Genomic DNA, 576,716 nt, shown 5'->3' with positions numbered 1-576,716 from the left:
ACAAACTTTCACATTTATAATATTAATATATGTATAGTAAGTAAGTACCCATGTGTTAATACAGAGTGAAGAAGTTACAAACATACGCAAAACGTATCAGACCCATCAACGATTGCCCGTTTAAAATTCAAGGCAACACTTTATATTGACGAAGTTAAGAACTGAACTGTTATTAGCGTCTCTATATTGCCAGCCGCCGCGAGTTTCACTAAGCGGACGGGTTCACACCAAGCAGAAGAATATGAAGTTTCGAGACCTAACAATATGATTGCCAAATTTGAATCAAATCCGTTTTGCCGTTTTAGCGTGAATAAAAAAGATCCAAAAATACAAACTTTCGCATCAATAATATTAGTAGGATTAAAGATCAAATTATTAGTAGGAGTATGTAAAGGCTTGTTCTTGTGCAAGGTCCGGGTCGTGTATGGTGGACATCAAGGTTGCCATCTTGGACGACCTTGACTTTTGATCTAAACCTTTAATTTTGATCAAGACCTTGAGCTTTGAACTTGACATTGAACCTTAACCTGACCTTGCAGTTTACCTTGACCTTGAACATTGATCCTTGACATTGACCTTAACCTTTGAACTTGACCTTAAACTTTCACCTTGACCTTAAACTTTCACCTTGACCTTAAACTTTCACCTTGACCTTAAACTTTCACCTTGACCTTTAACTTTGATGTTGACCTTGAACTTTGACCTTTACCTAAACCTTTGACCTCAGTCGTGATCTTGGATTCCTCCATTTTGTCATCGAGCATCCTAAACCACAAACATTTAATTTTTCGTTTTGGCCGCCATCTTTGATTATATTTACATGTCCGCCATCTTGGATCTGATGTCAAAACCACATTTTTAAATTATGATGTCATGTCCGTCATATTGTTTTCGTCTGCTGGTGGCCTCAATTTTGGCTGAAGTTATGGCCACCATTATGTTTTTTTTTCTGTTCTGCTGGAGGCCACCTTTTTGGATTCCATCATCTTAAATTTTGAGTTTTGTTCCTAGGGAGCGCCAACATCGCTCTTCATCATGCACATTAGGACGATGTTCCAGTACCTGTCAATGTTATCGTGATCCTTATCGACATAAGAAAAAAAAAATTTATACAAAATAAACTGGAGCCACCGTGATTTAAATCATCACAGCTCGAACATCTGGGTTGAAAAACTATTTTTTTTATTGCACTACCATCATGACATTTACCAGACTGAGAAATAGTTAATATTTATAAAAATAACACAAATATTCGGACTTGTAATTTTTTAATCAAAGGAATAACGGCATTACCATGTAGAGGGCGTGGACGCCATTTTATTTTCAATACTCGATTCCAGATGCGCTAGTTAACACTTATCACCTGTTAGAAGGTGACGCCTCCATCTTGTTTTCAGAATTGTTACACGGAGCATTAGCGTAAACACGCAATCTGCATGAGGGCGCTACCAACATATTAGATTAAATTTTACTCACTAGAGTGCCAAACACCAGACTATCGTGACATCCGCCATCTTGAAATTCTGTAAATATTGACCTAGAAAATTGGAAAAATTCTAAAAATCATCAAAAATCACCTATCAATGTAATTATTAATTCGATACAATTCCTTATTTTGTTCGATCCTTATTCAATGCAAAAATGATAATTTAATTAAAATTAACAAAAATGCAGGTTCGAAAAAAATAACAATATTATAAATAAAAAATAATTACAGATTTTCTACAAGTTCTAACAAACAAGTTTACAAGCGTTTCTCGATGTCTACAGTCTTGTAAGAAGGTGAAGCGAGTCCTGTGCATGCATTGACATGTGTTTTCAGGGCATCTAAACATGACAGTTGATTTACCATTCACATATATTCAGTGGTCAGCAACGCACGTCCTGTAGGTGGCAAGGCATATCCAATTGGAAGTCAGATATGTCTATTCAGTGGCCAGGCGATAACAGGTGGCCAGCCACGTCTTGATGTAAGCTATGCATGTCAGTCGATTGGACCGCCACGCGTGTTTACACTAGTTCTCCGTGTATTGCTTACTGAAAACAAGATGGCGGCCACGACCTCTAGCTGGTAATGCTTTTATTCCTTTAGTTAAAAAAATTACAATTCCGAATATTTTTGTTATTTTTAAAAACTTGAATTTATTTTTGATTGACGTACGGTCAAAAGCATGTTTTACGACCCATAGCTATGTCCGAGCAGTGATGGTTCGAATCATAGTTTTTCCTATGTATTTTGTATAAAATTTAAATTTTAAATGTCGATAAGGACCACGATAACATTGACAGGTACTGGAACATCATTCTTATCTGCATGAGACAGAGCGATGCTAGCACTCCCTAGGAACCAGCACCAAAATCAAAGTTTGACTGAATCTAACATTGCTGCCTCCAGCAGAACAGATAAAAACAAAACGGTGGCCGTAACTTCAAAATTACGGCCTACAGCAGACGAAAACAAGATGGTAGACATGACATCAGAATATAAAAACCTGGTTGTGCCATCAGATCCAATATGGCGGACATGTTATTATAATTTAATATGGCGACTAACATTACAATCGCAAGTTTATAGAATCCCAGATGGCGACCGTAACAGAAAATGCAATGTTTGTGGTTTGGGATTCTCGAAGACAAAATGGCGGAATCTATGATCGCCGCTGATGTCAAGGGTTTAGGTAAAGGTCAAAGTTCAAGTTCCAGGTCAAAATTTAAGGTCATGGTGAAAGTTAAAGGTAAAGTTAAAAGGGTAATGTCAAGGTTTAATTTCAAGGTCAAGGTCAAAGTTAAATGACAGGATCAAAGTTAAAGGCCAATGTCAGAGTTGAAGTTCACGGTCAAGGTCAAAGGCCAAGGTCATCCAAGATTGCCACCGTGACGTCAGGGGTGGTCAGTCATTGACTCCATCCACCAACTACGGCACGACCAAGTGCTTGTACCATCCCAAACATACAACTATTAGTGTAGATAAAAATTTGATGTCCCTATAATTAAAATTTTTAGTTGATTTACTTTTATGCTCAATGATGATATTGGAAACAGTTTTATCGTATAATAAGTCACTATCCGTAGTCTCTGATTTTAAGTTACTATGTTGTAGTTACATTTTTGACTAAATTGGGCCCTATCTCTGGTTGTTATTAGATTTTTTAAAGTATATTTTGAATTTAAAAAATATACGGAGTGTCATTTTTTAATAATCACCTATGAACTTGCATAATAGACCACGTTTCTCTCCATGTGAATGGATTTTTGCTAATAAACTTTTAAAATTGCAGTAAACAGATTCGAAAATGGGCAGTAACAACAATTCCATATTTTAAATGTTAATATATATATATATTAAATATTATTAAGTAATTTTTTTCAAAGATAAATGATGAAGGGAATCTGCAGCAGGCATATGGCCCCTCGCGCGGACTCTCCGAGGTTCACATCTTCTCTCCCCTCGCCTATAGCCTTGCCTCTCTCGAAGGATGGATCAGAAACTGTGTAAGATGGAGTGGACAATATTGCTTTATGGAGTGGATTTCGCCCAACACTTTTCTTCAGACCACCTTTTATTGAATTGGCAATCCAAACAACAAAGGGTGGAAACGTTGAAAAGGGGTGGGAGAGAACATATGGAAGAGAAATCAAGCTGAAGCACTATTCTTTTTTATCTACTGAAGTTAAAATTATTTCTTTGTGGACAACGTTTGCTGGGGTTACGTGTGCTATATTACCCCAATTGAAGTCTGCGTTTTTTGAGTTGGTTCGTCTATCTGGCACGAAATAGCACTGTAATATGTTTATATATATAACTACTAACAGTATTTGTACTACGTTTTTGCATTAAAAAATATATTTTTTTTATACTTTTACCTTTTTATTGTAGTTTACTGGAATCTATTCAAATGTATTTCAAACAGCATTTTTTTATGTTACCATGACCCAGAACCTTTTAATTGAATACCTACGTAACCGCCTAATGTGTGTGCAATAATGTTTGTTACAGATTTTACAGCGACAAAAATTCTAGGCTGACCACTAAAAGACACATAGTTGCACGCAGCATGACTATAAGGTCGTATACTCGCTACAAACTTGCACGTAAGGGTGCCTGGGAACTTGCGTATATCTATTTTCTGAAACAAGCACATTCGCACACTTTCTGTCTAATACTTTCGTTGATCTATCTCTCTCAGTTATATTTATTTGGAGTGGGGAGACGAATCATCGCACAAAGAGGAGATCGGAAACAAGCCCAACAACAATATTGCATAGTGCTCTTTTTTCTGTACTTTTCACTTCAGGATCGTTTCACAACAATGTTTCACAATTAAATACATTACAATTTGTCTTTGAAATTCTACTCTCATCGTGCCCATAATTTTTTCACTTAAAAAAATGTCATACAGTTGTTTTGCGGTCCTGGGGAAATTTAGGATTGAAGTCTGAATATACTGTAGGGGCCAGGAATCTTGTGATCTTTTTAGCGCCTTGGTGATCGGGAAAGAGAGGTTGAAGGCCGACAGGGGAATTAGAGGTTGAAGAGGAAGGGAGTGTACTGCCGTGGGAGGATTCCGTCATCCTTCCTGCGTTACTAACCGTACAAAGTATATTGGAAGGTAGTGTGCGACGAGTAATGGAATCGAATGTAAAGGTTAGGAAAAGTAAGAAAGTTATTTACAGCAAAGATATATAAATAATTAGAAAATAATATCAATCTGTGATCATGAAGCTCGTATAAAGTGCCTTCACATTCCTATTCACAAAGCAACAGATAGTGCTGTAAATTATACAGTTGTAAACAAAGCAAACAGTGATGCGTATTTGGAAGAAACAAAAAGCGATGCCAAAAGAACCGCAAACAACATCAGGGAAAAATAGGTAAGCAATGCATTTGATTCATGTGTAATGTGCATCAGTGATGTTTAAAAACGTTTATTTATCACTGTTTATGTTAGGTGTACAAAATATAACATACGTGTGTATTGTTTATTTCTTTTTGATTATTAAGATTGCTGCAGGGTATTTTTTTATGTGCAGGCCACGAAAACATCGCAAGATTGAGATCGACAGCTTCGATAAACGTGTCATGAGAGACACAATGTAGGAATTCTATGCGGTTAAAAAGTTGTCCCCACAGTACGCAAACTGATTCCCGTGTTATAGAAAAAGATAGGTTGACAGTGCAGCCCTTCGTTGCTCAAGAGATTATTGCGAAGTATGGGATTCGTCTGGAAGACAGGCGGCTTTTATTAATCGAACGAGCTGTTATAGTGGCGTGGCGCTCCAAGTACCTCACACAACTTAGGCAGTGTAGGTCTGAAGGTAAGGAAGTGTTTTACCTTGATGAGTCGTGGGTGGATACTAATATTACACTCCAGAAATGTAACCAAGAGTTAATATTGGTTCATATCGGTACAAGATGTGGATTTCTCCCAAGGGGATTACTAATGTACAAGTTAGGTACGACAGTCTGCAATTATAACGGGGAAATAAATGCTTCTAATTTTGAAAAATGGCTGTCCGAACGTGTTCCAACAACCTTGTCTCCATCTTCTGGTGTAGTAATGAACAATGCACCCTATTACTCCAAACAAGTCGAAAAGCACACTTTGAAATACAGTACAAAAAACTAAATGATTACATGGCTAAAACGCTGAAGTGTATAGTGCATTCAAAAAAATGCTGAAAAGTATGTTTATGGAACAAGTAGAAAAACACAAACAAAATCAGATAATATGTAGAGTTTATTGGCTTTTAAAGAATGCAGGATATCATGTCATCCGACTCCCAGCATACATGTGTGAGTTCGACGGTATTGAATTACCGTGGGCAAAAATAAAGAGGTGCATTCGGAAATTTAGTATCGTATAAGAGTTTTCCGCGCAAGCACATCAGACGCACACACTGTACGCTGTTAACTCCGTAACAAAGGATAAATGGGTAGGCTACTGCAATCATTTGAAAAATTAGAAGACGAATACTGGAAGAAGACTGTATAATAGATATGGCAATGGATCAGTTCTTAATAAATTTACATGACAGTAAGGATGAAGAATTACATTAATCAAGAAGTAACAGTGTAACAAACAAAAGTGAGGAAAATAGCGATACTAACAGTGCTACATCGTGTTTGACTTAGTCTTTGTAAGAGCTAATATTTATTCTTTGATTTATCGAGTTATGGTAACATTTTAATTTTTCCATATCGCCTCGTTTCGTACGACTGAGAGGTACCATTTTCCACCCTTTGTTTACGTGAGAGGTGGATCAAACCATCACTGCCTTCACTGTGGTGAGTTTACAAACTTAGTTAAAATTTTATTTAAAATCAATTCATGTTAGAATTATTAGTGTCTATTTGAATATGTTCAATGTTACAACATGCCATTATTCCTAGTTTTACGTTTTCACAGATACATAATTAAATTTTGCTTTTTCATTACTACACTGCATATTTTTAGAACGCCTAGTATACAGCCGGGCCGTGCCGAGTACCACGCGATTCCCCCCCCCCCCCCTCCACAACCACGTTCTGCCGATCCGTACCGAGCAATGTTAGTTGTCGGAACTATGGGGTGCAGCTCGCTACTATCGTGGTCCCTACAGTGTATTGCTTGTATGTTTCTGCAACATTAAGGACACACATTAAAGGGTTTGTATTTAAAGTTTCGTTACTTTAATTAAGTTAATTCACAGTAGTTAATTTTTGAAGTAAAGTTTAATTATTATAGCGTAAAGTCACTTATCCATTGTTAATATACTCTGTAGGACTTGAATCAAAACAACTGTTGGTTTTGAGCACGGTGTCGACTTTAGCGGAGTAGTATAATGTAACCAATATTTTAAAATATTAAAAACATTTATTAACTGCATTTTTTTTTTTTTTTAAGGCTATGTCTTAATCGGATAAGTTATATGTGCCAGCGAAGCAGATTGTTCTCTCTGGACGCTCACTTGTACTACACTCTCCGTCACATTTTGACTTGTATTACATCGTGCAGATACTAACCAAACTACCTTTCCATAGCATGCGCGCGTGTTTTGTGCCAGGAGCCACGGAGAAGCACTTGCGACCAGTCGCAGCCGTAATCGACCTAGAGTGAGGTTGTCTTCCACGCGGCACGATGGCAAGAGGGGAGGCGGAAGGCAACAGGACAGACAAGCTGCTTGCAGAAGATTCGCAACCACTTGGATTAGTATTTGTTCTCAGGTGATGTTTCGAGCCAGATCATCAACCTCTCTGCAGTAAACTGTTAAAAAAAGTTCACCTTAAACTTACGAAGACTTCTGGTTACAAATTAACTAAGGAACTTCATAAACGTATCGTTATCTTCGTAAATTTACAGATGCTATGTACATGAACACACATGAATATTTTTATAATACAAGCAAAACATTCAACAACTGGTTAAGACTATTGAGAAAACTTAGTTATGTCATCCACAAAAGTTTTTATTCTGTTTATACTGACAAACATAAATCTGAAGTGGAAATACGGCGTAGTTACGGTGAAGTTCCAGTCTTCTAAAATAACGAATATTTCTTCGTTTATTTTAGGTAAATTCTTCTTGTAAATTTGCGGAAATTTACTGCAAATTATAATAGTGTACGAGTTTAACCTCCTGACAAGCGTGTGGAGGGTAACTGTAGCCTCACGCGACATTCCACAAATACTCGGAACAATGGGTCCTCCAAACGTTATAAAAGCTCCGAATAACTTGCATTTCGACTCGGTGTATGTATAAGAATCAATCCATCTTATTAATCAGTTTATTGATTACAAATTTATTTAATGAATTTTGAACATTTTCCTGAAATTCTATGTTTATTATTACGAATTTACAAGATGGTGGTCTTGATGGCTTATAGGATTATGGTAGTAGAGGATTTTAAGCCTCTTTAAGAATTTTAAAAGTGATTTATTGAAATTATTATTTTTTTACATAAAATAAATATATATTGCTTCGCTAAAATATCGAACCAAGGACAGGAAATGACCGGATCAATCAGTATATTGATTGTAAATTTATTTATTGAACCTTGGAATTTTTCCCGAATTTCTAGCTAAATAATTACACAATTCGAAGGAGTCGCCCAAATGACAAGATGGCGGGTGTCACAGTAATAATAAATTATTTCTGCACTCTAGCAGGTAAGAACTAAACTAACATTATGCCAGCACTCTCTAGCGGACGAAGACGAGATGGCGGACATGACGTCATACCAGCTGACGATATAGGTATACGTAGGGACAGGGCCGCTGAGAGAATTTGTGGGCCCCTGGACAGCTGGGGTAGTAGGCCCCCTTCCTTTTTTTCCATACCACTACTACGTACTACTTATACCATAAATATATATGGTATCATAAAATTGCATCCTTCATTTGAACATACATAACGATTTCCTAGATACGCAAAAAAAAGAGAGCATTTGCATGTATTATCTCAGTGCACTTTTACATTGTTAATCCCATCAATATACAAATAATATTTAATTTTGATGTATATTCTGCTAAAAAAATCTTAAATGGTAATCAGAAATTGCATTATCATATGATTGTTTAAAATACGTAAGTATAATAATTTATTCTAAATATAAATATTATTAAAATAATTTAAGTAATAATAAATTTTATTATTTCGAAAATATGAAACACATTGAACCACGTTCATTACATTGAAAAATTTGTAATACATATTGATAATTTATCCAATTTTATTTAATACCCATAGTTCGATGTAAAATCATACATGACGTGCATTTTAAATAACAATGATATATATTTTACATCCTACTAAAACACAATTAAAATGTCATATAAGTACTATATAAAAATGTCTAAATTTAATAACACTGCAAAATGTTTTACGACAGAACAGTCATAACTTCATATCGAAACACTACATTCAGAATAATCATACACTGTAGTATATTATTTAAAATTTTAAACATATAATGCATTTAAAAGGATTATGCTACTCAATAACATTGATTTACAAACAATAAAATAGTTCAGAAGTAATCACAACAAATCTGTTTTCCGTGCCTTTTTCAAAGCAAAATCGTTAATTACATCGTCGTAGTTCAATGACCGAGCGAGATCAGACTCTAAGGCAAGCAAGGTGAGCCCACTAATCCTTTCCTGTGACATGGATGAGCGATGTACATTTTTTATTTCCTTCATTTTGCTGAAGGACCTTTCGCTTCGGCAAATGTCACGGGAATTGTGCAGAACACTCGAACAGCGATACACACGTTTGGAAATAAACTATCCAATTTTAATCTCCATAGTGTGTTTAAAAGCTTGATTTGTTTCAACTGGTTTGGACCAATATTTGAAACATTAATTGATTTGAGATGTTTCATTTCATCATATATCTCCATGACACCCCCTCCAGCCAGGGCCCATCACCGCATTCTTTACTTCAGAAGGGCGAGTCTAAATGGCATTGACCCCAAGAGGAGGGGGTGTACTGGACCAAGCAAACCTATTGTGCTCGTTCCCATTTTGGTGTGAACTGAATGTTACACAGGAACACATAAAACACACACATATATATATATATATGTATATATACACATATAGTACAAGATGTTTTAATAGCAGGGGAAAAATGTTTTTCCAGCCATTTATTTTTCACTTCCCAGCCGGGCGCCCGGGCCCCTAAGGCTACCGGGCCCCTGGGAATTTGCCACTTTTGCCCCCCCCCCCCTCCCTCTCGGCGGCCCTGCGTAGAAATTGGTGGTGGGAGGTTAGTCTGCCTGCAGCTACCGTGGAGGAAGAATCTGTTGGCGATTTATTTTTATTTTTGGTCTTACAAAGTTCGAACCGAGGACTGCAAGGCGTAAGTGAATTTTTTAAATATTATTTTATTAAAATTCGATTAATTAATTTTTATTTTGATTTTTTATTTTTTTTTTTTCTAAATTTCTATCTTAAAAATTGCAGTTTTTCTAGATGGTGGGCGTGACGATAAGTGCAACATTCTAGAATCCAATATTGTGGATGCAATGTAAAGTGTAATGATGTCATAGTAATCCAAGATGGCGGGCATAACAAAACATAAATTTTGTTTAGGATTATGATGGTAGTCGTAACGTTATGTGCAACGGTATTTTTTAAAGTTTTTTATTAAAAATTAATTAATTTTTTTTATATTTGAAAAAATTTTAATTTAAAATCGGATAATAAATTAAGAAATTCCATGATGGTGGACTTAACGTCATACTCGCTCACGATATATATACCTTGACATAAGTGGTGGGAGGTCAGTCTGCTGATTGATAGCTTCCATGGAGGAAGGACCTGTCGCAATTTTTTTTATTTTTGAAATCGCCGGGTTTGAACCGAGGACTCCAAGCTCCATGGTGTCAGTGTACATTAAATTTTTTTAATATTTTTTATAAATTTGTTATTATTAATTTTAATTAATTTTATTATAAATAACAAAAATTTCAATTTTCTAACATAAATATTACGGATTTTCAAGATGGCAGCCGTAGCGAAACCTACAACATTTGTTTTTTTTAATATTTTTTAATATAATTTTATTAATTGATTATTTTTATAGATTTTAGAATTTTATTATTAAAATCCGATAATAAATATAGATTTTCAAGATGGTGGCCGAAACGGAAATTGCAACGGTGACGTCATAATCCATGATGACGTCAGAGGCTTATCGGAGGCTGTAGACATGGATGCTTAAGCCTATATTTGGACATTTCTAGCCTCTGGTATTTTTATGAATTAAAACGGGAAATTTACCCTCGAAACGGGAATTTTCCTCTCGAAAAGAGATTTTATTTTTATTTTTCAATTTGTTAAGATATTTTTGCGGAATTTTATTCTAAAAATCTGGAAATTTTGGCGAATTTTGAAAAATTTTGGGCAAATTTTGAAGGTCAAAGGTCAAGGTCAAGGTTATCCAATATGGCCGCCGTGACGTCAAAAATCCAAGATGGCGGTTGGCTCCCGGCTCCACATCCTGAACCCTGTGCCAGGAGGCACCAAACTATACTTCTCACTTGCGCACACAGATTTGTCTCTCTCCTATAATATTATCCACCCCCCTCCTTTCCAGGCACATCGACACGTAACAGTAACTGCCACGGTTCAAGATGCAAGAGACGCCTCGGAAAATGATCTCGTAAGGCCAGCCCCTCGGGTACTCCACTGGGTCCGATGCTCCAGTGCTTATAGAGTTCTTTAACAACAACTGGCCACGCTCGTTTGCACAACAGAAGCCGCACCCAGAGTAGCCTTTCCCATTATGCCACTGGTTTTCACGATGATCCTAGGCCTTTTGCGACCCAACGACCTGAGAACCCGGCAGTGCTGACCCCTCGGGAAAAGTTTCCAAACCTTCTGCCTTTGACCCGCAGTGAGGGCTTTTCCACTTCACCAGATACCTCTTTCCAACATATGAGGATGTCGAGGTACGAGGATTCCCCGGCAAAGCTCACTTTGGGAAACACCTTTGGTACCGCGAGGAGGTAGCGAGTTTCCTCGGTGTGGAGAGGTTGTGTATTCGCATCCAATGACCTTTACCGTGACTCTGTTGGATTCTGCCTCGGATACTACAGCCAGCAACGTCTCACACACCTCAATCAGCAGGCACCTTCTCCCGAAGGACTCAGGACTACCCCCAAGCACAGTCAAAATACATGGTAGCTGAACGCCTTCGTACGCAATACCATTCGCAAGTAACTCAGACTTGTAAAAGCAGATCAAAGTAACTATGGTCATTTTCTTCGTGTTAAATTTTAGTCAAGGCAAACTCGACCGCTCTGGAAAGTGTAAGATTAACATTTAAAATCTCGCTGTTTTAAACTCAAAAACATTCACTTTGTTTGTTTAATACCAACGTTATTTTTTTCCTATCTTTAATCCAGACAGTTTCTGGAGCAGTTTCTTGTTAGGCTATATATTGTGTTACATGTAGGAAATACTTTTTGATGGACCAAAAAATTAGTTTAAGTTTTTTTAGGAGAATATAATGACACTATTATTTAACTTACAAAAATTTAAATGTCTCTCCACAAATGAATCATATCTTCATAAGTCTACTATTTACTTTCCCCACTGGAGCTCGGCTCAACAGTGTCTCTATTTACTGGTTGTCTTCTGCAACGCACCCTGGTACCAACGCACTGTCTCGCACTGAGCACTGAACTGCCGCGCACCCAACACCGTTCCAGTCGCACTGGAACCAGATGCTCCTATCTTCGCACTTGCAACGAAAAGTCACGTTGTTGTCGGAATTTTGTTTTGTGATAGCTGTCTTACCACAACCACGAAATCTTAATTTCAGACAATTTTATCACTATGACTGGTAGCCAGTCATATAGTGAGAAGACCATTGATTTTCTCTACCATTTCCCCTAATATTTATTTTAGGAGGTCGTGTCCACTGGATTATGGTAGCTGTTGGGACACGAAACACATGCATGCGCAGCTGAAGAGTTCAGAACTACTATTTCCATTGTGTTGTGACCACCTGTGTGGCTCATCAGCAATACTCATATTCAGGTAACAATACGCCTTGTCCCAGGTAGAGCAAACTTTCGTGACAACCATTCAACTTCGTTAGCTATCAGTATTTATAGTTTTTTTTTTTTTTTTTTTTTTTTTTAAGAAAACCAGATCACATAATCTAAAGTTCAGAACTACTAAAGTCATTCATGGGCCTAATATAAATTTGATTTATTAGGGCTTTGAAATTTTTTTAAATAAAGGACATGACCACTGAGAAAATTTTAATTTTTATAAATGCGTAAACTAATGATTATTTTTTAAGCAAAAATTGATTTCATTAGAAAAAAAGTATTTTATACAATCATGAATAAATATATTGTTTGATTTTAGATATATGTATATAAGATTAGTGAGTTTCTTAATTAAAAGTAAATTTAATATTTGTTGTACAAAGTATTGCACCTCTTAACATTGGGAAAGCTTTGAGTACAACGCTGACACTATCTATTCAAGCCCCACTCGGGTTTTCCCCTCTACTGTTGTCGTCTCTTCTATCACAGTAGTTGGTAGGCACTGACATGCATTTAGGTTTCTTGGTTGCTGTAGAATGAACTTTAGCATATTTGCTACAATCACTCACGTGTTTACTCCTGTGTTACGGACAATGTTTTAAGAATGACTTCTCTTCTTAAACTTTAAATTTAATTTTAAGTAAATTATATTAGTTATTTCAGTTTTGTTTCAACTGTTTAAGAATAACTCTGATTTTGTTCCAAAAATACGTATTGCGTTACGATGTGTACTTTCTGTTTTCTCACTGCTGAGTCGGTACAGGGTCTCAGATGACAATCTCACCCACACCAACATTTCAGCACAAAGTGAGAGGTGAATGGTAATAACGCTGGTATAATTGTCCAGCACTGATGCAGATTCGTATGGACGTAAATCAATCAAAAATTTGCATATATGTTTTATATAGTTTATATCTAAGCAAATGACACATTTTGCATCTTCCCAGTAAATACTTCTTAGCCCCATCAACGCTTAAAAATAAATATGTAAAAATATCCTTAAATTTTATTTCATCCTTAAGAACATTAAATTAAAACGATTATAAACATTTAAGAAAAAATCTTAATATTATTAAGTTTTCTACTAAAGGAAAATATTTTTTTTTCCACTGTGCGTGTCTTTCATATAATAAACGTATAATTTTTTTATTCAGACCATTTTAATGATCAAATTATCTGTGTAGCTCGTTATAAATAAGTTATATAAAGAGAATAGTAAAACTTTGAAAAAAAGTATGTCTTTTTTTAAGCTCTTCAGCACGTTTGAAAAGAACGCACCATTTTCTTACATCCTTGTTTTTTTAATGCCGGGAAAACTCTATTAGGGTTAAAAATTAATTCCTATTTATCTTCGATGCTAAAATCTCTCTATAAAAAGTGAGCACAATAACACGTATGACTAATTGTAGTACATGTATGATTTCATTTCCAAATATTTAAAAATGTAAAAGAACGAAATTGTTTATCATATTTAAAAAAATTTAATAGTATGTTATCAAAGAGTATTCTTTAATAAAGTTTTTGGTAATGTTTTGGGCCCTAGGGCGTGCACAAAGCTGAATAAAACCCTTTATTTTTTTAAATTTTAATCGTACTGTCATAAAATTTGTATTCCAATTTAAATACAAGTAGGACTTACGTAGTATATGCGAGTAAGATATTTTCATGTGTACTTAAATGTATTCACTTGTTTCGATGGCTTTTGACAGCAACTTTAAAGGCTGTTTTAAAATAAGAAAATTGGGAGGTTGAACTCAATCTTATTATACTTGTTTACAGTTTAAGGCTTTGACGTTGGTTAGATGCAATATAATCTCATGGTCACTTCTGAAGACATACTGTTGTACGCAACACAACGGAGACTGTGGCTAGTTCAGATCCTTGTGTGTATAGGTGTTATGGGCACGTAATTTTCCTGTTGTTTTCACCCTTCTTTCAAGTTTTAAAAGCAACTTAGCTCCAGGTATAAGAGCAATATAACTTGTCAAAAACTGCTCTATCAATAAAACACGCTCACTTTGAACAACTCGATTTTACTAATATTTAGTCTCTTATCTACAAATATAGTTTTATTTAGCACAATATTTCTAAGACTTTAGTAAGCTGAGATTCTTAAGAACTGATTTAACGGAGTGATATTTTAACACTTACCAAGTTTATGAGCTTTCTTTTACTGTGGCCTCAAATAATGTTCTCGTAACAAACATTTTGAAGTTCTTACAGTAGAACATAAAATCTTTCAAAAATTTAAAATTCTTGAGGTTATTCCAGGACATGCATTTAGTTACAACGAAGTTATTAATAACATTTTGTTGTTGATTGATTTTCGTTTTGATTAATAGGTACGTTCTTACAATCAAAGACAAGTTGATTTATATTTCTTTTATTACTCATGATTATAGTTAGGTAAAAATATTGTAATATTAAAAACATAGTTTATTTCAGCTGAAATAGCTTAAGTGAAACAATAGTTATATGGCGTACAAGGCTTGTTGTTACGTAAATATATCCGGTGGTTATGTAGCAAGGTGTGGTGTGGTAAGGAGTTCGCAGCCAGAGCCCGCACGAAAAGCAACGGAGCCCAGAGTCGCTGTGAGGCGGGTTGCCGTGTCTCCCCTCGCTCAGGGGTCACAGTTCACAGCGCGCCTCCCCGAACCCTCCCCCCCCCCCCTTCCTCTACGCAGCCCGCCCCCCGCCCCCCCCCCTCCCCCGGCTGCGATAGTCACGTGATCCGGAGAGTGGAAGGCGCCCCGCCCCGTGGGGGAGATTACATCCTGATAAGCAATTCTAACTTTTCCTGTCAAATACATATAGGTTGAGGGGTTTCGAGTAACACAAATTAAACCCGAGGAAAAATTTTCTTTTCTTTTTTATAATATGTCATAAACTGAAAAAAATTGGAAGGTGAGGAGGAGGTTGTTAACCCATACCTCAAGGTAGCGCTATTTTTAAACTAGCTGTGACACACGGTGGAAGAATTATTTAAGGTGGGGTCTTAACGCGCCATATTATCTTAATTTACTCGTCATAACTATTAACTTAGATTTATTAATGTAAACTAAACACTATAACTCCCTTGATTTTACGTTCTGTCACTATAATTAAAAAAAAAGTATTTTTACTCTGTCTCGCATAGTGGTAAAAAAATGCAAAAGTGTTTGTAACTAACACTTGCGTTAATTTTTACACCCATTATATTACACTTAGTGAATATCTGTTGCAAATTTCAGTTACAGAACAACAAATGCAATATATGTGTAGTGTTAAATTTACATAAATATCGCGTAACTAATCCCCATCTTAAGCAAGAAAGGAAAAACAGTCTAATGAACTGTTTGAAATTTATTAAAAATAGAGAAACTTTTAAACAAATTTTTACTGTGTTATAAATATTCAGCTTTTTTAAATATTTTAAATAATACGGAGATATATTGTGTTATTTAGTTACCAGCCTGCAGTGTTAAGTGATTTATGTTAAAAACTATAATTCGTTATGAAACATGCCACGTTTAATTATTAATGTGTCATATTTGAAGCTGGTCAGTACTGTAATAATTTTTGAGAAGTATGAAAAATATTTTTAAAATCTTAAAAAAACATATTTAAGAAATCACAAAATAAAGAATACAAACAGGTAATGTAAATTATTTTTGTAATTAATTATTAAAAATGATTTATACTGTTAAAAATAAATTTTTGCTACTGAAAACTCACGTAAAAATATAATTCAACTTACATACCTGGATATAGTCAATGTGATGAATTACCCAAAATTGTAGAGAACTACCTATGTTAGTTTGTGGTGATAATAGTGCAAAATATTAAGTACCATTATTCATGAACTAAGAATTATTTTTTCACTTTTATATCATGAATATGCAAAATAAATAGTTTCGGTTTAAAAAATAATTAAATTATTACTTTAATGATAATACAGTGAGAGAAAATTCATTTCAATGCTTTAAGTGACGCTATTTAGTCTAATCATTTTTTTGTAATGTATGTAATTTATGTAATTAAATTTTAATTCATATTTACGTTGTTCATTTCTTACCAAATACATTAATTAAAATATTTTTGAAATTAAAATAAAATTTTTTTATCAATAAATACACATTCAATTAATGAAAGGAAACGGTTTTGTGGTGAATAATTTTTTTTTGTTTTGTTAAAGTTTTTTTTTTAATGATTTCATTTCCAAGTCAAATATTTGTATTTTTTCAGCTGACAAATGTTTATTTGCTACTACTACAAATTCCTTTAGAAAATTACAAGTTGAATTTAAATAAAAATATTAAGACTTAATGGAAATGATTAAATAAACTTCCAAAATTTTATCGAATACATATAAAGTAAATTCAGAATCTTCTTTATATTTGTTTAAAGCGATTGTTCAAAATTCAGTCTAAATAAATTACTTGTGATATTAAAAGTAAAAAAACGTGACGGGAGGTAACCAACTTAAAGGAATTTTTATTCATGTTTATGCTTTAAGTAAAACCCACCTATTTTATTAAGTTATTAAAAAAAAATATTTTCAATGGTTTAAAGCAAAGAATTTATCAAGAGCTCGCATTAATCTCGTAATAAAATAATGTAAATGTAACAGTCCAGACGTATTATTTTATCTATAAGGGCTCTCATTTACAGTAAAATATCAAATTATTAAACAAAATTGGCATTTTGAAGATTTCCTAAAATCACTCTTTAACAGACTTAGCCTAAAAATTAAAGGATTTAATGAAACACTGTATGTAAGACATTGCATTTAAAGTTTGTAATCGATTCGAAACATATTTGTGTAAATGAAGAACGTTTTAAGTATATCTCAAAAATTTAGGCCCAAAAATAAAATATTAATCACTGCACGAATTACGGACCTGTGTTCAAAGTTCGACTTTTAATTTACAACGAATTTTATGAACAATAATTATAATCAGTTACGTTTACAGTAAATCAGATCTGCAAAACGAAACATTGAAACCAAAGCCGCGCTCTTGAACCAAAGGGACGGCAGGACGGAAAAGCTGCAGTGGCCCGAAAGACTCTAGACCAAAAGGCACTATACCGAAAGGCACTATGTCAAAATATTGAAAATTTATCTCACTGGTATTGGCTTAGCTATGGAAACCTGCAGTTAACTACGATACACTAGACCGAAAGGCACTAGGCGGAAAGGCACTAGACCGAAAGGCACTAGACTAAAAGGCACTAGATTGAAAGGCACTGGGACAAACACTTGAAAATTTATATCTGTGCGAATGTGTTAAATCTGGCAAAAGGCAGTTAACCTTACTGCCCTAGACCGAAATGCACTAGCACGAAAGGCACTACAACAATAGTCGTTTCTCAGAATTTTCGTGCAAATGACTTTCGATCCGGTGGCTGCTGCCCGGAGGGAACAGTCGGCCCCGAGCGAGGCGGAGGTTCGCAGTGCGGGTTGAGGAGCAGCCAACTCGCGGGCCGGGCCGCGCCGTATCGAGCGAGTTGTTGCCTGAGCGGTCGGCGGTGCCAGCAACTACAGGCCGGGGCTGGCACTTACCTCTCATTGCCGTCCGCCGTCCGCGCGGACAGTGTCGGGTTGGCACCGGCTCGCCTCACTGCGTTTGTTCCTCGAGTTCACGACTGACGTGGCGCATCGTGCAAGGGAAGCAGTGGGCCTGAACGGCTGTGATGTATCTACTTGGTTTAATGTCATTTCCATGTCATGCAAAACTTGTTTAAATATATCTTTGGTTTCTTTTGATGGTCTTGCAATGGGAAAAATTGGTTAAATATGAGTAGTGTAGCTTGGCTGGTCCAAGCCAAGGAGTACGAGTGTGGAGCGTGTCGCCGGTCCTCCTTCTTGGATTGTAATGTCACGGCGGCCATCTTGGATGACCTTAACCTTAACCTTTAGCTATTACCTTCGAAGTTTGCCAAAAATTGCCAAAAATAACTTAAATATACTCAAAATTTTCCAAAAATTTTCAAAACTCTGCCAAAATATCCAGTTTTAGGAAAAACATTTCATCAAAAATTTCCGACATTCAATAAAATAAAAAATTTCCTATTTCCATGGAAAAATTTCCGTATTAAGGGAAAATTTCCCATTTTCGTCCTCAAAAATGTCAACGGCATGAAAAGTCCGCAAGGCGGCTTAAAATTCTCATCTTCAATCCAACATAAGCCACTAAGGTCATAACCTCGACAAGTAAGATGCCATGGCCGCCATTATGAATTGTAACATAACCATTGCCGTTTTTGTTTCTGCCGCCATATGAAAATCCTTAATAATTAGGATAAAAATTCAAGAAAAAAAAAATTATTGATTAAAATTATTCCACGAACTTGGATTATGATGTCTTGACCACCATTATGATATTTCGTAATAATTAACCTAGAAATTCAAGAATATTTTAAATTTATAAAAAAAAGTTATTTAATCTTATAATATATATAAATCTCGTGTCACAATGTTTGTCCTCAATGGACTCCTAAACCACTTAACCGATTATAATAAAATTCGCACACCATGTGCAGTTCGATCCAACTTGAGAGATAGGATAGTTTAAATCTCAAATTATAGTCGCAATTTTAATTTATTGCGATTTATAAAAGCGAAATACCACTCACTGACTCACTCATTACGAGATCTCTAAAACTATACACCCGATTGACTTGAAATTTATCATAGTTACTCATTTTGTGATGTAGACGCTCACTAAGAACGGATTCTGCGGAAATCCGATCCCAAGGGGAGTTTCGGAGGGGGGAGGGGGGGGGGGTAATATATCAAAATTTCCATTTTTTGGTAGGAAATCACCATGGCAACGGCTGTTGCTTTGTTGATGCTTCATTCGTCTCTATGACAACGACTATTTCATTGTTAGTGCAGTCCTCATCACCGTTGAAATTTAGCTGGTATCTAAATATCAAAAATTACCCTTTTTTTTCAAGTATTTATATTTTACAGACTTGAAACTTCACAGTAATGTTCCTTATGTTACGCAGGATGACATTTTCCGAAAATTAGATCCCATGGGTGGTTAAAACAAGGCAACAGGATTTTGCATTGTTCATGCCTTCTGCGTCTCCATGGCAACGGGCATCGCGCGGCAGTGGCGTACCCACAAGGAGGGGCAAGTATAATGAGCGGCGCAAGTGTGATCTGCCTGTAGACTGCCGTAGCGAAGTACGGGTACATCAGTTGTACGTTGCGTGCACGAGTCGGGAAACCATCGGTGCTATTCATTTTCTCTCCGGTACATTATACAGCATTGTAATAAATTTTCACTGATTTTTTTATTATTTACCATTACTGTAAATAGGTGATGTGGCTTAATTTTTTTCCATTAGTATAGCCGTGCAAAGCCGGGTCGGGCAGCTAGTCTTTATATATATATTTCTTGTGTGCGTGTGTATGTCACTGAACTCCTCCTAGACGGCTGGACCGATTTTGATGAAATTTTGTGTGTGAGTTCACGGGGATTCGAGGATGGTTTAGATTCACAATTGGATATTTTATCTCGATTCTGAGTTAAGAAAAACTAAAAAAACACGCTTTAAAAGCAAAAATTTAAACGCATTATTAGAAGCCATTATGTTTTGCTATTGTAAGGAACTAAGTAGAGAGTAAGAAAAAAATAAAGATCCTGACAGTTTATAGCGTCGCCATATTTGTTTCAATTTTCAATACCCTTTTTGTATATTACAATTTAAATTGCAGAAAAAAAATAATGTTTCATAGCCACACAAATAGTGAGGATGGTTTAGATTCACAATTGGATATTTTATCTCGATTCTGAGTTAATAAAAACTAAAAAAACACGCTTTAAAAGCAAAAATTGCAACGCATTATTTGAAGCCATTAAGTTTTGCTATTGTAAGGAACTAAGTAGAGAGTAAGAAAAAAATAAAGATCCTGACAGTTTATAGTGTCGCCATATTTGTTTCAATTTTCAATACCCTTTTTGTATATTACAATTTAAATTGCAGAAAAAAAATCATGTTTCATAGCCACACAAATAGTGAGTGTGTGTCATTTCTCTATGTCCACGAGGTCTCGCCGCGTCAATTTTCTCCTTGGAGCGAACCCGTCCGCTTAATTAAATAAACAGCTTTTATCGTTGAATGATTTCATGATTTATTTAATGAAAATATGCTCTCATAAAAAAATTAGTTAGATAGACATTCAATAGGTGTCTTTCTCTCACTCTCTCTCTCTCTCTCTCTCTGAAATGTATGTAGCTTGCTCGCGGGTCAGTAATGCAGACAATCTTTACATTCTAGCTCAAGACGGAAAAAACAGTAAATGTGGTTTACAAAGACATTTTATGAAGTGTCTTCCCGTCATTACATTTGAAAGTAGAAACATATTTACTCAAAATTCAGGTATTAACATATTTTTATTGCAAAGACTGAAATAGAGGTGAGAAAAATTATCATTTGTGAACATAAGAAAACTACTACAACTGTATCAACTGTTATGTTATAATGTTTAAATTTCTAAATGGTGCAAGATAATACAAAATTCCATGCGGAAAAAGTTGTGGGCAGCAGATACGTATAGTTATAGGTGTGGGGCTATGCATTCTGATTTTTCATATACTGCATGGATGCGAACATGTAAGAATAATCTATCTATTTTACTATAATAAAACAGTACTTTTTCTGTCTGTCTGTTTGTACGCGATTTTGATGAAATTTTGTGTGTGAGTTCACGGGGATTCGAGGATGGTTTAGATTCACAATTGGATATTTTATCTCGATTCTGAGTTAAGAAAAACTTAAAATACACGCTTTAAAAGCAAAAAAAACTAAGCATTAATGATAATTAGCCTCCATGGCAACGGGCTTTTGCATTGTTGTTGCCTTCTGCGTAACCATGGGAAAGGTTTTTGGTAACGGCAGTGGCGTGCCCAAGAGGAGGGGTATGTATAATGAGAAGATACAAAATGTCCAGCGTAGAAATACTTACCGCCATATCCATATCTCACAAAAAGTACATTTGGGCAGGACAATGTCTGTCGGGTCCGCTAGAAAGATATATAGAGAGATAGAGATATAAATAGAAAGATAGAGAGAGTTATAGAGATATACATAGAGAGATAGAGAATTAGAGAGATAAAGAGAGATGCTTAGTATACGTTTAAAAAATTACAAAAAAAATGGATTGAGGCATTGCAACGCATGCCGGGTATTATCTAGTCTTTATATATATTTCTTGTGTGCGTGTGTATGTCACTGAACTCCTCCTAGACGGCTGGACCGATTTTGATGAAATTTTTTGTGTGAGTTCACGGGGATTCGAGGATGGTTTGGATTCACAATTGGATATTTTATCTCGATTCTGAGTTAAGAAAAAACTAAATAAACACGCTTTAAAAGCAAGAAAACTAAGCATTGTTGATAATTAGCCTCCATGGCAACGGGCTTTTGCATTGTTGTTGCCTTCTGCGTAAACATGGGAAAGGTTTTTGGTAACGGCAGTGGCGTGCCCAAGAGGAGGGGTATGTATAATGAGAAGATACAAAATGTCCAGCGTAGAAATACTTACCGCCATATGTACATTTGGGCAGGACAATGTATGTCGGGTCCGCTAGAAAGATATATAGAGATAATATATGTATAATGATATATAGAGATATATGTAGAAAGATATAGAGAGATAGAGATATAAATAGAAATATAGAGAGAGTTATAGAGATATACATAGAGGGATAGAGAATTAGAGAGATAAAGAGAGATGCTTAGTATACGTTTAAAAAATTACAAAAAAAAATTGATTGAGGCATTGCATTGGTAACGGCAGTGGCGTGCCCAAGAGGAGGGGTATGTATAATGAGAAGATACAAAATGTCTAGCGTAGAAATACTTACCGCCATATGTACATTTGGGCAGGACAATGTCTGTCGGGTCCGCTAGAAAGATATATAGAGATAATATATGTAGAAAGATATATAGAAATATATTTGTAGAAAGATATAGAGAGATAGAGATATAAATAGAAAGATAGAGAGAGTTATAGAGATATACATAGAGAGATAGAGAATTAGAGAGATAAAGAGAGATTCTTAGTATACGTTTAAAAAATTACAAAAAAATATTGATTGAGGCATTGCAACGCATGCCGGGCATTATCTAGTCTTTATATATTATTCTTCTGTGCGTGTGTATGTCACTGAACTCCTCCTAAAGGGCAGGACTGATTTTAATGACATGTTTTGTGTGTCTTCAGGTGGACTCGAGAATGATTTAGATTTACAATTTAGTCCACTGGAAAATATTTATTTCATTTGTTTTTTATTTTTTAAATTGTTGTTGATCTTTGGATGGTTTAGGTTCACAGTGTGTGTGTGTGTATACATATATATATATATATATATATATATATATATATATATATATATATATATATATATACTAGCTGACCCGGCCACGCGTTGCTGTGGCTAAAGTTTTTGTTATAATACATTACAATTAAATAATACATTACAATTAAACAATCTAAGAGGAACAATAAGAGAATGTGTAATATGGTGATCTCCTTATTTGACTTTCTACTACTATAACCCTTTAGTACAATGAAATTATTTACGAACAAAGACGAAAATGTTGATGTTGGTATACAAAATACAAATTCACTGGATTGAGATTTGAAGGGGAAGTACGTTGAACACAATTAATTAAAATGTTCTTACACTTGATATTAAGCAGAAATCAATAGGTACAAAATAAAAATTTATCAGATTTAATATTTCCATTTAATTTTATAACAAATATAAGTATATTACAGTATAATACAGTAAATAACATGTGACGCTTAAACTCATGAATGAGGTAGGCAAGGCAGACAGTCTTAAATTTTTAAACATTAATATCTATTTTTTTGAATTATAAATACTTTCAATTTCAATTTAATTTAACACCAATCGGTGCACAATGTTTTTGGTTAACCTGTCTTTAGCTAACACAAATAGATTCGACGGTTTCCCAACACGTGAACACGCAACATATAGTTGCCCATGAGAAAAACATGGATTTTCCAAATCTAAACCACAAATGGACATTGTTTGACCTTGAGATTTATTTATAGACATGGCGAAAGCTAAACGAATTTGAAACTGTAGCCTTTTGAAGGGTATGGTAGAATCTGATGGTATCATCGGAATACGTGGCAGCAGGACCACTTTTCCTTTAAACTTCCCAGCCAAAATGGTTGCTTCAAGAATGTTTCCGGTGATCTTTTTGATGACCAAACGCGTACCGTTACATAATTGAGGTGGATTCAAATTACGGAGGAGAATAATAGGGGAACCAATCTTTAATCGAAGATTATGTGGTGGCATTCCAGGGATATCTAATGAATTTAAAAATTCAATCGGAAAATTTACACTTTCATTTTCATCAACAACAGTATCGATTGATTTAAAAGACATCAGATCGCCTGGTAACAACTGTTGTATCTGGAAGTTAATTTCGTCAACATCAACGTTTTTGGCTGCCAAAATCGCCCGTTGACTAAGCCATTCATGATTCAAATAATTATTCTGTATATCCGGGAAAATACTCTGAATCAATTCATTTTTATCCTGAACAACAGTGCAAAAATTGTCTGGTAGTTTAATGCATTGCGTATTTGGTTGCAGTTCTATTTTACCGTTCCCAATATCTAGTAGTTGTTCGGAAAATATTTGTGCTGATGGATCATTTTGCAATTGTACTCGTATATTTATGGTCAATCGAAGTGTTTCAACACTTCGCCATAAGAATGATTGTTTCAAACATGCATTAATCTCATCCGCGAAAGTAGAGCGAGGTATAACCGGTAAGGTCTGCCGGAAGTCACCAGACAAAAGTAAGATAGCACCACCGAAAAGTTTATTATTGCTGTTTAAATCTTGCATAGTTCTGTTTAATGCTTCAAGTGAATATTTGTGTGCCATTGTGCACTCATCCCAAATTATTATAGAACTCTTCCGCAACACTGCAGCTATTCCACTATTCTTTTTGATGTTACACATTGCATCTGGTTTATTATGAACGTCCAATGGCAGCTTGAATGTTGAATGTGCTGTTCGCCCACCATCCAGTAAAGTAGCCGCAATGCCTGACGATGCTACTGCTAATGCGATTTTTTGTTGAGACCGTATTTTGGCAAGAATCAACGATATTAAAAATGTCTTACCGGTTCCACCGGGTGCATCCAAGAAAAAAAACCGCCTTGTTCAGCAGCAACAGCCAGCATAATCCGATCATAAATATTTTTTTGTTCTGCTGTCAGTAATGGTTCACTGTTCATGATAATTGTTGCTAAACTTCCATGGTCATATTGATTTTCTCGTTGTAAATCGGTATTGACTAAGTCGGTGGCTGGACGATTAGGTGATGGCATACCATAATGATTAAGTGGTAAATTTGAAATAAGAACACATAAATCCTCGATCAAGACCAATGCTTCATTATACATCTCTGGTGTATAATCTATGTTTTGGCATTGATTTGTTTGTCTAATTCGGTGCAAGATGTCTTCTGTCATACAATTTTTATATTTTTCCCACAAAGTTTGTGCTTGCGAGGGATAACATGTCGTCAAAATAATTGCAAACAACTGACGAATGTTATTCGGTGTTGATGTCAACGCAGCATCAGCAAGCGTTAAGTCCCAATGGTTATCGTCTTCTAGCAATTGCAGTTCACGACATGCATCCTGGTATGTATTGAATACTCGACCATTAACTGTTCGTAAAAATTCAAAAGACGTTGGTCCGGGAACATTCACCAATAACAAACGTAAATAGAAGCACTCACGTTGCTTTGGATATACCGTGTAAAGTCTCCCCAATGTCTTAGCTTTGAATATGCCTGTAATGGAAGGATGTGGTTTTCCTTGTTTCCGTGGCTCCCATTTTTTACTGGATTTGTTCCATGTGAAATAACGTGGAACATCACCATACACCAATGTCTTCGCGAATTGGCCAAAAACATCAGGTTTTTGACACAATGTAAAAAATTCAGTTAGAGTCGTTTTCGGAGCTTCGAACGCTCTTTGGAGAACATTTTCTTCAGTGAAGTATACACGTTGACCGTTTTCAAGATGTATTGCCAGATGTTGGACAGCAGGATCTCTTTCGTGGATGGGAAAGCTGAGAATATGCCAAATAGCTTCATTGCTGCTAATGTATCTGCCCATTTGGTATCGTGCTATTTCGTCATTTTTATTTATGTTTTGTACTTCAAATATGGCCAAATCACTGCCTTTGTTTACATATTTACAAATATACTTAATTGATTTAACAGAACTGCAAAGCTCAACATTGATATGAGCTTTGTAAGTTTTTGAAAGTAGTGGTGAGTATGGTACCACCCACTGATTATCAAACTCAACATGATTTGGAAAGTTCGGCAGTCGCATTGTAAATGTGTGGCCACCATTCTCAGTACTTCTGCGGCGATACATTGGATAACCATCAATATCCGTGATCGTGTCATTCGTATGCGGCTTTGGGAAGTTTTTTTTACATTTTCCATTTTCCATGCACGGTGACGTCATGTTGAAAGCACCGCATGGCCCATGGATCATGTGTTTGGTGACAATATCAAATAATTCTTGATCAATTAATGGGTCTGGAATTTCGGCTGAAATTATTTGATCGATTTCTTCAGGACGGATTCTATCTTTAAGCCAAACCAAAATGTGGGCATGAGGCAAACCTCGCTTTTGCCACTCTATCGTATACAGCCAACAACGTGTGATACCAAAAGTTGAACATTTAACAATACAATCAATTAAGGATTTCAATTTTTGTTTAAACACACGTGCAGTTAAATCATGACGATGAATGGCTTGTTGTCCTGGCAATAGTAAAGTTTGTATCTCTTCCCAATTCGGATTACATGTGAATGTAATAAATAAATCCGGTCGGCCGTAATGACGTACGTAAGTCATCGCATCTTGTATGTATTCCTGCATGTTCCGTGGACTGCCGATGTAGCTTGAAGGTAAAATGAAAGCATTACCGATGTCATTGGGATTTAAATTTCCATCGATGTTTCCAGCAACAGCATCTCGTAAGTGAATATATTCTTCCGATCGTAGTTTTGCCTGGTTGAATCGAAGGAATCGCAAGCGTTCGCTTTCGACCTTAGCATACATATCAACAATGTATTGATGGAACAGCTGACGATATCGAAGGATATAATTGTCTTGATGTTGTCTAACCATTATTCGGTGTGCGTAGTAGTTCATTGAGCTAACTTTATTATTTCTGTAATCACCTAAAAAAATAAAAAATTAAATGCAATACGAAATTAAAATCTATACATACAGTAAGAAAGTAAATAGATAATTGTCAAACTTACCGGTATTTGGATCATACTGTTTGATATTAAGGTGATATTCATCTTGTCCTTGCCAAAATATCAATGGATATTGTAGTGCGTCATATGAACGGTGTAGATCCGAAATCGTACTGACAGTGTTGTCTCGCCGTGTAATTTTTATAGATCTTTTGTCAACTGGATCACCAACCATGATAACAGCAACCTCATCAACAGTTGGAGCGTTGAATCTACCAGCATGTTCACCTAATGGTACTTTGTCGGCTTTTATGACGATTTGATAATTGTCATTTTGCAGTCGTGGCGAAACTCTTTTGATCAATTGAATTAGTTGATTGTGATCTTCTAAAAAAATTTCCAATAATATCACAATTGCTCTTTCCTCTGCTTGTTCAATAAAATTATACAGGCACCGAGTCGTCACGCGCTCTTCACAATCGCCCATAAAATAAATTTGAAGAAATTTCGGATTGTTATCAGGCATTGGCATCAGTGATCCGATTTTATGGTACACCTGGCCTTGAATTTTGAATGTAGTTTCAAAATTTCGTCCATCGGATGCACGATCGCAAATTTTAGTTGCCCCAAATGACGTCATTTGGAAGCAAGAATTAAATTTGCGTATCTTACGCAAAAATAATTTGGAATCATCTGAATTGCCAGTAAGAAGGGATAATAAAGGCTCCGGCGGAGCGGGTAGAGGTGACAGCACAACTTTTCCTGATGCGCAGCACATGCCGGCTGCTTCATTCCGAAATTTCAATGCCTGACAATATTGACATACTTTATCCATTCCACCGATAGCAATTTTTGAATGCGCTGAGTAGTTAATATCTGGTGCATATTCAAAGGCAAGCCGAACGAATGATGCACGTGTTAATGAGCGGCTGATCCGTTGCCTTTGTCGATCTAGTACTCGTACTGTAGCTATGTTTCGTTTTCGTGCCGCTCTTGTTCTCGTAATATTCTGTTGCAGACGTTCGTCACGCTGTTCTTGAGATTCTTGTGCACGACTTTCTGCAGTCCTGATTCTTTGAGCTGCATTTCTTGTTTCGATTTGTTCTGGTAATTGCTGAGCTCTTTCAACACGTTTGCGTCGTGACCCTTTGCTGCTCGCGTTGTTGAGGTTAGATTTTTTCGGTGGCATTTGACTGAAAATAATAATTTAAACGTTTAAATATTAGAAAGAGGAACTGAAAAACATGTTATCATAGCACATTGAAATAATAAGTGCAAAATAATTTTCAATGGAGGTTAAATAAAAATAATATAAAATTTTTTGTACAATTATTGAAAAAGTGTGGGGAGCTTTGTGCCATTTTCTCATTGATATATTAATTAACTTTTATAAAACTATGTGATATTACTTACATGTATAAATTGAAATTATTGTTCCTGTGCTCCTACTGTGGCTATGTCTCGTTCTCCTGCTGCTCTTGTTCTTATGATATTCTCTTGAAGACGTTCGTTACACTGTTCTTGAGATTCTTGTGCATGACCTTCTGCTGTCCTGATTCTTTGAGCTGGATTTCTTGATTCAATTTGTTCTGCCAACTGATGGGCTCTTTTAATTAGAGGTGGGTTGGGACAGCAATTTTCGGTATCAGTCCCAACCTGATACTGATACAGTAATGTACCTAGGATCAAGTCTCTGATACTTCTGTATCAGACGGTCCCAGGAGGCAACAAAGCTCCGCGTACGCAGACCGTGCGACCGGAAGGAGAATCTGATACATTATTTATCACGCCCGGTAATTCTCTACCTCTGATACTCTCATGACCGCCTGATACAACCAGTATCAATCAGTTCAACATTCACTGCAGTTCGTCCTGGCCGTGTATCACCATGTTGCGGGCTGTCATTCTTTGTAGTTAGTATCATTATAGTGAAATAAGGAATTGATAAGTGCACGAAAAAGACTTCATTTGTGTGGAATTTTTTCACGGAAAATAATGAGTTTGCTAATTGTAATTTGTGTAAACAAAAACTGAGTTATAAATCATCGACTAATCTGAAGAAACATTTGAAACGTAAACATTGATATAGTATGCTCACTAATGTACCTATCTGTTTTTTATTTTTTTATTTTTGATAAAATCGTGCATTTTTAATGTATAAAAACACTAGTTACTAATTGTTTTCGAAAAAAGAAAGTCCATATGTTGATTACATCTGTTATTAGTGTCAACTGAGAATTTATTTGCATTTTCATAGCTGTTAGGTGCACAAATATAAATATTATATCTTGTATTAATGTACTTTTTAATATTAAATTTTCATTAATTTTATTATTGAACGAGACGGTGCACGCACTGCGCACTGAGCGTACTTTGAAGTAGGAGAATAAACAAAACGACTTGTAACCAGGGCTGCCACTCTGATATTCATGAAAACCTAGATAACCTACAAAAAAACCCAGACACATGGGTAAAAAACCCAGATGCGTCTAAAATGCTATCGTTGAAAATGTTTGCGTACTAATTCAAAAATATAAACATAACTGGTTTTAATATAAAACAATTAATTACCTTACAAGACTGAAAACGGTTAAATACAACCAATACAAGAAAATTACACTGCAGCAAAATGGCTGTATAAGTAATTCTTGGACCAGTACATATCATAAAAAAACCTACAAATATATACATGACAAAACAAACACCATCACTGCATCCTTTAAACCGGTAATTGTTTTTATAAAACTGCATCATGTACGTTAGTCTTTATTCAGAGTCTGATTCTACAAGATTGGTTTGAAGGTTAATTGTTACATTGGTTTTGTGTTCTGCAAGCATCTTTGAAGAATGTGTCTAATTTAATATTCGACTTAGCTTCTTGAAAACTAGTTTTGTGTTTATATGTATTTTTGTGTGTGAAACACATAGACTTGTTTGCATTTATCAAACGGATATTGCAACAGATACAGTAGCTACTACCTTTATTATTGTTTTAGGTATAAAAATAATTAAAATTATAAAAAACCTAGAATTGTTGGAATTCATTATTTAAAAACCCAGAAACCCAAACACCATTGGAAAAACCCAGATCTGGGTGGAAAAACCCATGAGTGGCAGCCCTGCTTGTAACAATATCGCTTTGCGCCTCTCCTTCAAGGCTTCAACGCCTTCCCCTGCGCTTCCTCCCCTACATTCTTTCCCTTCTTTATCCCTTATTCGTCGTTCCTGCTCCCTCCCCTTTCACAAGCTCCGCCCAAGTGACCGTCATCTGCGATCGGGTACTGTATTCATTGGCCGTGGTGGTGTTCCAGCTGAATTCTGAACTGATACTAAAGTCTCTGATACTTTTCAAGTGTACTCGTTTGCCGTTCCTGATACAGGCGCGTATCAGTGCCAAAGTAACAGGTTGATACTTTTCGACTCACCTCTACTTTTAATACCTACGTTTGCGTCGTGCCTCTCTGGTGCTCGCGTTGTTGAGGTTAGATTTTTTCCATGGCATTTGACTGAAAATAATAAATTAATCGTTTAAATATTTGAAAAAAAAAATTGAAAATCATTCTAATTAACTTTTATAATTATGTGATAATACTGACATGTACATATTTAAATTATAGAGTTTAAATAATAATTTCAATAAGAATTGAAATACTAATTTAATCGTTTAAATATAAGAAAAAAAATCTGAAAAACTTGTTATCATAGCACATTGAAATAATAAGTGCTAAATATTTTTTTTTAATAGAGGTTAAATAAAAACAATTAAAAAAAATATTTGTACAACTATTGAAAAAGTGTAGGAAATTGTGTATCATTTTTGCATTGACATTTTATTAAATTTTATAATTATGTGATAATACTTACATACATATATTCAAATTAAATTATAAAGTTTTGATCAATGAAGCACAAATAAGTAAAAAACAGGATTAATTTCACTGTATTATCTTCATTATAATATGAATTCAATTTACACTTCAGTCTAAGTAACATGCTAACACCAAAAATTTAAAAAGTAGCTTATATGACACGTTCGTAGATTTACCATAGCAGCGCCATCTATTGATTACTTACTCAACCCAGTCGAAAGGTATCGACATCTGTTAGAATCATTTGGAGTTAACAGATAATTGTGACTGTCAAATAATAACAGACAAATAAATAGCAATAAATTAAAATTGCGACTATAATTTGAGATTTAAACTATCCTATCTCTCAAGTTGGATCGAACTGCACATGGTGTGCGAATTTTATTATAATCGGTTAAGTGGTTTAGGAGTCCATTGAGGACAAACATTGTGACACGAGATTTATATATATATTAAGAAGATATATGTGTGTGTGTGTGTGTGTGTGTGTGAGTAGGTGTGTGTGTGTGTGTTGTGTATTTATTTATGTGTTGTTAATCTTTGGATGGATTCTGTGAAAAGTTATTACATTAAAATAAAAATAAAAATGCTTATTGAGAATATTATATTTTTATTTATTGAAATAACATTTTAAATTGTAATTCAAAATATACATTGTGCAAATTTGTAAGGTGCAGTATTGAAGTGAGTACTTAACATGATTTTTCGTGGTTTTAATTATGTATACACGTGCATTCAATACCAATAAACTTAACCTTCAAATTGAAATTGTCAGTTCTCATTTTATTCTACGTTTTTAAATGTAATAAAAACTATACATTGTGCAAAATATGTAAGGTGCAGTATCGAAGTAAGTATTTTACACGATTTTTCGTTACTTTAAATTATGTATAGACGTGCATTCAATAACAATCAACTTAACCTACAAATTTAAATTGTCAGTTCTCATTTTATTCTATGCAACTTATGATTATGACATATTGAACGCCTCTTTGAAAATAAAAATATAAGTTTATAAAATAAATTATAACATATTTAAAATAAAAATCACTTATAGTAATTTTAGTTTAAAGTATATTTAAAATTGAGGTTTTATATTATTAATTTATAGTTTATTTTCATAAAAATATTATTTTTGGATTAACAATGTTTGAACAGGACAACGTCTGTCGGGTCCACATTTAAGTGTGTGTTCAGGTGGATTAAAGAATGGTTTGGATTCACAATTCAATCTGATGAATCATATTTTTTTAATTAATTAATTAAATTTATATTGTGGTTGAACTTTGGATGTTTTACATTGTATCCGGTTGGAAGCGCTGTGATCGCGTACTCCTGACCTACAGACCTACAGACTGATCTCCCACCACTATTGCCAATATATTTAAATATTGCGTCAGCCAGTAATGACGTAACGTCCGCCATCTTGTTTTTGTCTGCTGGAGGCCACCAACTTGAATCAAAGATATTGTTATTTTCTGCTAGATTGTGTTACCGCCATGTTAGTTTATGTTTTACCCACTAGAGTGCAGTCCAGTCCTAAAATTTGGATTTACAGTTGTTAAGAAGTTAAATGTGTACTCACTGACTGCTATAAAATGAGAATTACTAGGTGGCCGATAAGAGCAGATTTATTTTTAGAGTATTGTTTGTTATACGGTCTGCCCTGATCCCAGCAAGGTGGGTTTGCCGCGCCTCTCAAACAAAGTGAGGGGTTACATCACTGATATAACTGATATATCCGCCATCTTGTCAAAAAAAATAAAAAATACACTCTAAAAAAATTAAAAATAATTGCAAAAAAGCTTTAGCTGGCTTATCTATTTTTTGTAATTTTTTATTTTTATTTATTATTCTTTTTTACTTATCTTGATTTAGGAGAACGTACGTTAGTTTTCTCCGTGTGCTGTTGATTATTGATTATGCCTGGAGAGACATCTGCTGATGTTCTTCGAGTGCTCCTGGTTATTTCAGATAAATCATTCACGGCATTTTTTTAAAAATTAAATAGACATGCTATTTTATGTGAGTAACATTTAATTAGTGAATTGTTGTTACTAAATCAGGACTACAATATCATTATCAGGCGGAATTAAAACACAAATTATTACTCAGTCCAATAATATGCCTTGAAACAGCTTTTAAACACTTATTTGCAGGACAAACTAACTTCTCCTTGATGCCTAGCGAAGCCCTCGAAGCCCTTCTTGGTTTGCGATCGTTAGTGAGTATCCCACATCCCACATAAATAATAATAATAATAATTACCTCAACACAACACGTGGTGATATCTGTTGGTAAGAATTGCGACTACTTGCTACAAGTTCTTTGCATGAAATAAATTAATTCTCGCAGCTGAATGGAGTCAAATACAGTTAGAGCCATGTAGTATTGTAGACCCGAAGAATTGTATAATAGTAGCCTTGTAGCTTCGGAGAATTTTAGCTTAGTAGCCTTGTAGCATGGTAGTATCGTAGCCTTGGAGACTTGTAGCCTCGTAGACTTGTATTTTCTTAGTGTTGTAGCGAAGTCGGCTTGTAGCCAAATGAAATTGGAGCAGTTAGGCCTCAGACAGATGGCACCAAAGACTGTTGAAGCCAAAGACAGTAGAAAATAACGACTTTTGGAATGAAAGAATGTTGGAGACATTGTATCCTAGCGTACATTGGCGATTGCATCCTACTGAATTGATTTTTCGTGAAAATGTACGTCCTTTTCGTTAAAGGTACGTAGTCAAGCCCATATTTTCGTATCCTATTGATGAGATCATATCCCTGTGACGCGATCGTATTCCTGTGGCGAGATCGTATTCTGATAAATATCGTATCCCTGCGAAGAGATCGTATTCCTGTAGCGAGATCGTATCCTGGGAAATGTCTTATCCCTACGAAAAGATCGTATGCCGGCGATGAGAATGTATACCTACGATGAGATCGTATCTCTGCGATGAGATCGTATTCCTGTAATGAAATCGTATTCTACGAGTTTGAAATTTCTTACAAATGAGTGTTCTTTTCCTTAAATTTCTTTCTTTTTTAATTTTGTTTTAACTTGCATTGTAATATAAATGGTGTGTGTGTTGACTCGCATATTAATCCAGCAGACATAAGTATATAATCGAGGACTGGACGACGCGACTCTCAGATTGTTACTGGCTACGGCAGTGTAAGGATCACTTAGTTTGTCTCACCTGGTGCATAAGTCACATAATTACCTGTTGTTTTGAACTTGATTACTTCTTTACCACCTCTAACGTCGAACTCGATGGAAGTTGTACCATCGTCTACGGTAACCCTGACGGCAGTGACGAAGACGGCAACGCAGATCCCGTTGGCACCGTCGACGACAACCACGAAGACCTTGATGGAAGCTGTACCATCGACTGCAGAGATTTCGTTAGTGATGACGCAAATCCCAATGGAGTGTGTAACATCGTCACCAACAACAATATAGAAGACTTCAACTGGCGTGGTTCCACGAGCAGAAGAGAGTTTAATTTTCTGCAGTGCTGGCTGCAGAAAAAATCATGATGAACGACGTTTCGCCCTCTATGGAGACGACAATGTCTGGTGATTCATCAACAACTATCAAGCATTGATGGTGTTACTGTGAAAAGTTATTTTCAAACAACAGTAATGCTCGATGACACGAGATCAGAGTGTGTGTTAAGAATCTTTCACGAAAAAATATTAAGCTGTAAAAAGTGTCGCAAGCAATTTACAAGAAATGATATGTTGAAAAGACACCTAAATACATGCAAAGGTGCTGCAGCGCGGCAGGAAGTAAAGGTTTTGCTACAACAGCGAATGATTTTTCGTTCATGACTACATCGAGAATTGCTACTATAGCAGTTACATCAGCATCTGGTTCATGCCTGAAAGGTTCGTCTTCATCAAATAGGCAGCTACTGCGATATGTCGTTTGTATTTTCCCATTATGTACGAAGTCATGAGAGAAAAAAAGCACGAATAATCTTTCTCGTATGATGTCTTGTTGCGATAAGTGCCAGGTTTGATTTACGCGTATTGACTGTTTGAGACGATTTGCGAAAAACGTAATAGGTTTTTTCCATTCACCTGCTGTGGAACTAGTATTCGATTCTAAGTTGGCTGATAGTTCTAGGATTTAAGATGGTGGCCATTACGAAAATTGCAACGTTCTAGAACAAGGATGGCGAAATTCAAAATGGCTGAATCCAAGATCGGAGTCATGATCAATGTCAAAGTCATCCAATATGGCCACCATAACATCATAATTCAAGATGGCCACCATGAAGTCATAATACAAGATGGTGGCCGACAACACCAATCCTCACTCCTACTCCTGCCGCAGGAAATACATTCATGCACTACTTGCATGGAATATGAGAAAAATTTTAATGGATCAGTTTGGAATATTGCAGGACATATAGGATGTTATGTACAAAAAGTTCGTAAAATGTTCCAGAAGTTTATAGAAGTTTCCAAAACATTTTCAGAAGAAATAGGTACTTCGAAATCTACCTACGCCTATATGCTGTCCCGATAAGAAATTTTTTTTTTTAATTTTGGGGTATTGTTACCCAGAAGACAGTCTTTGAAAAGGGAACCTGAATGGACTATATGAGTGTATGCTTTGTGGATTTATTAATAGAGTTTATGAATTTTTTATTAATTTATTGTATTATTTCTGTCATTGGAATAATTATGTTTTGTACTGTGCTGAATAATGCAGTGTCTGTTAGCTTCAATGTGTTTATAAATAGTCCCTTAAAACAGAGCATAATGTTGTACTTCTTTACTTTCCAGCTATGGACCAACGTTGTGTCACGTAGTTCCATGTTGTGAAATCACAATTCCTAGAAAGTCAAAACTACGTTTATGAAGAAGACACGCATATCTGATAATAAAATGTATATTTATATATATTTTTTTATTCTTTAATATTTCAATTACTAAAAAATGTCTCTTTATCCCCCAGGGAAATTATACTGTTTAAATAGTGCCTGTTTTTATCAAATGGAATGTAACTGAGTCACGAATTTATAGTAGGCCTGGGAACGAGACTGAAATAATTAGGTTTGTAAAAGTTACAAGTCATTAAACTTACCTATAATTATTGCAGACTTACTACTGTCATGAAAATATTTCTGGAACTATCATATACAAAGTTATTAGAATGAATGTGCTTTTTATAAGCATACACCATAAATATAAACTATTAAGATAGTTTTGAAAATAACATAATTTATTTTTTTCTTGTATAATTAGTTTCTGCAGTGGAAAATACTCTCTAACATTGTTAGTTGATGTGAGAAGAATTCGGTTATAAAAAACTCATTCTTCAAATTTATAATTATTTCGTTTTTGGAAACTATTCTTTAGACCTACTCTGTGTCAGTAATAATTGTTGTTTCAGTACTTAAATTGAACTAGCACGCAATATTTTTTAACACGGATGCTTTTTATAGGGGAGAAAAAATAATTTTTCCTAAATAATTTCCTTGAAATATATTTATTTATGTACAATCAGTTAGTTAGAAGAAGTGTTATAAGTATCTTATTTTAGGCGTGTATCTGCAGAACTCATCTTAATTATTGCTTAGAATTTATTGACAAAGAAATAGGAAAATTATGTCAGATACAGATTCATATAGCTTGTTAGAAGACTTTTAAGAATATAAGTTTTTTTATACTTTCATTGTTAAAAAAAATAACTCTCAATCAACATCTTTCAACAGTGTATCCAACAATTAGCTGTCATGCTCTCCACATTCATATTTTATTGTCAGATGAATTATGCTGAAGTGATATTTTTCGTTATATTGTTTGTAGAATCCAGTACTATGGCTATTAACACAACACTGTTTACCTTTGAGTTAATTTGTTGATCGCTATAATTACTGTTGGACAAAGTATTTTTGGCCAATGTTTCAGTTCTTAATTTCTCTAATACAAGTATGGAATTCACTATCAAGCAATACATATCAATTACGACGTTCGTTCTAGCATGAAGACAACAGACGCATATTAATTTAAATGTTCGTAATTATTTTAATTTTTAAATTGTTAATTAGAAATAATTTAAAAAAATAGAATTTATTATCAATATATTTCGGTGATTTTTTTGGTATTAATAAAGCATTATAATCATGTTAAATTAAAATTTAATGTGATATTATTAGTCATCGGTTAAAAATTTTAATAATTGCACCCCTTGCTTTGCCAAATTCGTTAAATCATACTTCTCTGGAGATGCAAAATTAAAATCCTTTTCTATAGCCGACATATAAAACAAGGTATATGAATGAAATAACACCCTAATTTATATTACATTTTGATCAGATCATTATATTAAATTAAAATTCGTAACGAATGGTTTTGTTTTGAGTGTACACACATATTGGTTGTATGAGACCGTGCTTGGAGGCTCGTGGGAGCGCAGCGGACGGTGGGTCGTTAAGAGTGCCCGGTCCTGCCTGTTGCCTCAGAGATGCCCGGGGTCTATCGGGGTGCGAGGGGGGAAGCCAGTACAATTGGCAACGCTGTCGCACAGCAGGTCTGCGCCCAGCAATGGGTGGGCTGACGAGCATGAGGGTGAGCTTTTAAACACGCGCTTGTCCCAACACATTGGCGCGATACACCCATCCCGTCTGAAAGCCAACTTGCATCTGACCGCTTCCCTACAGCCAACCAACCCAGTCTATATACAGACCAGCTGAGTGGCGGGGGTTGTAGCGTTGACACACACCACAAATATATATAATCAAAATTAACATTTTGTGAAAGTGGCGATTTTTGGGAGGTGAACCGTCCCTTTAAAACGTGATTTTCAATGTCAGGTTTAATTTTTTTTAAAGGTCTATTTTAGAAAATTTTAAATGGATATTTTCCTTGAATTTTTTTTATCGGCCACAAATATTTTAAAAATTTACTCTCTCAATGTAATATAATGGTGTAAAAAATTGCGAAATATCATAATTACGAAAACCTACTCTACCTTTTACAGCCTATATTACATAAAGGAAATATAGGTAGACAATATTTGTGACAGAACAATAAATGAATGAGAGGTAGCGAGTTAAAAAATAATATTAAAAACAGCCTTCAAATTAAAGATATGATGAAAAAATATAAAATACTACAATGGCATCTGAGAATAGCCTTAAACACGGAAGTTAGATCCTGCCATATGGGCTCCTAACTTCTACACAAGACCGGTTACTGCAGCCGAGAAACAACTTTTCGACAAATATTTTGTTAATATTTTGGTGCTAACTTTTATCTTCGCAGTTAGCTGTTTAGCAGCTCAATCACGATAATTTCAAACGTAGAGCACACATGTCTGTTTTTAGTTTCCTTTTTTAATAAATGTAAAGTAATTTGCGGATCTAACTTTGGTGTTAGCTACATTGTCCAGAATTATTATTTTTTAATTGCGACACTATCTAAGGTCGTGACATGAAAATATACATTCAAATGATAAAGTGACGTTACGCAATGTCCAAACAGACAGTTAACTATAAAAAATATTGTCTGTCTGGCGACAAAATCCCCAAATATTCAGCCTCTTTATAATTTCAGAAGTTGTTTCTTTAATGAAGCAGTAGTTTTAATTTTCCGTCTTTATCTAGGATAATTATGTACTATTTTGATCTTTTTCCGTCACTTGTCACCTATGTGATTTAACTTTGTCTTCAATATAAATCTTTAAAGATGTATAGTATGCCAAATAAAGGAGATACGCGGTCTCTATAAAAAAGTGAAAAAAAAGATATTACGAGATGTCTTGTATGATGGTTATGAAAAGAATATTAAATATCATGCCGTTTGACAAAAGAGACAACTTAAGATTTCAATAACAAAATTTTGTTTCTGCAGGTCATTTTTAGAAGGATTATTCAGTTGCACAGGATTTATGGTAGCTGCTTTGTTCATAAAGGAACAAAACGCGAAAAGTAATTTGTTTTATTTACGATAAAACAATAACATTAGAATAAACGAGAAAGCTTCTTGTAAGGATCAAAGAAAAATTAATCAGTTTTACATTGAAAAAAAAGTACAGATTAGGCCTACTGTGTATTTACGTTCACCAAAAACAATTACCGAGTCCTTTATTGATGTAGCCAGGAGAAATGTTCTTAACTGCTGTAATTTGTTTTGAGAACCAAATATATTTCTAAACATAGGTATGTTTTCAAGTAATAACCCATCTCAAAAGTAAATATTCCAAATTAAAATCAGCAGGACTATTTTAAATTTAATTTAATTTATAAACAGTGACAAGAAACGTACCTAAAAATTTGGCCTACCTAATTAGCTCCAACTAAGCAACTATGTAGCGTGTTTCAAAAATCTTTATTTTTAAAATCATTTGAGTTAAAATAATTGTAAAATAACGTCGAACGCAGCTTTGAGGGCTCGTTTACATTCCGTCAGTGCCAGCAACAGAAGTCGGAATTAGAGCGCCCAAAAAGACCTAGTTACATCGTGTGCTGCCAACTACACGCCCCTGTTTCCTTTATTGGCAGCCGGAGAGCGAACTATGATGATTCGGAAGGTTGCTAGCCTGTGTGGGAAAGTTAAACTTCACTACGCCCGTTAAGGTTACGACACTGCCATTACCACAGCGTGCGTCGGAGGTTCTAAATAAAGTATAATTCAAGTGCTGGTCTTTTTTTACCTTCACACGAAAGCCACACACATTTAAGATAGGTGTTTTAAATATGGTAAAATTCACACATTTTTTTTGACATGAGAAATGTCTATTCACTCGTTACAGTGATAGCCAGTCTATATTTCTTGTGTGACAAAATACCGTTAGATTTGAATCGCTCATAGCTACGATAAGATGGCTGATCCCACAACGGATAGATCTTGTCTGTACGTGCTTGTCGCGCACTATTTGTTTTGCCAGTGACGTCATCGTACCTACCAGTGTAGGCGCGTGCGCGTGATTTATGTAAAAAAAAATTAAAGATGTCCTCTCATATGACTCGTAAATATGCTCGGAATTATAGAAAGCGCAAGTTGGTTTAAAAATTTTGATAGTTAAATTAGATATCAATACGAAACACATATTATTTTATCTCAAAGATTTCACGAATTTTTTTTCAATAAAGCATTAAAACCAATGTAACGCTTATTTTACTAACTTAATGAAATCATAGTGGCGCTGAAATAAGATTGAGATGTTTTTGCACGTTCTGAGTGTTTTATACCTGTCATAATTGAATGAATTGCAGCCTATCGTCTTTTCGACATCTGGTCATTACGACGATGAGGGCTGGTTACATAAATCCGAAGCATTGACAGAATGAATGAGTGGAGGAATGCTGAATATTTTGAAAGGGGGGGGGGGGGGGAGAAGCCACCTGTTTACTGACACGTGTCCCACTTGTGGGATTTCGCAAGCGGGTGGACGTTACCCCGAGCAGGGTCGTTCGCTACCGTTTTCCCTGGGCCATTCATTCCGCACGTACTCCATTCCCTTCACGCCGTTCCTCTTCGTCTCGAACAACCTAGTGTCGACCAGCCTGTCCATTCATACACGCACTGACGCCAGCTCGTGTTGGAGCTGACCACTCCAACATCCTGGCTCCGCGTATGATGTTTGAGCTGCGAAAAAAAAACCTGATTTATTTTATATATTGACATTTAATATTTTTAATTGAAAAAATTATGACAAACATAATTTTAATTAATAAATAAAAACAGGGGAACATTTTATGTTATAAAATATTCCGTTCGTAATTTTGTTCTACTGTAGCAGTTTGTACGAGCAGTTATTTTTTAATATGTTAGTTTATTTTTAGTGACTTGATTTGGTTGTAAGAAAATTGGGAGTCATAATATTTTTTTTTAATAAATGTTACTTATTAAAAAAGAGTTATTAAATCAATGGTATTTTTAACATCTGTATTTGAAGAGTTTAATATATGTAGATTACTAATACTATAAGAGATATAGTGAAAACACAAGTTCTGTAATAAAAAATATAGAAATATAAAATCTTTAGACGAATCGAACAAATTAACTAGAAATTTTGAATGTCTAAGATGACAGCAAAGTAACGGGACGGGAATTTAAAGTTGTCGTGAGATAATCGTCATAGGTTTAAGCCAAATATTATTATAATTATTATTATGGCCGCACATTTTTTAAAAGTTTTGTGTTTGTAAAAACTTTACTCTTTAAGTGTCAGTGACTAAGGTTACGCGTTTTTATCTCGTTTTTATCAAGTGGAAACAATTATGAATGGAAGCTTTTCTATTTGCAAGACCGTAATTAAGTTTCAAATTTGTTATGATCCGCAATATTTTTCAATAAAAACTAAGGAAACCAGTTTTACAATAAAAAAACATGTTATTAATTTCAAACGGAAAAAATTAAAAATATTACCTTAACAGTGTTATTTTTAACATATTTTATATTAAAAGATTATATTTAATATTTTTACGTTAGGTATTTGGGTAAAAATGTCGATGGGACTAAGCATGTCAATACAGTTGCTAGTTTATTGACTGCTTTATATTAGATTAAGTTATTTTCTTATCTCTGTGTAGAAATATTAATTGAATTCTTGGTTGCGTTTCAAAATTATTTGTAACAAAGAGTAATCAATTCTGTATTTCTTAATAGTTTTAAAATTGTGTTAGAATAACCACAAACATTTTACTAGTTGTATGTAAAAATGTTGGTTTTTTTTTCTGTGTACCACAATATTCTGTGGACAGGAGTTAAAAAAACAAACAACATAATGTTCAATAGTTACAGAAATATATAAATGTATGCCCTAGGCTGTGGAGACTGTGGAACCGGTCCACCATCTCGGATTGGGACGTCACGGTGGCCATCTTGGATTCACCATCTTGATCTGCCATTTTTAATTCTGCCATTTTATGTCTAGAATATTCCGCCATTTTTAATTCTCGTATATGATTTCACCTAACACCCCAATTTCTAATATTGCATTTTTCGTTTTGTCCCTACTTTAAAAATCTATAATTCTCGTTAGAAAAAATAGGGAAACCATTTTAAAATTTATAAAAAGTTATTAAAAACATTTTTATATAAAACCTAAAGTTATATTTTTGATTGACCGCCATCTTAGAAAACCATAATTTTAATCTAATAATCGGAATTGTTTTTAAATTCATTAAAAATTTAAATAATGAAATATTAATAAAACATTTTCTAAGGTCCTCGGTTTAAAACAATTGAGGTAAATAAATAAAAATGGCGACGTATCCTCCCTCCACGGAAGCTAGTGACAGACTGACCTCTCACCACTTATTCCAAGGCAGATATTACTTCTGCCTGAATGGCGTCATGGCGGCTATCTTGTTTTCGTCTGCTAGATAAGGCTGCTGACATATTAATTTACTGTGACAGCCACCATCTTTAAATTTGTCCACCATCTTCAAAACCATTAATTATTAACTAGGAAATTTAAAAACGATTATAAAACTCATAAATAACTCAGAAATTAATTTACTGTATGATTCAATCACCTAAGTTCGCTCCTTTATCAATGAAAAAAGAGAATTTAAAAATAATTAATTAATGTCACAAATTCGAGAAATAAAACAAAAAGTACAAACAAAAAAATTATTACACAATTTCTACACTACTGAAAGTACAAGGTAACTAATAACATTACTTGATATATACAGTCTTCTTAGAGTACGAAGCGAGTCCTTTACATATCTTTACATGGCTTTTCAAAGCAGTTACACATTACAGTTGATGACCCCATTTTTTATACAGCACAGAGATCTCAATTTCTTTAAAAGGACAGTGATGTATTTCATGATGCCATAAATGATTTACACATAAAATGTCTTGCCGCAGAATATACAGTTTGATTCGGATGAATGCACAAACAGCCTGTCACAATTCCTGACGAGCCTTTTTAATCTTCCGTAGTATATAAAATAATTACAACCATTGTTGAATTGATATTTAATGCATTAACAGTTATTATAACAATCGTGTATTATGTAATCACGAGATTCTATATTTTGATGTTGTCGCAGTACGTACAGTTCGGTGATGGAACACATCCTTTATCGATGTCACTAACACTGTTATCATCCATTGTTTTGCTGCTGAAGACACTGATGACATTAAAATCTCTTGCTCTGATGGAACAGCAGGTGAAACTGTTGACATCGTTACCAACAGAATCAGCCATGTCGCCTCCGTCGTCGCCATCGGTATCTCTGGAACTGTCAGCAGAACTGCCATTGGGGTCTACGTTCTTGATGTTAAACCTTCCGTCCAGGACGACGCTAATGATGGTAATAATGCCCTCGAGTTCTCACAAAGTCCCACATACCGGACTAATATGTGAGATTAGTCAAACAAGGCTTTAGGTGTCATTGATCTTGCCAGCTTTAGGTGCTTCGTCTCAGTCTTCGATCTTGTCAGACTCAGAAGTGTCATCACAGTCTACGATCATGTCAGCTTCAGGTTTTTCATCGCAGTCTTCTATCTTGTCATTTACAGGTCATTCTCTATTGTTCAAAATTTCAAGGAGGCGACAAGAATTTGGTGTAAATATCTTTTTATTTCTCGTTAAACTGCCACTTTCGTTTTTAGTTTTCAATTTTAAATCATTATAAAATCTGGGAGAGAATTTTTCATTATAATTATTAAATTCTTTGTCATCATTAAAGTCATCTAATATTTTGCCTTCATTCCACTTCGTCAGTGTTGCAGACCCGTCCTCTTCAGTCAGATTAGTTGTACAGGTCTTTCCATGATTATTTGTTGTCATGAGTCTTTAAAATTGAAAATTAACTCTAGCTGACGAAAAAGTACAATTATTTTTAAATATCAGGTTAAAATCCAAAATCTCCGATTGTATTTGGTATAAGTCGCAGAAGCTAACATGGATCCTGGTTCGTTGTCAAAAGTACACCACTGTAGATACTGCAACAAGGAGTTTACCTTAAGAAAAAAAAATACTAAATTACATGATAGGAGCGATTGTATTTTGGGTATTGGCCAATTACCATTTAGTTTAAGTCAGTGTCAGATATCCTTCAGAATAAGATATTTCTTGACCTGTACAACTAAACTGATCAAAGAGGACAGGTCTGCAAAACCGAGGAAGTGGATTGAAGGAAAATTATTAGACAAATATAATGATGACAAAGAATTTAATCATTAAAATGCTAAAAATACTATCCCAGATATTGCTAATTATTTAAGTTTTGATAACTAAAGAAGAAAATGGCGTCTTAATGGAAATTCCACAGATATTAAAACCAAATTCTTGTCCCCTCCAAGAAACTTTGAACTCGTATGCAAACACTTTAATTTTTGACTAAGGATTATGGACAAAAAAAAGGCCCATTGTAGATTAAAAATAGTTAAAAATTTACTTTCTAAAAAATGAATTTACAGTGAAAACATTAAATAATTTCCAACTTCTTACGAACATTAAAATTAAATAAGTTTTAAATAATTAACTGAATGTATGTAAAAATCATTGTAATTTTAATCAATAAAATCATTTTTTATAGAACTTCAAGATTAACTCTTCTTAAAAATAAAATTATTTGTTGTTTTTTTTAATAATTCCTCGTATCCCCTTTAGTCTGCATTGAAAATATGTCACCTCTTATTATTTGTATAAAAACTTAACTCACTTAGAAATAGTATGACGTATAAACAATTTATATTTTAAGTTACTAAAATATTTTTATATTTAAATTGAAACAAACGTTTCAAGCATAAGTTTTCTCCAAACATCCCACTGGAATACCCGCAGAAATTGATGTGGAGACTTGGAAGAAATGTTTGGTCACGTAATATTTTCTTAGGCTGGAAGTTTAGCTCCAGTAATTTCAAGACTACTCATATATTAGGATTAATGTTCAAACATTTGTTCGGAAATAACATTAGAAGAAATGTCGAGATTAAGAGAAATGGGGGAAAAAACAGGGTTTATTGACTAGGCGTGGAATGTTCGTTGACAGAAAGAGAAGATTACACAAAATAGTTTAAGATAAAAATGAATAACTAATAGTATATGAGTTATAAAATTAAAGACATTTCTGAAAGAAAAATTGTTTGTATACAACTAAAAGATTTCAAAATAATAATTCAGTGAAATTAAATAGTTTACTTAAAATTTCTGATGCTGAAAAGTCCCCACAGTTTTTTAACAGTGTTATATGAGCAGAAATCCGTTTTTCATAATAAGATAAAATAGAAAAAAATATACACCTTTTTAATACGGTGACAACAAATCACAAGAGTCGTGTCAAAGTTTCGTACTGTAAGTTTATTTGCAACATAAGAACACACGAATGTGCTCGTTACTGAGGTAAGATGTTTACACATCACTGACAAGAACTGAAAAACTCAAAAACTTTTTTTGCTGTTAAGGGTACTACCCAGAATATTACATAGATTCGAGAATTTTTGACGTGACAACGTCTAATAAAACCGATGAACGCCAGCTGCACGCACGAAAAAGTGTCCCACTACGGATGTCCCACTACGGATGTGTCCTGTTTGCTCATTGTACGCATGCGTGGCATCTCTCTTCCACTCGATTGGAACAACCATCGATTTTACTTTTCAATCATATTTTAGTCGTTTGAATTATTAATATTATGTAATTTAACGATCGTCCACCGATTTTCAGCACAATCGGTACGGTTATTTAAAAGTAATGTTGAATATTCAAACAATGGTGTTTTACAGTTACACATAATAATTCAAATCACACCCGGGATCTTTTGCACAATATTTTAAATAAAAAATGGTAACACATTATAAAGATGTTTGGTGTATTTGGGATGCGTATTTGTTATAAAATGTGTTATAAAACCTAAATAATATTCTTCCCCTACCATGGAATTTTTTTTATAAATATGTATACAACATCTGAAACTAATATTTTTCAAGTATGGTCTCGTGGCCGTGCGATCAGCATCGCTACCTTCGAATCCCGGCAGCTTCGAAATTTTTTTTGTACTTGTAAAAATAAATACGGCGCACGCAACATTTCAAAAGTAATAAATATATTTGAATTAATGAATGTAAATAAAAGTAAATTTATTAATTAAATTGTACATTTCATTTCACTCCATTCTTTGTATTCATACAAAATAGTGATAATTCAATAAAAATGATTCAATTTTATTCATAAAAGTATGCAGAGGTAAATTTTATCATACAAAAGATAGAAAAATTTTAAATAAATTTCTTCCTCAAAGAATATAATATTTTTAATGCCTAAATTGTTTGGTTGCAAAAACCTATTACGGCTCAGTCTCAGGCCGAATATATTTCCTTTTCTTCTGGATCAATCTTTTCATAAATGTTTTGTTATGACGTCACGTTAAACTTTCGTCCGTAAACCGACTTTACAGACAACCAATTTTTTTTGTATTAACATCCCAAAATTAAAATTCTAGTCCCACCCGTCAACTAAGCAGAAGACCTTTCCACTGACATAATAACTTTAACGTTTAAAAATATTTACAACGAAATATAAAAACGAACTGCATGGTATTAGCATAAAGTATATAAAAATAAATTAATAGTATTTGTAGAATGAATTAATATTGCTTTTTAGTAATGCCTCCACAAATGAAATCAAATAGCCTACACGTTTATGTAGTGAAACATTTTTACAAAATACTATTTAGAAATATAAAAATTATAAATGAATAATTATTATTAAAATTTAAATAAAAGACACCTCAAGACTTCTCTTAAGATTCATAAGCAGAAACTTATATTTCGGTAAAACTACGAAAAGGTTTACCACATATTTAGTGGAATGCATAACTAGGGTCATAAAATGTCAGGAATATCACTAAGTTTATATATGTAATTCTATTTATCAAAATAATAGTTAATATAGGGTTACATTGAATAATTTTTCATAAATTTGTTAATATTTATAATCATGTAAGATTATATTGGAGCGCAAAGGAAATAATGCTCTCGAAGAATATCGACGCAAGTAATATTTTTTTTTACACAAGAATACTTTTACAATAAATTGTTATGTAAAATAACTGCATATTACGGAATATAAATGCGTGAAAATCTTCTCCAAACTGGTTTCATTTTGAGAGACCTCAATGGTTCCTTTTTTTCCAAAACATATGTATATTTAGCGGATATTTTTTTAACTCCTACTGTTAAAACAGAGTTCTGAACCCCGGTAATACTTTGTTTAAGGAGTCTAGTTAGTTGTAAATAGGTTTAGTTTTTAGATCAGTGAAAAAGAAATCCAACCTTTTTTCTGTGAACAAATATTCTATTTAACTACGCTGTATACACGATTGTTTTATTTCTTATTTGCACTTTCTTTCACGCGAAGCTAATCTCGAATATCCTTTTATATATTGTAGCGTGAGCTCGGACCTAATCCTACTTCCAGGAATTATTAAATTTATTCCCTTTGTCACCAACTTAAAGAAAATATAAAAAATGTATGTTAAATTAATTTCAAGACCATGAATGTACTATCAAAACTCAGCATTCGAGTCACTAGATGGGCTTTATAAATTAACATTTTACACTCAATTTAGTCAATACTAACAATTGATGTCATAAATAATAATATTGCAGTAATAAGCTTATAAGAAGTGTTTTCTTTTGGGAATAAGAAATATAAACGAAGTTGTTTTAATGACGCCGGAATTCATTGTTAATTAGAGATTTAACTGTTCTATTTCATGATAAAATAATTATACTTCTTCGTCATACTTATCAACAACGTAAATGAAATATTTAATACAACAACTGAAATTGTTTATTTATAGTACTCTGTAAACCCAAGACAGAATTTCCGTGGAGCCATTTATCTTCTTTTTGTTTTCTTAGTCATTTTCAGTGTTGTGCACAACCGTTTATCGCTGCAATTAGTCACAGCTAATTTTAAGATATTTAGTAATATCGAGTAAAAATGTTTGTTTAAAATGCTAATGAAAAAAATTAATCCATTAAGAGTAGTATCTATATAAATGCATTATTGCGCCTGGTGTGGAGCCAATGTATGCAATTTGGGATTGTGACGTCACAGCGGCCATCTTGTATGACATTCTTCTCGTGTTGTTTGACCTTTTTTTCAGGACGAATTTCTTGTTGCAGAAATTACACTTGTGTCCTTTTAATAACACTACATGCATCTAACAGGAAACCATATTAGCTTCTACAACTTATACAAGATGAAACTGAGAGTTTCAAATTGTAACAATTAACTCAAACAGAATTTTTAATACTTCGTCCGCGAGAGTTAATGTATCTCAAACACGAAACGTGTTGCAAGTAGTTCCAATTACGTTAACCAATGAACCCACATGATCTGTTGATAAATATTATTTATTTTTTATGTGGGATGAAGGATGCTCTCTCACGGTTGCATGAGAAGGAGAGCTTTGTTAGACATCAAGGAAAAGGAAATTCGTCTTGTATGATAGTGTTTCTCAGCCGTTTTAAGGCAGAGTTATCAACTCAGTAATAAATCTCTTTGGTTTGAATTGCACAAAATATAAATATATTTTAAGTACTGATCTAATAACAGGAATTCAGTTATCAAACGAAATTCTTAATACAATTGAATGGTTCATAACAAAATAAAATATATACAGCAATTGTTTTCAGAAATAACCAGGAGCACACAGCTAAAACCAACAAAATGATGTAAAAAAATGACCAGAAGCACATGGAGAAATCCAGAAAAACATTTGCAGGTACACACTGTGAAAAATATCATAAGTCTTGGAAATCCAGATCAACGAACGTTAATTTTAGACGGTTAATATATTTATGGTATGCCTTGCATTATAATTTACCTGTCATATATTTTTTACAATTTGCGTAAAATTTATATAGCTAGGCATATTATTAAACTAAATATAAAACATAAGTCTAAATGTATAACATAATGTCAAGGTAAAAGTTCAAGGTGAAGGTAATCCAAGATGGCAGCTGGGAAGTGACAATCCAAGATAGCAGACATTGGCGTAGGAAATACATAATACATTGATATACTTCTGTATACATTAAACATGTACGACTCTTAATTATCAGTTTTTAGACTATTACCAAATAAAATTCATCAAGTTTCTTGTTGTAGAATTATCAACAGTCTAAATAATATTTTGCAAAGTATCGATTGTTTTCCAGCAAAAATATTTTATGCCTTTTTAAGTCATCTTTTTTTAATATTAAATGTTTAAATGTGAAAAGCAATGAAAAATTTACAAACTCAAAAAGAAGTGGCCCAAAACCCGAACGGTGCCAAACTTGGTCTCACGCGGGCGGGAGATGTTTTATCGCACTCGCAATGCGCGGTTAGGGATTGCGGGCTGCTTTTTATGTATTGTGTGCGGCCACTCTCCTGCCGCGCCATTTCTTCCAGCCGCCGGCGATATTGAATACGCCGTGTTGCGAGATTTATGGTGTCGCCGAATTCATGTCGATCCGACTTTTCTCTTTTAGAATATCTCGGCTACTCCCCAAGTCACTAGGACACTAGGTTCTAGAGAGTCTCCTACGATCGTCGAAGAATTTTTAAAACATTAGTTTACTGTCTGGTTATAAATAGCTACTACAACTGCACTTTAGCGGACAAACAAGAAAATAATATGGAGGCAGCAAATTCTATCAGAAGAAATCAAAATGGTGAATCCAAGATGGCCGCAATTATGTCATACTGGTTATGTAATATATTCCTTGATATTAGTGTTCAGTATGAATGAGGATATAAATAAGGAGGGGACTTGTCGTCACTTTTAATTTAAAGCCTCGTATGGTTTTAACTCAGGGCTACATGATCCGTGATTTAAGTTTGTATATATTATTTATTTATTTGTTTTTATATTTTTTTAAAATTATTTCCAATTTTCCTTAAAAATATTTACAGACTTACAAGATAACGGATATGTTATCATAATTTAATTTGGTGGTTATGTTATCATAACCATATATGGCAGTCGTGGTATCATAATTAAAAATGGCGGAAGGTTCTAAAATAAAAAATAGTGGTCTTCCAAACTGGCAGAATGTTCTAGAAAACCAAATGATGAAAATGAAATTTTTAGTTTCAAAATTGTGGTCGTGAGGTCATCCAAGATGGCCGCCATGACGTCACAATCCAATATGGCTGTTCTGACCCTGGATCCTGTAGAAGGAGGAACCAAAGTATACTACTCGCGACTCGTTCCCTGAAGTTTCTCTTTCTCGCACAGCAACAACTAGTTTTTGGTGCCGACGTTTGCGTCGCTCCGTCCCCAGTGCTCGGCCGTGTCGTGTATGCCTCGCACAGCCCTGGCCAACGTCAGAAATCTCGTCCGCCCAGTGAGTGCGCCTGCACTCGCTGCCTCGACTCGCCTGGCAGCCACTACCTCGGCACTCACTTTGAACGTCAACCTCATCTTTACTCTCGTGCTGCCTTGAAGCGAGCGTACGAGTGTACTACCCACCCCCCCCCCCCCTCCTTTACGAGTAGTCTAGTCACGTAGTTTCCTCTCTCCTCGTCACGTCCGGTGGGTGAGTTCCTGCTGCTCGTTGACTATTCTCTGCCAAGATGCTAGTGGTACTGATAAGTTATTAGCGATAATAACACAATCAGCTGTCGGGTTGCTGAGTGAGCAAGGGGGACGAGATGGTGATGATGCTAGGATGGGTGGCCTCGGCCTCTCTTTATAACCGGGACTCTTACGGGTTTCGCAGTTGTGTAAACGTAGTATCCGTTTCTACGCCCATGAGGGCCTCAGGGCTGTAAGGCTTAGGCTAAGAGCTAAGTTAACATCGAAAAATGGAAATAAACCCTTGGATATCTACAAGTCAACTGCTCGTGGGGTCTCACACTTTCTGTATTTATATCTCCCTGTTTAAACAGATTCTGCTAGCTTGTGAACTTTACATTGATGAGCCAAGAGAGAGTTCTAGTACAAGCCAGAATTGTATGTATTATTGTAATTTTTTTTTCATTTTAAATTTTTTTACTATTTATTTTTATTTATTAAATATTTTTTTCTGTTATTTTAAGATATCACAGGAAAGTGTGATGGTTTTCTCCGTGTGCTACCGATTATTCTTGTCAATACGTTTGTTCCAGATTCTTCTTCTTAACATAATGGTGGTTTTCTCCGTATGCTCCTGATTATTCCTGTGGATTCTTCAAGTGCTTTTGTCTATTCTGAGAAACCACTCTCTGCATGAAGGATTTTTTTACCTAATGAGACATGACATTTTATTTGTAGTTACATTTAATTCGTGACTTTCTGCTACTAAATCAGCACTTGTAATTTTTTTACCAGGTGGAATTCAAAAAATAAACCTTTACTTAGTCAAATAATATGCTTTGAGACAAACTGCATTGAACTTGGTGGCTAAGACAGGTAATTTTATCCAGATACTCATTAAAATAGTATACCATGAGTCATCTGTGAAGCACTTACATGTAAGACGAACATCCTTCTCCTTGGTGTCTAGCGAAGCCATCCTTCTTTTGCGATCGTTAGTGAGCATCCCGCAACATACATAAAAGAATTAAATAATATTTACCTGTAAGCAACATGTGGTGTCATCTGTTGACAAAAATCATCACTACTTTAAACAGATTATTTTGCATGATATAAATTAACTCTCACCACTGAATTGTGTTATTGTAGTCAGTTAGAGTCCTGTAGCCTCGCAGTCTCGTAACCTTGTGTTCTGGAAGCTTCGTAGTCATGTAGCCTCGTAATCACGTAACCTTGTGTTCTGGAAGCTTCGTAGTCTTGTAGCCTCGCGATCACGTAACCATGTAGACTTGCAATTGCACAGTCTTGTAACCACATGGTTCGTAGTCACGTAGTCATGATACATTGGAGCCTCGTAGACTTGTAGCTACGTAACCAAGTAGCCTTGTAATCTTATAATATAATGCTTTTTGAGCAGTTGGAGCAAAAGAGAAAATTCCGTCGAAGACAGATACGGCAATTGGAGCCTTGTAGACTTGTAGCTATGTAACCAAGTAGCCTTGTAATGTTATAACATAATGCTGGTGGAGCATATGGAGCCAAAGAGAAAATTCAGCCAAAAACCTATGTCACAATTGGAGCCATGTAGACTTGTAGCTTCGTGGTCAAGTACTCATGTAGACTTGTAGTCCTGTATCCTCACAGTTTCGTAAACTTGAAGACTCGTAGCCTTGTGGCCAAATATCATTGGAGCTGTTGAAGCAAAAGGCAGTTGGAGCCAATGACTGTTGGAGCCAATGACTTTTGGAGCCAAAAGACTATTGGAGTCAATGACTGATGGAGCCAATGACTATTGGAGCCAATGACTTATGGAACTAAAATATGATGGATTCATAGACACGACACGAGAAGAGAGAATGTCCTAAGAACTTTTATCGAAAAATGTTTGGCTGTGAGAAATGTCGTAAGCAATTTACAAGAAATGCAAATTTGCAGCAACACTTGGAGTCATGTAAAGGATCTGTTGCGTGGCAGAGAGTAAAGGTTTCTATTCAACAGCGAATGATTGATGTGCATAAGAGTATGCCTGGAAATGGTACAACTGCAGCAACGTCAGCATCTGAATCGAGTCTGAAAGGCTCGTCTTCATCACCGCGGTATCCTTGTAGCTACTGCGATATGACGTTTGTATTTGCCCATGATGTACGGAGACATGAGAGGAGTAAATGTACAAAGAATCCTTCTCGCATTATGTTTCGCTGTGATGAGTGTCATTTATGGTTTACTCGAATTGATAATTTGCGTCGACATGCGAAAAACTGTAAAGGTGAATTCCGTGCGCCTACTGCTGAACTACCTGCAGAAATTTCGACTCGTAAGCGTACAAGCAAGAAAACAGATGCGCAGCAACCGATTGCTATGGCATCTGGACATGTAACTAAACCTAAGCCTGTGACCGGTGCTCTACAGGTGAATGATAATGGCTTCTACTTGGCGCAGTCTGCATTTCGTGGAACATTGAAAGACTACTATTATCTAAATACGCTTAGTGAGTCGAAAGACATTAGTAATTTTCTTGGCGATATCAGACAGAACATAATCAATCAGCTTACTGATGACGTAGCAACAAACGGTCCATTGAAATATAACTTGTGTTTGGACTGTACATATGGAAAGCCATATCCGTTCGATGACAAAGTGAAGAAGTGTGCATTCAAGACATCTGCTGCAGTAATTTACAGTTCTGGCGATGTGAAGCAAACTGTTAAACACGGTATCTAGAAACTCTGTCAAGAAGAGGAGGACTATGTCAGCAAAGGTTCTGGTTGGTCTCTGTCTAGTATAAACCGATTGGAGCTAAGAATTATTTATTTCACGCCTATGCAGGGCTAAATGTTTATAAGATTGCTGGCTTTCGCAAGTTAACCTGTAGTAGAATAGAAATTATGTAATAAATATTTTGTTTGTAAAAGAACTTGCGGTGTTTAATTCCTCGAACCTGACACTTTTCTGGTATTTAAATTAAATTTATTTTTAGCTTCGATCAGAGATCGCACCAAGTATCTATTCAATATGTAAAGTAATGTGTGATTTTTTCGGTGAATTTTTGGAATTTTCTCTAACTAAATTTCTCTAGCTAAATATTTTAACGATTTCAAGATGGTGGTCGTAATGACTTATAGGATGATGTAGTTGATTTGGAAACTATGCTTCTTTTAGGACTATGATCAATTTTTATTAAAATTATTATATTTTACATAAAATTAAGATGTTTAGCATCGTCAAGGGATCGAACCAAGGACGGGAATCGATCGAATAAAACAGTACATTTATTGCCAATTTAATTTATGAATGAATTTAGAATTTTTTCCCGATTTTCTAGCATAAAAATTACGGTTTTTCAAGATGGTGGACATGACGTCATAATACCTGATGATATATATGCTAAGAAAAATTGGTGGGAGGTCATTCTGCCGGTGGCTTCCTTGGAAGTAGGTATGGTCACCATTTTTATTTTTTTTGCCCTCGCCGGGTTCGAACCGAGGACTCCGAGCTCCATGTCGTAAATGTTTGTTTTTTTAAATTTTTTTATGAAAATTTTATTAATTGAACTTTTTTATAAATTTTAAAATTTTTTCATTAAAATCGGATAATAAATATAGATATTCAAGATGGCGGACGTAACGGAAATTGCAACGGTGACGTCAAATACAAGATGACATATTCCATGATGACGTCAGAGTCTTATCGGAGGCTGTAGACATGGATGCTTAAGCCTCTTTATGGACATTTCTAGCTGCTGGTATTTTTAAGGACTAAAAACGGTAAATTTTCCCTTGAAACGGGAATTTTTCCCTCGAAAAGATAAATTTTTAATTTATCAAAATTTATGAGGCGGTCGGCACCTCGGGCACCTCATCCTGAAACCTGTGCCAGAACCGGCCAAAACATACTACTGATATCAAAAGCGAAAATGAGATCCGTTTCTGTCCCAACAAATCTTTTAAATGGCGAAGAACACTTGGAAGATTAAAGAGGTTATAAACGAGGAAAAAATGTTTTTTTTTACATAAATTTTAAAACTAACTGAGCATATTTTTTATTATTTAACGAATATAATTGTGAGATAAATTGATTCAAGTTTAAAAAATTTATCAATGCACAAATAGTATAACAAATTTAAAAAATCCGTCCAGCACTGCGATACGTTATTTAATTGCAAAATGAGATCAAAATTAGAAATATTGTGATAGCTCAGACCAAAAATAAATATGGTAGTGTGACACGATTTAAAACCTATTTGAGGTTATCGGTCACAATATATTTAATGGAGAAAATTGGAAGCCATTTTCTGTCAAATACTAACACTCCATTTCAGTTTTGCACAGTATCTCGTGGAAAAAAGTTCATTAATGCAAAAAAATAAATAAATAATGAAAAAATTAAACCCACATAAAACAAGCCTAAATCAGCCTATGTCAAACATATAAATTCAACGATGAACCTAAACAGGTATTTTGTACACTACAGCGATGACAGCACAAATAAATTCAAACTTAAATATAACATAGCACAAGAATAACGTGGAATTAATTTTGTCACAAAAAATATAATAAAAGCACACATGAACACAGTGGACTTAAAACTACGAAACTGTTTCAACAATATCTGGAAATGCATACAGACTACAATACCTGGACAACGCAGCAAGTATACGAACACAACGATGAAGTTTTTGGTATAGGAGACCTGCTGTGTTCGTCGGTGTTATCGTCGGTGTTGTGTTGTCCATAATAATCCATTTTGGTTTATCTTTTTTAACTTTAGCTGAATTAAGCATGTTTTCTGCAGGGTTATGTTTTTAAATAATTTCTTTTTTTTTTTTTTTTTTTGCATTTATGAATTTTATACCGTAACAAACAGTGAAAAATTGCAATAGTGTACGTTCGAGAAATTGCATTAAATCCAAATTTCCCATCGCATGAATCATTTAAAGAACCGCCCTTCCAGCCGTGTTGTGAAGAATAGTCGACGGTGCGACAGGGCCTTGAGGAAGGACGCGAGACGAGGCAGCGCGCTGCCAACCCCGCGAGCAGGAACTGCCAACCCCTCGGCGCGGGCTGGCGTCTCGAGGGAGGCCTGGGGTCCTGCGCCTGGCCCGGCCTGGTAGGGGGGGAGGGAGGGCGACCTTCCCCCGGGCGGGTCGCAGCGAACATAAATCTGTCTCGCCCCGACGCGACGCGACGGGAGAGCCCGCGCTGCGCTCTGCTCGCTCCTTCCAGCGGGCGGCCGGTCGCAGGTCGCGGCTCCCCGTTATCTGCACGAGCGCAATAACTCCGCAGACAGCGAAGTAGTGTTCCGTTACCTATGTCCTAACATACTTTCGTTAATATATTTTTTTTTAAATACAACTATAAAAATCTAATCTTATGACAGCAAATAATATTCTCTCGCGATTGATTTTTTTTTTTGGCGCTGGTACTAAATGAGGAGATATTACTAGTGTTTTCTCATGTAAGATAAAATAAAATATGCATGGAGTCCAGGAGTAACATAAGTGAAACTTCTTACTTATTACATTGTTAGGTAAAAGAAACATAATTATCTTTGCCTGAGGTAGCAGATCAAAAAATGATATGCAAGTATGCAAACGCTAAATTATACTATTACTGCACAAGTATGCAAATGTGCATGTATGCAAGTATGCAAGTGTGGTATGCGAGTGTGCAAGTGTGCAAGTATGCTACGTCATTTATACCTCTACCCTGTCGTCTCCTCCTCCCCCGTTCCCCCACCACGTACCTAACTATTCCCCTCATGAGACGGAAGTTTCGTAACGCTCGAAAATTGTAGCTCCTTCTGGATGGAAGTTTCACTTAAAAAATATATTTTTTTTTATTCTTGCTATGATAACAATGGTTTCAAACAACAAATATGAATAGAGGGCTTGAGATTTATTACGTTACTCTAATGTAATTTATATTGAGGTGTATCAAAATCAAATATGGGATAGTCCTTGCACCTTTAAAAAAAAAATTGCTTTGTGACTTTGCGTTGAGTCTACGACGTTGTGTTGAAGTGTGCTGACATTTCGCTAAACCTTGTAGAAAGCATCTTCAGGATGATAACCAATTACTGAGAGCTCAATGTCGCAGGTTTCTCTTACTCAGCCAGATAGTGGCTTTTCGTCGTCTTCCGGCGAGAGAACTCTTGGTTTTATTGGCCTGTGTTTTATCCAATTACTTTCCAGCGGATCAGGAATTGACATTCACCATCAGCAAGTGAGTGAAATCCTGGCTTCTCATTGGATCTCACTTTGAATAATGTATCTTATACATTGTCTCGGCTTGCTAAAATGCTTAAAGAGGTGCCCAAGTTTTGCTTTGTTGGAGAATATCCAATAAATTTGAGTGGTTTATTGACTGAAGTATAGTATGAGGATAATAAAAAGTAGTGATCTGTCATTGACTCAAAAAGAGAGACCTCTGGATGGCTCTATTCTTAAAAACCACCTTTAACTTTAATTTCTCAGTATTTATTGATTGCCCTTATGATGATGACTGCAAGATGCAGTGAAACATCGGTAAACTTCAAAATCATACAATACCTAAATACACGACTAAACCATAAGGACAGCGTTTTATAACCTTCAGAGGATTAGCTTGGAGTTATTTTTTTCGAAAAAACATAATTAAATATTTCTATAGCCAACAATATTGCAAAATATATTAATTCTCGTGATAATTTTTAATTATGAAGGAACCACTTTTTTTTATATTTCTGTTTTAATTTCAATTTATATTATTTTACAATTATATTGTCATAACACAACATGATGAATCTATTAGAGGAATTTAAGAAGCCTTAAGAAACCATCTCGAAAAATAACTGTATTGTTTCATGCATGTAAATATAGAAAGGACACTATTTCAGAAGTGTGATCTAAATTAAATCTAGTTTAACCATGGTAATGTTTTTTTAATATATTTAAATATTTATTTCCATTATTACATTTTATATCCATTAAAATATATAAAATTATTAATTTAAAAAAAATTAAATCACATATTTTTTGCAAAACGTCCTTGACAGATTTGTAAGTTAGTAAATAATTATATTTATAACTACTACACACATAAATATTGATTTAAACCAGTGCAAATAGATAATAGATATGTCTTGTGAAAATAACCCGAAAAAATCTGTACTTTGGAGGCATAAGACATTATACAACAAAAACCAAATTTTTCATGAGAGCAGCTGGAATAATTTTTAATAATGCTCACCAATAGACTCAAATATTTTTTTTCCCAAAAGTTCCATTAGAAAAAAAATCAAACGGTGGTCAGGTTTATGGTTAAAAGTGCATTTTGCCCAAAAATGCACAAAGTGTCTTATGCCTCCAAGATACAGAAAAATTTAATAACCTACGTTTTATAAAATATCAAATGATTGTAATTTCCAATGCTAAAAAGGTTTATTAAAGACCTTGTGTGATTTTCATTCAAAAAATTAATGCAAGTAAAACAGAAACAGAAAGAGGATCACAAGATGTATCCACCAGATTTAAAAAGTACTTTTCTACCTCGAAAAATAATGTTCGTGCGGCAATTGATTGGATCTTGCTTTGCTTTTACGATTTGCGAATCTTCGCCACTCAATTAGGAACATATATTTCTGTTCGCGAGACATCAGATTCCAGCCGGTGGGAGACTGTAGTGGCACTGTAATCCCTCAGAAGCCGGGACGCCGTGCGCCTAACCCCCCTCCCCTGGCCAAAATGTGCATTGGCCCCTGCGTGTAAAGTAGCTAAAAAGCAAAGCAGGGACATGTCTTGCGTTTCGCCAATGCTGGTTGGCCTGAGTGTCCCGTATTGTCCTAAACTGGCTCTAAATGTATTTTTGGGTTTTACCTGCGCTATGTTCCGTAAGATATACTTTCCAGTTTAAGTTGTAAATCTAAGGCTTACTTGTTTACAAGAGTTAACTCATTCACTAATTTTGTTCAAGCGTGTAAGTAACTGTAACATTCACGACGAGCACATGGGAATAAAATCGTGGCATGTCTTTGACGACCTCTCAGAACAGTGATGGCCGACTTCACTCATCCGAGAGCCAGCCCCTCATTAGTTAATATTGTATTATTTTTACATATATTAACGTCTTGTTTGTACAGTATAGTGACTTAAAATTTAAATTGTGCAATGTAATAAAGAAATTTAAAATAATTATTTTAAACTAGTATTACTAAAACCTTAAAATATTTTGAAAAACTGCTGAGCAATGTATAGATTACAATAATATGTACAATATTTTTGAGAATATTTGTTAGAATAATCTGGCTTCTAATGAGTTGCTGTAATAAATTTGATAAACATAACTTATAAACACCCAAATAGTATTTTCTATGTTATGACAGTTCTTAGATGTAACTGTATAAGTTATGACGTTTCTTAGTGGCGTGTTTCAGCGTTGTGTGTTCTAGTTACGTGTTTCTAATAATGACAGTTTTAAGTTGTGTTTTTCTAAGTTTTTATAATGCTAAGTTATGACTTTCTAAATTATGATGTATATAAGTTATGACTTAGTAGACTTAGTAGTATGTTTAGGATTTTTGTTTCTAAGTTACGTGTTTCTACGTTATAATAATTATGAATTACGTGTTTCTAAATTTGGATGGTTCTAAGTTATAAATTTCTAATTTATGATATGACTTAGTTGCGTGTTTCGGCTTAATGTTGTTCTAAGTTTCATTTTTTAAAGTGATGTTCGTTTTAAATTCTGATAGTTCTAAGTGATGTGGATTATTCATGAATTATAAGTTATGACTGTTCTAAGTTGTGTGTTTCTAAATTATTCGTGGATCCCCCTTCTAAACATGGTCAGCTGAGTAGTAAATTCCAGAAAAACATGGCTGAAACCTTCCAGTGGGTAGTAGTATATAATAGTAGGTCTTGCTACGGGTTCCAGCTTGTGGATTGTGGATGGGGTCGGCCATCTGGATTGTGACATCACAGCGTCCATATTGAATGATAACGTCACCTACGCACTTTTCGTTACGGTGGCAATTTTGAATTCGGATGTCATGGTGGCCATTTTGGATGACCTTGACCGTTACCTCGGCCGCCATCTTGAATTTCACTATCTTCGAATCGAGCGCTCCAATCCACGAACATGAAAATTTTAGTTACGGCTGCCATCATGGATAAAATCACCACTGCTCTTTTCGTTATGGCCACCATATTGAAATTCCGTAAATATTAAGCCAGAAAATCTGAAAATTGTTTCAATTTATAAAAAATATAAATAATACAATTTTAACAAAAATTATTTCGCCCTTTAAAATTAGTCCAAGGAGAATATAAAAAAAATGATTTATTCAATTTTGATACTAAAATTTATAAAAAGCACTGAGTTATAAGCCGGAGAGGTCATTCGATTAAAAATGGCGACGGTTCCTTTCTCCACAGAAGCCACTGGTACACTGACCTCCCACCACTAATGCCAAGGCAGATATTACATCAGCCAGTACGACGCCATGGCGGCCTCTTGTTTTCGTTTCCTGGAGGCCACCATCTTAGATCCGATATATATATTTTTCCTCTACTAGAGTGCGCTGCTGCCATATCTGTATTTTTTACTCACTAGAGTTCAGTAATTATTTATTTCAGAGCGTCCGTCATATTATTTGCTACCATCTTAAAATTTTATAATTATTACTACACTAAAAATGCTAGTAAACTCTAAAAATCATCAAAAAAATGTCACGTTAAAATAATGGTTGATTCCATCTTTCATGTCCTCGGTTCGATCATTGATCAATACAAAAAAAGTTAATTTTAGGTAAAAATATACTTTGATTAAAATTACAAAAAAAAGTTATTTGTTCGAGAAATAAAAAAACCACAAAAAATTCTTATAACAATCTATTACATAATTTCTACTAGTACAATAAGAAATGAAATTACTAGCGTTTCTCAATTTCTACAGAATTCTTAAAGTATAAAAGCGAGTCCTTCACATACCTTGGAACGTAATTTCAGGGCATCTCTACAGATCAGTTTATTACCACATTTTTCACACACAATAGAGTTCTCAGATTCGTTCAAAGTACAGTGATATATTTCATGATGACTTGCACTAATAATGTGCGCATACGTTTTGCCGCAGAACAAACAGTTTGATTCCGATGAATGCGCAACCATTCTGTCACAATTTCCCGATGTGTCTTTTTAATCTTCCGTAGTGTATAAACTGACTACAGCACCTGTTGCAATGATATTTAATGCGTTCAGAGTTTTTGTTACAATTGTGTATTACATATTTATCAAGTTTTGATGCTGTCACAGTATGTACAGATGCGTGATGGAACAACGTTAGATGCAACATCATTTATCAATGTCACTGATACTGTTGACATCCATTATTCTGCTGCTGAAGACATTGCAGGGTTAAAATCTCCTGTTCTGCTGGAACAGTAGTTGATTTTGTTATTGGGATCTCCGCCGCCATTGACGTTGTTGCAGTCAGGGACCCTGATATAGATGAAAAATTTGTCATTGCTGTTGGATGTAGATGTAGATGCTGTTGGATGGTACAGATTTCATCGAGTTTCGGTGTTAAAGATGGTAATGATGCCATCGAGTTCTTGACCTTTCCAATTTAAGTAATGATTAACTTGGTCATCTTGCACGTTTGCTTGTTTGCGATCTTGCGGTTTTACTTTCATACGAACACACACTTTATGTTTGCAAGCTTTCCCGTCCGCTTGTTTGCAAGCTCGAACTTTTTGTTTACGAGTTTACAAATCTACTTTTTTTTCCAGCTGGCACGACTGCTATTTTGCTAGGTCTTATGTCAGCTTGTTTACGAACTTACATTTCCAATATTTATGTAAGTTATCACGTTTGCTTCTTTGCGAGTTAAAAATTCTTGTTTACGAGCTTATAACGTCTACTTGTTTACAAGCCTGCACGTCTGCTTGCTGGTGAGGTTTCATTTACCTTTTATTTTATGCTCGCACTTTTACATTTAACGATCTTCACTTCTTCTTGTTTGCAAGCTTTCACTTCTGTTTTTGTTTGCGAGCTCAAACTTCTTGTTTACGAGCTTACACGTCTACTTGTTTTGCCAGCTCGCCCTTCTGCTTGTTTGCGAGGTCTCGTGCCAGCTTGCTTTGCGAGCTCGCTTGTCGTCGCGACGCACGAGCCACAAGAGGCTGCTTGTTCCACCCGCTCCTTTAGTTCGGCGATAGCCGCGACGTGGGGCATCTGCTCGTCTGCTGAGTTGCCGGGAAAGAAATCAGGAAGTTTGAGGGTTGCGGGGTAGGAAGGAAGGAAGGAGGAGAAAAAAACCAAAATTTCGGGGAAGGCCGCTAAAGCGTGCGTCAGAGCCGACGCTGCATAATTCAGAAGGATGGTGCTCATACCCTCGGCCTGGTTGTTTACACATGCAGGCCCGCCCACCCACCCGCTCCGCTGGTCCGGACCCGCTACTTCCGCGCAGCCAGCGCGCAGCCTCGCCGTGCGGAGTGCGTGGTCCTGCAACTACAAGCCATCACTGGGCATTACCGACCGAACGTAATAAGGGAGATGTTGAAATGTTTTCCAGCTCATGCTTCCAGACGATGGAAATATATTTAGGATGCAGTCTTTAAAGAAATTAACCATTAAACGTTAACTGCGATTTAATGCGAATGTTATAACGTTGATAGAAACATGCAAAGCAATCAGGCGGCCGTGTGTTTCTGCTTCTTATCGAGGACACGGGCTTCGTGCCACTGGAACGTTACACAAGTCAAAAGTAACGTCATGCGATTATTTTTCAGGGAATTCTAAAGATAAATAGTTCCTGTAAAGCTTTCGCAAAACCATGTGGTATTTATTCCGATCCATCACTTGAAAAGTTTGTTGGGACACAAATTTTCTCACCAGATATTTACAATACCTTGTTTCCGAGCTGTGAAATGTCATCACACCAACGCTAGTATTATTTCATTCTAAATGGAATTTGTAAAAATCTTGAAGCCTTTGAAATTTAGTTTTTTGTGCTTTTTTTTTAACAACTATAGGATCTTCTAACTCTACGATGTAATTTCGATACAGTTACATTCTGTTTGCTTTAAGAGAAAAATGTTATGACGAATCCGAACGTTGGCAGAGACCAAGTCCTAACATTAGAAAGTGCTAATAGCTGTCACTACTGTTATACGCGCGAATGTATTCGTGTCATTCAGCTTGTTCTAATCTGGCGAATGCGAAAAAGTTAAGGTGTTTGGAATTTTTTATTTATTTTATTTATTATTATCGTATTAATTATGGCGAAGTGGTGAAAAACGGTAACACACATCGACACAGAACTGGAGTGAGTTTGGTTAACACTGTAATAAAGATATCAAGATTGTCGTAAGGACATTCGAATCCAATTTCTCTTTCAGTTCTACTCCAGTGCTTTAAGGGCGTATTTGCCAATCCAGGTCATTATTTTATTTTTACGTTCCTTACGGTTGAACTTGACTTTTTTTGTGAAAAAAATATCAAACTAAAATATATATATATCGCTAACTTTTTTAATGATTAGCTAGTAAGTGGCATTTTAAACATTTTTGTACAGTATGAATAAGGAGAAAGAAATGAAATAAAACTGGGACATTTAAGATTTAAAGTTAGTTTTGCTAGTATTTTTGTGATAGATTTAGTTTCTTTCAGAAAAAGAAATATTTTAATTTACCTGGCCTTTTAAAATCTTACAAAATTGTATGATTTTAAAAGGCAGAAAAATTTTTTTTTTAGAATACTTTTAAACCACATCACGCATTGGCATCTAGCATAGGCTTTAAACACAAAAATTGTCGGTTATTTATTTCATTTGGTTTGCCTCATCCATACTTCACAAAAATGTTAAAAATTAAACTTTGCCAGTTAATTATGCAAAAAGTGTAAGCTGTAAATAATTGTCATTTTATTGAATTTCAGCCACTCAAAACCTCTACAAGATTAGTCGTGTTAAAAATAAAAATAAAATAATAACCTGCAACGGGACTTACACTCCTAAAACTTGGCTTCATAATTCCATAAGGTAGTTTTGATAATGTCACACAAGTCCATGAGGAAGTACAAGGCTTTAAAAATATGAACTTTAAAGCATGCTTTTAAAGAAATGAGTTAGCGATATTCAATTATCATCACTTGCTGTGGGAAATTAAGTTATTTCAGCGTGAACCAGCTAATCCACTTAAGCATACTGCTTTACCCACCACTTCTATATATAAGGTTTACTTTACTTTACTTTACAAACGATTCATTATTTTCGAACTTGACCTAGAACTAGCCTCGTGATTACAACCAGTAGTGAGGAGAAACCCATGACCACTTTGACTAGAGACTGTTGGGGAGCAATTGAGAAAAATTGGAGGGTTGCACCACACGGAAAGTCTCAACCGGAAAACGGAATAAAAGAAAAAGAAACAAGCGAGCGAGGGAGACAAGCGAAATATCAATTGAAGCATCATCGGCCTAGTTCGTAGCAAAAATGTCCCACAAGAGAGCAAAAATGTGATTAACCGGTCATATTTTGTTTCAATATTAGTAATTTCTCAAGAAATTTAGGTAATAAATAATTACAGTAAAATGAGAAGTAGAACAACAGTCAGAGTTTAGATTATATAAGAGATGATAATTTCAAGGATCTAGTGCGAGTGGAACCATATCATGTTCAAAAACATAAGTTAGTTTTATATTAATGAAATGGGCACCTAAGGGAATAGAAGATATCCAGGAAGGTGCACCAGATAAAAGTAGAATGTAGGTGTTTAAGAGCAGTACAACTAACAGTTGGGTGAAAGGAATGGAAGGGATTTTTATAAGAGTGGAGAGAACTCGATCAAAGTAAATATTGAAATATGGTAGCATGACTGAAAAAGTCAAGAGAGGATACATTTCTTAACAGATTTTTGCCTTTGTCTGAAAGCTATACAAGATTTCAATATTGGTGATCACCATCTTATCCAAATATTATTTCGTGTTAGAATCATAGCCCAATCTGCTTTTCATAGAGCTGACAGACATTTTATTTATTTTTATTAGATATTCGTATATAGCTCACGCATGTCTGTGTTAAACACTACCATGTAAGCTTCTTTCTTGAAATTATTTTACAATTTACACTATATTTTCAAACAAACCTTTTTTTGACTAGAAGATTTATCTCGAAAAGCACAGAGTAGTGCATGATTCACGAGTATGATTTTTACTCATGGAATTTGATAATTAAAATTAATTTTACTTTCAAAGTGGTAACTAGTGATACTAAATTTAATTTGTAGTCAATAATAACTAAGCAGAGCAATTTGGAAATAAATTACTGAAAAAAGTCACATCCCGTCATCAATCGTCATAAAAAAATGAATAAATTGTCATGTTTACAGCTGAAGTGTTGGTAGTCGTGACGAGGTCCGTGGGTTTAGAATTGAAAGGGATGTTGCGGCTTTGAAGAGTGCCTGATTACCTCTCCCCGCCCCCTTCCTAACGGCACGTTTTTATTTATCCCCTCTGCGCTTGCGCAATGGCGTATGCTTAAGGTATATAGTGTTGAGCGGCTCTGGGCCAGGGGGTTCTGACAGTTCTGGCATGTGGCTTTTCAACCAGCGTGACTCTAGGCAGCGAGAGCGACGACGACTTGGCGTGGCTTAAATGTAAGTTTGTTCGTCAGTTGATTTCTTACCTGCATGGTGGCTGCACTTCCACAAACGTACCATTTAAATTTCTAATATTGTTTTTCTTTATTATTCTTAATACCTGTTCTTTATACCGCTGAAAAATTTGTGTTTGAAATTAACGAGTTGAGCTGGAGCACTTTTAACTTCCTTCTTAAAGTTTATGCGACTTGGTCTGGTGAGCATTGGTACAGCCATTTAGAGAATGACGTTTCCCCATTGCGCGATGTTTTCCATGGATTTTTATAATAGCTCTTTCTTGGTTTGCCGTGCCAGGGCTCCCTTTCGCTTTGTTCTCCCTTGCCCGTATTATTTTAATAATGTCAAACTTTTCGTGGGTTTATATTATCTTGCGTTTACGTTTTAAGTTTACAAAAGAACTTCCGTGTTACCCTGTTTGACGCGTTTGTTGAGTGGCGTCGCTTCGTCTTTGTGGGTTTTTGTCTTTTTAACTATTCCCTGGGCCGATTCGTCGTGTAATCTGTATATTATTTATTATGATATTCTTTTGAAATATATTTACGGGATTATTTATGTGTGATTGGAACATATTGTAAAAAGCCCTATGCTTAAACCCCATGATCATTTTAGGGACGTGAGGTATAATGCTTAACTTGTATTGCGCTTGTTCCATTTTAGGGAGATTTCAAAGGAATACTACCTATTTTAGACATTTCAGGGTTCAATTTCCAAAAAATGTGTATATAGTATTTCGTTTCATGGTCCGTAGACTCCAAAACCATCGTCAGCTCAAAAGTTTATATATAAATATAAATATAAATCACCTTTTTTATGAACACAATAAGTGCCGCAATTTATCAGAAATTACTTCCAAACTGATACATAAAATATAAACATGGAAAACCTAGGTCGAGTTTGTTAATGTACAATATCCAACGAATAGGGTCGAAATGGCGAAGTTTTTTTAAAAAAAACAGAAAAAACCGCTATAGCTCCTATTGTATGACGAATATTTCAACCGTTTGAATGGATTGTAACTCGTAGAAGTAATATTAAAAACTTGTGTCTAATTAAATTTTTGATACGCCCAACCATAACTGTAAGGGGTAGAAAAAACAAGGATTGGAGTACAAAAAATGCCATAACTCCCTTCGTTTGATTGTTTATAAATGTTATTAAAACTCTTGTCTTAAAACAATTTTTGATAAGACGAACAATTGCTGCAAGGGATTGATAAACATAGGGTTAGAACTAAAAAAAAAACATATTTTCCTTATCATGTACACTTTTAATTTGATGTAGGCTTTTGGACATACGCCATTGCTAAGCACAGGTATGTCTGTACAGACTGTGCTTAGCAATGGCGTATGTCCAAAAGCCTACATCCAGTCATGCACTCCCAAATCATTCAAAGATAATATGTACACTTTTAAATACATTCTAACTTATTGTTAAGCCATAAAATATTTTCTACAACTTTCATCTGAGGTAATGTTTTATACGACCAACCATTATTAGAAGGAGCGTAAAATCAAGGGTTGGAAGACATAAAATTAATATCTCACTTTGTAGGCACACCATCAAATCCTTTCAAATTGTTTGTAAATCTTATTTTTATCTAAAATCTTTTTTCTGAAACAGGTTTTGATACAACCAACCATTTAAATCAATCAAAATTGATTGATTTAAACCATTACAGAGCCTGCTTCGATCCTTGACTGATGAAAAAATGAGTTTCCCGCATCCCACATATAAAATCACTAATATTTTTTACCTCCACGCAACTTGTAGCGAAATCTGTTCGCAAGAATCGGAACTACGTGCGAATAGTTTCTTGTATGAGATAAATTAACTCTCACCGACGAAAAGTTAAAAATTTTCTTTAATTAATTGTTTCAATTTTAAACACTCAGTTTGCATCCGGTATTCGTATCAGAAATTAAGATGGATACTGGTTCGTTGCCTTCAGCTGTATCGAAAGGACACGGGTGTAGGTTCTGTAGCCAGGAAATAATCTTAAGAAATATCGATAGACAACAAGAGAAGTATGACTGTTATAAACCCGCTAAGCAAAATGACAAGTAGTGTTCAGTATAGCAAGTCGTTTAACCGAAGAGAGAGAGCATAAAAAGACACGGCAGAACTTTTAAAGTCAAGCCCACTTACAAGATAGAGGACAACGATTGGGCTACTATTCTAAAGAAGAGTATGCTGCAGCACGACTGTGATTTTCATTGTCTTGAACGTGATTATGTTCGTAGCTCTCCTGATCTCGACAAAGAACTACAAATTGAAGGTCGTTTGTGGTTAAAAGAAGACTGAAGACAATGGAAATATCAAGTGAAAACATATTCAAGATGAATTCAGGTAGATACTCTGTACTTTAGACAAATGATAGACTCTTAAAAATGAAGTTTGTAGACAATAAGTATGTTTCTATAACAAAGATATCGTATTCTTATAGTAATCCAGGTGAAGACTCTTGCTTCTTCGATGGTGGCGATAGTGACTCTGAAGGTGGTGACAAGACCAAAGATTGTGATGAAGCACCTCAAGCTCTTAAGATCGAAGACTGTAGTAATCTTAAAAATATTTATAACAATATTCGAGAAATATGACGATAGCAGAAGATATTAACTATACGTCATGGGAAGATCGTAACATATTGTCGATCGTTGAGACTTCTGATGGCAATGATTAGTGACGGAAACTACTCTCAGTTCAACGAAGTAGCCTTCATACTCAAGGAATGACTCAATAATGACTTGTTTTACTTGTATTGTATAAAATTGAAAAAAAAAAATAATTATAATTTTAGTTCCAAAAGTGGTGGTTTTATTTTTTGAAATCTCTTTTCTACCTAAGGCTGAGTTCTTGTAATAGAGATTCTTTTTTTGTTTTTGTTTCCAACTGTGCTTCCTTTTTTATTATTCTTCCAATTGTGCTTCCTTTTTAATGTGCTTCCCAAAGTGCTTCTATTTTTTATTGTACTTCCAAATGTGCTTCCTTTTTAACTGTGCTTCCGATTGTGCTTCCTTTTTTATTTTGCTGTCAATTATGCATCTTTTTTTGTTGTGCTTCCTATTATGCTATATTTTTGGATTGTGCTTCTTTTTCATTGATTGTGGATCGTTAAAGTCTGTACTCAGTACATTATTGGTGTCGTGGTTCGGAGATTCCTTGTCTAAATGCCTGACATTGGACATTGCCTGTTAAAAATGTTTACCGAGTATCGAAAAAAGAGTGTGTCGTGCATCTGATTCACTTTTGCCTGTATGGAGATCTGTTGTTTCTTTTTTTTTTTGTGACATATGGAGCTTCAACTTTGGTATATGAACTACAAAATTTTTTCGGAAGAAAATGTTACTTTGGTAGGCTATTATTCGACTCTCGTTCCGTTTTTCGTGCTTTGATGCCATTCCAACAAGTTCAATTTCATGTCCTGGATTATGATTTCAAACTTGTTTCTACGCATTGCCGTGATGGTCGATGGTTCGCAGGCCTCAAGCGAACAGCTGAAATGCCAACCGATGTTTCACCTAGCTTTTAACTTTTGTGTGCAGGATCAAAGTTCATTTTCATGTCCCTCGTCCGGGCAGCCTCTGTCTCTAGCATTTAGAAAATTTTAAAAACCTATTTTGGTTAACGAGCTTTAATTGAGGTACTTTGACTAGTCGTAAGTGATTACTTTTAACTTCACATGTATTGGAAGTTATTTTCAAAGCAAAGCAAAAATAAAATATAAAGTTGGCTGTGGGAATTGATTACGTGAACATTACCACAATAGTGACTGACACTTGGTGTTTGTATTTATGTGTGTGCTAACTCCTTTCTCCTCTGTCATGTTGTTTCGTGTTATATTGATGTTTTTTAGTTATTTTATCCAACACCTTAGACAGCTTAATAGATAATGTATCAATTTAATTAACTCTGTACTGCCTGGCATCAAAACGCAGACACACATATTTCAAATAATTCAGTAAATTAAATTGCTGATTTTTTTTTTTAATTTTGCGATTTTTTTTTGTAATTCTGGCCAAAAAATATAAATTTCTAATATGGCTATCATTATGTCATCATCGGCTTACTGGAGGCTAGTATATGAGTTACTTAAGCCGCTTTTATGAATTTGAATATTATTTGTTAAAAAAAAGTGGTTTTTACATCAAATACACACTTTTTCATCAGTCATGGATAAAATCAAGCACTATTATCGATTGAATTAATCATTTTATTGAATGGTGAATTTTTTGAAAAGTTTTAGAATTTTTTCCGAATTGTTACTTTACAAATTACAGAATTTCAAGATGGCAGTCAAGACAGTCGGCAAGATGGCAGGCATCCTAGCAATAAAACATAACTGCATTCTAGCGGGTAAAATGTGGCGACAGCGCCCTCTAACAGACGAAAACAATATGTCGGATTCAATATGGCGGCCCCCCAAAGACGAAAACAAGAGCCACCTTGACATCATACTGGCTGATGTAATATCTGCTTGGAATGAGTTTTGGGAGGTAAGTCTGCTGGAAGTTTCCGTGTAGGGGAAAAAAAATTTTTTCCCTATTTTCTGGCTTAAATAAAATAGGATTTATTATTTAAATTTTTTATAAATATTAAGATTTTTCCGGATTTTTTAGCTTAAAAAATACAGACATTTAATTGTGTGTACAAATTTCAAAATGAAGCAATAATTTTTGAAGTTATACTTACTTCTTTAGGCGCGTTATGAAAAAATGATGAAAGTGAAATTTTAAGATGCGCGCGCATCACTGTAACACAAAATTAACAGGTTAAAGCTGCCCGCTAAAACGCTCATTAAGTCTCGAAAAAAAGCTACCAACAAAATAGAAATATAACCTCTATTAGTTGCGCATGTTGGCACGCTCGTCGCCTGTGATCACTTTCTTCATATTTATAATATTTATCCACATGTTTCTAGTTTCTACATTCACAACACGTGTTTTAGTTCCATACAAGTGAGAATTATATATGCACTAATAAATTATATTCAGTAGTGATTTAAATTGAATATTTTGATTAATATTATTTACTATTAGTAAATATTAGTAAAAGCAATCAATTATTGTGCATTTATACTTTTTTTTAGATGAAACATTGATGCTTGGTATTTAAAAACACGCTGTTAGAACTAAAAAAAATTCATAATTTCCATACTATTTACACTATTAAATCAATTTTTTTTAACATTATAAATGCTGACTAAAGGTTTTGTTAAAACAAATTTTTATTTAACAATTACTTACTGCAAGGGGTGGGTAAATTAAAGGACTGAAATTAAAAATTCATTATGTTTTTAATAGATATACTATCAAATCCGTTATAATTTATTTTATACATCCTAAATATTATTTAAAACATTTACTGAAACAATTTTTGATAAATCCAATTATTACCATAAAAACATAGGTTAAAATTTAAAAAATTTAATACTTCCTAGTAATCTAATTCGTCTGAATTTAGCTAAAAATATTATTAAACCCTAGTACAAAGCAAATTTTTATACAACCCAATTATTAGTACAAGGGACACAAAATATATTTTTTAAAGTAAATAAAATTAAAATATCTACCTTAGTTGGCATAAAATAAAATGCATTCTAAACTATTCAATGCTGTATGCATTGAGTTAAAAAGTTAATAATTTTTTCACAGCATGGAGAATAGAAAAATGTTTAATTGATTTTTTTAATATTGGAGAACATAAAGATGTTATGTTCATTTAGTTCTTAAATTGTTCCAGAAGTTTATTCAGTTTCCGATAGTTTCAAAAGAAATCTACCTAGGCCTATAGGCTGTGCCCAAAAAGGATTTTTGTCATTGTTCCTTACTTTGCATGTAGAAATTAATTTTGAATTGCCGCAAGTGAACTAACGAACACATTTTGCGTAAACTTTCACTCATTATTTTTAGTGTTTTCTTTCCTTATGTCTAGACGTATTATTGACTGACACGTATTGACTTGTATAAATGGCGTACTTTGAACGCTTTCATATTGTAATCTCATGCCCTAATAACTTGTACGTCAGATTTTAGTCTCTTTGACACGAACCAAGTGATTTAATGTAATACGTTTATGACTTTTGATTAACTTAATATTTATTAGAATTGTTTTTGTCATATTTTGTTCTGGAGATTATTTCCCGAAAGTCTTACAATTTCCGTGGAATAATATGTAGTGTGTCCGTGTACAGACCTGTTAGGAAGCTTTATCATTTCTTTCTCAATGATTGTGTGGTACTTGTTAAATCTTGTATCAGTTTTTATATTTCATGACTATCGTACTTGAATTAAGTTTTGACTCTATTTGTTTAAGGGCCTTACTGTTTGTCATATTTACTTATTCGGCAAAGAGCGTTACTGTTTGCCTAATTATTGATGAGCCTGAATAAATTATGTATGCCATCGTTTTACTTTTTGATCCGGACCGGCTACTCTTATAATTACTTATTTAGTTTTCCAAATTTAACTACCCCTCTGTCACCCCGTATCAGAACGTAACTGTGCTTGTTGTTTGTGTTTTGAGCGTAAATTTGTAGTCTGCTAGGACTTGGGGTCTTAGGAGACTGCAATACCAACCCCGTTCATCAATCAGCTTCTGAGACCCAAATTGTACTCTTGGAATTCCCATCTCTTATAGAGATAAGTAAAATAATTTTTTTTTTCACGAAAAATAATTAAAAGTTTATATTTCTCCTTCAATACACTGAATAATTTTACCAGAACAAGGCTTTTAAGAAAGAAATTACATATTTTTTATTAAAATGACTGAATAATATTTAATGTAATAACCGTGAATAGCTAGGAATTTGAGTATTTTGAACATGTACGATTAAAAGAGCGTTATGAAAAAATTATGGGGGTGAATTTTTACGATGCGCGCGTACAATGCAAATAAATTTTCGCTGTATGAAAATAAAGGTAGATAAAATTAAAAATGCTACATAAAAAATATATATAAGTATTTAAATATTATAATTTAGTGATTGATATTAAATAAATGTTCATATATTTAAAAAAATGTAAATGTTAGGGATAGAAATTGGGTTTATAAACATTTTCAAGTGTATGCATGTACGCGAGGTTACGTTCCCGTATGTGATGATGTACGTATATCCCCTAAATTATTATATTTACATTAATGATTTGCATGTATAGTTAAAGTTAGTTTTTTTTTAAAATTCAAAGTATTTATAACTTCCAACGCGTGTACATAAGTACACGCACCCATTTTTTTTCTGGATACAGTGCCCCAATAGACGGCAGTGCATTAAAGGCGCGTGCTTTTTATTCCATGTAATTTGTATTCCAAACAAGGCTGGAGTCGAAGAGGGAAGTTGGACATGCGAGAGGAAGGTGGGATGCCTCGTGGCCGAACGTGTGAGAAATAAAGAATATAAAAATATATATCCACACAACTCGTCAACTTTACAGAGGGAAGTGTAGCGGAACAAACGCCAGTGTCACCCGGAGCTGTTCGAGACTTGGCAAAAACGAAAAGCTAATGCTTCTTTCTGCTCGTAGTTCGGGGCGGCGAACAATTTGCCGGCGACGCGATGGGAAAATCTGCGCCATCGCAAGGGAAAATTAAATTTTTCATAGCGACGTGAATTTATGTGGAGCTGCTCACAGGGTGATAAAATGATGGTTCTCTTTCCACCAGCAGTTTTTTTTCCTCTAAAATTAATAACGTTCCAAATTCCACGAACATCCTTTTCATCTATGGACTAAGTTATTTAGCATTTATTATTCCGTCTTACCTGCAAATTTGAATGTAAATAATTTTTCAATTTTTTTTTTATTTGGAGATCATATAGTAAAATAGAAAGTAAAGAAGATAACAAATATTTTGGAATATTCTTGGTTACAAAAGTGAAGAAATTATTCTAGTGGTAACTATAAGCATTTTGTGTTATAATATTTTACGAATTTTTAATTTTAAAGTCAGGGGTGTAGAAAAGGTTTATATTTTAAATTATTAAAAAGAAATTCATATCACTATATTCAACAATTGAGTAAGTAAATTAATGTTCCATAACTACCAATTACCTTTTACCATTTTGTGATATTCCACACCTATGATGAGTAACAAAGATAAGTAGTTTTAGGGAAGAAATATTATTTACTCCATAACTTAATGAGAAATAAATTAATTAATTGGTATTAATTGTATTTGTTTTACATTCTTACGCAATTAAACCCGTCAGTATTAAGATGGGAAGTTTTGTTATTTAAAAATATCATATTCTTAATAAATGTAAGCAATAGGTAAGTTACTGAGAATAAATAAGAAAAGTAATGACGAAAGTAGCGTGTTTTAATTTCTTTGTATAGATAACATCAAAAGGCAGTGAAAATATGGTACGTCAGGTTTTACAATAAAATTATTTTCTCCAAAAAAAATAATTGAAGGAAGGAATCTTAGCTTATAAAATATTCATATTGTGTAATGCAAGGCGTTTTTCCCACTTTTGCAAATTCTACCGCAAAAAGGGTGAATACAGTTCAGCTTATTTTAGTAATAAAAACCCCATCTCAGAAGGAAATAAAGTGGTACCTAAGAAATGGAGCACAAAAAAATATTATATTTAGTAACGTTACGTAATTTTTCTATTTTTGAAATTCTACATTTAAGGGAGTGTAAGGTTGTAATAAAGGTTTTTCAATAAAGTATCATACCACTAAAGTAAATCAAGTGGACGGTAAGAAGATAGTTTACGTAACGAGTCTCGCCACCCATCCAATATTTGAAATTCGATCGCAAGAAGTGTGAAAAAGTGGAATCAATTAGGTGTTATAATAAATAAAAAGGTTTTGAATTTTTTTAAATGGGAGTAGAATTTCGGTACGAATTATAAACATAAAAATTACACTAAATAATTTTTACCACTTTCATAAATTTTACGTTATTTGGGACTTCAAAAAATGGAAGAATGGTTTCATCATTAAAAACAATCGGCTATCTTACAATCGCATAAAAATATTATTGAGATTGCTGTTGGTTTATTTAAAACATATTTAAACGACTTTATTTTATCTCTTATTTTACTATATTTCGTGTCTTAAAGATGTAATAGATTTAAAAAAATTTTGATATAAAAATTTATGAAAAAATGAATAAACACTATGTGATAATATTAATGATTTTTAAGAATATTTTAATTTTAACGAAAAATTATCTCCAAAACTGAGAAAGTTCGACATAAATTAAATGTTAAAAATAAGAAACAAAAAAAATATTATTTTACTTCATCGCAACATTCATACCCTAAGGGGTGTAAAGGGGTAAGTTTTGTGTAAGAAAAAAGATGTATATTTCTGAACCCACTAGATACTGAAGTTAGAAATTAAGAACGAACATCAAGCACGTAGAGTTACAATTTTTGTTTTTACATTTTTTTTTTTGGATTTTGTCTCTTAAGGGTGAGAAAAGTTAGTTATGTTTTATGATAGCAAATTTTACATCTCGTTAAAATTAGTAAACCAAATATCTAAGAAAATTAAAACGAAGTTAAACACTGAGCAAGAATAAGGTACAAAATTATGAGATAATATAAGTTATAACATTTAATATTTTTCTATATTCGACCGTAAAATATATCAAAAGGTATTTGATTGTTTTCATAATAAAAGTCGTCAAACTCTTTTTTAAACAAGATGAAGTTCAACTTTTTAATGAGTGAATTTTTAAAATATTGTTAAACATTGAAAAATATCTCCTGATTAAATAAGAATTATTTTAAGATATAGAAAATGTGAAATAAATATATATTAAGCTACCATCTCTTATTCAACATTTTCCGAAATATCACCTGTTAAGATGTTAAATGGGTTAATAATGTTTAAAAAATTGGAATCTAAAAGTAAGCATTTTAAAATTTATTTAAATTTCATATAAATATAAGTAAATTATAATTATTTTGAAGTTCATATCTGCGGTTAAATGAAAGAAAAGTGTTGAGTTTGGTTTTTGTTTCGTTAATAGATATTGCCATATTTACTTAGTTCTTAATTTTTCCATTGGCTTCCCTGTGGGAAAAGAAGTGCGGGGTAAAAAGTGTGGGGAATTTCGTTTAAGTAATACTAAGGAAACGTACAGTAAACAAATATGTTGTCTAATAAATTTGATATTTCTATTTTACATTTCAAAAAATAAGTGAATGTATCAAAAATCCTTAAATAATGTGAGTTATTTGTATTGAGATTTCGGTTTTCAAAATCCATTGTCATTTGGACATACAAATAGCTTTCACTGTTTTAAATAATTTTTATATTATGTATTTGGCAGTTATCTAACACAGAGCGAATCACTCCTGCATTGAGCTGTCGTCCAATCGGAAGCACGGGGATGATGTATCTCGGTTTTTCTTTAGGGAAGCTGGCCTTAACTATCCAGTTAATAAGCTAACTTTGAGATAAGCCAGGATATATTTACAGGCTCCAGGATCGGAATTCTAAATCAATATTCTTGCCATTTTCTACATTATTCGTCATCTTGATACGTTCGACCGTGTGGAAGTAACCACATGATAGACTGTAGCGTTAGCGAGATATCCTGTGAGTTTTCTGCAGCAGTGAGAATTGCATTAAATGCACGTGTTGGATATAATCACACGAGCTCTTGTTTCGAATTAATGATTATATGGTTGCAGTCTTCAGTGAATCCGAGAAGTATGGACAGAATAATACCAACTTCGAATTTTCCTTTTAGCATAATCATCCTCATGGCCCCGGATTGCCATCTTTGCAGCAGACTGTTCATTCGACATCAGAAAAATGTAGTTTTTTATAGCAGATGTTATGCCTACATCTCTCGTCTGGTCCACCTCGATGTCATTATGTAATGCACTCGATAAGATGAAGAATACCATTAATTGATATTGTCATCGTTGTTGGATGCGTACCTACCATCTGTCCTTGTCATAGTACCTCTTATACGAATAAACGACTGCGAAGGTAAATTGCAGATATGCTCGTGCTGTACAGCGATGCATACATCGGAAGGTAGCGCGTACGGCCTGAGCAGGAAAGTCTGGTATTCTTGCAGTTCCATTTTCGTAATGCTGTTATCAAAACTTACTAGTCTTTACATTGAAGATTTCATCTTCTATATTTATTCAGCTCTTTTCCAATACTCATAATATATTTAATGCTATCAGAGGTTGATGCACCGACGTCTGGTAGAGAACTGATCTAACGCACACCAGTGCGATTTTTTTTTTTTTAACTGATCGGTGTCCCTAACTTTATGCCCATCGCTTCTAGTGCAGATGTATTTAATTTCGTAGTCTTGAAACTCCACCAGGAGTCCTCTCTGGTCAACGATTCCGACGACGACTTTGTGTGCGCACTTCAAGATGACTGGAAGGTTAATGATACTTTGCAGCACTTCAACCAGTTTATATCCTGGCGAGACTAGGTATTGCAAAAAAAACTCGTGCTGTTTTTGTTTAGTCTTCCGCTGAGATACATTCCACTTGCCAAATTATTGCAGTTTATTGTTATGACATTCACGGGCAATAAGTATACTGCGCGCGTAGATTCGTGTGTTTTTCCTCCATCGTAAATCTTTGGTTGGAATCCGAGTATCATGCCTTTGGTCCCAGGTTTCGTAAAGTCGTTATTTTAACTGCATGTCAGAATGATTTTTTTTTCTTTGGGTGTTTGGGTTTCCACACAGTTGAAAGTCTTTATCCGTTGGTAATCATTCCTTCATACAAATTCCACTGTCATCAATTTTGTAGGATCCAACAGGTATTTCATGAGCGGTCCCATCATTTTTCAGGATGTGGATCTTGCAGTTTTCTTCGTCAATATTCGCTACGGCATTAAACGTTTGAAAATATCCTATTCCGACACACCATTCACCATCTAAATACAGAGGTGGGAAATGGACAACATGCAACCCCAATTTATTACCTGTCTACGTGTTATCGACATTATTGATTTATTTTCATGACTAAAAGTTTTTATAAGCAAAAAATTAGCTATTTTTTCATGAATTAATCGAAGCCACAAGTGTCCGCAGTTGGTTCGATTAAGAAACTGTTCGTTTTCGTAACTATAGAACAGTGTAGTAGTCTGGCTCAGGTTCCATCAAAGTTCTTGCGGAGGTCTTACATAACTGAATTTGTGAATTATTCGGCCTTTTTTCTAGACTTTACGTATGCTACCCAGTGTGTGCCACGACCTGTAGACGCATCTAAATTACTAATGGTAAACTCACAAGTCAATGGTTTTCTAGGAACATTTTCTCGCTTTAAACCCCTTAGAAATTTTGTATTTACAGTTTACGAGCGTACTTGATTAAATCTATATTGGTGAGTGGATATTTCGGGAGAGAATGTATGATTTTTTCACTCGTTTCTTTTTCATGCTGCGAACTTATTTTTGGGGTCGTAAGTAGTTTCCTGCGCTGTATTTTTTACCCATGGCAATGGCTTCCATGCTGGCATTGTGTTTAATGTTTTCTCCAACTGCTTGCGCTCTTTCTTTCGTAGCATTGATGAGGCCGTCAAGGACACCCAATGCACGTAACAGTATCGAGGGAAAAATCACAATTAATATTCTTGTTGAGAGCCTATTTTTTTGCTTGGTTTGTTGCAAACCTGCACCAGTCTTGCGCTTAGTCTTGTGGGGCCTCGCTTGACCAGTACCCATTCCTAATTTGGGGTTTGCCTTTATGATTTTGGATATACCCCATGCCATGATTTTCTCTCCAAGTTCTGCATCTGGGGATTGACTTATATATTTGGCTTCCTATGCCAATATCTCACCAGCTGGGTGTCTTGATTCCAGATTCTTGCTGTTGTAATAGGCAATATCTTGTTGCTTGAACTTTTATCAAGATAATTAATGCCCAATTCGCTGAGATAGTCGTTTGGCTAGTTTCGTTCTTGGACCACAGAACCAGGAATGTGTAGCTCGAAAGGCAGATTGAATATGCGCGAGTTTCTAAACCTGCACCGATGGTTTGTTGTTTTTACTTCTTCGATGTATTACGCACAACTGAGTCGAAAGTATAAATGTGTTTGCTTTTATACATTTTCGTCAGTATCATGCAAATCGTCAAATCAAACAAGAAGTGTGTTTGCCCATGCGCCTTGTGCAAGATGGCGAAGCCAGTGCGCGTGAATCGTGATATGGCTCGTTGTTCAATTCTACCCTACGATGCATAATAGCATGCCCGTCCGACTGCGGCAAAATGTGCGTTCTAATAAGTCTATTGGAGAAACAAAATGGCCTTAGGTTCGTAAATGTGTACCTCTATTCAAAGATGTTGCAACAGCCAAAGTACCAGAGACTCGATAAATTTCTACGATCGTTGAATGGTCTGGAGTATTTTCCTTTTACCGATAATGTGGATGTGCTGCCTCCTAGCGATGCAAGAGCAAATACTGTTATGGTCTTTGACGATGTCGTGTATGAGAAGCAAATCATAATTCAAGAGTACTTTTCTATGGGCAGACACGTGAGAGTAGACTGCATTTTATTGCGTAAGATATACAGTGTAATTCCGACATATATGCTACATGACAACGCGAACATCATAGTTTTTTCCGCATGGATGAACTTAATTTACTTCACACTTATAATCATAAATAAAACACTGTCATGACTTTCAGGAATTCAAGGACTTGTGTTCCTTGTGTAAATAACGAGCATGGATTCTTTGTTATAGAAGGACTGGGCTTTATATAAAGAAACGGAAAAAACGTTTTCGATCAATTTGTCATCAAAAATGAGGCATGGCATTTCGAAATTTGGTCGTATCAATCTAGACTTACTCAATGTTCTCGATTCTTACGATGCTGATAGCTGGAAATACATTTCACTACGGGCTCAAAAACAAGGAAGTTTGAAAAACGAATTACTAGAGTACCTGCTAGCCATTGACCAGCGAGTGGAAGCCTCGGATTTTCATATTCGCGACATGATCGAAGTATCGAATGCACAGAGACATGATGATATGAGGAATTTTCAAAATAGCCTGAATGCAGCACTTACTCATTTTTCAACGAAAACATTTCCTAACCACAGGAAAGAAGTTTCTGCAGACGAACAAAAAGTATAAAAGGAAGTCTTGCATTATGTTTTCAGCCAGTACAATTTTGGACTTGGATCAATCTGTGAAAAACATCTACTTGTTAGAATAGCCAGACTTGGATGAACGTAAAATGTAAAATTAAGAGATTTAAACAAATCACTAGTTGACTCGACGAATTTAAAAATAAGGAAGAACCACCCATCAATGTGGAGATAGAAGATGATGATGTGCTGCCAACTGCAAAGAAGAGGAAATATGAATCAGCTCTAGAAGAATAGGTCTTTATGAGTACAGAGTCTATGCACGAGAAAAAGTTACGGAAAGACGGACTTCAACTTAATGCAATGGTCCAGCCATACTTGAGATATTTCACGAGTCGGAATAATGTCAACGTATGCATTTTACATAAAACATAATAGGTGGTTCCTCGATATTAAATTAATAGTCTTTTTTACCAGGAAATATCATATGTATAAAAGAGCAGAAAACACAGGTCTGAACGAATTGCTGTTTCGCAGGGAACTTAAAAGCTGTGAAATTTTCCAAGAGTACAAGAAACTTCTATAACTAACTCATGCACAATTTCGCGATAATAAACCAGAAACTGGCATATATAAAGATGAAGAACATTAAAAATCTAGCATTAAATGGTGAAGTTTTAAAAAACGTGAAAGTGGTCAGAAGTTTTACAATGTGTATTGGGATGACCCAAACATATTGAGGGACTAGTTAAGAATTTTAATTGCTTAGTTTATTGCAGGAAACTATTCGAACATCAATTAAATATTCTCCATACTCGAATAACTGAGGGACGCCAGCTACATACGAGTCAAGCCTGAATCGTTTGTAAACTTCATGTTCCTGCATGACAGAAATACTTTTGCGCAAAGTCATAATATCTGGACCTGATGATTTAATTCAGAAGTACCTTATTGAGATGATACCATATTCCCGAATTAATAAAGGTTTCATGAATATGTGGCTGGTTATCGATGTGTATAGCAAGTTCCTTTAACAAGACCTGTGAAATCATAGAATGAAATCGGGGTATCCAAGCATATGACAGACATTTGCGTGATGGGCGTTAACGTCCGCACTTGCAAATATATCTCGAGAAAGAATTCTACAAAGCAATCTTCAAGGCCTTAATGATAGTGTTTGGCATCATGGCATCAAACACTACTCTACATTTAGAAATGTCAAAACCTCTGGTGTTGAAATGTTAAACAGAACTTTGCACACCAATATGTGGTGACAGTTCATGGCTAACAGAAATTACAAGTGGCTGAATGTCTTGCCGAAACTAATACACGAATACAATACCATATTGCATTCAACTAGGAAACTAAAGCCAAAAGACTAAAGGACGATCACTCGCTTAGAACAGTGTTTTCCAACATGAAGAAAAAATCTCCGAAAGTGTCCAGCTGACCTCGGTGACATTGTGCGAATCTCCAAAAATAAAGGCGTCTTCGAGAAAGTTTCACTGTGAATTGGAGTCCCGAACAATTCCGTGTGACCCATGTTCGTGAATAGGAGTCTAGGACCTACCTCAGAAGATTTGGACCACAAGTCGGTTCGTGGTGGCTTCTATGCCAAAGAGATTCAGTCTATCATGTATCCCGATATGTACTTGCTGGAGATTTTCAAATGAAGAATTAGACGATCCTACTTGAAGTGATGGGGTTTTCCACCAAGCTTTAATTCTTGGATTTAAGTTGCAGTAAACCATAAATACTGGTAATATGCATATCTGTAGTAGAGAAGTAACTATGTAATAAAAATTTTATTTGTAATTTTTTTTTTGTAATTTTTATAAAATTTCTTTCTTCTTCTATCCAGGGTAATAGAAAGTATCATTATTTAAACAAGTAATTCTTTTTATTGAATTTTGGAAATTTTTCCGAATTTCTAGCTTAATCAATACAGATTTCCAAGATGGCACCCAAGATGGTGGGCACCACAGAAATAAATTAAAACTGCACTCTAGCAGGCAAAAATTAAACTAATGTGGCAGCAGCACCCTCTGGCAGACAAAAACAAGATGGCTGCCATGACATAAAACTGGCTGACATAATAACTGCTTTGTAAATAGTTGTGGGAGGTCAGTCTACCGGTAGCTTCCACAGAGTGAGGATTAATCGTCATTTTTAATTAGCCCTCGCCGGGTTTGAACCCAGTACCTTTTGATAAATTTTTATTTTTTTTTATTTTTTTATGATATTAAAATTTTTCCTTGGAATCAGATAAGGATAATCAAAATGGTGGTGATAATTCATTTTGTTGGTTAAATGTTTTATTAATTTTAGGTTTTTATTAAAATGGAATAATTACATATTTTAAAGATGGCTCCTATAACCAAAATTGCAATGCTAAAGAGTGGGGTGTTCGATGGTGGAAAATTTTAGATTTCAAAATGGTGAATCCAATATGGCCACCAGGTTCAAGGTCAAGCTCAAAGGTCAAAGTTCAAGGTCGAGGTCTAATATCAATGTCAAGTTCAAGGTCAAGTTTATCCAAGATGGCCGCGGTGACGTCACATTCCAAGATGGCGGTCGACCTCACGCACCTCAGCTAGAAGCCAGCCGCAGGACCGGCTATTATATACTACTATCATATATATTTTTCCAATTGTAAGATTTTTTAAATACTCATAAATTCCGTGAGCAAAGCCGCGGGTTATTAGCTAGTTATCCAATATAAACTTTCATTTGCCGTAGGAACAACTCCGTGCAGTGAACAAAGCCTGGAAGCTCAGCGAACCAAATGCAATTCACATGTATGCGGAGCTTGTGAACTGTTTACAGGTCCGACGCGCTGAACAAAAATCGTCGCTTCCTATTTTCGACCCACTTTGTCCTGCCACGAAACGCACCCCATTCAAATTCTATATCGCTTCGTAAATATTCATGAGCCGCGAGGCGTATGGCGCGGAGCGGTGACGGAGCGCGACGGCGGCGGGGAAATTAGAAACCACGAAGACGAGGCGGAATAATTAGGGAAATTTCATTCAGCGACGCTTTCTGCGCGCAGAACGCGAAATATTCACACTTTTTGAAGGTCAAAAAAAATCCTCTTTGCATATGAACTGGTTTGTTGGGATCGCCTTGTTTCTTAAAGAGTCAATTCCCTCTCTTTGATGATATTTTTTGAATAAATTAAATACGCTGGGATGTTTGTATTTCAAACTCACGCAACTAATTGTTTTCACTAGATATATTTGTACATTAATATTATATCCTAGATATTTAATCCTTCAATATTTGCCATAAATATTTGTAGCTTTAAGTAATTTATTTCTTGTCTAAATGCAAATTTTTTCAAACAATAAGTTCTAAAAAAATTATTTTCAACTTGAAAATTTTCTTTTAAATATATTTTTTTAAATTATGTTTTTAAGACTAAAAGTTTGGTTGATAATAAATATTTTATTGCTTTCTTGAGAATACACTTGCTTACTTTACAATTAAAATTTAATTTGAGGATTTGTGCTAATATAATTTATAAGTAAATAATTTCTCGTAATTTTTTAATAAAACTTTATTGGCTAAGTTTCTAAAAAATATTTTTTTCAAGTTAAGAAAATTTTAAAATTAAATCTTCATCCAAGTAAAATTCCAATTTCTTGTACACTGGTTGTCAAAGACTTTTATTTTTTGTATTCCTAAATTAATTGTACGTTTATAAAATATAATTTTAATCGAGTTTATATGACAAATGTTAATAAAGGGTTTTATTATATTGGTTTTCCGGGGGGAAAAATTGGCACACCTTTAACTTGATTACTAAAGAAGCAGTTTAAAAATTATGTGTACACCTACTTTTTAATTTAAAATTTTGTTATTTGATACAAAGGAATAATTCAATAAAATGTAATTATAATATAATAATAAATAAAATTATAATCTATACTTTAAAATATAAGCTTGGCAATATTCCAAAAGAAAATGAAGAAAGGTCAATTAAAAGAACAAAACGAATAAACCCTACCTGAATTTAGTAATTAATTGGGTTTTAGTTTAACTGCATGTAACACAGCAGCTTATTAAGATTTTCCTTCAATCACTAAAATGTTTTCATTGTTGTGATTTATTTCAAACAAAAATGTTAGACGAATAAATTGAAGCAATGTGACTCAGAAGTAACACATTGGACTCCAATTCCACATAACCCAGGTTTGAATTCCATCACGGCCGTCCTGATTTAAAAATGTAATCCCGAAACTACTCTAGGCAAATGCTGGGATGTTTCCTCCCTTTAGGCCCTCACCACTTCCTTTCCTGGTCTCCTTTTTAGTGTGTTACCGTCTCTAGCTCTCTCTTTGTCCAATAGACGTTCAGCACTAATAAAATATAAAGTTAAAGCAAGGTACATTTTCCTTATTTGGCTTCATAACATTTGAAATTTAATACAGATCATGTAACCTACATATGAACGGATAATTAAATACTTACCCAAACTGGTCTGTAAAGGTAAATGCAAATGCGACCTAATAAATTGGTGGCAAGTGACCTTTATTTATATCCGGTACGTACTAAAATCACGTGTACCTTATTATTACTTGGATCATTGTGAGATAGAACTGCAAATCCGAACTTTTAAATTTTTAATCATACATTTTTAGACTCATCATTCAGTTATGTTTTTCTGCGTATTAATTAGTAATCACCTGGCCAACGTTAATCCTCTGGATACTTTTGGAGAGTAATTTATCCACAATTCAATTTAATAAACTAATTAGAGTTTCATTAACGTGTTTAAACCATTTTAAAGCAAAATAACTATACCATCGCTAGGTCTTAGCTGCCTACGGCTTGCTGAAATACGAGGCTTGTCCGAAAATGAAAGACAATTCGTTTACGGTGGAATGCGTACATACTTCGACCACACTGACATACTGCCATGGTTAGCTGAGTCTCGTATAGAGTGTCACGTGTTTATAATTACTGCACGGATTCACTAGCCAGGTAAACGTGAAGTGCATTCCGTCATATGATTTATCACTGCAAATATTAAGTGTATAGTAAACTTACACTTGTTCATTTGCTTGAAGAAACGTATTAACAGACAATTCTTCCATGTAGTAGCGGCCAGCTTGGAAAAACAGAATGAACTTGTTTCGAATTTTTTTTAAATTAATTATATTTATTTCTTGTATTCGTTTATTCACCTTGCAACGCCACCGTAGTCCTAATTGTGTTTTATTTTAACCACAATTATTTCTAAGATGCAAAATTGCATCGCTGCACCGTGTCAAAATGAAATATGCAAAATGGGGCTATCAGCGCATGCCCACAACAGAGTGACGTTATCTCTAATGTAAATTTTTACGTGGTTGAGGAGCTTGCAGTTTTTCTGTAGCGCTGCTCTTATTAGCAGTAAAGGACTTATACCTACTACTGTAGTAATAATTCTTGTGTGAACTGTCCATTTGAAGAGTAGGCTTATGTGTGTTCTATTTAACTGCATAAAGTATTTTTTTAGGGTTATTTTTGCTCGCTGTTCTTTTAGTGAAGATATGTTGAAAATTTTAAAGATATATTTTACGTAACCGTCAATGGTTTTAATTTTTTACTTAAAAGGTGCGATGTCAATAGTAATTTATTTTCCACAGCAATTATTATTGAAAACTTAAAAAAAAACTATTACCTACTTATCTGTATATATTTATATATATATGTATTCAGATGCATGTATTTTCAAATAATATTAAAATAATTTTCCAAACAATATAAAACCTAGAAACAATAAGTTATGTTCTGTCAAGAACGCTTGAATTCTATTATTCAAACTACGTGAACTTGCTACCAAAAAAAAATTGTTAGGTATAAATTTATTAAGAATGTGGTACTTGATTACCTAGTTATTGTATCCAAGCTACTTCCAGGTCACTATTTCAAATACTTTTTTGCGTGTGTGAAATGTGGTTAATTTCAGGATAAACGTATGTACTGTTTCGCTGGTAACGGTTTTTGGGTGCGTCTTATAGTAATATTGTTTTTTTTATAACAGTTTTAAGGTCGTCATGCAAGCTAAGATAAAGTATTTAATATGTTGTTGCTATTACATTGTTTAATTATTGCTTAAAACTTTATTCAATTTTTAGAGATCTTTCGTATCCGCACATGTCATCTATCTGCGCCCAATATTTTTAAAGCCATTTTCCATATCGTCACACATAAAAAAATATTGGCCATCGCCAAAGGCTATTCTATAGCTATTTTACGTTAATCTATTTTATTGATTTAAATTCCATAACTTCGTTTGAGCGTAATGTCAGAGGTGCCATAAAATAGGGTTAATAGGATCAAAAGTGCGTAAAATTATATTGTGAAATTAAATATAATATAAGAATTATACGATGTTATGTATATTTAAAATAAAAATTATGTCTCTTAAAATTATGTATAGTTCTTTTCTGCAATACTATATTTCATGCATGTTACCCACTTTTAATTATATACATCCTTCTATATTATTTGTTTAAATTACATACTTTCTGAAAGTTAATTGACTTTGATTGACCCCATAACTTCAATTCGCCCGAACAAGTATAAGTAGTATATAATAGGGCATACTGGATCAGGCTTCAGGCTGTGGAGCCGGGAGCCGGTGTCCGCCATCTTGGATTTGTGACGTCACGGCGGCAAAAATTCCTCAAAATTCCTCAAAAATGACTCAAAATGACTCAAAAATTCCCGTTTTAAGAAAAAATTTCCCTTTTTCGAGGGAAAAATTCCCGTTTCGAGGGAAAATTTCCCGATTTAGTTCTTAAAAATCCCAACGGCTAGAAATGTCCTGATAGAGGCTTAAGCATCCTTAACTCAAGCCTCAGTTAAGCCTCTATCAGGATGTGACCTTGACCTTTGACCTTGACCCCGACGGCCATCTTGTATCCGCCATCTTGGATCCGCCATTTTGGATGACGTCATTTCGTTTTCTAGAAAATTCTGGCATTGTGTTATCCGACATTTTGAATTATGACATCAACGTTGCAATTTCCGTTACGGCCGCCATCTTTAAATTTATTATCCGATTTTAATGAAAAAAATTAAAAAATTATAAAAAAAATTAAAATAATATAAATTTAATAAAATATTTATAAAAAACAAACATTAACGACACGGAGCTCGGAGTCCTCGGTTCGAACCCGACAGAGGCAAAAAAATTAAAAAATGACGACCGATCCTTCCCCCGCGGTGGACGCAGGCATACTGACTCCCTCCACTTTTTTTTTCAAAGCATATATATATCGTCAGGTAGTATGACGTCATGTCCGCCATCTTGTCCTCGTCTGCTGGAAGCCATCATCAGTGTATCGTCGGCGAGAGTGCGCTGACGCCATGTTAGTTTAATTCTTATCCGCTAGAGTGCAGTAATCATTTATTATTGCTGTGACACCCGACATCTTGTCATTTGCCCGCCATCTTGAAAATCCATAATTATTTAGCTAGAAATTCGGGAAAAATTCCAAAATTCATTAAATAAATTTGTAATCTATATACTGATCGATTAGGTCGACTAAGGTCCTTGGTACGATCTAGGACGATGCAAAAAAATTAAATATAACATCAATTTAACATAATAGTAACAGGTTCGAGGAATTAAACACCACAAGTTCTTTTACAAACATAATATTTAATACATAATTTCTATTCTACTACATGATCATTTGCGAAAGCCAGCAATCTTATAATCATTTAGTTCCGCAGCGGTGTGAAATGACTAATTCTTAGCTCCAATCGGTTTATACTAGACAGAGTCCAGCCAGAACCTTTACAGACATAGTCCACCTCTTCTTGACAGAGTTTGTGGATACCGTTTTTAACAGTTTGCTTCACATCGTTAGAACTGTAAATTACTGCAGCCGATGTCTTGAATGCACACTTCTTCACTTTGTCATCGAACGGATATGGCTTTCCATATATACAGTCCAACCACAAGTTATATTTCAAAGGTCCGTTTGTTGCTACATCATCAGTAAGCTGATTGATTATGTCCTCTCTGATATCATCAAGAAAATTACAAATGTCCTTCGACTCACCTAACGTATTTAAATAATAGTAGTCTTTCAATGTTCCACGAAATGCAGACTGCACCAAGTAGAAGCCATTATCGTTCACTTGTAATGCTCCGAACACAGTCTTAGGTTTAGTTCCATGTTCAGACGTCATACCAATCGGTTGCTGCACATCGGTTTTTTTGGTTGTACGCTTTCATGTCTCCAATCTAAAGCGAGGAGTCGAAATTTCTGCAGGTAGTTCAGCAGTAGGAGCACAGACTCCACCTTTACATTTTTTCGCATGATGTCGCAAACTGTCAATTCGAGTAAACCATTTAAGGCACTCATCACATCGAAACTTCATGCGAGAAGGATTCTTCGTGCATTTGCTCCGCTCATGTCTTCGTGCATCATGGGAAAATGCGAACGACGTATCACAGTAGCTGCAAGGATACCGTGGTGATGAAGACGATCCTTTCAGACCCGATCCAGATACTGACGTTGCCGCAGTTGCACCATCTCCAGGCATACTCTATTGAACATCAATGCATCGTTGTTGCGCCGAAACCTTTACTTTCTGCCGAACAGCAGGACCTTTGCATGCCTTCATGTGCGTTTTCATATTATCTTTTCTGGCAAACTGCTTATGACATTTCTCACAAACAAACATTTTACGATATAGATTCTTGGCACATTCGCTCCTCTCGTGTCGCCGAGCATTGCTGTTGTTTGAGAAAATCTTGTCGCAGTAACAGCACCGATGTTCGCTAGTTGTCAAATCAGCATCCATTGAAGTCTCCATTGATGGCGAACCAGCGTTCGCCGAGTTTCCCTGTGCAGACAGCACTAGCAGCATTAAAGTCTCTTCTGCTGGCGGTACCACGTCTGTTGAAGTCTCCTCCAGTGTTGACATCGACGTTGCCAACGGGATCTGCTCCACCATCGTCGACGCTGACGTCATGGTTCCCGCAGTCGATGGTACAACCTCCATCGAGTTCGTCGTTAAAGTCGGTAAAGATGCCATCGAGTTCGCAAGAACAGGTAATTACGTGATTAATGCACCAGAAGAAACAAACTAGGTGATCCTTACACCGACGACATCAGTAACAAACTAAGCATCCTGTTGTCTAGAGCTCGCTTATATATACATGCACCGTATGGAACAATACGCTAGTCAAATCAAGAACCATTTACAATAATACTAGAGTCAAAACAACATTAAAAATAGAAGGACCATCAACGAAAAGGCAGCACATTTGGAAGCACCGACAACGAAAAGGCAGCACATTTGGAAGCACCGTCATCGAAAAGGCAGCACATTTGGAAGCACCGACAACGTAAAGGCAGCACATTTGGAAGCACCGACAACGTAAAGGCAGCACATTTGGAAGCACCGACTACGAAAAGGCAGCACATTTGGAAGCACCGTCATCGAAAAGGCAGCACATTTGGAAGCATTGCCAACGTAAAGGCAGCACATTTGGAAGCACCCACAACGTAAAGGCAGCACATTTGGAAGCACCGACAACGAAAAGGCAGCACATTTGGAAGCACCGACAACGAAAAGGCAGCACATTTGGAAGCACCGACAACGAAAAGGCAGCACATTTGGAAGCACCGACAACGAAAAGGCAGCACATTTGGAAGCATCGACAACGAAAAGGCAGCACATTTGGAAGCACCGACAACGTAAAGGCAGCACATTTGGAAGCACCGACAACGAAAAGGCAGCACATTTGGAAGCACCGACAACGAAAAGGCAGCACATTTGGAAGCACCAAGAGCGAAAAGGCAGCACATTTGGAAGCACCGACAACGAAAAGGCAACACATTTGGAAGCACCGCCAACGAAAAGGCAGCACATTTTGGATGCATCATCGAATAAGGAAGCACATTTGGAAGCTCCATCAACTAAAAAAGGCAAAAAGGGAGCACAAGTTACGAGATCTAAGTCTTAGTAAGAAATCAGAATACAAGAAATAAAAACATTACATTCTTATAATTTAAATTATTTATTTTATTGCTTTACATTATACAAATGCAAGTAAAACAAGTCAATATTGTATGTAGCCAGCATTCCTCAGTTCCTTGAGTATGAAGGATATTTCTTTGATGCACGAATAGTTTCCTGCACAAAGCGAACCATGTAGAAGTCTTAGCCGGTCAACCAATATGTTTGGATCTTTCCATGATGTGTAATCATTCTCTTCTACCACCATCTTCCTTGCACCTTTATAATAAATATTATGATCTCTGGTGTCTTCCGTTTTACCACCAACCTCAGGGTTACTTTCATGTTGGAGACGGTGATCATCACAAGCTTGATCAGATTTATTTAATATATCACGTCGTTTCCATCGTTTCGGTCTCAGGACACCGACACATTCTTCGAACTTGGCAGCTTTAGGTGCTTCATCATAGTCTATGTCTTTGTCAACAGCCTCAGAGTCACTGTAACAATCACCGTAGAAGGAATCGTTTTCACCCAATTTACCGTAATAATTCGATGTTGATGATGTTGAAGTGTCTTCATCGTCTTCATGCTTCCTTTTTAGGAGTCCATCATTTTTACAAAGTAGGAAAGATCTACTTGAATTCGGCTGGAATATATTCTCACTTTTCACGTTAAGGATTCTTCCACTGTCTTCATTCTTCCGTAAATCATCAACCTTCTTCAATTTAAGTTCTTTGTCGAGATCGGAAGAGCCAAGAAAATTATTGTCGTAATGCAGATCACTCTTCCTTAGGCTAGTAGATTCATCGTTGTCCTCTAGCTTGTACGCAGGCTTGGCGCTACAAGTTCTGCCATGTCTTTTTAGGCTCTCTCTCCGCGTAAACGACTTGCTACATCGAACACAACTTATCATATTGCGCAGTGGATTTTTAACACAGTCATTCTTCTCGTGTTGTCTTTTATTCTTTCTCAAGATAAACTCTTTACTGCAAAACTTACACCTATGTTCTTTCGATACAGCGTCAGATCCCAAATCGGAATTCACATTAGTTACTGAGACTAATGCCAGATACCAATTGAGTGTTTTAAATTAGATTCAATACTTAAATAGAAATTTTTTCATATTTCATCAGCGAGAATTAATATATCTCATGCAAAAGTACTTTATGCATGTAGTTCTGCTTTTCAACAACAGATGTCACCACATCTTGCTTGCAGGTAAATAATATTTAGTTATTTTATGCGGGATGCGGGATGCTCACTATCGATCGCAAAAGAAGGATGGCTTCGTTAGACTCCAAGGAAAAGGAAGTTCGTCTTGCATGTTGGTGCTCCACAGATGTCTCATGGCGTAATATTAATTTGACTGAGTAATGATATTTGTTAATTCCACCTGATAAAAATATTGCAAGTTTTGATTTAGTAGCAGAAATTATCGAATTAAATGTAACTCCAAATAAAATGTCATGTCTCATTAGAACAAAAAAAAATCCATGCAGAGAGCGGTTTCTCAGAATAGTCAGAAACACTTGAAGAAACCACAGGAATGATTGCAAGAACACGGGAAAAACCATCAAAATATTGTCAAGAATAATCAGGAGCACACTGAGGAAACCACCATAATATTAACAATAATAATCGGAAGCACACGGAGAAAACCATCATAATATTGACCAGATTAATCGGAAGCACACAGAGAAAACCACCACATGTTTTCTTTGATATCATAAAATTACAAAAAAATATATTTAAAAATAAAAATAAATTAATAAAAAATTTAAAAAAATTAAAAAATGCATAAATTTCTGGCTTGTACAAGAACTCTATCTTTGCTCAACAATGATAAGTTTACAAGCTAGCAGAAACTTTTTATGCATTTTTTAATTTTTTTTAATTTTTTATTAATTTATTTTTATTTTTAAATATTTTTTCTTGTAATTTTATGATATCAAAGAAAACATGTGGTGGTTTTCTCTGTGTGCTTCCGATTAATCTGGTCAATATTATGATGGTTTTCTCCGTGTGCTTCCGATTATTATTGTTAATATTATGGTGGTTTCCTCAGTGTGCTCCTGATTATTCTTGACAATATTTTGATGGTTTTTCCCGTGTTCTTGCAATCATTCCTGTGGTTTCTTCAAGTGTTTCTGACTATTCTGAGAAACCGCTCTCTGCATGGATTTTTTTTTGTTCTAATGAGACATGACATTTTATTTGGAGTTACATTTAATTCGATAATTTCTGCTACTAAATCAAAACTTGCAATATTTTTATCAGGTGGAATTAACAAATATCATTACTCAGTCAAATTAATATTACGCCATGAGACATCTGTGGAGCACCAACATGCAAGACGAACTTCCTTTTCCTTGGAGTCTAACGAAGCCATCCTTCTTTTGCGATCGATAGTGAGCATCCCGCATCCCGCATAAAATAACTAAATATTATTTACCTGCAAGCAAGATGTGGCGACATCTGTTGTTGAAAAGCAGAACTACATGCATAAAGTACTTTTGCATGAGATATATTAATTCTCGCTGATGAAATATGAAAAAATTTCTATTTAAGTATTGAATCTAATTTAAAACACTCAATTGGTATCTGGCATTAGTCTCAGTAACTAATGTGAATTCCGATTTGGGATCTGACGCTGTATCGAAAGAACAGAGGTGTAAGTTTTGCAGTAAAGAGTTTATCTTGAGAAAGAATAAAAGACAACACGAGAAGAATGACTGTGTTAAAAATCCACTGCGCAATATGATAAGTTGTGTTCGATGTAGCAAGTCGTTTACGCGGAGAGAGAGCCTAAAAAGACATGGCAGAACTTGTAGCGCCAAGCCTGCGTACAAGCTAGAGGACAACGATGAATCTACTAGCCTAAGGAAGAGTGATCTGCATTACGACAATAATTTTCTTGGCTCTTCCGATCTCGACAAAGAACTTAAATTGAAGAAGGTTGATGATTTACGGAAGAATGAAGACAGTGGAAGAATCCTTAACGTGAAAAGTGAGAATATATTCCAGCCGAATTCAAGTAGATCTTTCCTACTTTGTAAAAATGATGGACTCCTAAAAAGGAAGCATGAAGACGATGAAGACACTTCAACATCATCAACATCGAATTATTACGGTAAATTGGGTGAAAACGATTCCTTCTACGGTGATTGTTACAGTGAATCTGTGGCTGTTGACAAAGACATAGACTATGATGAAGCACCTAAAGCTGCCAAGATCGAAGAATGTGTCGGTGTCCTGAGACCGAAACGATGGAAACGACGTGATATATTAAATAAATCTGATCAAGCTTGTGATGATCACCGTCTCCAACATGAAAGTAACCCTGAGGTTGGTGGTAAAACGGAAGACACCAGAGATCATAATATTTATTATAAAGGTGCAAGGAAGATGGTGGTAGAAGAGAATGATTACACATCATGGAAAGATCCAAACATATTGGTTGACCGGCTAAGACTTCTACATGGTTCGCTTTGTGCAGGAAACTATTCGTGCATCAAAGAAATATCCTTCATACTCAAGGAACTGAGGAATGCTGGCTACATACAATATTGACTTGTTTTACTTGCATTTGTATAATGTAAAGCAATAAAATAAATAATTTAAATTATAAGAATGTAATGTTTTTATTTCTTGTATTCTGATTTCTTACTAAGACTTAGATCTCGTAACTTGTGCTCCCTTTTTGCCTTTTTTAGTTGATGGAGCTTCCAAATGTGCTTCCTTATTCGATGATGCATCCAAAATGTGCTGCCTTTTCGTTGGCGGTGCTTCCAAATGTGTTGCCTTTTCGTTGTCGGTGCTTCCAAATGTGCTGCCTTTTCGCTCTTGGTGCTTCCAAATGTGCTGCCTTTTCGTTGTCGGTGCTTCCAAATGTGCTGCCTTTTCGTTGTCGGTGCTTCCAAATGTGCTGCCTTTACGTTGTCGGTGCTTCCAAATGTGCTGCCTTTTCGTTGTCGATGCTTCCAAATGTGCTGCCTTTTCGTTGTCGGTGCTTCCAAATGTGCTGCCTTTTCGTTGTCGGTGCTTCCAAATGTGCTGCCTTTTCGTTGTCGGTGCTTCCAAATGTGCTGCCTTTTCGTTGTCGGTGCTTCCAAATGTGCTGCCTTTACGTTGTGGGTGCTTCCAAATGTGCTGCCTTTACGTTGACAATGCTTCCAAATGTGCTGCCTTTTCGATGACGGTGCTTCCAAATGTGCTGCCTTTTCGTAGTCGGTGCTTCCAAATGTGCTGCCTTTACGTTGTCGGTGCTTCCAAATGTGCTGCCTTTACGTTGTCGGTGCTTCCAAATGTGCTGCCTTTTCGATGACGGTGCTTCCAAATGTGCTGCCTTTTCGTTGTCGGTGCTTCCAAATGTGCTGCCTTTTCGTTGATGGTCCTTCTATTTTTAATGTTGTTTTGACTCTAGTATTATTGTAAATGGTTCTTGATTTGACTAGCGTATTGTTCCATACGGTGCATGTATATATAAGCGAGCTCTAGACAACAGGATGCTTAGTTTGTTACTGACGTCGTCGGTGTAAGGATCACCTAGTTTGTTTCTTCTGGTGCATTAATCACGTAATTACCTGTTCTTGCGAACTCGATGGCATCTTTACCGACTTTAACGACGAACTCGATGGAGGTTGTACCATCGACTGCGGGAACCATGACGTCAGCGTCGACGATGGTGGAGCAGATCCCGTTGGCAACGTCGATGTCAACACTGGAGGAGACTTCAACAGACGTGGTACCGCCAGCAGAAGAGACTTTAATGCTGCTAGTGCTGTCTGCACAGGGAAACTCGGCGAACGCTGGTTCGCCATCAATGGAGACTTCAATGGATGCTGATTTGACAACTAGCGAACATCGGTGCTGTTACTGCGACAAGATTTTCTCAAACAACAGCAATGCTCGGCGACACGAGAGGAGCGAATGTGCCAAGAACCTATATCGTAAAATGTTTGTTTGTGAGAAATGTCATAAGCCGTTTGCCAGAAAAGATAATATGAAAACGCACATGAAGGCATGCAAAGGTCCTGCTGTTCGGCAGAAAGTAAAGGTTTCGGCGCAACAACGATGCATTGATGTTCAATAGAGTATGCCTGGAGATGGTGCAACTGCGGCAACGTCAGTATCTGGATCGGGTCTGAAAGGATCGTCTTCATCACTACGGTATCCTTGCAGCTACTGTGATACGTCGTTCGCATTTTCCCATGATGCACGAAGACATGAGCGGAGCAAATGCACGAAGAATCCTTCTCGCATGAAGTTTCGATGTGATGAGTGCCTTAAATGGTTTACTCGAATTGACAGTTTGCGACATCATGCGAAAAAATGTAAAGGTAGAGTCTGTGCTCCTACTGCTGAACTACCTGCAGAAATTTCGACTCCTCGCTTTAGATTGGAGACATGAAAGCGTACAACCAAAAAAACCGATGTGCAGCAACCGATTGGTATGACGTCTGAACATGGAACTAAACCTAAGACTGTGTTCGGAGCATTACAAGTGAACGATAATGGCTTCTACTTGGTGCAGTCTGCATTTCGTGGAACATTGAAAGACTACTATTATTTAAATACGTTAGGTGAGTCGAAGGACATTTGTAATTTTCTTGATGATATCAGAGAGGACATAATCAATCAGCTTACTGATGATGTAGCAACAAACGGACCTTTGAAATATAACTTGTGGTTGGACTGTATATATGGAAAGCCATATCCGTTCGATGACAAAGTGAAGAAGTGTGCATTCAAGACATCGGCTGCAGTAATTTACAGTTCTAACGATGTGAAGCAAACTGTTAAAAACGGTATCCACAAACTCTGTCAAGAAGAGGTGGACTATGTCTGTAAAGGTTCTGGCTGGACTCTGTCTAGTATAAACCGATTGGAGCTAAGAATTAGTCATTTCACACCGCTGCGGAACTAAATGATTATAAGATTGCTGGCTTTCGCAAATGATCATGTAGTAGAATAGAAATTATGTAATAAATATTATGTTTGTAAAAGAACTTGTGGTGTTTAATTCCTCGAACCTGTTACTATTATGTTAAATTGATGTTATATTTAATTTTTTTGCATGTCCTAGATCGTACCAAGGACCTTAGTCGACCTAATCGATCAGTATATAGATTACAAATTTATTTAATGAATTTTGGAATTTTTCCCGAATTTCTAGCTAAATAATTATGGATTTTCAAGATGGCGGGCAAATGACAAGATGTCGGGTGTCACAGCAATAATAAATGATTACTGCACTCTAGCGGATAAGAATTAAACTAACATGGCGTCAGCGCACTCTCGCCGACGATACACTGATGATGGCTTCCAGCAGACGAGGACAAGATGGCGGACATGACGTCATACTACCTGACGATATATATATGCTTTGAAAAAAAAAGTGGAGGGAGTCAGTATGCCTGCGTCCACCGCGGGGGAAGGATCGGTCGTCATTTTTTAATTTTTTTGCCTCTGTCGGGTTCGAACCGAGGACTCCGAGCTCCGTGTCGTTAATGTTTGTTTTTTATAAATATTTTATTAAATTTATATTATTTTAATTTTTTTTATAATTTTTTAATTTTTTTCATTAAAATCGGATAATAAATTTAAAGATGGCGGCCGTAACGGAAATTGCAACGTTGATGTCATAATTCAAAATGTCGGATAACACAATGCCGGAATTTTCTAGAAAACGAAATGACGTCATCCAAAATGGCGGATCCAAGATGGCGGATACAAGATGGCCGTCGGGGTCAAGGTCAAAGGTCAAGGTCACATCCTGATAGAGGCTTAACTGAGGCTTGAGTTAAGGATGCTTAAGCCTCTATCAGGACATTTCTAGCCGTTGGGATTTTTAAGGACTAAATCGGGAAATTTTCCCTCGAAACGGGAATTTTTCCCTCGGAAAAGGGAAATTTTTTCTTAAAACGGGAATTTTTGAGTCATTTTGAGTCATTTTTGAGGAATTTTGAGGAATTTTTGCCGCCGTGACGTCACAAATCCAAGATGGCGGACACCGGCTCCCGGCTCCACAGCCTGAAGCCTGATCCAGTATGCCCTATTATATACTACTAGTATATAATTTAAAATAATTTTGCTTTCTTGTAGGCCTTTTACTTATAATTTTTTTAAATTTATTTAAAACAACTTTATTTACATGCGCCATTGCTGGTCAACATTGATTCATGACATAATTCCTTCCTTCCATGTTCTGTTCAGGCATATAAAATTTGACATCACCTTATTTTGGCTCTTCTCCGCGTGTTTCTAATGTTATTTGTTGTCAACTCTTGAGGTCGTTTGAAACATAGAAATGCAACTCTTACAGTGTAAACTGAAAACATGTTTTGCGTGACATGTGACGCTATCTGTTATAAATATTAGCAAAAAAAAAAACTTGGGCAGGAGTTCAAAACCAAAACTTTAGCTTCCTAATAATAACTTAAATACGTGACTATTATTTTCTTGGTAGAAGAATATAAATGTGCAAAGAAAACACATAACACTATTTTTTTTACTAAAAAATGCAGGTTCTAAATAAAAGAGTAGGAAATGCTTTAAATACATGGCAACCAAAATAAAGTGAACTAGTTTTCCCTGGTTGTCAAACCAGTAATGGAATATGTAAAATAATATTTAATTTTTTTCAGTGAATATGAATAAAAAGGTTTTTTTTAGTTAAATAATTTTATTTTGTTTTAAAAATCAGATGATACCTAAATAATGTTAAAAATAATTCAAAACATAACAGATGATTATATATATATTATTTACTAAAACAGTACCGGAAACCAAGAATTGCAGGTAAAAGTTTTTCTCAGAGAAATAACAGTCTAGTTTAAGTAAATGATTTTTTTTAGTAATATACATGTATCGTTGATTAAAACTATTCTTATTGTATTTACATTTTATTGTTAGTATACTTTTTATCAAGCACAGTAATTTTATTTAGGATGAAACTAGAATTTTTAATGTCACAAATGCTATACTTACTTTTACGATTTTAATGTGTGTAATGTGTTAAATCTTACTATAATTAGTTAATAAATTGATTGAATGAGGGAAAGATAAATTTTTAGATGTTTATTTCATGTGCTCATATTAGTTTAACTGCAAAATATTGCAGAGATTCTGCTTGCATTAATTTGTATGGGAATAATAACGACTGTAAAATGGCAAAGTAAAATTTGGGATTGACATAAGACAATTTCTTGTTCTTTGTGTGTTGCAGAACTCCAACCTGCAGAAAATTGTCTAAGTTGCAGAGATTCTCTGTCAACAACAGCAGGCATTTGAATTGGATACGTTCGTGTTTACAGGTGAGATATTACTACTAATTATTATTGCGGGATTAATATATTTCAATCACCGCGAATCACTCTTAAAAATTATCATAATTTAAAATATTCAATAAACAAAGAAAATATTTTACATTAAGTTTTATATTAAGTATTCAATATATATCTTTATAAATGTCACATATGTTTGTGAGAATATTGTATATTTTGAAACACAATGTTTAACTTATAATCATTTTTGATTTTCAAAATAATATAACTACATAAATAATTTTGTTTCATTCATTTAATAAATATTTTCATATTTCTGCATTCATTTTGTTATGTTCTGGGCTGTATAAAAATTTAATTAAAACACATTTTACCCTTTATTGATACATAATGTTTTCAGTTACTGTATGAAATGCGAATCGAAATAAAAATTGTATATCACAATACAGTATATTTAAAGTGACCCAACAATTTTTAATTAATTATGAATGGTTTTCTATTCATGATTGTAAAATAGCACAAAATAATCTCTGACTTTTTAAAATTTTCATACATATTAATTTATTTATTTTAGCTAGAAATAAAAGTATGTTTTTAAAACTAAATAAATATTTAATTCAAGGGACGTAATTCTCCCAACCTTTTTAATGTTTGTATTTGGTTAAATTTATATTCAACACTAAATAAGGAAATCACATTGCTCGCCATTCCTCGCGAATGTATAAAAAAAAATTTTAATTTCTTAATGCCGGTCAGCCTTACGGAAACAGCAACTTCATTTCACTATTATTTGTGTGCTCTGCCAGAAGTTGAACGCATGGAAAATGCAGCTTTTCAATTTAACGAACAAGCGGGAGTTCATAAATACTGAGTAAAATGTATAGCGGTAATAATTCTGAGAGTATTTTGTGTCCTCTGATTTGTAGATACATCACCATACATAGGGGCCTATATATTATCTGCGTTACAAACATTTTATATTGACTTACTTGACTTAATTTTTGATGTTTCTTGTGGGACTAGGGCAACCAACAACGCATATCCATACTTTCCTGTTTACACGCAACATTTTCACCTCTCCCCAGGTCTTGCCGTCTTCCATTGTTTCCATGTGTGCATATCGTCCCCACATTAGTTTGAGTCTCATGCTTTTACCTGGCTGTATTCAATTAAGTGTATCTCCCCTAATTGCTCCATATACCTTCCTCAGTGTATGAATAATCTATTTACATTTCCACCATTTTATCTCTATGTCTATATAGGTCCCTCCCATCCTTCTCCCTATCTCGTAACATGAGATTACTTCTGGAAAATATATGTTGAGAATCTTTCGTAGACAGCAGTTAACAAAAGTCTGCAACTTGGAGGTAATTAAATTAGTCACGTTCCAAATTTCAGACACATATAATAGAACATACTTGACATTTCTTCTGAAGATGCATTTTGGTTTTAATTAAGAAACTTTTGTTCTTCCACATTGTATATGTTAGTAAACCAAAACAACTTGTTTTTTAATGCGTTGGGATACTTCATGCACAGATTTTCCATCATTAACTACATTTCCTAAGTAAGTGAAGCCATTAACATCATATATGGTATAGATATTGATGATTATTGAGTCTAGTTTGTTAGTGTTAGTCCTTAGGGCCTTGATCTTATTGAAATTTATTGTTAGTCCCAACTTTTTTCCTTCTTTTTTACTTGTTTTAGCTTTGATTGTATTTAACCATGTGCTATAGACAGAAGACACACCGTCAGCAAATTTCAAATCTTCCAGAATATCGGCCATTTGACATCGTGTTTCACATTTTGCGTCATATACTTAATTACCGCATCGATTACAACCAGGAACATGGTTTGCGACAGAAAACAACTCCTGAATGTACAGGTAAATACTCAGATACATTCCTCTCATGAAGTAATAAAAATATCTAAACGTAAATTTTTGTTTTGAAATTTTTTTGCTCTCTATGCGATAAAAACATGCATAGTTACCAATAGAGTGCTTTTTCATTTCAGTGGAACGAAAACAGTACGGTTTCCTGGGTTATTCAATTATTTAATACAACACTCGTTTATTGATAACGGTTTCTTCAAAAATAATCGAACAACTAAAACATTAAACATGTTTCCAAAGATGCTATCGCTACCAACCTCGATGCGCGTTTTGCGATGTTATGACACTTTGCCTGTCGCACACTGTGTTAGGTGGCAGCGTGAATTCAAACCGTATCACAAACAGCTGTTCTACGCTGGTTGCTGGAACCTCTCGCCTATGCTTTAGGAGTCACTTAGATAGCTTTTCACGTCCTCGTGCATGTGTCGTTCGAGAGAGGTTATTTACACTTCTTCCTACCTTCCTTCCTGCCTTACTTCCTGTACTCACGCTCAGCACGAGAATTGTGGAGTAGTACTCCATCTTGCTGGAGCCACTCGTTCCATGTCATTTTCCTGTCCCCTTTAGCGTCTGAAGTTTAACTTTACTTTGGTGATTAACGTGACACACGAACTCAACCGAGTCTAGACTACATTCGGCCGAGTTACTCTACAGTAAATGTGCGTTCCGCTGCACAGCAGGGCAATAGAGATTCAAGACTGCATCAGTCAAATTTTATTTTATCTGATTTGTACGTACCATATTTTTTAGAATTATTATTTTTTATCTGAAGAAAAGTCATTCAAATGATTTTTAAGGTTTTTCTTTACCAGCATAAATATCGCAGAAAGTAAACAAAGGAAGATATAAAACCGCTTAAATAATATAGTAAAACTTATTTTATAATTTCATATTTACTCTCATAATAAAAATATATAATCTCAGTTATCAGCAATATAATCACAATCACCATCATCATCATGCACATCATAATTCACATAATCATCCACTTCAGCCATGCGTTTAGTGTCATATTTCTTTGAAGGTTTTTAAAATATAATGCTTATTGTGGAAATTTGTGTAGTTTTTTTTATCTATAATCTTAATTTAAGTCTACAAGAAATAACGGGATTATGACTCATTTAAAAGTGGTTAATAATATTTTTATTTTCTCTCGACTTTACATTAGGAAATATTTTGTTCTATCATTCTTGGAGGTCATTTTACGAGCTTATTGCGCTTCCTTGGCTAATTGTAATTTTTTAACAACGTAGATGATATCATTTCAGGCCCTTGAATAAATAATTATTGTAATCTAAGCGGCATATTGTAAAATTGACATTTACCAACAAAGTATCTTACTGTATCATGGGCGAATACCTGAAATTTTTTACATAAATTAGTGATTGCTAGGTAACACTATCATAAGTATATGAATTTGGGTAGTCGTTCCCTTAGCTAGGTTTCTTTTATCCACAGAAATTTCTTCGCTTATAAGGAAAAGTTTTGCTGTGTTTCCATCACTCGTATTGTCGAATACTGATTTATGTTTTTTGGCAAAAATCAAGCAACAAATTTCTCTAAATTCTTTCCGATTTCAAACTTTATTTTTGATACAATTTAGCTGTATTTTTCTGGGTCTTGCACTTTTGGATTGGCAAGTGCAAAAGGCATTCGTAAATGCGAATCAATTCTTTTTACTTGCTTAAAATAGCGATTTATTGTGCATGCCATTGACCAACGAGATCTATATTGTACCATAAAGCATGACTTTTATTTCTTCAAGTCAGTAAAATGCTCCTCATCACATTCTGCCGGTTTCTTCATTTCTTTCGGTAAGAAATAAATTTTTTGTTTAATTTTATTCGCTCCCATATTTACTCATGGTCTCTCTCATCTTGATACTAAAATACTGACATAAACCCAAAATATTTGAGTTTCATAATATTCTGACTTAGTGTTTCGTTACTGTCGAAAATGGTTTACCTATGAAAGTAGAAAAATGTAGCAGGAAACTTAATCAGTTTTAATATCTGTAACTTACAGTCACTTGGTAAACGAAAAATCTAAACTAGGAATCACTTGCAACATAACGAAAAAGCCCTATATTGTTACACCATAGCATTGATGTTTTACGGTGCTTGCTTATATGCCTTTCATGTATGACATTTATGATTAAATATCTTCACATTAACATCCTGTTCTTGTACTTGAAGAATCCACAGCAGAATGTTAAAACTATTGAAACAGTACAACTGAAACACACGAGAAGCTTTAGGTCCGCGTGTGGTTCTAGCTGACAAGTAGCTTTAACTGAGGACCCTACCCGGGAAAGGGGCAGTCCTGGTGTGTCGACAAGCCAGGACATGTTTGTGCAGGTCAGATCCTGCTAGCTACCGCCTCACCAAAATCTCGACTTCATTTTTTTTTTAAATTCTTACACGGTTAAATGTTTTTCTGCCACACCATTCGCCTCATTGAGATAAAATTTCGCTGGAAAAAAAAACTGTGCGTCGAATTTACCGTAAAGACATGCAGGTAAGTGGCGTTGGCTGGCCAGAAAGATATTGAATATGGCGGCTGACATAATTACCACGCAAAGGTCTGGGTGTGATGTGATTGCAATGTCATGCTTGCTGTACCTATTTCATCAGCCCACTTTGGCTGTTATGACTCTAGTATCTAAAGTTAAATAAATATGGACACTATAAAACATTTGTGAAATAGTACTAGTAACCTTGTTTGAGTAAAAGTAACATAATACATGTTGGAAAACCTTACAAATAATTGTTTATAACATTTCCTTGTATTTCGAAGAAAAATTATTAGAATTGTTCAGTTATATTTATTCTTAAAAGGTTGGGGACACAGAATTTTGGATCATTTAAACACATTTTTGTAAGATTATATATAATGTTGAACTAAACAGGCCATATATTGAAAGAACACAATTAAAAATTATTAAAATCCTGGTACATAATTATTTATCTCGAGGTAAAATAGTTGAAATTGCGGCTGTAATAAAACGCAGAAGTGGACAAATTACATATTTATTTAAAACTATCTCATACACGGTATACAATGCAATGCCTCTTAAATTATTTTTTAAATTTTTTTCAAGTTTGTACACACACACGAAGAATCTCTCTTTATCTTTCTTTATATCTCTGTAATGATATATATCTATATATCTATTAATATATATATCATTCTATTCGTCACTCCATCTCTCTCAATCTATCTCTATATCTCACTATATATCCATATCTCTATACCTCACTAAATATACGTTTCTCTCTATATCTCTATAACTCAGTGTATATCGATATTCCTCTATATCTTGGTATATGTCTCTATAATTATAGCTGTATAATTCTCTATATCACGAAACCTTTATTTTCATCTCTTTATATATATATCTCCTCTATGTATATAAATTTATATTTATTTTAATTTATAAATCTATACATATGCAATACTCTCTTTATATCTCTCTATCCCATACCTATTCTGTGCATATATCTATATATCTATACCTCTCTAAATTACTATATATCTTTATCACTCTCTGTCAATGTATATTTATATCTCTCTCATCTATATATATCTTTATGTTTCTGTATATATATCAATATCTCGACTCGCACGCCATCATTATTATTTGGGCCATAGAAAAGAGAAACTGATTTAAAATACTTAGTGGTAATTATCCGATACTACACGCGCGCCACATTAATTTTTGTTTTACGGGTTGTTTTAATCGAAATCTCACCTAAACAGTAACCTTCAATGTTGTAAACATGGAGGAAACGTGCTTGCAATCTTGTCAATGTTAACACTTGATAACAAAATGAGAACGACCTGTAACTCCCCCCTTCTCCTAAACTTTCCTTCTGCATAGCAAAACAATTTTTGGCTATGATGAAGTTTAACCCTTACTTCTTGCAGAGGTTTAGTATTATGTTTGTTCAGAAATATTAATTACATGATGGCATCTTTACGATTCTTCCTGGCGAGTTCCTTTCTAACTATTAAACAAATTTATATATTATTATCCTTTGTACAGCTACGATCTATTTTGCTATCCAATTGCTGCCAGTTGACTTCAACTTCAGAACAGACAACCACTCCATTCTCTAATTGACACCGCCATTGTTTAAAAGGTGTGCTAAATTTCATGGTGATAGGATGAACGATGAGTTATTAATGCAATGCGAAATTTTATCAAGGAAAAATTAATTCCTCTTTAAGTATTGGTTTTATCAGAACTTCACCTAGACAGTGACCTTCCCCGTGTTTCGAAGGTCAGGAGTGCAAAGTTTCAACTCAATCTGATGAACGATGCGCGAACGCATAGGAGACGAACTCACACACACACACAAATATAATTTTTTTATAAGAAAATATATTTTTAATTGTCTTTGAGTATTTTCGTTTTGCGGTGTCATTCTTCTTCCAAGTTCGTTCCCTATCACTGAATATGCATCAAATATCTTTGTTATGACTATGCGGTGACGTTGCAGCACAAGGGGCGAGTGCACATTTGCAGAGCTGTCTGAGAATGCGCACGAAAGTGTTCCATCTGCGATTGGGGAAGTGTGAACATAAGGAAGGGAAACAATTATTTACAGTGTGCTCAAGATCGTCACGGGCTTCTTACAGGGATTACATTTCAGGGTGGTATTTATGTTGGCAGTACTGGAGCCAGGGCCAGCGCGTCCATATAGGCGAACTAGGCAACCGCCTAGGGCGCCAAGTAGCTGGCGGCGGCGCAGCACGACACACAACAGCTGATATAATATGTTTAACGATAACGATTATTGAAATTAAATGAAAATGGATTTTTGTAACAGTTTGGAATGTTTATATTGATATAAGTAATTACTTAAAGTCCACGGTGACCTGTTTATAATTTGTAATAAGTAAAAAAGTAAAAAAACACAAGCCTGCTTACATTTGATTGTTGACAAAATCTTAGGCTTACGTGATGTATTTTGAGGCAAGGAAAAAAAATTTTGTGGTGTCCAGACCGGGGGGGGGGGGGGGAATTAAGGTTTTTCGCCTAGGTTGCCAATTTACCTTGCACCGGCCCTGACTGGAGCTATGAATGATACTCAATAAAAGGAACTCCTGTGGTAATTTTTTCATCGTATGAACATCATTTATTTGGGCTTGTTAAAAATATTGCATGTGTTGTGCAGTGATATAAACTAGGCTGTTGAAAATATTTATTTCATAAGTCCCTGAATCAGTATAATTTTACCATAAAAATAATTTATATTTAAACATAAGATACGAAAATACCTTAATTAGATAATTTATATCGTTATTATCTCTGTAATAACAATTTTTATAAAAAAATATAAAAATTCCTAGTGAAAACTACATTAGTCCTTCAGTGTTATTTATTAGTCCAGATAACAAGTAACTTACAAATGAATTAAAAATAACATTTCCGTAAACTATTTGTACCAAAAAGAAAATTACATTCCTGTTGCAAGAACTGATGGTTTCATTTAAATATCTAACGTTTTCTTTTCAATATTTTCTACACACATTCTTTGTAGAGAACACTAAATTCCGTACTTCAACACAGACAACTGTGTCTGGTTGTTTTCGGTAATAACCTAACGTATTTCAGGGTTTCTTTATCGAATAGCGGCTAATGGCTACTTTGTGTGTTACTATATCAATAGCTTTGTTCAGGTGGAGATTCACGGTTAACGGAAACGCTAAGGTGCTGCAATTTTTGTTTATACTGTTAAATTATTTTGCGTGTTTCGTAGGTACTCAAATACAATAGGTGTTGTCAAACTATTTGCCTCGCCATAAAAATTTTACTTAATCTTTTATCGTACGTAAGTGAATGTGAATACCCATTTTTTTAGTTTGTCAGCCACTATTGTATAAAAATTGTAGACGTTATTCCAACACAGTCCACAGAATCTTTTGAGACAAATGCATCTTAATTACAATGGCACGGGTGATTGTAGCTGGTATAATGCTTCACTATTCTTACTTCTTTAAATTTCGGTTGATGTCCTTATCTCATATGCCATAAAGTGGAAATATTCGTTGGGAAACTTTCAGTTTCTTGCAATCCAACCGTTGCTGAATTCCTGCAAAAACGTCGAGAGACTTACATTGTTTTGTAGAGTATATTTGCCACTTACATTTATTTGGGGCTTATAATATTTTATAAGCGACCATAGACATTAATAAATAATTTTATTTACAGTTTTTGGTAAATAAATAAACTATAACAATATTGTCTTCGTTCTCAGTCAACCCGGCCTCAAACCTGGAACCTCTGGAATAGGAGTATGGTGTTTTTATCACTGCACCAACTGAATCCAAAGTTGTTATCTCAAACATTTCTGCTGATACGCTAAGGAAAATAGCTTCCCCAAAACAAACATTGAGTCAGTAAGTTGTGATGGTGGGTTCTGGTCAACATTCACTGTCAAGCAGTGCAGTAGATAGAATACGGGTTGTTCAAATTTTCCTACCAGGTTTTAGTTGCTAGTGACTATAAAAAAAGAGAATTTCAGTTATTTATCTAGAAACTCGTTACATTCCTGAAACGACTTAGTTTTTATTGCGACCTATATTGGGCCAAAAGTTGTCTTTGAGCCACTGAAAAAAAGGCTGACGCATGCAACGCGGTCAACAATTTCCACGAAGTAAACAGTCAACGAGCAGACAATATTGGCTTGATTGTGTTAAATACTGTGCAGTCTAACACAAAGGATAATAAAATTTTGAAATTTCTCAGGTCTTCAAAACGCTGCAAGCTCACATCAATATTTAGGAACCATCGTATATCGGCAAATTCTACAAGCAACTTGCTCACTATGCTTGCCACACTTGTGTATCTTCAAAATCCTGACTTATTATTTTTTTGTAAATGCTAAACGAGTTGGATTCTACCAACAATTTTACACATATAAACATAAAGATTGAATGTGAGCCACTAATTTGTAACAAAAAGAATTTGCTATCTTATTTTTCAAAAGAATAATATCTTATAAATTATCTACAAAATATATGATCTTGTAACGTGGTGTTTTAATTAATAAATAATTGTAAAACTTAAAAAGAGATTGATGGTGTAAGATTGTAAGCTTTACAATCATAATTAGAGATTCATTATTACAGTAGCTACAACAACTCTGTAGATATTTTTCAAATAAAATTGGGGGAGATGTAGCTCTCAACAAAAGAAACACTTCGCTTTGCTGGGTTGAGAGAGAATACAAGATCGACAATTTTTCTACGCTCATTACAGTGCGATAACTGATAAAAGCTATTAAATAATTTAATGCCGTTAAACTAACATTTATTTTAAAGGGATTTAGCAATGGCTCACATGTATCTTAAGGCTTAACAATTACTTGAAATAAATTCAGTCTTCATCAACAAGTAGTCGTTACAAAATCAAATTAATCTTAAATAAAAATAATGGATAAACAGCTACGATTGTATCGTCAGTAGTTAATTACAATTATATTAAGAAGGTAATTTTATGTTAATAGAGAGAGAACGTGACCTAACTCTTCCGTAAGTCTGATATACAATTTAAATTAGTCTCCACTTAACACATAAATTATTCTTAAACTTAAAAATTAGATAGTTAAGTACACACATTTTCATCTCCATTGCACCGGTTTTCTAATCACCACGATAAGACTTCATTTTAATAGTCTCTTCTGCCCCTCCAAAACCGAACTCTGCTTTCATTCAAACAAACAAGAATTCTCGACTTAAATTTCCTGACCGACAGTATCACGACCTAATCGACTAAAACTCTTGCCTAAAAGAACTCAGTGCCTCGACCGAAGGAAAGAGCCTCCGCCAGAGTGAGCTTAAACACAAACTACAATAGAACTAAGAGACTCGTTACCTCTGACGAGAGGCATAGCCTCCGCCAGAGTGAGCCTAAACTGACAACCTTACAAACTACGTGACTCTTTACCACTGGAGAGAGGAAAAGCCTCCCCCAGAGTGAGCTTAAACTTGACTACATGAAAAACTAACGGACTCGTTACCACTGGAGAGGAGCATAGCCTCCGCCAAAGTGAGCCTCGATCGTACTTTCGCTGTCGCTTTAAAAAACCGTCCGCGCCCCGCGCCTACCAGAACAATCCTAGGTTGTTGAAACCAAATTTACAAACAAAAATAACCAGGACAGCTGAGCCAACCTCCCCTTATTTCCTCTCGTACGTGCTGCCTTTTCGCGTGGCCCGCAGCGCAAGCATAACCTAATAACCGCGGCCTCGTGGCTGCGCAAGCGCGCGGCCGGACAAACAAGCCACAAAGGAACATGTAACATCTGCATGCCCGCAGCGCACCGCCCAGCCCCGTGTCACAGTTGAGTGGTTTCGCCATCTGCGCCAGACGTGAACAGAGGAGCTAGCCCAGAGTCCCATCAGTATAGTCCCCAAATTTGGCTTAAAAAATCCTGAGAAAATTCTGCCTCGCGACAATATTATGCAATTATGTTGTTATTTAAAAAGTAATTATTACTGATTACCACATATTAATTTATTTTATTTATTTATGACCAATTTCAGATATTAGCAGTTTTAAAATATTGGTACTTAACAAAAAATAAGTATAAACACATAAATAAACATTACTTTAACTACATACTAAAACACTATTAAACCAAAACAAAAAAAACATTATTTAAAAGCAACACAGTACACAAATTCGACATTGCATTTAATTAAACTGGTTTTACAGTAGGAAGGACCCATATTGTTTCCCTAAATGAGACAAGTATAACATGTTTTATCTTTCACGGAAGATCATTCAAAATTTTATCTGCCGTGTAGGTGAAATTGTGCTTGTAAACTGATGTATGAATTTTGAGTACATGAAATGAGTACTTATTTCTCGTGTTGTGATGATGAACGTAACTGAAGCTGACAAGCTTATTTATTTGATAGTGTGGAGCATTTTTGTCTATTAACCCCTTTAACTGAGTTCAAAAATAAAAAATCTTTTAATTTCTAATGTTCAGTCATTTTCTTGTTTTTTATGGCATTAGTTAAGTAGCCCTGTTTCCTTAAATTGAAATTACCTCTTGAACACGCGTTATGGATTTATAGTATGCGATTTTGCTGAGTTGTGCTGATATAAATTTAAAAACACGCACAATAGTTAAATGCGGATAAAACTAAGGCACCGCAAAGGTTCAGCTTCATTTCAGTGGTTAAAATATTTTTCAATGTGCAAAGGTATTTCGAACGATAGCAGGTGGACTGTATAGCTGATGATATGTTATTGTAACTGTATAAGCGTGTATAAAATATTATTCGTAGGTTTTCACATAACATTTTTTACTGTTATTTGTTAACCATTAAAAATATTCCTTTTATATAAATTTTCTGCAATATTGTTTGAGAACCAATAATCATATGGGAATATTTGCCTGGGATGAATTTCGGCAATTCTTTTTCCACCAATCTATTACATTTTGTAGATCACTTTATTTTCGCAATACACTCGTCTATTTCTTCGTTGCAACAGGACTGTAATAACTGTGTGTCATTTACATTGTGAAAATATATTACATATTTGAAGCAGGATACTATCGGCGTGAAATAAAGTGAAAATAACGAAGGTGCTAAAATTGATCCTTGTGGTACTCATTACTTACAGGTTTTCCTTCAGTGTAGACCTTACCATTGCTGTGTTTACTTCTACTTTCGGTGGAAAGGTTATCGAAGTAGCCAAAGAAGGGGCTGTTACATTAAGCCACTATCAGCCAAATTTTTTTAGATAACATCGTGATTGATAGTGTCGAAAGCTTAAGTAAAATCTGAAAATAAAGTAAAAGAAAATTTTTCATCCATAGCTTTATAAACATGATCTACAATGTCTAAAAGTGCAGTATAAGTAACATGAAATGGTCAGAACTAATATTGCCAACTTTTATTTACAATGTACGTAGATAGTTGGGTATGAAACATTTTTATAATTATTTTTGACATTACAGGTAAAATGCTTTTCTGTATTCGTTCTGTGGGGAACGTAATTCAAATAAAAATTATAATGTTAATATTAAATTTATAAATTGTGTTTTTTTAAATCAATTTAAGGGTTAATTTTTTTTTAAAATGTTTGATGCGTGATACTATTTATCTGATTGGAATTTCAATTATGGCTGATGTATTTCTTTATTATTGGTGTTCTGAAATTCAGAACAGAGCACACTATCTTATACAAACAAATAAGCAGAAAAACATCACTAAGCTCTAATTTGCACAACACATTCTAGCACAGACCAGAAATATTACATCACGTCCTCTTTAACGGCACATCCCAGCATTGCCTGTGTGTTTGCTGAAAGTCAAGCCTTATTCAACTAAGTGGGGTAACGAAATATATTTCATCGCCATCCAGACTTATTTCTGCTGTTTTGTTTTTGCTTTAAGGTACATTAGAAAATTGCAAATGGAGTTTTACGTACAAAAATTGTACTGTCTCCGGTAATGGAAAATATGGAATTTTGGGCGAATAGTAACTAATTTGAAAACTAGATTACGTTAGGTCAGATATATTAATAAATCGTAAAATAAAAATCAACTTGGCTTTTAAGAGATCTTTCTTTAGGTTAACTTTCAAAAAATCTTGTACCTAGATTTTATTCAACTTAATTTCCGAAAGCCACAAATCTAAAAAACTTACAGGAAATGAACTTAGTTAATAAACCACTTTAGCTAACAATATTGTTTCTTCATGCCGATGTGACATATCTCGTTTGTTTACATGACTTAATTACAAAAATCTGAAACTTTATTCTTTGACATTTGCCTGGAGTGGTGTCGGGAAAGCAAGGGACTCAGAACAGGATGGTCGGACAGTCTGGAACGCGAGCGCACAGTGTGTTCCAGGGCATCTAGCTCCATGTCCAGAGGTGGTCTGTGACCAAAAACAGCAGAAACTAGGATACCGAACATAACGTCATCCAAGATGGTGATCTTCAGCACACTAAAACAATATGGAGGACATTACGTAATCCGATATGGCGACATCTAGCAGACGAAAAACCAGATAGCAGAATCCAAGACGGTGGAAGTTTGTGGAATCCAAACCGGCAGCTTTGTCATATTTTGAAATGGCGCAGGTTATAGGAAACAAAATGGCTGACGTAACTTAACAATCCAAAATGACTGAATGTTTATTTAAAGTTATTATAATATTTAGTTACAAAAATATCCATTGTGTGATTGTTAAAATTATAGCGTAAAAATATAACAATTGGTTATATAAAAAGTTAAAAGAATTGCCTTAAATGGAATCGAACCGGGTGACGTGATAAGCTTACAATGTTCACTTTCCTACTGATGCAGATTTATGAAGACTATAGTTTATATCGTAATTTTTTAGTTGGGATTATTTCTTTTTTATGACTGTATACATTTATAAAATGTATTTATTGATGTTTTTTGCTATCGTATATGTTTATTTGAGAAACCGCTACCGCCACGCTTGGTACGTGGATAGTGTCACGGCCGAGAAGGAACCCGCCACGGAGCGACGCCCCCAGAAGTCCCGCCGCCCCCCGTGGCTCGGCTGGCGCAGGGAGCGGGGAGCTAGACGGCGCCTCGTCACACCGCGCCGGGGCGACGCTGGTTGGCTGTGACAGGCGCGCACGGCGATATCTGGCGCACGAGCTCCCGAACCACTCACAGCGCTAAGGGCGACATTGGCTCGCACATCTCCACCTCTACGCACCGAACTGACTTGCAGTCTTCGCGTCGATTACGTGTCTGTCTCTAAGGGACTTTAAGTTATGACACTATAGCTTAGAATCCGAGACTTCGCTCACGCAATTTCAATGTTTTGATAAAAATTCTTAATAATTGAAAGAAAAGTATGTGATGGTTTCCAAACATTTTTACTGAATAAATAGACACATTAAATTTATTTCATAACAAAACCGTTTAAGAATGATATTTTTTGAAGAGGATAAGCGTAAGCCAATTTAATATTTTTAATAGATCGAGTATATGCTTTTAAAAGATCTGTTTAAGAGTGTTAGAGTATATATTTTACCTTGATTAAATCACATTTAGGTTAACACTTTTTTTTATGAGTTAGAAAATTTAAAAAAAAATGTTAAACACGCAGCTATTTCATTTTATCTAAGTTCATGCCGTCGTTTATACTTACTACTTTATTTACTCTAGTTAAAGCTTTGCTTCGAATTATTAATTATTTTTACCTTTTAACAAATACCTTGAATTATTTTAGGTTTTTTGATACACTCGCATCTTTATTTAAAATAAAGATAAAATTTACTATCCAAATATTTGTTGATTCTTAGTTTGCTTAGTATTACATATATTAAATCCCCTAATTTTATACCCCCCTTCCCCTCTTTTCCCACACGGCTGCCCGCGTAATAATTCAGATTTAAGTAAATATGGCATCCGTTAACTAAACAAAAACCAAACCCATCTCGTTTTTTTCTTCATTTTATAGCATATATGAATTCTAAATTGATTATAATAAACTTATATTTATATTAAGTTTAAATTTATATTTTCAATACTAATTTATAGATTTCAAAACTTTTTAATAATTCAAATAATACTCACTTTTGTTAAAAATAAGAAGTCATTTTTCGAATAAACTTGATTAAGTGAAGGTAGCTGAATGAATGTTATTTCTTATTTCCAATATATTAATTAAGTTTCATTTGTTCAGAAGATATTATTGTTTAATGTAAAACCATATTAACGTTATATTTCACATTTAAGATTGTATAATATCAGCAAATTAAATAAAAGAATTGGTCGATTTTGCATGCTTTATAAATCAAACCACAAGATATCATCCTGCTTGATTAGCGTCAGCCTTTCGCCCTTTATTCGGTCGTATATAGAAAAATGGACAAAATTAAAACATGATATTTAATCATAATTTTGTACTTTATTCTTGCTCAGTTTCTTATATTTATCTTAATTTGCTTCGATATATGATCTGTAAATATAAAAAGTAACGTGCCCCGTTTCAATGATTTGGGGTCAAATATCGTAAGATTGTATAGATTCTTGACGTAGTTAATTATTTGCTATTTTATGCTAAGCATAATACACGCAGTTAAGACCTAAATGATAATTTCTTGCAACGATCCATAAAAATGGTTTTCGTAAAGGCAATTTCCATACTATACTCTTAGTATGGAAAACAAAATAATCTTTAAACATTATTATACAAGATAATAGTGGAAAAATGCATTAAAGTTTTGACATCTTATAATTTATAGATAATGCAAATCAATTAAATTATAAAATAAGGTATTTTAAAAATTTACAGAAATCAAAATACTAATTACATAACCATAAATAGCTTGACGTGAAAATCATTTAAACAAATTTTGCTGCAGCTTTATTAAGCTTTAAAATGCTATATTGGTTGACAGTCTGTAGTAATCGATTGGTTCACTACAGAAGTCGGAGTGTCGCAGTGTGCACTGTACTGGGCGCCATGATACAGTCGTTTGTTTTGGGACGTTTAAAACTCAGGAAACAAATATCTGACTAAAGAGGTCAAAAATCACTAGTAAATTTATTTAATTATGTATTATTGTAAGAGGATGAGAAAGTTTGTTTGGATTTTATCACATAACACCATAATAAAAATATTTCCTTATAATTATAAATAACATTTTTATTATAACTATTTGTGTTTTATTTTCTAATGGACCGCGTAGTTTCGGTAACGCACAAATTGACTGCCTATGTTACGAAAGTGATAGTGTCATTGCCCTTCTGTTGTTGAAGGAAGCTTTATTTTGATTTGGCCATATAAGCCCTGGAAGCGACTTTGAGTGGGCGAATGACACTACAGTATACTCAGAGGTACACTAGGGAGAACCATTAAAAACAGGAAACTCACTTCTCACAAGAGAAAGCAGAAAATGAATCGTATTTGAAGAAATTAAAAATGAAGATGTTTACTTAAATCTTTCCTTTTCATTGTTAGTCAAAGATTTCATTATTTTATTTTAATAGTTTCAAAAATAACAAAATTACACAGAACAAAGTTATGAAGGCTCCGGCTGTCCAAACGTGTCGATTACAAACAGTTTATTAACTTTATCTGGAGTATAAATTTAACATTTTCCTTTGACATAATCAAGCTTTCACAAAAAAATAACGTAAATAATTTAACTAGGATAAACATTTTGTTAGCCCAACCAGTGCGGGAATATCTATAATTTAGGTTACCAATAATGTTTTAACAATATCTGATCGTTGACTGTTCACTGGCGGTGACTAGAAGCGAGGAGAAGAGGTGTCGGCTCAAAGATTAGTCGACTGGAGGGACGCGTGGAATTCATGTTCATTCAAGAGGGAAGTATGTAAATTTAGTTGAATTTAGTGATGGACTTGAGCCGAAGAAAAACCCGAACACTTGCACCATATATTGAACCCCACTGGAACCAAACGAAAAAAATATGTCCAGTGGTCAAGAATTGAAATAAAGGTGACAAGAAACAGGGATCGTGAAATCGAGGCAAAAGTTAAGTAGCAAGTAAACTATAGGCAAAAGTCGTAGAATTTCCCACTTACCATTCTGGGGGTGGAATGATGACAATCACTTCCTCTAAAGATGCACTCGCGCTCGCGGCAGCCACGCGCAAGACAGACTACCCGATTTCCTAGTAATCAGAACTATGCGAAAATCAAACTAGAAAAAAACTAAACTAGGGATCACTCCCGGACTCCCTGGGATCATATCTCTTACGCTAGTCGCTGCGAGACTTCTGTGCGTTAGGGGTCACGGGTGAGAAGCACCGGGAAGAAACGATCACGGTGACGGCAGAAGGACGAATCAATCATCCCTTTAGGTTGCATTTAGTTAAAACTCGCGCTAGGGGCCCGGAGTCCTAGGAAGTGGGGGAACTGGCCACTGATTGGCTGCAGGTGGCGGTCCAGAGATCACTTTGCCAGCCAAAAGAAAAAAAAATAACAAAGGAGGCTGATGACCTAACTTAAGGGGCATCGGAGGTAGATAGTTGCTCTGCGAAAGCAGCGCGCTCCGTCGAAGCACAGGCTAAACAGACTCGGGGTTAGTTCACAAATGTCCCGCAAGACGGACTAGCGTAGGCCTGGCCCTTATGGGACCAACTGGTTTGAGCTCTGTCGGGCTAAAAGGAAAACAGAGAGAGTTGTGGTGGCGACCACTAGAGGGCTCGCTGCACGCCGAACTAAAGTAAAGTAGTTGGCATTCACGCCACGAGATGGCGGGGGCAGACCATTCGCCGGCGGGTGAGATGTCCTTGATTTCAGCTCGCCGAGAGCCGAAATTAAATTCCCGGTCAGTGTTCTCGGGGAAGTTCCTGGAAATGATGGAGGGGGAATCAGCTAGCTCGTGAGAAAAGGGTTAGGACGGGTGCCGATACATGCCCGACAGCCCTGGAACATTAGAATGGGGCATGACTGTAGCTGCTAACCTAAGCTGAGCTCTGGGAAGAGGGTTGCCCTGGGAAGATGCTGAGAAAAGCATTCTCGGTCACGAAGCCGGACACTGTTACTTGTCGCGTTCGTGGCCTGAGGCGGGAAGAAAAATTATGTCTACTTCTTGGCTGGCGAAATCACACAAGGCTCTCAGTTGCGGCGCCTGCACTCAGGTAGGAAAGATTTGATCAGGATGAACGATGGGGCTAACAAAGTTTATATTAAGGATTAAATTGTACCAATAATTTCATATTTGTGGCACAATAGTAAGAGTCAGTAACTTTCAGATTAATTTTTTTATTAGTAGCCTAATTTAAGTAGTTATTTTCTTTAATCATGTTTTTAATCTATAGCCTAATATAAATATTTTTCTTGATAATTTACATACTGTAAACATATTCTCATATGATATCATGCTTTATCCGAATCGTGACATCGTATTCGATCCGTAGAGTATATGACTTTAAAACTTATTAGTGATTCTGTTCTCCCATTCCAAAAAAACAAACAGATACCTACCAAATTAAAAATTAACACTTGAATCGTGCATTATGAGAAAGAAATCTTACCAGAGTTTTTTTTTGTATAAATTAACATATATAATTATTTCAGTAGGATTTTAGGGTGTTTCTGTAAAAATTTTCTCAAAAATAAGTTCAAATCAATTTTATTGTGTCATATTAAAAATTCTTCACAAGAGAAAGTCGATCAAAATACGAACTTAATTGTCTTAATTTTACTTATATATACTAAATAAAATAGACTTTCATTCTTTCGACATTCCCTAACCAAAATAAATGCTCTAAGTTCTGAACCCTGCCATGAAGGTCGCGTGTGACGCAAGTCTCGCTGGATTGCGGCGACCGGAGCATTGCCACAGGACTACATGCTCCGGCGCCTGGACTGCTCCAGCGATCCAACTAATTGCGCTAGACTCTTTTACATTTACAAACGCGAATTCCACGTTGGGCCCTTCATTTGGATGTAAATAATTATGTTATTTCCAGGACTGATTACAGATAAACAATAAATATTAACGATTTTTTTCATATTGACTATTCAACTTTGTAATATGTTTTACATGGTTTTGTAGAAAACTTTTCTGTATTTTTTGATGGCCTGATTTAAAAAGTTTATGGCAAAAAATGAATTTATTGGGAAATATTTAATTGAGTGCTGTAACACGCTGTCATAAAAAGAATTTTCTTCATGTTTTCGGTGTGACGCATAAGGTGTACGGCGGTAAACTTTTGGTGTGTTGTTAATCATAGTTGACTCTAACACTATACAAAAATTCAAATTTGAAAAAAAAAAAAATTCTTCAGATGTTTGTGCTTCTTATTTCCGAGACTATTAGGAGCACAAGAGCGGCCCACACATATTTGGCTCCACTGAGACAAACACGCGCTCAGCTAGGCGGTCCCTTTGATCGGTTGGGGGTCACCGGAGTGTTGGTTGGGAGGGAGGTATGGAGGGAGGGGTAAGGCTCGGTCGTATATTTAATGCAGGGTCGCCGGAGGCCGGCTTCAGTTGCGGTCGCGCGACCGACGGACGGATTAGCTCCCCCCCCCCCTCCCAACCAGCAACACGCTGGCCGCATCGGGGCGGCTGTTCGAGTCCCTCCGGAGGTCGGCAGAGGGGGGAGGGGTCCAGCGGCGGAAACTGCGAGGCCACTGCGAGCCGGCTGTCAGCACCACCGCGCAGGGAACATTACAAAACCCTTCTTGCTTCTTCTGAGGGAACAAAACCATCACGGTAATTTTTCCTATAAAATGTTATTTAATATTTCCCGGTACCACAGTAATGTAAGGCATATTTCATTCCAAAAAAAAATTTCGATTAGTATGTAAAAAAATAGTCAAAATGATTTATGGGCAAGAAGTTTTTCAAATACTATAGGTACTATAAGTTATTAAAGGACAAAAATTTATTCCGAGTCACATTTTGGTGAATACTAACCAAAAAAAAATGAGTTCATGGCCTCTATGTGTGTTAGAGGTGAAACTTCACGTAGAGAGGTTAAATAATGTTTATGAATATGTGAAAATATGCGAATGAGCAATTGCGTGATTATGCAAATGCGTAATTATGAAATAGTTATATAATATAAATTATCAAGAAATAATTGAGAGTTCCACTTCCGTCACGTTATGTTGTTATGATGTCATCACCTTGACTTAAACCAAACCGTGTTTTAAAGAAATTTCCGTTAAATGAAAAGTAGTTAAATATTAGTTGGGCCTAAGATTTAATAATTTATAGTTGATCCTATCCTAATAATAAAGAAAATAATCTAAAAATGGTATTTTATGTTCTTTCAACCTAACATAAACTAACCTTACGTCGTATAACCAAACCCCTTGTTCACACTATTTTCCAGATTTTTTTTAAATATAACCACCCAACAGTTCATACGATTTACCTGGGCCCATAACCTCATTTAAAAATAAGTAAGTATTTACCATTTATAAAACACTAGCAGTGCCCGCGACTTTGTCCGCGTGGACATTGTTGGGGGGTATTGTGACTTTCTGAGATAATATGGTAGATGCACAGTTTTAGGTTATTCTCAAAACACTCATAACCAATGGTATATTAAAGTACTTCTGCGTAAACTATATTTTTAGTTTTGTCTTCCGGCAGAAGTAGAAATTGATTTTCTCCCGAACCAGATCTCGACAGAGCAACATATAGTTGCCCGTGCGAAAAACACTCTTGGCGTAAATCTATTCCTACTTACTTAAATGTTTGTCCCTGGGCCTTATTAATTGTTACCGCAAACGATACCTTCACCGGAAATTGAATTCGCTTCAAGTGAAAAGGCAAATCCGTTGGTATCATAGATATGCGAGGTATCAGCACTGTTTGCCCTACTGCTGGACCAGTCAATACTGTAGCACCAATCACGTTATCGCGAAGGAATTTTACTTGGAGTCTGGTTCCGTTGCATAAATTTGGTGGTTTAAGATTCCTTAGCAGCACAATTGGTCAGCCAGTTTTTAATTTGAGTGAATGTGAGGGAAGGCCACTCGGATTTAAAGAATTTAAAAATTATTGTGGATAATGTACCGCATCTTCTTGATCCATTACGTTATCAATGGACCTGTAGTTCACTCTATCTCCTGGAAGTTTACCCAGTATCATGTTATTGATGTCGTCAACGCTACTGTTTCTAGCTGCCAATATTGCCCTTTGACACATCCACTGGTAGTCTTTGTTTTCTATATGTACTACATCTGGATACACTTTAGAGATTAGGTCTTCAACGCTAGTCATACATGCGCGTGCAATACTTAATACTTATTTGGCTACAACACTAATACTTACATTTTAAATATCGCGATATCTTTTGAATGAAATGTCCGAATTGAATAATTCAAAAAGTTCTAGAAAGGTATTGAATTCGTCTTGAATATGCAGTAATTTATTTTGATTAGGATTAATACCAAGGTACATAATAAATAGTTTTTGAAGCGACGTCATTTTAATTATTTAAAAAAATAAAAGAAAACACTAATTGTGAGATAACTACAATAGTTAGACATATGGTTACGCGATATTTTTTGAAGACAGTTATATGTTCTGCAAAGTGGTAGTACATTGTTTTGTTCTATAATCAATAGGTTTCGCAGCACACGCCATGTAAGGATTTTTTCGGGTCAATTTTTTACACCTTGAGTTACCTTATTGGACTTTTAGTAAGGATCCCTAACATAATTGATAATATAATAAAGCCTATAGCCTTCCTCGATAAATGTTCTATCCAACACTGAAATAATTTTTTCAAATCGGACCAGTAGTTCCTGAGATTAGCGCGTTCAAACAAACAAACAAACAAACTCTTCAGCTTTATAATATAGGTATAGATTCACAAAGCTATCATTTATTATTATACTTGTCGTTTCACGTGTTTTTTGTTAAAACCTATTATTTTCCTATTATTTTTCATGTAAATTTTTTTTGGTATTACTCCTACTCGTTATTATGGGCGTTATAGTGATTTCTGTTTTCCAAAAAATCCTTGCCCATTATTACCCCTTTAGTCGGATATTGCTCATTAACAAAATCAAACGAAATTTTCCATGTTTATATTTTATGCATCAGTTTGGAAGTGATTCGTGAAAAATTACTGCAATTATTGTGTCCACAAACAGGTTATGTATGTAAACTTTTGAGTTGACAATGGTTTTGGGGTTTATGGACGTTGAAACGAAAATCATTATAAAGATTTTCCGGAAGTCACACCATCATAACGAATACAATAGGTAGTATTTCTTCAAAATCTACCTAAAAATAAAACAATATAAATTAGAATTAAACGTTAATATATCGTTTTAATTACTCAATTTTTATTTTGTTATTAATATCGTTATTCAATTTTAATTTTTATAATAATGGGTATAGAATTCTTATGTTATTTAAAAAAAAATTAAAAATAAATGAAGTGTCGCGCAGAATATAAACTTATATTTTTACAACATAGAATATTGGCTGAATCGTAAAGAACTTATGACAAATTGAATTTTCAATTTATCACTTATTAAGTCTTGTTGTTATTTATAAACTACAGGCAGTACAAAAACTTATGGTATAATATATTGTAAAAACCTTTGCAACTTATAAACGGAGCTGGTAGTTATTTTAGTAAAAGAAATATAATTTGTTAGTAAATGTCACAAAAAGTACGAAAACTTTGAAAAAAATATTTCCATCTTTAAAGGGGTAATGTTTCATGTATCACTGCTAGGAATACTAAAAGCGTGTTTATTATCTTACGGTTGTACAATATTAAAGGAAAACTTTTGAGTACTTTTTAAAAGACGTTTTGGTTACCAAGCCGATACTCGTATATATATGGGTCGCGAAAGTCTTTTCACTTCATGAGCGTAACATCTGGCTGCTTGCAGCTGTAAACTAACTTGACTTAAGGTTAAGTGGTTGTCAAACAAATAACTGAGTCCTTCTAACCATTGTAAAACAGTTTCATTCTCTGTAAAACTTCACGAAAAATAATTTTTATTTAAAATTTTCGCTGCTGAATTTCTCAAGATTCAGGTATAACTTTTTGCGATGACTGTTACAGCAATTAAACTCCTTGGTGAATTATACTATCACCGTTGTGTACTTCGGAAATATGTTTGACTTTTTCAAAACAACACTATCAGAGAGTCTTCTAAGAAACTTGTTTTTGTACGAGGTTTTAAAGACAGTTTTGTATATTTATCAGTTATTAATATACACATTTTCTTGGTAAAGTAAAGTGATATTGGGTGTAACCTAAGCTGAAAACGAACAGTGACCTAATAAAATATGAAGGCAATTATTGAAGTTCCATACGAAGGTCAGCGAAACACTTGAAGTATTTGGTCGACCAGTCACGCGCTGCAATCAGCAACCTATCGTCGGTAAGGACGTATCCGGAGGATATGGCGAACGATAATCGATACTCGAAACGGGCGTAAGAGGAACCGCGAATACTGGTAAAACGACGTGTATTGAAAAAGATCATTGCAGAAGTGCCCTGTAAAATGTTTTCCCTTTTTTCCACTTTTTCCATTTAAAGAATCACTGATAATATAATAGTGAATACATCAGTAAGATTAATAAATTATTTAGAAGGTATATTTGGGTTATCTTTCCTGAAAAGTCATTAATAATATTTTGTGATGTCACCATATAAATTAATTTTTATTTAGAAAGTTTAAATCTTATTAGAAGCAGGCAATAAAGAAATTCTATGGGGTACATACTGTTAAGTCTAGTTGCTGATAGCTCATCACTTTCTTTGCGTAAAAAAATAGTTGTAGAATACAACCTCAGTTCAGAATTTTTGGAGTAAATTATCCCTATTAAAATTTTTATCTTTCATCAAGATTTAATTTTTAGTTGTAGTTTGGTAATATATGGTATAATACTAAGTTACAGTATACGCATTCAAGAGAACACGAATTTGAATTCCTGTCCTGCTATCCTAAATTTTATGTTCCAGTGGTCCTCAATATCGCTCCCGGAAAATTCTGTCCGGTTTCCTTCGGTAAACGATGACACGTTCTTTCCATTTTCCCTGGTTTGTACATTTTTAAGGTACAGTCGCTAAATACTTCGCTATTGAAGAGACATACATTACAAATCGATATTGCAACAACGTGGTCTAGTGCATTAGGTTAGTAAACAAAAAATTCACTGTTTTATGCTCTCGTTTGGTTACCACAATTTTTTAAATAATTGTTAACTGCTTTTCCTAAACTACACTTAATTTCATTTTTTTTTTAAAAAAAAGGGCTCACAAAAATAAACGTATTATCTATTAAGCTTTAAATACAGCTTATCTCCATAGCTAGACGATATGTGGTTATCAATTCTAGTTAACTTCCTATTAAATCCAAAAGGCATTGATTTAAAATCATTTATGATTTAGTCTAAATAAATGAAGTATTTTTCAAGAAATAAATATGTACTCATTTGAAATAAATAAATTTATTAATTTTAATGTGATTTTTCTTTCCTTAAGTAACAGAATTGTGGAGAAATTGGGAAAAATATAAACTTTTAAAATTACTGTTACACCTTCCTTATACAGGATCTCTTATAACACTTCGCCCAACCGTGAACCGTTAGTTTATGGCCAGTAAATTGCGATTCTGAATCATAAAAACAAAAATTCAAAAATTCTTAAGAATAGCTAGCATCAAGATGTACCGCAACGTACATGGTATACAGAGCCAAAATGGATTCGTCTTAAAGGAGACTGCCGTCAACTATTAGAACGAAGGCAGGACTCGAACCTGCACATTATGGTCTCTGTACCCTTGGAAATTACTGGACGAAAAGAGTAAACATGCTATTGAATGACTGTAAATACTACGTTGCCTGGAGTGGGATGAAGGTAAAATTCCGCATCACCAAGTGAAAAAACACTCTGGATGATTTGCTAGTGCAGAATCTCCATGGCATCATTAATGTCGCTGAACCTGAGCAGAAGGAATGGCTGAACCAATTTTGTGATGGAGTCACCAAAATTGTAGACCTGCAGACCGACTATGACTGTCCTTCCCTGGGCAAGCTTAGTGCAATGTATGTTGGGCAGCCACGCGACAAGTTTGAACAAGTATGTGCTTGTACAAACTTGCAGCTTATGAGAAAATAGCACTCGCAATGTGAGTGGAGTCTGCAAATATAAAAGGCGTGCAATGTTTAGCGCGTTCAGTTTCCGTCTGACTTCTAGACGATGTTTTCGTTAAATCCTGCAAAATTGCACGTGAATTAAGACCTAACTTCAGCAGTGTTGAGTACAGCTACTGGGATGCCAAATATCTGCGTACATATAGGGAAACCTGTGATGGAGGTGCTTAGCACTGGCGTTTTCCGCACTTTCCTGTGGCCTACGAATCGACTCAGCAGCTACTAGATTGCTGCGAACCTGGAAACTGCGCTATCCATCACATGAGACCGCACGCGGTCCTTCCAGCCAGCATAGAAGAGGTAGTCCCCTCGTCTGCATGTGCAACACTAAACTTTTACATGTTGCGACCTGCGATGCATATACGCAGACGCCCAAACGACGTGCGTCTCGTTGTAGTTCATTCAGTGATCATGCCTCAACAAGCACTGAGTCAAAGCCAAGTCGCAGCCGTGGTCACAGTTGTCATCCATGTCTCACTGAAACAGTCTTCCGCGAAAAAGGTGACAGTCAGATGCAAGTGTTCCTGAGCCCAAGACCAGCGAACCAGTTGGAACCGGACAGAACTCAGAGTCGATTAGGCCATCCATGCAGCATTAAAGACTTTGCTTACGAAAGTTCTTGATGCCTTAACCTAATATGTTTTTATGTATTTGTATAAATAATTTTTAAAACTTAAAATTATGTGTTTTTTTTCTATAATTTCTGCATTTTTACATATTAAAAATTTTATTTTAAAATGCCATTCTTTTTTTACTTATGTAGTACACCAGTATCCGGTGATATATATGTGAGATCTAGCCGACGGTGACCTCACTCCACCTCTGACTGTAGTGCAGTGTGGATCGGCTAGTTTATCCTGTTGACGTATTAGTCCAGTATCCGACTATTTTTGAGAACTCGATGGCAGACAGATGAGAAGCACTATCATGCAAGAAGAACTTACTTCTCCTTGATTTCTAGCGAAGCCTTCCTTCTCTAACGACCGATAGTGAGCATCCCACATCCTACATAAAATAAGTCATTATTTGTTACCTAACACAACACGTGGCGACATCATATGGCAAGAATCGGGACTACTTGTAACAAGTTCTTTTGCATGAGATAAATTAAATCTTGAAGCTTAATGGAGTTAAAGACAGTTAGAGCCATTTAATCTTTTAGTCTCGTAGACTTGTAGCCTCGTTGACTTGTAGCCGTTTAGTTTCGTAGCCTCGTAGACTTGTAGCCTAGTAGCCTCGTATCCAGTTAAAGCCTTGAAGTCTTGCAATCCTGTAGCCTCGGAGCTAGTTGAAGCCTTGTAGTCTTACAGTCCTGTAGTCTCATAACTTTGTAGCCTCCTAGTCTCGTAGCCAAATAGCAGCTAGGTCTAAGACAGCTGGAGCCAATGACAGCTAGAACAAAAGACTGTTGAAGCCAAATACTTTTGGGGCCAATGTCTTTTGAAGCCAAAATACTTTTTTGGAGCCAAATACTTTAGAGCAAATGACTTTTAGAGCGAAAGACTGTTGTAGCCAATGATTCTTTGGAGCCAAAAACTGTTGGAACAATATATTTTTGGAGTCAATGACTGTTAGAGCCAAAATACTTTTTTGGAGACAAATACTTTTAGGAGCCAAATAATTTTGAAGCCAATGACTGTTGGAGCCAATGAATTTTGGAGCCAAATGACTGTTTGAGCCATAGACTGTTGAAGGCGTTCTATCCTATCGTGATTGGCGATCACATCCTATTGAGTTCAATGTTCGTGAAAATATACATCCCTTTTCTTGAAATGTACATAATCCAGCCTGTATTATCGTGTCCTACTGATGAGATCGTATCACACCAAGTTGAATTTTCGTCCCAATGTGCTTTCTGTTAGTCAAATACGTGTCCTGTGTGTGTGTTTGTGATAGTTGAGTGTTTATTGTGTGTACTGTGTGTCCATTGAGTATCCATTGCATGTAATGTATTTGTACTGTGTGTCCATTGCGTGTCCAGTGTGTGCAACTGTGTGTGTAAATTTCTTGTTCATTACGTATATTGTGTGTACATTCCATGACCAGTCTGTCTAATTGTGTGTACATTGCGTGTCCTCTGTGTGTATTGCGTATCCATGCGTTTTCAGTATGTATTTTGCGTGCCCATTTATTTTGTCGAATTTACTTAAAATTTGCTTCCCTTTTTGAGTGTGCTTCCTTTTTTAATGTTGTTTTGATTCGTGTATTATAGTAAATAGTTCTTGTTTTAACTAGTATATTATTCGACCAGTTGCAGGTATAGAAAGCGAGTCCCCAGACGTCGGGCCTTTCAATTTTATATTGGCTGGGATGGTGTCAGTATCACCTAGTTTTTATCATCTGGTGAATAAGTCGCGTAATTAGCGGTTCTTGTGGACTCAATTGCATCTTTGCCATTTTTAATGTCGGAATCGATGGATGTGTACCATCGTCTACCGGAACCCTGACGTCAGCGTAAACGATGGAGGCGCAGATCCCGTTGGCATCAACGACAACACTAGAGGAGACTTCAACAGGCGTGGTACCACCAGCAGAAGAGAGCTTGATGACTACAGTGCTGGCTGCAGAGGAAATCTCGGTGAATGACTTTTCGCCATCGATGGAGATTTAAGTGGTCAGTGATTCGTCAACAACTAGCGAGCATCGATGCCGTTACTGTGACAAGATTTTCTAAAACAACAGTAATGCTTGACGATACTAAAAGATAGAATGTGCTATGAATCTACCTCGCAAAATGTTTGGCTATAAACAATGGCGCAAGCAATTGACAAGAAATGATAAGTTGAAAAGACACTTCAAAACATGCATAGGTCCTACTGAGTGGCAGAAAGTATAGGTTTCACTACAGCAGCGATTGATTGATGTGCTTAGCAGTACACCGGTAATTAGTACTACATTAGTTACATCATCATCTGGTTCGAGCCTGAAAGGTTCGTCATCATCAACAAGGCATCCTTGCAACTGCTGTGATAATTCATTCACATTTTCCCATGATGCACGTAGACATGAGAGAAGTAAATCTGTAAAGAATCCTTCTCGTACTAAGTTTCGCTGTAATAAGTGCCATGTTTAGTTTACACGTATTGACAGGTTGCGACGGCATGCGAAAAAATGTAAACGTCCGTGTGACTACTGTTGAACAACCAGCAGACGTTTCGAATCTTCGCTTTAGATTAGAGACTCGTATGCTTACAAGCACAAAAAAAGAAGTTCAGAAACCTAATGCGATAAAGCCTGTACATGAATCTAAGCCTGAATCTGTGCTTTGTGCATTAGAGGTAAATTATAAGGGATTCCACTTGGCGAAATCGGCATTTAGTGGAATGTTTAAAGACTACTATTATCTAAATACATTTAGTGAGTCAAAAGACATTTGTACTTTTCTTGACGATACCAGCTTACTGATGAAGTACCAACGCACGGATTTTTAATATATTTTTTGTAGGCTAGGTTGTGTTTATGGCAAACCATTTCCGTTCGATGACAAAGGTAGAAATTGCGCATTCAAGACAGTAAATACTCCCATTTACAATTTTGACTATGTGAAGCAGTCTGTTTAACACAGTATCAAGAAAAACTGTCGGTTAGAAAATAAAATTAAGCAGGAAGAGTATATGGCTGGTCTCTGTGTTGAGAAAACCGCTTGGAGCTAAGAATTAGTCAGTTAAAGCCGATGCAGAACTAAATGTCTTTTAGATGGCTAATTTTTGCAAGTTTTCCTGTAGCAGAGTAGAAATTATGTAATAAAATGTATTTGTAAACAAAATTTCGTTTTATTTGAACCCGTCTTTTTTATGTTAAATTGATGTGATAGTTCATCAAATTAGTATCTAACAATGGACAGGAATCCAACTAATCATTCAGTATATTAATAACAATAAATAATTTTTGATGATTTTTAATATTTTTTTTTCCAAATTTCTGGGTCAAACATTATGGATTTAAAATAAAACAGCCATATCCGCTTACTGGAGGCTGGCAGACTAGGAACCTAAGCTGTTTTAGGATTTTGAGCATTATTTATTAAATAAGGGTATTTTAAACCTAATATAAAATATGGCATTGATCAATCATCGTTCCAAGAACAGGAATCGATCTAATCAATCGATTAATTAACTGCCGATTTTTTGATGAATTATGAAATTTTCCCTAATTTCTAGCTTATTAAATAGATATTTCCACCATTGGCATTCAAGATGGCCGATAAATGGCAGGCGACACAGTGATAATAAATTATTACTGCACTCTAGTGGGTAACAAACTAATATGGTGGTAGCGCTCTCTAGCAGACGAAAACAAGATGGCGGCCTCCAGAAGACGAAAACAAGATGGTGGACATAACATAATACTAGATGGCGATATATATACACTAGTGGTGGGAGGTCATTATACAGACGGATTCCTTGGAGGAAGAATCTATCGCCAGTTTTAAACGAATAACCTCGTCGGATACGAACGAGGACTCCATTTCGTAGGTGGGGTAAAAATAATATTTGATTACAATTCAATTAATAATTTTTTTTTTAAATTTTATTTATTTTTCCACTTTTTTCTTATATTAAATACGGATTTTCATGTTGGTGGCATCGACATTATGATCCAAGATGACGGAAGTTTTATTATTAATTGTAATTAATATTATTAATTTTTCCCGATTTTATAACATAATAATTGCGGAAATTCAAGATGGTGTCCGTAATGATAATTTCAACGGTTACGTCATAAATAAATATGGTAGCCGTGATATTCTAATCGTCAATGTCATGACCTAGGTGGCTTAGAGCGGCTTGTTGCAGGGGAATTTAAGCCACGCAGGGGAATTATCAATTCATTGACATTTTCGAGGAATAAAACGGGAAATTGTTTCTGAAAATGGGAACTTTTCTCTCGAAATGGACATGTTTTTATTTCTATTTTTTTTTATTAGATTTTAGGTGGAATTATTTCCCAAAAAGCTGAAATTTTTTGGCGGCTTTTGGCGAATTTTGAGCAAATTTTGAGTCATTTTTAGCAAATGATGGCAAATTTGGAGTAAATTTTTATATGTTGGCCAATTTTTAAGGTGTTGGTCAAAGGTCAAAGTCCAGGTCATCCCAGATCGCTGCCGTGACGTCGCAGTCAAAGTTGGCAGTCAGCACCAGGCACTACAGCCTGACGCCTGTGCCTGGAAATACAATTGTATACTTCTTATATACACACATAAATAAATATTCATTTGGCAAAGCGGAACTACGAAATATTTTTAAACCATTTGGAATCCTGAATGTGAATAATAAAATTTATACGCACATCTTAAGAGAAACGCTCTATTTCGATAGGAATCGATAAACACGTTAATAAATATTGCAATCCAGTTTTTAAAAAATATATATATTTCAAAATACATCCTATTAAACTGCCGCACAATGTATGTGAACGTTTAGCATTTTCGTCTTATTCCCAAGTATTTTTATTTGTTGAAAATATCGGGTTTTAACATTTTAAATTAAATGTTTTTAATTAGTGAATTCATCAAATGGTTAGCCCCTGGATAACAGGGGAAATAAAACCACACAGAATTTTATCAAGTAAATAAAACATAATTAAATGAAAATAGCATTACAAAGAACACATTTCCAATAACAACATTGTAAATAAATGAACAGCGGGTGAACAAACAGTGAGAATAAAATAAAAAGAATAATTTCAAACCAAACAAACAGAAAAATAAACTTTGTAATACAAACAGAAAGAAAGAACTAATATCTGTGTCTTTTTGTAACACTTTCAGGATTAATATTCATGAGCACATTTTCAACTAAAAATGGTCATATATCCCGCTACTGACTTATATATATATATATATTATTACTGTCACTCATTTTAAAGAATTTTTTTACGACTGTATTATTTTGTTTGACTTTTGTAAATAAAACATAAATCGAATATTTACTGTTCCATCAAAAATTATTATTTGCTAAAAAAAAAAAATGTTTACAATCCAACCTTAAAGGCGTATGCCTGCCTAAGGACACGCTTAGGACCACAAGTCATGTGTGTGTTTAAACTTTAATTTTAGTCATTAACCTGCATTCAAAGTTTGTCTGTCGACTTCTGAACTGTTATGTACGAGTAAATTATGTGCATATGCTGTATCATTTTTCGTCACTTAAACTCTGACATATATTGCAAAATATTCACCGGCTAAGAACGCGCGCTGTTTCCTCACTGGCTGTTCAGCTATTCATGCATTCGCTCATGCATATGGTAAAGCGAGTGGCTGCGTTACAGCGAGTTGCCGCGTGGCGAGTTGGTGTAAGCCTGGCGGGACGCAGATGCAGGCTGCCGCGCGCGGCTGTGTTCCGGGAAGCGTACCAGCCAGGGGAACTGTTGTGGAATCGCGTGCGGCGTACAGCAGGCGCTGGCGCGGGGAGCTGGAACTTTTCCGCCGCCGCATCGCCGGCGACCGGTGTTGTCGCATGAGCGGTTCGCCGGCGGGGTATCGGTCTGGATCGCGGAGCGATGGAGAGGGCGCAGCGGTGAAATCAGGACGTCAAAAGGCCGCAGGCTGCATCCCGCCAAACTCCCAATGCGCTCTGTGTGGCACGAAAGTTGTTCCGTTTCACAAGTTAGAGCGCACTGTGGCACAGTTCAAGAGAATGTCATCAATAATAAACGTACCAAATTACCATTTCGTTTTCCACATTTTCTGAAAAATAGCTCCTAAAAATTGGGTTGATAGAGAAAATTAGATTTTACAGCGAAACTCATAAATAGAAAAAAAATCAAGTGGTTGGTAAAATAAAGGCTCAAATGACACACATTACGTAACAAATTAAGTTGTTTCAATACATTTAATTTCTAGCGCTAAGGATGTGGAAAGGGGTTAAATGGTTTTTATTTATAATTGTTTAGTATTGTTTTGAAAAAAAAATGAAAGAATTTTTACAATTCGCGCGCACTATACAACAACATTTTCATAGGACCATAAAATGCTTCATACAAAAATATTATATTTTTCTTTTAAATATTATACTTCAGTGATTGATATGGAGTATTAGTCCATTATTTATTTTGATTATTAGTGATAGATATTGTGTCTATAAACTTTATCAAATGTATTTAGATAAGTTATATTAGGTTATACTTCTCTAGGCACGTTATCAAAAAATTTATGAGAATGAAATTTTTCTATGCCCGTGCAACATGCAACAAAAATGAACAGGATGAAAAAATAGCCCATGTAACTCAGTACACGTGATAGAATTGAAACTTCTTTGTCAATCCAAACCTTAACCCGTAAAATATCGTATGGGATAGGATGGCAGAGAGAGAGAGAGAGAGAGAGAGAGAGAGAGAGAGAGGAAGAAGACAATTTTATAAATAAAAATTACTCTTTTTTTAAATACACCAAAAGAAAAACTGTACGTGCAACTGTTTCTTCAAACAATTCTGCAATTTGGAACACGCCAAATTTCTAAACGAAATATGAAATTCATAACAGGTAGCGCTATCTTAGCAAGAAATGCAGGGACTGACTAAACGGTGCTATTTACGCTGCTGGTTGAACAAGGAGCTACGTAAGCGCGCTTGTAGCAAATATAAAAATTCAAGACACTCACAGCTGACTGTATAGGATACTTATATATATATTTACTGAAACAAGCGCATGCGCACCCTCTCTGTCTTATTCTTTCGTTCGTCTATCTCTCTCTCGTTTATATATATATATATAAATATATATTTTTTTGGGTGGGGCAGGAATAATTACACAAAGAGAAGAACAAAACGATCCCAGCATTGTATATAGCATAGTGCTTCCTTTTTTAAATCTCTTTGGCCAAATACGTTTTCCGTCCTTTTCGCGTCAGAAACAATTCACAAAACGGAAACTTTGCATTAAAATTCGGCCTTGAATTTTCACTGTCATCGTGCCTAAAGAAGTTTCACTACAAAAACTTTTTAGTATCTGTACTTCTGTCTGTTTGACTTTATTTTAATGAACGTGGGTTTCCATTGGTGTTAAGGTGCAAAATGATTTGAGCACGGTCTCTGCGCGTTAGTCATTCGGAGACGTGTCGGGATGTTGACACCGCCGGCAAATAAGCATGATTGGGAGGGTTGTAGGCCGGAGCGTTAATAATGCGTAGGCACGCTGGCAGCGGGATTCACGAATCAACTCTGCACTCACCCTGTGACTACAGCGTGGTCGGCGAAAGGCGGGGAGGCAGAGCTGTTTACGATTGGAGAATATTTCGTGGCAGGGTTTAATAGCGTTCGCGAGCACGTGCGACTGTAAAACCTCGCCGGCCGCAGCAGTAATTGGATATTTCAGGCGGCGCATATCTGCTGGTGCTGCCGCTCTCAGCAACTGGAAATAAAATGTTCCGCTTTCAACTATCACCCGATATCCAGTTCATTAAAAATACCAATACTGTATATTTTTTAATTGCTGTATGAAACTTTGGGTATCACCAGATAGCAATAAAACCAAAAACGATAATAATTACAACACAAACATACAAAATATATTTTATTGTTAGACAATGTGTGAATACTGAATAAGAGGTAGTAAATATCTAGTTAGTTAATTATTTTATGAAGAAGGTGAAACGTTTTGCCCTAATTGGTGCAAATTAGATTCTTAAATTTATAGAGCTACTTGAAACGCTTAATTATTGTCTACGATTGTAGAGTAAAGCAGATTTATTGTTGAAAGCATTGGTTTTCTAGTTTTTTAAAAGTAAAGCAATATAAAGTTACAAACGCATGCTTGTTTTTATTAAAAATAAATATTAAATTTATTTCGTTAAAGGCTGATGTTTTCGACCTAAAATTGTTGTAAGCAAAAATAATGTTAATCTTTTATTTTAAATTCAAAAAATCATCTTATATTTATGATTAAATTGGCCACTTGAAAAAAGAAAAATATCCATTTACAACACCTTTATATATTCATATAACGAGAAAAAAACTTACGAAGAAGCACCTTTCTGTGTTGAAACATGTCCGGCTGCTACATGGGTGGGAAACAAAAATGTATATTGTCTCCACACTCTAGAGAAAGAAATCACAACTCCTTAATACAGTTTTTTCCTACATCGTGAGGCAACAGTATGAGATTAATGAACTTTACGAGTTTCTGGATAATTTAGTAACTCCTATAGTAAATTCCAGGCAAAAAACACCTATTGAAGTTACTTTTTAAAATAGCAAGTAATATGAAAGTAAGATCGACATAAAACAAATAAACCTTGCCAAATAATGCTGCAATTCGAAAATATATGTTTATTCACATTTAAGCTTTCAGTACAGCTGAATTGTATAATAAAGGTTAATAAACCACTATTAAGTACTATGGTTTGAATTGAAGTGTATTGAAAACGATACTGGGATGCTTAAATTAGTTTCGGCATGTTGGCCATCATGTTAAATTCTCAGACTTAATCAGTAGTATATAATAGGGGCTACTAGATCTGGCTTCTGGCTGAGGATTGAGGAGTGTGTCGACCGCCATATTGGATTGTGACGTCACGGCGGCAAAAATTCCTCAAAATTCCTCAAAAATGACTCAAAATGACTCAAAAATTCCCGTTTTAAGAAAAAAATTCCCTTTTTCGAGGGAAAAATTCCCGTTTCGAGGGAAAATTTCCCGATTTATTCCGTAAAAATCCCAGAGGCTGAAAATTCCTAATACTGGCTTAAGCATCCTTAACTCAAGCCTCAGTTAAGCCATTTCTAGGAATAAGGATATCATGGCAGCCATCTTGGATTGTGACGTCACGGCGGCCATCTTGGACGAGCGTAACGTGACAATGTGCGTAACGTGACACTTTTTCGTGCGTGCAGCCGGCGTAACGGGACACAACGTAACGGGACACAGCGTAACGGGACACAGCGTAACGGTACATAACGTAGCGGGACAAGTAGATCACGGCGGCCATTTTGGATCCACCATTTTTATGACGTCATTGTGTTCTCGAACATTCCGGCATTGTGTTATCCGCCATTTTGAATTATGACGTCACCGTTTCAATTTCCGTTACGGCCGCCATCTTTAAATTTATTATCCGATTTTAATGAAAAAAAAATTTAAAAATTATAAAAAAATTCAATAATAAAAATTTTAATAAAGTATTTAAAAAACAAACATTTACGACACAGAGCTTGGAGTCCTCGGTTCAAACCCGACGAGTGCAAAAAAATAAAAATGACGACCGATCCTTCCCTCGTGGTGGCTGCAGGCATACTGACTCCCACCAATTTTTCTTTCAAAGCATATATATCGTCAGGTAGTATGACGTCATGTCCGCCATCTTGTCCTCGTCTGCTGGAAGCCATCATCAGTGTATCGTCGGCGAGAGTGCGCTGACGACATGTTAGTTTAATTCTTATCCGCTAGAGTGCAGTTATCATTTATTATTGCTATGGCACCCGACATCTTGTCATTTGACCGCCATCTTGAAAATCCGTAATTATTTAGCTAGAAATTCGGGAAAAAGTTCAGAAATCATTAAATAAATTTCCGATCAATATACTGATTAATTAGATCGACTAAGTTCCTTGGTACGATCTAGGATGACGCAAAAAAAATTAAATATAAAATCAATTTAACATAATAGTAACAGGTTCGAGGAATTAAACACCGCAAGTTCCTTTACAAACATAATATTTATTACATAATTTATATTCTACTACAGGATCACTTACGAAAGCCAGCAATCTTATAATCATTTAGTTCCGCAGCGGCGTGAAATGACTAATTCTTAGCTCCAATCGGTTTATACTAGACAGAGTCCAGCCAGAACCTTTACAGACATAGTCTACCTCTTCTTGACAGAGTTTCTGGATACCGTTTTTAACAGTTTGCTTGACATCGTTAGAACTGTAAATTACTGCAGCCGATGTCTTGAATGCACACTTCTTCACTTTATCATCGAACGGATATGGCTTTCCATATATACAGTCCAACCACAAGTTATATTTCAAAGGTCCGTTTGTTGCTACATCATCAGTAAGCTGATTGATTATCTTCTGTCTGATATCGTCAAGAAAATTACAAATGTCCTTCGACTCACCGAACGTATTTAGATAATAGTAGTCTTTCAACGTTCCACGAAATGCAGACTGCGCCAAGTAGAAGCCATTATCGTTCACTTGTAATGCTCCGAACACAGTCTTAGGTTTAGTTCCATGTTCAGACGTCATAACAATCGGTTGCTGGACATCTGTTTTTTTTGGTTGTACGCTTTCGTGTCTCCAATCTAAAGCGAGGAGTCGAAATGTCGGCAGGTAGTTCAGCAGTAGGAGCACGGACTCCACCTTTACATTTTTTCGCATGATGTCGCAAACTGTCAATTCGAGTAAACCATTTAAGGCACTCATCACATCGAAACTTCATGCGAGAAGGATTCTTCGTGCATTTGCTCCGCTCATGTCTTCGTGCATCATGGGAAAATGCGAACGACGTATCACAGTAGCTGCAAGGATACCGTGGTGATGAAGACGATCCTTTCAGACCCGATCCAGATACAGGCGTTGCAACAGTAGTACCATTTCCAGGCATTCTCTTATACACATCGATGCATCGTTGTTGCGACGAAACCTTTACTTTCTGCCGCACAGCAGGACCTTTGCATGCCTTCATGTGCGTTTTCATATTATCTTTTCTGGCAAACTGCTTACGACATTTCTCACAAACAAACATTTTACGATATAGGTTCTTGACACATTCGCTCCTCTCGTGTCGCCGAGCATTGCTGTTGTTTGAGAAAATCTTGTCGCAGTAACAGCACCGATGTTCGCTAGTTGTCAAATCAGCATCCATTGAAGTCTCCATCGAGGTCGTATCGTCGATCGTCGTGGTTTCCTGCACATCCAGCTCAGCATTCATTAAGCTATCTTCTGCTGGTGGTATCACATCTGTTGAAATCTCCTCCAATGTTGACGTCGTCGTCGTTGCCAACGGGATCTGCTCCACCATTGTCGTCGCTGACGTCAAGGTTCCCGTAGACGATGGTACAACGTCCATCGAGTTCAGCGTTAAAGCCGGTAAAGATGCCATCGAGTTCTCAAGAACAGGTAATTACGCGACTTATGCACCAGAAGAAACAAACTAGACGATCCTTACACCGCCGACGTCAGTAACAAACTGAGCGATCTACTGTCTAGGACTCGCTTATATACATGCACCGTATGGAATAATACGCTAGTCAAATCAAGAACCATGTACAATAATACTAGAGTCAAATCTACAAAATTAAAAAAGAGGATCATTTGATCGAAAAAAAAAATCGATCTCTCCAATATACGCCAGGCTCCAAGAGCTACAATTCACGTCATCAGATCCATATACATTTTGCTCCTATGCTTCAATTGACCATTAGCTGCAAGTGCTCCAACAGCTCCATCAGCTCCAACACGTAATGTACGCAATGTACGCGCAATACATACAATTTACACGCAATAAATGTAATGATTACACAGTACACACAGGAAACGGAACGTACACACAGTACACACACACACAGGAAACGGAACGTACACACAGTATACACAGGAAACGGAATGTACACACAGTACACACAGGAAACGGAACGTACACACAGTACACACAGGAAACTTAACGTACACACAGTACACACAGGAAACGGAAAGTACACACAGGAAACGGAACGTACACACAGTACACACAGGAAACGGAACGTACACACAGTACACACAGGAAACGGAACGTACACACAGTACACACAGGAAACTGAACGTACACACAGTACACACAGGAAACGGAAAGTACACACAGGAAACGGAACGTACACACAGTACACACAGGAAACGGAACGTACACACAGTACACACAGGAAACGGAAACGTACACACAGTACACACAGGAAACGGAACGTACACACAGTACACACAGGAAACGGAACGTACACACAGTACACACAGGAAACGTAATAATCACACATACAGTAGCGGAAACACACACACAGGCTTAGTTGGAAATCAGAATACAAGAAATAAAAACATTAAATTCTTATAATTTAAATTATTTATTTTATTGCTTTACATTATACAAATGCAAGTAAAACAAGCCATTATTGTATGTAGCCAGCATTCCTTAGTTCCTTGAGTATGAAGGATATTTCTTTGATGCACGAATAGTTCCCTGCACAAAGCGAACCATGTAGTAGTAGTCTTAGCCGGTCAACCAATATGTTTGGATCTTTCCATGATGTGTAATCAATCTCATTTACCACCATCTTACTTGCTTGTTTATTATAAATACTTTTAATATCACAATCGTCCCAGTGATCATAATACGCATTATCAGATTTATTTATTATAACACGACGTTTCCATCGTTTCGGTCTCAGGACATCGCCACATTCTTCGATCTTGTCAGCTCTAGGTGCTTCATCACAGTCTATGCCTTTGTCAACAGCCTCAGAGTCACTGTAACAATCACTGTAGAAGACATCCTCTTCACCCAGATTACCGTATGAATTCGCTATCGATGATGTCGAAGTGTCTTCATCCTCTTCATGCTTCCTTTTTAGAAGTCCATCATTTTTACAAAGAATGGAGGATCTACTGAATATAGGCTTGAATGTAGCATCACTTTTCACGGTGTTGATACTTCCATTAGTTTCAGTCTTCCCGAAGCCATTAGCATCCTTCAATTTATGTTCATCCTCACGATCGGGTGAGCTAATACCATCACGCTCAGGACAAGGAAAATTATTGTCATAATGCAGATCACTCTTCTTTAGTCTAGTGGATACATCGGTGTCCTCTATGCCGTAAGTAGTCTTGACTTTACATGTTCTACCGTGTCTTTTTAAGCTGTCAATTCGTGTTAACAACCTGCTACAACGATTACAGCTTAACATGTTGCGTAGTGGGTTTCTAGCACAATCATTCTTCTCATGACGTCTAGCATTCCTTCTCATGACAAAATCCTTGCCACAGTATCTACAGCGGCTTCCTTCCGATTCAGCTATAGATAAGAAACCACGATCCATGGTAGCGTCTGTGACTAATGTTAGATACAAACTGTCAGTTTTCTCCAATTGGAACCATTTCTTAAATAGAGTTTTTGAAATATTACATCAGCGAGAGTTAAGTTATCTAATGCAAAGCAAATTGATGCAAGTAGTTCCGGCTGTCATCAACAGATGGCGCCACGTGTTGCTTGCAGGTAAATAATATATATTGTCACGATCCACCTTCAGAGGGGGGGGGGCGAGAATCGTAGCTCTTTACATATAAACAACTCGCTTGGCATCAACTAGTCTTAACTTCATAAAATACTTTACTGTACCTAGGATCATAGGTTCGTCATCCCGTACAGGATGTCTGGTGAGAGCTGAACTAAGGAGATTTTGCAAAATAACATAATACTTAATTAAAATTATTTTATTCTTAAAGTCAAATACTCAACATCATTTTAAAGAACATTTAAATAGCGGGATTACAATTTAAAACAATAATCTCTTTACTTCCTTAACGATTGAACGACCTTACAAGAGAGAGAATGAGAGAACTTCACTAAACACTTCCCTAGTCCTTCCGAATACCTCAAATCATAATTAATACTTAAAATTAAAACAAAGATAAGTCCATACTCACATTTTCCGAAAAGCCTTTCTTGATCGATTACTTTAAAAAAATAACGTAGGGGCCTCTCCTGCCCTTGAAATCCCGAACGAACATTACATTTTAAAAACTATGACGCGTGACCCCTGACGAGGGCCATAGCCTCCGCCCGAAAGCTTGACGACTACATTATGACCTAACTTAAATTAAACGACTCGTGGCCTCTGGCGTCGACCATAGCTTCCGCCCGAAAGCTTGAATTCCTACATCACGAACGAACTAACAACTCGTGACCACAGGTGAGACGCATAGCCTCCGCCTGAGTGAGCCTGAATTCCTACATCACGAACGAACTAACAACTCGTGACCACAGGTGAGACGCATAGCCTCCGCCTGAGTGAGCCCCGAGTCACCAATCACTTGCGCTTAAATTCGCGCGCCCTGCCGCGCCTAGCATAACAAAAGCTCGTTATTGAAGTCAAATTTACTAAACAACTAACTAGAACATCTGGGAAGACTACCCCCCCTCTACCCCGATGTGCAGGCCACACCGCGCGGCTTGTTACGACAGCGCGCCCCAGTAACTGCGGCCCGTGGCTGCGCCAGCGCGCGGCCAAACAAACAAACAAAATTCTGCAAGCCCGCAGCGCGCCGCGCCGGCCCCGTGCCCCAATTACATGGTCACGCCACTTGCGCTGACGAGTGAACAGAGCAGCCAGCCCAGAGTCCCGTCAGTAAAGTCCCTAAATTTGATTTCAACAACCCTGCAAAATTTCAACCCGCGACATAACCCTCCCCTCACAGAGCTCGAGCCCCATCGAGCTACCTCAAAATTACAAATTGTCTTTTTCCATTAAACCATAACTATAAATTCCTCATTTCACAAAAATAATAATTTTCTTAGTTCCTTGCTGTCTGAACATACATCTAGATTCTGCATAAGATTTATTTTAAAACAACAAGTATTCATAAAATTAAATGTAAAACTTTTATCTGGTTTGTTCTCACAGGAACCTTCAGAGGCTCGAGTTCTCAATTCTAAAAAAATTGTTCTGTTAGTGAAGCTCTCTTTACAAATTAAATTACTGTTCTTAGTTTCTCAGTATTCGTTAAACAATGTGCAAATTCTTGATAATTATTATTATTTTTTTTTTTCGGTTTCCGTTTATTACCATACTTCTTTCGTTCTTCAAAAAAAATTAAGTGTCCTTACAGTGTTTCAATTAATTAAACTCTTATCTCGTGAAGGTTGGTGCAACTCCTCGAAGTCAGTGTTGTCGAGAAGAGTAGCTCCCTGGGCTGGCCATCAGCAAACACCACTCAACTCCAACAGCTACTGGACTGGCTTCCAGGGCAGCTCACAACTTCTCCCCACATCTGCTTCGGAGTTGTGCCATCCTCATCACGAACAGATTACAATTCTGAAACATCATCAACAGGCATTACCATCACGCCTGACAAATACAAAACTAACTACTAAACTGCAATCGATGGGCAAGGATGCAAACACACAAAAAAATAAAATTAATTAATTCAACTGCTAACATAAAGTATCCCACCCTTAGCATAATCTAATCAGGCAAATAATTTGATAGGAAAAACTTAAGGAAGGGAAACATGACCTCCAATGATTTTCCCTACCTCTTGAGTCTTGATCTTCTCTATACAGCAAATAGTCCCCACGAAGTAACTGGGTTGAAGGTCAGTTCACATGACCCACCCATAACCTCTTCTACTCTTCTTTTCTTCTGGGGGCAACCACAATGCCCACCAATCTCTCTCCATGGTGCCGAACCAGCTATCCCATGAGAGTAAACAACGTAGTCAATAGAAGCGCAGAGGGGAAACACCAATCTCTGGCTTGTCGAGTCATAAAACTGCTTTATCTTCTTCTTCTTCTGAGTAAAAATATCTGACTAACCTTGCTTCTATTCTTCCAAACAGTAAAAGTTCATCAGGTATCTTCATGAAAGAAACATTCTAACTAATAATTCTTCATTTTTCTTCTTCTTTATTTCTGTTAGTTGTAATAGAAGGCCATGTTAGGGAGGTTATAGGGAAAAAGAGTGGCCAATTCCCACCCCATCACCCACCTAGATCATGACTAATTAACTTTTAAACTTTCTATTTCAAACAAATAAAAAAAAACATTTTTTTTTATTCAAACTTTTAAACTATAATTACTTTTACTTCATAACCTCAAAAGCTAATCAATAATTCTAAATGAAATTGTGATTTACTGCATCCTTGTTCCATCCGATCTGTTTGTTTATAACCTTTCTTGTAAAGTATAAAATTTTCAAACATTACTAATTCAAAAAAAAAAATTAAATTCTGGTGTCCTTTGAGTTACCATTAACTTTACTATTTCTTAGCTTGAAATAATTTAAGTTTTCAGAACTATTTCATTGTCTAATTCACAACACTTAAAAATCAACTCAAAACAACAAATCATCAAAATCAATAAGATCATCTGACCTACCTATCAGTACTGTGAACTTGAACTGTTCGTACACATTTATAATAAGCTATTGTATTTAAATTCCAACCTAAATAAGGTTTAAAAAAAACTACTAATCCCTCTGTAAATTAAGAAAATTAACTTTAAAAATTAAACTTAAGGTATTAGTTCTTTTTGACAGCTACCACAACTCACTAGTTCCATTACATTACTATAACCTAAAAAGTTCTGTAAATAATGTTTATAACAAAAAAAACTCCAGTTACTGTCTTCCATAAAAAAAAATAAAACTTTACATGACCTTATTAATCTCCACTTGTAAGTCCATGGCTGCCAGCTTTCTCTTCTCTTGAATCTTCAGTCTTGGCTCTTGTTTCAGTGATCTTGTATCTTGTCTCTCGAACTCTTGTCATCTTGTAAACTGGACTGCTGCTCAGCTCATCTTAAGGAATCTGTAACAGTTTCAAAAATACATGTTAATTTAAATTACATAATTCCTGTTCTTTGGTCCTAAAAAAAAATTGTATTATTAGTACACATTACCCTGAAACAACATTATTATTCATTGTTTATTACTTAAAAAAAATGCTTTACCATAAAATCCTTTTTTGTTCTTTTCATTAGGCCTATTTATTTTCCTTCTTCTTAATTAAATTCTGCTTCAAATGTTAATCCTAACTTAAGACCTACCATCTATTTATTATTCATTACCTACATTATTTATGTTACCCTAAAATTCCCATAAGTTTCTAATACTTCCTATCAAAGACATTCTCTCTAAAAAAAAATTTACTTGTGACTCTTAACTTAACAAACTTAAAAAAAACTTTTACACTAGACTTAACTTATTATTCATTCTTAGTTACTAAATTTCTATATGTAAACTTTAGTACTTACAAACAAAAACTGCCTATTTCTCTCTACCTCTTAATCTCTTTCAATTATTACAATAATAATGTTACCTTGCATCTTTAAACTTTCTTCTTTTCAATTAAATTAGACATCTCATAACAATAAAAATTCTGCCTATACTCTTCTTATGGGTGTACAAACCAACAACAAAATTTCAAATTCTCAAGTTTCCTTATATTTAAATTATGCAATGCACATAACCTCTGTGGTGCCTGTACCCTTTTAGGCCTACCACCTTCTCCTCTCACAGCATGACAACTCTTATTCCTCGGGGTCTGTATTCACTGTTACAAATCAAATATCTCAAAAAAATTAAAAACAAATTTATTATTTTAAGAAAACAAAAATTTACATTGAATTTACTATGGAGCCTGGAAATCTTAATGTCTCACAGCAGCTAACATGACTAAATCCCATGGAACCCCAGGTTTACATAACCTGTGCCCAAAAATTTAAGCATACCAGGCTTTCTCTGCACTGGTTTTACAGCATCACACACTATTTAGGGCCCCTGATCTGCCATCAGTCCCAAGGAGTTTTCCCACAACCCCTCTCTACACAAGCGCCTACCGCATTCCTCTCAATTGGCTATCGGTTTTACGGCATTCTTTTGGGATCCGACCATCAAGTTAGGGCTAATCGAACACTAAACCTCCATACTTCCAAACTAATGTAAATCAATTAAATTTTCTCTGTAAATTCTAAAAATCAAAAAAAATTATTCCAACATGCCAAAGAAACTTCCAAAAAAAATTCATAATCTTATCTTCAAACCATTAAAATAAAAATAAATAGATTACTCTGTTTTCTCCTTAATAACTGTAAACTGTCAACAAATATCATGTCGTAAATTTTAACTATGCTTACTGACTCTTAATCATAAAATCTCATTTGTCCTAATTAATAAACAACCGATTTCCTTAAAATCTCACTGTATCTCTCACACTCAAACTTCACTGGCTGAATATCTCAATAAATTCAAAAACAATTATCTAAACTCTTAAAGAAACTCCTCCCCAATTATTCAAATTACTTCACCTTATTTTATTTCATTACTTAAAACACCTTACTCAAAAAAAATTAATTAATTATCTAGCTATCTTCCATTATTATTTATTTACCGAACAAAACTTTCTCCTAAATTAATTTAGTAAAATTCAATTTCACATTAGGCAAGTACACTAACTCTCTACAGCAATGTTTCTCATTTCCCTCCTTCCTAACTGAATCCAATCTTACTTAACCTCCAGGGAATTTACCTCACAAAATAACCAAATTCACTGTAGTGCCTATCTGCTATAGGCCCACTACACAGGGGGCTCTAACCCCACCAACAAACTTCATTGAAATGGTACCCTATCCCATACAGGATAGCCACTTCGGTACTACCATGGGGAACTCCTGCCCCAAACTACTCACAACTCTCAGGATTCTCCTGACCCTTAATTCCGTAGTCAGCCCATCTCCTATGGTCTGCGCTACAATTCCCTTTCTTCCCAGGGACACAACGCCTCACCTTAGGGTCCCTCGCCCTAATGAAAACATTAATTTTGTCTCTCTGTTCTTTTGGAGTAAATTCCCTCTACACACAAAATCTAGCCTTCCCAGTTTTCTCAATGCTTATCGATTTTATAGTGTACCTCCTTAATAATGTTTACAAATCCCAAAAAAATATTTTTAAAACCGAGGTAGAATTTAACTAACAAAAACATAAACAACTTACAACGAAACACTTCTAGCCTATACATCATACACTTCTTAAAATAAATTACTTACATACTGAAAGTTCCTCTTCTCCTAAAACACACTTAAATTTAAATTTATTTAACCAATAGTCTATTTTCTTATCGCTAAGTTACCGTACAGCTGATCAAAACAAGGTCACGGCCGTCCACGTCTCCGTACGTGCTCGTGACGTCACCGAATTCCATCAGGTGCGCCAACCCTCGCTTGCGGTTCCTCCGTTCTCCGCTAGGTCTCAGCACCTCCCCGTCACGTGTTCATTCTGCCACGTCCACTGACGTGTCGTTCTGAAACAACTCTCAACATTTTTCTAATTAAAACAAAACATCACTATAAATTCTATAACTCTCTTTTACATAAACTCTCGTTTTCTCTTTAATTCCTTTCTAACGTTTATCCTTCCCTCGACTGATTTAATTCGTACGTCTCGTCTCCTACGCGCACGAAAACAAAACCAACTTCTCTTGAAAATAATTCCTATTTACGACAAAAAACTTTATTTTAAATTATAATTCTCTTAACCTACAATCTTAAAATGAACTTCAATTAAATTAAACCACTTGCATTATCTCTAATAAGCATTTAACTTATAACGTATTCTCCTCACGTAATAATCCCCGATATAAATCTACAATAAATTCAACGACTTAAAACAACTTATCACTATAAACTTTATCCTTACAAGTATACTCAAATAAACATCTGTTACGTCAAAAAAAAATCTCAAAGACTTCCTCCACTTAGATTAAAATTCCGTAATCCTCTCCTCAAGTAAACTCTTAATAACCTGCTATCAGAAGCTGAAACTAACTTAATAATAAACATAAAAATCTACCTCTCTCTCTCCAGAAATAGAACCTATCCGGCGAACTCTACCATTTCTATCACGTGCACCTAGCCGGTGCCACCGCCATTTCTGTCACGATCCACCTTCAGAGGGGGGGGGGCGAGAATCGTAGCTCTTTACATAGAAACAACTCGCTTGGCATCAACTAGTCTTAACTTCATAAAATACTTTACTGTACCTAGGATCATAGGTTCGTCATCCCGTACAGGATGTCTGGTGAGAGCTGAACTAAGGAGATTTTGCAAAATAACATAATACTTAATTAAAATTATTTTATTCTTAAAGTCAAATACTCAACATCATTTTAAAGAACATTTAAATAGCGGGATTACAATTTAAAACAATAATCTCTTTACTTCCTTAACGATTGAACGACCTTACAAGAGAGAGAATGAGAGAACTTCACTAAACACTTCCCTAGTCCTTCCGAATACCTCAAATCATAATTAATACTTAAAATTAAAACAAAGATAAGTCCATACTCACATTTTCCGAAAAGCCTTTCTTGATCGATTACTTTAAAAAAATAACGTAGGGGCCTCTCCTGCCCTTGAAATCCCGAACGAACATTACATTTTAAAAACTATGACGCGTGACCCCTGACGAGGGCCATAGCCTCCGCCCGAAAGCTTGACGACTACATTATGACCTAACTTAAATTAAACGACTCGTGGCCTCTGGCGTCGACCATAGCTTCCGCCCGAAAGCTTGAATTCCTACATCACGAACGAACTAACAACTCGTGACCACAGGTGAGACGCATAGCCTCCGCCTGAGTGAGCCTGAATTCCTACATCACGAACGAACTAACAACTCGTGACCACAGGTGAGACGCATAGCCTCCGCCTGAGTGAGCCCCGAGTCACCAATCACTTGCGCTTAAATTCGCGCGCCCTGCCGCGCCTAGCATAACAAAAGCTCGTTATTGAAGTCAAATTTACTAAACAACTAACTAGAACATCTGGGAAGACTACCCCACCCTCTACCCCGATGTGCAGGCCACACCGCGCGGCTTGTTACGACAGCGCGCCCCAGTAACTGCGGCCCGTGGCTGCGCCAGCGCGCGGCCAAACAAACAAACAAAATTCTGCAAGCCCGCAGCGCGCCGCGCCGGCCCCGTGCCCCAATTACATGGTCACGCCACTTGCGCTGACGAGTGAACAGAGCAGCCAGCCCAGAGTCCCGTCAGTAAAGTCCCTAAATTTGATTTCAACAACCCTGCAAAATTTCAACCCGCGACAATATTTCATAATGTGGGATGCGGAAAGCTCACTATCGATCGCAAAGGGAGGTTGGCTTCGATAGTATCCAAGGAGAAAAAAGTTCGTCCTTCCTGCTAGTGCTTCTCAGATTTCTCTCGGTCCGCCATCTTGGATTAACACGTAACGGCGACCATCTTGGATGGGTGTGACCTTGACCTTTGACCGAAACCGCAGGAATGATCGCAAGCACACGGATTAACCATCAAAATTTTGATAAGAATAATCAGGAGCACACGGAGAAAACCATCATAATATTGGCAAGAATAATCAGGAGCACACGGAGAAAACCGCCACAAGTTTTCTTTGATATCATTAAAATACAAAAAAATTTAAAAAAAATTGAAAATAAAAAAGAAAAAAAAATTCAAACATTCTGCTAGCTTGTATACTTGTCATTGTTGAGCAAAGATAGAGTTCTAGTACAAGCCAGAATGTTTGAATTTTTTTTTCTTTTTTATTTTCAATTTTTTTTTAATTTTTTTTGTATTTTAATGATATCAAAGAAAACTTGTGGCGGTTTTCTCCGTGTGCTCCTGATTATTCTTGCCAATATTTTGATGGTTTTCTCCGTGTGCTCCTGATTATTCTTATCAAAATTTTGATGGTTAATCCGTGTGCTTGCGATCATTCCTGCGGTTTCGGTCAAAGGTCAAGGTCACACCCATCCAAGATGGTCGCCGTTACGTGTTAATCCAAGATGGCGGACCGAGAGAAATCTGAGAAGCACTAGCAGGAAGGACGAACTTTTTTCTCCTTGGATACTATCGAAGCCAACCTCCCTTTGCGATCGATAGTGAGCGTTCCGCATCCCACATTATGAAATATATATTATTTACCTGCAAGCAACACGTGGCGCCATCTGTTGATGACAGCCGGAACTACTTGCATCAATTTGCTTTGCATTAGATAACTTAACTCTCGCTGATGTAATATTTCAAAAACTCTATTTAAGAAATGGTTCCAATTGGAGAAAACTGACAGTTTGTATCTAACATTAGTCACAGACGCTACCATGGATCGTGGTTTCTTATCTATAGCTGAATCGGAAGGAAGCCGCTGTAGATACTGTGGCAAGGATTTTGTCATGAGAAGGAATGCTAGACGTCATGAGAAGAATGATTGTGCTAGAAACCCACTACGCAACATGTTAAGCTGTAATCGTTGTAGCAGGTTGTTAACACGAATTGACAGCTTAAAAAGACACGGTAGAACATGTAAAGTCAAGACTACTTACGGCATAGAGGACACCGATGTATCCACTAGACTAAAGAAGAGTGATCTGCATTATGACAATAATTTTCCTTGTCCTGAGCGTGATGGTATTAGCTCACCCGATCGTGAGGATGAACATAAATTGAAGGATGCTAATGGCTTCGGGAAGACTGAAACTAATGGAAGTATCAACACCGTGAAAAGTGATGCTACATTCAAGCCTATATTCAGTAGATCCTCCATTCTTTGTAAAAATGATGGACTTCTAAAAAGGAAGCATGAAGAGGATGAAGACACTTCGACATCATCGATAGCGAATTCATACGGTAATCTGGGTGAAGAGGATGTCTTCTACAGTGATTGTTACAGTGACTCTGAGGCTGTTGACAAAGGCATAGACTGTGATGAAGCACCTAGAGCTGACAAGATCGAAGAATGTGGCGATGTCCTGAGACCGAAACGATGGAAACGTCGTGTTATAATAAATAAATCTGATAATGCGTATTATGATCACTGGGACGATTGTGATATTAAAAGTATTTATAATAAACAAGCAAGTAAGATGGTGGTAAATGAGATTGATTACACATCATGGAAAGATCCAAACATATTGGTTGACCGGCTAAGACTACTACTACATGGTTCGCTTTGTGCAGGGAACTATTCGTGCATCAAAGAAATATCCTTCATACTCAAGGAACTAAGGAATGCTGGCTACATACAATAATGGCTTGTTTTACTTGCATTTGTATAATGTAAAGCAATAAAATAAATAATTTAAATTATAAGAATTTAATGTTTTTATTTCTTGTATTCTGATTTCCAACTAAGCCTGTGTGTGTGTTTCCGCTACTGTATGTGTGATCATTACGTTTCCTGTGTGTACTGTGTGTACGTTCCGTTTCCTGTGTGTACTGTGTGTACGTTCCGTTTCCTGTGTGTACTGTGTGTACGTTTCCGTTTCCTGTGTGTACTGTGTGTACGTTCCGTTTCCTGTGTGTACTGTGTGTACGTTCCGTTTCCTGTGTGTACTTTCCGTTTCCTGTGTGTACTGTGTGTACGTTCAGTTTCCTGTGTGTACTGTGTGTACGTTCCGTTTCCTGTGTGTACTGTGTGTACGTTCCGTTTCCTGTGTGTACTGTGTGTACGTTCCGTTTCCTGTGTGTACTTTCCGTTTCCTGTGTGTACTGTGTGTACGTTAAGTTTCCTGTGTGTACTGTGTGTACGTTCCGTTTCCTGTGTGTACTGTGTGTACATTCCGTTTCCTGTGTATACTGTGTGTACGTTCCGTTTCCTGTGTGTGTGTGTGTACTGTGTGTACGTTCCGTTTCCTGTGTGTACTGTGTAATCATTACATTTATTGCGTGTAAATTGTATGTATTGCGCGTACATTGCGTACATTACGTGTTGGAGCTGATGGAGCTGTTGGAGCACTTGCAGCTAATGGTCAATTGAAGCATAGGAGCAAAATGTATATGGATCTGATGACGTGAATTGTAGCTCTTGGAGCCTGGCGTATATTGGAGAGATCGATTTTTTTTTTCGATCAAATGATCCTCTTTTTTAATTTTGTAGATTTGACTCTAGTATTATTGTACATGGTTCTTGATTTGACTAGCGTATTATTCCATACGGTGCATGTATATAAGCGAGTCCTAGACAGTAGATCGCTCAGTTTGTTACTGACGTCGGCGGTGTAAGGATCGTCTAGTTTGTTTCTTCTGGTGCATAAGTCGCGTAATTACCTGTTCTTGAGAACTCGATGGCATCTTTACCGGCTTTAACGCTGAACTCGATGGACGTTGTACCATCGTCTACGGGAACCTTGACGTCAGCGACGACAATGGTGGAGCAGATCCCGTTGGCAACGACGACGACGTCAACATTGGAGGAGATTTCAACAGATGTGATACCACCAGCAGAAGATAGCTTAATGAATGCTGAGCTGGATGTGCAGGAAACCACGACGATCGACGATACGACCTCGATGGAGACTTCAATGGATGCTGATTTGACAACTAGCGAACATCGGTGCTGTTACTGCGACAAGATTTTCTCAAACAACAGCAATGCTCGGCGACACGAGAGGAGCGAATGTGTCAAGAACCTATATCGTAAAATGTTTGTTTGTGAGAAATGTCGTAAGCAGTTTGCCAGAAAAGATAATATGAAAACGCACATGAAGGCATGCAAAGGTCCTGCTGTGCGGCAGAAAGTAAAGGTTTCGTCGCAACAACGATGCATCGATGTGTATAAGAGAATGCCTGGAAATGGTACTACTGTTGCAACGCCTGTATCTGGATCGGGTCTGAAAGGATCGTCTTCATCACCACGGTATCCTTGCAGCTACTGTGATACGTCGTTCGCATTTTCCCATGATGCACGAAGACATGAGCGGAGCAAATGCACGAAGAATCCTTCTCGCATGAAGTTTCGATGTGATGAGTGCCTTAAATGGTTTACTCGAATTGACAGTTTGCGACATCATGCGAAAAAATGTAAAGGTGGAGTCCGTGCTCCTACTGCTGAACTACCTGCCGACATTTCGACTCCTCGCTTTAGATTGGAGACACGAAAGCGTACAACCAAAAAAAACAGATGTCCAGCAACCGATTGTTATGACGTCTGAACATGGAACTAAACCTAAGACTGTGTTCGGAGCATTACAAGTGAACGATAATGGCTTCTACTTGGCGCAGTCTGCATTTCGTGGAACGTTGAAAGACTACTATTATCTAAATACGTTCGGTGAGTCGAAGGACATTTGTAATTTTCTTGACGATATCAGACAGAAGATAATCAATCAGCTTACTGATGATGTAGCAACAAACGGACCTTTGAAATATAACTTGTGGTTGGACTGTATATATGGAAAGCCATATCCGTTCGATGATAAAGTGAAGAAGTGTGCATTCAAGACATCGGCTGCAGTAATTTACAGTTCTAACGATGTCAAGCAAACTGTTAAAAACGGTATCCAGAAACTCTGTCAAGAAGAGGTGGACTATGTCTGTAAAGGTTCTGGCTGGACTCTGTCTAGTATAAACCGATTGGAGCTAAGAATTAGTCATTTCACGCCGCTGCGGAACTAAATGATTATAAGATTGCTGGCTTTCGTAAGTGATCCTGTAGTAGAATATAAATTATGTAATAAATATTATGTTTGTAAAGGAACTTGCGGTGTTTAATTCCTCGAACCTGTTACTATTATGTTAAATTGATTTTATATTTAATTTTTTTTGCGTCATCCTAGATCGTACCAAGGAACTTAGTCGATCTAATTAATCAGTATATTGATCGGAAATTTATTTAATGATTTCTGAACTTTTTCCCGAATTTCTAGCTAAATAATTACGGATTTTCAAGATGGCGGTCAAATGACAAGATGTCGGGTGCCATAGCAATAATAAATGATAACTGCACTCTAGCGGATAAGAATTAAACTAACATGTCGTCAGCGCACTCTCGCCGACGATACACTGATGATGGCTTCCAGCAGACGAGGACAAGATGGCGGACATGACGTCATACTACCTGACGATATATATGCTTTGAAAGAAAAATTGGTGGGAGTCAGTATGCCTGCAGCCACCACGAGGGAAGGATCGGTCGTCATTTTTATTTTTTTGCACTCGTCGGGTTTGAACCGAGGACTCCAAGCTCTGTGTCGTAAATGTTTGTTTTTTAAATACTTTATTAAAATTTTTATTATTGAATTTTTTTATAATTTTTAAATTTTTTTTTCATTAAAATCGGATAATAAATTTAAAGATGGCGGCCGTAACGGAAATTGAAACGGTGACGTCATAATTCAAAATGGCGGATAACACAATGCCGGAATGTTCGAGAACACAATGACGTCATAAAAATGGTGGATCCAAAATGGCCGCCGTGATCTACTTGTCCCGCTACGTTATGTACCGTTACGCTGTGTCCCGTTACGCTGTGTCCCGTTACGCCGGCTGCACGCACGAAAAAGTGTCACGTTACGCACATTGTCAAGTTACGCTCGTCCAAGATGGCCGCCGTGACGTCACAATCCAAGATGGCTGCCATGATATCCTTATTCCTAGAAATGGCTTAACTGAGGCTTGAGTTAAGGATGCTTAAGCCAGTATTAGGAATTTTCAGCCTCTGGGATTTTTACGGAATAAATCGGGAAATTTTCCCTCGAAACGGGAATTTTTCCCTCGAAAAAGGGAATTTTTTTCTTAAAACGGGAATTTTTGAGTCATTTTGAGTCATTTTTGAGGAATTTTGAGGAATTTTTGCCGCCGTGACGTCACAATCCAATATGGCGGTCGACACACTCCTCAATCCTCAGCCAGAAGCCAGATCTAGTAGCCCCTATTATATACTACTTTAATCGCCATAGCATCTGGTCTTAGCATTAAACATTTATGTAACCTCTATATTTAGAATTGATATCAGTACAGAAAACTTAAAATATACTTAAAATAACAAAATATTTTTCGGTATCCTTACTTATATAATAGTATAAATGCGAAAGTATTGGCTTTTTGGTTTGACCTCCTTTTACGCAGCAACGGAGCAACGGATCAACATGATTTTTTGCGTAGAGATAGTTCACGGGCCGGAGAGTAATAAAATCCACTTTTTATTCCAGAAAAATCCACGGTCCCTGTGGGATGGATCTGGAGCGTAATTCTGTAAGAATTAATAAAATCTCAGGCGTGCTTTAGTGCGCCTGCAAACAAGATAATTCGGGGACCTTACAAACATTTCGATAATGTAGGTAGCCAATGCCAAGCTCTGTCAGGGGTAAGCCTTTTACCCTATTTAATATATAAATATATATATATATATATATATGTGTGTTTGTTTGTTTCTTATGCATTCTTAAACCATTCATCCTATTGCAATGAAACATTGACACGCATCCTTTGAAACACGAGGAAAATCACTGTCTAGATGATATTTCAATAAAGCCAACCCTAAAAGCAGAATTATAAAATTCTTGATAATAATTCCCCATTTCATTGTTAACGCATCATTCATCCGATCTAAATTAAAATTTTCTCACTTGACTTTTGAAACCTGAGGAAGATGACTGTCAAGGTGATATAACGTACAACAGGTGGTGTGCGAGACGTACAGGATAACTACCACAAAATATTTTATACAGTTCCTCTTTTCTGTGATCCGAATAATAATGGTGGCGCACGAGTCGCATCCATGGAGGCGTTAGTCTATGGAGTGAGTGTCTGTTCTGAAGTTGAGGTCCACTAACTAGCAATCTGATAGCAAAACCAATAGCAACTGTATAAAGGTATATATATAAAGGTTTGTTCGTTTCTTCCGTATGCGTCCCTTTATCAATCATCCGATTGCGATGAAACTTTGGAGATTTGTTATGCGCATGTCCGCGAAGGTTTCTGAATTAGTAAAACCATTTTACAATACATAGGTGGTGCGCAAATCGTTTCAACAAAGGTTGGTATTTCACATAGTTAAGCGACAGTTCGTGTTATTTCGTTGTGTTATTGCGCATGCGTGACAGAAATTAGTTGTAATAAATATAAAAGTTATAGAGATAGATATATAGATAAAGGCATATACAGGTAGAAACACGTTAATATAGATAGCGAGATAGTGAGAGATAGAGAGGTAAATGGATATATAAATATCTAGACAGATACAGAGAGTTATAAAGATATAGGTATATAGAGGAGATATAATGGGAGATATATAGAGAGACATAGAGAGAGATGAAGGTAAACTAGCAAAAAACATGGCTTTGTGAGGGCTTTTTTAATGCCCATCCAATACAGTAATGATTTCAGGATGCTGTTGGCGCTGCCGTACTTCTGTGGTGCTTCGGTGATGTTTGCAAATTCTCACGTGGACGGCTTCTCTGCTACAAAGCCCAGTGTGCCATACAACTCCAACACCATCCTAAATATGATGACTGGTCAATGACGCATTTAACTGCACGTAAATGTAGCCAGTTTTTTTAAATATAAATGTAATATATAATTGATGGACATTAAATAAATTCGTTATATAGTCATTTCATATAATAACAGGAATTTTGGTTAATGCATGGATATGGACTTCGTCTGAAACAAAGACATTTTATTTTATATTTATTTAATAAAAATAATAAAAAATGTTGGTACAAATTTAGATATCAATATTATTTATGCTAATTGTGTTTATTTAATTCCGTTATCCTGCAGGTTAACGAAAAAATTACAAGATGTTTAAAATTTTGGAAAAGTTTATTTTTAATTTTGCAAATAATATACGGAAAAAATATGATTCATCAATTCATCTATATAAATACGCACTACTTATTTAAATAATTTATTTGAAAATAACTTTAGGAAAATATTTAATAATTTTTATTATCATAAATGAATTCCCTCTTGTGTCATACTTTTTACCATTTATGAGTTATTAATATATTATATATATACAAACTACTATTAGTTATTTATAATCAGTGTTACACTACATAAATTTCAAAAAAAAACATTTCACGCACATCCACAATTTTGTAATTTAGCAGCTCTATCTTGTTAAGCGAGTTTGTTCCTAAACATTCTAGAAGTAAAACACATCGATATGCTGTATTAACTATGTAATTTATAACAGATGGCATTAATAACAGTCTAGTTAGTGTAATATATCACATTAAAGTGACCTTTTAATTCTAAAACTTTTAACAGCTATAATTAGGAATTTTTGAACATTCTAGTTAATAAAGTTTAACACTGTAATATTGTACACACAGGCACTTACAGAAATGTAGGTGTACATACTTAAAATAAGTAGGTATTGGAGTACTCTTACACCAAGTGTGTGGAGTTGTGGTGAATGATAATTAACAAATACACGAACATTAAACCCTTTAACACTGGTTGCATTAAAATTAATAGACTCTGAAGAAAAAGAGAACGTTTGCGTCAGGTAGTAGGGTGTATAAACAATAGAAATGTCAATAATAATAAAAAAAACATTTTATTGAAATTAGAATAAAATACAAGGCCGTTCCAGGCACACATTTCCTCAAAGTAAAAAAAACAATTATGGATAGCTAGCGGTGCCTCTAGGGTGGCCGGCAATACCAAAAGTTTCTGACGAAAATAAAATAAAAAGTTAGTTCGCTCAGCTATTTAGGGAGATGAGTTAAAAAAAAACTTCAGGACCACTGAGTGTCCGTTGCTAACTCCGTAGATGTTTATCGGGTATGCAAGCATCAGCAGTACAGGATGTATCCTACCGCACTGGAGATACGAATATCCTGCCTCTTGGAGTAATTCTCCGTCACCAAATCTTCAGAATCACGTGGCCGCGATGTCTTTATAACGTCTTAAGACGTAAATCACGTGCCCGCACTGAAATTATTTATCACTATCAACGTTTATCAGGAACCGCCAGATAAAAACGTCTACTAGCCGCAATGGCAACCACCCGAAGTTCCAATTTTTAAAAGAATACCGGCCGACCGGAAACTGGCCGTTAATGCACTTTTTAAATGTTAAAGTCAAAGTTAAAAAGTTGTAAATTTACCGTAAATATCCGCAGCAGGTCTGGAAAACAAAATAAACACACGACCACGGCAAAGTTACTGTTTTTTTTTCCAAATCTTGCAAAAAAAAAAAACCGACAGAAAAGTCTGGCAAGGGCCTCAGCGGGCTGCATACGGCCAGAACACTGCGCCAGCAGCTCTGTACCGCACTGTACCGGTACAGATGCCGCTCCCAGACTACTTAGCAGCATAATTCGTCCAGAATTCGGTACAATTTAGTCTGCCGAAACACTGACACAACACTGTTCGATGGTGGGTGGATATGACGGGGAGGTCGTGCCATGCAGCACAGGACATTGCACACTGGAACCGTAACAGGCACCAAGTTGCCCGCTGCTGCCGCTGCTGCTGCTGATGCTATCACTGCTATCGATGCTGCCACTGCTGCTGCGACTCCTGGGGCTGCTACTGCTGGGGGGCATGTACCTTGTACCGACCTCAGATTAGGAGAAGGCATGGCATTAGGTGGTGCTGCAGGCACCCTGCCATTGCCCAACGGAGACGGCTCCGCCCAGGATCATGCCCTGCCATAGCAGAACGAAGGTAGTTTCGGCATCCAGGCGTCTGTGAGTTGCCGCTCCAACCTAGCGGTTCGGGAGACGGCTGGTGGCTCCAATCTGGTGCGGGACGACACTTGCTGCTCTACTACTGCCCCTGCAGTAGGTACTGCTGATGTGGATGTCAACACGAGACGAGTAGTTAGTCTTCACCGGTAATCAGACAGCAAACATAGTTGCACTACCTGACCTCACTCCACATATCACTCGCGCAATAGGATTAAAGTGTACGGTTCTAGCATCAGGCTACACTGGGCACAGACCCTCTTCAACTCTTGCGCCTCTAATCTAACTTAAATTTAGAGCGGGAACGACCTTGTTTATTAAAGTTAACAAAGACTCTTACCCAACACACAAAAAAAAAACCAACATATCATAACAACACAAAAATACACAAATATCCCTTCAAACACATAACTATTGCATTGACAAGATAGATTAAGTAAACATTTACATATGACCCTCAAATACATGACAAAACAAAACAGCATACATAACATCACACTAGTTATACAGAAAACAAAACACTGACAAAAACAAATTTGCTAAGAGAGATTCTGGCACAAACAACAAAGAAAATTCATTGGACATCAAACATGTAAATTACTTGTTACACAAAAAATACAGAATTAGCACATTTGAAAATATCAGACCCATTAAGGTCATTGGCCTTTGTTTGGGGTTCATTGCCCTCTTTTACTTATGCCATCTTTTGGGTGTGGCAGTTTTTTTTTTTCAATTCACAATTGAAATACAATTATACTGCATAGAAAAAAAATATATGACAAAAACACTAATGCATAACTCAAAACACAAAGTTACACTATTACCATGATGCAAGCTAGTTGCTAAAAAAATCGAATCTAGTTAAAAAAAAAAAAACACCACAACCAGAGGAGGGACAGAGGGCTTGAGAAGCTTACACAAAGATGTGGATAATTTACAGTACTGTAGCACACTGATAGAATCTGACCAAGCTAGAAATAGCAAAAAGAGTGTTTGAATGAGAGCTGTATGTTACATGTCAGGACCAGGGTGCCAGTAGGCATGCTATACAATAGCCTTAAGGAGCACAATACCTGGCCGCACTAACCGTTCTGTGTGTACATGTCTCACATATGCATATAAAACCAACACAGGGGTGCACATTGTTTAGTGTGGGTAACACTGAATTACTGGGTGTAGTCAAAACGTACTTCATGTACGCAGTTCCCTCAGTACGTTCCTGTACGCACTAGGAACACAACATTAAGTTCCGTACTGGACCAAAATATGAGGAGAACATCCCTCATGTCGATGTCAGCTGAGTAAACACATAAACACTTCACATAATCTCAGCTGACTTACACACCAGCCCCTCAGTAGGAAATTTACCTTGACAAACAGAGTGTACACACATGCATATAGATTTAAAATTTCAAATGTTACACAGACACATTATCGAACAGTACTTGGCATACACAGCTACTATTGCTCTATCACTGGAGTCTTGTATGCCCTAAGTTGGCTTATGTTGTAATTTACAACTGTGACACCAGACGAAATGTCCTGTAGGGTGTAGCAATTCTCCCTCAATACTCCAACAATCTTGAAGGGGCCGTCGTACAGCGGAAACAGCTTCCTCGTGACGTGCTCCCACTTGCTACTGGTCGGTGCAGTGCGCTTCAGTACAAGTTCACCTATCTTGAAGCTGTGAACTCGTGATGCGGGCTTCCTCTTCTTACGGTTCTTCGCTTCTAATACAAGCCGGTCTCTCACCAGCTCCTCCACTTCCTCTTGGGTCGGTGGTTCTAAGTCGTCGTCTTTGGGGTAGGTCGGTAGGTATTTTGGTGGTATCACCTCCGAACGGACCTGACAAATCGCTTCATGTGGGGTTATGCCTGTCGATGAGTGCACCGTGTGGTTGAGGACACACTAGATATAGGGCAGTTGATCACGCCAGCTCTGCTGCTTGTCATGGCAGTACATTCTCAGAAGATTTCCCAACGTCCTCATCTGCCGCTCCACCGGATTACTCTGGGGATTGCGTACAGATGATGTAGTGGGAATAACTCCCAGCTTCCTTATACCCTCTTGCCAAAGGGTGCTGGCAAATTGAGTGCCTCGATCAAACAAAACGTAGGTGGCCTTTCCTACCACTTCGGTAAAAGACTTGAAATTGGCTAGGACAGCTTTAGCTTTAGCGCTGACCATGGAGTATAACTTCGTATACTTACTGAAAACATCCAGTATTACGAAGATGTACTTGACTACTGCCTTGGATGGGGGAAGTGGTCCATACAAGTCTACCGAGACCAACTCTAAAGGTTTTGTAGGCAGGATCGATTGAATCACGCCATGTAGGTGTTCTTGAACGTGCTTGGCTTTCTGGCACGCAATGCACAAGGCTGTTATTCTGGCCATCCCTCTAATCATACCTGGCCAAAACAGCTGATGGCTAACAGCACCGAACAACTTCTTGGAACCAGCATGGCCTAGATTCAAGTGCACGTCCCAGGCTATTTTATCCCTTACTGCTGCAGGAACAACGGGCTTCCAGGAATCTTCAAAAAGGGTTTGCCGCTTCTGGCGGTAAAACAGAATTCCTTCCTCCGACTTGCAGAATTGCAGGTGCACTTTACTCGTACTGTCGCAGGTCTCCAGCTTCTTTTTGACTTTCTGGCAGTACGGGTCAGCCTCTTGTAATGGTTTCAGATTCTCCAAAATCTTCTCCAGGTTTTTGTTTTTACAGAAATCAGTTGCTTTGGCTGGAGCGACTAAAAATTCTTTGGGCTTGTTCTCAGGAAAAAGCTCGCCAGGCTCAGTGGGCGATAGCCTGCTTAAATAGTCTGCAGCGGTATTCTCTGATCCTTTAATATGAGCGATTTCGATGTCATACTCCTGGATGAGTAGGTACCAGCGGGTGAGTCTGTGAGCGAAGACTTTTCCTGCCTTGAGGCAAGTAAGTGCCTGGTGATCGGTGAGGAGGTGGATCTTCTCTCCTAGCAGCAGATCACGGAACTTCTGCAGACTCCAGACGATCGCTAGCGCCTCCTTCTCTGTTACTGTGTAGTTACGTTCCGCTGCATTCAAGGTTCGGCTAGCCATAGCCACCATCTTCTTCAAACCTGGGTCGGCCAACTGCGCCAGTTTGCATCCTAGCGCATGGTTGGAAGCGTCCGTGTAGAGCAGGAATCCCCGGCCTTGCACGGGATGGTGTATTACGTGCTCCTCCAGAAATAACTGCTTCAGCTGCTGGAATGCTGACTGCTCTGCCTTTTCTCAACTCCACACGACTTCCTTCTTGAGAAGAGCGAACAGGGGTAGTGCCACACTGGCTACTTGGTCGCTTAGTTGCGGTAGAAACCGACTATACCCAAAAACGCTCGCAGCTGCCTGACGTTGCGAGGTACAGGAAACTCTTGAATGGCTCGTAGCTTGTCTGGAGCTGTCTTGATACCAGTAGGTGTCAGTACGTGGCCTAGGAACGGAAGTTCTTCACGACAGAAGAGATATTTACGTATCTTCACTGTCATCCCGGCGGCCCATAGCTTAGACAGTACGACGTGTATGTGTCTGACGTGCTCCTCGAATGTAGTGGACGTAATGAGGATATCGTCCACATACGCACGGACAAAGGACTGAAATTCAGGGCCTAGAGTGACTGCCAGGCAACGGGTGAACTCTGCCACCGCGTTCCACAGCCCAAACGGAAGGACCTGGAACGTATATTGAGGTTCCTGAACAGAAAAGCAGTATACTGACCGCACTCTTTCTTCAGAGGAATTTGCCAGTATCCCGCGGACAGGTCCAGCGTCGTCAGATACCTCACTCCTTCGTAGAGTCGCAGGATCTCACTGGTGAGGATGGGGCTCTCTCGATCCTTCACCGTTATCTTGTTAAGCTCCCTGGCGTCCAGACATAACCTCACGGAACCGTCCTTCTTCCGGACACAAACAACCGGATTGGCATGGGACTGGCCTCTCGCTTGATGATGCGCCACTCCAGCATGAGCTGTAGGTACTCCTCTGCTTCACTGAGATACTGGGCAGGGATTGGGTAGGTCTTCTTGGGAAAGGGTTCCTCTACTTTCACCGTGATGCTGGCTTGATACAGCATGTTGTAGCCAGGCTGGTCACAGAAGACTTCTCTGTGCCTACACAGCAAATCGCACAGTTGTTGTAACTGTCCCTGGGTAACTATGGGTAGGTTGTGCATGGCTTTCTGTAGGTCTTCATACGTAGCGGTCATGCTGTCAATGGAGGTGATGCTGTAGATGTGTGAGAACATAGGACTGCAGCGTAACATGCCCCCACAATTGCCCTGGAACTTCCACATGCCATTGGCGATGGTCGTGGGTAACCTGCACTCCGCAGAATTTATTGTCCAACTGTCAAAACTTAGCGTAATTCCATGCTGTGTCAGCAAATCGGTGCCAAGAATGAGGGTCTTCGCTAGGCCTCTGAATACCAGAGCTGTAGTAGTATTTGGTTGTCCAAGCCCCTTGATGTGAAGTAACACCTGCCTGTTGACAGCAGGACTCGCACGTGAAGTGACACCAATTATCTTGATGCTGGGAACCGGCATCATTTGTAGCTTCTGGCCGACTTTCTCCAGGTGTGCAACGAAGTCTTCTCTGACGCACGTGACTTCTGCGCCGCTGTCCAGGAGTGTGCTGACTGGCTGTCTGTTCACTTCCAGCAATAGCTCTGGGCACACAGTGTTGACTTGTGGGTTGATGTCCACTTGGTCCTCATCGTACAGGAAATCCCTCTCGTTTACCCGTAGCAAAATTGTCGCTAGTAAGGTCCGATATGTTACACTATTGTAACTAGGCAAGTTTAATTTAACCCCATTGTCAGGTCCTGGGATTGATGTCCGGGGTGTACCACCATCAATCCGGTCTAGTTTACCGACGGCTTGGCTGCTCCAGTACAAACAGCGTTAGCTGTCTGGTTGTCCGACGGTGGACAGCTGTTTGGAGGGATGGGCGCTTGACGCTCGAAGTATCCCTGTGGTGGGCACATGGCAGGTGGTGGGAAGTTGTAGCTGGGGAAACTCGCCGATCATGATGCTCCGTGGGTGGTTCCGGCTCCAATGGGGTACGATAGCGGCTGTTGTAGCTGTTTGTCAGACTGGTATGGCAGTCGGTAGTAATGTTCCTGTTTCGGTGACCCGGATCGCTTGTTCTTCCTTGGGGACCTGTCGCGGTACTCGGACCTAGGAGAACTGGGGCTCCCACCGGAACATTCATACCTGGGAGGCCGTTTATTGTCCCCCTGCTGGGACTGCTCGTCGTCGCTGTCTGGATGACGGTGCTTTCCCCACCATGTGTCCTTCTACTGCTTGGAGAACTGCTGTTGGCCTCCAAACTTGCCTGACTTGCCTTGCTTTTTGCCAATCATGTTGACGTGTTTGGCGTTCTCATTACCCCGCTGACAGGGCTGGTACAGAGAGACTGGCTACTGGGGCGGCGGCCGCTCCTGCTCAGCAGAGCCTGCTTTCATCTGCCACTCCAGCCGGTCAAAAGCCAGTACCTGCTCCCTGAACTCGGTGATGTTGGCAAATGTCCTGCCTGCCAGCTGGAGTTGGTACCTGTACGGCAGTTGCGTGATCAACACGGCGATGAACTCGTCATCACTCATCTCCAGGTCCAGGTACCTTGTCCTTTCGAACATCTGGGACAAGTGGGCCTCCAGAGACTTGTTCTTACGTGGGTCGTAACGGTCGCTATGTAGCCGGGCCCTCAGGTTACCCTGGATGCGCACATTCCAGAACTGGAGCTTGAACTGCTCCCTGAAGCTCTGAAATGTGTGGGTAGTGGGTTGCATCATCTCCCACCAGTAGTATGCATGGTTCTGCAAGGCGGTGTTCAAGCATTTGAGCTGCTCCTCATTGGTCAGCTTGAACATGCTGGAGTACTCGTCCAGCTGCTTCAAAAAACGCATGGGGTTCTCATGCTCACCTGCGCTGAAACGAGGCAGTGCCTCCGACCACTGTCGTGCAGGATGGTGGAGCGCAGTCATCTGGTCCAAGATGGGGTGGCTGTCTACGCACTCAGCTCTGGATGGGGAAGCTGGGGATGCGGTTGGTACTGCGGTCACTGCTAGCAGTGGCTGGCTTGCTGTGACAGCTGGTGTTTCCTCGTTGACAGTACCTGATCTGGTGCTGGTTAGGTTGTCCAACCTGAGCTTCAGTACCTGCTCGTCCAGCTGCATGATGCTCTGCTCCAGCTGCTTTCCTAAACCATCCTGACGGCGTGATAGGACGTCCAGCCTCTCGCTTACCTGGCTGTTTTGTTGCTCGACAGCCTCGTTCACCAGGGCCTGACATGTGGTCTGCACCTCCTGCAACCCGCAGTGATTCTGCACCACCTGCTCGGCAACCTGCTCCAGACAATCAGTCAGCTGTTGGTGCCGTGTCCCCTGCTCATCAGTCAGCTCCTGTAATCGCTGCAGCCTTTGCTCAGCACCAGAAACACGGCACGACAGAGCCGTGACCACCTCGGTGACCTCGTGAAGGTCCTGTTTGAGGCCCTTCTCCAGGTGGCTGAGTTGGGTGGTCAGTTGTACGGTGTTTCTGTTCAACTCAGCTTTCAGCTGAGCAGTGTCTTCCCTCATCTGAGCCGTAAGGGTGTTCAATTCAGCCCTCAACTGAGCAGTGTTTTCCCTCATCTGAGCCGTGTGGGTGTTAAATTAAGCCCTCAACTGAGCAGTGTTTGTGTTCATTTGTGTCATGAGGTTCTGAAGCATCATCATGACAGATGCATTGTCGCTGGGAGGGTAGACTACTACAGAAGAAGCCAACATTACTTGGTCTGGTTCCTCTGGCTTAGACTCAGCTGCACAGAGTTCTTCAGGTCGTGTCTGCTGTGGCTGTGACATGGTGCTTTAGGGCTTATACCCACAGCTAAACAGAAGTTAGCAACTTCCTTCGGGGCCCACAGTGCTAGCGCCACTGTAATATTGTACACACAGGCACTTATAGAAATGTAGGTGTACATACTTAAAATAAATAGGTATTTGAGTACTCTTACACCAAGTGTGTGGAGTTGTGGTGAATGATAATTAACAAATACACGAACATTAAACCCTTATACACTGGTTGCATTAAAATTAATAGACTCTGAAGAAAAAGAGAACATTTGAATCAAGTAGGTGGGTGTATAAACAAGAGAAATGTCAATAATAATAAAAAAACATTTTATTGAAATTAGTTAGAATAAAATACAAGTCCGTTCCAGGCACACATTTCCTCAAAGTAAAAAAACAATTATGGATAGTTAGCGGTGCCTCTAGGATGGCCGGCAATACCAAAAGTTTCTGACGAAAAAAAAAAAAAGTTCGCTCGGCTATTTAGGAAGATGAGTTAGAAAAAAACTTCAGGACCATTGAGTGTCCGTTGCTAACTCCGTAGATGTTTATCGGGTATGCAAGCATCAGCAGTACAGGATGTATCCTACCGCACTGGAGATACGAATATCCTGCCTCTTGGAGTAATTCTCCGTCACCAAATCTTCAGAATCACGTGGCCACGATGTCTTAATAACGTCTTAAGACGTAAATCACGTGCCCACACTGAAACTATTTATCACTATCAACGTTTATCGGGAACCGCCAGATAAAAACCGTCTACTAGCCGCAATGGCCACCACCCGAAGTTCCAATTTTTAAAAGAATACTGGCCGACTGGAAACTGGCCGTTAATGCACTTTTTAATTATTAACGTCAAAGTTAAAAAGTTGTTAATTTACCGTAAATATCCGCAGCAGTTCTGGAAAACAAAATAAACACACGACCACGGCAAAGTTACTGTTTGTTTTTCCAAATCTTGCAAAAAAAAAACCGACAAAAAAAATGTCTGGCAAGGGCCTCAGCGGGCTGCATATGGCCAGAACACTGCGCCAGCAGCTCTGTACCGCATTGTACCGGTACAACACAGATGGGTTAGCAGTATAAATACATTCTAGTTAATAAAATATTTCACATCGCTGTTTCGTATTTTCTAAATATTTTATTACGAAAATAATGATATATAACACATTTAGACATGACTATGAGTAGTATAGAAAAGGGGCTACTGGAACAAGGTTCAGGGTTGTGGAGCTGGAGCCGGGTCAATGACCGATTGCTCTGACGTCACGGCAGCAATCTTGGATAGCCTTGACCTTGATCTGGACCTTGACCTTTTACCTTCAAAATTTGCTAATATTTGCCCAAAATTCGCCAAAATTTTTCAAAATTTCCATTTATTTGGGGGAAAAATCTGCCAAAAAAATCTTAAAAATTTTGAAAATTTAGAAATTTCTCTTTTCGAGGGAAAAATTCCAGTTTCAAGGGAAAATTTACCGTTTTTAGTTCTTAAAAATCCCAGCGGCTAGAAATGTGCATATTGAAGCTTAAGCATCCATATCTACTGTCTCCGATAAGCTTCTGACATCATCATGGATTATGTCATCATAGAATATGACGTCACCGTTGCATTTTCCGTTACGGCCGCCATCTTGAAAATCTTTATTTATTATCCGATTTAAATGAAAATATTTTAAATTCATAAAAAATTCAATTAATAAAACTCTAATAAAAATATTTTAAAAACATACATTTATGACACGGAGCTCGGAGACCTCGAATAGAACCTAGTGAGGGCAAAAAAATGGTTACCGATCCTTCTCTCACGGTGGCTGCAGACAGACTGACCCCCACCACTTTGTTCATCGCATATATATCGTCAGTTAGCATGATGTCATGTCCGCTATTTTGGAAATCCGTACTTCTAATGCTTGTGATTCGGGAAAAATTCTAAAATTCATTAAATAAATTCATAATCAATATACTCATTGATTCGATCGATTCCTGTCCTCGGTTCGAACCCAGTAAGAGCAAAAATAAAAATTTTTCGATAGATCCTTCTTCCACGGAAGCCACCTGCAGATTGACATCCCACCATTTAAGTCAAAGTATATATTAACAGCTGGTATGGCGTCACGTCAACCATATTGTTTTCGCCTGCTGGAGGCCATCACCATCTTGTTTTCAGCTACTAAGAGTGTACCTTCATCATTTTAGTGTAATTTTTACCTGCTAGAGTACAGTAATCAATTATTATTACTGTGGCGCCCACCATCTTAAAATTTGGACACCATCTTGAAATTGGGTAATTATTTAGCTAGAGATTCGGGGAAAAATCCAAAAATCTTCAAATAAATTGGCAATAAATATACTGATTGATTCGATCGATTCCCGTCCTTGGTTCGATCCCTGGTCTATGCAAAACATCTTAATTTTATGTAAAAATATTAATTTCAATAAACAATATCCAAAGTCCTAAAAGAAGCATAGTTTCCAAATCAACCATCATCCTAAAAGCCATTACGGTTACCATCTTGGATATTTGTATTTATTGACCTAGAAATTCGGGAAAGATTCCAAAGTTCACCGCAAAAATCACACATTACTTTACATATTGAATCGATACTTGGTTCGATCTATGGACGAAGCTAAAAATAAATTTAATTTAAATACCAGAAATGTGTCAGGTTCGAGAAATAAAACACAGCAAGTTCTTTTACAAAAATAATATTTATTACAAAATTTCTATTCTACTACAGGATCACTTGCGAAGGCCAGCATAGGCGCGAAATGACTAATTCTTAGCTCCAATCGGTTTATAATAGACAGAGACCAACCAGAACCTTTACTGACACAATCCTCCTCTTCTTGACAGAGTTTCTGTATACCGTGTTTAACAGTTTGCTTCACATCGTCAGAACTGTAAATTACTGCAGCCGATGTCTAGAATGCACACTTCTTCTCTTTGTCATCGAACGGATATGGCTTTCCATATATACAGTTCAACCACAAGTTATATTTTAATGGGCCGTTTGTTGCTACGTCATCAGTAATCTAATTGATTATGTTCTGTCTGATATCGTTAAGAAAATTACAAATGTATTTCGACTCACTAAGCGTATTTAGATAATAGTAGTCTTTCAATGTTCCACGAAATGCAGACTGCGCCAAGTAGAAGCCATTATCATTCACCTGTAGATCATCGATCACAGTCTTAAGTTTAGTTCCATGTCCAGATGCCATAGCAATCGGTTGCTGCGCATCTGTTTTTTGCTTGTACGCTTTCGAGTCTCCAATCTAAAGCAAGGATTCGAAATTTCTCCAGGTAGTTCATCAGTAGGCGCATGGACTTAACCTTTACAGTTTTTGATTGTCGTTGCAAATTATCTATTAGAGTAAACCATTCATGGCACTCGTCACAGGGAAACTTCATGCGAGAAGGATTCTTCGTACATTTAATCCTCTCATGTCTCCGTACATCATGTGCAAATGCATACATCATATCGCAGTAGACGTCCATCAAGTTCGCCGTTATAGATGGTAAAGATGCCATGGAGTTCACAAGAACAGGTAATTACGCGAATTATGCACCAGAAGAAACAAACTAGGTGATCCTTACACAGTTGATGACAGTAACAAACTGAGCGGTCAGCTGTCAAGGACTTGTTTATATACATGTACCCGACATAATAATACGCTAATCAAATAAAGAACCATTGACTATAATACTAGAGCCAAAACAACATTTCAAAAAGAAGCACATATGATCAAAAAAATTATATGCAGAGTGATACGTTCTTGTCTCATTAATTCGATCTCACCAATATACGCTAGACTCCAAGAGCTCCAAAGCTCCAAAGCTCAAACAGCTCCAAAGCTCCAACAGCTCCAAATACTCCAAAGCTCCAAAGCTCTATAGCTCGAATGCTACAATGCTCCATAAGCTTCAATGCTCCAAGAGCTCCAAATCCTCCAAATGCTCCAACAGCTCCAAAGCTTCCAGAACACAAGGTAACGAGACTGCGAAGCTACAGGAATACGACGCTTCCAGGACACGAGACTATGTATGGCTACGAGACTACTTGACTATAACTGACTACAATAGCACCATTCAGCAGTGAGAGTTAATTAATCTCATACATAATAACCTGTTTAAAGAAGTGTTGATTCTTGTCAACAGATGACACCACATGCTGCTTACAGGTAAATATTATTTAGTTATTTTATGCGGGATGCAGGATGCTCACTTACGATCGCAACGGAAGGATTGCTTCGCTAAGCACCAAGGAGAAGGAAGTTCGTCTTGCTTATTAGTGATTTTCAGATATCTCAGAGCTTATTATTATATATGACTGAGTAATGGTTTTGTGGTTTGAAATACACCTGATAAAAATATTACAAGTGATGATTAAGTAGCATAAATTCCATTAATTAAATTTAACTCTGAATAAAATGACATAATTCATTTAGTAAATAATCCTTCATGCATAGAACGGTTTCTCATAAAAACCAGAATCACTTGGAGGGAGAACACAGAGAAAACCATCAAAATATATATTGACACGAATAATCGGGAGCACACGGATAAAAATGTCACACATATTTATTTGAAATCAAAAAATCACAGAAAAAATTAAAAAATAATAAAAAATAATAAAATTTTTTAAAAATTACAAAATTACAAAAACAGCTTCTGTGCTTGTGAACTTCTAATTTGTAAAACAAGGATGTAGTTCTAGGACAAACCAGCTCCGTGTCATAAATGTATGTTGTTTTTTAAATATTTTTTTAAAATTTTATTAAATGAATTTTTTATAAATTTTAAATTTTTTTTAATTCGGATAATAAATAAAGATATTCAAGATGGCGGCCGAAACATAAATTGCAACGGTGACGTCATATTCCATGATGACATAATCCATGATGACATCAGAGGCGTATCGGAGGCTGTAGACACGGATGCTTAAGCCTCAATATGGACATTTCTAGCAGCTGGGATTTTTATGGACTAAAAACGGTAAATTTTCCCTCGAAACGGGAATTTTTCCCTCGTAAAGATAATTTTTTAATTTTCCAAAATGTTTAAGAATTTTTTGGCTTTTTTTTAATGGAAATTTTGGCGAACTTTGGTGAATTTTGGGCAAATTTTGGCAAATTTTGAAGGTCAAAGGTCAAGGTAAAGATAAAAGGTCAAAGGTCAAGGTAAAGATAAAAGGTCAAGGTCAAGGTAAAGATAAAAGGTCAAGGTCAAGGCCATCCAAGATGGCCGCCGTGACGTCAGATCAATCGGTCATTGACCCAGCTCCAGCTCCACAACCCTGAACCCTGTATCTATACTATACTATACTACTTTTGATGTTAAATTTATAATATAGAGGTTTAATAGTTTTTTTCTTAAAATGTACCACAAAAATGTACGGGTAATGGGATATTTTTAAGGCTCGCTTCAATTTCCCTAATAAAGATAATTATATTTTTTAGGTTAGACTGACAGAAAGGTATAGATATGTAGAGAGATATGGTGATAAATTGTAAGATAGACAGAGAGATAGAGAATCAGAGAGTTGGATAAGGAGATGCTTTGAATATGAGTACTACTTAAAATAAACTAGAAAAAAAATTGAATGTGGTATTCCAACGCATTAGCAAGTATATTTTTGTTTAAATAGATAAGATCTGGAGAAAGAATGGACGTGATTGCAAAAAATGTAAAAACAATTTTGGTGATGCAGATAGCCGTTGCCTAGCTAAGTGTTCTACTCCATTTTAAAAGAATTTTTGCTATTCTTATATATAAAAATTTATGTGTATATGTCCTCTGTTTTTTTTTTCGTTTTCCTTACGTTCACGCATCGTTCATCCGATTAAGTTTAAACTTGCACCCTTGATCTTCGAAACACGAGAATGGTCACCGTCTAAATGAGATTTCGAAAAAACAAAGATCTTTAACACTACTTGATAAATTAGGAACACGTGAATAAAATTATGCACAAATTATGTGAAAAACAAGAAAAACATTCTGCTACTCTGATTTGAAAATAGCCATCACATTCTCCCAGTCCACATGAGCTTTCAGAAACCAACCCGTCCCCCTTTCCCATCACTTGAAACAGGATTATGTAATTTATTTAATGAAATTTTGCACACTTGGCTTTTAAATTAAGAGGAACTTAACTGTCTATGTACGATTTTAAAAACATATTTCCGTCCCCATTTTTAAACGATATTTCAAAAAACCACCTCTAATACACTTTACTACCGCTAAATCAGTAATATAGTATTTATTGACGAAATTTTACAAACTCGATGTACAAGTTAAGATAAGCAGTTTTGGGACATTTAATTATTGTATAGTCATATACACTTTAAGTAATTTAGAATTTAGATTTTGTTATTGCTGGTGGGAAGGTTTTCCTTTAAATGATGGGTATTTGAAATTTTTTATTTATTTTTTTTGGTGGAAAGATTTTCTTCAAAATAGGAAATTTTCGGTCGTTTTGAGACAATTATGGTGACTATTTAAGGTAGATTCAAAGGTCAAGTTGAATGTCATCCAAAACGGAGGCCGTGACGCCAGATTGCAGTCCAGTAATCCTAATTCGTATTATGATTTCATCAATGAATGCTTCCAAAACCGTTTACAAATCTCTTCCTGTAATAAAATTTATCTCTACTTTGAAGTTTTGACAATACTGTTTGTTCTAGAATAGTTAGTTTCGTAACTTCAGCAGTATGTAAATGTTGACACGTTGTTAACTTCCGCCACACTCGCTCGAACGTCTGCAGTGGAACTTCTAGCAGATCTCACGGTGCCTGTTTTATGTGCACTCTACTCGTGTGTTTACCCCACGGTATTGGTTGGCGCTGTTTACCCTCGACGGATACATCAGGCAGCTTGAAACTCTTGTACGCACCTTCACCGAGACGCTAGCACCTCCTTCGTGCTCATTTGCGCACCAGACGGGAAACTTCTGACGATACCTGTATGTCATCTAAATAATATTTAAAAAAAAAATGTCACTTCCTAGGAAACATGTATTTATGCTGAACTTTAAATAACATCGAAAAAAAGTTACATTATTTATTTGCGTAAGCTCAAACGATACCGTTCTTGTAACAAGTATTGAGAGCAAATAGTAAAATACTTCTACCTAGTATTTCATGATCATAAAAAAATATGAGTCTCCAGGTAATTGTACAAAAAATTGTTTCGCTGGTAAAAATTAAATTAAATGGTTTTTAAATTGTGATTGTTCAATGTCATACAACACTACAGAAAGGTATCTTTGTTTACAAGGATACTGGTTTGAAAATTCCAGCATCTTAACCAGTGTAAAATCATATAAATTAATACAATAAAAACTAAAATGTTTGTATTCATTTTTAGCAAAAACCACGCAGTAAATCCATATAAATGTGGTATCCTTATATAGATAACGTGGATATTATTGAGTAAAAATATTTTGATTGGAAATATTTAATTATTGAATTATTTTTTATTGAATGTCTATATTATTATTGAATATTTGTCTGTTTGACTGTTTGTTTGAGTATCGCGCAAAAACTACTCAACTGATTTTGAGGAAATTTTTGTTTCTAAAAGCTTATGATTATATTTCAAAACCGTATTTTATTTTATTTCAATACGATGAAAGGACACGGAGATACAATAATACAGCCACATTTTTTCACAACCAAGTGAAATTAATGTAAGGTGATCTCACATTTTTACTAACACCCACTTCTATCAATATTAATATATACCAAATAAAAATTCAAACTTTTTATTTCTTCGTTACAATTAATATGATATTTCCCGATCAATGATAAATTTGGTATTATATTATGCGATAATTATAGAAAAAATTTACTGTGTGTATGTTTGAACGGGAACAAACTCTTTTAAGAAAATAAAGATTTGCTTCGCGGTGTTATTGTTAAAAAGGCACGTGACACTACCCCTCTTGAAATCGTTACCAATAAGACTCCCTCAACGATTCCAAACTCTTACAAGATTATGGTAACTGTGACCACAAAAGTGGTAGGCCTACAACTTTAGCCACAATTACAGTGATTAGTTTTTAGAATCGCTGCAATAATCTTGATCCTAATGAAACGCGTAAATCAATAAAAAATTATTGATGTTAACCATTGAATAAAAATAGATATAGAGCTAGGTTTAGCTTCTGCGCACTGTCATAAAATAAACGCCACTGTTTAGGAAAAACTTTTTTGCGCCAAAACTAGTTATGGCTAATTAAAAAAAACTTTTTTTCAGGTGTGTGACTCCTAATTCATTAACTTTTGGTGTATGTAAATGTTGTTTCTGATAATAGAATGCAAATATAAGATAAAACTATTGACATTTAAAGTAGTTTATCGAAGAGGTTGATTTATGTTGATATGGTTACGTTAAAATTAAAGGATTTATGTTTATAAATTTAAAAATTTCTTCACCATAGCTGAAATATCTGTGTATCACTTTTAATTTAAGAAAAAACGATTATAGGTAGGAAAAAGGAGTTTAAAGAAAAAAAATAATAAAAGATCATTCAAATTTATTTCGCACAATATTTATTCTCAGCACAAATAAAGAATTATAATAATGGTAATTTTAAAGTTATATTGAAAAAGCACTTCAGTAAACCTTCTTTTATGTACTATGGTATTACTTTAAATATTATTTTTCAATTTCTCACAAGTTAACAAAACACGTTTCTCGTTAAAACGCTAAACCAACTGACTAGATTAACTTGACCAAATAAGCTGCCATAGATTATTTTTTAATCAAAGGCTTCTTAAACTCTACTTAATCACTTGTATTTTAATTAGTAATAATATGTTGAAAAATGCTCAAGAAGAAACAAGGTGCCTGTGGAAGACGAAGAGAAGTTTCATTACATTTCCCAGGTAACTATGCAGGTAATCCTTTGCTTTCAGGCTCAATTCCATGGACCTTCTGGGAACCCAGTTGCGTAGGCCCGTTGCAAGTAGAATATTAAATATCTGAGTGATGTTTAGAAGACCCGGAAATTTCACGGATACATCTGGCCCCAGGTTAGAGTTCAAATTCATAGATGTGCTCAACCCATTTTTGCTTTCCTATTGGTTGATTTCTTAGTGAGAACATATTTATCATTATTATTTGGCACTACCTGCTTCAATTACTTATCTCCTAGCTGGGCATCGTTGGCGCATGGTTTAGAGGGGCGTGTCCAAATAAATATTGTCCAACCATGAACATAGTGCGAGAGTGTGAATTATGCATTCCAACTTGCGACTAAATGAATGCGCAAAATTTTCTTGTCTCTAGTGATGTTGAATCATGAACGCAGCCAAGAAACGGGAAGGAATTATTTCACTATTATCTACATTATTACCACAACGTTACCTAATTAGTAATTGACACAGGCCTGAAATATCATTTGAAGGCTTATAATTTAATTGTGCTTACAGTAGTATTAATTACTAGACAGTTGTGACATCCGACATTGTGTCGGCCATATTGGCCTAGAAATCCGGAAATAAATTTACTTAAAATCATTATAGATAAAAAATTAACCATTTAATGTTTAATCTTAGTCAACAGCTCATTATTATAAGCAGGTGATTAATTCTTTCTGGAATGTCTTTTTTATATAAATACTTATTTCAATATTTCTACCAAACAATTGTCAGGACAGCGCATATGTAAGTAATATGTACCAACCTCAGTGTGGTACATTGTCGACTTTAATTTTTTTTAACATTATCGTCGTTTACATTTCGGAGGCTCCTTAACACTTAACTTCGAGTCTAGTCGACTAGAAGCTTTAGGAAAAGGGGGGGGGGATATATAAGAGAAGTGACTTCGCGCAGAGCAGCGGTGGCGGAGACGGAACCACCCCGAGGAAACCAACCGGCTCCCGACACTTCCCCGCTCGCGGTGAACCCGGGCTCGACCCGGCCGGGAGTGGAACCCTGACAGAGAGACGTGAACAACCAGCCACCGCAGCCCCGGCTTAGTGTTCTCATTATGTCAATAAATACTACATTTACAATTATACTACTGGAAGTAGCTTAAAAATATTTTTTTTAAATGATTATGGTAACTTAGTTCAATTTAATCATAACTTAACTCATAAGTATAATTTAATTTATAATACTGTTTAAAATAATACTAAAATTATTTTGTCACCTTTTAATAAAATTTATATCTATATATAGTTACGACTTATAAGTCATGTGGGGAGAAATGGGTTCGTAAGGGATAGTCTAATTAAGTTTTAATACCGGTTTATTTATAGCTAAAATTTACATCAATAATAAATAATCTTCTTGAAAACTGCCTAATCACCAATTACTCGAAATTTTTTAAAAAAATGTTAATTCTCAGGTCACTCAATGTCTGTCAAATTCCACAGTTTGCACTGCTCACTGGAGCTAAGCTCAACAGTGGTTCGCCTCTTACCTCGCACCTGTCCGTACACAGTCTCGCGCCACTCGGTCGAACTCTCGATCCCGCCGCTCCGCATCGTGCCGCCCTCGAAGGGGGTTCTCTCACCCTCTTCCAGATGTCGCACTTCCCTTCGCTTGGAATCGGCTCGGAACTGTCGCGGAACTCACCGCCGAACTCCGGCCGCACTCGCGGCACTCACCGGTCCTCCACCGGCCGTCGCGAGACTCTGTCACCCCAAAAACTCGTCGCGAGGGCCGGCGTCGCTGCTTAAGTAGTCTGTGGCCGCCCTTCTCGAATCGGCGAGAGCAACTGTGACGTATCGCGTCATCCCGGGCAGACCCGACGCCCGGCGAAGCGTCGAGAATAATAGCGTCGCTCGCTCACGCCACGGCCCAGGGAATTCCCAAGGCCGCTCAGCGATAGATAACGGCGCAGAGGCAGGAGGGGGAGGGAGGTAGTGACGACCCTTGTAATCCGGCCTGGCGCGCGTGGCATGCCTTACGTCAGTGGAGGCCACGTGGCCGTGCAGGGCAGCCAGCCAGCTCCAAATCTGGCATCGCGGTCTGGTCCTTCGCGTTCGTAACAATATATGTATATATTTAAGCCCCTGTGTTAAACATACTTTGTCATGTTTAAGCCGCAAACCCCAGAATTAAATTTTTTGCTCTGCATAACTTTATCTCACTAGCTACTCATCCAAGAAGTACGAAATAAAGCCTAATAAAAATCGCTTTTTTTTTATATTTAGAAACATCAAGATGAAAAAATTAAAGCTAAAATGAGCATTTACCATTAATAACTGGAACATATTAAAGACAAAGATAAAATTTAATCTCAAATATTTTTGACCTACATAAATGCTAATCGACATCATTCAAAAAAAGAATTTTTACTTTTAAACCTATTTTTTGGTTTCAAGTAGCACTAAGCATGTAAAGAGTTTAGATAAAGTGAAGTGAACTTCAAAAAATGTGAACTTTACAACATAAACCTTATATTATAAATTCGGGTTTCTTAAAACTTTAAATATTTTTAAACTGAAACTTCTTAGCTGAGGGGGCTGCAATATTAAATGTTTAAAAAAATTCCGATCGTATAAGTGAAATAGTTAGGTACGTAGTGGGGAGACCAGTGGAGTAGTAAAGTGCGTCAGTGACGATGCAACTCCAACGCATGCACTAGCAGTCGAATAGGAAAATAGCCAAGGGGGGATAGGTACGTAACGTAGCATGCAATATACCATTTGTAATGGTCGAAAGGGGTGACAGCAGGGGAGGGGTGGAAACGACACAGTAGTGATGATACGGAATTCTCGTAACTCTGCATGTGTTTTTCTACTGCTCAGTTTTCGTAACGGCTAACGATTTGCGCTACCATATTAATTTAAATTAAAGTATCTTTAATTTATTTATTATTATTGGAAATGAGTTACTAATTTCTGCAATTATCTTTATAATTATCATTTTTTTATGTTAAAAGTCTCATAGGAAATGTAAAAACGACGTAAAGATTTAAGAGGTCAGCTTTATTATTGTAATCAATTTTTGGTATGTGAAAACTGTGTCTTGAAATGCCAAACGGACTTACAAACTTGCTAGATAGACTTTATAAGTGTAAAATATACTCGATTGAGGTGTTTCATTGTTATTTCATTTTATTCAGCTTGAGATCATGATTTAAAAACATGAAAATAAGAGGTATAATCAAAGGATACCAACAAAAGTAGTGCCAATAAGTGCCAGTGAACGGATGCGAGCGTACATGGCGCGGAAAGAAGTTTTTGTTTTTCATTTGAGATCACTCCCGCATCCTTACTATTATTCACACTCACACTTTTTCAATAAACTTTTACAATGTAGATGTGTTTTCATTGAACCAGGCGCGTGGAGAGAGAGGGAGAGAAAGAGAGGAGTGCTTCCTGTCACTTATCTTCACTTCCCATCACTTACCGTCACTTCCGTCACTTCGCGACCCCTGAGTGACGGCAGGCCAGCGTCGTCAATTCGGAGATCCGTGTACGAGGAAATCCACAGAGTCGCGCTGGGAGAATATTGGGCCATTTTTCAGCACCTTGCGTCTCAGCACTTACGAGAAGAAAATTTTAACAGCCTGTGCGCAAAGATTTCGAGTAAAATACCCGCGTAAAATTTTCAGGCCTTTTGGGCAACCATCGTTGACCTAAATACACAAAATGTTTCGTTTCCATACCGAAAATGTAAGTGCAATGTTCCAAGTAAAAAAAAAAACGTTCTTTTTAAACGAATATAGTATGCCTTTTGTCTTTATTTCTTTTCAAATTTATTGATAATCCACACACAAGTTAGTTTTTGACAGGACAACTTCAAATTAATTTATGTTGAATAAAGAGTTTCACTGGACGAAATTTTGGCCACACTGACAAATTTGCTGTGGAAGCCAAAGAACTATAAATTAAAAAGTTTATTCTTTTCACGTTATCAATTAATGATTATTTAGCATTTCTTGCTTCAAGAAATGCTTTTCTTCACTTTTTTATTTATTTAAAATAGTTATTTTTTGTACGTATTTTAAATGCCGCTCTGTAAATTGTCTTTCAATATTATAACATATTTCAAGCAATGAAATAAGTTTCACTATTACTGAAATGTAATATTTGCCATGAAGTAATAACTAAACAAAATAAACCACTCTTAAACATAAGATGTTACGGCTGTTAGATATATACTGTAACAAATTTTCTCACGAGCTCATCAACAAAGGGAATTTCCGTGGAGTGGTCAATGTTTCTAATTATATTGTGTTACGAAGAAACTGACTTTGTACGCAGTTACAGCTTTAAATTACGGGATCCAATTGTATAACTTAGAAAAACACAACTGAGAACAAAAAATCTACATATCTTTTAACTGCCATAAGTTAAGATATGATCGACTTAGAAACACGGAACGTGGAAACACGTAACACCGGATCACACAGTTTAAAATTTTTATCTTAAAATGACTTTGCAGCACAGAAATTAGTACAGTCATGACGTAGAAACACACAAAGCCGAACCACAAACCTTAGAACTATCACAAGTAATAAGCAACATAATTTTGAGCTGGCATGACGTAGGGAATTCCATCTTTTGTATTACTAAGTTCGGTGAGAACCCCGTGGATTAGGATAGGTACTTAAGAGAAATATTGTGATCTTTAGTGTCTACGTTCAAAATACAATCCATTTGAATGAAACGTGACCTTTACACACTTAAAAATTCTTACCTTCAATTTACGAAGAACGTTGGTTACAAAATATTTAGGGATCTTCGCTAATTTACTGCTATGTTGGTAAGTTTACGGACTCTAGTTAACTTTCTCTGAAAATAAATGTTTTTGGTATATTAACAAAAATTTAGAATACTTGCTAAGAACACTCTTATTTTGTTCACGTGTGTGTTTATCTTTGGAACATAACATAAAACTCTGAAATCAAAATACGACATATTTTCTACGAAGAACAGGTTGTTTTGAATTACGAAGAACTCTTATTTTATTTAAAGTTGATTCTTTGTTGAAAAGTCCATAAATATATTTTAATTTCTAATAATTAGGTGACAGTAGCTGTGCTCAGATTATTTCCCTTCAGCAAGCTGTTAGAACCGTGCCATTTTCCCTTCAGCAAGCTGTTGGAACAGTGCCGTTTTCCCTTCAGCAAGCTGTTGGAACAGTGCCGTTTTCAGTTCAGCAAGCTGTTAGAACAGTGCCATTTTCCCTTCAGCAAGCTGTTGGAACAGTGCCGTTTTCCCTTCAGCAAGCTGTTGGAACAGTGCCGTTTTCAGTTCAGCAAGCTGTTAGAACAGTGCCATTTTCCCTTCAGCAAGCTGTTAGAACAGTGCCATTTTCCCTTCAGCAAGCTGTTAGAACAGTGCCGTTTTCCCTTCAGCAAGCTGTTAGAACAGTGTCATTTTCCCTTCAGCAAGCTGTTGGAACAGTGCCGTTTTCAGTTCAGCAAGCTGTTAGAACAGTGCCATTTTCCCTTCAGCAAGCTGTTAGAACAGTGCCATTTTCCCTTCAGCAAGCTGTTAGAACAGTGCCATTTTCCCTTCAGCAAGCTGTTAGAACAGTGTCATTTTCCCTTCAGCAAGCTGTTGGAACAGTGCCGTTTTCAGTTCAGCAAGCTGTTAGAACAGTGCCGTTTTCCCTTCAGCAAGCTGTTATAACAGTGCCGTTTTCCCTTCAGCAAGCTGTTAGAACAGTGCCACGCGCGCCAGGTCACCGGGCACGAACCTGACGTCGCACTCCGCCCCACCAGCTTGACCCGACACACAGGGCCCAGGCGGCCCGTCGCTCTCCCCCAGCTTGCAATCAACACCGCTGGCCCGGGCTCCTTGAGGGCGGCCGACGGCAATCCCGTCACGTGACAACTGTCCCTGCCCTCCGGCCTGTCGTGGACCGCCGTCAGTCCGCGCCCCGACTCGACGGCTCTTTCGTCGACCGGCCCTGCTGGGGCCGAGAGTGACACAAGTCCCGTGTAAGTGGATTGAGATTCACTAGACGTTCACGTGTTGGCATCACTTGGACACGTCACGACCATTTTGGGGTCACATCCAAACATGTTTATATAAGGATTTGACACGGTACAATTTTGATGCACGTGGGTTGTCTGAAAAGTTTCATACTTTAACACTCGTTGGCAGTACTCGTCAATAAAAATTGGGGAATGTTTTTGCGCGTGCTTTGGAACATACCCTCTGAAATCTCAGCCATTTTGGATGCTCAGATTTTTTTTTTTTTTTAACAATTGTTTGCGTGAGTTTCTCTAATATAGTGGTTTACATACAAAGGTGATGGCCTCCTCATTCGACAAAAATATCTGTCTTGCGAGCGCAATTTTTAGTCTGGGGAACAAAAAAACGTAAATTGATTTTGGATCTGGTTAGTTAGGAGGGCGGTCAAGCAGTTCAAACCGTAATTCTTTGATTTTCACCATGGCAACCTGCTGAAGTGTGCACTGGTGCATTGCCTTGATGAAACAAAAAAATTTGTTTCTGCAAATGTGACCTTTTTCTGCAATTTATGCTTTCATCTTGTCAAGTATTTATGCATAGTATGCTCCTTCCTGGTTTTTCCTTTTTCAAGAAGATTGATTAAGGGGATTCCACGACTATCCTAGAAAACAGTCCCCACCACTTTCCCGGCCAAAGAAACAGTCTTTGCCTTTTTTGTAGCTGATTCCCCTTTCGCAGTTTTTGGTGTCACAAAACTTCATCGTCACCCGAGCTGGTACGGCCATGTTTTAATTCAGCTACCCAAAATATTACTGTGGTGAATGATGGTGCAGAGTCCTAGCACATTAATTTAGCGTAGGTGCATTGCCTTTCAAAAACTAATATTCAACAACTGCTCGGTAATTAATTATTTTATTTTCATAAAAACACGCGCATTGACTGACGTAATTTATTGTTAAACAACAATTGCACGTTAAAAATTGCTGACATTTCCTAGAGTACATTCCAAAGCATAAGCAAATATTCCCTAATTTTTGTTGACGAGTGCTGTTATCTTACGTTGAGGTCGGAAACTTTTCAAACAACCCTCTTACCAGAAACATCTTACAATAACAAACAGAAAATACCATTTTTAATAATTTTAAAACTAAGGTTCGTATATCTTACAATATTGCACCTGTTTAAAGACAAATATCAAAGAACAACCTAACACAAGACTGGAGACAAAATTTAGATAAAATATAAGGACCATTTTTTTTAAAATTCTAAATACCTATTTGCTAATAGCAAATAAAGTGCACGTATATCGAAATATTTATTTTTATATCAACTTATATTCATGCCCTTGGTAATGATTAGAGAATATGTAAGTTACCCCACACTAAACGTCAGCGAACGCAGGGTTGAAAGAATCTATTTAATTTAAAAGGAAAACATCAAATTTTTAGAGAAAAAATTTCAACTCAATTAGTTAATAAATTTTAAAACCCTTAGAGAATTTTAATATAACTAGATACATTTTAATGTTGCTTCTTTAAATGTATAGAACTTTAACGGGATGGCATGGCATTTAAGAATTATTTGTTGTAAGGAAATATACCTACTGTAAATATCAGTTGTGTACTAGAATCAAAATCTTAAAATTTTCTACAATTCGATTATGATTTTCTGTCAGCATTTGAGAAATATACTGATTGTATCAGAAAACTAAAATTACGCGTGCTAGATAAAATACACTTAAATATCAAACAAGAATGCTCATTCTGTATCTAATACCAAAATATTAAGGTTTTCTCAAACCTTATATTTTCGGATATGATTGCTCATAAAAGCTATAATGACTATAACGTTTCGTCGTCATAACTGCAATAAGAAAAATGATTTAAATATATATATTAGTTTTGCCCACATACTGAAACCAGTATTTATTTGTCCAAAACTTATTTTTTTTAATTTGATTACATAAACTGTCCAGAAAGAATATTTGAAAAATGACAGTAACTACTTTATCATTTTTAAAGAAATGTTTAAATGTAAATTTTCACTGATTTTAAACCGCTCGTTCAGCCATGCGCTACTAAAAATCCTCAGCGGTAGTCAAACTAACTTCATTCACTGGCTAACACGTGATCATAGTTAACGATGCTATCAACTTCAGAGTTCAAATCTGCCTCGGTGTATTCAAATTACCCGGTGGACTATACGGTCGCGGCAGAGATGTTGCTACCTCGTGATATTGACGGGAGAAATAATCGCGAGAGAACTCTGTGCTGTCTTGTTCGTTACGGGCTATTCACCTACGGGCTGGTCCTAACTCCGGGTCGGAAAGACCTGCAGAGTTACGGAGGGTGAAGTCTCAGCCGTAGGCCTGCGATGATAAAGTTTTGTTAAAGCACAGTGCAGCCCCCTAGGTGCGTGTGTTAAATTAGCCTGCCCGTCGGAATTACCCTCAACAGACGAAAAAAAAAAAAAAACCTTAAAAAATCGTGAAGTATAAATAAGCCCCTGAAAGAAAAAAATTTAGTAACTGACTTGCCGTGACATAAATAAAAATTATATTCCTCTTAAAATGTATACACATAGGAGACATCGTGAAGCGAGTAAAATTAGCCAAAATTTACCTTTATGCTTCCCAAAAGTGTAATTAGGTCAGTTTTTTTTCCACAGGAGAGAATAAATTAAAAATGAACTGTAATAATTATAAAATTTCATCCAAAACTTTAGAATAAAGCTTCAAATTTTGTTATTTTATTTGTGAGCTTATTTATAAAAAGTATTCTAATTTGCTCTTACAAAAACCAATTTAGATTTTTGAGGTTGTAATATTATGATGTGCCAGAACCTCGTGATATTAAAAAATTAATTTTTTAATATTAACGTTATTATTTTTAATGATCTGAATGTCTATTTCCAGCCATTCAGGTAAAAGATTGAATTCATTTTGAAGTGACAAAAACGAACAAATATAACGGTATTTTGGCATTGTAGACGCTCTGCTGTTACCAGGTGGAAGGAAAGTTAGCGGAAGGATGTGATTGGTCAGTAGTCGAGGAGAGGGAGTGCGCTAGGAGGGCTAGTAGTGGAAGACTTCTATGCTAGTCGGTCAAGGTGCCGCAACAACAGGTCCGGGGCGACACCTGGCGTGTTGTTGTTAGGATATATATTATATATTGTATATATATTTATACGTTCTTAAAATTATTTATGTAATGTTATATTTTGATTTAATGCAGTTTTTTTGGATATACGCCATTGCAATGGCGTATGTAAAAAACTGCATTATATATATGTATACACTCACACACTCTAGCTAAACACATCATTAGTATATAAGGAACATCTACACAGAGTTTCAATTCTGTAGGACATACACTTAAAAAAGGGACATTTTGAATTTAAGTCCCACTGATTGCACAATCTTGGTACATTAAGACTACGCATCAGCAAAACCGGGACGCCAATCTTCATTTTCATTTTGTGAGAAGGCAGGTAACCCTAGGCAAGACGTGACGGACGCACCAATCGATAGCGCGTTACAAATTCAAAACAACCCTATCTATTGATGAAGTTCTAAACTAAACTGTGGCGCCTGTGGTTCGATAGCAGCCACGAGCTTCACTAAGAGGCTGGGTTTCGCCAAGGAGAAGGATAGGAAGTTGCCAGGCCTTGCTATATGACCATGTGGCGGACAAAGTGAATTGATACAAACTCACTGTGTCTGTGTTCAATACCTAACATCTGTGATTTTCTATTTTAAAAAAATAATTTACCCCATTTTAACTCCATTAGGGATGAAATTTCATAATTATAAGTAGTCTATGTCAATCTCCGACCCATAAACTATCTTTATGTTGGAAAATCATGTCGAACAGTTGCTCAGTTTCTGTGTGAAAGGATAAACGGAAATACACGTTCGCATTTTTAATATTAGTAGGGATATTATTCCTATTAGCAATGTTGGCCAGACACCCACGTCGAGGTCCGTGGCAAGCATATTAGGATTCCCGTAGCAATGTCAATATGAGTAAATTGGTGATACGAAACTTCTTAGAATTAACTCCACACTAAGTAATATATTATAAATTGAGACTGAATAAGTTCTAGAACCCTGTAGCAGCCGCGCGTACTACGCTTTCTCGACTCACAGCAATGTGGAAGCGTAGCCTTACAAGCTGCAATGTGAGAAGAATATAACTTTTTATGTTTTCCTTTGATATAACAGCTTTGTTTCTACAAAAACCACGGGACTAAACAGATTTAATGTCAAAATTCGACATGAAACCTTTTTAGCCAAAGTAAGACTTATTTACCTCCTAAAATGTCACACTAAGTGTCAATTTTGGTTAAGGGAGAGGCAGGATGGGATTAGGACCCCCCATTAGAGTTAGATCATTATTTAAAAATATTAATACATCTCAACAAAAAGGTTGCACAAACTAAAGTAATTCTCAGTAGTATAGGATAGCCGGTCCGAGGACTGGGTTCTGGGTGTGGAGCCGAGAGCCGGCTCCGCCATATTGTATTGTGACGTCACGGCGGCCATCTTGGATGGATGTGACCTTGACCTTTGACCTTGACCTTGAATTTGATCCTCAAAATGTGTCAAAATCCGCCAAAATTGGGCAAAATTTGCCCAAAATTCCTCAAAAATCGCCAAAATTTCAATTTCTGTGAAAAAAAATTCCGCCAAAAAATCTCAAAAAATTCCACAATTCAAAAATTCCCGTTTTCGAGAGAAAAATTCCCGTTTCGAGGGAAAATTTCCCGTTTTTAGTCCTTAAAAATCCCAGCGGCTAGAAATGTCCATATGTAGGCTTAAGCATCCATGTCTACAGCCTACGATAAGCCTCTGACGTCATCATGGATTATGACGTCACCGTTGTAATTTCCGTTACGGCCGCCATCTTTAACTATTTTATTTATTATCCGATTTTAATGAAATTTTTTTTAAAATTATAAAAATATTCATTTAATAAAATTTCAATAAAATATTTATAAAAAACAAACATGTACGACACGGACCTCGGAGTCCTCGGTTCAAACCCGGTGAGGGCAAAAAAAAAATGGCGACCGATCCTTCCCCCGTGGTGGCTGCTGACATACTGACTCCCAACACTTTTTTTCAAAAGCATATATATCGTCATCTAGTATGACGTCATGTCCGCCATCTTGTCTTAGATGCTGGAAGCCATCATCAATGTATCGTCGGCTAGAGTGCGCTGACGCCATGTTAGTTTAATTCTTACCCGCTAGAGTGCAGTAATCATTTATTACTGTGACACCCGACATCTTGTCATTTGGCCGCCATCTTGAAAATCCGTAATTATTTAGCTAGAAATTCGGGAAAAATTCCAAAATTCATTAAATAAATTTGTAATCTATATACTGATTGATTAGGTCGACTAAGGTCCTTGGTACGATCTAGGACGATGCAAAAAAAAAGGAAATATAACATCAATTTAACATAATAGTAACAGGTTCGAAAATAAAAACACCGCAAGTTCTTTTACAAACATAATATTTATTACATAATTTCTATTTTACTACAGGATCACCTGCGAAGGTTAGCAATCTTACAAACATTTAGGTCCGCATAGGCGTGAAATGACTAATTCTTAGCTCCAATCGGTTTATACAAGACAGAGTCCAGCCAGATCCTTTACAGACATAGTCCTCCTCTTCTTGACAGAGTTTCTGGATACCTTGTTTAACAGTTTGCTTGATATCGTTAGAACTGTAAATTACTGCAGCCGATGTCTTGAATGCACACTTCTTCACTTTATCATCGAACGGATAAGGCTTTCCATATATACAGTCCAACCACAAGTTATATTTCAAAGGTCCGTTTGTTGCTACGTCATCAGTAAGCTGATTGATTATGTCCTGTCTGATATCATCAAGAAAATTACAAATGTCCTTTGACTCACTTAACGTACTTGGATAATAGTAGTCTTTCAATGTTCCACGAAATGCAGACTGCACCAAGTAGAAGCCATTATCGTTCACTTGTAATGCTCCGATCACAGTCTTATGTTTATTTTCATGTTCAGATGCCACAGCAATAGGTTGCTGCACATCAGTTTTTTTACTTGTACGCTCACGAGTCACCAATCTAAACTCAGGAGTCGTAATTGCTGCAGGTAGTTCAGCAGTAGGCGCACTGACTTCACCTTTACAGTTTATCGAATGTTGGCGCAAATTATCAATTCGAGTAAACCATTTATGACACTCGTCACAGCGAAACTTCATGCGAGAAGGATTCTTCGTACATTTACTCCTCTCATGTCTCCGTACATCATGTGCAAATGCAAACGTCATGTCGCAGTAGCCACAAGGATGCCTAGTTGAAGACAAACCCGAACCAGATGTCGCTGTTACTGCAACTGAATCATTTCCAGGCATACTCTTATGCACATCAATGCATCGTTGTTGTATAGAAACCTTTACTTTCTGCCGCACTGCAGGTCCTTTACATGTCTCCAAGTGATGCTTCAAATTAGCATTTCTTGTAAATTGCTTGCGACACATAATACAACCAAACATTTTACGATAAGGGTTCTTGGCACATTCTCTCTTCTCGTGTCGACGAGCATTGCTGATGTTTGAGAAAATCTTGTCACAGTAACGACATCGATGTTCGTTAGTTGACGATTCGCCATCCATTGAAGTCTCCATCGAGGGCGAAACAGCATTCGTCGAGGTTTCCTGTACAGTCAGCACTACCGGCATTAAAGTCTCTTCTGCTGGTGGTATCACATCTGTTGAAATCCCCTCCAATGTTGACGTCATCGTTACCAACGGGATCTGCTCCTTCTCCGTCGTAGCTGTCGATAAGGTTCCCGTAGTCGATGGTACAACCTCCGAGTTCAACGTTAAAGACGGTAAAGATGCCATCGAGTTCGCAAGATCAGGTAATTACGCGATTTATGCACCAGATTAAACAATCTAGGTGATCCTTACACCGCCGTCGTCAGAAACAAACTGAGCGTCCTGCTGTCTAGGACTCGCTTATATACATGCACCGGATGGAATAATACGCTAGTCAAATCAAGAACAATTTATTATAATACTAGAGTCAAAACAACATTAAAAAAATAGAAGCACCATCAAAAAAAAGGAAGCACACTTGGAAGCACCGACAACGAAAAGGCAGCACATTTGGAAGCACCGACAACGAAAAAGGCAGCACCATCATCGAAAAGGCCGCACATTTGTCATTGGCTCCAATATTCATTGGCTCCAATATTCATTGGCTCCAATATTCATTGGTTCCATCAGTCTATTGATTCTATCAGTCTAGTGACTCCAACAGTCATTGACACCAACGGTCTTTTTCTTCATCAGCTCCAATGATATTTGGCTAGAATGCTACGAGTCTAAGAGACCATGAGACTACAATTCTACGAGTGTACAAGACTCCTCCAACTACCTTCAAGTGTATAAAGCTCCAAATGCTCCAACAGCTCCAACACGCAATGTACGCGCAATACATGCAATTTACACGCAATAAATGTAATGATTACACAGTACACACACACAGGAAACGGAACGTACACACAGTACACACAGGAAACGGAACGTACACACAGTACACACAGGAAATGGAACGTACACACAGTACACACAGGGAACGGAACGTACACACAGTACACACAGGGAACGGAACGTACACACAGTACACACAGGAAACGGAACGTACACACAGTACACACAGGAAACGGAACGTACACAAAGTACACACAGGAAACGGAACGAACACGTAATATTCACGCAATTGACACACAGTACACGCAGAGTACACGCAATTTACGCAAAGTACACCCAATGTACGCAATGTACGCAATATATATGTAATGTACACACAATGACTACGCTTCGTTCGCGCAGGACAAGCATTTAATGAAAACGAAGCACGTTTGGACGGAAATTCTATAAAACGAAAGCTCATTTAACGAAAAGGAGGCGCATTCTCTCGTTCATTCAACTTGGTAGGATACGATCTTCAATGATAAGTTAGGATATAATCTCTCCAACAGTCTATGAATCCAACAGTTTATATTTCCATTAGCCATCGACTCCAACAGTCATTGACTCCAACAGTCATTGGCTCCAACAGTCATTGCCTCCAACAGACATTGTCTCCAACGGCCTTTTGGTTCATCAGCTCCAATGATATTTGGTTAGAATGCTACGACTCTAAGAGACTATGAGACTACAATTCTACGAGTGTACAAGACTCCTCCAACTACCTTCAAGCGTACAAAGCTCCAACTACTTCAGCAGCATTATGTTATAATAGTACAAGGCTACTTGACTACGAAGCTACAAGTCTACATGGCTCCAATTGCGGCATCTGTCTTCGTCTGAATTTTCTCTTTGACTCCAACTCCGCCCGCCAGCATCTCTTCGATCTGCACCTCGATTATGTTATAATAGTACAAGGCTACTTGACTACGAAGCTACAAGTCTACATGGCTCCAATTACGGCATCTGTCTTCGGCTGAATTTTCTCTTTGGCTCCAACTGCTACAGCAGCATTATGTTATAATAGTACAAGGCTACTTGACTACGAAGCTACACATCTACAAGGCTCCAATTATCACATCTGTCTTCGTCAGCATTTTCTCTTTTGCTCCCACTGCTCCAACAGCATTATGTTATATGATTCCATGGATACTTTGTTACATAGCTACAGGTCTACGAGGTTCCAATGCATCATGTTTACGAAGCTTCCAGAACACAGGGTTACGAGACTGCGAGGCTACAGGACTACGAAGCTTCCAGGACACGAGGCTACATGGCTACGAGACTACATGACTCTAACTGATTACAATAGCACCACTCAGTGGTGAGAGTTAGGTTATCTCATGCAAAAGTACTTTATGCATGTAGTTCTGCTTTTCAACAACAGATGTCGCCACATGTTGCTTGCAGGTAAATAATATTTAGTTCTTTTATGCGGGATGCGGGATGCTCACTAACGATCGCAAAAGAAGGATGGCTTCGCTAGACTCCAAGGAAAAGGAAGTTCGTCTTACATGTTGGTGCTCCACAGATGTCTCATGGCGTAATATTAATTTGACTGAGTAATGATATTTGTCAATTCCACCTGATAAAAATATTGCAAGTTTTGATTTAGTAGCAGAAATTATCGAATTAAATGTAACTCCAATTAAAATGACATGTCTCAATAGACAAAAAAAAATCCATGCAGAGAGTGGTTCCTCAGAATAGTCAGAAACACTTGAAGAAACCACAGGAATGATTGCAAGAACACGGGAAAAACCATCAAATTATTGACATTAATAATCAGGAGCACACGGAGAAAACCATCATAATATTGGCAAGAATAATCAGGAGCACACGGAGAAAACCATCATAATATTGACCAGATTAATCAGAAGTACTCGGAGAAAACCACCACATGTTTTCCTTGATATCATAAAATTACAGGAAAAAAATATTTAAAAAAAATAAAAATAAATTAATAAAAAAATAAAATAAATAAAAAAATGCATAAACAGTTTCTGCTAGCTTGTAAACTTATCATTGTTGAGCAAAGATAGAGTTCTTGTACAAGCCAGAAATTTATGCATTTTTTTATTTATTTTATTTTTTTATTAATTTATTTTTATTTTTTTTAAATATTTTTTTCCTGTAATTTTATGATATCAAGGAAAACATGTGGTGGTTTTCTCCGAGTACTTCTGATTAATCTGGTCAATATTATGATGGTTTTCTCCGTGTGCTCCTGATTATTCTTGCCAATATTATGATGGTTTTCTCCGTGTGCTCCTGATTATTAATGTCAATAATTTGATGGTTTTTCCCGTGTTCTTGCAATCATTCCTGTGGTTTCTTCAAGTGTTTCTGACTATTCTGAGGAACCACTCTCTGCATGGATTTTTTTTTGTCTATTGAGACATGTCATTTTAATTGGAGTTACATTTAATTCGATAATTTCTGCTACTAAATCAAAACTTGCAATATTTTTATCAGGTGGAATTGACAAATATCATTACTCAGTCAAATTAATATTACGCCATGAGACATCTGTGGAGCACCAACATGTAAGACGAACTTCCTTTTCCTTGGAGTCTAGCGAAGCCATCCTTCTTTTGCGATCGTTAGTGAGCATCCCGCATCCCGCATAAAAGAACTAAATATTATTTACCTGCAAGCAACATGTGGCGACATCTGTTGTTGAAAAGCAGAACTACATGCATAAAGTACTTTTGCATGAGATAACCTAACTCTCACCACTGAGTGGTGCTATTGTAATCAGTTAGAGTCATGTAGTCTCGTAGCCATGTAGCCTCGTGTCCTGGAAGCTTCGTAGTCCTGTAGCCTCGCAGTCTCGTAACCCTGTGTTCTGGAAGCTTCGTAAACATGATGCATTGGAACCTCGTAGACCTGTAGCTATGTAACAAAGTATCCATGGAATCATATAACATAATGCTGTTGGAGCAGTGGGAGCAAAAGAGAAAATGCTGACGAAGACAGATGTGATAATTGGAGCCTTGTAGATGTGTAGCTTCGTAGTCAAGTAGCCTTGTACTATTATAACATAATGCTGCTGTAGCAGTTGGAGCCAAAGAGAAAATTCAGCCGAAGACAGATGCCGTAATTGGAGCCATGTAGACTTGTAGCTTCGTAGTCAAGTAGCCTTGTACTATTATAACATAATCGAGGTGCAGATCGAAGAGATGCTGGCGGGCGGAGTTGGAGTCAAAGAGAAAATTCAGACGAAGACAGATGCCGCAATTGGAGCCATGTAGACTTGTAGCTTCGTAGTCAAGTAGCCTTGTACTATTATAACATAATGCTGCTGAAGTAGTTGGAGCTTTGTACGCTTGAAGGTAGTTGGAGGAGTCTTGTACACTCGTAGAATTGTAGTCTCATAGTCTCTTAGAGTCGTAGCATTCTAACCAAATATCATTGGAGCTGATGAACCAAAAGGCCGTTGGAGACAATGTCTGTTGGAGGCAATGACTGTTGGAGCCAATGACTGTTGGAGTCAATGACTGTTGGAGTCGATGGCTAATGGAAATATAAACTGTTGGATTCATAGACTGTTGGAGAGATTATATCCTAACTTATCATTGAAGATCGTATCCTACCAAGTTGAATGAACGAGAGAATGCGCCTCCTTTTCGTTAAATGAGCTTTCGTTTTATAGAATTTCCGTCCAAACGTGCTTCGTTTTCATTAAATGCTTGTCCTGCGCGAACGAAGCGTAGTCATTGTGTGTACATTACATATATATTGCGTACATTGCGTACATTGGGTGTACTTTGCGTAAATTGCGTGTACTCTGCGTGTACTGTGTGTCAATTGCGTGAATATTACGTGTTCGTTCCGTTTCCTGTGTGTACTTTGTGTACGTTCCGTTTCCTGTGTGTACTGTGTGTACGTTCCGTTTCCTGTGTGTACTGTGTGTACGTTCCGTTCCCTGTGTGTACTGTGTGTACGTTCCGTTCCCTGTGTGTACTGTGTGTACGTTCCATTTCCTGTGTGTACTGTGTGTACGTTCCGTTTCCTGTGTGTACTGTGTGTACGTTCCGTTTCCTGTGTGTGTGTACTGTGTAATCATTACATTTATTGCGTGTAAATTGCATGTATTGCGCGTACATTGCGTGTTGGAGCTGTTGGAGCATTTGGAGCTTTATACACTTGAAGGTAGTTGGAGGAGTCTTGTACACTCGTAGAATTGTAGTCTCATGGTCTCTTAGACTCGTAGCATTCTAGCCAAATATCATTGGAGCTGATGAAGAAAAAGACCGTTGGTGTCAATGACTGTTGGAGTCACTAGACTGATAGAATCAATAGACTGATGGAACCAATGAATATTGGAGCCAATGAATATTGGAGCCAATGAATATTGGAGCCAATGACAAATGTGCGGCCTTTTCGATGATGGTGCTGCCTTTTTCGTTGTCGGTGCTTCCAAATGTGCTGCCTTTTCGTTGTCGGTGCTTCCAAGTGTGCTTCCTTTTTTTTTTGATGGTGCTTCTATTTTTTTAATGTTGTTTTGACTCTAGTATTATAATAAATTGTTCTTGATTTGACTAGCGTATTATTCCATCCGGTGCATGTATATAAGCGAGTCCTAGACAGCAGGACGCTCAGTTTGTTTCTGACGACGGCGGTGTAAGGATCACCTAGATTGTTTAATCTGGTGCATAAATCGCGTAATTACCTGATCTTGCGAACTCGATGGCATCTTTACCGTCTTTAACGTTGAACTCGGAGGTTGTACCATCGACTACGGGAACCTTATCGACAGCTACGACGGAGAAGGAGCAGATCCCGTTGGTAACGATGACGTCAACATTGGAGGGGATTTCAACAGATGTGATACCACCAGCAGAAGAGACTTTAATGCCGGTAGTGCTGACTGTACAGGAAACCTCGACGAACGCTGTTTCGCCCTCGATGGAGACTTCAATGGATGGCGAATCGTCAACTAACGAACATCGATGTCGTTACTGTGACAAGATTTTCTCAAACATCAGCAATGCTCGTCGACACGAGAAGAGAGAATGTGCCAAGAACCCTTATCGTAAAATGTTTGGTTGTATTAAGTGTCGCAAGCAATTTACAAGAAATGCTAATTTGAAGCATCACTTGGAGACATGTAAAGGACCTGCAGTGCGGCAGAAAGTAAAGGTTTCTATACAACAACGATGCATTGATGTGCATAAGAGTATGCCTGGAAATGATTCAGTTGCAGTAACAGCGACATCTGGTTCGGGTTTGTCTTCAACTAGGCATCCTTGTGGCTACTGCGACATGACGTTTGCATTTGCACATGATGTACGGAGACATGAGAGGAGTAAATGTACGAAGAATCCTTCTCGCATGAAGTTTCGCTGTGACGAGTGTCATAAATGGTTTACTCGAATTGATAATTTGCGCCAACATTCGATAAACTGTAAAGGTGAAGTCAGTGCGCCTACTGCTGAACTACCTGCAGCAATTACGACTCCTGAGTTTAGATTGGTGACTCGTGAGCGTACAAGTAAAATAACTGATGTGCAGCAACCGATTGCTGTGGCATCTGAACATGAAAATAAACATAAGACTGTGATCGGAGCATTACAAGTGAACGATAATGGCTTCTACTTGGTGCAGTCTGCATTTCGTGGAACATTGAAAGACTACTATTATCCAAGTACGTTAAGTGAGTCAAAGGACATTTGTAATTTTCTTGATGATATCAGACAGGACATAATCAATCAGCTTACTGATGACGTAGCAACAAACGGACCTTTGAAATATAACTTGTGGTTGGACTGTATATATGGAAAGCCTTATCGGTTCGATGACAAAGTGAAGAAGTGTGCATTCAAGACATCGGCTGCAGTAATTTACAGTTCTAACGATATCAAGCAAACTGTTAAACAAGGTATCCAGAAACTCTGTCAAGAAGAGGAGGACTATGTCTGTAAAGGATCTGGCTGGACTCTGTCTTGTATAAACCGATTGGAGCTAAGAATTAGTCATTTCACGCCTATGCGGACCTAAATGTTTGTAAGATTGCTAACCTTCGCAGGTGATCCTGTAGTAAAATAGAAATTATGTAATAAATATTATGTTTGTAAAAGAACTTGCGGTGTTTTTATTTTCGAACCTGTTACTATTATGTTAAATTGATGTTATATTTCCTTTTTTTTTGCATCGTCCTAGATCGTACCAAGGACCTTAGTCGACCTAATCAATCAGGATATAGATTACAAATTTATTTAATGAATTTTGGAATTTTTCCCGAATTTCTAGCTAAATAATTACGGATTTTCAAGATGGCGGCCAAATGACAAGATGTCGGGTGTCACAGTAATAAATGATTACTGCACTCTAGCGGGTAAGAATTAAACTAACATGGCGTCAGCGCACTCTAGCCGACGATACATTGATGATGGCTTCCAGCATCTAAGACAAGATGGCGGACATGACGTCATACTAGATGACGATATATATGCTTTTGAAAAAAAGTGTTGGGAGTCAGTATGTCAGCAGCCACCACGGGGGAAGGATCGGTCGCCATTTTTTTTTTGCCCTCACCGGGTTTGAACCGAGGACTCCGAGGTCCGTGTCGTACATGTTTGTTTTTTATAAATATTTTATTGAAATTTTATTAAATGAATATTTTTATAATTTTAAAAAAAATTTCATTAAAATCGGATAATAAATAAAAAAGTTAAAGATGGCGGCCGTAACGGAAATTACAACGGTGACGTCATAATCCATGATGACGTCAGAGGCTTATCGTAGGCTGTAGACATGGATGCTTAAGCCTACATATGGACATTTCTAGCCGCTGGGATTTTTAAGGACTAAAAACGGGAAATTTTCCCTCGAAACGGGACTTTTTCTCTCGAAAACGGGAATTTTTGAATTGTGGAATTTTTTGAGATGTTTTGGCGGAATTTTTTTTCACAGAAATTGAAATTTTGGCGATTTTTGAGGAATTTTGGGCAAATTTTGCCCAATTTTGGCGGATTTTGACACATTTTGAGGATCAAATTCAAGGTCAAGGTCAAAGGTCAAGGTCACATCCATCCAAGATGGCCGCCGTGACGTCACAATACAATATGGCGGAGCCGGCTCTCGGCTCCACACCCAGAACCCAGTCCTCGGACCGGCTATCCTATACTACTATTCTCATTTTATAGTCTTATATATGCAATATTTTAGAGTATAGGACATTATTACAAACACCATAATTAGCAGTAAAATTTTAGGTTTTAAAAAATTACTTCAGGGTACTCAGAGAGCCTAAAAATGTGTTTTCATGCCTTTTTTTTAGATTCCCGGGCAGGGGGGGGGGGGGTTGGGGGGTTGACCCGAGGCGTGCCTGAGGGTATTTCATGCCATCAGAACCTTAAAAACTCTTATCTGAAACAATTTTGCTTAAGTTTCCTTCTCCTCTCCTCTCACCCATGAATACTGGTTTCGCCTATGTGTACGGTTGTAAAGTCACGCCCTGTTTAAAAGCTTATACTTAATATGAAATTTTAATAATATGTAATGTTAATAATACGTAATTTAAAAAATATTTTTCTCCCTTCATTTTGAATACATTTTTCATTTCATGTACAAATCCATCTACGCTCTACTATAGATTTTAATGATACGTTACTTCTTTAGCCAAATATGTAAAACTTTTAATGATATCATTATTTTTAAAAAAATCCTTTCAAAATTACATATGAAGTTTTTTTAACTTTTAACCTGGTGTGAATTTCCTACCGCGTCCATAGGCAAAGCCAGTATTCATTGGTGAAGAAAGAGGCGAAGGGAACTATAGCAAAATGGTTTCAGATAAGCCTCTTGAGGGTTCTGAGGGCATTGATTGCTCCCCAGACAAGCCCATGGTCTCTACCTCCCCCCCCCCCCCCAAACCCGGAAAACTTAAAAAAAATTATTAAAGAAAACTCATATTAAGATTATCTGAGTACCCTTAAGTTCTTTTTCAAAACCTAAATTTTTTTTAAGTGCAATGTGCTAATTATGTTCTAATACGTGAATAAAGTAAAGGCTATTCTTAAGTACTCTATAGTCTAAGGCTATAAAATGAGCCCCACTCTAGTTGTTACAAGCTGGTTCTTGAGGTATATTAATATTGTAAACAAATTACATCGTTCAGACGGGAGGACCTATTACCACCTTGCCTCTCCATGAATAATTATTGACCGTAAGTGTGATATTTTAGGGCGTAAAGAAAACTTACTTTGTTTACAATATAACTAGTTAAACAACCTCCCCCCCCCCTTCAACTCTTCCTACTCAAGAACTCCAGCGTCTTCGCACTGATGCTAACTACTTATACGGGGCGTTATTTAGATTTTACATGTAAGTACTTATTAAGTAACAAGTTCTTCCAAGTGTCCTCTTTTTAAAAAAAATATACTAACACATACTGCCCTTTGCTAAAGAAAAAAAAAGCTCAAACTTATTCATTTCTAAAGTACGGTCATATGAGGCCAAAGCGTAATGAGTCTGGATCTAAATAATAAAAATCGTGGTTAGTTATTTTAATTTCTTGTCGCACTACTTCATTGGTTTTACTTTATTAACTAAATAAAGGCCATTGAAGTAGCAAAGAAAATTTTTTAGACATTATTCTGGATATTTCAGCCACGAGAAAGATTTAAATTATATTTGCAAATTTATAAAATATGTAAAGTCTATTATTTTCAAAACAAGAAAAAATGTTAATAGTACTTTCTTTACCACACATATTCAAATTATTCTGCAAGTAGAGAATATATTGACGACAGTCGTCGTACCCTCCCAGATACAGAGGCCGTACCTGGCCACCGACGCGGGCCTGAGGGGGTCTGTTTTCCCCCCCCAGTGAACCCCAGTGAACCCCAGTGTGTGCATCGGCTAGGGACGCACCCGCGTGCGCCCAAGCACGCCAGTGTTTTTATGTAAATATTTCCGTGTATATATGTTTCTTTCTAAATGACAGTGACTTTGTTTAAGGGTGTAAATAGTGTAACTGTTATGTATGTATTAACTATCGGCAACTATCGTGTAATTCTTGTAAACGTATCGCAGTGTCTGTATGTAAGCGCGGCCTGGGGCTCATCCGCGTCGCGAGGGGTGGCGCTCTCCCACGCCGGCCGATTTCCCCTCCACTCCCCCGCCGCCCGCGCGCGACGGTCCGCGGACGAGCGGGGGAGAGCAGTAGTTGAACTCAGGACTCGAGCAGCGGCGGACGTGCGCTCCGCTCCGCGCTAATCGCGAGACGGGTGTCGAGCTCACGGTCCGGCGACTCAGCCGTAGGACGAGCATCTTTAGCAGCAGCCGTGCTGCCTACGTCGTGCCGCCCAAGCGATTGGGTGCCCGAGCTGCGAGTACGTAAGTTACGTCACGGGCCGGTCATTACGGGACGCGTAAACTTCGTTACGCGTCGCAGAACTATCGCCGACGTTACGAGTCAGTACGTAGGAACAACCGCACACGCATCAGGTGTCTTTGTGAGGGACATAGTTACCCTCTGCCGAACCATCGCCGACGTTACGAGTCAGTACGTAGGAACTGCGCACGCGTCACGTGCCATCACGAACTAGTGGACTATCAGGAACTTTGTTACGTAGGAGATCTGCCAGTACGCGTCGGGACGAGAGAGCCGTACGAGACGGTTACCGGGAGTCCGGGTCATCGTGGGAGAGGCGCGCAACCCGCGACGGATCCGCCAGGCCACGGCAAGCTCTCTGAACGCAATAAAAGAGCTCGTGAACCGATTAACAGCGAGTGGTCCTTTCGATCTACCTGTCACTCTACCTCACCATCCCTCCAGGTCCCACATTTCCAGGTCCCGGCCACGTCGGCCTGGACCCACACCTCTCCGACGAGAGCAGTACGGGCATAACGGACATTTCTAGCAAACAGGGAAATAGGGACCAGAAGCCGAGGGACGTCATTTGGCGCCCAACTAGTGTGGCCGTAAGCATACGCAAGCGCACGCAAGCACACGCAAGCGCACGCAAGCGCGCAGGTGCAGGACAGGACGGAAGCAGGTGCGGCCGCGCGGCGTGGGAGCGGCCCGAATTCGATACGGCGCGCCGGCGCGCCGGCGGGAGATAACGCGGCGCGGGAACGGCGCGAATACGAGACGTTTCGGCGAGAGATAACGCGTCGTGAGGGCGACAGAAATACAAGACGGCGGCGCAGCGGTATCCCGGACTGAAGATAACGCGCCGGGTAGGATCGTATTGTATTACTGGGAGAGATTGTGTTCACGATCCGCGCGTCAGTAGCTCCGAGAGGACAGAATGGCGTGGAAACAGGCGGGACAAGGGAGAGACGATCTAATAAGTTTCGAAACAGACTTGCATGAGGAAGGAGGCTCCGCGAAAATGGACGTAAAAGACGAAGTGTGCGGGTCCGGCGGCGCGGCCGAAGGCGCGAAGAGCACGGACAGCACGGACAAGGACTGTAAAAGGGAACAGGGGGGCAGGCCCGCGGACATGGAGGGGCCAGTCGTGCGATACGTGAACACGCAGTTCGAGTTGCCAGTGTTTGCGGGGAGAGACAACGAGGACCCGCGGGAGTTTTTGCGGGAGTGTGAACACCTCTTAAAACTGTACGAAGCGCGACGGGCGGAGTGGGCGTCGCGAGTGGCGGGACAGCTCCGCGGCGAGGCAAGGAACTGGTGGTCAATGGCTGGGAGTTTCGATACCGAGTGGGGACATTTTGTACGCCAAGTCAGGACCAGGTTTGATAACGATCAGGCGCGGGCAATGTGTTTGCGGACATTTTACTGCCGAAACCAGGAGGAGGACGAGAGTGCGGAGCAGTTCATTTACGAGAAGTTACGCATGTTCCGCCGATTGGGAATGAGTGAGGACGTGAGTGTGGCGTTGCCAACTATTGTCGAACAATTGCTACCAGAGTTCCGTCCCTTCATGAGAACGGCGACTGGTCGTGACACGGAGGAGTTCTTGGCCCTCGCCCGCGTGATCGAACGTGACATGTCGCAGTGGAGGACGGCGCTCAGGGGCGCGAGAACCCCCCGTGCCCGCTCGGGGCCGCGGGGGGTGACCGTCACAGAGGTCACGGACAGTGACTTGGCCGTGGTGAGCTACGCCGGCGGCGCGGGACCGCGCAAGACAACAGACCGGGGTGGCACCAGGGATCGTCCGGAATCAGCTGCAGCAGGAGGGGGACGCCACGAGCGGACAGCTACGAGAGAGAGGGATGAACGTCCGCCGCGATGCCGATTTTGCCCGGAGGCGTACCATTGGCATCGCCTCTGCCCCACTAGAGCCGCGTGGGAGGAGGCGCGCGAAGGCAGCACGTCGCAAGCGGGAAACGCAGGACCGGGGGCGGAGGGACAACTGGGTGCCGCTCCCCGGTTCGCCAGTCACCGGCAGACCCAGTAACCGACAGGACTCGTCGACCACCACCGGAGCCTACCACACCAACGCCAAGTACGCCGCAAGAGAGCGAGGGGCAACAGACCCGCTCCTCGCCAGCTGTCCCCGTGCCGGGGCAACCCCATGGACAGCCGAAGGCCGGCACAACCACCGCGGCCCTGAGGCCGGTTTTACCAGGGCCGGACCAGCCGCCTCGTCGACACGCCGTCGACGAGGTGGGCAACCGGAGCGGCAGCGCGGGCATTCCACCAGCAGTCCCCGTGCGGGGGCAACTGGATGCCGCCAGGACTCCGGGGCCGGACCAGCCGCTTCGTCGACATGCCGTCGGCGAGGTGGGCCACCAGAGCATCAGCGCAGGCATCCCGCCAGCAGTCCCCGTGCGGGGGCAACTGGATGCCGCCAAGATCACAGCGGCCCCGACGGAGGTTTTTCCGGGGCCGGACCAGCCGCCTCGTCGACCTGTTGTCGACGAGGTGGACTACTGGAACGTCAACACGTCGACGCCAGAGCGAGCCGCGGACCTCGCCGCGAGTTCCCCACGCCCGGACGGCCAGGCGGCCGGGGGCGGTGGGGGACAGACGACTGCACAGCTGGGGCAGGTCGGCCCCGAGGAGCCGGAGCTGCTGCGAGTTCCTGTCCGAGCTAACGGGCGGGAGATGCTGGCCCTGGTGGACACCGCCGCCAGCCGTACCTACATTGCGGCCCACCTGGTGGGAGCGGAGGCAGTGACACCGCGGAGGGAGCTGGTGCAGCTGGCCACCAGGGACGCCGTCGTCGCAGCAGGGGGCATCACTCAGGTAACATTGAGCATCGTTGGTCACGTTAGCCACATCGAGGCCTGGGTGGTCCCCGAGCTCCGCGAGGGGCTGATCCTGGGGGTCCCGTGGCTGCACGAGGTCGACGCCACCGTGGAAGTACGAGCTGGCCGGATGCACTTCGGCACCCGGGGGCGCTGGACGGTGTACGGCGTGCACCAGGTCCCCCCCAGTCCCCCTCAGTCAGTCATCCGCCTAGAGGATCTTCAGCACGGTGTCCCCGAGGAGTACGTCGACGTCATCAACAATGTCCTCGCCTCCCAGGCACAGGTATTTGCGGCCGCGGACCGGCTACGATGGACGAACGTGACTGAGCACCGGATACCGATGGTACCGCACCGCCCCCCCTTTGAGAAGGTATACGGATTTGGCATCCGGGAACGGGGGGCCATACAGACTCAAATTGACGAGATGTTACGTGACGGGGTGATTGAACCCAGCACCTCTCCGTACAACTCACGGGTGGTGCTGGCCACTAAGAAAGACGGAAGTCTACGCTTTTGCGTAAACTTCAAGGCAATAAACAAACTGACCATTCCCGCCCCGCCCCCACAGATTAACATCACAGACGCTCTGGCAGGACTGGGGGACGCTACTATCTTCACGACACTTGACTTGAAATCGGGCTACTGGCAGGTGCCGGTATTCCCAGAGGACCGCCCCAAGACGGCATTTACAGCACCAGACGGCCGACGTTACCAGTTCTGCGCCATGCCGTTTGGTCTCATGGACGCCCCTGCCACATTCCAGGCACTGATGGTACGTGTTCTGGATGGGTACATTGGTGAGTTCACCAGTGCTTATCTGGACGACGTTATCATATGGTCCAGGACGTAGGAGGAGCACGCGCACCATCTGGCACTGGTGCTAGAACGAATGGCCAGACACGGACTGACGTGTGCCCCAAAGAAATGCCACATTGGGGCCACAGAAATCGAGTTCCTGGGACACATAGTGACGGCGGAGGGGTGCCGCCCCCGACCTGAGCAGTTGGAGCTGATTGAGGGAAAGGGGGCACCGAAGACCAGGAAGCAGCTCCAGAAGCTGCTGGGGCTGCTCAACTGGCTGCGGTCCTTCGTCCCCGACTTCGCCACGGTGACGGCCCCGATGACGGACCTACTGTCGCCGAAGACTAAGTTCCGGTGGACCCCCGCCGCGGACGAGGCCTTGCGACAGGTAAAGCACCGGTTCAGGAACTGTCACACGCTCTCACGCCTGGTGCCCAGCTGCCCCATCTTCATCCAGACAGATGCGAGTCAGGAGGGGATGGGGGCGGTGCTGTATCAGGTGGATGACCGGGGCGTGAGACGCGTGATCGAGTACGCCAGTGCTAAGTTTGGGCAGGCTGAGCGGAGGTATCACGTGAATGAGCAGGAGTGCCTGGCGGTGGTCTGGGCACTGCAGAGGTACCGTCACCACGTCGAGGGGCGCTCATTCACGCTGAGAACCGACAGCCAGTGCCTCCGCTGGTTAGACTCCGCTCAGGGCCGGAAGTCTAAGTTCACTCGGTGGGCCATGCTGATCCAGGAATTCTCGTTCACGGTCGAACACATTCCTGGACGTGAAAATCAGCTGGCCGACGAGTTGTCCCGGAATCCGGATCCTGAGAATGAGTTCCACGACGATCAGGGCTGGGAGGAAGTGCTCCTCCCTGAACGTGGGCGCGGGGTAGAGGACTCGGTGCCGCGACCGTGCGCGTTGTACGCGCTGACAAGCTCCACTGCTCCTGCACCCGACGCACGACCTGAGACAATGACTGACCTGCTCGCGTGGGTCCACGCAGCGCAGCTCCGGGACCCCGACACCCAGACCCCACTGACAGAGTGCGGGGAGGGGGTGGTACCGGGCTGCCGAAGTCTGAACGGGGTGCTCCAGACCAGGGGGGCTCACCGGGCGAGCGGGTGGCGGACCCACGTGCCGCCCGAGGCGAGGCACTGGGTCATGAGCTACCTGCATGACCACCCCCTGGCGGGACACCCGGGTGCGGAACAGATGCTGCGGGAGGTCAGACGGATGTTCCACTGGCCTGGCGACGCGGCAGAAGTGAGACGCTACGTGCGGGCCTGCCTGCGTTGCCAGGAGCGGAAGTCCAGGCGACCCGACAGCAGGGAGCAACAGGTCCCACAACGGTCCCGGGATCCCTTCCACACTGTGGCGGTGGATATTATGGGGCCGTATCCTCGCACGTCCCGTGGCCGGCGATTCATTGTTGTGGTCACGGACGTCTTCTCCCGCTGGGCGGAGGCGTTCGCAGTACCAAACGTGAAGGCCGGCACCGTGATTGCCCTGCTCGAGCGCGAGTTCTTCCCGCGATACGGGTACCCCGCGGTCCTGCTGACGGATAACGGGGTGCAGTTCACGGGGAGAAGCTGGCGAATGTCCTGCGCGGGGTGGGGGGTGGAGCATCACACGACGCCCACCTACCATCCGCGTGCGAATCCGACCGAAAGGCGGAATCAGGACATTAAAACTCAGCTGCGCATCTGGTTGGACGAGGATCACACCAAGTGGGACCTGCACCTGCCGACGCTGCTGTTTTGCCTGCGCCGTCGGACGAACGCGGTCACGGGCCATTCCCCCGCTGAATTGGTGCAGGGCAGAAACCTCGCCCTGCCCGGGGAGGCGCGTTCACCCTCCGAAGACGCGAAGACGCCCGACGTCGCCAAGCTGACTACCTGACTAGACGCACACCGCAGACGCACCGACCCCCTGAACGTTTGGAGCCTGGTCAGCAGGTGTTTGTTAAGTGTCATCACCTGTCGGCTGGCGAGAAGGGTTTTTGCGCCAGTCTGGCCCCTAAGTGGGCAGGACCTCAGGAGATCATAGACAGACTGGGGACCACCTCGTACCTCGTGCGTCGCGCCGACGGACGGACGACTAAGGTACACAGGGACGACATTCGACTGATAGGCGACCCGCATGACGAGTACGACCACGACGACGGCGGACCAGTGGACGGTGACGGGGCCGAGGATGGCGTCACCGAGGGTGTGCTGGCCGACCTTGGCGCCCCTGTGGTGGCACCGCCGGAGCCGGATCAGGGACGTCGACGGGGACACGCCCACCCCAGGTCACAGCGGGGGGTTGGCAGGAACGTTGACGGGAACGACGACACACGGGACGGGACCGATGACAACGTCGCAGTAGGTGTACTGGTCGACCTCGGTGACCCCGTGGTGACGCCACCGGAGCCGGATCAGGGACGTCGACGGGGACACGCCCACCCCAGGTCACAGCGGGGGGTTGGCAGGAACGTTGACGGGAACGACGACACACGGGACAGGACCGATGACAACGTCGCAGTAGGTGTACTGGTTGACCTCGGTGACCCCGTGGTGACGCCACCGGAGCTAGATCAGGGACGTCGACGGGGACACGCCCACCCCAGGTCACAGCGGGGGGTTGGCAGGAACGTTGACGGGGACGTCAACACCTGGGGCACGACACATGAACGGACCCACACGACGACTCCGACTCAGCCTCCTACGGGGGGACAGCAAGGGGGGGACGGCGGTTGGCGACTGTCAGGAGGGGGCGGGGAAAGGACGCCCGTCAGAAGGGGCGGAAGGGGTCCGCGTGGCGCAAGCATGGCAGAGCTGGAGCGCTTCGTGGACCGCGTGCTCCCGCCTGATGACGTCAGCGCCTACGCCAATGACACTGACGGACCACTCATCGAGGACGTGACGCATGACAACACTGCACAGGGCGACCTGGTCGACCTGAGTGAACCAGTGGTGACGTTGCCGGAGCCTATCCAGAGACGTGGACGGAGGTACGTCCACCCCTGGGAACGGCGGGTGATGGGGACGGACGTGAGCAAGGACGTGACAGACGGGGTAACGGTCCGGCTCCTCAGTGGGGAGGGCGATGTCGACAGGGCCCAGTAGGTGGTCCTGGACTTGCCTTCCGGGGAGCCGATGATGACCGCTCACGCGGGGAGGGGACCGGCGTTGCGCCGGTCCATGCGTGAGAAGACGGCCCCCCACTACCTCCGAGATTACGAGTGGGGGAGTCATCACAAGCCCCGAGACGTGAGACAGACGGCCGACGGTGGGGTTACGCTGCAGCGTGATGCGGCTCCTGCCCCACTTTGCCCGACCCAGACGAACTGACGTGACGGACTCCGACGACCAGACACGTGGCCGGACGCGGACGCGGCTGCCGGTCTAGGTCGGCGTCGGGGGCCAGGACGGCCTCGGGAGAGGGGGGGCATATGACGACAGTCGTCGTACCCTCCCAGATACAGAGGCCGTACCTGGCCACCGACGCGGGCCTGAGGGGGTCTGTTTCCCCCCCCCAGTGAACCCCAGTGAACTCCAGTGTGTGCATCGGCTAGGGACGCACCCGCGTGCGCCCTAGCACGCCAGTGTTTTTATGTAAATATTTCCGTGTATATATGTTTCTTTCTAAATGACAGTGACTTTGTTTAAGGGTGTTAATAGTGTAACTGTTATGTATGTATTAACTATCGGCAACTATCGTGTAATTCTTGTAAACGTATCGCAGTGTCTGTATGTAAGCGCGGCCTGGCGCTCATCCGCGTCGCGAGGGGTGGCGCTCTCCCACGCCGGCCGATTTCCCCTCCACTCCCCCGCCGCCCGCGCGCGACGGTCCGCGGACGAGCGGGGGAGAGCAGTAGTTGAACTCAGGACTCGAGCAGCGGCGGACGTGCGCTCCGCTCCGCGCTAATCGCGAGACGGGTGTCGAGCTCACGGTCCGGCGACTCAGCCGTAGGACGAGCATCTTTAGCAGCAGCCGTGCTGCCTACGTCGTGCCGCCCAAGCGATTGGGTGCCCGAGCTGCGAGTACGTAAGTTACGTCACGGGCCGGTCATTACGGGACGCGTAAACTTCGTTACGCGTCGCAGAACTATCGCCGACGTTACGAGTCAGTACGTAGGAACAACCGCACACGCATCACGTGTCTTTGTGAGGGACATAGTTACCCTCTGCCGAACCATCGCCGACGTTACGAGTCAGTACGTAGGAACTGCGCACGCGTCACGTGCCATCACGAACTAGTGGACTATCAGGAACTTTGTTATGTAGGAGATCTGCCAGTACGCGTCGGGACGAGAGAGCCGTACAAGACGGTTACCGGGAGTCCGGGTCATCGTGGGAGAGGCGCGCAAACCGCGACGGATCCGCCAGGCCGCGGCAAGCTCTCTGAACGCAATAAAAGAGCTCGTGAACCGATTAACAGCGAGTGGTCCTTTCGATCTACCTGTCACTCTACCTCACCATCCCTCCAGGTCCCACATTTCCAGGTCCCGGCCACGTCGGCCTGGACCCACACCTCTCCGACGAGAGCAGTACGGGCATAACGGACATTTCTAGCAAACAGGGAAATAGGGACCAGAAGCCGAGGGACGTCAATATGCTTAAATTTTTAAACAACTGGATCTCTGTCGTTGATCACTTCCTATTTAGAAGTTTTTCGTGTAGGGTAGAGTGGGGGAATTCCGATCATCGGGGTAATTCTGACCACTATCGATCTCAGAAATATCGATTTATTTGAGTCGGTTGTACAATGCTACGCTCTTGCGGAGGATAAATGAAGCACGTTCAGATAGTTGGCGCGATTCTGCCTGCGTAGAGACAGCCGCAAGATTATTTTGTTTATTTCGTCGATAATTCATGTAAGAAATTTGGATCATATTGTGTAAGGTAGGTAATAAATTAGCCATATGTAAAATCTTCAATTATTTGTACACAAGTAAACAGGGTTAATATGAATAATAATGAACTTACAAATTGTTTTAACTTACCGTTAGTTACAGAAGATGCGAGTTTGTTTACACATGGTAATTTGGGGTAATTCCGATCAGTGCTGATCGGAATTCCCCCGAATGATCGGAATTACCCCAAATAGCATTTTAATCAATAAATTTTATTAACAATTATGTAATAGCCTACACTGTTCACAGATGCCTTGACATAGAGTACGAACAACACAAAAAGCATCATGGAATGCTGAATCACTGACTGCAGCTGTTACAGCCATAAGGGAAAAAAGGAAATCAATTCGGCAAGCAGCTAAATGCTATAGAATTCCATATGCAAAACTTCATGACCGACTGAAATCAGGTAATGTTTCAAAAGTTAGTTTAGGACGACCACCAATATTTAACACTGCACAGGAAAATGATTTTGCAGATGATTTTTTAGGATCACAATGACAGATATCAGAAAGCTAGCTTTTTCTTTTGCGAAAAAAAATTCAGATTCCACACAATTTCTGCATGGAAAGAAAATTGTCTGGAAGGGATTGGCTGGAAGGGATTGGCTGGAAGGTTTAATGAGGCGACATCCCAGCATATTACTCCGACAACCACAAGCAACCAGCATCAATAGGATTACAGCGTTCAATAAAGTTGAAGTCAAATTGTTTTATCATAATTTGGAAGGCGTAATGTTGAAGCACAAATTTTCACATGACAGGATCTTCAACGTAGACGAGACTGGCATAAGTACTGTCCAAAATCCAGGCAAGATACTCGCCAAAAAGGGGGAGAAGAGAGTTAGAACAGCAGTCACCTGGGAAATGGGGACAGAATGTGACGGTTGTATGTAAAATGAGTGCCAGCGGTTCTTTCGCACCACCAATGTTTATCTACCCACGTCAAATTTTGAGCAAGATTATGAAGACAGGTGGTCCCCCAGGTTCTTTGTATCAGTGTTCCAAGTCAGGCTAGATAAATGACATAGAACCAACAATAAGCAATGCCAAAGACTTTTGCATTCTTTGTGGAGATAAAGGACATGACAATGAACTTTGGTATAGGTGCACTTTGTGTTCAGAGTGTGCTCATGCAGAGTGCACTGTTTTTGATACCCCAGACAATTATATTTGTGACTATTGTCAGTCATAAATACCAATCACTTAAGAGTTGATTTCATCAGCTATAATTTTCATAATTTATATTTTGTCTCAAAAAATTTTTTCACACAAAATATTTTAATTCATTTGCTTGTAGTGTGCTAAGCATTTATTTGTGCTTTTAGTATTAGTTAAGTGACAGCCATATGTCCAAAATAATTTAAATATATTAGTGAATATAAATGATCGGAATTACCCAAATGTCGGGGTAATTCCGACCAAACATACGACTTATTAAAAAAACTTTTTTCCCAAATCAATAACAATTTATTTATTTCTAATACCCACAAGTCAAGTCATAATATAGGAGAATATATATTCTGTTTTACACCTCCTTTCCGTAACAAATTGTCTTAATATGGACAATCTTGCTTAAGTGATCGGAATTCCCCCACTCTATATGAAAATGGAATGGTACATATTTAATATTTATGACCTTTCAAAGTTTAAGAGAATGCATTAAATAAATGCAGAATTAAGTCTGGAGATAGAACAAAACAATTGTTTAGCAGAAATAAAAAGTCTTACAAAGCGAAGCTATTTTTGGAGTTTAAAGAATTTTAAAATAACAATGCAACTTTTAATCCGTAGTGATTTCATGTTCTTTCTGGCACACGATACCTCTCATGTTGTGAAGTGAGGATAGGCGCGAGTGTATGGTGGGCCCGTGGTCGACCCGGCATCGTGGGAACAGGCACGAGCATGCACGTTGCAGTGAGTGCAGTCCAAGAACAAGGGTGCGTGTACTTAGGTGCGCGCGTTATAAGTCTGTACTTACTTGACGTAATAAAAACTAGCTTTAATTTTGCATGCCAATTATTAAAAGAAATAAAATAGTTAAAGGAGTGAAGTGATATTAACCAAATACTCTGTACTCAATATTAACATAAACAGGTTATAAAATCTATTATTTAATTTAGTGAAAAATCGAAATATATTTTCTTTAGTAATGAAAATCAATAAATTATGCTGGATTTTTATGTATACGAATTTATCAAATTTGTTATTACTTTATTAAATTATAATGTAATAATTTATATTGAAAATATATTACACGTAAAGTAACAAACCACAGCTTATATAAAAACACTTGAAAACTTTTATAAACATCATTTATGTCACTTATATTCACAATAAATCATTGTTTCTAATGAAATGACCTGTGTTCAATATCAATCACGACAGTACAATATTTGAAAGCACATATATTATTTTTACTTGTATATAGCTGTATTTATATTTAGTTTTTTCTTTTTCATCCAGTGGAAATTTCGTTGAATGGCGCACGCGCATCTTAAAAATTCACTCTGGTAATTTTTTAATAACGCGCCTAAAGAAGTATTGCTCTTAAAAGTCCGTTCAACTAGCCAGAGGCGGAAAATGTGAATAATTAACTGTGAACTTCGGCAGCGCTCGTGTATGCTCGGACGTGGCGGGGTAAGGAGGGCGGGCGGGCACAGATGTGTGCTCGGCGGGAGTTCGGACACGGCCGTAATTAACGCTGGAATGTTTGCGGAAGGAAAAAGAGAGAGAGAGAGAGAGAGAGAGAGAGAGAGAGAGAGAGAGAGAGAGGTTGCTCGGTGCCGCGAATATCGCACGCACCGTTCCAAGCTGTTCCCCGCCCTCGCTTTTAATCATCCCTCACTAACGGTTGCAAAATAACGAACCGGCGGGCGGCCCCCTGCTTTGGCGCTGCCTTCCGTACCATCCTGTTGCTTCGCCGTGTCGGGATGTGGGTGGGAGGGACATCACAAACACCCGGTCCTGAACCCACGGTGAAGGGTTTCAAGAATCCCCTCCCCAGCCGGGAATCGAACCCGGGCCCCTTCACCCACCAGCCGGACACGCCAGCCCAGTGAGCGGACATGTTTGCATTAATATCACTGTGCGTTATTCGGTAATAATATGAAACATAGATTCTAACACTCTGCATGCAATCCTAACAGTTGGTAACTAGTCCATCAATACAACCATTGGAACAAGTAGAATTTCCAGGTACGGCGATTTTCTCAGTATCAGCTGCTAATCGAATAATTGTTAAAACACGCACTCTTTGTAGAAAGAGATTCGCGCGACGCCGCAAGGTAGACGTCTTTGTTTCCGGAGAGGATACCTAGTCACGCGCACTGGAGCCAATGGCGTTGCGAATCAGAAATGAAACTCTTGACTGCTGTTTGGCTTCTACTAGCCTGGTGTCATCATGACTAATGATAGCAAAATCAACAATCAAATATCATTTAACGCATCTAAGAGTTAGGATTCTACCAGGCTGTATCTCTGTGGAGTCGTTCTTGATATGTGTTTTCCAGATATTGTCTCCCTGAACTATGATTCGATTGTAATCTTTAAAATTAGTTTTGAAACATAAATTGGCATGTTATCAAGTATTTGATATTTAAAAACATGTTTTTTTGTTTAAAAGTCTGTTGATATGAACTATATTACAGAATATTTTTGTTTAAACATTTCTGTGGGATTTAGTTTGTTAAATCTTTAAACTGACCTACTATATTTATTTAATATTTCTCTGTCTAATATTTATTAATAATTAATGTAGTGAAATTAGTAATCCCACTATGTATTTTAATAAAAAGAGAATAATAAATGTATTTTACTAATTTTAACAAACCAATATTTATTAATACACAAATATGTTAAAATTCATTATTCTTTTGTATACCTTTACAGAAATTTGAACTTTAGTAACCCCACATATGATGTGATGCCTATTTATGCTCACTATGAACTATAATGCAGGACTATTTAAAGATTATTCGGCTACAAACCGTAAGGGGAATTGAAAATAGTATTTAAGTGTGACCCACCTAAGCAACACTAATACCTAGACAACCAGATATACCATTACAACCAAAATAATTAATTTACTTTGTTGAAGTGACCGTCATTATTTTAAAAAGAACGAGAGCTCATACATATTACATCCAAAAACTAGATACAAAAAAAATTAAACTTTTCCTGATTTTTGCTGTTCCTGTTCACAATTTTGTTACAAGTGGGGAAAAATGTTTCGTAAGGATATCCCAACTAATTATTTTGAAGTTTTATTTACTACTAATATTTACATTACTAATTAAATTAGCATATTCAATGACTGTTCATTAATCACTCAATATTTTTCCAGTCTACAGACAGTTCACACTCCTAGCTAGGCTCAACAGTGGTTCTCCGCTTACCTCGCACCTGTCCACACACACAGTTTCGAGTCACTCGGTCACACACGCACGGTCCCGTCGTTCCACGTCGCACTTTTGGAACGCTCGGAACTCTCCGAACTTCCGCGGAGGCTGGCGTCTCTACTTTTATACCTTTTGCAGTCTTTCTGGAACCGACTGGAGTGGTTCTGACGTGTCGCGTCATGCCGGGCCGACCCGACGCTCGAAGCATCCGGAAAAACTACGATTATTCACGCCACTCCAAACGGAATTCCCAGACCAACAGGGGATAGATAACAGCACCGAGGAAGGAGAGCGCGTTGGCAAGGCTGGGGGGGGGGGGGAGGGTGGCGAGGCCAGGCTGCTATAATCCCAGAAGGTATGCGTGTGACGTCAGTGGACGTGCGGGGCCGCCTGGCAGCTCAGGTAACTGGTGCGCGTAGCGGCCGTGTCTCCCGCGCTCGTAACAATAGCATATTTTGCAAATGAAATTATGTAAAGGTGACAAATACAGCAGCTAAATGTTATTAATTGAATTAAGTTTGTCGCGGATCCATTTTTCCTCATGACAAGAATACTATTGTGATATCAGTCACAAATTTTGTCAACGCTTTATACTGTAGATAAATTTGTACAGAAAGAAAATAAATGATTTTTTATTCGTTTCTCTTTGATTGGTTCTGTGCTATATGCGAGAGCGTTTGGTAATGGCATTTTATATCTAAAGCATTTTTAATTAATGCAATTACTTTCATGTTGGCGGTTTTTTTTATGTTTAATTACTTTCGTGGATTTACTCTCCATTAAAAGCGCGAGAAAAGGATGGAATTTAAAATAATTAAATATTTTTGTTTCAGGATAGTAGTTTCTGAACAAATTGTTACAAATAAAGTGATGGTAGCTTTCATGAAAATATTTGCAGTCAAATCTTGTCCATTTTTCAGCTCATATCAGATCTATAAAGTCCTAAAAAAATTTGGAAAGATGTTCATTAGAATACTCATATAAGCCTTGAAAATCATGCTCCTTTCATATCGATCACATTAAAAGCACTGTTATTTCCTACCTTTTACTTTAATTTAAACTACTTTTTAGTTTGCCAAATCATATACATAATTATTTCATGCAAATAGATCATTTTATAAACTTACCTGATGCTACATCAAAACTTAAAAGTAAAGTTCATACACAAAAAAGGATTGTTTTTTAATATTTGTCTAATGAATTAATAAAAATATAACTAAACAGTGATTTATAATTTATTTGATTTATAAATTAGGACCCTTATTAAATATAACAGTATATACTATCCACGACACAGAGATGTAAATAAGGTGAGATGGAATCCAAACTTGTTAGTAGTGGTCTATAACTTGTCTTTCGTTAGGCGTGGTTTAGCCAGTGGGTCTCTGGTAAACACTTATTAGTTTCACTGTGTCTATTGCACCAACTAATTAAATCCTCGTTAGTTTCAATGTTTCAGAAAAGTATTTCCATAACACTTTCTTATTACTTTTATTTGTAGTTTACAAGTCTTTAAAACAACGCGCGAATTTTTATGAGATTTTTGTTTATTATTGCCGTTACCTGAATTTGAAGATTAAAGTTTATTGAATTGTTTTAAATTTTGCAGTTAAATTTAAATAATCGGCCAGTTATTTTTATGAAAACTTATTTAGCAGTGATATTATTTTGTGCACAACAGATAATACTGTTAATAACTTTTTATATACGTTAAGTCAGAATTCTTTTGACAAAGATCGGTTACAATTCCATCACTAAAAAAACGTTTGCTTTATATATACGTATAAGTTATTATATATGCGCTTCCCAAAACTTGTACCTAAACGGCTTTTAAAATTGAGAAATGATATATCTTTATTGAAAATATTTCTTTTTAAAAAGTTTGAGATGGAACATTAAGCGTCTGAATAATGTTTAATTTAACAAATTTCCGCAATTACTACTAAATTAGCTGTTGTTACAAAATTGTTTTCATAGAAATCATTTGGAGAAAAACGTTTATTTAGCATGCATTTTTCTTAAGTGCTGTTATACCAATTTATTTCAGAGAAAATATTTTACGACAGTGACCAGCGGTGGTAGTCAAAATTCTGTTCACTTTCATCTGAATATTTTTTCTGTATTATTCTAAATAAATAAAATGGTTTAGCACTACCAGCCTTGGGAAGAACTTACAACAATTGTTCTTATATGTGTTTTAAAGCTACGTCTTTATTCTTTTTTCTACGGTGTAGGCCTACAATCAGAAAAGTTTTGTCAGTCGTATTCTCATGCATCTGTTATAAGTGTTTAGTAAACAAGATATAAATTTTTTTAAATCTAAAAAATGTTTAAATAAAATAACAATTATATTTTCGTATTTACATCATTAATTGTGAGTATAAATGGTTCCAGGGGGTATGTGGAGCATACTCATAGAACAGTAAAACATAAATAAAACACAGTAAAAAAATTAAAATAAGTTTATGAAATGCAATAATGGTACCCATTATACGGTTTTTATGTTTAAAATGGAATAAAATATGGAAATAAGCGAACAATTTCAGTATAATACGAAACTTTGTACTTCATATACGTGGAAGGATATGCATAAAATGAAGTGGGCGCCATATTTCAAAACAAACGGTACATTTTCATGACAGGTGATTTAATTTCGTCTCGTTAAATAAGCATATTGTAAGCTTTGTAATACAAAACGCAATAAAAATTCTTAATATAAGAGATAATATTACCATTCAAACATGTACATAAATATTATCCACTTTTCGAATAAAAATTGACAAAAGATATTATATAATCGAGTGTAATTACAAATAATTTAAAAATTATTTCTGAAAAATGCTTTGTCAGGTTTAGGCGTAAATTTATCTTAACAAACTTTATTTATAATAAAAGAATTTCAAGTTTTTTATTTCATAATTTATCCATAGCCCAACTTAAGATTCTTCATAAAATGTCAATCAAAAATCCATTACTTATTTTAATCGAAATTTTATGGTAACATTCGTAGATAAAACCTTCCTGCAGTAAAATTTTACAATGAAAATTGCACCAATACGTGAATAAAGTTTTGCAGTAAACAGGGATTCGCAGATGACAGTGAATTTCAGATCACTTTATCGCTCTCTCCTTATAGCCATGGCAGTCTTACGGAAGTCATTAATTAGCTATTACGAGCTCAGACCTAAATTCGATAAGCGCCCTGGTAAATTAAGACACCGAATTGCGACCAAATACTTCCAGTGCTGAAAACCAAGCACCGAGCACCGAGCACTGAGGCAAGTGTGCAAATGAATGTTTTGCTGAAACTCCCGGTGAAGGTGATCAAAGTGTAGTGAAATTTAACATTGAATGAGTTTAGACTTCTACGCACTACGTCACTATGCTAGAAAAACATATTTCTCCCATTACTAGCGATGGTGAATTTTAAGTCCATGCATGAGAAATTAGAGTATTTTCATAGTTGTGAGACGCCTGCTTTAATTTTCTGTCTTGAGTTTCTAGTAGCTAAATAAGAATGAGATTTGTTATAAATTTTAAAAACAAAACTAATGAGTACAACAAATTTTAACACGATCGTTTTATTACTTAAAAATAATTTATTCCATGCTCTAAACATCCTGGGTACGGATTAGTACAGCGGTCGTGTTATGAATGCGTAGAAAAGTATATGTTTGCCTCAACTATTAACCAGTGCGCGGCACGGCAGTAGGACGAAAGTCATTTCACCACTTTTACTAGACCAAAAATCATCTAACTGACATGTACTACTATACCAAAAGTTATTTAACAGACCAGCACTAGATCGAGGGTAATTTAACTGAACATCACTAGACCGAAAGTTATTTAACTGACGGTCACTATTACCGAAAGCACTTAACTGACAGACACTAGACAGAAAGTCATTTAACCAACAAACACTAGACCAAAAGTCAGTTAACTGACAGGCACTAGACCGAAAGTCATTTAACAGAACATCATTAGAACGAAAGTCATTTAACTGATAGGCACTAGACCGAAAGACATTTAACCAACTGGCAAAAGACCGAAAGTAATTTAACTAACAGGCAATAGACCTAAGGTAATTTAACTGTCAGGCACTAGACCTAAAATCATTTAACTGACATGAACTAGACCAAACGTTTTTTAACAGATCAGCATTAGACCGAAAGTTATTTAACCGACAGGCACTAGACCGAAAACCATTTAACTGTCATGAACTAGACCGAACGTTATTTAACAGATCAGCATTAGACCGAAAGTTATTTAACCGACAGGCACTAGACTGAGTCATTTAACTGACAGGCACTAGACCGAAAGTCATTTAACCGACAGGCACTAGACCGAAAGTCATTTCGACAGGCATTAACCAAAAGTCATTTAACTGACAGGCACTTAACTGGAAGTCATTTAACCAACAGGCACTAGACCGAAAGTCATTTAACGGACCAGCCGTAGATCGGAAGATATTTAACGGACCAGCACTAGACCGAAAGTAATTTAACTGACAGACACTCGACCGAAAGTAATTTAACTGACAGGCACTAGACCGAAATTAATTTAACCAACAGGCACTAGACCTAAATTCATTTACAGACAGGCACTAGACCGAAGGTCATTTAACGGACCAGCCGTAGATCGGAAGATATTTAACTGACAGGCACATAACTGGAAGTCATTTAACCAACAGGCACTAGACCGAAAGTCATTTAACCGACATGCAATCGACCTAAAGTCATTTAACGGACCAGCACTAGACAGAAAGTAATTTAACTGACAGGCACTAGACCGAAATTAATTTAACCAACACGTACTAGACCTAAAGTCATTTACCGACAGGCACTACACCGAAAGTAATTTAACAGACCAGCAGTAGATCGAAAGTCATTTAACTGTCAGGCACTTTACCGAAACTGATGAGCAATGGACGGAAAGTCATTTAAAGAATAGCCACTACCCGAATGTTATTAATATCGACATCCACTAGGCAGAATGTAATTTAACTGGCAGGCACTAGACTGTCAGGAACAAGATCGAAAACCTGACAATATCTTTTCAATGTATTGATCTAACATCCGGCCGTAGGCACTTGACCGACAGACACTATACGACTATTTCTGTCAATGGAATATGTGTGCACAGTCTGCTACCCCGCGCAGCACTTCTGCTCTCTGCCTCTGTGTTTCCCCCTGCCAGAGCCCGCTGCTTGGCTTGGGGCGGCTAATTGGCTGGTTGGCGCTTCATGGTCGGGGTAGGGGTGGCGTGCTGAACGGCGCTCCCCAGGGTACGTGCAGCTGGGCTGAGGAGAGAGCGTTGCAGCCCTCTGCCGTGGACATGGTCGGTGGTTGTTGGGGAAGGGGTGGAGTTGGTGATATGTCCTCCAAATCCACTTACGAGGACCGCCTGGCTGCAAGCGGCCTGCGAGCTCCAGGGTGCTGGGAACGACACTGGGTCGTTTAGCGTCGATACGCGTCCTCGCCTTTACCCGGTGTTTCTTCCTTCCTCTGGCCTGCACGCGTTTCTGCGTGTCTCTCAGCAGAGGTCAAACCATTATGTGGTACAACAAAAATGATAAGGAAGCGTTACACAAAAACAAATCTGCTTATAGTTAACGAGATATTCCATAACCAAATAATCATGGAAATAAATATTTTTGTTGGCTGCCAAAATTGGCAATGTAGTGCTATTCCATCCGTGCTTTTCGCAATCAAAAATCATTTAGAAATTTTAATGAACGAATTTATAATTCTTGGGGTCCAGACAATAAATAAGTCAAATTGGATCTGTTTAAGTGTCAAAAGTATATATTTTCTTTCCTGATTCACAAATATTTGTGTTGGCAGCAATATGAGCTATCTATAAATGTGTATTTCTAAAATGTAAAGTATATCACGACAAAAGACTTGAAGTATTTGCTTTTTAACTTGTTCGTAGTTTATTAGTAAACGCAAGTTATCAACATCTAATGTGTTTTGAACTCTGTCACGTCATTTCATTTAACAAGATAAAATACATACAGCTTCATATAAACCTTTTACTTCGTCATTTCTTCATTCTACAAGGGTTCGTTCAGTGTCATCGTGCAGGGATGGGGGTGGGGGTGGAACATTTTGCTCTCTTTCATGGTTAGAGGAAGCTACAAAACTCGTTTTTGTGAACGAGATGTCATTAATTTTGTGGCGGGTGCCACTTACTGTTTAACGTTTTAGTCCTTTTTTAATCTAAATTTATGTTGTTTATTTCTTAAGTTGCCTTTTTCAAGTTTTTTCTTGTTACGTGCTGTAATTTTATTTAATTGTATATTTTAATTTATTATATTTAATATTTAGTTTAGAAATCTGATAAATTTTCTCGTAAGAACCTGTCAGGTTGATAACACGGGTGTGTGGTGTGGTTCCAGAAAAAACCATTAACTTTAACACTTTAATTTTTGAAGTTTAATTTAATTTTAAGTACTATTTATTGTATAAGCTTTATATAATGTTTTATCTTTTTTTAAGTGTAGCCTTAAATGAACATCCTGGGCGTACATATAGTTATTTTGTGTGTGGTTAAGAAACTAAATCAGTGAGTAACGTTGTTACCGGTGTCATCACACACGGTAGCCTTTGTTGTTTAGTTATTATCAAAATGTTGTTTTCTGTATCAAAAACTGGAAGTGACCTGTGTCCCGAGAACGAACACTCGTGACCCGTGACCCAGTCAGTCAGGGCGAGAGCCGAGTCGAATCGACTGGAAGAGACGTGGTTCACTGAAGGATGACCCGTGATCCATAAACCGGATCAACCTAACCACGTGACTCTCGTCTACGCCAAGGCACAAGCCGGGACCCGTTCCCGGGATCCGAATCAATTGATCCGTAACTCGGGTCACCTAGAATCGTTTGCCAAGACATTCGGTGAAACGCCCAGGAAGAGAACCGTATCACTGAACGGTGATCCGTAAGTACGAACCTAATCCCTGGGCGGTTCTTTTCGGGTATATAATGGGGCTTATTAGCGCCATAGTTCACAGTCTATATCTTCACTTCACTCCACGACTACTTGGATCGTCACTGAATTGACCTGCCGCCATCGTCACCCCCGCCTGAGATTTCATGCTGCTGGAGCCAGCAGCCATGCCAGGATGGACTCTGGAAGATGTAGCGCTAAAGTACTGCGCTCCCGCACTTGAACACTTTAGTCGCTGGTATTGGGTCGCCAGGTCGTGTGGTTGCGGGGAAGAGGTGTGACGGACATTACCAGAAGTATGACGGACGGATTGGACTTGATGAACTACGAAGTCGCTCCGAGCAGATAGTGGGAGAGGTCCTTCTGTTTGTTGTCGATGAGTGGTCATAGAGACTCAAGTTGCAGTTTGAGAAATCATCGCGGAAGAGTGGGCGAACCGTCCAAGCTGCCTGCCGGAGCGGACGTCAACGAAGAGCAGCGGTGCGAAGACGGAGCGGACGTTGCCATACCTGGTGTCAGGGGGTTGGAGCTGTCGCAGTTTCCGTTCGTCATCTGACGGACACCGGGCAGCGAAAGCAAGCCGCCTTGAGTCGAGTCACCAGATGGTTACCATCTGAACTACGAAAACTTACAAGTCTAGTCGCGATACATATTTCGCGTCCACAAACCGGACGGGATTCACTTCCGAGAAGGAACTTGTAAATATCGTAAAGGAAAATAGTTAGTGTCCAAGTCAGAAGACCTTGCTGTTAGTTCTTGTTGTTTATTTGTGGTTTTCACTTAAAGCACATTTCAGACTGATGTACCATCATGGAGAAAATATTCAGTAGTGATTGTTTGGGACTAAAGTAAATAAATTGTACTAACTATTGAATGATTGGTAAATGGAAAATCTTTAATCTTATAAGCAAATTTAAATGTAAACAACTTAGTCGTAGTTTATACCAGGGTGCTGGTTGTTTATATGTGGTTTGTCCTCCATTATTTTGAGCGCCGAGCATTTCGAAGGCTACTTTTTTTTATAGATTGGTGCCAGCAATTGTTTATTGTATAATTTCTTTAAAGTTTCATATTGTTTGTTCGCGGCTTAACTTGGGAGTCTGGCTCCCGGCAGAGGTGAGGCATCTTAGCGGAGCTAACAGAATATTGTCCGGTCACCAGAAGTGTAACTGTTTATGCTGCACGTCGAGCCCCATGTAGTTTTTGTTGAATAAATGCCGTTGTTACTGTCAAAGCACACCCTCACTAGTATTTTTTTTAAAGATTGTCGAAGGTATTCCCACAGAGTTCCCCAGCAACGTTATTGCGAGCTGAGGGCGTGGCCCGAGGCAGCGAGAAAGCAGTCGCTGGCCGCGCGCAGACCTGCCGTCACAAGATTACGTGAGTAGAATGGGCCTCAAATTTACCAGGAATTTACCGGGAAGTGTAATACAACCTGTCGAGATCTGGCGAGCTTTTAAGTGTTTACGGCAGAAAAAACAAAATTATAAATTTACGTGAGCATGAAGCATTATTTGTACGAGCGTGTCACCTGACAACTCGGCGATTTTTACCAATCGCAAGCTCGAGTGTAGCGGCTGCCTTTTTTCGTCGGTGGTGACCTCGTGTTAAGTCATGCTCCAAGATTCGCCATTGTTCGCCAGTAAAATTGCGTGGAGTCATCATGCGACCCGGTTCGATGCATCATCGCCCATCTGCACTTAGGACACTCAAGTAAGTCTCGGCCCAGCCCCTGTAAAGTATTTTGCAAAAATTTACAACGTTGCTGTTACTTCCTGATGTTGACGTGAGTTTAACTGCTACGTATTTATTCCGCGGAAAAATTGTCACGGGACGTTTGTAATTGTGTCGCCAGCCCCAGTAAAATTTGAAGCACAAAAAAGTACTACTTTAGCTTTTCTTTAATTTGTCTAGCTTGCAAACATTTTTGAACTGTTTTATTGAAGCCCACTCCGATAAAGTGAATTAAGGTCTTTTTTGAACAATAAAAAATGTTACGTCGTACATATTAAACATAATATATATTATAGAATATTTTTTTAAATTTCTACTTTTTGATGTTAATTAATTTATTCATTTGTTTAGGTGCATAGTTTTTATTATCTTGGAGCGCCGTGCATGACTTTTTAGTGATTTATTTCGATTGTAATTTACATATATTTTTAAGGTATTTAATTTTATTACATAGTTTAATATATTCAAGTTGAAACATATTTAAAGCTGACCCCAACTACGAGCCATTCATCGATGAGAGAGTTAATGTATTTGTCTTGATTTGGAGATTGCTTGCATTAAAAGCGCCGGCAAGTTAACGATATTTTTTTTAGCCAGCTTATACTCACTACCAGGTCCTCCTTAATTGTGTTGACACTTTTTTCTACTTTTTTTGGCTCACGACATTTAGTAATATGAGCAGCTATGATAAATGTGGCAAATTGAGAGTAATTTGATCAATTAATTTTATTTGGAATGTTAGTGAAGCGGCGTTTGAATCTAACTGCTCCTAGCAAGTCTTAGGGACTGTCACTGCCTTTTGTCACTACAAGGGTGAGTGACAGTTGGGATTAAGTCGAAATAATATCTATGTTAATGATTATATACAAATGTATGTCCTGCGCCAGGGTTCAGGGTGAGGTGCTGAGGTGCCGACCACCATATTGGATTGTGACGTTACGGCGGCCATGTCGGATGACCTTGACCTTAACCTGTGACCTTGACCTTGGCTCCGATGGCCATCTGGGATCAACCATCTTGGATCCGCCATACTGGATCCTAGTACACTTCGCCATTATTTTGCATCCATTTTTTGCTGCCATTTTGGAATCGAACTCCCCACTCCCAACGTAGAAATTTTTTTACGGCCAACATCTTAAAAATTCACAATTTTCATCAAAAATATCGGTAAAATTTAAAATTAATAAAAAAATTTAATAATCAAATTTTAATAAAAACTTTCCGCCATCTTGTATTATGATATCACAGTTGTACTTTTTGTTACAGCTAACCAACTTGAAAATCCCTAATTATCATCGGGGGAAAAATTGAGAAAAATTTTAAATTATTAAAAAATAATTAATAAATTTACAATATAATAAAATCTACTTACGTCATGGAGTCTTCGCTTCAAACACTGCGAGGGAAATCAATTAAAAATCGTGGTGGATCCTTCCTGCACGGAAGCCCCTGGCAGACTGACATCCCACCACTAATGCCAAGACAGATATTATGTCAGCCAGTATGACCTCTTTGCGGCCATCTTGTTTTCGTCTGCTGGAGGCCGCTATCTAGGATACGACATATTGTTTTCGTCTGCTAGAGGGCGCTGCCGCCATATTAGTTTATGTTTTACGTGGACGAGTAAATAAATCGTTTATTGCCAGGGCGCCTTCCATTATATTGGCTGTCAAGGCCGCCATGTTATAATTCTTTAATTTTTAAGATAAAAATTTGGCAATAATTCCAAAAAATCAACAAAAACATCGCTTGTTAAAACGATGATAAATTATAATACTTCGGTTAAACCATTTATAAATTTAATAAAAAATTAAAATTACCAAAATAAATTACCGTTACAAGAAATAAATCATATAAATACAAAATACTATTTATTAAATTATTTCTATAAGTACAAAAACCGGAATTTTCAAGCGCATCTCGATTTCTTCATAAGTTTCCAACCAATTATAGCGAGGTGGAAAGCCCCCGCCCCTTGACATGTGATCGTCCATTTCTTCGTTTGAGAATCTTCTCCGCCAAGTACGAGTCAGAATACACCGTAGGCTGAATCTCTTCAGCTTAGAATACACCATGAATAGGCTTGTGCCCTAAAACATTCGAGATAGTAGATCCTAGGTCCCGATTCGGAAATTGGATCACACGGAAAAGTTCGCAGTGAAACCTTTCGCACAATGCCACCGACATTCATAGATCTTTCCTCTTCGTGTTGGAAAACACTCTTCGAAGGAGGTGATCGTCCTTTAAGTCCTTAGGCTTCAATTTCTTAGTAAAAAATTAAAAGTGTCCTTGTCTTTCAAAACAAGAACGTATTTTTCGCAGAAAACCAAGCCAACCCAAACTCTGCCCACGATCCAAGTGCAGGGCCAATTAAAAATATTAGCAGATATCTTGAAAAGCAGAGCGAAACGTGAATAACGAAGTGTGTTCTCCAAACAAGACCTAAAGTAGGAGTGGGTAAATTCCGGAAATAATTTACAAATTAAATGAACCATAATTAATATCTCTTTAAATAGCTTTCAAAATTTTTAAAAATTGCCTGATCAGTTCCCTGGATAAAGAGTACATTTGTAGGGAAAATTATGCTACGTATTAATAAAACTATTTATATAACATTATGAACATTCCATCGAACTATATATACGTGGATACCACTAACATACTAGTATAAAAATTATTGACAATACTAAACTTTATCACTTAGCAGTACTTAGCCTAAACATAATCATACTGAAAAAGGTCTGTAAAGTTTCAATTGGGAAACAAGCTTATTATAATCAACATTATGATAATTCCTAAAAAAAAATCGTCACGCATATTACCAAGGTATCAGCAACGAAGATATTTGTCCGGACAAGTGTCTGCAGCACAAGTAGTGACGCGCACTATGGCACAGTTCAATGGGCGCAGTCACTCGTACATATCGGTGTAACGCTTTACTGCCATGTTTTTTTTTAAAGTATAAACTTGTTTAACAATACATTTACTCCAACCCAATCACGTATGATGCCTTCGATATGTTTCATATTTACATGATACGTGATTAGACGAAATGGCTAACATGACAAATGAAAAATAGTCCTGATGTTGTAGGAATTAAAGTTCTTTACTGACGGTATTTCACTGAACTACTCCAAAATCCGTAGCTAAATATCACAAGGCAGTCAACTACAAAATACATGAAATCTCTTAAGCAGACGAGAGTAGTATAGGAATGACGGGCCGAGATCTGGCTTCTGGCTGAGGTGCCGAGGTGCCGGTCCACCATCTTGGATTTGTGACGTCACGGCGGCAAAAATTCCTCAAAATTCCTCAAAAATGACTCAAAATGACTCAAAATTTCCCGTTTTAAGAAAAAATTTCCCGTTTTCGAGGGAAAAATTCCCGTTTCGAGGGAAAATTTCCCGTTTTATTCCTCAAAAATCCCAACGGCTAGAAATGTCCTGATAGAGGCTTAAGCATCCTTAACTCAAGCCTCAGTTAAGCCTCTATCAGGATGTGACCTTGACCTTTGACCTTGACCCCGACGGCCATCTTGGATCCGCCATTTTGGATGACGTCATTTCGTTTTCTAGAAAATTCCGGCATTGTGTTATCCGCCCATTTTGAATTATGACGTCATCGCTGCAATTTCCGTTACGGCCGCCATCTTTAAATTTATTATTTTTTATTATTATTTTTATTATTTATTTTAAAATTATAAAAAATTAAATAATAAAAAATTTAATAAAATATTTAAAAAACAAACATTTACGACACGGAGTTCGGAGTCCTCGGTTCGAACCCGGTGAGGGCAAAAAAAATAAAAATGGCGACCGATCCTTCCCCCCGCGGTGGCTGCAGGCATACTGACTCCCACCACTTTTTTCATAGCATATATATCATCCGGCAGTATGACGTCATGTCCGCCATCTTGAAATTTGGACGCCATCTTGAAAATCTTTATTTATTATCCGATTTGAATGAAAAAAATTCCAAAATTCATCAAAAAATTAACGTATTTGAATTCTGTTTGATTATATCGATGTACGTCCTTGGTTCGATTCCCGACGAGAGTAAACAGTCGATCCTTCCTCCATGAAAGCTACCTAGACTGATCTATCACCACCAGTACCAAGGTTTATATCGTCAACTGGTATGACATCATGTCCGCCATCTTGTCTTCATCCACTGGAGATCACCATCTTGTTTTCGTCTGCTAGAGTGTGCCGATACCATGTAGTATAATTATCTGGTCACTATACTTGTGTCCTCAACTGTTGACATTGAACATTGACCTTGAACTTTGATCTTGACCTTGAAATTTGACCTTGACCTTGAAATTTGACCTTGACCTTGAAATTTGGCCTCGACCTTGAAATTTGACTTTGCCCTTGAAATTTTACTTTGTCCTTGTCGTCCATCATGGATCCGACATTTTATGTTCAGTACATGCTACCAGGAGCCACCACCTGCTGGAGTACGCCATATTGTGTGTGTACTTGTATTATAGAGTACATTTCCATCTTGATAATTTTATTCTAACCCGCTACAGTGCAGTAATCATTTATTATGGAGGTGCCCCCCGCCATCTTGTCATTTGGCCGCCATCTTGGAATCGTGTAATTATTTAGCTAGAAATTCGGGAAAAGTTCCAAAATTCATTAAATAAATTTGTAATCTATATATACAGATTGATTAGATCGAATAAGGTCCTTGGTTCGATCCCTGGCCGATACAAAACAACTTTAATTTAAAAAATACTAAAAAAGTGTTAGGTTTGAGAAAATAAAAACACCACAAGTTCTATTAAAAAAAAATTATTACATAAAATCAATACACTACTACAAGTACAAAAAAAGCACTGACAAATTACCAAAGCCTTTTGGATTCCTCGATTCAAACAGTCTTCTTATTGTACGGACTAAGCCTTTTACATGACTCTAAATGTCTATCCGATCCGTTCATCACCACAGCCAGAGACGGACTGAAGTTCATAGCACTTATATATAGTCTCATTAGCCGGTACAACACATGAGTCAAATCAATAACCATGTTCATTATACGTCTCGGAACATTTTTTATAATGATGATGTAAGCTGTCGAGACGTGAAATTAGTTTTTTGCACTTATTGCACTGAAATTGTATTCTTTGAGCATTATTCTGACAGCTGCTTCTTTCATGTCTGCGCACATTTGAAGTTATAGTAAATGATGCGTCACAGTATTTGCACTGACGCAATGTACGCTCTTCATTAGTTGAAGAATCCATTGCTGACGATGAAACTTCGGATGATGGTGGTATCACATCTGTTGAAATCTCCTCCAATGTTGACGCCGTCGTTGCCAACGGGATCTGCACCTTCTCCATCGTAGCTGTCGTCAAGGTTCCCGTAGTCGATGGTACAACCTCCGAGTTCAACGTTAAAGACGGTAAAGATGCCATCGAGGTCTCAAGAACAGCTAATTGACACGACTTATGCACCAGAAGAAACAAACTAGGTGATCCTTACACCGCCGACGTCAGTAACAAACTGAGCGTCCTGCTTTCTAGGACTCGCTTATATACATGCACCGTATGGAATAATACGCTAGTCAAATCAAGAACCATGTACAATAATACTAGAGTCAAATCTACAAATTAAAAAAGAGGATCATTTGATCGAAAAAAAATTCGATCTCTCCAATATACGCCAGGCTCCAAAAGCTACAATTCACGTCACCAGATCCATCTACATTTTGCTCCTATGCTTCAATTGACCATTAGCTGCAAGTGCTCCAACAACTCCATCAGCTTTAACATGTAATGTACGCAATGTACGCGCAATACATGCAATTTACACGCAATAAATGTAATGATTACACAGTACACACAGGAAACGGAACGTACACACAGTACACACAGGAAACGGAACGTACACACAGTACACACAGGAAACTAAACGGACACACAGTACACACAGGAAACGGAACGTGCACACAGTACACACAGGAAACTGAACGTACACACAGTACACACAGGAAACGGAACGTACACACAGTACACACAGGAAACTAAACGTACACACAGTACACACAGGAAACTAAACGTACACACAGTACACACAGGAAACTAAACGTACACACAGTACACACAGGAAATGGAACGTACACACAGTACACACAGGAAACTGAACGTACACACAGTACACACAGGAAACGGAACGTACACACAGTACACACAGAAAACTGAACGTACACACAGTACACACAGGAAACGGAACGTACACACAGTACACACAGAAAACGGAACGTACACACAGTACACACAGGAAACGGAACGTACACACAGTACACACAGAAAACGGAACGTACACCTAGTACACACAGAAAACGGAACGTACACACAGTACACACAGGAAACAGAACGTACACACAGTACAGACAGGAAACGTAATGATCACACATACAGTAGCGGAAACACACAGGCTTAGTTGGAAATCGGAATACAAGAAATAAATCATACATTTTTACTTTCAATATTTTATTACTTTTCAACATTACACAAATACAAGTAAAAGAAGCCATTATTGTATGTAGCCAGCTTTCCTTAGTTCTTTGAGTATGAAGGATATTTCTTTGATGCACGGATAGTTTCCTGCACAAAGCGAGCCATGTAGAAGTCTTAGCCGGTCAACCAATATGTTTGGATCTTTCCATGATGTGTAATCAATCTCTTCTACCACCATCTTACTTGATTGTTTATTATAAATACTTTTAATATCACAATCGTCCCAGTGATCATAATAAGCATTATCAGATTTATTTATTATAACTTGACGTTTCGATCGTTTCGGTCTCAGGACATCGCCACATTCTTCGATCTTGTCAGCTCTAGGTGCTTCATCACAGTCTATGCCTTTGTCAACAGCCTCAGAGTCACTGTAACAATCACTGTAGAAGACATCCTCTTCACCCAGATTACCGTATGAATTCGCTATCGATGATGTCGAAGTGTCTTCATCGTCTTCATGCTTCCTTTTTAGGAGTCCATCATTTTTACAAAGAATGGGGGATGTACTGAATATAGGCTTGAATGTATTCTCACTTTTCACGGTGTTGATACTTCCATTAGTTTCAGTCTTCCCGAAGCCATTAGCATCCTTCAATTTATGTTCTTCCTCACGATCGGGTGAGCTAATACCATCACGCTCAGGACAAGGAAAATTATTGTCACAATGCAGATCACTCTTCTTTAGTCTAGTGGATCCATAGGTGTCCTCTATGCCGTAAGTAGTCTTGACTTTACATGTTCTACCATGTCTTTTTAAGCTGTCAATTCGTGTTAACAACCTGCTACATCGATTACAGCTTAACATGTTGCGTAGTGGGTTTCTAGCACAATCATTCTTCTCATGACGTCTAGCATTCCTTCTCATGACAAAATCCTTGCCACAGTATCTACAGCGGCTTCCTTCCGATTCAGCTATAGATAACAAACCACGATCCATGGTAGCTTCTGTGACTAATGTTAGATAAAAAACTGTCAGTTTTCTCCAATTGGAACCATTTCTTAAATAGAGTTTTTGAAATATTTCATCAGCGAGAGTTAAGTTATCTAATGCACAGCAAATTGATGCAAGTAGTTCCGACTGTTGTCAACGGATAGCGCCACGTGTTGCTTGCAGGTAAATAATATATATTTCATTAATGTAGGATGCGGAACGCTCACTATCTATCGCAAAGGGAGGTTGGCTTCGATAGTATCCAAGGAGAAAAAAGTTCGTCCTTCCTGATAGTGCTTCTCAGATTTCTCACGCCCCGCCATCTTGGATTACGACATCACGGCGGCCATCTTGGATGGGTGTGACCTTGACCTTTGACCGAAACCGCAGGAATGATCGCAAGCACACGGATTAACCATCAAAATATTGATAAGAAAAATCAGGAGCACACGGAGAAAACCATCATAATATTGGCAAGAATAATCAGGAGCACATGGAGAAAACCGCCACAAGTTTTCTTTGATATCATTAAAATACAAAAAAAAATAAAAAATTAAAAATAAAAACGAAAAAAAATTCAAACATTCTGCTAGCTTGTGAACTTCTCATTGTTGAGCAAAGATAGAGTTCTAGTACAAGCCAGAATGTTTGAATTTTTTTTCGTTTTTATTTTTAATTTTTAATTTTTTTTTGTATTTTAATGATATCAAAGAAAACTTGTGGCGGTTTTCTCCATGTGCTCCTGATTATTCTTGCCAATATTATGATGGTTTTCTCCGTGTGCTCCTGATTTTTCTTATCAATATTTTGATGGTTAATCCGTGTGCTTGCGATCATTCCTGCGGTTTCGGTCAAAGGTCAAGGTCACACCCATCCAAGATGGCCGCCGTGATGTCGTAATCCAAGATGGCGGGGCGTGAGAAATCTGAGAAGCACTATCAGGAAGGACGAACTTTTTTCTCCTTGGATACTATCGAAGCCAACCTCCCTTTGCGATAGATAGTGAGCGTTCCGCATCCTACATTAATGAAATATATATTATTTACCTGCAAGCAACACGTGGCGCTATCCGTTGACAACAGTCGGAACTACTTGCATCAATTTGCTGTGCATTAGATAACTTAACTCTCGCTGATGAAATATTTCAAAAACTCTATTTAAGAAATGGTTCCAATTGGAGAAAACTGACAGTTTTTTATCTAACATTAGTCACAGAAGCTACCATGGATCGTGGTTTGTTATCTATAGCTGAATCGGAAGGAAGCCGCTGTAGATACTGTGGCAAGGATTTTGTCATGAGAAGGAATGCTAGACGTCATGAGAAGAATGATTGTGCTAGAAACCCACTACGCAACATGTTAAGCTGTAATCGATGTAGCAGGTTGTTAACACGAATTGACAACTTAAAAAGACATGGTAGAACATGTAAAGTCAAGACTACTTACGGCATAGAGGACACCTATGGATCCACTAGACTAAAGAAGAGTGATCTGCATTGTGACAATAATTTTCCTTGTCCTGAGCGTGATGGTATTAGCTCACCCGATCGTGAGGAAGAACATAAATTGAAGGATGCTAATGGCTTCGGGAAGACTGAAACTAATGGAAGTATCAACACCGTGAAAAGTGAGAATACATTCAAGCCTATATTCAGTACATCCCCCATTCTTTGTAAAAATGATGGACTCCTAAAAAGGAAGCATGAAGACGATGAAGACACTTCGACATCATCGATAGCGAATTCATACGGTAATCTGGGTGAAGAGGATGTCTTCTACAGTGATTGTTACAGTGACTCTGAGGCTGTTGACAAAGGCATAGACTGTGATGAAGCACCTAGAGCTGACAAGATCGAAGAATGTGGCGATGTCCTGAGACCGAAACGATCGAAACGTCAAGATATAATAAATAAATCTGATAATGCTTATTATGATCACTGGGACGATTGTGATATTAAAAGTATTTATAATAAACAATCAAGTAAGATGGTGGTAGAAGAGATTGATTACACATCATGGAAAGATCCAAACATATTGGTTGACCGGCTAAGACTTCTACATGGCTCGCTTTGTGCAGGAAACTATCCGTGCATCAAAGAAATATCCTTCATACTCAAAGAACTAAGGAAAGCTGGCTACATACAATAATGGCTTCTTTTACTTGTATTTGTGTAATGTTGAAAAGTAATAAAATATTGAAAGTAAAAATGTATGATTTATTTCTTGTATTCCGATTTCCAACTAAGCCTGTGTGTTTCCGCTACTGTATGTGTGATCATTACGTTTCCTGTCTGTACTGTGTGTACGTTCCGTTTCCTGTGTGTACTGTGTGTACGTTCCGTTTTCTGTGTGTACTAGGTGTACGTTCCGTTTTCTGTGTGTACTGTGTGTACGTTCCGTTTCCTGTGTGTACTGTGTGTACGTTCCGTTTTCTGTGTGTACTGTGTGTACGTTCCGTTTCCTGTGTGTACTGTGTGTACGTTCAGTTTTCTGTGTGTACTGTGTGTACGTTCCGTTTCCTGTGTGTACTGTGTGTACGTTCAGTTTCCTGTGTGTACTGTGTGTACGTTCCATTTCCTGTGTGTACTGTGTGTACGTTTAGTTTCCTGTGTGTACTGTGTGTACGTTTAGTTTCCTGTGTGTACTGTGTGTACGTTTAGTTTCCTGTGTGTACTGTGTGTACGTTCCGTTTCCTGTGTGTACTGTATGTACGTTCCGCTTCCTGTGTGTACTGTGTGTACGTTCAGTTTCCTGTGTGTACTGTGTGCACGTTCCGTTTCCTGTGTGTACTGTGTGTCCGTTTAGTTTCCTGTGTGTACTGTGTGTACGTTCCGTTTCCTGTGTGTACTGTGTGTACGTTCCGTTTCCTGTGTGTACTGTGTAATCATTACATTTATTGCGTGTAAATTGCATGTATTGCGCGTACATTGCGTACATTACATGTTAAAGCTGATGGAGTTGTTGGAGCACTTGCAGCTAATGGTCAATTGAAGCATAGGAGCAAAATGTAGATGGATCTGGTGACGTGAATTGTAGCTTTTGGAGCCTGGCGTATATTGGAGAGATCGAATTTTTTTTCGATCAAATGATCCTCTTTTTTAATTTGTAGATTTGACTCTAGTATTATTGTACATGGTTCTTGATTTGACTAGCGTATTATTCCATACGGTGCATGTATATAAGCGAGTCCTAGACAGCAGGACGCTCAGTTTGTTACTGACGTCGGCGGTGTAAGGATCACCTAGTTTGTTTCTTCTGGTGCATAAGTCGTGTCAATTAGCTGTTCTTGAGACCTCGATGGCATCTTTACCGTCTTTAACGTTGAACTCGGAGGTTGTACCATCGACTACGGGAACCTTGACGACAGCTACGATGGAGAAGGTGCAGATCCCGTTGGCAACGACGGCGTCAACATTGGAGGAGATTTCAACAGATGTGATACCACCATCATCCGAAGTTTCATCGTCAGCAATGGATTCTTCAACTAATGAAGAGCGTACATTGCGTCAGTGCAAATACTGTGACGCATCATTTACTATAACTTCAAATGTGCGCAGACATGAAAGAAGCAGCTGTCAGAATAATGCTCAAAGAATACAATTTCAGTGCAATAAGTGCAAAAAACTAATTTCACGTCTCGACAGCTTACATCATCATTATAAAAAATGTTCCGAGACGTATAATGAACATGGTTATTGATTTGACTCATGTGTTGTACCGGCTAATGAGACTATATATAAGTGCTATGAACTTCAGTCCGTCTCTGGCTGTGGTGATGAACGGATCGGATAGACATTTAGAGTCATGTAAAAGGCTTAGTCCGTACAATAAGAAGACTGTTTGAATCGAGGAATCCAAAAGGCTTTGGTAATTTGTCAGTGCTTTTTTTGTACTTGTAGTAGTGTATTGATTTTATGTAATAAATTTTTTTTAATAGAACTTGTGGTGTTTTTATTTTCTCAAACCTAACACTTTTTTAGTATTTTTTAAATTAAAGTTGTTTTGTATCGGCCAGGGATCGAACCAAGGACCTTATTCGATCTAATCAATCTGTATATATAGACTACAAATTTATTTAATGAATTTTGGAACTTTTCCCGAATTTCTAGCTAAATAATTACACGATTCCAAGATGGCGGCCAAATGACAAGATGGCGGGGGGCACCTCCATAATAAATGATTACTGCACTGTAGCGGGTTAGAATAAAATTATCAAGATGGAAATGTACTCTATAATACAAGTACACACACAATATGGCGTACTCCAGCAGGTGGTGGCTCCTGGTAGCATGTACTGAACATAAAATGTCGGATCCATGATGGACGACAAGGACAAAGTAAAATTTCAAGGACAAAGTCAAATTTCAAGGTCGAGGCCAAATTTCAAGGTCAAGGTCAAATTTCAAGGTCAAGGTCAAATTTCAAGGTCAAGATCAAAGTTCAAGGTCAATGTTCAATGTCAACAGTTGAGGACACAAGTATAGTGACCAGATAATTATACTACATGGTATCGGCATACTCTAGCAGACGAAAACAAGATGGTGATCTCCAGTGGATGAAGACAAGATGGCGGACATGATGTCATTCCAGTTGACGATATAAACCTTGGTACTGGTGGTGATAGATCAGTCTAGGTAACTTTCATGGAGGAAGGATCGACTGTTTACTCTCGTCGGGAATCGAACCAAGGACGTACATCGATATAATCAAACAGAATTCAAATACGTTAATTTTTTGATGAATTTTGGAATTTTTTTCATTCAAATCGGATAATAAATAAAGATTTTCAAGATGGCGTCCAAATTTCAAGATGGCGGACATGACGTCATACTGCCGGATGATATATATGCTATGAAAAAAGTGGTGGGAGTCAGTATGCCTGCAGCCACCGCGGGGGGAAGGATCGGTCGCCATTTTTATTTTTTTTGCCCTCACCGGGTTCGAACCGAGGACTCCGAACTCCGTGTCGTAAATGTTTGTTTTTTAAATATTTTATTAAATTTTTTATTATTTAATTTTTTATAATTTTAAAATAAATAATAAAAATAATAATAAAAAATAATAAATTTAAAGATGGCGGCCGTAACGGAAATTGCAGCGATGACGTCATAATTCAAAATGGGCGGATAACACAATGCCGGAATTTTCTAGAAAACGAAATGACGTCATCCAAAATGGCGGATCCAAGATGGCCGTCGGGGTCAAGGTCAAAGGTCAAGGTCACATCCTGATAGAGGCTTAACTGAGGCTTGAGTTAAGGATGCTTAAGCCTCTATCAGGACATTTCTAGCCGTTGGGATTTTTGAGGAATAAAACGGGAAATTTTCCCTCGAAACGGGAATTTTTCCCTCGAAAACGGGAAATTTTTTCTTAAAACGGGAAATTTTGAGTCATTTTGAGTCATTTTTGAGGAATTTTGAGGAATTTTTGCCGCCGTGACGTCACAAATCCAAGATGGTGGACCGGCACCTCGGCACCTCAGCCAGAAGCCAGATCTCGGCCCGTCATTCCTATACTACTGGCGAGTACCAAAAATAATTACGTATCTTTCGATATCAGTCGTACCGATAGCTAAGTTTAATTCACTAGCACTGCAGAGGCTGGTAACTGTCGCAACGAGTATCGGGTCTTAGTGGCCAGAGTGGCCAAGTTTCACGTAGCTGGGGTTTCCGCGGTGCTGTACAGTGCACCGCTCGGGAAGTCGCCAGCTTTGTGGAGCCGCAGGCGCGCACGCCCGCTCTCTACCTCTCTCCCATTGTCTCAGACCGCTCTCTTCCTCTCTCCCACTCTGTCACAGTCCGCTTCCTTCCTCACTCCCCGTCTCAGTCCGCTCTCTTCCTCTCTCCCACTGTCTCAGCCCGCTCTCTTCCTCTCTCCCACTGTCTCAGTCCGCTCTCTTCCTCTCTCCCACTGTCTCAGTCCGCTCTCTTCCTCTCTCCCACTGTCTCAGTCCGCTCTCTTCCTCTCTCCCACTGTCTCAGTCCGCTCTCTTCCTCTCTCCCACTGTCTCGGTCCGCTCTCTTCCTCTCGCCCACTGTCTCAGTCCGCTCTCTTCCTCTCTCCCACTGTCTCAGCCCGCTCTCTTCCTCTCTCCCACTGTCTCAGTCCGCTCTCTTCCTCTCTCCCACTGTCTCAGTCCGCTCTCTTCCTCTCTTCCACTGTCTCAGTCCGCTCTCTTCCTCTCTCCCACTGTCTCAGTCCGCTCTCTTCCTCTCTCCCACTGTCTCAGCCCGCTCTCTTCCTCTCTCCCACTGTCTCAGTCCGCTATCTTCCTCTCTCCCACTGTCTCAGTCCGCTCTCTTCCTCTCTCCCACTGTCTCAGTCCGCTCTCTTCCTCTCTCCCACTGTCTCAGTCCGCTCTCTTCCTCTCTCCCACTGTCTCAGTCCGCTATCTTCCTCTCTCCCACTGTCTCAGTCCGCTCTCTTCCTCTCTCCCACTGTCTCAGTCCACTCTCTTCCTCTCTTCCACTGTCTCAGTCCGCTCTCTTCCTCTCTCCCACTGTCTCAGCCCGCTCTCTTCCTCTCTCCCACTGTCTCAGCCCGCTCTCTTCCTCTCTCCCACTGTCTCAGCCCGCTCTCTTCCTCTCTCCCACTGTCTCAGTCCGCTCTCTTCCTCTCTCCCACTGTCTCAGTCCGCTCTCTTCCTCTCTCCCACTGTCTCAGCCCGCTCTCTTCCTCTCTCCCACTGTCTCAGCCCGCTCTCTTCCTCTCTCCCACTGTCTCAGCCCGCTCTCTTCCTCTCTCCCACTGTCTCAGTCCGCTCTCTTCCTCTCTCCCACTGTCTCAGTCCACTCTCTTCCTCTCTTCCACTGTCTCAGTCCGCTCTCTTCCTCTCTCCCACTGTCTCAGTCCGCTCTCTTCCTCTCTCCCACTGTCTCAGTCCGCTCTCTTCCTCTCTCCCACTGTCAGTCCACTCTCTTCCTCTCTCCCACTGTCTCAGCCCGCTCTCTTCCTCTCTCCCACTGTCTCAGTCCGCTCTCTTCCTCTCTCCCACTGTCTCAGCCCGCTCTCTTCCTCTCTTCCACTGTCTCAGCCCGCTCTCTTCCTCTCTCCCACTGTCTCAGTCCACTCTCTTCCTCTCTCCCACTGTCTCAGTCCGCTCTCTTCCTCTCTCCCACTGTCTCAGTCCACTCTCTCCCTCTCTTCCACTGTCTCAGTCCGCTCTCTTCCTCTCTCCCACTGTCTCAGTCCACTCTCTTCCTCTCTCCCACTGTCTCAGTCCGCTCTCTTCCTCTCTTCCACTGTCTCAGTCCGCTCTCTTCCTCTCTCCCACTGTCTCAGTCCACTCTCTTCCTCTCTCCCACTGTCTCAGCCCGCTCTCTTCCTCTCTCCCACTGTCTCAGTCCGCTCTCTTCCTCTCTCCCACTGTCTCAGTCCACTCTCTTCCTCTCTCCCACTGTCTCAGTCCGCTCTCTTCCTCTCTTCCACTGTCTCAGTCCGCTCTCTTCCTCTCTCCCACTGTCTCAGTCCGCTCTCTTCCTCTCTCCCACTGTCTCAGTCCACTCTCTTCCTCTCTCCCACTGTCTCAGCCCGCTCTCTTCCTCTCTCCCACTGTCTCAGTCCGCTCTCTTCCTCTCTCCCACTGTCTCAGTCCGCTCTCTTCCTCTCTCCCACTGTCAGTCCACTCTCTTCCTCTCTCCCACTGTCTCAGCCCGCTCTCTTCCTCTCTTCCACTGTCTCAGTCCGCACCGTGGTGCGTCACGTCACCCGCCCCAGCGGTTGCATGAAACAACAAACTCGCAAACGTAAATTAATGTAACTTAAAAGTTAAACTAATAATTTTCGCAGGCTTTCACGGCCATTGTCTGAAGTTACTTGGCTTCTGGGTTGCAGCTGCGTCCTTGGTAAATAATTCACCGATGTTTAGGTCGACATTGCAGTCGCCATCATCAGGGAGCAGTTACCTACCAGTTAGGTGTTCCATTAGTTTGTTCACCTCTACACATACGATTACGATATTTTCTGGTAAAAAGTCTATTTCTTGAACATTGAAAAACCACTTATATTTTCTGTACACTCCGTAGGCCATGTGATTATTACAAGTCGTGAAATATCTCAAATATGGAAAGACCATTACATTAATTGGGTGTCCACGTTTTCTTAATTATTTCTAGTGCATACTCGTAAAGTCCTCGTCTTCCTTTCATGTTCATATTTCCTCTTCTTTGTGGTAGGCATCTCGTCATCAACTTCTGTCTTCACGGTAATGGTTGGTTCAAATTTATTTTTAATTTCGTCGAGACAGCTGGTATTCATTTTAAATATATCTTCACTTTCCTTCCTACGTGCAGGTTTTGCTCTTCAAGCAAGAAGGAATTTTTCACTAACAGACTGTTTAACACGATGAAGGTCACTGACCAAGTCCAACCCTGTACTGGCTGAAATCATTTTGCAAGACCTCCTTTTTATTCGTTCGCAGAAACTTATTTACTGCGGTTAGCAAGATATGTTATCTTTTCAAATGAGTTAGCGATGTATTCAGATTACTTTAAAAGCTCACTAAGAATCGTGGCTTTGCACATTCAATACTTCGATCATGTCGCGAATTCGAGAATCCGAGGCTTCTCGATGGCTATCAGGTACTCTAGTAATACGTTTTTTTCATACTTTCTACCTTTTGAGACCATAGTGAAATTTATTTCTTGTTATTGGCGTCGTGAGACTCAAGAACATTATGCAGTTTGGTAGTGCGACTGTTACGATCAAATTTCGAAATGCTATGACTCATGTTCGACGATAAACTGTTTGAAACCTTGTCTGTACTTCCCTTTATATTGTGGCCAATCCTTGACTATAACTGGGAATACGTGCTTGTGTTTGCAGCACAAGTAACACATGTATTTGAATTCCTGGAAAGTCATGTCAGTATTTACGTCATCGTCGTATGCGTGACGTAATTCAAGTTCGTCCATGCGAAACAGCACGATGACGTTCGCGTTGTCAAATAGTGTAGCCAGCTTCGCTATGGCCAAAAGACTTAAGAAGCGTTAACGTTAGCTCCCCTAGGAAATGTGTTTAAATTGGTTAATTTTATTGTGTTTTTGCTTGGTTCTAAATTTTAAGTAATTTTAAATTATTTTATTAAATTAATTTTAGTTCATTTGTAGTTCATTTGTTTGGCACATAAGCGCCGATAGAAACAACTGTCTAGTTATTTTAAGGTAAATTTGGCAGCGTGGTTTGTATGACGTTAAGTTTTTATTGCATTTTTAGTTTAAATAGTTTTAAGATATTTTGTTGATTTCAGTGTAACATGGAGTTCATGTGAGGCATTAAATGCGTGGATAAATATGAACTATAAAATACGTTTACGAACTAGCTCGCCAATAAAAACTGTTTGCACGTCTCCGCCGCCAGGCGCGGTAGGAGAGACGGGTGAAGAGTGAAGTAATGACGAGTACGACGAGGCATTCGCGAGCACCCAACTTACTGGTGCGGACATGTGTGTGTGTGTGTGTTTGTTCGCTGGCCGCAAGGGCGGTTGCCGCCATCGGGCCGGGCTGTACGGCTAAACTTTGATAACTTTACGTAAAAGTTACGTATTTGAAATGCACGAGTCGAGAGTACCGGACGGGGATTCGGTGAGCAGAATTCGTGGCGAACAAGTGCGTGTACGCCCGACCAGCGAGACGAAGAGCCGGGCAAACCTTCAGGCAGCTGCTTGGTAGATCGCCAAAATTCCCGTTTTTGGCACTAGTTCAGGAGACCTGGTTTTCGCAGCAACGTCTTCAGTGGACAAGTAAGTCATCAGCTCCGTCCACTGAGCCCTTGAATTCCCGTGGGCGGAGTCAGCTGCTGTGTTACCTGGCGTCCCAGTTTGACTGAGCGAGTGTCGCGACTTCATACCAATTGGTCGCGCGAGGGGACCGCCCGAAAACTTGAATTAAACGATATCGTAAGTGAAGGTTATGGTCAGTAGAACTACTTAAAGTTAAAGAAATAAACATGCTCCCGAAAGGAAAATATGTGGTGACGCCGCGCACAGACTATTGGTGGACCTGGGTCGAATAATTTAAAAATTATTGTATATGAAAATTTAATAAGTATTTGTGTTAATATATTTTGAGTATTTTCCATGTGTAGAGACTTAAATTGCCTAAGTCTGATGACCAGTCTGAATTGTATTAAGACATTTGCGGTGATTGTTCGTGCGGTACATTTCCTATTTTGCAGTTGTTATTCAATGCCGGCTGATCCATTGCATGCTACAGGAACCATTTTAAAACTCACAGTTAATTTTGAATGAAGTAGTGAACGTATTTCATAGTTGCGTAATTTCTTCTAGTAAGGTTATTGCATTTGGTTCTTATCTTAAATGTTGTGTAATTGATTTTTTTTTTTTTGCTCTGCTTTTCGGAGCACCTACTTTAAGGAACACCGAGAAAATTTACACAAAATAAATAGGTAAAATTAAAAAATTAAATTGTAATATTTTAATTATTTTGGATACCGTTCCCAGGTGGATTTCTGACTTGTGTTGGCTTATCCTGGATTGGGTAATCTACCACAATAGCAAATTTTTCGGTATTCGACTGTAAGTCTGGCAAAAGTAAATGCAGTATACTTTAACGTGTCTGCCCATGGAAAAGTACTCTTTAATCAAGCCTTAATTCTCTAGCCCGACGTTGTCAAAATCAAATACGGAATTGGTTCTTGCTTCGCTAGGAGGCACTACATATGCATTACCAGTACATGGAAAATACTCCAGATCATCCAACGACCGTAAAATCATCGCCAGGCATTTTGATTTGGCTGTTGCAATGTCTTGGAATAAAGATAGACATATGGTTCCTCCAACGAACTCAGTAGAGCACACGTTTTGCCGCAGTTGGACGGGCCCGCCATAGTGCATCGTAGCGTAGAACGCAATAACGAGCTGTGCCGCGCTTCGTCATCTTGCATTATGCGCACGGGCAAAAACACTTTTTGTTTGACGACGTGCAGTGTTCTGACTAAATTGTAAAAAAGCAATCACAACAATACTTTGGGCTCAGTTTCGCGTAATTACTCGAAGAGGTAAAAAAAAAAACACATCATTGCAGGATTAGTGAGTTCGCTGATAAATAGTCTGCCTTTTAAGTTACACATTCCAAACGACTAGCTTGAGGTGTCGTGGGAATTAATTCTCTTTTGACGAGAAGTGCAAGTAGCACGAATTTGCCTATTCCCCCGAGTCAAGTCACCGTGCTGACGAGATACTGGCACAGAAAGCCGAACACGTAAGACTTGGAGAGATCACGGCGGCGTGGGTCGTATCCAAAATCATGAAGGCCAAGACTCATTTAGGAATGGGTGCTCGTCAAACCAGGCCCCGAAAGACCAAGTGCAAGACTGGTGCAGGCGTGTAAAAAGCCAAGCATAAATGACAGACTTTCGACAAGAATATTACTGGTGGATTTCTACCACTACTTTTTCCTGCGATGGGCGTCCTTGGCGGTCTCTTCGATTCTACGAGTGTAATAATGCTGGCATTCAACACTTCCAAGATCGAGGGCAAGCAGTTAAAGGAAGCACAAAGACACAATACCAGCATGGAAATCTTTGCCATTATTAAAAAAAAATGACGCAGGAATTCACCTGCGACCCCACAAATTATGTCAAGGCAAGAGAAAGAAACAATTAAAAAAAATCTTAAGTTCTCTACCGAAACATTCGCTCACCAATATAGATTAAATTAAATACGATTGAAAACTGAAAATACGTAATTTCCGACGCGTTTTAATGTGAGACTCTTTACCTAGCAAGCCAAAGACTCGTGAGCGTGCCATTATTAATTTATATGCGTCTACTATCCATGGCACTCAGTGGGTAGCGTACTTAAAGTCTGGCATAAAGGCCGAGTACTTCGAAAGTTTCGGTCATTTAAGACCTCCACCAGACCTTAGACCGTACCTTCATGGGAAAACGCTGTACTACAATTACGAAACTGAATAGTCACTTAACCTAGAAAACTAAGAACACTTATACCTTCGCTTTCTTCTTAAATATTAAAAAAATACTGTTCAGTCATGTAAAAAAGTCAGTCATGTCGATAACATTTACGTTGACAGATCACACTTCGTAGCTGCGGGCGATCCATTTCCCTCCTCTGGAGTTGGAAGTTGAATGGTGTATCGGAATCGCGTAATTTCAAACATACCGAATATTGACGAACATAACTAAATTATCCACTTACTGAAAAGTGATGGGACTGCTAAAGAAATACAGTTACATTTTGGATTTTACGAAATTGACGAGATTACATATAACATCAAGGAAACGTTACTTTCAACTGCATATAAACACTAACATCCATAAATACATTTTAACATGCAGTGAAAATTTCGACATTACTAAACCGGGGACCATAAGCACGATGCTCGGATTCAAACCAATTATTTACGATGCAGGAAAAACTTACGAATCTACGCGCGCAATAAATATATTGCTCTTGAATGTCATACGAATGAACTGCAATTTGGCAAATGGAACATATCTCAATGGGAGACTAACCAAAATACTACAAGATTTCTCGCCAATTGTCTCGCCAGGACATAAACTGGTTGACGCGCCGCAAATTATCATTTACCTTCCAGTCGTTGTGAAGAGTGCAAACGAAGTCGTCATCAGAAACGTTGACCAGCGAGGATCTTGGTGAATTTAAAAGACGAAGAACATACATTACTTCTTCACTTGAAGCGATGGGCATAAAGTTCGTGACACCAACCAGTTTAAAAAGATATCGCATTGGTGTGTAAAAGTCCAGTTCTCTACCAGACGTCAGTGTATTAACACATGGTAGCTAAATAGTTTTTTATCAGTATTGGACAAGTGCTAAATAAATATGGAAGACGAAAACCCCAACGTGAAAGTCACGATAATTTTTTAATGACAGCATTACTAAAAAGGAACTGCAGGAGTACCAGCCGTTGCTGCTCAGACCGTATGCGTTACCTTCTGATTTACAGGGCATCGCGGTACAGCTCTAAGATATCTGTGCTTTAACTTCGCAGTCATTTCGAGATATAAGACGCACGCTTACAAAAGCAGATAACATGCATACAACATTGACGACAATATCCTGCAACGGTATTATTTACCTAATCGAGCGCATTCCATATGTACTCAATGGTTTCGAGGTTGACTAGACAAGAAATGTAGGCATAGCATCTGCTTTGAAAAATAACCTTTCGTTAACGCCGAATGAACTGTCTGCTGCAAAAATGGCTGCTGAGCCCTCAAGGATGAATACAAGCTACCTGTTTATGCCGAAGGAAAGTTCGAAGTTTATGTTTCTCTGTACAAGCTTCTTGTATTAGCTGAAGACTACAAGCATTTTATCATTAATTTTAAATAAGAGCTCGTACTTCTTCTAGCCAACACGCACATCAATGCGATTGTCGCCGTTGCAGAAAACCCTCAAGATGTCTCGCTAACACTACAGTCTATCGAGTGGATGCTGTCCCACATCCAAGTGAGCAAGGTTGAACGTGTCATGATGCTGAAGAACATAGAAAATGGCAAGAACTTCGATGTACCATTCCGATCTTGGAGCCTGAAAACTTTTCCTGGCTTGCCTCATAGTCAGAGTATCAATTGGATAGTTAAGTCCAGCTTCGCTACAGTAAAACCAAGATACATCATCGTCGGGCTTCAGACCGGAAGACAGCTAAATGCAGGAGTAATTCGCTCAGTATTCGATAACTGTCAAATACGTAATGTAAAAATATTTTTAAAAAGCGAATGCTATCTTTATGTCGACATGAACATGGACTTTTAAAACAAAGATTTATTCTCGCGTATAAAATGTATGCCAGGGCACCCATTCGACCTAAGAATCACAATGTAACTAAGCAGGAATGTCTACATAGGATAAATGTAATATAGAAAATGAAAATAAGTGTAAGAAAAAAATTGTAAACAGTTACTTTATCGTTTTCTGAATATTAGGAACGATGATAAATTTATAAAAATGCAGAGAAATTAATTATTTTCAAACAAGCAAAAAAAAATAATGCAAAGAACAATAGTAATGACATAAAGCCAAAAATTAAGCTCAATAAAAACAATTTTCACCAAAGAAGTCAGAAGAATGAAAATACAGAAATAGATTGAAATTTAGATCCTTAAAATGTGACCATTTCCTAATGTGGGCCACAGAATGTAGCAAATAAATATTTTGCCTGAAGAAGAACTACTTTAATTTGTTGCTCGCGGTGAAAATTATATATAAAATTTCGCCTTGTTTTCGTAATAATCAACATTATAAACAAGTTTGATCGTTTATATGACTTCAATTTATTCTGCATAATACAGTTCATTCAATAATGTTTGGTTCTTTTTAATATTATAATTTAATTTGTAAATAGGATTATTATTCGCATAACTTAGCATTGTGCAGTAAGTCTTAGCAATAAAATGTCTTGTGATGAAAAAATATAAAAAAAATTCCTTTCATAATTTGTTATTGTTCTGTTTAGCATGAGTTTATGTATAATTAAGACAATTTTTGAATTTATATCCTACTATTTAAAATTTTGATTGAAAACTATTTTTATTACAATGTTAATGATGCAGCATGTAGCCAAACTCTAGTTAAATTCCCAAATTATTTTAAGACATATGTGTGTGTAAAATTCTTTGAACTTAAGTTTTATATCTTTGAATTATCTCCTCACATTCAAAATCTGATGTGTTTCATAAAACATTTAACTGACCGTCACTTACATAAATGTATTTGCGGTAATTCTAAAATAAAGGGGGGAAAAATATTTTAAAACTGTTTATAGTCATGAATTGATGTGGCTCGTGAAATGTTTTATTTTTTTATTGACAGCACGATTTTACAGAAATGAAATATTGGGTTTCACTTAAAGAACAGAGCAATTTTCAATCCTAAAGGACACAATCTCTGAAATAACGTGTCATGTCCGCTATTGATCTTTCACCCGACTCCATTGCAGGCGATGGAAATGAAACGTTTCTCCAAGATTGCCTTCTTATGCCGCAGAACATCGAAAAAAGGAGATCATGATTGAAGAGTATAATATAAAAGTAGAAAAATATCTTCTTAAAATATATGACATAAAATGAAGCCCCTCTAGATATTTATTACTATTTTGTTTGTTCTCAAATAATGTGGCTGCAAATTGGTTTTATTTTTCATTTTTTAAGTATTAAAAAACATTTTTGCAATATTATTTCTTACGAAAATGATTTCCTGGACAAAATAAAAACAACGGAAAAACACACATACATATGTACCTGATTTTATATGTTAACACTTAATCAGAAAACAGGCTTTCAATCAGTAAAATGTTTGGTCACTAAAATTCCGCAGTTGACAAGATCTTTCACACTAAAAAGTACACAAACTCCACTGATAATCTGTGTCTAGGGTTGTAAAATTCACAATTATTTCACAGATAACTCATTGATTAATCATTGCTCTAATGTCAGAGAAAATTAATATAGCTCTCAATTAAATTTCATTTATCATTTTGTTCTTTAAGCTTGTGAAAAAATACAAAAAAAATATTTTGTAATATTTCCTTTATAATGGCAAAAAAAGTGACTTCGTTTAAAGTTACAAAAGACTAAATTTTTGTATATTTTTGTAAACGTTTTATAAGATATGTGAGAAATTTAAACTGTTTTAATTGTTCTTACATTTTTGAGACGATTGTTTGCTTTATGAAATTCATGTTGGCTAATTTCTAGTTATTTTTTGGGTGATATATAATTTGAAATAATAAATTTAATTTCAAGTGCATAGCAAAAAAAAAAAATTTTAACCGCAATAAAATTCATTAAATCATCACTACAGCCTACTACAGCTTCTAAAATTATTAATTGTGGCTCTACTATCTTAAGTACATACCGTTTGAAAATAAGTTGAAAAGTGGTATGAACAAAGATTTCTCATTCTTTTACTTACTGAGGCATTTCATATTTCAGTATATATGTAGCTCTATAAGCACGTAATAACAGCATGATAAATAATTTAATTTATAAAATATTTACTAAAATTAATTGTAACAAAAATATAAATTTAGTTGCTCTCCCTTATTCTTAATAAAAAACGCTCGATTTTTATTGTTTTATACTGAGCTTAAACATTACATAAATTTTATATGAATATGGATCCATTAAACTCATAGTTATGTTAATGTAAAGTCAATAAATACAATGAATATAGTGAATGGGATTAAAGATTTGTACATTATATATAATTATTGAAAACTAAATGAAATTGCCATTTACTTAATCTTGAAACTAAACACACATTTATTTTATGCTTCTCTGTTTGTTCCGTCATAGCTCAAAAATTAGTGAACAGATTTTATGGATCAATTTTGTTAGTACTTTATTTGGGGTAAAATATCGTAATTACTGCAATAACCTTTGAGGATACTATATTGTAGCAATTACGATATTTTACCCAAAATGTGTTGAAAAGGGAGTCAATGTTGTTTTGAATAAATGAATAGCATCTACAAATGTTAATATACAAACCTCACTATTTTAATATGAATATTAAGATTATAAAATGACAAATTATTTTTATCAATTTCTTACGTTTCTGCACCAAATAAAAAAAACAGTAAGTATAGTTTAAAAGAATTGTCTCCAAATTAATTTGTGCTGAAGGAAAGCTACTTAAAATCACCGTGCATACATTGTTAATTTCTTCTTTTTTCTTTATTTTCGAAAATCGACTGCAAGTGCGGTAAAAAATGTTTGCATATGTTTAAATTATTTAAATGGTTTTATTTCCAAAATTCATAAAACTGAAGTTAAAGTAGTTAGTACAAATAATAATCAGGCAGCACCCAGCTCTTATGTTTTACCAATTTTTAAAATTCTACTCCTGAAGTGGTAAAAAAGGATTAAGTATCTTTTAGAAACAAAAATAATATCTCTGAATGTACCAGAATAGAAGGGATTAAATAGGTATTCATAAATTGCATACATTAATTTTTTGTTTTTCATTTTTCATAATTCAACCGCAGGGAAGATAAAAGTAATACTTATATGCATTACATTTTAGCAAATTAAGCAGAAGGTAATATATAGAAAAAAAAACAATAAACAACCTAATTCTATCAACATATTTTTAGTTGTTTTCACAACTCTATCAATATATGTTTAACGTTTTCCAAAATGTTACATATAAGAGGGTAAATGAGTGTTTATATATTTTATTTTAAAAATGCGTTATGTTACCGAAAATAAATAAGCAGGAGACAAGTTATTGTGTATGAGTAATTAATCGCTAAAAACAACTACTATTTTTTATCATTTTCAGAATTATACCGCTTAGCGGTTGAAAAAAGCAGAGATAAATTTGTAAAATTTTCGTACCTCCAAAACTAACCTAGTGGAAGATAAAGGTTAGGTGTATATTATTTACACCTACACTACCCATTTAGATAATGTGTTATTTTATTTAATATTTACTTATGTGTAAGCTTGGAGTAATAATAATCAATTAGGTATCAAAAACTGAAAATGGAAATGTAAGAACATGTTTCATATACATAACTAGCAGAACCCACAAACGTTGTTCCGCCAGTGTTTATTTAATGATATCTATTTATCTTAAATGTATGTATTGTATTTAATCTAGGATATTTAAAACTTTTAAAATGGTATTCCATTTTATTCTCACTCAGAAATACTAATCACAGTCAAAATCACAATTTTTGTTACTGAGGATAAAGGACTTTAAAAATCAAAATATACCAATATTAATGGCGATTGGTACAATTGTATAGAAGTTGCTGCATTGCAGCGCTATCTAGAGGTGATTTATTGCTAAACTGATAGTGCGAAAATATTCTCCGTGTTCAAATACCTAAATCTTTATACCAATTTTCATGGCTATCGGTTAAACGTTGTAAACTTTGATGCACTGCAATACCATCTAGTGGCGAGTTAAAGCAAAATGGGTAGCATAAAAATCTTCTCCGTAATAATACACCCAGAGGTGCCAAATTTCATCGTGATCGGTCAAACGGCGTCCGAGTTTATCAAAGTCATATATACCAACATCCATATGTGTGTGTATTTATAAGATAAACAAATAAACATCCCAAAACCTCTTTCTGAATGACATGCCTACAGAGGTGAAAATAGGGTAATTTTGTTTAAGTTAAAAATTTATAATGATTTAATTTTGTTTAAGTAAGGAATTATTCATAATACCAAATATATTTAATTTGGAGGTAAGAAAAAATTCAAGAATTTTTCCTTCCATAAATTTGACCCAATTGTTAATTTTAAAAACAAAATGCATTTTATTCTCCATTTCACGATGTTTCGAATGTTCGAAATATTTAATTTTTATGTAACTAAAAACTATCACTATATAAAAAATTGTTTAATTTGTTGCAAGGAAAGAAAATATTGAAATTTCAAGGGTATGGTTTTTTTTTCAAGTATAAGCCTATTTTAGTGTAGTGGGGAAGTTTATTTAAATTTATTAAAATAATAGTAACACAAAAATAATAATTAATTTTTAAGAATAATCTTTAAGCTGATTGCAACAGCTCCGGATAATTTAAATGTTATTTTAAAAATTTAAAATAATTCTATCGCTGCGTACTGTGAGCGGGAATAGTTTTTTTTTTTTTTATCTAGCGCGATAGTCGCCACGCGTAGTAATAAATCCAGGAGTAAGCTCGATGCCGCTGTCAACATGCCCTTCCCAAGCGGCGCGAGGAGATCTCCCTCCCCTCTTCTTTGTCGAGGGCCTGGACGCGCGCTCATTGGCCTACAGCGTCGTTTCCTCTGCCCCCACCCCACCCCCTCCTCCCGGCAGCAGCCCTCTCCTGCCCACGCCGGGCAGTGCTGAATGCCAGGCCAGGGAATACCGCGGCTTCCAGCCCGTCCAAACCCCTGGCCGCGCGTGAGTTATGCCCAGTGGCCGGGCATACCCATCATGTCCCCCCTCCCCTTACCCACGGCGAGGAGGCAGGAATGCAGCAGTGGCGTGAAGTCGGCCGTCTCAAGTTGCGGCGAGCACGTTTATGAGCGTCTCATTTTACAGTTGTTTTTTTTAATCGTTTATCTTGCCACGCTCAGGGATGAAGTAATGTACACACCACCAAACAAGGGTAGATTTACCATGTTAATTTTCTTTATATACTCGGAAAGTGTTTCGTATTTATTGTAGTTTAAAAGGGATCGCTGAGTGTATAAAAATATTTAGATCTTTGTAATGCACACTTTACAACACTTTCACACTTTAAAAATAGGGGGTTTCCCACAAAATTCAATGACATTGCACACTAAATATTTATTCCAGTGTGTAATAATATCAATTTTTAAATGTTTTTAAATAAATAGGAAAAGTTTTGTCATAAAAAGTTTTTCTTCAAGCTGATAATAAAAATCACCAAATTTCATGAATCTCTTTAAATTGCACGAATCTTCTTTAATCCCTTCAGCATTTCCTGCACAACCTGAGCATTTAAGCAGTACAATCACGGATTCCAACTTAAATTTCCAGGTTGCTTGATATAAATTTCCCATTGGGGATGTTCATTTCACACTAACACATTTGTTAACTTAAGTTATTAACGAGTGGTGTCAGAGGTTACAATATCCGCTAGTTTCATTATCCGCCTCTATGCTTAAGCCCACGCAACACTAACTTAACCTTTCCTTATGAAGGCAGTCCAACAGACTATCATTAGAACGAATCTTTTAACTTCGTGGGTTCGAGTGATCAATATCCATTGACATTGACGTTTCCATCCTCTTAGGGATTCAGGGCTCAGTGCTTGCCAGTTTCAATTTAGCGCTTATCTGTCTTTTCCAATACTCGGTTTGCAAAAGTGGCACATAACGACTCCTTGAAGTCGCAAGAAGAGAGCACATTCACCTCTTTAGAAAGCTTTCTCTTATGCCTGAGCGGACGATAAAAATTCAACCAATTTATGCACGGAAAAAATCCGCCATTCATATTTACTACGCATTAATGAAAAAATCTTGGTGTGACGCGTTTACTGATTGAAAATATTTACAAATTGCTTTCATAACTTGATGAATACTTACAATTTATATATTTAACTTAATTGAATTTTTTTTCAATAATGCTAACTGATTTTCTCCTAAAATCCATTGATTTTCTTCCCAAATTGACTGATGAATTGCCTTCGTAATCCACTGAATAAAAATTAAAAATCCTTGCTAACACAATTTTTTAAAATATCATCTCACCTTTTACAATCACTGATTCGTTTTAAAAAAATTAAAGCTAAATATGTGAATTCGGTATTGGGACATAGCCAGACATTTAGCAACCCAATATCATATATTTAATAAAACTTTTTTTATATAATTAAAATATTTTACAATGTTTCGCTTACTTTCAGTAGTATGAAAATTCAATATCTATTTTTTTCAGATAAAGGAAAAAATATTTATTTTGGAACTCTGCAAGTTTCTTGCAATTATTTATGTATATATTTTTTTCTCTGATTCCAGGAAATTAGGTAATTCTCTATTTTACTCTAAAGTAATAAATCAGGCCTAATAAGTTATTTAATTTAATTATATATAAATATATTTGGGGTAAAGATATCCCCAATTAATACATGCTATTTCTTTTAAACTCGTTATTATCTAAACTCTAAATGTTTATTCAAAAAAATATTCAATGAAATAAATATAGTAGATAAACTTAAATTTTATGGACGTATAAACGTTGCCATTCACTTTTGCAGTGTATGCACGTTCATCGACTAATAATTTTTGTATTTTCCCAAACAACACGCACGCCAATTATTGTTGAAACAGAAAATTTAAATAGAGCCAAGGGTTTTTAGTAATATTTTTCTTAGCAAAGCGAAGAGACGCAAAGAAGCCACAGAAAGAAGAAGGTACAGGTGACAAGTTATCCCGTGTCACGTGACCCCCAGCTAGATAGGCTACCCACAGCGCATCCACGCCATGCGGGTAGTCGATCATCGTCAGCGCAGGCTCCGTCTCGCCAGGGTCTCTGCGAGAAGCGGGCAAGCCAGCTGAGAGCGGCGCGCCTCGTGGAGATAACTACTGATCGACAGGAGGGGCGGACACGGACAAGCCTTGGCTCTCAGGGACTAAATAGGCGGCAGTCAGCATGCAGGGTTACCGTGATTCCGGCGCTCGAGGCATGGCGAGGAAATATTCTTAACGAAATACAGAAAAAATACAATGTAAACTAAAACTAGAAAATGAAAAAACTTAATTTCATTACTTTAACATTAAAGTATCGTTTCATTTTTTATCACTCACACGAGAGTTTTCTGTTTCGTTATCTGTAAATTGTATTGATCCATCGTTCATAATATAATTATCGAATTTTAAATATTATATTAAGGCTCAGGTTGAAAATATTTTAATTACAAATTTATATTATTTAACTATTTTAAATTTTTAAAGTTTATGTAAATGATTTAATTAATTGCAAGGTTTTTAGAGACTTAAGAGGGTTTATTAATAATAATAACTAATAATGTTTCCTAGAAAAATATAAATGTTAATTATTTGGACATTTTAGATAGGGCTTAATTTATTACTTTTGAAAATTTTTTTCTATTAAATAATAAATGTAGTGTTATTTTATTATCTGAAAATAGCAAAAGCGTATGGTTTTTATTTTACAAAATAATAATGAATACATAAATTGAATTACAACAATTTCTGAAGAAAAAATTTTTTTTTTTTTTTTCAAAATTGCTGGTCTGGTTTAAACTATAAAAATTATTTTTTTTTAGTTATGTTAAAATTGAATTTTTTAATGATCAATTCATTTTCTTGTCACGCAAGAATTAAATTCAATTGGTTAACAAAAGATTTAAAAATCTTTTATGAAATCGATTTTAAAATAATATTTAATTCAAAAAAATATTTTGAAAAAATTATTATTCAAGCATTAGTTTGACAACTATATTACAGTTATTAATTTTTATTAAGAAACGTGTATATTATTAAATAACAAACAAATCTGAGAAATAAAATTATGTTAAATATTACAAAGTTTTATATTGGAAGCGATTTCTATTGCTAAATTAATACTAAAAAAAATTTTAGAGTGGTATAAATAAACAGGTAAGTTTTATTGAATTTTGATCAAATAAAACATTAAATTGTTTAAAAAATTTACTATGCCATGTTATCTATGCATTACTAAAATGTTGGTGTTTATCGGCCATTTTTCATAGAATATTTATATGAAAATACAAAATTAAGTATTGATGAAGTTTTTATTTTAATAAATTTTGCATAAAAGAAAAGTTTTGTCTTATTAATTTAAGTAGCTGTATAAATAATTTTCAATTAATGATGCGTCGATTTAAACATTACATTACAGATTCACTGTAAGGATAGGCGTGAGGTCCCTATGTTTGCCGAGACCGAATTATTCCGAGGGAATAAGTCAAAAGAGACATCACAAAAACAGTGTCCTGAAGCCAGACAAAGATTTTTTAAATTCACCTCCCGGCCGGGAATCAAACCCGGACCCTTTTGCCAACTAGACGCAGTGGATGTACATTAATTATATTTATTTTTTGTTAAAATCACCACTTAATAAACAAGTTTATAATCTAGAGAATACCATAAATTATAAGTTTATAAAATGTCAACTTGCTGTGTTATATTTCGTCTGCAGCGCGGTCTTGAGATGAACAAACCCTGTACGTGTCACATAAATAGAGAAGGGGTTAGGCTGTGATCAGGAACCATCCCAGCACTTGGCGGAATCAATTTGGGGAAACAATGGAAATTTTAGATCAGGATGAAGATCAAACCTTGGTCCTCCAGAAAGAGTCCAAACTTTTGTCGTTGTGCTAACTAGCTCGATACTACTTAGAAATTAAGGAATATGTTTTCAGAACCTATGTATTGTTTCTAAATCAGACCCACAAAACATAGTTTATTCAACTTAAACATCTAAGTAACTTTCCCAGAAACTCATTTAATGTAAATAAGTTTGTGATGGCACGGGAAAGATTAAGCGGTGAATGTGAACACTCAGACGCAAAGAAATTCCCAAAAAGATGGTAATCTAATTTAATATTTTCCTTTCAGAAATAAGGCAAACATAACAAAGATGAAATAGTCGTACAGAAAGAGGACATTAATTTGTAGAACCCATCTACTAGATGAAGTCGTTCAGAAAAAAAAGTATGACACAAACAATAACTAATTATATTTAACATAATTACCTTCACATTGTGTAAACGATTAACTATCTGAATAATGTAGGTTAGACAACCCACAGCGCACGGCATTCCTACACCAATCTCTAAGGTCAATAAACTAAACACTTGTGTTAAACTGTGGATCATGTTCATACCTCTATCTCTGGTCTCTGTAACCCACTATCTGTCAATTTATTGTCCTCCTTAATACATAATACTAGCTGTAGTACACATTATTTATGGGTTTGATTTCCATTTCATTGCAAATATTTCAATGCATTATGCCTAGTATTATCTTTTTCGCTATAAAAATAATTCATTCCTGCTATATTATCACCATGATAATTAGTATAAAAAATAAATTACCTTTTTTATTATAAAAACAGTTTCTGATTGCAGGTATTCTCACGGAAATATTACAACATGACTGGATAGTTGTGTGAAAATTTCCAAGCAACAGTCAAACAGTATGAGAAATAAAGTGTAAGCAATAAATAAGTATTGATTTATTACAAATACATAAAAAATTGGGATTAAAAGTTAGATAATGAAGATAGCATAAGCCAAATAGGCATACTTATATCAAGTTTAATTTCATTCAGAGATATATTTCAACATGTTAAAAAAATACTGTCTTTCCAATTAATTAGTGAGAGAATTTTGAAACATTGTTACATATGCTCGTCTTTCTTTTAAATACCAGATATCCTGACCCTTGAATTTTTCGTTGCATTAGATTTGCCTATTAGTAGGGGCCGTTAGGGTATTTCGTATGCTCCTTCGTGAAGAAAGCAAGAGACAAATTTTATTGTGTTCCTATATGTCCCAGGATACCGAAATGCCTTGGTGCCACTTTCACAGTGACGTCATTATAAATTGGCAGCCATTTCAAAATGGCCGCCAATCGCATTCATAAAACAAGCTGTATCTCTGCTTTCCTTCATCCGATTTTCATTTTGTTTTTTTTATTAGACAGATCTTTTAACGTTGATTACATTAGTTTCCTACTACATTTCTCATAGGTCTAACCATTTTCAAAACAATTAGGAAAAACTAAATATTTAAGAATTTTTATTTTAAATATTTTTTTACTGTGAAACAAAAAATCAGTAAACGATAATTAGTGTTTTATGAAAGTTAAAGATAATTTTTTAAGCTTTAATTTGATATATTACACAAGATTCTGTTCTTCAGTATAGCAACATAGTAAGCGAATTAATCTGGGAAAGTGTATTTTTGTAATTGACAAATACTCCTTATTAAACTTTATTTATTTTATATAATGATTTGTTTAATACTCATGTAGTTTGTTTTCAATGTATGCATAATATTTACACTACAAGTGAATATATCTGTTTTATTTTATTATTGTGTTAAGGAGAACATGTTGTTAACAAAAAAAGAAAACACAAATATAAATAGTCTTATCAAACCAATGAAATTTTTTTATTTCTTATATTTCTTGGTGCGAAATTAAACTTTTAAACAAACCATGTACTCATTTTTGGCGTTCTTATGCATAACATAAAAAAAAATATTAAAAAAACTTAAATTATTGCTCAAATAGCATCTCATGTCGCATTGTCTCATAAACAGAGGCTGCATCCGAATACTAGCCTAATGGATCCCTTAGCTAAAGGATCCACTAAAAGTGCATCGTAGTGGATGCGGCCATTTTTGTGTTGAATCCGAATTATCACAATGGATGCCGATGCATCCCTTCACGCATCCACTAATTCGAGATTTCTAGGGATGCGACACTCGCATCCACTAACGCGTCCCTACATCCATTAGCTTCGGAATCGGGTTTTATTTTGTTTGTGTATAATATTACTTCAGATTTTCAGCATAAGATTTGTTTAAAACATTATAAGCGAAAGTGATAACTTAAACAGAGACAAATTAAGAAGTTAATAAATATAATCAAAATACGAATTTAAACTTAAAGGATAAATCAAAACTCATAAGTATTTTTAAAGTTTACAATTTATAAAATGTATATTTATTTGGATCGCTAACATGTATAACATACACGTTACATTATTTTTTAATTGGTATAGGTATTTATTATTTACGTTTTGCTGAATATTCGTAGAAATCCCGCGAGGGGCTGGAATATTGTTGCAAGTAACAGGGACTAAGTGTCCATCTTCATATTTCCAGCCAAACTCTGTGGGATTTGCTGAACTTGGATGTCGTTTGTCGCACTGATGCCATTCCATTGCCTGCAAATGTGCCCTCAATATAGCTAATCTAAGTGAAGACCTCGTTGGAGGGAGATTTTCACCCACCACTTGCTTTTGTGTAAAAAGCCACCATCTCAATTCTCCAATTGTAGTAATAGTTGTATTGGAAACATACACTTTGCATAGGAACCTCTCAATTTCCAGCATTACATCATCAGACACTACTTCAGTTTTACCAAGGTTTGCCAGTGCATGCAGAACATTATTGTCTGCAGTCATGAAGGGCTTCCAGAAACTTAATTTCCCTTTTTTGTGAAACGAGCCAGTGATATCAGCTCCTGATATTGAGTGTAAACCCACAAGTGCTTCAGCTTTAAGATTTCCCAAATTACTGTGCAGTGGGTGAAGTGGTATAGTTCTGTTCCTGTCTCTACTTCCAGTGATGAAATTTGTGTTTTGTGGGAGTGATGGATACTTGCTCAAAGCAAGAACAAGAACATCAGTGTCAGGAGAGATGATGTCTAAATGTGTTGCTCCAGCCTTTTTTGATTCTATGGCATGCAAAATGATCTTTGCATCTGCCTCTTCATGAGAACTGCTCAGAAAAGATGCACATTCATTTGTGCCCTTAGCAATCTGACGCCAAGCAACTACCACATCCCGACCTGTGCGTGCTGCATATTTTAGAAACTGCTCAGCTAAAAGGTTGGACAATTCGTCCTTTGTCTTTTCATGGGAAAGGAGCTTATGTTTTGAAATTGTATAAATAGTAGTTTCAGATTGAATTCGGTAATGAGTTGGCTCAACATTAACACGGCGCCTTTCCCTAGTGAACTGCTTTAAGGAATCTTCTATGTATGAGTCAAATATCAAGTGGATGCATTTGTATGAATGATATTTATTAGTAATGCGGTTTATAAAGTGGTCTGCCAAGTCTGAACAAGTCTTAATGTGAGGTGGTTTGTCTAGCGCCTGTACCTCGGCCATGGCATCAATAATAGCAACACTGTCACTTAAGTTGGGTTGCATTGCTTCGACCATGTCTGAGTGGCTATCTTCATGCTGGAAGTTGTCTAGTAATGACTCGAGTAGTTCCATTAGCTTACTCTTCTGAGAGCAGTGCAACATTGTTCCATCAGGAGCAAACATTGAACGTGGTACAACAGAAAGTTCATAATTACTGATGGTATCGCACACATCCACCCGAGGACGGGATCTGGCCACTATGAGCAATCTCGCAAAGAGGTCCCTGTCTTGTTTCAGTTCCAAAACAGTGTCTTTCATTTTTATTTGTACTGTCTTCACTGAATGTTTGCAGGTGCTAAGATTTAATTTTTTTATGGGATCCCATAGGTTTACTTGACCAGTAATTATGCGCTCTGTTGTGAATTTAATAAACTGTTTTTGTCCTATGGTTGACATGTTACACATATCTTCCTTCGTCTTCTGAGGCATAACACACATTGTTCTAATGTTTATCAATTCATCTCTGCAGTATTTGAATGGGTTCCCGACTCTTTCAAGGGTTTTCAAAAGTGCTGAAACATTTTTGCTTTGCCTTCCTGAAGCAACTTTTGACAGTTCATGATGTTTGGTTTTATCGGATCCCTGAAATCCAGCCATATCCTTAGCTTATTTTACAAGCCACGTAAGCTCAGGAGAGGTGAGAAAGAAACGGGTTCTTGAATTTTCATTAAGAGTAATTCCTACAATTCCTCCCATAACTTTCATAGCCCCGTTTTCATGCTCTAAGGCTTCATCTGCACCCAAACTACAAAATGGTACTTGTGTTTTGTTAACTACCCAGTTTCCCTTTTCAAACTCTTCCCAAATTTCTGGATCTGTAGTTTTAAGTGTTTCCATTTCAGCCAGGTACCAAGCAATCATGCCAGAGTAGTTGAAGAGGTCCATTGCAAAGAAATATTTTGTGAAGTCATGTAAGGAAGAAAGATGCAAATGCCAATCCCCTATGTGTACTGAGCTTACAAATGCTAGCATGGACTGTACCATCTTCATGTACTGCCTCATTACTTTGAAGGTAGGGTTCATAACTTCATTTGAAGAGTCGAAACATTCTAACTTATTGATGATATCCTCACAGGTTAAAGTATACATAAGATCTTTGTGAGCCATTTTAACATCTCCATCAGTAAAGTCTTTAATAAGGACTTTCAACTTAAAACTTAAAATCTGCTTCACTTCTGGATACTGCTCAAAAAATGCTTCTTGGTAAAGTGAAAAAAGAGATATGAGAACGACTTTATGAGCATCTAGTGCTCTCCGTACATTCCTACCTTCCAAGATTTGTTTCACAGTTGCAGGGCCATATATGTTGGACTCGACCCACAATTCTGGGATACCTGTGCCATCGATATATTTGCCTATAGTTCTTAGTTGAGCCATAATAATATGCAACTCTCCAGGTCGAAGGATCCATTTGTTTTGGTTGTCGGTGTGGTTGAATTCAAGGCGCTTAACTGGTCTATAAAGTCCCATATCCAAAGTGACTACCACCTTCTTTTGGCTACATTGCACCATAGTATTGATTTTCTCTAAGGTCTTCATAAACTTAATTTGAGTTTGACTGTCCGTAGGTGACTCAGCAATGAGTGGCAGTACACACACCCGAGTTCTCTGACGGACTGAACCTATGAGGGAGTTGTATGCAGACCAAGTATATGTGTGGTTAGCTTCAGGTAAGCTGATGTTCACTGAGTTGTCTTCAAAAAAAATCATTTGATTCTTTATCAGGGTGCTCAGTCAAGGAAGATACAGATGTTGCCTGTAGTATCAACCAAGCAGTGTTATCTAATTCTGCTCCTTCAAATACATTACTGTACATGTTGGTGTTCAATTCTGCATTTAAAACTGGCATAGATGGTTTCAATTGTTTTGACCTCAGATGTACTGCTTCTTGTTTGCTATAGCTAATTTTTCTCCCAGATTCACTGTGTGATTTTCCAGTTAACACCAGGGGTACACTTGTGTCATCTTCTTGCATCTCTTGGTAGACTACCATTACAGTTCCATGCAGGGTTTGCTTCCCATCACGTGTATCTTCTTGAAAGTCAATATTATCCGCAGCACAAAATATGAACCTACCTATTGTCAGGTCAGGAGGAATGTAAACACCATCATTTTTTTCCATCCTATGTAAAACTTCACCCACTATCTGATCTTCTAGTTGTAAAATCCTATGGTAATCAACACAGCAGCCAAACCCATTTAGAATCTTAATAAGTTTCTTACTTCTGCTTTCTTTGTGAACAGCTATTCCAACAGCTAATGGAACTGGTACATCATGAATGTGGGAGATAACTGGGAATCCTTCTTTGCTACTTGGCGTGATGACATGCATTCATACATCAAACTTTGCGAAAGTCGTACAGCTCTGTTATTTACTTCTGACGATTTGCTAGCATTCACATGGGACATATCTACTTGGCCAACAGGGCACCACTTGAAGAAATAGTACATTTCCATTGGCACAATATCATCCACATTGTCTTGTAATAGAGACCCTTCAAAGTTCCAATTTTTTGCTCCCAATGCGAGTTTTCTGATACACTTTGCTGCAGAGTACAAATTCCTCAGGTTTTCTCCAACATTTTCGTCTTCTGCTTGTGCCATTGCGACATCTTTAACTGCTTTCAATGACACCCTTTCCGATTCATTTTTACGCTTTGGAGAACTGAATAGCACGTCAAACTCCAAAAGTTGTTCTTCAATCAACTTCTTTATCTGCCGTCTACTCTTAACTTCACTTTCAGGGACACCATTTGTTAGACAAATATTTTTGTACACATTTTCCAATTCTGCCATACTAACAACATGTCCTTGTTCCAAAAAATCTCTTAGCGAATTAATAAATTCAATGTCTGATGCCTCAACAAATTTATCTTGCTTTTGATATGGAACATTTACTTGCCGCAACTTGTTGTTCACATTTGTATTCCAACAATTTTTATGATACATTACATCAATGGCGTGAGCATCTGCAGGATTTAAACTTTCATTTACTCGCACACGTAACCTATCGTCATTACTGAGTTCTACAGCTTTCAACAGTTTTTCCCCGGCAATATCAGTTTGCACTAAATGTAGTTTATTGTGGTTGGTTGGACCATTGTCACAAAAAATGCAAACAGATTTCACATAAACACTAGTTTTTGCTCTGGTGTATGGTAAATGTAGAGAAGAGCTACATTCTTGTTGACACTCTATTGAACTTCGGGACTGTTCAATGAACATTCTGTGGGCACGTTCCATATGCTCTTTATGTGTGGCATTTTGATAGCAAGAACGATGCCACTTTGCTTTGTTTACTTCAAAGTCTGTTGCTGTCAACTCACCTAGGTACATTTTCAACTCCACAAAGTTAGAGTCATTCCATGTTGCTCGCTCTGTGATACAGTTGTATAACTTCTCATAACTTTCTTTACGTTTTGGTTCCGAAACACTTTCTGCAGTCTCTAACTGGCACAATAAACACAGTGTCCATGTTGTTTCCGAAGTTCGCCTTCTCTTAGCAGAAGGTGGCAGGTCGAACTTAGCAACTGATTTTATGTTCTCCATCATAGCTTACTCAACAGTTCACCTGCAACATAAAATTAAATTATATTACATTAAAATCACAGGTTAGAGAGAAGATAGAACAAGCAGAAATATTTGTGACATTTTTTATCAATTACAAAAGTACACTTTCCCAGATGAATTCACTAACTATGTTGCTGTACTGAAGATCAGTATCATTGTGTAATATATCAAATTAAAGCTTAATAAATTATCTTTTAGTTTCATGAAACACTTATTATCGTGTACAGCTTTGTTTTTTCACAGTAATAAGATATTTAAAATAAAAATTCTTAAATATTCAAATTTTCCAAAATTTTAGGAAAATGGTTAGACCTATGAAAAATCTAGTAGACAACAAATGTAATCACCGTTAAAATATCTGTCTAATAAAAAAAAACAAAATGAAAATCGGATGAAGGAAAGCAGAGATACAGTTGTTTTATGAATGCAATTGGCGGCCATTTTGAAATGGCCGCCAATTTATAATGACGTCACTGTGAAAGTGGCACCAAGGCATTTCGGTATCCTGGGACATATAAGAACACAATAAAATTTGTCTCTTGCTTTCTTCACGAAGGAGCATACGGACTTCATTTTTCTATCCTAAGGGACTGGACTATATACATCTTATCTTAAACGAATAAAATTTTCAATTTGTTTTATTATAATATGAATTTTAAAAGTTCTTGAACTCTCGAATTATCATTTAATGTATTAAATATGCATTAAACAAAATTATTGACGCTTTTGTGTTAAATAGGAAGATGTTTGTTTACCCTAATAAAACGTTACTTGCTAATCCTGCTTTTACGTTTCTAAAAAATTTAAAATAATTAATCATTATTTTCATTTATTTAGTTAAAATATGATAGATTTATTGTATTGTTAATAAGTTATTACATATATATTTAGTATGTATATAACAATACAAACACCAATTTCACTTAATCAGGGACAAAAGGAAGTTAAAACATAGAAAGGATTTTTGTTTGTTTGTGTAGGTCGTGCTTAATTTCTTACTTCTCACGTTCGTAAATTAAGTGATACAATTAATTCTCTTATAAAACCAGACCAAGCTTCTTTACACTTGAAATAGCTAAAAGTTCATAAAAGTTCGGAAAAGTTTGTAGTGATTTGTGTTTAAATATTTAAACCTAAATAATTAAATTTTGCTTTATTATACTTCAGAAGATGTGTTTTATTATTTATTTATTTTGGTAAAACTTCACTTTTCCCTATGTCATTCTCAGTTTCTCAGTTTATAAACTATTTTAAATCTTAATATTCAACATGAAGAAACGTTTACCATTTTAATCCTATAAAATTTAAAAATAAAATAAAGTAGAAATAGTACTACGCAAGTTCTCTGAAATAGTCTTATAATTGAGATGCTTGGTTTAAAACTATTTTATGTACATTTGCCATATCTGCGCCCCACTTTATATTATAGGAAAAAAAGAATGGACAACAAAAATTAATACTTAAACACGTGGAAAATAAGCTGAAATCAGATGGACGGCACAGATAATTTCTTGGGAAAAATATATTAAGGAAATATAAAAAAATAATAATAATTACAGTATCAACGAATACAGTAGGCTGTTGCAACAAGAACAATACGTAAATACAAACAGAAACACCAATTTGGACAACAGAGTGACTCATAGGTGAAATCAGCGAAGAAACTAAACCGATATTCCGGGGGGGGGGGGGGGGGGAACGATAGCGCAGACGAACACAGTTGCCTTTCTACGACAGAAAAGTTGCGACGTTTCGGGATCTGACATCTGATCCCGTCATCAGGCACAAACAGACTGATCAGTGGAATTTTATAAAGAATTTTAGAAGTTTTGGTTTTTTTACTAGTTAAATACAAATCTAAACTTTCGCAGTGCACTTTGGAGATGTATATATTTTTACTTAAATATTGTCAGCTAAAGACTCGATTTAAAAAATCGTTCAGTGACTTTAGCGTGATATCAGAACAGAAGACAAAATACGCATTAAGTTAAAAGAAAAATAAAATATTTTTTAAATTACTATTAAAAATATTTTTCCTACAATGGTTTCTAATGTTATGTGCAATGTTACTCCAAATATTTTTGTTTATATTGCTGATCGAAGAATCATTATATTTCCAAGTGAATATGGCCCGTGTCAGCTACTCTTTATCTTTTTACGGGTTTAAAGTACCCTTTGTTAATTAAAACACAGGCTTCACTTGCTTCAAAAGTACTCAAATCTTTTTCTTAAAAGACCTGAAATCCAAACTCTTTTTTATTGTTGAATATGTCCATCCAGCTTCAGAGAAATGATAAATTAAATTAATTTTAAAAAAATTATACACACACTTACCAACACGGTGATACAAATGATCAACCAAATTTTATTGTTCATTTGCAGTAGGTCTGTACGCAATTTCACTACATTTTTTTGAGAAACATGAATTGTTAGTATGTTTTATATACAGATGTGAATGTCACGATATTTATCATACAATAATAATATGGTAAAATTTATATAATTAGTTTAATTCAATTACAGTACCTTTGAAGCAACAACAACAATAGTTCGAGACTTCACATTTTTTTTCTTTTGGCAGACATAGAGAAATGTTTATGTAGTAATAATTATTTTACAATTTTTACTTTTTTTATAATGAAACCAAATGTACTCATGTTTACCATTTTACCTTCTAAGGGTAGGCATTTTATTATGATACATAGCTAGTGCGTTAATCCAGTTCAATGGCTATCTCTTTAACAAGATTTAACCAAACCAGTTCGGTATTAATGATCATTTCGAGTAACAAACATAAAATTTACAAATCGCAAACGTTCTCATTTGTTTGTTAGTTGGATTACTTCTTAATGTTTGACGTGTGACAGAATTTCTACCGTCTCTAACAAAGGTTTCCGTTTTCTAAAGTACAAATCATCGCGAGGTATTAGGTAATAGGGGTGATGGCAGTGACAATGGCTGCGAGAGGGGGTGTTCATGGCAGTGGAAGATGAGACTGTCCGCTTTCTACCAATGAGGCAATGTAGAGAGAGAGAGAGAAAGAGGAAAAGGATGCAAGAAATGCAATAGCATTCGAATCATCAAAGGGAATGGAAGAAGAGTAGAAGGAGGGAACATCAAAACGACGAAATGGTCCGTTGAGTCCACTCCTCCGGTATTCGCTGATACACACTAGCAATGCGAAATAACATGTCTTTGAAACGTGCACCATTCCATTGCATATTTTAGCGACCAAATAAAACTTTTTTTTGAACTCAAAAACTGGCCAAAAAATGAATTTTTTCTTTTCATATTTACTTTCATACGTTGAAATTTTTTTTCGTTTATATATCGTCTACAAAAACTAGCATACAGCAACCAAAGTTATAGAATACCTCAAACGTGAAATTTGCACGAAAGAGCATATTTGTCATGTGTTACGTACAATAGAACATTAATAATGAAGTAAAAGTTTTAATACTTGTCAAATGTTCTGAGAAATGTATAGTTTGGGTTCAAGAGCCTTAAATATATGATATATATGCTATTTCAGTTGAATATTACCAAACACGCATTAAAAAATAAATTTCTCATATTATAATTCAATTAAAATAAAAAGTTAAAGCGTTTCGAGTAACCACTACATATTAAACAAATTAAACAAATACAATTGTAAATAGTTAATAATTTTCACCAGTAGTTCCATACCATTTTATTGAATTGTTTATAGTGTTCAAATTTCATCAAAAATTGGTTTCGTGCATATGTTGCGTTAGCTGCATTACATTGGCGATTAAATTTTATTGGCCATCAGCATGAAAACCTAAGTGAAATAAATTTAAAATCAGGTAGAATTTTCATTTCGCGTTGAAAGGTATTAAAATTTTTTAAAATTTATTTTCAAAGTGGATTGTGATTTTAACTAAAGTATCTTTTTTTTCAATGAAAATAAATGTCTATCGTTTTTAATTTGCATGTTCAATACCGTAATCATTATTAAAATGTTAATGACTCACGTAATCATCACACACAGTAGCATAATATTTTTTTTTTAATTCCGTGACTGTGAATTAATGAAGGTACAAAATATTATTTGCTAGTAAAAAAAACATAAAAAATCTTGTACGAAATTAAAAAATTTTGGCACGGGGACTTTTAGCATTTTTCACAGATATTCAGTAATGCTTTATGAACTAAAATTTTTAATTTTGGTCTGTTCATATAGAAAATTTCAGTTAGTTAATTTTCATAGGTAGTTGAATGATGAATATAAGGACAGACGACAAGTATTTAAAAAGATTCCCCGTAAGTTATTTTCCCATTTTTGTTTTCATTTTAAAATGTTGCTTATCAGCCTTTGAAAAATAAGTGGAGTTTTGGAGGCCACAAGTATTTGCCATTAATTACAGCCCGATAAATATCAAGTCATGTTGAAATCATACAAAGAAAATCACACATTTGTTTTAACGTCTCACAAAATGTGTTTTACATTAACTACATGTCCTATTAAGTCCGTGGTTTATTCAGAATTTTAAATTATGTCCTACAGCCATTATATAAAACTTGCATTCGGAAATTTTTTTGAAAACAAGTCCTTAGAGGCATAGGTGTATTATTATTTATATATGTGGTAAAATGATACAAGACTTAAAAAAACACAAATACAGAATTCTTGAATTTTTTTTTACTTATATTAAACCAGGCTAAACCAAAAAATATATCTTTCGGATTGACATTTTTTATTTTTAGTTTTTGTGTAATTTGCTGGCACAGCATAGCTTTATAAAACCAGTCCGAACAGTTTTTAGTCCTAACTGCTTGAAGGAAATAACCGATTATTTTACTCTAACGGTCACAAAGTCCGTTACACCTACACAAGTTCTACGAGGGTTTACGTGAAGAATCCCAGAATTAGTTTGCCCGTACGGTTCAGCCATTAAACAAACGCGGAAGCAGTGGCTCTGAACCCTGACAGGTTCCTCGGCCGCCGTGACCGCTGTGGCACCAGGCTCACACAACCGAGGACCACGAGTTCTATTCAAACCTGCGGCGAGGCACGGCTTCCAGGCGGCTCGGAACCGACGCGCGAGCGTCCAATGTGATTGTAGTTGAGCAGCACAGCGGTTTGTCCGGGCCTCGACCTCGAGCAGAAGTGAGGTACCACTCCGATAATGAGGAATCCTCGCTAAAGGTCCTGTCACACTGTCAAGATCCCGCTTCCAACACCTTTTCATACATTGAGCCGAATAAAGTTGGATGGTGATGACGTCACCGAAAACGTCATTAGTGAAGCCATGTTTGTTTGACAAGTTGTATGATTTCAGATTCCATAAAATATTTAGCATGCAGAACGGGTTAAAAAAAAATGTACATTGGAAGCTGTCAGTCAATCAAAATAGTGCTTATTGAAAACGAAAATGATATCCGTTTCCGTCTCAACGTATCTTCAAATGGCAAAGAACAGATGTAATAAATGCAAAATAACTTAATTAATTATTTTTTGTGAAAAATAAATTAGTTTTATATGACTTTAAATTAAAGCGCGTGTAACTCAATATAAGTGAAAGAAGTAAAACTTATTTGGCAATTCCAACCTCGACTCTAAAGTTAAGGGATACAATGGCAGAGAGAGAGAGAGAGTAGGAGAGAAAGAAAACACTTTTCTAAAAATGATTAATTAACAATAAATATTTCTCACTTTTGAAATACTCTCACCATAAAGAAAAAAATGTGAAAGTTTTGGTTTCTTCAAACAATTCTACTATTTTTGGAACATGCGAAATCTCTAAAAGAAATGTGAACTATTAAAAAGTTAGCGCTATCTATTCGGGAAATGCAGGGACTGTCTCAACAGCGCTCTCTACACTGCTGGTCGAACAAGGAGGAATGCAAGCGCGCTGGTAGAAAATATATTTTCAAGGCATTCGCCACTGACTGTAAAGGATACATATATATTTACGAAATAAGACATGCACACACTATCTGTCTAATTATTTCGTTTATCTTTCTTTCTGTGTTCTATATTTTTTTTTTTGGTGGGGGACAAACCATTGCACAAAAAGGAGAACGAAAACGAGCCCTGAAACCTATATACCATAGTGCTCTCTTTATCACTCTTTGGCCGAGTACCTATTCTCTGTCATTTTAGTGTCAGAAACGTATCACAAGAATGTTTCTTTAAAACGTTGCGTTATAACTCAGCCTTGAAATTTTACTCTCTTAGTGCCTAAATAATTTTCACTTCAAAAGTTATTGAACATATATTTTAATTTCGTTTTAAATATAATTGTGAGTTAAATTTATACAAATTAAAAACATTAAATAGAAAAAGCTCAATCCAGTATTGTGATGCCTTATTTCAATTAAAAAATGGGATAAAAATTTTAAAGTTTGAGATACCTAAATGTTTGAGATATTTTGAGATACCACACCAAAAATAACTTTGATAGAGTGATTTTATTTAAAATATATTTGAGATTATCTGTCCAACTTTATTTGATGGAAATGATTGTAAGCAGTTTTCCGTCCAATAATACCCGTCCAATCCTATTTTCAAACATAGTTGGAGATAAATACAGAATTTTTACAAAAGAACGTGAACAAATTAATGTCCCAGGTTCAAAGGTGTGTTATAACAATTTAATTTAGACTATTTACAACAAATCATACATCAATACTGAAGGTTAACCAACCTAGTTATTATTACAAATGTTCAATAAGTGCACCCTAAGTTATACGGCACACATCCAACCTAAAGTGCGATTCTTCCCACATTTGGTTAACAAGTCCGGAGTTATTGAAGCAAATGACCTCTTCAATTCTGTGCCTCAACTCTAGGTAAAGCATTAGGTAGCGGCGGAACGTAGACACGACCTTTTATAAAACCCCGAAAGGAAAAAAAGAGCTCATTGCGTTATGTCAGGTGATCGTGGAGCTCAGTCGTCTCGACCGTTACGACCAATCAAACGGTCACGGACTTGGACGTTCAATCAACCTCGTCAAATTAAATTCCAATGGGGAGGAGGGGTCCCCATCCTGAAATTACAGATTCACTCTTAGCAAATTGCAGAACATAAAATGCTTGACGCTCAGGAGTCAACATTTTTGCGTAGGTGGTGCTGCAAGCGAGCAAAGAAAAACAAAGAAGAACTCGCGAACGCGCTTATCTAAAACTTTTTTTTTTTCAGTTTATCTTCCGTCGTGACATCGAACCAAAACCCTACAACGCTTACGATTGATACAATTGAAATTTGTGACTGGGACATTCTTTTACGGGCGTACTGTGTTTAACGGCGTGGCGGGTCCTCTGCAGGGAGGAAGCTAGTGGAGGGGGGGGGGATAAGGGGGAGTGAGTGCAGAGGGTGGTTCTCCCCGGAGCGCGGAGTGTCGCCGGTGGCCGGGCTGACCTCTGACCCGCCAGCTCCGGCGTGACGACGGCGAGGCTGACTGGCGTCCGGCCTCTCAGCTGATTGCGTCCGAGGGAGGGAGGGTAGTGTTGGAGCCGGGACCTCGTCTCCTGCGCACAACGACACCGCCGGCCGGCGAGCTGGCAGAACTGCCCGTCTCAGCTGACCTGAACAACGTTCCCTCGCATAGCCTGTTGCGTGTTTTATGTGCGTCGCAGAGTGATAATTCGTGTGGACATTCTGTCGTCTGGCTCTTGTAGTCCTTCACCCACACTGCACCTTATTGGAAGTTGCCCTCACTGTAATTTTTTTTTCTCTAGTTGAACCAGAAATATTCAATTCATACGAACTTACATACATATGTTAATTTGTATATTTACACGTAAAAACCCGTACCACTAAAAAATAGTGTCTGCAATAATACTGTGTTCGGATTCAGAAATGGGTATTTTATGCTCTGTGTTGTCCCAGTACCTCCAATAGTTAAAGTTATTTGTAAACTGTTCCCTGAATAGCTTTAAAGTATTAACTGTGCACATTAGTAAGCATAAAAAAAAGTCAAATTGTTGCATATTCAATTTTTTTCTGTAGTTTAAAAAATTATGCTTGAAAGAAAACTCAATTATAATATAAAATCTGTGCGCCAATATTTGTAAGTAGTACTCAGTATTATCTCGAAAATTAGTAATGTAATTTATGTAAAATTAACCAGAGCCGTGTGTTACACAGATTTACAATATATTTCCCTTTTTATTACAAACTATTTCTTGCCAACTGGTTTTCAAAGGACTATCTGTAAAAGTACAGAATTTATTTTCAGTGTACACATAGCACCAATGATTAATAAATGAGGACGGATCAATTTCGGAATGAATAAGTGGAAATTTCGGAAAATCCCGAGAAAACTTACCGGCTTATGACAACGTCCACCACGTTTACCACTTGTGATTATCTCGGGTGTTATCCTGCTGGGAATCGAACCCGTATCTCTTCGGTTGGGAGCCCGTGATCTGACAAATCAATCACCGTAAATCCTAGCTAGCAAACACATATAAAATATAACAAACTAAAACCCACGTTTATACACAGGAATATTCTATAGCTTGAACGTTCACAGCTCGTCATTTCAACCTGAAGGTCTTCAGGTAGATGTCATTGAGAGACAGAGCATTCATTGTGCATCGAAATAAAGTCACGATACTTCTTACCTGTGGTTTATCGTTCTATTCCCGTTCTCTTTGACAACGTATTTTTTTTACAAATTTAAATATTTTTTCCAACATAAATGTACGTGACGGCAGTTCAGCTTACTGTTAGGCACTAAAGTGTGTTTTATATTTATAGTATTGAAATATATATATGTGTGTGTGTGTGTGTGTGTGTGTGTGTGTGTGTGTGTGTGTGTGTGTGTGTGTGTGTGTGTGTGTGTGTGTGTGTGTACTAGAAGAGCTGTCTCATTATGAGGGTTGATTTTCAAACTGACACTAAATGTTTTTTTTGTAGCACTCACGCCTTCGTTCTTTTTCAATAACATTCCACAAAGTTCCATTCTTCAATTGTTATGGTTTATTCGCACAAAGTTGGGAGGATCCAATAACAGCAAGACCAAAGAAAAAGCAATATAACACCTTTTGAAACAATTGATATGTAACGGTATTCCGACGGATCCAGCTACAACGAGGAATTTTATTAAATTCGTCAAATTTGTATTTGTAGACACCGATTTATGTATGATATTGGTAGAATAAATGCTGGATAAAATTTTTTAATAATGAAATAACTCAATCATTTTTATTTGTTTTTGTGCGTGGCTAGGTGTAGGCATTGTGACAATGTTCACGCTAAAATTCCTTAATGTGTGCAATTTGCGTTGAAGAGCTTTTAAAATAGAATTGCTACACCTTAAAATGATCCTTGACTGTATAATTATAAGAAATATTCTTAATAACATCATAAAAATAACTCATTTTAGTGGCAGCAGTTGGAGGAATAAAGACCAGAGAAAATGTAACAACTACTTTATTTTTTGATAAGATGTATTACATTGTGTGAATAGCATTACCTGCTTAAATTTAAGGTACTGTCGTATAAATCTTCAGATAACTATACAGGATAGGTCTGAACTTGACCGAAAAACCTCTGGCTTTAGGTTCAGTAAAAAAAAAAGTGAAAAAATAGTCACGATTTATGATCTAAAGTGATTTCCAAGACTGGTATACGCCTTTATAGTTGCAGCTGAACCAGTCGTTTATTGAATATAATAATGAAAGTATTTATGTTTAATCTTCAAGCGTCTGAAAAAGTCTAATTTAACCATGTTCTACAAATGCTGCAAATCTGGTTGATAAATTAAAATAATTAAAGTTTACTGAACTATGCCCTAAAATTTTGTGACGGAAATAATCAATGCGGATTTTAAAGGATTGTTTACATCTTCATGTAAAGTAACGAAAAATGCCGCTCTTATGTCCTATCCTTCAACCCATCGTTTTTGAGAGAAATTTTTTTAAAATGTAGAGAAAAATACGTCAACGTCTGGAAGTTATGCAACATTCACTAAAAGCTAATTAAAAGCAGTGCGTAAAATCAGGGGCACTGATTGATGGTAAGTGATGTAAAAGCCAATTTGGGTATTTCTAAAAAGGTAAAAAAATGGAAATGATATTAAAACTTAAACAATTGCAGATGTTACCTAAAGCACATACCCATGGATGCTGAACAAACCACATGTGTCATCAAACACCAAAGGAGAAAAAATGAGGCCGCACCTTTATTTGCGAGGAAATATGTTTTGTAATAAACCATTACTTGATGATTAAAGGACTTTTACCTTCCGTACAAATTTTATTACCTAAAATGTGAGGAATGCATTCCAATTTTAAAAGTTACATTGCAACAATACATAGCTGCTGAAAAGAGGTTGCCCATTTACCGCCGGAACACGTTCTTGTGACATAGTACTGACGGGAACTGAGTAGTTTTGTTTATGTCGTAAGTGCAGACAATTAATTGTTTAACGTGCTCTCAGAATTCCAAAATTAAAATGTAATTTTTAGAGTTAAAATACTAAATTTTTTGAACTGAGGTACTTAAAATAAAAGACTTTTAATTATTAAGGTATGATTTATGAAAATATATTTCACCATGTACAAAAGTGTGACCACATTTTATCGTTTGGTGTTTGATGACATGTAAAGTTTGTTTAACATCCAAATTTTTGTGCTTTGGGTTACATCTAAAGTTGTTTTAGTTAAATTATTTGTTTAATTATTTCTTCAAAACACCTTAATTACCGCGTACATCACTTAAAATCAGTTTCCCTGATTTTAAACTGAGCGGATTTTAACTGAGTGGTTTTAAACTGAGCGTTGTGGGTGCACCCCTGCCAGGCATCGAAGTATTTTGTTCCAATTTTTATACTAGTTTTTCTGAATAAAATATGATAAAGGTTAGTATGACAAGACAACCTTTTTCGTTACTTTTGACATGTAAATTATTAATCAGCCTTTGAAAACCACATCATCCCTTCTCACCACAAAAAATATAATGGGATAAAAGTGTGTAAAACCGTAGTTATTTAATTTTTTTTTTTTTTTTACTTCAGCGACTAAATTTTCAGTGTTTATAGAACTTTATTCATTTAGACATTACCCAGATGCTTGGACTTTCTTCTTTAAAATGTTCATTTTTATTTTCAATAAACTGGTTCAGCTGCAACTTCGAAGGTGTATACAATTCTTGGAAAACAATTCAGATCATAAGTCCTAACATTTTTTCATCTTTTCTTCGTGATGAACCTGCAGCTGTAGTTTGTCGGTTGACGTCACACTTATTCCGTATGATTATAAATTTTTCGGTTTAACCTCACATGTGCATTTACTGTCTGTAACATAGCTAATCGCAATTACAATGGAAAACAATACTTCTTAAATTATGTTTGTACAAATTCACGGCCTGTTTTGTGCGTATAGTTGCACATGTTGAAAACTGCTGTAAATTTCGACAGGTGGAGTTTCATTGAATGAGGCCCAAGGTGATTAACGGCTTAGGGAATGCGACAAATTGAAAATAACTACTCATTACCTAGGGATAAAATGCGTGGAGGCAGAGAGAGAGAGAGAAAGAGAGAGAGAGAATGTGTTGGTCAACTTTGACCTTTTACGTTTCTCACGATCCCTACACGATATCATTATCTAGTTTTCAGGCTAACCAATAATTCTAGATATCAAAAATTACTCTCAAAAGAACGAATCCCAGTTCATCAATTGAACTACTAAGAAGTCGGAAAAACATTTTCATCAGTTATATACATGATTAAATCCATTTTGTAAATGTATTATTTTGATTTTGAAACAGCACTACAATCGAATCGTAAGTGTGTTCAGTATTTTTTGGACTAAACGACATTTTAACAAATTTTACGTTTTACGGATTTATTACCTTAAATGCTAGTCATAGCATTATGGTTTAAGAACAAATTTAATGTATATATATATGTATAGATTGTTGAGCGTTGGGAAAACATTAACCATTTCATGAAAATATTGCAGATACATGTAAATAATTCATATCGACTTGAAATACTACAGCACACTTGATCCACTACAATAGACTTAAATATCTTTAAGAATATCTATATGTACTTATCGCAAGATTTGAACAGAAAAAAATAACAATATTCAAGTGTTAAATAAAACAAACAAAACATTACATTAAATGAGATAAAGAGCTCTGCAAAACAACTTAACTACGTAACTGATAACATCAAACACTAGACAAAAATCACAGCCTTACGTCGATCTTACATGTGACATCTCGTAATACAAACTACAATATATAAATAACATTATAATACTGAAACGACATTCGCAATGTCCAGCTACTCCTCTATATTAAGGACAGTCAAATTCCTCTTGCGATGCAGTGTATTATCAAGGAACACACTCGCCTCAGAGTCTGGCATATGGCATCCAGTCCAGACCCTATCAGCGAATAGTCCACATTCCTGCTTGCGCCTGCCAAGTAGCACTCTCCCAACTGCTGCAGCACTCAACTCAGACTTCGATGGCGCTGACGGGAAGCGGGAACCACCGGAGTAAGTCCCAGCGATGACTCGGACACCTAAGCGAAAGACTGGCCTCGCACCAGCTCTCGGAACTCGTTGACGACGCTTCCGAAACTGCACCTGGCACACTCGTTCCGAACACAAGGAGCAATATTTCCCTTGCTTCCCTATTTAAACAACCAGCTGTTCTGTTCGGGTAATATTCACAAGTCATCGTTATTGGTTTGTAGTCGTGATCGGGCAATTCAGCTTCAGCCTGCCCGCCTCTGTCCGCTCCACCACAGTCCGCCATAATCGTCGTGTATGCCCCCTTATGTTTGCATACGCCCTTCATGCGCCAAACACTTTACCTTACTCGCTCCCTTCTTCACTCGCCCGGCGACTAAAAGTTCTGTTATGATGCCCGCGAGATTTTCTAAATTCAGGTGTTATTCTATGCATATAAAGTTACCCAATTCCATTGATCGAGTTATGCGTTCATCTCGCTTGGCTTGTTCCAACTCATTGGGCGGTATACCATCACCACTAGGCTGCCGGGTTACCTCGCTCCACCGCTGTACTAAGTACCTTACGGCTGACACTGCTTCGTCCTCCTCTATTGGGCTAAGTCCGAAATGAAGAATATAAGTTTTCAACGTCTTACCCGGTACCGAGGCTAATTCCACCTTCTTCGGGTAACGTGTGGTCAGGCAGCATGACATGTTAGTCTCAGGCGTCGAACAGGACGTGACATGGTGACGTCATCTTGAGAGCGTCCTTCACACTATCTGCTGTTCTGTTGCTCAGCCTGTATTACGCCCGAGCAGGCCTCTAAATATTCTCCAGTCCGGGCCACTCCGCCTTTCCAGAACAGTGCCGAAGGTGAGAGGAAGGATACACTGCCGAACTAATTTCAAGACTTGTGACATGTTACGTGGTCACTCCTGCTCCCTTTCCTTTCACGTGATTGCTTCTGATCACATGACAAGTGCCGCAAAGGCTTGCCGAGCAGTTAGGCAACCTTCCACGCTGATGTGTCTGACGGTTCGTTTGCCTTAAGGGGAACAAAATTGGGAAGGAAAGAATAATGTTGAGGTTAACCAAAATACAACCGCAACAAACGGATATAAATAGTGCTTCTTGATTCAAGGAATATCTTAATGGGTACAAAGTATGTATATTTGTACCTTGCTGAAAACAAAGAGGAATGGTAATCATTGTTAAATGACCTCATGTCTGCTGAAAAGCGATTACAAGCCTGGTATTAGAAGTGTAATATATCACTTTACAAAACTATATGACGAAAAGATTGTACTTGTAGAGCTGGGCCGCAGCCATAGCTAATATTGCGTCCTGCGTATCAGCGACATTGGCAAAACATTTTCTGTGAAAGCTGGTGTATTTTAAAAAGAAACAATGCTGCAGAAGTGCGGTTCAGAGTAGTGAAGACTACTGCGGAGTTGATCTAGGAAGACATTTGTTCTTAAACATGTTTTACTACAAAGTGTCAATGCCTCTTTGGTTTCTAAGTCTCTGAAACTGTTTCTAGAACTCCATCGTGCTAAAACACAATTGCCACAATTGCCTCTTAGTATTTGGAAAAGAAAATTTCTTGCTGTTGCTCACGCAATAATAACAGCAGTGAGGTCAAGATATTTTCTTTCTCACTTAAGACAACAGTTGCTACCTACTTACACTTTGTTAACCTCATTTCTTCTATCGAACTATCACGCAGTTAAAGTGAGACAATGAATGTTAATAGTTCAGCTACCTGGCGGGGAGAAGCCTCACCAACTATTGTGAAATAAGCATTCATTCGAGTCGTATTTTACATTACCGTTTTAAATTATAACATCTTAGAGGGAAAAAAAATACATTTTAGGAAATAGAGGGTATAATTATCATTACAACACACTTCGCTGTATTGCAGACAAAGGCATCCCACTGTTAAACAAATGTGTTTCTTCTAACACGATAATTTCGTATGTGGTTTTTAAAGTTAAACAATTCAGAGCGAGAAAAAATTTGGGCTTGTCAGCTATTTCAATTACTGATTTGCAGGAAGTCTTGCATATTGCTGGTTACATATTCCCCTCAACGCCAGATTTGCTTTGGTTGTATGGGAAATCGTCAAACACCATAGGTATATTGGGACACCACCTCTGTTCTTCTCTGGGAGTGAAAAACGAATTTCTCGAGCGATCTCCTGTAGAACCACCTCTTTATGCACCGAGCTATAGATTTTCTGCTACCAGATGGCAGTTACGAGGCGATTTCCAGAGTTGGAGAGGGTATGCCTACAATCACTCTCCAAATGGCCTATAATATCAACTCTTCGTGAAAACAACAGCAAATACAAGAGTTTACTTGGCTCATTTACCACCGTTAAATTAGGCTGCCAGATACCATGTCTACCACGTTTACCACCACATGAAAAAGTGGTTGGGGATGGAGAATGAAACGAGTGATTGGTGATGCATGAAGAGCCAGCAGGGTTCAACCCCAATCACAACAAAAATGCACGGGCTCCACAAACTCTCCTTAAATTTCTACCTGATAGTGCAAGACAGTTTGCACTTGGGGCTGCACATGGCTAAAAGCAGAGCTCAAGTGCTCAGCTTTGTGCCAATTCTGTGCCGGTTAAACATGCCATACATTTCCCGTCATCCAGGAAGACGACGACCCCGACAATCAGTTACCTTGGGAAATTTGGACGGAGCGACATACCGTGATGGAGCACGATTTCTTTCTGCCAGGGCCCTCCAAGCGATCTAAATTGTAATTTTAACATTTTAAATTATATTATTGTACTATTTTATTGAATATAAATCATTTAAATAAACCATTTATTAATTTAACGTAATCTGTTTTTGTTTTGTTCAATATTAATTTGCCAATTTCTTTTAAATCCTTAATTTTATAATTTTTCAACTTTTAGCAAATTATGAGAGAACTCTCACATTTAAATTCGTCTTTTGTGTTTAAATAAAAGCCAATAGTATATTAACTTCAAATTCTTTTTTATTATTACTTTCCTTGATAAGTAAGTAATTTTCGCAATATTTTGCCCAAAACTCAAACAAAATAAATCTATTTACTTTATGATAAAAACTACACATTTTAGTGTTGCTCTACCTTCGGAACTTTTAGACGTACAGAGCTGCGGTTGGGCTTAAATTGTTGAAAATGAAAACAGAAGTTTTAAAAAGGCGTCTAAAACCATTTTCTGTAGCACTTTAAGTTAAGGAATTAAGGCAAAAACTGAAGGGAAAAAAGCGAAAATTTGGCAGATTTCCTTGCATAACGCAGTTAGTACAGGAGGTCTTTTGAAGCTGCAAACTTGGACTCAAACTACTGGGTCTAGTCCTAACAACAATTTAAAAATTATTAATACATGAATTATTGCAATTTAGCATCTTTGTGTACAAATTGACTGACCTGTCCGACAAGTGACTTCATGGGTTATCAACAATCTAGGAGGAATGGGGCAGGATTCAAGGCAAGCTCCTCTGCTACCAATCCCACTTTGTAAAGCCATTCACACATATCGCCTCGCGCTTTTAAGTGAAGGACATATAGGTACGGGCTTATTCCAAACTCTCACTTTTTTGCGCGCGAGAGAGTGACAGCTCATGTGTTTGAAACATCCGTGGATTCCTTTATTTACCACCCAACTTTACAAATACAAGTGTTTTGAATATTGAAAGTCTGTATCATGATTTTAAATGTAAACTAATAATTTAATATGAAATGTAGCACGCAATTAAATACATAAATTTTATATTACCTTCTTCCTACATGATTACATCATACATATCATGAGTTTTGATATGCTCCAGGTTAACACGTAAATAAAGAACGCACTTGTTGTAAAGGAACTACGAATTCCAAACTATTCCTTGAATCATATACTTCTCACAAGAAATAAAATCTTAGTAGTTTTTTATAACACGGTGTAAGCTATTTCACTATAAGGAACTGAATCAGACATTCTGAAGTATGATCTGTCCCATACGTTAAATAAATCAAAATCAACTCTCATCTGCTTAATCCAAGATCATTAAGAGTCCTTAAAATATCAATTTGGAATCCAGACATCAAATCATACTTAGTGTTGAAAAATATCATAATTTCTTTTTTTGGGGTTAAACTCGGTTGCTATGAGTAGTAAAATTCATGTTCAATAATCAATAATAATGTGATTTTGACTGTTAAATATAAAAGCAACTTAAAAGAGCTGTTCTCCCACTGTACTGAAAATGGTCCCTTCATAAGTTTATCGAAAGAAACAAGCTAACTTTTAAGGCTGTTCATGGCTAAAAACAAAAATAATGTATCTTCGTTAGTTCCACAAGACAGTCATTTGGCTGAGCCGCTAAGCGGTGTACAGTTCTGCCAAATATAACTCGCGATTCAAAGTTCTCACTCAGAGTGCAATTACATCATACAGTTGACATAGAGACAGCGCATCAATTTAAACATTGTGCTTAAAAGCATTATTTTTCCCACGAGTGTCAAACTTTATTTAGAAACATTGTTACACATATATTGTTAGCCAGGCCTCCACTGTCGTGAAACGTTATTGCGTTTATATGATATTATTTTTCAAGGGAAAATTGTACGAACGTTACATTATAAAATTTTAATTTTATTTAATTATTTTTTCTTAGGTTTCACTTCGAGTTGAGTGCTCCGGGATGTATAACAAGTCGATTTGTGTGTGTATATATATAACATATTAACTTATTTAATATATATATTACACGTATTCTATGTTCTGTGCTCTTAGGACTAAATTGTAATGGCCACTCACTAAGGCATGCATTTCAGGGTTTACGTTGCTTGAAAATACGTACATAATTACTACTGTAGTCTCATATACTAACTGCTCCTTCACAAAACTCTGACATCAACGTGTTTGGGGCCGAGGCTTGCCACAGAAGGCATGGAGAGCCCACAGGGTGACAACCAGATGGACGACCAGAGGGAAGCGTTCCGACCCAAAGATCACGAGAAACTGGACCTTCTATTTCAATGCGCTACATCTGATAACCGTGTTTCGTGAGACTGAATTTTCCCTTAGCGCGGAAGGCGTAGATATTTGTTTGAGCAGGACACATAAGGGGCAAGGTTGGTATTTTTGGAAAAGTGGGGAGGGTTCAGCTGTTCTTTTCTTTCGTTTTCATTTTACGGCTTACTTTCATTTTGATGTCCTTTTCGTGATCACCTCTTTGACCTCCCTCGTGTTGCTTGGGCTTAGGACTAATCCGTCCGCCGAACGAAGCTCGTATATTTCACAGCGGATTTCAGGCGCGGCGCTTTTAAAGACAATAAAAACCATTTTCTGAAATGTAGACGTAGTGTTTCATTTGTTAATTCAGAAAATTATTAAAATTAGTTGTGAACACTAAGAACAAAATTCTACAATTATAAGGAAAATCAAAAGCAGGCAGTTAGTTAGTTATGTCTGGATGTGATAATATGATAGTTTTGTCCCGGTCAATATTAATTTCGATTTACAATAATTAAAAATAAAACCACTAAAAAACAGTTTTTATTTGACTAACCACACAGGACTAAAACTGACACTGGTTTTGAATAGTAATTTTCTATGTATAATTCGTAAAATCTCAAAGATAACAAGTATAACCTTACCATTACACAAATCGTTCTGGTTATGGATTGTTACTGTGCATGCGTATTCAAGCTGCTTGCAAGCAAAATGTAATAGAAAATGTTTTTTTTATCAGTCTGCAGGGTTATTTCAAAAACCCAAGAAAAACCGAATCATGATGGCCAGACGTGACATGTAGGCCTACTTGGTTCCTTCAAAATGCAAATACAATAAGTTTTCCATATATATGCTATAAGAGGTTTATAGTAGGGATAGGTTAAAAATACACTTCGATGTTCCTACAATATTTTATTATTGACACTTTTAAATATTGAGGTATAACAAATATTGTAGTTTTTCAGGCACCAAGTATGTAATTAGCTGGAAACGAAAAGCTATGCATGACATTTAAGCAACAAACTTTGTTTACAGCGAAATAATTTGGCATGGGCAACCCAAAATACAATATCTGATACAATACGATCTCTGATCGTGGTGACCATGACTTTCAGGTGCTCAAACATGTGTTCACTCTTAATCGTTCATTTGTTCGCCGCTTACCCTAACGCAGCTTAAAAAAATGGTCTAAAAAATGTTGAATTTAATTCCTTTTTAATTATCAAAACTTAAATTGAATGTTTGAATTAAATTGTTTTTAAATTCTGCTACACATTAAATGATTTATTTCATTCATTATCTACAGTTATACGAATTATTATTTTTTGTTTCAAATTTTTTTTTGCACAAACATATTTTATAAATTTAACATTAATTTTTTCTTAGCATTCAAGAATTCAAATTCCAAAACCATTAAAAATTCAAAGTTCTTTAAACAAACTAAGTGCAAGTAACTGTAATATTCACTTGGTATGGCATAAACAATTATACAATGATATGTAGACAATGAAAGAAAATTAATAAAGTATAAAATGGTCATTTCAATAATACATAGCTAATGTTTGATTTAAATTGATTATTTTAGTAGCACAAACATATTTCTTGCAGAAGATGCTAATTTAGCATTCTGCCAAAAACTAATTTTAGATAATTTATATAAAAGTAAAAGAAAGAATAAAAATAATACTTTTTTGATCATTACTTTTACTTTTGTGCTAACAATACAAGATAGAAAATTGATTTATTAAAAAGTAACTATTAATTGGATTCTTAGTTGAAGCCACGTCTGTATCACTGATAATGTGGCCGAAGATTAAGTATACTTTGTTGTAGCGATCATCAAGAGAGTCCTTGTAAATGACTTAAACAAGACATTCAGAAACGTCGGGCACTTCAATTATACAGATTTGGCTTCAACTGAGAAGCCAAGAGGTATTTTTTTTTCCCCTTTTTCTAGGAAAGCCTACGATAGAAAAAACAATATTTTAATATTTATAACACTTTAATTAAGCTCACAATTAAGTTACATTTAGGAATTTTGCCTTTCCGAGTTCAAACTTCCATTGCTCTTGAAAAAAACTCATGGTATATACCTAATGAGTCGACTTATTACTAAAGAATTGACGTGATTCCTTCCTTTTATTTTCTTGTTCCCCACTGTGCGATTCCGTTTATAATGACGTTGCTTTCGACGACAAAATATAACACATACATTTTGTAGGTTTAGGATTTGTAACAATATTCTTGCAACCTGGTAAAGTTAAATGTTATTTTCATTGTTTAACGTCATATCAATCAATATTACGTGGACTCTTTAAATGGAACGGTAATGGTTATTTCAAACAGTTTTGAATACTCCTTAAGCGGTGCAATAATGCAGCTAAAAACCAAGAGGCTGCTTTCTTAGCAAATAAACCCTACGCTTTAACCAAATTATTATAGTTTGATCTAGTATTACAAACAAGTCATCATAGCAGACCGCGTAACCCGCTTTAAGTAAAATACAATCTTAAGCACCCAGGTCCAGTAAACAAGTCATTGCAATAAATACACAGTTTGTACCTATTACACGTCAAAACTCTAAGTTCATACGCAATATATGTAAATGAGGCAGAAATTACAATACACAGATGTCCAGAAATTCTCCTTATTATAGATTGAGTAGTAAGTGTGTACAATAAGGAAATTGGATCCCTTCAATGTGTAATGCCTCGTCGGTGATCGTGGGCACTGTGTACACAACGCAATACAACATAAAAGAGGGTCTAGTGAATCTTCTTGTTTGCGGTAAAGGCCTCTAGTGATTATTCAAATCATTCCCGAACCTCCGTTTAGGTACCTAAAATGTTCCCATTATGTTATACACATATTGTTCATCAGGTGGATGAATATGTTCTATGATACTTCTGTAAATTGGCACTTTTAAGAGCTGCTGCCTGACAACACTTTTATGTAAAAGTGGGCAGTTTTTAGTGTGGCCTGGCTCGCGCATCAAATGTCTAATGCCAATTAGCCGGCGTATGGAATTTCGATTGTCAACTCGTCTCCACCGTACTTTCAAATAATACAATGTCATTTTATGGGTTACATTTTATCACAAAATTATAAATAATGTCTCTCTGCTCTTTTTAATATTCTGTGCTGGAAATTGCATACCAAAATGATTTTGTGAAGACTTATACGCTAGCCAACTGACCAATAAAATAAATTCGATTTCATTTTCATATGATTTACACAGTAAGAGCATTGTGATAGAAACTATTGTGAGAACATATTTAGAGTGTTGACATCGCTGTTTTAAAAATTCTTGACAAAAAAGCACAAATAAAGGTCTGCAATATTATATTTGCTAATCCTTTTCGGCCAAACGAATATTTTATATTTTAAGACCAGTCGAAATGTAAATTTTAATAATCAAAAACGTCCACTTTTGTTTTAACCTTCAGTTGCCTGAGTTTTCTCCGTATGCGAGATTATGATACTTACGAGTGTTGCTCATATACCGTAAATCTATATCAATGACCTTTCTACTCTTCTATTGTACAATCTTGCCATACTTTCAATATAATTCGATTTATAAAACCTTAGTTGAAAATTATTTATTTACTTTTATTTTTAATATTTTCGGTCAACGTAAGGATTCCACTTTTTTTCTGTTAAATGTCTTTTTTTTAAACATGTTTAAAATTTAAGTATGAAATGTTACATTTTAGAAAAAAATTGTATTATTAATATCCACGTAAAACATGTATGTAATAAAATGCATAATAGATTTAATGAAAATGACGAGTGGTCATTAAAGTGTTACGTAACAAAATAACGATGATAAGGAATCAGTTAGGAGGCACATGTGGAATCCCAACAATCATCGCGGGGATAAGGCCACTGCGAGACTATGGAGATATGGACGCAATGATTCTGCAGCGTTACGCGGTTGCCTTCCGTAGTATAGTAGTTAGAAACAACACAACACCCAGTCATGAACCCAGAATAAAAATTTCTCAAAAGTTAAAAATCACTGAACGTTTACATATCGAGGGCAACTGGTCTGGCATTAGCATACATGTATTAGTGTAAATAAAATGTATTTAAATAAAACAGTAGTAAAAAAAATTTTCTCATTAAATTCAGAAAAGGCTTCTTATATTTTCCACGTAAAATCTTTTCAAGAATAAGCGTATAACTGTCGTTTCCTCCAGTAAAACAGCCAAACTCTTCTCTTCTCGACATTGGTTGAGATTATTTGTCAACTACTTCAGAAAAGTTTATAAGTTAGTAAGTTTGAGGGGTTTAGCTTCCATGTGGATTCTACCTCGGGGAATATTCCTTTTTTAACTTCTGACTATTCCTTAACTTTTCACCCTTCCCAATCTCCTATACTGGAGAGCAGTTAGCAGTTCAAGAACCACCTAGTATTCAAATGGAAAGCGTCTTATGTCCATTTTGGAAGACCTTCTAATTAAAATTTTAAGATTGTGTTTATAACGATCATATTATTAAGTCATTAAAAATATTTATAGTCTTACGTTGAGAATTTTTTTTTTGTGTTCCTATCCTATATTCATAAATTAAGTTATCAGAAACCAACTCCTAGTTTATGTAACTAAATAATATATCCTTAAATGTATAAATGTGTATTTGGTGTCGGTTCTTATTGTGAGTTTTGTCAAAGGGAGTAAATATGTTTAAATTTATGTTAAAACTAGTTTTAAAAGTAATTATATGTAAAATACTTATTATTTGTTATGTACTCTTAAATTTAAAAAATTCAACCAATGTATTCAGATGAAGAATTTAATTATCAAATTAACTATGAAAATTATCTTCAAAAGCATAAAGTTTATTACTAGCTTAATTTTTTTTAAAACTGTTTTATAATCTTTATAAGAAGTTAGTACATAGCTCCGCGTATTGCATTGTAAACTCATTATTTATTCGCACATTATAAATTATGTGCACTAGAAAAAAACACTATAATGTGACGATTCTGTTCGTACAAAGAATATGATATATTATAAATATATGGTTTTATTTTCAATAATCAAAAATAGAATATATAGTTTATTTTTTTCGACATGTTTATTGGTATTTCGTTGTCATTTACTTGCCTGTTTGTTCCAGCATATCGCAGAACTTAAAATGTATTTTGTATAATTTTACTGGCTCTAATAAAATATTTGACTAGTAAAAAATATATACAAGCTACGCAATACGCTTACCATTAGACGATGGAACTTGACAATATTGGTGAGGGATGATGTTCAATGATAAATCTGTGAAGGCAAATGTTTGCGCTGAAATAAAATAATATTTCAAATAGTTTTCATTAATTAACATGAACTTAAATACTAGGAGTGTTAAACATTATCTGTGTTAGAAAACACACATAATTATAAGCATGATTCTTTGAATGATGATTATTTAAACCTATTTTTTTTAAGCTTAAGTGAAACAAAATTTATAATAGAAATTTCTTTTCGTTAACAAACTAAAACATGTTAACGTTGTTTGCAGACTTTGCTAATTTTATTATTTTCTACGTTTGCCAGATTTAAAACATTATGTGCACTTGTATTTATATTATGCACTATGTTTCAACGCAGTATAGGTAATAATCAATATAATTATATATATAAGTGTTTGTCCGTATAATTTACCTTGCAGCCACAACTACCGACCAGAAAGCACTGGTGTTGTTTGTACGTGGTCGAGTTTATACCTCGAGTCTCCCATCCTGCACTATGGAGGTCGCGTGTGGATAACTGAGGTGGTGTGGGAGATATGGTGGTTAAAAGTGGTCGATCTCAGGAATTTTCATACATTTCGACTAAAGTATTCTTCAAAATGTTCGCAATTTCCTATAATGTTTGGAATTTCTCTAGTTGTGTATGTGTGTGTGGCCGTGCTAGCTTAGCACCGGCTTTCGAAAAGCTATCACCGACCACCCATCATCGAATGTATTAGAATGAGTGAGCATGTTCTAGAATGTTCTTGAAAATACTCCAACTGGAAATGGAAGGAAGTGCACAGATGTACCGAATGAAACCCAGTGAAGCGGTCTGTAATCAGCTAGTCTAATAATTTGCCAATGTGCTAATGTCCATGGTAATTGTGATCGCTGAGGCATCAGTAACAAGTCACAAACGTAGGTTTTTACTCCTTTACATCCAGCAAAATCGAATTTATGATTTCAACCAGTCAGTTTGCAACTCATTGCGTTAATAGCCATGCTCCTTTGACACTGAGTAAGGCCTTGCACAGTGATGACCGAAATGTTATTATTTTGAGCACAAGGTTCTTGACTTCAATATGTGTCACTCTCTACCCGTGTCCACAAGAAGCTGCACATGTATATTTATCCCCCTCTGTGATTATAACATGACTATGCTTCATATTATGCTATTGTCATTATATAGCCATGTGTACAAGGCAATGTAATTTATTTTTTATCTATTTTCACATGCATACACAAGGTACCATAAAGTTTGTCATGAGTGTTATACCTATAGTAATACAAGAGGATGGTCACTGTGTGATATTTCGGAAAAGCACCATCACCCCCCATTTCGGTATAAGTTGATGATGACAATTTGCTATTGCATTGATGATGCTTTCTTCGTTTCCATGGCAACGGCTTTTGCATTGTTTGTTTTATTCATCTCCTGGCAAGTGCTATTAATTTCTTAATGCTCGCATTAAATTGATACCCCGTGATCCCAACACGCCCTTCGATTTCAAACGAGTGCAGTTTCCCATCCGACCTGCACACGATATGAGATTCAAAATGGCCCAGAGGGAACCACTTTGTGTGGCACATGTTATTTTGGAAACGCCATGTTTTTAATAAGGGTCAACTTTACGTCACTTGCTCAAGGTTTATCACGTCAGATTATTTGTTCGTTTACATTTCGAATGGACCAACAAAAAAAATTGTATGCCCTCATATTTTGCAATAAAATGTCAAATATGTTTATATTCTATTTATTTTTAAATCTACGATTTAGATAATATTTCAAAAAGACAACCATTCACATCCCACTAGAAGAAGTCTATTTAAGATGCGCAAAGCACAGGCAACCAAGAGTACTCCAGCTAGTGCTTATATAATATACTAGCTGCAATACCCGGCGTTGCCCGGGCTGAACACAGGGTGTAGTTAGTAATTGTCTTCTTAATTTGAATGTCAAGTGTGAAAAATAATTTATATGACTTTCAGATCCCGACAGACGTTGTTCTGCCAGTTTATATTTATTTAACTGGTCTGTATGTAATTTTGACTTTATAAAGCAATATAGATAAAAGCTGAAAAATAAGAGATTACTAATATTGAAAAGATTCGATTATCTAGCTAATGCTCGGCCTGCATTGCAATGCCTCATTAAGTTTTGTTTTGTAATATGTTTGAAGTAGTTCCACATATACTAATCATCTGTCCATCTCTATATATATATTTATCTCTATCTACATCTAAATACATCCATGTATCTCTCTATCTATATTTATCTCTTTATATCTACATATTATATACTTCCCACTATCTCTATATCTTCTATATATAAGTCTCTATATAGCTCTATATATCTATAGGTATATATCTTTATCTAACTCATTTCATTCTCTATGCCTCGCTCTATCTACTTATCTCTCCGTCTCTATCTCACTTTATATATAAATATATCACTCCATCTCTGTCTCTCTTTTATATTTAAATAAATTGTGTCATGCGTGCGCACTTATACAACAAAAACAGACGAAGTGCCGCTATATAAAATGAAATAAACACTTTTTTGGACATGATTCGTGCTCCAACTATTGAAAAATAGTTATACAGTCTCAGTAACCTTCATGGGCATGCGCATAACAAATCACCAAAATTTCATCGCAATCGGATGAATGGTATAGGAACGCATACGGCACAAACATACGAAAATTAAAGACATAACAAACGCATCAAACGATGGTGCGTTTAAAATTCAAGGAAACTCTATCTATTGACGAAGTTAAGAACAAAAATTTTATTAGCGCCTATATTTTGCTAGCCGCTGTGAGCTCCACTAAGCGGACTGGTCTCACCAAGGTGAAAAATATGAATTTGTCAGACCTTACTATGTTCATGATCGTGTGTCAGACATAGAGAAATGACACTCACTATTTGTATGTCTATGACCTATGATTTTTTCTGTTATAAAATGAAAGTATCACTTTTTCACTCCCTTAAGGATGTAATTTCATATTTATATGGGGTCTATGTGTTAATCCAGGTTATAAGCTAGATGTAGACCAAATTTCATTCAAATCCATTCAGTAGTTTTTACGTGAAAGAGTAACAAACATCCATCCATCCATACTTACAAAATTTCGCGTTTTTAATATTAGTAGGATCTAACTGAAGTACACAGCATTTCCCGGGCTAAACACATCATAATAAACATCACCACTGAGGTTCAAGTCTGTTGGACATAATTTGAAAATTATTTTATTTTAAAATCCTATTGATTGCAAATCTTTCGCTTCATTTTGTAGGAAGGCAGTTAATCCCTAGGTAAGACGAGACGGACGCACTAAACAATAGTATGTTACAAATTAAATGCAACACCATCTATTGACGAAGTTCTAAAATAAACTGTTATTAGCGCCTTTATTTCGCTAGCAGTCGCGAGCTTCACTAGGCGGATGGGTTTCACCAAGGAAAAGGATAGGAATTTTACAGACCTTACTATATGATCGTGTGGTGGACATAGAGAAATGTCACAAACTCACTGTTTGTGTGTCTGTGACTTGCTTTCTATTATTTTCTATTATAAAACTTAAATTACCCTTTTTTCATTCCCTTAGGGATAGGACTTCATAATTATATGTAGTCTAGGTCACTCTCTGGCTCATAAATGTCTATATGCAAAAAAAGTATGTCGAGCCGTTGCTCCGTTTCTGCGTAAAAGAAGGACAAATAAACACACTTTCGTATTTATAATATTGGTAGGGATTTCCTGTCCCTGGATCCTGCTCCTGGGCGTGGTCTTTGGTTTCGGGGTCCGCCATATGGGATTGTGACACCATGGCGGCCATCCTGGATGAACTTAATTTAACATTTGACATTACCATGTACCTGGCCACAATCTACCTTGAACCCAGCCGCCATCTTGTATTTCGTCATTTTCGATTATGTCACGTGGTCATTTTGAATTCTGACATAGTGATTCCATAAATGGAATTATGACTTCACAGACGCTAATTTTTATTATAGAACCTTTGGTTATTTTGTTTAATAATTGTCTTCTATCTTGGCTCCAAAAACTTAATGCTATCTTGGATTATGACTTCACAACCACTATTTTGCTTTCTAAAACTTTCTTCCATCTTGAATTTTAAAAATCCGATACTAGAAAGTTTGGCCATTTTGAACTGCACCTTCTTAGATTATATAATGTCTGCAATATTGAAAATTCGTAATTAATTTCCCAAAAATAGATCAACTATAATTTTAAAAGATTATTAAATTGCAATAATAATAATTATTTTATAAAATAAAGATCTCACATCATGGACGTTTGGGTCCTTGATTCGAAACACGTGAGGAAAAATTTAAGTCATGTTTCCTCCAAGATGTCCATAAGCCAACTGACACCCAACATCATGAGAGATTACAAGAAATGTAACACCGAATTTTTTAAAATAATATTTATTACGCAAATTATATTATACTAAATTTAAAAAAGTCCCTTTAGAGTTTCTCGATTTCTGCATCAACAACCCAGAAATTTAAGCGAGATCGGAAGCTTCACCATTTAACGAAGCTCTTCTAATTTTTCGTTTGAGATTCTTCCCCACCAAATAAGTGTAGAGATACATCGCCGGTTGAATCTTTTCGACATAGAAACCACCGCGAATAGGCGTGGTGCAAATCTGTAAACAAAACATTTATACGAATTCTTAATTTACTCAATCAACCCATATAATTTTACCTATATAATTATTGTTATCTATACTAATATTATAAAGCTGAAGAGTTTGTTTGTTTGTTTGTTTGTTTGAACGCGCTAATCTCAGGAATCGCTGGTCTGATTTGAAAAATTCTTTCAGTGTTGGATAGTACATTTATCAAAGAAGGCTATAGGCTATATTATATTATCAATAACATTAGGGATCCTTACTAAAAGTCCAATTTAGAATCAAATGCGTTGGAGGGCGTTAGACACAACATGCAGTACATGTACGAAGTGTGTGTTGACAATGCCGCAGGTGCTAGAAGTTTATTTCCTATTGCCTATTAACATTGTTGCCACGCACTAGATGCCTTATAATTCTTAATTTTCCCATGCAAGTAAAAAACACCCGTGTGATAGTAACAACGAAGCAATCAGTACCCTCATAAGAGTTCAATTAGTATTTAAATACTTTTTATCACTTTAAATCGCAAACCTAAACTATTGTTTTTTTTTCCTCTCTCTGTGTTTAATTTGTTTTTTTCTTTTACTAGAATTATTTTTATTATTTTTAATTAATTTTCATTTTTCGGACCATCAATAATTTTCCTCTCCCGTTACAATTCGGACAAGGACTTGTATCTATATACATATAAGCGAAATACCGCTCACTGACTCACTCATAACGAGATCTTTAAAACTATACACCCGATTGACTTAAAATTTAGCATAGTTACTCCTTTTGTGATGTAGACGCTCACTAAGAACGGATTCTGCGGAAATCCGATCCCAAGGGGAGTTTCGGGAGCGTAATACATCAAAATGTCCAGTTTTTGGTAGGAAATCACCATGGCAACGGCAGTTTTTGCTTTGTTGATGCTTCATTCGTCTCTATGGCAACGACTATTTCATTGTTAGTGCAGTCCTCATCACCGTTGAAATTTTGCGGGTACTTTAAATATCAAAAATTGCCCTTTTTTTCAAGTTTATATACTTTACAGACTTAAAAACTTCACAGTAATGTTCCTTATGTTACGCAGGATGACATTTTCCGAAAATTAGATCCCATGAGTGGTTAAAACCAGGCAACAGTGGGTTCTTTGTCTTCATGAGAACAGGATTTTGCATTGTTCATGCCTTCTGCGTCTCCATGGCAACGGGCATCGCGCGGCAGTGGCGTACCCACAAGGAGGGGCATGAATAATGAGCGGCGCAAGAGTGATCTGCCTGTAGACTGCCGTAGTGAAGTACGGGTACATCAGTTGTACGTTGCGTGCAGGAGTCGAGAAACCATCGGTGCTATTCATTTTCTCTCCGGTACATTATACAGCATTGTAATAAATTTTCACTGAATTTTTTTTTTTTAATTTACCATCACTGTAAATGGGAGATGAGGCTTTTTTTTCATGAGTATAGCCGTGCGAAGCCGGGTCGGGCAGCTAGTCATATATATATATATATATATATATATATATATATATATATATATATATATATGCATGCAAATTAATATGCTAAGCACAAAGTAATCTTAAAAATTATGCATATGTATATTTAAGGGATAAAATATAAATGCAAGCATACACATAAATGTTTTCACGAAGCATTATTTTACCAGACTTCAGTTACTTTTCTCCATGTCCTTCAGGTTTTTTCTGGAAAGTTTTGTTTGGTTTTCTCCGTGTGCTCCAGGTTATACCTGGCCAAAAAATATGTCGTTTTTTGCTTTTTCCATGTGTTCCTGGTTGTTTTTAACTATTAATTGCTCCAGTGATATTTTTTTCTATATGAGACATATTATTATATTCATTGTTTCTTTTTTACTTCTCAATTAATCTTTTACTTCAACATAACATGAGCCGAAACCTGTTGGTAACAAACGGAACTACTAAGACTTTTGAGTGTTTTTAAATATATAATTAACTTTCGCTGATAAATTATTAAAATTTTAGCTAAAATATTTCATTTTAATATAAACTTGCAGCATGCATCTTCTTTAAGTCACAAAATCTAATATGGATTCCGGACCGTTGTTTGCATCATTGTCGAACGTTTATCGGTGTATTCACTGCAGAAATGAGTTTACCTTATGAAAGAATGTTAAAAGTAGTGAAAGGACCTAGTTTATATTGGGCTCTTACCAAAAATGAATTAGATGCAGCCTATTTCAAGGAGGTTTAAGGCGAAGAATTATCTAGAATAAACATTGTAATACATGTACAGCCAAGCTAAATGAAAATAGTAAAGACGTGCAGACACCATCATAGAAGTGAAATGTAGGCCAAATATTAAAAGAATATTTTAATGTTTAAGAAGATGAAATATGGTGCTATCAACACTAGCCAAAATCTCAAAAATTATTTGGCATTAAACTATTGTGAAGGTAATAAAGTGACACTGGAATAAGTTAATTCCATCTACATAGAAAACGAAGAAATATTTAACCCAAAATCTTGTTGTCACTGCGTATTCAAACAATATATAAGCCCCTGAAGTTGACAAGATAGATTACAGTAACGAGGTTCTGATTCCAAAGATGGAAATTTCACGATAAAATACCTGGAAATTAAATTACATAAGCTTATGAAAATGACGATTATTATGAAGGTTGCACGGTGAATTAGAGTCCTGAAATTTTTCGTGTGTCCCTCGTTCGTGACTTGGAGCTCAGAACTTTCAACCTTTAAGTTTGGCTCAACGCCTATTCTCGGTGACTTTTTTCCGAAGAGATTCAACCTACGATGTATTCCTACACGTATTTGGTGAATAAAATTCTCAAACCGAGAATTAGATGATCCTACTTTAAATTGTAGGGGTTTCAACCTCACTTTTATTTGTGTGTAGAATATTCAGAAATGGAGAAACTCTAAAAGGCCGTTTGTACATGTGGTAAAATGTAATTCATGTAGTAAACATTATTTGTATTTATATGTTGTATTATTTTTTATAATCTTACGTAGTAATTATTCTAGGATTTTAGTTTTTTATGGTGAAACATTAAAGAGAGTATATATTTTACTAAATAACTATTTCCAAGCTAAAATTACCTTTTTTTGTCGTTCTAGAAAACTGGGGTTGTGATATGAAAATTCAAGAATTCACGATGGTAGCAAGTTTTCGATTCCAAGAGATGGAGTTAAGTTCTAGAAAACAATTTGGTTGTTTAGTTATAGAATCCAAAGTCTCATAGTGAAATCATAATATAAGATGGCGAAATCCAAGATAGTAGCTGTGATTTCATTATCCAAGTTGGGGAGGAATCCAAGAAAGCAGCCGGGTGAAAAATCATTCAAGATCGCAGCCTGGATCAATGTTAAGGTCATCCAAGATGGTCGCCGTGGCGTCGCAATCCAAGATGGCGGACCCCGGCATGGATGTGGGCGTACCAAAACTTCTGCTATTATCAAAAAGATGGCTTCGGATGCAAAATCCGGAGTAGTGCAGTACTTAAAAAATGGGCCCGTTTCAGTCGCAACTGATGGTAGCAACGATACTAGTTTTAAGTTGTATCCTATTTTAGTTAAGTTTTATGATGAAGCAGAGCATAAAATTGTAAATGTTGTTCTTTCCATTCCTGTTCTGGAAGGTGACTGCACCGGACGGAATATTGGTAATTTAGTGCTTTCCTAATTTGAATGTAATGGTATTCCCATTGAACACTGCATTGAATTTTGCCCAGACAATGCAGCTGTTATGATAGGGCATAAAAATGGTGTCGCAGCAGTGTTGAAGGAAAAACACCCTGGGCTTATTGAGATTGGCTGTGTTTGTCATCTAATAAACTTAGCTGCAGAAAAAGCTGCATCTTCTCTGCCAGTAAAAGTCGATGACATTATTGTAGACATGTTTATTATTTGGAGAAGAGTTCCAAGAGAAAATAAAGGTTACACAAGTTTCAAGATCTGCACGATACAGAAGCCAAGAAAATTCTGAAACATGTGTGTTCAAGATGTCTTTCTCTTAGAAGAAGTTTGTTGAGGGTTTTTGGGCACAGGGCCAGGACATACTATGAGATACTACTCTCAATCTGTTCTTGTCCACAGTGTGCTGCACGCGTCCATGCACGAGGCAGCGTGTTGTACGGCAGAGTGCTTGCTGTCTGCAGGCGCCATGCGGACACTGGCGGTGCTCGCGGTGCTGGCGGTGCTGGCGGTGCTGGCGGCGGCCGGGGGGTCGCCGCGCTGCGGGGGGGTGCTGAGGGGGCCCCGGGGGCTGGTGCACACGCCGCACTTCCCGGCCCCCTTCCCCGTGCCCATCCGCTGCCGCTGGGTGCTCGAGAACCCTGGGGCCGACAGCGGCTCGCTGCTCGTGGTGCGGCTCACGCAGGTAGCTCCCACTTCCACCCGCAGACAAGTGCTCCAGTCTTGGACATAGTCATTCAGTTCAATTCATTGTTTCCCCCCCCCCCCCCCGAAACTTTACATCTATTAAGTAAAATTCTAGGTACTACCTCAGTTATTGAATAAAATAATATTTAATATAACCTATTTTAAAAAATTGTATAAAAATTTAATAGAATTCGTAGCTGTAAATAAACGTAACTATCATTTGTAAAGCCACAGTGCAATATCAAAATATTTGTAACATAAAATGAATTTGTGATAAAAATTAAGTAATTTTTACGAATAAATTTGATATAGCTTTTCAAAAAACCTAAATGTAAATAAGTTATAATTAATTATTGGTATGAGATGAAATTTATCGTTATTTTTTTCTTAGTGTTATATTGCGATGAAATATAGAAATATCGAGGCATAAATTTAATGAGTGTCGAGGAATACCAAACAATTAATTTTAATCGTGGCTATATTTTGTGACAAGCAACCTTAACAGTGCTTCAGGCGGGATCACTAGCAATTATTTTAAATTTCACGCGCATGAGTGCACCACTCCATTGGCTGAGAAGTGACGTTCAACACTTCGCAGGAAGCAGGTAAGGAACCGTGCGCAGACGTTTATCAGCAACCAACAGGTTGGTTTATGGCAACCTTCAGGTTAGGAAACTGCCAGCTATGCCGTACAAAGGTATTTTATATTCGGTATATGTGTGTAGTGAAAGCACTATTCTTAAATGCTCAATGCTTTTATTATTATTCTTTTCGCCTCGCCGTACATTGCGTGCATATCGGTTATCTCCACGAATGTCAATAAGCGCGGGCCACAAACTACATATGGATTATATAACCTGTATGTGTCTGTTAAAATCAGTCACTTTAGAGCAACGAGATACAAATATAGCCTTACCACAAAACAAGCCGGTCGGAGCGATTGGCTACAAATGTAGCCAGTTGGCGTGAAATGCAATTTGGAGCCAAATGTAGCTGTTTGGAGCCAAATGCAATTGGAGTTAGTTGGAGCAGTTGACGCAGTCTGTCGTGCCATTGCTGTTTGTCAAATTTGTAATCGCTGCACCGTACTCACTAACAGTCAGAACCACACTAACCGCCCAAAAGCCATACTTGTAAACATACCACAACCAAACATCTACTCTGATGTACATAAGAATGCTGGTTGCTAGAGCATATTACTGACTTTTAAACCCCCATACACTAGCAGATATGCTTTCATGGCCGCTAGCCACACGCTGCACGAGCATGCTCGTATTTTTATCTATAATCTAGACGTCTTGTTGTTTTAGAGGTTTTAACTTTTTTTAGTTCATTTCGGAAGCTTGCACTTATGTTGTCAATTTTTTTCCTTCACAAAATTGACATCGGCGTCTGGAAAAAAATTTTCTTGATTTCGTCACTAGCTTTTCGCGGCAATCTTGTTTTGATATGTCTATTGACATATTCATTATTCCTTGTATTTCGCTGTGGTTGAAGAGTGCGATATAAGTTTATGAACTCCTCCCAAAATAAAGTTCATCGTCATTAAAAGACATTATGATGTGCAGGACAAAACACGACTGTTGTCACAACAAAACGGACGCTCACAATAATTGGCTTGGGGCGAGCATGCTAGGACCGGCCGCACACTGGCGGATATGTTCAGTCAGGGGCTCGACTCGAAGGGAATTGCCAACCGACGGCGAGCCAAGCTTTGTCAGTCGGACAGAGGCCGAACAAGAACAATTATATGCTCGGCGAGCATGTCTGCTAGTGCATGGGTTGTTTAGTCTTCACCACGCTCGTCACCTTCTTCCTGATGAGCGTTGATCGTTAACTGCGCTACGATTGCGCGTCTGCTTAGCCAATGGAGTGATATTAGAAATTACAGTAAATTTACGGACTTTTTGACGTATAAAGCACCTGAAATACACGAAGAGTTCTTTGTAATTTCAGGTAAATGAATCTTCGTTAAAACCACGGTGGTTTCGTTATTCCCAGTTGTGTATTGCGTTGTAAACAAGATAAACACGCGCTTGGAAGTAAGAAGAGTGATTTTGCTTTTGTGTCAACCAGTTTCAAAATGTTTTAATAATATACAAAAATTATTCCAAAAGGAGTTGTGTTCAAAAAAAGTTCACTGAGTACCGGATAACTTACGAAGATAACCTTTAATTTATGAATATCCCTGGATAATTTTTTACCAGTGTATTTCGTAAATATAAGGTTAACATTTTTAATGTGAAACTTGTTTGGGCACGATGATAGCAAAATTTCAAGGCAGAATGTCAATTAAACGTTTTCGTGAAGCATTGTTGTGAAACGTTTCTGACGCGAAAAGGACAGAGAATAGGTAATTGGCCAAAGATATATAAAGAGAGCACTAAGCTATATAGGTTACTGTGCTCTTTTCGTTCTCCTCTTTGTGCAATGATTCGTCTCCCTTCCCAAAAATATAAATATATAACTGGGAGAGAAAGATGAGCGAAAGAATAAGACACATAAAGTGCGCATGCGTTTGTTTCAGAAAATATATATAGGTATCCTATACAGTCAGCTGTGAGTGCCTTGAATTTTATACTTGCTAACAACGCGTTCGCATTCCTCTTTCAACCAGCAGCGTAGAAAGCGCTGATGAGACGGTCCCTGAATTTCCCGAATAGGTAGCGCCACCTATTGTGAATTTCATATTTTTTCGTTCAGAGATTTGGCACGTTCCAAATGGCAGAACTGTTAGAAGAAACAGTAAACGCACAGTTTGAATTACGAAAAGAAGTTTTCACTTCTGTCTCGTGTTCTGAGCACAATTTAACTTAACGTAGATAACCGTTTATTTAGGAAGATACCTTGCTAATTTTAACCAGTTTATTTCGTAAACATAAGTTGAACATTTTTTAACAGTGTATGTGCCGTTAACGCCTTCAATACTTCAGGGTTTCGTTTACGCAGATATGTCCCTTTAAAAAATAGCTTGCTTTCGCATTCCCTGCCAGAAATTAAGATTATGAACACAAAAGTAAATAAGTACTAGAGGGCCACACGTAAAACAGATGACATCATTGTGGCCAGTTTATACGTAGAAACGAAGGAAGGACGCAAGAGTGTGTTCACGTACGTGCAATTCCGTATATATTTCACCATTCTTAAGTGATGTCAAACGGTCCGGATTGATGTGACAGCTTGATTATAATTGTGAAATCTCGAAACATCGGAAAATAATATTGCTTATTTGTGGTGGTAGAAATCATTTAATTGAAGTTGTAAATGTTGGCTGAATTTCCCGAATAGGTAGTGCCACCTGTTGCGAATTTCATATTTCGTTCAGAGATTTGGCAGAATTGTTAGGAGAAACAGTAAACGCACAGTTTGAATTACGAAAAGAAGTTTAAACTTCTGTCTCGTGTTCTGAGCACGATTTAACTTAACGTGGATAACCTTTTATTTAGGAAGATATCTTTGCTAATTTTTAACCAGTTTATTTCGTAAATATAAGTTGAACATTTTTTAACAGTGTATGTACCGTTTACGCCTTCAATTCTTCAGGGTTTCGTTTACGGAGATTATGTCCCTTTAAAAAAAAAATTAATATTGTTTTTGCATTCCCTGGCAGAGTTGTAAATGTTGGCTGACGTGTTAGGGGTGGTACCGCGCAGGTGTTCGTGACGTCGGGCCTGTCGTTCACGGAGTTCGTGCACTACGAGCCGGGCTCGCCGCAGTTCCAGCTGGGGGCGCGCGCGCTGCCCTCGCCGCCCCCGGAGGAGGGCGGAGCTGGGCTCGTGGTCTCGGCGCGGCCCTTCCTCGTGCTGGACTTCGCGCTGCGCCGGCTGGAGGGCAGCCACGTGCGCGCGCTGCCCGGCCTGCTGGACGCGCACGGCTTCAACCTCACCTTCGAGGCCGCGCAGCCTGGGGCGGGCGCCCCTCGGCCCGGCTGCAGCGTGGCCGCCTGCTCCTTCGCCGGGCACTGCTACGCCAGCGCCGACTACAGGTCAGCAGGCCCGGGCGTTCCCGGTCACTCCTCTACCCTTACCAGGGGCGCAGGGTTTAGGGGTTCAACCCCTTCCCATCCCCTTAGCAACAAATCTTTAATTAATTCCTTATTCATCACTCAAACAAATTTCATATTAAAATTAATAAAAAAATTTACCATTACAATATTTTATTTTAAAAACCAAAAACTGCTAAAATAGCACTTTTTTACACCTTAAAATCCAAATTTTCCCGGGAGAGGACCCCCCCCCCCCCCCCCGACCACGGCTTTAATACGGTTGTTGGGGGGGGGGGGGGGGCATGCTTCCTAACACCCCCTCATACAGAAATCCTGGCTACGCCACTGACCCTTACCGTATTCCCAGTAAACGATGGGACGCGGCCAATCCCTTCTTTTTTTTTGCGATATGGATTCTGGTGATGTCCTATCCGTTGCCGATCTGTCGACAAAATTCCGCGCGTGTGCGGACCTCTCATTTTCGCTGATTTCGTTCACATGGCGGTCGCGCGTCTGGCGCCATACAAGTAATATATAAGTACCGGCGGCTGGCTTCTGGATGAGGTGTGCGATGCCGGAGTTCGCCATCTTGAAATCTGATGTCACGGTGGCTACTCAAAATTCCTAAAATATTTCCTTGTTTTGTGAGAAAGATTCCCATTTAGAAGGGAAAATTTCCCCTTCTATTCCTAAAAAATTAAATCGGCTTACAAATTTCTAAAAGCGGCTTAATACTCCTAAAAGCAAGCTGCCTTAAACCAATGATATCAAGACCTTGAACCCCAGTGTCAATGTGCACTTTTCGTCACGGTCGCCATATTGAAAATCCGTAAATATTATTTAATTTTAACGAGAAAACTTTATACATTTATAAAAAAGTTATTGAATAATTTTTTTATAAAAAGAACATCCACCATCCTTTATTATGACGTCACGGCAGCCATCTTAGATTGTATAATGATACACTTTTCGTTAAGGCTCGCCATAATGTATTCTATAACGCCACACTTTTCGTCAAGGTCACAGTCCCGATAGTGTATGTGTCTAACGTTATCGTTTCAATTCTCGTTACGCGACATCTTGAAAATTTGTAAATATTATCTGATTTTCTCAGGAAAAATTTAAAAATTCATAAAAAATAATATAATTAAATTATTGTAATAATAAAATTTATAAAAAATGTACTGGGTTAAACCCCACCAAGGTCATTCGATTAAAAATGAAAATAGATCCTTCCCTCACGGAAGCCACTAACAGACTGACCTCCCACCACAAATGCCAGGGCAAATATAAAAGCAGCTAGTATGACGCCACAACGGCCATGTTGTTTTCGTCTGTTGAAGACCGCTATGTTAGACACGACATATTGTTTTCACCTGGTAGATGACACTGGCACAATATTAGTTCAAATTTTACCTGCTAGAAAGCAGTATTCATTTATTGCCAGGTCACCCCACCATCTTTGAAATCTTACTGATGCAAAAAATATTAATAAAAATTTCCAAAAAATGACTGGTTCCCGAAATAAAGCAACAAATTTACAAATAAAATAATTATTACATAATATCTACTTTACTACAGGAATAAGTGTTAAAGTTATCAATGTAATAAACATGTAGATCTGCATTGGCTTGAACTGACTAGTTCTCAGCTCCAAATGGTTTACTGAAAATAGAGACCAGCCAGATCCTTTTCCTACATAGTCTTTTTCTTTCCGAAAGAGTTTCTCGGTACCTTGTTTAATAGACTACTTCATATCGTCAGAAGTGTAACTTGTAGCAGCCAATGTCTTTAAAGCACACTTCAATTAATACTCGAACAGATACGGTTGACCATATACGGAGTTATATTTTAAAGGCCCGTATGGTGCTACTTTATCAGTGAGCTTATTGATTATGTTCTGATTGATATAATCAAGGAAGTTAAAAATGTATTTTGACTCACTTAAAGTATATAGATAATACTTAGTTGTCTTTCAACATACTACGAAATGCAGATTGTGCCAATTGGAATCCATTATCCATTATCATTTTCCTGTAATGCATCGAACACAGTCTTGTGTTTAGTTTAATGTTCCAGCGTCATCGCAATCGGTTGCTTGTAAGCTTGTACATAAACGAGTCTCCAACCGAAATTAAGTAGTTGAAATGTCTGCAGGCAGTTCCACAGTAGGCATATGGACTTCATCTTTGAATTTTTTTCGCATGTTGCCTCATACTGTAAATAATTGTAAACCAAACATGACACTTATCGAAGCGAAACTTCAACGATATTAATTCTTCGTACATTTACTTATCTGATGTCTTCGTGCATCATGGAAAAATGCGAACGACTTATCGCAGTGCCGCAAGGATGTGGAGACGTACCTTTCAGACCCGAAACAGATACTGATGTCGCTGCAGTATTACCAATTCCCGGCGTACTCTTATGCACATCGATGTATTGTTGTTGTAGCGAAACCTTTTCTTTTGACGTGACAACGTCTAATAAATCGATGAACGCCGGCTGCACGCACGAAAAAGTGTCCCACTACAGATGTGTCCTGTTTGCTCATTGTACGCATACGTGGCATCTCTCTTCATGCTCATTGTACGCATGCATGGCATCTCTCTTCCACTCGATTGAAACAACCATCGATTTGACTTTTAAGTAATATTATCGTCGTTTGAATTATTAATATTATGAATTTTAACGATCGTCCACCGATTTTCAGCACAATCGGTACGGTTATTTAAAAGTAATGTTGAATACTCAATTACGTTTTGAACCAACAATGGTGTTTTACAGTTACACATAATAATTCAAATTACACCCGGAATCTTTGCACAATGTTTTAAAAAAATATTGTAACACATAAATAAGTTTGGTGTATTTGGGATGCGTATTTGTTATAAAATCGTGTTATAAAAACGAAATAATATTGTTGCCCTACCGTAAACAAAATTTTTATAAATATCTATATTACATCTGAAACTATCATATTCAAGTATGGCTTCGTGGCCGTGCGGTCAGCAAGGCTATCTTCCAATACAAAGGTTGTCGTTCCAAATCCCGGCGGTTGCGAATTTTTTTTTTTTTTGTACTTGTAAAAATGAATACGGCGCACGCAACATTTCAAAAGTAATAAATATATTTTAATTAATGAATGCAAATAAAATTAAATTTATTAATTAAATTGTACATTTCATTTCACTCCTTTGTATCCATACAAAATAGTGAAAATTCAATAAGAATGATTCAATTTTATTCATAAAAGTATACAAAAGATAGAACAATTATAAAAAAATTCTTCCTCAAAGAATATAATATTTTTAATGCCTAAATGGTTTGGTTGCAAAAACGTATTACGGCTCAGTCTCAGGCCGAATATGATATTTCCTTTTCTTCTGGATCAATCATTTCATCAATGTTTTGTTATGACGTTGTCACGTTAAACTACTGTCCGTAAACCGACTTTACAGACAACTAATTTTTTTTTCCGTGCAGAACGATTTCTGAATGCGTTCAAGTGCATTTTCATATTACTTCTTATGACATTTTTCACAGCCAAAAATTTTCCCAACAGAATTCTTAGCACATTCTCTCATCTCGTGTCGGCGAGAATTACTCTTGTTCGAGAATATCTTGTCACAGTTAGTTGTTGGCGAATCACCAACCTTTGAAGTCTCCTTTGCTGGCGAGACGTCATTCATTGATTTTTCCTCTGCAGCCGGTACTGCAGAAATTGAAGTCTGTTCTGCTGATTGAACCACACCTTTTGAAGGAAAAGACTATGTAGAAAAAGGATCTGGCTTCTCTCTGACTTCAGCAAAGCGTTTGGAGCTGAGAATTAGTCAGAAAAGAACGTATAAATTTTGTTCATACCACAGGACGTCCCAAGTAATGCATGTAATTGAGAATACTTCCTTTAAATTTTTTTTCACATAAAGTAAAGCAACTCATTGTTTATTTTACCTTTATTTTGTATATATATTGCTTGTGTCTTGCTTTAATATTTTACACCCAATTCTTTATAAAACTTGCATATAACTTTCAAAGTTTAACTAACTGTGGTTTTAGTTTATAAATTTAAAATTTGTACATTTGGTGAAAACTGGTTTGAAAACAATTCTACATTTTTAAGGAACAGTATGTTTTTTTATGTAAAATAAATTAAAAACTATTTTTTATATTTGCAAAAAAGTCTCTCTTCATTTTATGATATTTAAAACTTCGCAACTTTATTAATAACATGAAAATAATAACTTGTATTTCATAATTTTTTATTATGACAACAATGAATTATATTTAAAAAAAATTTTTACTGATTATTTAATATTTTTAAGCAAAACAAAATTTAAGATATTTTGGTTTTTAAGAACTGACACAATATAAAAAGGCTAAACTTCCGTAACTTGTAATGTATGAAAACATGATTTTCCCAATTAAAAATAATAATGTGTTTTTTTCGTTTGTTTTCTGCGAAAAAGTTTCAATATTTTTCAAGTAACAATTTAAAACATTAATTAAAAATTAATATATTTTAATTGAATAAATTTTCTATATTTTCTTAAACCATCTCATTGAATAATTTAGTATTTTAAAATGTATTCCGTAATTATAATTTTGATCTCAATAAAATAAAATTTTCTTTAAATATGGTGTACATTTCTTGTGTCACAGTTTTGACTTTGTATGTTGTTTATATATATATATAAACAATATACAATAAATATATATAATTTACATAATTGAAAAAAAAAATATTTCTTCATAACAATTTGAAAGTTAAGAATTCAGATACTGTCATGATTTAAGCTATTAGTTTAATTTTAAATATCAGTAAAAAAATTATGAATAACTTTCTAAAATAAACTAATTCCTGTAAATGTTGATTCACTGCCACCATAAATAAACTTTGTATTTATATGACATTACATTAAACAAAATAATTTTGCATCAAAAAACATGCACAAATCTGAAATTTTAAATTACTATCCCGTATAAATTTAGCCCCACACATTCATCGGAATGTTTAACAATTAAAATAAATTATTTTTATGAGTGTTTTAATCTTATTTAATTTTTTGCAAACCACCAAACATATAAATTTAAATATTTTATGTATAGTAACAAGTTTTCTTTTTAATAATGCTTTATTTTCAATATTGATAATACTCTGCTCAAAATGACATCAGTCGTAATTCGTACAAAAATATGCGTTCTTTCGAGAGTTTTGAGCCAATTATATTTATATTTTCTTTCAGTTTTTAAAGGGCTTGATAATTTTTTTTTATGTTTTGAAAGGAATGTTTATTTTAACCTTTTGAACTAACATTATTTTTTTTTAAATAATTTATATTTTCTTTCGAAACAATAAAATGCAGTTCACGCTGGTTGATGATGCAGTATAATTCAAGCTTTTCAATTCATTTTTTGCATAAATTTTTCAATCAAATTTAAATACATTATTATCAAAATGGTCAAGTAAAATTTTATTATATTCTACTACATATGATTTTAACAAATGTTTTAAATAAACCTAGTAGTTTTTAATAATGAAGTTTGAATTCACAGTTTTCGAAAATTTAAAATTTAAAATAAATTCCAATTACCCATGAGACACTAATGCTGATGTGTTGATTTTTTTAAAAACTTCTGTCAAAAATTATAAGTTAAATATATAAACCTGAATCATGTGATTTATATGGGCATGGACTAGATCTAAATAATAAATGTTTTTCCAAAATATAATTCTTACCATACCATTCGTTTGCGGAGAGATACAAACATTAAAGTAAAAATTCATAATATCTGGTTCATCTTTAGTTATTGTGGATAAAAAAAAATTTTCGAGCCTATATGAAACACCATACATAAAACAAACATTATTTCACGAGACAATAAGGTCACTAGTCATGTGTTAGGGGTAAAGCATGCGTTCTTAGGTAAGTAAAGGTACCTAGAATCTTAAATCATCAATATCAAATATTATGACAATTGCCGGGTCAATGACGCTTTTAAATCAGTGGTTGTAGATGCGAGCGGAATGTAAATCATGAAATCGAGTGTTGGTTAATAACAAGCGACCGCCACCGGCAGCCAGAAGGCATGTGAGACGACAATGGGAACGTTAAAACACCAATTAAACTAAGTTAATTGGTGACGAGAGTCTTTGTACTCTCTCTCTCTCTCTCTCTCTCTTTCTCTTGTAGCGAGAGAGAGCACTGTTCACCGACTGTGTGTGATGCAGTGTGTTTAACTGTAAAGAAAGAGAAAAAAGGTAAAAAAACGGAAGAGAGAAAAAACCAATGTCTGCCTACACTTTAAATAAGGATACCTTTTTCCACACGGAGTTTGGAATGGTCAGGACGCGGCATGCTGTGATGTAGGTGAAATCACTTTTTAACCTCAGCATCGACATATTGTTTGACCGAAAACATTGCGGAAATGGTGCTTGAAAACGTAAGACAATGGTTAGTAAGTATGTATTATAATTTTCTCGTTAAAAACAATAAATTTATTTAAAATAGTCATTTAAAACTATTTATACAACGCAATCAATACACTTCAGTCAATGTTTTGGTTGGCTAACCAATATGGCGCAACAATTAGCTGAAGAAGAAAAACGGCTTCACGCAGTTAGAATGACATCATGCATATATGGCCACCCCATGTTTTGTCATCACTGTGTGTGTCATTGCAGCGGTACCAACATCAAGAAGTTTTAAAACTTAGAAGGGGGATATTTTTTTCAGTTAAAAAGGCTCTTAACGGAAGGCCTATACAAGTATAAAACAACTAAAACTAAAATAAAAATGGAGATCTAAATCGTAGGAAATTGTGTATTTGAGACCGACACCTGCATCATAACATGAGCGGGCCCTACGATTCACTGTAGGGTAGTTGGCAAGTACCTTTAAATTGTGGCGTGGCTTTGCATGATAGTAAATCATAACAAGAATATTACACCTTTTTATATTTATTATTTTGCAGATATTGTAAAATTTAAACTTTGAAATAAAATTATGCCCTTAATTACAAACAGGCTCAATTAAAAGGCGTGCTTTAAAATAAAACCACAACTCGCATTAAATAAAATACCGTAGGAAAATCCTTAACTGAGATTATATTAAACTGACAAAAACAATATAAAACCAAATGCTTACTGAAACATCGATAGAAGAGATTCAGGTAACTTTTACAACTTCAATTAAATGATTTCTACCACTACAAATAAACAATATTATTTTCCGATGATTCGAGATTTCACAATTAAGCTGTCACATCAATCCGGGCCGTTTAACATCACTTAAGAATAGTGATATATACGGAATTGCACATACGTGAACACACTCCTGCGTCCTTCCTTTATTTCTACATATGAACTGGCACAATGACGTCATCTGTTTTACGTGTGGCCCTAATAGGTACATATTTACTTTTATGTTTATAATCTTAATTTCATAGCGAAATTTGGTCGTTAGAAGGAACCAAAAATGCGAATTTATTTCTTACTGTACTCATTTAGAAATAGACTATCAAAACATTCTGTACATATTTGACAGGATGACCACTACGCATATACTAAGCAACGTTGACTGAAACTGGTCAAGACCATTTATATGAAACGAGATTCGATTGCATAGTGTAATACAATATAGTATGCATGAACATCATAGAAGGTTTTTGACATATCTATATTTCTTGAAAAAAATTAAGTAGAAAACTAAGTAATACGTTTTATACCTTGCGTTTGAACACAACTGGACCAAACGCACATGCAAATTGGACTTCAACCTGTCCGGTTACCCATAAATTGTTAGGAGTAGATATTAATATTTACGTAAATTTCTTCTTTTACAAAAATATATATTTACGACGGTATTCAACACGTTCAGGTAAGGTAGCGAATAAGCACTGCCTTGTTGGGATACAGCCGTAACCCAACTCGCGGGCTGCATTGCAGGACGTGTCCAAACTGAATCCCAGTATGGAAACAAATCAGCAACCTTTTTAATAAACGGTGCCCTGCGCGAGGCTAGAAACTGGTCTCAACGCATTCTAGCGGACGTTTCACAACCATCGATACACTTGTTACAGCAAAAAAAAACCTAGAGATAGCAGCACCATTGGATCAAAATAGAAACACCTTTATAATTTCTCAAGTACTTTTTGAGTTGCGATTATTTATTTTTATGACCATTAAAGTGTATAAAATGTATTCCAGTAGTGTTTCGCTATTAAAAAATTTTCATTTGACACACCAACACGGTGGTACGTCTCCCGATGATCACTAAAGTGAATATATACGATTTAAGAGCACCATAGCAGGTCCCCTGTTTAGACTAATTCAACGCAAAAGTGAGCTCTGCGCATGCGCGGAATTCGGGCAACAGATCGGCAAAGGGCACCAAAATACTTTACTCACAAATAAAAGACTGACCGTGTCCTATAGTGCACTAGGAATACGGTAAGGGTAGCAAATTGAACACCATAACCCTAATTTTTTTTTGTCTTGGAATACCAGCATTAGTGCATTTACGCGCGATTTTTACCTAATCTCGAACCCGCGATCAATGGGGCGGGGTATCGCATAACGAAAGATATAGGTTGGAATCCTGGTAAACGTTTCTCGTGATCATTCCATTTTCGATAACTTTCCGTGTGTTTCCCGTGTTTATTGACCACGTCGTTAGCTGGACGTGAAGCCTGGCTAGCGGCCAATACGCACCATTGACTCCTCCCACCCACTGTTGACTGTTGACGCCTGCCACACAGCATCGCTCGCCCGGTGTTTCAATGTATCTTTCAACAGGAACTGCGCGTCTTGAATGAGGCAAGAGCCTCTCGTGAGCTTACCTGGTGCATGACACACATCCTTAATTTATTTGCTTGTTTATTATATTCGTAAATCATCAGTTTTACCATAAAATTGGTGAACAGATTTCATTATCATAGAAGCATTAATTTGATGTATGGAAAATGTACACTACTTTACTTTTTATGCATTTAAAGAATTCTTAATATCTAACTAGTATCTAAATAATATATTATAGTATTTAAGTTTTTTAAAATTTTAACATACATCATTTTAGACCCTCAGGGGTTATTTTAAAATAAAAGTTTGCATTTGAAGAATGATAAATATTCATATGAGGTATCGTAACTTCAGCTTGATTCGATTCAATAATGTTATTATTACTATCAACCCAATCTTAGCACACTTTTCATTCTCTTATTTGTGCTACTTTGGAAAGTAGTAAAAGTAATTTTTTTTGTTATTTGTGTTTATTATTGATGCGAAAAATCTTACCACTCGATTTATTAGCTTCTTATATTTGATTTATTACTATAAAACCACATTACCCCTTTTCTACCCTTACCTCTCGAATATGAGAAAATGGAAAATACACCGCCGTTAGTATTTATTTTCCATATCTTCCCCTTCATTAAATACGGTGATAATAATTTTTCGTACGAAATCAAACCTATGCCACTTTCAAAAGTGTCACAGTACGTAATAGATTATAAATTGATTTATTTAATAAACTACTATGTTCTCGTGGATTTACTCAAAATAATTAATGTTTTAATACATGGCTTTTTTACAGTAGTTATTTAAAATTGAAGTTTTTTAAAAAAAATTCAGGCTGAAAAGCTTATTGCATTAACTTCACAAATCTCCACAAGATATAGAATTTCAATAATATGTCATATAGACGCGCGCAAACGTCTTATCCAGGTAAAAAAAAGCTAAAATATTTAGAGCCAATTTCTGTAACTTTGCATCTTAATATTAAAATTGTTTAAGTAATTCCGTTGATTCATAAGCTATTTTCACAGCATTGAGCAACGATAGACACACTAATTTCAAGGATTACTATATATATATATATAGCTGTATTCAATAAAAATTATTATTAAATACCAAATGTTAAATTTATGGGGAAAAAATGAAAAAAGCAATTAACATGAATCAGAGAGCCACAGTCCGAAACTCAACGAGCGTTAAAGTGTAATTTTGGATCTTAAAAGTGTATAGTATCTTTTAATTAATAGTTATCAAATAAATGTTCATTAAAAACTTTATCAAGAAAACATTGTCAAATAACACGGGTAAACAGTCTGTGCCGTGACAAGAGTAGGCAACTTTAAGAAATCAAAATTTTTGTATATGAAATAAAATAAATGTTGTAAAGAGTCCTCCATTTAATTCCTGGTGAAGGAACTAATAAAAATATTACCTTATCACTGCAGTTAAACATGGAGGCCGGAGATAACTGTCACCAACAGCCTGTGTTCGAAACCCCACAATTAATCTACTTAAATGTAGTAAAACTTTGTCTTCTTTCTGTAACATGATTATTCATCATAAAAAATTATGTATTTTTGTGAGTTTTCATATTTTACATACGATTTTATATATCATTTTAAATTAAACTAAACCGTAAAAGAACTTTGTGAACATTGAACTGCCAACTTGATGTTCATAAATTCTAGTCACGACGTAAGTTAAAAATTATATGACAAATATTAACTTAACTATCATGGCCACTACAACCCTACATAAATAAGTTCAGGTATAAAAAATTCGAATTTAAAAGTCACGAACACATGTGTATTAAGGTGTTTGTAAATGGGAGAGCGTGGTACTTAGCTATCATTGTGAACTTCATTTTGTTACAGCCGGTACGAGTGCTCGTGCTTCGAGGGTTTCTTTGGCGCTGACTGTAGTCAGGGAGCTCTTTGCCAGCCGGGAAAACACTTCTGCAGAAGTGGAGAACAGTGCAGGTATGTTGAACTATTTGAGTTTATCATTTATATTAGCCTCATATTACAACAAAATATTTTAACTCTTATTTCCTTCTCTATCATCGAATACACTTGGCACCACTAAACTGATGAGCAATATTTCTTACATATAATTATTACCAAGGCCAGTTTAATATCAGGGAAAATATTTGTTTTCATTTTTAATAACAAAGAATGTACAAGTATGGCTCTTACACAAAATTAAAATACTTTGTTATTAACGATTACCACTGAAACGTTAACATGTAATCTTAAATCTCAAAGAATGATTTCTTATATTAAATTTATTTTTATTGTAAAAAATGGATAAAGTATTTTGGTATACGCGCAAAGCTATTCATTATTGTATCTAATGCTTAAAGCTAAATTCTCACGGCATTGAAAGTTAAAAAGATGAATAATAATCCTACAAAATATGAAACACAAATATTTAGCTATGGAACATATATATGTGAAAAAGATAACCGTCTATTATATTTCGTCTACGTGCTATGAACCTGTGGCTTGTGGATATACTGACAACAATTTTAGAGTAAAAAAAATTCTATGATTTTTAACTGAAATAATTCTCTATCAATTAATATAATTATTTTAAGAACAAAAAGTATTACATTTGGAATTTTGAAATAATTATTTAACTACCGTAGCTACTTATTCGTATAAAAATATTTTTTAATTTCTAAATATTATGATTTCAGGTATAACTTCTAGTTGTAAATTAAAGCACTCTAAGCTCTATCCTTGATAAATATTTTGTTTACAGATTATAATTGTTTATAAACATAAACCATTCACCTTTATTGAGTATTAGCTGTTACGATGACATTGAAAAATGACTGGTCTTAGCAGTCACATGAGTCATTTAAAATCTTATTCACGCGTAACAAAAAAAAAAGGGAACCTCAAACTTTATTTTAATGGTGACCAAATATTCATAAACCTATGGTAAATGCCTGAAAAATACAATTTTAAATTGTGTACAGTTATGAATATCTAGGATTTCATAACGAACTGAAGAGTTGGTTGAGTTTGGTTAAGTCATCCCTACTAATAATATGAATGTGAAAGTGTGTCTGTTGGTTTGTCCTTATTTCACGCATGCAACGGTTTAGATATGATTTGTATTGCATAGATGTAGTTTATGGGCCGGAGAGTGACAAACTACTTTTTATCCCGGAAAAATGCACGGTTCCTGTGGGATAGATCTGGAGCGTAATTCGGTAATTACCTCAAGGTTTATTTTATGTTTGCGGCTCGCTTGTTTGGTTTTGTTACTGTGTTGGTTGAGTGTTTTACTGCCTCGCTGACGCAAATCGAGTCTCTTGATTGTGTCGTCCTGAGAACAAACAAGAAAGACATGCTCGATAGCTAGAGTCTGTGTAAGATACTGAACTGAAAAGACAAGATCAAGCCCAAGGTGAAGCGCCCTTCAGAGCCATTGCAGTAAGGGCGTGATGAACAAGTAGATATTCAAAGTGTTTTAAAAGACGAAGAATAGTAGCTGTAGCTTCCTTATAAAAATACTTATCTACCCGTCGAAATATAAATCTCTATTTGCCCGTGCGAAGCCGGGTACAGTAGCTAATAATTAACAAGACAAAAAATTCGTTAAACCCCCTAGAATGCACTATTCTGAAGCTCCAGGAAAACAAAATTTTTGTGCGTGTACCATAGGACACGCTTTTCTTTGACTACCTTCATTTTAAACACACAAAAAAATTTTGTCCTTAATTTATTTAACATACTCCATTTTAAGTAAATTAAGGCATTCCAGTAGCAATTATTGCTTTAAAAAAAAAATTCAGAAAATTTCTAAATTTTTAAATTATAAAGTAAACATCAATCATACCAAAACGCAAGCAATATAGCAATACATTAGTAAAAAATCAGTCATTGAATAAAAAATAAAAATCGTTTCAAACCTAAAAATGAAATTTGTGCTAGCAATATTTAAAATTAATACACGATCATTTATTATGGTACACAGTTAACAGTGAAACATTATGGATTCCATATTGTCTGCTTTGATAAAGTGATCACTTCGTTAATTTGATAAAAGTTTTATTTAAATTTTATGGTAAAATTTATTATTAAATAAAATTTTATTGGTGTGCGTCCTGCAGAGACAATTCTTCTCTGATTAAACTAAAGAATATTCCTTCCAAAATCCCTTTAACTAACAGAAACTCTAAAAGATTTTCATGGCGGGTGTTTCCGTGTCGCCAGAGAAGAAAACTGTTTCGTGAGAAGTTGGCGATACTTAAAACTCCGATTGTCGGCACACAGCGACTTTCTTAACACGGCACACAAAAAGAGGTACGAAGGGTTTAATTAAATTAGCTGCTGTACGCAGCCAGGTAAGGAACAGCTAAGCAAAGTTTTGTAGGTTAAAATAGAGTAATACTTTCCTGTATTCCAAGTCACGACAGTGAAAATGTCTTATGTACTTATTAAATAATTATTTTTTTCGCGTGAACTGTTTGCCGTACTAAGTCACAATTATCATTGATGAATTTACTTTTTTTAATTTCTGACACATTAGTTATAGTGTCTAAAGTTAGTCAGTGCTATAATTTTTGTTCAAGTTTGAAGTTGAAAGCATGTGATTTTTACGGTACTTGTCAGTGTGTACTCTCTTATCTAAAAAGCAAGATTATGGAAATTCATCTCAGGCTGAAAGTAAATAAATTTGTTTTATACTTTATTTGTAAAATGATCTTATATGATTTTTTGTTTTGTTTTAGGTTTGCTAGTAGACATGATGGATGCAAATCAACTGTATTTCATAATTGTTACCTCTCGCCCTGTGCCTGTACGTTTAATTGTTATAAACTTTATATTTATTTACAAATCAGTCTGAATAAATAATAAAATATTAATTATCTAAAAAATATTAAGTCATATATCAGTAGATATATTTTATATTTTTAAAAATCTATTATTTAAATATCAATGCTGATGACATTTTTCAAAACAATTACATAACATTTCTAATTCCAACTTTGAACTTTGCTACAATTATAAAATTATTTTTACTCATTTAATATTTTCTTCTAAAACGTTCGTTTAATACCCCTAAACTACATATGATACTCGGTCGATATCTACATACAAAACTATTAGTCGTTAATCACCCTTCCAAATATGTTGTGATTATTTAGCCTGCTGAAATTTTTGACATTTTGTAATAAATCTGACAAACAAAAAGCAATTTCTGCTGTATAAGGTTTCTATATGAATTAAAAGGAAGTGTGTGCTTGGTAAAAACAGCTTTGTGCTTAAAGTACTATAAAAATTTTGTTTGCTTTTGAATTTTTTTAATATGGTTATAATATAATGGATTTAAAGTGTAAAAAACTTAATTAAAATAGAATATGTAAATTTTTATGCTCCGTATTCTTTGTCTAAAAAGGTTATAAGAGAAATAAACGAAATATTTTTACTGTTCTTGGTTAAGCCACGCATATTATGATTCTTACAATATGTAATAAAAATATAAATATGTGTATTGGTCATTTTGAACTTGGAGAATTAAATATTTATAACTAAACGTATTCGAAAATAAATTGTTTATAAGAATTCTTCTCTCGTCCTTCTTTGATTTGGTTTTATGTTTTCTATGTGAAAAGGACTGTCTTATGTTAAACCCAATGATATTCGCTACAAATAAAACCAATTTTTTTATGTTTAATAAAATGTTTTTTTTTAAGTATTGTAGTTTTGTCAGGTAACTAGAATTTTTGTGAATTATAACTATAGTAAAATTATTCAATGAAAACTTGTCAATTTTGATAAGATTAATAAAATCTTGTTCTAAACGGTAAAATTAATTCACGTGCACAAATTTTTGAAAACCTGGTAACTTTCAGCTTGATTTAACTTATTATGTATTGTTATTATATTTAAACTCCATTTAAATTTACTTATTACTGTTCTCTAACCATATAGTGTATAATGCTACAACTTCTTGCGTGGGCACAGAAGAATGTAAGAAAAGTTATATGTGTAATTTATTTGATGTCAGTATTATCGGTAGAGTTTCAGGCCATTTTTCTACTCGTAATATTACAGTTATTAAGAATAAACTATTAGGGGAAAAAATTGGTTTGCGTACAAAAATTTTAAAATGTTAAAAAACTGACAAAACGCACTGCAGCAATATTCTGTAACTATCAAAACTCGCTGTTTATTTCACCTTTTGAAATGTGGAGTATTACCGCAGTGAAGATGGGCGTAAATGTGATGTACTAAACCGAGTATGTAAACCTGGTGCTTCTTAGTTTTCATGGAGAACCCACCTCTGTGCCAATTCGCGTAATGTGAAACCCTAAATTTATTTTTTTTTTCAATAATATATTTCACGTAAAATTTCACATACGTTCCAAAATTCTAATTTCACCATGCTGGAAGATTTCAAAGTTCCTGCGACAGTACACAAACTTGCAAGTGGTCGTTGTTGATGTCGCCGGCGCATGACGGGGGGGGGGGGGGGGGGGGGGGTGGAAATCGCGGTCGGAAAGGGAGCGCCATGTCCGCTAGCTCCCCGCGCTATCTGAGCCAGCCATCTGCGGAGGTCGACGGCAACTGCAGGTTGACGGTCTCCCTGCGCCCAGGGCCCAGGAGGATGAACCGAGCGCACGCAGATGTCCCTCTCGAGAAGCGACCAATAGCCTGGCATCTCCAGAGCAGGTTTCCGACATCCTGATGGACTTGTAACTCTCGTGATGCAAGAAACTTAACAATTTTTTTAACTTACTAGTAAACAACTTCGGCTGTGTGCACAATAGAAAAAAATAATAATAACAGTTGTGATGACAGTATATCTTGCGCACAAGGTTTGACCGCCATGTTTTCAAACCTATTGGTTCACAATTAATAGCGCACATGACGGCCGTGTGCGTGTGAGACAAGTCGTGCGCAAAGGAGGGAGATGGCGAAACAGCCAATAAGAGTGGAATAGGGTGCCATTTTGGCGGGAATAGAGAACCATTTTATATTTATTAATCATATTGTGGTAATAAATTCCTACTTTAAAAATTAATTTCAGTTATTAGGCCTATTTATAAAAAGTAAATAGCAATCAATGTAAATAAAAATTTTGAAATAGGTGCGTGTACTTAAGTACGCACGTTAGAAGTTATACTTACTTGACATGAGAATAATTACTTTAGGTTTTCATGCAAATAATCATTAGAAACAAAATAATAAAAGTATTGGAGTTAAAAAAAATTTGGTTAGTAAAAATAAAATTCTATCTAAATAAAAATTTAAATAAATACTAAGATTCAAAATTAGTTATACATGCGTATAAAATTATTATTTCTTTCATTGAAAAATATGAGAAAATAATAATAAGTAAAGAAAATCAAAAAACATTCAGAGTGTTTATTATAATTTATTAATTTTAAATATTTATTCAATTATTTATACTACAAATCAAATTATACATACGAAAACATAATCTCACAAACACACTTATGAAAACGGCCAGGAGACAACTAAATCTTCCACAGACACTGTCTGCCAGTGACAATGGAAGCTTACAAACCATCTGACATTGTTATACATACTGGAACATAACATCATTTTTAAAAATACCCTTGAAAATACATTTGAATAAGATTATAAACACAATTTCTATCACTAGTATTCTCAATAAATAAATGTTTTTAAATACATAGAACAGTATTCATTACCAAACACTAAAGTATAAATTTTAAAAGCACATACATATTTATATTTTATTTGTACATAGCCTTTTTTTGAACGTAATTTTTTTTATCCTGTAAAAATATATTTGCATGATGCGCGCGCATATTAAAAATTCACACTCATATTTTTTCATAACGCGCATAAAGTATAATTTAAAAAATATTTTGTGGTTAGAATTGTTAGTTTAAATTTTGCATAGGTAACCCCAATTAATTGATATGTTACAAAACTGTGTTCACATAGTACTGGTCTGGTGTGACGTAGTCACGTAGTAAACATTTGGTAGTTAATATAGTTATTTACTAACACTACCAAGACATGTCGGATACATCGATAAATTTGATCGGCTAAAATTAAGAGTAAGATTTAAATTGTCAACCCATTTCGCACAGATCTTGCGCACAGTTATGTCCATGGCCTGCTCTGCAAGCGCTTATGTTTTTTAAATGTTCACCCAGCTTTAAAAAATGTAAATATCACTTTTCCCAGTCTGTAAACAAAAAATGTATGTGAAACTTAATTGAATTGAAGAAACTTCTTCAGTGAACTACAATATGTGTTACAACATTATTTAAAAATTCTTATTTTCTTTTACCTTGTAGAGTTTTCAAAGGAAAAAAAAATTACGAAAAATTTTCTAGTGCCAATAAACAATAAAGACTGTTAAAATAGTAATAGCTTTATGATAATTTGTTGGTATCATACAACTGCTTCTGCACTTTTGTAAACTATGTTTTTAAATGTTCTGTATTGAAATTATTCTGCGGTAGTTTTGCTGTTTCAAAACTGTTCATTTGTAAATCTTATAATGAACCGTTCATGAATTTAAATCTGTTTGATTTTCTTTGTTTGGTATAGCGCACGGATACTTTCAGCAATGACGTTTGTTATTTTCAAGTAGCCCCCGAGTATTCGGTCCTAACTAGGAATTAGTTGCGTCGTTGCGGGCAGCAGCACGATAACTTGGAGTTAAACTTCTTAAAAGAGCATTCCTAAATCAGTAGTAAGAAGTATCCTTGGCAAGGCGCCACACTTTGTCGGGCACGCATCACTAGAATGGCAGCATTCCAGAAAAAAAGGAATGTTTAAGACAGAAGCCACCGGGGCGAGTAGACGTTTACGTTTTGAAGAACATAAGAAAAAAACCACAAAATTAATTAATTATTTGAACACTTCCGGAAACTGGTAATACAATTAAAAATTTATTTAGGTGTCATAAAAACAGTGCGTTTCCATTCAAAAAATATTTTCCACACCATTAGCAGTCATTAAGTAAACATAAATAACAATAAAAAATACTTTTAAGCAATTTATTGTAAAACCACACTCTCCCTAGATATAGTATGTGAAATAGTCCATACAAATATATCTTCAGAGCTTTCACATCTTACATAAGTTTTTAATAACACATTTTTCTTCTTTATTATTTTGCTGAGAGTAATCATACATCAGACTATCTAAGCCGTGGGTGGCGTGATCGACATAACCGCCATAGGGGCCGTGGGGGCCGTGGGGGCCAAGGGCGCCGTAGGAGCCGTGGGGGCCGTGGGGGCCGTGGGGGCCGTGGGGGCCGTGGGGGCCGTGGGGGCCAAGGGCGCCGTAGGAGCCGTGGGGGCCAAGGGCGCCGTGGGAGCAATGGGGGGCGTGGGGGCCATGGGCGCCGTAGGAGCCGTGGGGGCCGTGGGGGCCGTGGGGGCCGTGGGGGCCATGGGGGCCGTGGGGGCCGTGGGGGCCGTGGGGGCCGTGGGGGCCGTGGGGGCCGTGGGGGCCAAGGGCGCCGTAGGAGCCGTGGGGGCCGTGGGGGCCGTGGGGGCCGTGGGGGCCGTGGGGGCCGTGGGGGCCGTGGGGGCCGTAGGGGCCGTGGGGGCCGTGGGGGCCGTGGGGGCCGTGGGGGCCAAGGGCACCGTAGGAGCCGTGGGGGCCATGGGCGCCGTGGGAGCAATGGGGGGCGTGGGGGCCATGGGCGCCGTGGGAGCCATGGGGGGCGTGGGGGCCATGGATGCCGTGGGCTCAGTGGCAGCTGTTGGAGCCGTGGGGGCCTCGAGCGCAATGACGGCCGAGGGCGCCGTGGCAATCGTGATGGCGGTGAAAGAAGTAGCCACTGTGGCGGCTGTGAGGGCCGTGGGCGCAGTGGCGGCTGTGACGGCCGTGACGGCCATGGAGGTCGTGGAGGTCGTGAGGGCCGTGGGCGCCGTGGGCGCCGTGGGCGTAGTGGCGGCCGTTGGAGCCATGGGGGCCTCGGGCGAAATGACGGCCGTCGGTGCCGTGGCGGTCGTGATGGCGGTGAAAGTCATGGCCGCAGTGGCGGCCGTGGGGGCTGTGGGCGCAGTGGCGGCTGTGTGTGCCGTCGGTGCCATGGGTGCAGTGGTGGCCGTTTTTACCGTGGTTGGAGTAGGCGCAGAGTTGGTAGTGGGCACTGTAGGGGCCGTGGGTGCTATGGGGGCCGTGGGCCCAGTGGGTGCCGTGGGTGCTGTGGGGGCCGTGGGCGCTGTAGTTGCCGTTGGTTCCGTCGGTGCAGTGGGTGCTGTGGGTGCCGTGGGTGCAGTGGGGGCCGTGGGGGCCGTGGGTGCCGTCGGTGCCGTGGGTGCTGTGGGTGCCGTGGGCGCAGTGGGTGCCGTGGGTGCGGTGGGCGCAGTGGGTGCGGTGGGCGCAGTGGGCGCCGTGGGTGCTGTGGGAGCCGTGGGCGCAGTGGGGGCCGTGGGGGCCGTGGGGGCCGTCGGTGCCGTGGGTGCTGTGGGTGCCGTGGGTGCAGTGGGGGCCGTGGGGGCCGTGGGTGCCGTCGGTGCCGTGGGTGCTGTGGGTGCCGTGGGCGCAGTGGGTGCCGTGGGCGCAGTGGGTGCCGTGGGTGCTGTGGGTGCCGTGGGCGCAGTGGGTGCTGTGGGTGCCGTCGGTGCTGTTGGTGCAGTGGGGGCCGTGGGCGCTGTGGGGGCCGTGGGCGCAGTGGCTGCCGTGGGTGCTGTGGGTGCCGTGGGCGCAGTGGGTGCCGTGGGCGCAGTGGGTGCCGTGGGTGCTGTGGGTGCCGTGGGCGCAGTGGGTGCTGTGGGTGCCGTGGGCGCAGTGGGGGCCGTGGGTGCTGTGGGTGCCGTCGGTGCCGTTGGTGCAGTGGGGGCCGTGGGCGCTGTGGGGGCCGTGGGCGCAGTGGCTGCCGTGGGTGCTGTGGGGGCCGTGGGCGCAGTGGGTGCCGTGGGTGCTGTGGGTGCCGTGGGCGCAGTGGGTGCCGTGGGCGCTGTGGGCGCCGTTGGTGCCGTCGGTGCTGTGGGTGCTGTGGGTGCCGTGGGCGCAGTGGGTGCCGTGGGCGTAGTGGGGGCAGTGGGCGCAGTGGGTGCCGTCGGAGCCGTCGGTGTCGTTAGTGCAGTGGGGGCCGTGGGTGCCGTGGGGGCTGTGGGCGCCGTGGGCGCTGTGTGGGCCGTAGGCACAGTGGGTGCTGTCGGTGCCGTTGGCGCAGTGGGGGCCGTGAGCGCCGTGGCGGCTGTGGGAGCCGTGTGTGCCGTGGGTGCACTGGGTGCGGTGGGCGCAGTGGGCGCCGTGGGTGCTGTGGGAGCCGTGGGCGCCATGGGGTCCGTGAGAGCCGTGGGTGTCGTAAGTGCTGTGGGAGCCGTAGGCGCAGTAAGGGCCGTGGGTGCCGTGGTGGCGGTGGGTGTTGTGGGCGCAGTTGGCGCCATGGTTGCAGTGGGTGCAGTTGGGGCCGTGGGCGCCGTATGGTCTGTAGGTTCCGTGGGCGCCGTGGTGACTGTGGGAGCCGTAAGTGCCGTGGAAACCGTAGACGCTGTGGGCGCTTTTGGTGCTGTGGCAGCGGTTAGAGCCGTGGCAGCTATTGGCGCTGTGGCAGCTGTAGGTGCCGTGGCAGCCATTGGCGCTGTGGCAGCTGTAAGTGCCGTGGCAGCTGTAGGTACCGTGGCGGCCGTTTGCGACGTGGCGGCATTTGGCGCTGTGGCAGCTGTAGGTGCCGTGGCGGCTGTTTGCGACGTGGCGCCCGTGGGCGCGTGGGGTGCTGTGGCTGCCGTTAGTGCAGTGGCGGCAATTGGCGCTGTGGCAGCTGTAGGTGCCGTTGCGGCCGTTTGCGACGTGGCGGCCTTTGGCGCTGTGGCAGCTGTAGGTGCCGTGGCGGCCGTTTGCGACGTGGCGGCATTTGGCGCTGTGGCAGCTGTAGGTGCCGTGGCGGCTGTTTGCGACGTGGCGCCCGTGGGCGCGTGGGGTGCTGTGGCTGCCGTTAGTGCAGTGGCGGCAATTGGCGCTGTGGCAGCTGTAGGTGCCGTTGCGGCCGTTTGCGACGTGGCGGCCTTTGGCGCTGTGGCAGCTGTAGGTGCCGTGGCAGCCGTGTGCGACGTGGCGCCCATGGGCGCGTGGGGTGCTGTGGCTGCCGTTAGTGCAGTGGCGGCAATTTGCGCTGTGGCAGCTGTAGGAGCCGTGGCGGCCGTTTGCGACGTAGCGGCCTTTGGCGCTGTGGCAGCTGTAGGTGCCGTGACGGCTGTTTGCGACGTGGCGCCCGTGGGCGCGTGTGGTGCCGTGGCTGCCGTTAGTGCAGTGGCGGCAATTGGCGCTGTGGCAGCTGTAGGTGCCGTTGCGGCCGTTTGCGACGTGGCGGCCTTTGGCGCTGTGGCAGCTGTAGGTGCCGTGGCAGCCGTGTGCGACGTGGCACCCGTGGGCGCGTGGGGTGCTGTGGCGGCCGTTAGTGCAGTGGCGGCAATTGGCGCTGTGGCAGCTGTAGGTGCCGTTGCGGCCGTTTGCGACGTGGCGGCCTTTGGTGCTGTGGCAGCTGTAGGTGCCGTGGCAGCTGTAGGTGCCGTGGCAGCCGTGTGCGACGTGGCGCCCATGCCCGCGTGGGGTGCCGTGGCTGCCGTTAGTGCAGTGGCGGCAATTGGCGCTGTGGCAGCTGTAGGTGCCGTGGCGGCCGTTTGCGATGTGGCGGCCTTTGGCGCTGTGGCAGCTGTAGGTGCCGTGGCGGCTGTTTGCGACGTGGCGCCCGTGAGCGCGTGGGGTGCTGTGGCTGCTGTTAGTGCAGTGGCGGCAATTGGCGCTGTGGCAGCTGTAGGTGCCGTTGCGGCCGTGTGCGATGTGGCGGCCTTTGGCGCTGTGGCAGCTGTAGGTGCCGTGGCGGCCGTTTGCGATGTGGTTCCCGTGGGCGCCTTGGGTGCTGTGGCGGCCGTCAGCGCCGTGGCTGCCATTGGCGCTGTGGCAGCCGTAGGTGCCGTGGAGGCCGTGTGCGATGTGGCGCCTGTGGGTGCATTGGGTGCCGTGGCAGCCGTTAGCGCCGTGTCAGCTGTAGGTGCCGTGGCGGCCGTTAGCGCTTTGGCGGCCATTGGCACTGTGGGAGCTGTAGGTACTGTGGCGGCTGTTAGCGCCGTCGCGGCTATTGGCACTGTTGCAGCTGTAGGTGCCGTGGCGCCCGTTAGCGCCGTGGCGGCCATTGGCGCCGTGGCAGCCGTAGGTGCCGTGGAGGCCGTGTGTGAAGTGGCGCCTGTGGGTGCATTGGGTGCAGTGGCGGCTGTTTGCGCCGTGGCGGCCTTTGGTGCTGTGGCAGCCGTAGGTGCCGTGGTGGCCGTTTGCGATGTGGCGCCCGTGGGTGCGTTGGGTTCAGTGGCAGCCGTTAGCGCCGTGGCAGCTGTAGGTACCGTGGCGGCCATTGGTGCTGTGGCAGCTGTTGGTACTGTAGCGGCCGTTCGCTCCGTCGCGGTCATTGGCGCTGTTGCAGCTGTAGGTGCAGTGGCTGCCGTTAGCGCCGTGGCGGCATTTGGCGCTGTGGCAGCCGTAGGTGCCGTGGCGGCCGTGGTTGAAGTGGCGCTTGTGGGCGCGTTGGGTGCTGTGGCGGCCGTTTGCGCCTTGGCGGCCTTTGGTGCTGTGGCAGCTGTAGGTGCTGTGGCTGCCGTGTGCGACGTGGCGCCCGTGGGCGCGTTTGGTGCTGTGGCAGCCGTTAGCGCCGTGGCAGCCATTGGTGCTGTGGCAGCTGTAGGTGCCGTGGCGGCCGTTTGCGATGTTTTTCCCGTGGGATCCTTAAGTGCCGTGGCGGCCGTTAGCGCTGTGGCTGCCATTGGTGCTGTGGCAGCTGTAGGTGCCGTGGCGGCCGTTAGCGACGTGTCTCCTGTGGGTGCCGTGGGTGCCGTGGCGGCAGTTAGCACTGTGGTGGCCATTGGCGTTGTGTAAACTGTAGGCTCTGTGGCGGCTGTAACTGTTGTGGCGGCCATGGGCACTGTGGCGTCCGTGGATGCTTTGGTGGCCGTGGAGGCCTTGGGCTTCATGGCGGCTGTGGGTGCCTTTGGGGCTAAGGGTGCCATGGTTGCTTTTTGAGCCATGACGGCCGTGGGCGCTGTTGTGGCCATTGACGCCGTGGTAGCCGTAGGTTCTGTGGCGGCTTTATGTGTCGTGGTGGCTGTGGATGCCTTGGGAGCTGTGGGGGCCGTGGGCGTCTTGGTGGCCATAGTCACACTGGTGGCCTTTGGAGCCATTAGTGCTGTGGGTGGATTAATGGCTGTGGGCTCCATGGCGGCGGTGTCTGCATTGTTGGCCGTTGACTCCGTGGTTGCTGTTTGGGCCGTTGCTGCTGTAGGTCCTGTGGTGGCTGTATGCGCCATGTGGGTGTTGGGTACCGTCGGGGCCGTTGGCTTCGTGAGGGCCGTTGGCGCCGTGGCAGCAGTGGGCGTCGTGCGAGACGTGGGCGCCGTGTTTCCAGTGGGCGCCGTGGGGGCCGTATGCGCTGTGGTTGCTGTGGGCGCCGTGGGGGCCGTGGGGGCCGTGGGAGCCGATGGTGCGGTGGCGGCTGTGGGCGCCGTTGGAGCCGTGCGTGCCGTGGGCGCCGTGGGAGCCGTAGGGGCCGTGGGTGCCGTGGGCGCTGTTGGAGCCGTGGGCGCCGTGGGGGCTGTGGGCGCCGTAGGTGCAGTTGGTGCAGTGGGCGCCGTGGGAGCCGTTGGAGCCGTGGGGGCCGTGGGCGCTGTAGGCGCTGTGGGGGCCGTGGGGGCCGTGGGGGCCGTTGGCGCCGTGGGTGCTGTGGGCGCTGTGGGGGCCGTGGGGGCCGTGGGGGCCGTTGGAGCCGTGGGCGCTGTGGGTGCCGTGGGCGCCGTGGGAGCCGTTGGCGCTGTGGGCGCCGTGGGGGCCGTGGGTGCCGTGGGCGCCGTGGGGGCCGTGGGGGCCGTGGGGGCCGTGGGCGCTGTGGGGGCCGTGGGGGCCGTGGGCGCTGTGGGGGCCGTGGGGGCCGTGGGGGCCGTGGCAGCCGTGGGCGCCGTAGGCGCCGTGGGAGCGGTGGGCGCTGTGGGGGCCGTGGGGGCCGTAGGCGCCGTGGGAGCGGTGGGCGCTGTGGGGGCCGTGGGGGCCGTGGGGGCCGTTGGGGCTGTGGGTGCCGTGGTGGCTGTGGGGGCCGTGGCAGCCGTGGGTGCTGTGGGCGAAGTTGGTGCTGTGGGTGCCGTTGGTGCAGTGGGTGCTGTGCGCGTCGTGGGTGCCGTCTGCGCCGTGGTTGCCGTCGGTGCAGTGGCAATCGTGGGTGACGTGGCAGTTTTGGGTTTAGGGAATGTCATTATTGCTGTGGGTGCTGTGGGTTGCGTCGCGGTTGTAGGCTCCATAGTGGCAGTGGGTGCTGTGGGTTCCATAGTTGTTGTGGTTGCCGTGGCGGCCGTGGGTGCCGTGAGCACCATGGGCATTTTTGGGGCCGTCGGCGCTGTGGGGGCCTTGGGGGCCGTGGGCGTTCCGGGCACGATGGGCTCTTTGGGCGCCTTAGGCGCCGTGGGAGCCGTGGGCGCCGAGGGGTCCGTGGGGGCCGTGGGGGCCGGAGGCGCCGAGGGAGCTGTGGGCGCCGTGGGTGCCGTTGGAGCCGTGGGTGCCGTGGGCGCCGTGGGGGCTGTGGGCGCCGTGGGAGCCGTGGGCGCCGTGGGAGCCGTGGGCGCCATGGGAGCCCTGGGAGCCATTGGAGCCGTGGGAGCCGTTGGAGCCGTGGGAGCCGTGGGAGCCATTGGCGCCTTTGGGGCCGTGGGTGCCGTGGGGGCCGTGGGAGCCGTGGGGGCTGTGGGAGCCGTGGGAGCCGTGGGAGCCGTTGGAGCCGTGGGAGCCGTGGGAGCCGTGGCATACGAGGTCGCCTTTAGGGCCATGGGCGCTGTGGCGGCCGTGGATGCCGTGACAGTCGTGGACGCTGTGGCGGTTGTTGTCGCGGTGCGGCTTTGTCGGCTGTGGCGGATGTGGCGGCTGTGGCGGATGTTGTGCTCAGGCGACCGTGCTCGGTTGCAGGCAGCTGGGGTCCGAGACGTCCTACTGCGTGCCGCTGTGCTCTCCCGGCGAGGACTGCGCTGGAGGCGACGAGACCGGTGAATACGTCGGTGAGTGACGTGCTACTTGCGGTTTGCATGCGCTTCTGTGTTTCGTCGATAAAGTCCCGCAGCACACAGAGAAGTTCGGAAGTTGGGCAGGAATGACGTAAGCACGAAACCACCCAAGCATGTGCCTGGACTGAATGAAAAATATCACAGGAAACGGAACCCTGAGTTTGTATCAGGGCTTGATCCCATGATGTTGTTTTCATCATTCCCACTTGGTCAGTAATTAAGTAATTTGAAGCTCACTGTTATCGCGGAGTATAGATATCAGTTTTCTGAAAAAGTATTCTTGGAAAAATTTTCAATAAATTTGCCGGTGATTTTTCTGCAGAAATTCCTCACAAGTTATAACTACACAGAAACACACACATTTATTTTTTATAAAAAAATTTTACGAACATAACAGATTGAAACATGTTCACCTTATACAATCTGATAAAAACATAAATAAATATTGGGAGCATGTATTAACGTTTGTGCGTCAGAAGTTATTCTTCTTTGCATGATAAAAAATAATAATATCCTTAATTTTGCATGAAAATATCTTTAAAAAATAATTTATTTACGGGGGTGATATTTAAATTACGGATGGTAAATATAAATTTCAATCATATTAATATTTAAATAAATACTAAATTTTTAATATTAATATAAACACGTGAATGAAATTAATTATATTATTTTGTAAAATAATCTAAAATAATTTAAAATATACATACTTAGTTTATATTCGTAAATAATTATTTATTTATAAAGATAATGGAATAATTAATATTATATTATGCACATAAATTATACATAGGAAAAATTTAATACACTATTATAAATAGACTTCAAAATACATTTGAAAAGTTTATAAACACAATTTCTATCTCTAATGTTTACAATAAATAAATGTTTTAAATATTTGAACCATTGCTCAATATGAATCACATAAGTTTAGGATCTAAAAGCACACATCATTTCTATTTATATTCAACATTTTTTGTTTGTAACCTTTAAATCATCCTATAAAATATTCGTTGCATGCTGCGCGCGCATCGTACTAATTCACACTCATCAATATTTCGTAACGCGCTCAACGAAGTATAAATTCAAAAACTTTTATTTTATTTTAAACTTTTTAAGCTCGTTATGAAAAAAAATTTTGAGATTGAATTTTTATGATGCGCGCGCACCATGCAACGTAAATTTCACAGGATGAAAAAAGGGCTATAGCCTATAAAAAATTAATCTTGTTCTTTTAAATCACAAGCATTAGTTATTGCTATTGAATACTGGTCCTTATAATTTAAAATAAATATTATTTGTGATTAATAGTAATAGTAATTGTGTTTACAAACTTTTTCAAATGTATTTTCAAGTGTTTATGTAACTGAGGTTATATTCCCATATTTATACCAATGTCAAGTTGCTTGTAAGCTTCCATTGTCGCTGGCAGGGAGTGTCCGTTGAAGGTTTAGTACTGTTCCGTTTTCATTGTTCTTTTTTTGTGAAAGTTATGTTCCAGTATGTATAATTTATTTGCATTATAAATTTTAGATTCATTATTATTATTATTTAATAAATAATTAAAATTAATGAAAAGTAATCAATAGTCATAATATTTTTATTTTTATTATTTATTAAAATTTATCTTAATTATCTTACTAAATTTAATAACTAATTTCATACATATGTTTACATTAATTTTAAATACTGGGTATTTATTAAAATAATTTAGTTTGATTGAATTTATACTTTACCATACTTTACCGTGTATATATTAACACTCCATGAATATTATTATTTTATTTTTATTATTTACTTGCATGAAAAATTACAGTTAGGTTTTTATCACGCTAAGTATAATTTCTAACGCGCGTACTTAAGTACACCCAACCCATTTTATTTTTAACAATAGCTACCGATCTGCATAAAATAAATCATTGTGAAAATTAGGTCAGCCTTTTTTAAATAATGTAAATCTGTGTTTGTAATTTAAAAACCGGAAAAAATTATCAGGAAAAAAATGTCTGGTCATATTTTTTTCCAGAAAATGTTCCCAATAACATTCCCATCATACAGATCATGCAAAATCATTCGGGCGCACATGTACTATCACTTTAAAAGCTGAAGCTTAACTTAATATTATTATCATCATCTCCACGTTAAAGGCCATCAAAACAAATGGCAAGGGCGGTACATTTCGAAGAGGATTTTAACGTAGCATAAGTTACAACAACTCCCGTGCTTCACGGCCACGGTGAAGCTGGAACAGGTGGTCCTGTGTTCCCTCGGGATACCAGGCGGAAGCACTTCGCCGCGGGCTGATTGCGCGCGCACCAATGGCGGGGGTGCAGCGAGCGGGAACCACACGTAACTTAGAAAGTCACAACTTAGAACTGTCATAACTTAGAAAACTTGGAAAAATCCACGTAACTTAGAAACACACAACTTAGAAAGATCATAACTTAGAAACACGTAACTTAGAAACACGCAACGCAGAACCACACAACTTAGAAACGTCGTAACGTAGAAAGTCACAACTTAGAACTATCATAAGTTAGAAACACACAACTTAGAACTGTCATAACTTAGAAACACGTAACTTAGAAACACGCAACGCAGAACCACACAACTTAGAAACGTCGTAACGTAGAAAGTCACAACTTAGAACTATGATAACTTAGAAACACACAACTTAGAACTGTCATAACTTAGAAACACGTAACTTAGAAACACGCAACGCAGAACCACGCAACTTAGAAACGTCATAACGTAGAAAGTCATAACTTAGAACCGTCGTAACTTAGAAAATTCTAAGTTATGTGTTTCTACGTTGTGTGTTTCTAAGTTGTGTGTTTCTAAGTTATGACAGCACCCCCAGCGAGCAACACCCCCCCCCCCCCTCAGACATGATGCATCGTAAAGCCGTGCACCCATGACGACCCACATCCCCTCGCGGCGATCCGGGTGCAGCACCGTTCGCACTGTGCGGAGAGAAGTAGAGTTCCGTTACTCAAGCTTGGACTTGGACATCAGTGCTTCGTCCGTGGGTGCAGCACGACCCGCGACCAGGGTCTCGAATGCCGAAATCACTCCTTATGATCGCACACAGTTAAACTCTTCAATAGGAATTGTATGTGTACATTTAAAAAGTAAATATACTGACCATTTTTTTTTGTTATATGTTACAGCCTTGGTTTATACGTTTTATAAATATATATTGGACATGTTTAAAAGAGCCTTGTATAGTTAATTTTCTATATAAAATAAAACTCTCCACTTAACGGATTTCCGGCGGTGGCATTGAGTCATTCTACTTTCAGCTAACCTCGTGCTTTTCCCATGTCGTCCAAAGAACAAGCGATTAATGCGTCTACGTTAAAAGACGCAAACTTTTGGCTTCAAGTTGATTTTCTTACGTAAGTGAGGTCGTAAATATTCAAATGTGAACTTACGAAATGCAAGTGTGTATCTAGTACGAAAGCTAAATAGCTTTTTTTTTTCATTAGACTCCCTTGATGATAGAAGAACATAATAAAAGGAATATTTGCCGACATGATATATTAGTGCACAATTTTCACAAATTTACATCCTTCATTTAGCCGACTGTAGCCTTTCTTTCGCTCCCGACATAAAACACATAAATTAACAGAACGATACCGGCTGATATGCATGTTCGTGCCTTCGTGTAAGTTACGGAACACAGCGGTCTCAATTGAATGGCCACGGAAACCATTACTTACTGGTTATGCATATCTAGGGGTGTTCGTGTTAGTGATATGATAACCTAAACGGTCTTTGGTATTTCTTTAGTGGTTTCGCCCTAAGCGGATGGTTCTGAAATGTAGCACAATAGTATTGTCGACCCTAGGGTATTTAAAATAATTTAATGATAACCCTTAATATATTATGTTGCCTAATGAAGCTAAAGGTGTAGTTTAAGTTCCTTTAGTACTTTTGAGCATCCAAACAGAACCCGTTTTTGGCCTATTTCACTTTTCTTTTGAGATTCCTAGTAGTAAGATAATTTTCGTTTGAAAATAATCATGAGTACAGTATCGGAACTCTTTATTCGAGTCCGTGTTCCGGTGGCGTCGGCGAGTATGTGCTCGTTCCGGGGCCTCCGCACTCAACCTGCACTCAACTATCAGGAGCGTGAGAGAGGGAGGGAGGGGGGTGTTTCAGCGGGGGCGGCTGAGCCTGGCTGAAGAGCTCGCTCTGAAACAACAGCGGCGTCATCCGAGAAGACAATTTCCCCTCACTCAGCAAACATTGCGGCGACACGCTAGCCCGCGGCCTTCCTATCGGAGCTGCTGGTGTCTCCTCGCAGCACAACACTTGCTTAGGGCCGTGCCACGACACACAGCGTGCTGACCCGATTACGAGTAAAATTGCTTATCAATATGTTTTGAGGATTATGTAACTAAAATATATTTACAGGGTGAGTCTGAAATCTACCGATAAAATTCAGCCACATGTTCATCCCGATAAAATATGTTGAAAACATCTATACGACTTAAGGATTATTGTGCTTCCCAGGAGTAGTACGTGTCTTTGAAGTTGGAGCAGATTTTTTTTTTAATATTAAATGAAATATTTAAGATTGTAAACTAAGCGTCGGAATAATTTTAACTGAACAACGTTCAACAACCACTGCGAATTTTGTCGAAGAAGAAAAAAAAATTCCATTGAAATAACCTTTATTTGCCACTTATTTTTTTGTGGCTTGTAAACCTGTGGCTGAAGTTATGTGGTCGAATTCAGGCTCACTCTGTATATGGGCGTGGTTTTAATTTTCCTCCGAGGAAGAATCAAAATGACTAAAATTGGGGGTTTTACTTAAAGACGTTGGTTGCCATATCGAAAGGATAATATTCTAGTTCCGCCCAAACCGATGAACATGTAAAAAAAAATACATTTTATTAATTTTTTCTCAAAGGAAGAAAATTCTAAATCGTAAAATACTATATTCTTCAGGAAAGAAACATGTACTGTTTTTCCTTCACGTCTACAACAAATATTAATATGTATAGTTGTTATCCACAATTTAAGGAAATCGCACTCAATTTTACTTTTGCCGTCATTTTACCTTCAATTAATTTTTTCCCCTTGGTCATTATTTTTTTAATTTGGTAATGCCTTTACTGTTTACTTTACTAATTCATTATTTATTATTTTGAAATGGACTTTGATCTTTAAATGTCCACCATGTATGTAACAATATGGTTCAGTTTTTTGTAAGTAGAATGTAAATTTTTACAAAAACATTTGACATTGTGTGTTATATATCTTAAATTCATATTCATTTAATTACTGGGTCCTTGCGTGACGTCAACCGAGAGGTTTTTGACACGGACAGACACCACGAACATAGTGCAGGGAAATAGGAATATATATATATATATACATATAAAGAGTATATAAATAGACATCCGGGGACAGAGTTTAAGGTAAGGTGCCGCTTTTGTAGACCGCCATGTTGGATTGTGACGCCACGGCGGCCATCTTGGATGTCCTTGATCTTGACCTTCAAAATTTGCCCAAAATTGCCCAAAAGTTTCCAGTTTTTTTTTATATCCCGCCAAAAAATCAATACAAATTTGAATAATCAAAAATTTCTCTTTTTCGCAGGAAAAAGTCCCGTTTTATGACTTGAAAATTCAAAAATTAGGTTTTCGAAAAACCTCATAAGACTTATGCCTTAGAAAGAACACAAATTCCAATATGAAGCTTAAGAATCAATGTCTACCGCCTCCGAAAAGCCTGTGACGCCATCATGAAAGATGACGTCAACGATGTAATTGCCATTACGTCCGCCAACTTGAAAATATTTATTTGTTATCCAATTTTAATACAATAAGTCTAAAATTAATAAAAAGATTAATTAATCAATTTAAAAAAATATATTTAAAAACAACGTTTAACATAGTGTTATGTTCACCATCTTGGATTCTAGAAATTTTGCTTGTTTCGTTATGCCCGACATCTTGGATGATTATGTCGTCAACATTACACTTTATGTTACGTCCGCCATTTTGTATTCTAGAACGTTGCACTTTTCGTTACGGCTGCCATATTCAAAAACAGTTAATTTTCATGCTAGAAAATCAAGAAAACTTTTAAAATTTATTAAAAAAATTTTAATCAAATTTTAATAAAAAAATTATTTAAAAACGCATTTACGTCATGGAGTCCTCGGTTCTAACCTGTTAAGGTCAAAAATAAATAAAACTTCAATAGATCCTTCCTTCATGGAAACCGCCGCAGACTGACCTCCCACCACTAATGCCAAGGTATATATCGCCAGCTAGTATAATGTCACGTCCGCCATCTTGTTGTTGCCTGCTGGGGACGACATGTTTTTTTTTTTCGTTTGCTAGAATATGCTACCTTCCTATTAGTTAAAGTTTAACCCGCTAGATTGCAGTAATAATTTATTATTGCTGAGGCGTCCACCATCTTGACATTTAAGGCACCATCTTGGAAAATTGTAATTATTTAGCTTGAAATACGGGAAAAATTCCCATGTGCATAAAATAAATGTACAATCAATTTACTGATTGATTCGATCGATTCCTGTTCTCTGTTTGATTCTATACCTGTTACAAGTATTACGAAAAACAACTCAAGACAATATACCTGTCTAATGAATTAAATACGTTGTCGCGTTACCTAGCATGGAGGTCTAGTTTTTCTATACTCAGAATAAACTCTAAACCGTTCATTTACTAAGCCAAGCATATAGACCGAACATCTTCGGACTGCGAGACCGGGTCATGAACATTGTCAGAAGTATAGACCAGACATTTCCGAACCTCATGACCTTCTTCGTCGTCAGCTAATCTATACTAATATTATAAAGCTGAAGAGTTTGTTTGTTTGTTGGTTTGAACGCGCTAATCTCAGGAACCACTTCATACTCAAAGAACTGAGGAAAGCTGTCTACATACAATAATGGTTTGTTTTACTTGCATTTGTATAATGTAAAGAAATAAAATAAATAATTTAAATTATAAAAATTTAATGTTTTTATTTCTAGTATTCTTATTTCTAACTAAGACTTAGTTCTCGTAACTTGTGCTTCCTTTTTGCCTTTTTGTTGATGGAGCTTCCAAATGTGCTTCCTTTTTTGATGGTGCTTCGAAAATGTGCTTCCTTTTTATTGATTGTGCTTCCTTTTTTTTGATGGCGTTCCAAAATGTGCTCCCTTTATGATTGTGCTTCCAAAATAAGCTTAACTTTTGTTGATGGTGCTTCAAAAATGTGCTTCCTTAATGTTGATTGTGTTTTCAAATTGGCTGCCTTTTTGATTGTGCTTCCAAATGTGGTTCCTTTTTGTTGATGGTCTTTCCAAAATGTGCTGCCTTTTTTTATTGTGATTCCAAATGTGCTTCCTTTTTGATGGTGCTTCCAAAATTATCTTCCTTTTTGTTGATTGTGCTTCCTTTTTGTTGATGGTGCTTCCAGAATGTGCTTCCTTTTTTATGAGATTCCTTGGTCCTCTTGTAAGCGAAAAAATGTTTGTTGGTTTAATTCAATATAATTAGTTGTCGATGAAGAAGGTCGTGAGGTTCGGATTGACTGGTCTATACTTATGAAATTGTTTATGACCCGGTCTCGTGGTCCGAAGATGTTTGGTCTATATGTATGTATGGCTTTGTACATGAACGTTTTATTCTAATTATCAAAAAACTAGTCTTTCATGTTAGGCTTTAGGCAATGTATTTAATTCGTTGGACGGGTATATTTTTTTGAGTATTTTTTCGTAGAGTGAATGATAAATGAACTCCGCGAAAGGTAATGGAAAACAGAATATAAAATTTATTTTATATTAAGTTACACTTGACACTAGTCAAGAATCAAACAGTGGACAAAAATCCATCGATTCAATATGTAATTAAATGAATGAATTGTACCGTGGATTTTGGAATTTTCCTCGAATTTCTAGGTAAAAAAAAAAAAAAATTTTCAAGATGCCGGTCATAAAGGCTTGCTGGACGATGGTAGTAGAGGATTTTAAGCCTCTATTAGGATTTTGAACGTGATTTATTGAAGTTATTATTTTTTACATAAAATTATTATTTTTTCGACCAAAAATTGAACAAAGTACTGAAATGAATCGAATCAATAAGTATATTAATGGGTGATTTTTAAGTGAATTTTGGAATTTATTCCGGATTTATAGATAAATAATTACAAATTTCCAAGATGGCACTAAATTGATAAGATGGCGGGTGTCAAAGAAATAACATTTGATTACTGCACTCTAGCGGGTATAACGTAAACAAGTATGATGGTAGTGCACTTTATTAGACAAGTACGCATACACACGCAAGATGGAGTCGTCCAGCAGATGAAAACAAGATGGTGGCAATGTCCTCTAGCAGGTAATATAATATGTTAACTATCGTTCCTGGTAGCGAGTACTGAACTCAAAATGACATATCTATGATGGATGTCAAGGTTACGGTCAAAGTTATAGGTTAAGGCCAATGTTCAAGTTCAAGGTCAAATTTCAAGGTTTAGATGAAAGTTCAAGGTCAAGATCAAAGTTCAAGGTCAAGATCAAAGTTCAAGGTCAAGGTCAAAGTTCAATGCCAACATTCGTGGTCTAATGTATGGTGAACAAAAAATTATACTAACATGGCATTAGCGCACTAGCAGATGAAAACAAGATGGTGGCCTCCAGTGGGTGAAGACAAGACGGCGGACATTACGTCATACCAGATGACGATATATACCTTGGTATTGGTGGTGGGAGGTTAGTCTGTAGGTGGCTTCCATGGAAGAAGGATCTCTCGAATTTTTTTTTATTTTTGCTGTTACCAGGTTCGATTCAAGGACTTCAAGGCGTATGTGCGTTTTAAATATTATTTTATTAAAATGTTATTATTAAAATTTTATTATGATTTTTGAAATTTTTCCAAATTTCTACCATCAAAATAATTACGGTTTTCCAAGAATGGCGGCCGTATCGATAAGTGTAAAGGAGTTTTTAAAGATTTTTGATATGAAATTAATAATAATTTTATTAATATTTTTTTAATTTTCCCGATTTTATAGCATTAAAATTATGGTTTTTCAAGATAGTGTACATGACGTCATACTAGTTGACGATATATTTACATTGACACAAGTGGTGAGAGGTCAGTCGGCCAGCGGATTCTATAATGTTTTTTAAATATTTTTTATTAAAATTTTGTTTATTGAATTTTTTTATAAATTTTGACATTTTTTCAATAAAATCGGATAATAAATAAAAAATATCAAGACGGTGGCCTTAACGGAAATTGCAACGGTTACGTCAAACTCCTAGATGACGTCAGCGGCTTAGAGCGGCTAGCTCTTAGCTGCGATGGTTCGAATCACAGCGCTTCCTATGTATTTTGCATAAAAAAATTAAATTTAATATGTCGATAAGGACCATAATAGCTCTGTAGGTAATGGAACATCGACCTTATGTGATGAGACAGAGCGATGCTGCCACTCTCTAGGAACAAACAGAAGAATGAAAGTCGACGGTATCATAGATGGCGGCCTCCAGCGGAACACAAAAAAATCAATATGGCAGCCGTGACGAAAATTTCATCATGAGTGAGTGGGGCGTTCGATTTAAAGATGGCGGATCCAAGATAGTGGATCCAATATGGCCACCGGGGTCAAGATCAAGGTCAAAGTTAAAGGTCACGGTCATCCAAGATGGCCGTCTTGACGTCATCGGAGATGGACGTGTCCTCAGAGCTCGGTCGGCACCACTCACCACAGCCTGAAGCCTGTTCCCGCAACCCCTTTTATATACTACTATATGTATTTTCTAATATAGTACACATTTTACACACGAACATTAATATTCATACATACCATAGTTGATATGGTGACGTTGATTGAATTTCCCGAGCCATCCTTCTGATGCTATGAAAGCAGATAATCCTAGTTCTTCGGCAAAATGTTTCCATCTTAGCTTTCATGATCGGCCCCGAGACAGGCATATTATTCTGGCGTTGTCTATAAAACTATGATAGCATCGCTTGATCCAGAGCTTCATATTGAGGTTTCTTTAATTTTTTAGCAAATTTTCCATCCTCCTCTGCTTGCAGAATTTTTTCTTTGATTTTCTATATTGTAGACACGGTAGAGCGGCTAAATCCAAAGCGTCTACCAACATCATTGATCTTTTCTCCCGCCTCTATTAAGCGTATTAATAAAACTTTTTCGTCAATACACAAAGATTATCGTTTACTCGCTATGTTTACAGTTAGAAATTCTGTAAGCATGTGCGATAATGATAACGTGTAACAACTTGACAAAAGTCTAGTGACCGAGGTAAACATGTGCAAGTTCATCATACAAAAACAAAAGACAAAATTTCTTAAAATCCCCGGTACGTCAGTCGAAGTAAACAAGTGATGGATAATACAACAACAAAACAGCAAAGAAAAGAACGTACACAGCTGCAATTCTTATCAACTTCGTCAACTTAGAAAGTACTTATTAATGATTTATAATTCCGTATTGTTATCGTTAAATAGAGTGAGCGTAACACTTTATAGAGTGTTTTATTGTATAGAAAAACAAGGTAAACTTAGAAAGGACTTATTAATGATTTATAATTCCGTATTTTTGTCGTTAAATAGAGTGAGCGTAACACTTTATAGAGTGTATTATTGTATAGAATACAAGGTAAACCAACCAAAGTCAAGCAATTTCGACGTTTTAAGGAAATTGTCGTTAAATCGAGTGACGTTATAAAAAGTTTACACTGTATAAATAAATAAATAGATAAATAAATAAATTTATTTATTTATTTATTTATTTATGCCTGCCGTAAGAAATTGTTCCAGCATTTTACCAGAGAGATCTCACAAAAACATGGATAACCAAAGTCAGTGTGCCTGAGAGTGTGATTCGAACCCAGGTTCTCCCGCTTGCTAGCCCAATGTCTGGCTGGGTGCAAGAGCTCTAGAAGTAAGAGGTCACTAAGGGCGACACTGGTTCGCGCATCACACGTCTCTTCGCCTTTACGAGCTAGGCACCAAACTAGCGTGCAATCGTGTTGGTAACGCGCCTGTATTAGACTTTAAGTGGTGACCCTTTACTTTTTATGTGTAATATCAAAGATAAAGTGCTCCCCGAACTTCCCCATACCACTTACAATACTGTGTTCAGACTTTTTCATGCCCTATAAAAGTCAGTGAAAACATCCCTTTTAGCCTTTTTCACTGTCAAAAAATACATGTTTATGTCGGCACCATGAAACGAAACTTGTGTGGCCAAATGAAATGGGTCTTACGTGCTATTTGTAATCGCACAATATCAAAAACCTTTTAGATTTTACAATTGGCGCTTTGATACCCATTTGGTGGCCCAGCCAGGCTACTACCTTAATACTGTGCCAACTCGATCTGTGGGTGAGACGACAATGATTGTGTTGAGGGCAGATGAGGGCCGAAGTACTCTGAGAAAATACACTGTATTCGGGACCCCGTTTACCACGTTTCCCACTTGCTCCTAATACGTTCTTCACTCCCCTGAGAATCAAATATTGAAATGATACGAGTTAACTTAAAATTAATTTAAGTACTATAAACGTGGTGATATAAAAAATTATATTTTATTGTATGAGTACTTTTAATGCTAACCTTTAAGTTATTTAGTATTTACGTTCTACAATTACATAAAAGGGAAATTTTCGTATTAAATTTTCATACCAAAGTAATAATAAATTAATTTTTAAATAAAACAATATTGTTGCTGTGATCAAGTAAACATACATGTAAAAACATTTAGCGCAGCATTTGTTTGGTAAGTTAATTTTGTCTTCTTAGAAACAGACTTTCTTAAGGCAAATGTTTAGTTTTATAACACCGAAACCAAATAAATTTACATTTATCCACAATTTAAAGGAATATTTGTTGTGGTATGTTTAATTATTCTGTACAAACATCGTTTTTACTGTTTCACGACCCAAGAATATTTTTTTTGTAAGCACTGAGATATTTTCATTATCTCAGAAACACGTGCTCCTAATGTTATTTTACCCCAAGAACGTGCTTTCTTGCTAAGAAATAATAAATAAAATAAGCATAGTCGCTACAGCTGACCACTCGCTCTGTGCGTCTGCTTCCACAGACTTGTATGTTCGCGAATGTGCGGCACATAACTCATTTCCTGCCGTGAGCTGCCCTTTCATCACATCTGTATTTCAAGTACGGCTCTTTTGCCACCCTTCCTCTCGCTCGTATTCTTTGTACAGCACTACCTCCCTTGTCTTCACCGGCACTTTCCATTTTCCTGCTTTCCGTCGCATCTTCCTCAGCTCTGCAGTAAATAGTTACTCCTAAAATTTTTGTTCACTTAGCTAAATGCGCATTTTCCTTACCTATCACATTTTTCTTACCGGGTTTTTTTTTTTGTATCTTAAAGCTGGTGCCAAGTTGAATCCACCAAGTTTATTTTATCCATTATGCTTCGTATCTGCTGTATTCTTAGTCAAAATGCGTTACGGATCGAAGTTTTAAATATGCTAAATTAGGGCATTTTTACAGTGGGAAATCGATGCCTTCTATGTATGAATAAGCTAAAATCCTGCATATAGGTATTGTAGTCGGTTTTAACCATCTAAAAACTGCGTAGCTGTTATCCTTTCCACGTGTGAGGAAGGCGACATAACTAAGTACTGGGTGATATTTCGTCAACTGTTAGGACAAAGAGTAGCATAATGAATACTTCTCAGTTTGTTTATCTATGAAATTTAACTCCACTTTCAAGTTGACTAGTTATCTTATTTGAATTTACTTGTTCAAATTTTTTCCATCCTGATTTCTAATTTACATGGTTTTCCATATTCTTCCTGGAAAAATGATGATGAGATGGTCCCGTCCTATTTAGGATATGAAAACTTCCTTCCCAGGAAACCATGACGTATGCAGTGTGTTTCAGTCTCTATTGAGGTTGAACTGATTAAGACGTTACGTTCAATTAATTTAAACTATTACACTTCCAATATGCCACTATAAACATTCTGCTAAGAACTTACTCTTCGTAAATTTTGACATAATTTTCTAATACCAGCTCGGTTCAATATGGTAGTGATATTTACGTTAAAATTAAATTTTGGTTTCTAATACTGAGTTAAAGTTTATAACGTTGTCCATGTTTGGGTGTGTATAAAATTTGTTATTAATACTGTGGGATTAATAAATACGTATTTTAAAACCATGTCGCTTTTAACGTCTTTCTGTTTGTTCGCTTACTTCTTCTAAACTACACTATGGATTTTGATGTGGTTTTCGCCATCATTTAAAGAATTTCTTCGGGAAGTTTAATGTGTATAATACATTTATATTAAATTTAAATAATAGATTAATTTCGAATTTTTGTAACAATCATTGTTATACTTAAGCTTACACTTAAACATAATTGATACATTAAATAAAACTTCTACATAATTATAGGTCTTAAAAAGCATACAGAAAATTCCGTGATATCACATGTCTATTGGCTAAGAAAGACTAATAGTAATCACTTTTATCTTTTAATATTGGTTAACCAATAATATTTATTTACAAAATTATTTTGACCAACATAGTATTAATCGTTGTATAATTCAATATGTTAAATACCTTAGGTATTTAATTTAGATCTTAATGCATCTCATACCATATAATTTAAATGAATATATTTGAAAATATCACAGATTTAAAAATTTCACGCAAAATAATAATTATGGTTTACTTGCGTAGCGAGAAGTGCAAGGCTGTTTTTATTGACAGAAGATAAATCCTTTTCCAATTAATTAAATTTGCTAAAAGTTTCGATAAAATGTAAATGAATATTCTTTTTAGGTACGTGATCTTTCCTCAGTCACCCTAAAGCTACGCTATGTTCGCGATGTTCGCTATGTTCGCTATTCTCGCCATTTCCGCTGCGCCAGGTGGCCAGACGGGACAGTAATGTTCGCGATGTCGGAGAGACGCATGCCGTGGGATTCGAGTGATGATCCCGACGATGATGACATTCTGCTGGCTCTCTCAGCATGTGAATGTGACAAGAATTGGGTTCACGAAGTTAATCAAAAAAGAAAAAAAATTAGAAAATTTGCATCATCCGATGAAGCAGTTGCTTGTAAGGACGAAAACAAAATTATGGATCATTTCAGATTACATACAACTCAGTTTGATAGCAATCCATTGAAATTAAAACTCAGGCAATGTACCGTACATCCTACCTCTATATTGTTACATCGATTTATTCAATTTCCATTAACTTGGATATTTTCGTAGTTCTTCAATGAAATTTTTCGTTGCCATGACTAATTTGAAGCACAATATTGAGAGAGAAAAAAAAATCATAAAATGTAAACGCAGAAATACAGCCCATTTCTACACGAAAACAATTTTTTTTTTTGGTTTTCTACACGTGCGCGAATTCAGCGACGTTTATAAAAATAGCCGAGAAGCGAAAACTCGGTGACGTCGCCAGGACCGCCAACATAGCGAACACAGCTGTGTGTGGCCAGTGACACCTGAGATGCAGCTGGCGCAACGAACATCGCGAACATAGCGAGCTGAGCGCCCTGTGTTTGGCGAAGCTTTAAGAGTGCATCGCTGATGTGTTGATGTGCTCAGGTTGCAGGTCGGGAGGATGCGTGACGCAGTGCCCCTACCAGGCCGGCCAGAGCAAGCCCTGCCAGTGCGCACAAGGCTCTGCGCAGGCAAGCGGTGAGCAGGCCTGCGGTTCCATGCCTCCTTCACTGGCACACGAGCCGTCAGCTCACTTGCATGTACCATCTCAACTAACTTCTTTTGAAAAATATTTGGTCAGTCGATAGGATCGTAAAGACAAAATCTAGTGTTGTTGATACAGACGAACCATTTTTAGGTTATGAGTATTAATTAAAATAAAAATATTTGTTTTCAACTACTATGATGCTTCCTAATGAATTAAAATAATTAAAACTTAAAACAGCATACTTTTTGACAGATGGTTAAGTATTTAATTTGTTATGAGAATTTTTTATGAGCTAACCGCAAATAATTATAATTTGAATGTTTTTAAAAACAATTACCTTATTGTTCATACTGAAAATATTATTATTATTATTATTCTACAGAGTTCAAACATTTTTTTATAAATCAAGTTCCAGATGAACTTTTAATGTGTCAGTTATAAATTTTAAATGGTTGTTAGATAACCACATTATTAAAAACATTAATTAGCAGAAATTTAATTTTCATCAATGACATTTGTTTTGTATTCTTATCCTGCGTAGTAAGAACAACAAAATTTATAGAAAGCAACAGTATTTATTACACAACAAGCAAGAAAGCACAAATTTTATTACAATGTTATTACTCACTTGTAGCAGTAGCAGTGACGTGGACCAAAGAACGTAATCAGACTAACACTTGTCCTTAACTTAAATAAAGAGCGTCTTTATGCTTAAAAATGTAAGTTATGATGTGTTGAATCTCCGTGTCAAATATGATGTCCCAATGCGTCAAGTAGCTGCGATGAAGCATCGACCGAGTGCAGCTTATCATAATGTGTTGGATATTTCCCCATAACCTAACTAGTAGTAGGCTATAGTTTGGTGGCTCCGGGGACTGGGCTCTGGGTGTGGAGCCGGGAACCGGTCCGCCATCTTGGATTCTAACGTCACGGCGGCCAACTTGGATGACCTTGACCTTGAACTTTGACCTTGACCCTCAAAATTTGCCCAAAAATTCCTCAAAATTTGCCAACATTTCCATTTTTTGGAAACACGTCCCACCAAAAAATCTCAAAAAATTCCACAATTCAAAAATTAGGATTTAGAAAAACCTCAAAATACTTTTGGCCTGAGAAAGTACACAATGTCCTAAAAACGGCTTAAGCATCCATGTCTAAAGCCTCCGATAAGCCATTTCTAGAAATAAGGATACCATGAACGCCATCTTGGATTATGACGTCACCGTTGCAATTTCCGTTACAGTCACCATCTTGAAAATCAGTAATTTTTATGTTAAAAAATAAAAAAAAAATTAAAATTTATAAAAAAATTAAATAATTGAATTTAAAAATAAAAATTTAATAAAACATTATTTAAAAAAATTAAATGTACACTTGCGCCATGGAGCTCGGAGTCCTCGGTTCAAACCCGGTGAGGTCAAAAATAATAAAAAAATATTACGACCGATCCTTTCTCCACGGAAGCCGCTGGCAGACTTAGTCCAGTAAAGATACGATTAAACTTAGACAAAATTGCAACACAAATGTGTTTGGTACCAAAATTTACAGAAAAATTAACTGAACAACATATCCAAAATCCACAAAAATCGGCCTAAGGAAAAATAAATATTCAAGGTTATAGTTTAGTTGTAATTCATTAGTGTACATAAAACCTGTTACATAGGAAACTGGGGTTTCTCTTCTACATCCAGTTTTTATATTTATGTAAAACATAGATAATATGCAAATTAACTGTTTGTTGTGTGAATAAACGGAATTTTAAAATGATTTAGCTTGAATATTACAAAAATAAAAAATAAAATGATCTGGCGATTTTGGCGAACTATTTATTTTATTTAACACATTTTTGAGAGTAGTTAATTATTCTTCAGTCTTGGTCTTCCAAAACTATTATAGACTCACAGTTAGAACAAGTATTCTCCATACAGATACCACAAGTTAACGTACATGGCAATCCATGCTTACGACATGTACATCGCGCGGTTTCACATCCAGTTTTACAGTTACACCGTATGACACTCAAAATTTTTTGAGGTGCTGGTTTCTGGTCTGTCATGATTGGCACATATGTATTCCCTGAAAGATACCATCCCCACTCTTCTGGTTTGATTCCAGAAACTCCGAGCCATTCCATTATTTGTAGATATACTCTGAAGAAATGGAATTTAGCTGCTGCCCGTGTTGGGAGAATTCTCTCCGGTTCAACAAATGTTGACGAAGAAGCAATTTTCTTCATAAACAGCCGTAATCTTAAAGATGGTAAAGAATCTCCTAACCTGCCCATATAAACACATACAAGAGCTTGTTCTTCAGCTGCTATTACTTCTTCTTTCGAAGCACCAGGCTTACCAAACTGTACACTCGCTTGCCGAAACAGCCTATCTGAAATAGCGAGTGACAAAGCTACCTGCTTCCCAACTCCGAAAGTAGTTGATGTAGTGTCACAACCAAGGAACGCGTGAATAAACAAAATGCTGTCACACACACTCCCAAGCTTCTGTTTTATGTAGTTTATATGCCACATTTAAGTCTCTGTTTTTAAGTGCAGGGGTTGACGTGGCAGTGATGTAAAAGCAAAATTAGCAAATCTGTATCATTTCCTACAAGGCATGTTTCATAAAATTGAGCCTTTGATACTGCAGTAGTGGCGATCAAGACATCTGCATCACCCGATGCACTTGATACTGAACATCCAGTTGAACTGAGTTTTTTGTCCAATAAAAGCGATAATGCGCTGTTTGTTTCTATAAATCAGGAGGAAGACATCTTTTTTCTGTGTGAGCTTCATAGTTCCAGAAAATTCAATGATTGGGCATTGACGACCCTTTTTTCTTTGTAGGTGTGTTATGTCTTTCGTGGAAGGTCCATTGCTGTAGCCATCAAATACAATGAAAACTTTCCCAAAATGTTTGTTGACATACTCAGCTTAGGTATCACAGATGCTGTCATATGTTATTCCAAGTTGCCGTGGTATCTGTTGGAGAAGCCAGCCACCATCAATCACATAGATGCTCTGACTTGGAATGGACTGAAGTGTGTCTTCTGCTTTGGTCATTTCCCAAATTTCATTTTCTACTGATGGCTTATTTGCTTTCCAAAAAACTTGGTAAGATTTGAACAAGTAAGGGGGATGTGAACACAACTCGTACGACATTATTTCTTTCATGTCTGGACATTCTCTGCTAGAAACAATTGCCAAGCGCTGGAAGAGTAAGGTCTGATCAATACAAACTTTCTCCCTATCAATTTCCACTGCTGCTTTATATGTCATGTTCATGGCTTTATCTTTCTTCCGAAAGATATAAGTGTCTGCTAATTTCACCATCATTTCATTGATTATGTGCAAACCTACTTTTTTGGCTGCATCTACATTTACCTCGGTAGGAGCTGTCATCCCAGTAACGATGTTACATAGTTAAAGTGTTTCATTGAATACTTCTAGGGGTGCTAGGAAAGGAGTGATTTTTTTGAGTGTCCAAATAATCTTTATCTATGCATGATTGACATGTTTCTATATGCTGTTCATTTGTGGAGTTGGTAAGACCAGTAAAGTTTTGCATAGACTTATTTATCTGAGCACAGATAGGCATTGATTACAACCAGATTGATCGTTGTGTATCGGTCATACCTCGTCCTCGTGTCAAGCCTCCAGTTGTTTTCAAGCTTATCATCAGTGCCTGTTCAATAACCAAGTCAGGTGTAAGGCCCGCCCACTGTCGATCACTTCTTCTTATCACGAAGAGTCAATTTTAAAGTTTTGTATAGAGATCGAGGTTCAGTACCTGAAGGTCCAGCATATTCTGTAGATGAACGCGAACTGATTTCGTGTAATGAGTATGCCCTGCTGCTGCAAAGTATGGTAACATGTCATTCAATGTTCTCAAGTAAAGATGCCAAATCCCAGTTCTTTCAGCTCTAATGAAGCATTTTAGAATGGTGACCATTTCCATATATTGGAATCATAATGCTGCAGTTCCATTGTGTTCAAGTTGCAACCTCTTTCGATTTTGTCTTTGAAGTATTCCTTGCAAAGCTGCAGAAGTATTTACATCCTCAATATTATGAGTATTTTCAAGTAAACCAGTGAAAAAATCACCCACTTGCTTGAAATCTGAAGGATATTTATTGACTTGCAGTAATTCGTCAGTTTCCATGTCATATGAAACAGCTGTAAACAGTATGTTCAGAGCTTGATCGACTATGTAATTCCCACGCATAGCACCTGACACAGCTTTCCCACTCATGATATGTTTCACTGTATTGCATGCATATTTTTGTTCAAATACTACTAATGTAACCAATGCAGCCGAGGAAAGTAATCCTAGTATGGAATCATCCAAGTAAGACCACAGTATTATTCAAATTACTTGATGGATGCTCAGCATGTATTATTGTCACTGCCTTCCAGTACAATGGCTGGTCAAATGTTATTACTGGGGTTGCATTCTGCTTCTTTGCTTCATTGCTTATGTACAACAATGTCGAGAAAACACAAGATATATCGTTAGGCGTATGGTCAATCACTGGAAGAAAATAGACAGTCGCCTTCCCAAAATGTTGCCCCTTGTGAATGCTTTCCATAAATGTTTGCCATCTCGGCTTTGTCTGATGGAAGAACCATGCTGTGTACTACATGTGGTCGAGGCTCTTACACAAATCTTCTGCTAGGAGTTTCGGTAATGCTTTGTATGAGAGTCCGATGCTTTCTCGTGTCTTCTTATATAAATTAAAAGCAATTTTTCCCACTTCTTTCAATTGATTCGATGAAACTTCCAATCTGGGAATTGTAATTTTTTTTCTTTTTAGTGCAGGTGTTACATCAGCAATGATACCCATTCCGTGGAAAGTACCATAGCCATCGAATGTGCAAATGTCATGATCCACATTATCTGTAATGTAGTGAATGACTCCATCTTTAGAAACTCTTTCCGTGGACTGCTCTTGAGTGAAAGCAGCATATTTTTCAAACTTGAGTACTTCGTTGTACGGCGAACAGAAACCAAGACAGCTTAAGGTGTCAATTAAGAAACGCGAACCAAAGTGATGATGCATTTCAATAGCCAACCCTATTTGCATTGGTGCCATCAGTGCACGTGGCCTGGCAGTCTGCATGATAGCCTGTCCAAAAGCTGCTATGTTAAGAGTAGAATGTTGCTTTGGTAAGATGCAGGTTAGAAGAAGTCTGAGAGATGGAGGAACAAATTCAAGGCTGGCATCAATTGTAGGGTCTTCAAGTCCACGATATTCATTTTTTGGGGTATTAATAACCTTAATCTCGTTAGCAATGATTTTTCCCACTGCTTGTATCAAGTTCATACGTTCTTCAGCATCAAAATTTCTTGGGAGCTTATAATAATTGTGTTGAATAGTATTTGCTGTCACTCGAAATGTAATGACATCTTTTCCTTGCATATCTGTTATAATAACATTGTCACCATAACTACTTCAATTATGCGTTTAATGTGTTTGGTAGAGTAAGGTTCCAAATCGGATAGGAGAAGTAGTTCCTCCATTTTATCACGGATCATTGTTACTGTAATTTGCTCGTCATCATTTGCTTCATAAAATTTTGTGGCCTGCTCTAATGCTTCTAAGCGAACATCGTCAGAAGGTCTTCCAGTCTTGCGTCGCTTTGTTGAGCTAGTAGTCACTAATATCTGTTTTTGAGTATTTTAAAGGAATGTTTCTTCCTGTGCGAAAGTTTACAGAGCAGCTTCTGTGGTATACAGTATCAGCGGCATGTAAGTCTGCAATTAAAGCATTTATGCGGCCAAGCACAATCATACTCCATTCATCACTTCTCTCGCGACACATCTCCGTAACAGAAGATTGGAATTCATATGTTCGAACTTTCACTCCATCTGTGATTACCCCAACATTGTGTCCAACTTTGAATGAAACAATTTCTCCACAAAATAAACACTTACGTTTAGCGTCTTCTTCTGATAATTCATTGGACGAATCTGTAGACCTTAGTAATCTTTGTACCTCAAGATCTGCTGCACTTTGACTATTTCTTTTAACAAATTTGGCAGTTCTTCTTTTATCACAGTAATCTCGCCTACATTCCATATGCACATTTTCTCCAGTATCGGTTTTTAAACTATCGCCCCGCATAAGGGCAGAGGCATTTATTCTGTCGGCGCCTTTCTGCGTCAAAGTGGGAGCATTGTAACTTTCGTTGATGATTTCTTTACATATAATGCAGTGGAATTCCATTTTGTTCTGTTACAAAAAATAAAAATAATAAACATTTGTTCTTGCCCGGTCTAAAACAAACATACACATACATAATAATTCTGCATAAAGATATAATTAAATTTAAATGTGCAGAGAGAGAACACATGAAGCAAGTAACAAATATAATGTTTTATATGTAGAACAAACAATAACATATCGACCATAATAACATTATTTTTCCTAAGGGGATTTAGGTGGATTTTGGATATGTTGTTCAGCTCATTTTTCTCTAAATGCTGGTACCAAGATCTTTTGTGTTGCAATTTTGTCTAAGTTACCCATTATTTTTCCCTAACTTTACTGGACTAACTGACCTCCCACCACTTATGTCAAAGTATATATAAAGTCAGCTTATATGATGTAATATCCGCCATCTTGGAAATCTTTATTTATTATCCGATTTTAATGAAAAAAGATTAAAATTTAAAAAATAAATATTTTTTTAATAAAAAAATTAAAAAAACCGTTGCATGTTTCGTTACGACTGCCATCTTGAAAATCCGTTTTTTTTAATGCTATAAATTCCGAAAAAATTCCAAAAATTATTTAAAAATCAAATGTTTAGTTATTTAAACGATTTCGGTCCTTGGTTCGATTTCCTGCGAGAGTAAACCAGTAATTTATTAATGTATTTAAAATATTCTCAATATAAAGTAATAAAAATGTCTTATGGCAATCCCGACATTTGAATTATGTCACCACTGTATCAATTATCGTTACGGACGTCATCTTGAAAATCTTTATTTATCATCCAATTTTAATGAAACAAAAAGTTCAAAATTCACCAAAAAATTAACTTATTAGAATAATGATTGATTAGATCGATTCCCGTCCTTGGTTCGAAACCGGTAAGAACAAAAAAATAAAAAAAACGACAGATCCTTCCTCCATAGAAGCCACCTACAGACTGACCTACCACCACCAATAACAAGGTATATATCGTCAGCTGGTATGACGTCATTTACGCCAAGATGTCTTCGTCCGTTGGAGGCCGCAAACTTGTTTTCGTCTGCTAGAGTGTACTGATGTCATATTAGTAGAATTATCTGTTCACCATACGTTTGACCTCGACTGTTGGCATTGAACTTTGACCTTGAACTTTGACCTTTTATCAGCAGGTATTTTAAAAAAATACTCTGTAAAATAAAAATAAGCTCTGAAAAATCTGAGAAACACTAACAGGAAGGACAAACTTCCTTCTCCTTGGAGTCTAGCGAAGCCAACCTTCCTTGCAATCGTTAGTGAGCATCCTGTATCCTGCATAAAATAAATAACTATTATTTACCTGCAAGCAACACGTGGCGTCATCTGTTGTTGAAAAGCAGAACTACTTATGACAAGTTATTTTGCTTGAGATAACTTAACTCTCGCTGATTAAATATTAAAAATATTCTATTTAAGTAAAGTATCTAATTTATAACTCTCAGTTTGCATCTGGCATTAGTCTCAGTAACTAATATGCATTTCTGATTCGTTTTCTATTGCTGTATCAAAAGTACACAGGTGTAATTATTGCAGCAAAGAATTCATCTTGAGAAAGAATGGAAGACAACACGAGAATAATTATTGTGTTAAAAATCCACTACGCAATATGATACGTTGTGCTCGATAAAGCAAGTCGTTTACGCGAAGAGAGAGCTTAAGAGGCCGTGTCAGTAAATGTTTATTTCCAATATTCTGCTCTAGAAGTTCTCTCTTTTAACAGTGAGATTTAGTGGCTTTTTCAACCGAAGGAACTGTAGCCGCAGCGCGTGATAAAGCTACTATATATACCCTTATCACAGGATCAGTGGGAAGGTTGACAGCTCGAGTTTACTCGACGAAAAATGTATCTGGTTCCTCGACAATCTGAGAGGATGACAATCTGACCGGCGGCTCACTAGGAAATTGCGGATGCAGGGATTCAGAATCAAGAAACCTCACTTATACAACTATGGTATGAGTCGAATCTAAAAATTTTAATACTTTAAACGTATCGGAATACAATTAATCTTCAAACATGTGGTAATTATTCTTTATCTGGATGTAATAGTCCGTGATAAATAATGTTAGTTGACATTAAAAAGTATACGAAATTCATCATGTAACGTTTTAAAAGGATAATAACATAAATGCATATGCTTAGATATTGCATATGCATCACACACAATCTAAATACAATCTCACTTAAGTCAGACTACCTAATTTTTTACAATGCACCATCATACAGTTTAACAGAGGTAGGTGAACCTCTTATCGACGTTGTTTCAAAGAATTTAAATTTACAAATATTATACTATTTATCTTAATACGATATGTAGCCTACCTTTATGAATACGAACTTACAAAAAAATTATTGAATTTATCACATTACACTTTAACATTACACAAGACTAAAACACTAACAAAACTTAATTTTATACATTGCTGTAGCATATTAGAAGACGAAATAACTCACAAGACTAACATTAAGAGGGCTGCATTACAAATTTACTTTACAGAGAAGAAAATATCCTTTCAAGATATTTCATTACCTCATTCATTACATAATACTGCCGTTGATGTGATCGTAGATATAAAGTATTTAAAAAATATATTCCATTATGTTTATGTAAATATTTTGAAAACGTTATTGCTTAAAGATGCTCATTATTTAAATAATAACGAATCTTTTACTTTTATGTACTGAACAAACAAAATACTTATAAGTTAATAAGAATAAGCTTAGTTGAGTAACATCTTCAATTTGTATTGAATTCAATGTACATATCGAAAATCATGTACAATGAATGCAACAGATTGAATTCAATAAATATTTGATCTTGTGAAACGGCCATAATATTGATGTAGATTAGGGACCGGAAAAATTCGCGGTTTCGACGGCCTTCAGGATAGACTGCACATTCCCCTGTACACTCGGGCAAATAATGGCAGTTCATTTGCTGCTGACTTGTTAGTCGTCTCAGCTTGTTTGTCTGTGATTCGATCCTTCTTTGGTTGGTGTTTTATAATTGGTTGAGATTCGTCCAGATGAACAGTAAGCCAATAGCAAAATCATCTAAAAGGTATATGTATTTGACTTCTAGCCTATCGCCGAATGAATCCGCGAATTTTTCCGGTCTCTATTAATTATAGATGCTCACATGCATCGTGAGAGTCCGTATAAAGCCTATTACAATTCTATAAGTATACATTAAAATGCTTTTAAAATATACATGTGTAATATAATTAAAACTTGTTTAAGTAAGATCATCACAAAAAAAATGAAAATCCTTTAACAGTAAGTGATGTTTTATAAGATTTTAACAAAACACACTTACAATAAGAGAATACTAATCATACCACATAATTCAACACAAAATATACATTCCAGTAGGTGCTACGTTAAAACAACTTCTATTTTTATGCTGATAACTCTGCATTGTTTTATATATATCATTATTTCTAACTTTTAATATTCTCTACACATTAACTGAAATTACTTATTTACAGAGTCTTAGCTAATGTTGGTCTGTACCACATACAGTTCGTACGATATCTCTACGCAAAACACATACAGTTCATTATTAGTAATATCAATTATATTTCATGAACATAATGAAATTAGTATAGGCCCTAGGTTGTTCACTGTTAATTGAGTACTTCTGAAGTATTTTCATTGTGAGTTAACATACATACCAAATGCCATTCTTCCATTAAAGTTACAAAGAAGACAACAAGATAATATAAATATGTATGTAGTACCATATTTTAAACCCCTATTAAATGAATAATAACTCAATCTCTATTCTGGACTATTAAGTAATAATTTTTATTAATGTTATTTATAACTTAAATAAAATGACAACTAACAAATTAGTAAAAAAATATAATTACGTGCGATATAGTGTGACATTTGTACTTGGACGGCAAACGAATATAATAAAATGTCTATGACAATGTTAACTTTACTCATTATTATGGAAAGAAACAAAATGGGCAGATAAGCATATTCTACGCTGACATTTAAAAATGCTCAATTTAAAATGAGCATTCCAAGAAAATTTATTTTATATCACCACAAAAAATCAAACTGCGGCGTCATTTTCCCGATGACAAACAAAAAAGTTGTATGGTCGCGAATAATACATTCGTATGGCGTCACATCAGCGGAATATTCCCTTGGCATAAATGTGTGAATTCTGTGGCACTAATGGAGAAGTAAACCTTCGCTCGAACATAAAAACAAATGAACGAACAGCTTTTTTTTTTTTGATAAGATGTGTAATCGGAGACCCCTGGGGTGGTTGAAGAGTGTCAGGTCGGTCGCCAGACCAGATAGTAAAAGCTCAGGGGCTGAGGATAGAAAAGGCATATCTCCAAATTATTAAGTATAAATGTTGTCATGTAATAGTTAAAGACTTGATTACACCCAGGTTTATAAACCCATCATGATCATGAAGACACTGATCGGAAGGTAATGTGCAATACATTTCAATGGCGTTTTCAGTTTTTGCTAAATAATTATAAATATAAGCAAAATTTCAATGTATCTGGACAAATCAAAATATTGATAATATTATTTTCATCACAGAAATAATATATGATATGATAAATAAATTTGAAAAAAGCGGTTATGTTAAATGTATTGTATACTTTCAGTAGGCAAAATTTCCGGCCCCTACCTCTTATAGACTTTGAGAAAAACTGCCTTTTAAAATAACATTAATATAGATAGGAGCGCAAATTTGTGACACGGCCTCTTAAAAAGACATGATAGAACTTATAACGCTAAGCCTGCGTACAAACTATAGGTCAACGATGGATCTACTAGTCTAAAGAAGAGTGATCTGCATTACGTCAAAAAGTTTCCTTGCCTTGAAAGAGATTATGTTCACAGCTCTTCCGATCTCAACAAATAATTTAAATTGAAGGACGTTGGAAGAATGAAGACAATGGAAGAATCCTTAACGTGAAAAGTGTGAATACATTCAAGCCGAATTCAATAAGATCTTTCCTACTTTGTAAAAATGGTGGACTCCTAAAAAGGAAGCATGAAGACTATGAAGAAGCTTCGATAACAACGATATCGAATTCTTACAGTAATCTGGGTGAAGACGATGCCTTCTACGGTGATGGCGACAGTGACTCTGAAGCTGATGACAAAGGCAAAGACTGTGATGAAGCCCCTAAATCTGACAAGATCGAGGACTGTGATGATGTCCTGAGACCGAAACGATGGAAAAGTAGTAATAAAATAAATTATACTGATCATGCTATTGATGAACACTGGCTCGATGACGAAAGTTACCTTGAGGTTGGTGTTAAAACAGAAGACACCAGAGATAATAAGATTTATTATAAACATGCAGGGAAGATGAACGTAGCAGAAGAGATTGATTATATGTCATGTGAAGATCTTAACATATAAGTTGATCGCCTGAGACTGTTGGTGGCATCTGTACGTAGAGGAAACTACTAGCATATCGACGAAGTATCGTCCATACTTAAGGAACTGCGGAAAGCTGGCTACATACAATAATCATTTGTATAAATGTAATGTGTGTACTGTTGAAAAATAAATGAATTATTTAGATTTTAAAAAGTATGTTTTATTTCTTGTAAACTGAATTCAAACTAAGACTGAGATCTCGTAATACTGCTACCTCTTCATTGTGCTTCCTCTTCATCAAATGTGCTTCCGATTGTGAGTCCTTTTCTATGATTGTGCTTTCAATTGTGCGCCCTTTTCTACGAATGTGCTTCCTTTTTCGAAGAATGTGCGTCCGATTGTGCTTCCTTTTTGTTGAATGTGCTTCCAAATGTGCTTCCTTTTGTTGAATGTGCTTCCGATTACGCATCCTTTTCTATAATTGTGCTTCCTTTTTCGTTGAATGTGCTTCCAAATGTGCTTCCTTTTTGTTGATTGTGCTTCCAAATGTGTGTTTGTTTTTTTTGTTGTTTTTGCTTCCGATTGTGCGTCCTTTTCTATGAATGTGCTTCCGATTGTGCTTCCTTTTTGTTGATTGTGCTTCCAAATGTGCTTCCTTTTTGTTGATTGTGCTTCCGATTGTGCGTCCTTTTCTATGATTGTGCTTCCGATTGTGCTTTCTTTTTGTTGATTTTGCTTCCAAATGTGCTTCCTTTTGGTTGATTGTGCTTCCGATTGAGCGTCCTTTTCTATGATTGTGCTTCCAAATGTGCTTCCTTTTATGTTGATTTTGCTTCCAAATATGCTTCCTTTTTGTTGATTGTGCTTCCGATTGTGCGTCCTTTTCTATGATTTTGCTTCCAAATGTGATTCCTTTTTGTTGATTGTGCGTCCTTTTATATGAATGTGCTTCCTTTTTCGTTAAATGGGCGTGTGCTTCCATTTTGTTGAATGTGCTTCTGATTGTGCTTCCTTTTTGTTGATTTCGCGTAGTAAAATCTGTAGTGACTGAATATTTACTAGTTCAAAACCTCTTGGTGTTTCTAAAATATTTTTCAAGGTCTCTTGGTCCTTTAGTATGTATAACAAATTTCATGATGGTCTAATTGACTGTAATTAGCTAACGACGAAGAAGTTCATGAAGTCCGGAAATGACTAGCCTATACGTCTAATATTGTCCTGACTCGGTCTATTGGTCCGGAGACGCTTGGCCTGTATGCATGGCTTTGTACATGAATGGTTTAGAGGTTATTCGGTTCATCGAAAAAATTCATTTACATGTTAGGTAATGCGACAACGTATTTAATTCGTCAGACAGGTATATTGTCTTATGTTTTATTTTTGTAGAGTAAATCATTAATAAACTCCGCGAAAGGTAATGGAAAACAGAATCTAAAATATATTTAATATTTAGTTACACTCGTCACTGGTAAAGTATTGAACCAAGGACAGGAACTGATCGAATCAATTTGTAAATTGATTGTAAATTTTTTTGGTGAATTTTAGAAATTTTTCGAATTTCTAGCTAAATAATTACACGATTCCAAGATGGCGCCCAAATTTCAAGATGGCGGGCACCTCATTAATAATAAATGATTACTGCACTCTAGCGGGTTAGAATAAAACTAGCATGATGGTAATGCACTCTATAAGACGAGTACACACACGAGATGATGTCCTCCAGCAGACAAAAGCAAGATGGTGGCAATGTCCTTTAGCAGGTGGTAGCTACTGGTAGCATGTACTGAATACAAAATGTCTGATCCATGATGGTCGTCAAGGTCCAAGTCAAATTTCAAGGTCAAGGTCAAAGTTCAATGAAAGTTCAAACTTCAAGGTCAAAGTTCAATGCCAACAGTCGAGGTCAAACGTATGGTGAACAGATAAATAAACTAACATGAGATTAGTACACTCTAGCAGACGAAAACAAAATGGCGGCCTCCATCGGACGAATACAAGGTGGCGGAAATGTCATACCAGCTGACGATATATACCTTGTTATTGGTGGTGGTAGGTCAGTCTGTAGGTTGGCTTCTGTGGAGGAAGGATCTGTCGTTTTTTATTTTTTGCTCTTGCCGGTTTCGAATAAAGGACGGGAATCGATCTAATCAATCAGTAATCTAATAAGTTAATTTTTTGGTGAATTTTGAACTTTTTTCATAAAAATCGGATGATAAATAAAGATTTTCAAGATGGCATCCATAACGATAATTGAAACAGTGGTGATATAATTCAAATGTCGGGATTGCCGTAAGACGTTTTTATTACTTTATATTGAGACTATTTTAAATACATTAAAAATTACTGGTTTACTCTCGCCAGAAATCGAACCGGGGACAGAAATCGTTTAAATAACTAAACATATTAATTAACAATTTTTTAAATAATTTTTGGAACTTTTTGGAATTTCTATCATTGAAATTACGGATTTTCAAGATGTCAGTCGTAACGAAACATGCAATGGTTTTTTAAAGATTTTTATTAAAAAAATATTTATTTATTTATTTTATAAATTTTAAAACTATTTTCATTAATATCGGATAATAAATTAAGATTTCAAGATGGCGGATATGACGTCATATTAGCTGACTTTATATATAGATTGACATAAGTGGTGGGAGGTCAGTCTGCCAGCGGCTTCCGTGGAGGAAGGATCGATCTTATTTTTTTTCATTTTTGACCTCACCGGGTTTGAACAGAGGACTCCGAGCTCCATGGTGTAAGTATAAATTTAATTTTTTTAATATATTTTTATAAAAATTTTATTATTTAATTCGATTTTTTAATTTTTTTATAAATTTTAAAATTTTTCCCGGTTTTTCTAACATAAAAATTACGGATTTTCAAGATGGCAACCATAATGGAAATTGCAACGGTGACGTCGTAATCCAATATGGCGGTCATGGTATCCTTATTCCTTGAAATGGCTTATTGGAGGCTTTAGACATGGATGCTTAAGCCATTTTTAGGACATTATGTTCTTTCTAAGACCAAAAGTATTTTGATGTTTTTCTAAATCCTAATATTGGAATTGTGTAATTTTTTGAGAATTTTTGGCGGGATTTGTTTCCCAAATATGGAAATTTTGGCGATTTTTGGCAAATTTTGAGTAATTTTGGGCAAATTTTGAGTGTCAAGGTCAAGGTAATCCAAGATGGCCGCCATGACGTCAGAATTCAAGATGGCGGACTATCTCCCGGCTCCACACCCAGAACCCAGTCCCTAGATCCCCCAAACTATACTACTCTATCTAAAGCTAAGTGTATTTGGCAGGGGTTTGGGTTAGGGATGGATCTAAATGTATCTCAGGCCGAAGCCTATAGCCTAGTCATGGTGACATTGGATATGCAGGGAAGGGTCGCATGCATCGTGTGCTATGAAGTGTTTAGCCAGCCTGTCATCATTTGATGATATGACTAACTCCCCTTACTCTTAATTTTAGACTAGAGATAGCTTAGTCCCAGGTAAAACCTGCATAGATCCAGGGAAAACCCAGGGCACAGTCATGCTAGGTAAAAAAATTGCATGCATTAAGTGTAGGAAAATACAGGAGACAGAGGATGGTGTGAATAAAGAGTTGAACAGAGTAGAAAAGAGTCTACCATGTGAGGGGCTTCGCCACTGGGACTCAAGGTCCACTTTATATTGTGACGTGACTCCGTCAGACGTCCCGCGTACTCCTATACACATAACAATAAATAACCTATAACATTTGGGGGGTGGTAGCTATTGGTAAGCATGGTACTCGAGATCAAGTCTTCTCCCTATACAGGAAGTGTAGGGTATAATTTATGTACTGAAAAGAAACATGATTAGTTCATTCAAGCACAGATTTTATTCACTAGGATAATAAAAAAAAATAATAATAATAAAACAAATATTTGATTAACAAATTAATAATAAAACATTTAACAATGGGATGGGATTAACGAATAATTAAATACATTAAATACGCATTAAAGTGAAGTCAGCCGGCAAACAATTATCTCTACAACATGGCCGACGTCGCCTCTCCGCTGAGGAACAGAACACTTCCCAGTTACCACTACATACATACTTATAACCCGACGTCAATTTTTCCCAAAACCAAATAATAAATAATAGAGGTGGAACTGTACTACATTATTACTTAAAAGATTAAGACGAAGATCGTCCAAGAAATGATCGTTGCGAACGAGCCATGGCCAACCACTTACCCTACGGACTTGAGGCGAAGCAAAGTTGTTTCAAACCGACGTGGACTCGGCTTCCAGAGAGGTCCCCAGGCAAAAAGCCTCGGCCCCTCCCTGGAAGGAGGTTTTAACTACAAAACTGGGCCAAGCCGGAAAAAAAAAACACGAACACCGGGAAAACTTATCCACAAGGCAACTCGCGGTCCCCTCCCTTCCCACAAGGAAAAAAAAATGAAAAACAAATGAAGTCAGCTATTCCTTCTGCGCAGGCGCGAACGAGTTTCCCCCTCTCCCTCTTGCGCTGCTCGATTGTTAATTTTCCGTCTACGTTTCCAAACTCGGACGCAAGATGGCATCACTAATCAGGACAGAGTCCTCGAAATGCGTACTCAAAAGCCTCGCGCGACAAACAAGAGACTAGCGTAGCGCAGCAGGTTTTTCTGGAACGGCGTGTTGCAACCTCTCAGCGGGCCCTGGCCAGCAACCCGCGAGAATTAGCTAACCACGCAGCCTCGCAAAAGCCCGCGGTGCCTGTAAACTAATGTCGCAGCAACCTATATTCCAATACCCGCGTGTCGAAATCAACCGGCCGAGCCTGGAAACGTACACGTACACCAACACGTAAACCTGACGAGAAACAAAAGTAAAATAAAATTTAAGAAAAAAAAAGTAATGAAATTTTCAGACCGTGACATTACCCTGGTCTACAAGGGCTTGTGCCCCACAAGCCATAAAAAAAAAATTCCTAACAATGAAAAAAAAACAAGGGGCAAAGAATTACAAGTTAAATGCCTACTAGAACAAGACAGCGCACGAAGGTTAGGTTTTACCACAACAATTAATTCCAAAGTCTAAACTGAAAAAGTTAAACCAATACAAAATACAAAATAGCCCAGGAAACAATTCTTTCCTGTAAGAATCGATGGTGGCTGGCACATCGTAAAACTACTCGTAGACATACAACTAGGAGAGGCATGAACCGTGGACAGATCAGCCCTAGTTGAAGCTGGAGAGAAGAGTCCTTGAAGTGTGATCTGCAGCTCACACCCAGGATCCAGCCTTCAGAGCAGTTCTGCCCTCAGCCTGCCTTCCTCGCAGCATGTCATCGGGGATGTCTCCCCAGTGAAACTGAACAAACATTTCAACACCAGTATCAAAATCTCACCAAAGAACATACACGACACTGTCAAGCCTATTTAAACAAGTTAATTAGGGGGGGGGGGATTATTTTTAACGTCATATCAAAACATTATGTTAATACAAGGTTGATAACAAACAAAAGTTAAGTATTCCGTTAAGTAAAACTGTGAAGTGACCCTATTGAATAATTAGCAAACAATGTTTACATTTTATAAAGTGACTGATTAACACAAAAAGATCCACCCTACATTTAATCTTTATCAGTTCCATAAACAGCATAACTAACCAAGGATGAGTCCAGGGGCATGTTATTCTCCAACAACAACAACAAAGATGATCATAAATATGTCAATAAAATGAAACAAACACAGCTAAAGTAAAATGGGAGCTTGGCCTCCAAGAAAAACCAAGGAATGGACTATACAAGTTAGGAAAACAAAGGATAAACATCAGGAAAGGAACCTGAAATGTCCATAGGGTTAGGTGAAGTCCAAGGTCTTCATAACACGCCTCTGCAGCTACTAGCTACAGAACAGAAAAAAAAAAAAGCATTGTCACTGATTGGCCGAGAGTAACTGATTTCTTCGTTCGGCACAAGTCGACGAAAACGAGCCCCATGCTGATCCGTTTCTTCATTCTTTTAAGACAGAAAGTTCACATACACACAGCAACCGATTTGGGAAGGGGCTTCCACAGTATAACTCCTCATGAGTTATAAGCAGCCCACCACACAACAGGGGAGGAAACAGTAGTCCATCTCCCACACAAGTTCAATGGCTGCACAACACATGGTCCTCAGTCAGGAGGACATACATGGCGAAGGAAAGTTCTTCACATAACTTACGTAACGTAATCGTTGAAGTCTCTGGATGTGGTACATCGATGCACTGTCTCTTCTTTATGAAAGAAAAAGAAAACGTAAACACTTGTTGCTAACAACTCTGCCTCACTTGAGTCTGTGGAAAATGAATTACACTGTCTTCAGAGGCACGAGTACACACCGGTTTGGACAGGGGATGGAATAGACCAGGAACAAGGTATCCCTACCCAGGTTAAATCAAAGTCGATCGTAAACAAATAATTAAAAAAAAATTAACCCTAGCTTAATAATTGCTTTGACCCCTAGATTCATCCTCGATTGTTGTCTCTTTTTTTTTTATTCTTTAAACAAAAAGTAAAACCTCTGAACTGAACAGTTAATTACAAAAACATTATAAATCCTAACTACAAAAGTGTTTAACAACTATGTGCCCTCCATGGGGTGAACAAATCAAACATAACCAACAATTCTGTTACTTAATCACACAGGGTGAGGTAAACATGAAATTCCTCACCTGACTCACTAACCAACTTAGACTTTAATCGACAATTCTCAGAAAATTTCTCACGTAAGTTAAAGGTTTCACTTGTAGTTTCAACATCAGTCTGTACAGTAGGTGAGATTTCCTCAGTTTTCCGTAATTTCCACTTGAGTGACAACCATTTCCATAGCAGAAAAAGAATCATACACATTATGACACCAAGTATAAATACAGTTATGCTTATCTCCATTGTTAACATGACATTTTCACTAAAAGCTGATACGCGGGGGAAGGTACCAATCCCCACTAGATAAGGGTTTCTTACAACAATTAGTAATAAAGTACCACCAATCACAAATAAAGAAATACTTTGTAAATGTTTTAACAAAAAGCTTACAACTTCCACCGGGTCTCGCAGCTGTAATTCGTCGGGCCTCGTAAAGGAACGTGAAACGACCAAATTCAAGTGAGGAATAACAGAAGGCCAATCCTCGTCTAAACAATCTTCTAATGAAGGAAAAACTGTGTGTGAAGATGCTGTTAAAGGTAAAATCTTTAATTTTTTTAATTTTGACCAAGCAGCTGGAATCACGTGAATCATTTGAAATTTGGCTTTAGAAAGAAAATCACACGGATAAAGTTCATTAATTTTAAGTTCATCATTCATGTACAAGCGACAATCGCAAGGGACCTCAATGTCCACAGCGCCAGGTCGATCCGCAGCAGCTAAAAACAAGGTTTGGTTCTTATTTACTAGACACTGTACTTCTAGTTTACCAACAGGGTTAGTTAGAAAATACCGTTCAGGGCCAGCCTGCGTAATCATGAGGTGGGTTCCCGCATGGCATCTGTAAGCACACAGTTCACCAAGTTTCTCTGCAGTCACTCCCTGAAATAAAGCTTTAGGACATAGAGAACTTCCCATGGCATCACCTGAAAATCTGGGAACAAAACATAAACTGTCTTCGAAGGGACGACAATCCAACAAATTTCTACCCTGAATGGTCACCAGTTGCTTATTATTTACGGCTAAAAAGTTTGGCTCGTGCTCCAAGTGGCAAGTGTTATTTTTCCAGCGGAAAGGTACCGCAACAAACTGAAATAATTTCCAATTGGAATTAACATGAACAATAGGTATCTTAAGTTTGACATACAAGTTCTCCTGATAAATGTGACAGCGACAAATAGGTAAATGAAAATACTTTTGTACTTGGTCAACACTAATAGTTAATCTATAACCGTCTTTGTTTAAAATAGTTTCCAAAATTTGCAATTGCTGTTTTAAGTGATCAGGAGTAACCAAAACAGAGGGTATCTTATGGGAACGACATTGGTCCAAAATTTCAATTCGAGTCAGAGAATGGGATTGCTTGAGCAGTTGTGCTGCCAACAAGAGCTGAAATTGAAAAGAATGCCCTATCTCTTGTACCATTCCAGAAAATTTCACTGTCATAGATTCTCTCAAATCTTTAAGGTAATTAGTAAGGTTAACAAACATAAACTGAATTCGTTTTAGCACACCGGACATAGCTTCATTAACCACACAAATGGTATTACTTAGATTAGCCAGAGCAACATGATCATCTAAAATTTGTGATTCCATTAATCTAACATGTTGAGCCATTTGTTTTTGATTCAAAAATAAACTTTCAACTTGGCTGGTGACTGCGATGTCGCAACACCACCTAACAAATTCACCAATAAAGGATAGACCAGGTTTTTCTCTCTCGTCATCCTGATTGTAAACCAAATCCTCTCCAGCAGCATCATTTAATTTTGAAATTAACATATCAGAATGAAACATAACCTGTTTCAGTTCTTTGAAAATTTTACACCAATCATTGGAACCATCCCTGGGACAGGAAGTTAAAAGAACAATACTTTCCTGAATATCAATTAGTTTGGTTGGCCACGAGACCTTGAAATTGAGGGGGACCGAAGAAGTGTATAACATCACCTGATTCAACGGCTCGAAGTGGGCCCCGGCCACTACTCCGACTGCATCCCCCTGGCGATGAGGGGAAGAGGCAGCCGAACCGTCGATGGCCCCCACCAGCACGGCCCCCACCAGCACCCAGAAGTTCATCTTCTGACCGTGGGCCCGAGAGGCTTACTTGTAGCAACCTATAACACTCTTAAATACTGATTTTAGGTACAAAATAGAAACTAGAGCACAGTCAACAGCCTTTTATCAAACAAAACAAAACATAATCGAACTTCTGTTATCAATTTAGCCATACTATTAACGATAAACGGAAACATAACCTGCAAGAAATAAATTAAACATAACATAACATCTGGACACATTCTTACTTCCCTAACATCAGAATAGATTTTGAGACGACCCCAGTAAATACACAAAAGGAAACTCAGGATGAATAAAAGGGTTTCATACGTTCCACATTTGTCACCTCAAAAACATCTTTCCCACGTCGACTCTTCTTCAGTCGATACAGGTTATCCGACAGCTTGTCCTCCACTACATAGGGTCCAAACCAGCGGTGAAACAGTTTCTCGGACAGACCTTTTTTTCGAATAGGGGTGAACACCAACACTTCCTGCCCAATTCTGTAATTTACAGCTCGTCTACGTTTATCATACCTGCGTTTGTCTACCTGTTGCTGTTTCTTCAAATTTTCAGCTGCTTGGCGAAGTGCATCCTTCCACCGACTGCGCAACCCCAGACTCTCGTCCTCATCTATGTGCTGATTTAAGTTGATCTCTGATGGTAGGACGGGTTCTCGTCCATAGAGCAAAACAAAAGGGCTGAAATTAAGGGTTTCTTGTTTCGAGGAATTGTAGGCGAAAGTTACCAAAGGTAAATACTCATCCCAATTTTTCTGTGAACTGGATACATACTGAGACATCATCATGGCTAGGGTACCATTTAAACGTTCACAAAGACCATTAGTGTTAGGGCGGTAACCAGAGGTCATTAAAGACTGTATGTCCATTAATTTTAACAGCTCCCTGACAATTTTTGAACTGAAAACCTTTCCTCTATCGGTAAGGATAGAAGAGGGTACAGAATGGCGACAAATAATTTGTTCCAATAAGAAATTAGCTACATCTGTTGCATTGCTAGTAGGAGTGGCTTTTGTTTCAGCCCACCTAGTACCATAGTCTATTGCAACTAACACATACTTATTTCCTGACGTCGTCTTGGGAAAAGGGCCTAGAATGTCAACTCCAATGCGTTCAAAGGGCTCGCAAACAGGTAAGGGTTGAAGTAGCCCAGCTTTCTTTTGAGGGACCCCTTTCTTCCCTTGACAGTCCCTACAACTACGTACGTATGCCTGAATTTCCTTAATCATGTTAGTCCAATAATACCGACGGGTGATTTTATCTATCGTGCGCGCTGCGCCTAGGTGTCCTCCGAAAATAGGGTTATCATGACATTCACTCAAAACTTCAGCTTTCAAATTATCAGGTACCACTAACAATTTTTCTTTACCGACTGAGTTGGGGTTATTTTTGTACAACACATCGCCAATCAAAGAGAAATTTTTGATTTGTCTGCTAAGGTTATTATTGAGTCCAGAAGGGTTTTTCATTTCATTTATTAAAGGTGCCAGACTAGGGTCAGATTGTTGTAATTTAGCTAAATCAACATCCTGTAACACAAATATTGGTAATTCCAGAGATTTATCTTCATCACTTAAAGTTCCCTCTGTTACAGCATTACGACTCAGACTGTCCACATGACCATGTGCCTTACCACTACTATAACACACAGTGTAATCATACTCCATCAGTTTCAAGGCCCACCTAGTCAATCTACCTGCACTATGTGCATTGAACTTTAACCTATCAAGGTAACATAAACTATGGTGGTCAGTAACAATCTTAAACGGTTTGAGGTAGATGTAAGATCGAAACTGGTCAAGAGCATAAATCAAAGCTAAACATTCCAGGTGGGTTATTGGATATCTGGTTTCTGCATCTGTCAAAGTACGACTAGCATAGGCTATGGGTTGTAACTTTCCATCTACTCGTTGTAACAGGGTAGCCCCAATACCCAATGTACTGGCATCAGTGTGCACTTCAATGGGTAATTTCTCCTGAAAATGGGCCAACACAGGGGCTGTCGTTAATTTTTCTTTCAAAGTTAGAAATGCTTTTTCCTGTTCTGCTCCCCAGATGAATTTCTCATTTTTCTTTAATAAAGAGGACAAAGGTTTCGCAACTTGAGAGAAATTTGGAATGAATTTACGATAAAACGAGGCAAGTCCTAAGAAACTCCTAATTCCTCGTTGATCCTTAGGTTGGGGAAAATCCCTGACTGCACAAATCTTTCCGGGGTGGGGCTTAATGCCTTCACTGTTTACTACATGTCCCAGGACCTCAGTTTCGAAGTACCCAAATGTACATTTAGAGGGTTTCAAAGTTAGGTTGGCATCTTGCATTCTTTTTAACACTAATTCAAGTCTGCCTAAATGTTGGTCAAATGAATTTCCCACCACAAGGATGTCATCAAGATAAACTAAACATGAACCCCACTTTAATCCGGCTAAAGTTTTATCCATGTATCTCTGAAAAATAGAAGGGGCTGTTTTCAGGCCGAAGGGCAAAGTTTCAAAACAGTAAGTCCCATCGGAAGTTACAAAAGCAGTTTTTTCTTTATCCTTTTCGGCTACTTTCAACTGATGATACCCAGCATTCATGTCCAGGTGAGTGAAATATCGGGCCCCCGTAAGGTGGCTCAAGAAATCATCTATCCTAGGGAGAGGATATTTATCGTCTTTAAGCACTACATTTAACCGACGATAATCAACGCACATACGAAAGTCGTTATCTTTCTTTCGTACTAACACAACTGGAGAACACCAGCTGGTGTCACATGGCCGAACTATCTTGTTATCTATGTGTTCTTGCACAATTTTGTTAATAATTTCGCGTTCTCCTGGAGACACGCGATAAGGCACAGAAGAAATAGGAGGGCTATCTCCTGTATCAAGGAAGACAACCTCCTCGTGGGTGCGTCCTATTTGTGTGGGGTTCCAACTAAAACAGCCCTTGTACTTGTAAAGCAGTTGTGTTAACTTCTCGCGTTGGTCAGGAGGCAACTCAGGATTGATATTCAATTGTGTCAGATCAAATTGGTTTTCCTCTTTAGCTTGTAAGATGGTACTTACTTCCTCAGAAGGGGAGGGGGCAGTACCTTCAAATTCATGTAGGTACCCCAATTTCATCCCTGGATGTAAGACCACTGGGTGGGGGGCGGTGTTGGTGATCCATATGTAGTTATGTTGTTTTTGATTTACGATGCTACGAGGGACTAACACTGAAAATCTACTATAAACATCCTCTTTAGGCTCAAGCAAAACCTCATCGGGTAGATCACCTCCCTGGAAGTAAACAGGTATCAGCTGGTGTGTTCGAGCATCTAGACGCAAGTGTTCGGCTACTGCCACATAACCTATCTTCACCATCCCTTCTGGTTGAATTTGGGTTAAGTTAGGTTGCTCTGTCGGAACAGCTGACTGGTTGTCCTTACCAGTTGTAGGGAAAGGATTTATTTGTTTTTGTTCGGTCTGTTCACATTTCGCACGATGACTGTTTTTGGCTTCCCTCACCTCTGAGCATCTAGTGGGGATACTTAAATCAGGATGGTTTAAAGTCAGAGACAAACTCCTATCTCCTATACATGTAATGACAGCCCCGTATTTGCTCAAAAAGTCACACCCTAAAATAAGCCCTTTTATTGGTGTCTCCACAAGCCCCACAGGGTGAGAATATCGAAAACTACCGAGTCTAAAGTGTAGGTGACTCATGTGTTTCAACTGGTGAATTTGGCCAGACACTCCCGAGAACACTCTAGGTTCAGCGGGTTTCCAGTAGTCCTTTGGCATCAACCGATTCTCTAGTAGTAAAACAGCTGCCCCACTATCAATAAACACGGGGATTTCTGTCCCAAAAATTTTAGTTGTTAAACTCAACACCCCATCGCGCTTACAAAGGGACATTTTGTTTTCCCAGGACGAGTGCACACCCCGAATGTACCCCGCCCAGACTAGTTTCCCTGTTTCTGGTTGTTGTGCAGAGATGGGCACCCCCTTCTCATATGTCCGGGCTTATTACAGTTGAAACAGATGGGTCGTCCATCGGACGTCCGCTGAGGCCTATTAAGAGGTCTAGGACCCGAGCCTGGTGTTGTGTTCCTAAACGGGTTACCTCTAAACTGATTGTTTGGTGGATACAAATTGTTGGGCACACCCTGTCTATACTCCTCCCTTGGCTTAAAACTCCTTTGTGGTATTGATTGAACACGCAGTGTTTTCATGTCCTCACGTAATTGCTTTAACTGTTTCCCAAATTCAAATAAGGTGCTTTCAAGTGTAGCATTGGTGTTATTCGTATCCCTAATATTCCTAACGGGAACGTGTTCTGGTTTCCCATTGCTTCCCTGTATCCTGTCATGGCTCTTTGCGTAGTATAGTCCTGCCTCAATGTTCCTAAGGTTCCCTAATAGTTGCTCAACAGTATTGTTTGAAAATAGCATAACCTTTTCAACAATATCCGACCTTAGTCCTCTTAGTAAGTATCTAACCTTGTTGGCTTCAGACATTTTTGAATCGAGTCTATTGCACAAATGTAAAACATCATAAACAAAAGCTTCGAAGGGCTCATCCCTATCCTGTATCCTTGACTGAAGTCTTAATTCCAAATCTTCTACTTGCCCTACTCGGGTGAATGCTGCTTTCAATGCAGTGGCTAGTTCCTCAAATGTGGTTAGGTTTTCTAAAGTTTTTTCGAAACTATCGTACCAACGCCCAGCAGGTCCCCTAAGGAAAGTTGGTAGATAAGAAATACATTTTTGTTCGTTCCACCCATTAACCTTGGCTGCTCTCCTGAACTGCTTCAAAAATTCTTCCACATCCTCACACTGTTTTCCCCAAAAATGACCTGGGTCTACATAGAATTTTCCTGCCTCCATGTTTTCGGAGTCTCCACAAGAATTCGCTAGCTGCAGTAATCTAATTCTATCTTGTAAGTTCACTAAAGGTTCTTCATCAGAGCTACTATTCCCTATTACGTCCTGTATTCCTGATTTATAATCCTCACATAAGCTTATGGTGAACCTCTGTGACATACCTCAACCCTCAAAATAATTAAAGCTTAAGTTAACTCAGAGCCGATGATGTTTACTATATGTGAGAGAGGAGAAAAAAAAATTTATTTTAAGAAAATACATATAACTGTCTGCGACACCCGAAAGATAAGTAGTGAATCAATGATCATTCATCCTAACAAAACAATAATAAACAGACTGGCGATAAAAAAAATAAAAAAAATTCTCGTTATTAATTAAAGTGAACAAGTCAAATATAACTTAAATAGCATGGTAGTTTATCTCAGTGCTTGATTAAAACAAATGCTTCGTGATTTAACCTAAATAATTGCAACTTATATAACATAACTTAAATTTAAAAAAATAATTTAAATGTACTTAATTAATAACATAGTAATTAAAAAGGTAGTTTGCTTATCCTAACAACAACAACAAAAAAATATGCTCTTATTTTAATCTCGGACCCCCTAACACAGGCTGCTGTAAGAGAAAAAAAAAAAAATTAACTTAAGTATTTTAAAGTCTGAAAAACAAAACATGTATTATTAACAGAAATCAAACGTAACTAATAAAACAATAGGTGCACTGGCCTTTCTTCTCTTTCCATCCTGAAATAAAGAAATGTTATTAATTTTAAAACAACACAAAATACCCTACAACAGACTTTTACCCGGCGCCTCCACCACTTGTGACGTGACTCCGTCAGACGTCCCGCGTACTCCTATACACATAACAATAAATAACCTATAACATTTGGGGGGTGGTAGCTATTGGTAAGCATGGTACTCGAGATCAAGTCTTCTCCCTATACAGGAAGTGTAGGGTTTAATTTATGTACTGAAAAGAAACATGATTAGTTCATTCAAGCACAGATTTTATTCACTAGGATAATAAAAAAAAATAATAATAATCAAACAAATATTTGATTAACAAATTAATAATAAAACATTTAACAATGGGATGGGATTAACGAATAATTAAATACATTAAATACGCATTAAAGTGAAGTCAGCCGGCAAACAATTATCTCTACAACATGGCCGACGTCGCCTCTCCGCTGAGGAACAGAACACTTCCCAGTTACCACTACATACATACTTATAACCCGACGTCAATTTTTCCCAAAACCAAATAATAAATAATAGAGGTGGAACTGTACTACATTATTACTTAAAAGATTAAGACGAAGATCGTCCAAGAAATGATCGTTGCGAACGAGCCATGGCCAACCACTTACCCTACTGACTTGAGGCGAAGCAAAGTTGTTTCAAACCGACGTGGACTCGGCTTCCAGAGAGGTCCCCAGGCAAAAAGCCTCGGCCCCTCCCTGGAAGGAGGTTTTAACTACAAAACTGGGCCAAGCCGGAAAAAAAAAACACGAACACCGGGAAAACTTATCCACAAGGCAACTCGCGGTCCCCTCCCTTCCCAGAAGGAAAAAAAAATGAAAAACAAATGAAGTCAGCTATTCCTTCTGCGCAGGCGCGAACGAGTTTCCCCCTCTCCCTCTTGCGCTGCTCGATTGTTAATTTTCCGTCTACGTTTCCAAACTCGGACGCAAGATGGCATCACTAATCAGGACAGAGTCCTCGAAACGCGTACTCAAAAGCCTCGCGCGACAAACAAGAGACTAGCGTAGCGCAGCAGGTTTTTCTGGAACGGCGTGTTGCAACCTCTCAGCGGGCCCTGGCCAGCAACCCGCGAGAATTAGCTAACCACGCAGCCTCGCAAAAGCCCGCGGTGCCTGTAAACTAATGTCGCAGCAACCTATATTCCAATACCCGCGTGTCGAAATCAACCGGCCGAGCCTGGAAACGTACACGTACACCAACACGTAAACCTGACGAGAAACAAAAGTAAAATAAAATTTAAGAAAAAAAAAGTAATGAAATTTTCAGACCGTGACAATATTTTTATCCAAGGCTGGTTTTTGTAACCAGGGATGCACGCTCCCCTGGTGGTGAGTAGCTGCACTAGTCACCCACTCTGCTGCTAGTCAGCACCTAAAGTTAAAGAAGCAGAAAGATAAAACAACTTACACATTATCTATAACATACCATTTTCACTCTGCGTACGCCCTGTAAGGACCGGGAGTGCATGCCTTAAAGTATTCTAGAGATGATGTGTTGGAGCGTGCAGCCTCCTTATATTTGAGCGAGATGAACCAGTCATACGGTGCAGCTCTGCATAAAGGGTCACGCAAGTCATGCTGTCAAGCACATGATTCTGAACATTCACCAGTTGGATGTAGTCAGAATCACTGGAAATGAGCTCAGAGTGACTCAGCTGGAAAACTGGTTTGTGACTCGGGTGGTAAAGGGCATGGCCCGAAACTCAGATGAAATGGGCTTGACAAGCAATCTGGCTTGCAAGTAGGTAATAGTGGACTAAGCCATGGGCCGGTCGTAGGGCAATACATCACTTTCCCCTTTGCAAAAGATGTTCTACACATCATACACATATTTAGAACAATTTGAAGTTTGCATGTGCAACTAATGAAAAAGCTAAAGAGGTCGAGACATGAAGTGTGAGAGTGGATTGTTATTCTGAGAAATCTACAGAAAACAAACACAGATAATTTTCCTATCTCCTGTGGCTCGCTGCCAGGAAATTGCTATCTTTTGGCACAGCTGCAGGAAGTCGCTATCTGGCACTAATGGATTCGCCTGTAGCCTGGAACCTGTCCTCATGAACGGTGCTGTGATGGCGTGTAGCGATGGCTCCTCTCTTGAAGCAAGGAAAATTTTCTCTCTGCATTTTGAGTTGCAATATGAAAAAATTTACAAGGTAGTGGTTTTAAATAAAATCTCTGTAAAAAATTTGCGTAGTGATTTATACTGAACGAAAGGGCATATTTAAGTCAGCCTCATCTTAAAAATTAAAATAATTACTTACATAGCTTAATTTCACCTTAAAATGAAATACAAATCATACAATACACTTTAATACAGTGTTTCACCTTGGATTTGTAGTGGTAATTAAAATATGACATTTTCAGTCCACTACACACTTTTTTAATATTATTCTTATGTAGATATGTATCTCTATTTCATTTTCTTTCATTAATCAATAAAATATTTTGTGTACATCTGTCAGTTTATATTAATTTTTAAGTGACAACGTCTAATAAATCGATGAACGCCGGCTGCACGCACGAAAAAGTGTCCCGTTACCACATTGTCCCGTTTCGCTGTGTCCTGTTACGCTCATTTTATATTGCTCTATGCTAACCTAAACCTCCTAGCATTGCGACCGAGTCCGTGGCGTAATTCTGTTTTCATGCATTTCAATGTAACATTTTCATTGCTCTTTGGTAACCCGTTCCTCCTAGCATTGCTGCAGAGTCCGTGGCGCAAATATATTATTTTTGACTGCATCTTGGTGTTGGGTAAGCCATTTTCCTTCCCATCATCCTTGAAACACTCCCATTCGTTTCCTACTTTTCCTATCATCGTCCTATCCTTAACAGAATAACACAGATTGGAAGAAGTTAAATAGCAAACATGTATAAAAGTTAGCTATAGTTGAAATAATCTATTCGTTAAACTAATAAACATATTTGAATTAATGAGTGCAAATAAAAGTAAATTTATCAATTAAATTGTAGATTTCATTTCACTCATTCTTTGTATCCATACAAAATAGTGATAATTCAATAAAAATTATTCAATTTTATTCATAAAAGTATGCAATCATTTCATCAATGTTTTGTTATGACGTCACGTTAAACTATCGTCCGTAAACCGACTTTACAGACAACCAATTTTTTTTAATCCAACATCAAATATTTGTTACATATATAAAATTTGTATAATCGAACAAAAGCTTTCATTTTTAACATATTATGATCTATAAATAAAATATATTGTTAATTGAACTTTTACACTTTTTTTCATCACATATCCACATTTGATGGCGCACTGCATTATTAACTAAACGCATGTAAGATAAAAAGATTCACTTCGGCGAAGATAGGAGCAATTTGAAGATCAGTATTTGGGCTATAGTACAGTTTGATGCCATTTTCTTCAACTGGATCTTTCGTTGGTGTCAAACATCGTTCAGCCAGGTTACGAAGATATCTGTGGAAGAGTATACACACAACGAATATGCTACTTAAACAAATAATTACATTTATAAGAAATCTTAAAATTTAAAACAATCCTCAATAATTTTTTGATTATGAGTGTGTTTTATTTTTTATGAATTATTTTATTAGGTAGTTTCACTGTTTTCAAATGCCATTCAAAGAACTTTGAGATAATTATTTGTGGAAGACAAAAGCTTAGTCTTAATTTGACTTAAATAATTGTTTCATTAATATTGAAGTAGAACTCTCTGATTTTATATTTAAAATTTCATGGTTACTGTAAGTTAAAAAACTAAATCTTATCTCTAATTATGCTACAAAAACTCACCTGGAACATCACGCATTGTGCCTCGATCATACTCTCCTCTACTTTCTACCTTTTTTCATCATTCAAACTCTCATAATTTTCATCTTTGTAGAAAATGAATAAAATCAACTATCTCTTAGATCAAGAATGTTGGTGATTTACGTTTTACACTACCATGTTAGCTAAACAATTTATAAAGTAGTTATATTCGTGGGGCAGATGATATCATTATCTCTCTTACATTTTACAACTTTGTCTGTCATTAATGCATATTATTGTCTATACTCAGACAAAGGCAAACGAATTTCACCTTTGCAATTTTTCGCATCTCTTCTCAAAATGTTAAAATATGTAAACCTTATATAACATTTATCGTAGAGAAACTTCATACAATAAGGATTATTCATACGTTTACTGTCCTCGTGTTTTCGTGCATCTTGGGAAAATGCGACGATACATCAAAGTAGTTGTAAGGATGTCTATTCGATTACAAATAACTTTCAGACCTGAGCCAGATGCTAATTTTACTGCTGTTGTACCAATTCCCGATGTTCTCTTAAGCACATCGTTTTAAGGATGTTAAACCTTTACTATCTGCCACGTAGTAGGGCTTTTTCATGCCTTCAAGTGTCTTTTCAACTTGCCATTTCTTGCAATCTACTTGCGATATTTCCTACAGGATGTTTCTTAGTGTATTCTATCTTCTCATGTGGACGAAAATTACTGTTGTTGGAGAACTTCTTTCCGCAGTAGCAACATTGATGCTCGGAAGATGTCGCTACACCTCCAGTGGTCATCATTGATGCTAATGGTACTAAATGAACTAAGTCTCCTTCGCTAACGAAATGACATTCATCTAGTTGACTTCTGCTCAGCTCGTTGAAATAACCTGTAATGTTAAAACATTATGCGGTGTTGAAGCTGCTAGCTTTGAGATCTCTTAATTTGTTTGCGTCGCTGACATCAATATCTCCCATGGAGATAAAACTCCTTCAACTGAAGTATAAATTGGTAATGCTGATTCACTTTACTGAAAATACATTCTCGGATATGGAGCAGAAAGAGTCAACCTTCACTCTGCCAAAGCATCAGCAAACTGAGAACCTCACAGTCTAGTACTTGTTAAATACTCCCAGTGAATAGTATCAGAAAGATGAAAGCGGCAGAAGACATATAAGTCGATCGTCTGAGACTGCTGCTGGCTTTGCTTAGTGGAGGAACCTATTCGCACATCAACTAAGTAGTTTCCATACTCGAAGAACTGTGGGAAGCTGGCTACACACAATAATGACTTGTTTTGCCTGCATGTGTATAAAACTAATATAGGCCTATATATATTTTTTTAGAATTTCAAAAATTATCAATTTATTTCTCGAAATCATATTTGTAACTAATTTCACCAATAATTAACCAAATGAAGAGTAACAATAAAACAATTCACCAATCGGAGACAGTTAGAGCAAATTGTAATTCAAATAATTTGGAGCCAAATGGAAATGGAACCATTGTAACTAGATGGAGCTGGATCCTATAATATACTACGACCGTTCCCTATCGATTGTTCCCTACTTATGAGATCTTTTCCTACTGATGGGGCCGTCGCCGTATACTACTGATGGTATCTTATTCATTTAATTGATCCTATCCCTTCGATGGGATCGGATCATAATTAGTTATTTGGCCTATCTTCCTGTAATAGATTATATCCGTACAATAAGCCTTACAGTTCGGAGAATCTTTTCTTGTCTGCTTGAAATATGTCATAATTGTTTAAAAGATATGTCAAATATCGAAAAAAAGAGGCCCCATGATTCGTATTCGCTTGGCCTATACACTGAGATTCAGCATGACCTGGCCTCGTGGTTCGGATACACTTGGCCTTAACGTCTGACATTGTACACTACTTCCTTTAATGGCATCCAAATTACCAAAAACCAAAGTTTCGTGGTTCGGAGAAACTCGATCAATATGATTGTATTTCGTTTTTACTTGGGTGCTATTGCATACATATGTTATTGCTGACAAAAATATGGTCTAGTGTTTCAGAGACGCTTGGTTTATGTGCTTGTAGTTGGCACTCTAGTTTTAAAAAAAATTTCCCCGAATATGGACCTCATGGTAGGCATAGTGATATCGAGAAACAAATTTATTCAGCCGGAGGTATCTTGTATAGAGTCCATGTTTGCAGTGAAGATAATTAAATAAATATTTTAGAGCCTCAATTACTTTTTGCATCGTTCAAGAATATAACCAATCACTGACATCAATAAAGTGAATCATAATATATTAATAAACACATTTTTTAATGATTTTTGGAATATTTTCCAAATGTATAGGTTAAAAAATACATATTATCATGACTACAGCCATGTTGGCTGACAAAATTGTGAACGTGATAACAGTTTACTGTCTCGTTATACCTACTACTGTACTCTATCACGTAAACAATAAACTAATATGGAGGCAGCAGTGATTTATAGCAGATTAAAACAAGAAGATAGAACCAAGATGGCCGCCATGACATCATACTGGCTCACGTTTTACATCATTGATGATGGGAGAGAGTGGGTCAGTCTTCTGGTAGACTTCATGGGGGAAGGACCCCATAGCCAAATTTTTGTCAACACATTCGAGCAAAGAACTCCAAGTTCCATGATATGAATGTGTTTTTTTTATTTTAAAAAATTGTTATTTAGGTTGTATTTAAACAATTCAACTTTTTTAATTTGTTCCAATTTTTTGGATAATAATTACTGATTTTCAAAATTTTGCTATTAAAAATGGTGGAAAGTTATAGAATCCAAGGGGACGGAAATTTCTAGAAAATAAAATTGGATATGTGACGTCATAATCTAATATGGCTGAATCTAATATGGCGGAATCTAATATGGCGGAATCTAAGATGTCGTAATGTAATTTGGCTGCCGGGGTCAAGATCAAGGCTAAAGGTCGTCATCTAAGATAGCCACCATGACGTCACAATCCAAGATGGCAGTTGGTTCCTCTCGTCTCCTCCTGGCGAACCCTGTCCTCGGATTGGCTTTTCTATACTGCAGGTACACCCTCACATAAATGCACCGTACAATAATCATGAAAAGAAAGGGTAAAGAGAGGACAGTGGTCGTTATTTCGTTGTTGCTCAATACCCAAATAATTTATAATAAGCCTACACACTTCTTCAGTAAGCTATTGCAGTTGACACCTTATCATAGTCATCTCACCAGGCATTGAAACAATCTAAGAGTCCCAGCCTATAGAAGTTCAGTTTACCAAAATCCTTTACTAATTCAGCCAGATACTAACTGATGCATGACCTACCTTACAAAAATCCTCGTCCAAACAAAAATTTCCTTCAGAAAGTTACTTTAGAAGTGAAGTGCATTTCAATTTAATTTATGTTAAGGATGTGTTTGAAATTTCAGTTAGCTGAAACATTTATAATTTTGTATTTATAATATCATGCTATAAATATTAATAATGTTAAATGTAGATGTACGAAACAAACAGAAGTGTTGAAAACCTGGCTTTTGACGAACTAACCGGAGGTAAACAAAACAATAAAATAATAAAATAAAAGCCGAACAAAAGTTTTTATAAAGACATGTTTTAAATTGTTCACAAAATAACAATACATGCAAATTTATAAATCATGTAATCATAAACAGTCATAAAATAGCTCATTTTTTTAAACTATTATTTTCATAATAGTCAAACAACCTATTTATAATATTTTCTACGGTCTTATTATTTTCATTCTTATTGTAAATTAAAATTATTAAATCTTTTACTCACTCATAAATTTATAATATTTATTTATATTAAATGTAAATTATTACAATTTCCAGGATTCTGTGCCCTATAAATAAAAACTAAATTATTCGCGACTGATGGCAACTGAGAGATCACAAAACCACAAAAAACAAAAGGCGTTTGAATTTCAATTCGGTGACATAATTTTTAAAGAAACAAAAGGACTTGAAATGATTTTGTTTGTTAAAACCTTGAAGGTACGTTTTCGTGTACTGTAAAATATATTATTTGGATGACTTAATTATAAAATAACACAAAAAAGTTTAATTTAATTTAATGGAAAAAAACATATGATTTGCGGTATAAATTAATTAAGAATTAAAATAATTTAAAAACATACTTTTCGTATTTGTATTTTCCACATGACAACACAGCAATATTTGAGAATAAAAATAATAATTTTGATTGCAAAAAATAATGTGTATCTTATTTCCTAGAACCAAACCTAGCACAATACACGTAATAAATAATCACACAATTTCAAATGGACATAACTTAAAAAATTTTACAAAAATATTTGAATTGTTTTTTTTTTCAAATAAACTTTAATGACTACATGACAAAAATGAACAGATTTAGACATTAATGAAGCTCCCTTTAAAGATAGGTAGGACTAATCGCAAAACATTATTTTACTAGTCTGTTGTAAAATATTAAATGAACATAAAGTACTAAGCACTACATCTGCTTATTAACGGCATAAAGCTACTATTCCGAAACATAAAAACATCATATCACGTTTAAGATTTAATGTGAGCATTACTCTTGTTTTACTGCCAATATAACCACTGAATATTTACGCTTCTACGCGCATGTTATGAGTTTTTTACTCTCGGATGAAATTACGAATTTCTATCGTTACATTTTTATGATCACAACTGCTAAATTAAAGTTACTAGATTTTTATACTCGCAACACATGTAGCATATACGCAAACTGGTCGAAAATTTTTCTTAAGGATAAATAAAATGGTATAAAATTATATATATTTTTTCTAATTTAACCAGATATTTTATGTACTCTTGTTTTTACAAATAAGTGGACACCAATTTTTTTTAAATACTCAATAGCAAATCATAAATACTGACTAAAAGTTCTGAATTTTGAGAATTTTAAGTTTATGTTTTTTAAAGCGTACCGAAATTGTTTTACGAATTAAAATCTTTTGATATTAATTAAATGTTTACTGTATCTACTACGTACGCGCGTAGATCGAGGTTTCGTGTTCAAAAGATTTTAAGAACACGATGAAATGTGCTGCAATATGTGCCTGTTAATTTGTTTGTGTAAGACATAGACTTGAAAGTGAGAACTGTGCTGTTAATTATATTCCTAGTTCGTTGGTAACTCAGCACAAAAAAAAACGCATTTCGATTTAAATGCTGTATATTAGCATCAATTCGATTATTTCACTAATGCAAAGCTCCGACTATGGGTAGATGAGAGCTAAAATCCGAAAACATAGAAAAAATAAACGTGTGCTTTACAAGGGAATTATTTGGAATTTATTTACTGAAACATTTGTGTAATACTTAAGCAAAATATTGTACCTTTCCCTTAGTCCATTGAAAAGTTACATTTGGGTTTGCGTTTGTCAGAGGACGCAATTTTATTTTTTAGATATGAAGGGGGGGGGGGGGGGATTAGTGTAAAGTTAAATACAAGTTTGTTGGATTGCAAGCCTTGTCCCACGGCCGCCATCTTGGAAAAAGAGGTTCAAATGGTTTTTACGGTTTATCTGCCAAACTATAGGTCTCACAAAAAAATTATTTAACATTTTTTGTTGAAAATAAAATTATCTAAAACTTTTTTTCAGTAATGTTTAGTCGTAGAACCATAAATAATAAAGTTATAAGCGAAAATCCATAAACATTTGAGAAAAAAATATATTTGTCGATATCACTTTTTTTCTAATCATTTTACAAACAAATGATTTCAGACCATTTTTATAGATGGTATTTTAAGGAACAATTTTTATTTTAAACATTTTTAAATTTAATTATTAGTTAAGGTTTTACAGCGCTGCAAAACTAATACTATTCTTCAGTATTCATAACTATACATACATATAAATATTAATGATTTGCCATAATTTTTAATCATCTTGTTATTTTTTATGATAATCTTTTTAATTATTAATGATGCCATATTGTTATTAATTAATTATTGACTCTTCCCCACCACCTACGAGGTAGAATCTGGAGGCTTTTTTTTTTTACGTGGTATCCCCAGTAGGTATCCACGGTGATTTTCTAAATCACAACTACTCTGTCCTCGGTATCTTTGATGGACCAGGCTGAGGCTCAGCGTCTGGTTGGCTTTCTATATTAAATGCTTGAGGGAGAACCGGAGAAGGAAGCTGGTATTCTTTTGGAGACACGTGGCAAACTGGTATCACTTTCGATACTCTCGTAAGGTGTGACGTATTGAATACCACCCATCGCATGGAAAGTATTTTTACCATCAATTGTATTGCTATTAAAATCGGCATTGTCAAAAACAAACTGAGAAAAGGCATGAGGGAAGATATTACGCGCAGGACGAAAAGCACAAGAATCTTCGAATAATGAAACGGAATTATGGGATGCAGAGAAGCCTAACGATGAAAGAGCATCAATAAGATTACTGAAGCTTTACTTTTTATATAAGAAAGATCCAACTCCAAGTAGTAGAGGAGAAATAAATGAAGCAGGTCGAGTTGTTGCAATGATGGAGTGAGCAAAAGATGCGCACTTTCTTTGCGCTGCATTTAGTGACTTGCGATTTGATTGGCAAACAATTCCTTTCAATAAAACTAATAAAGTTTCGGGAATTTGAGTGTTAAGGTTCTTCAGAAAATCATCAGAAGGTGGATACTGCTTTGTCTCGTAAGGCTGTGAACGAATATCTTCCAAAATAATAGCAGCTGCATCTCTAATTATTTGCAAACTCTCTTCACGAAGATCATTTTTATGAGAAGGCGGTTTGTTTGATATAATTTTATAAATGAACCCTTTAAAACAGGCTATACAATCTTGACCAGATTCGTTAAAAAATAAAATTTCGTCTTTGTACTTCGATTTCAATCGTTCAATGATTAAACGCTTCTGGGGAATGTACTCTCCTTTAATCGATTTTATTAAATCCGTCATGAGGAATTGGCACTCTTCACTATTTTCATGAAAGTAAGGAAAAACATAATTCACTGCTGCATCAATATTATTTTGTCGCTCATCATTTTTATTTTTGTCCCACCATTTTTTTAAATACAATTGCTTGCTGCAGTTGTTATGATACTTTGCTCCAACTCCTACTAAGCTAGGAACATCAGCTATGTGATTAGCAATGTCCATTGCAATGTCGTCGGAACGTCTTTTTATAAGGTCCATAATACTTGTTTTTGTACTGTCATTACGTACAATACAAACCCGCTGTTGTCGGCTTGTACGCGAATTACTCTCACCCTGTAACGCTTTCGCGCAAATGAAGCAATTGTTCACAAAATCAAATCCGGTCTCTGGAGCTTCTGAAACTGAAGATAAACTGCTGCTGCTGCGACAACGAACGACATTATCCGTTCAACTGTCGACGTAATAACAATAACATGCAATATGTACAGTAACTGCCGAAACAGTTCGTAAAAATTGTTTATTAACCTCATCATTTTTTGCTACAGCTCGGTAAAGTAAAGTTTTTATTCCTTTTGCCTTCACAGTTCTTATTTTATTTTCGGCTGAATATTTTTTTTTACAAATAAAACAATCCTTTATGATGGAATAATACAAAAAGCATGCTTAAAAAGTCTAAACGCTAATTAAAAAATTCTGAATAGTTCTCCCTGAACTCAAAACTGTGTTCACTTAAAATCGTGTCCAAAAACATTCAAAATAGTTTTCACAATTAAAAACATCTTTCTCAATTTAAAACACAATAAAATATGTCCGCACGTAGCGAAATACGTAGACAACTGAAAGATGAAAGTCAGGCAGATGTTATTTTATTCCCAAACGGTCACTTGGGCCCCTAGACCGCCTTCACAGCCCCTGATGTCACTAAAAAATAAAAGGATTTCTGCACTGTATTAGTCAAACTTTAAACCAATATGTCGGTAGCGCACTCTAACAGATGAAAACTATATGTCGGATCCAAAATCGCGATTTACAGCAGGCGAAAACAAGATAACTGTCATGACGTCATACTGTTTGACATGATATCTACATTGGCATTAGTGGTGGGAGTTTAGACTGTCGGGTTGCTTCATGGGAGGAAGGATAGTTCGTAATTTTTATTTGGTCCAGACCGGGTTCGAACAGAGGATTCCATATCGTAAGTGGTTTTTTTAAAATAAAATGATATTAAGTATTTCTTATGAATTCTTCCATTTACCCTGTTAAAATCGGTAAATAATTGTGGATTTTGAGGAAGGCGGACGTAATTAAAATTGAAAAACTATATAATCCAAGAGTAGTATGTAAATGGGCATCCGGGGACAGGGTCCAGGGTGTGGTGTCTGTGGTGTTTTCCACCATATTGGATTGTGACGTCACGGCGGCCATCTTGGATGGTTGTGACCTTGACCTTTGACCTTGACCTTGAATTTGATCCTCAAAATCCGCCAAAATTGGGCAAAATTTGCCCAAAATTCCTCAAAAATCGCCAAAATTTCCATTTCTGTGGAAAAAAGTTCCGCCAAAAAATTTCAAAAAATTCCACAAATTAAAAATTTCTCTTTTCGAGGGAAAAATTTCCCGTTTCAAGGGAAAAATTCCCGTTTTTAGTCCTTAAAAATCCCAGCGGCTGAAAATTCCTAAAACTGGCTTAAGCATCCTTAACTCAAGCCTCAGTTAAGCCATTTCTAGGAATAAGGATACCATGACCGCCATTTTGGATTATGTCGCCACCGTTGCAATTTCCGTTACGCCCGCCATCTTTAAAATCTTCATTTACTATCCGATTTTAATGAATTTTTTTTAAAATTTATAAAAAAATTCAATTAATAAAATTTTAATAAAAAATATTTAAAAAACATACGTTAACGACACGGAGCTCGGAGTCCTCGGTTCGAACCCGGTGAGGGCGAAAAAAATAAAAATGGCGACCGATCCTCCTCCCGTGGTGACTTTTGGCAGACTGACTCCCACCACTTTTCTTAAAGCATATATATATCGTCACCTAGTATGACGTCATGTCCGCCATCTTGTCTTCGATGCTGGAAGCCATCATCATCATTGTATCGTCGACGAGAGTGCGCTGACACCATGTTAGTTTAGTTCGTATCCGCTAGAGTGCAGTAATCATTTATTATTACTGTGACACCCGCCATCTTGAAATATGGCCGCCATCTTGAAAATCCGTAATTATTTAGCTAGAAATTCGGGAAAAATTCCAAAATTCATTAAATAAATCACTCATTAACTTACATATTGATTCGATCCGCTCCAGTCCTTGGTTCGATCCCTGAATGATGCAAAACATTTAATTTTATATAAAAAATAATAATTTCAATAAACCATGTTCAACATTCTTAAAGAGACATTAAAACCTTTACTGTCATCATCATCCTATAAGCCACCAACACCAACATATTGGTAATTCATAATTTTAATGCTAGAGATTCGGGAAAAAGTTCAGATATCATTAAATAAATTTCCAATCAATGTACTGATTAATTAGATCAACTTAGGTCCTTGGTACGATTATGGACGATGAAAAAAATATCATTTTAACATAATAGTAACAGGTTCGAGGAATTAAACACCACAAGTTCTTTCACAAACATAATATTTATTACATAATTTCTATTCTACTACAGGATCACTTACGAAAGCCAGCAAATTTACAATCATTTAGTTCCGCAGCGGTGTGAAATGACTAATTCTTAGCTCCAATCGGTTTATACTAGACAGAGTCCAGCCAGAACCTTTACAGACATAGTCCACCTCTTCTTGACAGAGTTTCTGGATACCGTTTTTAACAGTTTGCTTCACATCGTTAGAACTGTAAATTACTGCAGCCGATGTCTTGAATGCACACTTCTTCACTTTGTCATCGAACGGATATGGCTTTCCATATATACAGTCCAACCACAAGTTATATTTCAAAGGTCCGTTTGTTGCTACATCATCAGTAAGCTGATTGATTATCTTCTGTCTGATATCGTCAAGAAAATTACAAATGTCCTTCGACTCACCGAACGTATTTAGATAATAGTAGTCTTTCAACGTTCCACGAAATGCAGACTGCGCCAAGTAGAAGCCATTATCGTTCACTTGTAATGCTCCGAACACAGTCTTAGGTTTAGTTCCATGTTCAGACGTCATAACAATCGGTTGCTGGGCATCTGTTCTTTTGGTTGTACGCTTTCGTGTCTCCAATCTAAAGCGAGGAGTCGAAATGTCGGCAGGTAGTTCAACAGTAGGAGCACAGACTCCACCTTTACATTTTTTCGCATGATGTCGCAAACTGTCAATTCGAGTAAACCATTTAAGGCACTCATCACATCGAAACTTCATGCGAGAAGGATTCTTCGTACATTTGCTCCGCTCATGTCTTCGTGCATCATGGGAAAATGCGAACGACGTATCACAGTAGCTGCAAGGATACCGTGGTGATGAAGACGATCCTTTCAGACCCGATCCAGATACAGACGTTGCAACAGTAGTACCATTTCCAGGCATTCTCTTATGCACATCGATGCATCGTTGTTGCGACGAAACCTTTACTTTCTGCCGCACAGCAGGACCTTTGCATGCCTTCATGTGCGTTTTCATATTATCTTTTCTGGCAAACTGCTTATGACATTTCTCACAAACAAACATTTTACGATATAGGTTCTTGGCACATTCGCTCCTCTCGGGTCGTCGAGCATTGCTGCTGTTTGAGAAAATCTTGTCACAGTAACAACACCGATGTTCGTTAGTTGTTGTCGATTCGGCATCCATTGAAGCCTCCATCGAGGGCGAAACGAAGTTCGTCGAGTTTTCCTGCACAGCCAGCACTACCGGCATTAAAGTCTCTTCTGCTGGTGGTATCGCGTCTGATGAAGTCTCCTCCAGTGTTGTCGCCGTGGTTGTCAACGGAATCTGCTCCTTCTCCGTCGTAGCTGTCGTCAAGGTTCCCGTAGTCGACGGTACAACCTCCATCGAGTTCGACGTTAAAGACGGTAAAGATGCCATCGAGGTCTCAAGAACAGATAATTGACACGACTTATGCACCAGAAGAAACAAACTAGACGATCCTTACACCGCCGACGTCAGTAACAAACTGAGCGATCTACTGTCTAGGACTCGCTTATATACATGCACCGTATGGAATAATACGCTAGTCAAATCAAGAACCATGTACATTAATACTAGAGTCAAATCTACAAAATTAAAAAAGAGGATCATTTGATCGAAAAAAAAAATTCGATCTCTCCAATATACGCCAGGCTCCAAGAGCTACAATTCACGTCATCAGATCCATCTACATTTTGCTCCTATGCTTCAATTGACCATTAGCTGCAAGTGCTCCAACAGCTCCATCAGCTCCAACACGTAATGTACGCAATGTACGTGCAATACATACAATTTACACGCAATAAATGTAATGATTACACAGTACACACAGGAAACGGAACGTACACACAGTACACACACACAGGAAACGGAAACGTACACACAGTACACACACAGGAAACTGAACGTACACACAGTACACACAGGAAACAGAACGTACACACAGTACACACAGGAAACGGAATGTACACACAGTACACACACAGGAAACGGAACGTACACGCAATTTACGCAAAGTACACGCAATGTACGCAATGTACGCAATGTACACAATATATATGCAATGTACACACAATGACTACGCTTCGTTCGCGCAGGACAAGCATTTAATGAAAACGAAGCACGTTTGGACGGAAATTCTATAAAACGAAAGCTCATTTAACGAAAAGGAGGCACATTCTCTCGTTCATTCAACTTGGTAGGATACGATCGTCAATGATAAGTTAGGATATAATTTCTCCAACAGTCTATGAATCCAACAGTTTATATTTCCATTAGCCATCGACTCCAACAGTCATTGGCTCCAACAGTCATTGGCTCCAACAGTCATTGCCTCCAACAGTCATTGGCTCCAACGGCCTTTTGGTTCATCAGCTCCAATGATATTTGGTTAGAATGCCACGACTCTAAGAGACTATGAGACTACAATTCTACGAGTGTACAAGACTCCTCCAACTACCTTCAAGTGTACAAAGCTCCAACTACTTCAGCAGCATTATGTTATAAGATTACATGACTGCTTGATTACATAGCTACAAGTCAACGAGGCTACTTGGCTACGTAGCTACAAGTATACGAGGCTCCAAGCCATCATGACTACGCGACTACGAGCCATGAGGTAACGAGACTACGTGACTACGGGTATTCAAGCTTACGAGACTGCGAGGCTACAGAGCTACGAAGCTTCTAGAACATACGTTTACGAGACTGCGAGAATACAGGACTACAAGTGTACACGAGTACTTGACTACTTCTTAGCTTCATCAGCTCCAAATGGCTCCAACAGGTCCAACAGCCTCCAAATGCTTAACACAGCTCCAAATGGCTCCAAATGCTCCAAACGGTCTCCAAATGCTTGACAGCTCCAAATATCTCTAGCAGCTCCAACAGCTCCAAAAGGCTCCAAATGCTCCAAACAGCCTCCAAATGGCTCCAACAGGTCCAACAGCCTCCAAATGCTTAACACAGCTCCAAATGGCTCCAAATGCTCCAAACGGTCTCCAAATGCTTGACAGCTCCAAATATCTCCAGCAGCTCCAACAGCTCCAAAAGGCTCCAAATGCTCCAAACAGCCTCCAAATGGCTCCAACAGCTCCAACAGCCTCCAAATGCTTAACACAGCTCCAAATGGCTCCAAATGCTCCAAACGACCTCCAAATTCTTGACAGCTCCAAATGTCTCCAAATGCTTAACACATCTCCAAATGGCTCCAAATGCTCCAAACGGCCTCCAAATGGCTCCAACAGCTCCAACAGCCTCCAAATGCTTAACACAGATCCAAATGGCTCCAAATTCTCCAAACGGCCTCCAAATGCTTGACAGCTCCAACGGCCTCCAAATGCTTAACACAGCTCCAAATGGCTCCAAATGCTCCAAACGGCCTCCAAATGCTTGACAGCTCCAAAAGGCTCCAAATGCTTAACACAGCTCCAAATGCTTCAAAAGGCTCCAATTATCGCATCTGTCTTCGTCGGCATTTTCTCTTTTGCTCCCACTGCTCCAACAGCATTATGTTATATGATTCCATGGATACTTTGTTACGTAGCTAAAGGTCTACGAGGTTCCAATGCATCATGTTTACGAAGCTTCCAGAACACAAGGTTACGAGACTGCGAGGCTACAGGACTACGAAGCTTCCAGGACACGAGGCTACATGGCTACGAGACTACATGACTCTAACTGATTACAATAGCACCACTCAGTGGTGAGAGTTAGGTTATCTAATGCAAAGCAAATTGATGCAAGTAGTTCTGGCTGTCATCAACAGATGTAGCCACGTGTTGCTTGCAGGTGAATATTAATTAGTTATTTTATGTGGGATGCGGGATGCTCACTAACGATCGCAAAAGAAGGAGGGCTACGCTAGACACCAAGGAGAAGGAAGTTCGTCCATCCTGTTAGTGCTTCTTAGATTTCTCAGAGATTATTTGACTGAATAATGATATATTTTTTTTTTTTTTAAATTTCCACCTGATAAAAATTTACAAGTGCTGATTTATTGGCAGAATTTCAGTAATTAAATGCAACCTTGAATAAAAAATGACATGACTCATTAAGTAAAAAATTCTTCATGCAGAGATCAATTCCTCATCAGTAACCAGAAGCACTCGGAGAAAACCATCAGATGTCTAGTCAGGAATAATCAGAAGCACCCAGAGAAAACCATCTAAATATTGTCAAGAATAATCAGGAGCACACGGAGAAAACTACCATAATATTGTCAAGAATAAACGGGAGCACACGGAGAAATCCACCATAATATTGACAAGAATAATCAGGAGCACACGGAGAAAACCACCGCATGTTTTCTTTGATATCATAAAATTTCAGGAAAAAAATAATAATAAATAAAAATAAATTAATAAAAAATTAAAAAAAATAAAATAAAAAAATACATAAATATATTCTGCTAGCTTGTGAACTTCTCATTGTTGAACAAAGATAGAGTTCTAGTACAAGCCAGAATTTTATGTATTTTTTTATTTTATTTTTTTAATTTTTTATTAATTTATTTTTATTTTTTATATTTTTTTTCCTGAAATTTTATGATATCAAAGAAAACTTGCGGTGGTTTTCTCCGTGTGCTCCTGATTATTCTTGTCAATATTATGGTGGATTTCTCCGTGTGCTCCCGTTTATTCTTGACAATATTATGGTAGTTTTCTCCGTGTGCTACTGATTATTCTTGACAATATTTTGATGGTTTTCTCTGGGTGCTTCTGATTATTCCTGACTAAACATCTGATGGTTTTCTCCGAGTGCTTCTGGTTACTGATGAGGAATTGATCTCTGCATGAAGAATTTTTTACTTAATGAGTCATGTCATTTTATATTCAAGGTTGCATTTAATTACTGAAATTCTGCCAAGAAATCAGCACTTGTAAATTTTTATCAGGTGGAAATTTAAAAAAAAAATATATATCATTATTCAGTCAAATAATCTCTGAGAAATCTAAGAAGCACTAACAGGATGGACGAACTTCCTTCTCCTTGGTGTCTAGCGAAGCCCTCCTTCTTTTGCGATCGTTAGTGAGCATCCCGCATCCCACATAAAATAACTAATTAATATTCACCTGCAAGCAACACGTGGCTACATCTGTTGATGACAGCCAGAACTACTTGCATCAATTTGCTTTGCATTAGATAACCTAACTCTCACCACTGAGTGGTGCTATTGTAATCAGTTAGAGTCATGTAGTCTCGTAGCCATGTAGCCTCGTGTCCTGGAAGCTTCGTAGTCCTGTAGCCTCGCAGTCTCGTAACCTTGTGTTCTGGAAGCTTCGTAAACATGATGCATTGGAACCTCGTAGACCTGTAGCTACGTAACAAAGTATCCATGGAATCATATAACATAATGCTGTTGGAGCAGTGGGAGCAAAAGAGAAAATGCCGACGAAGACAGATGCGATAATTGGAGCCTTTTGAAGCATTTGGAGCTGTGTTAAGCATTTGGAGCCTTTTGGAGCTGTCAAGCATTTGGAGGCCGTTTGGAGCATTTGGAGCCATTTGGAGCTGTGTTAAGAATTTGGAGGCCGTTGGAGCTGTCAAGCATTTGGAGGCCGTTTGGAGCATTTGGAGCCATTTGGAGCTGTGTTAAGCATTTGGAGGCTGTTGGAGCTGTTGGAGCCATTTGGAGGCCGTTTGGAGCATTTGGAGCCATTTGGAGCTGTGTTAAGCATTTGGAGACATTTGGAGCTGTCAAGCATTTGGAGGTCGTTTGTAGCATTTGGAGCCATTTGGAGCTGTGTTAAGCATTTTGAGGCTGTTGGAGCTGTTGGAGCCATTTGGAGGCTGTTTGGAGCATTTGGAGCCTTTTGGAGCTGTTGGAGCTGCTGGAGATATTTGAAGCTGTCAAGCATTTTGAGACCGTTTGGAGCATTTGGAGCCATTTGGAGCTGTGTTAAGCATTTGGAGGCTGTTGGACCTGTTGGAGCCATTTGGAGGCTGTTTGGAGCATTTGGAGCCTTTTGGAGCTGTTGGAGCTGCTGGAGATATTTGGAGCTGTCAAGCATTTGGAGACCGTTTGGGGCATTTGGAGCCATTTGGAGCTGTGTTAAGCATTTGGAGGCTGTTGGACCTGTTGGAGCCATTTGGAGCTGATGAAGCTAAGAAGTAGTCAAGTACTCGTGTACACTTGTAGTCCTGTATTCTCGCAGTCTCGTAAACGTATGTTCTAGAAGCTTCGTAGCTCTGTAGCCTCGCAGTCTCGTAAGCTTGAATACCCGTAGTCACGTAGTCTCGTTACCTCATGGCTCGTAGTCGCGTAGTCATGATGGCTTGGAGCCTCGTATACTTGTAGCTACGTAGCCAAGTAGCCTCGTTGACTTGTAGCTATGTAAACAAGCGGTCATGTAATCTTATAACATAATGCTGCTGAAGTAGTTGGAGCTTTGTACACTTGAAGGTAGTTGGAGGAGTCTTGTACACTCGTAGAATTGTAGTCTCATAGTCTCTTAGAGTCGTAGCATTCTAACCAAATATCATTGGAGCTGATGAACCAAAAGGCCGTTGGAGCCAATGACTGTTGGAGGCAATGACTGTTGGAGCCAATGACTGTTGGAGCCAATGACTGTTGGAGTCGATGGCTAATGGAAATATAAACTGTTGGATTCATAGACTGTTGGAGAAATTATATCCTAACTTATCATTGACGATCGTATCCTACCAAGTTGAATGAACGAGAGAATGTGCCTCCTTTTCGTTAAATGAGCTTTCGTTTTATAGAATTTCCGTCCAAACGTGCTTCGTTTTCATTAAATGCTTGTCCTGCGCGAACGAAGCGTAGTCATTGTGTGTACATTGCATATATATTGTGTACATTGCGTACATTGCGTACATTGCGTGTACTTTGCGTAAATTGCGTGTACGTTCCGTTTCCTGTGTGTGTACTGTGTGTACATTCCGTTTCCTGTGTGTACTGTGTGTACGTTCTGTTTCCTGTGTGTACTGTGTGTACGTTCAGTTTCCTGTGTGTGTACTGTGTGTACGTTTCCGTTTCCTGTGTGTGTGTACTGTGTGTACGTTCCGTTTCCTGTGTGTACTGTGTAATCATTACATTTATTGCGTGTAAATTGTATGTATTGCACGTACATTGCGTACATTACGTGTTGGAGCTGATGGAGCTGTTGGAGCACTTGCAGCTAATGGTCAATTGAAGCATAGGAGCAAAATGTAGATGGATCTGATGACGTGAATTGTAGCTCTTGGAGCCTGGCGTATATTGGAGAGATCGAATTTTTTTTTCGATCAAATGATCCTCTTTTTTAATTTTGTAGATTTGACTCTAGTATTAATGTACATGGTTCTTGATTTGACTAGCGTATTATTCCATACGGTGCATGTATATAAGCGAGTCCTAGACAGTAGATCGCTCAGTTTGTTACTGACGTCGGCGGTGTAAGGATCGTCTAGTTTGTTTCTTCTGGTGCATAAGTCGTGTCAATTATCTGTTCTTGAGACCTCGATGGCATCTTTACCGTCTTTAACGTCGAACTCGATGGAGGTTGTACCGTCGACTACGGGAACCTTGACGACAGCTACGACGGAGAAGGAGCAGATTCCGTTGACAACCACGGCGAAAACACTGGAGGAGACTTCATCAGACGCGATACCACCAGCAGAAGAGACTTTAATGCTGGTAGTGCTGGCTGTGCAGGAAAACTCGACGAACTTCGTTTCGGCCTCGATGGAGGCTTCAATGGATGCCGAATCGACAACAACTAACGAACATCGGTGTTGTTACTGTGACAAGATTTTCTCAAACAGCAGCAATGCTCGACGACACGAGAGGAGCGAATGTGCCAAGAACCTATATCGTAAAATGTTTGTTTGTGAGAAATGTCATAAGCAGTTTGCCAGAAAAGATAATATGAAAACGCACATGAAGGCATGCAAAGGTCCTGCTGTGCGGCAGAAAGTAAAGGTTTCGTCGCAACAACGATGCATCGATGTGCATAAGAGAATGCCTGGAAATGGTACTACTGTTGCAACGTCTGTATCTGGATCGGGTCTGAAAGGATCGTCTTCATCACCACGGTATCCTTGCAGCTACTGTGATACGTCGTTCGCATTTTCCCATGATGCACGAAGACATGAGCGGAGCAAATGTACGAAGAATCCTTCTCGCATGAAGTTTCGATGTGATGAGTGCCTTAAATGGTTTACTCGAATTGACAGTTTGCGACATCATGCGAAAAAATGTAAAGGTGGAGTCTGTGCTCCTACTGTTGAACTACCTGCCGACATTTCGACTCCTCGCTTTAGATTGGAGACACGAAAGCGTACAACCAAAAGAACAGATGCCCAGCAACCGATTGTTATGACGTCTGAACATGGAACTAAACCTAAGACTGTGTTCGGAGCATTACAAGTGAACGATAATGGCTTCTACTTGGCGCAGTCTGCATTTCGTGGAACGTTGAAAGACTACTATTATCTAAATACGTTCGGTGAGTCGAAGGACATTTGTAATTTTCTTGACGATATCAGACAGAAGATAATCAATCAGCTTACTGATGATGTAGCAACAAACGGACCTTTGAAATATAACTTGTGGTTGGACTGTATATATGGAAAGCCATATCCGTTCGATGACAAAGTGAAGAAGTGTGCATTCAAGACATCGGCTGCAGTAATTTACAGTTCTAACGATGTGAAGCAAACTGTTAAAAACGGTATCCAGAAACTCTGTCAAGAAGAGGTGGACTATGTCTGTAAAGGTTCTGGCTGGACTCTGTCTAGTATAAACCGATTGGAGCTAAGAATTAGTCATTTCACACCGCTGCGGAACTAAATGATTGTAAATTTGCTGGCTTTCGTAAGTGATCCTGTAGTAGAATAGAAATTATGTAATAAATATTATGTTTGTGAAAGAACTTGTGGTGTTTAATTCCTCGAACCTGTTACTATTATGTTAAATTGATATTTTTTTCATCGTCCATAATCGTACCAAGGACCTAAGTTGATCTAATTAATCAGTACATTGATTGGAAATTTATTTAATGATATCTGAACTTTTTCCCGAATCTCTAGCATTAAAATTATGAATTACCAATATGTTGGTGTTGGTGGCTTATAGGATGATGATGACAGTAAAGGTTTTAATGTCTCTTTAAGAATGTTGAACATGGTTTATTGAAATTATTATTTTTTATATAAAATTAAATGTTTTGCATCATTCAGGGATCGAACCAAGGACTGGAGCGGATCGAATCAATATGTAAGTTAATGAGTGATTTATTTAATGAATTTTGGAATTTTTCCCGAATTTCTAGCTAAATAATTACGGATTTTCAAGATGGCGGCCATATTTCAAGATGGCGGGTGTCACAGTAATAATAAATGATTACTGCACTCTAGCGGATACGAACTAAACTAACATGGTGTCAGCGCACTCTCGTCGACGATACAATGATGATGATGGCTTCCAGCATCGAAGACAAGATGGCGGACATGACGTCATACTAGGTGACGATATATATATGCTTTAAGAAAAGTGGTGGGAGTCAGTCTGCCAAAAGTCACCACGGGAGGAGGATCGGTCGCCATTTTTATTTTTTTCGCCCTCACCGGGTTCGAACCGAGGACTCCGAGCTCCGTGTCGTTAACGTATGTTTTTTAAATATTTTTTATTAAAATTTTATTAATTGAATTTTTTTATAAATTTTAAAAAAAATTCATTAAAATCGGATAGTAAATGAAGATTTTAAAGATGGCGGGCGTAACGGAAATTGCAACGGTGGCGACATAATCCAAGATGGCGGTCATGGTATCCTTATTCCTAGAAATGGCTTAACTGAGGCTTGAGTTAAGGATGCTTAAGCCAGTTTTAGGAATTTTCAGCCGCTGGGATTTTTAAGGACTAAAAACGGGAATTTTTCCCTCGAAACGGGAAATTTTTCCCTCGAAAAGAGAAATTTTTAATTTGTGGAATTTTTTGAAATTTTTTGGCGGAACTTTTTTCCACAGAAATGGAAATTTTGGCGATTTTTGAGGAATTTTGGGCAAATTTTGCCCAATTTTGGCGGATTTTGAGGATCAAATTCAAGGTCAAGGTCAAAGGTCAAGGTCACAACCATCCAAGATGGCCGCCGTGACGTCACAATCCAATATGGTGGAAAACACCACAGACACCACACCCTGGACCCTGTCCCCGGATGCCCATTTACATACTACTTCTAAGTTGACGGTCGTAACGGATTGTACAACAATTAAGTCATGCGCATACAAGATGGCGACGGTAACGAAAAGTGTAAGATTTTACAGTCTAAAATGGCGGAAGTAACGAAAAGTACAACCATAATGGCTGATGTTGAATTGGTGGAAGATTTGTAAATTTTGCTAATACACTTTTTATGAATTTAAAATTTTGTCACGATATTAAAGTGTATCAATTACAGATTTTTAAGATGGTAGATGGAACGGAAAGTGCACCATTTCTAGCGTCTAGATGGCGAGTGTGACGTACGGAATTTTTAAATTAAAATCTTACTTAAATTGTAAATAAGATTTATTTTATTTTTTAAAATAAATTACACGTATACTCTCGCCGGGAATCGAACCGGAGACCAAAATCGATTAAGTTACTGAACATTTTAAGTAAATAGTTTTATATTTTTGGGAAATTTTTGTTAAAAAATTTAAGTATTTCATTTTAAGGTCAAGGTTAAGGTCATGGCGTGACGGTTAAGTAAGGCTTGTCGATGGGGAATTTAAGCAGTTTTTAGGAAAGTGGGTTAATTCAAGGTCATTCCGAATGTCATATTTTTGAATGTTTCTGTAATTAAAACAGGAAATTATTTTAAAGAACGGGAATTTTTCCCTTTAAATAGTGAAATATGTAGGAATGTTTTTGAGCCATTTTGATCCCAAGATGGCCACCGTGTCATCAGAGATCAGTTGTTCATTGATCCACCAAACACTACGCTCCAGCTTCAGCGCTCGGAACACTTTTACTATACTTCTGTCTTAGAAATTAGGTTTTGTAAAATCTCAGTATTTTTATTTGTTCGATATAATGCCGAAAACCTACCGGTGATTTAATACAGATTGCGTCAACCAGTAGCAAGTGTGTAGAGACTATTTATTTAATTTTGGCCAAAACATTTCGATAAATGTATACTAGTCTCTTTACTGCATATCCTTAGAAAGGTTATTATTTAATATGGTTTATTGGATGTTCAAAACAGACCATGAATGGGATGATTTTATAAGCACTCTTTTTTTGTTGTGACTTGCAACAGCCATTGTCAAAAATAAAGTTATCAGATATCGCTTACACTGTCAAGAAAATATCCCGTTTATAATAATGACTGGAAAACAATAACTAAAAAAAAAGATTATACAGAAAAAATTATATGTATTTGTAAAAGTATGAAATCGTGTTGCACAGATATCATTAAATACTTTTTAATAAGCCGAAAATATGTATAGCACTATTTTGTTCCTTACTGTTAGCAGCCAACAAAATTTCATGCAAACTTCCAAAGGTTACCGATAGAAATTAATAGTTAATAAAAACGAGAATGTAAAATAAAATCCACAGCGGAAAAGATGACGACATTCTGGCAGAAGGAAACGCAAGACAATTTGGTAGTTTTTATTTTTATTTTTTAGTGTTTTATCGTTGTTAAAATATTGAAAGCTTAGGAATGAAAAATTCAAATAAATTAGTATTTATATTTTTCATGAATAATTTAACGGAATGTTAGGCGTACGAAGTAAGTAATCAGGTATGTTTTTTACCCCCTTCAGTCTGTAAGAAAACCAAAATCTCAAGTATAAGATAGTTTGCTTAAGTAAATACACATTTTATTGAGAATTTTTCAATAAATAGCAATACCACAAAACAAGGGGGGAATATATTTAATTGTAGCTTATAAAATTCAATATTAATATTTAATTGGTTTTTTTCATATTATAACAAAAGTCTAATTTAAAAAAAAATTTCTTTGTGCGGCATTGTTCTTTTCTTTCAGCCAAGCACGAAATTAATTCATTTCAGCCCATAACTTCCATGGTCGTTGGTAGTAGTAAGGAGTGAGGTGACTTCTTCACTGCTATTATTTGTTCACAAGTCTTTTGTGAGAGAAGAATGGCGGTGTGGCTCCTACTTGAAGCGGCAATTACCTGCATCCAGCTAAATTAATTTATTTGTTCCGCAGTGAAAATAAAAGAAAAGAGGGAATGCGTGGTGACCCACTTGCGAGTCTCAGCGCCGACGGCCGGGTTGTGCTGGTGAGAGCAGCCCCGGGCGAGAACAGCATTCCTGACGTTGCCGGTTGGTTCTAGATGGTTCCAGAGCCTCGCTCGCCGCGCCGGGGAGTGGAGGGGAGGGAGAGCGGTAGAAGAGAGGGGGGCGTCGGTGGTGCGGAGGGAGGGACGGGTGTTGTTCTGGGATGAAATACGGGGGTCACAGAGGCGCGGGAAGTAGTCTGGACGTGGCGGCCGCTGGAGAGAGCGCGCTGCAGCCTCGTTGGAGCCCGAACTCGCTCGCCGCCGGCGTTATTAAGACAGACTGCTGCGGCGCGGCGCGCACACGGGGAGACGTGCCCTTTTGCGGCAGGACTTCCTCGGCAATTAAAAATAATGCTTCCAAAGTACTTTGCTTTAATGCGCTCTTAATATTGTGGCCGAACGCGCAATTTTATTGCACAGAAATTTCCGAAGAGAACATTCTTTAAAATTTAAACGTCCAATTCATGTGTCACATGCCCCTTTTTAGGGACTTTGAATGTAATAACCATTTTTTTAAAGTTAAAATTGGTTCTCAATAAAAAAAAGTTGGTACTCTAACTAATAGATTGACTCGTTAGTTTATGGTTAAAAATTGATTAATTTCAATTAATTTTAAGGCAATTGCTACTGTAAATCCCTAATCACTTATGCTGAGTTTAGAATGAGTTAAATAACCACAAACGTAAATCCTTAAGCATACCATTCATAAGTCATTTTGTAGCAGATAATTAAATAATTTTTACTTTGGCCGTATCATGATCTAAAGTTTTACCTAGTACGTGATTAATTTTTTTTAACTAGAATTTAATAATTCTAATATAGTATTGTTGATAAGACTCACTTATGCAATAATGCTATAATCACAGTTTATTTATTCAGCTGCGTAAGTTAAATCATGAATTTGTGTTATTGTTTTAGTTTCTATAAAAAAAAAAAGATAAACAAAAGTGGGTCATCTCCACAGTATTTTTGAGCCACCTCGGAACATTTGAAGCATTTCCTTCCTATGTGACCATGTTTATCCGCAAAGAAAAGACGGCCACATAACAAACACTCTACATAAGCATTATCACTACTAGGTTTATCAGTTTCACGTAAATGTTCACTTGAGTAATTGTTGTAACCCCAACTAATATCATGGACTTAAATAAATATTTTGCAGCCCCTACACCAAAAGCCTACTATTTGATGATTTATTGTTTATTTTCTTAATCCCAAGAACCATGTATCTGCGAGCAACTAATTGATACTCTTTAAATAATTACAGTTTATTTTTTTTCGTTTATTTTTTAGTGTTATGACATGAGCAATTTCACAACTTATTTAATTAACATTCTAAAATTTTTTTAGAAATGTTGAAATGTTTCTGGCCTGAACATTATAGTCTATAAAAGGGGATCCAATACCAGGCTCCAGGCTGTGGTGCCTGTGGAGCAGAACGCCGTCTTAGATTGTGATGTAGACCTTGACGTTGATCTTTTATCTTAACCTTGACCTCAGCGGCCATGTTCGATCCACTGTGTTGGTTCGAATCACAGCTATTTTGCTTAAAAAATTGTATTTAATATGCAGATAGGGACAATTACAGCTCTGGTAGGTAATGGAACATCGACCTTATGTGATGAGACAGAGCTCTGCTGGTGATATCTAGGAGTAAACAGATGTAACAAAGATTATGGATTCCAGGATAACAACATCCAGCAGAATAAAAAAAATACAAAATTGTGGCCTCTAGCAGACAAAAACCAGTTAGCGGATATTATGTCAGAATTAAAAAAAATGGCCTGTGGCATCAGATCCAAGATGACGGACATGTCATTAGTATTCAGGATGGCGGTCGTAACGAAAATTGCAACGTTCTAGAAACCAAGATGATGACCGTAACGAAACGTGCAACGATGACGTAATACCCGTCCAAGATGGCACCCGTAACGAAAAGCGCAATGTTCTATAAACCAAGATGGCGGAAATTAACATCGCGGATACAATATGGCCGCCTGGGTCAAAATCAAGGTCATCCAATATGGTAGCCGTGACATCACAATCTAAGATGGCGGTCTGCCTAGAATCTGGCGCTGGAGCTTATTTTATATACTACTATTACAATTTAAGTGTATCTTGGCTAAGGTCTGTGTCTTGAAGTAATTAGCACATTCTCATGTCATGTAAAAGTATAAATTTTATTTACTGGTTGCCGTCTGTAATTAAACCAGGTTTACGAGTTTGTTTATCAGATGTAGAATAATTATTGGATTAAAACATTGGGTTTTTAATTTTTATAAATGACAGTTCCTTTGGGAATAGACATTTAATCACTTTTTATAAATAATAATTATATGGGGCGTAATAGCGAGCGTATCAGGAGTAATTACATATTTATATATTGCCTACATTACCAAATATCTTTATAAAAATTCGTTCAAATTACATATATAATAGGAAATTAAATAATACATATTATTTACGCACTAGCAATCCGCATTGTATAGCAGAGCAGATGGTTGTTGTAGAACGGTTATACTTTTGGATTTGGGCACTTAGCGCGTTGTTGACGGTTTAGTAAGTGCAGAGCTTATATACCAGATTTTACGAACAAAAACTGCATGGAAGATTTTACATTCGCAGAGATTACCGATTCATATTGAGTACGGGGAAGCGAGAGGAATTGCAGCAGAAGCAGCAGCAAGCATTTTTATTTTATTTTAACAGAAATATGCATACGAAATTACAGACATTTGTAAATTTGTGCGTATACATGAAAACAACTGTATCGCTACAAATAAGTGTTCGCCGTTTTATTGGGTTTGTATTATTACCCGGGTAATTATGCTTTTTGTGGTCCCAGTACCTCCAATTATTTAAAGTTATTTGTAAACCGATCGTGAACAGCTTTAAGTACTAACTGCGCACTTAAAAGTCATGATAACCCACAACAAAATAAAGTCACATAGTTTAATGTTCAATTATAATTCCCTTGGTTTAAAAAATAAAAATTTGCTGAAATGAAACATCAACTGAAATATAAAAATGATACATTTGTAAGAAATCTCAATATTATCTCCAAAAGCTTATATATATATATATATATATATATATATATATATATATATATATATGCAACAATAACCATAGCTATGTGTGTACAAATTTACAATATGTTTCTTGTAGAGTTATAAATTATTTCGTAGCATCTGGTTTCCAAAGAAATCTTTTTTAAAAGAACAGAATATTTTTCTTCTTTGTACCGAGGTCACTTTCACAACAGAAGTGCACCGAGTAGGAAGACCTCCCTACGTCTTGGCTAGCGACTGTGGGGAACTAGGAGTTTCATATCAAAAAAAATTCGCAGCAGCGTTAGGAAAACCGTTAGATCGCAATAGTTTCGAGGAAGATTTCTTTGATATCGATACCGAACAGGCTGTCAGCTGGCTTCAGGCGATAGCGTGAAACATGCGTGTTGGATATATTTTTTTTAATTTTTCAAAACTTTTTTGGTGTAACATATGCAGGTAATCAAAACCAATAAAATTACGAAAAAAATACCGTATGCTGAGTGTATTATTTACAAAACCTACAGCTTATCCGTAAATGACATTAACTAAATTTAGTTAAGAAATTGGTCTTAATATTGATTAATAAAATTCAACTGCCAACAGAGCGAACTATCACATAACTTCTTACATGACATTTATTTTGTCATATTATTTTATATAGTTTGTCTACTTCTTGTCAGAGAAACTTCATAGAAATTGCAGTTTACTCTGTATCTCAATAGACACAATTTACTAAACGTGGTCTCAGCTTGTTTTCGAGGCATTCATTTACTTAGAATGCTAAAGATGCAAATGATTTTTAAGTTCTCACCATATAAAAAAAGAAAAATTACATAAATTTTAAAGTAATATTACAGTTGCGGCAAAATTTTGTCGGAAAAACTTTTTTTAAAAACTCATTCAGAGAATAAGTAGAATTATTTGAATGTAACGTACGAATAAAAAGTAGGGTTCTCAATGGCCTTGTTCACTAACATGCCACGCTTGTGTGGCGAAGCTAGGGGGTCGTGGTTAACAATCAAACACCTCACCGTAACTCATATTTACTAAAACAAAATTGGTATCCAAATGGTTTGGAGCTTAGTGTAATCTTGAAGGCCTAGTCGCTTTCAGCCACTTTTAATAACCGCGCAATCTTAAAACCTACCAAATAAACCAGTGTTATGATCAAACTTTGAAATAGCTTGTACCCTAAGTTTGTTAACCAACTCTGATTATAATATGTTGTAACTAACGCGGGAGACAAGACCGCGACGCGCGCCAGGTTCTGGAGCGGCCTGGGGGCTCCGCACGGCCACTAACGTCACGCACGCATACCTTAAGGGATTAGAGGTGCCTACATCGCCACCCCCTGCCCCCGCGCCCTCCTTCCTCAGCGCGATTATCTATCTTTGATTTGCCTGCGAATTCAGCGGGCTTACCTAGGCCACCGCGTGGAGTAACGTGAATAAGCGCCGTTGATCTGGATGCTTCGAGCATCGGGTCGGCCCGGGATGACGCGACACGCCACAAACACTCCAGTCAGTTCCACAAAGACGGCCAACCGGTATAAAAACGTGGGATGCCGGCCTCCGCGGTGGTTGAGTGACAACAGGCAAGTTGAGTGAAGTGCGAGTTTGGCGAGCGGTGCTGACGCGGAGTGGCGTGAGACTGTGTGTGTGTGTATGTGGTCAGGTTTGAGGTAAGGGGCGAACCACTGTTGAGCCTAACTCCAGTGAGGAATGTAAACTGTAGACTTGACAGATATTTAGTGATATGTGAACAGACATTAAGTGTAGTGATTTAATTAGTTTTATAAATATTAGTAATAAATTAAACTTTATAAAAATTAATTGGGCTCTCCTTACGAATCCGTTTTCTTCAATCGTAACAATATTTAAAACAAAAAAATCAATAATATTGGACTTTCAAATATTTTTATTAATAACCGTTACTTATTCGAAGAAATTTATGAGTGATTGTTACGGAAATAAATTTAACCTTAATTCCATACGCAAAAAAAGTTTTCATTGGCAAGATATGTAAAATTACTGGTCCATTCCCTTGGCGAAATGTAAGTGCCCAAGTGCTACAAATAATCTGCGTTATTTCACCGCACGTGTTTCAGTTGGTATGTTTTGGATATTCTAACAAGGAGGGTGGTTTTAGTGGTGACGGGCTGCGTTGTAAGAATAGGGAATGGCTGTAATGGGCGGAATCCCCGTGGCAGTTTAATTACATTCTCATGGGGCTTATTTCAGAGCCAACTATTGGAACAGAACCGTGGATCAGTCCTCTGTTGTATAGAGTAAATTATTTTTTTGCTGATTCATTATACCCATGGGATATTGATGTCACAATTGGGTCCATGTCAGTGTTAAATGCAAAACCAGGTAAAAATTAACAAAAATGTGAGTTTCCTCAGCTTATTTCCCAAAGCAGTAATACAAGAGAGCACACAATCCTCTGGTCACCCCAGAGACCCTCGTTTGTTCTGCCGGCAGTATTCGCTCTAACTCTTCGGGGATTATGGTTATCCTGTGTGGATAAACCTCTCTTCACTCTTCACCACCAACACTCATTTGCCCTAGTATTGCTGTTTTACTCCCGTGGGCAACGAAATTTAGGTACATTGTTCTACTCGGCTCACCCACGTGACATTTATAGCTGCTACTTGCAGCTTCTACGGTTACATTCACTCCCCGGGGTTTCTGAAAATATCTTTAATTCAGTTGTTCTTGCAATGAAACTCCAAATAACCACGTCTCCTTGCTGGTTTTCTTCTCAGTGAATGTTTTATTGTTACCTATTTTAACAAATTAACATGCGTCATTTTCGCAATATTTTCAAACTGTTTTCTTACGATTAATATGATGTGATCTTTTACGTATGTTGTTGTCAGTATTTTAATTTGCAGTGTTATAACCCACATATTGAAATAACATTAAAATAACTGATTTTAAACATTTTATGTTCGTACGCCATTGCTGGTGTTCACAGTATGTCAAAGAGAAACCACTAGAACGATGAATAAACAAACATACAGAAAAAGAAGCAATATCAACCGACGTCAAATGTGTTAATGAAAATACAGCACAGATAATTACAAAAACGAATAAGACAGAAATAAATGTCACAGCACAGACGAACATGTTGGACTGATGACGATACTTTTGTAACAAGAACAGAAAATGCATACAAATAACAAAATTTGGGCAATACAACAAGGCACAGGTCAACCCAGCGATTCCGTGAAATCTCTGCGCTGTCTTTGCATTCACACATTTGACATATGCTAATTTTTTGTTTGTTTTTCTGTGTGTTTGTGTATTCATCTTACTTGTCCATTGTTGTGAATTTTCTATATAATATGGTAAATAAAACAAGCAATGCCTTATGTCCATAAAACTGTTTTTTTTTTTTTAAACTCCCCCCCCCCCCCCCCCCATCCCGTAAAAATCTTTCAAAGAACTTATTAAAATCAAGGTCATCGATATTTTCTCTTTTAAAAAATTTACTATAGGTACTCATTATAGAAAAACTTGATTGATCTACTGTGTACTGTGTGAAGTTCACAGTAAAAATAATTTCAGATTTATTAAAGTTTTCATATTTCAGAAAACTTTTGTATGCAGTTTTATAAATTAATTTATTTCATCTGTTTTATTCTCACAAATCTTTAATAGCTATTCCAGTTTTTCTATATTTATGCGTATTTTCAAAATAATGCCTTTTTAAACTCAAGTGTGTAGTATGTAACAACTTATTTTAACTTTGTGTTTCCATGAAAGCTCTCAGTACCGCGGTTACAATTAGTTACAAGGGTCTGACGCAACTTCGTGTGCCCGCGTGGAATCCCAGGAGTCCGTGTGGTGGAGTATTTCCCATGAGTCGGAATAGTGACACGACCTCTGGAGTTAACAGAAAACATAGTAAACGGTTCCTCGGTGGTAAGGAAATAGATTATTTTTCAAGAAATATCGCATGTGTAGAGGAGAACAAAACACATGGAACTCCAGGTCTATATTAATTGCTGTTTCGCAGGGAACCTAAAGATTTTCATGAGTATAAAAAACTGCTTAAGCTAAATCATGCATATTTTCGTGATAACGATCCGGAAAGTTGCATATATAGGTAGACAGAAAGATTATTAAAAATAAGAGTGTCTCACTAATCTCTTCAGTGAACTAGCAGTATTTGGGTTTAAATAATCTACCAAGTGATGAGTAATTTTACAATATAAATTGGGACGACCCAAAACGAATTTGTCTATTGTCTAAGACAGCAGATGCCTTCGCTTAGTACAGGAAACAATTTTCACACCAAAATTTAGTCTCCATACTCGAAGAACTAAGGAAAGCAGGCTACATACAATGAGTCGAATAGGAATCGCTCGGGAACTTCGTGCTCCTACAAGACCGAAATACATTCGACGCAAATTCGTTGGGCGTTGACAAGATGATTTATTCCTGGTGGACCTTGTTGAGATGATAACAACATTCCCGAATGAACACGAGCTTCAAATACATCTTCATGGTCATCAATGTGTAGGCTATAGCAAGTTCGCTTGGGCCAGACCTGTGAAATTGAAGAACGCAATCGACTTAACCAAGACAATGACAGAGAATTTGCGCGATGTATTTGTACTGTTACACCTCCAACCATTACACGGAAAGTAATATACAAGGTTACTTTTAAGGCTTTAATGAAGTATGGCATCAATTTCAACTTTAAATTTAGTAATGTCAAAGCCTTTATCGTTAAAAGGTTTAAAAAAACTTTGCGCACCATTATGTGGCGTCAGTTCATGGCTAACAGTAAATACAAGTGGTTGGAAATCTTGCAAAAACTAATAAAGGAATAGTATTCCACATTGCGTTCTACCACTATAATGAAGCCCAAATATAAAGGACGATCACATGCTTCGAAGAGTGTTTCCCATCACGAAAAATAAATATCAACGAATGCGTATAGCAAATGTCGACGACAATGTGTGGATCTCCAAGCAGAAAGGTGTCATTGAGGAAGGTTTTACTGCGAATTGGAGTCCCGAACTGTTCCGTGTGACCAACGTTCCCGAATCTGAGCCTAGGACCTACTCTCTCGAAGATTTGGACCACAAACTTATTCGTGGTGGCTTCTATGTCAAAGAGATTCAGCCTACGATGTTTCCCAAAACGGAATTGGTAAAGAAGGTTCTTAAACGTGGAAATGGACTATCGTATATCAAGTAGTGGAGCTTCCCACCTCATGGGTAGCATATGCAGAAATCTAGAAATGCTAAAGACTTTAGTTATTTGCTTGTTTGTACTTGTAGTACAGTATAATTTACCTAATAATTTTTTTGACTATTTGATGATTTATTTCCTAGACCTATCTTTTTTTTATCTAATTTAAGTGATTTAAAAAATTTTAAGCTAAAATTATATTTTTTATCGTCCAAGGATCGAACCGAGAACAGGAATCGACCGATAGGTAAATAATTACAATTTTTTTAAATATTATGCTAGTGTAAGTGATGGTCCGGTAGTAAATAATACTGCACTCTAGCAGATAAAAAATAAACTTGTTTTGAGGCAGCGAACTATCGGGCAATGAGTGAGTGCACTACATGACACTAGTGCTCCTAGTAGCAAGTATTGAAAGCAAAGATGGCGGCAATAACCTATAGCAGAAAACGTGCGCACTACATGATTGCGACCTCCAGCAGAACAAAAAAAAATATATGGCTTCTGTAATATCATCCAAGATGACGACCGCCAGTAGATTGTGGTTGTGATTTCATAATCCAACATGGCAACCTTCAGCAGTCAAAAATAATATGGCGGCTGTAACTTCATAATCCAAGATGGTGGAAGGTTCTACCATATCGAATAAGTAGTGTAACATTCGGGAGTGGAGCACTCTATTCCAAGATGGCGGAATTAAATATGGTGGAATTAAATATGGCGGAAGTGACGTCATAATATATGGCCATAAATTTCAAGGACAAACGGCAAGGTCATCCAAGTTGGCCGCCGTTACGTCACAATTCCAGATGGCCGCCGACTCCTGGCCCTGCACCCTGAACCCTGGTCTCGGACATACCAAATTATACTACTATTTTGAACTTAATGTGCTGGTCAATTCCTATTTCAAATCATGATTTCATAATGGAAAAAACTTTCACAATTTTTATTGCCTCATATACTGATGTGATTATTCCGAAAATAATATCTTAATCATTTATAAAAACTGAAATAAACTGGATAATTTATAAGGAAAAGAATATCAAAACCACTGTCAAAATTTTAATTTACAGGTTTGGTTAAAAATATTTGAAAGAGTAAATTTTTCGAATTTTGCTGGGGGAGGGCCTCCAGAAATGTAGATGTCCCAGGGCCCCGCAAAGTCTAGGGCCACTGCTGCTCGAAAGAAGGCGCGCGTGCGAATAGACGTGTGGCTGTCACCACACCCCGCACCGCCCTCCACCCGACACACGGGTTCACACGCCCGCACACTCAGCATTCACACATTCACACGAGCGCAATATCCCCCCCCCCCCCCCTGCGCGGCGCGCCACTCGACGCTCCGAGCGAGGGTCTGAAAGTGAAAACGAGCTGCCGGCGAAATGCCTGCGGAACGTTACTCAAACATTTATCAAACGACTGCTGGAATGTTATTGCGTCGTTTGTCAGGCGCTCAGTCGGTTCCCGCGCACAGCACGAACTGCTGTGGTAACAGCGGTTGGTACCACATTCCCGGCTTCAGACCGGAAGAGTTGCGAACAGCAGCGGGCTTTCCGTATCGCACGTTCAAGGCTCTACATGTTACAGTTGCGCACAGAAAATGCGTGCTTGTATTTTAGTCTGCGTCAGATAACGTGTCTCCGATATAACAGTTCCCAGTAATACCTATAGTACCCAATTCCCAACCGTCACTTTTGAAGCATCATTTGATGTTTTTTTTTCCACGAACAGTAAATACCACATTTTTTTTTTTTGCAAAGACTGTTGACAGAATAACAGTGGCAGAATGAAATAAAGATCGCCTTTTTTTTATTTTGATAACGGCCAATTTGAAACAAGTTTCATGACGCAGCCTATAATAACCTATCAAATACAATGAATTGAGAAAACTTCAACATTAAGGTCGAGTGACGTGGTACGATCTTAAAATGGGTAAATTTTGGACCTGCGCTCGAGAAAACCCCGACAAGTAGCGTCACTCTACGCGATTCTTGTGTTTGTAAAAAGGTTTCTACTCTTAACGACACAGTCTAAACAGTTTTCTAAACCAACGAAATAATTACATTAATTTTACCTATAAACGAAATTAGTGTGAAAAAAAGACAATATATTTCAGATGCACATAATAATCCTAAATTCGACAAATTTTTTAAGGCAATTTGTAAAATATTTGTTTTACTCACAGTGAAATGTTTTGTGTTAAAATCTCATTAAAAATTACATGTAAATGTAATTGTCAGTTATACAATGTTAATTTAAATTAAAAATAATTCAATTATAATATATAACCACACTTTTGAATAAAATATTGTATTTTCTGGTGTATAATGAAAATATTAATTTTAAATGCTTGTATGAATTAAAATGTTCAAGAGGTTCCATATACAATTTTTAACCAATTTTATAAACATATTTATATATAAAAAATTTGATGTTATTGTTTTTATTTTTGTTTGATGTTTCAAAAATAAATATTCATGAAACAATTTCAATGTAGTTATAAAAATATTTGGTTCAGAAATTTTAAAATCAAGAAAAGGTCAATATTTTTCAGTAGCCTAAATAATTTTTCAACTTTGTTTCAAAAGAGAAACTACTACATACAACCTTGGCTAAAATCAAGTAAGTAGAAGATTTTAAGAAAATTATGCTGTTATTATAGGTTAAAGGATTTAATTTCCCGCTAAATAAGTCAGATATCGTTTCAATGGATCAAAATTAAAATAATTATTCATGATATGTTTTAGTTGGTTTAAAAACTTTTTTCTTTTATGTAATTTACGATTTATTTTATATTTTAAGTGTTTATCATTAGGTATTCAATTAGTAAGAGCATTCTGGAGATAACTCTTCTAATGTGTAAAATAAAGTTCAAAACTTTACTTTTGATCATTATAATGAGTTGAAATAAGTATTAGACAAAACAATATTCTAATTGTTTGATTTTTTATACTTATAAAGACAAGAAAAATATACTTATAAGATGATCTTTTACAGCGAACGGCGAGGTTTGGCTGTATTATTTGACGGGGAGATGTATTCTTGTTCAAAAAAAACACGACAGAAATAATGAAGCAAATAATGAATGACCAAAATAAAAGCGGAAAAAGGACCTTTTCACCACACAGGTAGTGAAATTATGGTCCCTAATTCGGCCCCTCCAAAAAAAAAACTCGCACATTCGCCACTGATCAGTGGACAAATATCTGGGCGAAAATGTGAGATGGCAAAGTAAAATAGTATTTTGAAAGAAATATAATGGCATACACATTTGCAATAATTAAGTGGAGGGGAACATTTTACATTTGAAGTGCTTTCCAGCTAACCTGAGCACAGTTTACTGGGGGTTTAATTTAGGTCAATAAAGAGTTTAACTACCTAAATACTTTTCCAAATAGGATCTGATTTAAAAATAGGCGTCAGGCAAGCTATGTCTGAGTCCAGTTCTAGTTACTCGTGGACAGGAATTAATGTCAGATTATGACTATAAAAGGTTCAGGATAGCTATAATGCTATGTAGTTGCAATAAGAGCAGTCGCCATTATCAACATGTAATGTCGTAATTTGTTTATTTATTAAAGTCTCCGGTCTCGATGACAGTAGGCATTGCAGCTGAATGTTCGCCTTACAAATCAAGGACATTTAAGAATGTTTCAACAGTACCCAGAATTTTTCTGAGCATATTCGAGATGCCAAGGGGAAACCGAAATAAAAATGTTCGGATCGGGAGTAGACTTGGGTCCTGCGTTTAACTGTTCAGCTACTAGCTTTGGTACTTTGTGTGTTAGTAAATACTATGTTGACCTACGAAAAGTGGTTCCATGATACGTCTATGTAACATCTTCGGAGAAGTTCTCAACGCTACCAAGAGAACAACGCCAATCATTATAGCTAAACATCACAAACTTAAATGATCACACGAAAGAAAATTAAAAATATATACCTATATTTATGAAATTGTGCTGAAAATAATTGGTGGGTGAAAATAACTCTAATTAAAAATGTATTAAATACACTCACTTGGTATTAGTCATAAGACGTAACTTTATTTGGAAAGCATATTTAAGAGTATTGTTTTCTTTAATTTTGGAGAAACATACAAAATTCTGGTAATGAGTATTGAGTCTGATTGAAATGACGTGAGTTCTATCATAAACAAAGTAGAATATCTCTAGCCAGAGTATTATTTTTTCCCCTGCGACCACACTTGCACGCGTGTTGACAAACACGTCCGTCCAAGGACTGAAGTGCTGTACTGGGCACGTTGCTCGCTATTGGTCCTCGCCCAGGCGCCCGGAGCGTCATAATAACAATATTGTCAAATAGAAAAACTTATTACCTACCTATGAATAATTTTCTAAATAAATTAATAAATAACTCTATGTTTAAGAATTTACGTACATACATAATATTAAACTTCAAACTATACACACCAAAAAAACTATTTATGTTTGTGAAACTATTTTTTATTTGTCATAATGTTTCAAACATTTGTAGGCTTTGTTTATATGTAAAACTGTGGTGGCCATATTCCGCTTATCCAAAGGAGTATAGAAATTAATAGAGATATCACTCCCTGTACACGCCACAAGTCCAAAATGAAACAAAATGTATAAATAACAACTAATTTGACAAAAGAATGTATACAACTGGAATGACAATGTTAACATCCGCCTGAAATTTAATAGAAGTAGGTAGGAAAGAATATATATATAAGAAATTAAATGAAAATATAACACATAAATAAAATTATCTCACACTCAACCAAACATAAATTTTAATATGAAATAAAGGAAGAAGGCAATTCATGTAACTACTCTAATTAATAAAAAAAATCAACCTGCCTGAAATAGTTAAATTCAAATTTTTAAACAATATATTACATAATTGACAAATATTTCTGGTCTTCAGTCTCGGCAGCCCTAGGACTCTTGACGCTCAGCAGATAAATTATAAATACTAAACCAAACTCCTTGCAAATAAGTAGATACTGGAAAAAAATAACAATATTGACGAATAGAAAAAAATTAGTAGGCCCTACCAACCTATGAATAAATTTCGAAGAAATTTATAAGTTTAAGAATTTATGTACCTACATAATATTAAACTTGAAACTATCCACACAATAAAAACCTAAGAATGTTAGTGAAACTAATTTTTTTTATTTGTCATAATACCTAAAAAACGTATGTTTCCAAAATGAAACAAAGTATAAATAATGACAAATTTGACAAAAAAAAATTGTACTACTGAAAGACATTGAAAACATACACGTGAAATTTAAAAGAATTATGAGTGTCCTAGGTAGGGAGAAAATATATATAGAAGAAATTAAATAAAAAAAACATATATTAATAAATTTACCTTGCGATCAACCAAACAAAATGAAACAATATAAAAATACGTATTTTTAGAGGAATTTACTAATTCCACTGGAACCGTAAGTACATAAAATTGAGCCTATGTCACTCTCCAGTCCATAAATTATCTCTATACAAAATTTCTTGGCGTAGCAAAAAAAAAAAACACTTACTTTTATAATATTAGTTAGGATGTGCAAACTATAAAACGATTAAAAAAAAGTTATATATACTGGTGTATTGAGGTACTACGATGCAGAGCTTTAATTTTTCTTACTCTCTACTAAATTCCTTTCAATAGCAAAATGTAATGTAATGGCTTAAAAGCTATTGCTCGGCAGACATACAGGAATGACACTAACAGTTTGTATATCTATGACACACATTACATAAAATTAAGATATATTTTTTTTAACCCGTTTAAAGATAATTTTTTTTAGACAAAAGACAGCCTATGTTCATCCCCAGGATATAATCTATCTCCTTGCCAAATTTAATTACGATCCGTTCAGCCGTTCAGCCGGGAATAGGTAACAAACAAACAGACAAACAGACAGACAGACAGAGTTACTTTCGCATTTATAATATTAGTAAGGATGACTATTCAAGTTTCCAAAATGTATTCTAGGATAGTTTCATAAGCGCTGATAGGCTCGCACCGTATAGCTCCAGCCACCACGCTGTACCGGGAAAAATTAAAACGTTTTCACTAGAATTAATAGTTATTGTATATTAATCACGCACGGGAATATTTTTATGAATATTTTTATATTTTTATGAATTCGATGTTAAATTTCGTGTCCGAGATTCGTACTATAAATTTATTTGCAAAATAAGAACATGTGAATTTTCTCGTTGCCGAGGTTCGATGTTTACACATCACTGCTGAGTACTAACATTTTCGCTCACGTTTATTATTGATATAATTACTCATATTGTGTTTATAATATACTAGCTGCAGTACCCGGCTTTGCCCGGGCTGAACACCGGGTGATATATTGTCCGTGAGTTACAGACAAATGGATAGCGATATGTCCAGTGTGGTGGACATTAAGAAATGACACATAATTACTGTTTGTATATCTGTGACCTATGGTTTTCTGTTTACCCATGGCGTTCGGTTGAAAGGTTTAGAAATTGATGCGCTACAGCGCCATCTAGCGGCGAGTTAAAAAAAAATGGTTAGCATAAAAACCTTCTCCATGATAAAAACACTTCGATGTGCCAACTTTCATGGCGATCGGTCAAACGGTGTAAGAGTTTATCGACGTCATACATGCCAACATCCAATTATATATATTCTTATATTTGGAAATTTTGGGGCTTTCACTTTTGCGGAAAGTGGATGTTCAGGATCTCGAATGGTTTGGAACACTCCATCTCGAAAGAATAGATATTTGAAATTCCTGAAATTGTCGAAATTTTGGGGCTTTGTTCCCAGAGGGGGGCGGGGGGTTCGAGGACCCTGAATGGCTCGAAAACCCTTAAAATCGAAAGAGATAGATTTTTAAAAAATTTTAAACTTTCGAAATTTTGGGGCTTTAACTGTCTGGGGGGGGGGGGGTGATGTTGAGGACCCCGAATGGCTCGGAAACACTCCAAATCGAAAGAGATATAAAGGAATATAAGAATTTAGGCATTTACTGTACTCCTATCTACCATAATAACAATATTGACAAATAGAAAGCTTATTACCTACCTATGAATAATTATCTAAATAAATTAATAAATAATTGTATGTTTAAGAATTTACGTACATACATAATATTAAACTTCAAACTATACACACCAAAAAAAAACTAAGGATGTTTGTGAAACTATTTTTTATTTGTCATAATGTTTAAAAGATTTGTAGGATTTGTTGATATGTAAAACTGTGGTGGCCATATTCCGCTTATCCAAAGGAGTATAGAAATTAATAGAGATATCACTCCCTGTACACACCACAAATCTTTGAATTAAGTAAAAAAACATAGTCCAAGATGAAACAAAAACAATAAATAACAACTAATTTGACAAAAAAAAATATACAACTGGAATGACAATGATAACATCCGCCTGAAATTTAATAGAAGTTGGTAGGTAAGAATATATATATATAAGAAATTAAATGAAATTAAAACATACATAATATATTGTCGCGGGTTGAAATTTTGCAGGGTTGTTGAAATCAAATTTAGGGACTTTACTGACGGGACTCTGGGCTGGCTGCTCTGTTCACTCGTCAGCGCAAGTGGCGTGACCATGTAATTGGGGCACGGGGCCGGCGCGGCGCGCTGCGGGCTTGCAGAATTTTGTTTGTTTGTTTGGCCGCGCGCTGGCGCAGCCACGGGCCGCAGTTACTGGGGCGCGCTGTCGTAACAAGCCGCGCGGTGTGGCCTGCACATTGTGGTAGAGGGGGGGTAGTCTTCCCAGATGTTCTAGTTAGTTGTTTAGTAAATTTGACTTCAATAACGAGCTTTTGTTATGGTAGGCGCGGCAGGGCGCGCGAATTTAAGCGCAAGTGAGTGATGACTCGGGGCTCACTCAGGCGGAGGCTATGCGTCTCACCTGTGGTCACGAGTTGTTAGTTCGTTCGTGATGTAGGAATTCAGGCTCACTCAGGCGGAGGCTATGCGTCTCACCTGTGGTCACGAGTTGTTAGTTCGTTCGTGATGTAGGAATTCAAGCTTTCGGGCGGAAGCTATGGTCGACGCCAGAGGCCACGAGTCGTTTAATTTAAGTTAGGTCATAATGTAGTCGTCAAGCTTTCGGGCGGAGGCTATGGCCCTCGTCAGGGGTCACGCGTCATAGTTTTTAAAATGTAATGTTCGTTCGGGATTTCAAGGGCAGGAGAGGCCCCTACGTTATTTTTTTAAAGTAATCGATCAAGAAAGGCTTTTCGGAAAATGTGAGTATGGACTTATCTTTGTTTTAATTTTAAGTATTAATTATGATTTGAGGTATTCGGAAGGACTAGGGAAGTGTTTAGTGAAGTTCTCTCATTCTCTCTCTTGTAAGGTCGTTCAATCGTTAAGGAAGTAAAGAGATTATTGTTTTAAATTGTAATCCCGCTATTTAAATGTTCTTTAAAATGATGTTGAGTATTTGACTTTAAGAATAAAATAATTTTAATTAAGTATTATGTTATTTTGCAAAATCTCCTTAGTTCAGCTCTCACCAGACATCCTGTACGGGATGACGAACCTATGATCCTAGGTACAGTAAAGTATTTTATGAAGTTAAGACTAGTTGATGCCAAGCGAGTTGTTTCTATGTAAAGAGCTACGATTCTCGCCCCCCCCTCTGAAGGTGGATCGTGACAGAAATGGCGGTGGCACCGGCTAGGTGCACGTGACAGAAATGGTAGAGTTCGCCGGATAGGTTCTATTTCTGGAGAGAGAGAGAGGTAGATTTTTATGTTTATTATTAAGTTAGTTTCAGCTTCTGATAGCAGGTTATTAAGAGTTTACTTGAGGAGAGGATTACGGAATTTTAGTCTATAGTGGAGGAAGTCTTTGAGATATTTTTTTTGACGTAACAGATGTTTATTTGAGGATACTTGTAAGGATAAAGTTTATAGTGATAAGTTGTTTTAAGTCGTTGAATTTATTGTAGATTTATATCGGGGATTATTACGTGAGGAGAATACGTTATAAGTTAAATGCTTATTAGAGATAATGCAAGTGGTTTAATTTAATTGAAGTTCATTTTAAGATTGTAGGTTAAGAGAATTATAATTTAAAATAAAGTTTTTTGTCGTAAATAGGAATTATTTTCAAGAGAAGTTTGTTTTGTTTTCGTGCGCGTAGGAGACGAGACGTACGAATTAAATCAGTCGAGGGAAGGATAAACGTTAGAAAGGAATTAAAGAGAAAACGAGAGTTTATGTAAAAGAGAGTTATAGAATTTATAGTGATGTTTTGTTTTAATTAGAAAAATGTTGAGAGTTGTTTCAGAACGACACGTCAGTGGACGTGGCAGAGTGAACACGTGACGGGGAGGTGCTGAGACCTAGCGGAGAACGGAGGAACCGCAAGCGAGGGTTGGCGCACCTGATGGAATTCGGTGACGTCACGGGCTCATACGGAGACGTGGACAGGCCGTGACCTTGTTTTGATCAGCTGTACGGTAACTTAGCGATAAGAAAATAGACTATTGGTTAAATAAATTTAAATTTAAGTGTGTTTTAGGAGAAGAGGAACTTTCAGTATGTAAGTAATTTAATTTAAGAAGTGTATGATGTATAGGCTAGAAGTGTTTCGTTGTAAGTTGTTTATGTTTTTGTTAGTTAAATTCTACCTCGGTTTTAAAAATATTTTTTTGGGATTTGTAAACAGTAATAAGGAGGTACACTATAAAATCAATAAGCATTGATAAAAGTGGAAGGATAGTTTTTGTGTGTAGAGGGAATTTACTCCAAGGGAACAGAGAAAATTAATGTTTTCTTTAAGGCGAGGGACCCTAAGGTGAGGCGTTGTGTCCCTGGGAAGAAAGGGAATTGTAGCGCAGACCATAGGAGATGGGCTGACTACGGAATTAAGGGTCAGGAGAATCCTGAGAGTTGTGAGTAGTTTGGGGCAGGAGTTCCCCATGGTAGTACCGAAGTGGCTATCCTGTATGGGATAGGGTACCATTTCAATGAAGTTTGTTGGTGGGGTTAGAGCCCCCTGTGTAGTGGGCGTATAGCAGATAGGCACTACAGTGAAATTTTTGGTTATTTTGTGAGGTAAATTCCCTGGAGGTTAAGTAAGATTGGATTCAGTTAGGAAGGAGGGAAATGAGAAACATTGCTGTAGAGAGTTAGTGTACTTGCCTAATGTGAAATTGAATTTTACTAAATTAATTTAGGAGAAAGTTTTGTTCGGTAAATAAATAATAATGGAAGATAGCTAGATAATTAATTAATTTTTTTGAGTAAGGTGTTTTAAGTAATGAAATAAAATAATGTGAAGAAGTTTGAATAATTGGGGAGGAATTTCTTTAAGAGTTTAGATAATTGTTTTTGAATTTATTGAGATATTCAGCCAGTGGAGTTTGAGTATGAGAGATACAGTGAGATTTCAAGGAAATTGGTTGTTTATTAATTAGGACGAATGAGATTTTATGATTTAGAGTCAGTAAGCATAGTTAAATTTACGACATAATATTTGTTGACAGTTTACAGTTATTAAGGAGAAAACAGAGTAATCTATTTATTTTTATTTTAAGGGTTTGAAGATAAGATTATGAATTTTTTTTTTGAAAGTTTCTTGGGCATGTTTGAATAATTTTTATTTGGATTTTAAGAAATTACAGAGAAAATTTAATTGATTTACATTAGTTTGGAAGTATGGTGGTTTAGTGTTCGATTAGCCCTAACTTGATGGTCGGATCCCAAAAGAATGCCGTAAAACCGATAGCCAATTGAGAGGAATGCGGTAGGCGCTTGTGTAGAGAGGGGTTGTGGGAAAACTCCTTGGGACTGATGGCAGATCAGGGGCCCTAAATAGTGTGTGATGCTGTAAAACCAGTGCAGAGAAAGCCTGGTATGCTTAAATTTTTGGGCACAGGTTATGTAAACCTGGGGTTCCATGGGATTTAGTCATGTTAGCTGCTGTGAGACATTAAGATTTCCAGGCTCCATAGTAAATTCAATGTAAATTTTTGTTTTCTTAAAATAATAAATTTGTTTTTAATTTTTTTTGAGATATTTGATTTGTAACAGTGAATACAGACCCCGAGGAATAAGAGTTGTCATGCTGTGAGAGGAGAAGGTGGTAGGCCTAAAAGGGTACAGGCACCACAGAGGTTATGTGCATTGCATAATTTAAATATAAGGAAACTTGAGAATTTGAAATTTTGTTGTTGGGTTGGACACCCATAAGAAGAGTATAGGCAGAATTTTTATTGTTATGAGATGTCTAATTTAATTGAAAAGAAGAAAGTTTAAAGATGCAAGGTAACATTATTATTGTAATAATTGAAAGAGATTAAGAGGTAGAGAGAAATAGGCAGTTTTTGTTTGTAAGTACTAAAGTTTACATATAGAAATTTAGTAACTAAGAATGAATAATAAGTTAAGTCTAGTGTAAAAGTTTTTTTTAAGTTTGTTAAGTTAAGAGTCACAAGTAAATTTTTTTTTAGAGAGAATGTCTTTGATAGGAAGTATTAGAAACTTATGGGAATTTTAGGGTAACATAAATAATGTAGGTAATGAATAATAAATAGATGGTAGGTCTTAAGTTAGGATTAACATTTGAAGCAGAATTTAATTAAGAAGAAGGAAAATAAATAGGCCTAATGAAAAGAACAAAAAAGGATTTTATGGTAAAGCATTTTTTTTTAAGTAATAAACAATGAATAATAATGTTGTTTCAGGGTAATGTGTACTAATAATACAATTTTTTTTTAGGACCAAAGAACAGGAATTATGTAATTTAAATTAACATGTATTTTTGAAACTGTTACAGATTCCTTAAGATGAGCTGAGCAGCAGTCCAGTTTACAAGATGACAAGAGTTCGAGAGACAAGATACAAGATCACTGAAACAAGAGCCAAGACTGAAGATTCAAGAGAAGAGAAAGCTGGCAGCCATGGACTTACAAGTGGAGATTAATAAGGTCATGTAAAGTTTTATTTTTTTTATGGAAGACAGTAACTGGAGTTTTTTTTTGTTATAAACATTATTTACAGAACTTTTTAGGTTATAGTAATGTAATGGAACTAGTGAGTTGTGGTAGCTGTCAAAAAGAACTAATACCTTAAGTTTAATTTTTAAAGTTAATTTTCTTAATTTACAGAGGGATTAGTAGTTTTTTTTTAAACCTTATTTAGGTTGGAATTTAAATACAATAGCTTATTATAAATGTGTACGAACAGTTCAAGTTCACCGTACTGATAGGTAGGTCAGATGATCTTATTGATTTTGATGATTTGTTGTTTTGAGTTGATTTTTAAGTGTTGTGAATTAGACAATGAAATAGTTCTGAAAACTTAAATTATTTCAAGCTAAGAAATAGTAAAGTTAATTGTAACTCAAAGGACACCAGAATTTAATTTTTTTTTGAATTAGTAATGTTTGAAAATTTTATACTTTACAAGAAAGGTTATAAACAAACAGATCGGATGGAACAAGGATGCAGTAAATCACAATTTCATTTAGAATTATTGATTAGCTTTTGAGGTTATGAAGTAAAAGTAATTATAGTTTAAAAGTTTGAATAAAAAAAAATGTTTTCTTTTTTATTTGTTTGAAATAGAAAGTTTAAAAGTTAATTAGTCATGATCTAGGTGGGTGATGGGGTGGGAATTGGCCACTCTTTTTCCCTATAACCTCCCTAACATGGCCTTCTATTACAACTAACAGAAATAAAGAAGAAGAAAAAGAAGACTTAGTATTAGTTAGAATGTTTTTTCATGAAGATACCTGATGAACTTTTTTTTTATTGTTGGGAAGAATAGTAGCAAGATTAATCAGATGTTTTACTCAGAAGAAGAAGAAGAAGAAGATAAAGCAGTTTTATGACTCGACAAGCCAGAGATTGGTGTTTCCCCTCTGCGCTTCTATTGACTACGTTGTTTACTCTCATGGGATAGCTGGTTCGGCACCATGGAGAGAGATTGGTGGGCATTGTGGTTGCCCCCAGAAGAAAAGAAGAGTAGAAGAGGTTATGGGTGGGTCATGTGAACTGACCTTCAACCCAGTTACTTCGTGGGGACTATTTGCTGTATAGAGAAGATCAAGACTCAAGAGTTAGGGAAAATCATTGGAGGTCATGTTTCCCTTCCTTAAGTTTTTCCTATCAAATTATTTGCCTGATTAGATTATGCTAAGGGTGGGATACTTTATGTTAGCAGTTGAATTAATTAATTTTATTTTTTTGTGTGTTTGCATCCTTGCCCATCGATTGCAGTTTAGTAGTTAGTTTTGTATTTGTCAGGCGTGATGGTAATGCCTGTTGATGATGTTTCAGAATTGTAATCTGTTCGTGATGAGGATGGCACAACTCCGAAGCAGATGTGGGGAGAAGTTGTGAGCTGCCCTGGAAGCCAGTCCAGTAGCTGTTGGAGTTGAGTGGTGTTTGCTGATGGCCAGCCCAGGGAGCTACTCTTCTCGACAACACTGACTTCGAGGAGTTGCACCAACCTTCACGAGATAAGAGTTTAATTAATTGAAACACTGTACGGACACTTAATTTTTTTTGAAGAACGAAAGAAGTATGGTAATAAACAGAAACCGAAAAAAAAAAAAAAATAATAATAATTATCAAGAATTTGCACATTGTTTAACGAATACTGAGAAACTAAGAACAGTAATTTAATTTGTAAAGAGAGCTTCACTAACAGAACAATTTTTTTAGAATTGAGAACTCGAGCCTCTGAAGGTTCCTGTGAGAACAAACCAGATAAAAGTTTTACATTTAATTTTATGAATACTTGTTGTTTTAAAATAAATCTTATGCAGAATCTAGATGTATGTTCAGACAGCAAGGAACTAAGAAAATTATTATTTTTGTGAAATGAGGAATTTATAGTTATGGTTTAATGGAAAAAGACAATTTGTAATTTTGAGGTAGCTCGATGGGGCTCGAGCTCTGTGAGGGGAGGGTTATGTCGCGGGTTGAAATTTTGCAGGGTTGTTGAAATCAAATTTAGGGACTTTACTGACGGGACTCTGGGCTGGCTGCTCTGTTCACTCGTCAGCGCAAGTGGCGTGACCATGTAATTGGGGCACGGGGCCGGCGCGGCGCGCTGCGGGCTTGCAGAATTTTGTTTGTTTGTTTGGCCGCGCGCTGGCGCAGCCACGGGCCGCAGTTACTGGGGCGCGCTGTCGTAACAAGCCGCGCGGTGTGGCCTGCACATTGTGGTAGAGGGGGGGTAGTCTTCCCAGATGTTCTAGTTAGTTGTTTAGTAAATTTGACTTCAATAACGAGCTTTTGTTATGGTAGGCGCGGCAGGGCGCGCGAATTTAAGCGCAAGTGAGTGATGACTCGGGGCTCACTCAGGCGGAGGCTATGCGTCTCACCTGTGGTCACGAGTTGTTAGTTCGTTCGTGATGTAGGAATTCAGGCTCACTCAGGCGGAGGCTATGCGTCTCACCTGTGGTCACGAGTTGTTAGTTCGTTCGTGATGTAGGAATTCAAGCTTTCGGGCGGAAGCTATGGTCGACGCCAGAGGCCACGAGTCGTTTAATTTAAGTTAGGTCATAATGTAGTCGTCAAGCTTTCGGGCGGAGGCTATGGCCCTCGTCAGGGGTCACGCGTCATAGTTTTTAAAATGTAATGTTCGTTCGGGATTTCAAGGGCAGGAGAGGCCCCTACGTTATTTTTTTAAAGTAATCGATCAAGAAAGGCTTTTCGGAAAATGTGAGTATGGACTTATCTTTGTTTTAATTTTAAGTATTAATTATGATTTGAGGTATTCGGAAGGACTAGGGAAGTGTTTAGTGAAGTTCTCTCATTCTCTCTCTTGTAAGGTCGTTCAATCGTTAAGGAAGTAAAGAGATTATTGTTTTAAATTGTAATCCCGCTATTTAAATGTTCTTTAAAATGATGTTGAGTATTTGACTTTAAGAATAAAATAATTTTAATTAAGTATTATGTTATTTTGCAAAATCTCCTTAGTTCAGCTCTCACCAGACATCCTGTACGGGATGACGAACCTATGATCCTAGGTACAGTAAAGTATTTTATGAAGTTAAGACTAGTTGATGCCAAGCGAGTTGTTTCTATGTAAAGAGCTACGATTCTCGCCCCCCCCTCTGAAGGTGGATCGTGACAGAAATGGCGGTGGCACCGGCTAGGTGCACGTGACAATATAAAATTATCTCACACTCAACCAAACATAATGTTTAATATGAAATAAAGGAAGATGGCAATTACACGTAACTATTCTAATTAATAAAAATATCAACTTTCCTGATATAGTAAAATTCAGGGCCGTCGAGAGCAGGCCGGGGCCCAGGGGATACTAACAGTGGGGCCCCCTCCCATCACTGTTAAAAATACCTAATGTTATCAACAGTGAAAGGAAAATTTTTATTCTCTTATTAAAATACAACATCTAAAATAAGAAATGGCATGTACTTATGTTATTAAAAGTCAGAACATTATTTATACTAACATTAACAATTTTAATAAAAACATGGGGTACAAAATTAACTCTGTCAAAGTCTGATCAAGGAAGTCACTAATTCTGCATAAATAATTTACATGAGAAATGGCATGCAAATTAAAGTCGAACACAATGAGATAAGCATCAAAAACACCACGAATTCCACATAATTAAACATAAAACTTGGAGTACAGTAAATTATACTCGAAAACTAGGCCACAGTAAGATAAGAGATGTTACAAATTTAACAATCATTTAAATGAAAGCCTGTAGTCTGCCACAGTCTGATCACATGTATTGCAAATTCCACATAATGTAAATAAATTACTTAAAAAATATGAGGTAAAAATTATACTGGGCCACAGATAACAGATGTTGAAAATTTAACATTAAAAATTTACATAGGACCTACCTACATAAAAGTACACAGTACAAGTAACAGAACTCTTATCACAGCCTGAACACAGAGTTACAAATTCAAAATTATTTTAATGGGGCTTTGCGAGCTTTGCGATTAGCAAATATCTCAATGACCTGATTAAAGTCTAATTTTTTCGCAAGTCTGCCTTCCACTGCTAATGTTCCTAGGTTGGTCAGACGGTCCTGGCACATTGTAGATCGCTAGAGACATGCAAAATTCGCGGATTCATTTCGCGATAGGCTAGCATCAAAACAACTATACTTTCGTACCGCTTCTACGATTGGCCCACATTTCATCCGGGGAACTGTGAGCCAATGGGAAACACTAAACCAAGAGTGTGCCGAATTACGGACAGCCTAGTTGAGACGTCTCGCGCGTCAGTAGCCAATGAACAGGTGTTATTTCCGCGAGTATTTAAAGGACTGTGTAGTCTATCCTAGAGGTCAATGAATCCGCGAATTTTGCAGGTCTCTATAGATCGCAGTACATTCTTGATCCTAGACAGAGTACTGAAAGATGGTTCACCTTGTGCTACAGTCACTGGAAATGTGCAAAATAATAGCAGAGCAACAATAATGTTAGGAAATAAACTGACCAGTTTCATTTCATGCAGTTCATTCAGCAAATCAATAGGTGGAAGAATTTTCTGTCCTAGATTGGTAAGATGAATTGCTTTGAGATGTAACAGTTCCTCACATATTTCCTCACTTATGTCCACACTATATTTCTCATAAATTTGCCTTCCACATTCACGAACTTGATCCTGTTCAATCTCAGAATATTTCCACAAGATGCTGAAAATGTTACACAAGTATTTAGCTGCTTCAAAACAGTTCATCAAATTTCCAATAACAGCATCCAACAGTACATTGAATACTTGTCAGTGAAAATGTTCTTCTGGGTTTGCTTGTTCGAAAGCATCTGCAGAAAAACTCTCATCTGCAAACTGTTTCCTGCACCGTTTTCTTTTTGATTGCTCCTTTGATAACTCTGGTAGTATATTTAGAAATTCTGCAACACATTTACATTCAGTCCAAATCGAATCCCAGCTATTTCTTATGTCCGCAATGTTTTCAATCAAATGCTGTATATTTTCTACTTCTACATCCAGTGTAACATCTCTTGCTTGCAAAACCAAACTGGTATCATTTATAGAAGTCAGGACTTTAAACCAAATTGAACCCATTAAAATGCACTCAAAAATTTCCAGGTAGCACTGGATACCATTTAAATCAGCACGAACTTCCACAGTAAGGTTCAAGTCAAGAGCCTGATCAATTGCCTTCTTGATTCCTAGTAAGTGTGTTGCAAAAGGCTTAACACATTCAACTCTTGCATACCAGCGAGTAGTAGACATGCTATGCAGAGAGCAGCCAGTATTTTCCTTCAGTATTTTCCATCTCTGAGGGCTTGCAGAAAAAACAGTGAACAACTTCTGTAACACCCCGAAAAATTTTATAACTTCAACACAACTCTCGGCTGCATGAACTCCACACAAATTCAAGCTATGGCATGCACAAGGTGAGAAGATGGCAAGTGGATTTTCCTTTTTAATGTGAGCTTGAGCACCCTTGTACATGCCACTCATGTTGCTGCCACTATCGTATTCTTGACCATGACAATCACCAATGGGTATACGATGATGAGCTAATGTCTGAATTGTTAGATCCGCAATGGAGGCACCAGTCTTTTGGTTGCAATTGACAAAAGCTAAAAATCTCTCGATGACATACTTGTTACTCTCATCACACAAGTAGACATAACGTATTATGAAGACTGTTTGTTCTATATGAGCTGAATCAGATGTTGCATCGACTATGATAGAATAGTACTTCGCAGCTTCTCTCTGTTTTAAAATACAGCCTATAACATGGTTAGCGCAGCACTCAATGAATTCATTTTGAATTTCTACTGAAAAATAATGCACCTGAAGTCGTCTATGTTCCATTTGAGATTCCTTTACATTTTTAAGTGTTCTAAAAGTAATGGAACATAGTGGCTTATCAACTCTAATATTCCCAAAAAGTTTCCATTTCTGGGATCGCCAATCAAATTACTTTCTCCACGAAAAGCCAAGCCAAATTCTCCAAGGAATATGATAACATCGAGAAACCTACAGAGTAATTGTTTCCAAACTTCAACTTGAGACTGAATATTGCGCAGTAGTAATGTGTTAACAGTACCTTCTTTACCCAGCTTCATTTCCAAACTGCGCCATTCTACATATCAGCTTTTGTAATTTATGCTGCTTTCATGCTCTGGAAGTTTGCCATAAAGCCTTTTCCAGTTTTTGCAGGGTCCCCAACCAATGGAAGTCTACAGAACAGAACGACTTGATGGTGGCAACTTACTAAACAAACTGCAAGGAAAACAGAATAAAGCTTGTTTGGCATCACTTCATACAAGCCCGTCATGTGGCAAAACTTCTCCATTTTTCAATTTGCATTACAGAATATTGACAGGGAATGCATGGTCTCCTGCGTCAGTAGGCAGTGTCTTAGGGTTTGTTTTCGGCCCTCGTCGAACAGCATCTTCAACATCATTTGAAGAGGGGTTTGTCTTAAGCAGACCAATATCAAAATCCAGCAGTTTCCCCCCACGGATTGGGTCTTCTTTGTTTGTTTGATTTGAAGATGAGTTACCAATTGAATCTATCAAGATGTGGCCATCTGCAAAATCCTCCTGCGGTGCTGCTCTATGCATCAAATCATGAGAACTGCAGGGTACTTCTTTCTCCAAGTTACCACCATTTGTGTTAGCACTTGCTACAAGGTCGTCACGTGAACTCTCTGTGACACTGCTAAGAGCATTTTCAGTTTTATCAGAGTGTACAGTGGAGATAACGCTGCATGTCATGACATTGTCATCTAACCCATGAGTAATATCATCAGTTTGATTGCTTCTATCATTAACTTTTTCTAAGTCTGATCTGTTGTCCTCCGATTTAGCTGTAACTACAAAGCCTGTAATATATCTCTGGCCACGACTAAAAATCTTGTCCCGAGCAGCCTTTTCTTTTCTTTTCTGTGCCCCAGATTTATGATGGTATTCCATGATAGTTACCACTTAAAAAATAACCATACCTAAAAAAATACCAGTTAACTTAATGCTAACACAATTATCAGTTTTAACAGATTTTACTAGGTTGGTTATAGTAAAGGGTTAATTTTTTTGCATCTATTTAAAACTTTTATATTTATAGGATTGTGCGATTGTAACCTTTCCCCCACGAAACGAAAAAATAAAATTTATGAAGTTTCGCGAAAGTGAAACGAAAACGAAAGTTCTTGTTAGATGAATCCAGCTTTTATTTATTGACACTACCTATATTATAAACATTTTAATACGCAGAGAAAAAGTGCGTAAAATATGAATAAAGTTGGCCACTCTGTACATTTCAAAATTGTACATTCAGAAGTAAATATGTACTCTGCTGTTTGATAGCACAAATGAATCAGGTATTTTTTTTTCAAATGTTACATGATTTTGTTACAATACCACAACGTGAGTGCAATACTATTTTTGTCAGCGTCTGACTGAATAGTACCTGGCTATTCACATTGCTGTCCATGTTTGTTTACACTTTATTGCGATTTCACTGAAGAGCAAAAATAAACACGCACACTATTTAAATAGCACGTAAATAAATATTAATATAAATCTTTTCAAATAGATAGTATATTGTTTGCATTACTTGCATATGTGAATGTGGTTAAAATACATTGAATTATTTTTTTTCTGAATCAATTAAAAAGAAACGAACTTTGTTAAACTATGAAACATTTGTTTAGATTGAAATATTTCGCTTATTTACGAATTTAGATAACTGAAATTCTGATTGAAATATAAATTAAAGTGGCGAAATTTTGATTTCGAAGTAACTTACCAAACATTCGCACAACCCTAAATTAATTTAATATATAATTGATTGATTGTAGACTGTAGACATGGTATTGTGTAAACTGCAGAGACTGATTTTAACATGGAAACAGGCACATGCACAGACGTTATGATTTATGAACAACATTACATGTGCTTAAACTGCAGAGCAGATAACTAGATGCACTTGACTTACCAAGGCCAACTATTGAATTCTTGGAATTGTTCGCACAATCGTAAAAGTCACGTTGCATGAGTTATAATATACTACATTTTGTATAGCACTAACACACTCAAACAGCGACCCATGCTACATGCCTACATGTAAATGTAACTTCATTTTATCAGCACCTGGTACTAGCAGTACAGTCAGTCAAGTGTCGCTGGCTCGCTGCTTGCTAGACAGTATAAAATTTACCCGGTTTTTTTATGGCAAGTAAGCGCTTTTTAAAACCATCACTACGGGAATAATATCCAATAACATATTTTATAAAGGTCTCAGACAATAAAAATGATTGAAGTGCAAAGTATACATACATTTAATAGTCATTTAAATCTACCATCGCCTTTTCAGAACGAAAATGTTGACATACTATGCTCGGGCCTCGGGCCCCCTGAAGGGAGTCGGGCCCCGGGGATTTTACCCTTGCTTCCCCCCCCCCCTCTCGACGGGCCTGAAAATTCAAATTTTTCAACAATATATAACATAATTTATAAATATTTCTGGTCTTCGGTCTCAGCAGCCCTAAGACTCTTGACGCTCAGTAGATAAATTATAAACACTATAAACCAAACTCCTTGCAAATAATTAGGTACTGTAAAAAAATTACAATATTGACAAATAGAAAATATAAGTAGGCCCAACCAACCTATGAATAAATTTTGAAGAAATTGATAAGTTTAAGAATTTATGTACCTACATACCTAATATTAAACTTGAAACTATCCACACAATAAAAACCTAAGAATGTTAGTGAAACTATTTTTTTTATTTGTCATAATACTTAAAATACGTATGTTTCCAATATGAAACAAAGTATAAATAATGACCATTTTGACAAAAAAAAATTGTACAACTTGAATGACATTGAAAACATACACGTGAAATTTAAAAGAATTATGAGTGCCCTAGGTAGGGAGAAAAAATATATATAGAAGAAATTAAATTAAAAAATGGGTGCGTGTACTTAGGTACGCGCATGAGAAGTTATACTTCTTTGGCATCATTAAAAAATAGTTTTTAATTGCATGCAAAAATATTGCGTGGAATCCCTCCACGTGGAAGAAGTGAAACTTCGTAATGTGGAAATGAAAATAGGAAAAGGTAGAAATTGATTTTTAGTGAAATCATATTGTATCAAATCAAACACAAAAATAAAGGAAATAAATTTGTAACGATTCATAGATTGATCTTCAGAGAGAGAGAGAGAGAGAGAGAGAGAGAGAGAGAGTCCTATTGAATGTCTATAAAACTAACTTTGTTATGAGAGCAGATTTTCATGAAATAAATCATGAAATCATTCAACGATAAAAGCTGTTTTTAATTAAGTGGACGGGTTCCCCCAAGGAGAAAATTGACGCGGTGAGACCTCGTGGACATAGAGAAATGACACACACTCACTATTTATGTGTCTATGAAACATGATTTTTTTTCTGCAATTTAAATTGTAATATACAAAAACGGTATTGAAAATTGAAACAAATATGGCGACACTACAAACTGTCAAGATATTTATTTTTTTCTTACTCTCTACTTAGTTCCTTACAATAGCAAAACGTAACGTAATGGCTTTAAAGCTATTGCTCGGCAGACATAGAGGAATGACACTAACAGTTTGTATATCTATGACACACATTACACAAAATTAAGATATATTTTTAAAACCCGTTTAAAATATATTTTTTTTTAGACAAAAGATAGCCTATGTCCATCCCCAGGATATAATCTATCCCCTTGCCAAATTTCATTTCGATCCGTTCAGCCGTTCAGCCGGGAAAAGGTAACAAACAGACATACATACAGACAGACAGACAGACAGACAGACAGAGTTACTTTCGTATTTATAATATTAGTATTGATTTGTTATAAGTAAAATATAAGAAATTCAGGGTATAACTAGTATTAAAAAAACCAAATAATTGGAGAAAACTATGCAAAAAAAATTTTTATAAAATTTGGTTTAGAAAATAACAATTTTTAAGTATATTTATTAGTATGCAACAATAAGATATAAAAACAGTTAAAAAATCCATTAATGGGTTTAAATCTATGGAACATTTGCATGTAGTATCATTCATTTATCCACTGTGCTAACATTGCAATGAAATACCACCTGGAATATATTATTTTACCAACTTGTGTAATCCAATAAGTACAATATAATTTGAAGTGTGATTAATCTCTTTGGTAACTATTAAAGATTATGAAATGCATTCTATGATAGTTTATCTATCACAAGGATCTATTTGGCACGCGACACGCTTGAACGTCTCCCTAAGTTCACGTAAGCGAATATATAGATGTTATAGACACAAAAATCACAGTCAGATTAATGATATTAATTAAATTTGCTCCAAAATCACAAACATTTATGTGTGAACTAAAATTTTTTTTTTCTGCATGTTTTCCAGTATTAAACTGGTATTAATTTCCGAAAGGCTATCAAACAACATATTTACATATAGTATTTTTTAAAATTCAGTTATGAGGAAGCAATAATTATAATATAAACACTGTAAACTTTCGGTATTGACGTTTGGTTTTATTGATTCAATTTCTTACGACATCTGTGTTTATTTATAAGTTTTCAGTCTTTTTAACTTTTTGTCATTTTTCTTCTCTCGGTATATTTTTTTCTTTATCTTTACGTTCGTCTTGTCTTGAAATGTAAATTGCTAAAACTTCAATATAACCAGTGTTATACAATAAACCTTAATATTAAAATAGAGCTATAAATTCTTATGAAAGTAAATCATTTCGATTGCTTTTTTTTTGAAACGTGGTTGGCCAAAAAAAAAAAAAAACTGGAACTGATCGAAAGCGAAAGAGATTGTGGGCAAAAGTTTCCAATCACCATTTCTTTCATTAAAATAAGTTGAATTATTTTGTAACGACTTAAATAATGTCTCTTAATTGCTGCGTTTGCGTTTGTATGAGTTCTCCTTATAGTGAATGTGCTATGGAAAGAACGTATGTTGCATTGGTATTAATTTACCAAATGTTAGCGACCAAAATTATTTTTAGTAATTTAATTGTATTTTATTATGTAAAATCCAATCATTATATAATTAAAAAAAGTATAATAAATAAATTTCAACATTTACATCTTTGAATTAAAAAAGTGATATGATTAAAATTTAAAGACCTATTGAATATAACGCAATGAGTTTATTTTTATTTAAAATTCGTAATTTTAACTATTTTATTTTCTTATACTTTACAGTTACATTAAGATTATGTATTCAGCTTGTTTATACTGTTTTACATTTCAGTAAAGCTTAAGTATTTTAGCCGTTCTAAACAATGTTCACGCTTTCTTTATGCGTTCTTCTGTGATTGGGTTCAAGTATTTTGTTTGTCGTGTAAGAATAAGTAAATAAATATAGAGAAAATGTAAACATATAAATATGAATTTGGAAATATATGTTTTATTTTTTTAATGTTGTTTTAACCTTTTAAAGTTATCAAATCGATAGATTTATTGTATTTTAATTTTATAACCCCTCGTTAAAAAACTGCCATTCTTTTAAGTAAGTCATATTATTTTTACCTAGCGAGGAGAGATGTTCAATGTTTTAGTTAAATATTCAGTTTTTAAGCACAGTCACTGGTTGCAGTTAGTAACAAAAGCAAATGGTGGTTTTCTACATAAATCTAACATTTATTTGTTTTTTCTTTGTTTTAACTTAAACCAAAACTGAAACTTAAGTCTCTTTATAAATAAATATAAAATGCTTAGTGCAACAAATATCATTAATCTTAGTACGCAAAGACGAAAGTAAATCTTCTTTACAAGAACAAACATGATAAGGGAAGCTGCCTGAGCGGAAAAAGTAAAAAAAGAGAAAATACAATATTTTCTCTTGCCTAACAACCTACGCCCTCAGGCCAAGTAAAAGAACTTTGTCCTTTTATTCCTCCGTTGAAGATCTCGGCGTTTTGTCCTGAGGATTTCAAGATTCTTCCGTAATGATGTAAGTTAATGAACTTTCTCGTCTGACAATCGAAAAGATCGTGAAAATTCGGGTCACATTTCCGTCTCAAACCTACCCATTAACAGCAAAAGTGAAGTTCTTTTTTTTTCAAAGAAGGTTTTTTGTGAACGCATAAACATGTGTAACATAAGACGTAAAACCATTTAATTTTTATTTACCAACTATGTATAATCTTTATAGGTACATATAAATTATGAATGTATGTATGTATGTTCCCTGTGGATTCCAAAACGGCTGGAGATATTTTGATATAATTTTCAGACAATCTTCAGATTAGCCCACCGGATGATCCTGTGAAGTTTGTTTTGCGATCGGATGAACATAATTTTTTATTTGTAATTATGTGTCATATTTTCAATACAAATTAATACAAAATTATATTTTTATATTTTGTTTTGGATTTTTGAACACTCACAATAAAAAGTGATATTAGGGTCGCTAGTAGTATGTGACTGTATTTCCTGTGCTAAGGTGAAGATTAAGATTGTTATAGTTACTCCGAATGCAGAGATTATCGTGAGGTGCAAGGTGGGATCAATACCGACCGCCCTGATGTCACGGCTGTCATTTTAAATGACATTAACCTTGACATTAAGCCTTGACATTTTAAATTGACCTTTGACATTGACCTTGACCATGACCTAAACCTTGACTTTGAACTTCATCTTCACCTTCGACCTCAGTTACCATCCTGGCTTCTGCCAAATTGTCATTGTACAGGCAGTCTCTGTTTCATATTGGATGCGGGATGTTCACTCACGATCGCAAGAGAAGGTGGGCTTTCCTAGTCGCCAATGGGAAAAAAGTTAGTCTTGTATGATAGTGATTCTCAGCCATCTTAAGGCATATTATTTGTCTGAGTAATAATTTTTTTTTTTAAATTTTACCTGATAATATTATTGTAAGTGCTCATTTAGTAATGAAGTTTACTAACTCATTGTAACTCTGAATAAAATTATCAGGTGAAATTCAAACAAAAAATAATAATTTATTACACAGGCAAATAATATGCCTTAAGACGGCTGAGAATCACTATCATGCAAGACGAACGTACTTCTGCTTAGTTTTTAGTGAAGCCCTCTCTTTATTGTGATCTTAGGTGAGCATCCCGCATCCCACATGAAAGAGCGGCTGCTTGTACAACATGTCAATCGAAAGGAATCATTGTGTAGACTATTACTATGATTTGAGACAGCTGAGAAACATTGACATGTGAGACGAATTTCCTTCCCCTTGATGTCTAGCGAAGACCTCCTCTTGCGATCGTGAGTGAGCATCCCGCATTCCACATGAAAGAGAGACGGCGTGTTAAACACAGCATGTGGCGCTAATCGTTGCAAGAATCAAAAATACTTGTAACAATTTATTTGCATGAGATAAATTAACTCACACTCTTGAATGCAGCTATTTTAGTCAATTGCAGCCTTGAAGACTTGTTACCTCGTAGCCTCGTAGCCTTGTAAACGTGTAGCCATGTAGCCTTGTAGACTCATAGTCTCATAGTTCTGCTGCCTCCTAGTCTTGTAGTCATGAAGCCTCATAGTCTCGTAGCCTAGTAGTCTTGTAACTTCGTATCCATGTCGCCTTGTAGCCAAATGTTGATGGAGCAGTAAGCCTAAGACAGCTAGAGTCGATGACTCTTGGAGCCAGTGATATTTGGAGCCAAAGACTGTTGGAGCCAATGACTTTTGGAGACAGCGATTAATGGAGCCAAATATATTTGTAGTCATTGACTTTTGGAGCCACTGACATTTGAATACAAAGTCTTTTGGAGCCAATAACTTTTGGGGGCCAATGACATTTAAGGCAAAAGAATGTTGTAGTCAAGGACTTTTGGATCCGATGACATTTGGAGCCAATGATTTTGGAGTCAATTACTTTTAAAGTCAATTAAATTTGGAGTCAAAGTCTGTTGGGGTAAAATACTTTTGAAGCCAATGACTCTGTTACGAGCCAAGGCTCTGAAATCAAATGTACTTCGTTAAAATATTCTGTATTTAATCTGATGTCATTAAGGGTGTGTGTTTCTGGATGAATAAATGTCTAACACATTGCACACCTCTGTTTTCCATTTCATCACTTGTGCCCCTCGTGTTAGGCACGAGAGGTTACAACTTTTGCTGCCAAAGACAGCTGGAGACAAATGCTGTGTGTTTCAAAGACAGTTTAAGGCATTGTAGCCTGCCGAAAATTGACGATCGCTCTCTACCTGTTGAATGATCATGAAAATGTACGTACATTTAGTTAAATTCACCTAGTCAAGCGTGTATTATTGTATCCTAATGAAGAGATCGTATTTTTTTTGTAGCGAGGGCGTATCTCAGTGTTGATCGTATATCTTTGCTGTATCCCTGCTACGAGATCGAAACCAATGTGACCAGATCGTGGTCCTATGACCAGATCGTTACCCTATGCCGTATTCCTCAGATAATATCGTATCCCAGCATCATTTCCCTGTTATGAGATCGTATTCGTGTGGCGAGATCGTATCACAGCAAGTTGATTTTTTGTCCTAATGTGCTTCCTTTAAGTTGATTGTGCCTCCAAATGTGCTTCCTATTTGCTGATTATCCTTCCGACTGTGCTTCCTTTTTTATTCTGCTTCCAATTGTGCTTCCAATTAGTTGATTATGCTATCAAATGCGCTTTATTTTCTGTGATTGTGCCTCTAAATAATGCTTTCTTTTTTATCTTGTGCTTCCTTTTATTTATTGTGATTCAGATTGTGGTCCGTTTTAAGGTGCTTTCTTTTTGTGGATTGTGCTTCCGATTGAGTTTATTTTTTTGATTTTGCTTCAGATTGTGCTTCATTTTTTGATTGTGCTACCAGTTGTTTACCCTTTATTAAAATGTGCTTCCTTTTTGCTGATTTTGCTTTCAAATGTGCTTCCTGTTCGTTGATTTTTTATTTAAAAGACTGTAGTCAGGCCATGGTTGACCTCGTGGTTCGGGAATGCCTAGTCTAAACGCCCGACATAAGACATAGCCTTTTTAAAATGATCGTTTAGTATCGTTGAAAAATACCTCTTTAATCGGAGACGCTTGGCCTATACTATACGTCTAATATTGTACAAGACCTGGATGGAAGGTACTCCAAGCATTAAAAAATTAGACTTCAATGATAGCCACAGCTACAACATATTTATTTTGTTGAAGGGTATCTTATACAGAGTCGGTTTTATTGTAGAGAGAAAGGTAATGGGAATCAAAATTAAAAATGTATTTTAAGCTTTAGTTACTCTTATCATTGGCCGCAAATCAAACCTTGGATGGAAATCTATCGAGTCAATCTTACATACATTAAAAGACGATTATTTTTAATTTTTCTTTTCTTTGCCGAATTTCCAGATAAATACTAATTTACAAAATGACTGCCAAATGTCATCATCGACTTACTAGAGTGTGGTAGACTGGAAGCCTAAGCTGCTTTTAAGATTGTTGGACATATTTTATTAAATAAACATATTTTTACAAAAATTACCTTTTTAACATAGTTCGGTAAACTAACCGAGGACAGGAATCAATTAATTTTTTAATGAGTGAATTTATGATAAATTTTGTAAATTTGTTTAGAATTTCTAGCTAAATAATTACGAATTTTTAAAATGGCAGCCAAGACTTCAGACAAGATAGTGGATACCGTGACAATTTACTGCCTGTTACTAAATAATACTGTTCTCTAGGGGCTAAGATTTAAACTAATATGTCGGCAACAAACTCTAACAGGTGGCGTGTGTACTACGGAACACTAGCGCTCCTTGTATCGATTACTCAAAACAAGATTGTGGCAGCGCATCAGCAGGTGATGTGTGTTAACTAATGCTCCTGGTGACATGTATTGAAAAAATAAATTTGGCTTCTCTGTCTCGAACAAGTAATTATATTTATTAATGCGTAAAATTAAAAAAAATACGAGTCCAAATATGTATGTTAATTTTACATACTTTATTTAATTCCCAGTCTGGTAATTGTCTCGATGGCCTTGTGGTTAAAGGTGTATATTTTCCAACCCATAGGTCAGTGCCATAATGGTTCGAATCACAGCGCTTCCAGTGTACTTTGTTTAAAAAATAAAACTTAATATATCGGTAAGGACTCCAACAGTATTGGTAGGTCATGGAACATTGAACTTGTGTGCATGAGACAGCGATGCTGGCGCTCTCTAGAACAAACCTCTAAAACAAAGATAGCAGAATCCAAGATGGTGGCCTCCAGCATAAAATAAAAAAAAAACAATATAACGGTCGTGACGTCAGATTCTAAAAAAAATGGTTGAGTTCAGATCCAAGTATGCGGACATGTTATTAGAATTTAAGATGGCAAACGTAACGAAAATTGAAACGTTAGGGGATTGTGTGCTCAATGACATGATGGCGGAATCCTGGATGGCGACTGAGAGCAAGATTTAAGGTCTAGGTCAAGGTTAGTGGTAAATGTCATGGTCATTGTCAAGTTCATAGTTTAAGGTCAAATGTCAAGGTAAAATTTAAACTTCAAGATCATCTAATATGGCTGCCATGATATTCAGGCGGTCGATCATTGACACACCTAGCACCTCACGAGAATCTTTGCGCAAGGTCAAGGTAAAGCATCAAGTTTGAATGTAAGGTCAAAGAATAAGGTCAAAGGTTAAGGTCATCCAAGATGGCCGTTGAGACATCAGGATGGTCGGTCATTGACTCCACCTATCATCTTATTAGAATCTCTGCGTTTGGATGAACTATGACAATCTCAGTCCTCTCTCTAAACCCAGGCGCAGGAAATACATTAATATTCTACTACGTATATTTTTTACATAGTTAAAATTTAATTTTAATAATTTATGATATGGAATTCCTTTTATACAAATACTGATTCGTTAAGTAACATAATTTTGTTTTGAAATAATGTGAAAATATATTCAGGTAACAGTTAAAATATTGTATTTGGTAAGCTTATATTTGTTAGTGCCGAAACGAAGCGATGCGGTCGCCTTTTGTTATGCAACTTGCTGTACGTGGGTGAAGTTGTAGTTGCTTAGACCTTCCCTTTGTTACGCCTAACTTCAACTTAAATGTATGATCAGAATATCAACTTCTGGATAATATGTATAGGGGCAGGTTTTTTTTTTTTTTTTTTTTAACCTTCACACGCCTTGGTTAAATTTTCTTTACAGAATTCCGATACATCTTGTAGAAACCATGTATTCAAATTTGAACGGCAATAAAATACACTTTTAATATACTTAACAATATAATTTTACCCCTGTCGAAATACATCGCTATTTAAGTAACGACGCAAAAATTAAACTTACTGCTCCTCCAGCCGATTCTAACGTATTTTTATGTTAATGTGTGTCTCAGAACTCAATTTCCAAGCCAAGAAAAATGTATAGGCAAATTAATGACAGTTCTGAAAAAACCTTTATATATATTTATATATATAAGTTTTTAAGACTCATGCAATTATTAAAAGTTCTAAAACCCTTACTCTGTAACAAGTTATACAGTGACTACAAAATATGTTGTATTTTAATTTAAGTTTTTACAAAATCCTTAATAACTCATTTACTGATAATAATTCAAAATATCATCAAACATTCTATATTTTGGGTAAATAAATGCATTGTATGGTTAAGGTGGCACATATTTTTAACTTAACTATTATTTTTAATAATACTATACTAACTGTAAAATATATTTACTATGCTAATTGGGCTAGTTAAAAAAATGCTAATTAACGCATGATTTCAAAATGGTACATTACTGACCACTTGTTTAAAACATAAACGATTTGCGCCAAATTATAGCTGAAGCTGAATAAATTAACCCTCGCAGGTATACACGACCCATACTAGAATTGAACCCTCTATTCTCACACAAATCGTAACACCAGATATTGTTAGAGCTAGACCATATCTCAAAGCACCAGCATGGAGGAATGATCTCGATAAACAATTTTGAAAAAGAAAATTTCATTTTCCCATTGACACTCCTGAGAAGAATGGCATTGTAGTGTCACATCTGAACAAAGAAAGAAGCATACTACCCATAGCGAACACAAGGAATAAGTAACCAAAAACAAAAAAAAATACTTTGATATTATATCACAAGTTTAGTATTGTCCTAAAATGCCATCTGATTCAGCATTCGAAGATGGTGAGACGTATCTTCAGCAAATCATCAATGAACAATTTAAGGAGGAGCAGAAACAGAGGGATATTGATGTAATTATTTAGCTACTGGTGTTATTATAATCGCAAAAAAAATTGGTTGCAAAAAAAATTTCTAAAAATTACTTAATTTCATTTAAAATATAAGACTAGGAAATAATTTTGCAGGGTTGGTAAATAAGAAGTAGTTATGTGTACGAGAGTAAAGATACCGACATAGTTTGCAATTAACCAGCCCTACAGCGATTATTAAAGGAACATGTTTGCTGTTATTAAGTTATTTTTAGCAATATAATTAAGTTGTTTTTTTAAGGTTGCTCACAGTTTTATGCACTCACACGGGAAATTTTACGACATATTTGCTACTTCGCTTTAATTTTTGAGTAATGAAGTACGACATGATAACGATCATGAAAAATGTTTTACTGATCTGCGCATTCGTAGTAAATGTTAAAACTGAAACTTTAAATATATTTAAGCATTTTTAAATTATTTTGGTATACGTTCTTTAAATTTTACTTATGTTACCATTAAACATGTTTTTAGAGGCCTCTCCAAAGGGATCCTGTAACACCACTTTTCCCAATGGACAATGAAAGAGATTAGCAATTTTCCATTTAAATATTGATTTATTTTAGATAGGTACCACTAAACTAAGTAATAGAGTAAATTACATCTTCTTCGACATTAGTACCAGAAAATCCCTGTTTCTTTTAAGAGGAGTAAATTGTAAAATTTAAAATAAGTTTTTATTTATTTTTGGTACAATGCTTTATCTCTTATGTTTGTCTAAATCACAAGCAGTGGTTTCAAGCTTGTGGTGCAGTTCATAAACAAGTCATGGATGGGTCACATTATGCTTGCTGGAATTACGTATATAATCGACTTTTCTGTGGTATGCTGGTGGAATTAATTTATTCTTATATTGTCAAATAAATTATAATATTCAACAGATATTAAAATTACCTCATGCAGAAGTATTCTTTTTCAGTTAATTTCTCACTCAAACAATCTACTCGTGCATATTTTTTAAAACGTCTTTAATTTTGGGAAAGCAGCAACATCGTTGCCCTGAAGGCATTTGCTCTAAACGTAGGGCAAACGTCTTTTTATGGAATACTCTGTTTTGGGCAAACAGTGTTAATGGGAAATGCGTTTTGGACAGAAGGCTATTAGAGGAAACGTATTTTGGAGCCAACGTTTGAACATATTCTTCAGATTAGCGAGAGTTAAAGAACATTTTAGGGTAAACGATGGATTTGGAGGTTACAATGAGAAAAGAAATAATATTTTATGGTAAAAGCCTTTAAAATGCTGATGTTAATATATATATATATATATATATATATATATATATATATATATGTACATGTCAATAGTGTGATCTTACTGAGAACACCATTTAAATTAATAATATTACATCCACATTTTTTGTTTTAGCTGAAATTGATATGTGATTATAGGCAAATCATTTAGTTTTTTCACCTATGTATAATATATATATATAAATTTTACATGAATTTTTACGACCACATAGTAAATACATTATTAACCTTACAATTCAAAACACTTTCGTTATAAAACTTTTTGATTGCTTTTATTAAATATATTTGTGTCAATGTACTCTGTTATAAGTTCATTTGAACTTATATGCTCAAACACATATATCGTACACTTATTTTTAAAATATAAACAGTATAGTATATGATAATTTTTGCCTAATTAACATTAAAATTAAATAATTGATATTTGTGCATATCTGTGAAAAACATATTTGAACGTTGCTGGATAGTTTAAATATGGCAACAGTTCACGCTCTTTAATATGTACTGCAAATTAAGAGTAAGACGTGCCATATACGTAAGCAAGTATTGAAAATACGTATGGAACTTTTTAAATATCGTAAGCAATTTTATTTATTACACTTAACATTTTAATACTCCCAGTACTATACAGTACTAAACGCTGCAATGTTCTTGTCCACCGTATAGTGATAAACTAAAATGTACTTAAAAAGCACTCATGTATGTCTCGTTTGAAGGCTTTAATCTCTATGTAAAGAGGCTTTTGTGTGACAGCAATTACTCTTTATTTAAATATTCATTTTTATCGAAGGCCAGCCACCTAAATTATTCACAAAATTTAAAGTTGGATCACGTATAAAAAAATCCTTTTTGGCACAGCCTACAGGCGTAGGTAGATATCGAAGTACCTATTTTTTCTGGAGACGTTCTGGAAACTTCTTTAAACTTCTGGAAAAATTTAAGAACGTAATGTACGTTATATCACATATTTTGTTCAATATTCCAAAATGATTGATAAAACATTTTCTCATTTTCTCATATTCGAAGGTTTCTTTCTCAATGCATCCAGCATTGAACAGTTTAAAGCGATTTCGTATTATGCCTACTAAGGAAGTTATATATTTTTGTTTACTTTTTAACGCTATTTTTCATCCCTTGCACTAATACGTAATCAAATAAAAGATTGCTTTGGACCAAGGTTTAAGATAATACCATGATGGTTCAAAATATATTCCAACGAGTTTGATACCTAATAGGGAGGTTTTTGTTATTGAAACCCTCTTTTTCACGGTAATAGTTCGTTTCATCACAAATTGTTTCGGCCAAAGGTTTTAGTAAATTTTTAGAATTATTAAACAAAATTATAACGGATTTGATGGTATACCTACTAAACAAGTAATGATTTTTTGTCTATTACTCTTGTTATTTACACCCCTTGCACTAATGGGTGGTTGTATAAAAAATATTGTTTCACACGAAAGTTGTAGATGATATTTTAAGGTTTTAGAATAAATAAAAACTGATTTAATAGTGCATATGATAGCGAAATTATGATTTTTTTAATTCTACCCATTTTTTAAACCATTGCAGTAATGGTTAATCTTATCAGAAATTGTTTCTGGACAAAGTTTTAGATATGTTTTAGAACATTTGCAATTAATTGTTAAATATTTTACAGGTTACTTAATGACGGAGTTAGATTTTATTTCTTCTTTAACTCCTGTTTATTTCATCCTTTGCAGCAATGGTTGGTGTTTATCAAGAACTGTTTCAAACAAAAGTTTTGGATAATATTTATAAGGTTTACAAAATGTTTGAATGTATTTTATAGTGTACTTACTAAAAGAATGTTTTTTTTTTTGTCTTTCAATTCCAGCTATTTTCCACCTTCCAGTATTGATTGGCCGTATAACATTTATTTTAGACGAAAGTTGTAAATAATATTTTAATATTTCACGATAAATAAGAACGGATTTAATAATGTGGTAATTATAAATTATACTTTTCCACTCTTGTTATTTCAACCACTTTAAGGAATGGTTTGTTGTATCAAAAATAGGCTAAAACAAAATTTTAGATAACATTTATATATTTACAAACAATTTGAACGGATTCGATTGTGTGCCTACTAAGGCACACAACCCAACCCTTTTTGTTCAACCCCTTGCAGTTATGGTTGGTCATATCAAAAATTATTTCAGACAATTGTTTTAGATAATATTAATACTGTTTACAAACAATATTAACGGATTTAATAGTGTGCATATTAAGGGAGTCATGAATTTTTCTTATACACATCTCTTGTTGTATAAAATTGGTTTCGAACTAAAGTTGTAGATATTGTTTTATGGTTTTACAATAAAAATGAACCAATTTAATAGTGTACATGGTGTAGACATTATGAATTTTTTTTAAATTCTGCTCTTGCTTTTTTTTTACCCCTTGAGTAGAGGGAGTATAGGAATACTGGATAAAAATTCTTTTATTGAAGATTCCAAGGTAAAACTTCGGCTGTGTTATTTACGAGGCATCAAGAGTTAAAAAAATTTAAATTTTTTTAATGAGTCTACAGTTGATGAGGAAAGCTTACGTAAGTAAAAATATGTATACAGATATAAAAAAATTAAGGAAAAAATTTAAAACCATCAGAATTATGTTTACATGTGGGAAGTATAAATTTGAAAAAATATGCATTGAATATATATATTATATTTGAGCTAGTTTAGAGTTGGTTTTTGATAAACTTCGCTGATAACGATTCGTTGTGTATGTTGAGCGAAGGCCAATTTTATTGTGGCCTCTTTGCAACGTCGGCGTAACACCTTAAGTGGTCATGGCGACAGATGACCTTTATGCTGTGCGCAGAATCTGAGGGATATAGATTCTGCTCATAACTGTTGCAGACAGTTTCCTCTAATTCGGGTTCTCGAAGGTCATAGTAGCTCGGGCACCTAGGTCGTAGAGCAAGAGTCGGTGGTTATAACCCTGCCCCGTCACGTCTCAGACTGACGGCCACTGAGTCAGCCATCACGCGGTTCTAAGCCTCGGAGGCCGCGTCACTTTAAATCGTTCTGCATAAATTGTGTCATTATAACTTTCATTATTTATTTTCACTTAAAAATGCTAGGCTTGTTTCATTGATAAAAGCTCTCGACCATAAATGTTTGTTCAAAAGGCCATCATGTCGTTTGCTAAACCAAATTTGAGTTGTTTCTGTAAAAATGCGCAGCCTCATTTTTTCACAAAAAAAATATTTTTGTAGAAACAGCCTCCTCAATTTACCCTTTAAAACAATTTTTAAATATTTCTCTTCTTATATAAATATTGAACGTCTAATACCAAAAACCTTAAATCTTTCCTGAAAGCTAAAACATTGAATAATTTTTGAATTAGTTAAAGTTACAAACTCCTGTGAATAACAACTATTTACATTAAAACTAACTAAATAATTCATTTTTTAACAGTTCGGCCTATGACATACTTTCAATACTAGGAGACGTATTACATCAAACATGTTACTAAAGGAAAATTATAAATTTAAAAGAATAAAAAAAATATTTAATAAATAAGAAATGCAGGCATCAATAATATGTATGCATGTTAAAATGTATACTAAATTTAAGTAGCTGAAAATATTTACTTGAGTGTCTCAGAGATTGCAGTTCACTCATAAACCATACTTCTGCTGCGGCTAGATGCATTCAAGTATCGATATAAGCTAGAAAGTAACCCTGAAGTCGCAGTAAACTTGGGGCTCTATGTGTTCTTCCCCGGGAATGTTTTGATTTTTAAGTTTGCAAATTTATGATATTTATTTTTTTTGGGTACAAAAGTATTGAATATTCCGCTGGTAAAACTCGTAGTTTTCTTAGGTTCTCGTAAATTTAGTCGGTAATCGTGAAGATCCCTGATGGTCGCAGAGAGGCAAAGTGGCTGCTTGCTGGCACAGACTGGGCTAGAAGCCGGCACCTCTGAGGGGAGTCCACCAGCGAGCGGGAAGGCAGCGCCGCCCAACTGCACACACGTGCTGCCACCTGCACACACGTGCTGCCACCTGCACACACGTGCTGCCGCCTGCACACACGTGCTGCCGCCTGCACACACGTGCTGCCGCCTGCACACACGTGCTGCCGCCTGCACACACGTGCTGCCGCCTGCACACACGTGCTGCCACCTGCACACACGTGCTGCCGCCTGCACACACGTGCTGCCGCCTGCACACACGTGCTGCCACCTGCACACACGTGCTGCCGCCTGCACACACGTGCTGCCGCCTGCACACACGTGCTGCCACCTGCACACACGTGCTGCCGCCTGCACACACGTGCTGCCATCTGCACACACGTGCTGCCGCCTGCACACACGTGCTGCCGCCTGCACACACGTGCTGCCGCCTGCACACACGTGCTGCCACCTGCACACACGTGCTGCCACCTGCACACACGTGCTGCCACCTGCACACACGTGCTGCCGCCTGCACACACGTGCTGCCGCCTGCACACACGTGCTGCCACCTGCACACACGTGCTGCCACCTGCACACACGTGCTGCCGCCTGCACACACGTGCTGCCGCCTGCACACACGTGCTGCCACCTGCACACACGTGCTGCCACCTGCCGCGTAGAGGCCCAGCGGTCAGCCAGGCCCCGGGGAGGGGGAGGGTCCCAGCCTGCTTTATTAACCATGCCCGGTAATGGCTCTCGTCAGCAACTTTCAGCCGCGCGGTGCGTGCCGGGATTACCGCGTTCGACCCCTCATTCATAATGCCTTTTTCATCCATCACGCTGAATTCTTTCGCCATGCCGGTCCGTCAGGGAAAATAAGAAATACATAAGTGTTGCCCCAAAGAATAATTGTTTTGGGGGGTCCAGCCGACCCGTGGAATGGGACCGACTCGGCTTCAGCCATTTACAAAGCCCTCAAAAAATTCGACATGTTTCCACGAAACAATAAATTTACCCAACTGATACTACATATGGGAATAAATTCACAGTCCCGTGTGAGCAGATAGGTGTTATGCAACAGGCGAAACAGATATTTAATGATAGGCATATACCCAGACAGGACGATAGTCATATCGGCAATGAACAAACAGGTAAGGCAGATAGTTAAGTGGATAGACATAAATGCAACACACATCTTATACAGAAACATGTATGTACGTAAAAGGCAAATAGTTAGGTAAGTAGGCCAATAGGAAACAAATTAACTTATCTAGCCACAGTTATACGATCGGTGGTAGGCCTGGAGTATTTACAGTTTAATGATAATGCAGGTTTGCTGCCTCCTAGTGAAGCAAGAGCCAAATCCCTAATAGTATTCAACGATATTATGTGCGAGAAGCAAGGCATAATAAAGAGTAATTTTCCATAGGCAGACATGCAAAAGTAGACTGTGTTTACTTGTGTCAAACATAAGTCGAATTCCAAAACATTTGATATGTTACAACGCGAACGTCATAGTACTTTTCCACATGGCTGAACTTAATATACGGCATGCTTATGACGGTCATATAAATACCACATGACGTTTCTGGAAATAAAAAAACATGTGCTCTATGTGCTGGAAAAACGAACACAGATTCCTAGTTATAGTCAAGAACTGACCTCTATATAAGGGCAGGTACAGACAAGGTTTCGACCTGTTCATCGTCAAAAATGAGTCATAGCATTTCGAAATTCGGTCGTAGCAGTCCCACTACTATACTGCACACTGTTCTCGAGTCTTACTACGCTAATATCCGGGAAAACATTTCGCTACAGGCACAAAGAGTACTCAATGTGGAAAACGAATTTATAGAGTACCTGCAAGCTATCGACCAGCGAGTGGAGGCCTTGGATTATCGAACTCTCGACATGATCGAAGTATCAAATGCACAAAGACGTGACAATTTAAGGGCTTTCAAAGTAGTCTGAATGCATTTTTTACTCGATTGGCAAAGAAAACAGATCTTTCTAACCACAGGGAAGAAATTTCTGCATACGAATAAAAATTATAAACATAAGTCTTGCAATCTGATTTCAGCCAGTGCAAAGTCAGACCTGGTCAGTGACCAACATCTTGCTATATAGTCTGTTCGTGAACAATATCCACTTGCTATAAAAGTCAAACTTGTACGTGAAAAGGAAAATGAAGAGATATTTAAACCAATCATTATTGGTCTTCGTCTTGACTTACTTAAAAATAATTAAGAACTACGTGTCAGCATGAAGACAGATGTTGATGAGGTGCCAACTACAAAAAAGAGGAAATATGAACCAGCTCGAGAAGAAAAGGACTTTATGAGTGCAGATTCTATGCCCAAGAAAAGAATACGGAAATGTGGACTCCAAGTTAATAGAATGGTCCGGCCATACCTGAGATCATTCTCGAGTATTAATAATGAATTATCTACGCATGCTCTTTTTCTTGATAACGATCCATAAAGTTACATAAATAAAGAATAAGTCATAAAAAATTTACATTATAACCAATCTCTTCAGTGAAATAGCAGTATAATGTGAAGGTTTAAAAAAAGCTATAAAGGTGTCAGAACTCTGACTATGTGTATCTGAATGTCCTAAACGAATCTATCGACAGGTTAACACTTTTACTTACTTGTTTTAGTTCAGGAAACTATTCGCACATCAACAAAATATTCTCCATAGTCGAAGAACTGAGGGAAGCCGGCTACATACAATGAGTCGAACCAGAATCGCTCGCGAAGTTACAACTCCCGCAAGACGAAAATACCTTCGACGCCAAAGCTTAGTGTGTAGACTTGATGATTTATTCAAGGTAGACCTTGTTGAGATTATACCATATAAGCCTCCATTGTGGAAATGTTTAACAGAATTTATGCGCACCAAGATATTGTGTTAATTTACGGCTAATGGAAATTACAACTTGCTGGATATCTTTCTGAAACTAATAAGCGAATATAATTCCACATTCCATTCTACTACGAAAATAGAGCCTAAAGACGTAAATGACGATCACCTACTTCAAACGGTGTTTTCCAACAGAAAGAATAAAATCCACAGAACCGTAAAGCTAATGTCAGTGACCTTGTGCTAATCTACAAGCAGAAAGGCATCTTCGAGAAATATTTCACTGCGAATAGGAGTCCCAAACCTTTGCAGAGCCTAGGACATACTACCTCGAAGATTTGGACTACAAGCCTATTCGTGGCAGTTGCTATCCCAAAGAGAGTCAGCCTACGATGTATTCCGATACATACTTGTTGGAAAATATTCTCAAACGATGGAATGGTTGAACCTACATCAAATAGTGGGGTCCCCTCCTCTAAATAATTCGTGGGTAGCAAATGTAGAAATCGAGTAAAGATAATAATTCCCTTGTACAAGAGTACAATTTGTGCAATAAAATTTTTATTTTGAATTTTGTTTATTTTCTAGAACTTGTAACTTTTTTGGTAATTTTTTTAAATTATTATTTTTTACATTGATCAAGTGAGGTACCAAGCTCTGTAATCAATTGAAACAATCGTTCTTTAAGAAATGAATTTTTTGATGTATTTTGTAATTTTCCCCAAAATGTTAGCTAAAAAATTGCGAATTTTCAAGATGGCAGACAAAATGGCAGATTCCATGGCAATAAATACTACTGCACTATAGCAAGCAAAAATTAAACCAATACGACAGCAGCGTCCTCTAGCAGAAAAAAATGAGATGGTAGCCTCTAGCAGACGAAAACACGATAGCGGACATAAGATGGCTGTCATGTCATTAAACTGGATAATGTAATATTTATATTCGCATTAGTAGTGGGAGGTCAGTCTGCTAGTGGCTTCCATGGAGGAAGGATCCAATGCCAATTTTAAAGAAACTACCTCTTTGGGCTCGAAACATTAATTACATTTAAAAATTTTATGTCATAACTTAATTGAGTTAATGTTTTTATGATATTAAAAATTTTCCCGATTTTATAAATTATGGTTTTTCAAGATGGTGGTCGGTTTATAAATGGCGGAAAAGTATTTTGTATTAATATATTATTATTTAAATTTTTCACCAATTTTAAAATGTTTCCTAATATTCTAGCTTAAGAATTACGCTATTTCAAGATGGCAGGCGTAACGAAAAGTGAAATTTTGATGTTATACACATTTAAAATGGTGGCTGTAACTAAAATGGCAACTTTCGGGAATTGGGGCGCTCGATTCTAAGATGGTGAAATTCGAGATGGTGACTGATGTATAAGGTCTAGGTCATCCATGATGACTGCTGTGATGTCAATCCAAGATGGCAACCGTAACGGAAATTGTAAAGGTGACGTCATCAATCAATGTGGCAGCTGGGGCATCATGGTGGTCGGTCATTGAACCCATCTTCAATCCTCACCCCCCATCCAGGCGTCGGAGCCTCTTTTATGTACTACTATTATTGTTTTTCCTTAAAATATAATCTTTCCGGTTATTTATTAAACTTGGAATTATTTTTAAGTTTTCTAAGTTGTTTTTCTTGTCAGATTTTCGTATTGTATGTTTATTTGCAGCATGAGAACTCATGACTTTGCTCGTTGTCGAGTTTAGTTGTTTACACATCACTATCGAGTACTGAAAGACTCGCTTACGTCTTTTATATCAGCATGTGGTACCAATTAAAATATTATTTATTTTCAAAGCTTAAAGCCGAGGTAGTATGCTAAATAAATGTGGAAAAGTAACAGTGGGTTTTATGTCCATACACTTGGTTTAAACTTACTGATTTTATAATAGATTCTCCTAATATTTATTTTGTGTATCTGACTGGCCAAAGAGACAGAGAAGGTGATGTGAGAGAGAATTCATACTACAGAAAACTGCGAGGAAGTTGGTAAAGTTTTCTGGCAGACCCCGTAGCAATTGCATGTAGTGATTCCAGGAAACCGCCAGAAAGCCGCAATTAGGATGGCTGGATTGTTGAACCTGAGTTCTTCGGCATGCGAGTACAATGTTATATCCCTGCTACAGAGTGTCTCCCTTTGTAGAACAGAGTAAATGGTGCTCACTGTTGCCAGATTTACATCGCTAGTTAACATTTTGCATACCATCATTTTTACTGTAAATTTTAATATATTTTTAAAATACAAATCATATATTAAATATAATTTCAATATAATTTTCTAAATACATAAAATAGTTTTTATTTACAGTGCTATCACAGTTGTAGTTATTGAAAAAAAATTTAAACACTATTTTTTTCCAGGAGAAACTATTTGTAGCAGTCGATCACTATTATTAACGAAGCATACCTTTAAAGTATGTGCTGTGCTCAAACAAGCAAAATATATTTGAATTTAATAATATGAAAATATATGTTGACAAAAACTGTTGAAATATTGATATTCAGATATAATATAATAATCCGATTTATTTTTACAAAATACAGTGTTTCAGATAAATTTTAAAATATTTTCATTATATTATATAGAGGTTTGGCGCTCTATTGAGTGTTACTGGCAACAGAGCATACCGAAACAAGGACGGCGCTTGTGACAGAAATCGTGTATTGATAATATAGAGTGAGTGTACATAAAAATGCACACTGCACACTAAGAATGAGACGCGCTGTACATCTTCCTCGGTCGCGTGAGCGCGCCTTCGCTCCCGTGCGTCGCTCGACGTAGAGGATCGCGGGTAAGCAAACACACTCACGCTCCAGCGGCGCCGAATGGGAACCTCGCAGCCCATCACACGTGTCTAAGCGCTCAGGGACGTGCCGTCGTATCCCACACTGCCGGAGCGAAACTAGCGCCTCGCACGTTCTTCTGGCGCTTCCTCTCCGACGCGCCCATCAGACGATCCGAAGCGTCGACCATGCTGCGGAACATCGCTCCCAGTCGGACCCGCCGCCAACTTGACCACCGAAACGTCTGCAATGGCGTAGCCTAAGCCAATCGCAATCACCCTATGTTAATAAAGATCGCAGTCTTTCGCGGCAATGGTCTGGAGTTGCTTCGCTTCTGGGTTGTAGCCGCGTCAAAGGAAAAAATATCACCGACGTTTCGGTCGACGTTGCATTCGCCATCATCAGGGAGCAGTTACCTACTGTAGGTTGTACTGTAAGTAGGTAACTGCTCCCTGATGATAATTACTTCAACTTCGACCGAAACATCGGTGATATATTTTCCTAGGCCGCGGGTACAACCCAGAAGCCAAGTAACTCCGTCTTCTGTTAAACCCCCATCACATCACACTATTGAAGGTTCCTTGGAAGATCTCCCATGGAAGCATGTGTGGATGGTTGTGTGGAACAATTAGCAGAGCGCTGGCTGTTTTCATGAAAGATTTTGTAATCGGCCACGTACGAAATTCTGTGGAAGGTTTCGTTGAATGTGGAAATTTTATCCAATCATAAGAAGTGGTATAGTGCACCTAGTGTTAAAATTTGGGTAGGGTTGAAGTTGTCTTAGTTGTAAATTTAAAACACGGTGAACATGTGGTCTGTTGAAGCCGTTAAAGCATTATGCGACAATTATGAGAAACATCTAAATAGTACGTTTATACAAACAAAAAAGTATTAACTATCATAAGATAATAATTCTCACAAGCCGGTCCGAAACTATTCACAATTATGCGTGTGATTGTTTTTTTTTCATAGAAAAATCCATACCTGCTGCTATGGAGGCTTGGCTAGCAGTTTTGCTGGAAACTTCTAGCGGAGCCTGTACGAAACCTTCCATCGTGTGTTACAGGCTTTACATCGAGATGTCAGATAGCGAATGTACGCGCTTGTCACAACGATTCACCCCTTCTTCACCCAAGGCAATAAAACTATTTTAGAGTCGTTAGGGTGTGTCAAGTCGACGATTCATCAGACATTTACGAAAAGTGCTGCGCTTAGGAGTGGGGAATATATAGCGTTCCCCCCTCACTTTCGGGAAAGGGTTATTGAAGCAACAATACAGTCCACCGTTTATATTTACTATGTAATTAAAAATATTATAATTAATAGTTTGATTATAAACTTACAACAGAAAAAAAATTATCGTTGCGTGAAGGAATACTCAAACGTATTATTTACATATAAAAAATTATAATTCGCTGTTAGGAAAATGTGTGCCGCACCAGTTTCCCCCTGAGCAACGATTGGTGGATTTTGTTTCTCCACATTTCTGACCGGTTGTGCCAGGGCAGTTCACGGCGATCACGCCTAGACCTCGCAGTGCCCTGGCGGTCACGTGCAGCGGGATGCCTAGCTCGTCGCGTCAGCAGGCTGCGCGCGCAACAGGCTGGGCTGCACCTGCCTGACCGGTTGTGCCAGGGCAGTTCACGGCGATCACGCCTACACCTCGCAGTGCCCTGGCGGTCACGTGCAGCGGGATACCTAGCTCGTCCCGTCAAGAGGCTGCGCGCGCAACAGGCTGGGCTGCACCTGCCTGACCGGTTGTGCCAGGGCAGTTCACGGCGATCACGCCTACACCTCGCAGTGCCCTGGCGGTCACGTGCAGCGGGATGCCTAGCTCGTCCCGTCAGCAGGCTGCGCGCGCAACAGGCTGGGCTGCACGTGCCTGACTGGTTGTGCCAGGGCAGTTCACAGCGATCACGCCTAGACCTCGCAGTGCCCTGGCGGTCACGTGCAGCGGGATGCCTAGCTCGTCGTGTCAGCAGGCTGCGCGCGCAACAGGCTGGGCTGCACCTGCCTGACCGGTTGTGCCAGGGCAGTTCACGGCGATCACGCCTACACCTCGCAGTGCCCTGGCGGTCACGTGCAGCGGGATGCCTAGCTCGTCCCGTCAGCAGGCTGCGCGCACAACAGGCTGGGCTGCACGTGCCTGACTGGTTGTGCCAGGGCAGTTCACAGCGATCACGCCTAGACCTCGCAGTGCCCTGGCGGTCACGTGCAGCGGGATGCCTAGCTCGTCGTGTCAGCAGGCTGCGCGCGCAACAGGCTGGGCTGCACCTGCCTGACCGGTTGTGCCAGGGCAGTTCACGGCGATCACGCCTACACCTCGCAGTGCCCTGGCGGTCACGTGCAGCGGGATGCCTAGCTCGTCCCGTCAGCAGGCTGCGCGCGCAACAGGCTGGGCTGCACCTGCCTGACCGGTTGTGCCAGGGCAGTTCACGGCGATCACGCCTACACCTCGCAGTGCCCTGGCGGTCACGTGCAGCGGGATGCCTAACTCGTCCCGTCAAGAGGCTGCGCGCGCAACAGGCTGGGCTGCACCTGCCTGACCGGTTGTGCCAGGGCAGTTCACGGCGATCACGCCTACACCTCGCAGTGCCCTGGCGGTCACGTGCAGCGGGATGCCTAGCTCGTCCCGTCAGCAGGCTGCGCGCGCAACAGGCTGGGCTGCACCTGCCTGACCGGTTGTGCCAGGGCAGTTCACGGCGATCACGCCTACACCTCGCAGTGCCCTGGCGGTCACGTGCAGCGGGATGCCTAGCTCGTCCCGTCAGCAGGCTGCGCGCGCAACAGGCTGGGCTGCACCTGCCTGACCGGTTGTGCCAGGGCAGTTCACGGCGATCACGCCTACACCTCGCAGTGCCCTGGCGGTCACGTGCAGCGGGATGCCTAGCTCGTCGCGTCAGCAGGCTGCGCGCGCAACAGGCTGGGCTGCACGTGCCTGACTGGTTGTGCCAGGGCAGTTCACAGCGATCACGCCTAGACCTCGCAGTGCCCTGGCGGTCACGTGCAGCGGGATGCCTAGCTCGTCGTGTCAGCAGGCTGCGCGCGCAACAGGCTGGGCTGCACCTGCCTGACCGGTTGTGCCAGGGCAGTTCACGGCGATCACGCCTACACCTCGCAGTGCCCTGGCGGTCACGTGCAGCGGGATGCCTAGCTCGTCCCGTCAGCAGGCTGCGCGCGCAACAGGCTGGGCTGCACCTGCCTGACCGGTTGTGCCAGGGCAGTTCACGGCGATCACGCCTACACCTCGCAGTGCCCTGGCGGTCACGTGCAGCGGGATGCCTAGCTCGTCGCGTCAGCAGGCTGCGCGCGCAACAGGCTGGGCTGCACGTGCCTGACTGGTTGTGCCAGGGCAGTTCACAGCGATCACGCCTAGACCTCGCAGTGCCCTGGCGGTCACGTGCAGCGGGATGCCTAGCTCGTCGTGTCAGCAGGCTGCGCGCGCAACAGGCTGGGCTGCACGTGCCTGACCCCAGCACGCGCCGACCAAACCACATCGGAAGAAGGGGAAGGGTTAAAAAAAACATACATAGGCCTATATATAATGTACGTGTCTCTCTCTTCGGCGAGCTCGTAGTTTGTGCCCCCACTGTGCCGGCGAATCGAATGAGCGCGGGTAACCGATCGCTTGTGTAAACAAGCCCCGGTTGTGGTTCTCGCGATCACTTCCAGCCGCTGCTCGCACGCGGAGCTCGCTTTTTTCCCGCTCTTGAACTGAGGTCACGTTTTAGGCCAAGATAAATATCGTTTGCTACCACTGATACCGACGATAAATGTTATTACATAAATACGAAGCTGGGTAGAATTTGCTTTCTTCTGCCATAGAAGGTGAGAAAATTGATTTTTCGTATAATATTTTCCCTGGTAATTCAACACATAACACTATAGATGAAAACCAACTATGTTTAGCTGGTTGTTCAATTCTCTCATTAGAAGAGCATTTGGCTCCATTCCTTGTAGATTGCGCTCAGCTACATTTAACTACGCCAAAAAGAATGGGATTCAGCATCCATTAAGTGGAGAGACGCTGAGGCCTTACTTGAGGCGCTCGGGTTTAAAGCCAGAAATCGCAGCCGGGTAAAAAGGGTAAATGCAGTGAAAAGTAGATCCCCTAAGCGGGAAAAGACGGCATGGAAAATAATTAATTGCATCACTGCCTGTTTGCTATTTAATTTTACGGCGTGTACAGCTTGGTATTGGCTTGGTACATTGACTACAGGACAACTGACACAAATTTGCAGATCGCGATCTTGCATTAAAAAAAAAATACATCCAATATAACTAATCATTACAACTACATTTTACGCTTAATTTTACAAACATTTAAGAAAGTTTAGATTTTCCCTAAAGGTAATCATGGATAACGTAGTTTTCTTTAAATGTTTTTTGCACATACCCAATTCTCTTCGTCAAATCAATCTCTAGTTGTGACGCTATAATCCATGCCTAACATCCCGCACCACAGCATAAAAAACGTCTAAGTCTCACTTGCAGTAAATGTAGTTTTCTCGCACAGCCCAACATGAAAAAGCAAGACAGTTTAGTTCGCGGCGTTAACGATATCTGATGCTATCAAGGTCTCAGTTTGTGATCACTATAGTCGCTCTGTTTTCGTTCCATCGAAAACTCAACCCGATGTCTGGTTGTTAACACCAAGTGCGTCGAGGCTTGATTTTTGTCCATGCAGCGTGGTGGATGACAGCCCGGGCTGGGCACTGCTCGGGGCGATGGTGAAAGGGATACGTGCTTCCATTTGCTGCAGCACAAGACGCTTGCTCCCGCAAGCCGATGTGCCCTCGACCTGCCGCTAGCCCCGTCTCCCGCCGCTAGCCAGCCGCAGTAGTCGGCTCGTTCACGCCTCCCCATGACGTCACACCTCTCCGCGCGCGGCGCGGTGTTCACTCGTGGAAACACAAACGCAGAACCGCTAATGTCCGTAATGTTTTTTTAACCATACTTCAGGGCGAGTTTGAGACAAGCGCCAAACTATCTATAATATAATATAATACAATCTAAACCAAATCAATTTAAAAATACGTTAATAATACAAAAAACGTTAAAACAACAAATTAATTATAAAAGAGAAACTAATGGAGGCGTAGCAAACGCCTCAACGCAACAAACTGGCAAATATTGGTTTTAATGACTTTATGAAAAAATATAAGCAAATAAATTTAATTAAGAAAACCAGAAAAATTATTTTGGCAACGGCAACACCTATGAATAACAAAGATGTTCAATAATTCTGTAAGTTGTACGATAAACTACGAGTGGAAATTCATTTTGCGAACCAAACTGTAAATGCATTTAAGATAAACGAAAAAGGGTTTTCTTTGAATAATATACTTCCAAAAATTAATTTAGATAGCGTAATTAAGGGATTGGTAAACTTTAAAAAATGTGTATTAGTAGTAGGCCTATTGTTTTGGGGGCTCCTGGGACTGGGTCCTGGGCGTGGATTGAGGATTGTCGACGCCATCTTGGATTGTGACGTCACGGCGGCCATCTTGGATGGATCTGACCTTGACCTTTGATCTTGACCTTGAATTTGATCCTCAAAACGTGTCAAAATCGCCCAAAATTGGGCGAAAATTGCCCAAAATTCCTCAAAAATCGTCAAAATTTCCATTTCTGTGGAAACAAATTCCTCCAAAAAATCTCAAAAAATTACCGTTTTCGAGGGAATAATTCCCGTTTCGAGGGAAAATTTCCCGTTTTTAGTCCTTAAAAATCCCAGTGGCTAGAAATGTCCATATGTAGGCTTAAGCATCCATGTCTACAGCCTACGATAAGCCTCTGACGTCATCATGGATTATGACGTCACCTTTGCAATTTCCGTTACGGCCGCCATCTTTAAAATCTTTATTTATTATCCGATTTTAATGAAAAAAAATTTTAAATTTATAAAAAAATTCATTTAATAAAATTTTAATAAAAATATTTAAAAAACAAACATTTACGACACGGAGTTCGGAGTCCTCGGTTCGAACCCGGTGAGGGCAAAAAAAAAATGGCGACCGATCCTTCCCCCCACGGTGGCTGCAGGCATACTGACTCCCACCACTTTTTTCAAAGCATATATATCGTCACCTAGTATGACGTCATGTCCGCCATCTTGTCTTCGATACTGGAAGCCATCATCATTATATCGTCGGCGAGAGTGCGCTGACGTCATGTTAGTTTAGTTCTTATCCGCTAGAGTACAGTAATCATTTATTACTGTGACACCCGCCATCTTGAAATTTGGCCGCCATCTTGAAAATCCGTAATTATTTAGCTAGAAATTCGGGAAAAGTTCCAATATTCATTAAATAAATCACTCATTAATTTACATATTGATTCGATCGATTCCTGTCCTCGGTTCGATACCCGATCGATGCAAATAATCTTAATTTTTATGGAAAAATACCTAAAAATTGACAGGTTTGAAAATAAAAACACTGCAAATTCTTTTACAAACATAATATTTATTACATAATTTCTATTTTACTACAGGATCACCTGCGAAGGTTAGCATTCTTACAAACATTTAGGTCCGCATAGGCGTGAAATGACTAATTCTTAGCTCCAATCGGTTTATACAAGACAGAGTCAAACCAGATCCTTTACAGACATAGTCCTCCTCTTCTTGACAGAGTTTCTGGATACCTTGTTTAACAGTTTGCTTGACATCGTTAGAACTGTAAATTACTGCAGCCGATGTCTTGAATGCACAATTCTTCACTTTGCCATCGAACGGATAAGGCTTTCCATATATACAGTCCAACCAGAAGTTATATTTCAAAGGTCCGTTTGTTGCTACGTCATCAGTAAGCTGATTGATTATGTCCTGTCTGATATCATCAAGAAAATTACAAATGTCCTTTGACTCACTTAACGTACTTGGATAATAGTAGTCTTTCAATGTTCCACGAAATGCAGACTGCGCCAAGTAGAAGCCATTATCGTTCACTTGTAATGCTTCGATCACAGTCTTATGTTTATTTTCATGTTCAGATGCCACAACAATCGGTTGCTGCACATCGGGTTTTTTACTTGTACGCTCACGAGTCACCAATCTAAACTCAGGAGTCGTAATTGCTGCAGGTAGTTCAGCAGTAGGCGCACGGACTTCACCTTTACAGTTTATCGAATGTCGGCGCAAATTATCAATTCGAGTAAACCATTTATGACACTCGTCACAGCGAAACTTCATGCGAGAAGGATTCTTCGTACATTTACTCCTCTCATGTCTCCGTACATCATGTGCAAATGCAAACGTCATGTCGCAGTAGCCACAAGGATGCCTAGTTGAAGACAAACCCGAACCAGATGTCGCTGTTACTGCAACTGAATCATTTCCAGGCATCAATGCATCGTTGTTGTATAGAAACCTTTACTTTCTGCCGCACTGCAGGTCCTTTACATGTCTCCAAGTGATGCTTCAAATTAGCATTTCTTGTAAATTGCTTGCGATACTTAATACAACCAAACATTATACGATAAGGGTTCTTGGCACATTCTCTCTTCTCGTGTCGACGAACATTGCTGATGTTTGAGAAAATCTTGTCACAGTAACGACATCGATGTTTGTTAGTTGTTGACGATTCGCCATCCATTGAAGTCTCCATCGAGGGCGAAACAGCGTTCGTCGAGGTTTCCTGTACAGTCAGCACTACCGGCATTAAAGTCTCTTCTGCTGCTGGTATCACATCTGTTGAAATCTCCTCCAATGTTGACGTCATCGTTGCCAACAAGATCTGCTCCTTCTCCGTCGTAGCTGTCGTCAAGGTTCCCGTAGACGATGGTACAACCTCCGAGTTCAACGTTAAAGTCGGTAAAGATGCCATCGAGTTCGCAAGAACAGGTAATTACGCGATTTATGCACCAGATTAAACAAACTAGGTGATCCTTACACCGCCGACGTCAGTAACAAACTGAGCGTCCCGCTGTCTAGGACTCGCTTATATACATGCACCGTATAGAATAATACGCTAGTCAAATCAAGAACAATTTATTATAATACTAGAGTCAAAACAACATTAAAATTAGAAGCACCATCAACAAAAAGAAAGCACATTCTGGAAGCACCGACAACGAAAAGGCAGCACATTTGGAAGCACCGACAACGAAAAGGCAGCACATTTGGAAGCACCGACAACGAAAAGGCAGCACATTTGGAAGCACCGACAACGAAAAGGCAGCACATTTGGAAGCACCGACAACTAAAAGGCAGCACATATGGAAGCACCGACAACGAAAAGGCAGCACATTTGGAAGCACCGACAACGAAAAGGCAGCACATTTGGAAGCACCGACAACGAAAAGGCAGCACATTTGGAAGCACCGACAACGAAAAGGCAGCACATTTGGAAGCACCGCCAACGAAAAGGCACCACATTTTGGATGCACCATCATAAAGACAGCACATTTTGGAAGCACCATCGAATAAGGAAGCACATTTTGGAAGCACCATCGAATAAGGAGGCACACTTCGAAGCTCCATCAACAAAAAAAAAGACAAAAAAAAGAAGCACAAGTTGCGAGATCTAAGTCTTAGTTAGAAATCAGAATACAAGAAATAAAAACATTAAACTTTTATAATTTAAATTATTTATTTTATTTCTTTACATTATACAAATGCAAGTAAAACAAGCCATTATTGTATGTAGCCAGCTTTCCTCAGTTCCTTGAGTATGAAGGATATTTCTTTGATGCACGAATAGTTTCCTGCACAAAGCGAACCATGTAGAAGTCTTAGCCGGTCAACCAATATGTTTGGATCTTTCCATGATGTGTAATCATTCTCTTCTACCACCATCTTCCTTGCACGTTTATAATAAATATTATGATCTCTGGAGTCTTCCGTTTTACCACCAACCTCAGGATAACTTTCATTTTTGAGACGGTGATCATCACAAGCTTGATCAAATTTATTTAATATATCACGTCGTTTCCATCGTTTCGGTCTCAGGACACCACCACATTCTTCGATCTTGTCAGCTTTAGGTGCTTCATCATAGTCTATGTCTTTGTCAACAGCCTCAGAGTCACTGTAACAATCACCGTAGCAGGAATCGTCTTCACTCAATTTACCGTAAGAATTCGATGTTGATGATGTTGAAGTGTCTTCATCGTCTTCATGCTTCCTTTTTAGGAGTCCATCATTTCTACAAAGTAGGAAAGATCTACTTGAATCCGGCTGGAATATATTCTCACTTTTCACGTTAAGGATTCTTCCATTGTCTTCATTCTTCCATAAATCATCAACCTCCTTCAATTTAAGTTCTTTGTCGAGATCGGAAGAGCCAGGAAAATTATTGTCGTAATGTAGATTACTCTTCGTTAGTCTAGTATATTCATCGTTGTCCTCTAGCTTGTAAGCAGGCTTGGCGTTACAAGTTCTGCCATGTCTTTTTAAGCTCTCTCTACGCGTAAACGACTTGCTACATCGAACACAACTTATCATATTGCGTAGTGGATTTTTTACACAGTCATTCTTCTCGTATTGTCTTTTATTCTTTCTCAAGATAAACTCTTTGCTGCAAAACTCACACCTATGTTCTTTCGATACAGCTCAATTCCTAAATCAGAATTCATATTGGTTACCGAGACTAATGCCAGATACCATTTGAGTGTTTTAAATGAGATCAACTACTTAAATATAATTTTTTTCATATTTCATCAGCGAGAATTAATATATCTCATGCAAAGTTACTTGATGCATGTAGTTCTGTTTTTCAACAACAGATGTCGCCACATGTTGCTTGCAGGTAAATAATATTTAGTTCTTTTATGCGGGATGCGGGATGTTCACAGTAGTATAGGATAGCCGGAACTGGCACAGGCGCTGGCGCGTGGTGCCGGTGCCGGTGTCCGCCATCTTGGATTGTGACGTCACGGCGGCCATCTTGGATGGTTGTGACCTTGACCTTTGACCTTGACCTTGAATTTGATCCTCAAAATGTGTCAAAATCCGCCAAAATTGGGCAAAATTTGCCCAAAATTCCTCAAAAATCGCCAAAATTTCAATTTCTGTGAAAACAAATTCCGCCAAAAAATCTCAAAAAATTCCTCAATTCAAAAATTCCCGTTTTCGTGAGAAAAATTCCCGTATCGAGGGAAAATTTCCTGTTTTTAGTCCTTAAAAATCCCAGCGGCTAGGAATGTCCATATGTAGGCTTAAGCATCCATGTCTACAGCCTACGATAAGCCTCTGACGTCATCATGGATTATGACGTCACCGTTGTAATTTCCGTTACGGCCGCCATCTTTAACTTTTTTATTTATTATCCGATTTTAATGAAATAATTTTTTAAAATTATAAAAATATTCATTTAATAAAATTTCAATAAAATTTTTTTAAAAATCATACATTAACGACACGGAGCTCGGAGTCCTCGGTTCAAACCCGACGAGTGCAAAAAAAATAAAAATGGCGACCGCTCCTTCCCCCCGCGGTGGCTGCAGGCATACTGACTCCCACCACTTTTTTTCAAAGCATATATATCGTCAGGTAGTATGACGTCATGTCCGCCATCTTGTCCTCGATGCTGGAAGCCATCATCAGTGTATCGTCGGCTAGAGTGCGCTGACGCCATGTTAGTTTAATTCTTATCAGCTACAGTGCAGTAATCATTTATTATTGCTGTGACACCCGACATCTTGTCATTTGGCCGCCATCTTGAAAATCCGTAATTATTTAGCTAGAAATTCGGGAAAAATTCCAAAATTCATTAAATAAATTTGTAATCTATATACTGATTGATTAGGTCGACTAAGGTCCTTGGTACGATCTAGGACGATGCAAAAAAAAAAGAAAATATAACATCAATTTAACATAATAGTAACAGGTTCGAAAATAAAAACACTGCAAGTTCTTTTACAAACATAATATTTATTACATAATTTCTATTTTACTACAGGATCACCTGCGAAGGTTAGCAATCTTACAAACATTTAGGTCCGCATAGGCGTGAAATGACTAATTCTTAGCTCCAATCGGTTTATACAAGACAGAGTCCAGCCAGATCCTTTACAGACATAGTCCTCCTCTTCTTGACAGAGTTTCTGGATACCTTGTTTAACAGTTTGCTTGATATCGTTAGAACTGTAAATTACTGCAGCCGATGTCTTGAATGCACACTTCTTCACTTTGTCATCGAACGGATAAGGCTTTCCATATATACAGTCCAACCACAAGTTATATTTCAAAGGTCCGTTTGTTGCTACGTCATCAGTAAGCTGATTGATTATGTCCTGTCTGATATCATCAAGAAAATTACAAATGTCCTTTGACTCACTTAACGTACTTGGATAATAGTAGTCTTTCAATGTTCCACGAAATGCAGACTGCGCCAAGTAGAAGCCATTATCGTTCACTTGTAATGCTCCGATCACAGTCTTATGTTTATTTTCATGTTCAGATGCCACAGCAATCGGTTGCTGCACATCAGTTTTTTTACTTGTACGCTCACGAGTCACCAATCTAAACTCAGGAGTCGTAATTGCTGCAGGTAGTTCAGCAGTAGGCGCACTGACTTCACCTTTACAGTTTATCGAATGTCGGCGCAAATTATCAATTCGAGTAAACCATTTATGACACTCGTCACAGCGAAACTTCATGCGAGAAGGATTCTTCGTACATTTACTCCTCTCATGTCTCCGTACATCATGTGCAAATGCAAACGTCATGTCGCAGTAGCCACAAGGATGCCTAGTTGAAGACAAACCCGAACCAGATGTCGATGTTACTGCAACTGAATCATTTCCAGGCATACTCTTATGCACATCAATGCATCGCTGTTGTATAGAAACCTTTACTTTCTGCCGCACTGCAGGTCCTTTACATGTCTCCAAGTGATGCTTCAAATTAGCATTTCTTGTAAATTGCTTGCGACACTTAATACAACCAAACATTTTACGATAAGGGTTCTTGGCACATTCTCTCTTCTCGTGTCGACGAGCATTGCTGATGTTTGAGAAAATCTTGTCACAGTAACGACATCGATGTTCGTTAGTTGACGATTCGCCATCCATTGAAGTCTCCATCGAGGGCGAAACAGCGTTCGTCCAGGTTTCCTGTACAGTCAGCACTACCGGCATTAAAGTCTCTTCTGCTGGTGGTATCACATCTGTTGAAATCCCCTCCAATGTTGACGTCATCGTTACCAACGGGATCTGCTCCTTCTCCGTCGTAGCTATCGATAAGGTTCCCGTAGTCGATGGTACAACCTCCGAGTTCAACGTTAAAGACGGTAAAGATGCCATCGAGTTCGCAAGAACAGGTAATTACGCGATTTATGCACCAGATTAAACAATCTAGGTGATCCTTACACCGCCGTCGTCAGAAACAAACTGAGCGTCCTGCTGTCTAGGACTCGCTTATATACATGCACCGGATGGAATAATACGCTAGTCAAATCAAGAACAATTTATTATAATACTAGAGTCAAAACAACATTAAAAAAATAGAAGCACCATCAAAAAAAAAAAGGAAGCACACTTGGAAGCACCGACAACGAAAAGGCAGCACATTTTGGAAGCACCGACAACGAAAAAGGCAGCACCATCATCGAAAAGGCCGCACATTTGTCATTGGCTCCAATATTCATTGGCTCCAATATTTATTGGCTCCAATATTCATTGGCTCCAATATTCATTGGTTCCATCAGTCTATTGATTCTATCAGTCTAGTGACTCCAACAGTCATTGACACCAACGACCCTTTTCTTCATCAGCTCCAATGATATTTGGCTAGAATGCTACGAGTCTAAGAGACCATGAGACTACAATTCTACGAGTGTACAAGACTCCTCCAACTACCTTCAAGTGTATAAAGCTCCAAATGCTCCAACAGCTCCAACACGCAATGTACGCGCAATACATGCAATTTACACGCAATAAATGTAATGATTACACAGTACACACACACAGGAAACGGAACGTACACACAGTACACACAGGAAACGGAACGTACACACAGTACACACAGGAAATGGAACGTACACACAGTACACACAGGGAACGGAACGTACACACAATACACACAGGAAACGGAACGTACACACAGTACACACAGGGAACGGAACGTACACACAGTACACACAGGAAACGGAACGTACACACAGTACACACAGGAAACGGAACGTACACACAGTACACACAGGAAACGGAACGAACACGTAATATTCACGCAATTGACACACAGTACACGCAGAGTACACGCAATTTACGCAAAGTACACCCAATGTACGCAATGTACGCAATTTACGCAAAGTACACCCAATGTACGCAATGTACGCTATATATATGTAATGTACACACAATGACTACGCTTCGTTCGCGCAGGACAAGCATTTAATGAAAACGAAGCACGTTTGGACGGAAATTCTATAAAACGAAAGCTCATTTAACGAAAAGGAGGCGCATTCTCTCGTTCATTCAACTTGGTAGGATACGATCTTCAATGATAAGTTAGGATATAATCTCTCCAACAGTCTATGAATCCAACAGTTTATATTTCCATTAGCCATCGACTCCAACAGTCATTGACTCCAACAGTCATTGGCTCCAACAGTCATTGCCTCCAACAGACATTGTCTCCAACGGCCTTTTGGTTCATCAGCTCCAATGATATTTGGTTAGAATGCTACGACTCTAAGAGACTATGAGACTACAATTCTACGAGTGTACAAGACTCCTCCAACTACCTTCAAGCGTACAAAGCTCCAACTACTTCAGCAGCATTATGTTATAATAGTACAAGGCTACTTGACTACGAAGCTACAAGTCTACATGGCTCCAATTGCGGCATCTGTCTTCGTCTGAATTTTCTCTTTGACTCCAACTCCGCCCGCCAGCATCTCTTCGATCTGCACCTCGATTATGTTATAATAGTACAAGGCTACTTGACTACGAAGCTACAAGTCTACATGGCTCCAATTACGGCATCTGTCTTCGGCTGAATTTTCTCTTTGGCTCCAACTGCTACAGCAGCATTACGTTATAATAGTACAAGGCTACTTGACTACGAAGCTACACATCTACAAGGCTCCAATTATCACATCTGTCTTCGTCAGCATTTTCTCTTTTGCTCCCACTGCTCCAACAGCATTATGTTATATGATTCCATGGATACTTTGTTACATAGCTACAGGTCTACGAGGTTCCAATGCATCATGTTTACGAAGCTTCCAGAACACAGGGTTACGAGACTGCGAGGCTACAGGACTACGAAGCTTCCAGGACACGAGGCTACATGGCTACGAGACTACATGACTCTAACTGATTACAATAGCACCACTCAGTGGTGAGAGTTAGGTTATCTCATGCAAAAGTACTTTATGCATGTAGTTCTGCTTTTCAACAACAGATGTCGCCACATTTTGCTTGCAGGTAAATAATATTTAGTTCTTTTATGCGGGATGCGGGATGCTCACTAACGATCGCAAAAGAAGGATGGCTTCGCTAGACTCCAAGGAAAAGGAAGTTCGTCTTACATGTTGGTGCTCCACAGATGTCTCATGGCGTAATATTAATTTGACTGAGTAATGATATTTGTCAATTCCACCTGATAAAAATATTGCAAGTTTTGATTTAGTAGCAGAAATTATCGAATTAAATGTAACTCCAATTAAAATGACATGTCTCAATAGACAAAAAAAAATCCATGCAGAGAGTGGTTCCTCAGAATAGTCAGAAACACTTGAAGAAACCACAGGAATGATTGCAAGAACACGGGAAAAACCATCAAATTATTGACATTAATAATCAGGAGCACACGGAGAAAACCATCATAATATTGGCAAGAATAATCAGGAGCACACGGAGAAAACCATCATAATATTGACCAGATTAATCAGAAGTACTCGGAGAAAACCACCACATGTTTTCCTTGATATCATAAAATTACAGGAAAAAAATATTTAAAATATAAAAATAAGTTAATAAAAAAATAAAAAAAATAAAAAAATGCATAAATTTCTGGCTTGTACAAGAACTCTATCTTTGCTCAACAATGATAAGTTTACAAGCTAGCAGAAACTGTTTATGCATTTTTTTATTTTTTTTATTTTTTTATTAATTTATTTTTATTTTTTTTAAATATTTTTTTCCTGTAATTTTATGATATCAAGGAAAACATGTGGTGGTTTTCTCCGAGTACTTCTGATTAATCTGGTCAATATTATGATGGTTTTCTCCGTGTGCTCCTGATTATTCTTGCCAATATTATGATGGTTTTCTCCGTGTGCTCCTGATTATTAATGTCAATAATTTGATGGTTTTTCCCGTGTTCTTGCAATCATTCCTGTGGTTTCTTCAAGTGTTTCTGACTATTCTGAGGAACCACTCTCTGCATGGATTTTTTTTTGTCTATTGAGACATGTCATTTTAATTGGAGTTACATTTAATTCGATAATTTCTGCTACTAAATCAAAACTTGCAATATTTTTATCAGGTGGAATTGACAAATATCATTACTCAGTCAAATTAATATTACGCCATGAGACATCTGTGGAGCACCAACATGTAAGACGAACTTCCTTTTCCTTGGAGTCTAGCGAAGCCATCCTTCTTTTGCGATCGTTAGTGAGCATCCCGCATCCCGCATAAAAGAACTAAATATTATTTACCTGCAAGCAACATGTGGCGACATCTGTTGTTGAAAAGCAGAACTACATGCATAAAGTACTTTTGCATGAGATAACCTAACTCTCACCACTGAGTGGTGCTATTGTAATCAGTTAGAGTCATGTAGTCTCGTAGCCATGTAGCCTCGTGTCCTGGAAGCTTCGTAGTCCTGTAGCCTCGCAGTCTCGTAACCCTGTGTTCTGGAAGCTTCGTAAACATGATGCATTGGAACCTCGTAGACCTGTAGCTATGTAACAAAGTATCCATGGAATCATATAACATAATGCTGTTGGAGCAGTGGGAGCAAAAGAGAAAATGCTGACGAAGACAGATGTGATAATTGGAGCCTTGTAGATGTGTAGCTTCGTAGTCAAGTAGCCTTGTACTATTATAACATAATGCTGCTGTAGCAGTTGGAGCCAAAGAGAAAATTCAGCCGAAGACAGATGCCGTAATTGGAGCCATGTAGACTTGTAGCTTCGTAGTCAAGTAGCCTTGTACTATTATAACATAATCGAGGTGCAGATCGAAGAGATGCTGGCGGGCGGAGTTGGAGTCAAAGAGAAAATTCAGACGAAGACAGATGCCGCAATTGGAGCCATGTAGACTTGTAGCTTCGTAGTCAAGTAGCCTTGTACTATTATAAAATAATGCTGCTGAAGTAGTTGGAGCTTTGTACGCTTGAAGGTAGTTGGAGGAGTCTTGTACACTCGTAGAATTGTAGTCTCATAGTCTCTTAGAGTCGTAGCATTCTAACCAAATATCATTGGAGCTGATGAACCAAAAGGCCGTTGGAGACAATGTCTGTTGGAGGCAATGACTGTTGGAGCCAATGACTGTTGGAGTCAATGACTGTTGGAGTCGATGGCTAATGGAAATATAAACTGTTGGATTCATAGACTGTTGGAGAGATTATATCCTAACTTATCATTGAAGATCGTATCCTACCAAGTTGAATGAACGAGAGAATGCGCCTCCTTTTCGTTAAATGAGCTTTCGTTTTATAGAATTTCCGTCCAAACGTGCTTCGTTTTCATTAAATGCTTGTCCTGCGCGAACGAAGCGTAGTCATTGTGTGTACATTACATATATATAGCGTACATTGCGTACATTGGGTGTACTTTGCGTAAATTGCGTACATTGCGTACATTGGGTGTACTTTGCGTAAATTGCGTGTACTCTGCGTGTACTGTGTGTCAATTGCGTGAATATTACGTGTTCGTTCCGTTTCCTGTGTGTACTGTGTGTACGTTCCGTTTCCTGTGTGTACTGTGTGTACGTTCCGTTTCCTGTGTGTACTGTGTGTACGTTCCGTTCCCTGTGTGTACTGTGTGTACGTTCCGTTTCCTGTGTGTATTGTGTGTACGTTCCGTTCCCTGTGTGTACTGTGTGTACGTTCCATTTCCTGTGTGTACTGTGTGTACGTTCCGTTTCCTGTGTGTACTGTGTGTACGTTCCGTTTCCTGTGTGTGTGTACTGTGTAATCATTACATTTATTGCGTGTAAATTGCATGTATTGCGCGTACATTGCGTGTTGGAGCTGTTGGAGCATTTGGAGCTTTATACACTTGAAGGTAGTTGGAGGAGTCTTGTACACTCGTAGAATTGTAGTCTCATGGTCTCTTAGACTCGTAGCATTCTAGCCAAATATCATTGGAGCTGATGAAGAAAAGGGTCGTTGGTGTCAATGACTGTTGGAGTCACTAGACTGATAGAATCAATAGACTGATGGAACCAATGAATATTGGAGCCAATGAATATTGGAGCCAATAAATATTGGAGCCAATGAATATTGGAGCCAATGACAAATGTGCGGCCTTTTCGATGATGGTGCTGCCTTTTTCGTTGTCGGTGCTTCCAAAATGTGCTGCCTTTTCGTTGTCGGTGCTTCCAAGTGTGCTTCCTTTTTTTTTTTGATGGTGCTTCTATTTTTTTAATGTTGTTTTGACTCTAGTATTATAATAAATTGTTCTTGATTTGACTAGCGTATTATTCCATCCGGTGCATGTATATAAGCGAGTCCTAGACAGCAGGACGCTCAGTTTGTTTCTGACGACGGCGGTGTAAGGATCACCTAGATTGTTTAATCTGGTGCATAAATCGCGTAATTACCTGTTCTTGCGAACTCGATGGCATCTTTACCGTCTTTAACGTTGAACTCGGAGGTTGTACCATCGACTACGGGAACCTTATCGATAGCTACGACGGAGAAGGAGCAGATCCCGTTGGTAACGATGACGTCAACATTGGAGGGGATTTCAACAGATGTGATACCACCAGCAGAAGAGACTTTAATGCCGGTAGTGCTGACTGTACAGGAAACCTGGACGAACGCTGTTTCGCCCTCGATGGAGACTTCAATGGATGGCGAATCGTCAACTAACGAACATCGATGTCGTTACTGTGACAAGATTTTCTCAAACATCAGCAATGCTCGTCGACACGAGAAGAGAGAATGTGCCAAGAACCCTTATCGTAAAATGTTTGGTTGTATTAAGTGTCGCAAGCAATTTACAAGAAATGCTAATTTGAAGCATCACTTGGAGACATGTAAAGGACCTGCAGTGCGGCAGAAAGTAATGGTTTCTATACAACAGCGATGCATTGATGTGCATAAGAGTATGCCTGGAAATGATTCAGTTGCAGTAACATCGACATCTGGTTCGGGTTTGTCTTCAACTAGGCATCCTTGTGGCTACTGCGACATGACGTTTGCATTTGCACATGATGTACGGAGACATGAGAGGAGTAAATGTACGAAGAATCCTTCTCGCATGAAGTTTCGCTGTGATGAGTGTCATAAATGGTTTACTCGAATTGATAATTTGCGCCAACATTCGATAAACTGTAAAGGTGAAGTCAGTGCGCCTACTGCTGAACTACCTGCAGCAATTACGACTCCTGAGTTTAGATTGGTGACTCGTGAGCGTACAAGTAAAAAAACTGATGTGCAGCAACCGATTGCTGTGGCATCTGAACATGAAAATAAACATAAGACTGTGATCGGAGCATTACAAGTGAACGATAATGGCTTATACTTGGCGCAGTCTGCATTTCGTGGAACATTGAAAGACTACTATTATCCAAGTACGTTAAGTGAGTCAAAGGACATTTGTAATTTTCTTGATGATATCAGACAGGACATAATCAATCAGCTTACTGATGACGTAGCAACAAACGGACCTTTGAAATATAACTTGTGGTTGGACTGTATATATGGAAAGCCTTATCCGTTCGATGACAAAGTGAAGAAGTGTGCATTCAAGACATCGGCTGCAGTAATTTACAGTTCTAACGATATCAAGCAAACTGTTAAACAAGGTATCCAGAAACTCTGTCAAGAAGAGGAGGACTATGTCTGTAAAGGATCTGGCTGGACTCTGTCTTGTATAAACCGATTGGAGCTAAGAATTAGTCATTTCACGCCTATGCGGACCTAAATGTTTGTAAGATTGCTAACCTTCGCAGGTGATCCTGTAGTAAAATAGAAATTATGTAATAAATATTATGTTTGTAAAAGAACTTGCAGTGTTTTTATTTTCGAACCTGTTACTATTATGTTAAATTGATGTTATATTTCCTTTTTTTTTTTGCATCGTCCTAGATCGTACCAAGGACCTTAGTCGACCTAATCAATCAGTATATAGATTACAAATTTATTTAATGAATTTTGGAATTTTTCCCGAATTTCTAGCTAAATAATTACGGATTTTCAAGATGGCTTCCAAATGACAAGATGTCGGGTGTCACAGCAATAATAAATGATTACTGCACTCTAGCGGATAAGAATTAAACTAACATGGCGTCAGCGCACTCTCGCCGACGATACACTGATGATTGCTTCCAGCAGACGAGGACAAGATGGCGGACATGACGTCATACTACCTGACGATATATATGCTTTGAAAAAAAGTGGTGGGAGTCAGTATGCCTGCAGCCACCGCGGGGGGAAGGATCGGTCGCCATTTTTATTTTTTTTGCACTCGTCGGGTTTGAACCGAGGACTCCGAGCTCCGTGTCGTTAATGTATGATTTTTAAAAAAATTTTATTGAAATTTTATTAAATGAATATTTTTATAATTTTAAAAAAAAAATTCATTAAAATCGGATAATAAATAAAAAAGTTAAAGATGGCGGCCGTAACGGAAATTACAACGGGGACGTCATAATCCATGATGACGTCAGAGGCTTATCGTAGGCTGTAGACATGGATGCTTAAGCCTACATATGGACATTTCTAGCCGCTGGGATTTTTAAGGACTAAAAACAGGAAATTTTCCCTCGAAACGGGATTTTTTCTCACGAAAACGGGAATTTTTGAATTGTGGAATTTTTTTTCACAGAAATTGAAATTTTGGCGATTTTTGAGGAATTTTGGGCAAATTTTGCCCAATTTTGGCGGATTTTGACACATTTTGAGGATCAAATTCAAGGTCAAGGTCAAAGGTCAAGGTCACAACCATCCAAGATGGCCGCCGTGACGTCACAATCCAAGATGGCGGACACCGGCACCGGCACCACGCGCCAGCGCCTGTGCCAGTTCCGGCTATCCTATACTACTGTTCACTAACGATCGTAAAAGAAGGATGGCTTCGCTAGACTCCCAGGAGAGGGAAGTTCATCCTTCCTGTTAGTGCTTCTTAGATTTCTCAGAGATTATTATTTGACTGAGTAATGATATTTTTTTTAATTTCCGCCTGATAAAATATTACAAGTGTTGATTAAGTAGCAGAAATACACTAATTACATGTAACCTTGAATAAAATGTCATGCCTCATTAAGTAAAAAAAAATCCGTCATGCAGAGATCAATTTCTCATCTGTAACCAGAAGCACTCGGAGAAAACCATAAGATGTCTAGTCAGGAATAATCAGGAGCACACGGAGAAAACCACCACAAGTTTTCTTTGTTACCATAAAATTACAGAAAAAAAATTAATAAAAAATAAAAAATCACAAAAAATTCAAAAACTGATTCTGCTAGCTTGTGAACTTCTCATTGTTAAGCAAAGATAGAGTTCTAGTCCAAGCCATCGTTAGTATCACTCTGTTTTCATTTCAGTTGTATAAGAAATAGAAACAATACAGGAAGTAATTTAAGATTAATAAAGTTATTTAAAATTATTTTATTTAAATGTTGGAATGGTGATTCAAAAATTAATACTGCCAAAAGGAAACCAAACTCAATACAGTATGGTACATGCACCAATATATCAGACACTTCATTTAACGTTCACTGCGGCAGCAGAAAATCTAACTCCTTTATTCACTCGGTCGGGCGCCCGTGCTCGTTCAGTCTGCTGTGTTTCTCAGCGTACTCGCTGTCGGCCTACTCGCTCCGCGTGCGACTCGCTTCTGCTGTCAGTCCGGGCGCGTGTGTCACCAAGTCGCGCCTCAAGTCACCAAGTCGGACCTCGCAGTGAGTCGATAACGGCGCCCTCAGACAACCACTAAGTGCTTCTCGCCCTGTGATTCTAGGAATAAGTTATTTGCTCCTGGCCGCAAAATGTCGCGGCAAACAGTCACTCTTCAAACTCGTAGACTCGCTCAACCAAATTCCAATGTGCGTCGTTGTCTCACTGCTCCTCCAGCCAGAGAAGTGACATTTTCATAACAACACATGTCGTCGATGCAGTAGAGTCGGTCATGTCTGAGATGATATGGCCTCACCTACGCCGACACGCCAGCCCGTAGCAATGCATTTGTCTATGCAGCTCAAATGGAATCGAGATCTCAATGAAATAGATGTGACAAAGTACATGCCAAGCAAGTTTGTCTGGAGGAAGCACTAGTTTGTGGATGCAGATTTGTCAAGGACGCAGTATGACAGAATCATAAAAACAACAGGAAATCTTCCCTGTTACTCAGTTTTTCAGTAATATAAAAAAAAATGTTATACTCACTATTAATCTTTCAACATAACCGAAACCTGTGCTGAAGTGAATTTACAGAATGTCGTGAACTACACAGCCGAAAGATTACTTTTACATTTAGAAGTTTTTAAAACTCTTGACGGTGATAAAAATGCTCTCCAATTGCATTGTAAATGGGGATGTGATAGCTCAGAAAAGTTCGAAAATTATAGCGAATACGACTCACACATTTTTCAAAGTTCGTTTGTGCCTCTGCGTATAGTATATGGAACGGAAAATAAAATATTGTGGCAGAACGCAACTCCATCGTCACCCCGCTACTGTAGATCTACCCTTTTATTCTTTGTAAAGGAGGCGGTTGACATAACTAAGAAATAAATCAGTTATGAGGAAAGTGCTGCAAGTAAACTGGAACTAACACCAGTAGCAATTGGTGGAAGATCATATATTGTAGAAATCAAGATGATGCTAACAATAATAGATGCAAAAAGTGTGCAATGCGTCAACAGGCACAAAATATACATAAAGATGTTATGTATGTGGCGCTACATCTCAAGATTTCAACGAATTGAATAAAACAAGTGAGATAAATGCAGATTCATCAAAATTCTGTTCGTCTATTTTACACGCCAGGATTCGGCTATTTGAAAGCTTTCTGCACAATTCTTACAAACTTGGCGTGCAAGATTTTCCCGTTCAATCTGAAGCATACAGACTTTTGATACAAAGAAACAAAGAAAGAATTCAATACGAATTTAAAAGCAAGCTAGGTCTCCGAGTAGATTTTCCTAAAGCTGGATTCTGAAACACTAATGACAAAAATAAATACCGAAGATTTTTTTAATATACTGAGTTGGAAGCTGAAATAACAGGCCTGGATGTTACTTTCATTAAAAAAATCAAAGTGATTATTGAATACATTTCAAGCGGGTACCAAATAGATGTACAAAACTTTCAGAAATTTACCAGAGAGACTGCAGAACTTTACTTTGCACTGTATGGTAGGTATAATATAACGCCAACCATGCATACAATTTCAATACATATTAAATAACAATATAGAATTCACTTTTGCCTATAGGACAATTATTGTCTGAAGAAGCGGCAGAAGCCAGAAATAAACATTTTCGTTTATAAAGGCAAACATTTCGCACAGAAATTGAATAAAGAAGACTGTAATACAGATATTTTAAAATTATAAAAATTTTATTGTTTACATATCATAAGTGTCAAGTGTGGTTTCAAGAAATTTAAGTAGGACTATAGGAGATAAAAATTTATATGATGCGTAAAGTGTTTATACATTTTTGGTAATTTGTTCTTTGTGTGGAATAGCATCACAGTTGAGAAGAATTTATTATCCCACAAATGTTAGTGTTTGTCGGTTTCTTCGCGTGTATTGCATTAGTTTGTTGTCAATCAGTATTTTATTTTTAATTGTAATTCAGAAAAATATTTAAATAATATTTATTAAAAGTTTTATTAATATGTTTAATTTAAAAGTGGGTGGAATAGCCCAACCCCCACCTTTTAGCTTGTGCCTAAGCAACTCTCTGAAAATACATTATAGGAATCAAAAGAATCACTGAAATAGGAATAAAATAATGGTTCATCGAAGTTGGCCACAAGTGCCAAATTGTTAATGTTGTTGTTTATGCGAGTAACTCTAAAACTATATTTTTTCTTTGCTAGTTTAGCAAACACAAAATCGTACAAAATAGTTTCCTTTCCAATTTATTTTCCCTGTGAGTTCAAAAATGTTACATAAAAAATTGGTTAATTTTTTTTCTGTACGATTACCACGTAAATATTACAGGCCAGTGCGGCTCATAAAACGGGGTTTACTTTACGTTTTTATTCTACTCAATATCTTGGCTTAAGGCCATTGCATTGAAAGCTTCATTTGTAGTTAAAGATTCGTGTGTTGCAATATTCTTCATTTCTTCAACAGCCGCTCGTAGTGGTTGGCAACGTTAATCACTACTAGTTATACGTCACAAAAAATATGTGGAAAATAGTGGTGTTCCATCGCAATTATTTAAATGAAATAATTTTGCTACAGAGACAAAATTTCCTATGGTTGTAGAATTTCGTTCATTAAACCTGATTCGGACGCAATGAGCTCTACCATAAATACTTTCTGTATTATTTACTATAAAAATACTGTTCGGACCCAGCTTCAAAGACGTATGCCAGCTTTACGAAGCACTTTAGCCAATAAGTCGTATAAATGTTTACAACTATTTTGTCGTTATTAAACCGGAAGCCGAAGTTTGTCGGTAGCATTCCGACTCAACTGTATACTTAACTTCAGGACAACCTTTCCTCATCATCGACTCAAGTACACTTTGCATCGTGTTGATGAGGAATTGTTTGCAATGGCGGATGGGTGATGATTAATTGTCGAGACAGCACGTCATCACTGTCGTTGTCTGTCCTCCTCTCCCCGCTTCATTTCAGCCGTGAAATGTGCACAATGAGCACCGCAGACAGTAGCGCTTCCTGTGTCACAGGTTGGAACTACAGTAATTTGTGATTCATGGGGAAGAGGAGAGAGGACATATGTTTACCCAACCCGGGAAGGGCACGGAGAGAGAAATACCTAGTGTTCCGTTACTTGCACGATTGCACGAACGTGTATGCACGCGTAATCGCCGCGTTTGTTTCGGAAAAAGGGTAGCAACAGAACGGCTTTTTTATACGTTCGTTTGGACGATCTTTTATCAAAATGGAGGACGCAAAGAATTTCAAAATATATTTACCCTGTGGTTTAGAAGACTCCCGGGATTTTTAACCAGCAAAATCGTATCGTTCCGCGATATGAACGTCAGTGCACTAACCACGTGCTGACGACGCACCAGGTTGGCCGGAAGTGCAATGGCGCTAGCTCTCGACAACGTTGCGCTCGGATTAGTTACGGAACTGCCAGCAGGGTGTCCACAAGGAAAAAAAAATTTCGTACCAACTTAGGCGAGAAAAAAGTACTAGATTTGAAAAAAAAATAGTACTAAATTATAATTTGTTATGTTGTTTAACAATTTAGGAAGTTATTATGACATTTCAATGCTCGAACTTAAATATCACACCACACAACATACATTCCATAGTTTTTTAAAAATAATTACGCTTAATAATAAAACATATTGGAGTTACTATAATACGATTATATTAAAGGAAAATGTACTAGATCTGAGCGTGAATGTATACTTGACCACTAAAAAAGTGCTATATCTAGTACGAAAGTACTAACTGTGGACACCCTGACTGCCAGCTTTGAATATATATACTGTATAGAAGTCGCGAGTGGATAGGATTTACTCTACGTTTTTCAGAAGCGTATGATGAGCAGCTTGGGAACTTCACCGCTGTAGTGCGCTGCCGTAACGCCCTGTATCGTCTTAGTTGTTATTTACACGTTAGAGCGCAGCGCTGTCGACCGCTGTCATTCCCCGCACCCCTCATCCATCATTCACTGCAGCTCAAGGTCGTTCATCGGGAGGGGAAAGGGGTGTTTGAAGAGTTCGACACTTGTCCGCTAGGGACCACCACAAGTCGATGCCCTAGAGATGGTGGCGATTGCGGCGGTGAATTAACCAACTACCTCAAAACCGTATTAGAAATTTTAACCTGGGCTGGCGACTTCTATACAGTATATATATATTCAAATCTGCCAGTTGTGCTCGAGCGCAGGAACGGAGCGGCTCGTTAGCCGGCGTGCGCGACCCTGCGACCCTCGCGGGCCAATTGGAGCGCGGGAACCAGGGAGCTTACAGGGGGGAGGGAGGCGGCGGTGTCGTGGCGGAGGCAATCCCAGGGATAACAAGCGCGGCCTGATGCTGCCGCCGCTGCGTGAGGGCCTCTCGGAAGCAGTGCTCGGTGCCACACAAGTAACAAGTGTTAGTGTTCCGCAGTTAGCTCAAGCCACTTTAGACATTATTATAAGCAACCTTTGAATAAAATCCTTGGAATTTACTGCGAGAAATCGTCATTATATACACACACACACACACACACACACAAACACAATTTTTTCCGTAATTGCGAAATTTTTTTCTTGTCAAAACATCTGGTGAAGAATAACACTTTTCACTGACATAGGTACTATGTAATTTAAACATATTTGTGTTGAAATAATTTTGGAGTTATCAGATAATAGATTCATGGAAACCATTACATGATAATTTATATATATATATATATATATCAACATAAATTAAATCAGATAATAAAATTTAAAAATAATTATATCAGTTTTTTTCTTTTAAATAGATTTGAGAAGAAAAAATTTATGTATTCTAAGCTATACAATCAATGTAAACCTGTCTACAATTAAAAAACTTTTATTTTATTTTTATTTTTGATTGTGTCTTTCGTCTGTGATGCTATTGATTCCATACTTTTAGACCATTAACAAAATAAACGTCAAATATGTGTTTGTACATATTTTTTAACTTAATTGCTATTAGATTAAAATGTTACAACTCAAAAAGTTTGCATATGCATGAATGATCGTAAAAAAAATGTTGTGTACATTACCGTTTAACAATGAATAAGCTAACTTTGGGATTACAGTTCCCAACAAGACACTACTTTTGCACAAAACTAAAAGTAAAATTAAACTCTTAAATTTATTGAGATATTGCATCATTATAATAATAAATTGATTTCGATTATTACTTTCAATTAAGTAAACCTATTTAAAATTGTTAATTGAATAAATATCGTGTGTTTTCATGATAGGTTCCAATTGAAATGTTTTAGTATTATGTATTTATTTTAATTTGAGCTTTTATCATATGGAACAACTAAAAGTTATGTTTTTCTTCAGATAACTGAGTTTAACTCAGAAATAGTTACTATAATATTATATTCGTGTTTTCCCAATTATTAAACATCTGGTTCAAAATATGTGTTATAGTATTTTCTGAAGCAATTTATAATTAATTGGTAATTTTCTGATTGCTTTTCTGACGAAGACGAAAAATAATGAAAAATTACAAAAATCTGTTTTCATCCATTTCCTGACATGTTTTCAAATCTTTCCCTAAGATGAAGTTGTAACGTTTCAAAGCAGTATACTGTTTTAATAAGGGGTTAGGTTAAGTACATTGCAAATACTGACATATCGTGAGAATTGTCGGTTTGATTAGGTTATATATATTTAAAATACTTTAAAATTGTGGGGATGATTGGTTAGGATATATTAGCTAAATTAAAAATATTTAAAATAGTTGTACAATTTGTTAGGTTATCATGATATCTCCATGTGTTTAGATGATTCTTAGACATTTAATTTGAAAAAAAAAACTAAAAATAAGGTGGGGGGGGGGGGTTCCCTGAAACTGTGGAAATGTGTGAACGGTTGGTTAGTTGGGTTGTATAGATTAACATACTTTGATATCTTTTGTTAGTACGTATAGGTTAGTTGCGTTAAAAATACTATAAAATAATGACAGCTGGTTATGTTTCCTAAATTTTAAATTGGTAATTCCTAATCAACCGTTGAAATGATTTTACAATATTTTTAATGCAACTAGCCTAACATTAATCACCATCCATACTATTTTTAAGTATCTTAAATATAGCTTACCTAACCTAACCAACCATTCTCACGATATCACAAATATGATTTATGTATTTACGTCTATATATATATATATATATATATATATATATATATATATATATTCCTAGTATAACTACTTATTAAAATAGTAAACTACTGGTAAATTATTTTAATTATTACAACGCCCTACAGGAGAAGAACTGAAAAACAAAGTCATGCAGATAAATAAAAGCAATTTAATGCTTTTGTTACAGAAATTTGGTTTTCCTTTAGACTTACAAATATGTTTTACATTGATGTATGACCAGAAAGTTTATTATTTAGGCCTATTTTTTCTTCAGTCTGTATAATAGAAGTACTATGGGTATAATATCCTATATAACATTTTCTTTCAGCATCAGCACATGGCATTATAATTACAATATAACCCTCAAGATTTTACCATACGAAGTGTCCTAATTGATGTCTTACATTAGAAATGAATAATATTAAATAATAATTTAAGAAACCTTAAATAATTGATTAAACCGAAGATAAAATTAGATTATATGATAAAATAATAAACTTGAGAAATAGCATGATACAATAACGGTTTAAAAAAAATCAAACAACAATTCAAATAATTGTAAACATTAACTTAGTTAAAGTAACACTATTTACTTTTTCTTTTAAATGAAATTTTTTAGAGTCCTTTTTGGTTAATGCTGTTGTGGTTCAACGATATTTTTTTCGAAGTCAGACATGCTTTTTTTTATGAAATACTTTATTTAAGTATATATTCATCTGGTTGTTACACTATATTTTTTTTCTATTATTTTAAATTAAATTTTATTAATAATGTTTAATATTATTTTAATGTTTCTAGGCTGCAGATTAATGTACACTATTAAAATGTCCTGATTCTTACAAATCATTTTTAGGGCTATTCTATTCAATAGCTCTACATTTTTCCTCAGCTACACTATGGAGTAAAAACTAAAACAAAAAAATAATTAAAACAATATGTATACCACCAGTGGCCTAACAAGCAGATCAGTTTTGGTGTGTTATTAGCTCATTTAATGGGCATTTTGTTTTTATAATTCATTATATAATGTCAAAGTATTGTTCATAAATTGTTTAAGCTCTGATTTAGCCAAATCTAACAGGTGTTTATTTTTAATTTCAAAACCTAAGATATTAATAGTGTTAAAAGATATTTGTAAAGTTGAATTTTACTATAGGTATATAAAGCATTTAAGAATGTTTACAAACATTCTATATGTGTAAGAGAAAATAAGAAAATATTAAACACAGTGCTTTATTTTGGACACGAACTTTAGAAATACATTGACCACGCGTCTTAATAAAGTAGCTGACGGTTCTGAAATTACTTCTCCATGAATCTTCGGCCCTGAATCACAGTTCTACCACACACATGATGTCTCGTCCGACGCATAAATCTTCCCGCGACATTTATCAACGTTTCCTCGGTCACGAAAATAAATAATGTGAGGAGGAGGAGAAGAAGAAGAAGAAAAACCATGGTTCATAAATCACTTTGCATAACCCGGGAGGCACATTGACCTGCGGTGATATTTACGTTTTAAAGCAAAAAGTGACAAGACATGTGAATGTCCTAAGGAATAAAAAATGCAGGTTCACATATATTTACATATCACAAATTTGTTATATGAATATAATTTTTAACCTAAACTCATGGAGAAAATGTAGAAAAAACTAAAAAAATATATGAAATAAATAATTTCCACCCTACAAGAAACTAGATACGCAAAATAATAAAAAAATAAGAACTTACTAAAACTTTTATAGTCACTCTGCATTGCTTTTTATGCATGATATTCACGCTCAGTTCCGTATCTCCCATTCCAGCAGATTTAAAGATGTATATTGTTCTTTATTAAACCAAACTTACTTTTTTATCCCCTTGAATGTAAGATCGCGTAAAGACTTTACCAACGAAATATTTCTATTTAAATTTCGAGCGACGCGGAGCAAAAATTCAGAAAACAATTATTTTAAAAATATTAATTTTATATAAAATAACTATGAATTTTATAGTTTTTTTTCATAAATTAACATGTCCTTTATTTTTAAACGATTTGTTATTGATAGGCTATTAATGTATACAAGCAAATACAACTTAAATAATTGTTGCATTAAGTGAAAATGTTAAAGTCAAATGGTATTCTTTTTTAAAGCTGTAAATTTTCGTTTTGGCTATGAGCAGTCAAACCTATATCCTGTGTTGTTAAAGACCACGGAATGTTTGGCTGTGCTTCGATTACACAGTAACAAATTGGCGGAGACCAGTGACCAAAGTTTCCTCGTATTTATAAACTTATATTTATTGGTTGTTGTGACTGTCGGAAGATAGTTCGCTATCATAAAGTTCAATTTGGCATGCGCATACGTGCATAGCGTTCCCCGAGGTTCAAGGAAGCGAACATGTGCGGTTTGCGGTTGCATGCTGCCAGGCGCGGGTCGGCAACACTGACTACACTGGGCTCGAGGGGAAAGTGGAGAGTACATCAAGTTTTGTTAAGGTTGTTGGTGTGCCTCTGGAAGAGAGAATTGTTTCGCCGGGAGCCAGACTCCTTGGAAGTGCGGCGGACTGTTACGCTCACTGGAGCAGGCGCGAGCAGAAAATGAGCGTGGTCAATCGTGGGACCAAAAGCCGCGCCGAAAATAAATACACGCTTATTCTCAAGCATGGTTTGCATTTTACTCAAACATGTGCATTTTAGCATTGAAAAAAAAATTCGTTGTGGTTGATTTAGTACAGTGGTAGCTGGCCTCCGCAGCGTAGCAGACAACGCACTGGGCTATGTGTGCGGGGGCCATGGGTTTGAATCCCGGGTAAGACATGGAAGTAATTTGTGTTGTCCTAATCGTCTCTTTGACCCTTATTCATATAACAACTACTACAATTACACAACGACTCGGGGTTACATAAATAAATACAACATTAGGGGGGGGGGAGATGATTGGCACACTGGTGACTGCCAAACTTGCCACAGTGCCACTCACCTTTAAAAAAAAAATTGTTAGTGAAACTGTACCACATTCAAACGTGTTGCGTGAGACTTTTTTGGTTCATTTTTCCAACAAAATTGAAAGTTTTTTTTTCATTCTTCAACGTTATTTAGTACCTAATCATTTTTTACCACAAAACTAAAAACAAACAAAAAATAGTTGTGATTTATTATATTCGACTATAGACTTCGACAATGAGAGTTAAGTTTTCCGCGCCTTACCATATGAGTGCAGTCCCCGGTGGTTTCGCCCGTGTCCCTGGCTTGTGGACAGCTCGCGGGCCTAAGCGTCTCACACGCGCTGGCCGGGAGAGCGCGGTCGCAGTGCAGGTTCGCCACTCGCTGCCAGACCTGTTTGATCACGCCCAGGGCTCGCACGGAGGTTCAAGTGCATCACTCGAGTTCAAGCTATTGTTCACTCAGTACTGACTCGTTTCACAAGCGCCTAGATGCAGTTCATTGTGGCTACACGGAGCTAAACATTTACTAGCCATTTGCAGCCGGATCGTAGACGAGGGAAAAAATATTAACTTTTCCTTTAAAGTAGAGCCGTATTTTGTGTACGATCAAAATTGCTTACATAAAGGAAATTTTATTTAAATCACGATTACAAAAACGAAATATTGTTATATACCGTTATTGTTATAAAATTATTATAAACTTGATTTTGAGTTTTATGTTAATCCCTTCGTTTACGTTTTTTATCATAGCATTTAACCGTCCTGGGCTCTCGCTTTTGTGGAACAAACGCCTGAAAACATGGCAGTTTTAATATTTTATAGGACTCAAGCAGGTGGTAGGCCGACTGTTTTTTTTTTAATTACGCATCAGAAATTAGTTTTTGTGGTTAAAGCAGTTGCAATATAAATTACAAAGTGGGAAGACTGGGTGGTCTTTAAAGTTCCTGAGTTATTTTTACACTATATTTTATTGCACTGCGTACATCCTAAGAATTAAGTTATGGCAAAGTTAGTTATTCTAATTCTTTCACAAATTTTTTGGTAATATTTTAATACAAGCATTTTATTACATATGGTGAAATTCTTAACATTTATGGCCAAAATTCTAGCCAAGGTCTCGCTTAATACTTGCAAAGACATTAAACTCAACTCAAGTTACACAGCTTTAAATATCTGCAGAATACATGTTGGAAATCTGATAATTTAAACTTAGTTTAATGAGAATTTCAAAAGTTTACCTGGATTTAGCTGCACCGAGCTGAACGATAAAGTGATGAAACTGTACTTAATCAGTAAGTAATAAGTTAATAAGAAACAGTACTTGTCAGTAAGTGGTAAGTTTACAACTAAACCTGTTAAGAACATAGGTGACCAAACATGACATCTAAAATATCGACTAATTTAACCCACTTGAAGTTATCGAAGTCACTATAAAAATATGTAAATAATATAATGCAGATTTCTTAGCTTAAAAGTTATTTGTTAAACATGGTATTTTGCCAAAACTGTCACGCCTTTAAAACACAAACTGATTTTATTTATTTTTGTTTGAATACTTAAAGAATGTTTCATTGCCATTGTTCCATATTTTTTTTTAAAATTATTAAATTTAATTAGTAAAGCCAAGAAACAAACTATACTACAATTATAATTGATAGAAAAATCTAAAATAGATCAACAATTGTTATGAAAAAATAATTCTTAATTATATACGATGAAATATGATTTCCAATCCCATTATATGATTTGTTCACTGCCGAAAGCTCCCAAAGTGTAAGCCCAAGCTGAAAAAAGGGACATAGGCGGGTTTGCTGCTGAACAGAAGATTGCCTTCCCAAGCCATGGCTGTCCCCGCGGCGACAAACTGCCCAGCTGTGAAACACACGACCGAAACTGAGAAGCGATACAACTTCGGGAAAGCGAATACGGAAGGGTGCAAATCCTAGAACAATAGATTTAACTTTAGCCCATTTGCACAGTCGCTCGGGAATGTGTTCAGATTTCACGTCTCGCGACGAACGACCTAAACAGAACTAAGTAACAATGTTCGCGGGCTTTCACGGCCATTGTCTGAAGTAGCTTGGCTTCTGGGTTGTAGCCACGTCCTTGGCGAATAATTCACCGACATTAGGTAACCGCTCCCTGATGATGGCGACTGGAATGTCAACCGAAACGTCGGTGAATTATTCGCCAAGGACGCGGCTACAACCCAGGAGCCAAGCTACTTCAGAACTAAGTAACAATTGGACACAAATCCTATTATCAAAACCTCCATTTAACTTCTTAAGAACGCTTTGTGATACATAAGGTGCGCAAAATTATAATGTGGAAAACACTAAGATATTTTACAGGGTTACTAAGAAGAAAGTAGTGAAATTTTTTAAAATAGATAAAAAAAAATTTTTTTAATATTTGGTCTAATTATCTTGTAATATTTTTGTTATGAATGACATATCCTTCCAATTTGCATGTATTTGGAAATTACATAATTTAGTGTCAGTAAACGTTTATTAAAAACATTTCTCTGTCGGTAATAAAGGTTATTTATTATAAATTTTATTTTAATATGTACGACTGTAAATAATTCACATAAATATTCCGTTTGAATAAATTATGTATTTGGAAATTACATAATTTAGTGTCAGTAAACGTTTATTAAAAACATTTCTCTGTCGGTAATAAAGGTTATTTATTATAAATTTTATTTTAATATGTACGACTGTAAATAATTCACATAAATATTCCGTTTGAATAAATTAAAAAATACATTGAAATTTTTAAATTGTAAGAATTTTTGAAATTGTTAACTTTGCAAATCTATTGTTTGAGTACTTTTCTGATAAATATTTCTAGAATTGCACAAACACCTAAGAATTTTTTATCATACGTAAAATGATTTTCGACTCCTAAAAGGACTTAAAGTTGCATTTTTTTTTTGACAAGAGTGATTTTTCAGAAACATTTATAAATAAAAATAATTCCTCAAGAAAATTGTTTGTAATTCTTATTTCATTCTATTTTTAGCCTAATTGTTTTGGCTCACTGACAAACGCTTACGCGATTGCCTTAATGTTCATGTAGCTGAACTATTGGCTTGCGTATCTGCTGGGAATGTATGTAATGCTAGATATAAATGTATTTGTGAGTCTTATGTCAATTTGTCAAACTGCTAATTACGAGTAAATTTTACTTTTAAAAACATATTAAACGTTTTGTTCACACATTTATTGTAATTTAACACAGTTCCTTGAAGGAAAAAGTTTCAATACATACAAACATAGGAGTGAGGTCCAGGTCAATGACCGCCGCCATCTATGATTTTGGTTTTCTTGACCTTGACCTTAAAATTATACTGTGAAATACTATACCTCAACATAAATACGACACTTCGAGTAAAGAATGATACTCCGACTACGTTATTGCCTAGAAACTTAAATATTAATTTTATTTAAAAACTCAAACTATAACAAGTAAAATAATTGGTCACAGTTTGAGACATAGCAAGTTAAGCACTATATTTTTGAGTGATCAATTATAAAAAAATTAAATATTTAGTATTAAAATCATGTCTGTTTTTGAAAACATAATTTATCAAAGTAACTATGCAAAAGTAAAATCAGAATCCACAGCTGGTGCTTCAACGATAGTAAATGTTTAATTATTGTATGATAAATAAGAAATGTTTCTTTCACATTATTTAAAATCAATTAAATTTAAAAATAATCGTTTAGTGGCGTTTGATTACCAACTAACACACTTATAAAAACATTTACAGTGCACTTTTTAAAAACCATACCTCTAAGTTGACTGGCCGCTGGTGCAAGAATTATTTTTAAATTTATGACGCAACAATCAGACAAATTGACCGCAAAAAATTCAAAAACAATATGTATTTAATGTAAAAATATTTATTATTTCCAATAGTGTATTTTATGATTTCATCAATGTACAAACATTTTACACAAAAAATTACTATTAACATAGATGTATCCAATGACAAATAAATTGGCCAATGACAGTGATATGGGCTTTGAACCATGTTGTCTTAAGTAACAATTTATGGTAAACTTTATGCATAACATATGACGCCAATGTATACGCACTATGCCACCTATCGAAGCAATTATAGACAAACCTTTTAACTTCCGGCCTAAACTGAAGATCAATAATATGCATAGTCCACCAGCTTCTCCAAACAGTTATTCGTACCGTAAGTGCACATAGATACTTACGACTGCTGCACGAAAAAGATTTTCAGAGCACCTGAATTTTTGTACAGACAAAACCTGGTCACCAGTACGACTACTATAAGGCCAATTACAGGCATATGACGTGAGAGTCTCAGTACCACGAGGCTTACTCCGCGACCATAACGGTTGTGCTTTATAATTGTTCTAGAGCTATGCTCGATGATCTTTAATTACAATATAAGTCAATAGTGTAGGGCGAAATGCCACAAAAACCAACTCACTCCCCGTATAATGAGCAACGCTCCTCCAGCTCATCGGCCAGCCAATCAGTACTCGGCAACCCTGAGAGACCTCGCCTACATTCGAGCGAACGGCCAACAACTACACAAAATATTTCAATCTTTAATCTAAATTTGTTTAGCACTTTACCAATTCACATTCTTAAATTTCAAGAAACATCGGATGTTTACCAGTATGTAATTTATGAGTTCCTAGCCTATATGTCGAGAGAGAGAGAAAGATACAGACATAGGAATATAGAGATGGAGATAGATAAAGGGAGAAAGATAAATATAGATGAACAGAGATAGAGGGACGGAGAGAAAAAGAGAAAAGCATTGGTGACATAAATTATATCTTGGTTTCCGATTGTATATTTATATGTCTTTTACCCTAGCTAATACGTAGTTTATATGTAGATATTTGAGACTTGCACGAAAGACTGGGGAACATGGGAAGGCAGGTCTGAGCGCCTCTTGCTCCAATATTTACTTTTAGTCAAGGACCGGGTTTGATATGCCGGGACGCAAAGCTCTGCTCTTGCTTGAGTTCCAGCTACGAGTGGTTTACTTTCTGAACCCACTTGCCATGAGGACGTGCGCCCTTGTGCTGGGCAAATGGCGTCGGTATGCCTTGTCTGGGGCGTCCTGTACATGTGGGCCTGGTGTTAGGTTTACCGCAACTGTTCTTTGATTTCATCACTATCAGATATTTCAACTATGTAGTGCTGAAAGATTTGAGTATTTCTGAAACTTAAAAAAAAATGTCATAATGCGATTACGCTGCTATTACGAGCCACTGGATCTCTAGAATATTCCACATTCGTATGGCATTTCGGATAACCCAAGTAAAAATCTGTAGACAGACCGTCTATCCTGATGATCGACATCCAACACCTATTGACAAGTGTTGCTGTAGGAATCAAATGGCAGTGTGGACAACCCACATGGGCTATTAATATATTAATATATATTGCCAGTAATTTTTCTGTTTTTAACTATTCGTGCAAATCATGTAAATTTTGTAAAATATGGTTAATAAAATTCTGTATACAGTTCATTCTGTTGCTGAGATTCCATTTCTGTAACTGTTAAATTGTAAAGGTTTAGAATATTGGTTTTGCTATCCTCTCTCTCTCTCTCTCTCTCTCTCTCTCTCTGCACATTTTGATCAGTGCAAAAGAGGAATGAAAACATAAAACAAAACAAAATGTGTGCTGGTATTTCAGTACTCGCCAATGATGTGTAACATCTGACATTGGTAACGAGCAAATTCATGCGTTCTCATGTTGCAAATACATTTATAATACGAAACTCTGGCCTCGGACACGCAATTTAACGTAGATTTCTTTAAAATAATGCTAAGTGTGATAAATATACGCAAATTGTGTTTTCAATTACGTTCTTGGACGCGAATCGCACATTAATTTCCGCAGGAGCAGCTACGTCAACTACAGAATCATTCGATTTGCAAACCGAAATTTTTAACTATATAATGAAACGTATCCTATATAAAAGTTAAAAAGACTTGGAAAACAAATACTGAAACCCTGGCTTTGGACCTGATTTTCGACAAGGAATTTTATTAATATATTACCCAATCTTGTTAGAATTATTAAAAAATTGAATACTATAAAGTTTCCCTTTGTCTTGGTGAACTTTCGTTCGCGGCATCCGCCACAGGTAACATCACCGAGGTTGTTGCAAATTTCTGTTCCTTGACTTCCGTCGCATTCACGAAATTACCTTAACATGTCGGTGAGTACAGAGGGATAAGATGTTACGCATCAAAAACAGTTTTGTTTCCGAGTAGACAAAAAAAAGGAGAACGATAACAAGAAAATGATCAGAGTGGCGCGAGGCACCGGGGAAGGAAGGAAGAAGGAATGGAATCCGAGTGTTGGCGAAGCCGTGCGCCAGATCGCGCTCCCGGGGCGGGAGAAAAAGCCCGACGCGCCTTCAGGAACCTCTGGATGCCCGCGCGGGAGAGTCCTCGTAACCGCCCCGCCGGGAACGACAAAAAAAATATATGCATAACGCGTAATATGACCGCGCCAGTTCCGCGGGACCGGCCGAGTCAGCAGCGAGCCGAGGACGGCATGAAAATACAATATACGGGAAGTGGCTCTTCTGGTGTCCTGGCGAACAATGCCTCGTCTCCGCCCGCTGCGAGCGCCTTCCCCTCGCCACTAAAACCTCCACTCTCTTCCGCTCCCTGTGCCGGGATATTAAACTGGCCTGGAAATGGTTTTCAAGGAGGAAGGGGTTCGGTGGAAGAACTTTTGCATTCGAAAATTATTCGCGGTAGGCTAATATTTCCATGTTTGAATTTACAATGAAAGACGAAGACTCGGCTTGCAAAATAAGAAACATAAAGAAACACGTCACACGCTATGGGCTGAAATGAATACTGATGGCCAGCAGCGAAACATGTTCAGTTTCTCGAACTATTTCATTTTAGGAATCTCTCGTCTATATATATATATACTATATATACTATACATATATGTTTGTTTGTTTCTTCCGTATGCATTCTTAAATCGTTCATCCAAGTGCGATGAAACTTTGTACACTCGACCTCCGAAACACAAGGAAGGTCAATGTCTAGGAATATTTCGAAAAACCATCCCCATCCCCCCTTTCCCACTCTTTTTTAAGGCATAAATGTAATACTCCTTGATAAAAATTTGCACACATGATATCAAAAATAAGAAGAAATTTACTGTTTAACATATAATTTAGTAAAAAGTGTGAGTTCACTAACTGTATGATATTTTGAAATCACCCAAACCCCCTTTTTCATCCCTTGAAGCAAAATTTCTTACTCGTACTAATAATATAAATGCGAAAGATTAGATGGATGGTTTTTTGTTACTCAATCACGCCAGAACGGCTGAACGAATCTGGATAAAATTTGGCACAGATAGATAATAGTCTGGAATAGCACATAGGCTACTTTTTATTCCGGAGTAATGTACGGTTTCCGTGGGATGGATTTGTTTTTGTTTTTTACAGAGCAAGGGATAGACATGATTTTTGGCATAGTGGTAGTTTAGGGGTCAGATAATGACTTAGGCTACTTTTTTTTATCCCGGAAAATGCAAGGTTCCTATAGTATAGCATAACAATCGCATCCTACAGGAACCGTGTATTTAAAAGGAGTTTCGTTAAATTTCGTGAAATAGAGTTTTAGCGCATTTTCTTCAAGAAGGCTTGACCAATTTACACAGTTATAAAAAAAATATCTAGAAATGTTAAAATAAAAACTAAATTAAAATTTTGGGAAAAAACCCAACACATCACAAGATGCTATCTGTTGGTGGGAATAGGAACTACTTTCAAAAAGTTATTTTGCATGCGTTAACTCTCACTGATGACATATTTAAAACATTCTCTTTAACTAATTGTTCCAAATTAAAACTTTCAGTGACATCTGCTAAGAGTGGCAGAAACTAATATGGATCCCTGTTAGATGTCTACTGCTGTAACGAAATGATACATGTAAGTTTTGCAGCATAATATATATTTTGAGAAAGAATGGTAGACAACACGAGAAGAAAAACTGTGTTAAAAATTCGCTATGCAAAATGATAAGTTGTATTCGTTGTAGCAAGTCGTTTACGTGAAGAGAGAGCTTAAAAAGGCACGACAGAACTTATAACGCCAAGACTGCTTACAAGATAGAGGACAATGATGGAACTACATTTCTAAAGAAGAATTTTCTGCATTACGTCGATAATTTACCTTGTCTTGAACGAGATTATGTTCATAGATCTTCCGATCTCGACAAAGAACTTAAATTGAAGGACATTGATGATTTATGGAAGAATAAATACAATGGAAGGATCCTTAACATCAAAAGTAAGAACACATTCAAGCCGAATTCAAGTAGATCCTGCGTACTGTGTAAAAATGATGGACTCTAAAAAAAGGAAGCTTGAGACGATGAAGAAGCTTTGCCGCCAACGATTTTGAATTCTTACAGTAATCTGGGTGAAGACACTGATTTCTACGATGATGGTGACAGTGACTCTGAGGCTGTTGACAAAACCAAATACCGTGATGAAGCACCTAAAGCTGGCAAGTTTGAAAGCGGATATGAAGCCCTGAGATCAAAATAATGGAAACTGCGTGATAAAATAATTATTTATGATCAAGCTTATTGTGCCGTGTATTTGGGATTTAGTCACGTTTTATTAAAAATTTTGTAATCTTAAATATTTTTGGAAAATATTTTTTTTTCATCTTATTTTCTTTACGGCCAGGCCCTCAGCCTCTGTTCTCAGAGGCGAGCTGATTTTCTTTCCCAGCCTAATGCTAGCTTAGCATTCTGGCTAATATTTCTCCCGCCTCCAGGCACGTCGGGGGCCGGTAACTTTATTTCTCCACGTGACTACTTTTGCCTACAGCAGCTTGTGAAGCAGTGCTGAGCCCTGCTAACTCTGTCACGAATCGGTATAAGGTTCACTAGCAGCAAGACACGACAGGAAGATCCCGTGGGCCTTGCGTCCCACAGACCATGCGTTTTTTGAAGCCATCCCCCCCTGCTCCCCCACCCTTTCTTCTCAGAAGTGAAGCAAGGAGCGACGACCGCACGGGGACGTTAACCGAATTCAAGGCCACCTCAGGCTTGACAGCCGCAGTTACGATTCTGGACTTTAACGACATCTAGCGATGGCTGTGGTCACTAACGCCACTTTTGGGCGTCGGCAGCGCCGACACTACCGCGCTCGCGCGGAGGTAACGACAACCTTTCTCCCCCTTATGTCTCAGGCCGCTAGGTGGCACCACTGGTTACTCCATTACCCCCTAGCTTGACACTCTCGTCGGTCACTAGTCGATTTATTAGTACTTCTTCTCGCCACCAAAAGATAGCGCCTCAGTCGCGCCGTCACTCCAGTAAGAACTAATATTTTTTATGCTGGACACCTTCGGGTGGGCTCGTTTCGGCTCAGAGACTAACCCCCTCCCATTCTCTAGAGACCCCGCGCTTATGATATACTGATGATATTCCGCTCTGAAGGGACTTCGGTGCGCGCCTCCTGACTGACTGGTACCGTTTGTAACTGTGATCTTCGGCGAATCATCGACATCGCATCGTATATCATGTAGTCTTCTCAGACTAGAGGGATGAAGTACCTATCTAAAATTAAGATTAACCAGTCAGTAGTTTAGTTAAAAGTAGAGAAACTTAGTATTTTTATATTTATATATTTCTTTTATCATGAAGACTTCCGTGTCTACCGCGCATCGCGGTTCGGGTTTTCGGAGACGAGACGCCCTCTCCTGAGCGCCAGGACCAACACCCTGTTTTGACAGGGCTCCAAGTTTGGGGCAACCAAATTCCTCTGCCAGAACCTCTGGAATCGGTTCCTGAGCAGAATCCACCATCTTTAGGCCTACTACCTCGATCACCGTCTACCTACAGACCCGGGTGATACCCGCATAATTCTATCATTTTATTCACGAACTCAAAAATAGTGTAACCCAGTTAAGACAGCGGACAGTTAAAGCAGTTCGAGGAGACGAAATTTATATAATGTTTTGCAAGGACTATATGTACTACCTGTAAAGTTAGCGATGTTAATTTCATTCATGTTTTTAAATATTGTTATTTTTGTTAAACATTCACGGCCGGCCCGATAGTAAATAAGTTCAAAGAATATAATAAAATAAGTGTAATTGTGAGGAATTTAAGTAAGATCACTTATCTATGAAGAACAGATGTTACGAAGGAAAATTAAATCTATAAAAAAAAAGAAAGAACAATGATTAATAAAATAAGGAAGTCTATAGACGTAACTGTTGTTTTTATTTAATTAATCTATAATAACGATCCCATTTCTCCCTAGTATTCGTAGGGAGTCTCTAAATTTTCTTTGTTTACTCCTAGTGTCACCTCTGATGTTGACTTTTATAGCTATTAATTGAGGGCCCCAGTATTCAGAGTTTCCAAATCTTTTAACCTACTTATTTAATTATTCTTTAACACACTTGGGGTATTACAAAATGACCACTGGGACGATAGTGATATAAAAATATAAATACCAGACATCAAAGAAGTGGACAACAGCAGAATAAATTGATTATATGTCGGGGGAGATCCTAACATATTGGTTGATCACCTGAGACTGTTGGTGGCATCGGTTCGAAAAGGAAACTACTTGCACATCTACGAGGTAGTCTCCATACATTAAGAACTGAAGGAACCTGGCTGCATACAATAATCGTTTGTTTAACTTGCATGTGTATAATATAAAAAAATTAATCAATTATTTACATTTCAAATTTTAGTGTTCTATTTCTTGTAATCTGATGTCTTACCCAGTGGCGTAGCCAGGATTTGTGTATGAGGGGTGTTAAGAAGCATGCCACCCCCCCCCCCCCCCGTAATAAAGCGGGGGGTCTGTGGGTCCTCCCCCGGGATAATTTGGATTTTAAGGTGTAAAATAGTGCTATTTAGCAGTTCGGTACTTAAATTTAAATATTGTAATGGCAAATTTGTTATTAATTTTTATATGTAACTAGCTGCCCGACCCGGCTTCGCACGGTTGTATTAATGGGGAAAAAATGAGACCAAATATCCTATTTACAGTTATAATAAATGAAATAAAATGAAAATTAATTAATTTTGACAAAAACTTAATACAATTCTTTGTAATGTACCGAAGAAAAAACGAATAGCACCGATGGTTTCCCGACTCTCAAGCACGTAACGTTGTCATGGAAACGAAGTACCCACTGTAAAAAAAAAAAAAAAAAAACTACCCTATCTCTCAAGTTGGAAACAATTACACATAAATGCCAATTTTCATCGAAATCGGTTGACTTGGTAAAGAGTTCACTGGACCTTTTTAGAAATCAGATGTAGTTAGTAATTGTCTTCTTAATTTGAATAATTTATATCACTTTCAAATCCCGACCGACTTTGTTCTACCAGTGTATAGTTATTTACCTGTATATATCTAAAAATTGGTGGTCTGTATTTAATGAGTGATGAGGACTACACTAACAATGAAATAGTCGTTGCCATGGAGACGAATGAAGCATCAACAATGCTACAGCCGTTGCCGTGGTGATTTTCTGCCAACTCATACATACATCACATTAGAAAACTCTAAAATTATCAGATTAAGACCATTAATCGAAATAAAAACTATCCTATCTCTCAAGTTGGAAAAAATTACACATAAATGCCAATTTTCATCGAAATCGGTTAAGTGGTTTAGGAGTCCATTGAGGACAAACATTGTGACACGAGATTTATATATATTAAGATTTGTTTGAGCGATGAATAAGAAATAAATTAAAGATTTTGTGCTAAGGGGGGGGGGGGTTTGAACCCTTAAACCCCCCTCCCCCTGGCTACGCCCCTGGTCTTACCAAGACTGAGTTCTCGTAATACAGATTTTTTTTTTTTTTTGTGCTTCCAATGTGCTTCCTTTTCGTTGATTCTGCTTCGAAGTGTTTTTCCTTTTCATTGAATGTGTTTTCAATATTGCTTCCTTTTTGGTGATTCTGCTTTCTTTTCTTTGATTGTGCTTTCTTTTCGTTGTTTAAGCTTTCAATTGTGCTTCCGTTTTGTTCATTGTGCTTCATCTTTGACGAATGTGCTTCTGGTTATGCTTCCTTTTCTATTATTGCGCTTCCAATTGTGCTTCTTTTTCGTTGATTGTGCTTCCGAGTGTGCTTCCTTTTCTATGACTCTGCCTTCAATTGTTCTTCCTTTTCGGATATCGTGCTTCCTCTTATTCTAATGTGCTTCAGATTGTGCTTTGTTTTTTATTGTGCTTCCTTTTATTAAATTGTCTTCCAATTGTGCTTCATTTTCGTTGATTGTGCTTCCAATTGTATTCCTTCTCGTGTATTATACTTCCTTTCTGATCGTGCTTTCATTAGTGATTTCTTTCCATTGATGTGGAATAGTCAAGTCTGAACTTGGAACATTATTGATCTCATGTTTCGGAGATGTCTGGTCTAAACGTCTGACATTGAATATTGTCTGTTTGAAAATGTTTTACGAGTATCATCGAAAAATACCTCTTGGTTCGGATATGCTTGGTCTATACGCCTGACATTGAATAATACCTGGTTGAAACATTTTCCAAGTATCGAAAAAATAAACTTCTATGTTAGTCACAGCGACAACGTAGTTATTTTACTGAACAGGTATCTTGTATAAAGTCGTTTTTCGTAGAGTGACAGATTAATAATTGTTAATTATACTCCAGGATATCAGTCATCAAAGTTACGAATGGTTTTCCACCTAATTTAATACTGTCACATCGGGCACTTCTCAGTACAGACATTCTAACATTAAAAAAAAAGAACATCAGCATTGGACCATAGATGACAAGAGAGCATAGATACATATACAATATTGATGTTACACTCAACACTCCTCCCCAATGATTATGTTTTTTTCTTCTTTTTTTTCTTTTTTTTCTTGTTTTTTTTTCGAATGTAACAGTATATACAAAAACAGAACTTATATTTTCCACTTGACATTTTCATGATACAATTCTTTTAAAATTAACCTTATACAATGTCATAACATATGACTAATACAATCCTAACTCCTTCAACAATACTCTAAATACCTCAGCAGTTAGTGGCTTAGTTAAAATGTCAGCTAGCTGGTCTTTTGTGTTAACATATTTAAGCACCACCTCTTTTCCTTCAACTTTGTGTTTTACAAAATTCATTTTTACGTCTATGTGTTTCAGACGTTTTTGATCCCACCTGCTCACTGCTTTTATGGTACTAATGTTGTCTTCATACACTATCATAGTATCACACTTAATATTTAATTCATTTAGTATCTTTTTAATCCAACACCCTTCCATCACAGATTCACATAGTGCTACAAACTCAGCTTCAGTAGTGCTCAAGGCAACTGTTGACTGTTTCCTTGAACGCCACACTACTGTATTATTATAAACCTTAAAAACATATCCTGAAATTGATTTTCTGTCTTGTTCCCTCGCAAAGTCAGCATCAGCATACCCTACTAAAGGGTAATTTTTTTCAGTTTTATTGAAACACAATTTATAATGAAGTGTGCCCTTAAGGTACCTTAGCACCCGTTTCAGGCTGTTCCACAATAGTTCACTGGGTTTTGATTGAAAACGTCCTAGGTAAGACACAGCAGCTGTTATATCAGGTCTAGACCCAACTGAGGCAAACATCAGAGAACCAATACATGACCTGCACTTGGCTTCTTGCCTCATATCAATCATTTCAGATTCTGACAATTTACAATTAACCTCCATGGGTGTCTGCACCGACCTGCTTTCATACATTCCGAACAATTTTAATACATTCTTTAAATAGTCCCTCTGGTCAAGTACCAAACCATCTCTCTCTTTACAAATATTAATACCTAAATATCTCAAATTTTCACAACCCATGTCTTTCATTTTAAACTCTGAGCTCAAAATTTTCTTAACCCACGTTATTTTTTCCATCGTATTACTTAGAATTAATATGTCATCAACATACAAAAGAATGTAAACATCTACATTCAAATATAAGCAATAGTCATTTTCAGAACGTTTAAACCCGTGATCTGTAACAAACTTTGAAAATCTCTCATACCAGCACTTGGGAGACCTCCTAAGACCATACATAGATTTCTTAAGTCTGAGAACACAATTCTGGTTTACTTCTATTCCTACCGGAGGTTCTAAATACACTTCCTCCTTTATTTCACCATACAAAAAGGCTGCTCTTACATCCATTTGATGTATGTGATAATCACGTTGAACTGCAATTGACAACAATATCCTCAGAGTTTGTAATTTCAACACTGGTGAATAACTATCCTCTAATAAGCCTTCTTGTTGGAACCCCCTTGCTACTAAACGAGGCTTGTACAGACATGAATCACCAAATATCTTTTTTGAAAAAATCCACTTAGTATCAATAGGTTTAATTCCCTCAGGTTTTTGAACTACTTCCCAAGTCTGATTATCTTCTAATACACTGATTTCTTCTTTTATTGCATTATACCACTGATCACTATCCTCCATGTTACCTACATCCTCATACCTCAACGGTATGTTATCCTGATATGAAGTACACATAGCAAACAAAATTTCATCCTCACTGTCTGAAAAATATTCTACATAATTATCAAATCGTTTGGGTCTAACTACTGCCCTTTTTCCTAAACCTCTTGCATTCGATTTGTCCATACCTGTATGTTCCTCACTCTGTTGAACCTCTTTATTTACATCCATACCTACGCCGTTATCTACATGTGTCCAGTCCCTGTTAGGTAATTCATGAATTTCTGATTGTGTTTTTTTTAGTCTCTGGTACTAAGTTAGGTATACTCTCATCAAATATCACATTCCTTCCAATTGTTATTTTCCTCTGCTCTTTATCCCACAGGCGGTAACCACTTTGGCCATAGCCAACCATTACTAACTTCTGTGCTTTAGGGTCTAATTTTGATCGTGTTTCTTTTGGAATGTGATTAAATGCACTACTACCAAATACCCTGAGTTTACTTAAGTTAGGTTTTTTACCTTCCCACAATTCAAAAGGTGTTTTGCTATGAACTGAGGTTGGACTTCTATTTGTGGCATGAGCTGCAAAATAAATCGCTTCTCCCCACATATCTTTAGGCAAAGTAGATTCAACCAAGCAAGTTCTTGCTTTGTCAACTAAGGTTCTATTGAACCTCTCTGCCACTCCGTTTAATTGGGGATTGTAGGGTACAGTTAACACCATCCTAATACCCTTACTACTACAGAACCTTTTAAATTCTTGATTAGCATATTCTCCTCCATTGTTAGATATCAATTTCAAGATATCTGCACCAAAATGTTTGGTTGCATAATAGAAAAAATCTTTGAATTTTTCCAGTACCTCACTCTTATTTTTTATCAAGTAAATTACAACAAAATGTGTGTAATCATCAATGAATGTAACAAAGTAATTACATCCATCCCAAGATGTTGGGCTAATAGGACCACACACATCAGTATGGATTATTTCTAATGGTTTGACTGCCCTATCATATTTTCCTTTATAAGGTAGTTTAGACATTTTCCCTAAGATACAAGGTTCACACATTGCGTTGAAACTATCTACATTTGCTATATCATTTAAACCATCAACCAAATTATGTTTCCACAACAGTTTCAAATTTGAATATCCTAAGTGCCCAAGGCGTCTATGCCATAAATTAACCGATTCATTTTCATTGACATTCCCCTTTTGAGTACATGAATAGTTTGTCTCTGGACCATCCAATATCATCTCAACTGTATATAGTGAGCCTTGCTTACAACCAAACAAGATCAACTTGTTGTTCAAAAAAATCCTTACACAGCCCTTATCAAATAACACTTTCATACCTTTTTCTTCCAATTTTGAAACTGACAGCAAGTTTTTTCTGACCTCAGGGACATGATACACATTTGTGATAGTACAATAAATTGGATCATTATTATAGTTGTAACCACATACCTTTACATTCCCAATACCAACAGCTTCCAATTCGACTCCATTTTTAGCAGCACATATTCGTTTTGGTGCACTTAGCTCTATGTAATCTGAAAAAAACCCTTTCTCTCCCACAATATGAACTGAACTTCCCGAATCAACACAAAAAACAATTTTACTACCTTCCTTTTTTTCACTTTCATTTCTAAACTCATCTGCCAAAAACACCACTCGACTTGAATCACTATCTTCTTCTGCGATGTATGATCTAGCTGGCCCACCTCTTCTTGCGCCAGAGAACCTGCCTTTACTTGTTGCTCTTCCGAAGCTGTAGTTGCTGCTGTAATTTCTGCCTGTTGTTTGCTTCGCTCCTCGGGATGACCCCTCTGTCGGTTGTACTGCATCTGGACTTCTGTAACTTGATCCTCGTAACTTCACACGACACTGGTATTGTTTATGGCCCTTTTTTCCACATGAATAGCAGAAAAAGGCATAACCTCCAGTTTCATTCTCTTCACCTCCACTTTTCTTCCGTTTCTCCTCCTCCCCTAGGAGGCGATCCTTGACCAAGTTCATGGTTAGGTTTTCCATAACCTCTAATGCAGTGACTATACTTGTATAGGATTTAGGCATTGAGAGTAAAGTATAGTTTACTTTTTCTTCTTCCGACAGTACACTACCAGCGTCTTTCAATTTGGAGTAAACTTCTTCCATTTGTACGAAATGTTCCATGAGCGAATTTCGTTCATTATATTTCATTGTATTCAATTGTCGGCGCAAGAAAAGTTTACTTCGCACTCCTTTTTTCTTGAAATTGTCCTCCAAGTTTTTAAACATGGCGAATGTGGAGTTTTCATTGCGTAAATATTCTAAGTGGCTATCCGCAACAGCTGCTATCAAAATAGCTTGTGCCCGAGCCTCGGCTGCTTGATTTTTGTCATCCGCTGCAAACCGATCATCTTCAATTGCCTTCGCCACGCCATTTTCTCTCAATATACTCTTGACCCTAAATTCCCAAGCAGAAAAATTTTCTCCTGCAAATGGAACTATACAGTATTTCTCTCGCGATAACATAATGCATTGAAGCCGCAGTAACCACGCTCTGCTACCACTGTTAATTATACTCCAGGATATCAGTCATCAAAGTTACGAATGGTTTTCCACCTAATTTAATACTGTCACATCGGGCACTTCTCAGTACAGACATTCTAACATTAAAAAAAAGAACATCAGCATTGGACCATAGATGACAAGAGAGCATAGATACATATACAATATTGATGTTACACTCAACAATAATCTCCATGAAAGATAACAGAAAACAGTATTCAAAAGTTAATTTGAGCTTTAGTTTCTCTTATCACTGGCCGAGAATCAAAACAAAGATGGTAAAATATCTAGACAGTCATTATTTCAATAATTGATTTTGTTTGTGCATTTTGAAATTTGTTTTTGATTTCAAGCTAAATAATTAAGAGTTTCCAAGATGGCAGTCATGTTAACTTATAGGAGACTAATATATGGTGATCTTAAGCTACTCTTCAGACTTTTCAACTTATTTTTTTAAATAAATTTTAACCTAAAATTATTTTTTTTTTTGCATTGACCAAGGATCGAATTAATGACGGGAATCGATAGAATTAATCATTATAATAATGAGAGAATTTTTTTTTAATTTGTCCCGCATTTATTGCTAAATAAATACAGATTTCTAATATGGCGTTCAAATTTTTGAGATGGTGGATGCCACAGTAATAATAAATATTGCCTATACTCTAGCAGGTAAAAATTAAACTAACATGGTGGTAGCGCACTCTAGCAGACTAAAATAAGATGCTGGCCTCCAGCAGACGAAAAAAAGATGGGCAGACAAAAACAAGGTGTTGGCTACCGGCAGACGAAAACAAGATGGAGGACGTGAAATCTTACTAGCTGGTGATATATATATATATTTATATATATACATACATACTTATATGTATATAGGTATATACACACACACCTTGGCATTAGTGGTGGGAGGTCAGTCTGCCGGCAGTTTAATTGGAGGAAGGATCAGTCACCATTTCTAAGTTTTGTTCTCACCGGGTTCGAACTAAAGACTCCATGATGTAAGTGTGTTTTAAATAATTTTTTATTAAAATATGATAAATTTATTTTAATAAAATCTTATCTGGTAGTAATAACTGATGTTCAAGATGGTGAAAGTGACGGAATAATCTAGGATGGCGGAGTGTTTTTATTGAAAATTTTATGAATTTGTTATAAATTTATTTCTCGATTTTCTAGCATAAAAAGACCTGATTTTCATTATGGTGGCTGTAACGGAAATTACACAGTTACATCATAATTTAATATGGTGGTCATTGCATCCATTTTAACAAGGTCATGACCTCGGCCGCTTATGGAGGCTTGTATATATGGATTCTTATGTCACTTTGCGGACGTTTTAAGCCATTAGCATTTTTGAGGACTAAAACGGGAAATTTTTCCCAAAAAAGAAATTTTTCCTTTAGAGTAGATATTTTTTTTTTCGAGTTTTTTGGCAGAATATATTTTTTACTGGTAATTTTGGTGAATTTTTAGCAAATTTTGTATCATTTTTGGCTAATTTTGGTAAACTTTGAAGGTTATCAAGGTCAAAGGAGTAGTTCAAGTTTATTCAATATGGCCGCCGTGACGTCACAATTCACAGCCTGAAGCATGGCGCAGGAAATATTTACCTGTACTAATACATTCACCAGTGATCTGGCCACTCAACCATAGAGGCCCCTTTTTAAGCCGGTGCGGCAAGCTTTTTTAAGAGCATTCCATGTCTAAACAATAATCACGCCGTCTAAGTGAAAAGAAGATTGAAATTTTGAAATTCAGTTGGTTTATTTAAAATAGTGCAACCATGTATTAATAAATATATATCCATATTTTCTAAGTGAAACTTCTTTGGGTGCGATAAGAGAAAAATTTCAAGGCCGAATTTTAATGCAACGTTTTCGTTAAACTTTGTTGTGAAACGTTTCTGATGTGAAAAGGACAGAGAATAGGTAGGCATACTTGTTTCTAATCAATGTTTTAAATGGCATTTAAACAATTGAAGTAGTTCACCAATAATTTAGTTTAATGATTTTGTTAGGTTAATTGACATTTAAAATACTATAGATTTTTTTAAACGCTCGGTTAGGTTAGGTTAGCTACGTTTCAAATATTTTAAACAACGTGTGAACGATTGCTTACGTACGTTTCATATTTTAGTTTTCATTACCATAAAGCTATAATATCAACATTAGTGAAAATATCGGGGAAATAAATTCAAAAATTTAACTATTTATTCATTCCAATCCTGTTATTACTTTCCTTATATTCTATTGATATAAGTTTTTTTTAAATTGTATTCTTTCATCTCTTACACACACACACACTCTCTCTTTCTCTCTCTCTCTCTCTCTCTCTCTCTCTCTCTCTCTCTCTCTCAGCCGTTTTACCGCCAAAATACTTACGAGTCGAGGTTTTATTTTCCAAAGAAGTTTCACTTATGTCATGTGTACTGAGTTACACGTGCCTTTTTTATTTTCCCTGTCATGCGTTAGATAATAATAGCGACAGCATCAACAGATCGTTCACAAAAGAAAGATAATTGAAAACGGGGTTCATTAAAGAGCAATATGAGAATTTATTTTATGAAAAGCTGAAGCGTATTTGGGGAGCGGGGAAATGATGTATTGGTAAAAATTAAATTCCCATTTTACACGAAAAGATTTTATTTTTAATAATTCAATTAAGGTTCTCATTTACCCGAGTAGGCCTATAGAGAATTGTCTACTTCATACTCGGTGCTCATGAATTTCAAACATCATGCTCTTTTTACGTGGGTCGCGAGTTCGATCCCGATTCCCAGAAAAACTCAAGTTTATGAGAAGCGAATCGATGCTAAAGTTGTTCCAAGCCCACCAGAACCTGGGAATGTCCCATTGCGCTAATCCTATATGCATTTACTTATGACGATAAACCCTGCATTTACCTTACTTTTTAAATACCTGCGCATCCTGAAATGTATGTAATTAGCTAACCAGCATTGGTTAATTTAGAGTACATCATATTTCTCACTTTTGTTCACTTGATGCGAGAGGGAAACACAGCGGATGTTGCCATGAGTCGGTGGGTTTTCTCTGCGTGCTCCTGTTTCTTCCCACTAAAGCGTTATGTCACAGCACTATCTAATCATGCCTCCCCCTTTCTGACCTAACCCACAACAATTTATTTCATGGCAGTGATGTCTATGAGACTTGAAACCCAGATTCGTTCACTTATGCCTCATGACGCCTGCGTATTTTCGTACATACAGCATGCCAATAAATACACACCTGTATGTATATATATATAGTTCACAAACGCCTACACTAAACCCACTTATATTTTTGACAAACTCTAAATAAAATTACCCCAGAATAATTTGCAGTGTTGAAATTTCGTCGTCAATATTAAATTTTGAAGTGTATATTATGAAATGAATTTGAAGATTTTTTACCGGAACAATTTCGTTTCCACTTAAAAGTTAAAACAACGTTCAAATTTTGCTAAAATATGGAGTTCAATAAAAATGTATAAAATATGATAAACGCATGATAAACTGTTGGAGTCTGAATTCGACTGGCGAACCTCGGGTACATGTTCATCGCGGAAATAGAAGTTTAAATCATTCATACGACCAATGATATTAAGTGTGTCCCCAGGCTTCTAAATGCCTCAAAATTTGGAGCTGCTCAGATTGTGTATTTCAAATAATAGAGAATATATTAAACCTGGAAAACTAGGCGTCGGTGTAATTTGATCAGCATTTAAATTTTTGTTCGTTAAGTTCTGTACTGTCTCCAATGCGGTTACTGACAACCCCCCCCCCCCCCCCAACCCTTAAAAAATTAATCAACCCGCTTTGAATTTAGCTGAGTCAAATTCGACCCCACGATTCCTTTTTTTACCTAAAATCTCAAAACATATATATTATTCATTTATTTATAAAATATTCAAAATAAAAAAGGACTTTTATCATTGAGTCCAAAATCTTCGGTATAATCCTGGCAAGGTTAATGTAATAAAATATTAATAAATTTTCTAAACAAATACAAAACTAGAATTTTTTAAATCTTAAATTAAAACCACCACCATAAATTTACTAAATCCTCGGCTCGATTCACGGCGATTAAATCTATGAAAATATAAAGCAACTTTTCACTAAAAAGACTGACTAATACCATTGCATATAATACTTTCAACCAATGGAACATCTCAGTGGCCATCTTGGATCGGCAATCTTGTTTACGTCCGCTATAGTATGCATCCGTAATATTAATACATTTTTTACTTGCTATAGCACACTAAAGTCAATCACTAGACAGTCAACTATCGTAGATTCCATCAACTTGTTAACCATTTTGGCCACCAACTTGAAATTTCGAAATTATCAACCAAAAATCACATCAATTATTAAAAAAATTCCTATTAAAATCTATTTTAACTAGATCAATTTACATTCACTGCCTTGAAAGCGCTTTTCTTCACTTGGTTCTCGGTCGGATATGATTTGCCACATATTTAGTCCAACCACAATTTATATTTTAAAGATCAATGCGTTGCTACTTCATCAGTAAAATGATTGGTTATGTTCTTCTTGATATCTTCAATAAAAGTACAAATTTATTTTTAATCATTAAATTTTTTTAGATAATATTAATCTTTTAATGTTCCACGCTAGGAATTTTTGTGTAATCTCCTTTATATTACGGTATTTCTCAATGTTGCTCCATCTGGCTACAAATGTAGTCTTCTATCTTTGGCTATACAAATTTAGCCTTGTAGCCTGAATGCAAATGTAGCCGGCTACGAACGTAACAAATTCCTTCATCTGGCTACAATGTAGCCTTGTACCCTAAGGCCGGTATTCCACTGTAAAGTATTTTATAAAACATATTTTATAAAACATCTTTGACCAAGATTCTTTGATAGTGTAATAGGCCATCTTTCGTAAATTATTACATTTAAAAAAATTATTTTATAAAAAGTAATGGGTCGGCATTACATTTTATAAAAACAGTTATCCAGTTAACTGTTAAGATCGTGTCACGGTTGTGAATTTTCTAAATGGCCACACAGCCCACAAATAAGTAGATTTGAGTGTGGACACAACGACGAAGTTTATTTCTTAGTGCAAATGTTTCATGAAATGCTACACAATGCAAAGTACGAAAGACTACAAAAATATAAATAAAAAGCAAGATGTTATAAACACAGTTAAACCTGGTTGTACTATCCTAGACGTAAAAAAAATTCAATTAAATGTGGTTAAAAAGTGTAACTGTTTAATGAACACTTAATACTCTTTACACTAAAATGAAATGTTATGAAATTCTGATAAACAGGATACTTCTTTGACATATATATTTTACGAATCACTCTTCAATATTTTATTAAAATATGAAAAATATATTTGATAAAATCTGTGTTATAAAATATTTTACAGTGGAATACTGGCCTCACTACAATGTTGCCTTGTTGTCTTGCTACAAATGTAGCTAACAGCTCCATCTGGCTACAAATGTAGTATTGTTGTAGGCTACATTTGTAACTACCTGACTTGACAATCAGTGCCACTGATCTGAAGCAACTCCAACATTCAGGGTGAAGTGCCTGATGCACACCTGTCAGGCTTGGCAGTTTTCTTAATAAATTTTAAACTATAATTTTTCGGAAACTATGGGGTGAAGAGTTAATAAAGTGACATTACGCATTAGTTTGAAAACGCTAATTGTTACCAACCTTTAAAAACCACATAATTCTTATGCGGCATCAAAATTTATGTGATCTAACAGTTGTTAGTCCATAATTATCTCAATGAAATCATTTTACGAAAGCAACAAGTTTCACTATGGTTTTAGCATTTTTTTTCCGTTCAATCATTACCCAGACGCTTATACTCCATCTTTAATGCTTTATTTATTAGCTGCATTATTCTAACGCAATCACGCGTCCTCTCGGCCAGTGTAGTAGCTCCCGCAAGCCCGCTGAAATGAAGTTTGTGCGCTACTGTCTGCGCCTGTAACTTCGCTGGGCTCCGTTCCCGGACATACGTTCCTTAATAATTTCTTTCTTTTTTTTTTGTATTCCCTGACGCCCATTAGATTCATGCCCCGCAATTTGCGCACACTTTATGATGTTTTCAACTTACTTCTTCATGATGAGTATGCAGCCTATGGTTTGCGATTATATTCAGACTAAGCTGTTTTGTTACAACATAGTTGGTCAGATAAACTTAGAATTTCATCTCAAGCACGATGACGCTTGTTTTAATTTTTATGGTAAAGATATCTTTGTTCTAGATCATCATTATATGTATATCTGTTGTAAAGACTAACGAATATCTCATTCATCAATTTTCTTCACACCCTTAGCTGTCACTCCCCCTTACTCTGCATCAGAACGCAATCCAGATTTTAAACTCACAGAATTCTTAGTTGCTAAATTAATAAGAAAGTGACAGCTCATATTTTAGCTTTGGAAATTAGATAAACTTCTGTCCCAAATAAATAGTGTAACTTGAAATAAATCTCTACACCTAACAAGTGTGTATGTCACTTCGTTATGAAGGCGCATAATTATATTTTTTGCTTGGTTTGGTTTTTAGAATAAAATTCAACTCCTGTTTTACATAAAATATTGTATTTTAAATCTTGTAGCAAAATATTTTAGTATCGTTTCATTTCTTTTAAATAATAAACTAACTCTGTTAAACGTTAGTGAACAAACACTGTCGATATATTATCTGCTTTTTTCATCAATAGTTTAAAATTACATCCTCTAGTTTCAATTACATAAATTTTATTTCCATATGAAATAAAAAAACACAACCACTTAAAAAAATAATTGTAAATGCAGAAAAAACATTTATTAATTATAGCAGTAACTTTCCGCATCGTTCGAAATAAATTTTTAAAAATAAATAGTTGTTTAAAAATCTGTACAATTTCAAATATTAAAAATTAAAAAGTATGATTTTTTTCTGTTCCATTATGTATATGGTCTAAAAGTCGACCATTAAGGGAATGGATTATTCCGTCAAATAATTATTTTATGAATCCTAGCTAATATTCATCTTAATTTTCTTCATTTTAAAAAGATTTATTGAAATGGAAAACAGGAAAGTTTATTCAAATCAAGCATTACTAAAGACAAAATGTTACAATGTTATAGAATAATATATTATCTAAATATTTTTTAGTATTTCTCGAATAACTAGTTAACACATGTTGCAGACTAACAGACATGCGACGTTTTCGAATTCAATATTTAAACCCCTTTTTGGTAAAATTTTAAAATTATATACACTTACAGTATGAAAAATTAATTTTTATCTTATAAGCATAACAGATTGGTTTACTTAAAACACCTACTTATATATTTAAAATGAGCATCCCTTGATATATTACATATTTTTAGAAGAGTGGGAATACTGGTCTGGAAAGGATAATTCAATTTATTAAATAAAGTTTGATTACAAACAAATATGTACACATTTTCCTAAATTGCAACAATCTGAATGACTGGACGCAAATTCATCGCACTTGAATGGGCCCACTATATACTCTCCCTACTGGACCTCGGCTTGACAATGGCTCTCAATACCGCTCGCTTCTTACCCCGCACCGCGGTCCCAACACGCTGCTGCACTACACACTCGTCCGTGCCGCGACACCGTCCCCGATGCTCCGATCTTCGCACACAAAGCCCATAGCTCGTCGCCCTCTATCACTCGCCAAGTGTGTCACTCACCCTCTTAACATAACTCTGCAGCTCGCAGGCCAGTTCCCTACTCGTACATCTCGGCTATTCCGATGGAAATGTCTCGTAGACCCCTGAAGTGTCGCGTCCTCGAAGTATCCCGACTTAACACGTGAAACTGCGAGAACAATGGCGACCTAGTTACGCCACTTTACTGACCGTACTCTGGGGACTCGCAGAAACCTCCATACGAGACACAGCGGCGCACCGGACTCTTTGGGGATGCCGCTTTAGGCATTTCCGTGTAGCGAAAGGGGAGGGATGGGAGCTTCCTGTTTCGCGCACTCCCTAGGAATCCCACAGACTGGCCGGCCTCACCTCTAGCAGATTCGTAACAACATGATTGCTAAAGTATTTTTACTTGTTTATAGTAAAAAATTAAATAAATATATTTGAATATATTGTTTTTGCTAATGGATTCGTGTGTAAAAATTTTAAGTTTTGTCATTTGTTCCACAGAAATTTCAGTGATATTGCAGAAATATTTTACTGAAAAATACCTAGTCCGGAATTAACGCATGCAATGTTTACCTGTATATTTAACTACTTTTAACTTAAATGCAATCTATATGTGAGTAATGTTGGCAATCGTATACTTGAGGGAACACTTAAAAAACAGTATTTAAATAAAAGTAGTTTGGCATAATTTATCTCACCCCATGCTGGTTGCTGGTATATCGGGAGAAGGTTTGCATATCTCACGATCATATTCCAAGGTTTGTTCACCTGGAAATGGGTTCCACTTTATTTCAGTGTCACATGACTGTCTGTACTCTAAAAACTTTTTTTTTTCTATTTTCGATTGTTTCAGACCGAGCCAGGTACCAAGCAACCGTGAGGTTGGCCAACGTTACAGCTCTTAAAGACGCTGTGCGCACCGTTACACCTTCCATTCAGGCGACACTGGAGAAGCAGATAAGAAATTATGTAATGTTTCTGTTTTACTTCTTTCTTATTCCTAGGTTTAGTATTTAGTAAGTTGCATTTGCTTACTCTTTCTTAATCTTACTTATTATTACATAATTTAATCTTTATTTCAAGTCGTACATGTATATTACACAACGTGTCCCGAGTATGCAGTGCCTATCATGTTATACCGTTAAAAGCCAGTTTGAGGAAAAGTTGGTCAGAAATAGTTTTAAGTCCCTTTTAGTAAGATTATCTCCAGAAGAGCATATTTACTCCGTACGTGATGGTAAAAAATAACTTTCAAAGTAATATTAATAAAAACCAAACCATTATAAGTAGTATGTATTGGCCGGTCCGAGAACAGATTCAAGTTGCAGGAGCGTAGAAGCGGGTCCACCATTTTTGATTGTGATGTCACGGCCGCCATCTTGGATAACTTTTGAATTTGAGTAAGACCTAAGGTGTAATTCAACATAAAGATTACAGTTTTACGTAAAAACGAAAAACTTAATATTTATTTAAACAATTTTAAAGGTCATTGTACGGCATGGACTTTACAGGTACTGGGTTTGATCCCGGAAAGGTCAATTTACTAAATATTATTGAAAAATCAAGAAATTTTAAAAATATATAAAATATTTTTTTTTTAATATACCCACTAAAGTCAACAATCTAAGAAGTATTGGGTTCGAACCAGAGTTGACCATTTAAGTAAAATATTAATAAAAATCATTAAAAATGCAAATAATATTTTAATGAAAGTCAATATTTTCTCCGTCATTGAATTTCTTATCAAGACTTACCCTCAATACCAATACCAAAACATATATTTCCGCAACGATTACGTCAAAGCAATCATCGTATATCTGCAGACTTTAAAATTGTGATACGAAAGAATAACTTTTAGCGGGTATTGAACCCGAGCGCGCAGATTTATCAGCCCATGAATTTTACCACTTTTTTTTCTAAAAAGATGGGTGGTAGGTACACAGGCAAGTCTTGACAGTCACCAGTGTGCCAATCATCTCCCCCCCCCCCCTTAACGTTGTATTGTTATGTCACCCCGAGTCATTGTGAAATTGTAGTTGTGATTGCAGGTGTATTAAGACAGCACAAATTACTTCCATGTCTTACCCGGGATTCGAACCCAGAGCCCCCGCACCGTAGCCCGGTGCGTTATCGACTGCGCCACGGAGGCCGATTCCACTTAATCACGTCACTGACTTATCAGTGAAAGAAAACATATTGGTTAAATAGGTTTTTTGTTAGATTAAAACTATAACTGACAATTGCGGCAAAGTTGCAATTTATTGCTATGTATTCAAACCCCCAACAAAGCTTCCAAATAAATTAAAAACCTTAAACTTTACCCGTGGTTTAAAACCAAACTTTTTTTTAAATATATCTACTTTTATATGAAACTCCTATTTAATACTATGTTGATGAAGAAGACACCTACTACTAGCGCCGTTAGTTCGCAGGCTTCCGCGAGCTTCACTAAGGTGTCGAGACACGCCAAGGCAAAGGATAGGAAGTTTCCAGACCTGTCTAAATGGCCGTGGTTAGAAATGATATTGTGCTAACAGTGATATGGTAAAAACCTTTTAGCCTCCAGTTGAGTTAAGCAACCGCATTTAGTTTCCAGTGTGTTTGGCACACTATTCAATTGGTATGTTAATTCCTGTTATTGGCTGGAATTGTTTTAAAAATTATGTGATAGTGAACCAGCTCTTCTGCAATTATAGACGAAGGATGTAAATAATTTGGCTTGGCCCATTTTATGGCCTAAGGATATGCTAGTCATATATCCGAGTTGAATACTGTTTAAATATGAAGCCAAAAGTCCCTAAACATTTTTCTAATATTAAGTTTGTGTGGCATAAGTATTACTCCGAAGTTATTCACGTATAGGCAAATAAGTGGTTGATTTTGTAATTTGCCATAGCCATTTTGGAATCTTATAGGTTAGATTAACTGTTCACCAACTGAAATTATATTTCTATTTTTGGCTGCCTGAACCCATATTGATGAACCAGCAAGCTGTGATCATAAATTTAGTCTGCAATAGTTAAAAGCTAAATTCAGAGGTTATGTACTAGGACTAAGAAACCTCTGCTTCTAACCGACTAAGCATAAAGTTTCTTAATTATTTTTGTTTGAACGAAAGAATTAAGAATTGATATCAAGCGCCTAACGCCAATTAATTAATTCATGAATAATATTAAAAAACTTTAAATTTTGACATTTGAGCACCAGCGTAATTTCTTAGCTAGGGAATCACTATTTAATTGAGTTTATTAACGTGGAAAGTACTGTTTTCTAAGTAACAAGAATATTTTATATTATTTTTAATTCTTGTTAGTCTATTTAAGATAACAGAAAACTAAAATACATTGTGTATTTTTTTGTTTCTAAATATGTGTTTTTTATGTTTTTAAGAAAAATAGAGTAGGTATAGTTAAAGCCATAGAGTTGTGTCAGATCTTTAGATGATTAATACTGGGTCTTATAAAGTTAATATTACGAAATACAACCAAAGGTAAATGTGATACGACAATACACTATCTATATAATAAATACTATATTTCTCACACTAACAACATACTTACATTTCTGATAGATCTTCGGAGTAGATACATACCTACCAACTTTACTAGTATGGGTTAGGTTGGTTTCGGTTCGGTTAGGTGAAGTTATTACCGTCTTGTGAAACGAAATAGAGTTAGGTTTAAAAAAGAGGGAAATAATTTTACTGTTTTTCCCTATAATAAAAATTTTTCGTGTATTTATCATGTTTTGAATTATTATTTTTAAGATTTTCGCGTTAAATTTCGTGTCTGAGTTTCAATTTAAAGTTTATTTTCAGCACGAGATAACATGTGTTTGCTCGTTACCGAGGTGAAATGTTTACACATCACGAGCGAGTATTGCAATACTCGCTCACATTTTCTTTTGTCTGCTGGAATGTGCTACCACGATATTGGTTTATTAACTACCCACTAGAGAGTACAAACGTCAATCACCAGACAGTAAACTATTGTAGCGTCCGCCATCTTGTCGGCTATCTTGGCCGCTATAATAAAAATTTGTAATTATTAACATAAAATATATGGAAAAATTCAAGAATTATTTTTAATGTACCTATTAATATACCAATTGAATTTATCGATTACTGTCCTTAGTTCAGTCCTAAGCCAAAGCAAAATGGTAATTTTTGCTTAAATTTATATGAAAAAATAAAAAATCGCCTCAATTAAATACTATCCATAATAATCTTGGTTCTAGATACAATAAATAAAACCTAAAATTCTAAAAATATGTATTTATTACAATAAATCCACTTTACAAGTAAAATCATGTATTCGCATTTTAGTGTTTCTTGATTTTTTCAGTCCTCCTGGAGTGTGAAGCAAGGCCTTTATAATACTCGACGTGTCTTTTCACGGCAGGCCAACTTGACAGTTTATCACCACATAGTTAACGTACCGCATAGTTCTCTATTTTATTAAAAGAAAGTGGTAAGTTGCTTGACGCCTTGCGTTTTTCATGTGCGTAATTAATTTGCCACAAAAGATACAGTAAGGTCATTGTGAATGGGCAACTATTGCTTTGCAAAACCTAATACGCCTTTTCAATTTTCCGTATTGTATAAACTTACTACAGCACCTGTTGCAATTACTTATATCTAACCCTTTCAGAGTTATTATTACAATATTGTGTAATTACACTTCCACAAAGATTCAAGTCTACGACATTGTCACAAAATTTACAATCAGGTTCTTGCTTGCGCTTAACTGGCCCCGTGCTGATTTCCTCAAGTCGCTTTAAGCTTTCATGGCAACCAAACAGTTTATTACACTTGACACGCTGATACAGTGTTCTGTGTAAACAATTCGTGCATCGACGTCTTTCATGCCTGTGAACTTTATATTCTTTGGTAAAGTAGTTTTCACAGTAGCCATGAATGCTTAAAGCGACATGAGAAAATCTGCACGGGGCCAGAGATACACAAGCAAGAACCTGATCGTAAATTTTGTGACAATGTGGTAAAATTGAAGCTTAGTGGAAGTGTAATAGTCTGTATAGTAATAATAACTCTGAACGTGTTAGATACCAGTCAAACAGGTGTTATACCCAGTTTATACTCTATGGAAAATAGAAAAGGCGTGTTAGGTTTTTCCAAGGTTACCCATTATTCAGGACCAAACTCGACCAAACTCTATCGTATATGGCAAGACATTTTCCCATATGAAAACTGCAAGGCATCATGAAATATATCGCTGTCATTTTAATGAAACATAGCACTCTTAGCTGTGTGACATGTGTGGTGATAAACGGGTAAGTGAAACTGCCCTAAAAAGACACTTCAACTAAAGTAAAGGATTTTATTTACACTTCAGGAAGACTGAAAAAATTGAGAAACACTAAATGGCCAATATGTGATTTTACTTGTATTAGAGTAAAATTTACGTAATAAATACAATTTGTTCAAATTTTTCGTTTTATTTCTTGTACCTGGAACATAGATTTTTATGAAAATTTAGGTGATATTTTATTTGACTTGTAGTTTTAAGCAAAAATTACCTATTCGCAATGACCAAGTATTGAACCAAGGACATTAATTGATCGAATCAATTAGTATATTATAATGTAAATGTTTTTTTATGATTTTTTGAATATTTTCTAAAATTTTACTTTGATAATTACAAATTTTCAGTATGGTGGCCAAGATGGTCGAAAAAATGGTAGATGCTACAATAATTGACAGTTTGGTGATGGACATCAAGGGCGCTAATGCCCGGTGGCAAGGGGGGGGTCGCTTCCCTCCTCCTCCCCCCCGCCCCACTTTTAGCACTCAGGGAATAAAAAGGTGTGGTGTAGTCAGATGATTTTCTTTCAAAAAAATATTTTAAAGTCGGTATAAGTAACACGACAAAGTTTTCAACAGGGTTGGAACTGGGACTTATTTATGGCATCTTACATTTGTCTTCCAAAATATTAAAAATACTCCATACCCCTAGGTCTAACACCCCCCCCCCCCCCCTCCTTTTACAAACTTACACATGGGCGCCCTTGATTGACATTAGTGCATTCTAGCAGACAATTAATAAACCAATATGGTGGTACCGCATTCTAGCAGAAAAAAAAACAAGATTGCGGATGCAATATGGTTGTCGTAAAGTCTTAGTGGCAGAATAATAATAATACATGTTTTGGTGTAAGTATGGGGGGTCAGTCTTGATTAGGAGAATCAATGAGGAAGGATATGTTGACTTTTTTACAAAAGCATACGCCGGGATACGAACCTACGAACTCTGAAATCCAGGACTTAATTTTTATTTAACTTAATTTTTACATTTTTTTACTTTGTATTATTTTACTAAATCAATCTTGTCGGGATCATATCCAGTACCTCCTTGTATGACTTAGGGACATTATTTATTTAAATATTTTTTTGTTAATTTTTTAAATTTTTAGTATTTTGATATTACTTTATTTAATTGGCCTTTGCTGGATAGAACGCAGTACTTCCATAGTCCATAACGTACAAAATTCCTTTTGAAATGGGTTTACTAAATGTTTAACAATTATTTCTTTTACATTTTGGGAGTTTTAGTTAAAAACATAATCGGGGTGTTGAATTACACCCTAAGTATCATATCAGTCGTGATCAAGACTATAAGTCATCCGAGATGGTGGCCGTGACATCATAATCCAAAATATTGAACCATCTCCTCGGCTCCTTAACCAAAAACCTGCTCTTGCACCGGTTAATATATATATAACTGTTATAATATTTTTAAGCGTTATCTTATCACAAAAACTAGCATTAATTACTTTTTATAAATGAAGCTGCAGCAAAATGAACGTAGTTGAACTCATATTGGGTTCATAAAGTAATTACAAACTCTATTAACTAAATTATCTTTGTTCCAACTGGTTTTTAAAAGGTAAGCTGAACAAATTTTTTATCGACAAATCACGCTATTATTTATCACTATTTAAAAAGAGGATTTAGTACATTTTTATTTGCAGGAGTGCATATGAATGGAAATAAACTGCGATAATATTAAAAGCACATCAAAATTAATCATAATCAACTCAAACATTATGATAACTTAGATAATTTATTCGATATTACATTAATACAATGCAGAGTATTTTCAAGGAAATAGTGTTAGGCATTTTTTCATAACATCCCTTATAACTACCTATAATTTCCATTATAATCCAATCTATCGATACTAATAAAAATGCAGTAAATAAAGTCCTTTTTAAATACAAAGTATGCACACCTCAGCTATTTGTTTAAAAAAAACTTAGAAGAGTTTCAGTAAATATGGCATAAAGCTACTGTGGGCATAATTTCACGGACCAACAGACATTTGAAGGACTTAAAAGAGAAAGAGAGAAAGATTTAATCTGCGAACAACAAAAAACGTGAGAGGCTAATGGCAAGAGTTTACTAGCTAAACAGTTTTCAATCTCTTGTCAGTTCTCTTCTCACTTTTAAAACGTTATATAACATGAAATTATTATTTTTTAAACTTTAGGTTAAGTTGGAATCTAACTTTTTAAAAGTTTTACTTTATCTGGCTTCTGTTTGGTATGTTTATGAGTCCAAAACTTTGGGTTTTAAAAAACAATTTTCTGTATATTTGGGTTAGCTGCAAATGTTTGCTTTTATTCTCGTAGTAAACTGTCCTAAAAAGGAATATTTGCTACACATACGAGTACGTCCACGTCAGATTAATTATTACTACACCGACGTTAAAAATATAAACCGTTTGTAGGCTCACTGTGAAACTGGGAAGAGCATTAAGCCCAGCAGTGTGAAGAACGTTCATAGAAGTTACCAAATAATTCACGTTGTTCTTAAATGTAAAAGAGTATTTATACATATTTCGTTAGTTAATGCACCTGTATGACATTTTTTGTTCCATTAGATTTTATGAACGAAATTTTTATGTCTTTGCTTCATAAAGTCCATTGCTTAACAATATTTTTAATTATTCTTCCAATACATCTGTTGAAATTGAGAAAAATATCCAATGAGTATGAGAAATCTTTATTCTCCTCATTTACAAAATCTTTATCTCTGAATTTTTTTCGAAAGGTGCCTATGAAATGTGAACGGAAAAAAAATGTTAAATTGGTGCATAACTGCTAGGAGCCTTTCTAACTTGATGCCTTTTTATGATAAAATTGATGGCCTGAGCATTTTACATTAAATAAACATTTTCGCCAATAATTGTAGGATATTTATTAATTACCAGTAGAAAATATAAATTATACCACTGATACACTTTAGTGAAAACATAAAAAATACACCGGTTAATTTTACTCTTGGATAGGCATCAGGCTTCTAACCAAATAGTATGTATGATTTATTATCAGGAAAACATTAATACAAATTTTGGTCTGAAAACTAAATGTATTGCCAATTAATTAAATGTGACTACTTTAAATAAATAATAAGTCTAATTTTGCTAAGCCAATTCTCTTTTAACGTAATTTGATGTCTTTCTTTCTCTTCTTAAAGACAAGAGTACAAGATTTTGGAAATTGAAACTCAGTGGCTGATTTTAAATGTGTTTGTAAATAATGTAATTGTTGCACAGATTTTTGTAACAGTGTCCACAAAATAATTTTAATTCAATTTATAACATTTAACATGATTAAATTACCATTATACATGGTACAAGGTCTAATTTTAAAAATTATTATAAATTATGAGGTGTATTGTAGCAGAATAAATATTTTCATGACTTGTATTTTGAGTCGGGCGCCAATTTCGCAGTCCTACCTGTTTCATTCAGACGCATGAGACACTTCTTCCCATGTTGGATACCAACCCACATAAAGTTACATGAAGTCAAATATTCCAACCCTATAACCTCAGTAAAACAAAAATACATATCACTAATTTTGTATTTATTTAATTCGCCCACATTCTTTCTTAATTTTTAACGACGCCATAAAACCATTTTGGTTTCAATTCCATAGAAAGCACATTTGGATATCTTTTACAGACATGTCACTAGAAAAAGTGATATTATTATCTATTAGGTTAAGAATGTTGTACTGTAAAAGCATACTTCAAAATTTTTCCGAGAATTTTTGTAACACTGTGATTAATGAATCAATAAAAAGAAGGGTAAATAAGAATACTTCAGAAGAATTCATAATGTAACTTGTATAAAACAGTTTAACACGAAGATTATTCTGGTTGCTGGAAAGGAAGCACTAATGGCGCAAAAGTGTGGCATGTTGTTAATTTATGTACATACTCGTGGTGGAAAAGAAAAATTAGTTAAAATTTTGAAAGCTTCGCTCGTATATATAGAATTTTTATGGTGGTCATGATGTATCTCGTTTATGTCTGAAGACTTGGTCTTACACACCATGATGATTTTTTTTTTCGTTTTTAGGTCATTAATTTTATTCAAGGGCTATTTCTAAAATCTTACCTCGATACAACCATTGCATGTGTTGTTCTTCCACAAATATGCTCAAGATGTTATTATAGTCCAGTTTAATGTCATGGGTGTATTGAGGAGCGCAATTCTTTGTTATTACCCTCACTTGCACACCTTTCTTACACCCATGATATTACACTGAATATATTCGTTGGAAATATTTGGGACATAAAAACAACTGCAAGGAAGGTATCTAGTTAAAATTTAAGAAATAGCCCTTAAATAAAAGTAATGATGAAAAACGAAACATCTAGCATTTCGTGTAAGACCGAGCGTTAAGTTATTTCATAATTTTCCGTTATTATTTCTACTAGACTTTTATACACTACAAGCCACGCAATACATTAGTTTAATTTCGCTAGGGAAATGTTTATCATTTTCCGTGAACATAACGAAGAACGAATTCTCAGTAAGACTTATAATTTTCCACGGTTATGCTCGCAGTTATCCTAACCCTACAAGATGCTATGTAAACCAAGAACTCTCCTAGAGTATGATGGGAAACTCAGGGGAAAAAAACACAATATTATATACATTAAACATAGCAGTTTCTTCGCCCTTCGTTTGTATTATTCTCATTTCCATGTTACACTCACCTGGTTTTTTAGTGCCCCATCTAATCCCAAGCCAGTCTGGGTTGACAAGGGCAAATGGGGGTAGAATATCCTTCCCCTTCTGGAGCCTCGCTGCGTTTCCTGCGGTCCCGGCTAGGCGCGAGGTTCAAGTTCGCCCGCCCCGTGTTTGCATAATGTATTCTCGCGAGCCCCTGCTTGCGGGGGTGGGGAGGGAGGGGGGTGTTTCTTTAGTTTGCTCTGCGCGTCTGGCTTCTGGTTGTCGGCGGTTTCGTATTGTGTGGCCAAAGGAAGTGGAATTAACGCAGGCTCCTAAAGCGAGCGCGAAACTTGTGAGTCGTTGGAGCTCTGTGTTATTTCCCATTCCACCCACGGTCATTTTTAAAGCTACATGAGTACAACATCTCCCGGAGATTATCATTCGTCTTATTCTTTACGGCCACCGGCCACGAATTTTTCAAACACGAGAACATTCATGATTCGCAAGTCTGGTGTGCATTCATACACAGTATGTCTATGTATAAAAGAATGTCCCAGTCATAACATTTAATAGTATCAACTGTAAGCGTTGTATAGTGTTGGTCCAATGTAACAATTTTAGAGTAAATCAAAATGTTTAAGCTACGCACATTGGTGAATACTGCTTTGATGATTTCTTGTTGCAGCGCGAAAGAATGGCAGGTTCCCCAATTAGTAGACGGTGAACCTAGAAACTTTATTCGGTCATCGGATGGTGCCCCTCCCATTTGGAATATCCTTATACGAGAGTGGTTGAACTTCGAGGTCCCTAACCGTTTGATTGGTAATAATAGTCGAGACAACAGAGAGCACTTTTTTCAGCTGGCCTCCACGTTCACCTAGCATAAAAGCCATGCGATTTTTTTTTTACTATGGGGCTTTATAAAAGATCGTGTCTATGTTCCGCCGCTACCTAATGATTTGTCGGAGTTGAGACACAGAATTAAAGAGTCTATTGCTTCTATTAATCCGGACGTGTTAACCAAAGTGTGGAAAGAATTTGGCTTTAGGTTGGATTTGTGACGTATAGCTGAAGGTGAACATATTGAAAATTTGGAAGAAAAAAAACAGGTTGGTTTACTTTCTTTTTGATGTATTATATGCTGTAAATAGTCTAACTTAAACTGTTATAATATACCATTGAAACTAGGTAGTTCTCTTATGGACACTTTGTATAATACTTGTCCACTGCATGCGGAAAATACAGCGTGCTAGTCCAGAGCTCGCGCTTGGAGGTTTTAGCGCATTTTCCCCCACCAGCAAGCATCATAGTTATTATTTCTACTCCCGCTACTATCCTTAACTAGAGTTCCTTTAATGCCCTTGAAACTATGACGGTATTTCTGAAGTAAGACGAGTAAAGGGACAAGGTGTCCATTATAAAAAAAAATCGATTAAAAATTTACATTCACATAGTTAAACTATTACATCAATGTTGTATTTTAGTTACATAGTTATCGTACACATGTTTTATATTTTATATTAGCACGCCAGTTTCCCAATTCAACTGTTACGGCTGAAGTTTAGATTATGGCTAACGGTGGGAAGTGGAAGCGTCGCCGATGGTCGACGTATTCACTCGGGGTTTTCCCCTTTTTTTTTTTTTCGTCGTTACATTTTATCACCCTCTCAAACCAGCTTGCCATTTACATCCAGGAATTTATATCAGCAGCTTTCCAGCCCGTCCACCCAATGGCCCCGTTACTCGAGGCGCCGCCTTCTCTGATACGGGACGTAGGCGCGTTTAACAGCGTAAATCACAATTCGAGGACACGAGAGGCGCCGTGGAGCGTGCTGTACATCACGATGGTGTGGGATAAGGCTACTTTAGCAGAGCCTGCTTTTTTTCAGAGACAGTCGTCTTGTCTTGCTTGCAGGCTCGTTGTGAGACTGCAAAGTGAACTCGTGTCATATTATTCTATACAAGGTACTTGTGGTGCTGCAGACGTACTACACTATAACAAAGCATATTTATTTATGTTTCTAAATTGCAGTTATTATGTTAAATATTTCATGGAAAATTTACTATATAATTATAGTGGATTAACTAAGATATTTTTTTTGTTTTTTTCCTATGTAAATATAAAAGATTGACCGTGTAGCAATAAGAAATATATTCACAATTCGAAATTCCTGTTACGTCTAATAATTTATATGGTAAATTCCTGAACGATTTTTATAGTGTATATCTAGTTCTTTCTAGATTATCTTAATTTACATCGCTAGTGGTAGCACACTGAATTAGCCCGTACGCGAAAAATCTCACAGCCTCTCCCGTGCTTGCATTGAGGAGTAAGTGCTTGTAATACCTATGAATGTTTTTTTTATGATGTAAAATGTTTGTTTACAGATTTCGAAATATTTGAGATCTGGCATTGCGAACTTCACTCAACTTCGGGTGTTAAATATCAGGTAAGTATTCCAAACTAAAATTTTATTATAACGTTTATATTTTTTTCTTTATATTTTAAGAAGCATTATTATACACGTTATCTATGGCAAAATAATAAATTATATAGTAAAATGTCTGATGCGAACCATTTTTTATTGACTTGTGTTTTTAATCTCCTCATCAGTTGTGCCATCTCTTACTTCTTTCACACCATCCTTTTCTATGCCCGGCAAAAATATTACACTTCCACATACCCGATAAACTGGAAAAATTTCACGCGATCATGGTTCTTGTGATGACTATACATCGACCCATTAAAAAAATTTAATAAAAATAATGTTTGAACTATGATAGTTGATTTTTTAAGGGGTATTGGCTTAAGTCCCATGTTTCCCCCGTCACGTGGTTACCCCTCTCCATTGCGCGGCTCTGGATGGATCGCGTGCGCGCTTCTTTAAGTGGTGCGCCTGAGCGGTTGAACACCCGCCACACAAGTACGTAGCACGTGTGACAGTCACTTCAGGGGCACGTCCTTTCGTTGTGGGACGCGAAGCCACCACAACACCCATACGTTTGATTCGATCAAAATTCGGTATGTGAGGTTGTTCTTGGTAGTAAACTACTATTTTGTCAAATATATAAAATTGCAAATTGCATAATAATAAAGAGAAGTAATGTTAACACAAAAACTGTTAAAAATCAGCATTTTAACTTTCTTAGTAGTCGATTTCAAATATATAATGTTTAAACAAAAGTATGTGGTTTTATTCGTTCAAATGATTTCTGGTTTGAACGAGTAATGATGGCATTAGGGTTAAGAGGACGAGGTCCTGATGATGGAGTTGTAATGTTGGTATCGGAACTGTCTCCGGCTTCCAAATAAAGGGTCTGTCTGGCAGGACAAACCACGTAGCGATCTACCAGTGAAACTTATGCCAGCAACTTGTGCGTATGTATTTAAATATATAACCATATAAAATGACTAAATATCTTCATGTTTCTACGCCCAAATTATTGATTAAATACATACTTATATTATCGATCTTTTCGATTGATTTTCCGTTTAATTTTATTGGTACGAATTCAACCCTACTTAAAATAATTTTAACTAAACATTTAAACTAAATATTAATAACTCGAATATTTTAAAACTTTTTAAAATTTCATAAAGTATGTTATACTTACCATTTTAAATAAACTATGTTTTTCAATACTAAACATCAGTCAAACAACTAAAGACAGGAATGTGCAACAAAAAAAACGCAAATGACAAAAAAAAAATACTCAAATATTTCCTTTCATTCTTTCACGTTTTTCATTGCTGTTTAAAATTTGTTTCCTATAAGTACCTATTATTTTGTCACAAATCTTTTTTTTTTTATATTTCTTTTTCGTAATTTTTTGGTAAAATGATATGTTCGTACACATTGTTTTTGCAAAAAAAAAAAAGTTTTATTTCCATGTCGATGCTAATTTTCGAAAATTAATTTATTTTATTATATTATTGCACCCAGTCAGTGTTATTTTATTTTTACTCGGTTTTTTTTTGTCGATTCTTTTGTGGTCTGTTTCGTGCTTGTTGTCCTGACTGTTGGTTGAAGTGGTCGAGAACAGGCGCTGGAGACGTGTTGCGACGTGTCGTGCGCAGCTCGACGGGGGAGGTGCGGTTCCACTTCTGGGCGGGCCGCGGGGAGGGCGGCAAGGTGCGTGACCTGCTCAACCGGCTGGTGGAGCGTGGCAGGCTGGCCAACCTCACGCTCGCGCCCACGCACATCGCCTTGCGGCAGGAGCCCACGCTCGCGCTGCAGGTGCGTGCAACGGGAGTGTGCAACCGGTCACTTCGTCTCATTTCATAACTGCTTCATCACACAACCTTCCTGAGGATATGGGGGTTACTCCTGAAAACAAACCTTATATACTTGGCAGGGGCGTAGCCAGGATTTGGGTATGGGGGGTGTTAAGAAGCATGGCCCCCCCGTATTAAAGCGGGGGGTCCGGGGGTCCTCCCCCAGGGAAATTTGGATTTTAAGGTGTAAAATAGTGCTATTTTAGCAGTTTCCGGTACTTATATTAAAATGTTGTAATGGTAAAAATTTTATTAATTTTAATATGAAATTTGTTTGAGTGATGAATAAGAAATTAATTAAAGATTTGGTGCTAAGGGGGGGGGGGGGTTGAACACCTAACCCCCCCCCCCCGGCTACGCCCCTGATACTTGGCAAATTATGGTGATTTTTGGTCTCAGAGAGCTAAGGAAAGCTATCTGAAAGAAATATGGCCGCTAACAGAAGAAGAAGGCGCTGAATCTGGCATCACGAGCACCCCAATTCAAACACTAACTCGGCAAGGTGCATCGTACAAATAACTTCAGAAAAAAGTGCCACATAATCCGACAAGTATACAACAAACATTACAAACTTCACTTTGAAAATATTCTACTGGCCATTACTGAAAATACCAACATCTTCACACAGCCTGCCATTTGTGGCGGATGGCGCAGAACCGAAGTTCATAAAGCTACCGGGAAACTTTATAGTATTGACGGTTTAGTGAATTTTAAAAAAATCTTCATATTTTAATCAAATTCCTTGTCAAAAATCAGGTCCAAAGACGGGGGTTCAGTATATTTTTTTTTCCAAGTTATTTCGTTTTTATTCAAGCCGTTTCATTATATGGTTTAACATTTCGTTCAACAAATCGAATGATTCGATAGTCGACGTAGCTGCTCCTGTAAGGAATTCTAGCGGCGGGTGTGGAATCTACGTGTGAATCGCGTCCAGAAATTTAGTTCAAAACTGAAATGTTCTTATATTTATCACACTCAGTTTCATTTGAAATAATTTTGTTTATTACTTTCATGCATTGTAAATGAGTGCGCAGCTAAGTTATTGAATATTCATTAAACGTGTGAAAACTGTGGGAGTTCAATAATATTTATTTATTCTGAAAGGCAAAAAATAAATACTAATAAATAATTTCCAAGCACAATGCAAAAATGAAATAGTGTTTTCAGCCTTTGACAAGCGCCGGTCGCAAACGGACAGTATTGATAAATATTTTGTCTCGGTCTTTTTGGCTTTCTACCACACCGTCCGTTATTTTCTGTTTACCCTTTTGAAACGGGAACCGGAAACAGCAAATATCACTAGTGTTCTTCTTCTATGCTACCAAAGGACGCAGATTAGCACGAAAAGTTCAAGCTGACCAATGTATTCGGACCAGGGCAGATTAGGACCATCGGCCACAACACGCATGACGTCAGAGGGACACGTGGACCAATCAGTGATTGGTGTCTGTTAGACTAACTTAGGACATTGCAATTGTAGACGGACCTTTACGAATATGTACACTCGCGCACAAAAGTAGTTCATAGATAAAATCAATATAAAGAGTAGTTCCCAAGCCGTTGCTCTAATAGAAAATATACAGTACACTATAAATTGCATACAAGATAACAAATTATACGTCAATTAAAATAAACCAATGCAAACTAATTTTTAAAAATGTATGGGAATTTATTTTTCTAAACGGAATGACAAATACTGTGAGTCCACCAGTTTCTAACGCTGAATAAGTTAGTATATGTTATGTCAGTGTAATTGAGAGTAATAATGTCAGTGATAAACAATCTGAAAGCATTGCCAATGTTATTCCCAAATCCCTGAGCCATTTGTGGGTCAAAGTGGCATGAAGTAAGCGAGCGTTGGCTAAAACGAATGCTTATGAGCGGACATATGTAGAGTCAAGACTAGAAACATCGCCAGAGTAAAAGTGATTTATTTATTTAAACACATTTTGGGATTCCATTGACCTCGCCATTGTTTTGGTATGATTTATTTTATTCTTAAGAATGGTCGAATTTTAATTTTTATAGTGGATTCAAATAAAATATATTGAATTACATTTATTTTACGGTGGCACTGCCAAGTATAAAGTAAGAAAATGTTTAAAGTTTTGCACCACATAATCGTACACAGATTCTTAAACCACAGAGATCTAAGAGATTATATATTTTAAGCAAACGCTTAGTAATAGGTTTGAGCTTAAAAGTAGTGGAATATATCCTAATTTAGCAGATATCATTAAAAAAAATCGTACACAACAGTTATTCATTTTTACATAGGTTGGGATGAAACTATTAAAGAAATGTGTTATTTTAAAGCAAAATGCCCAAAGTCTATCTGTTTGAGTATATATATCTAATATTTATACAATTATATTTGACTTAAATTACATTGTTTTAAAATATTTTCATACCTTATTCCAAAAATTCCATAAACTAGTTTTGGATGTTTTAAGAATATATGTATTTAAAATAAATCAGCGTTTATTGCACTTCATTGAAGAGAAATTTAAAAATTTTTAATACACAATTTTTATTCATAGCATTTACCTTTCAGAAAACAGAAAATTAAGAAAGGGTGAGTTCCAGCACAGTTTCCAATACTGAACGCTTTATTTCTGTATTCAGTTGTATTTTTTTTACATTAGCTATTAATTAAGCTTTTATTTTAATCTTCTATACTAGAAATTTAAATTTTGTGGTAAAATTTATGATATTAATACTTTCAAACCCCAATAGTTTAATTATTCAAATATTACTTTTCAATTGTTCTTAAAGGATGTTAAAAAAATAACTAGATTAACTTTTCATTGAATTTGTTTTATTTTTTTCTAATTCTTGATAGTTATTACACGTTGTGGAATGTGTGTTACGTCTGAACAAATTTTGGCCGGAGTAGTGTTAAGTTCAAAATGTTTCGCGTCGACCAATTACAATAGGTAGGTGTTTGTGTTTTCAATGTAACCAGGACCGGTGCAAGGTAAATTGGCGCCCTAGGCGAAAAACTTTAATTTCCCCCCCCCCCCCCCCTCTACGGTCGGACACCCCAAAACAAATTTTCTTTGCCTCAAAATACATCACGTAAGCCTAAGATTTTGTCAACAATCAAATGTAAGCAGGCTTGTGTTTTTTTTTTTTGTTTTTTTTTTTTTTTTACTTATTACAAATCATAACAGGTCGCCGTGGACTTTAAATAATTACTTATATCAATATAAACATTCCAAACTGTTACAAAAATCCATTTTCATCTAGTTTCAATAATCGTTAAACATGTGATATGAGCTGTTGTGTGTCGTGCTGCGCCGCCCCCAGCTACTTGGCGCCCTGGGCGGTTGCCTAGTTCGCCTGTACGGACGCGCCGGCCCTGAATGCGACATGTATGATGTGTTGGTGACTGGCGGTGCTCCAGAGCGTGAGGACCGCGGCGGTGCGCGAGGGGGAAGCCTTCAACCTGACGTGCACGGCGCAGGGCTCGGCCTCCCTGCAGTTCCGCTGGTTCAAGGACGGCGCCGCCGTCAGCGTGCGGAGGGCCAGCAGGTACCGTCTCTCCGACCACCTTCACGAACAACTCCTTCACGCGAGCGTCGGCCGACGTCCAACTTCTTGCGTCTTGACTTGGCGTTCCCGCCTTCTGTGCTTGAAGTCGAGGGTCCCGACTACCTTTAAAACCGCAGGCGTTATGTGAATAGAAGGCTACGATGGTTGTTTTTGTAAATTTATACACGAGTGTATATATACCTGACTTTCGGGGGGTAAAACAAAATAACACATTTAAAAAAAACACTCAATTAATTCATGATACAGGTATGATATGGTTATAAATCTATCCCTCGTTACTACATATAAACAAGCACAATTTGCTGTTGTGTTTATTTCTTATGTCTTTAAAAATGAATCCTGACTTTATAATTCTTAAAAGTGAAAAGAAAAGAGGCCAATATTTAACACGAGCGTCGGCCAACGCGTCGCCTGAGAATTGGAGTGTTCTATGTCCATTGAAGTTGGAACTGAGATATAAGCATTTGAAATTTCAAACAACTATGACTATCATGTCATATAACAATATAATATTGGTCTTAAATTAAGAACAAACATTTTTATGTGCGTAGACGTGTGTGGATATAGTACAAATGAATACTAATATTAATTTCATGTGCATAGCATAAAAAACCTAAAAAGTGGACATAGATCACTCCAATACTCAGGCGGCGAACGTCCAACTTCTTGCGTCTCGACTTGGCGTTCCCGCCTACTGTGCTTGAAGTGGAGGGTCCCGAGTACCTTTAAAGACGCAGGCGTTATGTGAATAGAAGGCTACGATGGTTGTTTTTGTAAATTTATGGACTTGACTTTTGGAGGATAAACCAAAATATCACCTTTAAAACAAAACACTCAATTAATTCATGATATGATATGGTTATAAATTTATCCCTCGTTACTACACATAGACAAGCACCATTTGCTGTTGTGTTTATTTCATATGTGTTTAAAAATAAATCCTGACTTTATAATTCTTAAAAGTGAAAGTAAAAGAGTCAATAATTTGACCATATTATTACACCCATATTTTCAACCGATTTGTAGAAACTTTGCACAATATTAATTTTATAGACAACAGGTAAATAATATAACAAATTTTTAATACACTAAATGTAGGATGTTACATGAGAGCCAGAGTGTCAGTTTGTTTATTTTTTTAATATGAATAGCATGAAATTAAGTAGTAGTTCTTAAGGAAAAATGTTTAAACAGCACATATCACTTGATAAAAGTTATTATGTGTTTACATGTATAGTAAGTAAAAGGATGTGCAAGTTTGGACCGTATTCGAGTTGGCAGATTATGCATACAAAGTCGTCACGTGCCCCGAATTCGTATTCAAATTAATGGTGCATTTAGAACTTTATCATTTTTTTTATTTAATGAATATCACTATATATATATATATATATATATATATATATATATATATATATATATATATATACACACACCTACACACACACACGGATACCCAATGTCTCTTTAACCTTTTATAAAACAGCTTGTGCGTACTATTAACACATTTTAAATTTTAAAAATAAGGTATTTCAATGGAAAGAAATTGCATGAATACTAGTTTGCCACCATAATAAGCTAAAAAGAATTTGAAAAGTATTTCATTTCAAGCCATTAGTTTTGAATCTACTTGTTTAAGAGCTTTTAAGTGATATATTATTAGCAAATATTAAGAATGTACCTTCGAAGCTGTTTAATTCTATTTCGTTTGTATTCGATGGTTGTTTAGTTGTAATTATGTGTGAGAGTGCGGTGCCAAAAGCTCGCCGATTACAAAAGCACGCACTGCCCGACGCGAGCATTGCCCCGGCACGTGTGTATGTGGCAGGGTGATGTGGGAGGAGGTGGCGCAAGGCGACTCGCAGGACCAGTACGTGTCCGTACTGGGGGCGCAGGCAGCCAGGCGCCTGGACGAGGGCCGCTACACATGCCAGGTGGTGGAGTGGGGGGTGCAGCAGTGCCGGTCGGCGACCCTGGCCGTGCTCTCGGCCCCGGAGGTCATCGTGGTGCCTCGCAGCCTCACCGTGCGCAAGGTAGCTCCTGAGCAGTTGTAACCTGTACCTGGACGAGCTGTTGGAAACTACTTGAAATAACCTGCATTTCATCACTCTTGAAAAATACACAGTCTTCATTTAGTTACAAATTTGCGAGCAGACTACTATACCAAAATACTTAAATATAATTATACATTCATTAAAATGTAAGTTGTTCGTTAATTAAAAACAACATTTTTTTGGGTTTTAGACAGCGTTAATGTATATAAATGTGTTTATTTTTAATCAAGATCACTTGCGCTGATATTATTAATTATCTTATTAATTGAATCCATAGATTTACTAAAAACTTTATTAAAATTATTCCCTTTGTAAAATTCATTACTCTCTCAATTATTGTTACGGATGGCACTAATGATACTAAACTAAACGAGTTTTTACCAAGTCAAAAGAGGTAGTTTCAATAATTTTATATTATCTATCTAAAATTTTCCTTTTAAAATTATGATACAAAGTTTAGAATTTCAGGTTTAGTCGATACCGATATATGAATAGCCTGTACAAATCTAAACATGCTCCGTTTTTCTTATTATAAATGGATATACAAAAATGGTAAAACATATATAATATAATGTGTAAGTTATACCCAATTTCTTACCTATCGTTTTAGTATGATCTGGTGCATACATATATAAATGAAGAAAAAAGTAACGCCTCCTAATCATCTCGGAGTTAAAATTTCGGAAAATGCCCCAAATATTTTTTTCCATATTATTTTGTATTTAATATTAATACCCAATATTTGTATTCACTTCTATTAGTTTGAGAGTGATGGTTGTTTATTTTTAAAATTTATACCTACTCATTTTTCACGCATCTAGTGTTCAATAGCGTATGTAGTTAAAGGTGTTCACAGTAACAATAATTCCTCTTTACAAGATTTAGTACTTCTGTCACGTGTCATAATTCTCCAGTAGCGTGTTATATAAACTGCACTGTTCCTTGGCTCGGGCTCTGAGTGTGTGGCGCAGCTCGGTAGCGGTGGCGCGGCGCTGGTTGCGCTAGCTCGCCACTCCACCGCACGGCTCTACCGCAGCTGTGCGGGGACACACTCACATCACCCCGAACCCTGGCTGAGGCAATTCAGTGGCGCGGGGCTGAAATGTTCTGGAACGCGTCTCAGAGTCTTAGCCTAAGTGTGCGTGATTGGTTGAGCGGTGATCACTCTGTTGGAGAAGGATGGGGGGGAGAGATTTTGCTCCTTTATAGGAAAATAATTCCCGTTTTAAAGTTCGTAAGGCTCACTCCAGGGCAGTAGAGGATCAGAATTTAAGTGTGCAAGTCATGACCAGGGATCTTCAGGAAAATCGTGAGTTCTGTACAGTCGCAACTAAGGGGTGATAACAAATGATGTTTAAGATAATTTTAAGTATCGAGATAAAATGTTTAGGATAAATTTTTGAAATGCTCTCTATTTTACTGTCGTTTACTACTCTTCATTTAATAACTAATTGCTTAATTGGAAGTATAAATTGCTGTGACCTTTAGTTTCAATTGTTAAAGAATGATTTTGGATTTTTTTTCTAATATTTTTTTTTTTCAATTAGGTTTATGTTATTTTTATTTAAACTCCGTTCATAGGTTTAAAAAACTTAGGATGCATTTTGTACTGATTGAATCTTTCGCTGTTGTTTGTCTCTACCGAGTGAGTGTTAATTTCTTAGTTAACGTTTTCCTCTATGCATTGATAAGTTGAAGGTAATTGTGCAGCAGTAAAACCTAAACTCAAAGTTACATTTAACAGGCATTCTTAGAGTAATTTTCATATATACTTAAACTAATTTATCAAATAATCACCATTTGCCGTTTTATATTTACATCCCCCTTTCCTTCGTGAAATAGCCACCATTAAATTAAAGTGTCATGAAGTTCGCCCTTTTAAGTTAAATTTTAGGAAACGGTTGAAATCAGTTTTAAATTTTATTTTGTTTTATTTTAAAAAAAATTAATCATAATTTGTTTGAATATCACCTAAATATTGTACTTATTTTATTTTTATTAAGCCAAACCCACCCTCTCAACCACTTAGAGATCTAATTTAGGATAAGAAAACCGAAATTTTCTCAGCTGGGATGTAAATTTTCATCCTTTTAATAATATTTATATTATTTGAAGATTTGATGGTGTGTATGTATATATATTCACACTTAACCTCATTTTCACCAAATTAGAAGTAAAATTCCATGAAATGGTAAAGAAACGATTTTTACACATGTAGAATGTATATTTTTTTCATAGTCGTACTTAATATCAAAACTCAGCATGATGATCTTCAGAAATATGACTTTTTGATTATAAAATCCTTTCCTCCCCTTAGCGATCAAATTTTAAAATTGAAAAATTCATACAACGTTATAATTTTATTAATTTTCTACATTTTAATATCTATCGGTGACGAGATTTTGGTTTTTAATTCAAAAACCATGCTCACCCCATTTTCACGCTCTTAGGGGTGACATTTCAAGATTTGATGGTATTTTTGTAATTTCTGAATGTGTATTATTTAAACCTAATTTCTTAACATGATATGTTTGGATACATTTATTTATTTTAATTTCAAAACATCAATCTCTTGGTAAAATTAATTTAATAAATTACAACAAAAAATACTCTAGGTTTCTTTTTATGAATTTTTTTTGGTTGAGCTTCTTTCTTCTTGATTGATTTGGTAGGGAGATATTATTTATTTTTATAAAATCATTCTTACCATCTTTTAATAATTACCTATCTTACGCAATTTTATACGTGATAGTTTTACAATTTAAAAAATTTAAGAAAAAAATCACTCCATATGTCTGAATGCACGTTATACGTTCTCGGGATGTTATCTCCCGTTCCACCGTTCTCTTCTTTTCATAAGCCACGTTCCACACTCGAGAGTTCCTGCAGCGGACTTGGCAAGGGGGAGGGGGGGGGACCACGGCACCCGAGGCTCAGGAAAACAATTCATCAGCGTGCAAATACTTTTAGAAAGATGCCAAACTGCGAGTACGGATAGCAAAGCTTCTACAAATTATATGGTTTTTACCTGATTTCCATCACTGCCTATCAGTACCTAACTAATAAGATATATGTTTTTTTTAATGGAATAAGTTATACTTCCTTGGGTTGTGGAAAATTATCTTGATTATAAGAGTTCTCGATATTATTTGTAAACTTAAAAATATATATGGTCTCCTGCAACAATTACCTGCGAAGCTGCAGATTTTGGCACCTTTTAAAAATGCTAAGAGTGAATTTTGTGTGCAGCTGCAACATTAAGCCTTTGACACCAAAAAGCTTAATTTTTCGAGGATTCAATAGGTTATGTCAGTTCAAAAGTCAATAATCTATTTCTCTTCCTTGACAGTAAACATTCTCAGAACTTATCGTCTGAATTAGGCTCCAAAGTATGACAGCGATGAGGTCCATGTTGAGATACTTGAGGACATTTACAAAATTATATACAAAATTTTAACTTTAGGATTTTCGGTACGATTAAGTGTTTGGTTATTATGTTTCTTAAAATTGTTTAGTGCTTTATAGTAAGATTTTCAAAGCAGCTCTATAACGTTTGTGAGATACATTGAAAGAATTATCTTTGTACCTTTACCAAAAGGCAAGGAAACCTTAAAGCTGTAGAAATAAAACTAATGTCTAAAATTTGGTTATGGAATAAAAACTGTTTAACATAAGATTATCCCGAATATTGAAAGGACACCTTCTTACAACTATCAGAGTATTGAGAGTGGATTTTTGCTATAAGGGGAGGTTATTTTTGGCTGAAGGAAAATGAGTAGGCGTGGGGAGGGAGTACAGCATACATAATTTGATCGATGTTTTGAGTTGGGGTCCATTTTTATGTTATTTTATTTTATATTCAAGTATAATAACGTCCAATCCTTGTGCACATTGAAAGATAAACTAATTCTAGAAACATCCATGTCCGAAGAGACACACTGAACTGATTAGAAGCTATAAGACAGAAGCACTAATTCCAAGAACATCATGACCAGACATTATTGTTAAAAAAAAGGCTTGACCGGGGTGAAACGTTATGAGCTTTAAATAAAATACTTTGAAAAACTTTAAAATTATAAAACTCTCTTGAAGCCTACTGAACAGAAGAAATTTCACCGCGGATAACCACAGTGCGACATTATGGATTTATTTGACTCCGCCGGATATCTAGTCCATAATGCCTGTGGCTGAGTTTTCATTTATCCATGAATTAGCTACAGGGAAAAATTATCTCAGTCAACATGAACCCATTAATTACCTCTTTAGCATCAGAACTTACCATAAACTAGACACAAACCTCGTATAGGCCTAGATGTTCAATTATATCGTGATAACATACAATTTAACACCTAAGATTCATGGTGTGCGTTTTGTATTAATTCAATGACCCGTTATATGTGTTTTATGTTCAGCGGGCTGTTGAGAAGATAATTGTTCGTTATGTTGACCGTGATTCAAAACATTAATACGGAAAATGCATGTAAAATTTTAATTTGAAAATCCGTCCATTTAATGAACTTGATTACGTTTGCCATTAAAACTGGAATATGAATCCCGTATTTTATTTGAGCATTTTTAATTCAACATATTCTTGAAGTCATGTAGAGTTTCAATGTATTCTGTTATGATGTAGAGGCAAATTTTTCTAAAAGTGAAAAACTATAAAAAGCGCGTTAAATTTTGTTGCGAGTTTATCTACCTCAATACCTCAAACTTTATTTCGCAAGCATGCTTTGTAAAATTTGTAACTGTAAATGTTGTAACTTACATCGTTCCGTAAGCCATACCTGCAAGTTATATTTTTATTTACTGAAGAATTTTATATGACAAGATGTTAACGTTCAAACATTGCTGGGAGGTTTAGTGGAGGGTGTCCTTCGAACTGACTCACTTTAAAAATCCGTTAGAGTTATGATCACTGACCGTCATACTAACGATGGTCACCCTATTTCAATGTTGTAATGGGTGTTTTCTGTGATTTACAAATGTTTCCTTTATTATCATACGGGAGATTTTACTAAGTCGAAACAAAGTAGATATCTCGTATTCTGAGGGAAGGTTTATCTCATTGTTTGCAATATATGTGCACCTACATACCTCTTTGAAATTACTGCGTTTATTTCAACACAAATGGTTTTTAATTATGACCTCAAACTCTGCGTAACGTCTCAATTACGGATCACGACGCTGCAGTCTACTATATGGGAGATTGTAATTAAACTTGGATGATTAACCTTCCCGTACATTTGGATTATGTGACATTTCAGAAACTGAATGACCTGTAAGTCATTCGTTTATGCAGTGCAAAAAATTAATTAAATATCTACAGAAAAATTCATCATTCTGCATGGCTGACAGCATTTGAACGTTTTCTCACGATGTGAATGTTCAATTGTTCAACCAGAGGCACGACGTATCTAAGATAATATGGAATTAATAACCAACCAGGATAATGTTGCATTGCCATTGGAAAAACAAGTAAGTACAAAATTAATCGAATAACCTACTAACAAAATCCTGTTTTGAAGTTGACTTCAAACCTTCATTCATGAAGCTTCTCTAGTGTTAAAAAGTTTCCTGCTAAGCTTTTCAATATCATGGTGACTTCGACTCATTAGTATTTTTAAAATTGGTCTGAACGTAATGTCTTACTAATTCTTACCGGCTGGGGTCCACAACAATTCCACCTCACATTATTACAACTTAAATATTTTAATGAATTATAATTCTCAATTTTGTATGGAATAATTAACAGCCTCGCAGTAAAAGCTAATTGGTTTTCAAACTCGTACTTGAAAAAGTTCAAAATTTGTCTACTTCGTTTTTTTTCTGCATCTTTCACTCTGAAAATGTTTTTGTACTTCTACAAGGACAGTCCTTGGAAAATTGGTTGCCAACGATATCACTCGTATGGGAGAGCTTTGTACCACTGGCAATTTTACAAAGCTCTGCCTTGCAGTTTTACAAGTGATGTAGTTGGCAACTGGGTTTCCAAGGGTTTTCCTTATAAAAAAAAAGTACAAAAACTTTCTACTGTGTTGGTTTCTCTAATCCCGCGTCTCAGTGAAACAATCTCATAAGCCTCTCTTGTAGCCTTGCTTGAAACAAGGCGGGGAAGTAGTTGTAAGAGACGCGAGACGCATGGAGGTGTTTGCTGCAAGGGTAAATAACGAATGTGGCGCGGAGAAGAAAGCAGGCCAGAATCAAGTAGAACTGCGAGCCTCCGGGAGCTGTCTCCCTGCAGGCCGGCGGCTCGGCCGACATGAATTATGCCGGAGGTCGGAACGAAGTTGGCGAACTAAGCGAGCTTGTGGCTTTGCTCCTTATTTATCGTTAATGACCATCTGGGACGTCCCCGAGCAGTCGCTACACGCCGCCGCTGCGCTCTGGCGGCGAGCGGCGGAACTCTCGCAGAGCTGCCATGCCCTTAAGGACCCCGCCCACCCGCGCGCTGAGAGCTTCAGAAGGAACCCCGTGATTTGAGAACTGCACAAGATATCCCAGCGGGGGATTTTTTAAACTAATTTCCCCCGTGTTTCTGAACTACCGGCAAAGAACATAAGGAGGTGGACACAGTTTCAGACAGGGAAAGAAACTATGGTTTGAAGCTCTGTAATGTGTCTAATGTGTCTTCTATCATGTATTTGCTGCAGTGTAACAACACGGATGTATCATTGATGAATAAAAGGAATTAAAAACCAAACCAAACCCTGTAGTGTATGTTTACGAAAAGCATTTAACAATGAGCTGAGGGCGAATAAGTATTTATGTTTCCCCTTGTGTATAATATTTTGAAAAAAAAAAAAACTAAAACGGAGCTAAAATTACTTCTTTTTTTTTTTGGTGCACAACGAAAGTTTGTCAGTGTGGCAGGACCTTCACCAGGAACCGGCGGACGAGTTCGGCTGTGATCGTGAGGTTGGGTAATTATCTCGGGATGTCTGCGGCGATGATGAAGTTGCTCTGCCCCTGCTTGTCGACGAGTGATTTGTCGGTTAATTAGGGCTCGCGGCGAGTTCCGGGGACTTATCGAACCACGAAGACCTCGTCGGGAGAGGCCCCGAGCTAAGATCCGCGATGCCTTTGCATGCTGGGCTAATTAATATTGAGTTCCGAGCTCAAACTGAGCCGTAGTTACAGGAGCGAAGAGGGCGGAGGTGAAAGGCACGAGAGGAGGAAAACACTTTTCCTTCAGACACTCTACGCATATTGAACATTCGACGTAACAGAAACAAGCTAGAAACAGGCCTTTGACATATTATTTTTTTTTATAGATTAAATTTATATCAAATAAAATATTACCTAATTTATTCTGCATTTATTAAATTTAGAAATAAGTCATAAAATTACTAACTGCTTTGAAATTTTAATTTATTTATAATTTTTAAATTGGTAGCATTTATAGAAATAAATTTAACGAATTTAAGGTATTTACGTAAACTTATGCCTGTAACACTACTGATTTTGGAACTTCAAAATGGTAATTTTTCCTCGGAATTACCGTTTTCAAACATTTATACATAGGTAAACGCACGGGATGGTATGTAAATATCAATTTTCCTGCATGTGATATATGGTACGCAAACGAAAAAGCAACACAATGCACAAATACCTAAAAAGGATTTTTTTTTTTTTCAGTGCCTACAAATTATAGAACACAGTTTATTTCAACCCCATCAAAAATTCTTTGTAGTTATATATGTTTGCAATACATATTTTATAAAAACGCCGAGAAAGGGCAAATACCAATATAAACACCTCAAAAATCAGCTAATTCACAGTATGATGACTATTTAAATTCTTAGGTCAATGTATTTTTTGTCGTGTTAAATTTATTAAATTTTGTTGCTCTGTCGTTTTGACTTTTGTTCACATATTTTAGTAAATTGAATACCTTTATTTCAATACATTAATCATTAAAAGTTATGAAATCGATAAAGAGTTAAAGATTTTTAATTAGAAAATATTTTAGGGCTACGTAAAGAGAATTGCAATCAAGGATTTTCTTTATATATACATATATATGTATATATAATGTGTACATTATTATTATCTGCTATTTAAAATCAAGCGATTTTCTAGATATTGCCAACTTTCATTTACGGAATGGTCTTTATTTTATCACGCTTTTATTAGCTTGACTGGTATTTATGAATGAATGGACTATGTAATGAAATATTTCCATTCAATTTGTACTCCCTTTTCGACGTCCGATGTGATGAAATTTTCCATACATATAAAGAACTTCTGATATTACAATATTTTGAAAGCTTTATTTAAGGGGAAATTGGGGGGGGGGGGTCAGAGGTTAAAAAACCAATCATTTTGAGCTATGGGAAATAACCATGATTTATGTGTATCCATGAGGTCGGGCATGGTGGGAATTTGCCCCGTGGTCAATTGTGCCTCTAGGGGAGGAGGGTTAAAAACCAAAATTTCAAAATATTAAAAATCAAAGTTTTATCTATTTGGGTTGAGTTATGGTGGAAAATGTGCCCTTAAATTGCTAAAATTTAAAACATGTATTGTTTTTTATTTAGAGTGGTTTTGAGGCTGGGTTATGGTGGGAAATTTGCGCGGTGTTCGACTTTTCCCCCTTCGGAGGGGGAGGGATTAATAACTCTAAATTTCTAAAACTTAAAACATGTATTCATTTTTGATTTGGAGTGTTTCCGATCCAATAGGTCGGGTTATGGTGGAAAATTTTCCGCGGAAGGGTTAAAGCCCTAAAATCTTTAACGCACCCGTAACCCTCCTTGGAGGCTGATTTTAGGAAAACCAAGTGTTCAGTTAATGTGTATTTATATATATATACACATATATATATATAAATAATAGGATGTAGGTATTTAAAAAATGTGTGACGTCAATAAACTCCAAAGCCATTTGACCGATCGCGATGAAAGTTGGTAAATCGAAGAGTTGTTTTTTTTCATGGAGAAAGTTTTTTCCTATCTATTTTTTTTTCTAACTCGCCGCTAGACGGCGCTGCAGTAAATCAACTTCAACACCGTTCAACTGATCACCATGAGTAAACAGAAAATCATAGGTAATGGACATATAAACAGCAATTGTGTGTCATTTCTCTATGTTCACCACAATGTCATATACCGCTATCCATTTTGCTTTAACTCGCGGACAATATACCACCCTGTGTTCAGCCCGGGAAATGCCAGGTACTGCAACTAGTGTCATATAAAGAACATCCCTGAAGAGTTTCAAGTCTATAGACACATACTTGAAAGGCGGTCATTTTACCTAGAACTCACAAATTCTTCAATTTAAAAGTTTCGCGAAAACTTAACGAAATCATTCGTAAGACAACTGACAATATCGTAAATGAAGCACATGAGGTAAAATCATAGGAAATTGCTTGGTTTTTTTGTTTCCATACGGTAATTTAAGTTCTATGAAATGTTGACGTATTAGCTTAAATGACTAGATTACGTGAACATTAATGACTAATTTGAAGTTCATTGTAACAAATTAATACTTTAATAGCTCATATGTAGTACTTTTGTTTTAATTACTCATACTCAGTATTTTAATTTTATTTTGAGACTAAAAAGAATTAAATAAACTTATACTTTAAAAAAATAAAGAACCCGCTTTGATCGTTGAACAAATTAACAATTAAAAATTAACTTTTATTTTATATTTCTTGTAACTCGCTGCTAGATGTAACACAACTCTGTATAACTAAAGGCGTAGGGTGCTTGCTCTCTTCTTTCATTTTCGTAATGATTATATCCTAAAATTTTCGTAATAAATATATACTAAAATTAGTGATAGAAAATTTAAGACAAATGATATCCAGCACCCCACGCTTTTAGTTATAAGAGTTGTGTTGCATTATTTGGCTGTTGGACAAAAAATAAAATTTTAATTTTTCTAATTTTTAGTTCATTCAACGATAAAACAGTTTTTTAGTTTTTTAAATTATAAGTTTATTATATTTTAAGCTACAATTCATTATATTGTACTAGTTAGTTGTATAATGGTGAATACAATATACACTTTAATAAATTAATATAAACGATATGTAGGTATCAAAAATTCAATTTCTTTTAATATTGCGCAAATGAAATTTTTTCTGGTACATACAAACATGAATAAATTAAATGATAAAAATATATTTGACAATAAATTGTTCTTAATGAAGAACCTCTTGTAAAACTATATTGCGTGATAATTGTGTCGGTTGGAGCGAGATCCTTCCTGGGAATTAGAACTAGGCTATATCATTTTGATTGCATTTTGAAATGATTTTTGCTCTTGCCAAATTTCGACGAGACTATTCCACGATCAATCTAGTTCCGTTTCCATGTCCTTTTTAAAGTTAAAGTTTCTCAGCAACATGATGACGACACCTTAGTTTAGCAAAAACACATGAGGAGGCATGCCGGATGTAGTTTGTTCAGTGAGGAATTCAACAGGGAAATTGAGTGCGTCATTTGGATATTCACTGACAAAGAATCGGCGCTATAATATATTTGAGAGTTACTATCAATCAAATTTACTATCTTCCTATTGATTTCTAATGTTCGCGCATTTGTCAGCGCGACAATAACTCGTTTTGAAAGTTTTTTCATTGATATTTGCTGCAAATCGCCCAAAATTGTCTCAAAAAAGTCTCCAGTCGATATCATTTCCATGGGCATACGTAAGGGATATCAGATTACACACACACAGAAGCGTACAAAGTAACTCATTTAGTCATCAGACAACACAGTCAGTCAGTGAGTCAGTGTCAGTGATGAACATATTTACATTTCAGATACTTAACTCACCGATGAAAATGGCTTACCCAAAACCAAGATTTAGGCATTGAAGTTAAACTTCCATATTGGCTTAAATATACGTATTTTGATGCAACAAATATACTAAATTTAACACTGAAAACTCGTCAGTGACCAAAACATGGCAAACTAAGCCACAGCTCGCTACTTTATCACTGAATAATGCTTAGTCTATCTGCCTCGTCGAAATATGATGCTATTCCTCCATGAAAACTGATCCGTAGCGCTGTATGATTTCTGTCAATGAGTTAATTATGAGGGTATTTATATTATTAATTGAGAATAAGATTGGTCGAATTCTTGATCGAATAGTTTTATAGTTATGCGGAATAGGTAGTCTAATATTTGTAGTGTAAATGTTTCATTTCATTAATACTTAAGTATTGTGATTTTGGCAAAAAATTACAATGCCAATTGTTAATCACGGAGTAAATCCAAAAATATCTCAAACACAGAAAGGGTTAAAATTATATTAAAAAATCAATAAAAGTAAATCATTTTAATATTTTACAAATATGTTATGTTAAATTTAGTTTTTAAAAGTACGGGATATTTTTTTTAGTATTATCAAACATAATTATTAGAAATGAAAGTAATTATTTAAATATTCCTTGAACTGTTCCTTTTTAATTAAAACGCATAGGGTATTCATTTTTCCACCCTGCTCGGTTACAACCTGGGCTGTAGCTGCACATACTGATTTTAATTTATTTTGACGTTATTAGTCGCGCTTCTGTCTTTAGCCACGCATCAGGGCACGGAGCGGCCGGTGCGAGACAGACCGCTCTTTGACGGCGCAGCGAGCGAGGCGCCTGGCATCGTTACTGGACACACGCCGGCCTCTCGCGCTGGTTGCGAGATCACCCACTGAGCTGGCGGCGCGGCCTTTGTCAAGTCCCTCACCCCTACCCCCCCTGCAAGCCGCGAGGCCGCGCTGTCGGCGCGAGTGGGGGGCTGAACTGTATCCCCTCGGGAAGGGTACCTTTCAGGATTTTCTGTACAATGACACAGCAGAAAATAAACTGGAAAGGTACCCTTTCCGATTTCTTAAAATGCACATTATTTTCTACTTGAAAATCCTGAATGTTAGGTATCCCCTTGGAAAGGTAACCTTTCCAGTTTGCGACATGGTTGTGCTCGCTCATAAAACCCTGAAAGATATCCCCTTTGGAAACATATCCCAAAATGGCTGCCAGACAAGTGATGTATTGATTCAGGCCACGTGAAAGAATGGCATGAAGTAAATACATCAGTAAAAAGACCTTATCTACAATTTTGCATTTGATCATTGTTAATTTATTAGCTCCCTATAACGTTTAATAGAGGTTCGGTTAGGTTAGGTTAGGTATTCTGTGGACACTCCCTACCAGCGCTTCCTAGTATAAAACTTAGGAACAAGGTGCTTGAATCGATACATTACTTGTCTGGCAGCCATTTTGGGATATGTTTCCAGAGGGGATAACTTTCAGGATTTTAAAGCAGAAAATAATATGCATTTTAAGAAATCGGAAAGAATACTTTTCCAATTTCTACCCAGCTACACTACCGCCACCAAAAGTATGAAAAGGTGCCCTTTCCAAGGGGATACAATTCTATCGTCCCCCCGCGCAAAAGAGGTACGAGTGTAGTAACAGAACTGTTGGAGAGGGACATATCTGTTGCTCTGTCGCAGAGGCTGGTTGAAAGTCGCAACTGGTTCCATTTATGTCGCGAGTCGCCGCGTCCAGACAGTCGCCAAGGACCGCGAAACAAGCTTTTTTAAACCCGTCCCTTCACACGGCAGCGACTGCCGCGAGCCGACACGCCAGAGCAGGGCGCTCGTGATTCGTGGTTCAGTGACACGGCATTCAACAATGAATACAGATTCAGAAATGTTAAATTTCAGATGTGGAGAAATGACCTGAACGCTATGATTGTGCATTAAAGTAATTAAAGTGTTAGAAGTTTCAAAACGAATTCGTGATCAGATGTATGTAAACAAAAAGAAAGGGAGACAATTATATTTATCAAATTTTTTTAATAAGTCGCTGACTTACTAGCGGATGCACCCATTGCTGTCTTTATTTGTGTTTTTTTTTCTTTTAGCACATGCTTTTCGAACAAGGAGTACAGGGAGGCATGCTAACTCTACGAAATCCATCTTGATACTGCGACAGAAGTGACTGTCGCCTGAAGCCGCGACTGTCTGTCGCACAGTCACCGCGACAGAAAGTCGCCCGTGTGTAAGGGCCCTAAGCCGCACGCACTGCACGCGCCTCTCTACGGGGAGAAGGCAGCTGTGTATCGAAGGTGCGGTGAGGGAAAACAAGGCTTTAGAAGAATAAAGGCGGCCGTAAAATCTTTCAGGCCGGTATAAAGATTGTTTCAAATAATATAAACACTTACAAATGATTCCCGAGGAGTCTCTTTTCACTCGAGAAGGCGTTAGAATGGGAAAAATACATGTTCATTAACGTTGCGAATTGTTTAAAATTACACATGTTAGCAAACCACTTCGATATTTAAAAATCTAAAATAAGTTACAGAACTTATATGTAGGTTGAATATTTGATCAAATAAAATTTACCTTCTTATTACATGAACTGATTGAGCGGAATTTTTCGTATTAAACAACGATACACACAATATTTTGGACGTGTAATTAATAAAGACCGGAAAATTCCGCTGTTTCAATGGCCTTCAGGATAGACTGCACATTCCCCTGTACACTCGGGCAATTACCGCCTGTTCATTGACTGCTGACTTGTAAGTCGTCTCAGCTGGTTTTTCTGTGATTCGATCCTTCTTTGGTTGAGGGTTTATAATTGGTTGAGATTCGTCTATGTGAACAGTAAGCCAATAACAAAATCATCTAAAAGATATATGTATTTGACTTCTAGCCTATCGCCGAATGAATCCGTGACTTTTACCGGTCTCTAGTAATTAAAATTTTCTGATTCCGTACTAAACTAATAGCATTCTATGATTTCGTAACTTGACATCTAAATCAGTAATAATTACTGTAAATTCGTAAAAATTTGGCAGACTGTAATATTCAACATCCTTTAATAACTATCTAGCTTGAATTTCATTTCGTGGTGGACTGCTTAGGACTATTTAATCATTGTGTACCTCATGAATAGAGACCCGGAAATTTCGCGGATTCTTCTGGCCTCAGGATAGAATTCAAAGTTATAGGTGTGCTTGACCCATGTTTACTTTCCCATTGGTTGATTTCTTAGCGAGAACATTTTTATCCTTGTTATTTGGCACTACCTGATTCGCTTACTTCTCTCCTAGCTGGACATCGTTGGCTCACGGTCGTAGAGGGGCGTGTCAAAATAACTGCGTGCCAATCGTGAGCACAGTGCGAGAGTGTGAAGGTTTGCATTCTAGCTTGCGACTAAATGAATCCGCGAAATTTCCGGGTCTATACTCATGAATTTTCTCAAGACATCTGTAACCAATCGCCCACTCGCACATGTATGGGCTGTGACGAGCCAGGCTGGGTCGTACAGGACTGTCGGCGAAGCACGGCTCGCCTCTGTCTCGTCATTGGCTCGCACGTGTGTTGGGAATGCAAGCAGAGCTCGGGTTTCAACCCGCGCTTCTTCCACGCTTTCTCGCTACCAAAATATCCCAGCGTGTACCATACTTCACTTCCGTCGTAAAGATTGTTGGGAAAACACAAGCCATCGCAATATCATCCACTTTCGACGGCTGCCAAGTTCCAAACACGTATTCAACCCATAGTATTTATTTCACTGGATAATCTTTTAGCTGAACAGGAATTTTTAATGAGTCATGTATTTATGGGGGAAGGGATTTAACAGGTTTTATTTTAGTGCAAAAGCCTCATTTGTAAATAAACCAAATTCATATTTTCAACTGTGTCCTCGTTATTCGGAAGATTAAAATCATCATTCTTAAACTTCCGGTAAAACACCGTCAGAAACCCTCCCATTTTATTCTACAATGTAAATAATAAATTTCATGTTCGCATCCGTAAGTCACATAAAAAAAGAGTACGTTTTATGTTTTGTAGTTCAAGTTATGCGAGACTTAAATATAGGGTTTGATAATAGCCACATTTTTACCTTCCAGGCTACCGCCATAATTAGAAGTTTACAGAGTCATTAAAAAATCCCTAGCGATCTTATCTTGTTCTTCTGTACTGATAGAAAACTTAAAAGCACTTAGTATTCATAATTAAATACATATTGGATGTAACTAGAGCTGTAAGGGATCTCCATCTCATACACGTGTGTGTAATCACTAGGCTTGCTTTACGCTTTCTACAGCCCCAAAGTGAAAATATAGACTGCAGTCACGAACAAGCATTTTCACCGATTGACTCCGAGCCACAACGCTTTGATGGTGATTCGTTCAGTCAGAAAAACTTTATGAAATAAAAATCATATTTCCAAAGTTATTCAAGCAGAAAATAAATTATTGGGTAAATATTGTAAGCGTGAAAAAACTAACAATTTTTTTTTTTTTCATTTTTATAATATCTAAATCTTTAAGCGATTTACAGGGTGTTAATTTGGTTTTATAAAGAAATAATTTTAATACGTCCAAACCTACCAGAATGAGAGGTAAGAAGTTAGGCATTGCTTGGACACATAACAAACTATGTTTTTATTGTTATTTTGGCATTTAAATTTCTAATAAGATAAATGAGGAGTGTGTTTGACTTTGCACGACGTTAACTTTATCGGAGTGTACGAAAGTATTAGATTATTTTGCCATTTAAAATTCAATTATAAAATTATTGAAAGTTAACTATAAAAAAAATATTTTACACTTTAGGAGATAATAGTGGTAATAACTGTATCATATGTGTAATATGAGAATATCCATATCACTGAATCTACAAACACTGGAGGTATGAATTTCCATAAACATAAATATTTTATATTAAAAATTATGAGCCCTTTTTCCAGTTCCACTCTGTAGGATTAGGGGTCAGTGGTGAGAAACGTGTTAGTATGGTTTCAAAAATTTTTAAGTATTCTATTAAACTGTTAATGTAAAATCTATATGAGAAATGTATGAGCGTAATCTACATTCAATAATAGAGATGAGAGTGGTGAAGGGATACTGAAAAAAGATACTAAGGGCGGGATTCATTGTCGAAGGCTTGTTTGGCAAATAAGTAATACTTTATAAAGTATTGCTTATTCTTCAAGTAGTACTTATTCCAGCAATGAATTCATAAACCTATTCTTGACGAAGTAATACTTGAACAAGCACTACTTATATTGGCCATGCTGTACTTGATGAAGTATCTCAAAAAGTAAAGGACGAATTTTGTGTCAACGTAACGCAAGCAAATATACTGATGTAAATACATAGTTTACCTGTTTGAAAATAAAAATCCCTACGTTTCAAACCATATATGCGATTAAAATAATGAAATTAATACGTAAGATGATATTTATACTTTATTTGATAGTGAACCTGAATAACATAATAATGAACATGTATAAAAACGAATTTACAACTACATAAATATGTTTTAAATGTTTGTGTTGTTAAATTATGTTGGCCATCTTGTGTCTGTGATCTATAAGCGGGTGAAGTTAACCACGTGGTAGCGAAACAACACGCTAGCTGCAGAAGAGGTTATGTACGTAGCCTGTATTGTTTACAAAACTAAGCGGCAACGATTTGTTTCGTTTCTTTTACCCAAATTTAATTTGTTTACTCTCTCAATTTTAATTTAATATATGGAAACATTAACGGGAATCAATACCTCACATAGCCTATTCCTTAGAACAAACAAATCCGTACCAGTACTTGAGTCACCTAGATAGCCGACTTCATGAAGTATCACTTATATTAATGAATAAGCATGGCATCTTTGATTATGAATACCTGCGAAACAAGGCAACCTTATTTCATGACTGAATTCGTATTGAGCAGTACTTATTTGACGCAGTGCTTCGTGAAGTATTACTTGAAGTAGTCCTAATAAGCAGTGCTCTTTTTGTTCACTATGAATTTAATGCCATACTTAAGCATGCATTTAAGCAGTACTTTTTTTCAAGTATTGCTTATATCACCACTATGAATTCCGCTCTAAGTATGGTTCCCGAAAATATTTATCTGAACATAAACCTCAGCTATGTTGGGCTGAAGCGAATCACAACAGTTCATAATGGCTTTTAAATATATAAATGCTGATCTGCTTGAACAAGCGTACCTAACACAGACAATTTTTAAGTGGAATTTCGTTCATTTGGTGACATAGTGACTGCCAGAAATATTTTCCGAAAATTTTCAGATAATTTGAAATTCATTGCCTGTGTTTATTTTATGCCGGCATCTGATGCCATTTCAATTACTTAAATGTAATATCATTATTCTAGTGTTCCACTATATATACATTGCATATTAAGTTTTATTCACAAATGTTAGTGGTAGACATGTTTTACTAAATTGGGTGTTTTTAGTGAAATGTCATAAAATATTATTTATATTTTAAACATTTTGTTTGAATTATGACGCCATTGTCATTCATGAAAGGTGAAATATTTGGTTTCCTGGGCTGGATGATGAACACACATGTACTGTTGAAGTTTGAAGTGTAACTGTTGAGAGGCTTCCCCAGCAAGGACCGCGGTGAGCCTTGTGTCGCGTGCCGCAGGGCCAGAACGCCAGCATCGTGTGCGTGTCGCGGCAGGACGGGCGGCGCGAGCGCTTCGGCTACAACTGGACCAAGAACAAGGCGCTGCTCGGGGTGACTCCCGGCCGCGAGGTGTGGGAGGACCTGCGACCCGCCGGCAGCATCCTGCGGCTCTTCGACCTGCAGGTAGCGCCTGCCCCTGCCTCGCCGCCCGCCGGCAACCCGCGCCTCCGGGCTGCCGCGCGGGTCCCGCATCGCTCAGGCGCGCCGCAGGATTAGGGACTGATGAATAGTGACACCTGTATTTCGCGAATACATTTCGTGTCAAGGTATTTCACAAAATACTGTAGCATTTATCCTGTGGTTATTATCTGAGGTCGGTGAAAGGTGTCGTCCCGCTCTTGACGGGGCCAATGAGAATGTGGTCACCGTACTTCTGTACCCTCACAATTTGCCATGACTCTTAGAAATAGCTACAGTGTTTTGTGAAATACCTTGACATTAAATAAAATCGCGAAATACAGGTGTCCCTATGTGATGAATGTCAGAATGCAGCACTCTAGCCATGAATGGCAGGGTAAAACGGGAGCACCCAGAGAAAAAATAAACCTCAGGTTCGCATCAACGCCCTCCACGTTATCCACTAGCGAAAATAAACACGTTTACCACGCCGGGGAAAAATACATATATAATACTAGCTGAAGTACCTGGCATTGCCTGTGTTGAACCACCCCAACAAAACAAAAGTCAAAACTGCAAGCAACTGATGCAATGGCCGTTGCCGCGGAGATGCAAAATATTTAAATACTGCCAAAGCCCGTTACCATGGCCACTTAGCATGAAGAGTTAGTTACATAATTTATGCTCCAGATATATCCTACAGACACCGTGCATTTATTTTCGGGATATAAAGTAGCCTATGTCACTCTCCGGTCCAACAACTATCTCTATGCCAAAAAAAAAAACATGTTGATCCGTCGATCCGTTGCTGCGTGAACGAAGGACAAACCAACAAACACACTTTCGTATTTATGATATTATGGATTATTTTAATAATTTCCATGTCTACATGCATATCGACAAGACCCATAGAATAAAAGAGAAATTGTTACTCTCTTAATGTTTTTTTTTTAATTTTCTCCAAAACAATATTACAATATTTTTTGAGAAGTAGTTTTATTTCATTCATGTGCGTGAGTATGTGTTCAGTCCCTGAAGAATCTATTACTTAGTGCCTCTAAAAATTGATTGGTATTTGACAAAGGTTTGTAGTAATAACATACGTATTACTACCGTCCTTAAAAACAGTCCCATTTGGATTATCTTTGAGAGCTATAACATGACATGAACAATGTGTGAAAGTTTTTATTTCTTTACCTTCCTATTGTTGTGGCTTGTTAAGAAAAATTGTATTTCTAATGCTTGCTTTAGATGCTTTAAACTTTAAAATAGCTTTATTGATTCAAAAGTTTTTAATTCTAAAGAAATAAGCTGAAAATCGTGATATATGCTTTTACAAACTGGTATTGAAACTTTGTCAGAAGTAAAACAAAGACATTTTGTTAATTTTAGTGTAAAATATTAATTTTAATGAGTTATATAAAACAAAAAATGTTAATAATCTAATTTATCTTTTATTATAACTTAAAGGAAAATTATATTGTAAAAGATTGACAAGACTTTGGATGATAAATTATAATTAAAATAGAGGCAATTTTTTTGCGATAATGATTCATAATTTTTTTTCAATAAATCAGAACATAGTTTTAAATTGATAGAAATTAATAATATTTATTCCGTCTGAATAAATATCATCAAACATAATGGTATAGTTCAGAAAACTTCCCAGTTGAAAACCAAATTCTTGCTTTAAATTATTTAGAAATATTTGACATTTAAGTATCAACAAAAAATTATATTGTCCTAAAATATTTCCAATTTATTTTTTTATTAGCTTAGCATACAGAGTTCCGTATGGATTCATTTAAATATAAAGTATCGTAAATATTAAAATTAATTTGAAGATGTGCAACATCCTTAACAGATAGCTGCAATTAGAAGATATATAGTATACAAACTTACCAAACGCAGGTATTATAACACAAATATTAAAACAATGTATGAAATGTATATGAAAACCCCTAACATATTTAAGTAAATATTTATACCAGTAAAATATCAGGTGTATTTAAAGTTTCATTTTTTTATCTATTTATTCTGGGTTGGGATTTCAAAAGTGGTTATGCGTGTAAGCCAGATTATTTTTAATGTAGATAACTAGTCCTATTTTCTATTTTCCGTTCAATTTAAGCCTTGGAAAAAAAAAAATCACTCTCTCCTTTGAACTCTATTGTAGGACGATTTTTCAGAACTTGTGTTTGGAAATGCGCCATTGCAGGTTGGCACTGTTTGTCATGCAAAAAAATTCAAGAATGCAAAAAAAAAAAAATTAAAACATAAATTTTGCAGAAAAAAAGTTAAAATCAGCTGTGTTTGATAAGATGGACCCGACGATGAAACCAGACAGGTGTCTTGGACAACACCACGACGGCTGCACCGACGGACACTGTAGCTTTCCAATGACAAAACAGTTCGGAATGAACTGATGTGGTGTTGTTCTCCGTGCATGTATCATGTCCGTGCAGAGAGGGTGCAGGACTGCGGCGTGTGGCCGTGTGCGCAGCGCTCGGCGCGCTACGAGTGCCTGGCGCACGGCCGCCGCCCGGCGCGCGCCGCGGTGGTCGCCGTGGACGTGCTGGGGGCGGGGCTGCCCGCCTGCCCGCCCCAGGCCCGCTGGCCGCTCACGGCGCCGCACGGCGTGGCGCTGCTCGCCTGCCCCCCGCCCGCCGCCGGCACCGCCTCCCGCCGCTGCGCGCTGCGCGACGGAGCCGCCGCCGCCTGGCTGCCGCCCGACCTGTCCGGCTGCGCGCGGCCCGGCCTCGCGGCCCTGCGCGACCAGGTGCGCGTTGGTGGTACATAATCATTGGCGTAGCTGTGTTCATAAAGTTGGGGGGGGGGGACAAATAATGATTTTGATGTCATGTAAACCCATTCCCCTCTTACTAAGATGGGGGGTCCTGGGGTCCTCCATCGGAAAATTTTGATTTTAAAAGTGCAAAAATAGCGCTTTTTAAGCAGTTTTTGTATCTAACCATTGGATACATCGATGTTAAAATTATTATTGTTTTCTTAAGATAAAATTTGATGAGTGAAGAATGTACAAATAAAGTTGGGCAGAATAATATTATAAAATAAAAATATCACGGTCTAGAAAGTTGGGGGGGGGGGGGGACAGTCCCCTCCACCCAAAAAGTTCAGGGGGACACGTCCCCCCTGTTTCCCCCCCGGTTCCTACGCCCTTGTATATAATAGGGGCTCCGAGAACAGGCTCCAGGCGGCGGAGCCGAGAGCTGGTCCGCCATCTTGGATTGTGATCGAGCCTGGTCTCGGAGCCCCTATTATATACACTACTCATGCTGTCCCGACCCGCACATCCTCCGGCGAACATGCCGCCTCGCGCCGGTTTCAAACACGCTCGCCGCACGGTGATGCATCGCGTCGCTACAGACCTGCAACATTCGCGGATTCATTCGGTGATGAGGCTAGAATTCGAACACACGTACACCTCTTAGATGATTTTGACATTGGCTTGCTGTTCGTCTGGACGAATCTCAAACCAGTTATTTAACCCCTCAACCAAAGAAGGATCGAATCACGGACAAACCAGCTGAGACGACTTACAAGTCGGCAGCCAATGCGCTTGCATTATTTGCCCGAGTGTACAGGGGTTTGTGCAGTCTATCCTGAAGGCCCCATCGAAACCGCGAATTTTGCAGGTCTCTACACATAATAAACGTACAATTCAGCAGACTAGTTCGGCCACAAAGTGCGTTCAATACTACGTTCTCGTTACTCAATCAATAGAGACCTGCAAAATTCGCGGATTCATTCCGCGATAGGATAGAGTCCAAATAATACTTTTGACATTATTATTGCTTCAGTGATTGGGCCACAGTTTATCTGAAGGACTCTGGGCCAATGAAAAATCTTTAACATAAGAATTAGCGAATCACGATCATTCCAGTCAACAGGTGTTACGAGTCAGTAACCAATCAGCAAATGTACCTTATTTGCACGAGTGCATAGAGGATCATGGAGTCTATCCTTTAGGGATTTGAAATCGCGAATTTTACAGGTCTCGATTAATCATACAACAGGTTATAAGTAGAGGCCGGAAAAAAATTCGCGGGTTCAATTACCTCCAGGATAGACTCCACTAACCTCTGCACTTTCGGGCAAATGTCAACTGTTAATTGGCTGTTGACTTGTGAGTCGTCTCGACTGGGTAGCATGTGATTCGACACTTCTTATGAGTGAGGGTCTCTAATTGGCCCTCATTAAACCAGATTAACAGTGAACCAATGGATGAAGCAGCAATAAAGTATAATTATTTGAATTGTAGCATTTCACGAAATGAATCCGCGAATTTTTCAGGTCTCTAGTTATAAGTAGAGACTGGAAAAATTCGAGCATTCATTGACCTTTAGGATAGACTCCACAGTCATGTACGTACTCGGGAAAATGCCACCCGTTCATTGGCTACTGACTTGTGATGCATCTCCGCCGGGATGGTCTGTGATTGGGCACTTCCCTGGTCGAGGGTTTTCTCACTGGCCGAGAGTCTCCCTCATAAACGGCGAGCCAATAGCAGCTGCAGCAGTGCGGTATAAGTAGTTCCATTTTAGCATATCGTGAAAAGAATCCGCGAATTTTTCCGGTCTCTAGCTATAAGACTCGCACTGAAAGTTTTTCGAGACCAGTACCGACCCTAATAAAGTGAAACTTAAAATAACTTTTGTTTCGTAAAAAAAAAGTATAATCTAAATTTATAGCATGGAATCATTAACAGCATGCAAACATGAAGAAAAGTAGGAATTTTTATACCGACAATCGTTAAAATCGTTAGTTTTCTTATCTTTACTTGTGATATTACTTATACTTTCCGAGGTTGTTGTATGTTCCCGTGCCCCACACGAAGTTAATTCCTCGTAATAGCGGTTCTCACATGCTGGTTTATGGGTACAATTCTGCTATGTCGAATGCTCTCTTGTACTTCTCTCCATCTTGATTTCCCTTCCTTGTACATCTTGTAAGATTTTCTTATTTACCATACCTCAACTGTTAAATTAAACAGGTGTTCTTACTAGTGAAATTTTACTTCATCTTCATTTATACATTAAATTATTGTGACATAAATACTAATTAAAATAATTTATAAGTACATCTAATTGCATATTAACCACACATATATGTCAATAAGTGAGAGAAAATCAACAAAATTATAACTTACTATCAAAAATACGGTTTTTGAGAGTGTTCCTTGTAGAGCACTACAATACCCTTATTTTGAAAAACAAATTAACAGGTAACAGGAGCAGCCTGAGATAAGTGGCAGGACTTATGAACGTGTCGCATTTTTAAGAGTTTTGTGGAGGGGAGAGAAAGAACTACTACCAACCACTTCTCAGAAAGATCTTGAAAATTCATTCATCTGGTCTAAACCTAACTTTAACTATTGTATCAGAATTTATATTATACCATTTAATAAGAGACACTTTAAAATATTTCAAACAAATATATTCAAAATCTTTGTGCAACAAAAATTACCCAATTGCTGTAAATAGGAACGAGTATGTGAATTTCTCATGAACAATCTAATGAGCGTCACTATGTAGCAATGAGCAGCTCTGTCATGTTCTTTTTTACGACATATGCCGCGTCAGTAATTCCTCAGCAACACTGTATTTTGTTTTTGTGAATTAAATAGAAATATTCGTGTAAAATTACAGATATTTGTAAATTTGTACAATTTCATGAAAACACGTGTATCAACACAAAATAGTGTACGCAGTAATGCCGGGTACGAATTCTTGCCCAGGCATTTATGTATTGTGTTGTCCCAGTACCTCCAATAGTTAAATTAATTTGAAACCATTTCCTGAATAGCTATCCAGTATTAACTGATCACATTATTAAGCATGATAAAACCAAATGAAATTAAATTATTGAATATTCTATTATATTTTCTATGGTTTAAAATCAATAATGCTTGAATTAAAAAAAAACATCGTTCAAAATTAAAATTATGAGCCAATTTTCGGAATAAATACATAGTATTATATCGAAAAAGGTATTTCATTTCTGCAAATTAACCAAACGCATTTTTCGTACAAAGTCACATCTTTCTTGTAGTATTACAAACTTTTTCTTGGCAATTAGTTTCTAAAGGAATCATTTGTAAAAGTAGCGATGATTCGTTTTTGGAAGAGCAGATTTTTAAATACGTGTGAACATATAGGTACTTCAAAGCAATTTCTTGAATCATTCATTACTATTTATGTTGCGGAAGTGGTATCCAGATTGAAGAAGAAAGCACGCATGTCACGTGTGTTTTGGCGCAGGTGGAGAGCTTGACCCTGGGCTACGAGACCACGAATGTGTCGGAGAGTCTATGCCAGTGCCTGCGGTACCTCGAAGAGCAGCCGTCCCCTCTGCCAGGCGAGGGCAAGACGGTGGTGTCCTTGCTCAGGACGTTGCAGGACTTCCTTCTGCACACCAAGGACCGGGAGGACTTCCTGGCCTCCAAGGACACGTTCCTGCGGGTCATCAACGCCCTGCTGGAGGACAGGCGGTCTCTGACGGACCAGCAGGTAGGGACATTCCTGACGGAGTAGCAGCTAGGTGACGTCTCTGACGGACTAGCGAGTATGAGACGTCTCTGATGGACCAGCAGGTAGATGACGTCTCTGAGGGACCAGCACGTAGGTTATGTCACTGACGGACCAGCAGGTAGGTGACGTCACTGACGTACCAGCAGTTAGGTGACGTCTCTGACAGACAATAAGATAGGGTTCATCTTTGATGGCCAACAGGTAGGTGAAATATTTGACGGACCAGGAGGAAGGTGATTTCACTGACGGACAAGCAGTTAGAATGACATCTCTGATGGACAAGCATATAGGTGACGTCTCTGACAGACCAGGAGAAAGGTGACGTCACTGACGGACCAGCAGGTAGGTGACGTCGCTGACGTAGCAGCAGGTTTGAGATGATTCTGACTGACAAAAGGTAGGTGACGTCTCTTGAAAATAAATTAATATGTGAAAATGTCATTATTTTGGAGTATAAATTTAACATGCATGATAGTAAAACCCTTAAATGTAATAGTTAAAAAATTACTGTCCAAACTAAAAATGATAATACCACTGAGGATGATCAAACAAAATTGATTATAGTTATAATATATTTTTCGTTGTGAATTTTTGTTTGATTCCCAATCAAGTTTAGGTGTGTCAGACTATTAAAAATAGTAACCAAACCCGTTTTGTTTAAGTACTAGGTGATTTACCCGGTGTTGCCCGGGCTGAACACAGGGTGAAGGGATTTTTTTTTAAATCGTATGTATACAATAATTGTCAACTTAATTTGAATGTTAAGTGTGCAAAATTTCATCAGGAGTTGCCCAGATTCTGATTTAAGGGGAGAAAAGGGTGATGTAGTTGGTAGGGGTTGGGGTGGGTAGTGGGAGGCAAATAGTGTTTCAAAATCTCATGCATTCAGTTAAATTTTTGTTAAAATCGTATGTAGATAGTAGTGTTTTAATTTTTATTGTCAAGTTTTTAAAATTACATTTAGGTGGACCAAATTACTGCTTCAAGTGGCAGGAAGGGGAAAATTGGGGTTTAGTATTCGTAATCTAATGTTTTCAGTGAAATTCTTTGTCTTAAATTGGATTTTGACGATTAATTCCTTATTTTTTGCACTTGAATTGTCTAAAGTTTCACCAAGGAGAGTAAACAATTTGCTTTACGGGGTATTAAAGTGCAATGAGGGTAGTTATTTATGAACTTCATGTAGCAAGGGAAGAAGTGTAGAATTAACAATTATTTTATTTTATTTTCAACTAAAGTGTGAAAAATGTTAACAATTCATAAATTCTCCTTAAATGGGTGGAAAATGGAGGTGGAGAAGTTTTTAGAAATATAATGTATTCAATAAAAATGTTTTTATGAAAATCATTATGTAGTCAGTAATTTTTCTCCTTTTTTTAACGTCAAGTGTGCAAGATGTTATCAAGTTCTACCAGTACTATACTTTAAGTGGTGGTTTTCAATGACTCATATAAATAATTTGAATGGGTTGAATTTTAATTAAATGAAAATAGTTAATTTACTTGGACGTCGAGTTTGCAAAATTTCAAGACATACCATGATACTGCTTTAGAGGTAGTAAGGGGAAATAAGGGTTGTTTTTAGAAGTGTAATGTAGACAAAGGGATGGGAAAACTTTTTTAGTAGGACATAGACGGTTATCATCCTCTTAATTTTGACATCAAATGTGCAAATTTCATAAAGAAATATCACTATCCTGTTTTAAGGAATGGGAATAGGAGACGGGGTGGCATGTGAAACATCATGTGAACAGGAAGATGAGGGTGGATATTTTAAAAACTGATAAAGTAGTAAATTTTCTCTTGTTTTTAACATTAATTCTGCTTAACTTTATTAATATGTACCAACTTTGTGCTTTAAGGGATGAGATAGGGGGATAGTGTGGTTTTTCAAATCTCATGTAGGCAGTGACATTGCACTTTTTCCTAATATATGTTCAACGGTAATTTTATTCTTATTTTGAATGTCATGTGTGAAAATTTTCAACAGGTACCAAATGCATGGCTCTGTTCGAGGGTATTGTATGTTTGTTCCTTTCTAAATAGTCTATAAAACTATTTCCCAACTTCGCCAAAAGTCGTTTTTAATTTTTTCTTCGAAACAACACGTGGGCAGATGTAGTCATTAAAAAATGTAATTTGGGATGATTAATGTTTTGAATGATTATTTTGTTGTTCATTCTTCACTTGATACTTTATAATATTAAAAAGTGCCGCACGTAGACATAAAAAAGTCTAGTAGCACTCAAAAACAGGTTTATATGTAAGTGTTAAATTTTCTGTAAGACTTATTGTATTTGCGTAAAAATGATGTAAAAATATTATAAAATTACACAAACATTAAATACCCTGTTGCAGTGAAAATTCGCGTTAGAAACTCCTCTGTTACACATGTACAATATGTCCATACAATAATGCCCCATTTATAAACTTCAATTGTATAAACTTTAAGCGCTGTAGAGTATTGGTTCAAGGTCCCAAAGAGTAACTCAAATAGTTTTAAATAAGTGCATTCACGTGAACTGCTTTGTTGTTTTCTCGCTTGCAGCGCCACCTACGCAAAATGGCGACTCCTGAACGCAAAGCGTTTTGTGTTATGCAATATGCTAAAAGTGAATATGTAATTTCAGTTAAACGTTATTGTCAGGAGTCAGAACATCCTCATGAACTTGTAGAAAACCAAAGAGATTCCCCAAAATTAAACGCTTTGTACCGACGTCAAGTGTACGGACCATTTTGTTTCTCTGAAGCTACCGTAACAGGGGTGGCTTATCTGGATATGTTGAAAGAATGGCTCTTTCCCCAATCAGTAGAAGGGTGAACATGTAAACTTTATTTGGCAACAGGATGGAGCCCCTCCACATTGGAATATTTTTGTACGAGAGTGGTTGAACGTTGACTTCCCTGACCGCTGGATGGGACGTAGTGGTCGAGACGACAGAGCACCTTTTCGCTGGCCTCCGCGTTCACCTGACATAACACCATGCAATTAATTTTCCTTTGTGGGCTTTATAAAAGATCGTGTCTACGTTCCGCCGCTAACTAATAATGATTTGTCAGATTTAAGACTCGGAATTGAAGAGACTTTTGCTTCCATTACCCCGAACGTGTTGACCAAATTGTGGGTAGAATTATTGGACTTTAAGGTTGGATGCGTGCCGTATAACTTAAGATGAAAATATTGAACTTTATATGAAAAACTAGGTGAGTTTACCTTTTGATTTTTACCCATTATTTGTTGTAAATAGTCTGCATTATGATGTGCCATTGAAACTGGGACGTTATTCAATGGACATGCAGTACATCTGAAGTCGTCGCTCGAAAGCTGTGGGCTGGCGCTCACGAGGACTGAGAGTGCTATAGAGACCTGAGAGCTTGTGGGTGGTTGTTGTGCCAGAGCGTGGCGGAGCTGCAGAGCCTGGTGCGAGGCACGGGCCTTCTGTGGGCCTCGGTGCTCGGCTCCGGCCACGCAAGCTTCAGCTGCGTCACCTTGGACGTGCTGGGGGCGAGCGGTCCGGGGGCGGTCCACCTGCGCTTCCCGCTGGCGAACCTCAGGTGAGTTCGAAGGACTGTCGCGCAGGGCCAAGCCCAGAGTTCCCCGCACGGCAGCAGATGGGGATAACTGCTGCTGATAGTCGCTCTCATGGGGTGAATGTCTTCCACTCCACGAGTGGTGTATCAAACTGAGATTTCACCTTTGCATGCAATCATATGTTTAGGATTTCAATATTTTCAAGTCTTGCTGATAAAATGAATATGTAATAACTTGTTCACACTGATACACTTAACTTTCAAAACTTGTAACATTTATCAGAATATAAATATAATAAATCACCTTATCGCTTTTTTAAAAAATCTGTATCCATTAAAAATTTTCTAAATTTTTAGTTTGATGATTTATGTGGAGAAAATGGTTTAGTAGCTAGGTACTTTGACAAATTATGAATTTATTCCCAGCTATCCATCGTGGCTGCTTGATCGATTCGACCTTCGCGTATTGCCTGCTGCTGCAGAAACACTGAAAAATTTCACCATCATAGTTCAAGTGTACAAAAACCTGGCGGATTTTCTGCATCAGAGGGATGTTGGGAGAAGAAGGTGAGTTTCCTGTGTATATTTTTAACCAAACGTTTTTCAGTACATTCGTGTATTTTTTTTTTTTTTTCATTATATTTGTGGAATTTTTTGTGCAAGATAACTAAAGGAGAATATGTGGTAGAATAAAGAAATTAAATGTACTTTTTTTCCATTGCTTAGCATTAGTACTATTTGTTGATATATTTTAAGGAAAAATGCAATAAAATTTTCATGGTAGTAATACCCTATATTGTTACCACTGAAATCCAACTTAAAAATCAAGTTCTTTTATAGATCAAATAAACACAATGTTTTCACTCGTATTAGGCAATGTAAAACGTTAGTTTGAATTTATATGGGCATATTTTAACAATATATTCATTAAAATGAAAATGCTTGATAGCTATAAATTATGTGTGTGTGTGATCTCTGCTTTAAGGGGACCGCCTTGTCAGGGGTGTATTTGTTAGTGGGGCGGGATGATAAGCGTGACGCTCGCTGCTGCTTCCAGCATGGTATCTCCTCCAAGCGCAGTCTTATTGTCGTGCATAGGACAACTTTGTAATTTGAGTGGTATCCGTAACATTATATGTCGGATAAAAGATAAAGGTGAAATGCAAAGCCCTTTAGTGCTTTAAAGGATTTTTACCGGTTCCTTTATGTCTATAAATTACTCTAAAAACACTACTTGTAGCCATTTTTACATGCTTTATATTAGCTTCACCTGTATGTTTGTCTGTCCGTCTGTAACTCTGTCTGTCCGTCTGTAACTCTTTCGACTAAGAGTGAGTGACTCATCACTGTATAATGTCCCACCCATTTCATTACGTTCGTTAGCCGAGCGGTCTAAGGCGCGCTACTTCTGTGATGTCAGCTTTCGGATTCAGCGTTCGTGGGTTCTACTCCCGGCCACGCCGAAAAAAAAAATGTTTTTTTTTTTTTTTCCGGTAAATTCTAATATTATATCCATACATCTAACTGCAAATGATTCGTAGAGACTTTACCATTTCTTTGTGACGTTGCAACTCCAAATAGTTATCTCAGATGGTAATAGGTAGTGTCGGTAACTCATTTCCCTATGATAATTATACATAAATATAGTTTAAAAAACTAAAAAAACATGCTTTTAAAGAATATCAAACTAAAAAGTTAAAAATAAATATAGTTTAAAAAACTAAATAAACATGCTTTTAAAGATTATCAAACTAAAAAGTAAAAAATAATTTTAAAATTAAATTTATGACAATAGTATATAAGCAATACTAGTATAAATGAGAAAAAAGCATGGGGCGCTTAATATTCAAAAAATATGGCACAAAGCGCCTCAAGCTTTTTTCTCATTTATACTAGTATTGCTTATATACTATTGTCATAAATTTAATTTAAAATTATTTTTTACTTTTTAGTTTGATAATCTTTAAAAGCATGTTTCTTTAGTTTTTTAAACTATATTTATAACTCTTCTTTTAAGATTTAATCCGTAAACAAAATAGTTTCATCCTGGTCAAAGTCTTAAATGCTTTTCGTAAACAGACCCCGCTCAAATATCTTCAGTAGTTTTCCTGAAGCTCTGCACGCCGTATGTGAGTCCAGAAAGGCGGGGCCCTTAAGATGATACTTTAAGGTTTCAAGGGTGTCACTGGGGATAATGTAAGTATCTTCCACTGGTTTAGCTCCTATAATTGTAAAACGTGGGCTACCATTACTATTGATCAATCAGTTAGTTGATTAACCGAGTTCAATTTACTTCATTGAAAAATTTATAAAATTTTATAAATATAAAAATTAATATTGAAAATATTAATGCAATAAATCCTCCTAATAATTTTTTGGATTCATAGTAAAATTTAATTTTAAATATAAAGTATCATTCAGGTTGAATAAGTGTTGAAGATACCAAAGGGCTAGCCACTCAGGGATAAAAAAAAACCTGGATTATTCGCAAGTGGGAAAGTTTGTGGATGTTGTGGAGAGACTGTATGTTCTCACGTGGTACTACTGCTTCCCCACCCACTCATCCGTTAAACTCCCTGGTCTCGTATCGTATTCCCTTGTGGGCTATAATAACATGATAGTTTCTAGATCTCGGTGTGTCATAGGCGTACCCAGGGGGGGTGTTTTGGGGGTTATAGCCCCCCCCCCCCCACACAAATAAAGGCAAGAATATAATGAACACTCATGTCATTCGAAACTCATTTTCTGAAGTTTCACACCGAGCGACGAGAGAGAACGTCACCAAGCAGCCCAATTGGTAAGTTAAAAAAAAAAACAAATTTGAATTGCAGTGGTTGGTTCATGAATGTCCACTACAACATCCACATCGACCCGGAGAATGTGGTTACTGAATTTGCCATATATATATATATATATATATATATAAGAATTCTTCTGTAAAAAGTTTGTAAGCTTAAAAAAGTTTATTAAAACAATTATTTTTTTGGTGTTTATGCAGTTTTTCTTAAAAATCAGAAAACCCCCCCCCCCCCGCGGAAAAAATCTGGAAGAAACACCCCCCCCCCCCCTCCACCGAAAAAAAATCCTGGGTACGCCTATGCGGGATGGATAACAGGAGGAATGCCGGCAGGGACGGGCAGGAGTTCCAGTACGAGATGATATCGCGCGTGCTGAGCGTGGAGGTGCGCGAAGAGAGGGAACAAGTGTCGCTGGAGCTGGAGTTGGAGCTGGAGCTGGAGCTCGTACGGCCGGGACGCAACTGCAGCGACTGCGAGGTGGCGTGCGCCGTGCGGCCCCTGGGGGCCGGGCCACGGGCCTGGGACCTGGAGGCGTGCTCCACCGTGCTGCTGCCGGCCGAGGCGCGCGCGCTGTGCCACTGCCGCCGGCCGGGTTCCTACACGCTGCTGCTGGTCGGCCGCGTAGCCACGGTAACTTCCCTCACAGCCACGAGCTCTCGGCCGCGTGGCCACAGTAACTCCCCTCACAGCCACGAGCTCTCGGCCGCGTGGCCACGGTAACTCCCCACACAGCCACGAGCTCATACCCACGTGGCCACAGTAACTCCCCTCACAGCCACGAGCTCTCGGCCGCGTGGCCACGGTAACTCCCCTCACAGCCACGAGCTCATACCCAAGTGGCCACGGTAACTCCCCTCACAGCCACGAGCTCATACCCACGTGGCCACGGTAACTCCCCTCACTGTCACGAGCTCTCGGCCGCGTGGCCACGGTAACTCCCCACACAGCCACGAGCTCATACCCACGTGGTCACGGTAACTCCCCACACAGCCATGAGCTCTCGGCCGCGTGGCCACGGTAACTCCCCACACAGCCACGAGCTCATACCCACGTGGCCACGGTAACTCCCCTCACAGCCACGAGCTCTCGGCCGCGTGGCCACGGTAACTCCCCTCACAGCCACGAGCTCTCGGCCGCGTGGCCACGGTAACTCCCCTCACAGCCACGAGCTCATACCCACGTGGCCACGGTAACTCCCCTCACAGCCACGAGCTCATACCCACGTGGCCACGGTAACTCCCCTCACAGCCACGAGCTCTCGGCCGCGTGGCCACGGTAACTCCCCTCACAGCCACGAGCTCATACCCACGTGGCCACGGTAACTCCCCTCACTGCCACGAGCTCTCGGCCGCGTGGCCACGGTAACTCCCACACAGCCACGAGCTCTCGGCCGCGTGGCCACGGTAACTCCCCTCACAGCCACGAGCTCATACCCAAGTGGCCACGGTAACTCCCCTCACAGCCACGAGCTCATACCCAAGTGTCCACGGTAACTCCCCTCACAGCCACGAGCTCATACCCAAGTGGCCACGGTAACTCCCCTCACAGCCACGAGCTCATACCCACGTGGCCACGGTAACTCCCCTCACAGCCACGAGCTCATACCCACGTGGCCACGGTAACTCCCCTCACAGCCACGAGCTCTCGGCCGCGTGGCCACGGTAACTCCCCTCACAGCCACGAGCTCTCGGCCGCGTGGCCACGGTAACTCCCCTCACAGCCACGAGCTCATACCCAAGTGGCCACGGTAACTCCCCTCACAGCCACGAGCTCATACCCACGTGGCCACGGTAACACCCCTCACTGCCACGAGCTCTCGGCCGCGTGGCCACGGTAACTCCCCACACAGCCACGAGCTCATACCCACGTGGTCACGGTAACTCCCCACACAGCCATGAGCTCTCGGCCGCGTGGCCACGGTAACTCCCCTCACAGCCACGAGCTCATACCCAAGTGGCCACGGTAACTCCCCTCACAGCCACGAGCTCATACCCACGTGGCCACGGTAACTCCCCTCACTGCCACGAGCTCTCGGCCGCGTGGCCACGGTAACTCCCCACACAGCCACGAGCTCATACCCACGTGGTCACGGTAACTCCCCACACAGCCATGAGCTCTCGGCCGCGTGGTCACGGTAACTCCCCTCACAGCCACGAGCTCATACCCACGTGGCCACGCTAACTCCCCACACAGCCATGAGCTCTCGGCCGCGTGGACACGGTAACTCCCCTCACCGCCACGAGCTGCGATGATGTGTTTCTCGCTGGGATTCTTCAGCCAGCCTACAGTCGTTACATCTTTTCAATTATAAACTGTGTAAATCTTTCAAATTTTGTTTGATTATTCAAACAAGTACAGTCGTTTATGTTTCAACTGTAAATGGAACCTATTTATTATAGTTGGCAAAATTTACTAAAATATTTTAGATTCAGCATTTTCTTCGAGACATTTCTTCAGAGTAACAACTTCTCCCACTTATAAAATTTACCTATTTTCATACACCACAAATCTCGCCCATAATAGGATGTCTTTAGCAATATGTTTGCAGAAATACTGAAAAACAAAAGTTTTATTGTTGTATTGATTTTTAGACCTTAACAAATATTTTGTGGTGGCAGCAAAAAGGCATTTTAGTGTCTACTAAAATGTTTATTTGTAAAACTTAAATCTTCTATAACTAAAAAATCTTGAGAGATTCTTTTCGTAGTCACCAAAACTTAGAAAGATTTTTTATTTATTTTTTAAGTGCAATTCAGGCACTGTTTTTCTATATACTATGGATGTAATTTTTCTTTCCTTTATGTCGTCAGTACTCTTAGCATAACTATTTGAACGATTTATTTACAGCTTTTTATTGTATATTTTCCTGGTTAATCAAGTTTGAGGTATTATGGCCATGCGGAAGTCTCTGCTGAAAGTATTAGCCAAATTTACAATACAAAGACTCACTGCCTCCTTTGTCACGATGTGGCAAACAATAAGATGCTGAAAAGTATAACCTGTTAAATATCTGCTAATTTTTTGTGCATAAACTTGTTCGCATGCTGACATATCAAAGACTCGGTTGTGGTCACACTATTTCCCATCCTGACCTGTAGTTGAGGTAATTGTTGGAATAATACCTCGGGCGCCAACTTGCTGATAGGCAGTGTAAAAACAACTATTTCAGGGTTTGTGAATATTTTAGCTCGGCTTCGGCGATCTCCAACGTATTAGCCTATTATTACTTCCACTCCGTTTTCCTTTGCCTATCTTAATACTTACTCGCCCGAGTAATATCCAGATATCACCCACGACTTAACCACACAAGAACTCAGGAAGTTACATGGAATATTGCACACTGTCTGTTGAGACTTCTTTACCCACCTTACACGCAGTTACACAAGTAGTGCTGTGCTACAAGAGTAGTATATATACTGGTTCAACTGCTGAGATGTTGAGGTGTTTTTCACCAACTTAGATTGTGACAAAATGGTGGCCATTTGGATGACCTTTCACCTTGACCTTTGCTCTTTTACCTTCGACCTTGACCTCATCCGCCATCTTACATTCCGCCATATTACTTTCCGCCATCTTATATTCCGCCATATTACATTCCGCCATCTTACATTTCGCCATCTTAAATTCCAACATCTTACATTCCACCATCTTACATTCCGCTATCTTACATTCCGCCATCTTATATTCCTCTATCTTACATTTCGCCATCTTGAATTCTGCCATCTTTAAATCGAGTGCCCCACTCACGATTGTTGCACTTTTCATTCCGGTAGAACCTTCCAACAATTTGGATTCTGAGCTACTTTGAGGCACAGTAATCGACTGAAAAATGATTTTTTTTTCTTTCCACCTGATTCAAATAATTTTAGTTTTATTTTGGCAGCAGCAACCCACTGTGAATGTGAGGATGTCAGGAGGTCAGGATGCAGGCAGGCGAGGAAGGCTGAGGTGCCACGGTGTGCTGCTGAAGGCAGGGCGCGAGCCAGGCGAGAGTCCCCAAGCGGTCGTGCTGCTAGGCTGCGCGCTGTGCCTCACGCAGACGGCTCTGGCGCTGCTGCTGCTGCTGCCGTGCTGGTGGCGCCACCGCAGCTGCCTCGTCTACCTCAAGCTGCAGTGCTGCACTGCCACGTCGGGTGCCATGGGAGTCCTCATCTACGCTGTCAGAGACTCCATTCCGCAGGTAGCGTGCCTGCTCACACCTTCACTTCAAATACAATACATTACATCATTCATGGCGCGTCTTGTTTACGTGAGGGACACGCATCTCGGTTCGTACCTACTTTGTAAGCAGTATTAGTCCAGGGTGTCATTGTCTCTTTTGGTCTAGAGCACCATGTGGCATGCTGAAGGCTCCTTGGTACAAATATGTAGTTACATAAACTCAATTATTTTGACCTAGCTTTAAAAAAAGACATTAAAATTAACAGCCTTATGTTGCAGTACAGTTCATCAATTTTTAAACTATTTTAATTCTTTTTTTTTTCTGTCATCTGGGATTTCAAATTATGGACTAGATATCAAATCATTTATACGTGCATGTTAGTCTTCAGGGTGTTATGAGAAATGCCCTTTCGAAAATAGGGAATAAGCTAAATTAAATATGAGGTGTGACTTTTTAGAACTAAATTAAATTTTACAGCTGTGAAGTTTTATTTTGAATTTTATTTTTAAAAAATCAGCATACCCCATTGTTTGGTTTATTCTGTATGTCACAGAAAATCCTCAAGAGTCTACAACAAAAACAAATACATAAATGCACGAAGAAAAAGCCAGTATTAGCTGATGTCAAATCATATTATCTTGTCAAATTAACATCAGTTGATATTGGATTGTCAAATTAACACCAGCAGATACTGGATTGTCAAATGGATATAAGCTAATATTGGCTTTTTCTTATGTACTCATTTTTGTTGTTCATTCATGAGGTTTTTTTCTGTGACAATAGGGTGTGTCCATGAAATTACTTTTAAAAACAATCTTAAATAAATAAGTAATAATGTTCCGTGCCACTATGGAATGCTAGCGATCCGACACCCATCACTGTCACGCCAGAGCCTGCGATGGTTGTGAAGTGAATCTACACGTGATTCCGGGTTCAGGACGCAGAAGGGCACTGTTTTATTTGCATTTCAATTAGGATTAAATTTATTATATTTATTTCAGCTTTATGTTTTGTTGACAGCGAGGTCATTAGATACTGCTAACATTGCAGGACTTTACCCTTCCCACTTAAGAAACTATTAGTAAGAGATTTATTATGATTCTTGATCAGATTTTTTAGTTGGTTAGTTTTCTTGGTATTGTTGCGAGACGACCAGAGGGCTGTAGCAGGCGCTGGCGGCGCTTATCTCTGGGGAAACCCGGCTGTAACCCATGTATGCCAACCTCCTCCCCCTCCCCCCTATCCCACCACCTTCCACCACTTAGAACTGGTACATGGGCTCTATTAGAGGGCTGCTTTCTGAAAACCACACCTATGTCCCGCGGTGCTCATGGAAGGGAGGAAGGAGGTAATCGCCTGGTACATCCTGCGCATTTCGAGAGCACCGTCCCAAGAAGTGGCCTAGCAATCCTATTTATAATAATCAAAATACCATTATCTATAATTTTAGCAATGTCAGATCTTTTATTATCTACTTTTGTAAATTGTTCCCTTATACATAAAAATATTCTGACACTAGTGAATACATAACTTGGTTTTGTACAATGATTTGTATCTCTGAGTTTGGTTCATAATGACAATTTAAAAAGGGCCTTTTTTAGTTCTTCATATTGAATGGACTACTTAGTTAGTAAAATATTATATCCTATGTGTAAAATATTTATAACCAAGTTTTTTTAAGTAACTATTGTAAATTTCTGAGTATTAACCTCTTGATGTCTTGACGTGTTCTGATTACAGCTCAGATCCTTCCTTACCCTTCATACATGAAAACATATTTCACTCCCATACTTTTTTCACTGTAACTTCAAAATTATTTCTTTATTTCTAACATTTATTAACTTCTCATTTTGGTCGATGACTGTAACAAACATTTCAGCTATACTCTTCGTGTTTACTAGAAAATATGAGACTTTTTGTATAGCTGCAAACTCGTAAATAATGTGGTTTAGTTTAGCACTCTAAAAACTGTACCCTACGAAATTAGTTTTGATTGTTTTAACATTCACATTAAATATTGTTACTAACGCAGACACGTGCCAGGTTCCGAGCTGGCTGGCGGCCCCGCACGGCCACTGGTGTCACACGCCGTGTCAGGTGCCGTCCACTGACGTAAGACATGCCACACATGCCTGGCCGGACTACAAGGGTCGTCGATACCACCATCCCCCTCCCACAACCAAGCATTGTCCTTCCTCGGGGCTGTTATCTATCGCTGAGCGGCTATGGTAATTCCACGGGACTCTGCGCGGAGTGGCGTGAATGAGTGCCGCCTTTCACGACTTTTCGGGAGTCGGGTCAGGCCGGGATGGTTCTGGAAAGAAGACCCACTAGTACAAAAGAGCGACGCCAGCCTTCACAAGAGTTCCGAGCGAGTTCCGAGTGAGTCCCGCGACAGTTCCGGAGTTCCGAGAGTTCCGCGAGCGAATGGAAGTGCGACATCGGCGAAGAGGGTGTAAGACCCCCCCCCCCCCCTTCCTCCAGAGAGTGGCACGGTGCGGGGTTCGGCTGGTTCGCGAGAGTGCGGCGACTGAGTAGCGCGAGACTGTGTGTGTGAACAGGCGCGAGGTAAGGGGCGAACCACTTTTGAGCCTAGCTCCAGTGAGGAGTGCGAACTGCGGAAATTGACAGTCATTGAGTGACTTTAGAATAAACATTTTTGAGTGATAGTGATTTGTGATCGACATTTTTAAGTACAGGTATTTATTAATAACGTAAACATTAGGAATCAATAAAACTGTAATAAAACTTTATTGTGCTAACCGAGTTCTTCCCACATAGGTCGTAACATTTTAGTTTCAGAAATGGGATAGCCATAATTAAATTATTATTTACAAATATTTAATAGCGAATTAATAAACTTAAAATAAATTAAAATTTTGTTTTTCAAAACTAACTCAAGTTAGTTTTGAGTGTAGTCAATTTATTGTTAGTTTTGTAGATTTGAGTAAGAATACAGGTTAGATCGTAGGTTAAATTATAACATAGTATAGGATAGTAGTGATAGTGACAGATTAATAGTGTATGTTGACAAGGGAGATGGCAGCCGCCGAACTCAAAAACATAATGGCTTATTTGGCAAAATGAACAATAAAATGGAGAGCAACCAAAAAGAGATGGAGGAAATAATTGGTCATAGCCAAGAAGAGATGAAGAGCGAAATGAAGAATTTCCAAGAAGAGATGAAGAATTGCCAAGATGAGATGAAGAATGAAATGAAGAGCGGAATGAAGAACTGCCAAGAAGATATGAATAATGCCATGTACCGAGATCAAATACATAACGAAAAACCAAGAACAGATGAAGAGGGGCCAGGAAGATATGTGTAATGAACACGTGTCTGCTCAAGACGAATTAAAGAAGAATATGGATGAAATAAGTGTTCAGTTGGAAAGAAAAGTGCCATGTTTAGAGCAACATCTAGCAGAACATGAAGAACTGACGGCTCAACAGCTAGTTCAACTCGAGCTGGACACCGAACAGCAAGTAACAGCGGTAACTGAAGAATGCAATCGGATGCTCAAGGAAGCTACATCTGCAACGAAACGGAGTATTTTTTCCGGAGATGTGAATGTGGAAGGCGCAACTGGTCACCCAAAATTCAAGCCACCCACCTTTGATGGCCAATTGTTGTGGGCTGTCTACAGGCGACAGTTCAAGGCAGCTGTTGAAGTGAATGGTTGGGACGAGGAAGAAAAGGTTACGGCACTCGATTTGGCCCTGCGAGGATCTCCACTAGAGCTGCTGCAGACCATACCAGTTCCAGATCAAAAAGACTATAGAGTATTATTTGAGGCCCTTGAGCCTATGTATGGTGACCGACACATGGGCGAGGTGTATCGAACAGCCCTGAAGACACTTCAACAGAAATCTTCAGAAACACACCAAGAATTCGAAGCTGACATCGAGCAACTCATGCACCTTTCCTATCCAGAAGCACCAACGGAGTTCCGCCAGCAGCTAGCCACTAATACTCTTATAGACGGACTCAGAGATGCGGAGGTTCAGCAAACTCTATTTTGGGCCCAACACTCGAAGGGTTCTTAAACAGGATGTCCCAAAGGCAGACGCACAGACATTGAAGTAGGGAAAAGCTGAAGAGAAAACCCATCCCATACAAACCAGCTACAGGAGACACTTCACTTGTGCATGTACAGCTGGATTTGGAGGAAAGTATTGGAACTTGGACATTAGCAAAGACTTTTCTTGTTGCCGATACCACTGATGAGGTAATTCTATGGGTGGACATCATGAATCTATAGGGATTCGTTATTTACATGGAAGGACAGGTACTGTGTATTAAAGATGCAGAGGTGGCCTTGTTTATCACTGACCAACAAGAAGTTCCTGTAATACATGTGGTATTTAGCGAATCTGTTTCAATTCCAGCAAACCATGAACTGATAATAGCAGTTATTATTATGGAAGACACTAGAGGCAACATGAACTATCTGATAGAGTCGGATATGACATTAAAATTGAAGATTCTCCTGGTCGCCCGAAGCATTGCAAGGTTTGGCGAGGTTGTACCAGTCAGGGTGGCCAACTTTGATTCACGAACAAGGGTTCTTAAACAAGGTGTCCCAATAACTAGCTGTGAACAGTGTCTTGGGTAGGCCGGTGTGAGTCTTCCTCACCTATTTTAAGTGATGCGCAACCACTGAACCCAAATCTAGAACATCTACTAAGGCGATGCCAAAATAATCTAACAGATGGAATCTAACGCTGCTTTTCTTGTAAGCAACCAGGATGTCTTTTCCTTAGCGGATGCTGACCTTGGGAGAACAAGCCTGGTCCACCATCGCATCAACACAGGTGATGCTGAGCCAATCTGACAAGCACCACGGTGGCTGCCTCTAGCAAAACAGGAAGCTGAGAAGTTGATCGCGGTTATGATGGAGAGTGGTGTAATATAACCCTAGGGTCTCCCCAGTTGTTTTAATGGCAAAGAAGGATGACCAGCTAAGGTTCTGTGTGGAATACCGGAAGCTGAATGATATCACCAAAAAGGACAGCTACCCACTCCCACATATCAATGACACACTGGATACACTCTCTGGCACCAAATGGTTCTCTACACTGGACCTGGAGAGTGGTTACTGACAAGTGAAGCTGCAACTTGAGGATAAGGAGAAGACTGATTTTACGACAGGTAGTGGGCTGTTCCAATTCACTGTGTTACAATTCGGGTTATGTAATTCTCCTGCAACTTTTGAGAGATTGATGGAACTTGTCCTGCATGGCTTGACTTGGATAACATGACTAGTATACCTGGATTACATTATTGTGGTGGGGAATACTCACTACAAAATAACACCTCAATACATCAAAAAATATTGCTCACTATTGAAATATTCACACTTAAGAAAATTTGTTAAGTAGGTAAATATCAAAGCTAGGAATGACTGTAATAAATTAGTATTTAATTTAATTTGATATTTTGTATAAGTTAGATGTATCGAGCATTCTAATAGATTGATTTTGTATTTCTTAAAGTATCACATCATTTAGTTATAGTGCAACAGATTCGGCCAATGGACCACTTAGATCATACTGCAGTGTATTCATAGGCGTTGATAATATTCTGCCATCGAATAAATGAAAAGTTAGTAACATGTCTGCCGCACAGCGACGCGAAAACTAGATGGCACGGACCTACCTCATGGTAAATCTTTACATTATAAACATATTGCCAAAAAGTGAAAATAAAAACAAATAATATTCCGCGCACGAGATATTTTTTAAACATTTTCTTTATTATCTTAGTATTATTTGGACTTAACATATGTACATACTCATAGGCTAATAATTATAAAACGTGTGTGATTTAGTCATGCAAATAATAATTCGTGAAAAATAATTACCTTGTCAATTTGAGCCGAGAAAAGCATTTTAAGATTAAAAATATATAGTTAAACAGCTAAAACAATACTCATATAACTATGTTTAACAATACTGATTTACACAAGTAATTAAAATAATACGTACTTGAAAGAACACCATTTTCTTGCTAATATGGACATGGCTTGGTACACAACAATAAGCTCAAACCCCATTGTGTGGCCCCCTGTCCAAATACTCCCTTACTAGATGACAGCAAGTCGGGTGGCATCAGGCACAGGTGGGTCCCTACTGCCGCGACCCGTCTATCCCTTTCTAACCTGAGCCACACGCCACCATGTGGAGTCCGCCCAAGGGAATGGGGTCTGACAAGTTTTCTGCTCCGTTTGCAACCTATTAGCGTCAGATCAATGTTTCATGAAATAATGCATTGAAATTTGGCCTTGAAATTTTACTCCCATCGCGCCCAGAAAAATTTCACTTCAAAAAAAGTCCAAGAAAACTATTTTAAAAGATCTTCTTTATCAGATGATTTGCCCCTAAGTATGAAATCAAGTAAACACTGTGGTGGTTTGCGGGTTGCATCTAATAAAACCATAGGTGAAGAGGCACAGACTAACATGTGCCCTTACAAGCATTATGATTCTTCGAGTGAGCAATATAAAACTGTTATGTACCATAAATTCTAAATTTTGAGAGGATTCTCTCTAAAAATTGGCATGCCTCAGGAGAGTTTATTAATACAAAAATTGGACTTACAATGGAAAAATGTTTGTTATTTGAAACGATGCAATGCCTACAGGTATAAGGACGGGGTGGAACGCCATAGCATGGCAAGGATTGCGAACGGGTATTTGTAACACAACAACAATTTTTAAACAATAGTAAAGGTTTAATAAAACTTAACAAAAATAAATAACAAGGTGTTCATTACGTAACAAGAGTTTAACACACACAGCAAAAGTAAACGAGCCATTATCAAGGCTACAAAAGGTTAGATTTTACGCCGGCGGCGGCGCAACGTGGTACAAAACATGCGCGGTCCCATTAAGGGGATTGGTGCAGGACAAAAAACAGTCATTCGTCAGAATTTGTTGGAAATGAGCTTAAGTGTTTCATAAATGCTTGTTTATTACTACTGTATGGCCAGCCAGCACGTATATAAGCTAGCGGGTGAGATTTGGCAAGTTAGTGGCGAGAGAGCTTCTGTGAGGGGAGGTTGTCGAATGTTGCAGCTCTGAGGCCTGCCATCTAGCGGGAATCTTTCGAATGTCTTCCACAATATCGCCTTTCTCTCTCTCTCTATCTCTCTCTCCAACACGGACACCCAACCAGCTCTTATCGCTTCCCATCTCGCCTTATCCTTCATTCTCGGATCAGGTAGCCGCCCTTCCCCGCGTAGACTTTCGTGTTACTCCAGGAAACCAAGACAACCTGTGAACAATTTGTCCAAAGCTGAATTTTTGTACTGTGGTAGAGTTGACTATGCTTAATAACATACCGAAAGTTTACCGCTGTAGACCTTGTGCGTTATCACCGAAAATTTGCATTTAAGTCCTAGGTGACAGCAACTTGCATCAGTCCATTAAAATGCTACCCATTTATACAGTTTTTAATTTAGACTGTCCATAAACTTACCAAAATAATCTAGAAACTTTAATACACCCATTAATGTTAGAAAAATTTAAATTTTTAATATATATGATATAAAGCGATTAATTCACGACATATTTTTTTTTTATCTTTGCCACCCAGATAAAAATACGATTTACACCGATTTGAAGAGCCCAATGCGAAAAAAATGTCTAAATAAATGTTTTTAATTATACTTTTAGCTTTAATATAGTATATTTATAAAGAGTCTAGCATAATTAGTTGCCTCATTAAAGCTGCCCGAGCGTTGCAGTGTACTGCGGCCGTACTGATCTTTCACGGCCGGCGTGCTTAGAAACACGCTGCGTACTGCGACACTCAATAAACTTGGTATTATTTAGGGATTACTTAAAATATATTTAATGCATATGATAGGGTGTATTCATGTTACATCTATTGAGATATACATATTATTTTTTTATATATGAATGATTTTTGATACAATAAAATTAACAATAAACAATTTCTGCTTGGAACTTGTAAATCAAAATTCTAGAGGACCTCTGGTTTTATATATGTGTGTACGTATTTTGTTACAAAAATTTTATTATTAAAAATTATTTTAATACCAAAAAATATAATTATTTTTTATTTCTAATACATTATATTATTTTAGATCAGAACTGTGCAAAATTTTAATGTAGCCTATATTATAAAATATATATATATATTTAATTGTATGAAATTATTTTACTATATAACAATTGAAGAAAACGATACACCGTTAATGTGCTTATTGAGTTTTGTCACTTTTATAACATAATTCGGATGATAATTTTATTTTTTTCCAGAAAATAAATAATACATAAGTTGTGTTGTAAAATGTATTGATAGAATTACATATTTAGTAATTTTTTTTCTAAGTTAATTCATTGGAGTGCTGCGCCTAGCTTACTTCGTTGAATTGCTAGTGGCAAAGAGCGGTGGTGGATGTTTTTGCAAGAGTTTGACCGTATTTTATGACCCCAGCTGTGAGAGGGTGTTCGTCCCAGAAATCCTAACGGTCAAGGAAAATAGCCCTTCTCTGTAGTCACGTACGGGTCTGCTACTCGCGCAATATCGTCAGTTTATCACAACTTTCCGGGAAGTTCTATTGTTGTTATTTATTTATAATTTAGAAATTAAAGAGTCGATCATACTAACATTTTTACCTAAGCAAATTGCATCCTGGAAGATTTTTATCTACGTTTGCAGCAAAAATCACTTGCAGTTAGGAAACTTTTATTCTTTCAGAGTAAAATTCAGTCTGGAATTACCATACATTAAAAACCTTAGTTTTCTGGAGCAAAAAACGTCCCAGCACGAGCGACTTTAACACTGCTGCACCACACACTACGCAGCTTGAAATACATCAGTGGTCAGACTATTGTACCAGACACTCAAAATATACACATTTAAACCTTAAAAAAAAAAAAAAAAAACACAGACAATATTTATGAAGTGATTTTGACGTTACGCTCAACATGTAGTCAAATTTCTATAAAAAAAATATATTTTTTTTCTTACCTTTTATGATTAAAATTACCAATTTAATAATAGGACGTTTTAACTTTGAGGTGTTTATCACAGTTACCATGTAGGACATTATTTTATATTACTTTGGTGCCATAATGAGAACCGACTTAAAAAAGTATTAAAGTTATTAAATTTACGAAACATTTTTGTGGATCATTGTAGAAATTATCATTAAGGACTCAACTGCTCATTTATTGGTGTGATCACAAGGTTTCATCGGTAAACTTTTGACGTGTTACTAAGAAATGTTCATTCTACTACTGTACAAAATTTTTCCTTTGGGATAATTTTCCCTGTATTAAAAATTTTTGTTTCTTAACAGCGAAATTCGTCTCGACCCGAACCTACTTCGACAACCTCGCAGTAGTATACACTACGCGGCTCGGATCGCTTTAGTGGTCAGACTAATTGTATGAGACACTTAAAAAATATACCAATTTAAAGATGAATAAATATGCAACAACGATTACTTTAAGCGATTTCCACGTTGGGCTCTTTAAGTTTATGTAAGATGTATTTATATTTCCTTAAAATTGAATGAAAGTGAATTCGTTAACTTTAATGATTTAAAAGGTCTATTTTATAGAAACATGTTAAACTTTGTGCTTTTTATCACTATCCTCAGATAGGGCAATGTTTCTAGATTATTTTGGGTTCCATACTGAGGTCTACTCCATAAACTGCATTTGCAATATCCATTATTGTGGATCGTTGCAAAAAAATTTAATTTTGGACTTAACTACTCGTTTTCGGTGTGACACACAAGGTTTGCGGCAGTACTTACACTTTTGACGTGTTACTAAGAAATGTTCATTCTACTGCTGTACAAATTTCGGCTTTGGGATAATTTTCTATGTATTAAAAACCTTTGTTTCTTCACAGCGAAATTCGTCCCGACCCGAGCCTACTTCTGCAACCTCACAGTAGTATACACTACGCGGCTCGGATCGCTTTAGTGGTCAGATACATTGTACCAGGCTCTCAACAAATAAACTAATTTAAAATTTAAGAACTAAATCGTGATCGTAAATTGGCCGCCATGGTGATTTGCGAATTTATGGAGAAATAAAAGCAGTTAAAATCTTATGTAGTTTCCAAGAGACATTATTACATCACCAATCATCTTAAGTAACAGGTTTACAAAATTTCAACATATTCATTAACTAGTCAGTTTTTTTTCAAATGTGTTAGTATTAACAATCTGGACCATATCTAGTCGGTGAGGTCTGTATTGTTACAGACTATCTGTATTCCGGTATTTGGATTTTGAAGCGACTTAATGATTCGCTTTCAATGTCTATTAAAATATACCTAATGCTAATTGCAGGAATATTTCTACTCGATTTCAAAATTATAATTCCTGAACATTTGTAGCGGACACATTTCAATGTAACACTCACTGATTTTCGAGTTGTGTTGAGGTTTCGCATGCCACTTCGTGTACACGAGATGGCCCCTGCTCTGGTAACAATGAGTAGGGACACCTGTATTTCGCGAATACATTTCGTGTCAAGGTATTTCACAAAATACTGTAGCTTTTTATAAGAGGAAAGGCAAATTGTGAGGGTAAAACAGTACGGTGACCACATTCTCATTGGCCCCGTCAAGAGCGGGACGACACCTCTCACCGACCTCAGACAATAACCACAGGAGAAAAGCTACAGAATTTTGTGAAATACCTTGACACGAAATGTATTCTCGAAATACAGGTGTCCCTAACAATGAGTCATCACAACCGGTGCCGTCTGTACGAGCGTCTTCACAAGTTATCCTGAAATATGTTCTTAAATATTAATTCAAGTGAATTCTTAAAATCCTACACACCTTATCTTAAGTGTCGTAAATGAATCGTTATATTTTGTAAATCCATATAATATAGGAGCCACCATGGCGCGAAGCGATGGACGCGATACGAATAATATTTTTTTTACCAACCACTACATCAGTAAATATTTGTGGTTTCCATTCGCTATGAATTCAAGCATGTAACATTTGTACTGCTTCTTCAATTCGGCCACAGTTAAATGGGAGGCTCTGAATCCCTGAAAACTCCTCAACAAAATCAACGATGAATCACAGGCATTATAACAAACAGTTGTCACAAGTCAAGTAGCCAACGAGCAGGTGACATTTTTCGAGTCCGTAGAGGATTGACTATCGTACAGGTCATTGGCAACACGCCCTTACGCGCATGGTTAATACCCGCATGAGTAGAGCAGAGGTGCCCACCTCCCCCCCCCAAACACTATGACTCACCCCCCCCCCCCCCTAAACTAATTATGCCCCCCCCCCCGAATTTTTTTATGCCATTTTCTAAATGATTTACTCAATTATTTTATAATATTATACTTTTTTAGTATTATATTTTATCACATTTTGCATTAATTAAAACTGATTTTCTAATAATAATTTTGGTAATATCAGGTAATATTTCCATCCTGAACCGACAGATGCCAAACTGCGTTTGTTGAGGAAAGTGCGGGGTTGCCAATTTGATTTACAAGATCCCTTTCATTTATCAAAGCACCAGAATCGTATTTTCACATTAGAAGCTATAATTATGTAAATAATATATACATTTTTCTCGTCTTTTAACCACCCCCCCCCCCTAAAAATTTTAATGACGCAGTCTGCGTCGTTACCCCCCCCCCCCCCCCTTGTAGGCACCCCTGAGTAGAGTGTAAAGGCGTAAGCATGATACACATCTGGTCCTCATCTAACCGCGCACACTTAGATTTAACTCAGGATAGGGTGAAAAATATTTACTAATTTTGCAGTCCTAACAGTCACCAACGAAACGCCAGCAAAATAAATAAATAAGGCCACGAATATTGTTCGTGAATGAAGGCGAAGCTGATACTTTGGAAACGTTACCAGCATATATTAAATAATGTTTAACTATTATTTACGTAGCTTACTTCTTAAAACTGCATTCATGTAAACTGATTTTGTGTGAGACTATGTTGAGTGTTTTCTGCTACACTTATTTTTCTGAAAAAAAGTATATTGTGGCTTAATAAACTTGTTAACATTGATGCCTGTCATAAAAAAAATTCAAACGTAATCATACGGATACATGTTGAGTATAGTTTATGAATGGTTCACGCATTGCTGGAAAAAAAAAAGCATGTTTACAATTTTACACATCTTTATGTTGTCGCATCGCGTCCATCGCGTTGTACATACGCAACTCTGAAAAATAAATGTATGGTAAAAAAGCTATAATAAAATAATCTCTTATCTTTCTTTATTCTTTTTTCTAAGCGCTCTAATGGCTTTCGATAATTTTGTTCTTTTGTGTACTATGCTTGGTGGAGGTTTCTTCGGCATTTTATTCCTGAATAAATCTCACGCTTACAACAAAAAACATCTAGCTAAATCACTGTGCTAAATAATAACAGAGAATAACCATTCAATTATACGCCGAGCTAGACCAAACACGTTCTCTTATCTACTGAAAATGAGTACGTTGACCATATCAGTTTCGCGCGAAATCCCGTCTCCCCTTCGTAAACAGCAGACAGCTGAGGCAGGGTGGGAACGAGAGAAAACACTGGCTGCAAACTGTTCGGGAAACTGTCGCAAGGTGTCACTACTGTCCAGCGCGCTCCATAATTTCTCGTATCCGAGCTTGCACGCTGCTCAAACTTCTACAGCTACGTTTTTACTTTAGGTCCGACTGCAATAAGCTAAAGACTAAAATAAAGTCAATCATTCAGCCGACAGATATATTGGCGTTTGAATTACAAATGAAAACGCGAATGTTATTAAATTCGCAAATGAATATCACGCAATTTCGTAGCAGCTCATTTATTAAAATTCAAATTGTAAATACGTTAAATTAATAATGATTACAGATAAAATAATGGTCACAGTCATATCTCCCGTGTCTGAAAATTTATCTGCGAAAGTTTTACCACTGAATTCTTTATAGTTTATTAATAAAGCTTGAATTTAAAAAATTCCCGAAAATCAGCAATAACTTAATTAAAATAAAAAAATTAAAAAAATAATTTTACACCAGAATGGTTCAAATCTTCTCTAGTAGCTGAATCATTAACAAATATATTGTTTTTTTTAATACGATGCTGGTGCACCAATCCCCTTAAGGGGCCTCGAAAGAGGGCGTCACAAGGTAGACGCATTGAAACTGCCAAATTACAAGATTGCCAAAATGCAGGGAAACCCACTGCCTTATGCGCATTACGTGCGTTACAAAAGTAAGTTACATTATCTGAAAATTAATAATTACGTTACGTTTTACGTACGTCGACGACTCAGGGGAGAACAGTTACAAACAAGTGAAGTTAAATTAAATAAAGTCGAGTTACCTGAAAACCAGGTGGCGATCGAAAAGGAATTTAGACAAAACACACAAAATTCAATAAACGTTTACATTATGGCAAGGGCCACCGCCTTACTCCAACTTACATTTTCTTTCCCCCGAGATCGCGCACGTCGTACAAAGTTAAAGTCCAACTGACTGACTACATGCTGGCTAACAATTACTCGAGCTCTCACAAGAGACTAAAATAGGTCTGACAAGCTAGTTGATACTAGAAGAACAAGAAGAACAAGACCGAATAAATTGAAAACGTCTGCTTTTATAACATATGTGCCGCGCAGCGCGCATGCGCCGAACGGAGGAGGAGAGGGAAGAAGCAAACAGGCATACACTAGGAGGGGGAAGCAAGCAGGCATACGCTAGGAGGGGGAATCAAGCAGGCATACGCTAGGAGGGGGAAGCAAGCAGGCATACGCTAGGAGGGGGAATCAAGCAGGCATACGCTAGGAGGGAGAAGCAAACAGGCATACACTAGGAGGGGGAAGCAAGCAGGCATACACTAGGAGGGGGAAGCAAACAGGCATACACTAGGAGGGGGAAGCAAGCAGGCATACGCTAGGAGGGGGAATCAAGCAGGCATATGCTAGGAGGGAGAAGCAAACAGGCATACACTAGGAGGGGGAAGCAAGCAGGCATACACTAGGAGGGGGAAGCAAGCAGGCATACGCTAGGAGGGAGAAGCAAACAGGCATACACTAGGAGGGAGAAGCAAACAGGCATACACTAGGAGGGGGAAGCAAGCAGGCATACACTAGGAGGGGGAAGCAAGCAGGCATACACTAGGAGGGGGAAGCAAGCAGGCATACGCTAGGAGGGAGAAGCAAACAGGCATACACTAGGAGGGAGAAGCAAACAGGCATACACTAGGAGGGGGAAGCAAGCAGGCATACACTAGGAGGGGGAAGCAAGCAGGCATACACTAGGAGGGGGAAGCAAGCAGGCATACACTAGGAGGGAGAAGCAAACAGGCATACACTAGGAGGGGGAAGCAAGCAGGCATACACTAGGAGGGAGAAGCAAACAGGCATACACTAGGAGGGGGAAGCAAGCAGGCATACACTAGGAGGGGGAAGCAAGCAGGCATACACTAGGAGGGGGAAGCAAGCAGGCATACACTAGGAGGGGGAAGGAAGCAGGGGACGACGAGTCGCCGCCCACGCAGACGCGCGGTGTTTGAAAGAAGCGGCGATCCTAACGCTTCAACGACCCAAATTAAATTGCGTTAAGATAAAAAAATGTTAATGGGTTCACAATTTGCAGACAATAATTCCCATTAAAATTCAGTTATTTCCATTCTGGAGGAATTGCCTGAAACGGGGTACATATCAAAATGAACAGTCGGTGTGTTATTGTTAATATAAGAAGCATAAAAGTGGTTGTAGAATATTTGCACTGGAAAGAGCGAAACTATTGGTGGACGGAGTTCTCCAACAACCTAACACAACAGAGAATTCAATAAAAAATTAACGGAAAAGGGAAAGGGTAAAGGGGCATAATATCTGGTGGAGAGGAGAAAGGGTGTAAAATAAAAGGGGGTAGCCATGTTGTAGAGGGAGGGAGAAGGGAAAGAGATAAAAACAAATGGGGGGAGAAATTCGGGGGGTATGATGGCAGAAAGTGTAAGGGGGAGGGAGAGAGTGCTAATTTTCATATTCTTTGTGTGGACCAGAACGAACATGTTCGCTTTACTGTTTCCATAATAATTTTTCCGAAGAAGTGATTTTAATCAGCCATTAGATATTAACTGAAAACTTTGCATCGTGGATGACTACAAATCAACAAAGATCTTGTTTAGAGCTGCATAGTGTATGCTGGATTTTTACACCAGTTGTATGGCATTTCTAAAACATTTAAATGTTGCATTTAAGAGTTTAAATTTATTTAATATTAGGAGTATTTACCAAATTTTTTAATCTTATTTCGGATAATTATTTGTAATATTAGTGCTTAAGTCTTCACGTATCCTTCATACTTCTACCTTAATCATTGACTGACGAATGATATGGCCTGTTAATTTAGATATATATTTTTCACTAGTGATTCGTTTGAAGTACATGTTACGGTACTTTTGGGCTATAAAATAGTAACTATTTAACCATTCTATCTATTCTTTTTTTACAGAGCAGTTTCCCTTATGTATCAACTAGTCTGGAAGCACTGCTGCTTATTGGGATGTCTTCTCACCTTAGTAAAGTTCTTATTGTATACACCGAAGTGGCCCACATGCCAAAGGTGCGCTACTTGAAGAAAACTGTTGTCAGCATTATTACAGGTAGGAAAATACCAACCATTAATTTTTTCAACTTCCGTAGTTAATAAGTGTTTTGTATTACTTATGTTTGGTGTTTTATACGCTCATCCATGACTCAGTTACGTTTACCAGTAAGATTTAATAATATCAATTTTATTTTTTGTGTTCATTTTTAATGTTGACTCATTATGAATTAAGCATTTTAAATATATTAAGTGTTACCTTAAACTGACTTGCCATGTAATAAAGTTGCAGCGTTATAAAAAGAGTAATAGCCAATGAGAAGCCAGGCACAGAACAAGGTGCCTGTCAGGGTCACAATAAATAACTCAAATCCATAGTATATGTAATTTTGAAATAGATTAAGAAATATTGATCTTTACAGCTAAAAATTAGGAATTTCGGTTATAACGGCCATAATTAAGTCCACGTATTTAAAACTCGACAAAAAAATTTAAAAGCAAGTACATTCAAGTAAATGTAATTGTTAACATTCTGAGAGTGGGCCTTTAACTGTAGTGTTACAGGGTTGGAAAAGAGTTTTACTTTCCGCTGTGTCCACATTAGAAAGATTAGAAATTTTGCAGAGGAGAGTATGGATTGAATGATGTTCAGAATAGTGTCCCAGGGAACTAGAAGATATAAATATGTTATTTGACTGATTCAGTAGGAAAAAATCTTTTAAAAAACATTTAGTGGATAAAGGTTTATCTCTAGCCGTTTTCCTAAATTTTTATATTCCATTTAATACACCAGAGGATAACTAAAGGAAAAACCAACACTTGATAAACCATTAAGTAAATCAGTAATAATTTTTTTGGAGCCATGATAAGTTTTATTACCACCGATTTAAGCAGCATTCTTGCGCAAAACTTTCTAAAGCTTTACTGTTAAATTTGTTTGTCACTGCCATGGCAATCATGTTCGCAATTATCTTCTTTTGCAGGTCAGTATGTGATCGCTTTTACTCTTTAGCAACCTGGCACACAACTCTCTGAGTCTGCAGCTGCATTCCTGGTGGCTACTCTACCACATGGTTCTGTTCAAAATTTTTGTCACTGCAATAACTCTTTGTTCACAATTATTATCTGTTGCATGTCTGCCTCTGATCGCAGTAATCTGCGGCCACCCAGCGCACAAATCTCTTGGGTTTCAGCTGCACCTTGATGGCCACTCTATGACACGGTTCTGTCCAAAGTGTTCGCCACTTCAACGACTGTCATGATCACAATTATCTTCTGTTGCAGGTCATCCCCTAAACACAGTTTTCTACAACCAACTGGAACACAACTCTCTGGTACTGCAGCTGACTCTTGGTGGTGACTCTGTGGCACGGTGCTGTTCAACGAGTTCGCCACTGCCATGAATGTGTTGTTCGCATTTATTATCTGTTGCAGGACTGCGTGTGATCGCAATACTCTGCAGCCAGCTGGCTCACAACTCTTTGGGAATGCAGCTGCTAGCTGGTCGCTACTATATGGCTCGGTGCTGGTCAACGTATTCGCCAATTCCATGTCTGTCATGTTCGTTTTATTAACTTTTACAGGTCTGCCTGTGATCGAAGAAATCTTTCAGCCACCTGACTGATATCTTTGAGACTGCTGCTGCACTCCTGGTAGCTACTCTATGACACGGTGCTGTTCAACGTTTATACCACTACTATGAATGACATGTACACAATTATTTTCTGTTTCAGGTTTGCCTGTAATCGCAGTACTCTGCAGCCCCCTGGAGCACAAATATTTGGGGCTTCATCTGCACTCCTGTTTTCTACTATATGACACGATGCTTTTTAACGTGTTCGCCACTGCCATTTAAGTCATGTTCTCAGTTATCTTCTGTTCACAGGTCTGATGTGATCGCAGTATCTGCCGCCAACTAACGCACAACCTTAAGGTCAGCATTTGCACTCCTGGTAGCTACTCTATGACACAGTGCTGTTCAACGTTTATGCCACTACTATGAATGACATGTACACAATTATTATCTGTTTCAGGTTTATCTGTTATCGCAGTTTACATCTTTCTGAGGCTGCAGCTGCCCTCCTGGTGACCCATCTATGGTACAGTGCTGTTTAACATGTTCGTCATTGCCATGACTGTCTTGTTTTCATTTATTATATGTTGTAGGTCTACGTTTGCTCTCAGTACTCTGCATCCACTTGGCTCTCAACTCTCTGGGACTGCAGATGCTCTCCAGATGGCTACTCCATAGCACGGTGTTGTTAAACTTGTTCGCCACTGCCTTGACTGTCATGTCCGCGATTATCTTCTGTTACAGGCTGTCTGTGTTCGCAGTACTCTGCAGTCACCTCGCTCACAACTCTCTGGGGCTGCAGGCTGCACTCTTGGTAGCTACTCTATGGCACGGTCCTGTTCAGAGTGTTCGCCACTGCCATGACTGTCATATTCGCAATTATCTTTTGTTAAAGGTCTGCCTGTGATCGCAGTTTTCTGCAGCCACCTGGCATATAACTCTCTAGGGCTGCAGCTGCATTCCTGGTGGCTACTATATGGCACGGTGCTGTTCAACATGTTCGTCACTGCCATGACTGTCATGTTCGCAATGTTCGTCTTCTTGTACTTCAGCGTCATGCGTCGCCTGCAAATTGTCTGTGATAAGAAGCTTCTTGATACATCTGGTGTTACACGCAGGTCAGTACTTTATCTACAACTTTAATAATTGTGTGAAGTATTTATTTTGATGTTACCTACAGTATGCATTTAATATTTCAAAGGGTCTGGTTAGGAGTAGGCAGTACTTTGAAATAAAAAAATTATTTACAGAGTAATGTTATTAGCCCCTGACAAACATACAAACTATCGCTACTTAAGTGTAATAACTTGGAATAATAGCTTTGCATTTTATTTTTTGCTAGTGTTTCTTTTCTTTTTTATCTTATTTACTGTACTTCCTTAAACATATTTAAAGCTAGTGTGCAAGGTGTTGATCCAGAATCTGACCTAGGAAAACAATTGGCTTTTTTTTCTTTATATTGGCATGTTTGTGTAACATTCACCCAAATTATTTCAACGTTTAAGTGTTGCACTCCAATATTACCCTCTTTCATTCAAAATTGTCAATATAAATAAAAATAAATGTGAGCGAGTCTTTCGGCGATCGTCAATGATGTGTAGCTTCTAACCTCGGTAACGAGCAAAGTCATGTGTTCTCATGTTGCAAATACACTTATAATAGGAAACTCGGGTTGCGGAAACGAAATTTGACGTAGAACCGTTTAAAATAATTCTGAGCGTGATGAATATAAGCAAATTGTGATTTCAACTATATATCTGTACTCGAATCACGCGTAGTTTCCGCAACCACTGATAGAATTATTTGCCGGAGCAGCTATGTTGCCTATTAAATAATTTGAGTAAAAGACGAAATTTAAACAATATAATGAAACTGTTTCTATAAAAACGTAAACGTCTTTAAAAATATTAAACCCCAACATTTGACCTGATTTGCAACAAGGATTTTTATTAAAATCGTCATATCTTATTAAATTTTACTAAACTAATAATTTCCCTTTGGTTTTGTGGACTTTGGTGCGTGGACGCTATCACGCTTAGTTTCCGCACTCGCCGTTAGAATTCGCTGCCGGAACAGATATTTAGACTATCGTATTATTCGATTTTCAGACCGAAATTTTTACTATATAATAAAATGGCTCCGATAAATGACAAAAAGTCTTGAAAAAATACGTTAAAATTCAATAAACAGTTAATACTCCTAATTTTCCCTTTGTCATTGTGAACATTTTTGGGCGCCATCCGCAACAGATGGCAGCACTGTGGTTGTTGCACATTTACTTTTTCATGAAATTACTCCCACCAAATGTTGTATCCTGAGAGCAAAGATGTTACACATCAAAAACCTGGAGTAGTTGAATATCCATTTAAGAGAGGAGATTCTTTGAAAATTAAAAACTTGTTTTAGAAACATTCTTTAGATTTTGTACACCACAATTTTACATATATTTGAGAAATGGTAGCTAAACGATTTAATGATTATCATTCAACTGGTCATCAATAATAGATAATTTCTTGAAAGTTTTATTTATCCATAATGTTTTAAATTTGATTAATATTTTATATAAATTATAAAATATTTGAAAAAACAATAAAAAAATTATTGAAACATCAACCCTAACAAGAAATAAGTGGTTAGGCTAAAAGAGAAACTTTAAATTTCCTTTAGTATAGGCGTGCTGCATTCATTATCTGTGAGCCTCGTAATTACAGCACCCCAAGAGATTTTGTGCCTCGCACATACAAACTTCCTGCTGGGTAGAACGGCTAAAGGAAATCATCACTGCTTTTGTTATATCCATCAGTGTTTATTTATATTATTATTTTCATTATGCATTCCAATTTGTGGAATGACAAGTCATGGTTAACAATTTACCCAGAAATTATAATCTCCTAAACTGTTTGCTGTTAAAGTGTTCTAATTAGTAACAGCTTAGTGTCAGTCACACTGTAACAACTTTTAAAAATATTTAGTCACTCTCCTTACTTTTCCGAGGCTTAAAACATAATTAAATTTTGTTTCAGGGTCGGTCTGCTGAGGCGAGGAGCCACGATATTCTCCTTCATGCTAGTTGTAGATGTTTCGAGCGTGTGCTACGTTAATCTGCATTCCAGGAGCTACCACTACATTTTTAGTCTATCAAGTGCCTTGTTGGTGAGTACTGGCCAACATCGAATTAATAGAAGACGCCATGACAATAGGTAGTGTAAAATAAATAGCCAGAACAAATAAACGTCTGTGATACGGTATACCACTGATTATCTGAATAGATGTAGCGTTTATTTAGTTTTTAATTGCTGACAAACTTTATATCGGTTACTTTCCAACACTTTGATGTTGAAAGTGCCTTCCTTTTTTCGCTGAAATAAAATACCAAAAAAAATGCATGCCTATGTCCAACTAAAATATAGGTTTGTATGTGCTTAGTTAAACTGGCAGGTAATTAGGAATTATATTTATCTGCAGTTCAATCAAAATGGGAATCCTGATTTCTGTTTCAACCTGTGACCCAAAACTCTAATGTACCCACACTTTATTCCAAGTGAAGCTGGGCTGTGATTAGTAGGAGTCACACCTGGAGGCGAAGAGTCTTCTGACTGACTTGAGGTGTGGAGTGTAGTGGAACGGATACAGGGCGGCAGCAGAGGGGGGGAGGGTATAAGAGGGATATCGCCCCCCCCCCCCCCCCCCTCCTTTGAAAGAAATTATGAAAAGATTTGTAAAATATCCGTGAAGACAGTAGGTATGTTACTGTGTGAGAAGCCACGTCACCTACAGCTACTACTGTAGGTCCATATGTCAGTGTGTTAGTGCCAATAGTAATGTAAGTTTTTTTAATAGACTTGTTCAAATTTTTAATTTCCCTCTTTATTTTCTTCAAATCCTTCCCTCCCTGAAATGAATACCTGAATCAGCCACTGAACGGATCGTACAAGCGTTCAAGGGCCCTAGCGTGTATTCGGCTGGGGAGAAATATATTTTGTCAAGCACAGTGGATACATACTCAATGTTAATGCAGGATGTGCATACTGTCTTTAAACTTGTGAAAACTAAAACGACAGAAATGCATCTGGATGTAATTTGGTCAGGTGAGTAATCAAAGAACATACATTGCAGTATGTCGAATTCGAACTTGTGTATTTCGAAATCGTGGGTAATACCAAAATTTGTGTTGGTACCTTGAATTTCTTTTTTAATCAGTGTAAAAACGTAAGTTTGGTTTATTCAAAGTAAAATGCACATAAATTTGAGAAAAAACAGGCAAAATTTCTGTGGATACAACATATTCTTTATTTTTCAATAGAGGAAGGAAGGAATCTGTCGGCAGCTTGAGACTTCAAGAATTTTTTTTTTACGGACGCCATTGCTGGTTACATTTTTTTCATAAGAAACCATAACGCACAAAAATGATGAATATACAAACAACCAGAAAACAAACCAAAATCAGTCGAAGTCAAAAGTTAAAAACACATACAGACAAAATTCCGTGGAAGGAATTAGTCACAAACATATTACAGCACAGATGGACACAGTGGGCTAACAACGACGAGGCATTGAAAAAAAAGTAGATAAATACTAAAAACTACATAGAGCACAATGCGGGGGAGAGAGGGTTGGGAAGTGCAGCATCTACCTTGCATCGATAACTGCCAGTGCGATGTTTGACGAAGTTTTTTATAGTGTTATCTTGATGTAATAGCCGTGTGCACAATTGGAAAGTATTTTATCCTCATTTTTCATGAATTACCCAAAAAAGCTGAGACAACTGACTTTTATTAATAAACCGAAGTCTGAACACCAATTTATATATTTCTAACTTCAAAAATGACAAACTTTCATACCCTGCTTAACCTCCTAAGGGAGTGGGTTTCCCAAAATCCTCTCTTAGTGCTCACCTACATTACATAGGAACTCCTATGCAAAGTTTCATCCCTCTAGACCCGTCGGTTTAAGATGTGCGTTGTCTGTCAGTCAGCCAGTGAGAGTTTTACTACGTAGGTTGGTAATTTTCACTAAGAAATATATGTGGTGAATTAATAACGTAAGCTGAGCAGTATAAAGCGTGTATGTTTTTCTTCTATCGACGTGGTCTCGCGTTATCACCGTTCGATACACGCTTCCGCCATCTCACCCTTAGCAGAGTCTCTCCCGCTCGAGGGAGACAGTTCGTCATCCACCCTCTCCTCTTTTGATCTGCGCTAATCTTCCCTTCAATAGCATGATTTTCCCCGAGTTACGTTTCCCCGCACTCCACACACGCGGTGCGATGGGAGCTGGTACGAACAACGCCGTGAGTTAGGCCCTTTTCCACTCTGACCAACTCTTCATCCAGACCACATCCTCTGTCTCCTGAATTATTCTACACTTAATGAACGCAAATTTGCACCCCGCATGAATGTGCCCAGAGTTTTCCCTGTGTCTAAGCAGGTTTGGCGCGCAGTCTTCTCGTCGTCACAGGAAAACTGTTGAAATTGAGCGGTTTCCGTAACATTATATGGTGGAGAAATGAAGATAAAGGTGTAATGCAAGTCCCGTAAGTGCTTTTAAAAATCTGTACTGGTTGTTTTACGCCTAAAAATTGCTCTGAAAACACGCCTTTTTAACCATTTTCACTCTTTTAAAAACCTCAGTTTAAAAACTTAATTCCGAAATCAAAAGGACTTTTTGGCCTTCAGTGAATTCTTAAATGCTTTTCGTAAACAGACCCCACTCGGATATCTTGTAGTTTTGAAATCGCGTTGTTTCTCCTGAAGCTCTGCGCACCGTGTGTGTGCCCGGGCATATGGCACCCTTAAGGGGGATGGAAAGGTAAAATATCTTGGGAATGCTGGAATCGAATATCAAGGATAAAATCTGAACTACTCATCATATTTCTTAGCGGTTTGTTTTGCCAACTAGATAATTTAATTACAGAGGGTTGTGTGTACAGAAGTGGCCACAATAATGCATAGTTTTTTAGAAAAAAATTAAATAACTTTATGCAGAAATAAGGGGTATTAGCCACAAAATGATAAATTATACCAAAATATAATTTTTGAATGGTGTAATAAAATATTATCTAGAGCTCTATAATACAGAATTTTACGTAATTGCTCAACAAGCGTGTCCTTCCTTACCTAAATGTTGCATGGCAGGTTTTAATTGGTTAAAATTCCTTTAAAACTCAGCGATCAAGTGTTTTTCACTTTTATTATAATAGAGTTCTAGATAATATTATATTACACAATATAAAAATTACATTTTGGTATAATTTTTAATTTTGCGGATAATACCCCTTATTTCTGCATAAAGTTATTTAATTTTTTTTCTAAAAAACTATGCATTATTGTGGCCACTGCTGTACACACAACCCTCCGTAATTAAATTATCTAGTTGGCAAAACAAACCGCAAAGAAATATGATGAGTAGTTCAGATTTTATCCTTGATCTTCGATTCCAGGATTCCCAAAATATTGTACCTTTCCATTCCCCTTAACAACTAATTATTATTACTCTTATCACTTTTATCAGACCTTATGAGTGAAAACAATTATGAGCTGATTTCGCCTGGGGCAGGGAAACGTTTGCAAAACTTATCAACAATAAAATAATTGACAACAGAAAATCATACTACGCGTTTATAGCTTCAAAACTTAAGTCTATCTACATAAAATATTTGGGGAAATATCAATCAGGGATTGAAGCCACATAAATTTAAGACAAAGTCTCTAAAATATGTGAGCTATTAATTACATATTATAAAGAAAGTTTCATAATCCTAATCGTACTTAGTGGTAATTTTGTTAAGACAAAACTCCCATGTGACAAAAAGATGTGATGAGAGATGCCTCCTGCTTAGGTTAAATTTAGACTTCCAAGCTGCTTCCTGGTTAGCCTAACAGCAAAACAAAAAAAGCTTATAATCTCAATAAAATAAAAACATAATAACTGCGAGCAACTGGGTAGTAACACTTATTGATCTGGGTTTAAGGTCCCTCGACATAGTAGTGGACCCATAGGGGGAACCATAGCGGCATACACCCCCCCCCCCCCCCCCCCCCACCCCCGGCCCGATTTTTTGAAACCTGAATAATTTTTAAATTTTGTCAGAATTCCTTATCATAGTTCACCAAACTTAATAATTATTTTACTGCAGTTCTATAGATAACAGGATTTTTTTATCACAAATAAAATGTACAAAATATTTCAATTCTTAATGTACCTACTAAATTTGTACTAGAAAATTTAATTTGCCCCCCTCCCCCCCTGGACCAGCCCTTGCCTCAACAGTGAGGCTATTAGAAACAGCGACACGTCACACGGAACAATGTTTTGGGAAGAGAATCGCCCATGGCTTTTGTAAGGAGCCATTCCAGCATTTTCTGAGGTGATTTCAGGAAACCATACAAAACACTAATCAGACTGGCTGGATGGTAGTTCAAACTCTAATCCTCTGGAATCAAAGGTCAGTGTCTACCACTGCGCCATCTTCCTCCAGCAGAAAATAAAAAGTTTTTTGAATTAGTTCTTTTTAACCAGCTTTTGAAGTATTGGACGTCCCGTTATTTTAATCCCTAGTGTAAACTGTCACTAAACCAATTTTTTTTCCATACCAAAGTAAACTCTCAATTCACATAGTTATAAAAAATTTGTAGGCTTTTTTATGGAAGTTAATAGATTATATTATGAAAATTGTGCAAGTTTAATAAAATGCAAACTAATATTTACAGTATGCATGTTCCCAACAACATTTGTTCATTACCTTTTGTTTTGAAGACACTTATGTTTTACTTGATTTAATGTATTCTTCTCTTTTTTTAGGGTTCCATCATATTTGTATGCTACATCTGGAAGAGCGAAACGCCGCTGTGTTTCTGGATGCTGTTCAAGTTAAAAGTCGGAGAATCCTCTAAAGACACAAAATCTAACTCGTGTTTTCTAAACTGTGAGTTTAGTGCTATTGTTTACCTAATAGCCTGTGTGAAATCCCAAACCTAGCTACCCTTAAGTTGCTGTCGCACTGAGGGGTTGATTACATGATCGTAGAGACTTAGTGTTATGCCTAGGACGCCACCGCATGTGTTACGGGTATGTGGACCCGGCTACTCTCTCTTCGAAGCCGTGACGTAGCCCGTGTGTAGCGAGGCCTGTTTCCCCCAGTATAAATAAAAATGCACGGAATTACGTCCCCTCTCAGCGGGGGTCACGCTATACGTGGAGAAAACAAAATTACGTAGGCCTGTCTGTGTGTTGTCTGACCATGTGGTCACCCGCACAAAAAGAAACCGCGGGGTTTATTCAATACTTTTATTGACGTTGCTCGTCTCTGCATTTTACACATTATCGCTGTTAATAAGAGCCAGTGGCACGAATCGGTACAAGGGTGGTCCAGACACGTATGCTGGACTGCGCTAGAGTTAGCATAACATGACCAGAACCCGTCTAGCCAATTAAATACAACCTAAGTAAAACTGCCTACTGCCCGAGGTAAGCCCTGGAGTTTAAAGAAAGTGATTGATATGAATGAAGTAGGCAGATGGACGTGGATCAGTGACACTACCGAGTTGCAGACGACGGGTGCGTGGCAGCCGCGGGGATAGACTGGTTCCTCCCAGAGCACCCTCGAGGCGGGCCCACAATTCACTTCCGGCCAACGACCGTTACGTATATTTAAATAAATCGGGGCCGCCGGGAAAAGGAATGAACACACATAAACCTTTAATTAAATTAGCTTACTGGCTGTAAACAATAACATCACATAAATAATTGATTTAAACTGATTTAATATTTACATATACTTAGTCTGCCTCGGGAATGTTCGTCCTCGCTCGGCATCGTTCGGGCCACGGAATATTACTTATGTTACTCTTTAAAGAAAAGCCCGTCTTGAAGCAATTACTCCGTCTACTAGAACATAAAACACTTTAGGGAATAAATAAGCAAGTTACGGGTAATTTAGGCTGGCATCGATAAGGGAGCGAAGCACTGACGTCTTACCGGTTGGGCGCAGGCCGACACACGCACACACACATGCACTTTGGCGGGCGGTTTGAAACGCCAGGGTCACAGAGGGTTGGAGGTGGAAGGATGGGGCTTGTACCGGGCGAGGAGAGAGGTGGTGGCACATCGGCTCAGAAGGGCGTAGCCCGGGACGACGACACAGTTTTAAGTTAGGTTAGATAAAAACATCAGAAGCTGAACTATTTACTTCTTGCACTTACATTGTTCTATAGCACATATTCAATGGAATATAAACTATAAGTATGCGTACCAACAAATGTAACTGCAGAGGTATCAAGCAAATGCCTTCCCTTCAATTAGTTTTTATGTGCTTTATCACCAAATCCCTGAAATTAAAAAATATAGATATAGTTTTTTAAAACTAAAAAAAATCGCCTTTTTTCAGTCACACACTAAAACGTTGATAAATTATAGTTTTAAATACAAACTTTTGACAATAATGGACTTCGTTAAAACAAACCAAACAAGCCCAAACTCGAGGGGTTTACTAGTAAACACCTGGCTCCATCATCAGATCAGTTCAATGGTACCAAATTATTGTATTTTTATCTGGATTACATGTACTTGCAAAGATTCAAATCGATATGACAATTAGAAGTATGTTAGAATCTACTTACAAAATTTGTTTACATTGTTAGTTAGTAAGTTACAAGTGAAGCTAATAAAAGCATGTTAATAAAAAAACATTGGCCAAATATTTCCTTTACTTTTGTTTTTACTTCAACAATTTTTTGTGGATTTTTTCAATAAGATTCAAAATAGTTGTAGACCCGACACTTCAAAACAATTTTTTGAAAATATTACATAAATTATTTTTGGTACAGACCTTAAATTTTATGTAAGTACGGTAACTAATAACATACATTTCAAAAGTGATATTGGATACAAAGTGGTGGATGTACTAAACTGTAAAAAAAGGAAATTTTTTTATGTCTTAAGCAAACTGCAGAGTTCACACAACTCCGATCAAATATGACTATTCATATGTTATTCCTTACATCAAAATAAATGTCTTTAGGCCTAGTCCAAAAAAAATATTTGCTATTTTTTCCAAGATAAATTATTTTAGTTCTAAAAATATCGGATTTATAACTTGATGTAAGTTTGAAATTACGATCAGATCATTAGTCAAAACATAAAAAAATCATAAAAATTATGGCAGTATGTAAACAACACCGACTACTATTTAAATGTATTAATGTTTCTTAAACTTCGTGGATTTTAACTTATAGTCTCAAACTCTGTAACTGAAACAGCAGAAATATCTCAAAGTCACACTGAAATATGAACCACGTAACTGGACACTTTAACTAACACAGTATTAGTGCCTCAAACCTTTCTTTGAGTCAGAGTCAGGATTTTTTTAAGTATTGTGGGAAAATTACTTTGTCCCAAGGCAAATAAAGTAATTACCTAGTTTACTCTTGTCTACGTGGATCATTGGAGGAATGTCTATAACTGAAGTGAAAAGTAGACAACATTATTAATTTACTGGAATAATTGACCGTGTTTAAAATACAGAATGTCCATAAAATAATGTCCCAGTTTCAATGGTATATTATAACAGTTTAATTTAGACTATTTACAACAAATCATACATCAAATTGAAGGTACACTGACCTATTTTTTTCTTACAAATGTTCAATAACCGTACTTTCAGTTAGCACACAGCTAACCTAAAGTCAAATTCATCCCACACTTTGGTTAAGTCCGGAGTAATGGAAGCAATAGCCTCTTCAATTCTGTGTCTGAAATCTGGAAAATCATTAGTTAACGGCGGAATGTAGACACTATATTTTATAAAGCCCCAAAGGAAAAAGATTTCATGGCGTTATGTCAGGTGAACAAGAAGGTCAGCAAAAAAGAGCTCTGTTATCTCGACCATTACGACCAATCGGACAGTCAGGGAATTCAACGTTCAACAACTCTCGTACAAAGAGATTCCAATGGGGAGTAACTCCACGCTGTTTCCAAATAAAGTTTACGGGTTCACCCTGTATTAATTGGGGAAATTACGTCCAGCAGTCGCCATGTTGCGCAAGTGACGCTGCAAGAGAGAATACAACAAAGCAGTACTCGCGCATGCACTTGTCTGAAACTGTTTGAGTTACTCTTTAATTGCGACCTTGAACCAACACTCTACAATGCTTATAGTTGATACTATTAAAATTAATAACTGGGACATTCTTTAATGGACACGCTGTATGTTATCTGTTGGTACACAAATGCCATGCAGACCGGAAAGCTGTGTGTTCTGTTGAAGCAACCATCACGAAACAAGTGGAAGCCATCAGACCTCAGAGAGAGCCTCCCTGGCCACACACTGCGTGTTCCCAGAGCGACGATGCAGCCAAGAGCATAGCTGTGTCTGTAGACTTCGAAATGGAAACCAGGAGAAAAATGTAAGTGAAGTTATCTTAATTTGCTTGACCATTATAATACTTCACTCACAGGTACAGGATAAATATCTAACCACTTTTTTTTAATGAAAAAATAATATTTATGAAGAAAACAGTTTCAGTTAATGGGATTTGTTTTACTCCTATTTTCCCAGTCAAACTTAATGTTTGGACAGGAGTTACTCCAAGGTCAGGAGGCTGACGAGTAATCTGCCCTGATAAGTTAAAAGACCCTATTTCTAACTTATTTCTAAATGGTGTTTTTGTAGCATACCCGAATCAGTTTTTAAAAATATAACTTTTTTTTACACTATAAAGCCCTTAATTTAATACAGTGATGAGTTGTAATTAAATTTTTATTGCCCTTAACTCCAGTTTGAGGTCGTTTTCGATATTTTCCTCCCTTATTTCCAGTAAAATTTCATTCTTCGAAGATAGGGCTTTCTATGTTAAGGGGGAGTAATATCTCGCACTCTGATTTCCCCTCAGTACTTATTATTTATGAGCAGTCATACAAGTCATGCTAACCTACATACTTAGCTCTACGCATAGTTATGAATCATAAAACTCTTTTGACAAGATGTTCCAGATGTGTCTCCAGAAAGATAGGCCCTCAGGAACTTGGGGAGAGTGTAAGGGCCTGGGTGACTGCCCCACCTTGAAGGTCCGGGAGGGTTGAGGGAAGAAAGAAGAGCAAAATATGAGTTTTTCCCCACTATGAAATCAAACCAAAAGAAATAAAACACAATTATTTAAGTAACCTGTCTAAAATATGTCTTCTCTCCACACGAGAGAGAGTTTTGTTTACATCACACTGGGATGTTGTCCTATTCAAGGAAGCGACACTTGTTCCGATATTTAGGTTTTAGTAAGAGAAATACAGACCAAATATAAGTCTGCCTTATGATACTATCAAACCTCATTTATTTTACAAAATATATACGGTAAACACAACCAAGTGCCTGACAGTTTATTGTTCTGATAGGATTTAGTAACATTCATCGGACACAGGGACGCAAATCGGTAGGATTCGAAAGGAGGCCCGTGGAAATTCGCTGGGGAAGGTGGGTCCGCGCAGCCCGAGAGTTTTGCGCGTGGGTTTTACCAGACACAAGTCATCTCTTATTAGGGTGCTTGTATGCTGTACACTGCCCATATGTTGTCCTATATACATACCATAAGCAGATAACTTAAAAAATATACCAAAGTTTGACATAAAACCTCAAAGTGAGGGCTTCTTAATTTCAGGGGGCCCGGGCCCCCCTGCCGCCCTACCGGATACACGCCAGGATCGGACATGTCAGCTTCCACAATCCATTCCAGTGAACTTACTAAGTGTTAGACGACATGTTTGTTAGCAATTTGTGAGTTAGCACTATTGAATATAAACTAAGATCATTTTGTGGTTAAGTAAACATATTACAACATACCCATATATTTTTTATATAACACACCAAGTGACCTTATGATTTAAGCATAGGTGAATTATTTAACTACACATTTGAAAAATATGAAAAACACACATACATAGTGTGCAATGCGCTGGATAATAATTTTATAAAATTCCAAACACAAATATCTAAAGCGAAAAACTGAAAAATATGGTTTTCAATAAGGTTACTTCTGGGGAAAAAAAAACCTCAAGACAAGTTTTTTTTATTGAATTGCTTATTCTAAAATATCATTCTACACACTAAAGTGCAATTTTATGTGTTTTACATACCTACTTATTAAAAAATTTATACTAGCATTAATGCACTATATAGTGTAAAATGTAATTTTACACAAGATAAAATCACTTTGATTTGTTTGCTTTTCACAAAATAGACATTAATTTACTTGACGTGATCCTCTAGCATGCAGTATTTAAATGGAATAATTACAACTGAATACTACACAAAATTAATATGTATTTCGTTACTACGAATTTTAATTCTTCAGATGCAAGATCTTTGGAGAGAAGTAAATAAATGGCTTTGATACATTACCTCGACTCAGCCCCAATATTAAATTTTAATTTTCTACCTGCGAACAGAAGTCTATTGCTCCCAGGCCATCAACCACTGCACCTATTCAAAACAATTTCAGTGAATACAACTAAATGAGTTTATACATTTGTGAAAACAAGTCTTACATTATACCTTAAAGATATATTCTGAGCTTAACACATTGTACAAGTTTCTATCCCCATCAAAAGAACTGATAACACTAGATAATTTATCACATTAATAATGGTGGTACCACTGGATGAAATATATGCTGCTGGTAGCTGGAATGACAGAAACCCCTCCCTATGTTTCTTAAATGAGCATTGTACAGCTACACAGCCCCGGTGTTTGCGCTGAACATCAGCGAGGTTCCAGTGGTCGATGTGTCAGAGCCGTCAAGAGAATCCAAAGGCCACTCTATATTATTTAATGTACAACTTTCCAAACCTGACAAAAAAAAATCTAACGACTGTAAATAAACCGTGGCCATACTTCAAAAGTGATCTGCGCCTATTGCACAACGTGAAATATTTGAAATAAATTCTATTGAAAATATATATGTAGTACCTATGTCCATAAAAGTATGTCCCAGTTATAGTGTGATAGCCTTATTTAGTAAAGAAAATAATAATTAAATATAATAAATTACCTTGGAAATGGCTGGGATTAAAAAAGAAAACAGGCTAACAAAACTTAGTACCTCAGAGGCGACACTAAAGGCCAAACAAAGAATAAGTTAATGCCTCCTTGTAAACACTGTGGAGACTGTAGCTCGGTAACTTTAATTAATAAATAAATAATTCAGTTTCGTCTATAGGTGTGCTTTGATTTATTTTACTTCATATTTATGAATTGTTACAAAAAGTAATTAACATCAGTTAAGTTTAGAACAGAGTTTAATTTATAATAGGGCCAGCCCAAAAATAATTAAATGGAAAAATAAATAAATGCATTAAGACATAATTAAAAATATAACATAATACAATATGTTAACATATAGAATTTGCAAACTGGCGATCTTGTTTGTACATAAGTAATTATAAAAATGTGGCGTTATTTAAATTTCGCATTTTCGGTTGACTTGCTCACATTCTAATTATTGCGGAAATTGGCCCGCTGTTGGTGTTACAGAACAAAAAGGGTCCTGAGTCGTCGTGGAGAATTTGGAAGTTGAAAGTCCGTAGCCGGTGGATTTGGAGTGGTTATTTCTTATGATGCCAGGAAGATCATTAGGCCGAAATTTCGGCTCCGGTTCTTGGACCCTATCTACTAACAAGCCAAATCCAAAGAATTAGACCTAGTCCGCAAACAGTCGTAAGTAGGCACAAATGCCCGCAAAAAGGGAATTATCGGGGAAGAGAATGGGTATCGACAATTCACCAAAACAGGGTGTTGATCCTAGAATTAGGAGGTGTCTCGCCGAGATGCCCGTGAAACTCGGTGCGAAATTAAAGCGGTGGACGTAGAAGCACTCATAGTTTTAAAAAAATTAACACACTATTAACTATAACACTGACTGACTGTTTACAAAAAGGTAACTAAAATCGAGGTTTGGGAAAACATCACTTGATGAGGCGACTACATCTTAGTTGAAGTAGTAAGGTCAAATCTAGCTGAAGGCTGGCCGAGAACGATGCAGTCAGTCGGAAGTCGCGCCAAGAAGTCCCTGGTATGGCACCTTTGTCGCTTAGTTAAATTGGGCGCTTCGTTTTGAAAGGAAGAGGGGATACTTCAGCTTCAGGGCCAAAAAGTACAGAAGATGTCCGAGGGAGGGATCGAGAAATACAGGCTTCGAGAGCTCGACGCTGCGGTTGGCGCCCGATCGCGGCGCTATCTACTGGGGGGTGGCCAAAACAGCGACGAAGTCGACTCGCACATCTCGAACGAGACTACTTCAAAAGCATTGGGCTTATGGAGGAGACTGGTGGAGTGCTCTGGTGGCTCGGAAAAGAAAGACAGGAGAATGTTTGTTGCGAGGGTCGCTAGAGGACAAGTGTGTTGAGCTAAAGCTCAATCACCCAGGGAAGTAGTAGACAACTACATCACTAGAGGTCAGAGGCAGTACTTTCGAACACCAGTGTTCAGTCCTTGATACAGGCCGTCGTTACCTGTCAATGCTCTTGGCAGTGATTAGTGGGGAAAAAGGGAGGAAGCAGGGTGCTGGCTCGTGATAAATGTCTTACCCAGAGTGCCTATACATGCTCGAGAGCCCTGGAACATTAGAATGTGGTATGACTGTAAGTGCTCAAATCAAGGGCGCTCTGAGAAACGAGCTGCCCTGAGAATCTGTAGGCACAAGCCGTCCTGGTCACGAAAGCAGGTGTGAATTTCAATCGCTGATCGTGCACTGAGGCGGGGAAAAGATGAGTCAGGATGCTAGCCTCGCAAAGGATCGGTAAAGTTTCAAATACTGCGCTGGGAACGACTGGAGGAACCAGCCGAACAAAAATTACAGTGAGCTGAACAAGTTTAAATTCAATCTATAAAATCACTGTTAAGATGATAATTTAGAATTCAAATTTAAAAATTGGGCCGAAAATCACTATTGGCGGCACAGTATATTTTACTAGTATCAACTGTAAGCATTGTAGAGTTTTGGTTCAAGGTCATTAAGAGTAATTCAAATAGTTTTAAATAAACATATGCACGAGTCCTTTGTTTTTTTTCTCGCTTGCAGCACCACCTATACAAACTCGCCACTTCTGAGCACTAAGCATTTTGTGTTCTGCAATTTGCTAAGAGTGAATCTGCAATTTTAGTTCAACGTGCATAAAGTTTAAAGTTTAATTGTGGTCCCTCATGTGTCAAAAACATCCACTGATGGCATAAACAATTCAAAAAGACCGGATGCACTTGCAAAGGGAAGGGAAAAGCGCGGGACTGACACAATGCCTTGTGATTTTTTTTTTCCTTTAAGGGGCGTTATAAAAATTTGTGTCTATGTTCCACCGCTACCTAATGGTTTGCCAGAGTTGAGAGATATAATTGAAGAAGCTATTGCTTCCATTATTCAATATGTGCACACATTGAACATTTGTAAAAAAAAAGTTTAGTTTACCTTTAATTTGATGTAAATAGTTTAAATTAAAATGTTATCATTACAGCCACGGAAATTTTCGCGGATTCATTTAGTCGCAAGCTAGAATGCAAACCTCCACACTGTCGCACTGTGTTCATGATTGGACCGCAGTTATCTGGACACGCGCCCCTCTCTACGACCGTGAGCCAACGATGTCCAGCTAGGAGAGAAGTAAGCGAATCAGGTAGTGCCAAATAACGAGGATAAAAATGTTCTCGCTAAGAAATCAACCGATGGGAAAGTAAACATGGGTCGAGCACACCTATAACTTTGAATTCTATCCTGAGGCCAGAGGAATCCGGGAAATTTCCGGGACTCTAGTTATGATATGTCATTGAAACGCGGGGGCATCCTGTACTTGTGACGAGGGCGTGACGTGCTCGCAGGGCGGGACGCGCCCCGCTGCCGGACGTGGCGCCGTGCCGCGAGGAGCTGCCCGCGCTGCCCGGCAGCCCGCGGAGGCCCCAGCCAGTGCTCGCGGCCAAGGTGAGCGTGGAGCTGGGGCTCGCCTCCATCCCGCCCCCAGCCGTGCTGCTGTGCAGCGTGGACGTGGAGCGCAAGCCCGCCGCGCCGCGCGGCGAGGAGCCGGACGACGGGCGAGGCCTGCCCTCGGCGGTGCTGGCCGTGCTACTGCCGGACCACACAGTGAGTGAGGGCGAGAGTTCCTTGCTGGGGTGGTCTCCTTAGAGGTGGGTTGCAGAGTATCAATCTGCTACTTTGTAACTGATCCATGCCTGTATCAAGTACTGCAAACGAGTACACTATTCAAGTATCAAGTACTTCAGTATCAGTTTAGAATTCGCCTGGAACAACACCACGGCCAATGTGCGCAGAACCCGATCGCAGATGACGGTCACTTGGGCGGAGCTTGTGAAAGGGGAGGGAGCGGCACGACGAATAAGGGATAAAGAAGGGAAAGAATGTAGGGGTGGAAGCGCAGGGGAAGGCGTTGAAGGAGAGGCGCAGAGCGAAATTGTTACGAGTCGTTTTGTTTATTGTCCCACATCAAAGTACGCTCAGTGCGCAGTGCGTGCTTCTTGCGAAGACTGAAGACTCAGATAACGAAAGGCGTGGAAAGAGAACACCGATACCTTTTTTCGACTACGAAGAATGTAGAATGAGAAAACTGATACCTTTTTACCAAGAACAAGGAAAGAGAATAGTGATACCTTATTACGCTGGTGATGACGGCACGGCGGATGTGTAACCTGTAACGAGAATGCTGATACATTGTTGCTTCCTGGTACCGCTACTGCTGTAGCTGATACATAAGTATCAGCTACTTGTAACCAGTACATTACCGTATCAATAACTGGTTGGAACTGATACCGAAAATTGCTGTAACAACCCACCTCTAGGTCTCCTTAGGAAGGGGAAGCCTACGATTCACGCCGAGTATTCGACATGCCCGAACATTACCGAATACCTGCCTTCGGGTGACTTCGGAATTCTTTTGTTTAGGTGAAAAAACGCATTTTTTATTTTGTCGTGTGTTCGTGAATGCCTAATTAATTAAAATGGTCGATTAGGTTAGGTCAGTTACTTTATAAATACTTTCAAACGAAGCGGACATTAAAAATAATATGATTATGTTTAATGGTTGTTTAGTTTTAAAGTACCTATGTATAATGTAACTGACCTGACCTAACAAACTGGGACAAAGGATGAGCAGTAGGAACTCACGTAATTTTATTTATTTTTTACTTATTACTTGCGCAACAATATCCAAACAACAAATAAATCTTAACATAATTACATCGCATTTTCATCATTGCAAGACGAATGTAAAATATAAGAATGTTCGTATATTTACTCAAATATTAGTCTTGGTTTTAATGGCTTAATTTGTATTATTGTTATGAAACTTCCTACCTTTATTTGTTTATGTTCGGCATTTAAAACAGACATTTTTTCACCTAAACAAAAGAATTCAGAAGACACCCGAAGGCAAGTATTCAGTATAATGTTCGGGCATGTCGAATACTCGGCGTGAATCGTAGGCTTCCCCCTTAGGAAGTGGTGAGCCTCTGTGTACTTAACCTCGGTCAACAAACAGCACGAACAAAAACATAACATAATATATTGAGGAATATAAGTATTTATATTGAATAGAAGTAGTGCCTAGACACTGAATACTAGTGCCAATATCAATTATATTTGTTTTAAATGTTTTTTTCAAAATACATTTTATACCTACAATAATAAAAAATTTAATTTTTGGGAAATACAGGGTGGCATTGTTTTTACATAAGCCAGTTTTTTTTTATGAGTGTTTTTTTTCGTTTTGGGAAGATTTTTAACTACATACCTAAGTATAATACTGTAAACACTGACACAAAAACCAAATCATTTGTAATAGTGTGACCACATTTTCAAATAGTTTTAAATGTGTCCACAATAAAAGTGACAAGTTCTCTGCACCGCCCGATACCGATTCTCCGTCCTGTTTGCATCACAAAAATTATTGCATTAAAATTCAGCCTTGAAATTTTACTCCTTTTGCACCCAAGTCTCACTTCAAAAATTTACGTTATTATTGACACTTACACACTGACATATAGTAAAAGCCATAGGCGACGGCTTCTCACTACGGTCTTTATTGATATTTTGCAAATTTTTCCATGACTTCCGGAGGCAAAATATCCCCCAAAACCCTCCCCCTCCCATACTGCATCTACCTGTCATCAACAAACTATCAATCGCACACTATACATCCCAGATCATAATATTTTCTTACCAGCACAATGCTGGGTATTGCAGCTAGTAGCTGTATACCCATTAAATAGTTGAAGGTGCAAAAGAATGATTGTTAGGTTACAGAATAACAATTACCGGGTATAGCTCTAATACAATCCTACTGGTCGGGGCTTTATCTGGAGGTTGGCAATAGCACAGGGACTGTCTCGAGACAAGAGGTTGGTAGTCCGTGTCTAGTGTGAGGCCCCTGTGCAGGACGAACCCCCCTGCTCACCCGCCACCCAGGGAGGTGCAGGCGAGGCGCCGCCCGGCCCTGTGACCGGCGATCAGCCCCCGCCAGAGACGAGCCACATTGACTGCATGCTGGACAGGATATCGCACGACCTCGACTTCCTCCTGGAGAGAAGCAACCAGGAAGACAACAGCGATGACAAAAGTGTGTGTCTTTCCATGTTTGACTGATCGAAACAGACGGCCATTTTAAACGTGAATGACGATCTGGCTAAAGTCTGCAACCCAAACCATCAAATCTGTTACCCGGATCCGGATGATTAAAAATCACTCTGTCTTTGATTCACTCTAACCTGCATGTATCTTGACACAATTACTGACTGTACATAGTATATTATATTTTTGTACTAAAGAAATAATTAATGTCATACGTGAATTTCTGTATTTCTTGCTGTAACTGAAATATACATATATTTTATTTCCTTCAATGTAATAAGATATATACGTATTTCTTTTTTTTTTTTACACTACATCAACTTGTTCAAGTACCATATAGGTTTTTTTTACTGAAATTGAAATTGGAAATTTTGAACACGTTATAAGGACAAACAATTTAGTTTTTTTTTTTTCTATTTCAGTTGCTTAAATGAGCTGTAAAGTCTAATTACATGTGAAGGTGGTTAAAAATTATAGTAAAGAGGAAATGACAACAATGAAAACCAGATTGCAATACGTTGGTTCTCAATAAATTCAGTTTTTGTCCATGTGATCAGACAGTAATGATGTCATGTTTGGGTTATACATGGTATCTTGTTGTGTCCTTCCATTATATACAGTAGTCACATGACTACATCGTCTGCGAGCCCCCACTATCTAAGCTACACTTCTGCATTATTTTGACATGACTTTACTAAATTACTCTGTATTTCAAATAAGTGATTTAAAGATTTGCAATGCAAAATTGGAAGAACTGCTCACATAATACTGATTGTTTAGCCAAAATTAAACAGCAATAAAAATTCAAATTGATTTAACACAGTCTTTGTACGCTGGTAAGAAATAATAAAACAATTCCTTTACATCAACATCAGCCTTTATTCCCCGCCATCTTACATATCACACCCCTGCCAACCTTGCACTTGTTGCCATACCCACCTAGCACTCCTCACACCTCCCTTTTTCAATAGCATAACATACACATTCTACGCTGTTCCTGTTGCAGTAAGGAACATACAAATTGACACTAACTAAAGCAACATACAAAATTTAAAACATATAAAATTTAAAATACATTACAAACAATGACAATATTATTGGGAGCCAAAATAAACTTAGGCCCTTCTAGTTTATCTTACTTATTGGAAACATACTCTGCACAATTATATCTTTTGGATGGTTTCAGTAACCTCCCAAACTTCGATCTACATTCAGCACTAACACAATCTGCATCAGATACATTTGCTGCTGGGTTCACAGAATCTTGCATGTCTACTGATGTGGGGTTTGTGTGTAGTGTGTCCTGGGCACTACTCTTACAGTCATCTTCTGTGAATCCTCGAAAGCCCTCGAATTTTGTATGATTGTGGCCACCTATGTTGGGTGTAGCATCCTCTCCAAGTTCTGGACTAGCCCCCCTATTACTGGTGCTGATATTCCCACCACCTATCATTGACATGTCCTTGTATTTAACCGGCACATCCGCTATACAATCATCTTGGCGAAGTACCCTAGAAGAACGTTCTAAAATGTTACCATTGGGCATTTTCACCACATACGAACGTGGGCGAGTAGCTGGCCCTACTATCACAGCACCTTTCACCCAACCGTTAGAAGTCTGTACCCTCACTGCTCCAGACAATGTTTCCGCTTCCGCGTGACATGCTCTCCTATCATAGAATGCCTTTTGTTCCTTCTGCCGTACAAGAAGAGTGTCACGAACAACCTGATGGTTTGGAAGCAAAGGATCAAGTAACTTAGGGACAACGGGAATACATCCTCTAAGTCTACGACCCATGAGCAATTGAGCAGGTGAGTACTCTCTTATGACCGGAGTGTTGCGTAACTCAAGGAGGACCATGTCCATGTCTTTCTGATCTTTGATCGCTTTCTTGAGCAATTTTTTGACTGTCTGAATATGCCGTTCGGCCATGCCGTTCGACTGGGGGTAATGGGGGCTAGATGTGTGGTGACTAAAATTCCACTCGCGAGCAAATTGGTCAAACTGCGATGAAGTGAAATTACTACCCCCATCAGACATTACTACTACTGGGATGCCTAACCTAGCAAAAATGGCTTTTAAGCATTGAATAACACATTTGCTTGTTTGGTTTTTGAGCCGTTGAAGCTCCACCCATTTAGTGTAGTAATCTACGAGAAGTAAGTATGGCCGATCATGAAGAAAAAATATATCAATGCCTACCTTCTGCCAAGGTCTGTCTGGAACTGGGTGCGGAAGAAGTGGATATCGACGTTTCGAGTTCTGGAACTCCCTGCAAGTCTCGCAAGTATCAACAAATTGCTTGATATCTGAAGCCATCCCTGGCCAAAATACCGTACCACGTGCTCTTTGAGTACACTTTTCCGAGCCCTGATGAGCTCCATGAATGGAACCAAGAATTTCTAACCTTAACGATTTAGGTACCACTATAGCATTACCCTTGAGAACTAAACCATAGGCACAGCTAATGTCTTCTCTGTATGTCCAGTACGGTTTCAGTTCGGGAGATACATCCTCAAGCCTTTCAGGCCACCCTTCACTAACCACTGTACGCAAACTTCGCAGGACGTCGTCCCGATCAGTTGATTGCTGCAATGCTAGCAATTTGGCATCCGATATTCTGGAATTAACTACCAAAGAACATACCTGCAACTCCATTTCCTTTTCCAGGTCCGTAAACCCACGAGGTTTAGCGCTAGTCTGGCATGCACTAGAGAGTGTGTCAGGAATGTACATCTGTGAGCCTGGTTTATAAATAACGGTAAGTGAAAATCGCTGCAGCCGCAGCCGCAGTCTCTGCAACCTAGCTGGGCAATCTACCAAATTCTTTTTGAAGATAGTTACCAATGGCTTGTGGTCGGTTTCCACCGTTACTTGTTTATTGTAAATGTACTGGTAAAAATGCTCAACCCCAAACACAATGGCCAACATTTCTTTCTCTATTTGTGCATACCTTCGCTCTGTCTCCGTAAGTGCTTTAGAAGCATAGGCAATCGGATGACCCTCTTGTAGTAGCACTGCACCTAAACCCGCTTGGGACGCATCGACAGAAAGGGTAGCTGGTTTACTCACATCATAATATTTAAGCACAGGGCTCTCACACAACAGGTCTTTCAACCTCTCAAAAGCTACCTTTTGCTCGTGCTCCCAATGCCAGTCAACATCTCTCTTCAAAAGAACCCTGAGTGGAGCTGTAGCCTCTGAAAGGTTGGGACAAAATCTTGACAAATATGTGACAACACCCAAAAATCTCTCGACATCTTTTTTGCAGGATGGAACATCTATATTTTGAATGACATCTACTTTGGTACCATCAGGTTTGACACCATGTGCAGTGAAAATGTGTCCTAAATAACGTACCTCCTGAACACCAACAACACATTTACGTTTATTAAACCTAACATTATTTACAACAGCTCTCTCCATCACAGCTTTAAGCCTCAGATCATGCTCCTGTTTGGATCTTCCCCAACAGATAATGTCATCAATATAGGTAAGCACTCCTGGTAAGCCCTCAAATACTTCACTGAATTTACGATGAAAAACTTCAGGAGCTGCACATATGCCATAGGGTGGCCTCAAAAACTTATAACGCCCCCATGGAGTGTTAAAAGTGCAGTAGTCAGTGCTGCTATCGTGCAGTTTAATTTGCCAAAATCCTTGTGCCGCATCTAGGACAGTGAAATAACTAGCACCTGCCATTTGAGATGTAATTTGCTCAAACGTGGGTAGTGGAAAGTGCTCCCTCATTAATGCATTATTAAGATCTTGTGGATCTAGGCAAATTCTTATGCTACCATCTCGTTTGTGTACCATTACAAGAGAGTTTACCCATTCTGTGGGCTCGACCACTTTAGCGATTATTCTGTTCTTCACCAACCTATTCAACTCCTCCTTCAAGGGTTCCCTGAGGGCAGCTGCAACTTTACGAGGAGCATGAATCTTTGGCTTTGCACCCTCCTTAAGAACCATCTTATAGCTACCAGGCAACTCCCCAATTCCAGTGAAGCACTTAGGATACTGGGTGACTAAATCTGCAAGCTTATGACTTGTGGTACTGGATTGCACACAATCAACCTTGCGTATCAACATCAAGTCCAGCAACACACATGCTGAAAGTCCCAGAATGGGTGAACTGTTATTTTCAACAACGTAGAATTCGAGAACTCTAGTTCTCCCATTGTATGAACATTTCAGGTAACACTTACCCAAGAAGGGTATTTTCTCTCCCAAGTAATTAACTAGCTTAACACTAGAACTTAACAGGTTCTTATGGCTAATATTAAGTTTCTGAAACATCTTCCTAGTTATGAGGTTGGCTTGAGCTCCAGTATCTAACTTAAATTTGATGAAATGAG

The 576,716-nt window shown here is 37.5% G+C and overlaps 3 protein-coding genes across 3 annotated transcripts; 2 read left to right on the top strand and 1 right to left on the bottom strand.

Moving 5' to 3' along the window:
* The first annotated feature begins 285,917 nt into the window (after positions 1–285,917).
* LOC134531698 (uncharacterized) lies at positions 285,918–572,639 on the top strand. The gene is made up of 23 exons (XM_063367509.1): positions 285,918–286,051; positions 296,720–296,824; positions 310,766–310,854; positions 325,467–325,559; positions 481,962–482,077; positions 493,480–493,541; positions 495,170–495,329; positions 498,774–498,901; positions 500,751–500,955; positions 518,407–518,571; positions 521,069–521,344; positions 524,847–525,095; positions 528,513–528,670; positions 529,073–529,213; positions 531,777–532,074; positions 535,415–535,624; positions 551,082–551,232; positions 553,643–553,865; positions 555,771–555,900; positions 560,548–560,671; positions 564,011–564,149; positions 569,600–569,858; positions 572,166–572,639. The coding sequence occupies exons 9-23, from the start codon at positions 500,755–500,757 to the stop codon at positions 572,370–572,372; spliced, it is 2,931 nt and encodes a 976-aa protein (XP_063223579.1). The 5' UTR covers positions 285,918–286,051; positions 296,720–296,824; positions 310,766–310,854; positions 325,467–325,559; positions 481,962–482,077; positions 493,480–493,541; positions 495,170–495,329; positions 498,774–498,901; positions 500,751–500,754; the 3' UTR covers positions 572,373–572,639.
* LOC134531697 (mucin-2-like) lies at positions 303,917–310,883 on the bottom strand. The gene has a single exon (XM_063367508.1). It carries the CDS (start codon positions 310,627–310,629, stop codon positions 304,015–304,017), a length of 6,615 nt encoding a protein of 2,204 aa, XP_063223578.1. The 5' UTR covers positions 310,630–310,883; the 3' UTR covers positions 303,917–304,014.
* Positions 308,846–377,134, top strand: LOC134532234 (collagen alpha-2(I) chain-like). The gene is made up of 4 exons (XM_063368655.1): positions 308,846–310,690; positions 310,746–310,854; positions 325,467–325,605; positions 377,008–377,134. The coding sequence occupies exons 1-4, from the start codon at positions 308,846–308,848 to the stop codon at positions 377,132–377,134; spliced, it is 2,220 nt and encodes a 739-aa protein (XP_063224725.1).
* Positions 572,640–576,716: the final 4,077 nt, after the last annotated feature.

This window comes from Bacillus rossius, chromosome 5 (genome assembly GCF_032445375.1).
Source record: "Bacillus rossius redtenbacheri isolate Brsri chromosome 5, Brsri_v3, whole genome shotgun sequence".
NCBI classification, from domain to species: domain Eukaryota; kingdom Metazoa; phylum Arthropoda; class Insecta; order Phasmatodea; family Bacillidae; genus Bacillus; species Bacillus rossius.
Note: the sequence above shows the minus strand (reverse complement) of the source record. Positions and strands in the feature narration are given on the sequence as shown.

What these genes read in the sequence shown, in the direction of transcription:
- LOC134532234 (XM_063368655.1), top strand. Translation starts at nt 308,846, where the DNA reads ATGACGGCCGTGGGCGCTGTTGTGGCCATTGACGCCGTGGTAGCCGTA. An exon ending in CTGTGGCGGTTGTTGTCGCG is followed by an intron (nt 310,691 to 310,745) that starts GTGCGGCTTTGT and finishes TGTTGTGCTCAG; the next exon opens with GCGACCGTGCTCGGTTGCAG. An exon ending in CGAGACCGGTGAATACGTCG is followed by an intron (nt 310,855 to 325,466) that starts GTGAGTGACGTG and finishes TGATGTGCTCAG; the next exon opens with GTTGCAGGTCGGGAGGATGC.
- LOC134531697 (XM_063367508.1), bottom strand. Translation starts at nt 310,629, where the DNA reads ATGGCCCTAAAGGCGACCTCGTATGCCACGGCTCCCACGGCTCCCACG.
- LOC134531698 (XM_063367509.1), top strand. Translation starts at nt 500,755, where the DNA reads ATGTGGGAGGAGGTGGCGCAAGGCGACTCGCAGGACCAGTACGTGTCC. An exon ending in ACATCTGGTGTTACACGCAG is followed by an intron (nt 553,866 to 555,770) that starts GTCAGTACTTTA and finishes ATTTTGTTTCAG; the next exon opens with GGTCGGTCTGCTGAGGCGAG. An exon ending in TAACTCGTGTTTTCTAAACT is followed by an intron (nt 560,672 to 564,010) that starts GTGAGTTTAGTG and finishes GTTCTGTTGAAG; the next exon opens with CAACCATCACGAAACAAGTG.